General features: G+C 46.8%; 6 protein-coding genes and 1 long non-coding RNA gene across 31 annotated transcripts; 3 read left to right on the top strand and 4 right to left on the bottom strand.

Moving 5' to 3' along the window:
* Positions 1-16651: 16651 nt before the first annotated feature.
* Positions 16652-19355, top strand: LOC128351223 (tropomyosin-like). 2 transcript variants are annotated; one of them, XM_053310559.1, is made up of 2 exons: positions 16652-16791; positions 18285-19355. In XM_053310559.1, exon 2 carries the CDS (start codon positions 18339-18341, stop codon positions 19233-19235), a length of 897 nt encoding a protein of 298 aa, XP_053166534.1. In that variant the 5' UTR covers positions 16652-16791; positions 18285-18338; the 3' UTR covers positions 19236-19355. The 2 variants fall into 2 exon arrangements, with proteins under 2 accessions (XP_053166534.1, XP_053166533.1); XM_053310558.1 differs by having other exon boundaries at positions 16722-16995.
* A 17882-nt stretch (positions 19356-37237) lies between these two features.
* GDPD4 (glycerophosphodiester phosphodiesterase domain containing 4) lies at positions 37238-97328 on the top strand. Of its 11 annotated transcripts, XM_053313238.1 has the most exons (17): positions 37253-37373; positions 44025-44342; positions 57904-58107; positions 60613-60716; positions 63093-63186; positions 68784-68843; positions 70903-71001; positions 75594-75705; positions 78223-78368; positions 79991-80073; positions 82889-83039; positions 85292-85516; positions 87882-88039; positions 88199-88346; positions 90519-90601; positions 93123-93190; positions 96441-97328. In XM_053313238.1, the coding sequence occupies exons 3-17, from the start codon at positions 57931-57933 to the stop codon at positions 96467-96469; spliced, it is 1737 nt and encodes a 578-aa protein (XP_053169213.1). In that variant the 5' UTR covers positions 37253-37373; positions 44025-44342; positions 57904-57930; the 3' UTR covers positions 96470-97328. The 11 variants fall into 11 exon arrangements, 10 of the variants coding, with proteins under 10 accessions (XP_053169212.1, XP_053169213.1, XP_053169211.1 ...); XM_053313237.1 differs by lacking the exon at positions 44025-44342 and having other exon boundaries at positions 37238-37373; XM_053313236.1 differs by lacking the exons at positions 37253-37373; positions 44025-44342 and adding an exon at positions 37660-37716.
* Positions 97329-102615: 5287 nt separating this feature from the next.
* MYO7A (myosin VIIA) lies at positions 102616-291481 on the bottom strand. 10 transcript variants are annotated; one of them, XM_053309990.1, is made up of 51 exons: positions 291321-291481; positions 262882-262939; positions 235698-235811; positions 231900-232052; positions 221544-221561; positions 219410-219594; positions 218494-218615; positions 215984-216126; positions 215333-215446; positions 212529-212682; positions 209996-210072; positions 207795-207914; positions 206068-206210; positions 202015-202225; positions 199903-200038; positions 197146-197252; positions 186030-186086; positions 177636-177773; positions 173319-173477; positions 172180-172272; positions 166444-166538; positions 164324-164408; positions 163177-163395; positions 161383-161490; positions 156611-156820; positions 155431-155634; positions 152577-152753; positions 151247-151336; positions 147315-147442; positions 143576-143702; positions 141520-141639; positions 135849-136022; positions 134396-134623; positions 133890-134060; positions 130256-130373; positions 128779-128905; positions 128149-128318; positions 125223-125413; positions 124395-124519; positions 122887-123044; positions 122152-122305; positions 119648-119803; positions 118007-118112; positions 114934-115047; positions 113906-113993; positions 112822-112928; positions 110587-110772; positions 109078-109194; positions 108111-108194; positions 104845-104964; positions 102616-103825 (listed from the first exon to the last, which is right to left on the bottom strand). In XM_053309990.1, the coding sequence occupies exons 2-51, from the start codon at positions 262897-262899 to the stop codon at positions 103736-103738; spliced, it is 6609 nt and encodes a 2202-aa protein (XP_053165965.1). In that variant the 5' UTR covers positions 262900-262939; positions 291321-291481; the 3' UTR covers positions 102616-103735. The 10 variants fall into 10 exon arrangements, with proteins under 10 accessions (XP_053165965.1, XP_053165964.1, XP_053165966.1 ...); XM_053309989.1 differs by lacking the exon at positions 291321-291481 and adding an exon at positions 279785-279880; XM_053309991.1 differs by lacking the exons at positions 262882-262939; positions 291321-291481 and adding an exon at positions 256639-256694.
* LOC128350983 (uncharacterized) lies at positions 154336-160407 on the top strand. 2 transcript variants are annotated; one of them, XR_008319534.1, is made up of 4 exons: positions 154336-154571; positions 155391-155587; positions 156790-156895; positions 160078-160407. It is a non-coding gene; the product is annotated as an uncharacterized LOC128350983 (long non-coding RNA). The 2 variants fall into 2 exon arrangements; XR_008319535.1 differs by lacking the exon at positions 160078-160407 and having other exon boundaries at positions 155391-155579; positions 156790-157511.
* Positions 291482-297274: 5793 nt separating the features above from the next.
* On the bottom strand, positions 297275-404506 carry CAPN5 (calpain 5). 3 transcript variants are annotated; one of them, XR_008320160.1, is made up of 13 exons: positions 379937-380479; positions 350771-350902; positions 321706-321914; positions 320754-320946; positions 318661-318854; positions 314109-314186; positions 312031-312226; positions 310254-310376; positions 307727-307923; positions 306524-306645; positions 303684-303820; positions 297700-301651; positions 297275-297630 (listed from the first exon to the last, which is right to left on the bottom strand). XR_008320160.1 is itself a non-coding variant. In XM_053312091.1 (13 exons), the coding sequence occupies exons 2-13, from the start codon at positions 380096-380098 to the stop codon at positions 301469-301471; spliced, it is 1926 nt and encodes a 641-aa protein (XP_053168066.1). In that variant the 5' UTR covers positions 380099-380114; positions 404428-404506; the 3' UTR covers positions 297275-301468. The 3 variants fall into 3 exon arrangements, 2 of the variants coding, with proteins under 2 accessions (XP_053168066.1, XP_053168067.1); XM_053312091.1 differs by adding an exon at positions 404428-404506 and having other exon boundaries at positions 297275-301651; positions 379937-380114; XM_053312092.1 differs by lacking the exon at positions 350771-350902 and having other exon boundaries at positions 297275-301651; positions 379937-380480.
* Positions 333991-337544, bottom strand: OMP (olfactory marker protein). The gene has a single exon (XM_053312093.1). The coding sequence runs from the start codon at positions 337509-337511 to the stop codon at positions 337044-337046; it is 468 nt and encodes a 155-aa protein (XP_053168068.1). The 5' UTR covers positions 337512-337544; the 3' UTR covers positions 333991-337043.
* Positions 404507-430670: 26164 nt separating the features above from the next.
* ACER3 (alkaline ceramidase 3) lies at positions 430671-508665 on the bottom strand. Of its 2 annotated transcripts, none has more exons than XM_053307538.1 (11): positions 508109-508665; positions 475771-475881; positions 467331-467383; positions 464856-464908; positions 462670-462751; positions 458996-459031; positions 456646-456704; positions 452842-452943; positions 451742-451846; positions 449245-449290; positions 430671-442276 (listed from the first exon to the last, which is right to left on the bottom strand). In XM_053307538.1, the coding sequence occupies exons 1-11, from the start codon at positions 508209-508211 to the stop codon at positions 442187-442189; spliced, it is 840 nt and encodes a 279-aa protein (XP_053163513.1). In that variant the 5' UTR covers positions 508212-508665; the 3' UTR covers positions 430671-442186. The 2 variants fall into 2 exon arrangements, with proteins under 2 accessions (XP_053163513.1, XP_053163514.1); XM_053307539.1 differs by having other exon boundaries at positions 430671-442310; positions 508109-508663.
* Positions 508666-548416: the final 39751 nt, after the last annotated feature.

Below are 548416 nucleotides of genomic sequence, written 5' to 3'. Positions count from 1 at the left end.
TGTCAAATCTCCCTTTGAAACCCATCTAGAGTCATATTCACATATTATGTTCAGCACTCCTACAATCTCTGTACAATGTAGAGAGGTAGAGATCTGTATGCAGATATAGTTCTTCGACGTGGTCTCTGTGCTTTACACGAATGGGCTTTGTGTCTGCGCAGAGACCTCGTCGAAGTTTTTCCAAGCTAAATTTTCTCTCCAGAATTCTGGCGGTAGCCCTGCCCCCTCTGGTGATATGCGGCTGCACACAATTCCCTCTTCAGTCTTTCTTCATCCGTGGACAGATTGACTTCTTCTGAGTGGCTCCGAGCTAAATTCACTGAGAATCATAAATAATCTCTCCCTTCTCATTTCTCTCTCTTTCTCTCTCTCTCTTGTTTTGTTTTGATAATGATAAACGTCCATTACCGACACCACCTGCACCTTCTGTAAAGAAAAAGAAACGCAAGCTGACTCCTTTTTCTCCTCAGACCTCTGGCCAACAACCATCTGTCGAATTCAAGGACCGATCTCTCAATCCCATACTGGACGAAGATCTGGAAGATCTTGATCCTGAGGAGTGCATCAATACCGAAGACCCACTCCTTATTGAATCCAAGCCATAAGACCTCGCTTATGAACCTGAGGCCACCTTAGATCCAGACCTTGAATATGACGGGCGGTCCTACGAACCCAACTTCAATGCTGAATTTGAAACTCTTTACCCGCGCCACTCCTATGCGGACCAGGGCCAAACACGTCATTCCTATCAGTCAGAATGCTACTACACCGCTCCTGATAGGCAACATCACTACCACATCAAGCTGTCTTATTACCCCAGACAATGGGAGCAATATGACCCTGCTGGGCGTCCTCAGCCTCGAGACCAGTTTTTACATCCCCACTCTTCCCAGCTGGACCAGTGGGATTATAAAAGAGTTCCCAGAAACTGTTCCCGTTCTCCAATCTGCCCCACCACCAGACTCCGCCAACCAGCAAGGGAGGTCCTTCCCTCTCCTAGAGACACTAGACTGATCCGCCGTCTGCAATCAAACAACCCACAGAAGGCACTGCCTCTGCAGTCCACATCACTCTTGCCACCTAAAGTCCCGCCAAGGAACCACTCAACTCAGGCCCCACACAACCTTCCACACAACCTTCTCCTATTAATCAGGAGGTCTCTGATGCCGGAGAAGACTTGGATCTCCGAGGCCCCGAGGAGGAGGACTCCTCTGACCAAGAATTGGTCTATGAAGATCCAGAGGCCAAGTCCTCACATTCTGCCTTAAGCTCCCTTGGATCGTCTCCTCAGGACCTAATACCTGACCAAAAGCCAGGCTCCCCCTCAGAGGACTATAAACTTCATGTAGATTACATCTCCTGTATGGCCGTTTCCTTAGGAGTGCAGTTATCTCAACAATCGAAACCAGATCTTGATCCTCTTTTTAGCCTTATTGAAGCAGACACACATACCCCAGTGTCTCTTCCCATGAACTCTTATGGACATCACTAGATTATGTTGGCAAAAATCATCTTCCTTGCTGCTCCCTACCAAAAAACTTGAGAACTTCTACAGAGTCCACACTCGGGAAGAACAAGCTGGAAAATTTCTCCTCCTACTCCCAACTCAGTAGTGGCTGAATCTTCCTTCTTCAAAAATAGGGCCCGCCCCACGTCAAACCCCCCAGATAGTCTCCTCACTCCTTTATGCAACACTATGCCTTGGACGTCCATGCCCACAAGTATGCTGCTTTCGGCACAGCCGTGTTAAACTTGCTCTTTGCCTGATTCCCACCTCCAAGTAAGATTACCACAGGGCTCAGCTTGCTATGCGCCCATTCGTGTAAAGACCAGGGACCACGTTGAAGAATGACAGGTTGCTTACCTGTAATTTGGGTTCTTCTAGTGGTCATCTGTGCTCTTACAGACCCACCCATCCTCTCCTCTTTAGTCTTTTTCAGATAGCGGACTCAGAGACTGAAGAGGGGATCCCCCGCAGCTGCATATAACCAGAGGGGGTGTGGCTAAAGAATAGGGATTAATCCTTGGCCATTGCCAAATTTTGAGGAAGCATAAGAACTGGATTTTTTTACAGCATGGCATGACTATTGCTTAGTAGTTAGTTTAACTTTCATTTTTGATCTGTCCAGAGCCCACAGACACTTGGTTTTTTCTCAAGAATCGGAGACCACAGGCTTTGATGCCATGGATAAATCTGCAGTGTCTTGCCTGACAGAAGCCAGTGAAAACCTACAAAATGAGATATGGGACTGCAGGGAAATGGCTGCCAACCTTGAAATTGAAAAGCAAGAAACTATTATCAAGAACAAAAGTGTTAAGAGCAGAACAAGAACCTGGAAGTGGAGATCAAATGTTTCATGCCAGAACACCTCCGCAATGAAGAGTAAGATGTCCAGGTGTCCCTTCTGCAGCTGGAAGAAACCACTGGACAACTGGAATCACAAAACAATATCTTGAAAGGAACTGTGTATAGTCTGTACTCTAATAAAATAAATATTCTGTACTAAGATAATGTCAACTCTGCAACAAATTCAGTGGCCTATACTGGCCATGTAAACTAAATAGATTTAGTTCATCGGTAGAGAAGGAAAAGGCTGAACTGGTGTGCCTGATACTCAAGAATGCTCTTCTAGGGGTGGAGGAAGATGGTCTCTTAAGCCTCGTTCTCACACACAGCAGACTTCACTATTATTTATTTTATGTCGTATATTTGTATACCACTCCAATGGTAATAAGCTATGACCCCATCCCATGGAATTAGGCACGGGCGTCTTCTGCTTCTACTATTCTGCTTTTCAACAAGGCTCTCTTGCTAATTAAAATTTTTATGTTCTCTTAAATATCACCCATAACATATATCCATAATATCATCCATAACATTTAAAAGGTATCGTTACAGTCATCCTGATATAGGACTAATAGCATATTTTCGGCAAGGTTCCTGGCTGACATACTGAGCAACAGTTCAGCAGCCTAGTAACATTGCATTTGTGTAAATTGTGCAGTTTTCACAAATGCAAAATTTGTGCCGGTTGCACTATGTAAGAGTAACCCCATTGGAAATAATCAGCTGAGCTTACTGATGTGCACGCATTCATCCATGTTATTAATACAGGCATTAACAAGGCAATCTATCTCCAAAGTAGCCAAGAGTGTATCTTGAAGAATGAGGAAACATTGATCCTGGAGCAACATTCTCTTTTTGTAGTCACTTCATGGCACGGTGAGTGAGTTGAAACAATCTTAGTTTAGGTCCAACCGTGATGTGCTTTAATGAGCTTGAATTTTGCATTCACAGGGAGGGAGGCAAGCCAGGTCAGGACCATGGAGAGCGGCAGGCTTCCCTCCCCTCACGACATTCCCAGTTTGGATTGCCCCAGCTTGTGATATTCAAAGTGGGGGAACCACAATCATGCAGGGCCAATAACATCATCCTGGATCCAGAAGCCCCCATCTGGGGGCAGGAGGTAGATAATTCACGGAAGGAGACAGAGTGGGAAGGACTTGTGACTCCAGACCCTGGGGGACCCCATGTTGCTGGAGATCCCCCGCCACACACACACTTTGAGAACCTGAGCCAGCCCTTCCATCAAGTCCCAAGGATACAGTGTGTTCTTCAGCTGCCCATGAAACCACAGCAGACACACAATCCTGACTGTATCTGATGATGGCTTTCATTGCAAGGGTTACAAGTTGGTTTGGAAGAATGGCAAGTGAGCCATTGCCTTGGCCTATTTGATGCCTCTCATTCTCACACAGGTCTTTCCTGGACAGGTGGCTTTACTGCGGCAGGACTTAACTCAAACAACACTGAACCAAAGCGCTACTTTTTTAGGACGCATATAATGTGCAGTAACTGCGAATCATCAGGAGCAAAGCTAAATTGTTATGTTTTAAACAATTGTTTAAAACATATTGTTATGTTTTTAAAACAATTACGTTTTAAAATTATGTTTTTAAAACAATTGTTATGTTTTTAAACAATTGTTTTAAATTGTTGCCCTGATTTTCAGGGCTTTTAGCTGTTTTATTGGTTTTATTGTTTTTTAATAGTTTGATTTTAATAGTTAATTTGTTTTAATTGTTTTTATCATGCTGTGAATCGCCCTGAGCCATCCTGGAAGGGCGGTATACAAATCTAATAAATTAATTAATTAATTAAATAAAGCCAGTGGCTGTAGGGTTGGCACCTTCTGGATTACATGCAAGCTTGATGGACCAAGGGTCAGATTTGGTATGAGGCAGTTTCCTGTGTTCCTATGCTGTGCACAGCAGTTTAAGGCATTGAACAGATACATGCTTGCTTTAGCATGTTATGTTCCTTCATATCAGATCTTGGGGCCATGCAGATTTATGATGCAGAGTTCCTGGGACTGTACCATTTCAGACTGCACTCACATTTAAATGTTTCCTCCAAACTCTGCCAGTCCATAGAGAACAAGTATGTTAGAGAAAGGGCTCTCGTTCTTTACATGCAGGAAGTTTTTACTTTTTTGTTTAATATGGAATAGCATTTAAGTATGCAACCTCTTACCTGAACTCTGAAATGGCACAGTCCTTGCACTGTCTAAATATGCATTAGCTCAAGGATGCTCAAACTTCCAAAAAGCTTTTGACAAAATTCCTCACTAAGGCTCTTGAGTAAACGTAGCAGTCATGGGATGAGAAGACAGGTTCAATTGTGGATTGGTAACTGGTTGAAGGACAGGAGACAGAGGGTAGGAATAAATGGAGAGTTTTCACAATGGAGGGAAGTAAGAAGTGGGGTCCCTCAGGGATCTCTATTGGGACCGGTGCTCTTTAACTTGTTCATAAATTATTTAAAACAGTCCTGTTCAACTTTGCCCTCCCAGCTGTTTTTGGACTGCAGCTCCCATAATCCCCAGCCACAGTGGTCAATAGCCAGGGATTATGGGAGATGTAGGCCAACATCTGCAGGAGGGCCAAAGTTTAGCAGGCCTGATCTAGAAGCTAGGGTAAGCAGCGGCATGGCCAAATTTGCAGAGATGGCACTAAACAATTTAGGGTAGCGAAATGCACAACAGATTGTGAGGAGCTCCAAAAGGATCTTTCCAAACTGGGTGAGTGGGTGACAAAATAGCTAATGCAGTTCAATGTAACAAATGTAAAATGATGTACATTGGGGCAAAAACCCCAACTTCACATATACACTGATGGGATCTGAGCTGTCAGTGACTGACAAGGAGAGAGAACTTGGGGTTGTGGTGGATATCTTGTTGAAAGTGTTGACTCAGTGTGTGGCAACTGTGAAAAAGGCAAATTCCATGCTAAGGATAATTAGGAAACTGAAAATAAAAATGCTAGTATTATAATGCCCTTATACAAATCTATGGTGTGGCCATATTTGGAGCATTGTGTGCAGTTCTGGTCACCGTATCTTAAGAAGAACATTTCAGAACTGGAAAAGGTGCAGAAGAGGGTGTGGGACCCTTTATTTACTCTAAGTCCTCTAGCACTGTACGGCCCAACAACAAGGTAGCCCCAGGAAAACGGACACAGACACCAGCTAGTTTTAGTCAATCAATGATTCATGTTTATTATAGCCAGTTAAACAGCAAGCTAGCTCCTAATTCTCACACACACACACACACACACACACACACACACACACACACACACTCCAGCCCCACTCCAAAGATGATCAGTCTTTGAAAGGGGTGTTGGAAGAAGCGTGGAGGCCTCACTCTGGGTGGTGATGCTTCTCAGGGTTCTTCTGGTTTCCTGCCTTATAAAGGGATGTTTCCACTCTGGCTGGTACGTCTGCAGTCCACTTCCATTTCCGTGATCACAAGACGTACTCATCTTATCTTTCTGTTCTATTCCCAGTTCTTTCTCCTTTACAATGTCTTTGGCAGCTCTCCCCGGTTTTCACCGATTCTTCAGGCCTTTGGCATCTTTCCCAACATTGTTTGTGTTCGAGAGAGAGTGGGGCTGGGGCACACTTGATGTTGCTCACTCATGCATTCCTCCATACATACTGTTTGTAAGCACTACCTAAGTTTCTTAATTTGTCAAGATCACATGGCTCATAGGGTTACAGAAATGAGCTATTACAAATTAGTATATTGTTTCTTATCTCTAGATCATTATAAGCTTGCGATTCAGCCAAGTATTTCACTGTTACAAATTAATATATTGTTTCTTATTTCTGGATCTTTATAAACTTGCGAGTTTGGAGAAGCAGTCATCAAATTCAGGTGACAACTTTCAAGGGGAATTCCGTAGGTTGAGCAGGCTCTAACACACAGGACTTACAAAGCAGAGGTAGGAATTGTATACAGCAACAAGTAAGTAGCAGCATAAAACAGAAAGCTAGGAAGCCTAGTAGAAGCGAGCGAAACCAAGAGGGACTAGAGAGCCAAGAGGTCAGCCATGACCACCAGTCACCAGGTGGTGACTGGTGGTCATGGCTGACCTCTTGGCTCCCTAGTCCCACTTGGTTTCGCTTGCTCCTACTAGGCTTCCTAGCTTTCTGTTTCTACAAGGGCAATGAAGATAATCAGGGGTACCTTCTGGATGACCCTGGAGCACCTTCCTTCTGAGGCTAGGCTACAGCATCTAAGACAGTTAGTTGGAAAATAGGTGACTACAGGGAGACATAATAAAGGTGTATAGAATTATGCTTAATATAATTTATGAGTAGAGTACATGTTATGTGTACAGTAGAGTACAAGTTATGAGTAGAGTACAAGTTATGTGTACAGAGAGTGGACAGAGAGAAATTTTTCTCCCTCTCACAACACTAGAACTAGGGGTCATTCCATGAAACTGAACGTCAGGAATTTTAGGACCAACAAAAGGAAGTACTTTTTCACACAGCACATAATTAATCTATGGAATTCTCTTCCACGGGATGTTGTGATGGCCACCAGCTTGGATGGCTATAAAGGGGGCTTAGACAATTTTACAGAGGACAGGGAAATCAATGGCTACTAGTCTGGTGGCTCTAGGCCAGCCTGAGAGGCAAGATGCCTCTATATACCAGTTGCAGGGGAGCAACAGCAAGAGAGAGGGATGCCCTCACTTCTTCCCTGTGGGCTTCCCAGACACATCTGGTGGGGCACTGTGGGCCTGATGCAGCAGGGTTGTTCTTATGTTCTTATCCAGATGTTGTTAGACTATGACTCCCATCATCTGCGCCCACAATAGCCGTTGGCCATTGGGATGTGGAATGATGGGAACTGTAGTCCAGCAACCTCTGGTGAATCAAGTTTGATAACCCCTGCTTTAGATGTATGAATATACTAGCCCTCAAGTGAAAATAACTGAGTAACTTTATCAAATAAAATATAAATTGGAATGGGCAGCAAAATAAGGTATTCGAATGCTGAGGTGATAGAATGGATGATGCCACTTCAGGCTACAGGTGAGAGACTTCCCTTCTGAATCTAGTTATGAACAGGTCAGCTTCAGGTTGGAGGGCACCCTGGGCAAAGTGACCATCACTGACTTCCCCACCCTGGCTTATTGGCGGGCAGCCTCCCCATGTGGGCCATGGAGGGGTTATTGGATCCTGAGGGGCTGCAATCTGTCGCCATGTTGCGGTCAGCAGTGCCAGCACTGGATTGGCCCACCCTGGCAGGCTTCCTGGATGGTGAGCTGCCATTGATCTCCTCACGATGCCTCTGGAGCCATGCTATCTCAGAACAAGGGCATTGTGGGGAATTAAAACGACAGTGCATAGGCATTGAAGAGAGGGGTATGGAAACCGAGTCCTAAGGTGAAGGGGCTGGGTCTGTATAATCTGGAGAAGAAAAGATGAAGGGGAGAGATGATGGCTATCTTCAAATAACTGAAGGGTTGTCCTGTGAGAAGAGATTTGTTCTCTCTTGCTCATGAGCAGGGGCGGAGATAGGGGAGAGGGGGCACGTGTTTGCCCCTCTCTCCAGTGTCCCCTCAGAGTGAGGGAGAGAATGAAGAGGGGTGAGCCAGGTGGCTCTCAGGAGCTGGGGGTTCTTGGAACCCTAAAGTTCAATTACAGCAATACTCCTGGGTGGATGGGTCCAAAGAACCCCCCACTGTCCAGGAGCTGTGTTGCCACCCCTTCCCCCTCTGGCAGGTTAGGACCCCTCCTTCTGCTGCTGCCACCAGCTGCTTCAGCCACTCGCCCAGCTCTGAGGCCCATGTTTCTTCGGCTAGAGGATGTGCATATGCTCTCCTTCCCAGAGGGCTCTTCCTAGCAATGGAAGGGGTATGGTCCTGAGAGCCAGTTGGAAGAATGTGACTGCTGGAGGTGCTGGCCAGGTGGGGAGGAACTGGATCCATTCTGCCTGGAGAAGAAAAGACCAACGGGAGATATTATGGCTGTCTTGAGAGATCGGAAGGGTTGTCCCATAGGGACAGATTGGTTCTCTGTTGCTCTTGTGCAGAGGTGGAGCTATAACTGGGCAGACGGGTCCAAAGAAACTGAGCTCTCCAGCGTGTCTTGCTTCCCTCCCCTCCCCACTCTGGCTGGTCAGGTGGCTGCCGTGGCCACCTGCTGCTTAGCCAGTGGCATTCAGTCCTGAAATCTCCTGCCGGGCGGGGGGCGGGGGGGGGCGGGGGTGTGGCGTCTTTCTCGGCAATTTATTTCATGGCTAAACACACTTTATAATCCTAATATCTGAATCTTGTATGAATTCATTTATACTGAATATGTTCCAACCCTGCGATGATGATCTTATTGCCATTTTGTACATTATGACATCAGCACAAGAACAATGTCTGCTTTCTCCTGCTAATGTGTGAAAAGGAAGAGTAGGGTGGGTGAACAGCTTTGTTCAGAAAAATATGAAGCTGCTTCATACTGAGTCAGACCATTGGTTGATCTAGCTGGGTATTGGCTACTCTGACAGGCAGCAGCTCTACAAGGTTACAGGCAGGCAACGTACTGTATGCTTTGGTAGTTTGTTGGTTCAATAAAAAAATCTTGTCCTATTCAAAAAAAAAAGAAAAGAAATCTTGTCCTACATGGAAATGCTGCTGGCTCGGGGATCTCTCTTCTGCATGCAAAGCAGGTGCTCTACCACTCAGCACCGCAACATAATTCCTATTTTCCTACATGGAGGTTGTGGGCTAGCTGCTTTTGTCCATACTGGGTTATTTCCTATAGAATTTGGCAAATCTCTAATCATGGGCAGATTGCACACTTCATGCTAAACTTGTAGGGTTACCTTGATGGAGAGAAATAATTGGCGTTGGTCATGCTAAAGGTATGGTTGAGAATTTGCAGGCTTAATTTTGTTTCAGAACATCCATTAATGGATTAATTAATCCATTAATTCTCTTGCGAGAGTTCTGTGTGGACATTGAAAGCACACATTCTTAGGTTATGGCACCCTCTGGAGGTGGCAGAGAGGCGGTTTCAGGTGCTACACTCAGCTCTGACTGGGTATAGTCTGCGCTCTAATAAATTAAAATAAAATAAAGAATCGGTACCAGGTTAATGTCAACTCTGCACTAAATTCAGCGGCCTATATTGGTCATGCAAATTAAACAGATTTAATTCATCTGTAGGGAAGGAAAAGGAACTATGCTGAACTGGTGTGCCTGATACTCAAAAACGCTCCTTTGGGGATGGGGGAAGATGGTCTCTTAAGCCTAGTTCCCACAAACAACAGGTTTTACTATTATTTAAATACATGACCATTTTTGTATACTGCCCTAACGCTACCAAGCTATGCACCCACTCCCCTGGAATTAGACACAGACTTCCTCTTCCTCTTCCTCTATACCACTTTTCAACGGGGCTCCCTTGCTCATTAAAATTGTGATGATCTCTTAAAATATCATCCATAACATTTAAAAAGTAGCATCACAGTAATCCAGCTATAGGATTAATGACATATTTTCAGGAAGGTTACTGGCTGACATACTGTGAGCAACACTTTGTCAGCTGAGTAACATGGCATGTGTGTAAGTTGTTCAAGCTGTACAAATGCAAAATTTGTGCAAATTGCACTACAATTTGCAAACTGCACTACAAGAAATAACAGCTGAGTTTCCTGTTGTGTCACACACCACAGCTGGTCTTGTGGTAGCAAGCATGACTTGTACCCTTAGCTAAGCAGGGTCCAACCTGGCTGCATATGAATGGGGATGTGTGAGCACTGGAAGATATCCCTCTAGGGACTCGCTCTGGGAAGAACGTCTAGGTTCCAAGTTCCCTCCCTGGCTGCTCCAAGATAGGGCTGAGAGAGATTACTGCCTGCAACCTTGGAGAAGCCACTGCCAGTTTGTGTAGACAATACTGAACTAGACGGACCAATGTTCTGACTCAGTATATGGCAGCTTCCTATGTTCCTATCCTGCACTCTCCATTTTATTAATACAGGTATTAAAAAAGACCTATGAGCAATCTTCAAATTGGGATTCACCCACAATGTAAGCTTTTCAGGCTGAAAAGTATTTAAAAAACCATGTCTTGAACCCAGCATTCTCCATATAGGCCATGTGGCTTTAACTACTGGTAATTACCCAGATCTATGAATAAATAATGAACTGAGCGAAAATTTCAATGGGGTCAAATAATGACTCTCAAACTGGGCCCAGGTATAGCCGAGACCTGGGACTCATTATTCCAGCCTAAGACTGAAGATAAAATATATTGCCCAATGATGAGCTTGAAAATGTGGGAAACGAAATCTGCCTTCTTCAACAGATAATTAAGGTTTATGAAGTGAAAATCTGGGCAGTTGTCCTTGCCCATAAGAAGTCATCACCTAATTTATAAACTGGCTTAAAATATGATGAAGGCATAAGAATAGGCAGACCTCTTAAAATATATATAAGCTTGGTGTTAGTTTCATCTTAACCACATTTATTTTGCCCCAGATACTCCAGAATCATAGCCCACCGATCTAAGTCATAAGAACAGCCCTGCTGGATCAGGCCCAAGAAGCCCCATCTAGTCCAGCATCCTGTTTCACACTGTGGTCCACCAAATGTGACTGGAAGCCACAGGCAGTTGTTGTGGGCATGCCCTCTCTCCTGCTGTTACTTCCCTGCAACTGGTACTCAGAGGCATCCTGACTTTGAGGCTGGAGGTGGCCCACAGCCCTCCGACTAGTAGCCGATGATAGACCTCTCCTCCATGAAATGATCCAAACCCCTCTTCAAGCCATCCAGGTTGTTGACTGTCACCACATCTCGTGGCAGAGAATTCCACAAGTTGATTATGCATTGTGTGAAAAAGTACTTCTGTTTGTTGGTCCTAGATTTCCTGGCAATCAGTTTCATGGGATGACCCCCCATTTTTCATTTGAACCAAAAATTTGGAAAAATTTACTAATTGAGTATGTTTGCCATAGATTACTATGCCTAAATAGACCAAAAAACCCCCTCTGGACACCACCTAAAACCCCATAGCCTACACTCATCAGGAAAATCTATAGAGCTCAAAGGCATCAAATCCGATTTACCCCAATTTATGGAATTACGGGATAAATTACCAATCTTTTTGACCTTGGAAATAAGATTGGCAATTGAAACCTCTGGCTTATCAATAAAACATAGAATATCATCCGCATGAAAGATCAACTTGCACTCAATCCCACCAAGCGTAATATACTTTATATTATCTGAGTCCCTAATAGCACAAGCCAGGGGTTCTAACACCATATAGAAAAAAAGGTGATAGAGGACATCCCTGACGTGTGTCCTGTTCTAGTCTAGTTAAAGGGGATAACATACCATTGGTGATAACATGTGAATAGGGAGACCTGTTTAGTATAGTAGCCCAAGCCAAAAAACTTAAGGGAAATCCATATTTGATAAAAACATGTCTCAAGAACCCCAGCTGGACCATATCAAATGCCTTTTCCGCATCTAAAGAAATTATAGCGGCTGGGTCTTGCTTATCCAAAGATAGAGCTATTTTTATTGGGCTAACTGGGCCTCCCGCAACATCATTACATTAGATCAACTGATATCTTCTGAATCTGTTTTTAATTCTTTTTGACACTTTGAGAGCTGAGTTTGATGTGCCTACAAATGCTAGCTGGCAGTTTATCCAGCTAAAGCATTTATTGTCATGGCTCTTTTGTCCTGATGCAATTGCAGCTTCTGAAATGCCATCCTTATTATTAGATTTAGAAAATTTATTAGATACATCTTGGCCTGTAGCCAAGAAAGAATTGGTAAAGAATTGGCTTTACCCATTGTACTATATATTCAACATCAGAGTTGAGCATTTATGCTTGCTTTTTTCTGAAGAAGGTAAAGGATACAGACTCACAATTTAAAAGTACTTTTTACTTGGAGAATGCCATATAAGTAATGATGTTTAACGTTTATAAGTATGTATGTTTAATTCAAGATGCTTAGTAGGAATGAATATACTGTGTAGTAGCTTCATGATATGATATTTCTATAGTGCTGTGGTGGAGGAAGAAGGTATACAAGGGTTGCCCCAAAAGCCACTGCGGAAGATCAGGAGGATCGAAACACATTTGGCTGGCATAAAGGAACTACTTTGACTACACACTCTTCAGAGGAATTCCAACAATAAGAGCACAGACTTTTGGCAAGCTCCAACACGCACAATTGCAGTGCTTTTTTTGCTTACATTTTGTAGGAATGGCAGTATAATTATTCTATGGAATTTTATTTGATTAGTGTTTTTTATCATTGTGATTTCACATATTTGTAATTTACATAGTGAAAATAAAATTGTGGTTTTCATGTTCATAACAGATCAGGATCTATAGAATATTATATGTGTTGGGTGGGTTATTTTTCTTATTTCTGTTGGTTCTTTTACCCACTACAAATTCCTTCTTGTTTTGTTCAGTTTATCCAGCTAAAGCATTTATTGTCATGGCTCTTTTGTCCTGATGCAACTGCAGCTTCTGAAATGCCATCCTTATTATTAGATTTGGAACATTTATTAGATGCACCTTGGCCTGTAGCCAAGAAAGAAACTTAAAGATATTGATAAAGTATGGTGGTCTTAGACAGTAAAAAGATGATTGATTGATTGATATTGATAAAGATATTGATATCAGAAACTTAAAGATATTGATAACTGATATTTATTATATCCAAGATCTTTAGAAAAATGACCTTGAATACCCTATTTTATTGAATCAATACTGGGTCACATTGAAGGCAGCAAAATGTGCATTTTTAGATCTTAAAGTGTGGCTAATGCAGCAGAAACATTTTTTCCGTGTCTATTGGACACCTCAGAGAATGTTTAAAAAGGGATGGTTGCAGACTGCTAGGTGTTGGAGGTGTAACTTGTATGAGGGTACACTTACACTTATGGTTTGGTCACATTTTGGTTTGAAATTCATAAGGTAGTTAATATGACATTGCAGTTGGCATCCTCATGCCATCTTCACTGAGGCTACCACTAGAGAGAGCTCTTACAAAAGTGGGAATCAGAGACAGACCACCTGAATGTGGAAACTCGAGTAATCCCCTTAAACACTACTGGTGTGATGTGTGACTCTGGTGTGATGGTGGTGTGACTCTGTTGTGACTCTGGTGTGCTGGTGTGATGTGTGACTCTGTTGCCATGTTGATTTGCAATTTAGATCAGTATTAACAAAGGCAGTACAGACATTGTTCTGGAAAATGGAGGCCAGGATCCTATCAACAAAGTGGCCAGTTGTCCACCTGGAGATCATGTAACCAGAAGATCTGGTCATGTGGTAGCAAGCACGATTCCACCCTGGTTTGCATTTGAATGAGACATGTGAGCATTGTAAGATATTCCCTTCAGGGGAGAGGGTTACTCTGGGAAGAGCAGAACTTCCCTCCCTGACATCTCCAGATAGAGTTGGGAGAGACTCCTGCCTGCAAACTTGGAGAAGCCACTGCCTGCCAATCTGTGTAGACCAGGGGTGCACAAGTCAAATACCCTGGTGGGCCGGAACCAACCATGACTTGATAGGCAGGGACCGAGGTAAATTTTCAGCACATTAATGATTACATTAATAATTAATCAACTGCCCTGAGCCATTTTGGAAGGGCGGCATATAAATAAATAAATAAATAAATAAATAAATAAATAAATAAATAAATAAATATTAATTATTAAAAATATTAATGAAAGCAATTATTAGTTACTAATTAAAAATAGTAATGAAAGCAAGTATTAGTTACCCACAGCATGGGAAGAGGAGGCTCCTAGCAACCTTTCCTCTTCCATGTCCCCCATGCGCTTTCAGGCTAGACAGCCGCCTTGAGATTTTCTTAATGAAAGGCGGGGTATAAATTTAACAACAAACAAACAAACAAACATGCATGAGATTATGTTGCATGTCATCTGGAGCTCTCTGCCCCATAAGTGTCTGCTCACCACTTGCAACAGAACATAGGAAGCTGCCATACACTGAGCCAGACCCTTGGTCCATCTCATTCAGTATTGTCTACACCAGGCCTGCACAACATAAAGCCCGGGGGCTGGATCTGGCCCGCGGGGACTTTTTTGCTGGCCCCAGGGTTGGCCCAAAGTATTGTGGTGCTTGAGGTAAGGTGCAAAATGCTGCCTTGCCCCATGGACCTGGTGAGGGTCAGCCCCCTTTCAAAACTGACCTTTGAAGGCGTTGAAAGTTGGTGGGTTGGACCTTATTTGAGTAGGACCAGAGAGGTACCTAGGTAATTATGGAGCCTGGACCTAAAGGCCTTTGGAGGCCCCCGTGCTGCAAGTTAAGCATCATTTTTTAACACGTAGTTTCTTGAGGGCACAAACCACACCACCCAGGACAGACTTAAGACCATTTGGGCCCCACAGGGCATGTGCAGACCCTGAACCTTGGCCCTGAAGTCCAGGGGCAAGAGCACCTCTGAGTAGGACACTTTTCATCTTAGAAGCATAGTTCCTCCTAAGCGGAAAAACGGGACAGATATATCAAGCATAAAGTGCAGAAGCAGGAAAAGCTGGGTGCCAGGGCATGGCCCGAAAGCAGAGGACAGAACTACTTGACTGAAGCTAAGCAGTTTTTGGATGAGCAGCTTCTTTGGGAATCCCGTACACACCACCTTGGTAGGATGCCCCTGTGTCTTAAGGAGGCGATTATTAGACCACTTCTGAAGAAGCCGACCTTGGATCCCTCAGAGCTGAGTAACTACAAGCCTGTCTCCAACCTTCCGTGGCTGGGCAAGGTAATTGAGAGGGTGGTGGCCTCACAGCTCCAGATAGTCTGGGAGGAAACTGATTATCTTGACCCATTTCAAACTGGCTTCCAGGCTGGCTATGGGGTGGAGACTGCCTTGGTCGGCCTGATGGATGATCTCCAATTGGGAATTGACAGAGGAAATGTGTTGGTCCTTTTGGACCTCTCGGCAGCTTTCAATACTATCGACCATAGTATCCTTCTGGAGCGTCTGAGGGGGTTGGGAGTGGGAAGCACTGCTTTGCAGTGGTTCTGCTCCTACCTCTCGGGCAGGTTCCAGATGGTGTCCCTTGGAGATTGTTGTTCTTCAAAATCTGAACTTCGGTATGGTGTCCCTCAGGGCTCCATATTGTCTCCGATGTTGTTTAACATCTACATGAAACTGCTGGGAGAGATCATCAGGAGATTTGGTGCAGGGTGCTATCAGTATGCCGATGACACCCAAATCTATTTCTCCTTGTCAGCATCATCAGGAGAGAGCATAATCTCCCTAAATGCCTGCCTGGAGTTGGTGATGGGCTGGATGAGGGATAACAAACTGAGACTGAATCCAGATAAGATGGAGGTACTCATTGTGTGGGGTCGGAACTCGAGAGACAATTTTGATCTGCCTGTTCTGAATGGCCGTCACACTTCACCAGAAGGAACAGGTACGCAGTCTAGGGGTGCTTCTGGATCCAAGCCTCTCCCTGGTCTCCCAGGTTGAGGCAGTGGCCAGAGGTGCATTCTATCAGCTTTGGCTGATATGCCAGCTGCATCCGTTTCTTGAGATGAACAACCTCAAAACAGTGGTACATCTGCTGGTAACCTCCAGACTGGATTACTGCAATGCGCTCTATGTTGGGCTGCCCTTGTATGTAGTCTGGTAATTACAGTTGGTCCAGAATGTGGCAGCCAGGTTGGTCTCTGGGTCATCTAGGAGAGACCATATTACTCCCTTATTGAAGGAGCTACTCTGGCTGTCAATATGTTTCCAGACAAAATACAAGGTGTTGGTTATAACCTATAAAGTCCTAAACAGCTTGGGCCCTGGGTATTTAAGAGAACATCTTCTTCGTCATGAACCCCACCACCCACTGAGATCATCAGGAGAGGTACGTCTGCATTTGCCACCAGCTTGTCTGGCAGCTACTCAGGGACGAGCCTTCTCCGTTGCTGCCCTGAGGCTTTGGAATGTGCTCCCTAGTGAAATAGCCTCCCCATCTCTGACAGTTTAAAAAAAGTCTTTAAAGACGCATCTGTTCACTCTGGCTTTTAATTAATATTGTTTTAATGGTTTAAATTTTTTCTAGAATATTGTTTTAAAATTTTTAAATTGTTGTGTTTTAAATTTCTTGTTTGTGTTTTTAACGAATAATAAATAAATAAATAAATAAATAAATAAATAAATAAATAAATAAATAAAATAAAAGTTGCCATAGACATGGAAAGAAGGCTAGCTGGCAGGAACATCTCCACCTTTGTGACTCAACTGCGTAACACTTGTTGAAACCTTAGGATTTCCCCGTCAAGCTAGTCTCCTCATCTAAGAATGTTCAAAGGTCTTACAATGGGATTGTGACCTCACCTGTAGGCCAGGTTCTAGCACCTTCTTTTGGTCTTCTTGGCATGTTTGGTCTTGGGCTCCTCAAGAGCATGTTGTGAACCTGAGGAAAACTGTGGTCCTTGGGTGAGTAAGTCACAACTCTTCTCACCACACAGTGACTGTGGTGCAGTCTGTTGGTTCTTCAGTGACACCCAGCTCACCGAGGTCTCAGCTATTTCTTTGACCACAGCTGGGGTTGAATCAGCAGTGTCTGTTGGGCTGGGAGTTGGCGAACATAGCTGGAGGTTGGGAACCCCAACCAGCATGCACTTCCGAGGCCCGGAGAAGGTACATGTAATCAAGATTTAACCATCGTTCCACATTATGTCTGAACCAGTCTGCAACAATTATCCTGCAACAACTTCTTTATTTACTGTTGATGAGAGATGATCATGATGAGAGATGCTATGAGAGACACTCATGCTGTCTCTCTCTTCAGCTGGAGAGTTATCTTCGCTATGTGATAGTGAGAAATTCTTCTCCCTCTCACATAACACTAGAACCAGGGGTCACCCCATGAAATCGATTGCCCGGAAATCTAGGACCAACAAACAGAAGTACTTTTTCACACAACGCATAATCAACTTGTGGAATTCTCTGCCACGAGATGTGGTGACAGCCAACAACCTGGATGGTTTGAAGAGAGGTTTGCATAACTTTATGGAGGAGAGGTCTGCCATCGTCTACTAGTTGGAGGACTATAGGCCACCTCCAGCCTCAAAGGCAGGATGCCTCTGAGTACCAGTTGCAGGGGAGTAACAGCAGGAGGGAGGGCATGCCCTCAACTCCTGCTGTAGGCTTCCAGCGGCATCTGGTGGGCCACTGTGAGAAACAGCATGCTGGACCAGATGGGCCATGGGTCTGATCGAGCAGGGCTGTTCTTATGTTATGTTCTTACCACCTTCTCCCAAGCCAGCATTCAGGTTTTCTCCACATGAGCCTCAGGTTTGTAGTTGTCTTGGTCTTTTAGTCAGATAGATGATTCCATTTTGTTTTCTTCCTCCTCCCTTCCACTTCCTTCCTTGCTTTCTCTCTTCCTCCATCCTCCAACAGGCATCTTTCCTGCACCCCGTTTCTGAGAGCTAACTTGGGATCTAACCCGTCTGTTCCTCTGGGGCAGGTCTGTTAAGGAACTGGGACTGCACCCTTCCTAATCAATCTCTCTCTGTGTGTCTCTCTCTCATGTGATATTTTCAGCATGGAACATAAGAACGGAAGAGCAGCCCTGTGCATGCCACTTCTGGTATTACACTGACCGGGGCGGCAAGAAGGAATACAGCTGTTCCGCGCCAGCGATTTTTAACCATAAGGGAAAGTGTGGCATGGGAGGTGAGAACACCCTCCCTGTGCCTTAAAAAAAACCCCACCCCCACGTTCAAACTTGTTCGAACGTGGGGGTCCCGAACATGTACAGAAACATATATGAGTGTACAGACACCTAAATGGAGCTGTGAAGTCTGGACAGGGCTTAATCCATGGCCATTGCCTAATTTTGGGGAAGCAGAAGAACTAATTGGAATTTTGGACAGCATGGCATGACTATTGCTTAGTTTCACTTTTGTTTTTGATCCATCCAGAGCCCACGGATACTTGGTTTGTCTCAAGAATCAAAGACCACGGGCTTTGATGCCATGGATAAATCTGCAGTGTCTCGCCTGACAGAAACCAACGAAAACTTAAAAAATGAGATATGGGACCTCAGGGAAATGGCTGCCAACCTCGACCTTGAAAAACAAGAAATTATTATTAAGAACAAGAGTATAAAAGAGCAGAACAAGAGCCTGGAAGCCAAGATCGAGTGTTTCAAGGCCATGGCGGAAGACTTGCACAATGAAGAGGAGGACCTCCAGGTGTCACTTCTGCAGCTGGAAGAAACCCTTGGACAACTGGAATCACAAAACAATATCTTGAAAGGAACCAATCAGATGCTCAACACAGAAATCCAGAGGGTGTCCAGCCACGTCATTTGCTTCGAAGATTACAAGGCCACGCAAGAGCAGGATATCTCCCACATGAAGCAGGTTATGGAACACATTGTGAGTTATTTCAAGGAACTGGAGGGCAAAATCGAAACAGCTCAGCAGCGGTATATTGAGGAGAAAAACCAAGTTGCTGAGCTGGAGCGCACTTTGGAGGAACTGGAGCAAATCCGGGAGGTCCAGGAAAATGAGATTGCTTGCCTGAGAGACCAGCTGGAAGAGGCTTCCTTGTTGAGGTCGGAAATGGACGAGAATGTGAAGACTCCCTCTTTGCTGCACGAAATGGTGCAGGCCAAGCTGGTGCAGGATTCATTGGCCGTGCAGAGCAGTGTTCTCCTCTTCCTGTCCAAGTTCATGTGGCTCTTGCTGGCAGCGGCCCTCTGCCTGGTATTCCTGAGTGGGTCTGTCAAACTGTACATCTTCATGTTCGACGAGGACTTGGAAACCGGAAGCAGATTACTACTGTTTCCAGACCACCAGTTCAAGCTGTTGTTGGATGTCTTCTCTCCACTTAACTCGAGGAAACCAAATGGACTGCTGCCATTTTGAGATGGGGGCCATGACGGGACAAACAAATGGGTGGGGCTAGCCTAAATTTGAGTATTCTCGCATTGTGCAAGTTGAAAATTAAAAGGAATCTTGCACTTTTTAAAAAATGCACCTAAATGATCACCTGCTTCCATCTGCTTTTGCCAGGGTGCTTGGGAATTAGTGGAAAAATAATCCTACAATTATGCACTTCTTTCCTTCAAAGCATTTGCTCGAACTTGGCGTTGATCTTCATATTCAGATATGGAGAGCTGGTCTTGTGGTAGTAAGCATGAATTGTGCCCTTTGCTAAGCAGGTTCTACATTGGTTTCATTTGAATGGGAGAGTATACGTGTGAGCACTCTAAGATGTTCCCCTTAGGGAATGGAGTCACTCTGGGAGGAGAAGTTTCCAAGTTCCCTCCCTGGCAGCATCTCCTGATAGGGCTGAGAGAGATTCCTGCCTGCAACCTTGGAGAAGCCGCTGCCAGTCTGTGTAGACAATACTGAACTAGATGGACCAAGCGTCAGGTTCGGTTTAAGGCAGCTTCCTGTGTTCCTATGTTGTCCATTTTATTTATTTTATTATTTATTTATGTATTCGATTTCTATATTGCCTTTCCAAAAATGGCTCAGGGCAGTTTCCACAGATAAATAATAAATAAATAAGATGGATCTCTGTACCCAAAGGGCTCACAATCTAAAAAGAAACATCAGATAGACACCAGCAACTGTCACTGGAGGTACTGTGCTGGGGGTGGATCGGGCCAGTTACTCTCCCCTTGCTAAATAAAGAGAATCACCACGTTAAAAGGTGCCTCTTTGCCAAGTTAGCAGGGGTTAAGAGCAGTTAACCGGGGTCCATAGCAGTTTCTCATCCAGGCATTGAGCAGATATAGACCTGCTTCACTCTAGCAAGTTTGTTACATGCCTTCAGACTAGACCTTGGAGCCATGCAGATTTATGATGCAGAGTTCCTGGGACTGTACCATTTCAGACTGCACTCACATTTAAATCTTTTCTCCAATCTTTTCTCCAATCTCCAAAATCTGCCAATCCATGGAAAACTAGTAAGGGAGAGGGTTCTAATTTTCTACATGTGGGAAGTTTTTCCTTTTTTGTTTATTTATTATTTATTTAACATATTTTTATACCACCCAAAACCTATGTCTCTGGGTGGTTTACAACAAAACAAAATTAATGACAACAAAAAATTAAAACATTAGTTAAAATAAATGATGGCAAAAAAACTTAAAACATTACAACAATTTAAAATTTTAAAACAATATTTTAAAACAACATTAAAACTATTAAGACTGTATTTAATTAAAAGCCTGGGTGAAGAGATGCGTCTTTAAAGATTTTTTTTAAAATTGTCAAAGATGGGGAGGCTCTTATTTCAGCAGGGAGCGCATTCCAAAGCTTTGGGGCAGCAGCGGAGAAGGCCCGTCCCTGAATAATCACCAGACAAGCCGTTGGCAACTGCAGACAAACCTCTCTTGATGATCTCAATGGGTGGCATGGTTCATAGCGACAAAGAAGATGTTCTCTTAAAATGCCCAGGGCCTAAGCTGTTTAGGGCTTTATAGGTTATAACCAGGACCTTGTATTTTGCCTGGAAACTTATCAGCGGCCAGTGTAGCTCTTTCAATATGGGAGTAATATGGTCTCTCCTAGATGACCCAGAGACCAACCTGGCTGCTACATTCTGAAACAGCTATAGTTTTATATGGAAGAGCATTTATATGGAAGATCATGCAACCCCCTACCTGAACTCTAAATGGTACAGTCCTAGCATTGTCTAAATATGCGTTAGCTCAGGGATGCTCAGACTTGGGTATCCAGATGTTGTTAGACTAGGCCTCCCATCATCCACAGTCACAATGGCTGTTGACCATTGGGATGTGGAATGATGGGAAATGTGGTCCAGCAACCTCTGGAAACCCGTTTGATAACCCCTGCTTTAGATGTATCGATATACTGGCCCTCGAGTGAAAATAGCTAAGAATAACTTTATCAAAGAAAATAAAAATAAGATTGGGCAGCAAAATAAGGCATTAGAATGCTAAGGTGATAGAATGGATGATGCCAATTCAGACTGCAGGTGAGAAACATCCCTTCTGAACTGCCTGTCAGTTAGTTATGGACAGGTTAACTTCGGGTTTGAGGGCACCCTGGGCAAAGTGACTTCACCACCCTGGATCATTGGCGGAAAGCCTCCCCATGTGGGCCCTGGGGGGGTTATTGGATCCTTAGCAGCAGCAACCTGTCGTCATGTTGCTGTCAGCAGTGCCAGGACTGGATTGGCCCACCCTGGAAGGCTTCCTGGATGGTGTGCTGGTTGTGCTATTCTGGGAAGGGGGTACATATAGCCTGGAGAAGAAAAGACAAAGGGGAGAGATGATGTCTATCTTCAGATATCTGAAGGGTTGTCCTGTGGGAAGAGATCTGTGTTCTCTCTTGCTCTTGAGCTGGGCTGGATGTTTGGATGGCCCATGTTTGCCCCTCTCTCCGGTCCCTTTCAGCTCTAAAATCCTGTGATTCTATTACTCCTTTCCTCATATTTCTTGCAAAGCTTGCAAGGACCACAAAGGAAAGTACCTGGCAACCTTCCCTTCTCCTCACCCTCGGCACCACTTTCAAAGCTTGCAAGGATCAGCAATGGGAGGAGAGCTGGTCTTCTGCTAAGCAGGGTCCACCCTGGTCTGCATTTGAATGGAGATGACATGCATGATTGAGCACTGTAAGATATTTCCCTTTGGGGAGGAGCCATTTTGGGAAAGGCATCTGCAAGAAGGTTCCAAAGTTCCCTCCCTGGCAGCATCTCCAAGATCAGGCTGCGAGAGACTCCTGCCTGCAACCTTGGAGAAGCCGCTGCCAGTCTGTGTAGACAATACTGAGCTAGATGGATCATTGATCTGACTTGGTAGAAAGCAGCTTCCTATGTTCCTATCTTCTTCAATATGAACCTCTACATGCTTTAAATTAATCTTCTGAGGCATTGTCCTGCATCTCTGTGGGCGGGTGGGGTGGGGTGGGGTGGATCGTTCTTGGTAATTTATTTCATGGATGACCTTGAGTTCAAGGAAATGCACATACACATGCGTGCACACACTTTTTAAACCTATACCTAAATCATGTATGAATTCATTTATACTAAATATGTTCCAGCCCTGTGATGATCTTATTGCCATTTTGTATATCTATATAGGAGCACAAGAAAAAGTTCTGCTTTTTCCTTCTAACTCTTCTAAAGGAAGAACAGCTTTGTTTAGGAAAATAGAAAGCTGCCTTATACTGAGTCAGACCATTGGTTGATCTAGCTGAGTATTGGCTACTCTGACTGGCAGCAGCTCTCCAAGGTTACAGGCAGGAGACTATCCCAGCCCTACCTGGAGATGCTGCTGGGATCTCTCTTCTGCTTGCAAAGCTGGTGCTTTACCACTGAACGACAGCCCCCCCAGTATAGTTTTTAGTACAGCACCACAACATAACTCCTATTCCCCCCCATGGAAGTTGTGAGCTAGCTGCTTTTGTCCAGACGGGGTTATTTCCTGCAGAATTTGGCAAATCTCTAATCGTGGGCAGTTTGCACACTTGTAGGGTTACCTGACGGAAAGAAATGAATCGGTGTAGTTCAAATGCTAAAGGTATGGTTGAGAACTGGCAGGTTTAATTTTGTTTCTGAACTTCCATTAAGGGGAATTCTGTGGCGGGAGTTCTGTGTGGACATTGAAAACACACAGTCTTAGGTTATGGCACCCTCTGGAGGTGGCAGGGAGGCGGTTTCAGGTGCTACACTCAGCTCTGACTGGGTATAGTTTGTGCTCTAATAAAAGAAAATAAAGTTTCTGTACCCAGTGGTGCACCTAGATACTTTAGGAGCCTGAACCTGAAGGGCTTTGGAGCCCCTCCCACCACTGAGAGGCCCCCCCCTTCCACAAGGCCCCCTTAAATTTTTTAAAGAAAAGAAAAGAAACCTGCATATGGGGGGCCTCCCCAGAAGCCACCCCCCCACCACACTGCCATTTTCATTGCCATGTGCATGGACTGAGCAGGCCTCCCCCGTGGTGGCGGTGGCGGCAGGCACAGCCTGCCTGCACAGTGCTAGTATCGAGCGCTGCCAGCCTGTGATGTCATGGGCTTGTGATGCCCGATACTTGTACTGCGCAGGAGGCTCTCGCTCAAGACCTGGATGGACAGACCCACCAGCCGCTGCACCTGCCACCACCACCACTACGACCGGCTCAGCTCACCCCTCACCACCACCCCCGGCAGCCATGCACATGGCGGTGAAATTGGCAAAGATAGGTGTGGCGTGGCGTGGCGTGGCGTGGCAGGGCATCAGCAGGGTGGGAGTGGCGTGGCAGCAGGCTGCTTAGGGAGCCCCCCGGGGACATTTGGAGGTCCCCCTCCTCTGTGAGGCCACAGACCAGAGCCCCAAGGTCCGGGAGTAAGAGCGCCTCTGGTCTGTACTAAGATGATGCCAACTCTGTACCAAATTCAGTGGCCTATATTGGTCATACCAATTAAACAGATTTAATTCATCTGTAAGGAAGGAAAAGGAACCATGTTGAACTGGCGTGCCTGATACTCAAAAGTCCTCCTTTGGGGTCAGGGAAGATAGTCTCTTAAGCCTAGTTTTCACAAACAGCAGACTTGGCTATTATTTCTTTCATTTAGTATATTTGTCTCACACCCCATATGTACCAAAATGGCCCCATCCCATGGAATTAGGCCCAGGCTGCTTCTGCTTCTACTATTCTGCTTTTCAACAAACCTCCCTTGCTAATTAAAATTTTGATGATCTCTCAAAATATCATCCATAACATTTAAAAAGTAACATTACGGCCATCCTTATATAGGACTAATAGCATATTTTCAGTAAGGTTCCTGGCCGACACACTGAACAACAGGTCGCCAGCCTAGTAACATTGCATTTGTGTAAATTGAGGAAGTTTCACAAATGCAAAATTTGTGCAAGTTGCACTATACAAGAATAAGCCCAATGGAAATAACCAGTTGAGTTTACTGTTGTGTCATACAACACACACACACACACACACACACACCCTCTCGACATGCATCTTGCATCCCCCATGTTATTAATACAGGCATTAACAAGGCAATCTATCTCCAAAGTAGCCGAGAATGTATCCTGAAGAATGAGGAAACATTGATCCTGGAGCAACATTCTCTTTTTGTAGTCACTTCATGGCACGGTGAGTGAGTTGAAACAATCTTAGTTTAGGTCCAACCGTGATGTGCTTTAATGAGCTTGAATTTTGCATTCACAGGGAGGGAGGCAAGCCAGGTCAGGACCATGGAGAGCAGCAGGCTTTCCTCCCCTCACGACATTCCCAGTTTGGATTGCCCCAGCTTGTGATATTCAAAGTGGGGGAACCACAACCATGCAGGGCCAATAACATCATCCTGGATCCAGAAGCCCCCATCTGGGGTCAGGAGGCAGATAATTCACGGAAGGAGACAGAGTGGGAAGGACTTGTGACTCCAGACCCTGAGGGACCCCATGTCGCTGGACACCCCCGCCACACACACTTTGAGAGCCTGAGCCAGCTCTTCCATCAATAGTGATGTGCACGGACCGGTTCGAGTGCCATTCTAAAGACCTGCGAACCGGTTAGCTGGGGGCGTGGGCGTTTCATGGTTCACAGACGGGGGGGTGTGGCTCTTTAAGGGTGGGTGATGGTGCACTTACCCCTCCCACCGCTTCTCCCCCGCCAGTGCTCCATTTTCAAAAAGCATTTGGGGTGGCAGCATACCTTCCTGCTGTCCCTTCCCCCGTTTCTCAGCAAAATGCTTCAGAACGTGTGACTGCGCATGTGCATGGCATGCACGCGTGCGTCACACGCGTGCGTTACATGCGTGCATAGTCAGACGTGTGCGCGCTGTACGCATGCAATGTGTGTGCGTGCCTTACGCATGTGATGCACGCACGCGCCATGCGCGCACACATTCTGAAACCTTTTGCCAAGAAATGGGGGAAGGGGCGGCAGGGAGGTATGCTGCCACCCCAAATGCTTTTCAAAAACGGAGTGCCGGTGGGGGAAAAGTGGCGGGAAAGCTAAGTACACCCTCCCCCACCCTTAAAGAGACCTCCCCCGCCTGGCTGTGAACCGGAATGCTGCGCTTCCGTGCACACCACTATCCATCAAGACCCAAGGATACTGCCAGTACAGTGACTGTATCTGATGATGGTTCTCATTGCAAGGGTTACAAGATGGTTTGGAAGAATGGCCAGTGAGCCATCACCTTGGGTCACGACCCAGGCCATGCAGAGGCCCACGGGGCATGCTCAGCAGCCTCCAAAATGGCCACTGTGATGGAGGGAAGGCCTGGAAAGGGCTGAAGAATGCCCCCAAGCGGTGGTTTGCTGCATAACGGGGGCCAGTGGGGGGGGGGAAGACCTCAACAGGACCACCCCGGCCCTTGGGGAAGCCCCCTGGAGGGGGTTAGTGGTTGTGGGTTTTTTAAGTTCGTGAATCACCCAGAATGGCTGGGGGAGGGTGGGTGTCAGTCCAGGGTTGAGTTGAACTGTGGGTGGTTCAGTTTGACCTCAGTCAAACCGAGCCGGTTTGCACATTCCTAAATACTGAGCTAGGTGGACCAATGTCTGACTCAGTAAGGGGGCTTTCTATGTCCCTACATTCTGTTGCAAGTGGCAAGCAGACACTTTTGGGGCAGAGAGCTCCAAATGTCATGCAGCATAATCTTGTGCATGTTTATTCAGAAATAAATCTCACTTAATTCAGTGGGACTCACTCCCAAGAAAATCTATACATAAGACTGCAGCCTTAAACATGTGAGCCAAAACACACATGGCCTTACAGGTGATGTAAAGCAACCCTCTACCAAGGTTCAGTAATCAAACTGACTTTTGGAGAGGATGGGGGAATCCTTCCCATGCGGTGATCATTCCAGCATTGACCTATAGTTTTAGGTGATGGGGCTGCAGCTCATAGGGTAGAGCACATAATTTGCATGTAGAAAGTTTCAGTTTCAGAGCTTGACATTGCTAGGAAGAGCTGGGAAAGACCAGAGAGTTGCTGCCAGTCAGTGTCCTGAGCAAGACGGACCAAGGACCTGACTCAGACTGGCAGCAGCCTCCTGCGTTCAATTTCCTTTGGCCTGCAATTTACTCTCCAGCTCATATTTGACTCCTGGACTTGTCTTCTTACCAGTTGCAAGGTAGTACCATCCTAGGTACAGTAGGTATCCTTTGACAAACTCTGCTGAGTTCAAGGTGCAATTGTTCAAATAAGTACAGAGTGTAGCAAAAAATCCTTCCACTCTTTTGGATTTACAGCATGCATCGGGTGTCTTAGAAATCAGATTTATGACTTCATGATGGCCTTGCCTTCTGTGGCTCTCATCAGCGCAGAGTGACTCAGAGCTATTTCATCTCAAGGGGTGGTTTTATTGCAGGTGATATTTAGAGAGGATGATCCTAGTTTATTGCAGAGCAATAAATTAAGATGCCCAGCCTCCGTATCAGTAGGGGATCTGTCTCGTATGCACAATTTAATTTAGTTTCTTGCTGGGTCAAGGCTCATGCGTATATGCCTTTGGGAACCTCACAAACAGCCATCCCCTGGGGCTACTCCTCAGGATCTGGCAAGTAGAGGTTAAACTAACTGCTGCAGACCATTATGGGCTGTCACCATTAATGGCCACCGTGTTGGGTGTTGTGATGGGCATCCAACATTGATGTGGATTGTGCTCCCGGTGGTGCCCCTCAAATGCCCCACCATTCTCCCAGTCTCTTAAAGTGACCCCTGCTAACTGGGCAAAGAGCCACCTTTTAATGTGGCGATTCTCTTTATTTAGCAGTGGGAGAGTAACTGGCCCTATCCACCCCCAGCACAGCATCCCTCCAGTGACTGTTGCTGGTCTCTCTCTTGTGTTTCTTTTTAGATTGTGAGCCCTTTGGGAACAGGGATCCATCTTCTTTATTAGTTATTTCTCTGTGTAAACTGCCCTGAGCCATTTTTGGAAGTGTGTGCCGTCAAGTCAATTTCGACTCCTGAGGTTGTTTGTGATAGAATACAGGAGGAGTTCACCATTACCTCCTCCCGTGCAGTCTGAGATGATGCCTTTCAGCATCTTCTGATATCGCTGCTGCCCGATATAGTACCAGCGGGGATTCGAACTGGCAACCTTCTGCTTGTTAGTCAAGCATTTCCCCACTGCACCACTTAAGGTGACCTTAACTGAATAATAATAATAATAATAATAATAATAATAATAATAATAATAATAATAACAACAACAACAACAACAATATGGCCAATATTTGCAGAATATAACTGGAAAATCAAACATCACCAAGGCCTGGCAGTGGCTTAAGAATGGCAACTTGAAGAAAGAAACAGAGGGTTTAATACTGGCTGCACAAGAACAGGCACTAAGAACAAATGCAATAAGAGCAAAAGTCAAAAAATCAACAACAAACAGCAAATGCCGCCTTTGTAAAGAAGCAGATGAAACAGTGGACCACCTGATCAGCTGCTGTAAAAAGATCGCACAGACTGACTACAAACAAAGGCATGACAAGGTAGCAGGGATGATACACTGGAACATCTGCAAAAAATACAAGCTACCTGTAGCCAAAAATTGGTGGGACCATAAAATTGAAAAAGTTGAAGAAAATGAAGATGCAAAAATATTATGGGACTTCTGACTAGAAACAGACAAACATCTGCCACACAATACACCAGATATAACTGTAGTCGAGAAGAAAGAAAAACAAGTGAAAATAATCCACATAGCAATACCAGGGGATAGAAGAATAGAAGAAAAAGAAATAGAAAAAAAATCACCAAATACAAATATCTACAAACTGGAATTGAAAGCCTGTGGCAGAAGAAGACCAAAATAATCCCAGTGGTAATTGGCACCCTGGGTGCAATTCCAAAAGACCTTGAAGAGCACCTCAGCACCATAGGGGCCACAGAAATCACCATCAGCCAATTACAAAAAGCAACATTACTGGGAACAGCCTATGTTCTGTGACGATATCTATAATAATAACAGCAACAACATTGATAATAAAATTCAGCCATCCCAGGCCCTTGGGAAGGAATCAATGTCTGGATAAACCAAACCAGTCAATAACACCTGTCTGACTGGGGAAACAACAACAATAATAATATAATTAATAACCACCCAATAACAATTGTCCCTTTGCTAAGCAGGGTCTACCCTGCATTGCATTTGGATGAGTGACTACTTGTGACCAGTGTACTGTAAGATAATTTCCTTAGGAGTTGGGGTCGTTGCTCAAGGGAAGAGCTCCTGCTTGCATGCAGAAAGTCCCAGGCTCACTGCCTGACATCTGCAGGTAGGGTTGTGAGAGACTCCTGCCTGCAACCTTGGACAGCTGCTGCCAGTCAGTGTAGATAATACTGAGCTAGACAGGTCAATGGTTTGACTCAGTATTAGGCAGCTTCCTATGCTCCTAACATACCAGGCAATCTCTCATCAGAGTGACTCACCGCTGAATGTGTCAGCGGCTTCCATTGAAGCAGTATGGCATTTGAGGCCACGTGAAGTGATAGGGAAGCTCTGGCTATAGTGTCTGACCATTGTCTGATGTTGCAGTTGCCAACTGAGGAATGTCGCATGTGTGAATTCGTGCAAGCACAGAGTGCATAATTCCAGGCACAGAAGGCTGGATTGAGCAACCTAATAAGCTGACGTTCCAACTGCTTATGCTGCAAGTGATTACTCGTTGGAACAGATGGACAGTGGAGGTGGTGGGTTTTCCATCAACACTAGATGCTTACTGGGAATGAAAACAACACAAGTTAGACACAAGCGAAGGCTGGTTTGCAAGTTTCCTGCGATGTGATAAAACTCTTGGCTGTTCTATTACCCAGACGCTCCAAAAAAACCTGATAATTTGAGAATCAATACAGCTCACCACTGTGAAACTGATGACCAGGTGAGCTGTAGGTCTGCTCAGTCTGCTGTCTCGGTGCAGAGTTCTCAAGGCCCCTGCTCCTTAACCATAAATTCACCTCCAGGTTAAGTTTACCACCCACACACAGCCCTCTGCCCTCCTCCCCACATGGGTCACCCAGCCTGCTCTCCCCAGCCAGGCCAGCAACTTCACTTCTTGGCTCGAGGCCGGGCAGCCAGCCAGCTACTGAGCCAGCCTTTTGGCATGCTGAAACAGCAGTGCCTGCACGGCCTCCCATTCGCTGGCTGTTCTCGACGCTGACAAACATTGGTAGACTGCTTGACCAAAAGGTTCCATAGTGGTTTTCAAGAAAAATAAACAATAAGATGCTCCCCTGCCCCGAATGGGCTCACAGTCTAAAAGGAAACGCAAGTAACACCAGCACCAGCCACTGAAGGGATGCTGTGCTGGGGTTGGATAGTGCCAGTTGCTCTCCCCATGATAAATAGAAGAGATTCACTACCTTAAAAGTGCCTTTTAACTCAGTTAGTGGGGGTAGCTGCTGAGTAACGTTCGTTAGCTAACTGCTAATTTCTCACTGCTACCGCCACCACTGCCGCCACGTGAAGGAAGCAGGCTGCACCAGCCAGGTCCACCTATCTGTGCTCCTGCAACACGTGACTCTGCAACCTGCCACTGAAGCAGAACTTTCCACTCAGGCTTCCAAATTGGAGGGATGGTCAGTAGGAAGGGAAGGAGACGGAGGAAGAGAAGCTGCTCACAAGAGGAGAGGAGAGCTGGTCTTGGGGTAGCAAGCCTGACTTGTCCCCCTTAGCTAAGCAAGGTCTGTCCTGGTTGCACATGAATGGGAGACATGATGTGTGAGCACTGGAAGAGATTCCTCTTAGGAGATGGAGCCACTCTAGGAAAAGCATCTAGGTTCCAAGTTCCCTCCCTAGCAGCATCTCCAAGATAGGGCTGAGAGAGATTCCTGCTTGCAACCTTGGAGAAGCTGCTGCCAGTCTGTGTAGACAATACTGAGCAAGGTGGACCTATGGTCTGACTCTGTATATGGTAGCTTCCTATGTTCCTATGGTCCAAAGTATTCTGAGAGAATAAAATGTTTATTTATTTTATTTATTTATTTTCTGAATTTGTAGACTGCCCCAAACTTCTGTCTCTGGGTGGTTTGCAACACAAAACAGATTAAAAATGAAATCCTTAAGGCAATTTAAAACCACAGTCCAGTTAAAAAGTTTGGGTGGAAAAAACCAAGTCTTTAGAGACTTTTAAAAAGTTGTCAGAGATGGGTCAGGGTTATTTCAGTAGGAGCTCACTGTTCCAACAGCTCCCCTGAACACTGGACACCACATGCAAAAAAAGTTGTTTGGCCCCCCACAAGAGTCACCTGTCCTCTATAAATGTCCCTAGTTGGCAGCTCTAGCCCTGGGGCAATAGGTGAACATGGCCCCCTGCCCCCCCCGCCTTCTGAGGGAGAGAGCAGAGAGAGCAGAGAGAAGCTGTTATCCAGCTGGGCCCCCCCTCCCTTCCCTCAGGGGCTGAGGAACATTTGTTCCCCACTGGTTCAATAGTAGCTATGCCTCTACAAATGGTGGCTGACACACTGACTAAGCCGGCAGTAGCATATCTGTCCCTGAGGGTTGTGCAACCCACAGGGATGCATTTTCAAGTGGTGCAGGGCTGAGGGAAGCAGAGATGGAAGAAAATCACTCTTCCTCCATGCAGATTCCATGAGGTGTACTCTGGAAGCCTTCATTAATATGGGTGCATCTTACGTAAGAACATAAGAACAGCCCTGCTGGATCAGGCCCAAGGCCTATCTACTCCAGCATCCTGTTTCACTCAGTGGCCCACCAGATGCCTCTGAGAAGCCCACAGGCAAGAGCTGAGGGCATGCCCTCTCTCTTCTTGTTGCCTCCCTGCAACTGATATTTAGAGGCATGTTGCCTCTGAGGTTGGAGGTGGCCTATAGCTACTGGACTAATAGCCATAGATAGACATCTTCTCCATGAATTTATCTAAACCCCTCTTAAAGCCACCCAGGCTGTTGGCTGCCACCGCATCTTGTGGCAGATAATTCCATATGTTGATTATGCGCTGTGTGAAAAAGTACTTCCTTTTGTCGGTCCTAAATTTCTTGGCATGGGATGACCCCCGATTCTAGTGTTATGCAAGAGGGAGAAAAATGCATGATTTTATAGACCTCTATCATGTGTCCCTTCAGTCTCCTTTTTTCTATACTAAAAACCCCCAGGTGTTGTAGCTTGGCCTTGTAAGGAAGGTGCTCTAGGCCCCTGATCATCTTGGTTGTCCTCCAGTTCTGTAATGTCCTTTTTGAGGTATGATGACCAGAACTGTAAACAGTACGCCAAATGTGGCTGCACCATAGATTTGTATAAGGGTATTATAATATTAGCATTTTTATTTTCAATCTCCTTCCTAATGATCCCTAGGCATGGAATTTGCCTTCTTCACAGCTGCTTCACATTAAGTCAACGCTTTCAATGAGCTGTCCACCACGACCCCAAGATCTCTCTCCTGGACAGTCACCGACATCAGCATATATTTATTTATTTATTTAATAGATTTTTATACTGCCTTTCATTAAAAAAATTACAAGGCTGGTTACAAAACATTTAAAACAATATAAAACTATAAAACAGTTATTCAATAAAAATATTAAATTGGAATATAAAAAGACAATACACAACTTAACATATATGCAAAGTTGTGGGGTTTTTTTTGCCCCAATATGCATCACTTACTTTACATTTGCTAACATTGAACCACATTTGCCATTTTGTTGCCCATTCCCCCAATTTGAAGAGATCCTTTTGGAGCTCTTTGCAATCTGTTGTGGATTTCACTACCCTAAGTAGTTTGGTGTCATCTGCAAATTTGGCCCCCTCGCTGCTTCCCCCAACTTCTAGATTGTTATGAATAAATTAAAAAGCACTGGTCACAGTACAGAGCCCTGGGGGACCTCACTTCTTACTTCCCTCCATTTAGAGAACTGTCCATTTATATCTACCCTCTGTTTCCTCTGTCGACCCTCTATAAAAAGCTTTTTGAAAGTACAAGTATACATTGTTGACTGGTTCACCCTGTTAACACTGTCAAAGAATTCCAAAGGGTTGGTGAGACAAGATTTACCTTTGCAGAAGCCATGCTGGTTATTCTTCAGCAGGGCCTTGAGAATGCTTTCCATCAATTTGTCCAGTGAAGTCATTAAGCTAACCGGCCTGTAATTTCTGGGATCCCCCTGGATCCCTTTTTGAAAATCGATGTTACACTGGCTACTTTGCAGTCTTCTGGTTCAGAGCCGGATTGTAGGGATAAGTTACATATTTTTGCAAGAATTCAGCAATTTCACATTTGAGCTCCTTAACGACTCTTAGGTGGATGCCATTTGGACCTGGTGAGTTGTTAATTTTTAATTTTTCCAGATAGTTTAGAATATCATCTCTTAACATTTCTATCTGACTCAGTTCTTTAGTCTCTATCCCTGAGAAGCTCGGTTCAGGCACAGGTATATGCTCAATATCCTATGCCGTGAAGACAGATGCAAAGAACTCTTTAAGCTTCTCTGCAATCTCTATTAAAGGTAAAGTGTGCCGTCAAGTTGATTTTGACTCCTGGTGCCCATAGAGACCTGTGGTTTTCTTTGGTAGAATACAGGAGGAGTTTGCCATTGCCTCCTCCCGTGCAGTATGAGATGTCTCCATTATCCTCCTTAATAATCCCTTTCACTTTCACATCATCTAATGGTCCAACTGCCTTCCTGGCAGGCTTTCTGCTTCTGATTTATTTAAAGAGGTCTTAGCCAGAATTTGTGTTCCTTTCTGTTCTCTTCATTTGGGCAGACCTTCCAATTTCTGAAGGAATTCTTATTCCCTTTTATAGCTTCCTTGACTTTACTTGTTAGCCATGTTGGCATCCTCCTGGACTTGGTGGTACCTTTTCTCCTGTTTGGTATATACATTCTAACTGGGCTCCTATTATTCTGGTTTTAAATAAACTCCATGAATTCTGGAGCAAAGTGACTCTCCTGATCTCCTCTTTCAGTTTTCTTTTCATCAAACTCCTCATTTTAGAGAAGTTTCCCCTTCTGAAGTCCAAAGTGTTAGACTCCCTTGGCAATTATCTCCCTGCATATATACTGAATTTGATCACACTATGGCCACTGTTTCCTAAAGGTTCCACAACACTGACATCTCTCACCAGGTCCTGGGCAACACTCAGGAGGATTAAGTCCAAGGTTGCCTTCTCTCTGGTTGGTTCCATGACCAACTGTTCTAGGGCACAGTCATTTAGCGTATCTAGAAATTTGACCTCTTTGTCATTACCTGACTGTGAATTTACCCAGTCTATGTGTGGGTAATTGAAGACATCCATTATTACAGCTCTGTCTCTCTTTGATGCCTCCTTGATTTCCTTTGGCAATTCCCAGTCACTGTCAGTGCTTTGATCAAGAAGGCGATAGCATGTCCCCAGTAGCACATTTCCTTTCAGGTCTTGTATTGTCACCCACAGGGTTTTTGTGGAGGACTCCAGTCCACCTAGGTTTTCTAGCTTGTGAGATTCTATCCCTCCTTTAGTATACAGTGCTACTCCACCTCCATGGCACCCCTCCCTGTCCTTTCTGTAGAGTTTATGTCCAGGGATAATAGTGTCCCACTGGTTCTCACTGTTCCACCATGTTTCTGTTATGCCCACTATATCTATTTCTGCGTTAGCAAACAAGCACTCCAGCTCACCCATCTTGGCTCGGAGGCTTCTGGCATTGGCATATACGCACCCATATGCTGAATCTCTTCCCTGGTGTCTGCTATCTTTCTTTGGACTCTTTGACCAGCTGGCACAGCCTTCTGTCTGCTCTTTATCTGGTTCTGTTTTGTCCAGTGGTGGCTGGTGGTTCCTGGGACGGGATGGTGGTGCTCGGCAGGGCAGGTGATGGGTGGAGCCACAGGTAGTGAGAGGTGGAACCAATTGTGGGCAGTTGTGGAGATGGAGCCAGGACTAGGTGGGTACTTTAGCAATTACTGGTATAGATTTGTAGCTAATGAGTGAGATCAAAATTGACACAGAAGCACACAAATCTCAATTGCTCATCAGCAGAGATACAGATCAATATGGAAAACATCAGTTGCTTTATAGTGCTTAACAGGACTACAGTAGTGTGTAGATTTGTATATAGCACATCAGGCTCAAAACATAAGCACACACAATCAGGAAAAGAACAGTATAAGCCACAAGTAAAGCACAGACTAGCTACAAAAGGCTGCTTCTGTGGAGAGTAAATGAATTCTGAAGTCACCAGGGCAGCTCTGTCTTCCTGATTATTATTATTTTTTTAAAGAATACTACTAATAAAGAACAACAAGAAAGAACTCTGAGCCAGAGTGGTGTAGTAGTTAGTGCACTGGACGAAACTGGGGAAATCCAAGTTCAACTCCCCATTCAGCCATGAAACTCATTAGGTGACCCTGGGACAGTCACTTCTCTCTCAGCCAAACCTTCCTTGTAGGGCTGTTGGGAGGATAAATGTAACTATGAGCACCACTCTGGCCTTCTTGGAGGAAGCACAGCTATACATGTAAAAGTAAATACATCTGTATAAGCCATAGGTAAAGAAGAGACCAGCTTAAAAAGTGGAGAAAAAATGCATTCTGAAGTTATAAGGTCAGCTTTACCTGCCCATTTTAAAAATCAGTTTTTTCAGTGATGCTTGCTCCTGCTGTGAACTATCTTCTGTAACTTAGAGGACACCTTGGAAACCAAAAATGCATGGGGATTGTTTGGGAAATGCATGCATGCTCTCCCTACTCCATGTTTGCTGAACAGCTGGGTGCCACTCTCTGCCCACCTTGGGTGCCCACCATTTAGTCTGGGTGTCCATCCTAGCAAGCAACAATTTTTTAAAAATAGAGATTACTTCCTTAATCCTTTCCCAATGAACCATAACCCCCAGTGGACATATTAATGTTACAGATACTGGCCGCAATCCAAAGAAAAACCTGGTTAGCTCTCTGCATAGCAAATGGATTTTAAAAGTTATTTTCATTCCAACAGAATCCATTCTTTCTCTATTTACACCACACCCATGTGGAAAGACACTTCTGCAATTATTTGAAAAGCTGTTTGGACTCAGAAATCCATGCATATGCCCTAAAAGAACTTTATGGCTTCTTATGCCAGTCTCTAATCTAATTATTTCGGCCTTCCAGTTTGCTGTTCCTTCTGATGTTTTATGGCATGTCATTTTGGGAATGGGCCATAATGCTTTGCATACAGATGAGTCCAGACCAGACACTGCATACAGATCAGATCAGAAAGCAAGGGAGAGAAAGCAGAGGTTCCATCCCTCCCCTCCAAATAAACACAAAGAAGCCAGCAAAAGATCAACAGCCAGCCAGCCTACCTGCTCTCTAACCAAAATGGTGATGTTTTCTTCTGAGTAGCTTAAAAAAAAAAAAGACTTCCCCACCCTCTGGACATGATGGCTGCCTGAGGAGTCAATCAGCCTAGTTCCTTTCTGGTTGGTTTATAGGGTGGTCCTAAGACCGCCAAGTTTGCCAAAACAAAAGTGAGCATGCTTATTGGCTTCTGCCTTATTAATATTAATATTTTAAATGATCTGGGGCTTTTCATTTGTTCTGTGCTACCATCGCCCACCCTCACAACTATTAAAGCAGCAGGAAAGAGCAGCAGGGAACAGCACAGGAAGGCAGAGGGAGTCACAAAATGGAGGCAGAGACAACATGGCTGACTGAGAAATTTAAGGTGAGTGGCGCCACGTTGCCCATAGATAAGATCTGCCCCTCTGTCCCCTTCTGGTTTCTCTGAAGTATTTACACCTTTACACCTTAAGGGATGGCATTTGCTGAACCGGATACTGCCCAACTCCTATCGGCTATCCCCCAGGCATCATTTTAAAAACTGCTCTTGACCTTTTAGATCTTAAGCGCCAGCAGTCTGGTTCCATCTTGGTTCAAGTAGAGCCTCTCCCTTTTGTACAGGCTCATCTTGTCTCAAAATTTATCCCGGTGCCTAAAAAATCGAACCCCCTCCTCCGAGTCTCACAGTGTCATCCACGGATTGAGACCCGTGAGCGCCGCCTGTCCCACTGGCCCTGCAAATGGAACAGGTACCAGTTCTGAGGATGTTGTCTTGGGCATCCTGGACTTCAGTCTGCTACCTAACAGCCTAAATTTTGCTTCCAGGACCTCCCAACTACATTGCCCCACATGGTTGGTGCCGACATGCACCACAACAGCTGACTCCTCCCCAGCACTATCTATCAGCCTATCTATATGCCTCATGAAGTCTGCAACATAAGAACAGCCCTGCTGGATCAGGCCCAAGAAGGCCCACCTAGTCCCACATCCTGTTTTGCACAGTGGCCCACCAGATGCCGCTGGAAGCCACAGGCAGGAGTTGAGGGCATGCCCTCTCTCCCACTGTGACTCCCCTGCAACTGGTACTCAGAGGCATCCTGCCTTTGAGGCTGGAGGTGGCCCACAGCCCTCCGACTAGTAGCCATTGATAGACCTCTCCTTCATGAAGTTATCCAAACCCTTCTTTTAGCCAGGCAAGCAAGTCACGGTGTGGTCTACACGTGGGTCACAAACCCATCTCTCTATGCCCCTAATGACGGAATCACCCACTACTAGGAGGACAACACACTGCTCAATGAGTTGCCTCTGGTTTAGTCAGGATGTCAGCGGCAGAAATTTTAGAATAAAAAATTGGGAGCCAATTGTGGAAGAAACCTTGAACAAAAGAAGTGCTCTTGGCTATCTCCTAGTTCTCCTTCATCTCAAGAAGAGATGTTTGAGGAATAGTTGAGGAATCTGATGACAGAATGTTAATATCAAATGCTTCATCGTTTGTGTGGGTGTATGCATGGCAAGAGCGTAATCACATTCTCTCTCTCTCTCTCTCTCTCTCTCTCTCTCTCTCTCTCCTCCACAGCCATATGGCAAGCAGCTTCCCACATTTCCATTTTTAAAAAAAAAATCACAGATGGCTCTCATTTGTGGGTGGAGCTTTAACTACCCAGCCCCTCTTTTATACTTTCGGGATTCCAGCAGTGTTTCTGTTCCGTTATGGGAGTGTAACTAGCAAAGGTCATCACAACAGAAGGGAAGGAGCAAACAGAAAAACTCTTGAAGAACAACGGTGTAGATACCTTGGAGAAACTAAAACATCCAGAGGTGAGTGCTGTTGTTCCACAGAGCTGCCTTGATGTGCTTGTGTTTTTTCAGAGTGATTATAAAACATTCCTCACAAGATCTCAGTTTTGAGATTGAAGTGTGAGGGTTTTCTTTGGGCCGCTCTCCCCCCATCACCCCTTTGAGAACAGGAGATGTGAATTGAGTGCTAATGAGGCCACTTTTTGCCTTTCCAAACTGCAAGAAGAATCAAAAGCCTTGGGTACAGAAATACAGTCACAGAGGGACATTTCTCGGGGCTCTGGGAAAGACATGGGTCGCTCTTGACACAGATGGAGGACTTTTATGAATAAGACTCAAACTAATACCGCTGTCACTGTGAATGGTATGGGAAAAACATCTCTTGATGAGCAAGGTTTCGTGGAGCTTTCCCAGACAGCAGGCTTTACCGCGGGTTTACTGAGAGGCTTTACTGCGACATCGAAGTTGCCCCCTCAAAATTGGAATTTTTTTTAACCCAGATATAAATTGCAATGAAAAACCTGAATTGTGTGTGAACTGCTCCCTGATCACTCGCAGGGACTTCAGGGTAAATTTCATTGATATGTGAATTCACACCCTCCATTCCAGAGGAGATGCAAACTAAAAGCCGGGTATGGAAAACTTCATGGGGTTGGTGGACTAATTTTTAAATGTAACAAAGTATGAGCATAAATGATGGATGAGTTGGATGGCATACCTCTTGCCTGTGCAAACAGGAGGAAATGGGCAGGGATCTTTCTGCTGGTTTGTTAACAGAGCAACTGATGCAGGGGAAAAGATTCTGCAAAATGTTAACATCTGGCAAAAACTGCGTTATGTTGCCATTTGATTCTCAAGGTTTTTGTCGAAGTGGGTAATTGAGCGATAATTCCCAGTGGGTAAGCCGGCTTGCTGCTGGGAATTTAAGGACAAGCTCTGGTCTGCTTTAACAGTGCACACACGTTTTAAGGACACCAAACAGGGGGGCAACTCTGGGTGAGCAAAGGGGTGGTAAAGAAGGCTATTGGGAAGTGAGGGCTTTTCTATACATTCAATATTTCTAAAGGTGGGATAATTAATGTTGTTTGTTTATGTACCTTATTAATGAAGCTTGCTTGACATTTTCAAATGTATTCAAATTCCTCTTAGAAAAGACTGTCTTTTTGGATAAGGCCAATCCTTTTGGTTTGCTTTCCAGGGTAAGAACATAAGAACAGCCCTGCTGGATCAGGCTCAAGGAAGCCCATCTAGTCCAGCATCCTGTTTCACACAGTGGCCCACCAGATGCCGCTGGAAGCCTACAGCAGGAGTTGAGGGCATACCCTCTCTCCTGCTGTTACTCCCCTGCAACTGGTACTCAGAGGCATCCTGCCTCTGAGGCTGGAGGTGGCCTATAACCCTCCGACTAGTAGCCGATGATAGACCTCTCCTCCATGAAGTTATCCAAACCCCTCTTCAAACCATTCAGGTTGCTGGCTGTCACCACATCTTGTGGCAGAGAATTCCACAAGTGGATTATGCGTTGTGTGAAAAAGTACTTCCGTTTTTGTTGGTCCTAGATTTCCTGGCAATCAATTTCATGGGATGACCCCTGGTTCTAGTGTTATGGGAGAGGGAGAAGAATTTCTCTCTGTCCACTTTCTCCACACCATGCATGATGTGTTTTCTTTTTTCCTTTTCCTGTCCAGTTTTCTTTTCCTGTCCCAGACTGTGTGGTATGGGAAAAATTGGATGGGGAGAGAGGTCAGTAAAATGTGCCATCAAATTGATTTTGAATCTTGGTGCCCACAGAGCCCTGTGGGTTTCTTTGGTAGAATACAGGAGGGGTTTACCATTGCCTCCTCCCACACAGTATGAGATGATGCCTTTCAGCATCTTCCTATATCGCTGCTGCCCGATATAGGTGTTTCCCATAGTCTGGGGAACATACCAGCGGGGATTTGAACTGGCAACCTGTCTTTGTACCAAAGCTGAAATCTGTAGGGGAGATGACCCTGCACACACCCCGCCCCGCACACAAGGTCTCACCCAGGGGTTGGCTTGGCTTCTGGGAGGCTGGAGACGTCTCTTACCTACCTGGTTATGAAGGAGGCTTTTTTTTTATTTTTTAAAGGTGGGCCTTTAACAATAATTAATTCAAGCTATAGGAGCATAAGATAGTATGGGTGGATTTTCTGACATTTTGCTATTAAATTTCTAGTCTGGTGGATGGGGGATTGAAAGGGGGAGTGGGGGAATATTTTCAGGGGAGGACCCAACCCTTCCCACCCCTTGGAGTCATCCCAGATACCAAGGCAATTTCTGCTGCAAATCTGTTGTAAATCCAGAAGAACCAAATTCAGAGAGTAGTTCCAGATATGTACTTATTGTGGCTAAGAGCTCTTAAACTTCTGAGTTTTGTTTGTTTTTAAAGCCCTAATGTTGGACTTATTCTTAGGCAATCTAGGTGGTATTTCTCAGACTTGGCTCCCCAGATGTTGATGGACTACAGCTCCCATCATTCTCAGCCACAGGGTGATGATGGGAATTGTAGTCCAACAGCATCCAGAAAGCCAGGTTTGAGAACCTCTGTGGTTATGATAAGGCATTTTTGCAAACATATGCTAGGTCATCATTACAAAATGCATCTGCTCCTGGAGCTGCTCTGGGAAGAGCAGGAGGTCCCAAGTTCCCTCCCTGGCAGCATCTCCAAGATAGGGCTGAGAGAGATCCCTGCTGGCAACCTTGGAGAAGCTGCTGCCAGTCTGTGAAGACAATACTGAGCTAGATAGACCAATGGTCTGACTCAGTATATGGCAGCTCCCTATGTTCCTAAAGTTACTGATCGCCATATTTGTGCTGAAGTTTCAGGATTGTAATCTCACAGGAACACAGGAAGCTACTGAGTCAGACCTTTGGTCTATCTAGCTCAGTATTGTCTATGCTGGCTGGCAGCAGCTCTGCAAAATTTTGGGCAGGATTTTTTCTCAGCCATATCTGGAGATGCCAAAGATTGAAGCTGGATCTTCTGCATTCAAAGCAGATACTCTACTACTGAGCTACGGCCCCATTTCCAGAGGCTTGTCCAGCAAGCTATGGACCTCTTTCTCCGAGTCTTCAGACAGAGGAATAAAACTCCTCTGTGAGGGCCCTGCCCCCTTACCCCTGGCTATGCCAGTGCTTTCCCATAAACCTGATGTTCCAGCTTGTCTGCTATAGGGTGTCTCCCTTGTGAAGGAGAGAGAGACCCCTGCCTTTTCTCCTTTCACGGGAATGCAAGAAAATGAGCATCAGCTTTTGAGGGACAAATATATCCTCAGGTGTTTTCGGCATGATCAGGTTTTTGTACCAATCTGTTTCTGATTTGTTGCATCTGCAGTCACCACCCAACCAGATAAAAAACCTGTCTGGCTGGTTTGTTTCCCACCCACCTCCCCATTCGGGCCAGTTGCCAGCAAAGCAAGGGGCAAGGTTCTCCTCTCGCAACTCAATTTATTTTCTAGCTGCCCCTGGACCAGGCCCAGCCTACAGAACTCTGCTCTGCCCCCGTGGGCTCCACCTCCATGCCTGCTCAGCTACTGGCATGTGCGGTTTCAAGAGTTGGCCAGCCTGGTAATCCGTTGTTCATGTCCTCCCTCTGGGCACGCCCTCCCATAGTTATCCTCTATCAGGAGAGCTGATCTGGGAGGAGAGCTGGTCTTGTGGCAGCAAGCATGAATTCTCACCTTTGCTAAGCAGGGTCTGCTGTGGTTTTCATTTGAATGGGAGACTACATGTGTGAGCACTTTAAGATGTCCCCCTTCGGGCAGGGTTGCGCAACTTTGGCCCTCCTGCAGATGCTGGCCTACAACTCCCATAATCCCTGGCTATTGGCCACCGTGGCTGGGGATTATGTGAGCTATAGTCCAAAAACAGCTGGAGAGGGGCTAGGTTGAGCAGGCCTGCCTTAGGGGATGGGGCCACTCTGGGAAGAGCATCAGCCTGCTTGCATGCAGAAGGGTCCAAGTTCCCTCCGTGGCAGCATCTCCAAGATACGACTGAGAGAGACTACTGCCTGCAACCTTGGAGAAGCCTCTGCTGGTGTGTGTAAAAAATATTGAGCTAGGATCTAATTTGGTAGAAGGCAGCTTCTCCCTGCCTATGTAAAACTATGTTGTTGCTATTTAGTATGACAATGCGTTCCTTTCTTCATGCATCTGTACTGGTCAAAGACTGTAATAAAGTGAATCTGTCTACATGTGTGAGTACTGTAAGATATTCCCCTTAGATAATGGGGCCACTGCATACTTGCATGTAGAAGGCCCCAAGTTCCCTCCCTGGCAGCATCTCCAAGATAGGGCTGAGAGAGACTCCTGCCTGCAACCTTGGAGAAGCCGATGCCAGTCAGTGTAGACAATGCTGAGCTAGATGGACCAATGTTCTGACTCCGTAGAAGACAGCTTCCTATGTCTTACCACTAAGCGATGGCCCCATCCCCATATCAAACTGTTAAGCTCTCCGGGCTTGCTTTCAATCATTTCAGCAGGAGGTTGGTGCTGATTCCTGGAGTCTCCAGGTCAGTCCAGGAGGGCTGGCTACCCTGGGGTGCTGTGGGGCTGGCATTAAAGAAACCAAATGATTTCAGGTAACAGAGGCGTATCTAGGGAAAATAGCGCCTAGGGCAAGCACTGAAATTGCGCCCCCTGGCTAAACATCTGACACCCATCTTTCAGATAACTTTACCATAATATTAGCTGAAAAATACAAGTCAAGCTCGTTAATCTTTTAATCTTTCAAAAACTATTTAGCAGTGGATGTAGCCAGACCAAAACATGCTGGAAAACTACAAATTTCAGTATGCTGGGGCTCATGAAATATCCAAACACTATGTGGAGGTGTACTTGGAAAATTAAACAGAAGTTCCTGTCTAATTCTCTACTATGCATTGTAGCATCACTATTACATAAGTTTTAAAAATCAATGGAGAATTTGACTTTTCCCAGATATTCTGAAAATAATTAAAGGATATGCAGAGTAAACTGTGTCACTGCTTGGGATATATTCTAGACTTTCAGAAAGACAGTTAAAATGAGAGAAAGAGAGCAAGAAACTCCCAGTTGGGCTTAATACTAAGGATTTCACACTGATTCAAAGACAAACTCACCATTAATAGCCATATTATTAAGACATCACATTTAACTCATTTATCACAAGAAGCAAAATAAGAGCAAATGAATACAATCCTAGCTCATAAGCGTCAGCTCAGTATTCACAAGCCCTGATTCTCTGTACATAGTGCCAATCTGAATATGTGTACAGTGACTTATATTATATTAAAAATATTTTTTTTAACCTGTAGCCCCTTTGGGAGGCTTCCTAAAGGCCGTGAGGGGGTCTGCAAAGGTTTCCCCTCCCCCACTGGCCTCTAGGGCCTCACAGGGACCATTTGAGCATGTGCGGTGGCCATTTTTTAAAATAACTTTTTAAAAAAAATGGCCGCTGAAAACAAGATGGCCACCACATGTGCTCAAATGGCCTCTGCGAGTCCTGGCATGGCCTAGGGCCTCACAGAGGCCATTTGAGCATGCACGGTGGCCATTTTGTTTTTGGTGGCCATTTTTTATTTTTATTTTTATTTTAAAATATGGCGCCCCCTTCAAGTGGCGCCCAGGGCACGTGCCCTGCCTGCTCTACCCTAGATACGCCCCTGCAGGTAAACCAGTATTTCAAGATAGGGAAAGCTGAGGAGACACAGTTTCTGATAGCGACATGGAACATAGTTACATCAGAGTTGTGAGTCCCTCAGGAAAACCTTTCAGCAGCTGCTCAGCTGCATGCCTTGCTTGTGTGGGTGCTTCAGGGTTTGCACAAGTACAGTAGGAACATAGGAACATAGGAAACTGCCATATACTGAGTCAGACCATTGATCTATCTAGCTCAGTATTGTCTTCACAGACTGGCAGTGGCTTCTCCAAGGTTGCAGGCAGGAATCTCTCTCAGCCCTATCTTGGAGAAGCCAGGGAGGGAACTTGAAACCTTCTGCTCTTCCCAGAGCGGCTTCATCCCCTGAGGGGAATATCTTACAGTGCTCACACTTCTAGTCTCCCATTCAGATGCAACCAGGGCAGACCCTGCTTAGCTATAGGGACAAGTCATGCTTGCTACGACAAGACCAGCTCTCCTCTCTGTCTGGATGCTGGCCAATAAAAGTAAGAATGGCCAGTGAGTTTGAGGAGAGTCCTACTGCACACTGCTTTAATTTGTTTAATCGAATGATTAATTAATTAGTTAATTTCATTTATTCATTTGATTTATATATCACTCTTCCTAAAGTGGCTCACCTCGGTTTACACTAAAATAAAAAATACATACCAATTAATTAAAAAATAATAATTCAAAAAAATAACATTAAAGTCGATATGTTGGCAATGCAATGAGTATATTAACTCCAGCTCTCAACAAAAAGACCTTTATTATGCAAAAGAAAAGAAAAGAAAAACAAAAAAATGCAAAAACTTTACCAGCTTTAATTTTTCTTTTTGCACAATAAAAGGTCTTTTTGTTGAGAGTTAACATTAAAACTAGATATCATTAATAGACAGGCTAAAAAGATGGGTCTTTAAGGCTCTCCCGGGTGTTTTTCAGACAGCAGGCTTTACTGTGAATTTAATTGTCCCCCAAAACTAATGCAAAAAGTGGATATTTTTATTCCAGATATAAATTGGGCTACACTCTAACATCCAATGAACAACCCGGATCATGTGTGAAGTGCTCTCCATTAGCATGCAGGCACCTTGGGGTAAATCTGGCCGATATGTGAACGCACCCCCTCCATTTCGGAGGAGATGAGAACCAAAAGCCCTGGGTCCCACAACCTGGAGGCAACAACAGAGAAGGCCTGATCCCAGGTCACCACCGGAGGAACTGGTGCCACCCAAATATGGACCACTCTTGATGTTCTCAGTGAGCAGTGGGGTGGGGATTTTGTAGAGAAAGGCACTCTCTCAAGTCTCCCGGACCTAAGCCATTCAGGTAATAACCAGGATTTTGTACTTTGTCTGGAAACACATCACATTTATACTATATGTCCACATGCATTTATGTCCCAGGGTATGTTCACTTCCCCTGCAATCTTCCAAGGAAGCAAACCTGTAAGGGGTGAAGTGGTCCTAAGAGCAGGAGGTCAGAGATGTTGCTGGGCAGTGTTGCGGGTGGCCAAGGGGTGCTGTGCCTTTAAGACAGGCTGCTTCTCCAGTGATCTGTTTTCTGGCTCCTGTAGGGAGACTGTGAATGCCTCAGGACTCTCTAGCACCTGTCACCTGACTTTCCAAGCCAGCGAAATGCTTCTCACGCCTCAGGCTCCAATAGTAGTCTCTTTTGCGTGCTGCAGCCCCTCTGTGCTGTGCATAGCGGTGAGTGATGCCAAACTTCCTAACTCCGGTTGATTGAAGGAGGGAGAGAGCGATTGTGTCTGCAGGAAGAGAAAGACCCCTTAGCGTGGCTGTGCATTGCTCTTTGGCAATGAGCTGGAAGAGGAATTAAAACTGAGGGTTCTGAACAGCACTATATTATCTAGAAATTGCCCTTCCCCATGGCCAAGAGCCTTCCAGAGTGTTTATTCACCAATATGTTCCATTCAGTAAAGGCCCTTTCTAACGTGAATTAAAAGTTTCCTGTTGGCAGGTCATGTCTGCTGCATGGCTTCCAGTTGATTTGGGCTGGGAAACCCCTGCTAACTTGGCAAAGAGGCACTTTTAATGTGGCGATTCTCTTTATTTAGCAGGGGGAGAGTAACTGGCCCTATCCACCGTCAGCACAAGTACCTCCAGTGACTGTTGCTGGTGTCTATCTTGTGTTTCTTTTTAGATTGTGAGCCGTTTGGGGACAAGGAGCCATCTTACTTATTTATTATTTCTCTGGGTAAACCACCCTGAGTCATTTTTGGAAGGGCGGTATAGAAATCAAATAAAAAATAAAATAAAATATATAAATTAGGGACTATTAATTGCTCCTTGAATGGCCTCTCTTGATCTGTAGCCCCGTATTGGTTTCTACATGCAGTGTGATGCCCATTGACAATGATTATTGGAAGTAATGTCCACTGGAAATAATGGGTATCAAGTAATGCACCTGCATTGCACAACTTTATGACAGAGTGGAGCTGTCCTCTTGTGCAGCCCAGTCAACTGTGTTCATAGCCATCATTCCAAGAAAGGTCTGAACACTGTGGAAAGGAGGAACTCTTGAAGGCAGGGCACTGGGGAGCTATTTGGCCTTCTATCAATGGCTGATGGCTATAGGCCACCTCCAGTCTTGGAAGCAAGATACCACTTGCAGGGGAGTAGCAGCAGGAGAGGGGGCATACCTCCATCTCTTGCCTGGGGGCTTCCCAGAGGCATCTGATGGACCACTGGGTGAAACAGGAGGCTGGACCAGATGGGCTTTCTTGGGCCTGATCCAGCAGGGCTGTTCTTACGTAGTTGCATGCCGCCAGGGAGGATGCATTTTGAGACCTTTAAGAAGGGCTTAGATAAATTCATGGAGGACAAGTCTATCAATGGCGACTAGTCCAAGGGCTTTAGGCCACCTCCAGCCTCAGAGGCACAATGCCTCTCAATGCCAGTTACAAGGGAGCAACAGCAGGAGAGGCGGCATGCCCTCATCTGTTCCTTGTAGGCTTTCCAGAGGCATCTGGTGCACCACTGTGGGAAACAGGATGATGGACTAGATGGGCTTTCTTGGGCCTGATCCAGCAGGGCTGTTCTTATGTTATCTTTCCATGCCTAGCAAAACCAGAATCGATTATACAAACTAGCTCAAAATAGTTTTAAAAACCTGGTGGAATAAATTACACAAAGAGTAAATATGCAAATTGTAATAATGTAGAGATGCTTTGAGTTCGGGACTGTGATTTAGTGGTAGAGAACAGACTTCACCTGTAGAAGGTCCCATATTCCATCCCTGGCATCTCCATTCAGAGCAGGGAAAGACCCCATTCTGAAACCTTGGAGAGCTAGAGAATACATTGCTGGATGGGCCAATGAGTTGACTCTGTATAAGGCAGTTTCATATGTTCATATATGAACTTGGAAATCTCAAGGTGCAGAATTTCACCTTAAAAAAAAAAAGATACAGTTCTGCATGGCTGTATGATAGTCTTTTGTGTTTTAATTTTCCCCAAAACATTTTAATGGTTATTTTGTAAACTTGTATTTTGAACTGTTTTGGGACTTTGTGTGTGTTTTTGTGTGGCAAAAGCAAAAAAGCAAATACAATAAATAATCATTTTAAAAATGGAAGTCCTCTTAATTATAAAGGAAATTTGTTGTTCCTGGACCTTTGCTGGGTTGCAACGCCACCTAGAATTCACACTGGCCTCTAACATTTTCTTCCTTGTGTTTTTCTGGAAGAAAATAGTTTCTCTCTCTCTTAGATATTCCTCTTCCACTTAGCTTCTTGACACTGCATGGACCTCTTGGTATGGCTGAGAATGGGAACATTTCAAGTAAGTTGCCCTGAGGATGCAGCTGACTTGCAAATCACACTTAGCAAAAGGTCTGTGCAACTCCCAAATACGTCCAGTGCCTTGGGGACTTTGCCACTCCATTCATGCAGGGGTTAGGTTGCATGCTTGCATCTAGTGTTCTGCTTCTCCTCCCACTCTGAAGTCTCCAGTTACTGCCTCTGCTTCTGACAGATGCAGGAGGATCACTTCCAGTAATGCAACCAGGGTAAATTTGCTCAAGCTCCCACAAGCTCAAATACCCTCTTTGCTCCTCCAGCTATAGGAGATCTGTTCTGGTTTTTGGAAGTTGCAGTTCTGCCCTGTAGAAATTGAGATCTGTTATAAATATAAAAATAAATAGACATAGACTGAGGCCACCTTCTGCAAGCCTCAGCTATCTGTGAAAAATTACCAACTAGAGGCCCATTCACACGTTATGTGCAACACTCATACAATGAGTGTACAGTGTACACAGATATAGGTCTGTACACAGGTACAATCCTTCACATGTTACAGTGAACACAGGTACAGAAGTATACTTCCTTTCTGTACCATGCATTTGAAGGGCCTGTATCTAGGCTTACTTTAAAAATGAACACAGGTACAGTCATTCACACAAACACATGTACAGATATCTGTACACTCAAACAGCATAATGTCTGAATTGGGCTTTGATCAGAGCCAAAACTCGGAGCTTGTTTGTAGAAAAATTTAAAAACGTGGCTGCAATTTGTCAGCATTAATTAATTAAAGTTTATTTTTACATGTATATCCCACTCATCCTCCAAGGAGCCTGGAGTGGTGTACATGTTTATGTTTATCTTCACAACAACGCTGTGGAGTAGGTTAGGCTGAGAGATAAGCAACAGGCCCAGAGTCACCCAGCTAGTTTCATGGCTGAATGGGGATTTTAACTCTGGTCTCCCCGTTCCTAGTCCAACACTCTAACCACTACCCTATCCTGGCTCTCAGTGCACTGTAAGTCTACACAAGTACTTATAGACCTGCAAATGGCAAGCACCATCTTAAAAAGGCATTCCCTCCGCTGTGGGAGAGAACAGCTTTTAAAAGATGATACCTCTTGTGACGTAAGCGTGCAAAACAACAACAAAACAAAACAAAACAAAACAGAGGAAGCTGTTTGGTGAGAATTCCGGGTCATAGCTGTTGAAGGAGGAGGAACACAAATGTCTGCAGAGCTGGTTGTGTAGTCGCAAGCATGAATTGTCCCCTCTGCTAAGCAGGGCTTGCCCTGGTTTGCATTGGACTGGGGGGGGGCTACATGTTGGAGCACTGCTGCAAGATGTTCCCATCAGGGGATGGGGCTGATCTGGGAAGAGCACTTGCATGCTTGAATGAAGGTCCCAGCTTCCATCCCTGGCAGCCTCTCCAGGTAGGGCTGAGAGAGTTCTCAACCCGCAACCTTGGAGAAGCCGCTGCCAGTCTGTGTAGACAAGACCAATGGACCAGGGTTCTGACTGGTAGAAGGCACCTTCTTATGCTCCTCCTTCCAAAGGGCCCATAGGAAGGCATGGAATTTCCAAATGACTGTTGGCCATTTGAAAATCCAATGCATTCCATGGCCCTTTGGAAGGAACCAGGGCTTTTCAGAAGGCATTCCCTGCTATTCATTTCAGCACATTCCCTAGGGCATCTGCTTTGCATGCAGAAGGTGCCATGTTCCCTCCCTGGCAGCATCTCCAAGATAGGGTTGAGAGAGACCTGGGAGAAGCTGCTGCCAGTCTTTGTAGACAATACCAAGCTAGATGGACCAAGGGTCTGACTCAGTAGAGGGCAGCTTCCGATGTTCCTATCTTTCATGTTGTAACAGTCAAGGTCAGTTGTGTGTTGTGGCTGGTTGCTCCTTGCATTCCTTCCTGCTATTCTACAGAGGAGATCCTTTGTGCTGGCTAAGATGAGTCCTCACAAGACTGCATCAGGCAATGAGTGTGAGATGTGGGACTCCAACCATGCCACTAGAGAAAAGGGGGCTTGCTCTGTCCATATACTTCACTGCTAAACCAAGGGGCCCACTATCACCCTCGCTACCTCTCAATATTCATTCATTCATTCATTCAGTTTTTATACCGCCCTTCCAAAATGGCTCAGGGCAGTTTACAATTAAAACAAAACCATTAAAATCAGTTAACAATTAAAACAAAAATTATAAAACAACAATTAACAATTAAAACATTATAAAACAGCAATTAAACAATCACAACCATTAAAAAACCCTGAAAACCAGGTTACCATATTAAAACCAATTACAACTATTTAAAAACCCTGGAAGGTCAGGACAAACAGATAGGTTTTAAGGGCTCTCCTAAAGGCCAGTAAAGAATTCAAATTGGCCGGGAGTGCATTCCACAGCCCAGGGGCAGCTACAGAGAAGGCCTACCTCTGAGTTGCCACCAGACGAACCGGTGGTAACTGGAGACGGACCTCCTCAGATGATCTTAATGTGTGGTGGGGATCATGCAGAAGAAGGCGCTCTCCAGAAAGGAGGGGAGGGGGTTTACTGAGCAATGTATAGAGAGCCAACCTATCTAGTCGGCAGCATTGTTGCCAGACAAAAGGTAAGAATATGGGGCTTTTAAACATGGACACCATCTACCTACAGTGCCAGGGCATTTTCCAGACGAGCTCCTCATCAGCAGCAAAATGCCTCCGTTCGGGCAAGTCACATTTGGGCCATAAACAGCTGGGGGAGCAGTCTTGAAGCAACTAACAACCCTAAAAAAACAGCAACTTCTTTACACTGGATATGTGATGTCCTTGCTCTATATCGCAGCGATTAAATTCGCAACAAGGCATTGGAAATGTGAACGGCACCCTGCTGTCCCCATAGGGATGGCGGTGTCACGCCACAGGAAGTGTGGAAGCACACTTCCGAGATATGTCCTGACCCCGTTGTAAGGTCTAGTCTGGAAAGCCCCTGGAGAGAAGCACCAGAAAAATGGGTTACATTCATCAAAGCAATCTTCCCACTCATATCCAGGATGACACTTTCCCTACATCCTGGATAGGACATCTGATTTGTGGACATGTGGCATCCTTAGGGCCAGGAGAAATAGGTTATGGAAGTAGGCTTGCCAACTGACAAGAAAAACCCAGCCAGGCCAGATCTTGGCTTTTAACAGCAGAGAATGCCAGGGTGCTCCGAGACTTTTTGCTGCCTGCGGGAAAGGACCATGTGATACCTACCCATCAGGAAGTAGTGGTGACAAACAACCAACCAACAAACAATGAATATTTATATACTGCTTTTCAACAAAAGTTCCCAAAGCGGTTTACACAGAGAAAACAATAATAAAGTAATAAGATGGATCCCTGTCCCCAAAGAACTCACAGTCTAAAAATAAATATAAGGTAGACACCAGCAGCAGCCACTGGAGGGATGCTGTGCTGAGGATGGATAGGGCCAGGTGCTCTCCCCCTGCTAAATATAAGAGAACCTCCACTTTAAAAGGTGCCTCTTTGCTCAGTTAGCAGGGGCAAGTGAACATAGGAAGCTGCCATATTCTGAGTGAGTCCATTGGTCTATCTAGTTCAGTATTGTCTACCCAGACTGGCAGCGGCTTCTCCAAGGCTGCAGGCAGGAGTCTCTCTCAGCCCTATCTGGAGATGCCAGGGAGGGAACTTGGAACCTTCTTGCTCTTCTTAGAGCGGCCCCATCCCTTAAGGAGAATATCTTACAGTGCTCACATATGTAGTCTCCTATTCAAATGCAAACCAGGGTGGACTCTGCTTAGCAAAGGGGGCAATTAATCCTTGTTACTACAAGACCAGCTCAGCCAGGCAGTGGCAGCAGGGGCATTCCTAGGTGAAGTTGTGGTGGTGGTGGGGAGAGACGGGCTGCACCCAAACAGGGCAAGAAGGTGGTGGTGGGAAGAACAGCATGCCCCAGGAGGTGCTGGGGGTACTGGCTGTGGACCCATGGCAATAGGGTCCCCTGCTAATTAAACCAATTCAGTCAATCATTTTGTTGTGGTCACAAACCAGACACATAAAACTACGTAAGTATAGATTATACCATTTACACCAAAGTGAACACAAAGAACCAAGAACACTTTCACATACTATACTATTCTGTGAGCACTTATACACTCTTATAATCTGTGATTACTTCTCGGACTCTGTTCAATCTTCTTATCCCATAAAAGGAAGGCGACATTCATTCATTCATTCGATTTCTATACCGCCCTTCCAAAAATGGCTCAGGGCAGTTTACACAGAGAAATAACAAATAAATAAGATGGATCCCTGTCCCCAAAGGGCTCACAGTCTAAGAAGAAACACAAGATAGACGCCAGCAACAGTCACTGGAGGTACTGTGCTGGGGGTGGAGAGGGCCAGTTACTCCCCCCCTGCAAAATAAAGAGAATCACCACGTTAAAAGGTGCCTCTTTGCCAAGTTAGCAGGGGTATAGCAGGGGCATAACATTCATCTGTACATCCCAATAAATGCATCAGAAGTGGAGTAATAAGCCTGCTACGAAAATTCCTATCAAAAGTACAGTAAAGGAATATGTGTCCGTGGTTTCGACTGCTCCTGCCCCGCATGGACAAATTCACTCTTTATAAGGGATACTGTTGCAGTGATGCAGATGGCCCTGGAGAACGCTCTGCTATATTTGGGAATTTCAAGGGTGGTGAAATAGCTAGCTGGCTCACATCCAAGGTTCTTCATCTGAGACTTAATATCATTGGGGACCAAATTTGATGCGAATTGAGCAAAGAGGCACCTTTTTGAAGTGGTGAATTTCTTGTATTGAATGGGGAAAGCCATAGGACCTATCCAACCCCAGCATAGCATCCCTCTCAGTGGCTGTTGCAGGTGTCAACCTTATGTTTCTTTTTAGCTGCTGAGCCAACAGGATAGGACATGGAACCATCTCATTTCTTTTTTATGTTCCTGTGTAAGTTACTGTGAGAACTATATATAAATGTTCCTAATAGCGGTTGTTGTTGTGGTAAGTAGACGTAGCACTTGTAACAGACCAGGCCTGATTTATTTACTAAATATGCTCATTAGCCAGTATACAAAAGAGGTCTGGACCAAGTTCTTTTATATTAGTGACCATGTGTGATCTGGACGCCTGGAAGAAGGAGATCAAACCAATCCTCAGAGAGTTCAATGGGCTTTATTGAGTAGAGAAGACTAACAACATAATCTAGCAAAGCAGAAAGCAGAGCACTCTATCAATATTGCTAACAGTATTTAAACAGAACATCCTAACTAGTACCAATATTCACCCGTGTGCCTAACTAACATATGTGTGTGCATTTAAATCTTCCTAGAGGCCAATACCTTTCAGATACAGGCAGAAAAGACAGGAGCGGTGCAGTTGCTCAGATCACCATAGCTGGGAGCCAGGGCAGCAAAACTCAGGCATTGCTGTAGTTTCTGTTCATGAACAGAGTTCCTGCTTTGCCCCGCGGCGTAGCAGCAAATTTCTGGGATCGTCGTGAGCAGCTTTTGCAGGCAAAAGATTGCTAACTCTCTGTCTACTGGCCTTCTCCTTTATAGTGTATTTCTCTTTGATCTATACAAATCTCATCTTTTCCTGGGTTCCCCAGAAGGGGTGACAACTTGCTGCTATCTTCTGAATATTGTCTTTTGATTACCTCAGGATATTTGGTCAGTACAGAGAGATCTTAATCCCATCTTCTGTTAGCTGCTATCTTGAGGAGGGGACATAGCCCAAAGCAAATCAGTCCAGAGAGACCTTAATCCCATCTTCTGCAAACTGTGCACTCAGGAAGGGGGGCGGGGGGAGCAAGTGTTAGTAGAAAAACTAAATCTACAGGTGTTCTCCCAGGATGGATTTTCTATAGACAGCAACTGAGTAATTCCCCCTTGGGCATAGCAGGGCCATCATTGGCAATGATCAGCATAGATTTCTTGCCAAGACGGGGGAGTTCAGCCCCTGGCCTCTTCCACAGACATTATCTGATAGTGAGTTACATTTTAGCATATTAATTAGCTCGGGCCCGGCCCTTTGTGTTTTGTTAAGTATCCAGTTCACAATGCAATGCTGGAAGGTCTCACCCAGAGGCAGAGCCCGCAGTTCACCCAGAGTTCAGGTGTGATTTCATTTCTTGATATAAAAATGAAATCAGACACAGGCCTGTATTCCAGGCCTATATTTCACATATTTCTGAGTTGGTACCTCTGGTTCTGATATGTCAATGTGGACCGTCCACAACACACTGGACACCCTCTGGTCATCTTCCTGCACTGACGCCTGAAGCGACTGCCTCACACTGCCTCATGGAAGGGTTGCCCACGAGCGAATCAATTATTCTAGTTAGCACTTGAAGAAACTAGGTCTGGAATTGCTTGTGTCACTGCTTGTCGCACTGAAGGAAGTGTGACAATAGAATGTTCTATGGCAGTTGAGTGCTTCCAAGAGTCTGTGGATGCAGGCAGACACCGTGTGTTCTTGGCAGGAAGACAGAGAGACTTCGGCCTGAGAAGCAGCAGAGGTATTCTGAGCTTGAACAGGAAATGCAGCTAGCTTCTCTAAGGACTGCATTCGTCAGATCACACATTTTTATTCAGGATTAAGTAATGAATCCCGTTAGATGATTCTGTCGATAGGGCATCATATTATGAAAAGTATTATTTTATTTTATTTTATTTTATTTTATTTTATTTTATTTTATTTTATAAAAAATATATTCTGCTCAGAGACGAAGCTCTTGGTGCAACTTAAATAGGCAGAATAAAGTCACAATAAAATGATTGGCACTCTGGGATCTGGAGGAGAAAGTCCTCTGGTATCCCAGAATGCACCACATGAGTGGGGAATTCCCAATGCCTTGAGGGAGTTCTACACTGCCAGGCGCTCCCTTCTGCCTGGCTCTATGGAAGCTTGGACTGCTGGCAAATCAAGCTTCCACATGACCAGGTAGTAAGGTAGGAGGGCGTGTGTGTGCCGTTCTACCTCACTTTTAGCCTGGGTAGAAAATGCAGGCTACTTGGTAGAGGAGCACCAGGATCGGTCCCAATCCTGGTGGTTCTCACAACCAGCCCTACCTGGGTAAGCGCTGCCCTACCTGGGTAGGGCTGGTCATGAGAACTACCTCAGTATTTTCTAAGAGGAATCTGGCCCATTTTCTGAATAAGTTTGAAAATAGCCAGCAAGCTTCATTAATAAGGTAAACAAACTAACAACATTAATGACCTTAACCCTATAAGTTTGGAAGGTATAGCAAATCTTCGTTCCCCTAATAACATTCTTTTCCACCCCTTTGCTTCACCAAAGTCGTTCTAGAGCAGGGCTGCTCAACTTCGGCCCTCCTGCAGATGTTGGCCTACAACTGCCATAATCCCTGGCTATTGGCCACTGTGGCTGGGAATCATGGGAGTTATAGTCCCCAAATAGCTTGGGGGCCTAAGTTGAGCAGTTCTAGAGCTAGGTTAAAAACCCAAACATTCGTGGCAGTGCCTTTGTTTTGCTCTGATGCAAATGATACCTTGCATCAGAGCAAGAGAAATTTATTTGCATTCTCTTGCTCTGATGCAAACTATATCACACACACTCCAGTCAGGAGGCAGCCAGCAGCTTGCAAGTGAGTTAGGGAGGTGGGAGTGGAGAGCAATGAGCAGCTCCCCATAGGCCCAGATATGTGTCCCTCTCTTATTTAATATTAGCTATGCCCTTGAGCACATCATACCACGAACCATGCCCAAGTACCCTCTGAAAAAGCCTGATCTTCATCTGTGGTCGACTGATGGAGCAAAGCATAAGGGCCAAGTGGACTTCCTTGGGCAGGGCACTGCACCAATTAGTCTCAGACTATGATTTTTTTTTTTAATGCACCATAAAGACATACGGTAGATTGGATATTTATGTACACAGACAAATAGGAGGAACCCCCTAGCTGACAGATAATCCACAACTTTCTTTATCAACGAAGGCACTGAGAAAGTGTTCTTTATCAGCAAGCATGCTTGATAAGGGAATGCCTGCACAGCAAAAGAAAACATTCTTTGTGGGATGCCACTGTGATGTAACAGAACATTTCCATAAACCTATTTCTGTTTGAGAAGTCAGCATTTTTCAGTAGAAAACGAAGGAGATTGGTTTTTCATGTACCTTATTATGTCTTGGATGGTGTTGCCAACTTTATTTACTTGCCCTGCTCCTGTGCTTTCAACAGAAGTGTAGACATGCCAAAATTGAGCGGGTGAAGTGTTTGTTTATTTATTTATTTATTTATTAATTATATTTGTACATGCTCCCTGCACACACCCCAACTTACGTCTCTGGCTGTTTCTGCTAAAGACATAACATGATGGGAAAATCTTTACCTGCTGAATTTCTCTGTGTTGAACTGTCGTTAGACACATTAGCAGAGTCAGAAAAGAGGTGCTGACCCTAGTTTTGCACTCTTTGGAGACACCCAGAATGTACTCCTCAATTCAGAGTGTTTGGGGGCTAAGCTCTTTCCCCAGATCCTCACGCAGAAGCCAGAAGGATAAACTATAGTCATGGTAAACTATAGCCAGGGGTTCCCAACGTTGCCCCCCCAGATGTTGTTGGACTACTGCTCCCATAATCCCCAGCCTCCATGGCTCAGGGGGTAATGGGCACTGTTGTTCAACAATAGAAATCGAATGAATGAATGAATGAATGAATGAATAAAATCTGGGAACCTAAAGTTGGGAACACTTGGATCAATTGATTAATCAGTTAAAGCTCAGCGAAGATTTCTTTAATTGGGTGCTGACCCTAATGAAAACGAGGGTTCATGTTTGCATCATTTACTCTTGTACCCATAAATGTGTCTGAGTGTTTGGATGTGGTGGTCAACAAACTAGAGTATAGTCTGAATGTGTCAGGTGCCAAGGGCTGAGTTTTGGTTTTGTGAATCAGCCCTATTGAGGCGTCTCTGCATATGGCAACAAAGTGTGGGATTATTATTATTATTTATTTATTATTATTCATTCGGTTTTTATACCGCCCTTCCAAAAATGGCTCAGGGCGGTTTACACAGAGAAATAATACATAAATAAGATGGATCCCTGTCCCCAAAGGGCTCACAGTCTAAAAAGAAACATACTGTGCTGGGGGTGAATAGGGCCAGTTACTCTCCCCCTGCTAAATAAAGAGAATCACCACGTTAAAAGGCGCCTCTTTGCCAAGTTACTTCACAGGGTTGTTGTGAGGAGAAACCTAAGTATGTAGTACATCACTCTGGGCTCCTTGGAGGAGGAGCGGTATTATTATTATTTTTTAAAGTTAGCAGGGGTGTTGTCCCAAGCATGATCTCACTTCCTGTAGATGTGCTGCTGCAGGCTTCCGTGTGATTTCCTAGCACAGTTTTACTCTCTGTACACACACAGAGCAGGGACTGTGTGCATTTTGGCAGCGCCACCTGCTGGTCAGTTCTTTTATTCTAAGAGGAACACATTCCTTTTCACTGGAACACATTCCTTTTCACTATCATGCTTGTGGCAACTGGAGGAAAGGGTGGGTTCTTCTCTGAATGCAAGAACTGGTCAGCAGATGGCACTGTGAAAACTGGATGATGAGGTCCAGTCTTGTGGCAGCAAGCATGACTTGTCCCCTTAGCTAAGCAGGGTCCACCCTGGTTGCATATGAATGGGAGACTTCTTGATGTGGGAGCACTGGAAGATATTCCCCTCAGGGGATGGAGCTGCCTCTCTGGGAAGAGCAGATGGTTTCAAGTTCCCTCCCTGGCAGCATCTCCAAGAGAGGGCTGAGAGAGATTCCTGCCTGAAACCTTGGAGAAGCCGCTGCCAGTCTGAGAAGACAATACTGAGCTAGATAGACCAATGGACTGACTCAGTATGTGGCAGCTTCCTATGTTCCTTGCTCAGTCTGTGCGCAGTGGTAAGACTGCAGTAGGAAGTAACATGGAAGCTTGCAGCAGTGTGTACGAGGACTATGATTGTTCTTGGAATACTATCTTACTGTGTGAATGCTTTGAATGTCTGCACTTTATTGCCATATGGAAAGACCTATATGGAGAAAAATCTGTCCCCCTGCCTTGAAGAATGTTGCTTTCAGGAAACTGGGACACTGAACCTTGTATGCCAAACACAAAGCTGTGTCTACCATGCTCTTAAACACACACACACACACACACACACTCTTTTCTGTATCCAGAAATCCAAACTCTACTGAATTCTGTGGCCTGCATCTATTACACACAGTAAACACATCTGCACAATCCTTTCCAAAAACTCATTTACATCATCTGTTCTGGTTTTGCTAATCATAGGGACAGGCCCAGTATTATTCAGAGGCACTGGAAATCTGTGTAATCCATCTCTCCTGCTTCTGGGATTTCGGAAGGCATAGACTATATATTTCATAGCTGCAAGGGCCAGAAATGCGGTTAAAAAAAAAAAAAAGAATGCTGAGATTCTCAAGGCCGAACCACATGCTGCAAGAAAGATTAGTGATTGCATCTTCCAATTTTTAATTCTTTTACTTGAAAGCAGCCATGTGGGGGGGTGTGGGACTCCAAGCTTGTTTGGATCAGGGGTGCTTGGGAAGTGGTAGGGTTGCCATATTCAAGCTTGCCAAAGCCAGGTGGCCTAATTTGCATATTATGCAAATTATGTGGTGGCTAATTTGCATTTATTTATTTATTTATTTATTTATTTGACAGATTTGTATACTTTCCTACTTTCCCTCCTTTTCTGCCCTCCCATGTGATCAGATCCAGAGTACAATCCGGGCAATGCATTTGAAATCCACATAAATCCGGGTGGAATTTAGCAGCCGGCGGGGGGGGGGGGGGGAGCCAAAATCCAGGGGCTATGCTAAATTCCGGGGGACATGACAACCCTAGGAAGTGGCGACTTGTATTTTTATTTCACAAAGAGAGCAAAAAGAAGAGATGGTTCTTAACTTTGTTATTGTAAGCCATTGGAAGGAAGGGAGAAAAGTTCCGAAATTTGATTATTAAAATTTTAAAGGAAAGCGGAGATTCTTAGGAAGCTGAAATCCATGCTCCCCGCCCCTACCCCCTGTGCTGCTGCATAATTGTAGCATATACCCAACGTCTTGTGCAAACATCTCTGATGTTTTGGCGTTCTCATTTCAGGAGGCAGATGTGAAAGAAGTCCCACAAATGGACAGTGGTCCCATCACCGTTAAGAAGCCCAGGATAGGAGGACTGAAGAAAATTTGCTTTCCCCAGAAATATGAATCTCTGCCTGGTTTTTCCTGTGTGGCCGGGTTGTACAGCTGTCAATGGGACCCGCACCAGCAGAAAGAGATTGAACCAGGGCAATGCTGCTGCGAAATGGTAAGTGCAGAGTTCTTCACTGAACAAAAAACCCCATAGTGTGCTGATTTAGTAACCAGCCCTGCCAAATTTTGCAGCTTTTTGTTTTTATTTCATTTTTAAAAAATAGAGTGTCAAGGTCTGATTTCACAGAAAGTTGCAGTGATCATAAGCAGATACTCCTCAGGATGGAGGCGTGTGTCACTGGGTCAACCAATGGAGCTGGTCTTGTGTAGCAAGCATGAATGTCCCCTTTGCTAAGCAGGATCTGCCCTGGCTTACATTTGAATGGGATGGCACAGGTGTGTGAGCAGTGCAAGATATCCCGCTTAGGGGATGGGGCCGCTCTGGGAAGAGCACTTGCCTGCGTGCATGCAGAAGGTTCCAAGCTCCCTCCCTGGCAGCATCTCCAAGATAGGGCTGGGAGAGACTCCTGCTATAACCTTGGAGGGATAACAAATTGAAACTGAATCCAAGCAAGATGGAGGTGCTCATTGTAGGGGTTCAGAATTTGAGGGATGCGTTAGAACTTCCTGCGCTGGATGGGGTTGCACTTTCTCAGAAGGATCAGGTACGCAGCTTGGGAGTACTCCTGGATCCAGGCCTCACCCTGGTATCTCAGGTGGAGGCTATGACCAGGAGTACTTTCTATCAGCTTTGGCTGATTTGACAGCTGTGTCCATTCCTTGAAGAGGATGACCTCAAAACAGTGGTGCATCAGCTGGTAACCTCCCGGCTTGACTACTGCAATGTGCTCTATGTGGGGTTGCCTTTGTACATAGTTCTGAAACTTCAGTTAGTTCAAAATGCTGCAGCCAGATTGGTCTCCTGCGGGTACACGGAGAGACCATATTATGTCTCTTTTGAAGGAGTTGTACTAGCTGCTGATATGTTTCCGGGCCAAATACAAAGTGCTGGTTATTACCTTTAAAGCCCTGAACGGCTTAGGTCCGAGTTATCTTATCTTAGCCTTCTTCTGCACAATCCCCACCTCACGTTAAGATCATCTGAGGAGGTCTGTCTTCAGTTACCACCAACACTTCTGTTGGCGACTCAGAGGCGGGCCTTTTCTGTAGCTGCTCCTGGGCTGTGGACTGCACTCTTCGCAGAAATCCATAGTCTGAGTTCATTGTTGGCCTGCAGGAGATCCCTTAAGACCTATCTGTTTGGCCTGGCCTTCCAGGGCTTTTAAACTGTTTTTAAACTGTAAAGGTTTGGCCTTGTTTTTCAAGATTTTTTAAAAAATGTTTTAAATGTTTTAATAATTTGTTTAATGTTTTTATAGTTTTTGATTTTAACAGTTAATTGATTTTAGTTTTATTTTAATGTAAACTGCCCTGAGCCAAATCAAATCAATAAATAATAAATGCTGCCAGTCTGTGTAGACAATATTGAGCAAGATGAGCCAATGGTCTGACTTGGTATAAGGCAGCTTTCTATATTCCTAACATGCTGATGGGCTGGGTCAGACCCCCTGATGTGGCCATTTCTCTCGCTGGACAAGGCACCACCATGGCTAGCTTCTCTACAGGTATCAAAAGAGAAGGAAATTTGGATCATCAGTGATCCACCAGAGACAGGACCACAGGAGGGCGGGCAGTTATGCTGATTAAGCCCATATGCCCATTATGCTGCAGTTTCCCAGTCCTAGACTGGCTTAATTGGCAGAGGTATTGAAAAATCAGGTTGACTGGTAGGCATGTGTGACATTGTGCAGTGAAGGGTTGGCCAGCTTGAGGCTCTCCAGCTGTTGTTGGACTACAACTCCCATCATCCCCAGCTGCATCTAAATTGCAGCAGTGGGAGGGGTGCTGGTGCAGCTTGGTTGATACTGGGCACCCAGTGTTTGGGCGCCCCAAGAGCCAGATGAGTGCTTGTAGCCCAGATATATCATCATCATCATCATCATCATCATCAATAAAATAATAAACTTTATTTGTTAGCTGCCCTATAACAAATTATTCTCTGGGCGGCTCACAATACAACATTAAAACATCCAATAAAAACACATTAAAACACATCAGATCACAACACACAAACACAATCTCAGAAAAGCTTACCCATATTATTCAGTCCCATTCAAACCAGACTACAAATAATACTTTTTGTGTAATTGGGTCAGATTTTATTCTTTACACTAATCAGGACAATTATGGTTGTTTTCCTGCCTTAGATAATATTAGCGTTTGGATGGATTGATGAATCGGTTTTGTTGTATTAGGTTTTGCTGTTTGTGTTTGGATCAGTGCTGTTTAGCGTTGTAAATATGTTTTAATAAAGAGCTTTAAAATTAAAAAGGAAAAACAGCATACACATACAATACAAAACAATTTAAAAACTTGATTTAAAAAAAATCAATTTTAAAAATCAATTTTAAAAAGCCTGAGTGAACAATTGTTCCTGGCTTGCTCCATTATAGCTACGTGTCTGAAGCCCCAGCAAGACCTCACTCATTAACCTGAGGATGTGGAGAGGTCCATATGGAAGAATCAACTTAATTGTCTTTCTCCTCAATTTTTTCTACAGCGAGACAGAATATTTACTCCGGTGTTCGTTGCAGCCTTCTGCCTCACGTGCATTTTCCTGTACATGTGGGTGAAAGCAAAGAATGACTACCATAATTTTGACTGGTAAGTGCACCGCATCTTTTCCCTGTCAAGGGAACTCTTGTTAAAAAAAGGGTGGATGCTTTGAGCAGGGATAACTGTGCCTGACATCCTAACTAACTCTGTGTACATGCAACTAAAACAACCACATGCACAGAGATAACATCTCTGCTTCCCCCAAAAGCGCTCAGTGTGACCTCGAAGTAGGTCTCTAAGAACTGGGCAGCCTTTGGGGACCTACTTATGGGTGGAGCAAAATGCTTCCCGGGGACCCACTAACGACAAATATTTATATACCGCTTTCCAGCCAAATGTTCTCAAAGCAGGTTACATAGAAAAAGGAAAATAAGATGCTTCCCTGTCGCAAAAGGGCTCACAATCTCAAAAGAAACCCAAGGGACACACCAGCAACAGCTTCTGGAGGGACGTTGTGTTGCAATTCATTAGGGTCAGTTGCTTCCCCGTGCTAAATATAAGAGAGCCACCACTTTGAAAGGTGCCTCTTTGCTCAGTTAGTAGGGGAAGGAAGGAGAACTGGTCTTGTGGTCATGAGCATGACTTGTCCCCTTTGCTAAGCAGGGTCTGTCATGGTTGCATTTGGATGTGTGACTACAGATGAGTACTGTAAGATATTCCCCTTAGGGGGTGGGAACTGGGAAAGCATCTGAGGTCCAAGGTTCAATCCCTGGCAGCATCTCCAGGGTGCTTTCCAGATTACCTGCTCAACAGCAGCAAAATGTTTCAGTTAGGGCAAATCACATTCAAAACGTAAATAAAGGCTGTTGCACAAAACTACCAGCAGGGGGAGCAGTCTTGCGAAAACTCACAACCGGAAAATACAGCAACCTTTTTATGCCAGACATATAACGTTATAGCAATAAATTGCAGCGATTAAATCTGAAACAAGGCATGCGAAATGTGAACTGCACCCTGCTGACAGTATAGGGACGGCGATGTCACAACACAGGAAGTGTGGAAGCACACTTCGTAGATATGTCGTGACCCCGTTGCAGGGTCTAATCTGGAAAGCACCCAGGTAGAGCTGGGAAAGACTCCTGCCCTGAAATCTTGGAGAGCAGCTGCCAGTCAGCGTAGACAATACCGACCTCGATGGACCAATGGTCTGACTAATTAATAAGGCAGCTTCCTATGTTCCTATGTCGAAGGGGGCTGGCGAAAACCAGCTCATGAGCTCCCATGCGTCAAATGAGGGCTTTTAAAGCTGCAAACACTCAGCGTTAGTTAAAATGTCAGACAATAAGAACTAGGACTGGAGAGAAACGCCTCCACAGACTGGGTGGAATTTCAGGGAAGGGAGATGTTCGCTGCTTGCACTGAAGATGCTCTCCTTGCAGTTTTATTTCCCTGAATCCCCTGGGAATGGTGCTATCTAATGATTTTATTTATTTTTATTTATTTGATTTATATACCGCCCCTCCAAAAATGGTTCTGGATGGCTTAGAACAAATAAAAACAAATAAAATCAATTAATTGCGTGGTGTAGTGTTTAGAGTGCTGGACTAGGACCAGGGAGACCCGAGTTCAAATCTTCATTCAGCCATGATACTAGCTGGGTGACTCTGGGCCAGTCATTTCTCTCTCAGCCTAACTTACTTCACAGGGATGTTGTGAGGAGAAACCTAAGTATGTATTACACCGCTCTGGGCTCCTTGGAGGAAGAGCGGGATATAAAATGTAAAATAAATTAAAAAATTAAAAAATAATATAATTCTAAGATACACACACACACACACACACACACACACACACACACACACCCTGTAGTTCCCTGTAACACATGGTCATCATTTCCTCTCTTAGAGTTATTTCATTTGTAGCCAAGATTAGTAAATCAATTATTCACTACTCTATCTCATGAGATGAAATTTTAAGTATGCGCACTCCCTGACTTACAAACACCCAACTTGCAAACGACCCATACTTACAACTGAAGCTCCATAGCATTTTACATTAAGGAAGTCCCCAACTTACAAACGCCAACCCGCACATACAGACTGTCCCTCATAGGAACTATATGCATTCCGAGTTATGATCATCCAACTTACAAATGAACTTTTGGAACACAACCCATTTGTGAGTTGGTGGCTCCCTGTATTTGATACTTTGATCCCTTCCTGATGTACTAGTTTACTACATGCACAAGAAACAATTTGGGGGGGGGGGACGTAACTGCTCATGTGCAGTCTGTAGTGGTAAAAGCCAGAATTCAATGAGCCCCATTTCCCACTTCATTCTGCATACTGTGTGGAACAGCTCTAAGCTGGTGATGTCTGTTTGTACTCCTTTGGGTAAAGAAGGCAGAAATGAAAAAGTACATGTAACCCACTACACACCCATTCTTCTCTTCCTATGAGTGACTAGTTCCTATCTATTTTTTAGGTACAACTATAACACATTCGGCTCCTGGTTCCTCTGGTCCAAACTCTTCTTGGTTGTAGCGGCCCTCTTGTTTTCTTACCTCTTACTCTTATTGGTAAGTGAAACTCTTTGGGATGAAAGGCCTCCCAAGGTGAGAGTCAACTTAAGATTGAACCTGGATCTCAATTGGAATGGAGCCGGTGTGTTCTAACTCAGTAGCCATTGTGGCTAGGGAGTTGTAGTCCAGCAACATCTGGGGACCCAAGGTTGGAACCCTTGGTCTATCTCTAGGCACAAATAGCATTCAAGAAGTGATATACCATAGCTCAGGGGCAGAGCACTTCCATTTCCTCCTCCTCCTCCTCTTATACACTGCTTTTCAATAGAAGTTCTCAAAGCAGTTTACATAGGGGGGGGGGGAAGATGGCCCGCTGTCCCCAAAGGGCTCACAATCTAAAAAGAAATATAAGGTAGACATCAGCTGCAGCCACTGAACAGATGCTGTGCTTGGGTTGGATAAATATAAGAGAGTCGCCACTTTGAAAGGTGCTTCTTTGCCCAGTTAGCAGGGGAACGGCTAACAGAAGCAAAGCATCTGCTTTGCATGCTGAATTTCTTAGGTTCAGTCCCTGGGATCTCCATTTAAATGCATCTCAAATAGCAGTGCTGGGGAAAACCTGCCTATTAGAGTCACTTCTGATCAGAAGACTCAGACTAACATAGGAAGCTGCCTTCTGCTGAGTCAAAACATTGCTCCACCTAACTCAAATTTTGTTGACAGTGGCTCTCTTGGGTTTTAGACAAGGCTGTTTCCCAGGGATTGGATCTTGGCCCTTCTACATACACAGCATGGGCGATATCACCCCGTTATGGCTCTGTCTGCAAACAAGACTGGGTTAGAAGGACCAGGGTCTGACTCACTAGAAGGCACCCTGTGGCTCAGTGGTAAGATGTCTGCTCTGCATGAAGATGGTCCCAGGTTCAAACCCCAGCATCTCCAGTTGATAATTATTATTTGGAATATTTATATCCCACTTTTCTGTGTCGAATCCCAACTTGCGTCATTCACCAGGTTGAGATTCCCAGCCTGCATGGCTCAATCTGGTGAATGAACAGCCCATGTGGCTCGAGTTAAAGCCAGGGCAGGATAGTAAGCATGAATTGTCCACTTTGCTAAGCAAGATGCACCTTGATTTGCATTTGGATGGGAGGCTATGTGTGAGCACTGGAAGATATTCCCCTTAGGGGATAGGGCTGCTCTGGGAAGAGCATCTGCATGCCGAAGGTTCCCAGTTCCCTCCCTGAGATAGGGCTGAGAAAGACTCCTGCTTGTAACCTTGGAGAGGCCACTTCCAGTCTGTGTAGACAATACTGAGCTAGATGGACCAAGGGTCTGACTCAGTGGAAGGCAGCTTCCTCTGTCCCCATTGACCCCACGGTCAATGCATACGTTATGAAGGGGTGTTGTTTGTATTTTGACTGGCCGCCATCTAGAAACAAAATGATGGATTAGCAAAAACATACCCTCATTGGTGTCCCCTAGGACACCCTCCCATCTGCTGTGAACTTGGTTGATATCTGACTGCCAGCATATAGGGTACAAGGGGGTGGAACCTGCACTTTGAGTGGCCGCCATTTTGAACCATCATGGTAGATCAGCAAAAACAAAAAACAAAAACCATCAGGGTCCTCTAAGCCCGGCTCTTATGGGCTATGACTTTGAACTGTAAATGCAACAGTTAAGAACATAAGAAAAGCTCTGCTGCATCAGGTCAAGACCCATCCAGTCCAGCATCATGCTTCACTCAGTGGTCAACCAGGTGCATCTGGGAAACTCGCAAGCAGGAAAAAGAGGGCAACTGCTCCCCTCCCATTGGTGTTCCCTATCACCTGGGGTTTAAGGGCATGCCTCCTCTGATCCTAGGAACACAGGAATCTGCCTTATACCATTGGTCCTTCTAGCTCAGTATTGAGCTAGATATTGACAGTGGCTCTCTAGGGTTTCTCACACAGACCGGCAGAGGCTTCTCCAGGGTTGCAGGCAGGAGTCTCTCTCAGCCCTACATGGAGATGCTGCCAGGGAGGGATCCTGGAACCTTCGGCATGCAAGCAGGCAGGTGCTCTTCTTCCCAGAGCAGCCCCATCCCCTAAGGGGAGTATCCTACAGTGCTCATACATAGCCTCCCATTGAAAGGCAAACCAGGTTGGACCCTGCTTAGCAAAGAGGGCAATCATGCTTGCTCCCATAAGACCAGCTCATGGAAATATACAGCTATCCATGTCATTGTCTATTCCCCTTTTGAAACTTTCTAGATTAGCGGCCATCACCACATCTGGTTATCAAAGGGGGAGACATACACAGAGAGATGTGGTAATTTCATAAGGCTTGCTTTTGGAAAATAGGTTTTAAAATCTTGTAAACCGCCCAGAAACGTAAGTTTTGGGCGGTATAGAGATGTTTTAATAAATAAATAAAATAAAATAAAATAAAATAAAATAAAATAAAATCAATCAATCAATCAATCAATCAATCAATCTTTATTACGGTCACAGACTAACATAAAGTATAAGGGGTGATTAAATATTAGAAATAAGAGTAGATTAAAATTGCACAGGGTGGTTACATATAGTATGATACTTAATAATATCATGTAAGGTACATAATGAAAAAATAATAGAAAGTACACAAGAAGCATGAAGGCATAAAAGCCTGAAAAGGCATAAAAGTCACAAAGGTGCATAAAAGGCATAAAAGATATGGGGAAGGCATAGAAATTTATTTATTTATTTATTATTCATTCATTTGATTTCTATACCGCCCTTCCAAAAATGGCTCAGGGTGGTTTACACAGAGCAATAATAAATAAATAAGATGGATCCTTGTCCCCAAAGGGCTCACAGTCCAAAAAGAAACACAAGGCAGATACCAGCAACAGTCACTGGAGGTACAGTGCTAGAGGTGGATCGGGCCAGTTACTCTCCCCCTGCTAAATAAAGAGAATCACCACGTTAAAAGGTGCCTCTTTGCCAAGTTAGCAGGGGTCAATGAAATGGATGTAAAAAGATAAAAAGACATGAAGACAAAAATGCATAAAAGCAAAAATGCATAAAAATGCATAAAATGCAATAAAACTGGATAACGGCCAGACTATAAGACTATAAGGTTATAAGGGGCAGTCAGAAAAAGGGAGGAGCTTAAGTCTTTCTATTGAGTCAGTATCAAGTGAGCAAGTGTGGAGCCCACCCTGAGTCACCAGGGGTCAGATTAAGGCTGATAAGACTCACTGCCTACCATCCGCCGACGAATGCTGGTTGCTGCTGCACAGAACCTGGCAATGCTATATGTGACGGCAGGCTTAGAGTCAAAGAGCGGCAAGGAGCTGTAGAATTGGCCCCAATGTCCCAGATACTTGCATAACAATGGAAGGATGAAGGAGTCATGAATGTCTCTATGGAAGAAACAGTGGAGGAGGACATGCTCGGTACTTTCGATCTGTCCTGAGCCACAGGGGCTAGGTTTTAAAATGGTTCTCAGGCACAGGTGCTGGAAAATACCTCTGCCTGGATCCGAGATAACTGCTGCCAGTACACAGTACTGGGCTAAACTAGACCAAATGGTTTGGCTCAATATCTAGCCTAAGACCTCTCTCTCTCTAAGACCTCAAACAGAGGTCTTGCCCACCCTTGCTAATCTGAGATCCTCCCAGCTGGAGATTGGACCTTGGACCTCTTGCATATAAAGTGAAATTTTCTGGAGGACCTGCTGAGTCAGTCGGTTGAGGGTCCTAGATAAGCTTGCGGCTGAACTGGCCAACAGGATTTCATACATTTATTTATTTATTTATTTATTTAGCACATTTTTATACCGCCCTAACCCAAGGTCTCAGGTCTCATTTCTCTCTCTCCTGCCCTTTCCCAGGAAAAAGCAGCATCTATGAGTTTTTCCCAGGGGCGTAACGATAGGGGGGGGGCAGGCAGGGCACGTGTCCTGGGCGCCACTCTGGGAGGGGCGCAGCGCAATGCCCCAGAAAAGCTCCACCACCAAAAAATTTTTTCCCCCAAAAAAAATTTCCCCCAAATTCCGGGCAGCGGAGGGTGGCGGGGGTGGCTGGTGGGCCAGGCGCTCCCACTGGCTGGCAGGAAAGGCGGCTGGCTGGCCGGCCGCCCCCCTCACTCGCACTCCTGCAAAAGAGCGCATGCCTACGTGACCATGTGGAAGTTCGAGTGCTGCTGTGCTGTGCTGCGTGGCTGGCTGTGGCCCCTGGAGGTCACGCCATTCTGCTAGTTTGCCCGCCTGCGCCTCCTGCAGCGGTCCAGAGGCGTGTGCTGCGGATGCAAATGGCGTTTCCACTCCGCTCCCGCCCGCCTGCCGACTCATTCATGCAGCTCTTGCCAGCCCGCCGCCCACAGGAAAGGAAAGTGCCAGGGCGGGAACCAAAACGCTGGCGCAGGGCCTCGGCTGGGTCCGACACTGGCTCGCCCTTCCTCCCGCCCATGCCAAGCTCCTGGCGGCTGCGAACACTGACGTGCCCGGTCTGCGCTGACTGGCTGCCCTGGGCGAACCCTGGTAGACTACCGAGTAAGCAGAGGGAAGGAGGGAGGCCTCAGCGCACTGCGCTCACCTCCTGAGGCCTTGAGAAAGGCCACCTGGCAGGCTTGTTCCGAGACGAAACGGCCTCGCCTCGCCGCCGCCACTTAGTCTTTGGAGCGACGGTGGCTGCCGCCATGTGCATTTTCAGCCAGCATTGCTAGGAGGAGACCCCCACGGCGGTGGCGGCCGGGTCAGGAGCTGAGGAAAGCGCCTTTGTGCAGAGCCACAGCCTCGAGCCTAAAGCGGAGATGCGCCCCAAGACACTGCCCCGTTGCAGATGGATTATTTGAAGGCAAGGTATTTTTCACACCCACTACTAGCCATAACATCTGTGGTGTGGGTTTGCTTTTGTTTTGCAGGGTTTAAAATATATCTTTCCTTTTTCTAAATGAGAAATGGTTGTGTTTTTTTGCAATTTCAGGACTTGCCCTAGGCGCTATTTTCCCTAGATACGCCTCTGGTTTTTCCCCACTGCACACTTGCATCAACTCTAGGAAGTAGCTTTGACTGAAAAAAAAAAGAAGGTTCCCGTCACTCACGGGCAAGGGCGGCCCTTTCACGAGGCAAAGGAAGCCTGTCACCTCAGGCGGTGGATTATTGGGTTGCCAGCAGGGGAGGCAAGTTGTCAGTTGCTACTGCCATTGGAGATGGTCTTCAGGACCAACCTGATCCTTGCAAAATTTGCAAGGGAGACTTCTCCTTGAAAAGCTTGCAGGAAGCACAAGAGGAGGCTGCTGGCAACCTGCCCTCCTCCCTGCCCTTTATGCCATTTCAAAGCTTGCAAGGGTCTGTTTTGAAAGGGGTCTGCCCCCCCACTGCTGTTGTGGGGCAAGGCAGGATTTGGCACCTCCCCTCAGGTGCTGCAATACCTTTTCTTGCTTTTTCTGGAGGTATGTCCTGTTTAATGTGAGTGATTGGCAGGAAATGGAAACTGAACACTTATCAAAGAATCTACACATTCTCCCCACTCCCTTTGACCTCACTGGTCGAGCTGCTCTGATGTCACGTAAGGAAGAGGTGCTGGGGAGAATCGACTGGCTTGCTTTAAGCCCACCCAGCCAGATCTTTGGCTCCAAATCTCTGAATGTGATATAACTAATCATCTGCCAATGTTTTCACAGATCCTAGCAATGTGTCTGGTGTCGGCAAGCCAGCAGGTGCACATGCACTGGAGTCATAAGGTATGAATACGACAAATATTTATATACCGCTTTTTAGCAAAAGTCCCCAGAGCAGTTTACATAGATAGAAATTAATTAATTAATTGAAATGGCTCCCTGTCCCCAAAGGGCTCACAATCCAAAAAAGAAATATAAGATAGACCCCAGCAACAACAGCCACTGGAGGGATGCTGTGCTGGGGACGGATAGGGCCAGTTGCTCTCCTCCTGCTCAACCAAGAGAATCACCAGTTTAAAAAAGTGCCTCCTTGCTCAGTTAGCAGGTAAAGCATTTCACCCTTTCCTTTAAAAAAGATGAAGATACTGGCTGGCATCCTAACAAAGTGCTTGCAGAGGGACACTGTGTTGTCGCAAAGCCGTTGCGCGAGCTACTTGCACTGAGTCTGGAGTTTGTATGCCACATAAGTGTTGCACTACCACGAGCATGCTTGCACATGCACAACAGTCTCACAACCTGTGGCAGCGCCGTCTCTTTTTAAGGGAGCCTTTGTGCAAGAATGCAATGGCACAATCCTGCCTATTCCTGGCTGACATGCGCCCCCGTGAAACCCAGGCGGTTCAGAACCACCTCGGCTGCTACAGGACTCTGATACGCACACCCACAGTGCTGTGCAAAAGAGACCCTTCCGTGATGATCACAGGTCATGCACCACTTGCATTTTGAAAGGGCAGTATAGAAATCGAATGAATTCATGAAGTAGCGGTAACTTGCGATCTCACAAAGGTGAATTGTACTGGAACAGCTGTCTTGCACAGCCCTGTAGGTGTGTGTTTATTTAAGAGATTTATAAATAGATCTGTCGTATCAGAGCATTGGCACAGGTGGTTCTTAACGGTCCATGTTATGCTGTGGGGCATGTCAGCGCTTGTTTTTTTTTTAATATACAGCTATGCAGTCTTCTTGGACTAGTACAACTTTCTTTGTTTACAAGCACCTTTTGTATCAGGCTGTCAACCTTTATTCCTGTAAAGGGAGATTTTGTTTCATTTCCCAGAATAAAGCAGCCATCATGAAACATCCTCTGCCAGGAGCAAAAAGCTGTTTTAGGAGCCGACAAGCCCCAGAAACTACCCCTTTCCTGATGTCCCTTGGTAATCACAGTCTCTGGCTTCAAGGGTAGTAGCTATGGGTCTTTGAATCTCCAGACCTGACTACTGCAGTACGCGCTATGTGGGGCTGCCTTTGTACGTAATCCGGAAACTGCAGCTGGTTCAGAATGTGGCAGCCAGGTTAGTCTCTGGGTCATCTCAGAGAGACCATATCCGGCCCCTGCTCCCTTCACCCCCTGCCGGCTCCGTCTCGGAGCTGGCCATCGTGTGGGTGGCTGATCCGGCCGCCCAGGGCTCTCTGCCCGCTCGTGAGCGGGGAGAGCGGGTTTAGCTCACTCTTCCCGCTCACCAGACAAAATCGGGTCTCATTGATCGTGAGACCCGGTCCACTGTTTTAATTGTGTTTTAATAGTTTAAAATTTTAAAATTTTAATTGTTGAAATGTTTTAATCTTTTTATTGGTTGTTTTTATTCCCTTGTAAACCGCCCAGAGAACTTGTGTTTTGGGTGGTATAAACATATGTTAAATAAATAAAAATAAAATAAATCTTGTTTTCAATCAGGAGGTTCCATTCAACATTCAGAACTAGGTATGAATCTCAGCTGAAGCTGTGCACGTTGGATTTCCCCCCCAGTTTTATTTTATTTTATTGACTTCTCATCCGCTTTTGATCTGGTGGACAGTTGTGGCATAAATTAGCGGCGGCTACCATTCTTATTCATTGATAAGAGGCTGCAGTGGCTCCTCTGGATTCTGCACCAAGCTGTGCACATATAATTGGGAGCAGAGCCAGAGCTCAGTATAAGTGCATGTATGCACAGTGTCCTGAGGCCAATATCTGGCAGCTCCACGTTAGGCTAGGAAAGACCCCTGATAGAAATCCCTGGCAGAAACACTGCTGCCAGTCAGTGTAGATAGTACTATCCTAGTTGGGTCAACGGTCTGTCTCAGTAGAAGACAGCGATATATTTCAGATTTACTAAATAACATGCAATGTTTGATCCCCTAGTTTGCCACGGTGTTTGCCCTGGTTATCTCCATTGCTGTCTTCGTAATGATAACTTTACTGTGGACAGAAGAATGGAAGATACTCCGCCTGTCGTTTCAGGTAAGAAGACCTAGAGGCAACAGGGTAAGAACTCCAGCAGAATTCTAGTACCTAAAGAATGGATTTGATTGATTGATTAAGTGGTGTCAAGGCAGTGTTGACTCTTAGTGACCACATAGATAGATGATCTCCAGGATGATCTGACTTCCACTTGGCCTTTAAGGTCTCTCAGTGGTTCATTCATTGCTGTCGTCATCGAGTCCATCCACTTTGCTGCTGATCATCCGCTTCTTCTCTTTCCTTCAACTTTCCCAGCATTATGGACTTCTCAAGGGATCTGGATCTTCACATGATATGTCCGAAATATGATAGTTTGAGCCTGGTCATCATTTGTGCCTCGAATAGAAATTCTGGATTGATTTATTCTATGATCCCTTTGTTTGTTTTCCTGGCTGTCCATGGTATCCTCAAAAGTCTTCTCCAGCACCAAAGTTCAAAAGTGTCAATGCTTTTTCTATCTTGCTTCTTCCAAGTCCAGCTTTCACATCCATAGAGTGTCGGGGGGAAACCATTGTCTGAACGATTCTAATCTTTGTAGGTGTAGACACATCACGGCATCTAAATACCCTTTCCAAGGCCTTCATTGCAGCCCTACCAAGTGCTAATCTGTGGCATATTTCTTGACTGCTGGATCCTTATTTATTTATTTATTTATTTATTCATTCATTCATTCATCCATTCATTCAATTTTTATACTGCCCTTCCAAAATGGCTCAGGGTGGTTTACAATTAAAACAGAAATCATTAAAAACAATTAAAACAGAGATACAAATATAAATACCAGTTTAAAACATCTTAAAAAACAATTAAACTATCAAAACAATTAAAACCCTGAAAACCAGGTTAACATTAAAACAATTAAAACTGATTAAAAACCCTGAAAGGCCAGGCCAAACAGATGGGTTTTAAGGGCTCTCTTGAAGGTCAGTAAGGAATCAAGATTACGAATTTCTGCTGGGAGTGCATTCCACAGTCCAGGAGCAGCTACAGAGAAGGCCCGCCTCTGAGTCGCCACCAAACGAACCGGTGACAACTGGAGACGGACCTCCCCAGATGACCTTAATGTGCGGTGGGGATCATGTAAAAGAAGGCGCTCTCTAAGGTATCTTGGACCCAAGCCGTTCAGGGCTTTAAAGGTAATAACCAGCACTTTGTATTTTGCCCGGAAAAATATTGGCAGCCAGTGTAACTGTTTCAAAACAGGCATCATATGGTCTCTCCAGGTTGCCCCAGAGACCAATCTGGCTGCCGCATTCTGAACTAACTGAAGTTTCCGGACTACGTACAAAAGCAGCCCCACGTAGAGCGCGTTGCAATAGTCAAGCCGGGAGGTTACCAGCTGATGCACCATTGTTTTGAGGTCATCCTCTTCGAGGAATGGGTGCAGCTGTCAGATCAGCCGGAGCGGATAGAAAGCACTCCTGGCCATGGCCTTCACCTGAGATACCAGGGTGAGGCCTGGGTCCAGGAGTACTCCCAAGCTGCGCACCTGCTCCTTTTGGGGGAGTGTAACCCCATCCAGCACAGGGAGATCTAACTCACCCCTCAGATTCTGAGCCCCCACAATGAGCACCTCCGTCTTGCTTGGATTCAGCTTCAATTTGTTCTCCCTCATCCAGCCCATTACTGCTTGTAGGCAGGCATTTAGAGAATGAGTGCCATTTCCTGAGGATGAAAAGGAGAAGTAGATTTGGGTGTCATCAGCATACTGATAACACCCAGCACCAAATCTCCTGATGACCTCACCCAGCGGTTTTATGTAGATGTTAAAAAGCATTGGTGACAGAATGGAGCCCTGAGGGACTCCATATAACAGCTCCCGTTTTGAGGAGCAACTGTCACCAAGCTCCACCATCTGGAATCTACCCGAGAGATAGGAACGGAACCACTGCAAAGCAGTGCCCCCTATCCCCAACTCCCCCAGGCAATCCAGAAGGATAGCATGGTCGATGGTATCGAACGCCACCGAGAGATCCAGAAGAACCAGCAGAGTCACACTCCCTCTGTTGATTCCCCGGTAAAGGTCATTCATCAGGCCGACCAAGGCTGTCTCAACCCCATAGCCCGTTCTAAAGCCAGTTTGAAATGGGTCTAGATAATCAGTTTCCTCCAAGACTGCCTGGAGCTGGTCAGCCACCACCCTCTCAATCACCTTGCCCAACCAAGGGAGATTGGAGATTGGCCTGTAGCTATCCATCACTAAGGGGTCCAGGGAAGGCTTCTTTAAGAGTGGTCTAACCGTTGCCTCCTTCAGACAAGGAGGCACCCTACCCTCCCTCAGCGATGCATTTACGATATTAATTAGGTCATCTCCAACAATCTCCCTACTAGACAGAAGCAGCCAAGTCGGGCAAGGATCCAGAGAACAGGTGGTAGGCCGCACCGCCCCAAGCAGCTTGTCCACATCCTCAGGAGTCACAGATTGAAACTGATCCAATCTAATACTGCAAGAAGGATTGCTGGACACCTCCTCCATAGACCTTGCAGAAATAGTGGAGTCCAAGTCAGCCTGAATACAGGAGATCTTATTCGCAAAGAACCCATTAAAGGCATCACAGCAGAGCAACCCCGGGGACTGATTGGAAGTAGAAGGAGCAGAAACCAAACTCCTCACAACCCGGGATAGCTCTGCCAAGCGTGAACCTGCAGCTGCAATGCACACAGACCAGAATCTCTTTTTCGCTGCGCGCACTGCCACTGCATAAGCCTTCAAATGGGTCACATGCTGAATCCTGTCAGATTCGAACCGAGTTATCCTCCACTTGCGCTCTAGTTGCCAACCCAACCGCTTCAGCCCCCGCAGCTCCTCAGTATACCAAGGGGCCATTTTTGCAGCAGGTCGGAAGGGACGCTTAGGAGCAATCGTGTCTACTGCCCTGTTGAGTTCCCTGTTCCAGGTTCCCACCAGGGCATCAACAGAATCACCGGCCGCACCAACGTCAAAATCCTCCAAGGCCTTTTGAAATCCCACTGGGTCCAGCAGCCTTTTTGGATGGACCATCCTAATAGGTCCACCACCCCTGCTTAACTGTTAATGGTGGATCCTAAAAGGCAGAAGCTATCCACAACTTCAATGTCATTAAAAAAGTCCCCATCCAAATCCTGTGGTTTTAGAAACTGAACCCAATAATGTCCAGAGAATGGTTTAGAGCAGGGCTGCAACACTTTGGCCCTCTGGCTGTTGTTGAATAACAACTCCCATCACCCCGGCCCACAATGGCCAATGGCCAGGGATGATGGGAGCTGTAGTCCAACAACAGCCAGAGGTCTGAAGTTGTGCAGCCTTGGTTTAGAGGGAGATGAGTGAGCTGTGTTTCTTTTTAAAGTGAACCTTGGTTCAGGTTCCTGAGATGCATGGTACAAATCGGAAACACACTGCATAATGTGTATAACATTTGAAGAGCTGGATGTGTGTACAGATCTGTATGTGTATGCACTGTACACAGATTGCACAGGTGTTGAATGTAGCATGTGAATTGGGCAAGTGTTTCTGCATTAAAGCTAGAGTATAAGATAAGTTATAAGACAAGGTGTTGGTGACAGCCACCAGCCAACAGGCTTTAAGAGGGGTTTAGATGAATTCATGGAGGACAGGTCTATCAATGGCTACTAGTCTGTTGGCTGTGGGCCACCTCCAGCCTCAGAGGCACAATGCCTCTGAGTACCAGTTGCAGGGGAGCAACAGCAGGAGAGAGAGCATGCACATACCTCTTGCCTGTGGGCTCCCCAGAGGCATCTGGTGGGCCACTGTGTGAATAGGAAGCTGGACTAGATAGGATTTGGGCCTGATCCAGTAGGGCTGTTCTTATGTTCTTATGTTACGATACGATAAGATGTTTTTGCTTCAGTACATTATGAAGAATCTTTCACATATTCTGTGGGACAAACACATGTTTATTACCAAAAGTCCACTGAACAGGGAGTTACTATCAGTCCCTTCCTGATGCTTATATCCATATAATAGCTGGAGAAGTCCGCCTGCAGTTGGCACTAGTTTGTCTGGTGGCAACTCAAGGATGGACCTTTTCTATAGCTGCCCCAAGACTCTGGAATAAACTTCTTGCTGTGGCCAGAATTCACCATCTCTAGCAGCCTTTGAAAGAATTCTCAAGACACACTGGTTTAACCATGCCTTTGATCAGCTGTAGGTGGGTGGTTTTTCTTTGTTTTTATATTATTTTGGCTGGTCTTAATTGTTTTTAATCTGTGGTTTTATTGTTTTATGTTTTTCTGTAAACTGCCAGGAGATTTTTGTTTTTGATGGTATAGAAATGCAATCTATCTATCTGTCCCTCTATGGGAATGGGACAACTCACCACGGCCAACAAATTAATAAAATCAAACAAGTTAAAAGCTAATTTACATTTAACATTACAAAATTTTAAAAGTTTGAAATTGAAAGTTATTAATAAAAAGCTAAACACTTTGATTGATAAAACATCTATCAATCAATATACGTCCTCACAAATACAAGTTTGTTCATACTTTATGTTTTCATGTGTATACTGAAAGCCTCTTGGGTGTATTCCTAAGAAACATCATGTGTGAATTAGCTGTCAGCATTTCATGGGGCCATTTGGTCTTCCCAACAGATCACCTCTCCCTATCTCCATGTGGCTGCCATAGTCATTATGGTCTTATTCGCTTGGCCAGTGTCTTTACATGTCATCCAGATGAAGAATAAAGGTACCGTAACTCCAGGATGTAAGTAAGGAGGGCCATCATTTGCAAGGAGTAATTAGTGTGTGGAGCAGCTATTCCATAGAAAGGAACACACGGGTACTTCTGAAAAGCAGGGCGTTTAGAAAGGAGCGTTCAGAACTGCAGAATAAGGGTGTGCACAGAACTGCGGTGGGGCGGTTCGAAGGCGGCAGGGGTCTCCCTTTAAGAGTAGGCATGTCAGCAACTTCCGGTCATATCTGGAAGAGGAGGGCAACGGGGTGGCAGGGAGGTACGCTGCCGCCCCAATGGGCTGCTAAAAATAGCGACGCCAGCAGGGGAAAAGCGGTGGGAGGGGTAAGTGCACCCTCCCCCCGCTCTTAAAGGGAGACCCCCACCACCTTCAAACCGGCAGAACCGCTGGTGTTTGGAACCAGTTCGGAGGCCCATAAAGGGCTTCCGAACCGGTTCTGTGCACATCCCTACTGCAGAATGGTATATGAGTGTAATGCACATGAGCTGCTAAGACACACCCTTGCATTTTCCTTGCCTGTGCACACATACTTTGTTGCCTAGAGACCAGTGGCGGAGCGCGCGGACCCTTCAGGAGTTAAACTTCTGCTGGTGCTGCATTTGCAGTGAAGCCAGGAGAGGCTCTTCCCTGTGGGGAAGAGCCGCTCCGCGCAGTGGCCCTTCAACTTCTGAACGGGGGCCACAATGCCCCCTCTTGGGAGCTAAACCAGCACCCCCGCGTCTGATATCAGGCGCAGGGTGTGTTTCGGGGCCGCAAAGCACAGCCCCTGATTGGGTGCGGCCTGGGTTCTTTGAACCTGTTGGCCCAGTGGTGGCTCCGCCCCTGCTAGAGACACATTCCTTCTATGGCATTTAGAAGCCTTCATATACAATGCCAGAATATAAGAAGCTGCCATATACGGAGTCAGACCCTTGGTCCATCTAGCTCAGTATTATCTGCACTGACTGGCAGCAGCTCTCCACGGTTTCAGGCAGGAGTCCCTCCCAGCCCTGCCTGGAGATGCTGCCAGGGACTGAACCTGGGACTTTCTGCATGCCAAGCAGATGCTCTGCCACTGAGCTACGGCCCCATCCAACCTGTGGTACTCCAGGTGTTGCTGAACTGCAACCCCCAGTGCACCCAGTCACAATTTATTGTGCTGAGGATGATGAGTTGGAGTTCAGCAACATCTGGAGCACCGCAAGTTGCGAACCCCTGCCCTAAGGCGAATATCTTAGAGTGCTCACATGTGGTCTCCCATCCAAATGCAAACTGAGGTGGACCTTGCTTAGCAAAGAGGACAATTCAGGCACCCTATCACAAGACCAACTCTCCTCCCCAGAACTATCCTTTTCCCTTGGAACAATCCAGGCACTGTGCCTTTTCTGGATCCTTGCCTTGGCTGAGGCCTCAGCTTGGTCTGGAACAGGATACTTGTGAGATTTGCTGTCTGTATTCAGGATGTGGGGTCAGTCAGTACAATCTAGAGCAGGGATCCTCAACGTTGGGTCCCTCGATGTTATTGGACCTCAACTCCCATAATCCTCAGCCCCAGAGTCCTTTGGTTGGGGATTATGGGAGTTGAAGTCCAATAATATCTGGGGACCCAACGTTGAGAATCCCTGATCTAGAGAACACCTTTGACCCACAGAGCCTGGCTTGCTGAGGGGCTAGAAGCTGGTGGGGCAGAATGTCCAGTACCAGAGACAGTTGGAGACCCCGCTGGGACTTAGAAGGTAAAGTAAAGTGTGCCGTCAAGTCGATTTCGACTCCTGGCGCCCACAGAGCCCTGTGGTTTTCTTTGGTAGGATACAGGAGGGGTTTACCATTGCTTCCTCCCGCGCAGTATGCATCTTCCTGTATTGCTGCTGCCCGATGTAGTAGCAGTGGGGATTCAAACCAGCAACTTTCTGCTTGTTAGTCAAGCATTTCCCTGCTGCGCCACTTAAGGTGGCTGCTGGGACTGAGAAGAAATCCTGTCCCCCACCCCACCAGTAGGCGGCCACACTGCTGGAGCAAGAGGTCTGTCCCCAACAGGAGGGGGAGACCTCATTTCATAAACCCTTTTAACTGGGCAAAGAGGCACCTTTTTAACATGCTGGTTCTCTTTTATTTAGCAGGGGGAGAGTAACTGGCCCTATCCATCCCCAGCACAGTATCCCTCCAGTGACTGTTGCTGGTGTCTATCATGTATCAGTTTCAATTGTGAGCCCTTTGGGGACAGGGATCCATCTTATTTTTTTATTATTTCTCTATGTAAACCACTTTGGAACCTTTTGTTGAAATGTGGTATATATTTGTTGTTGTATTAGTTAAACAGCAAGTTCAGCACAGCAGTCCCCTGAAGGGCTGGATAAACTTCTGGGAGTGGTGGAAGCGTCCAGAGATCAGGTGGAAGGCATCTGTAATACAAAGGCACACCAGGCCCTCAGTTCAGTTCTTTCTCTTGGTCATGCTAAGATGCGACAGAACGTGTGTCTGGCTTTTTAAATGCATCAGCTTAGCAATCTGCAGAGTGCAAAGCTCTTGACTGCTCTCACCTTGTTCAGTTCTGCAGGTGGTGATCCTGGGCCCTTATCTGGCCATCCTCTGCTTTCTTTTCTTCATACCCCTGGGACTGTCCTCCCCCTGCATCCGGGAGAAGGGAACTTTGGGTCCAAAGCCAGCCCTCATTGGCCACAGAGGAGCACCAATGGTATGTTGAGCTCAAAGATGGCAGGGGGACTCTAGAAGGATAGTGTGACAAACTTGGCTCCCCAGGTGTGGTTGAACTACACGTCTCATCATCTCCAGCCCCAGATGATGGGAACTGTAGTCCAGGAATGTCTGGGGGCCAACGTTTGAGTTTGGGGGGTTCGGTTCAAATTTGAGCCGAATTTGAACCAAACCACTGGTCCATGACCCTAGGTTCCTTGGAGGAAGAGCAGGATATAGACGTAAGTTTGGGTGGGGTATAAATTTAATAAATAAAAAATAAAATGTAAGTAAGTAAAATGAATAAAATAAATCTGTCTTGTGTGATCCAGTTACCTCTAATGCATTTTGAATTGAATTGGTTAATCATGAAGTATTCGTGCTGTTGCCTTCTACTGAGTCAGAACTTTAGGTCTGGCTAGCTCAGTATTGTGTGCGCACACTAACTGGCAGCAGGTCTCTAGGGCTTCAGATAAAGGTTTCCCCAGCCTTGCCGGGAGATGCCAGGGAACATTCTACATACTGGGAACATTCTACATACATACTAAGTAGCGGTGTGCACGAATGGTTGGTCCCAGTTTGGATGCTCATTTGGTCCCATTTAGATGCTAAATGGCCTTGAACCGAGGCCAATTCGGAGGTTGAACTGTGGACTGAACCAGGAGCAGTTCGGTCTGTGATCAAACCAGGCCCGGTTTGGGTAAACTGGTTTGAGAAGATCATGGGCGGCAAGTGGGGGCAACGAGCGGGGGGGTGGGGAGCTGTTCTTACCCTGGCCAGCTTGGCTGCCAGTACCACTGCTCACCACCCCCACTCCCGGTGTCCCAAACATGCTCCCCGCCCTCCTTTACCGAGCCACTGGACAAGTGTGGAGGTCAGAACCAGGCTTCAGCCAGCCCGGGCTGGTGGGCAGGGGATTCACCAATTCAATTCAATTCAAAATGCATCAGAGGTAACTGAATTACACAAGGCAGATGGACTCATTTTACTTACATACATTTTTATCCTGCTCTTCCTCCAAGGAGCCTAGGGTCATGGACTGGCGGTTTGGTTTGAATCCAGCTCGCCTAGGGAATGCTCCTTTACTTGTAAATGGGAATCCTCACTGGATTTCCTTTTACAAGTATATCCCCTGAACTGGTTCAGCCCAGTTTGGTGGTCGAACCAGACCAGACCCGATTTGGCTGGACACAGAATTGGACTGGGCCAGGTCGGTTTGAATCTGGTTCGGAATTCCGAACCGGTTCCATGCACACCCCTAATACAAAGCAGGTGCTCTACTACTGAGCTATAGCCCCTCTCTGGAGAGCATCCAAACAGATGATACAGAAATGTTTTCCTGACTCTTGCAGGGACAACATGCAGAGAAGCAAGAAGTATTCTATTTAAATGATCCCTAGCTTAAGGCCTTCTCTGTTTGATCCTGTCAGCTGTCTCTTTTCTTACTGGGATCTGTTCTGACTCTCCAAGATTTGCTGATAGTCAATATTAAATATATTCTACAAAGCAAGAGTCATATCTTTGGGGAGTACTGGAGGTTCTTTTAAGCAACAGGAAATTATTCAAGGAGATATTACAATTTATCCCAGTCAGAATCATCTCCCTTTGCCATTTTTATAACAGGTGGCTCCTGAAAATACAGAGATGTCATTTCAGAAAGCGATTGACCATGGTGCTGCTGGGCTTGAGACGGACGTCACAATTAGGTAAGAGCATTTTACTGCCTACCCTGTGAAAAGATGTTTTCATTATATTTCTCAGCCATGAACTTGTGCTGGGGTTGAGCCGAATATTCAGTCATTTCTATTTAGGGGGTGACAGTCCCAGTTGTGCTTTCAGGGCCACTGAAATATCTCCAACTTCCCTGCTGTGAAGAATGTTCACGTTTACCACACCTATTCACTTCTGTTGTTCACCTGATCTGCTGCTTTGGTGCCTTTTCCTTCACTACGTTTCCATCTCCTTCGTGGAGTGGCCATGGTCCATCAGGGATCACATAGTGAGAGGGATGATGTCATGATGCAATGTGACGAATCAGATTTGGCTTTGTGCTGTCACTGAAGGCATCTGAAGCAGATTAAGAGCCAGGGCGGTGCTTCCTGGGCTGATAAGTGGCTGATCCTAGCCAATCAGAAATGTAAAAGTGAATGAAATCCATTCAGGGCAATGCTTCCCAAATAGGTGAAGACCTTCACCCTTTATGCAGTGATGTCTAAAAAATTGCTGAAAGATGGAATAACTTTTAATGCTGATGAAAAATTCCATTAAAATCCTTTACAATCCAACCCTAGTTGCTTCCTTTGTTGCTTCCTCAGCCCTTTCCTCTCTTCCTGCTTATATGTTTGCTCACTATGATGGCAAGTTTGAAATTCATGGGAGCATCTTCATAAAAATGTTATTTTATTCATAGAAACGAAGGAAGCTGCCTTCTCAGACCATTGGTCCATCTACACAAACTGGCAGTGGCTTCTCCAAGGTTGCAGGCAGGAGTCTCTCTCAGCCCGTTTTTGGAGATGCTGCCAAGGAGGGAACTTGGAGCCTTCTGCATGCAAACATGCAGGTGCTCACACATGTAGCTTCCCATTCAAATGCAAACTAGGGCAGACCCTGCTTAGCAAAGGGGACAAGTCTTGCATGTGACCACAAGACCCTAAGTGGTCTATTTTACAGCAGACACTGTTCAGATGTAGTCACCCATCCACATGCAAACCAAGGCGAACCCTGCTTATCAACAGGGGCAATTCATGCTTGCTACTGACAGTCCGGATCTCCACCCCAAGAGCCAGCCAGTGCTGCCAGATTATTCAATTTAACATATCACAAAAGGGCCACACGTGTAAAGAACAAACCAAAACCAGCAAACAAACCGTGTGCAAACAGCAAATATATATAAATATACAAATTCAAAAATTAAATAATTATATTTTTAAATATGTGTGTCTTGGATTCCTTAAATAATTCTTTAAATAAACACTAGATAATGTCCAAAATTGCCCAGAGCACAGAATGATGAAGATGGTAAAAATTCCAGTCTTGCAAAATCAGTATGAAGGACTATGATGTAACAACAGAACACCAAAACAATTTAACTATTTCCCAAAGTAGTAGCCAAAGAGAAATGCGCTGTAATGATAGTCCGTTCTGCTATCTGAGACTTGTGAAGATAATAATTCTTTCGTTTGTAAGTCCTTGACATAAAGAGATGTGTTGTAATAATAGTCCGTTCTGTTATCTGGAGCTTGTAATAATAATTCTTTCACTGGTAAGTCCTTAAAAAAACCTGTCTGGATATTCAGTGTTTTTCGCCGAGGCTTCCTCACGAAGGACTGATCAGCTCTGTGTTCTTTCTAATTTTGGACCCTGGACCTCAAGGCCTTCGGAGGCCCCCTCGCTCCCTGAAAAATAAAGCATCATCATGCTCTGCCAGGCGACCATACCAACTGGGACAGACTAAAGAGGATTTAGGGGCCCCAGGGACTGTGGAGGACCTGGACTTCGGCCCCGAAGTCCAGGGGTAAGAGTGCCACTGGTTGGGGTGGGGGCTCCAGCCTGATCTTCCATCTGCACCCCCTCCTCTTCCTCTCCCGGTGGCATCATAAAATAATTCAACTCAAGTCAGTGCCTTGGAGAAGCAAAGTTGCCCCATTCCTCTGCATCTTTCTCCTTAGGCAGCAGTGGTACAAAGAATAACCACAGCATCACACTTCACCTAGTTTATATTAGGGATGTGCCAGAATGCGATTCAGGCATCCAAATCATGGGCAAATCCCTTTTAAAAAGAGGCCCTACACAGCCCCTTCACAGCGGAGAAGTGCAGGTCCTGCTTCTCCTCCGATTGCCACCATAATCCCGGTGCTCCCCTCTGCTATGCCCACGCACTGGCGGGGCTTTTCCCAGCTGCCCTTGCCGGACGCTGGCATGCACATGCCTCCATGCATACGTGGTGGCCATTTGCGTGGTCAGCAAACATTTCGGCTCATCTCTGGTTTATATAGGCACAGTCCCCTCCTCTTCTCCCCTGAGAAAATTCCTCAGCCTTTCCCAGTGTCGCCAAAATAAAAGCAGCCAGCTGAGACAATGGCTCTGAAGAGGATTGGGGGAAAGATGGACATTCACACTATTTTTCAGAATTTCTTTTGCTACATTGCAATTTCTAGTGACCTCCCCAAACTAGAGATGATGTGGTACAACTTGACAATTAAGCAATCTTGCAAAGAACCTGCATATCATTCTGACCTGAGTCCAATTCAGACATTTTGCTGTACGAGTGTACAGATGTTTCTACACTCGTGCACATGTTTGTGTGAAAGGCTGTACCTGTGTTCATGTTAAAAGTGAACCTGGATGCAGGCCCTTCAAATGCATCAGATAGATAGGAAGTGTACTTCTGTACCTGCGTTCAGCATAACATGTGAATGAATGGAGCTGTGAACCTGGGTACACTCTACACTTGTTGTACGAGTGTTGAACATAATGTGAATGGGCCTTGAGGCATTCAGAGTTGCCTTTCTCTTTGAGCAGCTACGATGGTGTCCCTTTCCTGATGCATGACAAGACTTTAAAGAGGACAACGAACGTTCAGCTACTAACATCCCACAACATTAATGAAAACGCTGCCATGTTTACCTGGAATGAGCTGGAACAACTAAACTCTGGAGAATGGTTCTTAGAGGTACGTCGTGTGGAACCGGGAGACAAGCCTTTTGGGGTCCCCTATATTTGAGTAGTGGATCACTGGAAGAGAGTCCGGACTGCAGCCTTGCAGATATTCCAGAAAGGCGGCTAGTCCACAAACATTAGTATTAGCCTACCAAACCCACTCGGCTGTCTGTGGACCAACCCCTGAAAGGCAATTACTATTCCTGCTTATGCCTTTGTTTGCTGTTCCACCAAAAACATTCAGCCTCCTAAATATAGGAATATAGGAAGCTGCTTTCTACTGAGTCCGACCCTTGGTCCATCTAGCTCAGTGTTGTCTGCACTGACTGGCAGCGGCTCTCCAGGGCTGCAGGCAGCTTTCTTTCCCAGCCTTGGAGATGGAACCAGGGATTGAACCTGGGACCTTCTGAACACGATGCAGATGTTCTGCTCTGAGCTATAGACCCACCCCCATGTCCCTATGCCACCCTCTTTTATGCCGTTGTTTTCTTAAGGCTGGGCTGAAAGTTCTCCATGGAAAACTCTGGCTTACAATTTTTTAATGGGGGCGGGGGAAGGTTGGGGTGAAACTGCTCCCAGCACACTTTATTTCACTGTTGCTCCCTACATATGATCATTGGCTGGCTGCCATGATGCACAGTGGTTCAGAGATATAACGCTGTGCCCAGCTGCTGCAGGTTTGGATGGCAGCCCCAATGCTGTGGAGAACAGGTTTTTCTACCATTTCCCCTCATTCATAGAGCAACTCCCCATTCCTAACAGCATTAGGGCTGGCTTCCAAGTTTGCAGCATCCCCGGGGCATAGCATTAAGTCTCTATTATGCTGCACATCATGTCATTCATTCTAAAAGGAGGGTTTTTTGCGGGGGGGGAATGCCAGGAGAGATTCTGCTAGGAATTATGGTGTGAAGATGGCAGTTACCAGGAGTTTTCCCAGACTTGACTGCGGGTTTGAAGTTGCCCCTCCCCCCCCCACAATAACGCAAAATGTGGATTTTTTTTTAAAACCCCGGATATAAATCGAGCTACACTCTAATGTGCAATGCAAAATCCAGATTGCATGTGAAGTGTTCCCTGATAGTTCGCAGGGGCTTCGGGGTAAATTTGGCTAATATGTGAACACACATCTCCATTCTGGAGGAGATGCGAATGAAAAGCTGGGTGTGAAAAACTTCTAGCCGGTGGTTGCTTGAGAAAGCACTGTTTGTAATTGTCTTCATTTGGCAGCTATTTTGAGGTTGGCAAAATGGAGGGGAGCTTCATTTCAGCTGGGCATTATGGTTTTACTCTTCTCCTGAACAGTTGGAGTGTTCTTGAACATTCTGTAACACTTAGCAGCTGAGCTAGGAAGGCCTTTAGTCAGTCTGTTGAACTACCACTCTGGCAGCCAGAAGCAAGGAAGGTCTGAAAATGTGCAGCGTGCATTTATTTATTGGGAGGAAGGGGAATAAGTGAAACCATTTCCCCTCTTACATTCTAGTAAGCACCCTAGAAGATTATTCAAAGTGGGTTTTGACTTAGAAAATAGATGATTCCCAGGGCGGTCCTTTCATGAGGCAAGGTGAGGCAGTTGCCTCAAGCAACAGATTATTGGGGCACCAGGGAGGTGGCAAGATCCCCTTTTCATGGGTCAATCTAACCCTGAGCGTTTTCACACAGGGCTGTTACCGTGAATCTCCTCCAGGAGAGGAGATTCACACACCGGCCAGACTTATCCCGAAGTCAATTTGAGATCTTTGGGAGCACCCCCACGGAAATTGGGGTTTATCTTCCGATTTTTAGCTTGTCCCAATGTGTTTCCGGGTTTTTAAAATGCTGGTTTTAAGCGATTTTTTCTGTAAACCCCATGATAAAAGGTCAACACTCTTTAGGAATGGAGATATAGCTCTTTAGAAATGTAAATCGAGCTGGCTTGCCTAGAGTGGAAAATCCAGTTTTCAGGGAGTAAACTCTTTAAGTTCTAGTTACAAAACCTCTGCGGTTGCTCTTTTTTTGAACAATGTTAGCCTGCTTGCTTGAGGTTTTCTCTGGTTAAAACACCACACTTGTGTTGGAAAAAACGGAAGAAATCTGTTAGTGTGTGTTAGAAAATTCCCAGTTTAGGACACGAGGTTTTGAAAGCAATGTTGTGTTCCTCCCCACGGAGCTCACTCTCTTGCAAGAAGCACAAGGCGTGGGGCAAGGCAGATTTGATCTTTGCCTCAGGCACTGCAATACCCTTGGGCAATGCCTGCAGATCCCTTTAGCTGTATATTTTCGAAACAGGATAAGCAGTTCATGGACGCACCTGCACTCTCACCTGAGGACAAGCGTTTGGCTGAGAATCAGTCGGTCTACAAGTTCAGCGATTTCTTGAAGCTTGCCAACCAGGCGAACAAACTCATCCTCTTTGACCTCTATCGCCCACCAGTGGACCATCCTTACCGAGACAACTGGATCAACCGAACCATAGAAGTGCTGCAGACCGAATCGGGGATTAAACCCCACTTGGTAGGAGAAAATTCTTCCCTCCACTCTGAACCCATTCCCCTTCATCCAGTTTGAGTTTGCTTTGAGGTGGTGGGTGTGAACCAGATCTTGACCCCTTGTATATGGGGACTTGCTTTATGCACACTTCAGTGGGGATCCAATTACAGACCAAATGGGTCCAGATCTATGGATTGATTCACACTCGTGTACATCGCAACACTGCTGATGGCCATCAGCTGCTGCCCACAGCACACATAACAGACAGCCCTGGCAGCATGTGGGCAGTTGTGCGACTGCGTAAAACTCTGCCTGCAGTTGTGCGGTGCTACTTCCATTGTGTGTACTGAAAATAGCCCTGTGCAACTAGGGATGTGCAGTTTTAAGTAACACAAACGCCCACTTTTGCAATACCTATTCTGTGTGCAGCAGCACGGCCTGATGGGTAACTGGGGCATTGCATTGTGCATCATGTTGGCCAGTCTCTCCTTGGAAATGTATTGTGTTAGGGATGGTCTTCAAGCTCTGTCTGTTGTGTCTGGCTCATTCCCTCTGGGATCGGAACTGAAATTCTGCCAAAGTGAAATCTGAAAGAGAATTTCAGGGTTCTTCTGAGGAGAAACATTGGAGGATTTTCTGAGACATCTCCTCACATCCCTAGCCAGTGACGGCTGGATGCTGAATAGTTAGAGATGAACATCTATGTGAGAACCAGTGTAGTTTGACTCTTTTGGGGATGTGGCCCATGCTGAGGGTTATTGCAGAGTGTTCAGAAATGGCAGCTAGTGGAGAATGTATCTGCTGGACTTTGGAGACTCATTATCAAAATCACATCATCCTGGTTTTCTGGTTATTGGCTAACATGATGCACAGCATTATATAGAGCCATAACGCTTCGCCACAGGGCTGCTGCAGATGCTTATAAAAAACTATTTTTCATTTAAAACACACAAAATTGTAAAACAATGGATCACATAAAACGAGCAAACAAATGGTAAACAAAATACAAACACAAATCAGCACTATTAATAGTCTGTAGCTCCTGGATTCCAGCACACCTTGGGCACCATAGCCCCTGTGGGGGAACTCCAGAGCAGGAAGATTGGGAACCTCGATCTGGATTACAGAGATATGTCCAGCGAAGAGATTTGGTAGGTGGCCGTGGCAAAGCTGGCATTCTCACCCACCCATCCCCGCAAAACACAAATCAGCACTATTAATATCAAAAAGGGGGACTCAAAATATACATACTATTTTAAACTTAAATATTCCACATTAAAAATATCATCTTCCTCTGTTCTGGCCTAGTAGAAGTGGATTTAGAATTGTCAATAAAATTAAGAAAAGGCATCTGCCTTTCTAAAAAAACCCACCACAACTTTTGTAACTCATATTCAAAGATGCTTCAATGGATGCAGATAGTTTGTCCTGCATTAGAATCTCCCACATTGTTTGAAACCATTCTCTTATTTCTGGTGGCCTCCCCCCCAGTTTGATCCAAGGCTTTTAAGGCAGCCCTGTAACTGTTCAAAAACGGCAGATGATACAGCATTACAGAGCTGCAGCACTGCACAAGTCACTTATTATTATTGGCTGGCATACTGTGCAAGAGCATGTTGGCCTAGTAACTTTGCATTTGTGCAAATGGCGTTACAGAAGAGTAAGCCCACTGGAAATAATGGACTTACTCTTGTGATACATAATTTGCACAAATTATTAATTGGTTTGTTTTTTCACAGTATGTCAGCCATTATTATTATTATTATTATTATTATTATTATTATTATTATTAACAACAACAACAACAACAACAACAACAATAATAATATTTTTGGGTGATGTTCCCCACAATATTCTGACAATGGCAGAGGCCCTGCGGGGACTCATAGGAACACAGGAAGCTGCCATATACTGAGTCAGACCATTGGTCCATCTCACTCAGTATTGTCTACACAGACTGGCAGCGGCTTCTCCAAGGTTGCAGGCAGGAATCTCTCTCAGCCCTATCTTGGAGATGCTGCCAGGGAGGAAACTTGGAACTTTCTGCTCTTCCCAGAGCGGCTCCATCCCCTGAGGGGAATATCTTCCAGTGCTCACACATCAAGTCTCCCATTCATATGCAACCAGGGCAGACCCTGCTTAGCTAAGAGGACAAGTCATGCTTGCTACCACAAGACCAGCTCTCTTCTCGAGAGGAGGACTCAAAGAGGTTGGAAACTAGCAACGTGTCTTCCTTCTTCTGCATCCCAGTGCAGGTGGAGAGGGAGAGGATGTGGTTTTTCACTGCTCTCTTCTCTCTCCTAAAGGACTATCCACTTGCAGGAATGTTCCTCTGAGGCCTGTGCAGGGACACCAAACAAAGTGGCTGTTGTGCTTCTCCCCATCACAGGTCTTGTGGCTGGAGGACAGACAGAGATCCTACGTCCAGTCTGTAGCTCCTGGATTCCAGCACACCTTGGGCACCACGGCCCCTGTGGAGGAACTCCAGAGCAGGAAGATCGGGAAACTCAATCTGGATTACAGAGATATGTCCAGTGAAGAGATCTGGTAGGTGGCCGTGGCAAAGCTGACATTCTCGCCCACCCATCTTCGCAAAACAGACCAGACCAGAAAAATCTAGCCTTGGTTTTTCAGGTGACTTTTTGGTGGCAGATTTCAGCATGACGTTTTCAATTGTCTAAAAGAAACCATGTGCTTGCTTGAAAGGAAATATGCGGAAGCCAACATCACCACCAACTTCTATGTGGTCAGCGAGCCGTGGCTATTTTCCCTGGCGTGGTGCTCCGGAGCGCATTCTGTTACCACCAATGCTGTGCATGCCCTGGGAAGTGTCACTGAGCCTTCCTTCCTCATAGTAAGTCGGGGAAATAGGAGGGCCGTGCAGTCGTGTCGGTCCAACAGGCTTGGTGGACCCGATACGCCCTCTGTCGGGTGTTATCAGAGGGATTTCCATCATGCTAGAAGGGAGTCCTGACCAACAGAACGCCAACTGAGTTTCCTGAGGTTGTGATGGAATTGCGTCGGAGTACCGACATGCCCATCAGTTAGACTTGAACTGCCCTGCCCTACCCTGCCCTCTCCCCGCCCTCCTTTACCTGGGGCTGTGGGGGCCAGGAGACAGGCAGCATGATGACCCCTTCACTCCATACAGAGCACTCGTCCATGGCTGCATCCCTAAAAAACCACCCCAACAAATCCCACAAACCCTTGCATTACTTGGAGACCTAAAGGTGGGACATGCTTACCTTTTAGATATAAGCCATGGAAGGTGAGGTGGCTGGCTGCATGCAGTAAAGGAGATGTTGCCTGCCCCACCCCTTGTTCCAGGTAAAAGTGGGGAGAGGAGGAGGGGAGAGGGAAGGCAAGAGGGCAAGGGTAGAAATGTTGGGTTTCTGACTGGTTCTCACCTGACACCAACAAGATGAGAATTGGGAAGGGCCATGTGGATCAGTTGGATGGATCAGTCTCTCCATTGGGTTGGTCCAATCAGGATCCAAGATTTTGGCCCATTCGCAGGCCTAGAAAATATCTCCCACTGCATGGAGGTGCCATTGGTGCCTGTCATGGCCAGTAGCTACCAGTACAACGGTAGTCCATGGGTTTAGCCCACCCTTTCCAAAAAGACATTCATGCTTAAGAGTGGCAGGCATAAGAACATAAGAATGCAAGAACAGCCCTGCTGGATCAGACCCCAGGCCCATCTAGTCCAGCATCCTGTTTCGCATAGTGGACCACCAGATGCCACTGAGAAGTCCACAGGTGAACTGTGAGGACATGCCCTCTCTCCTGCTGTTGCTCCCCTGCAACTGGCAATCAGAGGCATCCTGCTTCAGAGGGAAGTTTTCTAGAGAGTTGAAAGTGGTTGGAGAAAAGGGGCCTGTGCTGTACACACAGATTCCTTTTGTCCTGCTGTCATTCCTGCTCAAACAAGAGTTGCAAGTTTTTGCAACCATTCAAAAACCTGCCAAATGTGTTTGTTAGAGCTAAAAGTGGAATGAGCGTATGTATACATCACAAGCAGCCATCCTGATACGAAATTGTTTACTGAGTCAGACCACTTGTTCATCTAGCCCAGTATTATCTACTCTGAGTGGCAGCAACCCTCCAGGATTATAGGCATGGTCTATTCCAGGTATACCTGGAGATGGCAGTAATTGACTTGCTTGCAAAGCATGTTTGCTGCTCCTGAACTATATAGCATTCTTGAACTCTTTCATGCTACTTTCAACTCTCTGAGAAAAATATTGTCTGTGTCCATTGTGTTAGTCAAAACCAGCTTCATGTTGCAATGAATTCCACCTGTCAGTTATCTGCATGAAGAAGTTGTGTTGGGGTACGAATGTGGGGCGGGGAGCTGTGCCTTTTCCAACTCATTTTGCATATCATGATGTGTGGCCCTACAGGGTTGGAAACCCCCTTTCAGTAATTGTTTGTAATACGGCAGGGCTGCTCAACTCCGGCCCTCCTGCAGATGTTGGCCTACAACTCCCATAATCCCTGACTATTGGCCACTGTGGCTGGGGATTATGGGAGTTGTAGTCCAAAAACAGCTGGGACGGCTGAAGTTGAGCAGCCCTGTAATATGGCATCAACATACAACTGCAGTTTAATTTTGAGCGTAGTCACTGAGTGCACCACTCAAGTGCACTAGAGTGCATTGTGTGGTTATTGCTGGAGCCATTTCTTTACCTGACCTTGATAACTCCTGCCTGGCATGTGTGCAAGTAGCATGGGAAGGAGGCACAGGCAGGCTGCCCCACACAGACATGGTGTGACTTCAAGGCTTTGGGCAGACAGGCCTATTCAGCAATGTGTTCTGTGGGATCTGGCTGCCTGTAGCAGTTGGGGTATAAAGAGGCCGTGAGGATGCCTGTGAAGGGGCCTCCAGCAGCCTGAGCTTGTGTGAACCAAAGACATAATCCACCTGTACACTTGTCTCTCCTCCTTCTAGTTTTATGCCTCTACTGTTGTTGCTTGCAGTTCCATCTTGGGGAATGACCCCATCTCATCTGTTGTTCTGTTACAGACACCTGCAGAGTACAAGAGCATGTGGATCACAGCAGATGTATTAGGGGTCATCCTTATCGGTCTCATCTTTGGCATTCAGTGGTAAGTTCCACCATGGTTAAAATGTCATTTTGGTGCGACATAATGTCGGGGCGGTCCTTCTATGAGGCATGGTGATGTGGTTGCCTCAAGCAGTAGATTGCCTCACTGCTGGAGTGGCCCGGTGCTTCCCACTGCCTCAACTTCCTCCATCTGTCACCATCTGAGCTACTCTTTGCCAGGCCCTAGAGGCCACCAGTGGCAGAGAGTTCCTCCGAAATTGTCCTCCTTCTCTTCTTCTTTCTTTGTGGAGATGGCACCTGCTGCTCTTCTTCTTTCTTTGTGGAGATGGCACCTGCTGCTGCCTAACTTGGCATGCACTCTCCCTTGCTATTGGTCTAGTTAGGAAAAGGGGACTGGCGTAAAAGAGGAAGTGTCCAAAGAGCAGTAGAGTATGGGAGAGACTCTATAGAGTGTCTCCCCTACTCTACCACCCCTTTCAGCATTTCCTGCAGAAAAGGCGCACCTCAGGTATTTGACTGCTCTTTGGACACTTTCTCCAAATATTTTCTTAATTAGAGCAGGAGCGTGCACATCAAGACAGGCACAGGTAGGCATCACCACCACAAAGGAGAAAGTGGTAGAGGAGCGGGAGACACGTGTGTGGGGTGATGATATTTGGCAGGCCTATGCAACGCACAAAATGTCAGGTCAATTATGACCCGATCTGACCCCACAGGAAAATTGTCGAGAGGAGCAACAATGGCCCCCCCCTAAACTGTCAGAGTCAGGTTGGAATTGACCTGCCATTTTACTGACATTATGTTGGATATCATGCCTTTCCCCTGAAATAGGCTGGTATTATCTTATCAGACATAAAAGTGTCTGGTTATCTCATCAGACACAATTCATGTAGGGATGTGCAAATTAATATGAATTCAAATAAATTCAAATCGAATCTGGGTGATTTGAGTGATTCAAATTTGAATCGAATCACCCCTTAACAGGGCAATTTGATTTGAATTCAAATCAAATTTTCAGAATTTGATTCGAATTTGATTCAAGGGCTGTTTGGCACCTTTCAGGCCCCCTGATTGGTTAAAAAAGGCACCAAAACAGGCTGGAATCAATTTGAAATTGAAATGGATTTTGAAATAAATTCAAATTCAAAATGATTTTTCAAAATTTGATTTGAATTCGATTTAGATTCAAATCAAGAAGAATTCAATTCATGCACATCCCTAGTTATGAGGAATGCTGAGATAATCTCTGAGTGTAGTGCTCTAAATCCTCTTAAGGTGCTATATAAAAGTTTATCATCAGCATCATCTTGATAAGTGGATCCTTGCAGCAAGGTTAAGAAAGGCTGTTCAGTAAGGAGCTGACAGCTCTGATTGCTGCCCCAGCCCTCTTTGACTCCTAACAACAGTGGCTGTTGTTTTCCACTGCGCAAGGTTACGTGCAGCTTGCAATGCAACGTTGGTGCAGTTGCGCAAGAGTGCTCTTGCACAACAGGCAAGCATGGCACAAACACAGTTGTGCAATAGCTGGCCATTGGAAATAAGGGCCGTCAATGCACGGCTGCATTGCTGCAGTTCTTGTAGTGCAAGAATGGTTTTCTGGGCTGCATATAACCTGGCACAGCATGTCAGCCACTGGTGATTCTTCTCCTTGATGCAGGGAGCCCCATGGAAATGGCGTCTGGCATCATTGCTGGTGCTCATCCTACTGCACCGGAGGGGGCACACGGGGGCTGGCTTAGCACCCCCACCTCCCTTGCCCTGTGGGGAAGTTGCAGCAGGATATCATCCTGCCATCATGCCAAGCAGCACATCAGTGGCTGCACTCTGCAAAGGCCTGTATTGTCAGGACCCCACGAGAGAGACGAGAGTAGTGGGAGCAAAGGAGAGGAATAGGCCATCCAGTCCTCGCCCAACCTGTTCCCTCCCTTTTACTCATTCTTCTTTGCTACGGATATCTGCATGCAGCTTGCTTGCTTTATTAGACACAATTTAGAGCAATTGCATTTTTGTCAGTAATAGAGCAACCCCATCAGGTGCATTATTCCTTCTCTTCCCCTATTGCAGATGGGTCCCTGGGCTTGGTTTGAGGGCACCTGATGCAACCTCCTTAGTGAGGCTAAGCAGGTCTACATATGGTCAGTGCCTGGATGGGAGACTGCTCGGGAACCCTGTAGATGCTACCTTAAGCTCCATGATGGGGCGGGGTGGTGGTGGTGGTGGTAAGGCTGTAAATCTCATAATAAATAACTAAAATGCAAGAGGTGGAGGAGAGATGAGATATCATGAAGGCGATCCGTATCATGTTTGAATGAGCCAGTGTGGTGTAGTGGTTAGAGTGTCGAACTAGGACTGTGGAGACCCGAGTTCAAATCTCCATTTGGCCATGAAACTCACTGAGTGACTCTGAACCCGTCACTTATCTCTCTGCCTAACCTACCTCGCAGGATTGTTGTGAAGATAAACATAACTACGTACGCTGCTCTGGGTGCCTTGGAGGAATAGTGGGATACACTCTACATGTAAAAACAAAACAACTGTTCAGAATATTCATTTCTTTCCAGGTGGAGACTGAACGGTGGCACCAGCACCGTATCCCTTGAGAATGGAACATACAACCAGTTTAGAACAGGTGAGTCCTTCCCTTCCTAGGTTTCTGGATATCAGAGATATCCAGGAGCTAAAAGGGTGCCCTAGCACAAGCCTCCATCCTGGAAGGCTTATACCTGTGCTTATACCTCTGCCAGTGATAAATTGCCACCTGGTGAAGATGTGGGTTCCTCTAATCCTGCTCCACATTGCTCACATTCCTCCACCTTTCTTTTACGGCATGAGATGGGGCTGCAGCTCAGTGGAAGAGCATCTGCTCTCGGCATGCGGAAGGTCCCAGGCTCAATCCCTGGCAGCATCTTCAGGCAGGCCTGGGGAAGACTCCTGCTGGAAATCTCAGAGATTGCCAGTCAGTGCAGACATTACTGAGTTAGAGGGTGGTGGAGAAATTCTGGAAATTCTGGGTTCGTTTAATGAGCAGAGCCCCTCACCGTCCATCAGGTTCAAGCTTTTATGGATCACTAGTGGGCTCGGGGGCAGAGCATCTGTGCCTCTAGTTGGGCCCAGCCATACTCCCCACCCCCCATGCCGGCATGCCCGGCTTTCTGGCTGGCTGACCGGCCGCTCCCCCCTGCCACTTCCGCCCCCCCGGGCCAGGCTGTCCTGCCACCGCCGGCCAGGCTAAGCTGGCCCGCCGCTGCTTCCTCCATGCGGCTGGGCCAGGGCCTGCTGCTGCCACCCCTGCCTCCTCCCGGCAGGCGGGCCAGGGCCAGGCTGTTCCGTCCCCGCCTCCTTCTCCTGGCCGGCGCGGCTTCACCCGCCGTCTGCCCACCCGGCTGGCGGGGCTTTGCCCGCCGGCCCTCTGCCTCCTGGCCACCGCCATTATTTCTCTCCGCTTCAATGCTGGAACTCTCGTGCGCTCTAGAGCATCTGTGCGCTAGTGCTTGCTTTCCCCCCTCCCCCACTGCCACAGCCCCCCTCACCTCAGAGATCGCTCCACCCTCCTGCTCCTCCTCTTCCATCCCGTTGCTTCCATCCTCCTCACCCCTCTTGGTCGTGGATGCAGCATTGCTGCTGCCTATTGGCCAAGCTGCAGCCCCAGAGACCTCCCCACCCTCACCCGAGCCCCACTCCTCCTCCCCCCAGGAGCAGCAGCAGTGGTTGACAGGGCCGTTCCTCACTGCTGCCACTGCCATGGCCACCTGCTCATTCCCCTGAGGCCGCTGACAGGCCTGGGCCCATCCCTTGCCTGCCTCCCTCCCTCTGGAAATGGCCTCGGTAGGCCCAAACAGCAGCAATAGTTGACTGGGCCCTTTCTTGCTGCCAGTGCTGCATGGCTGCTCATTCCCCTCAGGCTGCTGACAGAACATCTTTCGACCGGTAACAGTTGCATTCCAACCGACCTTAATCATCACAGGCTCCTCCTCCCTATCTGCATATGGAATCCCCACTGCCCAATCACCATAGTGCCACAGGCTCCACCTCCCTATAGAATCCCCACTGCCCAATCACCATGGTGCTTCTGCTCTCACAGGCTCCTACTCCCTATCTGCATATGGAATCCCCACTGCCCAGTCAGGTGCTTCAGTGGGGGCATGGCTTGCCACATCCCCACACATCCCCCTGGTCCGTCTACAGGAATTAATAATATAGATGGCATGCCGGGCATCTCTCTTCCAAGAGCACACACTCAGGCTTTTGGCAAGAGTCTTTTACACTGTTTACATACAGGCTATATAGGATTGAGTACAGAGCCTATCAGAGGCCAAAGTTTCATGGTATACACCAATCAGACTAGTAAAAGCAGAATAAAGCTTAGCCATTGGTAGAGAAGGTGAACCAATTACAAGGTAGAAACCAGCCATAATGCACCAATCAGCTTTAGCTATGCTTATACCTAGTAAGGCAGGGCAAGCTGTGGTCAACAGGTATTTATCTCTACTCAGGCAGGGCAGAGTATTGTTTCCAAGAAAAGGGGCCCTTGTAACAGCAGGGTGCAGAAACCTGTGACCTTTAGGACTCATGTAGGTTACACAACTAGGTAAAGGGGGATAGTGGAATTTTCCTTCATCAATGGACCAATGTCTGATTCTGTATAAAGCAACTTCCTATGTTAATCTAAATGTTTCAGAGAGGGAACTCTAGCTCAATGGTAGAAGAACACAGGAAGCTGCCATATACTGAGTCAGACCATTGGTCCATCCAGCTCAGTATTGTCTTCACAGACTGGCAGCGGCTTCTCCAAAGTTACCGTCAGGAGTCAAGATTACAATCTCAGCCCTATCTTGGAGATGCCAGGGAGGGGACTTGGAACCTGCTCTTCCCAGAGCGGCTCCATCCCCTAAGGGGAATATCTTACAGTGCTCATACATGTAGTATCCCATGTAAATAAATAATATGTAACCAGGACAGACCCTGCTTAGCAAAGGGGACAAATCATGTTTGCTACCACAAGACCAGCTCTCCTCTTCTTAGGCCAGCTCTCCTCTCCTTAGATAGTGGCATCTACTTAGACAGAGCATCTGCTTAGGTCCTGGGTTCAAGCCCTGGCAGCATCTCAAGGTACAGCTGGGAAAGATTCCTGCCTTAAATCTTGAAAAAGCCACTGCCAGTCATTGTAAGCAATAATGAGCTAGATGGACCAATGATCTGACTTGATATAAGGCAGCTTCCTATGGCTTGCAGGATACTTTGCCTGCCATCATGGGCATGCAGCAGAGTAGAAATAAATATCAGTCAAAACAAATAATCCAGCCACTCAAATAATGAATAGAATTTTTAAAAGTACAATAGAAATGAATAGATATGTCATTCTCTATAGCTCTAGTCTGTTCAGGCATCTGTATGCATGCACAGCATGTACATGTGTTTGTGTGAATGTCTTACATGATTCATTCATTCTAGACGTGAACCAAGGAACAGGCCCCTCAAATGCAGCGTACAGATAGGGAGTGTTCTGCTGAGCAGGCAGTGCAGCTGGGAGGGCTGTTCCCACTAAACGGGGCGGGTATCGACCGATCGAGGCTGCAGCTCATGGAATTGCCATTGAACATGCTTAGAGAGCCTTCCCCTTCAGACAAACAGGACCGTAAGGGTGTTTGTCAGGTGGGAGGGGGTGAGTGACAGCGGGGCCTTCCTTCTTGCATTCCCCGCTGTACGTGTGAGCGCTGCTCATGCTGATAAAGTCTGGAGAAGGCTTGTATGTGCATACGGATCTGTAGACACGTGTACTTCATGTTCAACACGTGCGTTGAAAATAATGTGTGAAAATAATGTGCATATACCTTGGTAGCATTCACCAAGGCAACTCATGAATTCTTATGTCTTTTCAGAACTGAACAAGATGCCATCTGTGGCCTAAATGATTGTTTGGTGCAGAGAACGGTGAGATAATCTTGATGGAAGATTCTTTCCCATCCAAGAGTTTGGTCCTCCATGAAGCTGCAGATTAGGATACATCCTTTGTTGGCAGGATCTAACTGGAGGAGCACAGGCACTGCTTGAATTTTGGCGGCTACTTTTGAGCAGCAGATCAGCTAACCCCCGAACTGCCTTCCCCTTTCTTCCCTGATTGAAAGGCATGGCCCCCCTTTTAAATGTTTTTAGCAAAAGAGAGATCCGACGCAGATGAATTTTGCCCGGATATGTCCGTTCCCTGAGTACCAGGGATGCTGGCCTGGTCTTTGGAACCCATTTGGAAGAAGATGCTCAGTTTCCACCCTTTGAAGAACGTAGCAATTTCATTTATTATACTCTTAACTAGCAAGTTATGTTAGAGAAAGGTGCTGTGTTCTACCAGGAACTCATGTGTGATGCTCAAGCTCTGATAGCCTGTGGAGGATGCCGTGCGGTGTTTGTGTGTGTGGGGAGGCTTGGTGGGGGCTTGGTGGAAAGAGGCCAGCAGATAATCCTTTTCCATGTACAGCAGGGTTTCTAATCTTGTGTCCCCAGATGTTGTTGGGGTTAGGGTTAGGGTGGACTATGTATGTTGGACTATGTTGTTGGACTGTTGTTGGACCCATCACCTCCAGCAACTATGGTGAACTCCAGTATTCATGCAACAACTTCTTGGGACTCAAGGTTGGGAAGCCCTGATGTGTAGAATGTCTCTTGCAAACTCAGTCACTGATTTTTTTTAAAAAAAATGTATATAAAGAAGAGCTTTAAGACATGTTGTTTAAAAAATGTATTTGGAAATAAAACCCATCCGTGAAAGAAAATGTTTGCTAGCTTTGCGGTGAAGTGACACAGAGTGCTCCGGGGCTCTGAGTATGGGTTGTGAGGGTTAATTATAGTGAGGGCGAAGCATTAAGCCGCTGTTGAGTGGGAGCTAGGAGTGAGGACGTAAGAGCAACCTTGCTGGGTGATGTCCAAGGCCCATCTAGTCCAGCAGCCTGTTTCCCACTGTGACCCACCAGATGCCTCTGAAATGAAGAGGCAAGAGATGAAGGCATGCCCTCTCCTCCTGCGGTTGCTCCCGCAACTGGTACTTAGAGGCATCTTGCCTCCAAGGCTGGAGGTGGCCTATAGCCATCCGGACTACTAGCCATTGATAGACCCGTCCTCCATGAATTTGTCTAAGCCCCTTTTAAAGCCATCCATGCTGGTGGCCAACACCACATCCCGTGGCAGAGAATTCCATAGATTAATTATGCATGGTGTGAAAAGTACTCCCTTTTGTTGGTCCTAAATTTCCTGGCCTTCAGTTTCATGGGATGACTCCTGGTTCTAGTGTCGTAAAAGAGGGAGAAGATATTTCTCTCTCTCTCCACTCTCTCCACACCATGCACAACCCCTTATTGCTCTTCCTGTTGTGGACAGCCAAATTGTTTTTCATGTATGTGTGGAATGAGTGTTGTTCGGGGCAGCAAAATCAAGGCAGTGTGTGCACACACGCATTTGGAGTGGGGCCTTCCTGATTCAGCCTGAGCGGGATCTAAAATTAATTGAGCAGAGACATCAAAAAGCTTGTGGGCATGCTCACATGTACGGGGAAAACACATGTTGGGATCCCTTAGGGGGGACACTGGTGAGCAGGCAGAATCCCTCCAGTACCTGGGAATGCTTTACTGCAGCGCTATGCAAGCAAAGCCTTCCACCTGTTAGCCTACAACTCCCAGAAATATCCAGCCACAGTGGCCAGTAGGCAGGGATGATGGGAGTTGTAGGCCACTATCTGCGGGAGGAATAAAGTTGACCCTGCTTTATTGTTTTGAGAGATGGTCCACCCAGGGGAGCCTCCACCATAGTCCTAACAGCTCCTGACAACCAGGACTTACTTTCCCTGGAATCAATGTCAGAAGCTTGACAAGGCTATGGAGGAGCTCCACCACTGAGGTGGTTGCCCAGAGTGGTGGGTTGGCTGCCTCTGCAGACCAGCTGCTCCTTTTGGCTGCCCATTTCCACCACAACTTACCTCTCACGCTTTCACCTTCAGCCTCCTCCTGCTGCCTCTGCCGGCTTTCACAGGCAGCAGCCCCTAAGCCTACAGTCCCGGCATGGACGGATTTCTGTGGTGGGGCTCCCCCCAGCAAGCACCTCAATGGTGGGGCTCCCCCCAGCACAGCTACATCCCATAGCAATGCCAAGCTAAGCTTTGCCAGCCGAGGCATAATGACATCATCATGCCCTTGTGCCAGGCTGTGACATCATTAGGCCGCATGGAAGCTGACAAAGGGAAGGGAATGATGGAAGCAGGGTTGCTGCTCCTCGGATGGAATCCTCCTCAGGAGCCACAGAGGCTCTCCACTAGAACCGGCTGGTCTGGTTCCAGGGGCATAGCTATAATTGAGTGAAAGGGTTCAAAGAACATGGTCCCCCAGCTCTTGAGGGCCCTCCAGATCCACCCCTCCCTATTTTCCTCATTATCTCCCACACTCTGGGGGGCTGCCAGAAAGAGCGATGAACACGAGCCCCCTCTCCCCTACCTACGCCCCGTCTGGTTCGGTTTGTGTCCGAACCGGGCTAGTTCGAGACCGGGCTAGACCGGGCTAGTTCGAGGTAGCGGGGGTGGGGTGGGGGGGTCTGCGGAGGTTCCCCCTCCCCCCGTCGGCCTTCCCGCCTTAAAAAAAGTCCTGTTAGGTCTTTTGGGGCTTCCCCCCCCATGTGGTAGCCAGGCGGTCTCCAAAATGGCGGTCGCACCGGTGGGGGGAAGACCCAAACAGGCCGAAGAATGGTCGGATGGGGCCATTTTTTAAGGCGGAATGGCTGGCGGGGGGAGGGGGGACCTCCATGGACCCACCGCCACCTCAGAGAACCGCCCCCCAGAAGGGGTAATTTTAAAAGAAATCATTCATGAACCCCCCCAAACAGGCTGGGGTGTTTGGTCCGGGGTCGAATCGAACCGGGGGTAGTTTGGCTCTACCCCAAGCCTTCAAACTGAACAGTTTGACTGGGAAACAGTTCAGTTTCGAACTGTTTGTACATCCCTACTCTAGCTGTGGCAATGTGGTTTGGACTCACACAGAACCAGCCTGGTCGCCCTGCTTGTCTATTGGCGGGGTGCTGTGCTGCATATAACTCACTGAATCTAAAGTGCTGTGTGAATACTTAAAACACTGTATAAGGACATATGAACATAAGGAACTATTAGTGCTCTCTAAGGTTTCAGACGGGTTTATCCCAGTTTCGTTCCCTGTTTTTTTTAACTCAAGAGGCAGAGGAGTAAATCTGGGCTTTCTGCATACAAGCCATGTGCTCTGCCACTGGGCTATGGCCCCCTCCTTGGACGTGCCGAGCTGCCTTATACCGAGTCAGAGATTGGCCCATCTCGCTCAGTATTGCCTCCACTGACTGGCACCGGCTCTCCAAGATTCATATCTCAGCCCTACCTGGAGATGTGGCCAGGGATTGAACCTGGGACCTTCTAGATGTTTGACCAACAAGCTACAGCCCCATCTCCTAAGGGGAATATTTGACTGTTCACATATAGTCACCCATCCAAATGCAAACCAGGGCAGACCCTGCTTAGCAAAAGGGGACAATTCATGCTCACTGCCACAAGACCAGCTCTCTTCCCACAAAGAATAATTTTATGAAATGTATTATTATTATTATTATGGGAAGCACTAGAATGGTCCAGCAAGACAGTCCTTACATTTTGGAATTGGAATATTTGAGAGACGGTTGGAAAACAGTCAGCTTATGTCCAAGCCCAGCTGGGACGGAGAACCTTTCATTTTCAAACCCTGCCATATAACCCATAATGAAGCATGGCCATGAAACAAACAACATTTCCTTTCTTTTCCTTCCTCTCTCTCTCTTTTTTTGCAAAGTGTTTTGCTTTAATTGGAATGTTCCGCGACATCAACACCTTTCCATATCACATCTTGTGTGTAAACACAACAGACAAACAGATGCGGACACATGAAACACAAGAGGTACGCACATGTTGTAGCCCAAAAAAGGCTGGGTGAAACAGGACACACACAGAGACAGAATTTATGCTGTGATGCACAAGGGGATGTACGCCAAACCCCTTCATACTGTACAGCATGATCCCAAATGCAGAGGTGGCACAAAGGTGGTGATGTCCAGATCCGCAATGGGAATGACTGTCTTTCTCATGGCCAATGTGGTGGGAAGGAATCCTGCAAGAAGCACATGAGCCAGCAGGGCTGATTGGTACCTTCTGGGGGTGGGGGACGAATGCTCACTGTGATCTTTGAAAAGGTCCACACCCTGAGAGATGGAAAAGAGGTGATAAAATTGCAAAACCTTCAGTGTGTTCTCAAGCTTTTATTGTCCTGATCGCTGGACCTGCAGAGGCTGAATTTGAAATGGTGTTTTAAAGTTGTTAAGTTTCAAAAATGCAAGAACTATTATAAAATTATATCACTATTGTCAGAAATTTCATGGGATAACCCCTGTTTCTAGTGTTATGTGAGAGGGAGAAGAATCCCTCTCTATCTACTTTGTAGATACTTTGCCCCTGTACAAAAAAAAGATGACTGCGGGGAGACATGATAGAGGTCTATAAAATCATGCATGGTGTGGAGAAAGTAGATAGAGAGGGATTCTTCTCCCTCTCACATAACACTAGAAACAGGGGTTATCCCATGAAATTGATTGCCAGGAAATTTAGGACTGACAAACAGAAGTACTTTTTCCACACAACGCATAATCAACTTGTGGAATTCTCTGCCACAAGATGTGGTGACAGCCAACAACCTAGATGGCTTTAAGAGGGGTTTGGATAACTTCATGAAGGAGAGGTCTATCAACAGCTACTAGTCGGAGGGCTGTAGGCCATCTCCAGCCTCCAAGGCAGGATGCCTCTGAGTACCAGTTGGGGGGAGTAACAGCAGGAGAGAGGGCATGCCCTCAATTCCAGCCTGTGGCTTCCAGTGGTATCTGGTGGGCCACTGTGTGAAACAGGATGCTGGACTAGATGGGCCTTGGGCCTGATCCAGTAGGGCTGATCTCATAAAAACATAAGAACAGAAACATAAGTACAGGTGCCGGAAATGACCGTGGAGGTAATTTCCAGCTGCCATTTTGAGTTAGGAAGTTAGAGACATTTTACGTCTCATTACTTTAAAAAAATGGATTTTCAGCCAATTTTCAGCAGGTTTTTTTTCTTGTGAGGGGCATCCCTGGACTACTTAAGGGCAGTGAAGCATGGTAGAGCACATTATTTGGCCTAATTTGTCATTGATTTGTGGGTGATTTGGGTGCAATTTTGGGCAGTGTGGCAACCTAATCCCCCAATTTATATTCAATTTAATGACCTGTTATTTGTGGATTCACTATCTGCCCCCCTCGAATGGAACCCCCATGAATTTCAAATAATGGGGTTCTCCTGTACGGCACTTTGTCCATTGTGACCCTAACCCTGACCCTAACACTTTACCCTAAATATTTCCTCTGTGCAAAAATGGCTGTAATTTTACGCTAATCGTTTGGGGGTAGGGATAAAGAAGAGGCAAGAACACACAGAAAGTGTCAAGTGCAACAAGGCTGCCACCTCTTTCTACCTCTAGTGGGGTAGACGTTGCCAAAAATCATTATGTGCATTCATCCCGAGGTGGTACTGATGGCCAGAATTTGTGAGCCTGGCTCGTGGACCAAAGTGGCCAGAGGTTATTGCAGAGGTCAGGCACTGGGGGTGGTGGTGGAATGAAAGACTGATGGAGAGAGAGCAGGCGTGTCACAATACTGCAGCATCCCAAGTGACCAGTAGGCCTTCCTAGGGAAGCATGAAGAGTTGCTTGGGGTAGAAGATGGGCTGGAAATGACATTTTGCAGGTGAATTCCTTTGGCCAAATTACAGTATTCGAATCTAAGTATTTGAATGGCAATGCCCTAAAAGAAAATCCACTTTGGAAATGGATTTCCATCAGATATTTTTCAAACACAAAAACCCTCAACCATTTCTTTGCTTGTGGTTGAATTTTAAGGCAAAAATGTTAAGTGTCAACAATATTTTTACACACACACACACACACACACACACACACACACACACACACACACACACTTTAAAACTACAACATCTATGACTGGAAATTCAATTCAGAAGGATTTATATTTAAAATTTTGAAAATGCAAATTAGAAAAATTTAGTTGAAAATGCCTCCATTGCCATGTTCATTTCTGCACTAGTTTGAAACAGTCGACCTTCAAGCAATGGAGTGAATCGCACGTTTTGTTCTGTTCCATTCCCTTCTATTTAATTCTATTGTTTATTCCCACAAGGTAGGCGCGGGGAGAGGCCTATACAGATCATACCTGGAACCACCAAAATGCATAAGCATCCTCTTTTGAGTGCTTCCTCTTCTGCTCCAGCCCCAGACAGGAAAACTCTGGCCACATGGGTAAACATGCCGACCTGAAAATGTGTCCCCTGACAAGGCCTTTCTACTGGGTTTCATCAGGAAGGAGGAAGAGTCATCCAAAACCTTCCCAGACTCCTCTCTGCAATCTGAGCAACCGAGAAAAAGCCATCTTTCTCCTATCTCATGTTAAATAAATAAAAGAAGCACAAAGCAAACCATCAAAACACCAAACCTCCATAAATAATTCCAGCTATTGCACACTTAAACTCTTTCCTCATCTATTTCGCATCTTATTCCATTAGTGCTTTGCCATTTTTTTTTAAAAAGAGCTTCTTTTCCTCAGCTTTTATTTTAATTTTTAAACCACCAATCAAAAGGCTTTAATTTTCCTCAGCCCTTGAACCTGGTAGATTGTACGAGATTTCCATTTCTATCAGATGGCTGGGTCCATAAATCCCTCAGTCAAACCCCTGTTTTGAAACAAGTTAAAAACAAGCAGCCTTTTCTCACAATCCTTGGCCATGCCCGCCATTTTGGTTCCACGCAAAATATCAACACTGAAGGTTTTGCTGCTCCTCAGTCTGAGAAAAAAAAGAAGTGTCCAGGTTTAAAATCCAGGATTAGAGAGCAAAAAGGGGGTGAAGGGAAGGCTATTCTCACAAATAGTCATCCTCACTTGAAGGGGATGTTAGTCCAGAGTCCTCGGGCTCAGAGTCCGACAAGCTTTCCGAAGGAGTTCGGCTCATTTTCCACACGTTGGTGGAGAAGGTTTTCCCCCAGCTGCAGGGATAACCCACAGCCCTCAGCTGGCTGAGGAGTTCCAGGGCCACTGGCCAGTCTGTTCTCTCAGTTCACTTGCTGCCTTTTGCACTCCTCTGTTTACTCATTGCTGTCAGCATCTGGCTGATGTAAGAGGTCAGCAGGTCATCCATCTTGTAGCCCTGGCAGAAAAGTCGAGTGCAAGATGACACACCTCATCCCCTGCAACCATTCCCCTCCCTCCCCCAACCAGACATGGCACCCAGATCACAGCACAGAGGTCCCTCACCGTCACTGGCTGACATGCTGTGCAGCATCCCATCTGCCTTTGAAATGAACACGTGTGTGGAATTGTGCCCTCACGCCATGTGCAATAATTGCAAAGACACCGTTGCATGACAGACAATCATTGCAAATAATGTTTGTCCACTGTGCAACGGTGTGTTGTGCAATTCTTGCATTTTGTGCACAAGTGCGCTTGCAAAACTGTGCATGTTCTGTTCTAAGGAAGACAGAATGTTGCGCAGATTGTCAGCCAGTGTTCCAGCCCAAATCCCAACTGTGCCTGAGGCAGCACAATGAAGTTCCACCCCACTGCCCTGTTGGAGCATGGAGCTCTTTCCTCCTCCCCCTCCCTGCTGTTGCTTCTGCCTCCTCTTCCACCACCCTCTGTCTTCACAAAAGACAGGAAGCACAACACTGCTGCGGCTTCATCAAGTGCTCCTCTGGACCAGAGGAGAAGACTCCTAGCCAAGTTCCAGAACTGCGCTTGCTCCCGTTTTCTGATTGTGCATGAGTTAAAAGCAATGTAGAAGGCAGGGAGTTGGATCATCTGCTAAGCTGCAGCTGAGTAGGACTGCTTCTCCACCTACCTTATTCCAAATCTGGGGAACAAATCTAGGTAGGGCGTGCTCATCCTACCCATCTGGGGCTTAGAAAATGGCCACTTCCTACTCGGTTTTTAACTTGCAGACGGTCAGAACATGGGAGCACATGCAGCTGCTGGACTTAGGTAGGAGACTTCTTCTACCCATGTTCTGATCATGAGAACCAGCTGACTCTCTATCCCAGCTGCATGAAGCACTTGAGCATGCAGAGAAACAGAAGAAGACTTTTCAAGCCAGGTGGGAATGGGCCTTTGCATTTTGAGCTCCCTCTTCAAAGCTGCACACCCTTCCTGGTCTGGGAGCCTTTTCCTTACCAGCGACGTTTCGCACAACAGCTTGCTTCCCCGTACCAGGTTGCCGATGGTGATGTGGAAGTAGGTGTTGCCACTGCTCCAGTTGGAGATCTTTGTGAAGGGGTGTGTGATGAGGATATCCTAGGGACACGGAGAAGGCAGTCAAGTTAGATTGTGAGCCCTTTGGGGACAGGGTTCCATCTTATTTATTTGTTATTTGATATTTCTCTGTGTAAACTGCCCTGAGCCATTTTTTGGAAGGGTGGTATAGAAATCGAATATAATTAATAAAATACTACTACTACTACTACTACTACTAATAAAATGTTTAGAAACAACTGGTGTCAGCAAAAACATTCAGATATTTATAAAAAAAGCAATGAGCATGTGGAGTACACACTTAATAATCAATGGCGAGACACTTGGACAGGTTAGCATTAGAAGAGGCATTTTCCAAGGGGACTCACTATCCCCTCTGTTGTTTGTAATCGCCATGACCCCACTTTCACAAATACTAAACAAAACAAGCCTCGGATACCAAACATCGAAAACATCAAGTCAAATCAACCATCTGCTGTACATGGGTGATCTGAAGTTGTATGGAAAGTCCCAGTCAGAAATCGAATCACTGCTAAACACTGTCCGTATATTCAGTAGCGATATAGCAATGGAGTTTGGACTAGACAGGTGTGCTGCATTAATAATGAACAGAGGGAAAATAAGAAAAACAGAAGGAATAGAACTGCCCAATGGAAGCAAGATCAAGAACCTGGAAGAGAAAGAACCTTACAAATACTTGGGCATTCTCCAGGCTGATAACATCACACACACTGAAGTTAAAAGAAAAATAGGAAGTGAATACATCAGGAGAGTTAGAAAAATCCTCAAGTCCAAACTCAATGGCGGGAACACCATACAAGCCATAAACACCTGGGCTATGCCTGTTATCAGATACACTGAAGGAATAATAGACTGGACCCAGGCAGAGCTAGAGACGCTGGATCGTAAGACCAGGAAAATAATGACCATCAATCATGCTCTGTACCCCCGCAGTGATGTCGATAGGCTATACCTCCCTCACAGCTCAGGTGGAAGAGGAATGCTGCAAGTCCATCAAACAGTAGAGGAGGAGAAAAGAGGCCTTGAAGAATATATCAAGGACAGTGAAGAAGATGCACTTCAAATGGTCAATAATGCGAAACTATTCAACACCAATGAAACAAAGCAGGCCTACAAGAAAGAACAAGTCAAGAACCAAGCAGAAAAATGGAAAAATAAGCCACTGCATGGTCAATATTTGCACAATATAACTAGAAAATCAGACATCAGCAAGACCTGGCAATGGCTTAAGAATGGCAACTTGAAGAAAGAAACAGAGGGTTTAATACTGGCTGCACAAGAACAGGCACTACGAACAAATGCAATAAGAGCCAAAGTCGAAAAATCCACAACAAACAGCAAGTGCCGCCTTTGTAAAGAAGCAGATGAAACCGTGGACCACCTAATCAGCTATTGTAAAAAGATCGCACAGACTGACTACAAACAAAGGCATGACAAAGTAGCAGGGATAATACACTGGAACATCTGCAAAAAATACAAGCTACCTGTAGCCAAAAATGGGTGGGACCATAAAATTGAAAAAGTTGAAGAAAATGAAGCTGTAAAAATATTATGGGACTTCCGACTACAAACAGACAAACATCTGCCACACAATACACCAGATATAACTGTAGTTGAGAAGAAAGAAAAACAAGTTAAAATGATTGACATAGCAATACCAGGGGATAGCAGAATAGAAGAAAAAGAAATAGAAAAAAATCACCAAATACAAAGATCTACAAATTGAAATTGAAAGGCTGTGGCAGAAAAAGACCAAAATAATCCCAGTGGTCATTGGCGCCCTGGGTGCAGTTCCAAAAGACCTTGAAGAGCACCTCAACACCATAGGGGCCACAGAAATCACCATCAGCCAATTACAAATAGCAGCTTTACTGGAAACAGCCTATATTCTGTGACGATATCTATAACAATTGACAATAAAATTCAGCCATCCCAGGTCCTTGGGAAGGACTTGATGTCTGGATAAAACAAACCAGTCGATAACACCTGTCTGACTGTGTAAACAAGAAAATAATAATAATAATAATAATAATAATAATAATAATAATAATAATAATAATAATAATAAGTGCCTCTTTGAAAAGTGCCTCTGGACCAGTGTTCCCTCTATCAGGGATTCCCAGATGTTGACTACAACTCCCATAATCCTCAAGCAAAAGCCGTTGCAGCTGGGGATTCTGGGAGTTGTAGTCAACAACAGCTGGGAATCCCTGTTAGAGGGAACACTGCTCTGGACCCACCACTTTGCAGACTTAGATGTGCAGGCAAGTCTCCTAACAGTTGCTTTTTGGGATTCTAATGCAGGGTCAGTAGATTTACTGCCTGTATTCATAAGTATGCTTGTTTCTAATATGCTCCGGTTGCATATATTTCCAGTGCTCTTGCATCCAAACAATGCCACTGAATAATCCCATCACTTAGGTAAATGAGGAGCATTTAATATTCAAATTGTTACTACACTGTCCTGAGTTGCTTGAAGGGAAAGTAGGGTATACAATATGGAAAAAAAAAATAAGATGGAGAGATACGACCAGCACCATAGATTAATCTTTCTTGTCTGTTTTCTTGATCTAATTTATCTCTTTTCTAATTTACCTAGATTGGGGTTCTTAAACCTGGGACTCTGGATGTTGCTAGACTACAACTCCCATCATCCTCAGTCTGGCTGGGAATGACAGGAGTTGTAGTCCAATTACATCTGAGGACCTCGGTTTGAGACCCCTTGACTTAGATCAGAAGGGAGCAAACAGAGTTTCCTTCTTCAAGCTGATAAATGATGGGGAGTTCAGTCATTCACTGCGTCTCTGGAGCCAAGTAGGACACCGCAGGGTGTGGGGAGAGGCAGCAGCCTGCCGATTCCTAAGATTAAGAGTGCGACGACACAATCTTTGTGATTAAATGTGTTTGTGATTAACATTAAGGGCATGGCATAGTCTTATCCACCACCACCCCTCCAGTAATCCTGGGATTTAGGTCACCAAAATTCTAATCTTTCGTTTCCCAAAAGGCAATTACCATGATATCAAAAGAAGTGGTGGATTTTACCATTTGGATCTTGGAATTCTACAAGAGCGCAGCTGAAAGTTCTGAGGGGAGAATGCCCAGCTTGAACTGAATGCTTGCTCTCCTCCTTTCTTTTGAGAAACTGCTTGGAGGGCCTGGCTTACCTTGGATTTGCGATCGATGAGGCTGACACCGTGTTTGTTGATGGCAATCAAGAGGAGTTCTGGGTAATTTGGATCAGTTGTTTGCTATACGGAATGAAAGGTGGAGGATATGTTAAGGCAGGAGTTCTCAAACAAGCCCCATCATCCACAGCCACAAAGGCCTTCAGTGAGGGCGAAAAAGACTCTGTATAGCTGGCAACAGCATTGCTCCTTGTTCTGATGTCTTTAGTTTCATTCTGGGGCTCCTTGGGATAAAATGGTGTGGCCACCAGATGCCAGCAGAAGCAACGTTGCCAACGCCTAACAGAGGCAAAAGCAGGCTAGAAAGGAGGCCAGTTTTGTACACCCTTTTCGTCACCCCAGTCCCACAAAATGGGAGCTGCAAGTTCTCATATGAGAACTTAGCCCCAAATACTGGCTGAAGTACAGTGCAAGGGTACCTCAGCCCAGTAACGTGTTATGCACTCACGTTGTGCAAATTGCGCAAACACAAAAAATGTGCAAGTGATGTTACACAGGATTAAGCCAACCCCCCGCCCCCAGACTTACTCTAGTGTAATGTCATTTGCACAATTTATGCACTTTCACAATTTGCACAACTTGCGTGCGTGTAACATTACTGGGCTGACGTACCTTTGCAGGCTATGTCAGTCACTATTTTGAATGATGGTTTATCTATTTATCATATTTATATACCGACCAAAACTAACGCCTCTGGGCTGTTTACAATAAAACCACACAGATTAAAAGAAAATTAAAACAACTGAAAACTTAAACACAATGTTAAATGCAATGATTCTGATTAAAATCTAATTTACTCTAGAGTCTAATTTAGGGGGAACCTGGCTAAAAGAGTTTAATTTAAGGGAACCGTGGCTAAAAGTCAAGTTACAAAGAGGGTGTTCCCATACTAATTCTCTGGAATGGAAGATGACATGAAATAAAGAAGAATAAAGCCTGTCTCCACCTTGACTTCGAAGAAAGCTGATCCAAATGTAGGCCACTTGAAAACAATCTTTAGGAAGGCGAGTTTTGCTTCTTCTCTCGTTTTGCCCGCATGCTTGTTGAAATAGGCCACGATGGACTGCAAGAAAGGGCAGAACACAGCTCAGTAGTGCATGTGTCTAGAAACATAGGGACATAGTAAGCTGCTTTATACTGAGTCAGACCTTTGGCCCATCTAGCTCAGCATTGTCTACAATGACTGGCAGCAGCTCTCCAAGGTTTCAGGCAGGATTCTTTCTCAGCCCCACCTGGAGATGCTGCCAGGGAGTGAACTTTGGACCTTCTGCATGCAAAGCAGATGCTACAGCCCCAGCCCCAATGTTTGTGTTTGGGTGTGGGAGAGATGAGTTTATTGCCAGGACTTTTAATCTGTTTAAAGAAAATGTTATTAATCAAGCCAAAGAGTGTTAACCAATAAAATCTGCATAAGTCTGCATGCAACTAAAACAATTGTTTTGAAGGAAGAAAAGTATCATTTTTTTATGCTGAGATGGTAGCCAAGCAGAAGGGGCCTTCGCTCGGTTATTTTATTTTATTTCATCACATTTTTATACTGCCCAAAACTTACGTCTCTGGGCGGTTTCTGGGCGGGAGTGGAGAGTGAATTGTTCTCCTATGACAGCACCTGCCATATTCTGTTTTCAGGAGTATTCATATTAAAATGAACTCACATTTTTTTTTTAAAAATGTGTTATCTGATTCATTCATTCATTATCTGAAGCTAAGCAGATCTCTGACTGGTCAGGGCCTAGATGGGTGACCAGCCATCTTCATGGAGTTATTATTTATTATTATTATTTTACATTTATATCCCGCTCTTTCTCCAAGGAGCCCAGAGCGGTGTACTACATACTTGAGTTTCTCTTTCACAACAACCCTGTGAAGTAGGTTAGGCTGAGAGAGAAGTGACTGGCCCAGAGTCACCCAGCTAGTTTTTTTTTTTTTTAAATGGCTGAATGGGGATTTGAACTCGGGTCTCCCCGGTCCTAGTCCAGCACTCTAACCACTATACCACGCTGGCTCTCAGTTCCATGAAAGTTATAAATGAGCTAAACAAACAACAACAACAACAACGTTTTGAATAAATATTCTATGTCAGGGATTCTCAAACTTGGGTCTCCAGCTGTAGTTGGACTACAACTCCCATCATCCCCAGCCACAATGGCTAAAGGCCATAGCAGGAGAATGAGTCCCTGACTGCCCATCCCGGAACCTGGCTTGTGCCCTGCCTGAGACAACATTGCCTGCTTCTGGCCCTCTGGAGCATTATCTGGTTGCTCTGAAGCATGGCTGCCCAGTGCCCACCTGCTCTGACCACTCCACACACAGCAAGCCCCACCAAACCCTGAGAGAGGGCTCTACTCCCAGGCTCCACCCTGGGCACTGGCAACTCTGCAGGAGGCATGCATGCAGGAACGGGAGGAGGGAGGCGAGCAGTGCAACTGGCAGGAGAGTGCTGGAGCAGACCCACCCTCTTCCAGTCATCCGGAGACAACTGCCGAATGAGGGACTCAGGCACCAGCTCCTTGAGGAGTTTGGGGATGCTCGGGAAATAGGACTTGTCGTCTTCAAACTTCACCCTATAGATCAGGGCTCCCAGCTGCAGGACTTCCTCTCGGGTGCATTTATGGTAGCCACGAAGGTACTTTGGTAATTCCTGGGCCAAAAAGAAAAGAGAGAGAGAGAGAGAGGGTAAATTTTGAAAGGGAACCAGAACAAAAAGGAGAAGGGCAGGCTTCATACTGGTTGCTGTGTCCCATGTTAAAAAAAAAAAAAATCCAGGGCAGAGGTTTCTCTTACTGCTTTCGGAAGGGTGCATGTCTTAGCCTGTTGCATGAAAACTTTGGTGGCAAAAAAGATAAAAGTTCGGTGTAACACACCATCCTCAGTTAAATGAATGAGCCCAGATGAAGATCTCCTCCATTCCCCAGCTGTTAAATTCCTTAGACGTGATAACACTCTGTTCCATGACTAGTGAAGAGATTATTATTATTATTATTATTCATTCAATTTCTATACCACCCTTCCAAAAATGGCTCAGGGTGGTTAATGAGCGGGGTGGGGGAGGGGGCGGAGAGAAAAGGGGAATCACCTGATTATTTCCAGAGGCTAATAAACTTTATGGCATTGGCCAACACCTCCCAAGCATTAATGTCAGGTCTCAGTTTCTCTATAAATAATGCTTCCTTGATTTTCCTTCTATGGAGGTTCCTCTCAATCCTCAAAATAGTTATTTTAGTACGCACCATTTGGCCTCCATGCTTAATCCTCATGTGCAATGAGCAGGGTTTCGTTCTCTGTGCACAATGCCTTATATCTGCTAGATGTTCTTTATATCTATCTTTCAATGATACACTGGATCCCCCAATATAGAATGAAGAGCAACATATACATTGACTTTTATATATTGCACCTTTCTTTCCATAGTTTCCTCCCTGCTGTTCACAGATTTCAAAATCTTGTATATCACATTTCCTATCATTGATCTGGTATATCACATCTCCTATCACAAATATCACATCTCCTCCTATAGGTATATCACATCTCCTATCATTGATCTCCTAGATTGATCTGTTAGTCAGTTTAGAGTTGACTAACAGTTGTTTAAGTGTCATTGGTGCTGTGCAAGCCACATTCACCTTAATTCCTTGTCTTTCCAAGATTGTCTGGGTTTGCTGTGTATTTTAAGTACAGGCAAACCCTGAATGAATCTAGCTCTTTTCCAACTCTTTGAGACAGGCAATTCATAGCCACTCTTCCTAATTAGATTTTCAGCTTTCTCTCTAGATTCTCTCTAGATTGTGTTAGAAGAGCAGTCTGGATTGTCAACCACAAAGGGTGGAGGATACTCCTTGGAACAGAAGACAGGAAGAAGGGCCATAAAATGAATTGCAGTCCGATATTCAGTTATGTAACAAACTGTTGTACTAAGGTGTTGAGCAGCACTTTATTTCCATTTCGAAAGCCAAGGGCTTTGTGTCCCTGCTGAGACCCTGGAGGGAAAAAAGTACCAGGACTGCGTCCCTGCCCATCCCTACCGCACTATACCATTCTTTCATTTTCATAGCATTACAGAACGTTGGAGCTGGGAGGGACCTTGGAGGTCTTCCAGTCCAACCCCCTGCTCAGTGCAGGAAACTGCTACGGCGTCCCTGACGGATCCCTGTCCAGCCTCTGTTTGGAAATCTCCAGTGGAGGGATCCCACCCCAGATGAGGCGGACTGCTCCAAACAGCTCTTGCAGTCGGGAAATTCCTCTCGATGTCTAGCCTAAATCTGCTTCCTTGCCATTTCAACCCACTGCCTTCCAGAGCCACAGAGAACAAATTGGCTCCTTCTTCTATGGGGCAGCCCTTCAGATGCTGGATATCGTGGCTATCGTCTCTCCCCTTAGCCTTCTCTTTCCCAGGCTACACATACCCATTTCCTGTAACCATTCCTCGTAGGACTTGATTTCCAGACCTTTCCCCATCTTTGCTGCCCTCAACCCATTCCAGTTTTTCCACTGGGGAAACCGCACAGAGGTAAAGGTTTAAATATGCTCCCTATATGTGTGCTGTAGTCCTGGTCTGAATCCCAGCCCCACGCAACTGCTGCTCATGAGTATACCGAAGCCTGGGATGGCCTGCTGATGCACTGAACATCACTCCAGTCTGGCCCTGATCTCCCCTCCACCACCCCATTCACTTTGCCCATTCAGGGCGTACCTGATAGTAATGGAAGATGGAGTCGGCCATCGAATCCTTTCCAGGCACGGTGTTTGTCCACAGCTTTTTCATGAAGAACACTTGGTAGGTGAGAGAAGGCACTATCCCTGCCCAAGTGAAAGACCACAACATTGGGTTAGAGCTGGACATAAGTTCTACACGACAGCTACAGCCCGGTTGAAACTATGTGGAAGTTGACAGGTGAAAGTCGCTAGGTGATGTTGACTAGCCGAAACTGGCGGATATGACCAGAAGGGGACTGGGGTTGCAAACTTGTGTCTGGGCTGCAACGCTTCTGACCAGAGATGCATGCTGATCTGTTTGAATGTGCTTCCATAAAAACTCCTGCACTCAGAAAGCTAGAGTGGCAGGAAGGAGGAACTGAGTCCTATCCAGTATGGTGCAGTGGCTAAAGCATCAGACTAGGACACTCATAGCCACTGGGTGAGACTTTGGCCCAGTCACTCTTTCTTGGCCTAGCCTACCTCATAGGGCTGTTGTAAGAATTCAGTGGGGGCTGGGAGGACCGTGTATGCTTCTCTAAGCTCCTTGGAGGAAGGGCAGGATAAAAATGAGGATCATTCAGTTATGTGCACACTTGAACTCAGAGGCGTAACTATAGGGGGGGCGGGGGGGCACGTGCCCCGGGTGCCATCTTTTCTGGTCATGTGGGGGGCGCCGCCATGACAAAAAATTAAAAAAAAATTTTTTTTTAATTTTTTTGTTAATACAAATGTTTCCTGCTCAGTGCAGCAGCGCTGCAGCAGTCAAGGGAGTGCGTCGGCGCCCCCTCCCCCACGAGTGGTCCCTTCCGCGCCGCCTGCGCCCCCCCCCATTGCTTTGCTGGCGCCTGGCGGCCAGTCAGTGGCTTGGCTTGGAGGCAGGAGCAGGCGCTTGTGAGGAAAAACCTAAGTATAATGTAGTATGTTGGGCGGGCGGGGGGGGCGCCATTTCAATGCTTGCCCCGGGCGCCGTTTTCCCTAGTTACGCCTCTGCTTGAACTTCTGACACAACAGCCATGAAGGCCCCACATCATTCTGAAACAGAAAGGACCGGGATGAGCTGGAAAGCACCAGGGCCTTACCGTCTTTTGAAGGCCTGGCTTTCTTTATCCAGTCTGTGAGATGCCTGACAAAGTCAAAGAAGAAGTCTCCTTCAGGGACACTGATGACCTGGAAGAATGGACGCCATGAAAAACGAAAACAACGTCTAAAGGCAGCCCTCAGTCCTACTTGTCAAGTGATTTTGCCACTGCAAGGAGCATTTTGCAGGTGCCTGTGGCACTGCTCCGCTTCTTGAAGATGCTCAGGCTCTGACTTTGGTGAGTCTGCATGGAACTATTTCTGAAAGAGCTGAAATGTGAGATCTTTAGGGACGGATAACTGGAGCACATGAGGGGAAGTGGGAGGTATTGACAGACTTGGGGTGACCTGCTGATATGCCGTTGTTTAAAAAATCTGAAGGGGGAAAAAACCCTAAGGGGACAACCTCCCCAAACTGCCCCTCAAGTTATTTATTTATTTGATTTGATTTATACACTGCCCTTCCAAAAATGGCTCAGGGCGGTTGAGCTAGTCAATGGGACAGAATGTTCAATGGGACACTGAGCACTGAGCTTAGTCAATGGGACAGAATGTTTACGAGCTCAGACAGCTAACAGTTAACAGACAAGCTGAGGTGAGTAGAGGTAATGGAACTCTGTAGTGAAGGAGGAGGGCTTGAGCAGAATGAGCAGAAATTTATCAGCTTGAAGAACACTGCCTCAAGATAGTCACAGGCCCTTGTGCTTCTGAGGGGGAAAGGTGTCTAAAACTCTTCTGTTTTCCACAGGGAAAGGGTTTGAAAAAGAACTGGGACTGAGCACCAGTGCCTTCCTCCCACAAAACAGGGGCGGGGGGGGGGGGAAGTTGCCTATAAAGCAAGACCACAGTTAGAGCAGGGACTCCTCTCTGTTGCTAACTTGTGTTTTTCCACCATGCTCAGCCACAGACTCAAGTAACACACGTCGCACACCAGGGATATACTGCAACACTTCGTTGCAGGCCCATTCTTATTTTGAAGACGTAGACCTTGCCAGAATGCCCCCGGGGCTGCTCTGAGTCCCTCGCTCACCTTGTCAGAGATTTTGACAAAGAGACTGAAACCCTCCGATGATTTCAGAAGCAGCCGGGTGGAGATGTTCTGGCAGAAATCCTTGGCTTTTGTGCTGGATTCCACTTCAAATGCCTGTCAAGGGGGAGAAAAAAAAGACAATGAGGTGCTTCACATGAGCAGTGTGAAGCACCATAAGGGGCTTTGTGGGGAGAGCGGGTCCAGCTTGACCTGCTCTCCCTCCTCACGAGCAAGCAGCCATCACGGAGCCGGTTGGGGAGATGGGCTTTGGGGGCCTCCTGGCCCTCGGAAGCCCCAGAATGCCCCGTGCAAGTGCACAGGACATTCTGGGGAACCCCCCAATGCCGGGAGGTTTGTTGTAGCCTCCTTCTTGGGAGGCTACTTGTGAGTTGCCGCGGTGCAGAGCCGTGCCGCAGCGACACCTGATCAGAGAAACGGGGTTAGTGGAGCGTGTACTCTGCTAACCTCGTGTAAGGGGGGTGCATTTAAGCAGGCTTGCCACCGGTAGCCGTATGGCTCCCGTGGTAACACTCGACCAGCTGAAACCGGGCTGGGCAACCTTAGCCCGGTTTTGGCTGGCCGTGAGAATAGCCTTATTCATTTTTCAGTCTGCTGTTCTTCAGGACCCACACACTGATTCAAGAAGTTCTTCTGTGGGGGAGGAGAAAAAGCTCGAGGAGGCTACAGGGCCTGGGATTCATGAGGCCCTCACCACAAACCATCCCAGGGAGCAGTGGAAAACTTCTTCTATGGATTCCTCCACCAAAAAGGCAGTGGGAGCATATTCTGCGTTTCTGAGGGAGCGGAGACAAAATGGCTTCCCCCAGCTTTACCGCCCTATTCAAGGCTGTAAAGTCCAGGGGCCATTTCAGAGAGTTGTGGTGAAGGGAACAGAAACAGGGGCAAAATGTCTGCCCTACTTACCAGCAGCAGCAGCCATCGCTCTTCTTGCTGGAGCAGGAAGGAGGAAGGTTTCTCCTCCCCAAGCAAGAGTGGTCCTTTCATGAGGTGAGCTGAGGCAGTTGCCTCAGAGGGTAGACTACTGGGGCACCAGCAGGGTAGCCAGATGTTCCCCACTGCTGCTGTCAATACAGCTCTTTGGGACCGATCTGATCCCTGCAAGTTTTGCAAGGGCAGAAGAGAGAAGCTGCCCTTTACTCCCTGCAAAGCTTGCAAGAAGCACAAGAAGAGAAGAGGAGGCGATGAGGCAGGCAGCGTTCCCCTCTCCCTGCCCCCTGCCCCACGTTCAGCAATGACAAGGGTCAGCTTTGAAAGCAGGCTGGTCCGCACCAGGGGCGTGGGGGAAATGGCAGCATTTGGCACTTCACAGGTTACACGGGTAGCCACGCCTTACACCAAGGAAGACCATGCATGCGTCCATCTAGCTCAGTATGTCTGTACTGGCTAGCAGCAGCTTTCCAGGATTCCAGTCTAGAGGCTTTCCCAGCCCTACCTGGAGATAACAGGGGTTAAACCCAGGACCTTCTGCACGCAAAGCAGATGCTCTGCCATTGAGCTATGGTCCGTCCTGGTCTGAGGTGCCACTGGGTGGCTTTAAGAAGGGTTTGGATAACTTCATGGAGGAGAGCTCTATCAACTGCTCCTAGTTGGAGAGCTATAGGCCACCTCCAGCCTCCAAGGCAGGATGCCTCTGAGTACCAGCTGCAGGGGAGTAACAGCAGGAGCGAGGGCATGCCCTGAACTCCTGCCTGTGGCTTCTAGTGGCATCTGGTGGGCCACTGTGCAAAACAGAATGCTGGACTAGATGGGCCTTGGTTCTGATCCAGCAGGGCTGTTCTTATGTTCTAATACTTTGAGCCACCCCTGCATCATCAAGAACTTTCCATTTCTCCTCCCACCCAGATTGGAAGCCCATCTTTTGCCCTCACTTGGATGATGTCATCCTGAAGCCAAGTCAGAGTGAGAGCAGGAGCAGGAAACAAGGTTTCCTGACCTTACTCCTTACTCTGGGGTCTTCTAGGGCATGAATGTGCCGGTTCTCATTCTGATTTGACTTCATTATGATGCCATCAGAGTGAGAGCAGATGAAAGAACAAACAAGCAAACAAACAAAATAAGAAGCAATGCTTCCTGTCTGGGCAAGAAAAGGCATGGGAAGACTTTTGAAGATTTTTAAAAAAGTGTCCAGCAGCACTAGCAGAGAGAGAGAGTGATTACTGCTGCCACCAGGTCATATGTAAAAAGGGTGAGTGGAGGCAGTGTGGTTTTGAGAAATCGTTTACCTTGCCCCACTCAGCCCGATTTCAAGCCAACAAAGTTGTATTACAGCATTGGGCTCAGCATCAGTCCTGAGAGGTTGCTTGAAATTCTGATCTTGACTCTTGAATTCTTGAGTCAATCCTGCTTCTTACCTAAAGATACCTGAACCACCTTGACTGGTTAGTCTTTAAAGTCAGCAACTGCTATTCAGGGGTGTTATGAACATGGAACGTAGGAAGCTGCCATATACTGGGTCAGACCCTTAGTCTATCTTGCTCAGTATTGTCTACACAGACTGGCAGTGGCTTCTCCAAGGTTGCAGGCAGGAATCTCTCTCAGCCCTATCTTGGAGATGCTGCCAGGGAGGGAACTTGGAACCTTCTGCATGCAAGCAGGCAGGTGCTCTCCCCAGAGCAGCCCCATCCCCGAAGGGGAATATCTTACAGGGCTCACACATGTAGTCTCCCATTCAAATGCAAATCAGGGCAGACCTTGCTTAGCAAAGGGGACAATTCATGCTTGCTACCACAAAACCAGCTCTCCTCCCTTGGAAGTCTTAAAGTAAAGTTGTGCCATTGTGTCGGTGTCGATTCCTGGCACCCACAGAGCCCAGTGGTTGTCTTTGGTAGAATACAGGAGGGGTTTACCATTGCCATCTCCTGCGCAGTACGAGATGATGCCTTTCAGCATCTTCCTATATCGCTGCTGCCCGATATAGGTGTTTCCATAGTCTGGGAAACATACTAGCGGGGATTCGAGCTGGCAACCTCTTGCTCGCTAGGCAAGTTATTTCCCCATCGTGCCATTAGGTGGCTTACCAACATTCTATTTTGACTAGAATATTGTTCTTTACCTCATCGGTATCATCCGGGAAGTACACTTTATGGAAAATCTGAGTTGTTTTGTGCTGGATCGCCTCAACTTCTACCAAATGGGGAGGGTATTTCCGGGAACCGTTTCTACAAAACAAAAACTCGCTATGAGTCTGGCATCAGTGCACCGATGGGCAATGCATCTTCTCTTCAGTGGAGGCCATTACAAGAGGAAGGCCGGTGGGAAAGGAGGCATCTGTGTGGAATCGGGGCATAGCAAGATTGGAATGGGTTTGGGGACAAGCGGTGAAGATGGGCTCCTGTCCCCCAAGACTCCCGCCGCCTTCTCTCCCCCACCACATCTTTGCTCCAGAAGAGTAATGACGTGGTGGGAAACAAAACATTATCTGCACGCTCTTTCTCTTGCGCCTGTACAAGTAATATCACACATTCTACATACTGTGGCCCCTCCTGATTCAATTCAATTCAGAGCCAGCGTGGTGTAGTGGTTAGAGTGCCGGACTAGGACCGGGGAGACCCGAGTTCAAATCCCCATTCAGCCATGAGACTGGCTGGGTGACTCTGGGCCAGTCACTTCTCTCTCTCAGCCTAACCTAATTCACAGGGTTGTTGTGAGGAGGAACTTAAATATGTAGTACACCGCTCTGGGCTCCTTGGAGGAGGAGCGGGATATAAAATGTAAAAAATAAAAATAAAATAAAAATAAATTATAGCTACACCCCTGAGTGGAATAATAATCCTCCCCCATTAGAGCCTATCCTGCATTTCTAGTTCTCCCCCCCCCGTGATTAAACATCTGTTTACTTTACATTTCACAGAAAACTACAGAGATATGTTGCACTGCATGATGGAATTAACCTAATTTATAACATGTAGAGGCTGTTCATACAATCGAAACCTGGGTAGGACAAGCATCGTAACAAAGTTTGGGAGCTGTGCATGTTCCCAAGTTTCAGTTGTGTGGGAGCAAAACCACTAGGTAGGAGGACGAAGTGATTGTGTGGGAGACAGGACTGTGTGGGACAGCTTTTCCTCCTACCTTGGTCAAATGCTGGGTATGATAGCTGGGTAGGAAAGCGCTGTCCTACCCAGCTTCTGTCTCCCACACAATCACCAAGGAGCAAAGTGGGGGCATTGTCAGCATGGAAGTGTTGTGGGAGATTCCTTCTCCACTGCAGGCAGAGGAATCACGAGGGTGAGGATTCATCTCAAAAGGTGCATTCAACACAAGAAATGGGCCTTGAGGTATGTGGCTTTTCACAAATCCTAGCCCTCCTCACCTCATCAGCTACTGGCTGCTGGACTGGAACCTTGCAGCCATAACATTACACAGGAAACCTATTCACATGTTATGTTTAATGCATGTACAAGCTGTGTACCATGTACACATGCACGGATCTGCATGCAAGTACAGTTATTCACACACTGGGTTCAGCACATGCACAGTAGTAGACTTCTCCCTGCATTTGAGGGAGCTGATACCCGGGTTCACTTCTGCAATGGATGCCCTGACAGTCACCCGCACAAAAACATGTACAGGTGCACAGACAACTGTACGCACACACAACAGAATTCTGAATAGGGTCAGTTGTCACCTGCATCCCTCCATGTGGCACAAAAGGCACGCTTCAGCCAGAGAGGAGACTGATTCAGCAAATTACCTCAGTGCTTTCTGCAACCTCTGCATGCAGTCGGTAGCTAGCGGATGATGTTTCCGGGACTGAATGAACCGCTGGACATGAGGCAAGAGGATGTTACTGGGCGGGAAAAGGCCCGTACACAGCCAAAGCAGCTCCCAACCTTTCTCTTCACTGTACCTTGAAACAAAATGTGAAAATATCAGGCTTGTTCACAGGGCTGCTGGCAGGGTGGGAGAGGTGCCCAGCCCTGGTAGACAAGCCAGGTGTGCACCCGATTTTCAGTTGTGTGCTTGCAAACATTATGGTAGGAGGTGGGGAGAATAATCATGTGCGAGGCAGCAGCTGGGTAGGACAGCTTTTCCTCCTACCTCTGTAAAAAGCTGGGGACAGAACCTGGGGAGGGCACCCTCATCCTACCCAGCTGCTGCTAGGTAAGGTAGGAACATAAGAACATAAGAACAGCCCTGCTGGATCAGGCCCAAGGCCCATCTAGTCCAGCATCCTGTTTCGCACAGTGGCCCACCAGATAAGTAACACTACCTTACTGTTTGCAAGCACACGGCTGAAAAAAAGAGGCCACAATCTGCTCTCCTACCCAGGCTGGGTGCTTGTCCTACTTTGCTGGTGGCCATGCAGACAAGCTAGTCTGAATCAAATGTCATGTTGTAACAAACTCACTGGCCAACCTTCTGCGCAGTGGAACGTCAGCATTAGGGACCCAGTGGGGCTGGCGAGCAATGTGAAAGTCAGCCCCAATGGTGTCACATGACGGAACAGATAAAGAATGACTTAGAACAGCTTTAAGTTGTAGAACAGTTTTAAGTTGTTCCACAGCTCATATGTCACACTGCACCATCAGGGCTGTCTTTCATGTTGTACTGTTATGTGGGTCCCTAACACGGACGTTCTGCTGCGCAGAATGTTGGCCAATATTCTGGAAATCAATAGAAGGCAATTCGAAAAACAAACCACTGCATATGTTGATTAGGGCTGTTCTCACAATCAGCATTATTCATTTATTTCCTTATTTATTTAATACGCCGCCTGATTCCAAAGGCTCTAGGCTGTTCACAAAAATAAAACACCACAAACATAAAATAAGACAAACTGTTAAAACAATTTAAGACATTCAAAGATTACTAAAAGCATGGCTAAAAAAATGTGTCTTAAGGGCTCTTGATAAAGATGTTAAACCACGAAGTCTATAGAGAGCTCATTCCACAGCCCAGAAGCGATGACAGAGAAGGCCTGCTCCTTAGCCACCACCAGACAAGCTGGATGAACCGGAGATGGGCCTCTCTTGATGACCTTCATGTGCAGTGGGGATCATGCAGAAGAAGGTGCTCTACTAGGTAACCCGGTCCTAAGCTGTTTAGGGCTTTAGTAACCCGGTCCTAAGCCATAAGGGTAGGAGAAGCCTCTGACCCTAATTTGGGAGCCCTGCATGCTCCCGATTGGCCAAAATGAAAATTCTACAAGCAGGGGAAGTTGAAGGGCAAGTAGTGTTCGCCTGTGAGCTGGGTTGGAGGAGGGAGGCAGTGGTGAGCCCAAAACTTGTACCCCGAATTCCAGAGTGAGGATGGAGGAAAAGCACGCCACTCCCCATGCCTCCCACCTCCATACCCAGCTCACAGATGAGAATTTTCACGATGGTCAATCGGGAACACACACCACAGCTCCCAAATTAGGGTCAGAGGCTTCTCCTGCCCTATTCCCAGTCACGTGAACAAGCCTAATATTTAGTTGATTCATCAGATTAATGAACTGAAATCTCCTGCAAGTGTCAGTTTTCTAGCTAGTCATAGAACCACTTCATGTCTCCCTTGAATCATTGTCTGGTTTGCTGAATCAGTGGGTCTGGTATTCCCAAGGAAATTGCCCTTTTGACTGCTAACCCCTGCTAACTAAGCAAAGAGGAACCTTTTGAAGTAGTGATTCTCATATATTTAGCAGGGGGAGAGCAACTGGCCCTATGCAACCCCAGCATCCCTCCAGCGTCTGTTGCTTGTGACTCCATTGTGGGTGGGGTTTTTTAAGATTGTGAGTTCTTTGGGGACAGGGAACCATCTTATTTATTATTTTTCTATATAGGCCTCTTTGAGGACTTCTGTTGAGAAGCGGTATATGAATATTCGTCGTCGTAGTTGTTCTAGGTCAAACAGACCAGCAGGACATGTACAAGTGGTACAATCCACAATTATCAATTATAGTATAAACACTCTCCATATTAGTGGGTATCTCTTCCTCATGGTAACTTTCCTCTGCTTCAAGTTTACAGCTGCAGGCAGGAGCTGTTGTGTGCTCAGAACTGCATGAGCAGAGCGACTTCCGTACACACAAGAGAACTCCGATTGGAGAAAATTCAAGTTTGACTGCTACAAAATAAGATCCTCTCAGTAAAATGGCAGAGAAGGAGAGGGAAACTACTCAGATGTTCTGGGGTCCATCTGGCTCCATCAGTAATAAACGGAAGATTTCACAACAAATATTCCCGTAAGGCAGCTGGGAGAAGTGAGATCACTTACTTAATGTGGTTGTCGGTGAGCTGCTTCAGGACTTGTGAATAAACCTCGTCCTTGAGTGGTTCAGCTTTCAAGGCGCCTTCGAATATTTGGTCTGTGAGCTCATTCACGGAACGGGTTCTTTTGGAGGGATAGTCACCCATATACTTGAGGACGGGTGCACAGGCCTAGTTAAGGATTCAATAGGAGAAGCAGGAAAGAATTTCGTAGAGACTTTCTGGGTTAATCGGTTTAATTGGTTAATGCAGGGTTTCTCAAATGGGGGTTCCCTTTGATCTATAACTCCCTTTGATCACTGTGGCTGGGGATGGTGGGACTTGAAGCTCAACAACATCTGGGGAACCAAGGTTGAAAACCCTTGGAGTGGACCTTACGGAGCTAGTTGGATATGTTCAATTCTCCAAAGACATGGCAGACACATAACTCTAGGGAATTGGTGGGATAAGCTGCCCATCCGCTAATCATTAGCTCGGTTTCGGTACACATTCAAGTTCCATTCACATATTATGTCCAACACTCATACGAGTGCACTGTGTACACAGGTACAGATCTGTACATGGATACAGTCATTCGCATGTTATGCTGAACACAAGTACAGTAATACGTTTCCTATCTGCACCATGCATTTGAAGGGCCTGTATCCAAGTTCACTTTTAAAATGAACCCAGGTACAGTCATTCATACAAACATCTGTACACTCATACAGCATAATGTCTGAATCGGGCTTCAGAAGGATATCAATGAAGGCCATGCAGGCTTCTTGTGACAGCTCCTCACTGCCCAGGATCTTCTTGAGCAAAGGTTGCTTGATCGGTTCCCGTGTATAGGACCACATCTTGTCTTTCCCTCGGTTTTTGGTGATCATGACCCTGCTTAGGGTATGTTTGGGTGGAGGCCTGGCAGGAAAGATAAAGCAGGAGGGAGGGAAAGCATGGTGGTGATATCTCAAAGTTCACGATGCATCGTACAGTTATATTCGTTTTATTATTCCCTTCTTCCAAGGAACTGAGGATAGTGTACATGATCCCATCCCTATTTTCTCATCACAACAACCCTGTGAGGCAGGCTAGGCTAAGAGAGGGCAGCCCTTCCAGATGCCAATATAGTCCAACATCAGTGGAATATAAGAGCGGAATAGACCATGTGGAACTTCAGTGGAATATTACCATCATGGAGAAACAGACAGGGAATCCACAACAAGAATAAAAAAGCTGTGTTATATTCTTAATGCCATCTGCTGGCAATCTGCAGCAATCTGTGTGAAAGAGCCATCCTTTCTCATAGTCCTTTTATTGCAAATTGAAAAAAGTATTATATTATGGATTGCTGCAGCCTGCCAGGCCAGCCATTGGTGTTAAGAATATAACATGATGCTGATTCCCTGGTTTTTGTCCATGGAAATGTGTGCTAATGTCAGACTTGGTAGGACCTAGAGAGTGTCCTAAGGCTGAGGATTTGAACTTGGGTCTCCCAGGTACTAGCCCAACCGCGATGTGATACTGGCTTGCAAGCATCACGGTGACGTTCCTGGAATCACTTTTGAGGTGCCAAGGCTGAAATTGAGCTGGGGCAAGTCAGTTTTCTAGTCTTAGCATCTGGCTGCCATCTTTAACATGAAGGCCATGAGTTACAAAATTAATACATGTCAATATCTTGGTACCCATGGGGAAGATTTCAAATTTCTAAAAGACTTTAGATAGATAGATAGATAGATAGATTTTTATTTACGACCCATGGTCAGCTTACAAAACAACTAAAAAATGGTAGAATACAGAAATCCTACAAAGGTTAACTAACAGTTGCTGGAAAATAATAAAAGACTTTAAGTATGTGTCACAGTAGCCCATAATCTTCCCTTGTTTTTTGAAGGGTAACGGCCCGTTGTTTGGCAGCAATACACACAAAAACATTATTACTGACTAGTTTTCATGGGAATTTCAGGAATTGTGTTCCTGTGCAAACGTTCCCTTTAAAACCTAAGGGGCGTGGCACAGGTTGATCTCATTTAAACTAGGAGAGAGCTCCACCGGATATGATGAGATGGCAGCTATTTTGGTCATTCATACCATGCTTGGTGGTTCATTTCCATGCTTGGTGGTTTGCCTCCTTGTCCTTCCAAGCCGAGCTCAGCTGGAAGGAAGGGTCAGCGGAAGAAAAGCATGGGTGCCCCAGCAGATGTAGGGGGACAGGGGTAAATGTGACTTCAAGAGACTTATGACCCCCAAACTCATTTTTAAAATCTTTACCTAAAGTAATCATAGGAAAATTCTTCCAGGGTATATGGCTTCATCCTCTCTTCAGTGTCAGACATCACCAACTGGGCTGTCCTGATGACATCTTGCTTCTGGTCTGGGGTCATTGTAACCAATGCCTGTGAAGCAGAGTTGTTGTTTATGGAACAGAGAGCAAGGGATGAAAGGAATACAGTAGAGACGCAGCAAACTCTGAACTGAGGAACTTGGATACTAAATTTTAGGTATCAGCCCCAGGTTCCATTTTTGTAGAGGATCTCAGACTATCCAGGTTCTTGCCCAATAAAAAATATTCCATACTGGGCCTTGTTATGGCACTCGTGTAGCAAACGGGGGGCTCTTCTCCCCCCATTTCATGCAACTTTCCTAAGGTGGCAAGGGATTAGGGGAGGGTTCCCTTGCCTGCTGGAATGCCCAGTGAGGTGCTGGACACTGCTGTGAACTTGTGCAGCTGCAGCTAAAGATACTGAGAACCATGGGAATTTCCCATTTCCCATGGCTCCCAGCATTCAAATTGAACTACCTTTTGGCCTAATCTAGAGCCCAGATCCATTTTATTGAGCTGGCTATTCCAGATTAACACTGGAGTGGATATGGACAAGTTTATCTACCACTAGAATACAGAGAGGGAAATCAGTTGCAGAAGGCAGAGAGAGAAAGAGAAGGAGAATGTTGAATATGTTAGGGAAACCATATAAAGCACTGGAGAAAGAAAGCCTGAAGTTACTATATTCACTGCTTTGTCCCTGGTGGTCCTTAGAAGACAAGCATCCCCCGGAGATGCCCGTCCAGTGGACAGCATGGTCTCTTTAGGCAGCTTACCACAACCTCCAGAGGAGGCATAGTGACTGTGGGCAGGACATAAACAGAATCCGTTGGGAAGTCTCCTTTCAGTTTAGTCCTCTCGTTGAGCCCGTTGGCCCAGCCAGAGTTCATCACGTTCTCTCCAGTGTCCAGGTCCAGAACAATCAAGTCTCCTTTGAGGAAGCTGAGGAAGCCAGATTCTTCCCCTGCTGCAAGAGACAGAAGTGCCTATAGATGGTTATTTTGCCATTAGGATGACGAGACTGTGCCATCAAGACCTCATCACAGAATGAAACAAACAAGCCAGCAACTTGATATAATGCAGGGGGTCCCAAATTCGGCTCCCCAGATATTGTTGGACTACAAATCCCATCATCTGCAGCCACAATGGCCACTATGGGGTGTGCTGTTTGTGTTGAATGGTGCCTTCTAAGTTTACGCTGGGTGAAACAGAGGCTTGATAGGGCTGGCAAGCACCTTGCTTGAACTGCTTGTCCCCCCCGCAAACACTTCCCAGAATCCTCTGCAACTGCAGATGCTCAGGGAGTCCCTCAGCAGACAGCTCCTTCTGGAAAGGCCTTCCTGAAGCTATTGACTCTGAGCACCATTGCGCCAGGGTGGCCTTCTCATGAGGCAAAGCAAGGTGGTTGCCTCAGGCAGCAGATTATTGGGCTGCCTGCTGGGGTTCTTAAACTTGGGGTCTACTCCAGGGTTTCTGGCCATGGTAGCTGGGCGTGATGGTTGTCCAACAGCATCTGGGGACCCAACCTTGAGAAACCCTCGTCTACTCTTACTGGTAGCAGTTTTCCAGCTAGAGCCTTCCCCTCTGGAAGGGAAGGTGTGTGTGTTCTCACTACAGCTAGATTCCCGCCGAGGTCAGTTTGATGTCTTTGTAAGCACTCCACACACAAATTGGGCTTTTCCTTATGAATTCCACCTCATCCTGGTTTATGTCCAAGTTTTTAAAATCCTGTATTTTACTGGTTTCCTTGGACTGACTGCTCCCAAGGGTTGCTGCCCGCTTGACAAGGTCATCTGAGGGGGCTCTGCTGTGGGTGCCGACAATGAGGGAGGCTCGGCTGTCGTGCACGTGGGACAGGGCCTTCTCAGTTGCTGCCCCCAGACTCTGGAATGCTCTCCCAGTGGCCATTCGCTCCTCAGTCTCCATCACAGTTTTATAGAAAGTGTTTGTAATCTTGGCTTTTTACCCTGGTTTTTATATGATTGTCTCTACTGCTGCTGCTGCTTCTTCTTAGCATTTTGTATTGTTATTTTATGCTTGTATTTTAAATCTTTTTAGTCAGATCTATGTTTTTATATTTTAGCTTATATTTTAATTGTGTATTTTTATAGTCTTGTTTTAATCTTTGTGTGAACTGCCTTGGGATTGTTTTGCTGAAAGGCGGTATATAAATTTAACAATAAAATAAAAATTATATATATAAAAATCTGCAGCAAGGCACAGAAGTCAGTCTTTACATTTACATGATAAGAGCAAGTCACGCCTATGGAATGAAAAGCAAAGCTGCCTAGCTGTCTTACCTTCAACCCTGAGGCAGAGTGGAAAAAACAGTTTTCAGGCTTTTTGCTCTCCAAGTTTTTGGAGGGGGTGGGATCTGAGAGGAGGGTTTGCAGTCTTTTGCAGACAATGAGCATTTTCTTGCATGCAATCCAAGCTGTGATGGGGCCTTCAAAAGCAGAGGTGATGCTGATGGAGCACTGACACTTGCTGGGGATGTGTGTGTGTGTGTGTGTGTGTGTGTGTGTGTGTGTGTGTGTTGGGGTCAAGCCGGGGGTGGGTGGGAATCGAAAGCCAAGGCTGATGGCGAACAGGCAGTCTGATCCACAAACCAGTTAATCAGAAATGTGTGTGTGGACTTCAACAGAGCCAAATCACAGAGGATGCTTTAATTACTAAACCCTTGGGGGAAAGGGAGGCATGGCGTCCCACCTCCTCTAGGAAGCCATTGGCCACAAGGAAAACACGGATGCAAGCTGTGTGTGAACCTACCCAAAAGAAAACTCACAGCCGAGAGGGGAGGAGTTGCTTCCCTACTGCTGCAACTTTCATTCGAAGTGGCTTCGCTCATTGGATACTCAGAGCTGGAAGCCCTGTGTGGGAAAGCTCCAGGGTCCCAGGCAGAGGAGGTCTTCCTCAGCCCTAATTCCAAAGATCCTTTTATTGGAGAGGGAAAAGACTGGATCAAAGGCCTTCTGTATACAAGGCACATGCTGTTCAGCTGAACTATGGACCCTCTCCATAGGGCTGAGATTCCTAACAGAGCCACCCTGTTCCTCCTTCCTCCGAAACCTTTTCTTAATTAAAACGTCTACTTCCAAAAGGAAAGCATGATTGCAAACACCACTTCTGAGGAAGAAGTCCCCCTCTTAAGAGGAAAGAAAAAGGAATCTGAAGACAAGGTTTAACCCCTCATGCTGCCTAATCTTCTCTTGAACCTTCACAAGAAGGAGTTGACTTTGGCCTTCTGCCTCACAGTTCTGGTTGTTAGGTCATAAACACACCCATGAACACAAAAGAAAGAAAGGGGTGCCTCCCTCCACCACTTTGAGGCATGAGGGGAAGAAAGCAGGGCTGAAGATAGAGAGAAAAATTGAGGAGTAGCTCCTCACCAAAAATTTTTGTGGGGGAAGGGGAAATATACTTTTATTAGGGGAAGGCTTTTAGGGGTTGAAGAGATGGGTTATTAGGTTTGGTGGGGGAAAGTTCAGTAACATGAGTGGGGGGACTCAACAAGTGTTTAGAGTGGGGGTTCTGCACTCCTGGAAGATGTCTGAATAGATCCAGTCCCTGCTATAGGGCCAAAATTCTATAATTAACCCAGAGGCCTGTTGGTAGAAATATGATGGTCTGGGGGGAAGATGGGGGAAAATGCCCCCCTCCCTAGGACCCCCCCCCCCCGGTCGGTCAGGTCAGTTTCCTTACCAGGATTTGGGTTGTCCTGGAGAGCGACTACGAACTTTGATCTTTTCCTCAGCCCTTCCAGGAAGGTTACCACAAGGTCCCGGATGTCCTCTGCATTGTTAGAGGTGAAGGTATATTCGTCTGCTTTGATGGTGGCCAAGGTGAAGCTCTGACCCTGGAGTTTCCCCCCTCTAGAACAAACATCATGAGGGCAAACAGAAGACGCCCGGGGTTAGGACATCAGCTTAAGAACATGATAGAAAGTACACCCTGAACCTGCAAAAATCTGCTACTCTGGCCTCTTCTCTCAGCCCTGGGAGAATCCTAAGGTGCTGAATTCTTCATGCAAAACAGGCAAATGGGAATGCTTAGCTGAGTGCACAATAAGGGGAGGCCTTTGCTGCACTTCATAAGAGGTGGTGAAGGAGATTAAAGAGCCCTTTGCTGGCATCTTAACTTACATGGAAGAAAGTGGCTGGGATGGGTCCTTGGGATTTATTTGCGGGGAGGGTAAGCTGATGGGAAGCTCCAGGCGGCTAGACTGAGACCCTAAGTTGCCAACTGCACTGAAAGTTCAAATTGCACATTTGAGCACAGTGCAGGTCTCTGTCTAAATTGATTTACCAGTTAACTGATACCGTATTGCCTTACCTGCTGCTGGAGACAGCTGTGATCTCTGGAAAGGAAAGTTCCAGAAGGACTTGTTCTTGTTCATCCACAAAGTACACTCCTGTCCAGTTAACAGCTACAATTACATCATTTTTTGGAAGGCTGGGACCTGACGTTAAAAGGAGATGTGATAAAATTGCAGGTGTAAAAGATAACTCCATGTGCTACCTGAGCTCTGTTTATTGTTTTTGATACAGTTCTTCCTGCTGCTGAAGAAACAAGCCTCTCTCTCTCTCTCCCCCCCGCTCTCTCGCAGAGGCTTGTCTCTTTGGCAATGGGAAGCATTATATAAAAAACAACAGAGCAATTTCTAGCAGCATGTGCAGTTCTCCCATGTATCACTTCATTGGATCCTGGCCATAGTTTCCTTTTAATAATCTGTTTTGTTTGCAAATGACCAGTTAAGGTGGTATGCACACAGTTACTCAAATACTCTCTTAAGGTAAAGATATAGAAATATTTAAAATACTGTAAGAAATCTGCTCTGAGGAGTGGGGGAAGTGTTGTTGATGGCACGGGTGCTACCCAATTGGCACTACCCAATGGGCACGGGGCTACCCAATGGGCACTGTCCACAGGTGAATTTTCCACATTCACACTAACTGTACTAGAAATGTACAGAAATACTTTTCTAGAGCTTACGCCAGAAAAGAAAAAAATAAGTTTGTTGTTGAGCGCAGTGAGGGTGCATTCCATCCTATTCTACTGCTCTAGGAATGTAACAACTCTCTTCTTTAGCAACCAGGTCAGGTCTGGCCAGGCCACTGTCCTTGGCCCTCACCTCTGACAGATGGGTGTGACAAGCCCCTACCCCCCGCCCAGGTGCATGTCAAGTGACATGGGACAATGTGGCAGCTAAACTAATTGCACATTAATAATCTCCAGTGTCAGCTAGCTGAATCCATCATGCTCATGAGAAATAAATTTTTCCTCTTTGTAAAGCCCATGGCTATAACCATCAAATTAATGGGTCAACATTCTGGTTAAAGCTCTATGCATGCAAAACGTGTATGTAGCGGCTGTGTTCTTGCTTCAGCAGCGCAGGCATTCATAGATGGGGCAGGGCAATTTTTGCCAATCTGCCTTTCCCTCGCACGTAATCTGTGCCACCATTCCCTTTACATAGGAACACAGGAAGATGCCTTCTACTGAGTCAGACTATTGGTCCATCTAGCTCAGTATTGTCTGCACAGACTGGCAGCGGCTTCTCCAAGGTTGCAGGCAGGAGTCTTTTGCAGCTCTACTGGAGATGCTGCCAGGGAGGGAACTTGGAAGCTTTTGTACAGGTGATCTTCCCAGAGCGGCCCCATCCCCTAAGGGGAGAATCTTACAGTGCTCACACATGTAGTCTCCCATTTAAATGGAAACCAGGGTGGGCTCTGCTTAGCAAAGGGGACAATTCATGCTTGCTACTACAAGACCAACTCTCCTCTCTTAAGGTAACCCCTTATTGGTTTACCTGAGAATTTGAAAGCTTCATAGAATCTGGAGAACAGCAAAGGCCACTTGAAACGTGCAAAATCCACCACTTCTTCCTTGACTTTTTTAGGGTCTGCTCTCTTCTGGGTATAGATTCCCTGCAGGAAAGAAAAAAAATCCTCAAACTGCTAAACCTCAATTAACACCTTGGAGAACATAAGAAGAGCCCAGCTGGATCAGGCCCCAGGCCTATCTAGTCCAGCATTCTGTTTCCCCAGTGGTCCACCAGATCCCTCTGAGAAGCCCACAGGCTGGAGTTGAGGGCATGCCTTCCCTCCTGCTGTTACTCCCCTGCAACTGGTACTCAGAGGCATCCTGCTTTGAGGCTGGAGGTGGCCTATAGCTGGAAGGCCTGGAGTGGATCTGACGGCACTGTTTACATTCTCTGGCATTGTAATAAGAACAACATTATAGTTGTTCTTATTACAAAGAACAACTATAAACAATTGTTCTCTGGACAGCTCACAACACAACAGTAAAAAGTCAGCCAATAAAAACATAAAACAAGACAAATTATCACACACACACACACACACACACACACTCTTACAAAGTTCAATACAAAACATTTTAAAAACTTTTTTAAAAAGCAATTTTTAAAAGCCCAAGCAAACAGAAAGGTCTTCACCTGGCATCTAAAAGAACAAAGTGACAAAGTGACAACGCCAGATGAGCCTCACTGGGGATGGCTCGTTCCATAGACGGGATGCCACCCCTGAAAAGACCCTCTCCCTAGCAGCCACCTGCTCCACCTCATTTGGCAGGGGGACTCAGAGCAGGGCCTCCAAGGAAGACCTCAGTGTCCGGATGGGGACATATGGGCAAGGTGCTCTTTCAGGTAACCTGGTCCCAAGCTGTTTAGGGCTTCAAAGGTCACAAATGCTTAAAATAATCCAGCATTTGTGACCTTTCCTTTCCCAAGGAGTGTAACATCTGGACTAATACTGCACTGGTACACGCATGTTGTGCTAGTGCAAAGATGTTGCGTTCACTAGTTCTGCCGAGTTGGGAGCTTAATTTCCAGACGAGTAGTGCACTGTTGCAATGGTACACGCTTGCACAAGCTGTGGTCCCCCCTTCCTGCTGTGAAACTTGATTTCTAGTCCATATACGTTGCAGGGAACAATGCAAAGCTACTGTAGACATAATCCTTGTTGTGGAAGTGCAAGACTTGCACAAGAGGGCAGAGAGTGCAAGAGACTGTGCGAGTATCTGCTCAGCTGCGCAACCAGAAGCTTAACTAGGGAAAATGGCGCCCAGGGCAAACACTGAAATTGCGCCCCCCCGCGCGCCCAGAGCCTTTGGATGGATAAAAATAAATAATAGATACCAAAATTTTCTTTTAATCTCTCTCCTAGCAAGAGAGAGCCTGGCACTGCAGGAGGCAGCCGCTTGCTGCCGTGTGTCCTCCGAGGCGAGGGGGTGGCTTTGGGCAGCGGGGGAGCAAGCAGAGTCCGGACTCGAGTCGTCCCCATAGCGGCGGCCGCCACCAGAGCAACGCCAAGGCCTGCCGTGTGGCCCGGCGTTGCTAACCAACTGCAATGGGGCAGGAGCGGGGGTGAGCAAGCGGCAAGCAAGGTCCTTGACTTGCTACACCGTGGCAGCTGAGCTCGACGGTGCTGAGCTCCTCGGAGAGCCTGGAGCTGAGCCAGTCGTCGCTCTTCAACGGCGGCGGCGGCGGCGCAGGGGACAAGCTGAGCCGCTCCAACGAGAAGGAGCAGCTGCAGGGCCTGAACGACCGCTTCGCCGGCTACATTGAGAAGGTGCACTCGCTGGAGCAGCAGAACAAGGAGCTGGAGGGCCAGATCGCAGCGCTGCCGTTTGACCCGGCGTCGCTTCTGAACTGCAAGGCGCGCCTGCGCGCCAAAGCTTGAAACTGCGCGGGCGTGCCTTGCAGTTCAGAAGCGATGCTGGGCTGAACGGCTGACTGGGTATGTGCTAAGCTTCTTAAGTATAGGAGCTATAGCTCTGTGCTACTTAATACCTGGTATTAACTCCTTCACGTTCCTCTTAGCTTAATCATGAGCACCCCAAATCTGCTCAAAGAGAAAAGTCTTTTGCCATTTTTTTCAGTAAGGGTTCAAGGCCTTGGTGAACTGCCAGAGGGAAGGAGTTCTGCACTTGTGTGGAAGACACCAGGATTCCTCTTCACATATCCTTTTTCCTTTTTCAATATTTCCCCCTTTTTTTGCTTTATTGCAATACAGTCACAATATATAGACATAAATGAGGATGATAATGACACATGTAAATATAACCCCTGCTGACTTGGCAAAGAGGCACCTTTTAACATAGTGATTCTCTTTATTTAGCAGGAGGAGAGTAACTGGCCCTATCCATCCCCAGCACAGTACCTCCAGTGACTGTTGCTGGTGTCTATCTAATGTTTCTTTTTAGACTGTGAGCCCTTTGGGGACAGGGAGCCATCTTATTTGTTTGTTGTTTCTCTGTGTAAACCACCCAGAGCCATTTTTGGAAGGGCGGTATAGAAATCGAATTAAAGAAAGAAAGAAAGAAAGAAAGAAAGAAAAAGAAAGAAAGAAAGAAAGAAAGAAAGAAAAGGTGTGTGTGTGTGTGGCGGGGGGGGGTATCCTTGAGAAGATAGCCCTATTCACACATCAAAGCTCTCCTCATGATCAGTGAGAAGAGCTTCTGGCAGACAATCGAACATGTCACCTGGGGGGCCAGATTAGCCGCCCACACGACTGCCAGCTACATCATGGAGCCGGCGGGGGCTGCAGGGATGGGGGGCCGCGCAGCCTCTGAAAGCCCCAGGATGCCCCACGCAAGCATGTGGGGCACTCTGGGTGGACCCCCGATACCAGAAGGCTGCTTGCAGCCTCCCAGTCGGGGTTTACTCGTGTGTCGCCGTGCGCCTTGGTGGCACACAAGCAGGCTAGCCACCTTGGGAGCACCGAGCTCACTCACAAGCCTGATGGTTCCCACGACCACTGCAAAGTGGGCTAAGCTCCCTTAGCCCGCTTTCAAGTGATCGTGGGAACAGCCTCATTATCTACCAGAATGTACCCAGTACCCAGAATGTTGGGGGCAATATGCTAAAAAATCATTGTAAACCGCTTAGAGAGCTCCAGCTATAGAGCGGTATATAAATGTAAGTGCTATTGCTATTATCTTCAGTGCTTGTACCATCCGTATGCACCTACAGTTATTCACATGAACACACATACGACAGTACACTTCCTATCAATACCATGCATATGAGGGTGTATGCTATTTCAAATTTCATTTCATTTTTTATTTATTTATTGTTAAATTTGTATACCACCTTTTGTTAAAAATAATCCCCAGGCATTTATTTTTCCTTAAATATAATCCCAAACATAACGTAATTAAATACAGTACAAATTTATTTAACAATTAAAAACAATACACATAATAAATCTGAATACTAAACACAGTACAAAACTATTAAAAATTTTAAAAAAACCCCATAAATTCACAAAAATATGTACATGTGTACAAACAGATATATGCCTGTACAACGCAACATCTGAATGGGGTTAATTATGCCACAATATGTCACCCTGTGAAACGAATGTTCTGCCTGGTTCTTTTTGAGCTCATTCGAAGAGAAAGCCAAATGCATCCCTTACCTTTTTATGGGCAGCTATGATAAACTGAGCCCACTTCTCTATGGTTTTCGAAGGTGTGATCTCTCTATCTGGGATGTAAGAGGGGATCAGATTCAGGAGCCGTTCCAAGATCATCTCTGACCCATAATCCACATAGTATTGCTGGGAAGCCAGCTCTGCCAAATCTTCTTCCTATGGGGAAGGAGTTTAAACAAAGAAGCACAGGAAGGACAATTATTAAAAAAGAACCTGTTACCTGCCTTTACTCTGAATTGACAATCACCATGATGTCATCTAGCCAGTCTGATTTGAACATGATGACTTGACAAAGCCAATTCCAAGTGAGGGTACTATCTTTACTCTAAATGGTCCCCACCTTTCACCCCTGTTACCCATCAAAAATAACAAAAAGGGGTTGTTTTTCACGGTGTGTGGGGGGTGGGGTGGGGGGAGGGAGGGAGAGGGAGAGAGCACGTTTACAAGAAGTGCCTGATTTTTTTAAAAATGGGGATGAGACGACAGCTCACCTTATCGCACCGGTATTCCCCAAACTTCACCCCCCTCACTATTTGTTGATAAATGAGGTTTGTTGCTACGTTGTCTTCGTTGGGGTTGTGCCAAGGTGTGAAGATCTCCTTCCTGAAGAAAAGCCTCCAGGGAGCATTGCGTTCCTGGGCTCCCTGCTCTTTGGCATACTGCTCACACTGAGATACGGCATCCATCACGTGGTCACTGCCACTTCCAAGGGAAGAAACCTGGAAACAGGCGAAGAAATGGGTCGGACTTTGATATCTCATACCAAGCTGTCTGGCCTTTTTGGCTGGGCTCCCTTTATGAGAACTGAGAGAGAATTCTTGGGCTTCAGGATATCCTGATTGTTTTGTGGGGGGTTTGTTGTGTGGGGAGGGAACTGACGGGAACTGACCAAGATTTGAGATATCTAAAGGTCTACCTCTTCCCATATGAACCCTCTCAGTAACTCAAATCTTCTTCAGAGGCCTACTCCAGGTAGGGTTGCCTACTTTGAAGCAATTCCAGAGGATTCCCCCGACCCTCAAAATTTTCACAATATCAATCCATCGGAATTCCCAGGATTGCTTTCAATGGTTGCCTGTTAATTTCAATGGGACTTCCACTGAGTAATTTAGTCAGGATGCCAGCCAGGGTCTTTTCTGTAGTGGCCCTGCAGGTGTGGGATACTCTCCCATGAGCATCCACCTGACACCAGTCTGGGTGGACTTTAAGCACCTGAGGAGGACATTTTATATTTGCCCAGGCTTTTCCCAATTGATGATAATCTTACTGCTGCTACTGAGTTATGCTTTTTTAAAAATGCAGTTCTACTTATTTTTGTTTTTTAATGAGTGTATGATGCTTTATGCTGGCTAGTTGAATTGAAAGCTACTTTGGGAATGTTTGGTTTATACTGAATGGTGGGATATACATCTCTTAAATAAATACATAAACAAACCAACAGTAGCCAATTGCCACCATGGTTGGGTTATTATTGCGGCTCGGAACTGGCTAACTGATGCAGCCGAACATTGGAAGCTGCCTACTACTGAGTCAGTCCCTCGGCCCATCTAGCTCAGTATTGTCTTCACAGATAGGCAGCGGCTTCTCCAAGGTTGCAGGCAGGACTCTCTCTCAGCTGTATCTTGGAGATGCCAGGGAGGGACCTTGGAACCTTCTGCCTGCAAGCAGGTAGGCACTCTTCCCAGAGCAGCACCATCCCCTAAGGGGAATTTTTTTCACAGTGCTCACACATATAGTCTCCCATTCAAATGCAAACCAGGGCAGACCCTGCTTAGCAAAGGAGACGATTCATGCTTGCAACCACAAAACCAGCTTTTTAGTGTCACGTGTAGTCTGGCTCTAAGCTATTGGCAAGCCAGTGCATGAGGCGTTAAAGGTGTCAGCCTGAAACTCACCGGCTTCCCCACCCACAACAATCCCACCCCCCTGCTCCCCGTGGCCTACCTTGTCAAACAGAGCAATGTAAAGGGAGAACCCAAAGTGGTCCTTGAGGCTGATCTTGTCTGCCAAGGAGCTGCAGAGCTCCTTGGCTGTCGTGGCCGAGTCCGTCAAGAGGGTCTTCGTCGTCCCGTCCATGAACGTAACAGGCAACATGATGGGTTTCTTAGATTTGGTTGCCTAGCAGGGGAAAACGAACTTGTTAACTAAAAAAAGGGAAGAAGATTATGGATTATGATCTGGAGTTCCTTCTGCAGTTGCTGTTGTAGTTAGATTGCTGAGTACCGGAAGTGGCCTTGTGCCATTGGCTCGTCTCCCCTAGGACTGCTTTCTCTGACTGGCAGCTGCTTTCTAGGGTCTCAGGCAGAGAAGGCTTTTCCATCACCTCTACCTAATCCTTTTAGGTTCAGTCACTGGCATTTCCAATGAAAGACAATGCATCAGATAACAGGTGGTGGTGGAGAAGGCCTCTCCTGGAGGTTTTACAGACAGGGCTTTCCACACAAATCCACTCCTAATTGGAGTGTGCCAGTCCACATATTCGCTGGATTTAACCTGACCGCCCTGTGGGCTATCAGGGACCAGGACAGACAGGGCTTTGTTTTCCCATGAAGGGAGGCTGTGAATTCTGGCTTAGCCCGAGGTATGTCCGACTTAACATTTATTCATTCATTTTTTCATTCAATTCTGGCTTAGCCCAAGGTATGTCTGACTTAACATTTATTCATGAATTCATTCATTCAATTCTGGCTTAGCCCGAGGTATGTCCGACTTAGCATTCATTCATTCATTCAATTCTGGCTTAGCCCGAGGTATGTCCGACTTAGCATTCATTCATTCATTCATTCATTCATTCATTCAATTCTGGCTTAGCCCGAGGTATGTCTGACTTAACATTTATTCATTCATTCATTCATTCATTCATTCATTCAATTCTGGCTTAGCCCGAGGTATGTCTGACTTAACATTTATTCATTCATTCATTCATTCATTCATTCATTCAATTCTGGCTTAGCCCGAGGTATGTCCGACTTAACATTTATTCATTCATTCATTCAATTCTGGCTTAGCCCGAGGTATGTCCGACTTAACATTTATTTATTCATTCATTCATTCAATTCTGGCTTAGCCCGAGGTATGTCTGACTTAACATTTATTCATTCATTCAATTTTTATACCGCCCTTCCAAAATTGGCTCAGGGCGGTTTACAAATAAAACAAAGACAGTTAAAATCAATCAACAATAAAAAATATAAATACCATAAAACAATAAAACAATAAAACAGTTTAAAATCCTGAAAAACCTCAGAAGCCTGCTGGAGAAGAGGATACCATCTTCCCCAGGGTGTGAGACTGGGGTGCCTGCCTGGCTACCTCTTCTTTTCTGCCCTCCCTGGTTGCCATCTGCCTCCCCCCAGGACTGCTTGCGGAGAGGCTTTGCAGGACTGGGGCTGTAAGGGTGAGTGGGCAGTTTTTCCTGGTTCCACCTGCTGAGCTTGCTGCTCAGCCTATATAGGAAGACTGCCAGTGGCAGTGGGGTTGCCCCTCTGGGGGAGAAATGAGGGCAAGGGCTGGACACTTTGTCCAACCATTTGTACAGAGGGAGGCATTCAATAGTGGGGCTTCTGTTTAATCAGTTTTAAGTTGTGCTGAGGTTAGGTTGAAGTTGCAATGTGTGTGGGTTTGTCTGGAGATGAGGAGGCAGGGAGTGCCTTCGTTGAAGGTGGGGCAGCTATTCCGGTGGTGGTGGGGAATAGAAGAAGAAACATTGGCAGGTCAGCAGGCTGTTCCAGGGGAAGGGTGGTCAGAAATCTAATAGCTGTCCCCCTTTCCAGCTCTCCTGCCAGCTCTTTGACCTCGGGGAGCACTGCCAACATCCCACATAACCTTGCCTTGCTCCTCTGCAATGCCAGGTCGGTCCAAAATAAATCTGAACTCATCCATGATTTGATCATGGATGAAGGGGCCGACCTGATGTGTATTACTGAGTCTTGGTTAGGGGAGGCTAGTGGTCCAGTTTGGTCCCAGCTTCTCCCACCAGGATATTCTGTAGAGGAGCAGGTGAGGGGACGTGGGCGGGGAGGTGGAGTGGCTGTGGTCTATAAGGATAACATCTCCCTTACCAGGGTCCCTATTAGGGTATCGGACCATATTGAATGTGTGTACTTGAGTTTGGGGACCAGGGATAGATTGGGACTTCTGTTGGCGTACCGATTGCCCCGCTGCTCAACGGAATCCCTTACTGAGCTCACAGACTTGGTCGCGGAACTTGTGTTGGAGTCTCCCAGACTTTTGGTGCTGGGGGACTTCAATGTTCATTTTGGGACCAATTTGTCTGGGGCAGTTCAGAAGTTCATAGTGGCCATGACAACTATGGGCCTATCCCAAGCGGTTTCTGGATTGACGCATATTGCAGGTCACACGCTTGATTTGGTCTTTTATTCTGATCAGGGTAGTGTTCCGTGGGTGGGGACTCCTACGATCTCCCCGTTGTCATGGACGGACCACCATCTGGTTAAGGTTGGACTTACAACCACTTTCCACTTTCGCAGGGGCGAGGGGCCTATTAGAATGGTCCACCCGAAGAGGTTACTGGACCCGGTAGGATTCCAAGAAGCTTTGGAGGGATTCAATGTTGGCTCTGCTGGTGATCCTGCTGATGCCCTGGTTGAGAACTGGAACAACTTGCTCACCAGGGCAGTAGACACGATTGCTCCTAAGCGTCCCCTCTGACCTGCTTCAAAATTGGCCCCTTGGTATACGGTAGATCTACGGGGGCTGAAGCGGCAAGGTAGGCAACTGGAGCGCAAGTGGAGAAAAACTCCACTTGAATCCGACAGATTACGACATGGAGCACATTTAAAGATCTATGCTCAGGCGATACGTGCGGCAAAGAAGCAGTTCTTTTCTGCCCGTATTGCCTCTGTGAGTTCACGTCCGGTGGAGTTGTTCAGGGTTGTAAGGGGACTAGTATCTGCTCCCTCTCCCTTGAACCAGAATTTGGAAGCATCAGTTACCTGCTGTGGTGTGTTTAATGAATTTTTCGCAGACAAAATCTCTCGGATTCGGGCCGACTTAGATGGATACTCCACAATTAATTTGATGTCTGAACTGGAGGTGTCCGACAACTCCTCTTATACGATTCGACTGGATCAATTTCAGTTTGTGACTCCTGATGATGTGGACAAGCTGCTTGGAGCGGTGAGGCCTACCACTTGTCCTCTTGACCCTTGTCCAACATGGCTTGTTCTATCTAGCAGGGAGGCTGTTGTAGGCGGCCTGGTAGAAATCATAAATGCTTCTCTGAGGGAGGGCAGGATGCCTCCTTGTCTTAAGGAGGCAATCATTAGACCTCTTCTAAAGAAGCCTGTGTTAGATCCCTCAGAGTTGAGCAATTATAGGCCAGTTTCCAATCTCCCAAGGCTGGGCAAGGTAATTGAGAGGGTGGTGGCCTCTCAGCTCCAGGCAGTCTTGGAGGAAACTGATTATCTAGACCGATTTCAAACTGGTTTTCGGGTGGGCTATGGGGTGGAGACTGCCTTGGTCGGCCTGATGGATGATCTCCAATTGGGAATTGACAGAGGAAGTGTGATTCTGTTGGTCCTCTTGGATCTCTCAGTGGCTTTCGATACTATCGGCCATAGTATCCTTCTGGAACGTCTGAGGCTGTTTGGGGTGAGAGGCACTGTTTGGTTCTGCTCCTACCTCTCGGACAGATTCCCGATGGTGTCGATTGGAGATTGTTGCTCTTCAAAATCTGAGCTTAAGTATGGTGTCCCTCAAGGCTCCGTACTTTCTCCATTGTTTTTTAACATCTACATGAAACTGGTGGGAGAGATCATCAGGGGATTTGGAGCTGGGTGTTACCAGTATGCTGATGACACCAAGATCTAATTCTCCATGTCAACTTCTTCAGGAGATGGCATAACTTACCTAAATGCCTGCCTGGAAGCAGTAATGGGCTGGATGAGGGAGAATAAACTGAAGCTGAATCCAGATAAGACGGAGGTACTTATTGTGCGGGGTCGGAACTCTAGAGACAATTTTGATCTGCCTGTTCTAGACGGGGTCACACTTCCCCAAAAGGAAGAGGTTCGCAGTCTGGGAGTACTTCTGGATCAACGTCTCTCCTTGGTTTCTCAGGTTGAGGCGGTGGCCAGGGGTGCTTTCTATCAGCTCCGGCTGATACGCCAGCTGCGCCTGTTTCTCGAGATCAATGACCTCAAAACAGTGGTACATTTGTTGGTAACCTCCATACTGGACTTCTGTAATGTGCTCTATGTGGGGCTGCCTTTGTACGTAGTCCGGAAACTTCAGTTGGTTCAGAATGCGGCAGCCAGGTTGGTCTCTGGGTCATCTCAGAGAGACCACATTACTGCTTTGTTGATGGAATTACACTGGCTCCCAATAGGTTTCCGGGCAAAATACAAAGTGCTAGTTATAAAGCCCTAAACAGCTTAGGCCCTGGGTATTTAAGAGAGCGACTTCTTCGCTATGAGCCCCACCGCCCATTGAGGTCACTTGAGTAGGTCCGTCTCCAGATGCCACCAACTCATTTGGTGGCTACACAGAGACGGGTCTTCTCGGTCGCTGCCCCGAGATTGTGGAATGCGCTCCCTGCTGAGATACAATCCTCCCCATCTCTGGCAATTTTCAAAAAACACCTGAAAACACATCTCTTCAGCCAGGCTTTCTCAGCTTTTAAAAACTTGTTTTTAAATTGTTCTGATTATTTAATTGTTGTTTTATGATGTTTTTAATTGTTAATCATTGTTTTTATGCTTTATAATTTTTTTTTTAATTATTAACTGATTTTAATGGTGTTTTAATGTAAACCGCCCTGAGCCTTTTGGAAGGGCAGTATAAAAGTTTTAATAATGTGAATGCTCCACCTAATCCCCCGGATTAAACTGTCTCGAATCTGCTGCGAAGTACATTCGCTCCTCAGATACCCCACAGCATAAAGCCCTGTCTGTGAAACCTCCTGGTGGTTTTTCACACATGGCTCTGTGCCTCGGGGTATCTGAAGAGCGAATCTGCTTCACAGCAGATTTGAGACATTCTAATTAGAGGGATGAGATGGATCATTCGCATCGCCATCAGCACCTCCATCAACACCTTTGGAGAAATCAGCAGCCCGGGAGCTTTCCCCCACAAAAGCTGATGAAAATAGAGGATTGTTTTACCCCAGACATAACTCGGGCTAAGCCAGAATTCAAGCCTCCCTTCGGAGGAAAACAAAGCCCTGTCTGTCCTGGTCCCTGATAGCCCTCAGGGAGGTCGGGTTAAATACAGCAAATATGTGGACTGGCACACATATCAGGAGTGGATTTGGGGGAAAGCCCTGTCGGTAAAACCTCTTGGGGAGCCATGGATTTGTGGGGCAAATTTCATTCAAAGTGAACTTGGTGCCAACCTATCTATTGTATACAGTGAGGTCATTCACACCATCACAAACTGTGTTCTACCTGTGTTCTGCCTTTGGCCACTGTGGCTGAGGATTATGGGAGTTGAAGTCCAACAACATCTGGAGACCCACGTTTGAGAATCCCTGATTTATCCCCTGATGGATTACAGCTCACCAAGGGAAGCTGGCAGCTGCTGGAACATTCTAGCAGGCCATCATCAAGCTCCCAAATACTGGGCCAGAATGGCGGACATTCACGTCTCTTTTTACCTGGAGTTCCAGCCAGCTGGGTGGTTGCGTTCTGGTGCCATTTGCAAACGTCCTCCTCAGCCTCTCTTCACAATAAGGAGCGTAACCTGGGGGGCCTCCATTGATGAAGTTCCTTAAATACTGTAGACAGAAGGCTGCAATGAGAATTTCTGCGACAACTGTTTATTTTTGATAGCACACCTGGCAGCACAGACTAGAGACTGATTCCACAGGGATGGGCAACTGAGTAAGACAGTAGTGAAGTTAGGGGAGTTCAACCCCTTCCGGGGCAGCCCTTCTGGTGCGTGTGTGTGTGCAGCATGAATGCACTTTGCTGCTAGGTGCCTGCTTTTCCCTTTTTCTCCCCTGATGGAGAGAATGGGAAAAACAGGCACCCAGCACCAGCTGGGAATGAGTTCCAGAGAGCTCGCATGGGCCCTCCGGGGCTCTAACTAAGCCCCCTTGCAAGTGATGTCACACGCAGGGGTGTGGCCAGAACTCCGGAAGGGCCACGCAAGCCCTCCGGGGCTCATTTCTGAACTGGTGCTTTGTTCTGGGTGCCTGTTCTGTTTGTTCTCTCCCTTGCTCCAAGCGAGGGAGGGAACAAACAAAACATGCACAGCTGGCAACCAACATGGCTGAGGGCCATGAGCTTGGGGCAAGCGGCAAGTCAGGCAGCCCTCAGGAGCTGGAAGGTTCAGATTCTTTTGAACCTGTCTGCCTTATTATAGCCTCACCCCTGAATCAAGAATAAATGTGGGACAGGGCCTTCTTGGTCATTGCCCCCCAGCTTTGGAACTCCTCAGTCTTCATCACTTTTAGAAGGCAGGTAAAAACATGGCTTTTTAAAAACATGGTGTCAGCAATCTGGCCAGCTGGTAGCGAAGTCTAGGATGATAGTTCACAGAAGCAGTCTGAGTTGCAGAAGCGAAACACGGCTTGGAACTCTCTCTCTCTCTCTCTCTCTCTCTCTCTCTGGCTCAGGCTGAAGGCTGTTGACATTAGGGATGACATACATTGTCTTCCAGCAGCTAACTGCAAGCTGTAGACGTGCTTTATAGTCCAAGCTGATAATTCTCAGGTGGCAGGGATTCAAGGCTTAGCAGCCCTCTGCATGAGGCGCTAACTTCTCCTGATGGATTCTAGATGTGCCTGCCGCCTTGTGACCCGTCTCTGCTGTGGAGTCAGTGGGGGTTGCCTGCACAGCTCATCCTCTGGTTCGTCAGTCCCTGTCTCTGCTGCCTCAGACTGCCGTGCCTGCTCTGAGACATCAGCCGGACCTGACTCAGCCGTCTCTTGGGAACCGACAGCCAGGCTCTGCCCCTCAGGCACCCCTGCATCAGCTGGAGCTATCAGCATCCCCTTCCTCCTCGCTATCTGAAGGCGAGGGTGTGACACATGGGCTATTATGTAAAGGTGCTAGTCCCCCCTTTTGTTGAGACTGCCTTTGCTTATTTATTTAAAATATTTATACCCCACCCCTCCAGTACACTACAGCTCAGGGCAGCTCACAACAATACAATAGATACAATGTAAAATAAAAGTAATAAAATTAACCAAAGTAAACAAGTTACAAGTCAGGCTAAAACCACTTTTTACAGTTCAACTGGGTTAATGTTTTTTAAAAATCTTTAACAGATTTGTACTGTTTTCAGTATTCAGATTTAATATTTGTATTGTTTTTAATTGTTCAAAAGATTGGTACTGTTTTTAATATATATTGTGAACCATCTTGGGATTATTATTAATGAAAGGCGGCATAAAAATGTAAAAGGTAAAGTGTTCCATCGAGTTGGTGTCAACTCCTGGAGCCCACAGAGCCCTTTGGTTGTCTTTAGTAGAATACAGGAAGGATTTACCATTGCCTCCTTCCATGCAGTATGAGATGATGCCTTTCAGCATCTTCCTATATCGCTGCTGCCCGATAGAGGTGTTTCCCATAGTCTGAGAAACATATTGATGGAGATTCGAACCGGCAACCTCTGACTTGCTAATCAAGTCATTTCTCCGCTGCACCATTACGTGGCTTATATAAATGTAACAATTAAAAAAAAACAAAACCCTACTCTTCTTTTACCTTGACAAACTTTTCTGAAGGGGCAAAGCATCCGACACACAGAGACATGAGGATCCACCCTCTGGCATAGCTGCTTTTGGAAGGATTTTGTGTCAACTCCTTGCAGATCTGACAGTAAATTTCATCCCTGCCAGAAGACAAATGATCTGTTTAAGTTAAAGCCCACTCCTGGTTCATTGTGGGCAGAATCCAATTGCAAGACCCAGGAAGAATCACTCATGCATGGCTATCTATACCCTACAGAGGGTTTCCAACCTGCCCTACTCTAGATGTTGATGAACTACAACTCCCAGCATCCTCAGCTACAATTTATTGTGGCTGAGGATGATGGGAGTAATAGTTCAGCAACATCTAGAGCTACAGAGAATAAAATCACCCCTTCTTTCCTTTAGCCATTTGATTCAGCTGTGGCCTAGGAAAGGATGACCTTCTTACCTGTAACCTTTTTGCTTGAAACTTCATGCTTTTGTTTTTCAGGTTATTTTTTTGTGATAGCATTCGCTATCTAGTGTTCTCTGCTCCTCAAACTTACATATTAGTGAAGGAATTTATATCTACATGAAAGAGGTTAATTATATATCTGAGTCAGAGTAACAATAGATCAACGGAAAGGTCTATGTGAGCGTGAGGTTTTTGTTTTTGTTTTTAATTAAGAGAAGGACTGGAATGCTAATGTATTCCTCTAAGCAATGATTTCTGCATAGTCATCATAAATTTTGGAATAAAAAAGGCAGAGACCCAAATACAGAATTAGGTTGGCTTTAGCACCTCACCTCTTTTGCAGCTTGTAAATAGTACTAATCCTCCTTGGAATTGCTTTTCATTTTTTAAAAAAACCAACCCTTTGTAATCAATTACATTTGGATGTCATAAGTTTTGTCTGTGTTTTATGTTCCATAAATGCTCTACTAGAATCTATACAAGTTATGTTCCATATATGCTGCACTAGAATGCATATTAATAAACTCGAACCCTTGATAGAGACTGGGGCGCTTCTCACGATCAGCAAAAATCGGGCTAGCAGAGGCTAGCCCGATTTTTGGTGACCGTAAGAACCACCGGGCTCGCAGCCAAGCCCGGTGGTTCTTGAGTGGCAAACCTGCTCGAGAACCCCTGGTAAAAAGCAGGTTTGCGGAGCGAGTGCTCCAGCAAACCTGCTTTTTACCATGGTGAGTAGCCGCGGCACGGCTTCGCACCGCATCTACTCATGAGTAGACCCCCAGCGGGGAGGCAAAAAGCCGCCTCCCGGCTCGGGGGTCTCCCCAGTATGCCCTGAGCATTCGCGCAGGGCATACTGGGGCTTCCAGGGGCCATGTGGCCCCCGAGCTCCCAAGCCCCTGCTGGCTCCATCTCGGGGCCGGCCATCGTGTGGGCGGCCGATCCAGCCACCCAGGGCTCCCTGCCCGCTCATGAGCGGGGAGAGTGGGCTTAGCCTGCTCTTCCCGCTCACAGGTTAAAACTGTCTCTCAAAGTTCTCATCTTTAATATTATCAGTACAACACCTTAATGAACATGTACTCATGAAGTGGCATATTCTCTTAAACTGGAGCTTTGCACACCCTGCAGATTCCTGATATAGCTTAAGGCTAATCTGAGGTGTGAGAAGTCATCCAATCACAGACAATCTGTGACTCAGCATTTCCCTGTGTATATGGAGAATGTGTGGTGGAAAGAGCATATCTTAGCCAAACCCACTTTGCAAGGTTGTTGTAAGGGTATTAATATATTGAAAAGCCCCATATATACTGCATTGTGCTCAGCTTCTGGGCTATTAGCCAGCACAAAGGAGGAAGATTCTATATATGGGGGGCCTGTTTAACCGGCAGCCCACACCTCCCTGCTCATTCTTATCATTGTGTGTCCCCATAATTTACTCTTTCCTAGCTCCAGTTAGTGCTTTTTTGCCAAGCACAAGGGAACCAGTACATTTCAGTGGGAATTAGATTATAAATTAGATGAATAAGTAAGCAAACCTGTGAACTGGGATGAGCAGCCTCTTGTTTTCACTAGCTGTTATGGGAATGCATGAGATAAAAACTCTCCATGCTAACACACTTGGAGGAGAGCTGGTCTTGTGGTAGCATGCATGGATTGTCCCTTCTGTTAAGCAGGGTCTTCCCCTGGTTTGCATTTGAATGGGAGACTACATGTATGAGTCCTGTAAAGTATTCCCTTTAGGGGATGGGGCCCGCAAACTCCTGCCTGCAACCTTGGAGAAGCTGCTGCCAGTCTGGGTAGACAATACTGAGCCAGATGGACCAATGCTCTGACTCGGTATAAGGCTGCTTCCTAACATGTTAATCCAAACCATACAACTTCAAAGTATGTCCCATTGATTTCAGACTGGAGTCTTAAAGTGGAGAGAAGAATATTTATTCTTGTGCACAGTTTATCAAAATGAGCACTCTCACAAATTCACAGCCCTGTGAACTGGAGCAAGACAGGACTGGAACTGGGAGGATCCTACTCCTATTGCATCATGGGAGGGGAAAAAAGCTCATTTACATAAAACCTGTCTACATGGAGCACATAGGAGCCACAGCCCCTAGAGAGCATACCACTCTACACTGTCTGAGAATGAATGAGAATGTGAATACGTATGAGCACTGTAAGATATTCCCCTCAGTAGATGTGGCCACTCTGGGAAAAGCACCTGCCTGCTTGCATGCAGAACGTTCCAAGTTCCCTCCCTGGCATCTGCAAGATAAGGCTGAAGAAGACTTAGCCTGCAAGTCTAAGGAGAAAAAAAGCGGGATGCACGCTGAATCAACAGGAAAAACAAAAAAGGAACCGTGCAAAATGTAGAGACAGAGGGGCCATGAAAAAGTTGCCAATAGTTGCAGAAACACAAACTGTGCTACATCTAAAGATCTAAGGATCTATGTGGAGGAGATAAACAAAACACATATATCCGTTTTGTCTATAACTGAAGATGCTATATTAATAGTTTAGAATGAATAGATAACAATAACAATTATTTTGCAGATAGTATCTGCACATACATGTGACAAAGATATTACATTCCAATAAATTGGACAAAAGTCATTGTTAAAGGTAAATACCAATTCAAACCCAAACATATATGTATTTAGAAAAAACAGCATGAAAATATGAAAAAATGTTGTTCTTATCCTTATTGAGAATGAGTCTATATCAAAAATGAATAAATAAAAGTCTTGCAATGGTAAAAAATCCTTAAATGAATAACAATGACAATGATCTTACAGGTAGTATCTGCACATGCATATGCAAAGAGTATAGCATCTCAGTGAATTGGACAGAAACTTGTTATTGTTATCTATTCTAATTGTTATTGTTATCTATTCATTCTAAACTATTAATATAGCATCTTCAGTTATAGACAAAACAGATATATGTGTTTTGTTTATCTCTTCCACATAGATCCTCAGATCTTTAGATGTAGCACAGTTTGTGTTTCTGCAATTATTGGAAACTTTTTCATGGCCCCTCTGTCTCTACATTTTGCACAGTTCCTTTTCTGTTTTTCCTGCAACCTTGGAGACGCTGCTGCCAGTCTGGGTAGACAAAACTGAGCGAGATGGACCAAGAGTCTGACTCGGTAGAAGGCAGCTTCCTATGTTCCCAAGAAAATGTATTCTTCTGCACCATCTACCAAAATGAGCATTTTCATGGGAGCAATGTCATTGGTTGAATTTTTGCTTGTTATTGTGATATGGCCATTAAAAAAATTTTTTTTTGTTTCACACTAATTTCTAACCTTAATGCTGGCCTGAGGATGCCATTACCAATAATGAAATGGAGCTTTTCCAAATTGGAGGTCGGCCGGTCCTCCAGCATGCTGTTGCCTTGGACGGTGGACTCGCCATCATGAAGCCGCTTGGTCACCTAGGAAAGCGAGGGAGGGGCCGAGAAGGGTTCACTCGGTGGCATGATGGTGTGTGGAGATATAATATCTCAGCCCCCACAACCCACCCTCCTTTCTGCCACTCAGATGAAGAGGAATGATCACCCACCCCACCCCACATGTTCTCTATGGATATGGAAGAATTCTAAATAGCAAGAAGGTTCTCCTGGGCATTCTTTGTTTCTACTGCCTTTAATGAAGTCTGCGCCCGTGTTTTGGTTTACACATTGGGTGTGAGGATGGAAGCAGAGGCCTGCTACGAACATGGTGGCTCAGCCACTGAGCAGGAAGAGCTGGTCTAGTGGTAGCAAGCATGACTTGTCCCCTTTGTGAATGAGGGTCTGCCCTGATTTGCATTTGGATGGGAGACTACCCTGTAAGACATTCCCCTCAGGGGATGGGGCTGTTCTGGGAAGAGCATCTCTGTGCTTGCTTGCAGAAGGCTCCAAGTTCCCTCCCTGGCATCTCCAAATAGGGTTGAGAGAGCAGATGCGTTCTATGCATAACCTTTAGGAGGACCCTGAAGTCGTACCTGTTTTCCGAGGCTGTTAATTGAAATCGAAATTTTAGTATGTTTTAACTCATTGTGACTTCTATCTGTTTTATGAACGTTAACTGTTTTATATGGTTTTATATTATGTTTTAACTTTTACACCACCTGGAGATTTCTATAACAGGCAGTATAAAAGTATGATAGACAGACAGACAGACAGACAATGTCCCAAGCTCAGTCCCTGGCAGCTCTGTTTAAGAGGTAGAAGAGTTGATACAACTCTTTGAATGGGGAGAGCGGCTGCCCGTCAGAGCAGACCATAACGGGCTTAGACAGACCTGTGGTCTAGCTCAATATCTAGCTCAGCTTCATTTGCTCAGCTCCACCTCCACTCCCACCCATACTTGGAATGCCAACACTGCAGCATCTGCTTTGCATGCAGAAGGTCCCAGGTCAATCCCTGACAGCGTCTCCAGGTAGGGCTGGGAAAGGCACCTGCCTGAAGCCTTGGAGAGCTGCTGCCAGTCAGTGTAGGCTAGGGGTGCCCAACCGGTGGTCCTCCAGATGTTTCTGAATAGAAACTCCCATCATCCCCGGCCACAATAAATTGTGGCTGAGGGTGATGGGAGTTGTAATTCAGCAACATCTGGAGGACCACCGGTTGGGCACCTCCCCCGCCAGTGTATTAACAGCTGTGGAGCCAGCCGAACGGCAGCCTGGGTCCAGCCCCGCTTGGCGGCCCCCTCTAGATACGCCCGTGCATGTGACATCACGTGCATGGGGGCGCAGCTCGGGCTCCAGAGGGCAAAACGTCCTATTAGGCAGCCGGCGCTGCCTGAAATAACAAACTGAGATATCGCTCGGGCTCTCGGCAGCCTGGGCCACACCCCCTTTATGCATGATGTCATGCACAAAGGGGTGTGTGGCCCAGGCTGCCGAGAGCCCAAGTGAGCTCTCAGCTTGTCATTTCCGGCAGCGCTGGCTGCCTGATAGGATGTTTTCCCCTTTCTGGTCTAGGACCAACAAACGGAAGTACTTTTTCACACAACGCATGATCCACTTGTGGAACTCTCTGCCACAGGATGTGGTGACGGCCAACAACCTGGATGGCTTTAAGAGGGGTTTGGATGACTTCATGGAGGAGAGGTCTATCAATGGCTACTAGTCGGAGGGCTGTGGGCCACCTCCAGCCTCAAGGGCAGGGTGCCTCTGAGTACCAGTTGCAGGGGAGTAATGGCAGGAGAGAGGGCACGCCCTCAACTCCTGTCTGTGGCTTCCAGCGGCATCTGGTGGGCCACTGTGTGAAACAGGATGCTGGACTAGATGGGCCATGGGCCTGATCCAGCAGGTCTGTTCTTATGTTCTTATGTTCTCTCCTTCTCTGGAGGAAGAGAAAGGGGAAAATGTCCTATTGGGCAGCGGGTGCTGCCTGAAATAACCAACAGAGAGTTCACCTGGGCTCTCGGCAGCCCGGGCGTGGGAGGGGCGAGTTCACTCTGGGCTCTTCTGGAGCCTGAGCTATGGAGCTTTGGTGGCCCTTTTCATTGGTGGCCCGGGTTCTTTGAACCCATTGGCACAATAGTGGCTATGCCCAATTATTGAGCTAGACGAAGCAAAGGTCTGACATGGTATATAAGGCAGCTTCCTATGTTCCTATTTGCAGGCAGGCATGTTTGGCTATTATTCTGTGTTGCTTCAATGCTGATATTGATGGGCTCTGGTCTCCCAAAGCAGCATCTGGCTACTGCACTTGGCAATACAATCGCTGGGCAATTTGTTATCATTTGCTACTAGTTTAAAGCATTCACTGGAGAACTAGTTTAACTGCACACTTTGGCAACGTGTCGCTACTTTTTTGCTTGTTTTGCAGAGCTTAAAAGGTGCTGCAGCAGACCCATTGCTTGTTTGGTATCACGTGATATTCACCATGGCAGCAGCAAGTGGCCGATATTTGATGCATCCTGGGGGAGCATTAGTAGAAGGGGGTAAAGAGGGCCGGCACACTAATGAGGTCTGGCGAGGCAGACACTTCAGGTGATAGGTTGGCCAAAGTGGCAGATTAGCTGCTTCTGGTGGCCGGCCAGCTCCAGAGACTCCCTCGCCAGCTGCGCCATTAGCAGGATCAAACCAACAGCATCTCTGCTGCTACTGCCATGTTCCATCTGAGCTGCTGTCCCTTCAGGGTGGAGTACGAGGAGACAGAGAGCAGAAGGGAGCATCGGGTTCCTTTTCAAGCAGCAGGAAGAGCATAACTCAGAGGGAGCGGGGGGGGGGCTTCAGCCACCGCCACCGCCACCACCACGTAAGGATGAAGTTGGGTGAGGCAGGGAAGAAAGGACTGCAGGTGTGTGGTGGGGTGCAGTTCAGATGTGTGTGTGTGTGGGGGGTTATAAAGATCACTTGGGAGCAGAAAAAATCACGCAGAGTGCCATTTGGGCAAGGCACAGAGGGCAAGATGGGAAATATTGGGTGGGGCATGGCTAGAGATGTGGAGGTCTGCGGGGTGGGGGACAGAAAAATTTGGGGAAATTGGGGTTTCACCCCATTTTTTCCTCCCTCCTCCCCCCAAACATGGAACTTTTGAGAAAGCACAAGAAAGAACTTTTGAGAAAGCCTTGATTTTTTCTGGTTTTTCTCCAGGCCTTCACACCTCTGGGCATTGTTCGGGCAAAGTTGTCCAGCCTTGTTCTTCCACTGCCAGCTAGCAGCCTATGCAGATGGCAGGGCAGCGTGGTATAGTGGTTAGAGTGCTGGACTAGGACCGGGGAGACCCGAGTTCAAATCCCCATTCAGCCATGAGACTAGCTGGGTGACTCTGGGCCAGTCATTTCGTTCTCAGCCTAACCTACTTTGCAAGGTTGTTGTGAGGAGAAACTCAAGTATGTAGTACACCGCTCTGGGCTCCTTGGAGGAAGAGCAGGATATAAATGTAAAAATAAATAAATAAATAAATAAATAAATAAATAAATAAATAAATAAATAAATAAAATGACATGAAATAGCTTGAGGTGGTGCTTGCAAGCACTAGCAAATGGGATGGAAAGCACTCTAAGCACAAGGAATAGCAAGTGAGAAAGCACAGCCCCAAGAGAGACCATGGAAGACACTGGGGAGCCAACCTTCCTCTGTGCATACTTTTCAGACACCCCAGAGATACAGGCAGTCCCAACCCCAGAGAAGGTCTGGTTGTACTTAGCATCTAAGGAGGGAAAAAGCAGAAGAGAGTCAGAAGCCCTGCAGAGCAACAAGCCCGGGACGTCATGCCTTCAAGCTGCAGAGAACTACCGCTCACCTCTTCAGTCAACTTGGATTTCTTCTTCAGCGTCAAGGAGACCAATTTGTGGCGCACGCTGTTCTTCTTGTGGCTGTCGATGTGAGTGCTCTACAGAAGAAAAACGGATGGTCTCATTTCAAGAAGAGTGATACAGTAGAATGCCTTGGATTTGGCAGAACCAGGTTTGAATCAAGCTAACACGCAGAAACCTTTAAAAATCAACAAGTGAACTGATTTCCTAGAACATCCATACATTGCTATCGCCATGTACAGACCCCATGTGAAACTTCAGGACTTTCTGCACAGCCATTCAGGACAAATTAATATTTTTGACTTTCCCATTGATCCCTATGGGTAAATTACGATTTAAGTTGGAAATCTGGGGCCATTTCTTCTTCTTCTTCTTCTTCTTCTTCTTCTTCTTCTTCTTCTTCTTCTTCTTCTTCTACTACTACTACTACTACTACTATTTATATATCACTTTGGAACAAAAGTTCCCAAAGTGCTTCACATAGAGAAATAAAAATATATCCTTGTCCCCCAAAGGGCTCACAATCTAAAAAGAAACATAAGATAGACACCAGCAACAGCCACTGGAGGGATGCTGTGCTGGGGGTAGATAGGGCCAGTTGCTCTCCCTCTACTGAATATAAGAGAATCACCACTTTTAAAAGGTGCCTCTTTGCTCAGTTAGCAGAGGTCCCTCTAGCGGCGGCTAGTGCTCATTGTACATGTGTGCTTAATTGTAGATCCCTCCCTGGTTGAACAGCTCTTACAATCGGGAATTTCTTCCTGATGTCTAGCCTAAATTTGCTTCCTTACAATTTCAACCCACCAAAGGTTGGGAAGTTTAGGACCAACAAGAGGAAGTACTTTTTCACACAGCTCATGATTAACCTACTGAATTCTTTGCCATGGGATGTGGTGATGGTCACTCTCTTGGATGTCTTTAAAAGGGGCTTAGACAAATTCAGGGAGGAGAGATCTATCAATGGCTACTAGTCTGGTGGCTATAGGCCACCTCCAGCCTCAGAGGCACAATGCCTCTCAATCCCAGTTGCAGGGGAGCAGCAGCAGGAGAGAGGGCATGCCCTCAACTCTTGCCTGTGGGTTTCTCAGAGGCAACAGGTGGGCCGCTGTGGGAAACAGGATGCTGGACTGGATGGGCCTTGGGCCTGATCCAACAGGGCTGTTCTTATATTCTTATGCCCTCAGGAGCAACAGAGAACACATCTGTTCCTCCTTCTGTGTGACAGCTCTTCCGATATTTGAAGACAGCTATCACCTTTCCCCTAACACTTCTCTTCTCCTAGCTATTCCCCCCACCCGTCTCCCCGGTGCATCTTACCTCTCCTTCACCTTGCAAGGCTTGCAGTTCTTTCTTGTACGTTTTCTTTCCCAGCGTCTCATATATTTTGGTCATCACTGGGATCTTCTCGCTCCCATCACTCATTGCTGTGTGGTATTTAGGTTCAGGAAGGTCCCCCATGAAGCGAAGGATCGTGATCCACACAGCAAGGGCTGCCTGTTTTTGTTTAAAAGAAAAACCCCATTAGCCTGTTTGCAAAGCAACTGCTGCTACTACTGGGTTTTGCTGCTCCGATATTATTTTAAAAACTGAATTTTGACTGATGAGTCTCATTTTCCTGTGATGTTTTTAATCTTATGCAGGATGTTGCTTTGGGGGCTTCCTAGTACAGGAGTTCCCAACCTCCAACATCTGTAGTTCAGATGGTGCCAAACTGCAACTCCCATCATTCCCAGCTACAATTTACTGTGGCTGAGGATGCTGGGAGAAGTAGTTCAGCAAACTATGGAGTATCATAGCTTGGAAACCCCTGCCCTAGTGGGAAAGAGGCGTACAGAATAAAGAGAGAGAGAGTGTTATATAATTAAATATATAATTATATATAATTACAGAAGGCCACACTACTTTAGGGATGTGCAAAAAATTTCGGGCACAGAACGATCTATGCCCAAAATGAGCAATTTCAGGTGATTCGGGGCCGAACCGAATCACCCCCGATGTCCCTCGATATTTTTCAGGCCCGAGCCGAATCACCCGAATTTCATTCTATCATAGCAAATGAGATTTTTTTCAATTAGACAACTCTCATGACCCTACTTTCACTTTTTCACACTCTCAATTACTATGAATATGAGGAAGTAATCAATTTAGCACACTTCACCTTATGAAGACAAACCTCAGAATTCACCAAAATTCACCCCTCTGCCCAATCACTCTGACATTGGGGACGGGTGGTAGCCTCCACCCATTAGGCACTATCTACCACCCCACCCCACTCTTTTGGGGCAGATCCACTTTCTGCCCCCAAACTGCCCCAAAGTCACTAAAACTTCAAAAATTCTCAAAAAATCAGCCCTTTGTCCAATCCCCCTGAAATTGGGGTGGTAGCCTGCACCCATTAGGCACTACCACCCCACCCCACTCCTTTTGCCCAGATCCCATGCTATGCCCCCGAACTGCCCCAAAGTCACTAAAATTTCAAAAATTCCCCAAAAATCAGCCCTTTGCCCAATTCCCCTGAAATTGGGGTGGTACACTCCACCCATTGGGTACTACCACCCCACCCCAAAATTTTGCCCCTGGGCCCCTTTTTTACCCCCCGAATTGATTCGGATTCGGATTCAGATTAAATCCGAACCCGAACCGAATCAAGGGTGATTCGGGTGGCCCATATTCGGGCACAAAACAGAACAGGGGTGATTCGGTTCGGGTCCTGAACCGAATCACCGAATTTCCGAATTGCACACCCCTGCACTACTTGGGACCGGATGAATACTACGACACTATCTTTAATTTTTCTTTAGTTATTCTAAACCCTTAGAAAGGGCCCGATAATTAAAGTACCAAATCCAGTCAACAACATCTGGTAGACATCTGTGTAAATAGCATCTATATTATTAATTCTCCAAGACGGGCCACGCGTGGGGACATGGTAGAAAGGAGGCGATTGGCTGACAGAGTTTGCAAGCAGAAGCACCTGACTGGGCAGTTGGGATTCCATAGGCAGATAGGGAGAAGGAGCCTGTGAGAGCAGAAGCACCATAGTGATTGGGCAGTGGGGATTCCATAGGGAGGAGCAGCCTGTGGCATTGTGGTGATTGGGCAGTGCGGATTCCCTATGCAGATAAGGAGGAGGAGCCTGTGATTAAGGTTAAGGTCAGTTGGAATGCAACTGTTACTGGTTGGAAGATGTTCTTGATTGTAGAGGAGAGGAATCTCTCTCTATAAAAGGATAGCAGGCAGGGGTCTGCAAAAAGATGGGTTGAGAGGGAGGAAAGAGCCCCTTCAGGAGGAGGCTGCCCTTGTGTGAATTAAGTGAGGAAACAAGATGAACAAGATCTGTTAACTAAGGAAGGGAGGGTGGAGGGAGAAAGACAGAAGGGAAGAGCGAGTGGAGGAGAGAAAGAAAAAAAGAAGACAAGGGAAGAGAGAGAAAAGGAAGGGCGAGGGACGGGCCTGAGCCTGTCAGCAGCCTGAGGGGAACGAACGGCCATGGCAGCACTAGCAGCAAGGAAGGGCTCAGTCAACCACTGCTGCTGTTTGGGTTTATTGTTTGGGGCTACCGAGACCATTGTCAGAGGGAGGCAGGCAGGCAGGCAAGGGACAGGCCTGGGCCTGTCAGCGGCCTGAGGGGGGTGAGAGCGAGCGTGCGAGTGGCGGGGGGAGAGAGCGAGCGTGCGAGCGGCGGGGGGAGAGAGCGAGCGTGCGAGCGGCGGGGGGGAGCGAGCGAGCGAGCGAGCCGCGGGGGGAGAGAGCGAGCGAGCGAGCGGCGGGGGGAGAGAGTGAGCGGCAGGGGGAGAGCGCGAGCGGCGGGGGGAGAGCGAGCTAGCGGCGGGGGGAGAGCGAGCTAGCGGCGGGGGAGAGCGATCGAGCTAGCGGCGGGGGGAGAGCGAGCGAGCGGCGGGGGGATAGCGAGCGAGTGAGCCACGGGGGGGGGAAGCGAGCAATAGCACTGCAGGGGGATGCCACAGGCTCAGTGCACAACTGCACAGATGCTCTGTGCAGGGTCAGCTAGGAATAATATTATTATATACTACAATAATAAAATAAAATAATATAATATAATCATCTGCTACTACTACTACTACTACTACTAGGGCCAGTCCACACAAACGTTACTACTCTTCTCCCAAGTGTCCTCATGCAGACTGAACAAAATTTCCCAACTCCTCACCAGCTGGTCTCCCTCGTCCTCATGGTACAGGAGCGGTTGCTTAAGGGGCCGGCGGACATACGTGTGGGTGGTTGTGCCCTGGAAGTACGTTGCAGCAAACTTTGCAAATTTATACTCCGAAAGATCCTCCTCTTCTTCCTCAGGCAAAGGTAAGGCTGTATCCAAGTCATCTTCCTCCAGTTCCTTCCGGGTCCTCTCAAGATCCTGTAGAGGAACCACCAGACATAACTTACATTCTGCTTTTCCAGTTTCCAAAACTGGAGGCACAGATAAACAAATTTACACACATACTCAGCTGGTGTAGACATTCATGAGTATAGACATAAAACTGTAAACTGTAAGGCCCAATGAATAATATTACTTACACTAAAAAAAAAGTTTGTTAAAGCTAAAGCATTGTTGGTATTTAGTCCATGGAAGGTAGTCATATTATTTCTAAGTCTTGTAAAGACAACTGTAGGTTTTTTCATGTTTCAGACTTTCCCCTTTGATTCTGCAGTTCTGGTTGAAAGTTTTGGATATTATAAAGCAGGCATTCTACTTTGGTTTGCATGGTTGTGTGAACTCATAAAAATCCCTCAAACCCAGGTTGCTCAAAGCAGGGTAGCCCAGCATTTGTTCCCTGCTCTTAACTAAGGTAGGAGGAGAGGAGAGCTCTCCTACCTTGTTTTTCTGGTTGTGTAGATCCACTTACCTTTTCTGCCCAGCCACTGGGACCCAGTAGATCGGGAAATAATAGATTGCTGTGGCTACAGGGGCTGCTGATCATGCATGTGCCACTCTGCAAAGCACACTCTATGATTCTGTAACTGGAGCTATTTCAGCAGGGCTGGGGCTGCCTCCTGCTCTTTCATGGCCAATCAGAGGGCAGCTGCTGATGTAATGAGGCATTCCAGTCTACTGGCAGCACAAAGCATGCTGGGAAGGCCTGCAAAGCCTTCGCAGGCCTCTCCATCCTTCCAGCTCCCGATTTCAGCAATGGAAACCTCACCTGGCTTAATTGTACGTTTCCCTGAGTTTGCTGACTCACACAGAGATTCTGATTTTCTGCTGCAACTGGTGTAGGAGCTAGTAGCTAACCCTCCAAACTGCCCTCAAATGCTTGCATGAACAGGCCTAGTGCTTAACATGTGTGCAGAACCATTACATTAAATGTGATGTTACATCTCCTTCCAATTACCTCAAAGCCATTCGGGGCCTGCCCTTCTTGGCCAGGCAAAGAAGAGGTTGTCCCCAGGAATCCAAACATTTTGTCCACCATGTCGGAATCATTCACTGGTTCATTCCGGGCCTTCTCCATTTTCTCCAAGAGCTCCTTTTTCCGCCGAGCTTCTTCCTTTTCCTTGACTTCCCTTTCAGCATCTTCCCTAGCCAGCTGGGCCAAACGCAACTAGGAGAGAATTATGACCATGAAGAAGCAGAAGCCAAGACAGACCCAAGGACTGAGAAGAGGCTCTGGAGAGAAGTAAGGCTGTTGCCGAATCCTCACAAGTCAAGATCCTGGAGCTGCAATGCCTTGCCAAGCAACTGACAACTGTCAATACCAATTGTTAATTGTCAATTGGCCATTGTCTTGGCAGCATGAGATGACCATCTTGCAATCCCTCCCCCGCCCAAAAAATACATCACATACAAAACCATCTAGATGCATTCTAATTCATTACAGGGTCATTCCAAGAAGCCCAAACATAGAAAGCGACATAAACCATCATCAAGACAATCTCCAGGTTGAGTTGCTGCTGCCTCAGCCAGTCTCCCTGTCTCACGAAACCCAGAAGTGTTCCAATCAGGCACTACTGGTGTAAAAAGAGCCCAGATTAAAAGTGAGCTCTCCAGATGCACAGACATCTTCATGAGCCAGAGCAGAAATATAAGTTACAATCCTGCTAACTTGGCAAAGAGGCACCTTTTAACATGGTGATTCTCTTTATTTAGCAGGGGGAGAGTAACTGGCCCTATCCATCCCCAGCACAGGACCTCCAGTGACTGTTGCTGGTATCTGATTTATGTTTCTTTTTAGATTGTGAGCCCTTCGGGGACAGGGAACCATCTCATTTATTTATTTATTTATTTATTTATTATTTCTCTATGTAACCCTCCCTGAGTCATTTTTGGAAGGGCGGTATAGAAATTGAAACAACAACAACAACAACAACAATAATAATAATGTGTGTGGGCTGCAAAACATTGGCATGGCAAAGCTGGAGAGGAGACCTGGTCTTGTGGTAGCAAGCATGACTTGTCCCCTTAGCTAAGCAGGGTCCACCCTGGTTGCATATTAATGGGAGACTAGAAGAGTGAGCAATGCAAGATATTCCCCTCAGAGGATGGAGCCGCTCTGGGAAGAGTATCTAGGTTTCAAGTTCCCTCCCTGGCTTTTCCAAGATAGGGCTCAGAGAGACTCCTGCCTGCAACCTTGGAGAAGCCGCTGCCAGTCTGTGAAGACAATACTGAGCTAGATAGACCAATGGCCTGACTCAGTATATGGCAGCTTCCTATGTTCCTAAGCGAGCAACACAAATCGGATTCCAGGTTATGGCCTGCAAGTGTTAACCAAACACTTGTTGAAGAGCTGAAGCTATGGGCCCTTGGGCCAGGGGTTTGCAACCTTGGGTTTCCAGATGTTAGAAGAGCTTTGCTGGATTAGGCAGAGGCGTATCTAGGGAAAATAGCACCTAGGGCAAGCACCGAAATTGCGTCCCCTGTCCAAACATCTGACACCCATCTTTCAGATAACTTTACCATAATATCAGCTCAAAAATACAAGTCAAGCTCGTTAATCTTTTAATATTTCAAAAACTATTTAGCAGTGGACATAGCCAGACCAAAAAATGCTGGAAAACTACACATTTCAGTATGCGGGGGCTCATGAAATACCCAAATACTATTTGGAGGTGTACTTGGAAAACTCAACAGAAGTGCCTCTCTAATTCTCTACTATGCATTGTAGCATCACTATTACACAAGTTTTAAAAATAAATGGAGAATTTGGCTTTCCCCAGATACTCTGAAAATAATTAAAGGATATGCAGAGTAAACTGTGTCACTGCTTGGAATATATTCTAGTATTTCAGAAAGACAGTTAAAATGAGAGAAAGAGAGCAAGAAACTCCCAGTGGGCCTTAATACTAAGCATATCACACTGATTCAAAGACAAACTCACCATTAATAGCCATATTATTAAGACATCGCATTTAACTCACTTATCACAAGAAGCAAAATAAGAGCAAATGAATACAATCCTAGCTCATAAGTTTCAGCTCAGTATTCACAAGCCCTGATTCTCTGTACATAGTGCCAAACTGAATATGTGTACAGTGACTTATATTATATATTTTTTAATTTTTTTTTACCTGTAGCCCCTTTGGGGGGCTTCCTAAAGGCTGTGGGGGTGGTCTGCAAAGGTTCCTCCTCCCCCCGCTGGCCTATAGGGCCTTGCAGGGACCATTTGAGCATGTGCAGTGGCCATTTTAAAAAAATGGCCTCTAAAGACAAAATGGCCACCGCGCATGCGCAAATGGCCTCTGTGAGGCCTGGCCTGGCCTAGAACCTCACAAGGGCCATTTGAGCATGTGTGGTGGCCATTGTGTTTACGGCGGCCTTTTTTTTTTTTTAAATTAATTTTAGGAAATGGTGCCCCCTTCAAGTGGCGCCCAGGGCACATGCCCTGCCTGCCCTACCCTAGATACGCCCCTGGGATCAGGCCCTAGAGCTATCTAGTCCAGCATCCTGTTTCCCACAGAGGCCCACCTGATGCCTCTGAGAAGCCCCACAGTCAAGAGAAGAAGGCATGCCCTCTCTCCTGCCGTTGCTGCCCTGCAACTGGCATTCGGAAGCACCCTGTCTCTGAATCTGGAGCTAGCTTAGAGTCACCAAGTCTAGCAGCCACTCATCTGTCCTCTGTGTTGTTGGACTGCAAGCCCCATCATCCCCTGCCACACTTGCCAATGGCTGGGGGTGATGTAGTCCAACAACATCTGAGGACCCAAGGTTGGGAACCGCTGCTCTAGGCAAACGTTAGGATATCCCATATATAAAACGAATCATGCCGATGTCTTCCTTAAACCTTCCCTTGCAAGTTTTAAAGAAGGGGATTCCATGATACCTTAAGGCAGTTTACTCCCCCACGGAAATTAGGGGTGTGCATGAAACCGCAGCTGCTGTCTGGAAATGATTCCCCTTTACAAGCAAAGGGGGGGCTGTTCCCTAACTAAAAAGGGGTTGAAGCCTGGGGGGGGGCAGGTGAGAGGGCACCTTACTTGCTGTGGTGGTGGCCCCTCTCAGCCCCACCAGTGCAGAGGCCTGAACTGGGCTGCCCGCCAGCCCACCGTGCGGGGGGAAAACGCCAGCAGGGCCAAGAAGGGCTACTGCAGCAGAGCAGCGACCGCCAAAGCCGCCGCAGCAGATAAGGTGCCCTCTCCCTCACCCCTCTCAGGTCCCAGCCCCTTTTTAGTTAGGGAATCCCCCCCATTGCTTGTAAAGAGGAATCCTTACCAGGTTCCCCATTACAAGTAACACACTCAAGCTGGCCGTACCGAATCAATCTGGCCGCCCGCTTTTGCCGGGTCGGTCCGGTTCCAATCGAACCAGTTCTGCCCCCCGCTAACTGAAATGTTGTTCTTGAGCACAGTTCTGTCCTTGTTACAGGGCGCACGGGCAAAAGTGCAGAAAAACCGTGCAGAGAGTCCTCTGCTCTGATCCCATGCTGAAAGGCTTTGGAACGCACTCCGTACTGAAATGAGAGCATCTCCTTCTCTGTTTTAGGAGGACCCTGAAGACACGCCTATTTCCCCAGGCCTTCAACTGAGACCAAATTTTAAATTTTAATATGTTTTTTATCTATTATGATTTTTATCTTTTTATGAATTTTAAATGTGTTATATTTTATATTATGTTTTAATTTTGTACACCGCCTAGAGATTTCTATATTAGGTGGTATAGAAATTCAATGAATGAATGAATAAAGGCATGGCTCCTTCTTGCCTCAGTGTTGATCTTTTATAGTTGCCTGGCCTTGTCATTGGCCTTGGAGAGAGCTGAGGGAAAGACCATAGCTCAGGGGAAGAGCATCTGCTTTGCATGCAGCAGGTCCCAGGTTCAACCCTTGGCAGCATCTCTAGGTAGAGCTGGGAGAGACTCCTGGGAGCTTTCCAGATTGGACACTTCAACAGTCTCACTATGAGCCCATTAAGTGTCCTTCCGTACTGCCTGTATTTCTACATTGCAGTCCCTCCACTGTCAGCAAGTTGCCATTCATATTTCTGATGCCTTCTTTCGGGGTTTATCTGAGATAAAGCGCTACAACGTTCTAAAATAATCACAGCAGCTGTATTTTCCTGTTGCAGGGAGGTTCACGCAAGCTAGAAAAGACTGCTCCCCCTGCTGGTGGCTTTGCGCAACAACCTCTATTAACAGTTTCAAAACGATTCTGCCGAGCCAAACCACTACTGAACAGCGGGAAATCTGGAAAGCGCCCTGCCTCCAACCTTGGAGAGTCACTGCCAGTCAGGGTAGACAATACTCAGCTAGATGGACCAAGGGTCTGACTTGGTTTAAGTCAGCTTCCTGAGTAACCCATGATCCCCTGGTGGCGCAGTGGTAAAACTGCCGCCCTGTAACCAGAAGGTTACAAGTTTGATCCTGACCAGGGGCTCAAGGTTGACTCAGCCTTCCATCCTTCCGAGGTCGGTAAAATGAGTACCCAGAATGTTGGGGGCAATATGCTAAAATCATTGTAAACCGCTTAGAGAGCTTCGGCTATAGAGCGGTATATAAATGTAAGTGCTATTGCTACTGCTATTGTGTAACCTGGGTAGTTCTTTCTTTATTGGAGCAGTATGGGGTCAGATGATCATAGGGAAACAGAGACCTCTTTGGGAACATACGCATCAGGTGTAAAAGGATGATGTCTACAGAAAGCAAAGCAGACATGAAGACAAAGTATTGACCCACCTGGTGTTTCTTTTCTGCTTCCTCTTTGGCTTTCTTTGCACTCATATCCTTCCGGAGCCTCTCCTCTTCCAGCAGCCGTAGTTTTTCGGCTTCCAGACGGCGGTGGTACTGGGGAAATGAATTCAAAAACCAATTGAATGGGCCAATATTCTGGATGCCAGGTGACTCCAGTCACTTAAACCACCAAGATTTCCATTCGTTCATAAAGGTTTTGTTTTACTTCCAAGAATACAAATGACTGCCATTCCCAGAGGCTCAGCTTGCAAGTTTAGCAGTTCAAACAGAGATCAAAGCCCAGGAGATGAGTTCTTGAAGGCTGTGAATGTGGAAAAGTGATTGCCAAGTGAAGAGACTTGTGGCTCTTTTCTAACTACAAAAACCCATGTTACTTTTTATCTAACAACAAAGACCCAGAGAGTTTCCAACTCATGGAGACCTGCCAGACGGCGATTTTACTTTGGAAGGGCAGGTATGTATTTACATACTGTCCAGATTTATGTCAAAGACCCATGTGAGCTATAGGGGAGCACTCCGTACACGATTCGGGTTTTTCATTGCATATTGGAGCTTTGCCCGATTTATGTCTGGGGTAAAAAAATTCTACTTTTTGCATCGGGTTTTCAGGCAAATTTGAAACATCCAATATGCCCTGTAACTCACAGTATTTCACTCCTCTTAATCCCGCTGTAGCCACCTAATGGTGCAGCATGGAAATGACTTGACTAAGAAGCCACAGGTTGCCGGTTCGAATCCTCACTGGTATGTTTCTCAGACTATGGGAAACACCTATATCAGGCAGCAGCGATATAGGGAGATGCTGAAAGGCATCCTCTCATTCTGCGCGGGAGATGGCAATGGTAAACCTTGCCTGTATTCTACCAAAGAAAACCACAGGGCTCTGTGGTCGCCAGGAGTCGACACCGACTCGATGGCACACTTTACCTTTACCTTTAATCCAGCCGTAAAGCCTGCTGTCTGGGGAAGGCCCTAGCCGCAGCTCTGAGAATCTGAAATAATTGAGAGCAAAGCCTCTTTCCGAGGATTGCTTGGCTGAGGAGAAAAGCCCTCCTGTCAGGTGCTTCTGGGTAATCCCATGGCCCATAGACTGCCAACTCTAGACCACTACTGTGGTAAGAGGCTCCTAGAGATGTAAGCCTGTTGTTGAATCCTCACAAGTTAAGAAGACCTTGGACCTGGAATTCCTTGCCAAGATACAATCGTCTTGGCAACACGAGATCACCATTTTGAAATCTATAACACAATAACAACATATTGCTTCTACCCTGCATTCTACAGCTGTGATGCTGCCTTGGCAACACAACCAAATAGTAGTCCTTTTAATTCATTAACCAGACCACAATTCTGGCCTGGTGGATGGAATTCAGGAAGAACTTAGGACCAGACATGATGTAATGAGGGAGACATGATGTGTCTCCCAGTTTCCTGTTTTACTTTAATGTGGCTGTAAAGCTTCTGAATTTGATCAGAGCAACCGTAAGGCAGAGGTTAGGTGCCTAACCCTTTCCTCGTGGACCACTGTGTGCATAAAACCCCCTCCTCCTCCCCAGCAGCTTTTTCCCCCTGCAGGGGAAAAGATGCAGGGACTTTGTGGGAAAGGAAATTTTGATTGGAAAACTAGCCTGTGTGGATTGCATCACTCACATTCAGAATCCACTGGATTAAAATCAATTTTTATTTTAAAAATAATAAAGAAATTTTTTTAAGAGAGACATGTCACTTGTCTCCTGCATCACATCTACTTTGACCCATAGGGGCAATTCAGACGACACTTACCTCTCCCTTCAAGCGCTTAAAGAGGCGGCGAGCAATCATCCCTCTGGCATAGGCCTGGATGGTGAAGACGGCCCAGAGGCGATGCCGGAAGGCTTGGCGCACCAGGAATCCCCGACACTTGGCCTGGAACTCGATGATGCGCTTGCGGGCCAGGTGGTACTGCCTGTGGAGCTTGCGCGAACGATAGAGGGCCTGCAGCCTCAGGAAACCAATCCTCATCTGCATCCAGGGAAAAAGGGTGATCAGAGTGAGTTGTCCACTTTGCCAGAAATGAAGCCAGAAGCAAATCTAGAGCCCCTTGTCCAGCAAAACCACTCTAAGAATGTTGAGGGAACGTCATGAAGATTCATGTCTATGACCACACCTATTCCCGAGGGTAAGACTAGAACCAAGAGGTTGGAATTACAAGGGAGCAGATTTAAGCTAGCCATTAGGAGGAATTCCCTAACTGTAAGACCTGTTCGGCAGTGTGGAACATTCTGCCTCTCATCGTGGTGGGTTCTCCTGGTTTCCAAACAAAGGTTGGACAAGCATCTGTCAGAGATGCTGTAGCAGTTTCTAGCACTGAGCAGAGGGGTGGACTAGAACAGGGCTTCTCAACCTTGGGCCCCAGATGTTATTGGACTTCAATTCCCATAATCCCCAGCCCCAATGGCCTTTGGTTGGGGATTATGGGAGTTGAAGTCTATCAACTTCTGGGGACCCAACCCCTGGAATAGAAGACCTCTCCAAGACCCCTCCCAACTCTAAAAGGAGGCTCTCCAGCTGTTGTTGGACTACAACTCCCATCATCCCCAGCCTCAATAAAGTGATGTGAGTTGCAGTCCAAAAACATCTGGGAACCCAAGGCTGGGAACTCCAGGGTGCATGATAACAGGCTAGATGGACAAGTTGTCTGACTCCATGGGCCAGTTCAGACATAACACAGAGCCAGGATCAAATCCAAACCTAGGATGTCTTCCCTTGATTTGAGGGCACACACTCTCTACTGCTCTTCGTGCATGGAGTGGGGGAAGGATTCTGCTTCTGATCCTGGCTCAGAAGAAGCTTGTTCTAGCCAGGGCTTAAAAGTAAATCATGATCTGAAGCATCTTGAATCTTGCATTGCATCTGAACTGGTCCAGTTGTGTATTCCAGACATACTTACAGCTCCATAGTTTCTCCGGCAATTATGGCCCCTCCAGTTTCGCTGAATCATCAGAGCTGCATTCCTTACTTTCAGGAAATTGGACCTGGAAAGAAATTGGAATTATACAAGGTCTCTCTGTTCTTTCTTTCTTTTCAAACTCTGGCCTAGGGGAACTAAAAGCCTCATTCCTTACAGATTTCAGCAGAGAGGTGGATAACTATGATGTGACCTTCATTCCAGCTATAGTTCTCCAGGCTTATTTTCCCCTGACTGAAAGAGTTTGTGGGTGGTGGGATAGCAATATGAATAGCATGACCTGGATATGAATGTTGTAAGCAGACTGCAAGCTAACCTGTGTAGCGTCAGTGCTTGTGCATGTACCATTCCTTGATTTAAATATTATCTGAATGATAAGAGAGAGCTAGTCTTGTGGTAGCAAGCATGAATTGTCCCCTTTGCTAAACAGAGTCTGCCCTGGTTTAGGGGTGTGCACAAAACTGGAAAAACCGGTGCGGCTTGAATAGAACTGGACTCAAGCCAAACTGGGCCTGGTTTGGTTTTGTGCACACTGGAGCCAGGCACAGTTCGGTTCAAGTCTGAACCAGTTTGGGCCTGGCTCGAGGGGGTTGGTAAAATTGTTGTTGTTTTTAATGGTGACTTACCACCACTAAAGGCTTTGGTGGCCTTGGGGGGGTGTTGCCGTGGCTGCAGGGTTTGTGTCTCCCCCTGGGCCATTTTGACCCTGTGTGCATGTGCGGCGGCCATTTTTTTGGGTGCTGCATGTGTGCACTTGCCATCTGCGTGACCTAGCTCCCTTTTGTACAATGTATTAGTGTTCACCAATTGGCTGTACACACTGATTACTTCCTCCATGCATTATTAAGTGGTGCCACCTCCTGGCCATTTGTGAGAAATCTGTGATGAAAGTCACATATCTGAGACTACTTTAAAAAGCCCAGTTTGGGCCTGGGATATCTGAGGGACCACCTGCTCCCAAGGGTTGCTGCCCGCTTGACGAGGTCATCTGAGTGGGCTCTGTTCCGGGTGCTGACAATGAGGGAGGCTCAGCTGTCGTGCGCTCGGGACAGGGCCTTCTCTGTTGCTGCCCCCAGACTCTGGAATGCTCTCCCGGTGGCTATTCGCACCTTGGTCTCCATCACAGTTTTTAGAAAGCATGTGAAATCTTGGCTTTTTACCCAGGCTTTATATGATTGGCTCTATTGCTGCTTCTTTGTATTTTGTATGCTTATCTTATGCTTGTATTCTAAATCTTTTTAGTAAGATCTATGATCTTTTATTTTAGCTTAATATTTTAATTGTGTAAATTTTATAGTCTTGTTTTAATTTTTGTGTGAACTACCTTGGGATTGTTTTAATGAAAGGCAGTATATAAATTTAACAATAAATAAAATAAAATAAAATAAAATAAAATAATAATAATAATAATTCGATTTCTATACTGCCCTTCCAAAAATGGCTCAGGGCAGTTTACAAAGAGAAATAACAAATAAGATGGCTCCATGTCCCCAAAGGGCTCACATTCTAAATAAGTAAAGATATTGTCAACAGAAAGTGTTCTTCAGGCTTCTGGCTCAAAACTATGCTTCTTATCCACCCACCCACCTCTAAGTGCACAAGAGAAGACCTGCTGAAGGATGTTGGGTTTAGATTAAAGTTTTCTTGAACCTAACCTAGAATCTCAGGAATTAGGATAGCCTAACCTAGGATCTTGGGATTGTAGTTGATCACAAGCTGAACATCAGCCAGCAGGGTGACACAGCTGCAAAAAAGGCTAATGTATGCAATGTTAGGCAGCATGAACAGAACCATAGTTTCTAAGTCATGAAAAGGAACAGGGCCCTAATAGACCTGAACCCTGACAATGGGCCCAAAAGAACATTGTTTTTCACTTTACATGGAACAAGGGAATTCTCCATGGGCACACCCTGCCCCTTCCAGCTTAATGGGGGTCTACTCAGGTACTTTGCTTGTGGGGCTTCAAAATCATAGAGCCAGCAGAGACCCTGTCTGCCTCAGCCTTAACTTACAGTCCACACAATACATGAGAGTTTCATCATGAAGGATGTCAGTGAGCGTCAACCTTGATCCACCTCTCATTATCCAATCGTGCTTCATACCTGTCTTTAAATCCACGGACCACTTTCTGGATGAGGATGACCTTGTCTGTGATGGCCTTGTCCCTCTCAATCTCCAGTAGCATGTCATGGTGATCCTGAAGAAAAGAAAAGTGATAGGCTTTATTTTTGGAAACCAACTGAACGGCAAGAAAGAGGCCATGCGGCCACAATGCATGACTGAACCATAGAGAGCACTTTGCATTACAAAATTAAAAACTTGAAATGTAAAAATTTCAGAAATTTTACAAAATCAAAATTTAAAATGTCAAGTGTCGGTTTTCCATTTCAAAATTAAATGGGAGGGAAACTAAAGGATGGTTGGAGGTTTCAGGATGATCCATTGACCCATTCATTGCAAGGGGATGTGGAAAGAGGAAACACGCCTGTTGGGGTGGGTAGTTCTAGGGTTGTGGGGTTTGGGGATTCATTCTCAGGGCTGCAGGGCAACAAGGTTACTCCCATGGCCATCAGCTTGACTGGACTCGTGTGCAGTAGACAGCTTTTTCTAAGCACATGCGGGTACTGGACTAGTTGAGGCAGGCCTGCCAGTGGCAATGTGTAAGTTGCACATGCAGCATGAACAGTAATCTAAGCAATGCAAATGTTCAGTTGATTGCTTGGGCAACATTTGTTGCGAACTTACTGGACAGAGAAGCTGCGGATTATGAAAGAGAACAGGTCACTTAAGAGGTTTTCTGCTTTTCTTACAAAATTCCTTTGGAAATATAAACTGACATCCTAACGAACGAAGCACCAGTGCGGCGTGAGATGTGCCAGTGCTGCAGGCAAGTTTCAGACTAATGCTGCAGCAGTGTTTGGGACAGGCAGGGGGCGGGCAGGCAAAATTCCAATGACCTCCCCTTCTCTTGGAAGACCGTCACCTGAAAATATGTCCCTGACTACTGCAAGACTTTCAGGGACATATTTTCAGGTGACTCAGAGGGCTCCTGGGGAAAGGGGAGGTTGTCAACCCCCCCCCCCCCAGTGTCAGCGCTGTGTTACTTGAGCCCATCTGCAGCACTGATGCATCTCAGACAGCACTGGTGCTTTGTCAGTTGGGTCACTGGGCATAGGAAATGCCCCCCCCCTTTTCTCCTGATTCCTCCCTGTCCCCCTTTTTAATAGGCCTTCACATCTGTAGCTCTGCTCCTTTCCTGCTGAGCCACATTCCCAGTCCCAGTTCACACGATGGATCTTTAACTTGCAAGAGTTGGCAACCCTGCAATGTCACCACACTCCTCTTCTTGAGCCTCAGGCTTCAGGATGCTGACAACTTGGTAACTGGATGATGGAGGAGAGCTGGTCTTGTGGTAGCAAGCAGGAATTGCCCCCTCTGCTAAGCAGGATCCACCCTGCTTTGCATTTGAAAGGGAGACTACATGTGAGCATGGTAAGATATTCCCCTTAGGGGATGGGGCCACTCTGGGAAGAGCATCTGCATGCTTTCATTCCTCCCTGGCATCTCCAAATAGGGCTGGGAGAGACTCCTGCCTGTAACCTTGGAGAAGCCGTTGCCAGTCTATGTAGGCAATACTGAGCTAGATGGACCCGTGGTCTGATAAGGCAGTTTCCTACGTTCCTCCTTTCACAGGGCTATAGGAATGCACAGAATTTCCGAATGGCCATTGGCGGAAGTCCAATGCATTCCATGGCCATTTGGAAGGAGCCAGGCGGCCCTCAGTGGGCAGTCCAGGCCATTCATTTTAGTACATTCTCTAGAGCACCTGCAATTCTGAGCTAGGTGGACCAAGGGTCTGATTCAGTAGAAGGCAGCTTCCTATGTTCCTAACCCAAGACTCGTTCTGACACTTTCACAGTATAGAGGTAAATACTGTGGAGTGTAGAGGAAAAAGCAGACAGCAGTGATCACAGCTGGAAACCCTGCAGTCAGGGATATCCCCCGACAAATGCCATTTGCTCTTTGGTTTCTTTCCTGGCCCAGTGATGTCATGTACAGGCCGACAGGCTTCCAGACTGAGCCAGCCCCAAATTGCCCTCTTGAACGGCTCCATTTCCCAATTTCCTGCTCGAACAGCTGCAGGGCCCTGATAACGCTCTCTGGAGTGGAAAGCGTCACTCTTATCTAAGCAGAAAATGAGGAATCGGTTCAAAAATAAGTGCACTGATTACAACCGGAGTAGCAATAAATAAAAAGCGGACGTCCTGAAGAGGTTTGTTTCTCTGCTTGGTTTCTCCAAGAACTATAATTCTGCAGGCAAGAAGTGCCAGTTTACTAAGGAATCAGCAACTATTTTTACAGGAGGCACCGAAAAAAACTAAGAGGAACAAAGAGGCAAGGGACTGGAAGGAAAGAGGATATAGGCTGGCCAGCTACACATGGTCCCATCATCTGTAGTATTCACTCAAATAAAGCAGATTACATTGGTAAACAAATCACACCATGAAACTGAAGGCTGGGAGTTTTAGGACCAACAGAAGGAAGTACTTTCCCCCACAGTGCATAATTAATATATGGAATTCACTGCCATGGAATGTGGTGATAGTGGCCAATATGTTGGACAGCTTTAAAAGGGGCTGAGACACATTCATGGAGGACAGGTCTATCAATGGCTACTAGTCTGAGGACTATTGGCCATCTCCAACCTCAGAGGCAAGATGCCAGTAAATACCAGTTGCAGGAGAGCAACAGCAAGAAAGAGGGGATGCCCTCGCCTCTTGCCTGTGCAGGGGCAGATTAACCTTTTTGCTGCCCATAGGCAAAGAGGATTTTTGCTGCCACGGGGCGGGGGGCGTGAGGGGAAATCCCCCCTTTTGTCTATAAAAATCGCCACTGCCTCGGCAGAATGGGGCGTGGTGTCGGTGGCTGACTGTAGGGAGGGTGGAGGGGGGAAAGGAGGGAAGAGTACCCCCCCCTTTTACCTTTTAAAGTGCCACCCATCCATAATTTCCCCTACCAGCAGCACCTCCCCTCCGGTAACATCCATCCCTTGCAAAGGGGGTGTCACCTGGCCCACTCACCACTCGGCTCTGGGAAGCCCGAGCGAGCTCTTCCCCCTCATGTCAGGCAGCCGTTTGCGGCCTGATCACCATTTATTTCGTTTTCTCTCCCTTGTTGGAACCGAGCAGTGAGCGAGCCAGGTGACGACCCCTTTGCAAGCTACCGCACGCAGCCCCCAGAGAGGCACGGCAAAATTTGAGAAGTGGCAAAAGTTGCCACTCCTCAAATTTTGCCGCCAAAGGGAGATGTCTCCTCTGCCTATGCTTTAATCCGCCATTGTACCCGTGGGATTCTCAGAGGCATCTGGTGGGCCCCTGTATGAAACAGGGTGCTGGACTAGATAGGCCTTGGGTCTGACCCAGCAGGGCTGTTTTTATGTTCTTATTGCAGAAGTGCACTGTTAGGATGTCAGCTGACATCCTGACTAATAGGGCAATTGTGCAATGAGTAAAGTTATGCTAGTGCACGAAAAATCAGGGAGCTGCACAACTGGCACTGTGATGTTTGAAACTGTGCTCTTGCACTGCTGCACAAGAATCCCCGCAAAATATATGAGGTGTGCCACAGGTTGTGCACCTGTTGGGCAAGCACAAGGAGTGGAATGCAAAGTCCAGGCTTAGTGCAAGTAGTTAATGCAGTAGCTGTGCATTGGTGCAGCAGCCTTGCACAATCATGCCATTAGGATGCTGGCCATAAGAACATACGAACATAAGAACAACCCTGCTGGATCAGGCCTAAGAAGGCTCATCTAATCCAGCATCCTGTTTCGCACAGTGGCCCACCAGATGCTGCTGGAAGCCGCAGGCAGGAGTTGAAGGCATGCCCTCCCTCCTGCTCTTACTCCCCCACAACTGGTACTCAGAGGCATCCTGCCTTTGAGGCTGGAGGTGGCCCACAGCCCTCCAACAAGTAGCCATTGATAGACCTCTCCTCCATGAAGTGATCCAAACCCCTCTTCAAGCCATCCAGCTTGTTGGCTGTCACCACATCTTGTGGCAGAGAATTCCACGTGGATTATGCGTTGTGTGAAAAAGTACTTCCGTTTTTTGGTCCTAGATTTCCTGGCAATCAGTTTCATGGGATGACCCCTGGTTCTAGTGTTATGGGAGAGGGAGAAGCATTTCTTTCTATCCACTTCCTCCACACCATGCATGATTTTATAGACGTCTATCATATCTCCCCACAGCCGTCTTTTTTCTAAACTAAATGGCCCCAGGTGTTGTAGCCTTGCCAAATAAGAAAGGTGCTCAAGGCCCCTGATCATCTTGGTTGCCCTCTTCTGCACCTTTTCCAGTTCTACAATGTCCTTTAAGTGTATCATTGTCGTCATCATGGTGAGCTGCCCTGTGAATGTCTGTATTGAAAGGCAGCGTAGGCACTGAATAATGAATGAGAAAATAATGATACAGCTACAAGCTCTAATTAGTTTAATAGGTACATTAATCAACTAATGCTTTCATTGGCCAATTGGTGTGGGGAGAGCAATTTCATTCTGTGAGGCTGAGATCAAAGTGTACCCTTTTAATGCTAGTTTCATCTTCTGAAGGTAACTAAAGTCTGAGGCCGTTCACACAATCAAAAACTGTGTTCTACCCGGGTTTGGGAGCTGTGTGTGCTCCCAATTTTCGGTTGTTTGGAAGCGAGGTTGGAGGAAAACCAGGGTAGAAGTGATTGTGTGGAAGCAAGGTAGGAGGAAAAACTAGCTTCCACACAATCACTTCTACCCAGGTTTTCATCCAACCTCGCTTCCACACAACTGAAAATTGGGAACACATACAGCTCCCAAACCACAGAGCACCGTTTTTGACTGTGTGAGTGACCTCTCTGTTTTATTCAGGTGTACCTTTGGAGGACAGATCTGCTTCACCACATCTTTGTGTGTTTTTATGGTGTTTTATGGAGTTTTGAACAGTATTTTTACAATGATTTACATTTCAAATCAGTATTATATTGGTTTGTTTACTACATTGATATTTTAATATGTTGGAAATCACCTTCAGATTATTATCAATGAAAGGTGAAAATCATGCATGGTGTGGAGAAAGTGAATAGAGAGAAATGTTTCTCCCTCTCACATAACTCTAGAGCCCGGGGTCATTCAATGAAATTGATTGCCAAGAAATTTAGGACTAACAAAAGGAAGTACTTTTCACACAACTACGCATAATCAACATGTGGAATTCTCTTCCACAAGATGTGGTGAAAGCCAGCAACCTGGATGGCTTTAAGCAGAGAGGTCACTTCATGGAGGAGAGGTCTATCAACGGCTACTAGTCGGAGGGCTATAGGCCACCTCCAGCCTCAGAGGCAGGAGGCCTCTGAGTACCAGTGGCAGGGGAGTAACAGCAGGAGAGAGGGCATGCCCTCAACTCTTGCCTGTCGGTTTCCAGTGGCATCTGGTGGGCCACTGTGCGAAACGGGATGCTGGACTAGAGATGGGCCTTGGGCCTGATCCAGGAGGGCTGTCCTTACGTTATGTTCTTATGTAAGATAGCATTGACTGATTGATTACTGATTAAGTGCCGTCAAGTCGGTGTCAACTCTTAGTGACCTCATAGATAGATTCTCTCCAGGATGATCTGTCTTCAACTTGGCCTTTAAGGTCTCTCAGTGGTTCATACAAGTGTAAAAATAAATAAAACAAATAAATCGATGTGAAAGTGATTCCCGCTACCCCAGTCGAGCTTCCAACCTGTGAATGGATACTCACCGTCTTTCTGGGCACTCCCACCCCTGGGGCTGGCTGTTTTCTCAAAATAACTGGTTTGCCATCTTACCTTCAAGAAAATCTTTGTCTTGCCAATCTGCCAGTCGTCATCTTTGCCCAGCACAGCTTCGGCAATGCGCTGGCATGTTCCACGCAGATCCCCCTAGAAGAAATGGGATTGCAGGATTTGACCATTCACGATCACCACACAGCTGCCAAGTTCCTGAATTTGCCTGATGCCTCCAGATGCAAATTCTGGCAACAGTGCCTAGCACACAGCTGCTAATTACGAGTTTGTTCAGTCCTGAAAAACCACCATTTGCTTAAAGTCTTGAAAAACCACCATTTTTAAAAAATGGCTCATGTCCAGACTAATACCACACTTGTGCAAGGATGTTGTGCTAGGTAGCTCAAGCACATCAGGAGCTTGCGTTCCAAATGATTATTGCACTAGTGCAAATGTCCTTGCATTACTGCAACAAGGTTTTCTCCTGCTGGGAAACCTCTTCCTCAGCTCATTGCAGGGAACTTTCCGTAACTGTAAAATTGTAAGCATCCCTAGGACTTTGTACAGAAGGTGCAACCTTCTTGAACTAGCACACCATTAGTCTGGATGTCAGCCATTGTCTGGATGTCAGCCATTGTGTCTGGTGACTGAAATGTCACATTTTGCTTAAAAAAAAAAATACATTCGATTAAATTCCAAAGCTTAGACAGTGAAGAATTCAACTGCTTTCAATGCTGTGTGTGTATGTCAAATTTCACACGTAGGGAAGAAAAAAGAATCTGCCTTGGCATTAATGCGAATACTCATGGGGGGAGAGCTGGTCTGGTGGTAGCAAGCACGAATTCTCCCCTTTGCTAGCAGTCTGATCTACGATCGTAATAAAGTTTATCTATCTATCTATCTATCTGCTAAGCAAGGTCCGTCTGGTTTGCATTTGAAGGGGAAACTCCATGTATGAACACTGTAAGATATTCCCCTTAGGGGGTGGGGCCGCTCTGAGAAGAGCATACAGAAGGATCCAGGTTCCCTCCTTGGCATCTCCAGATGGGGCTGAGAGAGACTCCTGCCTACAACCTTGGAGAAGCTGCTGCCAGTCTAGGTAGACAATCCTGAGCTAGATAGACCAAGGGTCCAACTTGGTATAAGACAGCTTCCTATGTTCCAGAGAGACGAGTAGTTATTTTAAGGGGTGCTCCTCATACCTGTTTGTAGGCTGGCTTCACCCCTGGCATGAGTACTCGGTACCTGTCCACAAACTCCACAAAGGTGTAGCGGATGGGGTAGCCAGCCCTGCGGATCCGGATGGTCTCCATCATCCCAGAGTACCTCAGCTGGCGGACGCAGAGCTCCCGGTCAAACAGCTGCAGGGAGGAAAGAAGGCCTTTGATAGCAATGCTTTGACAGCTTGAATAGTGAACTGGTGAAGTTGTATTCTATTTAGCAGGGGGAGAGCAACTGGCCCTCTCCAACCCCAGCACAGCATCACTCCAGTGGCTGTTGCTGCTATCTGCCTTATGTTATGGTTTTTGTTTTGTTTTTTAAAGATTGTGAGCCCTTTGGGGAGCCATCTTATTTATGTATTATTAATTTTTCTATGTAAACCGCTTTGAGAACTTCAGTTGAAACGTGTGCCGTCGAGTTGGTGTTGACTCCTGATACCCACAGAGCCTGGAAGTTGTCTTTGGTAGAATACAGGAGGTATTTTCCATTGCCTCCTCCCGTGCAGTATGAGATGATGCCTTTCAGCATCTTCCAGTATCACTGCTGCCTGATATAGTACCAGTGGGGAATCGAACCAGCAACCTTCTGCTTGTTAGTCAAGCATTCTCCCCCTGCGCCACTTAAGGTGACTGTTGAAGGTTGAAGAGCGATATATAAATACTCATAGTAGTAAAACCAGCCCAAAACGTGACAGTGAACACACAAAATCATAGAATTTTAGAGTTGAAAGGGTCCTTGGAGGTCTTCTATCTAGACCAACCCCCTGCTCTGTCCAGGAAACTGTTACCACATCCTGGACAGATGGTAGACATGCCAGTGCTGGATATGGGGTTTATTTCATGTCGGGCAACAGATGCCCACATGCCTGATCTGGATTAGGGCAAAAGCAGGGAGGTAGAGGGCCACACATCCCTCCCCACCTTGACCTTATTATCTCTAGTATGAATGTCATCAGGGGCGTATCTAGGGTAAGGCAGGCAGGGCACATGCCCCGGGCGCCACTTGAAGGGGGGCACCATTTTTCAAAATTAATTTTTTTTAAATGGCTGCCCAAAACAAAATGGCCACCGTGCATGCTCAAATGGCCTCTGTGAGGCCCTAGGCCATGCCATGCCTCACAGAGGCCATTTGAGCATGCACAATGGCCATTTTGTTTTCAGCAGCCATTAATTTTTTTTTTTAAATGGCCACTGCACATGCTCAAACGGGCCCTCTGAGGCCCTAGCAGCCAGCGGGAGGGAGGGGGGACCTTTACAGACCCCACATGGCTTTTAGGAAGCCCCCCAAAGGGGCTACAGGTAATTTTTTAATATATATATATATAAGTCACTGTACATATATTCAGATACATGACTTGTATATGACCTTCAGACTTGTAGTTTTCAGCTGATATTATGGTAAAGTTATCTGAAAGATGGGTGTCAGAAGTTTGGACAGGGGGCGCAATTTCAGTGCTTGCCCTAGGCGCTATTTTCCCTACATACGCCTCTGATACTGTGTTAAGAAAAAGCGAGATCACATTCTTACAGTGCATTCTGTCCGGCCAGTCACAATGCACTGAGGTCCTCCCCATCTCCTACAAGGAGTTATTGTGGTCCTGAGAATGCATTTGGACCTGAGTTCAAATGTTAGCTCTGATATAGACTCACTGGGTGGTCTGACCCTTAACCTCCATGCTCTTTTTCTACTGAAAATCCCCCACCGAGCCGTTATGTGCCCCAAAAGGGCCACTGTAGCTTGAAATGCCTGAGCCCAATACCAAATAACCTTAGGGCATGCCACCAGAGAGGGAAATACCTTCCTTTGTTACTAGCATTCTTCAACACATATCTGAAAACACCATGTACAATATGTAAAAAGGAATAAAGGATCAGCGCTCATTGGGGGTGCTTGACTGGTCCAGACAAACTCTATACAAGAGAATGAATGCACATGGAAGAAGTTGAACACTGTGGGGAGGGGAGCATTTCCTCTCATTCTGAACGCACTGGCTGACATCCAGACTAACACTGTGCCAGTGCAAGGATGTTGCACCAGTGCACAGGTGTTTCACTAGCTAGTTCCACTAAGCGGTGCTCCAGGCGGGTGCTTGTACTACTAGAGGAGAGCTGGTCTTGTGGTAGCAAGCATGATTTGTCCCCTTAGCTAAGCAGGGTCCACCCTGGTTGCATATGAATGGGAGACTAGAAGTGTGAGATTGTAAGATATTCCCCTCAGGGGATGGAGCCGCTCTGGAAAGAGCATCAGAAGGTTCCAAGTTCCCTCCCTGGCAGCATCTCCAAGATCGGGCTGAGAGAGACTCCTGCCTGCAACCTTGGAGAAGCTGCTGCCAGTCTGAGAAGACAATACTGAGCTAGATAGACCAGTGGTTTGATTCAGTCTATGGCAGCTTCCTATGTGCCTATGTTCCTAGCTACAGCATTTCCTACTGTGAAACCTCATCCTCAGTCTACAAAGAAGGGAATGGCTCAAGTTTATGCACTATCCACGGGCGTAGTGAGGGCAGAGTGGGCCCGTATTCACAGGATGAACTTGGGTGAACTCTCACGGGAGTCCAGCCATGGAAGGAGGATGGGCCTGGAAACTGGGCAAGCGGCCAGAGGCTGCAGGCAGCAATGGCAGTGGGTGGCCGCTGGCAACAGCCCCGTCCAGGGGGAGTGGGGAGCTCGACACCTCAAGTACTTTGAACCCTGCTATTACAGCTCCACCCCTGACACTATCCTTGCTGTGCAAGCACGATGCTTGCACAAGCAGACCAAGGATGTAAGTACCTGAGGCAACTCTGAGCATCGGTTCAGCTAGATGACGACCTTGCCCGGCTTCATCTTTATTGGTTGCACTTGTGCAGCGTTAGCCTGGATATCAGCCACTCTCTGCAGTCTTAGGGTCTCTGTACCTGGACCTGGACTATAGCCTCACACAATGATGGCAGAGAGAGGAACTGAATCGAACCGTAGACCCTGGAGTCCATCAAGACCTGTGTTCTAGCCACTGCGTCTCACTGCCGCCAACTGAAAAACCTGGCTGTCACAGGGCAGCTGCTCCAAAAACAATTTGTACCAGGGAGGTTTACTCAGTAACAAAAGAGGTCACCTGTAAAAGACAAAATCTGCTTCCTTTTTGGCTACAAAGCAGGATGTTCCCTCATTTCACTTAAAGAAAATTGTCTCCAGTAAATGTAATATAATGACAGACAAAGCTGTTTCCACTGCTTTTTCATTTTGGTTTCCTGCAGTCCTGCTTCCTGTCACTATCAACACGCGTTCTTTTCTGGCCTTGGGCAGCAAATCCTCTCCCCAAAAAACAAACGTTGCTCTTCTACTATCTATTTACAAGACATTTTTTAATTATTATTTTTAGTACCATTTGCGCTCTTTCTTTGCCCTACATGCTTAACATGCAGGTGCACTGGTCATGATTTGAAATGCTGGAGAACGAACAATACCCCCTCAGCACGGTCTGAATTGGGGCCCGGCACAGCTTCTGTTTACATTTGAAAAGCCAGGGGCACAGGCCCCAAACTTGCTATTGACCAACCATCCCAATTGGCCCTCAGAGCCTCCAGCGAGTCTATAGAGGAGACGACATTTGAACTCAGGTCCAGATCCATTCACAGGACCACAATAGCTCCTTGTAGGAGACAGAGAGAGACGACTCAGTACATTGCGGTTGGCTGAGCAGATTGGCCTGTAAGAATGTGATCTTGCATATTCGAGTCACATTGCAAAAACCAACAGAAAAGCCTAGTGATGGCTCAAGAGCTTTGTGAGGGTGCACCCTCCTCCTCCTCCTCCTCTTTTCCTTTGTTTAAAATTGGGGGTAGAAAGGCATCTTGCTGTCTCCCAGGCATCCCAGTGATCTGCTGCCTGAGGTGACCATGCCACCATGCCTCATGGAAGGGGCAAGCCTTTGGCCTTCTACTACTGCTGCATATATCTATATGCTGCTTTTCAGCAGAAGTTCTCAAAGCAGTTTACATCGAAAAACAAACAGGATGGCTCCCTGTTCCCAAAACGACTCACAATCTAAAAAGAAAAGCACGGGAGACACCAGCAACAGCCACTGGGGGGGATGCTGTGCGGGGGTTAGATAGGGCCAGTTGCTCCCCTCTGCTAAATATAACAGAACCACCACTTTAAAAAGGTGCCTCTTTGCTTAGTTAGCAGAGGGGAAATGCTACTAGGAGCCTCCAGCAAGGCAAAAGAGACTTCCATGAAGAGGGCAGAATTCTAGGCGCTGCTGCGAGATCTCTTTGGAAGCAGTTTAGCGGGAGTCAGACAGGGCAAACAGCGGCTTACCATGGGCTTCTTGTACTCGTTGGGCTTGATGCAGCGGACGAAGAAGGGCTGGCAGACGCTGAGGGTTCTCATCAGCAGCTCCAGGGAGCGCTTGAACTGGCTGCTGAGAGTCGGGGAACGCTTCCTGGTCTCTGCCCCCTGGAAAGAGACCGGCACCGTGACGGATCAGTGTCAGGAAATGAAAAGATAACACCAACAGCAGCAGTGCGTTTCCCCGTCCAGCTGGGCCGTAAGGAACACCCCCTGCAAATGGGGCTCGCTGGGAGGCATTGCTGGGAGGGGGGGGGTCAAGGGTGGGTTCTGGGTGGCACATTTAGACATTCTCCTTGGGCAAAGAAATGAACCATATGTAGCGACATTTTATAAAGTCTGCCAAGGAAAGACTTAAACTCTATAGGGCAGTTCATACTATATATAGGGGAGGTGAAGCCTCCCGCTCTAATTTGGGAGCTGGGCACACTCCCAATTTTTAGTTGTGTGTTAAATAAAAACAAGGTCGGAGGTGGGGAGATTGATCCTAGGGACATAGGAAGCTGGCTTTGACCGAGTCAGACCCTTGGTATTGTCTACACTCAGTATTGTCTACCCAGACTGGCAGCGGCTTCTCCAAGGTTGCAGGCAGGAGTCTCTCTCAGCTCCATCTTGGAGAGGCCAGGGAGAGAACCTGGAACCTTCTGCATGCAGATGCACTTTCCAGAGCGGCCCCATTCCCCAAGGGGAATATCTTACAGTGCTCGCATGTAGTCTCTCATTCAAATGCAAACCAGGGAACATCCTGCTTAGCAAAGGGGACCATTCATGCTTGCTGCCACAAGACCAGCTCTCTCCAGTCCTCTCCAGACAAGCCACTTCTGGGTAAGATGAGCCTGCCCTACCCAGGTCCCATCCACAGCTCTGGAACGAGGCAGGTGGGGAAATGGCCCTCCCCAGCTGGGGTTTCACCGATGATCAAACTCCCCACCTCCGACCTTGTTTTTATCGAATACGCGGCCTAAAATCGGGAGAGTGCCCAGATTGGCTCAGCTCCTGAATCAGGTTAGGAGGCTTCTCCTCCCTTAACGTTGATGGTGTGAATTGCCCTGATCTCCCTTAGACTGAGACTGCCTTTTATTTTTCGGCATGAGAGTTAATAGCAGTGTCAGAACTTTCTTTGCTATGTAATCCATGCCCTAAATCCACCTGAGGGGAGGATGCAGCTGCACATAGGTGGTCAGGCATCCTTGGAATCCAAGAATTATCATGCTGGATCAGAACCACAGTCCATCTAGTCCCAAATGTGACTCCAAACAGCCAAATGCCTCCAGGCACTCCAAAGCAAGGCCCACTTAGAGCTCCCTACCCTGTGTTGCTTCTCCTCAGCACCTGGTCTTCGCAAGCAAGTAGCCTTGGACAATGCTATCCATTTGGCTTACACGGAGATTTGCCAAAGTCTGAGCGCAAGCATTTCCAATTTCTGTAGGGCATTTCTGTGCACAGAGGCCTCCCAGCCCTACCACTCACAAGTTAGTGTCGGGCTAGGATTGGGAGATCCAGATTCAAATCTCCCCTCAGCTGTGAAGGTCACTGGGGGACGGTGTTCCCTCTAACAGAGAATCCCAGATGTTGTTGCCTACAACTCCCAGAATCCCCAGCTGCAATGGCTTTTGCTTGGGGATTATGGGAGTTGTAGTCAACAACATCTGGGACTCTCTGTTAGAGGGAACACTGCTGGGGGACCTTGGACCAGTTACTCTCTCGTAGCCTCACCTACTTTACAGCAGAGGTTCTCACACTTGGGTCCCCATATGTTGTTTGTACTATGGCTCCCATCATCCCCATTGTGGCTGGGGATGATGGGAGCTGTAGTCCAGCAGCGTCTGGGGGCCCGAGCACCCCTGCCTTACAGGCCGGTTGTGAGGATGAAGTGAGGGTTGGGACCAGGTATGCAGCCCCGAGCTCCTTGGAAGAAGGGATAAAAAAGGCAGTAAGCAAATAAAACATGTTTCAAACTGGTTTTAAATCTGTTAGTGCTGAAGTGTAGCTGCAGTCTGATCCAGTGATCTACTCTGAGTATGAAGACGCCTCCCGCTTTGCAAGCATTTTGTTAATGGAGAAAGCAGATCTGCAAGCACGCTTCAGGACTTCCCCCGCTGAAATGAATGGAGCAGTCTACATAACCATGCCTATACTGCTCAGAGGAAGAGAATGGAGAACATGGAAAATCAGGGCTTTTAACCCAGGCTTGCCTGCTTGCTTTATTTATTTATAACATATTTTTATACTGCCCCAAACTTGCATCGCTGGGTGGTTTACAACAAAAAAACAACAACAGAAAAGTTGTTGTTTAGTTAAAACAAATATATGACAACAGAGAAATTCATAATTCAACATTGGTTAAAATAAATGACAGCAAAAAGTCAAAACATTACAATTTAAAACCTTAAAACAATATTTTAAAACCATGTTAAAACTATTAAAATGGTATTTAATTAAAAGCCTGGGTGAACAGATGTGTCTTTAATATTTTTAAAAAATTGTCAGAGATGGGGAGACTCTTATTTCACCAGGGAGCGCTTTCCAAAGCTTTGGGGCAGCAGCGGAGAAGGCCCATCCCCGAGTAGCCACCAGATGAGCCAGTGGCAACTGCAGACGCACCATTCCTGAGGTCCGCATATGCATGTGGTTTTCTTGCTGCTGCTTCCGTGTTGTTTTTTGTGGTTTTATTGTGTATTAGTTTTTAACTTTTAAAATAGATTTATATTTTTTCTTACATTCCCGTTTGATATTTGTATTTTTTTAACGGTTGAATATGTAAATGAATGGCAGTATATAAATCTAACCAACCAACCAACATGGCGGGGTAGATTCACAAGATTGTTGGCCAGTAAGTAGGAGGGATTCGCCAGTTCTGTCCCCTTCTGTGTCATCCAAACCTGAAAATGTCAGGTGCAAAATGCTGGGTCCCCTCCAACACCCAAACCTCCTCCCCGCAAAAAAACTTCAAATGTTGTTTACAGATGTCGGGTGATAGCAGGAACTTGACTGACACTGAGGTCATTCACACAATCAAAAACTGTGTTCTACCCAGGTTTGGGAGCTGTGTGTACTCCCAGTTTTTGATTGTGTGGAATCAAGTTTAGTAGGGATGTGCCCGAACCGGTTTGGAGGCCATGCTGGAGGCCTCCGAACCGGTTCGGATCCGAGCTGGTCCGGCGGCTCGGCACAGAGGGGGGTTGTACCTTTAAGGGTACCTTTAAGAGCCTAAGTAAGTAACATGCATGCGCCCGTTCCGGCGTGCGTGCGCAACCGCCGCCACTGCGCGTGCTCTGCACATCGTCACACGACTTACTTAGGCTCTGGCAGGCTAACGACGGGGGCAGGGGCGGCAGGGAGGAATGCTGCCGCCCCAGAAACTTTACCAAAAACCACAGCGCCGGAGGGGGAAGAGCGGCGTGGGGGGGTAAGTACTACCCCCCCGCCCTTAAAGGTACAACCCGCCCCCCCCCCGTGCCAAACCGGACCGGTTCGGAGCCATGCACATCCCTAAAGGTTAGAGGAAAACCTGGGTAGCTTTTTCTCCTACCTTGCTTCCACACTATCACTTCTACCCAGGTTTTCCTCTAACCTTGCTTCCATACAATCAAAAATTGGGAGTACACACAGTTCCCAAACCTGGGTAGAACACAGTTTTCAATTGTGTGAATGACCTCATTGTCTATCTGACATTTGGGGGCAGGGGGGTCCAATGATACAGAACTACCAGTATGTGCCAGAAGCACACTGGCCAGGAACTGGTGCTTCTCTCCTACTACTCTGCCAGCAGTTGTGTGAACCTGCCCATAGAGAACGAGAAGGAAGTCAGCGGAGGTGGAAGTCGGTTGGTGGCCAAAGAATGGAAAAAGAATCCTACAGGATCATGCTAAAGGTCTTCTGAGTCCAGCCTCCCAGAGTGGTCAGTCAATGGACCGGGTCTCACGATCAGTGAAACCCGGTTCCTAGCGGTGAGCGGGTAGAGTGGGCTAAGCCTGCTCTCCCCACTCACGAGCAGGCAGGGAGCCCTGGGCGGCTGGATCGGCCGCCCACACGATGGCCGGCTCTGAGACGGAGCCAGTGGGGGCTGGGGAGCTCGGGGGCAGCGCGGCCACCGGAAGCCCCAGTATGCCCTGTGTGAGCACGCAGGGCATACTGGGGAGACCCCCGAGCCGGGAGGCTGCTTTTAAGCCCCCCGGCCGGGGGTCTACTCACAAGTAGCCGTGCTGCAGAGCCGCACCTTAGCTACTCACGAGGAGATAGCCCAGGTTTGTGGAACGCTCGCTCCGCAAACCCGGGCTAAGGGGCGGGCTACAGGAGCGGGTTAGCCGCTCCAGAACCACCGGGCTCGGCTGCGAGCCCAGTGGTTCTGATGACCCACAAAAATCAGGCTAGGATTTTCCTAGCCCGATTTTTGTGATCGTAAGAATAGCCCCAATGCCTCTGGAAAGCCCAGAAGAAGGGTACAAGGCTCTTTGTCAAGCATGACGTCCCCTTTGCTAAGCAGGGTTCACCCTGGTTGCATATGAATGGGAGACTACAGAGCCTTTGGATGGGTAGGGCGGTACACAAACGCAACAAACAAACAAACAAACAAACAAACAAATAAATGTGTGCACGCTGTAAGATGGACCAATGGTCTGACTCAGTGTATGGCAGCTTCCTGTGTCCCTATTATGATCTTCTGGAGGGGTCCTGTTAGGGTTGCCACTGCCTCATTTGGTGCCTTCTCTGTGGCTGCCCTGGGGCTTTGGAATGTGCTCCCTGTTGAAACAAGAGTGTCTCTTTCTCTGCTTGCTTTTAGGAAGACCCTCAAGATGCACCTGTTTTCTCAGGCTTTTTAAACTGAAATTAATTTAAAACTGTTTAGTTTTATCTTATGAGGTTGTTTTTGCTGTGTTTTGTGAAATTTTAACTGTTTTTACTCTGTTTTATCTTGTCTTTTTAATTTTGTACACCCCCTAGAGATGCACAAATCAGGCAGTATAAAAACACGACAGACAGACACATATATACATACATAGGCAGTCATAGGAACCTGCCTGACGCTGAGTCAAAGCACTGATCCATCTAACTCAGTATTGTCTGCACTGACTGGCAGCAGCCCTTCAGGGCTCCCGGCAGGAGTCTCTCTCAGCCCTACCTGGAGATGCTGCCAGGGGAGTGAACCTGGGGCTTTCTGCTTGCAAAGTAGATGCTGTCTCACTAAGATGCAATTTCATCTCCAGACAAGGCTGTAGTTCTGGTCTTCAGTACATAGGAAGTTGCTTTATACTGAGTCAGACCACCGGTTACGTAGCTCAGCATTGTCTACACTGACCGGCAGCGGCTTCTCCAAGGTTTCAGGCAGGCGTCTCTCCCAGCCCTACCTGGAGATGCTGCCAGGGATTGAACCGGGGACCTTCTGCATGCAAAGCAGATGCTCTGGACTACAGTGCCTTCCCAAGCTGTCACTGTCTCGAGCAACTGATATTCAGTGGCATACTATTTGGGGACATGGAATAGCATATTCATGTAGGTTATGTTCATGTAGAACAGCTCTGCTGGACCGGGCCCAAGGACTATCTAGTCCAGAATCCTGTTTCACAGAGTGGCCCACCAGATGCCTCTGGGAAGCCCCCAGGAAAGAGATGAGGGCGTGCCCTCTCTCCTGCTGTTGCTCCCCTGCAATTGGTATTGAGAGGCATCGTGCCTCTGAGGCTGGAGGTGGCCTATAGCCATCTGACTAGTAGCCATTGAAAGACCTGTCCCCCATGAATTTATCTAAGCCCCTTTTAAAGCCATCCAAGCTGGTGGCCATCACCACATCCCATGGCAAAGCGTGGTGTAGTGGCTAGAGTGCTGGACTAGGACCGGGGAGACCTGAGTTCAAATCCCCATTCAGCCATGAGACTAGCTGGGTGACTCTGGGCCAGTCACTTCTCTCTCAGCCTAACCTACTTCACAGGGTTGTTGTGAAAGAGAAACCTAAGTATGTAGTATGCTGCTCTGGGCTCCTTGGAGGAAGAGCAGGATATAAAATGTAATAAATAAAAATAAATAAAGCAACATTGCATGGCAGAGAAGGTCTATCATTAGCTATTAGTTATGATGATTAAGAAACAATGACAAATATGGACCTACAATAAATGTTGTCACATATCACAAACTTTGCCACAAAATTACATATTCTCACAGACTAATATGCTTATTCATATAGAGCCTGGGGGGGAGGACGTGGCCGAACTGAAGTGCCCAGGGGCTTTTGGATTACTACTACGGATATTTTTATACTGCTCTTCAACCAAAGTTCTCAAAGCAGTTTACATGGGGGGGAAGGGGGGACAAATATATACATAAGATGGCTCCCTGTCCCCGAAAGGGCTCACAATCTAAAAAGAAACATAAGGACACCAGCAACAGCCACTGGAGGGATGCTGTGCTGGGGACAGATAGGGCCAGTTGCTCTCCCCTTGCTCAATCAAGAGAATCACCACTTTTAAAAGGTGCCTCTTTGCTCAGTTAGCCACTCCCATCATGCCCAGCCACACTGATTTGTAGCTGGGGGTGAATAGGAACTGTAGCCCCCAAACAGATGGAATATCTCAGTTTTGGCCATCCCTGCTTTTTTGCAGATTATTTTGCAAATTAATATTAATTTGTTTAATTTAATACAATTTTAATGTGTCTAAGACATAGGTCAACATACGTTTTGGGTGGGATGTAAATATGTCAAATAAAATAAATAAATAAATAAATAAATAAATAGCTGCCACCGGACAGAAATTCCCCATATAACTGTTTTCACAATTTCTCCACCAGAAATATCGATCTGGGGCGTGGGCAAGAAATGCACCAATGATATCATCAGTCACAACGAAATAATGAGGTTAGGGGAATTACCTGTCCAGTTTGCACGTATAAAAAGCAACACGGCAGAAACACATGCAAAGCAAACAGCGAATAGAGTTTCACTTTGGATTTCAAACTCACACATGCTTCAAAAATAATCCCAGGATTTCAGGAGGAGAATATGTATTTCGCAGCCAGGAAGCCACAAGATGCATTGTCAAATGACAACTCAATCAAATCTCTCACTGAAAGAGAGGATCTTCCCTCCTTTCAGGAGAAATCCACAAGAGAGAAACCCACATCATCCAGTCCACAGTGTTCCACCAGTAAAAGCCACCATGCTGAGGTTCCTGCAGAGGGCACATATCTCCAGATCACTCAAGCAAGCGAGCCAAGCTATGTTTTTAGGAATGGTAGAGAAAACTACCAGGATAACTAACCAATGTTACCTAGGAGTTAAATTTCCCTCCTAGCCCCCCAAATAAACCACCAGATTACCCGAGCAAAAGCCATCTCACATGCTTTCCCAAGGGAAATGTCCTCCTCTTTCAACATCCTGACTCTTGCTCTGGCAATCCCCTATGCCCACAGGAAGAAAAAAAGCAACTCATTACTGGCAGCTGAGCATGCGGAACTACAGAATGAAAAGCAGTCAAACTGAACCACTGTTGACATATACAAATGAAAAAAACCAGATCATCCATTGAGCATTTTTCCTTGGAAATACCACCAGCTGTATTTTTCAATTATCCTATTATTTTGGTTGCTGCTTCTGGGTTGACAGCACCCCAACATTAAATGCTATGTGAAAGTTCTGTACATTGAAGTAATTATGCTTAATTCTTTAAAAAGAATTTAAATGATGGACTTTTGTTTGGACTGTATGAAGTATAATGGGGAATAAATGAAAACTAAAAAAGAGTGCTGAACTTTATTCACATTGGCTGATAGCCAGCTTGGTGTTGTGGTTAGAGTGTAGTCATTAGATGGTTGGAATAGGACTGGGGAGACCCAAGTTGAAATCCCCATTCAGCCATAAAATCCTCTGGGTAACTCCGGGCCAGTCACTTCCCTCTCAGCCTAACCTACCTCACAAGGTGGTTGTGAGGATAAACATAACCATGGACACCACTCTGGATTCCCCAGAGGAAGAGCGGGATTAAAATGTATTAACAAATAACATCCTGACTATCAAAGTTCACATCTAGAGGAATTGTGGGGAGGCAACTAGAGCTCGTGTCCAATTCCTCCAGTCCCTCTAAATGTGCATTATCAAGCAAGCGGTAGAAACATCCCCCACATCTCTGCAAGTGCTCTGGAAGCAATCTGGAAGAGAAGAAATGCATTGCTGAGCTGAGTTGTTGGACTACAACTCCAATCATCCCCTGCCACTGTGGACTCATGGCGGGGGATGATGGGAGTTGTTGTCCACCATCATCGGGGGGGGGGCAAGTTTGAAAACCCCCATTCATGTAATATTAGTGCCAAAGTGTGCATGACGTACAGGGACAGAAATCAACATACCACAGAAGGAAACTTTTTGATTTATTTTACCTTCAGAGTGGTTGCTGGCGACTGGCCAAAGGCACTGGACGCATAGCCACAGAGAAACTACAGGGGAGCAAAGACAAAAAAAACAACAAAGGAGAGACAGAGAACAGGAAAAAAGTGAAAAGGAAGAATGCGCACCACGGGAGCTCCCCGGTAGCACTAAGGCAGGGGCTCTCAAACTTGGGGGCCCAGATGTGTTTGGACTACAAATCCCATCACCCCCCCAGGCACCAAAGAAGGGAATGGTGGGAGTTGTAGTCCAACATCATTTGGGGCCCAAGTTCGGCACTAAGGCCTGATCCACATAAAAGAAGCAGCTACTATGGAAGCCATGTTGAATCTAAATTGCACAAAGGTTGATTTCTCCAGAACCCGTTTAGCCAGTTAGCACATGATTTTCATGACCAAGCTTGACTTGCCTTTAGTTACATCCGTCACTGGCCTTGGCATGCTTCATGGGCACTACTATCATCATAGGAAGCTGCCCTATACTGAGTCAGACCCTTGCTCCATCTAGCTCAGTATTGTCTGAACTGACTGTCAGTGGCTCTCCAAGGTTTCAGGCAGAGGTCTTCCCCAGCCCACCCTGGAGATGTCCGAGAATGAACCTGGGACCTTCTTCTGCCTGCCAAGGAGATGATCGACCATTGAGCCAGGGCCCCAACCCCACATGTGACATCCATGGCTCTCCTGTACAGGTACTGGCCTGGATAGCAGCTTCAGCAAGGGGGCTGCTTTGTGTGCCCTTAGACCCCACTCGGTTTGTGGTCGTAAGCCACCTTTGAAAATCCTGGAGAAAAGTACAATATCGCTGTTGGAAATAAACAAACACACACTGCAGGCTGTCATTTCGCAGTGACATGGTGAAATCCATGTACTGAAGCATCAGACTGGTTCGCAATTGTGTGCAGCTTCTGTGAGATCTGGATTTCAAGCAGCCTTCCATAGCCCCCTTTTGGCGTGCCCACACGACTTGCCTTGGCCCCTAAATTGCATGGAGAAGAAGCCGACAGATCAAGCCCATCTGTGATCCTCTTGGCTCAGGGCTGGCTCATTTCCAGCAACTGCCTGGCCCACCTCTCGACAACTAGTACCCAGTACATTTCCTTCCCTGCCTATTCTTGTGCAACGGGAAGAATCTGGATGCCCCTTTTACTTACAGAATCTCTGGTCCATCAGACAGATACTCAAGATTCCATCATACTTGGAACTTACCCACCAACATTTCACCAATGACAGAAAATAGGGACATCTCTTCATACACTAAAGACATCCGTAGAAATCTTGGTGGAGACCCAGGGCTAGATTATTTTGGTGGCTCCTTCCTTCCTTCCTTCCTTCCTTCCCAGTACTGGTAAAGAGCCAGCATGCATGGGGCCAGAGAGCTGGGGGCAGGGCTTGGTGCTTCCCTGCCCACCCAGCCCTCACTCATCTATTTGGCTCTCAACCTCCATCCTTGCTCGTGGGCTAATGATGTCAATGCCTGATGCCCACACGCCAAATGATGACATCATTAGTCCACATGAGGGGGCAGAGGCGAGATGCAAGCAGGCGGGTGATGGGTGGGCAGTTCTCCCAGCCCTGGCCCCATATGAGCTGGCTATTTGCCACTGTGGATGAGGGAGGGAGGGAGGGAGGGAGGGAAGGTCGGCCGGCCATGGTTCAAGCCCCATTGGACGGCCCATGTTCACTGAACACAGTCGGCCAATGGTAGTCCCGCCCCTGCACTCAAACTCACCGCCTGGGCACCCTTGAACTCTTTAACATTATCGAAGGCTCTTCTCTGCTTCAGTATGCTGTTAGTGAACTGGCCATAATAGTTTCCCATTTTGGAAAAAAGAAAACCAACACCCCACACTTAAGAATGAGAAAGCACACAAACTGTCTTTACCTACAGTGGAACAAATGCAACTCAATCACATTCATATTCAACCATGTTCAGAAGCACCAGGCTAAAAAGCGCCTTTGCCACCCACCCCCATGTGACCAAGTTACGTGGCATGTGCGGCATGGTGAACCTTAGTTGTGTTAACAGGCCCGACTACTGCTCCCACGCTTTCCCAGCCATGCCCATGAAAAGGGCCTAGATCAAGGTTGTACAACTTCAGCCCTCCAGCTGTTTTTGAACTACAACTCCCATCACCCCCCCCGGTTTCAGTGGCCAATAGTTCATCAGGGATGAATGGGAGTTGTAGTTCAATATCTGCAGGAGGGTGGAGTTGGGCAGCCCTGGCTGAAGCGACTTCTCAATATTTCGCTGCCTTGCTGCCAGCGCTCTCCTGCCAGGACTCCTGCAGCTCGTTCTCCCCTCTCCCCAGGTCTTTCCCTCCATCCTTTTTGCAGTCTAGCCCTCTCTCTTCCCATAAGGGGAAAACAACGACAATGCTCTCCCCTGGTTCGGCTTCCCCGCCTCCCCAGCTCACTCCAGACTGCTGTTTGCAAACTCAGCTCAGGGCCTCCTTGGGCAACTGCCAGGCTCACCCACTCCTAAAGCCAGGGAAGAGGGATTCGAATGGTGGTCCCACTTGGGGGGTCTGAGGCCAGGAGGTCTAGGACCAACAAACGGAAGTACTTTTTCACACAACATGTGGTCCACTTGTGGAACTCTCTGCCACAGGATGTGGTGACAGCCAACAACCTGGATGGCTTTAAGAGGGGTTTGGATGACTTCATGGAGGAGAGGTCTATCAATGGCTACTGGTCGGAGGGCTGTGGGCCACCTCCAGCCTCAAGGGCAGGGTGCCTCTGAGTACCAGTTGCAGGGGAGCAACGGCAGGAGGGAGGGCACGCCCTCAACTCCTGTCTGTGGCTTCCAGCGGCATCTGGTGGGCCACTGTGCGAAACAGGATGCTGGACTAGATGGGCTTCCTTGGGCCTGATCCAGCAGGGCTGTTCTTATGTTCTTATGAGGCATTGCCAGTTCTGTATAGGGCTCCAGTCCCCCTACACAGGCTGAAGATGCTCCTGGACCCTGTTTGATGCTGAGATCCTCAGGTGGCAGCAGTAGCAGGGATGCCTTTTGCCATCTCAGCTGGTAGGACCCTCTCTCTGGGGCAAAGATATGTCCTCTGCTTTGGTAGCGACAACTGCAGTGAGTTCTGACTTCAGCTGTTCCTCTGACTTCAGCGGACTTCAGGCTGGGATGCTGCAGCTAGTGCAAAATGCTACGGCTTGAGGAGATTCTCATGATCGGGCAGAAGCAGGCTAGAGGAGCCCAGCCCTCTTTTGCCCGATCGTCTGCTGCCACGGGAGCTGTGCAGTTCCCAGCAGCAAACCCTCCTTATTCCCCCTCCCCTTAGACGAGTTTAGCGGAGAGAGCACTCCGCTAACCCCGTCTATTTGATTGCATATTGTTGCTCAACGCCGCGGCAACACACAAGGAGACCCCGGCCAGGAGGCTGAAACAAGCCTCCCCACCCTGGGGGTCACTCCAGGATGCCCCGCACACTCACACGGGGCATCCAGGAACTTCCGGGGGCCACATGGCCCTCGATCCCTGCAGCCCCCACCGGATCTGTGACGGAGCCAGCAGTCGTGTGGGCGGCCAATCTGGCCGCTCCGGGCTGTCTGAGGATTGTCTGAGGATCTGTCTGAGGATCGTCTGCCCGCTCTCCCCGCAAAACCTTTTAAGGCAGGTCTCACTGATCGTGAGACTCGCCTCCTTGTCTTTTGGTAAGAGACTGGGCTTGTGCACATGATCAAATGTGGGGTAGGCTGGAGGGGAGGCCTGTTCCTATCCCGTGCCTCTCAGACGACCCAAGCCCCTGGGTGGACTTACCTGCCCAACCTCCACGCAATTGGGCTGCCGCTGCCTGCTGCACGCTCTGGGAATGTAAACAAACCCAGGCTGGGTCCTCCAGTATCCCACAATGCACCGTGCGAGCAGCGGAGAGGCAGCCCTCTGAACTGCAGCAGCTCCACTCTGCCTGGCCCCACAAGCCACAGGACTCTTTGATAAAGATGGCCACTGATTGCATATGCAGATGACTAAACTCAAAGCTTGGAGAGCAGCTGTTTTTCTCCTACTGTTCGGCAGTTTGGCCCTGGCTAACAAAGCCAGGTTGCTGAGGTCCAAACGGGGCAGGTGTGAGGGAGTTCTGTGGGTCCAGGCGACCCAAAAAAAAAAAAAAAAAAGCTAGGTGTGCTCTCTTTTTTATGGTCATGAGAACAGAACAGAACAGAACAATAGTTCTGCATCAACTGCACTGGTTGTCCATTGCTTTCAGGGATTACATTCAAAGGGGTCTAGAACATAAGAACAACCCTGCTGGATCAGGCCCATCTAGTCCAGCATCCTGTTTCACACAGTGGCCCACCAGATATCACTGGAAGCCTACAGGCAGGAGTTGAGGGCATGCCCTCGCTCCTGCTGTTACAACTGGCACTCAGAGGCATCCTGCCTTTGAGGCTGGAGATATATTAGCATTTTTATTTTCAATCCTCTTTTTAATAATCCCTAGCATAGAACTGGCCTTTTTCACCGCTGCCGCACATTGAGTCGACACTTTCAACAAGCTGTCCACCACAACCCCAAGATCCCTCTCCTGGTCAGTCACCGACAGCTCAGATCCCATCAGCATATACTTGAAGTTGGAGTTTTTTGTCCCAATGTGCATCATTTTACACTTGCCAACATTGAACCGCATTTGCCATTTTGTCACCCACTCACCCAGTTTGGAGAGATCTTTTTGGAGTGCCTCACAATCTGTTTTGGATTTCACCACCCGAAAGAGTTTGGTATCATCTGCAAATCTGGCCACCTCGCTGCTTACCCCTACTTCTAGATCATTTATGCATAAATTAAAAAGCACCAGTCCCAGTACAGATCCCTGGGGGACCCCACTTCTTACTTCCCTCCATTGTGAAAACTCTCCATTTACACCTCTCTCCAGCAGGGCCTGTTCTTCTATGTGCTTTACAATTTTATCCTTGAGGATCCTTTCCATCAGTTTGCCTGGAACAGACGTTAAGGGGTTCCTGGGTCGCCCTTGGATCCCTTTTTGAAAATCAGTGCTACATTGGCTACTTTCCAGTTCTCTGGTACAGAACAGGCCCTGCTGGGAAAGAAGCAGCATGGCTTCTGCAAAGGGAAATCTTGCCTCACAAACCTTTTGGAGTTCTTTGAGAGTGTCAACAAGTGTGTGGATGAAGGTGGTCCAGTTGACATAGTATACTTGGACTTTCAAAAAGCTTTTACAAGGTTCCTCATCAAAGACTCTTGAGAAAACGTAACACTTATGGGATAAGGGGACAGGCTTATGTGTGGATTGGTAACTAGTTGAAGGTTAGGAAACAGAGGGTAGGTATAAATGGACAGTTCTCTAAATGGAGGAGGGAAGTATTGGGACCAGTCCTTTTTAATTTATTCATAAATTAACTAGAAGTTGGGTTTGCCGCGCATGCACAGAGGCCAGAAAAGTGCCATTCTGGAATCCAAAATCACAATCAGAATGTTTTGAGTGTTCCGATCTCATTCTATGGGAACATCTAGCTCAACTGGTTGTTCCAACGGAATGTTCTGGGCATTTGTGTTCTGTTCTGAGCACATCCCTGCTTATCTGCTATTGGTGTGGCATAGCTCTACTTTAATGTTAATGATGGAGAAATCTGAGCCTAACTGGGGTGTGAAAGTTCGGATTCAGACGCTCTCCGAACTGCTCCGATTTGGGTAAAATCAGACCACACTTGATTTTACTAAGCTGATTTTGCACAGGCCTGGCTAAGATCGGTTTTTATTACTACAAACATGTGATTTGCAGTTTGGGAACATCCCTCATTCTCCACTGTCCTTTCCATCCATCTTTTAAAATGGATTGGCTCAAAATCCTTCTTCTCTTCTCTCTTCTCTCTTCTTTAATTCCTGCTCCTGTTGCTATCTGCACGGTAGCCCTTCTTGACCTGTACATTTAAGCTGTTCAGAGCAGGGATTTGAAGTGCTGCTAAAGAGGTGACATCTGACCTCTTCCACAGGTCTAGCTGTCTGTCTCCTTATTTATATCACTTTTTGTCATCTCCAGCAGGTAAGAAGGCTGTGACCTTTCCCGTTCAGATTCAACTGCTTAAGCTGTGCCTTCTGACTCACCCAGTTGTACTTGGCAGCGGCCTGTAAGAGCCCACCCACTCTCAGGTAAGCCTAAATACATGGATGCTCTTTAACCCTATTCTTCCCAGCGTGAATATCAATGGAGGCTTTGGAAAAGGCCTCACTTTGACCTCCCATGCATCAGCCAAAGCACAGGCCATTTGGTATGGGACCATAGCTCAGTGGTGGAGCATCTAAGGGAGGAGAGCTGGTCTTATGGGAGCAAGCATGAATTGACCCCATGGCTAAGCAGGGTTCACCATGGTTTGCATTTGAATGGAAGACTACATGTGTGCGCATTACAAGATACTCCCTGCTACCTGGGCAAAAAGACACCTTTTTAAAGTGGTTATTCTCTTTATTGAGCAGGGGGAGAGCAACTGGCCCTATCCATCCCCAGCACACCATTGCTCCAGTGGCTGTCGCTGGTGTCTATCTTATGTATCTTAATTTTTTAGAGTGTGATCCATTTAGGGACAGTGATCTATCTATCTATCTATCAACCGCTTTGGGAACTTTGGTAGAAAAGTTGTATCATCGTATTCCTATATTCCTCGTAGGGGATGGGGCCGCTCTGGGAAGAGCATCTGCATGCAGAAGGTTACAAGTTCCCTCCCTGGCAGCATCTCCAAGATAGGGTCGAGAGAGACTCCTGCCTGCCACCTTGGAGAAGCCGCTGCTAACCTGTGTAGACAATACTGAGTTAGATGGACCAATGGTCTGACTTGGTAGAAGGCCGCTTCCTATGTTCCTATCTGCTTTGCATGCCAAAGGCCCCAGGATCAATCCCTGGCAGCATCTTCAAGGAGGGCTGGGAAAGACTCCTGCCTGAAAACTTCGAGACCCGCTGCCAGTCAGGGTAGACAACACTGAGCTGGATGGTGCTGGATGTGTTTGAATTGATTAGTGAATCTACAGTTAGGTTCCGCTCTCCTGGAATCCGCCAAGCTGTTGTCTCTGCTCTCTTTGCTTAGTGTGTTTGTTGCTAGCTCTGTGTCTGTCTGAAGTTATTTTGTGCAAATACTACACAAGATCTTACAGATGGACCCAGTGGTCTGACTCGGAGCAAAGCAGCTTCCTATGGGGTGAGCAGTTGAGGTGCATTGTGGAATAGAAAACACCGCCCAGAGAAACAGGTTTTGGGCGGTATATACATAAATAAATAAATTGTGGGTAAACTCTGCCAAAGCCCCATTGCTGTTGACCCTAGGGGAGGAGCGGCCTGAAAACTTGGAGCCCTTTGCCTGGGTCTTGGCTCAGGGGAATGCAGAAGAGGTGTATCAGAGCAGGGGGAAGCCGTGGGGTCCAGAGGCTGGGGGGCAGACGGGAAGCCATTATCGGGTTGTGTATGTGTGTGTTTCTGGTTACTCAGGGCTGCTCAACTTCAGCCCTCCATCTGGTTTTGGACCACAAGTCCCATAATCCCCAGCCACAGCAGTCAATAACCAGGAATTATGTGGATTGTAGGCCAGTATCTGTAGAAGGGCCAAAACTGAGCAGCCCTGGCTTGCACCCTTGGGCCACCTGTTGCCCAACCTGGACTACCATTTGCACCTTTCCTCCCCTACCCCTCACTGAAGACCGGAAGGAATGTCTCCTCCTATGGAAGGGGTGGGCAAACTTGGCCCTCCAGCTATTGTTGAGCTACGATGCCCGCCTTCCCAGCCACAATAACATTGTGGCTGGGGATGATGGGAGTTGTAGTTCAACAACAGTTTGCTCACCCCTGTCCTACATGTTAAGTCCCACCCGGAAGCTGACTGGGAGGAAGCCCTCTTGGAGAAGCCTGTCCTGATGACCCCCAAACAACCTGTGGACCCTGAGCAGCTAAAGCTTGTCACCCCACCTGCAGTCACCCCTCACAGGTGCCCTGGAGCTCTGGGGACCCCATGGCTGCTTCCTGCCCCCCACCAAAGCGCCTGCCCCCAGAACCCCCTCTGTCACTCCCGGAGCCTAGGAGAAGAGGTGATGCCACACCATGGCCACATTCCAGGACCAGAGGTGAAGTGGAGGGGCCTCCCTTCCAATGGGCCTACTCGGGAGAAGGGGGAGGCCAGTTTAGGTGCCTGCTTTGGATGAGGGCTGGTTTGCACTGGAGGAAGAGGTGGGGGCTCCTGGCTCAAAACTAACCCTCTATTTGCAGTCAGGCATTGTTTGCTTTGAACTCTGCCCTGCTAGACTCAGGTACAAAGAAACCGGCTACATCTAATTTTGTTGTTTTAATGTTACAAGCATTGCTATTTTTATAGCATGCTGCTTTGTGTATTCTGCAAAGAGAAAAGCAGCTTAGAAAAAAGCTTGGGTAACTAACCCTTTTGGAGTAGGGGTGTGCATAGAACCGGCTGGCCCGATTCGGTTCGAGTCTGGACTGGACTCGAACCAGACCGGCCAAGTTCAGTCCGGCCACCATCGAACACCCCCACCCCGGTCCGGTCTGAGGGTCCACAATTTTTTTTTAATTTTTTAAAATTTTTGTTTTAAATATTTAAAATACCTGTAGCCATGGTCTCCACACATGCACAAATGACCTTTGTGAGGCCAGAGGCCATGCCAGGCCTCACAGAGGCCATGTACGCATGCATGGCGGTGGCCAAAATGGTTACTACCTGCATTTTCGGAGGCCTGAAAGGGCCAAAAATACTGCATTTACCTGGCCGTGGCCGTGATTTGAGAGGCCGGTGGAGGGAGGGAAAACCTTCGTTGGACACCCCCCCCCCCGTGGCCTACAGGAAGCCCCCCAAAGGGACTAAAGGTATTTATTATTGTTTTTTTTAAAAAAAAAAAAAATTGCGGACCTGTCCAGAGGTTCGGTTCCGGTCTGGACAGAACCAGGGGGCGGGGTCAGTTCGATCCTGAACCCCCGAACCTCTGGAAGAAACCTCCGGACTGCTGGACCTCTCTGCATATCCCTATTTTGGAGATCATTCCTTGGTAGGAAAGTCATCCTAGGTGCTGCAGCCCTGAGGTCCAATTAAACCCTGGGTTCTACAACTACTACTAATATGTATATACAGCTTCTCAACAGAAGTTCTCAAAGTGGTTTACCCAGAAAAGTAAATAAGTAATAAATAAGATGGTCTCCTGTCCCCAAAGGGCTCACAGTCTAAAAAGAAAAAAAGTAAGGTGGACACCAACAGAAGCCACTGGAGGGATGTTGTGTTGGATAGGGCTAGTTGCTCTCACCCAATTAAATATAAGAGAATCACCACTTTAAAAAGGTGCCTTTTTGCCCAGTTAGCAGGGGAGGAGGTGAGGAATTAGCAGCAGAGGTTCTGCTGGCCTCTTGAGCGTGACCCTAGAAATGTCAGGGCAACCATTATCAAAACTGGGTCAGCTGATGTTTTGGACTACAATGCCCATCATCCCCAACCATGATGGCCAAGGGATGATGGGAGCTGTAGTTCAACAACATCTGGGGACCCAAGGTTGGGAATCCCTAGCCTACACCATATTGGGTGGATTCAAATAAACCATGGTTTATTCAGTCATGAATGGGACCCAAGCCCATACACTCCTAACTCCTCGGATCCATCACTGAGCTGTGATGTCAACATCATGGTTTGATTAAATCACATTTCCCCTGCTCGTCTAAATCCAAAGCCATTCTCTAGCTGTGGCTTACAAACCAAGATTAAACCATTATAACACAACTCCTGGTCTGGATGTGGTTCCGGCTGAATTTGGACATAATAGGAAACCATAGGTCCCTTCACCTCCAGTTTCCCAAGTTGCACATCTGAACTGAGGAAACCGGAGTTAAGGGGGGAAAGGGACTCAAGGTTTCCCTTACCAAACTCCACTCTGAACCTTCAGTCAGAGTGGAGTTTTGCCACCCTTAACTGTGGTTCTCCGGTGCCAGCGTTACATCTGAACACTGGCACCGAAGTTTCAACCCTATGGAATCGGAACTGAGGGAGGAAGCTCCTCCCTCACTCCACCCCGATTGGCTGTGTGGGCTGTCCTTCAGCAAAGAAGGAAGCCCGCACAGCCAGCTCCCCCGCCTCTCTGCAGTCTCGACTGCTCTCCAGTATGTCCAAATTTGGATGGGGGGGGGATGCAGAACATCTGAAGGTGGCCAATATTTTTATTACCCAGCCTTCAGCTACACTTATAATGCAAATTGGAGTTAATTTTGATATTGGTTTACAAGTGACAGTACCAAGGAAGAGGAAAGGGGAAGCAGGGAAGAAGTTTCAGATAGCTTTTTTTATCGGCTTCACTTACCTAGAAAAGGGTAATTTTGCCTAGGGGAAGACATTGGAAAGAAACAGAGCGCATGCTTCAAAACTTCAAGGGAAACTGAATTTGCAAGGGGAAAGGACTTCTTGGAGCTTTGTCAACTACATCCAATTGCATATTATGCTGACTAGGGGAAAGGACTCATTAAGGCAATTCTCACGATCAGTGAGAAGCGCCGTAAGGGGGGTTGCAGACGATTGGAAGGCAGCCCTGGGCAGCTGGATCGGCTGCCCACACGACTGCCGGATCCGTCATGGAGCCAGCGGGGGCTGCAGGGATCGGGGGCCGCGTGGTCCCCGGAAGTTCTAGGATGGCCCATGCAAGCACGCGGGGCATCCTAGAGAGACTCCTGAGCCCAGGAGGCTGCAAGCAACACACAAGCAAAAAGACAAGGTTAACAGAGCACTCGCTCCATTAACCTTGGCTAAGGGGAGGGGTATTTAGGGCGGCTAGGTGCCGGGAGCCGTGCGGTTGCATACCCACTGTAGCACACGATTGCCCCAAAGCGGGATAGGTTCCCTCAGCCTGCTTTTGGCCGATCGTGAGAATCACCTCTTTGTGTTTTCGGGTCCAAAATGAAGGGAGGCATGCTATACAAATTAAACCCTTCTTTCCCTCTTAAACCTCATGGGTATGGTGTTTTTTTTTTTAATGGATGCTATGCACACTTCTCTGAGTTTTGACTGGATGCTTTAAGTAGGCTCTTCTCTAATACTTATTCACAGTCCCATGTATAGTGCCTGTCTCCCGTTACACAACCCACTACCGCTACCCTCGTTTACTAGAGAGATCTATTACCATGGCTACGTCAGCCTGGAAAATCTGCTTGATGAATTTGTTTCTCGAGGAATGGACCAGTTGGATGATGTCTCCGTGGAGTGTGTCCCTGTTTTTCTCCAGAAACCCTGCAGGGGAGAAAAGAGCAGCATAAGCCCGATGTTATCAGTACATTGGATTTGTAGCCCATCTCATCTCCAGAGTCCAGAGCTTAAGGGACTATGATAAAACAAACATAAAATAATAAGTTAAAGCTACATCAAGAAAAGCCAGCAAATATGAATCACCCCTGCATTTAGACTTGCTTAACCAAACTAGGGAGCTAAAATGGCGCAACAATTAACTTGCCTAGGGAGCAAGAAGTTGCTGGTTCAAATCCCTGCTGGTATGTTTCCCAGACTATGGGAAACACTTATATTGGGCAGCAGCGATACAGGAAGGTGCTCAAAGGCATCATCTCATACTGCGTGGGAAATGGCAATGGTAAACCCCTCCTGTATTCTACCAAAGAAAAACCACAGGGTCACCAGGAGTCGACACCGACTCGACGGCACAACTTTACCTTTAACCATACTAGGACATGCCATTGAAATCTGTACAGGTTCAGGCTTTGGAGAGTCTCCAGGGGAATAAAAGCTCCAGAGTTGAAGGGCAGTCACCACAAATGCCCTTGCTGACAATGCCATGTGCAGATATGGCAAGCTCAAGAGGACAAATAAGAGGAGCACACTGGGAAACTCTACAAATCCCGAAAAGCTAAATAGCTGAAACTAAAAGCATACATATCTGAGCTCTTCAGCAGTTCAGATTCACTGAAGTGATATTATGGTGCTTAACATGCAACCCAGTTAAACATGCAGTTTGCAGGAGAGGTGAAGTGTGTGTGTGTGTGTGTGTGTGTGTGTGTGTTTTGTTTGGGTTTTGCTCTGCTTTCACCACTTTTCTTTCTTTGTAAGTTTTTCAGCTCAACAACAGCATTCATTTGCCTTTGAGTTTGCTTTAATGAACAGTGACTTTGCTTAGGGAATTACAGGAAAACTGGACCTGTTCTAAACAAGCACAAATGCAGTAGCTGGTAGTTTCCAAAAGGGAGACAGGGTATTACTACTGTTACTAATATTTACATGCTGCTTTTCAGCAACAGATTCTCAATGCAATTTATGTAGAAAAAGAATAAGGAGGGAAAAATGGTCCTCTGTCCCCAGAGGGCTCACAATATAAAAAGAAACACAAGGGAGATGCCAGCAAAAGCCAGCTGGAGGTTTTTCACACATGGTGTTTAGCCCACATCCCCTCCTGAATGGAGGCTGCAAGTCCACATATCAGCTAGATTAACCCCGAAGTCCCTGTGAGCTATCAGGGACCAGTACACAACTGACTCTGCTTTTCTACGAAGTACTGTTAAAAATTACTGCGCATTCTAGCTTGGCCCGCATTATATCCAGGGTACAAAAATTCTCTTATTTGCGGCAGCTTTTCTTTGAAAACCCGAACTTTCTTGAACGCCATGGGACTTCTCCTTTGATGTGTAGATGGGCCATTGGCAGTAATTCAGTTATGGTCTGCTCTGAGTGATTTGCAATCGTAAGCACTGGAGGAGGGGGAGGAGGGGTTGTGGCAGATGGGTGAAACTCTGTTCTTCTGTAACCAGCTGTCAAGCAATCCCACCTCCTCCTCTGTCTCCGATGTCATTGCAGTATCTGCTGATGCTCCTCACAGCCTCCCCCTGCCTTGGAGGATCGGCAAGTTGCCTGCCCGCATCTCTGGTCTGCTGTGGGGAGCAGAGCCAGCCCCGCCACCCCTGTGTGACCCCCTTCCCTGGTTGCCCTTGTGAATGGGGGGGGGATGATACCTTTGGAGCAAAGTGCCTCTGGGCTGTGAAGACCTCCCTGTGTCCCGCCAGCCTGCCGGCCTTCCCTTCCTCGCTCTCGCCCGTAGTGTGTGCCTGTTTTGTTTTTATGGCCGCCTGCTGTGTTGGATCACGGGCTGGGGAACGGCAGCAGCGGCAGCAGCGACGACAATCACCGCTGGGGCACAGCAACCAGGAGGATGCTGGAGAGCGACTCCCCACGCCGAGCAAGAAGTTCAGGGATGCGGCTGCAGTAGCAGCAGGGGGGTGCCAAGTTGAAGCAGAGAAGTTTCGGCTGCCATCCTCCCTTGCTGCTGGGGGTCCAGGGCATGCCCTCCCTGACAGGCAACCCCCTTACCATCCACGCCATCACCCCCCACCAACACCCCTCCTCGCCTGCCTGGCCAGAGAGACTCCGGGAGGGCCACCGGCTTACCCAAACATCACCCACCCCCAGCCCGGTCATGCGAGAAACGGAGAAAAAACCCAGAGAAATCAGTGAGGACGAACAAAGGAGCAAGATCGCAGGGAGTGAAGCAGGGAGCCGATGGCTATGTGAACTGTCCTTCTAATTCCCCAAATATAACTGCCTTGAAGCAGCTGAGAAGTAGATTCGCTCCTCAGATACCCCTGAGGCATAAAGCCATGTGTGAAAAGCCTCCAGGGGGGATGCTGTGCTGGGGTTGGCTAGGGACAGTTGCTCTCCCTCTGCTCAATATATAAGAATCACCACTTGGAAAGGTGCCTCTTTGCCCAGTTAACCAGGAGTAGGGGAAATCAGACCAAAAAAAATAAAAATAAAGGATCATCTCCTGCTCAAAGTGAGTCTTTGGCTGGTCTGAGTGACATTGTCCTTCCATCATGCAAGCAGGCCCAAAGACTAGAACCATCTCCTTACTGTTGCCTCTCACATACCTACCTCAACTTACCTTTAGTTTCATAGTACACAATGCCAGCAAAGTGGTTGATGCCAAACTGGGTGTCGTGGTTATTTTTGGGTGGGATGTAGTTGGTGTTGAGTTTATGTTGGGAGTTCAGCTTGTGCAGCATGGTAGCATCTGTTCCCTACATCAATTGAAACAAGACACCTCGTGGTTAGGGATGCCACTGGAATACAACAAAAGGTTCCATTTCCAGCACGGACGGACATGGTAGTCTCGCTGTTGTGGACAATTTATCCATAACTTTCCTTATGTACAGTTCTGTCTGAATAACTTTCCACTGGGAAAAGAAATTATCAGCTGCCACATGTGCCAATTCTTGAGCTAGTTAGAGGAGAAAAACAGTGGCTGACATACTGCACAACAGTGGCTGACATACCACACATCTTTGTAACGGAATGTGTGAGGAGGAGAGCTGGTCCTATGGTAGCGAATATGAATGGTCTCCTTTGCTAAGAAGAGTCTGCCTTGGTTTGCATTTGGATGGGTGACTGCATGTGAGCGCTGTAAGATGACGATGGGGCCATAACTCAGTGGAGGAGAAGGTCCCTGGTTAACTCCCTGGCAGTATCTCCTGATAGGGCTGGGAGACACTGCTGCCTGTCACTTTGGAGAGCCTCTGCCAGTCAGTGTAGACAACATGTATCTAGATAAACCAATGGTCTGACTCAGTAGACAGCAGCATTCTATATTCCATGGTCTTGGACTGAATTTTGCGACAAGGGCCATAACTCGCTGGTAGAGCATCTACTTGCATGCAGAAGGTCCCAGGTTCACTCCCTGGTATCTCCAGGTAGAGCTGGGAGAAATTCCTGGCTGAAACCTGGAGAGTCACTGCCAGTTAGTGCAGACAATACTGAGCTAGATGGACCAAGGGTCTGACTTGAGATAAGGCAGCTCCCTATATTGTGCAACAACCATCCGTATCACAAAGCAAAGATAAAACCATCGTACCATCAGCCTTGAGCAGAATGCAACGTCATTATTCCTGGCCCCACGGACTGGCTTCCACATCCAGCCACTGGCTGGCATCCCACACAATATTCCATGTGCATCATGCACTAGAGTGCTCTCGCCCAAACGTTGGAAACTGCAGGAATGCAGTTGTGTGATTGACGGCCACTGGAAATAATGGTCACCGATCAAGTAGCTGCGTTGGCACCATTTCCTGCATCTGCACAAGAGCACACTTGTGCCCTTGTACCCACAGTCCATTCTAAGACAGGCTACATGCCAGCCACTGGCTGGATGTGGAAGCCCTTGTGCAAACTAGCTGATGGGGCTAGGAATAATGGCATTTCATCCTTCTCAAGGCTGCTTTTATGGTGGTTTTATCATTGCTTTGTGATACCAAGGGTTGCTGAACTTTTAACTTACTGCATGTGTTATACTATTTTTATAAGTCATATGTCGGTGACTTCATTCTGTATTGAGGTATCTGGTAGATCATTGAAAGATAGATATAAAGAACATCTAGCAGATATGAGGCATTGTGCACAGAGAATGGAACCTTGGTCATTGCACAGGAAGATTAAGCATGAAGGTCAAATGGTGCCTACTAAAAGATCTATGTTGGGGATTGAGAGGAACCTACATAGAAGGAAAATCGAGGGAGCACTATTTATAGAGAAACTAAGACCTGATATTAATGCTCAGGAGGCATTGGCCGATGCCATAAAGTTTATTAGCTTTGGTTTATTAGACTGGCAGCAGCTTCTCCAAGCTTGCAGGTAGGAGTCTCTCTCAGCCCTATCTTGGAGATGGTGCCAGGGAGGGAACTTGGAACCTTCTGTACACAAATATGCAGATGTTCTTCCCAGAGTGGCCTGTCCCACACCTTACAGTGCTCATGCATGTAGTCTCCCCTTCAAATGCAAACCAGGCTGGACCCTGCTTAGCAAAGGGGACAATTCATGCTTGCTACCACAAGACCTGCTTGGGACCCCTCAGCAGTTGTTGGACTACAACTTTGGCCATTGTTGGTGGGGCTGATGAGAGCTGTAGTCAAACAACATCTGGGGACTCAGGTTGCCAGGTTGGAGAAGCTCTCCTCTAGAACACAGCCAGGGGCTGATTACTCCTTTTAAGCAAAACGCTGACCTTGGGGAACTTGCTTTCCTCATCAATGAGCGAGATGATGTTCATTGGCTTGATGGCAATCATGTCCAGCGCGTCCTGGTTGTCGGTGAACTCGATGTGCTGCCAGTTGATGTTCTCCAGGTTGTATTCCTCCTGCTCCAGCTTGAAGACGTGGCGGACGAAGAACTGCTGCAGATTCTCGTTTGCAAAGTTAATGCAGAGCTGTTCAAAACTGGGGAGGGGGGAGTCAATTTTGGCCTCTCCATTCTCTTTCTTTTTTAATCACAAAACAATTGTACGCATATATGAATATGACAAAGTAGACAAGGAATAATTTTACAACGGCAGCAAAGAAGTTTTTAAAGAATTAAATGTCCAGATTATGATGGGGTTCTCAAACCTCAGATGTTGTTGGACTACAATTCTTATCACCCCCAGCCACCATGGCCAAAAGCCACTGTGGCTTTTGGCCATGGGATGGGAGTGGGATGGCCATGGGATGGGACTTTTGGCCATGATGGGAGTCGTCAGTGGCCACTCACACCCTCCTCCTACCTCTCTTTGTGCTAGTACGCACCCGCCTCTCACACCAGTGATCTGCTGCCTGAGGCAACCACTTCAGCTCGCCTCATGGAAGGGCCGCTCCATAAGTTGTAGACCAACAACATCTGGGGTCCCAAGTCAGAGAACGCTGATATAAGAACAAAAGGAAGAGGAAACCTCAAAAGGCACCCAAGAAATATTGGCTGCTCACACAAGCAGCCTTCCCCAGGCTTGGAAAGCCCTACCTGGGTAGGTCCACTTGTGTGAAGCATCAGGATCGAGGTCGATACTAGTGCTGCCTCTCCAGGTAGCCTGGGAATATTACTTACCCTTTTACCCAGGTATTCCGTGCAGCCCAAGCAAACCCAGAGCCAGGCGCCTGGACCATGTGACTCATGGCGGGGGGTGTCCCTTGATGCACTGTACTCATTGTGGGGTGCATCGTGGGATATCTGGAGGCCAGGACACATTTTCTCGGCCTCCAGAATGCTGTGCGGCTTGCAGTAGGGCCGGTTGTGGGGCTGCACGAGCCACACCACTGGAAGTGCCGCTGAATAATCTGGGGGGAAGGTACATCTATCTCCCCCACCCCCACCATCCTGCCCGGCCCAGAAGAAGGTCGTGTGAACCTCCTTATCGTCTTTTATTAGGCCCGATGTTTTTCCAGTGAATACTCCTCTGTGGAAGCGCTGAAAAAGCAAATGAAGTCTTGTGCATGAAGTGACGATATTTCTTGGGCCCTTTGAAGTTTCCTCCCCTGTTGTTTCTGTACTGAGGCCCTGCCTCTTTTCCTTCAAGCCTAAGCAATAAACAGAGACCAAAGCCCCATCCAGAGACTACATGGTGTTCAGGTGTTGTACGCATGCACATATTGTGTGCGAACAAATGCACCTGCATTCATTTTAATAGTGAACCTAGGTGCAAGACCCTCCAATGCAGGGTTCAGACAGGAAGAGCACTGCCGTACACTCATTCAGCATAATGTGTCAATAATTGTACACATGCACAGATCTGTACTGGGCATGCACTGTACACAGATTGCAGGTGCATTGAACGTGACATGTGAACAGGGCTCAAGTTTTGTTAAATGTTTCACACTGCAATTTGCCATCATACTGTGGATGTATTCAATCAGTCGTGCCATTAAGGCTCAATTTCCCTTCTCTCCCCCAGCTTGGGCCCAGGGTATTTAAGAGAGCGCCTTGTGCTTCAGGATCCCCACTGCTTATTAAGATCTTCAGAAGAGGTTTGCCTTTGGCTGCCCCCAGCTCATCTGGTAGCGACTCAGGGCCGGGCCTTTTCTATAGCTGCCCTGAGGCTCTGGAATGGACTCCCTGGGATTGCAAGAGCTTCCCCATCTCAAGTGTGCCATCAAGTCGGTGTCGACTCCTGGCAACCACGGAGCCCTGTGGTTGGTCTTTGGCAGAATACAGGAGGGGGTTACCATTGCCTCCTCCCGCACAGTATGAGATGACACCTTTCAGCATCTTCCTATATCGCTGCTGCCCAAGATAGGTATTTCCCATAGCCAAGATTCGAACTGGCAACCTCTGGCTGGCTAGTCAAGTCATTTCCCCACTGCGCCATTAGGTAGCTAGCAGGTTTTAAAAGAGCACTCAGGTCCCTTTTATTTCATCAAGACTTTGATCAGCTGTAAGATGGTTGTCATTGTTATTCTGCTGTTTTAAATTGTTTTAAAACTTTAACTGTTTTAATGTTTGGTTTTAATTCTGGTTTTATCGTTTATTTCATAAAGCGCCATGAGACACTGGTTTGAGGCAGCACAGTAATGTAATAAATAAATAAAATTCCATGTCTTTAAAAGCCACTCTCTGAGGATTGGAGAATGTGAAGTGCTGGGTTGGAGAATGTGGACGCTTTTGCTCTGAAACATTCCTCCTTCAAGAGCGCCTGGCCTTGCTCACCATTTCAAAGGGAAGCACTTTGCTATGCTTCTTTGGCCCGGGACCTCTTGTCTGCAGAGTGAGGGTGAGCAGCTGCCCCTCCCTTGCCTTCCTCATTCTGTCAGATGTAGCACTGCACGCTGCACAACTCTAAGAGAGGCTCTTATCTTCTTACGATCATCTCGGTCTCCCAGAAGGTGGAACCGCGTCCCCCTCACTATGGAGACCAATGCCTGCGTGGCACAGTTGTTTTCAAACTTGTCCAGCAGTGGTGCTCTCAGCACCACCTATCCCGGGCTGCCTCCTGTAGGTGTGCAGCCGCTGGGGTAGATGAGTGGGCCACATGAGTTGGCCAGATTACTCCTCCTGCTGTGGGGAAGGAGGTGATTCCATGTAGAGGCTCAGGCTCAAGCCATTGGGTAGCAATTCATGTGTGTGCCTCAGTTAATTGATCTGGAAATTTTTGGTCAGTGGCATTTGTGGAATTTGATGTAGAACGTTAGGGATGTGCACGAATTGTGATTCAAAGCCCGTTTCGTGATACATCCCCTGTACCTTTAAAATGAGCAGGTGCATACCTGCTCCTCTGCCACTCACCACCACTTCCATAATCGTGGTGCTCCCCCCCAGCTATCATCGCACACTGGCAATGTTCTCCCCCAGATGTGCCTGTGCAACACCAACACACACATGGTCTCTGCACATGTAGTATCCCCTGAATGCATTTCTCCCCTGCTAACTGAGCAAAGAGGCACCTTTTAAAACTGATTTTCCTTTTTTAGCGGGGGGGGGGGAGTAACTGACCCTATCCATCCCCAGCACAGCATCCCTCCAGTGGCTGTTGCTGGTGTCTATCTTATGTTTCTTTTTTAGATTGGGAGCCCTTTGGGGACAGGGAGCCATCTTATTTATTTATTTATACCTATGTAAACTGCTTTGGGAACTTGTGTTGAAAAGCGGTATATAAATATTCGTTGCATTTGTATTAATGCCAGCATCGTGCGGGTGCAGCTGGGGGAAGAGCATCACTGGCACACAAAGATAGCTGGGAAGAGTGCCACCAATTCATGAAGTGGCGGCGAGTGGCAGAGGAGCAAGTATGCACCGGCTCTCCTCCATTTTAAAGATGCAAGGGAAGTCTTATGAATCGAGCTTCGAATCGCGATTCATGCACATCCCTAGTTAGCATGCATTGCCAGAAAACAAGGGAGAATGTTGAAAAGCATGGTTAAAGGTGGAGAAACCAGGCTGGTCCTGCAGGTTCTGGGAGCTTTTTCCTCATAGGAGGTCCAGTCTACATATGTGGTAAACCGAAAATCTACCAGTTTCCGAAATGCCCCCAACATTTCCCCGGGTAGTAGACCTCACTGTGATCAGGCAAAGCTGCCCTATGTCAGAACAGCCTCTGGAACTGGGCCAGGGAGTTCATAAGATTCTGATCAGCTTCTCTTCTGGTGATGCACTTCCACCCACCTTCCTGCGAAGTGCCTTTGGTGGAATTTGGCAATATTTCCATGGACAGTGACTTACTCATTTCCCCTGCTTTATTGCACTCAGGTTGGGTGAAGGAAGTGGTGGGTTAAGCCCCTGCCCCCTCTGCCTTCGTTTTCTAGGACTTCTGCTGTACCTGTTAATGGTGAAGTTCTCAAAGCCAAAGATATCCAACAGCCCGATGGATCTCCTGACACTCTTGTGCTCATGGGACGGAGGCCTGTATATGGCGGCGTTGATCTTTTCCACAATCCACACAAAAAGCCGCCCATAGATTCCCTGAAAGTGTGGGAGATGCAGAAGCGTAGTAAGACTATGGAATGTGGTCCCTGCTGAGATACAACCCTCCCCATCTCTTTGCTTTTTAAATTTTTTATTGGTTTTTACAATATCTTAACAATCCCATTACATCTAATTAAGTAAATATTGACTTCCCACTCACCAATCAGCACGATTCATTAACTATACAAGTCAACCATTGCTATAGTAATTCAAAACATATATCCTACACATTGCAAACTCGATTTTACTCTACCCAACCTGCTATTATTACTAAATTTCAAACCCTGCTGAAAAGTCAATATTAGAAAAATAGTTCTTTAGGTATAGTAAGACAGGTTTCCAATCTTCTTTAAAACATTCCAAGTTTTCATCCCTTATCAATACTGTAAGTTTTGCTATCTCAGCATATTCCAAAATGTTTATCAACCAATCTTCTTTTGAGGGCAATTCATTGTCCTTCCATTTCTGCGCATATACTATTCTGGCCGCCGTGGCTACATACATAAAAAATGTTAAGTTTCTTCTGGAAAACTCTCCTTGCGTTATTCTCAGCAGGAAGGATTCTGGCCTCTTAGGAAATGTCATTTTAAAAATTTTCTTCAACTCATTATATATAATATCCCAAAAGGCCTTTGCCTTCCCACAAGACCAACACATATGAAAAAAAGTTCCTTCACAATGTCCACGTTTCCAACATTTGTTTGGAACATTTTTATACATTAATGCTAATTTTTTGGGTGTCAAATACCACCTGTACATCATCTTGTAATAATTTTCTTTTAAAGTATAACATGCAGCGAACTTTAATCCATTTTCCATAATTTTTCCCAAGCTGCCATATCTATATTATGACCCACATCTTGAGCCCATTTTATCATAGTCGTTTTAACCACTTCATCTCTTGTCTCCTCCAAAAGCAACAGCTTATACATCTTAGAAACTTTGAAACCATGAACTTAGAAACCATGAACTTTAATCCATTTTATTATGACCCACATCTTGAGCCCATTTTATCATAGTCGTTTTAACCACTTCATCTCTTGTCTCCTCCAAAAGCAACAGCTTATACATCTTAGAAACTAATTCTGATCCTCCCCATCTCTGGCAATTTTTAGAAAGCATTTGAAAACCCACCTCTTCACCCAAGCTTTTTCTGTTCTTTAAATTTTAAGGTTTTAATTCATGGTTTTTAAATTGTTAAGTTGTTTTAAGTTTTTGTATATATTTTAACTTGTTTTATACTATTGTTAACTGCCCAGAGACGAAAGTTTGGGGCGGTGTACAAATGCAATTAATTAATTAATTAATTAATTAATTAATTAATTAATTATTTATTGCCGGCTACAGACCACCTCCAGCCTCCAAGGCAGGATGCTTCTGAGTACCAGTTGCAGGGGAGTAACAGCAGGAGAGAGGGCATTTCCTCAACTCCTGCCTGGGGCTTCCACCGGCATCTGGTGGGCCACTGTGTGAAACAGGATGCTGGACTAGCTGGGCTTCCTTGGGGCTGATCCAGCAGGGCTGTTCTTATGTTCTAAGGAGGCAGTGAAGAAGAAGTCAAGGGTGTGATGCAGCCATTACCTTTACAAAAGCATCCCTGACGTCCAGTGCCTGCTCCATACTAAGAGGGGTGGAGACGGTCTCCCCTCTTGTGATAATAGTCCGGCTGGTGAGACAGTTCATCACATCTTGAGGATCCACCTAGATCCATGGCCAAGAAAGACAACTGGTGTGACATATTTTATTTATTTTTATTTATTATTCCATTTTTATACTGCCTTTCATAATGGATCTCAAGGAGGTTTACAACAGTTAAAGCACAATAAAACTCCATAAAGGTTGCATTTAAAACTTTAAAATCAACATTAAAAACCACACACACCAAAAAATAAAAATAAATACAAAGATAAACAGAAGCAAGAAAGCTGAGAAATCTGGCAGCCTCTATCTAAGAGGTAAAATCCTGAGTAAATAAAGAGGTCTTGAGTTGTTTTTTAAAAGCATCCACAGATGTCAGAGAGCGGACATTCACTGGGAGAGCATTCCAGAGCTTGGGGGCAACAACAGAGAAGGCCCTGTCCTGTGGGCACGGCAATTTAGCCCCTCTGATGATCTTGTTAGGTGGGCAGAAACCCTGGAAGTAGGTAGTCCCTCAAATATATATGTAATCACATGGCATGCTTCCCAATAGCCCAGTGGTTCCCAAACTGGGAGCCTCCACATTATGTGGCTGGGGATGATGGAAGCTGTAGTTCAGCCACATCTGGAAGCTCCCAGTTTGGGAACCACTGCAGTAGCCCATAAGCCAGGCCCACAAATTTTGGCCATCGATACCATCTCAGAGGACATAATGGATTTTTGGCAATATCTACCCCACTAGAGTTGGAAAATAAGGGACATCATTGTTGCACTTACAGCTTCCTCTGTGTCACCACCCCTTCTTTATCCCTGCCCCCAAACTATCTGGGTAAAATTGCAGTCATTTTTGCACAGAAGAATGGGTTAGGGCAGGAGCAGGGCAACAAGGAACAAATGGTTGTACCCAGCTCCACCCCTCCCTATTTTCTTCACTATCTCCCTCACTCTAAGGGGCTGCCTGGGAGAGTGTTGAACAAGGGCCCCCTCTCCCCTAGCTACGCCCCTGGATGACACTCCCACCAATTTTCATTTCCATTCAACTTCAATAAAACTATATGGAAGTTTTTGTCTTTTTAAAAGCTTTTAAAACACCATTGCAAATTTGTCTGTTGGCCCGATGATCAGGACAATAAAAGTATGGGAACACACTGGAGGCTGAAAGTCTTGCAATGCTAACACCTCTTTCCCCTCTCTAGGGGTGCAGAGACCATGTCCAAAACCACAATGAACATCCGTTCCCCCAGATGGTTCTGTACTGACTACCCCAGCTGGATCATGTAGAGAGGAGAGCTGGCCTTGTGGTAGCAAGCATGATTTGTCCCCTTAGCTAAGCAGGGTCTGCCCTGGTTGCATATGAATGGGAGACTAGAAGTGTGAGCACTGGAAGATATTCCCTTTAGGGGATGGAGCCACTCTGGGAAGAGCAGAAGGTTCCAGGTTCCCTCCCTGGCTTCTCCAAGATAGGGCTGAGAGAGATTCCTGCCTGCAACCTTGGTCCATGGACCATTGGTCCATCTAGCTCATTATTGTCTACACACAGACTGGCAGCGGCTTTTCCAAGGCTGCAGGCAGGAATCTCTCTCAGCCCTATCTTGGAGAAGCCAGGGAGGGAACTTGGAACCTTCTGCTCTTCCCAGAGCAGCTTCATCCCGAGGGGAATATCTTACAGTGCTCACACATCAAGTCTCCCATTCATATGCAACCAGGGCAGACCTTGCTTAGCTAAAGGGACGAGTCATGCTTGCTACCACAAGACCAGCTCTGTACTTTCAGTGGTTAGAGTGTTGGAGTAGGACCAGGAAGACCTGAGTTCGAATTCCGATTCAACCATGAAACTCACGGGGTGACTCTGGGCCAGTCATGTATCTCTCAGCCTAACCTACCTCCGCTCAGAGCTCCTCGGACGAAAAGCGGGATATAAGTGTAAAAATAAAATTAAAAAATGAAGGTAACCCTAGTATAAGCAACAATGAGATATGGCCGATCCTGGGTTCCCAATCCTGGGTTCCCACATATTGTTGGACTACAGCTCCCATAATCCCAATCCAAAGGTTGTGGATGATGGGAGTTGTATTCCAAAGACATCTGGAGACCCAAGGTTGAGAACCCCTGTATCAGACAATGCAAAGAGAAATGCAGCTCACCTCTAGTAATGAAGCAGCAGTGATCAGCGATGCCGAATGGACGACCTCGCAGGCATCCAGGTTGTCATAAGTTCGAGCTGTAGGGAGCAAAGCCAGGGCAAGGAAGTTGTAGGAGGGACGTAACCTCCAGCTCCACCACATCAAAGAGCAGTGCAGCTGGTCCTGAGGGCCTGACCCACTCCTCAGTTGGAAATGATTGTGAAAGAGCACCTGGGCTGCAAGTAGAAGAGCTTCCCAGGATCGATCTGTGGCCTCTCTGGGAAGGGCTGGAAATGACCCTGGTTTGTCTGAAACCCTAGCAGAAAGTTGCTACCAGTCAGTGTAGACCAGGGATTCTCAACATTGGGTCCCCAGATGTTATTGGACTTCAACTCCCATAATCTCCAGCCCCTGTGACCTTTGGTTGGGGATTATGGGAACTGAAGTCCAATAACATCTGGGGACCCAACGCTGAGAATCCCTGGTGTAGACAATATTGAGCTAGATCAGGCCTGCTCAACTTAGGCCCCCCCAGCTGTTTTTGGGCTACAACTCCCATAAGCCCCAGCCACAGGGGCCAATAGCCAGGGATTATGGGAGTTGTAGGCCAACATCTGCAGAACGGCCGAAGTTGAGCAGGCCTGAGCTAGATGGACCAAGGGTCTGACTTGGCATAAGGCATCTTTCTCTGTAATCCAAAGACTTACACAAGGAACATTACTACTACGACGACGACGACGACGACGACAACAACAACAACAACAACAACAAAAATATTTATATATTGCTCTTCAACCAAAGTTCTCAAAGCGGTTTACATAGGAAAATAAATAACACGTAAATAAGAGGGTCCCCTGTCCCTCTCACAATCTAAAAATAAACACAAGGCAGACACCAGCAACAGCCACTGGAGGGATGCTATGCTGGGGTTGGAGAGGGCCAGTTGCTCTCTCCCTGCTAAATATAAGAGAATCACCCCTTTAAAAGGTGTCCCTTTGATCAGTTAGCAGGGGTCACATCAGTTAAGCTTACATAAGCCATGATCAGCAAGAACCCCCAATGTGTCCAGGGTTTTCAGTTGGCACTGGGAATTAGTTTCTAAGCTTTTTTTTTTTTTTTTTTTTTGCAGATTTCAAGCTTAGGAGTCTGCAAAGCATTTTAAACTAGTATTTTAACTAACAAAATCCTATTCCCTGGATGTTGAATTGTGATGATATAGAAAACAAGCATGCCAGGAAGAAGGCTGAGCTAGAACCCATCCCCCTGAAATTTTACTTTTCAATACCCAGTTTTTGTTTTAAAGAAAGAGCATTCCATCATGTGAGTCTCTACAGTCCAGAGTGGTAGAGCCCAGGCTGAGGCTGACCCACTCTGTCAGGTAGTCAGCCTCTAAGTGAGCAAAGAGGCACCTTTGAAAATAGTGATTCTCTTATATTTAGCAGGTGGGGAGCAACTGGCCCTAACCAACCCCAGCAGAACATCCCTCCAGTGGCTGGTGGTGGTGCTGAACTTACATTTCTTTATATTTTATTATTTATTTAGCATGTTTTTGTACCATCACATTTAAAAAAAAGTCCCTGGGTGGTTACACCTGGGATACCCAGATGTTGTTGACTACAACTCCCAGCATCCCTAGCTGCAATGGCCTTTGCCTGGGGATTATGGGAGTTGTAGTCAACAACATCTGGGAATCCCTGTTAGAGGGAACACTGATCTGGAGTACCACAAGCTGGGAATGCCTACTTTAGTCCCTTTTGGGTCAGGGAACCATCTTACTTTTTCATGTTGAGCCCTCTGTTGAAAAGCGGTCCATAAATATTCATCGTGGTTGAGGCAGTAAGAGAAGTGTGAGATAATAGTTTGCGGATTAGCACACCTGATTCCTAAAGTTAGGCCAGCTGGTCATTCCTTATGGCAGGAGTTCTCAACCCTGGGTCCTAAGATGTTGCTGGACTACAACTCCCATCATCCCCAGCCATGATGCCCAACGGCCATTGTAGCTGGGATTGATGAAAGTTGTAGTTAACATCTGCAGACCCAAGGTTGAGAACCTCTGCTTTAAGGCTCTTTTTGCTCTGAAGACATTTCCCACTCAAATTTTACATACAGAGATCACAGCGAGAACTTTTAGGACAGCATCCTCTCAGACCCGCTCCTTCCCCCAGGATGGAAAAACCTTTCACAATACATGGTATATAGAAGGTACACATTATGTTCAACACTTGTACAACGACTGCACAGTATACACAGGGACAAACCTGCACACAGGCACAGTCATTGCACACATTGCAAACCTGCACACAGGCACAGAACACAGATACAGAAGTACACTTCCTAGCTGTACACTGAGTTTGAAGGGCCTGTATCCAGGTTGATTTTTAAAATGAACACAGGTACAGTCATTCATACAAACACATGTACGAGTGTACAAACATCTGTAAACGCATACAGCAGAATGTCTGAATCGGACTATAGTAACTGTCTCTCTGATGAAATCCAGTTTTACCACTATCATCCATCTGAGAAGCAGGCCTCTATTTGCCGTGTATACTACCTTCATACCGCAAGTTCCCCATATGCAGGATGGACGCCAAGAGCTTGGAGATCTCCCAGTTCTCCGTGTCGGTGAACATGAGGACTTTCATCGCTGCCCGGATGTTTGAGTACTCTTTGCTATCGTCTCTCCCGTCGCAGGTAATACAGTTACCCTAGAGAAAGGGCACAGAAGACGTAACATCTGCAGAGGCTGCAGGGGGCAGAGTGCCCAGGTGAAGACCTACAATTTTGCAATGCTCCACTCCAGGTTAGGGATGTGCAAAATGTATTGAACATGGATCGATTTGGGTCGAATCAGAAGTGAGCCAATGATTCTATCCCGAACTGAATCACCTGAATCAATTCAGGCAATTCAAGCACCATTTTGAGGCCTGTTTTGCTTGAAAAATGGATCTCAAAATGGTGGGGAGAGCTGGTCTACCAATTGGGATCAGCAGGTAGACCATCTCTCTGAGGCAGGGTGACCTGTCCTCCGGGGCGGGCTTAACTGCTAAATCCAGAGTGGAGGGATGGTTTTCTGGGGAGAGCTGGTCTACCAATTGAGATCAGCGGGTCAACCAACCCTCTACTCTGGACTTGGCGTGTCAACCCACTTCAGAGAGCTGGTCTATCTGCTTATCCCAAATGGTAGATCAGGTCCCCCTGCCATTTTGAGGCCAGTTTTTCAAACAAAATGGGCCTCAAAATGGTGCCCAATTTGATTTGGGTTGAATCAGGGTGATTCGTCGAGGTAGTTGGCCAAGCCAGCTGCTTCCAACAAATCAGTGAAGAGGTCATGTGATTCAATTCAACCTTGAATCGAATCGCAGATATTCATTTGTGCACATCCCTACTCCAAGACTTAATTTGGGTCAAGGCTCACTAGAACTCTGTTCTGGAGACTGGAGACTTTCTTTTCTTGAAGTCTGGGGTCAGCTTTGGAACTGGATAAGGAATACTAAGTAGTTGGCTGCTGTTGGGATTTTTCCATAGATATTGTCTCAGTTATTTGTATGGGGCAAGCTTCTTTGATTGGTTTCAGATATAATAATAAGAGATAATTCAGAGATAATAAGAGATAATTCAGTACATAAGTGTTAGTTTCTGTCAGAGTGTTGGTTTCTCTGCTCTTCACTTGCTGACTTAAATTCAAACTGAGAGGTTCTCCGTCTTCATAAGAGACTGTTAGCCTGTTTATTGTTTTCTTAACCTGTGTTTAGTAAGTAGTAAATATCAAACTCTTGTTTCTTAGTTAAAGTTGGCTTCCTGATCAATTACTTATAAAGGATAAGACATTTCTCTGCTACTGTTCCAGACCCAAGGTTAAGAACTCTAAAGAAGCAGGCTCTAAGACCTGCTGGTGAATTTCATGGCAAGTTCCACCCACCCTGTGGCTAACAGCAGCCTCAGGGGAGCAATTTAGATCAGAGATATGCTGGGGGGTGGGGAGAACCAAATTATGCCCCATGGGGGTGGGGCTGTAGCTCAGTGGTGGAGCATCTGCCAGGTTTGCAGAACATCTCAGGTTCATTCCCTGGTAGCTTCTCCAGGAAGGATTAGGAGAAACTCTTGCCTGAAACCTTGGAGAGCCGCTGCCAGTCAATGAACACAATCCTGAGCAAGATGGACCAAAGGTCTGACTCCATATAAGGCAGCTTGCTCTCAGAGGTGCTCTTACCCCCTGGACCTTAGGGCCCCGATCCATGGCTTCCAAGGTCCAGGGGGGTCTCCCGCCGCCACCCCATCCTGCACCCATCCTGCTGCTGCCCCCACAGTGCCGAATCACGGTGCTGAAAACTTCAATAATTCTAGCCACCATGTGTGCGGCTGCGGTGTGTGTGTGTGTGTGTGAGAGAGGGTTGTGACACACTATTCCAACTGCACATGTGTGCTGGAGTGCTTTGCAGTTCTCAAGGGCCGCTGGGCCAAATGGCTCCTGCTCCGCCCACTGCTGCCACCATGGGGATGGGGGAGGCCTGCTCAGCTCACCCTCCACACACCATACAACCACGCCACACACATGGTGGCTAGAATTACTGAAGTTTTCAGCGCTGCGGTTCGGCGCTACAGGACAATGGCGGCATGCTTCTGGGGAGCCTTCAAAAGTGCAGGTCCTCTTTTAAAAGAAAAACTTTCTTTAAAAAAAGCTTTAACTTTTTTAAAAAAAAACTTATGGCGGGGGGCCCTCCCAAGTCCTTCAGATCTGGGCACCAAAATTACCTAGATGGGCCCTTGCTTGCTATGTTCCTATGAAGGTGCCCTTTGAAATGAAATAGACATCACAAGCATCAAGTCACGGATCTTTCACATCTCATCGAGTCTGGCCCTGATACTGTATCACACCAGCAATTATTCAATGAAACTTGAAAACTCTAAAATCCAAGCAAACTGAGGGCTAATTCTGAGGTGCCAAACCTGTGTCTAGGCTGTTCTGCTTCAGAATTCAGGCAGGGCTTACATAACTGAATGCTTGTGTGTGGGTGGGTGGGTGCATGTCTGCATGTATACACACCCTGTACATAGAAAACTAGCAAGTCAGGGTGAAAGGGTTTGGGCCTAGACTTCTCTTTGACATCCAGTTTTCTATATCTATAAGAGAGAGAGAGAGAGTGTGTGTGTGTGTGTGTGTGTGTGTGTGTGTGAGAGAGAGAGAGAGAGAGAGAGAGAGAGAGAGAGAGAGAGAGATGGAAGAGCATTCAGTCCCAGACACAGGTTTATCATCCTGATGAAAATTAGGCCTTAAATACCATTTAAAATCCACACTCTTCGATTTTAACACAGGTCTCTCCTCCCTTCCTTAAGCAGGTGCGGTTTTGCCCTCACCATTGAGAGGTAGTTGTAATCAGCTGCTTTCCCCAGACCCAACATCCTCTTCTGCTCCGGCGTCATTCCTTTCAGCATGCAGTAAAAAACGTGGTAATTCCTCTCATCATGAGCCTGAAAGGGGAAGAGAAACAGGGAGATGCTCTTTTAGGATTCTCTTGAATCTTGGCAAGAGCCAGGCTGAATGTTCTACCCTCTGCCTTGCTCCTTAGACGGTTTTATAAGGATTCCTCTGTTTCAGGGCTATGTTCTTGTGGAGTGGGCTGCTTAGTTGCTCATGTGCTTTTGTTCTGCCCTCTGTTCTGAGACTCAAGGAAAGAATTATTGACCCCTTTATTTGATCAGTTTCCAGGCAGGCCTGACTCATTTTATCTTAATGTATGCCTTGCTGATGTTAATGTGGGTATTACTAAACTGGTTGCTAAATTTTTATATGGGGCTATGAAACTGACCTCTCATTATGGGGTTCTATGAAGCCGATTGTGTATCTTTTAGTTATTTTGTGTTGTATATTTACGCCTGGTAACAGTCTAAGGTTTTAATTTTGTTTGGCTTATGGCCGTAAATAAAATGATTCTGATTCTGAAGTTATGCACGTGCAGAACGGACCCCGCGTCTATCCGCGTCCATCCGCTGCCTTAAGCCCCTCACCTGCCGACAGACACGAGACTTCTCCAACAGGTACTGCTCGATCTTTGCTCCCTCAATTGCTCCCCGCTTGTTGAAATGGATGTCGATGTATTTCCCAAACCGGCTGGAGTTGTCATTGCGAATGGTCTTTGCATTCCCAAAGGCTGGGGGAAACCAACAGAACAGAGCGTGATCAAGAGTTCGGTCAGAACCTTTCTCAGATTCTTGCTAATGGCAAAACAACTGTGCTCCAGAACAGGGTTTCCTTAACCTTGGGCCCCCAGATGTTTTTGGACTACAACTCCCATCATCATGTCTGGGGATGATGGGAGTTGTAGTCCAACAACATCTGGGGGCCCAAGGTCAAGAAACCCTGCTCCAGAAGACACCAGTCCCTCCAGAGGGGTACAACAGCATGTTTCCAGAACACACAGAGACTCTTTTGCTCTACAGCCAATGCAGTGAGTGTTGGAGATGGCGTTCCAGGGCACCGACCTTTTGCACCAACTATCCTAATGACCACTAGGGGCATTGGGAGTAGAGGTAGTTTGGAGGGTCTCCTTACCTGCCCCTGCTTGCCTCTACTCTATGACCCGTGCCTTGACTCCTCAGGTACTTCCTGTAAAGTCAGTCCTCTTCCTTTCCTCCTAGAAAGAAGATGGAAACATCTCCCTCCCTCCCTCCCTATTCATTATGTAGCTGATAGATAGGATAAGGTCTTTCCTATCCCAAATGTATTTCACCAATAGCTAGTTAAGTATCTTAGACGCTACCATGATCTCCATGTGTGTTCCTTCAACAGCTGCAACAACTAAACTCTGCCCTCTGTGACTGGAGTTGTCGCTTCCTTGGCGCTTTGCTAAATAATTACAAACCCCAACAGTGAGCTCAGTGGTAGCTTGACCCTCTGGCCCTTGGAAGGTGCTCTGTGCGCTTGCTTCATGCTTCTTCCCAAACCTCCATGTTCCTGTTCAGAGACATTTGTAGTTGCAGCACATGGCCAGCAGGAGGAGCTAGGCTATGTGGCTCAAGCCTCAACCAGGAGGAAGGGAGGTGGGTAGAAAGATCTGCAGGGCAAGGCAGGACTGCCTCCTTGTACATGAGGGGTGTGTGCATGTATGGACCCAGATCCTGCAGGGCTGGAGGGTAAAGAGACTTTCATTCTCCAGTAACATCTTCAGATAGGGCTGGGAAAGACCCCTGTCTGAAACCCAGGAGAGCGCTGCTGCCAGTCAGTGTAGACAATACTGAGCTAGATGGGCAAGTGGGCAGACTCAGTATGAGGCAGCTTCCTCTGACCCCCTGATGCAATGAAAAACAGGAGTCTGCCACTTGCACACGGAAATTCCTGATGCCATCAAACATTTGACAGGTTTTGAACATGGTTAAACAACAAGTGGCCAGTAGACCAGAAACTGCCGGGGCAATCTGATTAGATCCCAACGACTCAGTGTTAATAGATTTAACACTAACACACACCAGTTGTGAGTCAGTGTTCCCTTTAAAGCATGCTCATGTGTGTGGGCTCACAAGTTTGTTTTTTTAAAATGTCTGCTCAGTTAATAGTAGACCCTGCTCAGGTTGAATCGGGCAGGCTCCTCTCTGAATGCACACACTGCCTTGATATTGCTTCCCAGAACAAAACTCATTCTGCACACAGATGGCGGGGGGGGAGGGACTAGAGGGGACACCTGTGAGTATCACCGATTACCAGTTTGCTTTTGGGCACAGTTTGAGGTGCTGGTCTTGACCTTTAAATCCCTAAATGGTCTGGGGAAATGGTCCCCAGCCTGGGGGCCTCCAGATGTTGCTGAACTACAACTCCCATCATCCCCAGTCACAATAAATTGTAGCTGGGGATGATGGGAGTTGTAGTCCAGCACCATCTGGAGGCCCCCAGGTTGGGAACCACTGGTCTGGGGCATCCAGCAATCTGCTGCTTGAGCCAACCACCTTGCCTTGCCTCATGGAAGGGCCGCCTCTGACTCTGATTTATTTATTTATTTGATTTTTATACCGCCCTTCCAAAATGGCTCAGGGCGGTTTACAATTAAAACAAACCATTAAAACAGTAAAGAGCTAAAACAAAAAGGAAAACAAATATATATATAAAACAACAATTAACAATTTAAAAACATTTTAAAACAACAATTAAAACAATCACAGTAATTAAAAATCCTGAAACCAGGTTAAAATATTAAAACCAATTTAAAAACCCTGGAAAGTCAGGCCAAACAGATACGTTTTAAGGGCTCTCCTGAAGGCTAATAGAGAATTCACATTACGGATTTCCGCAGGGAGCGCATTCCACAGCCCCGGAGCACAGGTAGGGACATCAGGAGCATCCATACCTCAGTGTGGGACCAAAGGGCCCCAGATTCACTCGCTACCCTCCCCAGTGAAACAGATCTCGAGTCTCAGGGCTGGGGAAAGCTCCGAGCCAACTCAGAAGGCCTACATCTACTCAGACAACGCCGCGCCAGTTGGACGAGGGCCTGACTCGGCGAAGGGGACGTCACGTGCCCACTGACCTTCGAGGATTGGGTTGGCTTCCAGCACTTGCTGCTCAATCCAAGAGTGCTGCCCACTGATTGCCGCCAAGAACTGCAGGATCAGTTTGGTGCTCTCCGTCTTCCCGGCGCCTGACTCGCCACTGCAACGGCCCAAAGAAAGGGGGGTAAGCAGACAGTCCGGTCACGCCCAGACCAAGGCCACGACGTTTCCATGCTTCCTGGCTCCCTTCCTCAACAGGGAAAGGAGGAAAGCTCAGTGACGGAGAAAATGCATGGCATGCAGATGGCAGAAGATCGCAGTGTCAGTCCCCAGCATCTTTTTAAAAAGAAGGTCACGGAAAGCAGGCTGGGTGTCAGGTTCGCCTGGACACCCACCCAGAAGAGACTCCAGCGGGGGGGGGGGGAGGGGGGAGGAGCCCACTCCGGCCTAGACTCCTGGGCTCAGCAACTCCCCAAAATCTTTCAGGGCAGGAGCAGCTGAAGCGTGGAGCACTGTGGACTCGGAGTCCCTTCCATCGCCCTCAAGTCCCCGGGGCCAAGCTCCAGCTTCAAAGTTGGAGTGCTTGCCTGGCTGCCTCTCTCCTGATGGGCTTACTCAGGAGGAGGAGGAGGAGGAGGCCATTTCAGGTGCTGCTCTGGACTAGGGATCTAAGACGGGTTGGGGCTTCCAGCTAGCATCCACGGGTTCAACCCCTCCCTTTTAGCGCTGCTGCCTCCAGCCCGCCTTGCTTGACCCGGGTTCAGACACTTGGGAAAGGCCCCTGCTTGGGACTTGAAGAGTTGCTGCCAGTCAGAGTTGGCAGCCCCGGGCTAGATGCTGCCAGTCAGAGTTGGCAGCCCTGGGCTAGATGGACCCCTGGCAGGTTCTTATCTCCTTTCTCAGTCTCCTGATGCAGCCTGAGCACCACCCTGGTGGTGCCATCCACCTAGTCACCTTATAATGCAACACTGGTCTTTGTTGTTCCGCTGCATGTTGAAATAGCAGTTGTCCGCAATGGCAAAGATGTGGGGTGGCATCTCCCCGATCTTTTTGTTGGTGTAGAGGCGGATCTGTTCTGGAGAGTAGATGGGGAGCAGCTGGTAAGGATTCACAGCCACCAGTATTGAGCCTGTGTACGTCTGGAGGAAAGCCACAGAGAGAGAACATAAGAATCAGCTCCCTGAATGGGTTCTCAGACGGGGATCCCCAGATGGACTACATCTCCTATCATCCCCAGCCACAATGGCCTTCAGCTGGGGATGATGGAAGTTGTAGTCCAGCAACACCTGGGGTCCAGTGTTCCCGGTAAGAGGGATCCCCAGATGTTGGTGACTGCAGCTCCCATAATCCCTAGCTGCAATGGCCTTTGGCTAGGGATTATGAGAACTGTAGTCAACAACATCTGGGAATCCCTCTTACTGGGAACATTGCTGGGGACCCAAGGTTGAGAACCCCTGCCTCACTGGATCAGATAAGAGCCTGGCTACATATTACACCCATCAGGTACAAAAAATTAGCCACATGCAAACCAGACTCTGACTCTTGAGAATTCTAACGCTCCCCTGGAGAGGACGGGGGAAAGTGCTGGTGGGGCGCACGAAGCACTGATTTCCCCTCTTCATTCTTTTATCAATGCATATCTCTCCTTAGAGGTCAATTTCCCCCGCTCTTCCCACTCCAAACCCGTAAAGAAAACTGGACTCTAAAGGAAAAAACAAGATGACCACTGAGAAAGAACAGAGACAAGTCCTGTTTGGGTGCTATGAAAACAGGTACTGGGGAATGTACCCTTTCTTCTCATGAGAAAGCTATGGTTTGTACCAGGGATTCTCAACGTTGGGTCCCCAGATGTTATTGGACTTCAACTCTCATAATCCCCAACCAAAGGCCACTGGGCCTGGGGATTATGGGAGTTGAAGTCTAATAACATCTGGGGACCCAATGTTGAGAATCCCTGGTTTGTACCATCTGGGTGGACAAATCCTCATTGTGACTTTTGACACAGTCTACACCCCTTGAGATGGAAAACAGGGGATAGCATTGCAAGACTTTTAGCTTTCAGTATGTTATCATGCTGAAGTCCTGGAGTGGCCACATTTATTGTCCTGGAGTGTCCACATTTGCAATGGTAAAAGTTTTTCAAACACAAAAACTCCTATAAAATTTTATCGATGTTGTCAGAGGAATGGAAATGCCAATTGGCAGGAATGTCCTACAAAGATTACTCTATGCAGAGAAGGCAACCATTTGTTCATTGTTACCCTGACCATGACCCTAACCCTTTCCTCTGTGCAAAAATGACTGCAATTCTACCCTAATCATTTGAGAGTAGGGATAAAGAAGGGGCAATAACACAGAGAAATCTGTAAGCCTAACAATGCTATCACCCATCTTCCATCTCTGGGGGTGGGGGTGGGTTGGCAGGGTAGACATTGCCAAAAGTCTCTATGAGCATTTGACCCCTGAGATGGTACTGGTGATGCCCAAGAAGTGTGGGTTTAGCTCACGGACTATTCAAAGCCTAACCCTGTATAATCTTTTATTTTACATTGTATCTATTGTATTAATGCTGTGAACTACCCTGAGGTGGTAGTGTACTGGAGGGGAGGAGTATACATATTTTAAACAAAACAAAACAAAAACAACATAAAATAAATTTAAATAAAATAAAGTATCCCCAGTATAAAGTATAAAGTATCATCAGTAAAACGGGAAGTTACAAAGCAATACCATCATTGCTACTCATGGTTGTTATATGCATGCACCACAGCTCAGGCCAAAGCGGATTTAATCAGCAGATGATGCTTATTTCATCAAAACGTGAGCATTAAAACGAAAACGGCTGAGGTACCCAATACCAACTTTACATTACAGCTGCCCCCAGGTCCTTGTTTTTGCAAAGCTGTGCAGCCATAGAAGCAGCAAAAGGAAGACGGAATTTCAGCCAATGAGTTCGCGAAGCCAAGGCAGCTAAATGGATGAGCCCCACAATGCTTAGCATAAATGAATGAGTGAACTGATGAGGATATGACGATAGGGCATTTTTGGAGAAGGCAAACGACTCAGCGGTTTGGCGAGTTATACTTACCCTCCCGCCGCAGTTAGTCTAATGTTTTAGAATAAAGGGAGAAGGAAGAACATGATTTCTATTATCAGCAGATCACAAAACTTTGTTTTAAGGTAAAGACACCCCCACCGAGGGAAGTCAGGACGCGGAGGGGAGAGAGACCATGGTGCCACCAAGGTCAGCACTTTACTTTCCCCCATAAAAGTAGACAGCAAAAATTCAGTTCTAAGAGAGCCAGTATGGTGTAGTGTTTAAAGGGTTGGGCTAGGACTGTGGAGACCCGAGTTCAAGTCCCCGTTCAGCCATAAAACTCACTGGGTGGCTCTGGGCCAGTCACGTACCTCTCTCAGCCTAACCTACCTCACAGAGTTGTTGTGAGGATAAACATAACTATGTATATCACTCTGGGCTCCTCGAAGGAAATGCCAGAGATAAATGTAAAAACAAATAAATTAAATAAAAGGGGTATCTGGAGGAACACTTTTGAGATGGGGGCATAGTTTTTTGGGTGGGTCTTCCAACAGTTCCCCCACCCTAAATTGCAGTTCACTTTCTTTATTTCATAGGCAATTTAGCAGAGAATGCAGCTGCATAGGACCCATCCCATCATCTACACAGCTCTGCCCAATTTCCATCTTTGGTCACACCAGAGTGTGAGGAAACCCATGTTAGCAATAGCAATAGCAATAGCACTTACATTTATATACCGCTCTATAGCCGAAGCTCTCTAAGCGGTTTACAATGATTAGCATATTGCCCCCAACATTCTGGGTACTCAGCCTTGTAGAGATGCATCAGGCAGAAATTCATCAGGGACATCCCTAGCAAGTGATTGGAGAAGCTGCACCTGTTGAGTTTCAACCTAGGTTCCTTCTTCCCCAGCCATGTCTCAAGCTGAAAGACCAAGGCAAAGTGTTGGTATATAGAGCCTCATTTCTAAAGCTAGCAGAATATACGAGAGTGTTCCAAGTTTTTACAGCTTATAGGGCACAGAAGTTAAGGTAGACACCTTAACTTGCAATGTCCTTGCTTTTTAGAACATGAGTGAAAATTTAAAGCACCTAAACTCTTATCTTAAATTGAAGGGTTTTTTGATTATTTATTTATTGTATTGAAATTTTCTTATATACCACCTCCTCCAAAGAGACTAGGCGGTGAACCACAATACCAATAACAATTAATTTAAATAAATAAATAAATAAATGGCAAACGCCTGGCGAAACAGGCGGGTCTTAAGAAGGGCTTTGAAAGCTATTCAGGAGGAGGCTGAACTAATCTGGGAGGGAAGGGTGTTCCAAAGAAGAGGAGTGGCCACAGAGAAGACCCTCCTACAGGCCCAGGCACCACGCACTACCCCAGGGCCCGGGGCACTAAGGAGGGCCAGCTGAGAAGATCTCACAGACCAGGATACAACTGGCCGAGAGAGGCAATCCCGGAGATATACAGGTGCTAAGCCCATAAAGGTTTTGTAGGTAAGAGCCAGCAGTTTGAATTGGACCCGGAAGCGAACAGGCAACCAGTGCAGCGACCATTAAAGAGGTATGACACTATCAAATCTACAGCCACTCATGAGGAGGTGGGCCTCTGCATTCTGGACTAGTTGAAGCTTCTGGGTCGTTTTCAAAGGCAACCCTAGGTAGAGCGCATTGTTGGTTGTTGTGCTGTCGAGTCAGTGTCGACTCCTGGCGACCACAGAGCCATGTGGTTTTCTTGGTAGAATACAGGAGTGGCTTACCATTGCCTTCTCCCGCGCAGTATGAGATGATGCCTTTCAGCATCTTCCTATATTGCTGCTGCCCAATACAGGCGTTTCCCATATTCTGGGAAACATACCAGCAGGGATTCGAACTAGCAACCTCTTGCTTGCTAGGCATGTCATTTCCCCATACAGTAATCCAAATGAGAGGTAAAAAAGGATTACCGAATTCCATAGTAAGAACAACCAGTTATCACAGGGTATCTCAAACATGGGTCCCCAGATATTGTTTGACATGAGTTATTGGATTAGACTAGGGTTGCCAACCCCACAGAGTATCCAGGACTGGACTGAAATTTCCAAGAACTGGCATGAGTCTCTCCTAGTTCCATTGGAGGAGAGGTGCTTCAGATATCGCCAGTCTGTGTTAACGAACACAACAGCATACAGGCATGGAGGCAATTCAGCACGAGCTGTTGGGAGAGCCTAGGGTTGCTAACCTGATTAAAAATTCATCGCTCCTTCAGGTTAAACTCCTGCTAAGAGACAGATATCCAGGACAGCGTTTCACACACTTAATTAAAAGTTAATGTGCTGCGCACGGCCAGGGATGCTCAGCGTCTCTCTACAGCACCAAATAACAAACAGAGGCTCAGTTGCAGGGCTCAGCTTCAAACAGAATATGGGATGGCTGTCCAGCTTTCAAAGCAAAAGCATTGACATTTTCAGCAAAAACAGGGGAATGGAAGGAGCGGGGGGGCGGTTGGGGACTGAAAGGATGCAGTGAAAGGGGTAATAGGGTAATAGTTATTATCAGGATAGAAGAACAGGTTGTGAGAGACTAAAGCTCCACTTGAGAAACATTGGTCCCAGAAACTCTTTTTCCGAAAGGTGGAAAGTCAGCATTATGTGTCTTCTGTGATTCTAGGTATGCACAGTGCAATTCCGCAATTCCATTTGGGCACGGTTTAACATCCTGAGAAAATCAGCTTTCATTAAAACAAAACAAAACACACCCACACCAATTTCTAGCCCTCAAGGCTGCAAAAGTAACGACAGGAATGTCTAGAGAAATCTCAGAAGGGACCGGGAGGATTAAGCAAGCTTTCCAGCAGTCAAATCCTGGAAAAAAGAAGATTGTGGGAAGGGGAATAGGCAGTTCTTAGATAGAGAGAGGAAAGATTGTGCCATCCAATCGAGTGGGTGTCGACTCCTGGTGAGCACAGAGCCATGTGGCTTTCTTGGTAGAATGAAGGAGGGGTTTGCCATTGCCTTTCCCCCGCACAGTAGGAGATTATGCCTTTTGCCGTTGTCACGGAAGTAAGCATCTGCCTCCAGCACCTTCCTATATAGCTGCTGCCCAATATAGGTGGCTGCAAATACAGATTTACTGGGCACAGACTAAGGATCATACCGGCAGGGATTCAAACTAACAGCCTCTTGCTCCCTAGGCAAGTTGCTTCCCCGCGGCGCAAACCTCAGCTGATAGTTCTTAGATACTGAAGGGGATTTCAGAAAGAAGAGAGACTGAAGTGGTTTTCCTTTTCGGGACACGAAGCAGTTTAATTCCAGCTCCCAGGATTTTTAAGATTAAACATCAGGAAGGTCCTAAACAAATAGTTGCCAGATTTTCCCATGAAATATGCTGTATGATGCTAAAAATATCCAACAAATGAAGCTTTTCCAAGGATGGAGATGCAGTGATGGAGAACATTCACCTGGAAGTTTTCCACACTGGGCTTTTAGCCCACATCTCCTCCAGAATGGAGCGGACACATTCACATATTCGGCAGATTTACCCCCAAGCCCCTGCAATCTATTGTGGAGCACTTCACACACAATTCGGGTTTTTCACTGCTCGTTAGAGTGCAATCTGATTTCTATCTGGGGTTAAAAAAGCCACTTTTTGCATCAGGTTTTTGGGATTGTGTTGAGTTCGCAGTAAAGCCTCACAGCAAACCCGTGGTAAAGCCTCCTGTGTGGAAAACTTTCCTGTTGAGTTTCTGCCTGTTATCCTAAAGGCATAGGGTGCTTGTCAGAAAGACACCAGCAACCTTCTGTTATAGTTCGGGTCCCAAGTAGAGTCATGCTTTCTTTGGGACCAAGAGTCACAAAACATTAAGTAGCAAACTTTCAAGTTCCTCAGCACTCTTCATCAGGCCAGATCCCACTTCAGTTGTTAAATAACCATATGCCCTATACACCCCTACGACACTCCCTAGAGTATCCTGACAAGGCAAGCTCCACCCCAACTTGCTTCATAGCCCCACCTCCAGCTATCCACAAGCAAATGCTGTATCCAAGGAGAGATCCTCCCCATGATTGAAAATGTGTTTTAATCTGTATTATCCTGTTTTGGATTCTGGTTTGCCTGTATTCACACATTATGTTCAACACTTGTACAAGTGTGCAATGTCCACAGGTACAGATCTGCACACAGGTACAGTTATTCACACGTCATGTTGAACCCAGGTACGACAGTTTACTCCCTTGCTCTCTGATCTGATCTGTATGCAAAGCATTATGACCCATTCCCAAGATGGCATGCCATCAAATATTGGAAGGAACAGCAAACTTTAAGACTGGATTAGATTAGATTAGGAACTGGCATAAGAAGCCAGAAAGTTTTTTCAGGCCAAATGCATGGATTTCTGAGACCAAACTGCTTTCCAAGTAATTGCAGAAGTGGCTTTCCATGTGGATGTGGTGTGTGTAGAGAAGGAATGGATTCTGTTGGAAGGAAAATAATTTTAAAAATCCATTTGCTATGCAGAGAGCTAACCAGGTTTCTCTCTGGATTGTGGCCAGTATCTGTAACATTAATATGTCCACTGGGGTTATGGTTCATTGGGAAAGGATTAAGGAAGTGATCTCTATGAAAAACACTTGTTGCTTGCTAGGATGGACACCTAGGCTAAGTGGTGGGCCCCCAAGGTGGGCAGAGGGTGGCACCCAGCTGTTCAGCAGGCATGGAGGAGGTAGAGGGTGTTCCCATGCATCTTTGCTTCCCCATGGTTCTTACAAGACATGGTTCATAGCTGCAGCAAGCTTCAGTGAAAAATGATTTTTCTATTATTTAAGTTTGCATTTTAGAAATAGGAAGGCAGAGTTGCCCTTGTAACTTCAGGATGCATTTGTTCTCTACTTTTAATCTGGTCTCTGCTTTACCTGTGGTTTATATAGATGTATTTACTTTTACATGCATAGTTGTGCTTCCTCCAAGAAGGCCAGAGTGGTGCACATGGTTGCATTTATCCTCCCAAGAACTCTATGAGGAAGGTTATCCAGAGGGATAAGTGACTGTCCCAGAATCACCCAATGGGTTTCATGGCTGAATGGGGATTTGAACTTGGATTTACCTAGTCTAGTCCAGAACACTAACCACTGCATCACTCTGCCTCAGAGTTCTTTCTTGTTGTTCTTGTTGTTTATAAGTAGTATTTGGTTTTGAAATAATCAGACAGACAGAGCTACTCTGGTGATTTTGGAATGCATTTACTTTCCACAGAAGTAGCCTTTTGTGGCTGATCTGTGCTTTACTTGTGGCTTGTACGGTTCTTTTTGTTTGTGGGGGGGCACGCACGTGCGCGCACACACACACACATACTTGTCTTTTAATCCTGCCATGTTAGATACAAATCTACACACTACTGTAGTTCTGTTAAGCACTATAAAGCAACTGAGAGCCAGCGTGGTGTAGTGGTTAGAGTGCTGGACTAGGGCCGGGGAGACCCAAGTTCAAATCCCCATTCAGCCATGAGACTTGCTGGGTGACTCTGGGCCAGTCACTTCTCTCTCAGCCTAACCTACTTCATAGGGTTGTTGTGAAAGAGAAATTCAAGTATGTAGTACACCGCTCTGGGCTCCTTGGAAGAAGAGCGGGATATAAATGTAATAATAATAATAATAAACAACTGATGTTTTCCATATTTCTCTGTATCTCTGCTGATGAGCAATTGAGATTTGTGTGCTTCTGTGTCAATTTTGATCTCACTCATTAGCTACAAATCTACACTTCACCAGTGATTGCTAAGATACCCGCCTAGTCCTGGCTCCACCTCCACAGCTGCCTACAATTGGCTCCACCTCTCACTACCTGTGTCTCCAGCCATCACCTGCCCTGCCTAGGTCACCCCAGATCCAGTCCCAGGAACCTGCAGCCGCCACTGAATGTAGGAACATCGGACGCTGCCATACAGAGTCAGAGCACTGGTCAGTCCAATGCAGTATTATATTACACTGACTGGCAGCAGTTCTCCAACAATTCAGGCAGGAGTCTTTCCCAGCAGGACCTGGACATATTGTTGCTTTCCACCCAGGTTTTTCCTCAGCCTGGGACTGCCTACTTACAAAGCAGATGCTCTTCCACTGAGCTATGGCTCAGCCACAGCTGAGCACTTCTAAGTTCCACATATTTCAGCTGTCAAACACATGCTTAATTCTCCCACTGACGTAAATGGGAAAGTGCTTAATTTTGGCTAGAGCATGCCCTTGGTTATGTCTGCCACAAAAGCAAAGCCACACCGTTGTCAGCTAGCTATAAAAATGGCTCTCACTTCTGCTGTCTTTGGGAAGATTTGTGTGGTGGCAGCAGCCCTGGCCTCCTGACCCAGAGACATGCCATCCCCTAAGGAAAGGAAACACCTTTCTACCTTAAATGAGTTCATGTCTTCAAAGCCAGATAAACTGCATCCTAGGGTACCAGTGGAACCTGCAGAAGAGCTCTCAGAACCTCTGCCTATCGCCTTTGAGAAATCTTGGCGAATGGGAGAGGTGCCACAGGACTGGAGACTGGTGAATATTGTACCAATCTCCAACAAGGAAAAAAGCAAAAATCCAGGAAACTACAGGCTGGTCAGTTGGATTTTGATACGAGGGAAGAGATACGAGACTCAACGATAAAGCAGTCAGTCTGTAAGCATCTTCTTGATAAAAGTGCAGTGACGGGCAGAAGCCAGCATGCTCAAGAATAAATCCTGCCAGACCAATCTTCTCTCTCTCTCTCTCTCTCTCTCTCTCTCTCTCTCTCTCTCTCTCTCTCTCTCGATTGGATTACCAGCTTAGTAGAATGCTGGGGATGCAATGGACGTAATTGCTGACTTCAGCAAAGCATTTTGATTTCAGCAAAGCATTTGACAAAGTCTCCCATGATATTTGGGTTAGCAAACTAGTCACTTCTGTGCTAGATGTTAATACCATCTGGTATCCACATGACACAAAGGCCTTTTGTGGCTGGGGAGGATGGGAGCTGTAGTCCCAACAACATCTGGAGATTCAAAGTTGTATCTATTTTATTGTTGTAAGCCGCCCCAAGCAGTAGTGCACTGGCGGGGCAGGGTATAGATATTTTAAATAAACAAATCATAAATAAAAGAAGGTTGGAAACCCCACACCATCGCAACCAAGTGAAGGTTGACAGTCTGTGGGTTTCATCTAGGGTAGAACAGCTACACATGGAGGAGTGCGAGGCAAGAGAGGGGAGAGAGAAATGACACAGCACCAACAAATGGAAGGCAAAAAAAGGGGGAAGAACTCCCAATGTGCTGGTAGATTTACTCAATGCTTTTATTGGTATAAAGTAAAGGTAAAATGTGCCGCCGAGTTGGTGTCGACTCCTGGCGACCACAGAGTCCTGTGGTTGTCTTCGGTAGAATACAGGAGAGGTTTACCATTGCCTCCTCCTGCACAGTATGAGATGATGTCTTTTAGCCTCTTCCTATATCGCTGCTGCCCATTGCCTGGGAAACATACCAGCAGGGATTCAAACTGGAACCTCTCGCTCTCTAGGTAAGTTACTTCCCTGTTGCACCATTAGGTGGCTTTAAAATTAGTTTAATGTTGCCTTACGTGGCAATTCTTGGATAGATAAAATTATTATTTATTATTATTATTTACATGTTTATATCCTGCTCTTCCTTCAAGGAGCCCCGAGTGGTGTACTACATACTTAAGTTTCTCCTCACAACAACCCTGTGAAGTAGCTTAGGCTGAGAGAGAAGTGACTGGCCCAGAGACACCCAGCAAGTCTCATGGCTGAATGGGGATTTGAACCTGGGCCTCCTGGGTCCTAGTCCAGCACTCTAACCACTACACAATGTTTGCTTTTCTGGGTTAGGGTTAGTCGCAAATTAGTCACAAACATTGTGGCTAATTTTACCTACCCAAGAATTGCCTCTGAAGAAGAGCACTGCCTCAAAACATGTAAGGCAACACTAAACTAATTTTATGGAAGCATACCGATAAAAATATTGACTACATCTCCCAGCACTTGGGGGTTCTTCCCTCCCCCCCCCCATGGAAGAGTGGCTCTGCTGGAACAAACTTCCTTGAAAGCCTACGTGGTGGGAAAGTGAGATCCAGACCCGTTGCATAAACAAAGACCACAACAATATAAATACTGTTCAAAGTCTGTATAATTTGAATGCAACAAGAGTTTCATTCAAACGTTGTCATTGGAGGCTGCACTCACATCTAGCCTCCAAAAACAAGGTGGAAGTTCTGCCCGGTGAGTCAATCCTTCTCCCCTGCAGGCGGGTCAGTCACACTTACAGCCTTCGTCTGAATAGGCAAAAGCTGCAAGCTTGATTGCGTGCCTTCCCGTGGTTGGGATGGTGAGGTGTCCTGCTCTCCTGATCACAGGAAGGTCTGCCATCACGCCTCCCCAATGTCACTCCCCACACCCTTATTACTAACACGGCAAGAAGACTCCCGGCAGACTTGGCAGACACACCCAGCCTACGCCAGTGTGCAGGAGCACCCCTTAAAGCATCCCCACCCACACCCCTCCACTACCTGGGGCACTTGCCCCACCATTGCCAGACTGCTTGTGGTGGAGGGTGGGATCCTAAACTCCCCAACACCACCTTCCAGTCTTATTGACGTGCACAGACCTACCCTCCATCCCTACAGCAGAAGTCTCAAAGCAAGTAAGATGGGGGGAGCAGTCTAGACAAGCCTGCACACACATGCAGAAGAGGGCAACCCAGATGATCAGGGGCCTAGAGCACCTTTCTTATGAGGCAAGACTACAACAGCTGGGGCTTTTTTGTTTAGAAAAAAGACGTCTGCGGGGAGACATGATAGAGGTCTATAAAATCATGCATGGTGTGGAGAAAGTGGAGAGAGAGAAATTCTTCTCCCTCTCCCATAACCCTAGAACCAGGGGTCATCCCATGAAATTGATTGCCAGGAAATCTAGGACCAACAAACGGAAGTACTTTTTCACACAACGCATAATCCACTTGTGGAGATGTGGTGACAGACAACAACCTGGATGGCTTTAAGAGGGGTTTGGATAACTTCATGGAGGAGAGGTCTATCATTGGCTACTAGTTGGGAGGGCTATAGGCTACCTCCAGCCTCCAAGGCAGGATGCCGCTGAGTACCAGTTGCAGGGAAGTAACAGCAGGAGGGAGGGCATGCCCTCAACTCCTGCCTGTGGGCTCCCCGGGGGCATCTGGTGGGCCACTGTGTGAAACAGGATGCTGGACTAGATGGGCCTCCTTGGGCCTGATCCAGCAGGGCTGTTCTTATGTTCTGAGGATGACCCTAACTAGTACTAAGCAGGCCCCCTCCTTTGCATGGCCTGAGGACCTGGGCACAGGAAGAGGAACTGAGAGCCTTCCCTGTACCTAAGGTGTGTATTTGAAAACTACATTCTCAACAAGGCCTCGCTGGTCTTGTTCTGGAAACGCTTACACTCCAGGAGACACTCAGAGTCATGGCCTGGGTAGAATTTGGCAGCATCCCCAAGACCATGTTTTAATGTCACCGCTCTCTTTGAATTTGGCATTTGATAGAGCTGAGCCAAAGGTTCTCTGAAGAGAATTCTCACTCAAAATTGTTTGTGTATTGTGGTGGGGGCATTGGAACCAATGGAGGAATGAAATCTGCTCCTGGCTTGCTTGCTTCTTTTGTTGTTGCTGCTACTGCAATTAGGAACATAGGAAGCTGCCTTATATTGAGGCAGACCATGGGTCCGTCTAGTTCAGTATGGTCTACACAGACCAGCGGCGGCTTCTCCAAGGTTGCAGGCAGGAGTCTCTCTCAGCCCTATCTTGGAGTTGCCAGGGTGAGAACTTGGAACCTTCTGCTTGCAAGCGGGGAGGTGTTCTTTCCAGAGTAGCCCCCTCCCCTGAGGGGAACATCTTACAGTATTCACACCTGTGGTATCCCATTCAAATGCAAACCAGGGTGCACCCTGCTTAGCAAAGGGGACAATTCATGCTTGCTATCACAAGACCTGAATACCAGTTGCAGGAGAGTAACAGCAGGAGAAAGGGTATGCCCTCAATTCCTGCCTGCAGGCTTCCAGCAGCATCTGGTGGGCCACTGTGTGAAACAGGATGCTGGACTCGATGGGCTTCCTTGGGCCTGATCCAGCAGGGCTGTTCTTATGCTCTTACGACCAGCTCTCCTGACGGGGCCCCAGATCCTTACAGGACTATTGTAAGAATTATTAGGATATTATCGAGCACGATACACAACACTCCGTATCAGTTGTTTGAAATTACAGTCCCTTTGTCACGTTGAGCATACAAACAGCTTTCCTTAAAAGGTGCAAGGGCAAACACTCCTCCTTTCTTGTAGGCCCAACACAACAAATAAAGTCGGATTAAAAGATGGCAAGCCTGGAACAGATGGAGAAGAAAGAAGACAGACACCAGAGAAATAGCACTCACGTAGATCAGGTGCTCCCGGTAGCGAATGAGCAGGTTTCGCAGGATGCCTGCCTCGTTCAGGTCCCCAAGGCGGATCATGTCCTCCACTCCATGGATAGAGGTCGGGTGCATAGGCTTGATGTGAGTGGCATTCTGAGGGGATATCCAGTGCTCCTGGAAAAGGAGAACATGACATCATGGTGTCAGTAGGTGTTATGTTTGCAAAAAAGGATCAAGAAACAACAAGATGGATGTGCCATCCCCATGGCTGAAGTTGAGAGATGAAGGGAGGGTGGGGATAGATAAGAGTCTAGAACTAAAGGAGGGATTGCTGACTGCAGCCAGAGTACATAGAGGTTGTTCACACAACCAAAAATTGGGTAGGACAAGTGCCCTAACCAGGTTTGGGAGCTGCGCGTGGGCCAAATTTTCATTTATGTGGGAGCAAGCAACTAGGTAGGAGGAGGGAGAAGTGATTGTGTGGGAGAGAGGAGCTGGGTAGGACAGTGTTGTCCTACCCAACTTTCATACCCAGCATTTGACCAAGGTAGGAGGAAAAGTTGTCTTACCCAACTCCTGTCTCCCACATAGTCACTTCTCCCCCCCCACCTTGTTGTTTGCTCCCACACAACTGAAATTTGGGAGCACACACAGCTCCCAAATTTGGTTAGGGCGCTTATCCTACCCAGTTTTCGGATGTATGAACAGCCCCTTTGAACGTCATATTCCACATTGTTAATGGAATTTTTGCTAAGTAAAAAGGGAGGGAAGGAAGCAAAACCCGAAAGGTGCTGAATAAGTTGTTGATAACTTTATTCTGTAAGGCCTGACACAGTTCGAGCATGTGCTCTTCTTCAGAGGCAAACATATTCTTATTCTTTTTACTGGGAAATATATACTGCACCAGGGTTTCTTAGCCTTGGGCCCCGAGATGTTATTGGACTACAACTCCCAGAATGCCCAGCCACAAAGGCCATGTCTGGGGGTTCTGGGAGTTGTAGTCCAACAACATCTGGGGCCCCAAGGTTAAGAAAACCTGTACTACGCCCACATTTTCCCTTTCCCACTTTTGCTAGGTGCCTGCCTGAGTCTCAGCAGCAATGTGCCCCAGTGCTGCATGAGTTACAGATGCCTCAAAAGCTCTCCTTGTCTGAATTCCTTCTCAGGTTTTGGACTACTGAGTCACCTGGTCTGGTTTCTAAAGTGGAACCAATGTATCGGGAAGCTGCCATTTTCCCACAGTGTTTTCCAGAGTGTTGTAAAGAAGAGAGGGATAGCTCGTTGGCTGAGCACTCGCTTTGCATACAGAAGATCCAGGTTTAATGTTGGGCATCTCCAAGGAAGGCTGGGGAAAGGCCCCTACCTAAAACCCTGCAGCCAGTCTGCACAGCTGACACCGAGCTCGTCAGACCAATGGTCTACACAGTATAAGGGCAAAGAGGGACTTTCCCAAGTGTTAGCTCTCTGGAGGAGTAGAAGTACTCACTTTTTCAAGAAAGGAGAGAACAACTGTCTCTATACAGCCCGGCATAGGATCTCCCCAGTGGCTGCTGCTGGGGTCTACCTTGTGATTTTCCTTTTCCTTTTAGACTGTGAGCCCCTTTGAGAGAAGAAACTTCCCACCCCCACCCACGTGAGCTGCTTTCTGAACTGTTTATAATAACCGACAATGAGGGAGGCTCGGCTGTCATGCAGGCGGGACAGGGCCTTCTTGGTCATTGCCCCCAGGCTTTGGAATGCTTTCCTGGCTTGCACCCGCTTCTCAGCTTCCATGGCAGCTTTTAGAAAGCAAGTAAAAACATGTTTTTTTACCCCGGCTTTTAGATGAGCATTGTGTTCTGTGCTGCTGCTCCTCCTCTAGATATTCTTATGTTCTGTTGTTTTACTGTGCGTATGTTTTTAAATAGAATTCTGCTATTTTAAATATCGAAATTTGCACCCTCCCTTGCCCTTAAAAGTCTGTGCACCCTCCGCTGCCCTTAAAGTCTGATCCCCTGTCTTCAAAGCACCCCCACCCAGTTCTGTGCACATCCCTAGTTCCAACCCCACAGCAGCCCTGGGGGGCACCACGTTATGGAGCTGTAATGCTGTGCATTATTGTCAGATAACAACAGTAATAAAGCTCTGCGTGTGCATTTTTAGTAAGTTTTCCATTTCTGCAGCTCATTTGCATCGCCTCTCTACACTAAATGATATACATGTGCACACTGATAAAAGGCTGCAGAAAATAAATCTTGCTGTGGTACATAGCAGCATAGGATGTTGTCTTATATCGAGTCAGACCATTGGTCCATCCAGCACAGTATTGTCTACCCTGACTGGCAGCAGATCTCCAAGGTTCCCGGAAGGAGTCTTTCCCAGCCCTACCTGGAGATCCTTCTAGGGAGTGAACCTGGGACCTTCTGCCATTAAAGGCTTTGCATGTGTGAAAGCATCGAGATTCTGACATGCAAAACAGGCCCAGGAACATCTGCAGGGGAGAAATGCCATGCTGAGGTGTATGTGTGTGTTGGGAGTGTGTGTGTGTGTTTCGCATAGTGAGCCGCCCATCCAAAACTCTTCCTCTGCAACTCTTCCTCTTCGCCTCTACTAGGAAACATGGTCTTGGAGCCCTCCCCAGAGAAGCCTGCCTGGCAGCATCTTTGAGGTCTTTTTGTTGCCTGGTGTGAAATTAATTTTATTTGCCCATGATTTCCGGCATGTTTTGTAGTTAGTTTTTATGTTGTCTTATGACCTTGCTGCAGGAGTGATCAAACTTGGTCGCCTGTTGTTGGATTACAACTCCCATCACCCACAGCCACCAGGGATGATGGGAGTTGTAGTCTAACAACATCTGGGGACCAAGTCTGAGAACCCTTGCCGTGCTGGATTTCAGTGTTTTTGCTGCTGCTGCTGCTGCTGCAATTTGATTTTCTAAAAATGGTGGCTGATGCGCAGAGCAAGGATGCAGTGATGTACTGCAGGGATAACCTCCCTGCTAACTGCACCAGTGCAGTGGGAAAGTGGCAAATTTTGACACCTTCCTCTTTCCCTAGGAAGCATGCTATGCCTCCCAAAAAATGTCCTTGGCTTGCACAGCTGGCTTCCTGCGGAAGGGGAGGGCCGAGGGCGTCAAAAACTGCCACTTGCCTACTGCACCAGTGCAGTTATTTGGGAAGTTCTGTCAGGCTGCTCTCTCGCTACACCGATGCATCCTTGCTCGGTATATCAGCCTGTTTTGCTTTATATTGTATTGTATCTCAGCTGCCTTCAGAGTCCTGTTGCCAAAGGGTCACTTATAACTCTACTAGAGGAATAGATTAAATTTAAAAAAAAAACAGCTTAGGGGAGGAGTTGCCCTGCTAACTGGGAAGACACACCTTTTAAAAGTGGTGATTCTCTTTTGTTTAGCAGGGGGAAAGCAACTGGCCCTATCCAACCCCAGCATAGCATCCCTCCAGTGGTTGTTGCTGGTATCTGCCTTATGTTTCTTTTTAGACTGTGAGCCCCTTGGGGACAGGGGACCATCTTCTTTATGCATTATTTATTTTTCTTTGAGAACTTTGGTTGAAGAGTGGAATATAATTATCCGTAGTAGTAGCAGTAAGAGCAAAGAGTTAAGCACTCCTACCGATGATCTCTTCTCAGCTGCCTATGTTGGACCTTGGAGAAGGGCCTAGGCATGCCATGTTTACTGCATATCTGGTTCTGCCCATTGTTTAACACAAAGTTCTATGTAAAACTTCTATGTTCCTTAATCCCGAACAGGGATCTCATAGGACAGAGTAAGACTAGCAAGTTAAAAACAAAATGGTACATTTCTGATTCTATTTTACATACGTTTCCTTCATCATCCAACACCTGGATCTGTCCCGAATCACATAATTTGACTACCGCTCCAATGGGAACATCAAATTCCCGGCCAGTCTTGAGGTCCATCCATACATAGTCCCCCTGAAAAAGAAAAAGAAACATAGCAGTGGTATTTGATTTTTGAACAGAGACAAAGCAAAAGATGCAAAAGAGATCATGGCTGCTGGTGTGTTGTTGTAGTTTACTTCAGAATAGGTTTAGGACTTGACTCACTCTCAGTGTCGTTCCAAGAAAAATTCTGGGAGAAAAATAATGGGCTGACAATATCTATGTATTAGGTTACCAACTCGGACGGAAGTTACTCCTGGACCACTCAAGATAGAATCTGTGTATGTGCGGATGCCATTTAGTCTGCCCATGGGCTGCTGGGAAAAGGAAACTTCCCAGGAAGAGAGCTGGTCTTGTGGTAACAAGCATGACTTGTCCCCTTAGCTAAGCAGGGTCTGCCCTGGTTGCATATGAAAGGAGACTAGAAGTGTGAGCACTGGACGATATTCCCCTTAGGGGATTAAGCCACTCTGGAAAAAAGCATCTAGGTTCCAAGCTCCCTCCCTAGCAGCATCTCCAAGATAGATCTGAGAGAGATGCCTGACTGCAACCTTGGAGAAGCTGCTGCCAGTCTGTGTAGACAATACTGAGCTAGATAGACCAAGGGTCTGACTCAGGATATGGCAGCTTCCTATGTTCCTAAGAAGAAACCAGGCGGTGTGGCTTTTCAAAACAGACAGTGTGGCTGCTTAATAGGAGCAGCGCCACACTGGGGCGGCAGAGCAGTGGAGGGGCATGTAAGACCTGCCTTTCTCCTGTTAAAGTGACCCGCTCGCACCTGCTGAAACAATTTGGCTGGGGCGATTCAGGATTTCTTAGCGGCCATGACTATGGGCCTATCCCAAGCGAACTTGTTGCTGGTACATGTTGCTGGTCACATGCTTGATCTGGTCTTTTACTCTAATCAGGGTGGTGTTCCATAGGTGGGGACTCCTGTGATTTCCCCATTGTCATTGGTGGACCACCATCTAGTTAAGGTTGGACTCACAAACCACGTCCCACCTCCGTAGGGGTGAGGGGCCTATTAGGATGGTCCACCCGAGACAGTTATTGGATTCAACAGGATTCCAAGAAGCCTTGGAAGGATTTAGTGTTGCCTTTGCTGGTAATCCTGTTGATGCTCTGGTGGAGAATTGGAGCAGCGAACTCACCAGGGCAATAGACATGATAGCTCCTAAGCGTCCTTGCCGATCCACTTCAAAACTGGCCCCTTGGTAAGGTTGCTAGCTGAGCTTATTCTGCCCAGCTCCCAGAAGCCTCCCTGTTTACAGCTGCATCTCCAGGCTTGGAGATTGCACTTTTGCTATGCTCAGGAGCTGCACCACAATGTGAGCCCCCAGTTTATGTTATACATGGGGACAAGTCACTTAGTTGGCAATGGACTGGTCACCCCTAGATTTGGCTGCAAGCAACACAAATTGCATCAGGGATTAGCTTCACACAAACCCAATCCCTATGTGGGGGCCCAGCTAAGCAGACTCCAGAACCAGCTATTGCGAGCTATCTGGCATCCGAGGTCATTTTGGACTTGGGATGAACTGAAAAAACTCCCCTCATTCTCTCACAAAGAGAGATAAAACCTGTTGCTAACAAAGCAATTAGGCTAGGAAGGGGAAGCAGATAAGGCAAGTGCTGCAGCAGCCTCCATCACAAAAGGGATGAGTCAGTGACATAACTCTGAAAGTGTGCCTATCAAAACTTTTGACAGAATTATTGGCAGAGTCTGCCCCAACACAGGATATTCTTTGACACACCTGCATATTCTAGTTTTCATTACAATCAGTCTTACACACAATAGGCGATCCACACCCTGTCCTACCCAGGAAGGATGATCAGAAACAATGCATTCTGAACAGTTCTGTCGGGGCCTTCTATTCAGCAGAGTATGACAACAGAAATGTGCCCCCAGGACACGTTCTAGGATATAAATATCCCTAACCCCATGACCCAGTGAGCTCCCCTTTTCCATCCTTAAAGTAACTCTCTCATGCCTGGGAATTTACACATAACCTGGGAACTTTAAGCTAGAAGTGCCTTACATTAGTTTATTTTTAAACATATTTGTATTGCTTTTATTGCTAGGGCTGCCTAATAACTTAGTTTTATTGCTTTCATTATTTTTTCTTCCAATAAACTCCTTTTGTTAATTAAAACCTATCTCTCAAGCCAGTTTTCTTGAGTTCAGGCGCTTGCACAAATTAAAACATTTACCCGAAAAGAGGGGTGCCAAACAATCACCCTTGAGGCAGTTTCATCAACAGTATATGGAAGAAATACGGGGACTAAAGCAGCAAGGCAGATGACTGGAGCGCAAACGGAGAAAACCTTGACTCAGACCCGACAGTTCCTTTTGTGTTGTGGTGTGTGTGTGTGTGTGTGTGTGTGTGTGTGTGTGTGAGAGAGAGAGAGAGAGAGAGAGAGAGAGAGAGAGAGAGAGTGTAAATATTAAACACTGTGCAGGGCATGAAGGAGGTAATTCAGGGAAATCCTCCAGCATTACCTCCTGCATGCCCTGCACAGGCACGGTGTTTAATATTTACACACACACACACCTCCACAACTGTCACTAACCAGCAATAAGCCACCTCCCATAAGTGATGCAGTGGGGAAATGCTTGACTAACAAGCAGAAGGTTACCAGTTCGAATCCCCGCTGGTACTATATCGGGCAGCAGCGATATAGGAAGATGCTGAAAGGCATCATCTCCTGTGCAGGAGGAGGCAATAGGTAAACCCTTCCTGTATTCTACCAAAGAAAACCACAGGGCTCTGTGGGCACCAGGAGTCGAAATCGACTCGATGGCACACTTTTACCTTTACATAAATTCCAAACGAACAAGAATTCATGACCCACCACTGAAAACACTGAATGAGGCTACCATTTTGGTTGCTTGCAAAGACAGCAGTGAACATGGGAAGTTGTTCTTCCCATCTTTTCTTTTTAAAATTATTTTTTCCTATGTTAGCCACTTTGAGAACTTTTTTGTTGAAAATTTTGTATAAATAAATAGTATATAAATAACAGTAATTGTCATAGTAACAGTATAAAATAGTAATAGTTCAGATTCAGCACTAGAAGTGATACATGATGTACCATCTAAGGATGGATATCTCAATGCCACCATATATTACCCAAGAATTGCAAACAGGAGCCATTTTTAGTGTATTCAGAAGCTAATAAACAAATACTGGTATGGCCCCAAAGGTTTGTCTCAATTTGTACTGATCAGACTCTTGATGTATAATCTAAATTAAATATGATTTTCCAAGCATGATGGATCCAACATAATTGAAATGAGAAACACAGTGCTGGAAGGCTGGAGATTAAAGCATAATTTAAATTAAATTTAACATATTATAGGAGGATACTCTAAGCATTGTTCCACTACTTTATGCTATCAGCCGAGATTGCTTTCTAACACTGGATTATAATTGCATCTTGATGAATATAGCATTATATGGAAATAAATCACAAAAAGAGGATGCATGAGTCACGCAGGGATCCTCTGCTGGCACTCTGCAGAATGTCGGAAATTATCCTTACAATGTAAACCCCTTATCAGTTCTATATTGTTTTGCCTCTGCTGCTATCTGCAGACTTATTCTCAAACAATCCTTTCTTATCTGCTGGTAAAGGTGAAATAGTTGGCCCCCCACCTCCTCCGTATCATAAGGAGTTGTGGGGGGTGGGGTTGGTATTAGATGAATCATGATTATCTGTTAAGGCCCTGCTAACTGAGCAAAAGAGGCACCTCTTCATTTCTCTTATATTTAGCAGGGGGAGAGCAACTGGTCTTATCCAGCCCCATCATAGCATCCCTCCTGTGGCTGTAGCTGGTGTCTACTATGGCTTGGTTCAGACGTAACAGGTTAATGGGAGGTCTCCTCACTCCAGTTTCCTAACCCAAACGTCCAAATTTGGGGAAATAGAGTTTGCAGATGGAAGTGACCCGCCGTTTCCTTCGCCAAACTCCACTCTAAACCTTTGGTCAGAGTGGGGTTTTGCCGCCACACACTCAATTTCTGCAGTGCCAGTATTACATCTGAACACTGGCACCACAGTTTGGGCCCCACAGAACCATAGTTGAGGGAGGAAGCTCCTCCCTCATTCTGGCTTGATTGGCTGTGTGGGCTGTCCTTCAGGAAGGAAGGAAGCCCACGCAGCCAGCTCTCCCGCCTCTCTGCAGTCTCGCTGAGTGCAGAGAGGCAGCTTTCCTGCAAGTCCGAACGCGGACAGGAGAGTGAGGAGAGGTGAGGGTAGAGAACCACAGGTCCATTGGGCCTGTGGTTCCATGTTACATCTGAACCGGGCCTGTGTGGGTTTTTTAAGATTGTGAGCCCTGTAGGGACAGAGAAGCACCTTTACTATTTATTTTTCTATGCAAACTGCTTTGAAAACTGCTGTTGAAAAATGGTATAAAAATATCCATAATAGGAGTAGAAGCAGAAGCCATGGATTCACATTCTTTTTGCTTCTAGGCTACGAGCTGGTTCAATGGGCCCAAAGATGATCAAATCACACTTGGTCTTTCATTTTTTCACATGTGCTTTGGCCCACAGTGAAGCTGATCTGGGCAAGAGGATTGGTACAGCAGAAAGAGCATGCACGGTGTGGAGGAAGTGGGAAAAGAGAAGTTTGTTTCCCCATAGTTCTAGAACATAGTTCTAGAACATAGTTCTAGAGGTGCAAGTTTGGGGCGGTATAGAAATATTTTAAATCAATAAATAAAGCTTGTCCAATGAAATGTATGGGAAGGATCTCCAGCATAGACCACCCGCACCCACCGCATTTAGGACAGAGATTCCCAACCTTGAGTGCCCAGATTTTGTTGTACTACCATTCCCATTATGCCCAGATATGATGGTCTCCAGCCATTCTGGCAGGGCATGACGGCATTTGTATTCCAACGACATCTGGAGACCCAAGGTTGGGAACCCCTAGTTCAGGGGCATGGCTGAAGCTCAGGGACAAAACAGGTGGTCTTTCTAAATACAGTTTTCAGGATGTCTTATAAATCAGTAGCTAAACACAAAGCAACAGAAGAAAAAACGAAGCACAATCCAATTAAAACTAACAAGTACCTGAATCCAGCCCCTACTAAAATCCTTAGAGCAATTTTGATGGCGTATGTGCCAGGGCAGATCATAGCGACTGACATACTGTGCATGCGCAACCTTGCATTCACACTGCAACGTATCGTAATATGGCTGTATCAAAGCAAATGGTGTGCCTAACAATATTTCACAGATGAGCACAGAGACACCCATATGATAGATCAGTGCGACTCAAACCTCCTTCTGTTACACATTGTGGAAAGCCTTACACTCTGCATGCTATATCCATTTACTCTGCAATAGCCTGTCCTCCCTCAACTTAAAAGCCAAGACTGCAGCTGACATGTGGACAAAATTATTGCTGAATAGTCCCGTTGAAATTATTAAATAGTCCTTTAGAGTAGCTCCTGACTGCTGCTATTCAGTAATTTATCCTGCCTGCCAGCTAGCATTTGTTGTTTTTGATACAGGTATATTAAGGGGAAATGTAATTGTCTGCCAATATGCTATCCCAATTCACTTCAACAGCTGCAATGTGTGAACTAGTAGGCCACGCAGTGTTATATACATACACCTTAGTGTGCATGTGCAGGAATTTATACACATGTGCACTAGACACAACATTCTTCCCTCCATTCGTACACATTTACAGTTAATTGTGCATTATGTTCAGCACACATACAAGTAGTACACGTGAATTGTATGCTACATTTCTGAGTGCTCCACTGCCTGGATTGGCTTTTATGAATAGTCATTCACACAACATGTATACATGTACAGACCCTGCATGTGCATCAATGTAACATGTGCATAGACCTGCAGAGATACTTCGGAGAAAGCTAACTCATAAAGAATGACAAGAACTCTAGCCGCTCAGACTTAGGTGGCTGACATACCACACAAGGGAATTGCTTAAGTACACTTTTTGTACTCCAATACAACTTTATACTAATTTAACCAATTAATAGACTCATATGATTGACTCCAATTTCTTTAGCTGAGCAGTAAGCCCTACTGTTCAATCACCAACCCTCTTTCTTTCTGACACTGTCAGAACACCAGTACACAAGAGCGGCCTGCTGACGTAAGATGCAGTCGCAGGATCCTCCAAACAATGGATGATACCCAAGCACACCTAGCCTGCTATGTATGGTAAGGTTTCAGGAGTGGGTCTCCAGTATGGCTATAAGGCCTTATATGTAGAAGCAACACAGATCTCTCTCACCGGTAAGAGCGTGGGGGGTTTCAACACTTGGTTGATGTTACGGAGCAGAGTCCACTTCCCCTGGTCTTTCTCAGGGCTGTCCATCTCACGATACTGGAACATGGTGGTGGCTTCTGCCTTGTTAGCATTCCACAAAGGCTGTTAGAATAACACCCATCTTAGACGTATTCTGGTAGCTGAGAAAGCCTCACGGCAGTCCCACCAAATTTGCACCAAATTACTATACTCTATAGTTCCTTGTAGAGTAGCAACCATGCTCTTCCATTCCTGCGTCAAGGCGTTTCCTGGATCCACTCACAAGATGGCTCTTGGTTGAGATCTTCTCTTCATTCAAGAGATCCTGTACATCCATTACAAAAGGTGGCCTGTCCTTTGGTCCTCAACTGAAGAAGGCAGCTTTGCCATTGCTTTTGTGCAATCCACGCCGATTTCCAGATTTCTGTTGGAGCGGGCAAAAAATTCCGGCCCGAGAAAGGCGGTTGTGAGTCACTGTGAGCTCTCTTGGGTACTTATTAATCCACAAATGTAGCCCGTTCTCCCATGTAACACATGGCTTTTAATTAACCTAATACCTTGAAGCACCAAGTTAACCAAAGTGCAACTGGGAACCCAAAACCAAAGACCATCTGCATTTGCTTTAAACCGATCACCAAGCCGTGGAGCCATAGCAACGGAATTTTAAATAATTGAGCACGAGGCATCCTGAACCGTTAATATGTATTAAATTAAGGGACTCAGAGGGGATACCCAAGGAAAGCTGCAGCAAGGAATTGCTAGTCTGGGTTTCATAGACGCAATAATATTTGTGAATAAAGATGATGAACAATGCATAACAATGGACAATTGTGGAAAAAATACTGAGGATGAAGGAAACAGGTTTATCCAGGGGGGTAGGTGTGCAGGATCTACTTAATTTTATTTCCTTTATTCTTAGTCACCCTTTATTTCTTAGGAGAAACCAAGGTGCATTCTTTGGAGCCAGGTACAAAATAGTGGCTCTGGGGGATGGGGTCAGTTGCAAATCACTGGGTTAGGGGATGGAGCACTGCCTCCTGTACCGCATGAGCCATGCCCCGTGATGACCTCTTTATACAAGTAGAAATCTACATCTGAGTTACTCAGGGGTTTGAACGCAGAACTCCAAAACTGCCCAGCAGAGCTCTACAAAGGCACGGGGAAGCTTCACACAACCACCAGTAAGTGGGAGAAATGCTTGGGATGCGTTGGGAAAGGAGAACGTGAACTCCCAGCGGGGGTGACGGCCAAATCTGCCCAAATCTCCCAACTCCCATGCATTCCACCCAATATTCTCCTGACATTCTCTTCCCGACTTCAAATCTTGTTACGCCAGTTGGGTGGAGGGCGGGAGATTGTTGGGCAGAGAATCTTGGAAACTGGACTCGAGTGGGTTTGGATGTCACACCTGGCAGGAGAATATATGCTCAGTTCCCAATATATACCTGACATTTCCCCCACTGACAGACTTGCCGACAGTCATGCAAAGTCACCTATTATAAAAGGCAGCATGATGAACACACCTATTTCACAGGTGAGGAACACTGAGGCAGAAATATAACACGATTCGCACAATGCTAACCATGGCAGGTCATTTTTATTTTTTACTTGCAGTTCTGCAGGAACCACAAATTAGGAACATAGGAAGCTGCCATATACTGAGTCAGACCATTGGTCTATCAAGCTCAGTATTGTCTTCACAGACTGGCAGCGGCTTCTCCAAGGTTGCAGGCAGGAATCTCTCTCAGCCCTATCTTGGAGAAGCCAGGGAGGGAAATTGGGACCTAGATGTTCTTCCCAGAGCAGCTCCATCACCTGAGAGGAATATCTTACAGTGTGCTCACATTTCTAGTCTCCCATTCATATGCAAACAGGGTGGACCCTGCTTAGCTAAGGGGACAAGTCATGGTTGCTACCACAAGACCAGCTCTCCTGTGATTTCCCCGGCTGCCCAGTTGTGTTCTATATTTTGTTACCTTAAACCATATTCCTATACAGGGTTACTTAAAAAATAATAATCCAAATTATCTGCCAGGAAAACTCAGATTCTGCATCGAAAGTAGCCAATAAAGGCTGAAATGTTGCCCATCAGTAAAGTGCCACATGTCATTTGCAAGGACTAGGATGCCACTGATACTGTCCCATTCAACAACCCATTCATCCTCATCCAGTACCCACTGGTGCTTTTGAAGAAGTGGCAGGAAAACCAAACCCATTTCTTAATCAGGGCAACCTCACCCCACTCCACCCCAGCTGACTTCGCATGCAGTGGCACACATTTGCACAACTGAATTACTGCACATGTGTTAAGAGTGTGCATTCATTTCAGAACGAAAGCAAACCTGAACCAAAGTGGCCCCATTCAGCACGTTTTTCATTCCTTATGAAACAAAGGCAGAGAGGTCCCGAATGAAATGAATGGCACAGGAAAGGACGCTCTAAGAAATGGCAATATTTGGTCTAATGCAAGCAATCGCCCCTTTTTTTCTCACTTTGGTGGGGGGAATAAGGCTCTGATCTCTTGCACTGCAGCACACTCTTCTGGTAATGTTTAAAATTTCAGGCAGGCGGTGGATATTTCTTGGGAGAATAGCCAGAAATAAAAATATTACCACACTTCTATAGCTCTATTCAGACATTACATTGATGAGTGTACAGATACCTGGGTTTTTTGTGTGTGAATGGGTTCATTTTTAAAGTCAACCCGGTACAGGTCCTTCAGATGCATGATATAGATAGGAAGTTGACTTATTACTCCACCTGTGTAACCCATGATGTTACTACCAGCATGGTAGTAACCTTATCAACAATACCTTAACAATAGTTAATATTACCTTATATTACCTTAATTAATAGTAACTCTATTACTACCTTATTAACAGCAATGGTAGGGAATAAAGGCAGAAACCATCCTTAATCTGGTAAATAAAGGGTGTGATGAGTTCTTCTCCTGCTTTCCTTCACTAACAAGTGGAGCATCCTCTGGAGCAGTGTTTCTCAACCACCGGTCCCTGGACCGCTGCCGGTCCCCGAAGGCTTGAGTGCCGGTCCCTGACTGGGAGTCAACCCCCCCCCCCCCAACTGAAATCAAGGCACTCACTTCCTCAATTTTGCACATGGCACGGAAGAGGAAGAGTATCACGGAGGCATGGGACCCTTCTTGTGCCTTGCCTCCATGTGCTGCTGAGATCTTCCTACAGCTATCTTATTCCCTATCTTTACAGCTTCAAACTGTATGCAGTGCGGGGGCATGGAGGAAAAAGTATGGCAGTGGGCGCCACTTGAAGGGCTGCTGGTTCTTGCATGCTCATTGTTTGCAGCCAAAGATTGGTTGATTGAAACCCAGCTGCCTGTTGTGGTCGAGGCGCCTTGAGAGGGAACGCTGTTTCCCTCTTGCATCAGTGGGGCTTGCTTGTATGTTGTTTTCATTGGCCCCATGTAGCTTTTGAATTTTTCTAATGGCCCAACATCCCCTCTCCATTGAGTAATCACAAGCACCTCCACTCCAGACATACTGGAGACAAATTTGTTCACCCAGGCTTTTAGATTCAGGGGTTCTCAACCTTGGGTACCCAGACGTTGGTGGACTTCTACTCCCATAATCCCCAGCCATAATGGCCAAATGCCATTGTTGTTGGGGGTTATGGGAGTTTAACTGAGGGACCCAAGGTTAAGAACCCCTAATATTCCATGTTTGCAAAAGATTCCAAATTAAATTATTTCAATGCTTATATTATTTTCATTCTAAACTGCCCAGAGATGCAAGTTTTGGGCAGTATAGAAGTCTGATAGATAGATAGACAGACAGACTTGAAACCCCTTTACTAACTGCTGGTCCGGGAAACTGCGCATGAAGAATGTAGCGGTCCTTGAAACTCTGCACGAAGAATTTAGCGGTCCTTGACTCCAAAAAGTTTGAGAAACACTGCTCTGGAGGGTCTTCAGAAACTTCTGGGAGTTTGCTACAGAAACAAGCAAAGAAGGGAACTACCCCAGATCAGATGCCGAAGGAGGCCTGCAAATATTTCATTTTATGGGCCTGTCTCCATTTGTTACAGATGCCGTAATCGAGTGGTATCTTCATTGCCCTTCGAGCAGGGGCGCACCTAGGCAATTTTGGTGCCCAGACCTGAAGGGCTTCAGAACCCCCGCCAGCCGCAAATTAAAATTAAAAAGTTAAGGGGGGGCCTCCTGCCGCCTCCCTACCCCGCTGCTGAACCCTTCAAGAATTCAAGCTGCCATGTGCACAGACGGGGTGGGGGGTGAGTCAAGCAGGCCTGCCCCACCCCCCGTGGTGGTGGCATCGGCAGGCGGAGCGGAAGCGGCCACTGGGCCTGACTGTTCGGCTCAGCGTCCCTTGAGAACGGCGAGGAAGCTCCGGCATGCCTGCCTAGTTATAATACAGTGCTGCAAGCCCGTGACATGGCCGCTTGAATTCTGGAAGTGTTCGGCGCCATGGGGCAGCAGCGGGGTGGGGTGGCAGAGGCCCCCTGCACCTTGGAGGCCACGGACCGGGTCCCCAAGGTCCAGGGGTAAGAGCGCCTCTAAGTTGCGTTAACCACATGATCTTGGCAAAGAGCTCTCTCTCTCTCTCTCTCTCTCTCTCTCTCTCCCCAAAGGCCTCTCCAGCACACAATGACCAAATTCTCAGCATAGAAGGTATGTTTGCAATAACAATCTCTTCCAGCGGATGCGAGGGTTGCACCAGAGTCAGTGCCGTCTCTGAAAAACCAGAGGGACCCATGTTCGCCCGGCAATGAATCTCCTGAGAACCCCCCCCCCTCCAGAAGGTGATTTGTGGCTTGTGACACAGCAGCCTGTGACCTGCAGAGCAGTATTGACAGGAGGCGGTGCAGGCAATCAAGGGCGCAGTTCGCTTGCTGGGCAGAGCCCATAAATCGTTCGCATTCCATTCAGGCTGGCTGCACAAGGCGGCTGCCAGGAGGAAAATGCTGGCTCGCTTCTGTTCTGGTGGAACCAGCAGGAAGGGGAAAACAGAAAGAGCCCTGCACAGGAACACAGGAAGCTGCCCTCTATGGAGTCAGACTTTGGTCCGTCTAGCTCAGTATGGCCTACACTGACTGGCAGCGGCTGGCCTTGTGGTGGGCAAGCATGAATTGTCCCCTTTGCTAAGCAGGGTCCACCCTGGTTACATATGATTGGGAGACGACATGTGTGAGCACTGTAAGATCTTCCTGCTAGGGGATGGGGCCCGTCTGGGAAGAGCACCTCTATGCCTGAAAGCAGACGTTTCCAAGTTCCCTCCCTGGCATCTCCAAGACAGGCTGAGAGAGATTTCTGATGGACTAGGACCGGGGAGACCCGGGTTCAAATCTCCATTCAGCCATGAAACTAGCTGGGTGATTCTGGGCCGGTCACTACTCTCTCACCCTAACCTACTTCACAGGGTTGTTGTGAAAGAGAAACTCAAGTATGAAGTACACCGCTCTGGGCTCCTTGGAGGAAGAGCGGCATATAAATGTAATAATAATAATAATAATAATAATAATAATAATAATAATAATACTGAGCTAGATGGACCCCTGCAACTGCAACTGGTATTCAAAGACAGCCCGCCTCTGAATCTGATGCCATTACACACGTAATAAGACTTCACAATGTTCAGGATGCATGCAGAGCCCTGTTGCCCAATGCTGCCCAGTGGTAGAGGCCGACATGCTGCGTAGCATACTGCAGGCAGTTCAGCGCTGCCTGTGCTGCTGCAGGCATCTAAAACCACACTGGCCCTTCTGCACAAGCGTGCCAAACCACAGAATCACACTTGGGCAACGCTCTGACCCTGACTTCCATTGTGCGAGCACAATGGCGCAATCTTATATTTTCGCACAAGAAGGCTCTTGCACAAGAGCACATGCTTTGCAGGCAGACAAGCTCGCTTCAGTCTCTGGCGTTTCGAGGCACAGCTAGCCTGGGAAAGACCCTGAGCCTGAAACCCTGGATAACTTCTGCCGACAGTGTAGACTGAGGCTTTCCAACCTTGGATCCTGTCGTCCAACAACTCCCATTATCCTCAGCCATTGTGGCTGTAGATGATGGGCACTGTAGTCTGGCAATAACTGGGGCCCATGTTTGTGAACTCCTGGGGTAGACCCTGCTGAGTTAGATGGGCCAATGGTCCGATTCAGTGTCAAGGCCACTGTGCAAAACAGGATGCTGGACTAGATGGGCCATGGGCCTGATCCAGCAGGGCTGTTCTTACGTTCTTATGTCCTTAAGCAGCCTGGCAGACGTTCACCAAGCCAAATGAATGGTCTTCCACTTTGAGTTTGGTAAACTTCACATCTTTACTGTCTGTTCTGGGCTGTGAAATGAGGCTGGCTGGGAGGGTATCCATCACCCATCAGGCCACTATACCCAGCTGCTGGGTTATGTTTATCATGTTGTATTTTTAGATCCATAAATACATACAACCGGAATTAGGAACAAAGAAAGCTGCCATATACCAAGTCAGACCATTGATCCATCTAGCTCAGTATTGTCTGCACACACAGACTGGCAACGGCTTCTCCAGGGTTGCAGGCAGGAATCTCATCCTTGGAGATGCTGCCAGGGAGGGAACTGGGGACCTTCTGCTTTTCCCAGAGCGGCCCCATCCCCTAAGGCGGGCCTGCACAACATAAGGCCCGGGGGCCGGATCTGGCCTGCAGGGACTTTTTTGCTGGCCCCAGGGCTGGCCCAAAGGATTGTGTTGTTTGAGGTGAGGCGCAAAATGCCGCCTTGCCCCATGGACCTGGTGGGGGTCAACCCCCCTTCAAAACTGACTTTTGAAGGCATTGAAAGTCCATGGGGGCCCAGGAAGAGGAAAATTCTGCCTGCTAACTGGGCAAAGAGGCACCTTTTAACGTGGTGATTCTTTTTATTTAGCAGGAGGAGAGTAACTGGCCCTATCCACCCCCAGCACAGCATCCCTCCAGTGACTGTTGCTGGTGTCTATCTTGTGTTTCTTTTGAGATACTGGTGTCTATCTTGTGTTTCTTTTGAGATTGTGAGCCCTTTGGGGACAGGGATCCATCTTATTTATTTATTTATTTATTTATTATTTCTCGGTGTAAACTCTGTGTAAACTGCCCTGAGCCATTTTTGGAAGGGCGGTATAGAAATCGAATAAATAATAATAAAAGAAATAAGATAATAAAGGTTGCTAGGAGCCTCCTCTTCCCTCCTCAAGCTCCAGCTAACTAGTACTTGCTTTCATTAATATTTTTTAATAATTAATCTTAATTTAATCATTAATGTGCTGAAAATTTACCTCGGCCCCTGCCTATCAAGTCATGGTTGGTTCCAGCCCACCAGGGTATTTGACTTGTGCAGCCCTGCTCCTAAGGGGAATATCTGATAGCGCCCACATGTAGTCTCCCATTCAAATGCAAACCAGGGTGGGCCCTGCTAAGCAAAGGGGACAAGTCATGCTTGCTACCACAAGACCAGCTGTCCTCGCATATCTGGCTGGTATAAAACACAGCTATACTGGACTGGTAAAATACAGCTTTAATCTGCCGAGGGACTCAAGAGTTGCCTTAAGCCGCCTTCTGCAACAAAATAAAAACCCTCCTTCTGGTCTGACCTTAGGGCACGTCCACAAATGACCATTTCCCTAATAACTGTTGACGGGTGTCTCATCTAAGGGAATGGTGCGAAAGTATGGTATTATGGAAAACAAATCCCAGCACATTTCGAGGAGGACAGATACCTCTTCTTCCAGAGGACTACAAAATGCAAAACGAGAAGAATGATAATATGTAAAAATACACTCAGAGTCCAAAGACGATAATAAAATTACATAAACATGATGGGCAGAACAACAACTAGATAAAAACTAGCCAGCAGCATAAGCACTGCAAGGCAAGAAAAAAGTTATGGAAAGAATAGCCTCTATTATGTATATAGGGGGATAAGAAATAACTATGATGAATAACTAAAGACATGGCGAATAAAGGCATAAACTACAACTCCCATCAGCCCCAGCAACAAATGCTGATCAGAGACAGCCTTGTACAGAATTAAGCCATTTGTCCATCTGCTTCCAACAGGGGCATAGCTAGGGGAAAGGGGGACCCATGTTCACCCCTCTCCCCAGCAGTTCCTCAGAGTGAGGGAGATAATGAAGAAAACAGAGAGGGGTGGAGCTGGGGGCCCTCAGGAGCTGGGAGGCCCGAGTTCTTTGAACCCATCCGCTCAATTCTAGGTACACCCCTGGCTTCCAACCTGACAGAAACCGAGTCTGGTGAGAGGAGTTTTGGAACAGCCGCTTCGAAAAACCTTATTGCATTCATCCTGCATATTGTGTGATTTGTGGATTTCAAGACATCTCTCAAATTGCACTAAGGAGCTTCTCCCCCTCCACTCCCACAACACACACATCTCGTTCCACCACTAGGACTCGCCTTGTCCAACCACCCCGATTGCAGCACCATTAATTACCTCATAAATCCACTCGATGGCAAGGATCTTGACGCTGGGCCTCGTTAAAATGCCAAATGTCTCGGCTGCAGCAGCTAACGAACAGGGCCCAGTGATTCAATCTATATGCAAATGGGCCATCCGGCGGGTGCTCATTGCTCCTTTATTGCTATCCGGAGGAGCTCCGAGCTCGTTCATCACTCCCGTACGAGACAGGAATGGGCAACAGCTTGGGCGAGCCGTGATTTATGAGGAGGACATGATAACAGACGTGATTATGTTCAGAAGGTCTACAGTAATGGTGGCTATGATCCGTCCACATCAAAACGCACTCGGCAGTCAAATACTTCAAGATGGAAAATTGACCTAGATGGTGGACCAATGATCTGACTTGGTATGAGGTAGCCACAGTGGAAAGGGAGCCTTTTATCATTCATTCATTCATTCATTCAATTTCTATACCGCCCTTCCAAAAATGGCTCAGGACGGTTTACACAGAGACATAATAAATAAATAAGATGGATCCCTGTACCCAAAGGGCTCACAATCTGAAAAAAGCAACATCAGATAGACACCAGCAACAGTCACTGGAGGTACTGTGCTGGGTAGATAGGGCCAGTTACTCTCCCCCTGCTAAGTAAAGAGAATCACCACGTTAAAAGGTGCCTCTCTGCCCAGTTAGCATGGGTTCATAACAGGAACATGGGAAGATGCCTTCCACAGAGTCAGGCCCTTAGTCCTTCTAGCTCAGTATTGCCTACCCAGTGTGGTGTAGTGGTTGGAGTGCTGGACTAGGACCAGGGAGACCTGAGTTCAAATCCCCATTCAGCCATGAAACTAGCTGGGTGACTCTGGGCCAGTCACATCTCTCTCACCCTAACCTACTTCACAGGGTTGTTGTGAGGAGAAACTTAAGTATGTAGTACACCGCTCTGGCTCCTTGGAGGAAGAGCGGGATATAAATGTAAAAATATAAATAAATACATACATATATACATACAGACCCAGACTGGCAGCAGCTTCCCCAAGGTTGCAGGCAGGAGTCTCACTCAGCCCCATTTTGCAGTTGCTGCTAAGGAGGGAGCTGGGAACCTTCTGTATGCAAGCAGGCAGGTGCTATTCCCAGAGCGGCCCCATCCCGTACGGGGATTATCTTGCAGCGTGCACATACATGTAGTCTCCCATTCAAATGCAAACCAGGGTGAACTCTGCTTAGCAAAGGGGATAATTCATGCCTGCTGCCACAAGACCAGCTCTCACTGTGAGAAGTTCCAGATGCAGCACTATTTAGATGTGTTTCCTCTGGATGAGAGAATACTGGAGACTTATTGCATTGTTGTAATACTGGTCCATCTAGTCCAGCACTTTGAGTGGTAGCAACAGCAGCTGCCCAGAGTTCCAAGTAGAGTCTTTCCCAGACCAACCTGGAGATGCCAGAGACGGAAAACACCTAGGACTTGCTGCATGCAAAGCAGGTGCTCTGTCAGTCAGCTGTGGATGCTCATGATGAATGGATGGGATGGCCTTCCATTGAGTTAGACCAGGGATTCTCAACATTGGGTCCCCAGATGTTTTTGGACCATTGCCTCCTCCCGTGCTGTATGAGATGATGCCTTTCAGCATCTTCCTATATCGCTGCTGCCCGATATAGTACCAGTGGGGATTCGAACCACCAACCTTCTGCTTGTTAGTCAAGCATTTGTTATGGGGAGTGTATGTATGTGTGTGTAGCAGTAGTAGCAGCAGTAGTAGTATGTTTATTGGTGTCACAGACCAGATTAACAAACAATAACAATTAATAACAATAATAAGAAAATTCAAAAATTTCAAAAGTTTACAAAATCACAAACTGTTCAAATTACTAATACAGAGTGTGTTGTGATTTGATGTTTTTTATTGGATGTTTTAATGTTGTGTTGTGAGCCACGCAGAGAACAATTTGTTATGGGGCAGCTAGAGATGTATATACCAGGCGGTATATAAATAAAGAAATAGTTTCTTATTATTATTAAGTTAGTGTGTTCAGCCCAGCAACAAAGAAGCACGTTTGTTTGACTGCAGTAAAAATGAGTAGCAGTATATTTCATCTGCAACACAGGTGCTGCAAAACTTAGCTTTGAATGAAAGGACACAGCCCACCTTCTCCCTCTCCAGGCAAACCTCAATGGCTACAGCATACAACAGAAAGAGTGAAAGAAGTCAGCCCCCAAAACAGAGAGGAGAGCTGGTCTTGTGGTAGTAAGCATGACTTGTCCCCTTAGCTAAGCAGGGTCTACCCTGGTTGCATATTAATGGGAGACTAGAAGAGTGAGCACTGCAAGATATTCCCCTCAGGGGATGAAGCTGCTCTGGGAAGAGCAGAAGGTTTCAAGTTCCCTCCCTGGCTTCTCCAAGATAGGACAAGATTATTTTTTTTCAATAGGACAAGATTTTTTTATTGAACCAACAAACTACCAAAGCATAGGGCTGAGAGAGATTCCTGCCTGCAACCTTGGAAAAGCCGCTGCCAGTCTGTGAAGGCAATACTGAGCTAGATGGACCAATGGCCTGACTCAGTATATGGCAGTTTCCTATGTTCCTATGTTTGCAGCCAAAACTGGAACAAACATTAAGAAGATAGTATTACCTAATGGTGCAGCGGGGAAATGACTTGACTACCACGCCAGAGGTTGCCGCTTCGAATCCCCGCTGGTATGTTTCCCAGACTATGGGGAAAACCTATATCAGGCAGCAGCGATATAGGAAGATGCTGAAAGGCATCATCTCATACTGTGCGGGAGGAGGCAATGGTAAACCCCTCCTGTATTCTACTGAAGACAACCACAGGACTCTGCGTTCGCCAGGAGTCAACACTGACGTGACGGCACATTTTACCTTGACTTTATTACCAGCCTAATGGTCTGCTGAATGCCAGGGAGCACCCACCTAATCTTAAAGCAATGATGAAGCTAAGAAACTGTGGACTTGAATCTCAATCAGGCTGAGAAAAACTCCTACCTGAAAAACCCTGGAGATCTGCTGCCTGTCAGTGTCAGCAATACCGAGCTGGATGGACCAGTGGTCTGACTCAGGAGAAGCCCAGGCCCAAGTTTGTGGGAGGTGAAACAGGAAAGCGCACATCAACCCTCCAGTAACAGACCCAAATGCAAGTACAGCATCTCCCAGCAACATTATACTATGCATGAAAAAGCAGATATATTTACTACACAAATATTTATATATTGCTTTGCAAATGAAGCTCTCCGAGTGGTTTACATAGAAACATGATAATAAATAAGATTGTCCCGTGTCCCAAAAGGGCCCACAGTCTAAAAAGAAATGTAAAACTGACACCACCAACAGCCACTGGAGGGATGCTGTGCTGGAGATGTATAGGGCCAGTTGCTCTGCCCCTGCTAAATATAAGAGAATCATCACTTTAAGAAGTGTCTGCTCAGTTAGCATTTCAAAGACATATGGCCCCCTAATGATTAGCGCAAGGGTTCCCAACCTGTGCGCCTCCAGATGTTGCTGAACAACATCTCAAGTCAAGCAACGTCTGGAGGACCACAAGTTGAGAACCCCGGGCTTAGAGAACAATTGTTTGTTGTTTTGGTGCCTGAAACACTTTCTTTTATCTTTTGAGGTCCTGCCCTCTTTCCCCCCAGTTACCGTATGTTTTGAACTTGAGCTGATATCATTATGGAGAGGAACAAAAAGAAGTTTGCTTGTTCTTCACTTTGTATGAACAGGTGCAGTTCTAAATGGCTTTGTGCAGGGCTGCGTCTGGTTGTAGTAGGCGGTGTCCCTGCTACTTTTCCAAATCAGTACTTTTGCTATTGTTATTGATGAAAGCCCAGAGGACTGTGGCAGATCCATTTGTTCAAACCTGGGTCCTCCGCAATCATGTATAAAAGAGGGCAATTTTGAGGGGTGGGTTCATCTTTAGTGTAAAAGGTTTACACAGGCTGCATCCTATCTCCCTGTCCACTGTTTATTTCCCTATAGCCTCTTTCCCAAACATTTCTCTGCCAGGTAAGCTCATTCCTGGTTCAGCTAAGGAGGAAAACATCTGTGAGAGGGGGCAGGATGGGGAGGGAAGCCAGGGTGGGGCTTGCTGTGTTTAGTGTCTTCGATCCTTTTCTTTTCTTTCTCTCCTTTGCAATTATTTTATTGTGATTGCATTTACAACATTTTGTATTAGTTTAATTAATAAAGACAAAGAACAACCATTTCTGGTGAAATGGGTTGCATTCAACCAGTTTTACCCAGTGAGGGAAACTCCAGAGATGGTGAATAACAAAGTTTCTAGACCTCAGTGAATGGGAGTTTCCTATTTCCCCCTATCCTCTCCCCTTGATAAACCACCAAGATCAGAGTCATTGCCACCACTAGGGTCATGTACGTATTGTTGGTTAAATGCCCTGGAGATTTGATTATCTCAGACGAGACGATGGTATCTCTCTGGCCCCTTTAGGATTTCTCCCCTGAGAAAGCGTCCTCACTGCCTGTGAGCAAAAGTTCCACTCCTGGGGATCCATTGGGTCAAAGCATTTATTTCTTAAAATGCATGCATTACTAATAATTACAATGTATTAAGTCATAATGGCTGCTGCTAATGAAGTGCCATATATGTGAAATTACAGCACAGAGGGGCTTTTCTTAGGAAGGAACATTGGAAGCTGCCTTCTACCGAGTCAGACCTTTGATCCATCTTGCTCAGTACAGTACACAGATTGGCAGTGGCTTCTCCAAGGTTGCAGGCAGGGTTCTCTCTCAGCCCTATCATGGAGATGCCAGGGAGGGAACTTGGAACCACCTTCATGCAAGCCTGCAAGTTCCCTTTCCAGAGAGGCCCCATCCCCTGAGGTGAATATCTTGCAGTGCTCACATGGAGTCTCCCATTCAAATGCAAACCAGGGTGGGTCCTGCTTAGCAAAGGGGGCAATTCATGCTTGCCCACCACAAGACCAGCTCTCCTCCTCCCTCTCTTTCCTCTTATTTCTATCTATAGCAGATAAAAATATTTTTATCTGCTTTTTATCTTATTTTTATCTATAGCATCCTTGGGTCCCCAGATGTTGTTGGACTACAGCTGCCATCATCCCCAGCCCAAATGGCCAAAGTCTGGGGGATTATGGGAGTTGTAGTCCAACATCTGGGAACCTGCCGACTGGGAGCCCCTGACTTGAACCGGATTCAGGATTCAAAACTGGGCCAACTCTGATGCAAGTGGGTTGTCTTCCTGCATTCCTGAGGAAACACAGTAATGTTGGGCCTGAAATGGAATGCAAACCAAAGAGCTACAGGGAAGCAAAGAGTGGTGTGTGTGTGTGCAGAATGAAATATATATTTTTCCAGATCTTTAATAGAAAAATGTGCAACTCTCAGGGCATCTGGGCAGAAATACCTGGATTAGGATGGTCAATGCAACCTGGGATACCTGAGGGACCGCCTGCTGCCATAGGAGGAGAGTTGGTCTTGTGATAGCAAGCATGACTTGTTCCCATAGCTAAGCAGGGTCTGCCCTGGTTGCATTTGAATGGGAGAATTGATGTGTGAACACTGCAAGATATTCTGCTCAGGGGATGTAGCCACTCTGGGAAGAGCAGAAGGTCTCAGGTTCCCTCCCTGACTTCTCCAAGACAGGGCTGCGAGAGATTCCTGCCTGCAACCTTGGAGAAGCCGCTGCCGGTCTGTGAAGACAATACTGAGCTAGATAGACCAATGGTCTGACTCAGTATATGGCAGCTTCCTATGTTCCTATGGGTTGCTGCCTGCTTGGCGAGGTCATCTGAGGGGGCTCTGCTCCGGGTGCTGACAATGAGGGAGGCTCGGTTGTCGTGCACGCGGGACAGGGCCTTCATTTTTAATCAGATTTGTTTAATATTTTTTCACTTAATATTTTCATTCATTCATTCATTCGATTTCTATACCGCCCTTCCAAAAATGGCTCAGGGCGGTTTACACAGAGAAATAATAAATAAATAAGTTGGATCCCTGTCCCCAAAGGGCTCACAATCTGAAAAGAAACACAAGATAATTGTGTCCTTTTTACCATCTTGTGTTTAAATTTTTGCTGTAAACCGCCTTGGGATTGCTTTAACGAAAGGCGGTATATAAATTTACCAACAAATAAATAAACAAACCTCTCACATACACTTACCGAACTTGTGCTGCTCTTTGTGGGGACAGGAGCAAGAATGCCCGTGTTTTCCAAGACAGAAGAGTCTGCATCGTCCCTCCCTCCCTCCTCTTTCTGAATCAGCCCCCTCCCCTCTGTTTATCCAGAAAGTGGGTTGCCATGACCAATTTGCCAGCCACTAAAGCTGAGAAGCCGGTCTCCTAGCAGTCCTTGGAGGCCCAACAATCTCTGCTTTTCTCTGAACTTACAGAGTGGAAGGCAAGAGGAACTGGCTGGGATTCCCCCAAAGAGCCGTCTCCTCCCAGCAATTTAGAGTGTTCTCATTTCCAAACAGAGCTCAGCTCTCCCTTTGACAAATACCAGGGAGGCTTTATCACAACCATCTTCTACAGAGCCTATGTAGGAGTGAGCCCACCTTATCAGCACACCCACCCTGTGAGGTAGGCTAGGCTGGTCAAGAATTAGTCACCTGTTCCAAGTTACGAAGGAAGTGCACCAGAAAAAAGGAAAGCTGTGTGAAAACACAGCCAATGGTTTTTCTTTTAATGCATTAAATGTCGGACCTACTTTTCCTCCATGGAAAAAGTCCAAAGGAGTTAGCAACAAGGAATTTAAAACAAGCATCCATTCACAAAATGTAGTGTCAAAATAAATTCAGGCAGGAGCAGTATAATCAGTGCCGGATTCAGGCACAAGAGAAAGCCTCACATTATGAGGGGCCTCGGAATACAAAGTAAGGAGTAAATGTCACATTTTACATAAAGTACATTCTTAAAGGTATTTCCAATGCAAACAGGCTTATTGCAAGAAATAATAGGGTTTGTTAGCTTATTAGTTTTTCATTGCATCTTTCCAAGTAAAAATGAAGTGTTATTGTTTCTATTTGTATTGTTCCTTTTGTTAGAATATAGACAGATAGATAGATAGACAGAGACAGAGGAAAAATGGGACTACAACTAAATGTCAAAAAGACTAAACTAATGACAATGAATACAGCAACCAGCCTCAGAATTGACAATGAAGACATTGAAGTGGTGGATAGCTTCTGCCTTTTAGGATCGACCATCAACAGTAAAGGACGTTGCAGTAAAGAAATACGCCGCAGATTAGCACTTGGTAGGGTTGCAATGAAGGCCTTAGGAAGGATATTTAGATGCCGTGATGTGTCTACACCTACAAAGATTAGAATCGTTCGGACAATGGTTTCCCCCATGACACACTATGGATGTGAAAACTGGACTTTGAAGAAGCAAGATAGAAAAAGCATTGACGCTTTTGAACTTTGGTGCTGGAAAAGACTTTTGAAGATAACCATGGACAGCCAGGAAAACAAATGGATCACAGAACAAATCAATCTAGAATTTTCACTCATGGCACAAATGACCAGGCTCAAACTATCATACTTTGGACACATTATGCAAAGACCCAGCTCCCTTGAGAAGTCCATAATGCTGGGAGAAACTGAAGGAACGAGAAGAAGAGGACGACCAGCAGCAAGGTGGATGGACTTGATTCCGACAGCAATGAATGCACCACTGAGAGACCTCAAAGGCCAAGTTGAAAACAGATCATCCTGGAGAGAATCTATCTATGTGGTTGCTAAGAGTCAACACCTACTTGACAGCACTTACAGGTGAAACTCGGAAAATTAGAATATCGTGCAAAAGTCCATTAATTTCAGTAATGCAAATTAAAAGGTGAAACTGATATATGAGACAGACGCATTACATGCAAAGCGAGATAAGTCAAGCCTTAATTTGTTCTAATTGTGATGGTCATGGCGTACAGCTCATGAAAACCCCAAATCCACAATCTCAGAAAATTAGAATATTACATGGAACCAAGAAGACAAGGCTTGAAGAATAGAACAATATCGGACCTCTGAAAAGTATACAATATACTGTGCTTGATTGGCCAGCAAACCCACCTGACCTGACCCCATAGAGAATCTATGGGGCATTGCCAAGAGAAGGATGAGAGACATGAGACCAAACAATGCAGAATTGCTGAAGGCCACTAATGAAGCATCCTGGTCTTCCATAATACCTCATCAGTGCCACAGGCTGATAGCATCCATGCCACGTTGAGGCAGTAATTGCTGCAAAAGGGGCCCAAACCAAGTACTGAATACATATGCATGCTTATACTTTTCAGAGGTCCGATATTGTTCTATTCTACAATCCTTGTCTTCTTGGTTCCATGTAATATTCTAATTTTCTGAGATTGTGGATTTGGGGTTTTCATGAGCTGTACGCCATGATCATCACAATTAGAACAAATTAAGGCTTGACTTATCTCGCTTTGCATGTAATGCGTCTATCTCATATATCAGTTTCACCTTTTAATTTGCATTACTGAAATTAATGGACTTTTGCACGATATTCTAATTTTCCGAGTTTCACCTGTAATCAATCATACACGCACACGCACACACATATTGGTACAGGGCCTTTTAAGCTTGACATAGCTTGGGGCCTTAACATGTATAATCAATATCATCACATCAACGTATAATCCATATCATCACAGCAGCAGAAAGGTCTTGGTCAAGCACCAGCTGCATAGAATTTTAGAGCTGCAAGGGACCTCGGTGGTCTTCTAGCCCAACCCCCTTCTCAGTATGGGAAACTGCTACAGCATCCCTGACAGATGGCCATCCAGCCTCCATTTGAAAACCCCCAGCAAAGGAGAGCCCACCACTGCATGAGGCAGACTGTTCCACAGATCTTACACTTAGGAATTTCTTCCTAATGTCCTGCCTAATTCTACATCCTCCTCTTTTCAACCCTTTGGTTCTAGCCCTCCCCTCAGGAGCAGCAAATAACACTCCTGCTCCTCCTTCTATGTAACAGCCCTTCAGATACCTGAAGAAGGCTAGAATATCTCCCCTCAGCCTTCTCTTCTCCAGGTGAAACACACCCAGCTCCTTCCTCACAAAACCGGGTTTCCAGACCGCTCGCCATCTCTGTGGTCCTCCCCAGAACCCCACAGAGGCCTCCAGAAACAGCGAGTTGGTAGACAGTATGGTGATGGGATCGCCTGGGCGTCCTTTTCCAGTTGAATTTATTTCATTCATTGTTCAATTTTTATACCACTTTTTATAAAACATCCCAAGGCAGTTTACAAAAGTTAAAATGCAACAAAACTCCATAAAAATCACACTTAAAACCTCAAAATTAGATAAACAGTAAAAATCATAAAACACACCAAAAAAAACCCATTAAAAAGACCAACAGAAGCAGGAAAGCTGAGAGACACCGGCAGCCCCTAAGGGGTAAAATCCTCAGTAAATAAAGAGGTCTTGAGTTGTTTTTTAAAAGCAGCCACAGATGTCACAGAGCAGACATTCACTGGGAGACCATTCCAGAGCCTGGGGTAACAACAGAGAAGGCCCTGTCCCGTGTGCACGACAATTTAGCTTCTCTCAATGTTGGCACAGGCCCCTTTGACAACCCTGTTGGGTGGGCAGAAACCCTTGGGAGCTTGAATGATAAAAACAATTAAATATGTGGTGGAACCATTTACAGGTTAACTTGTGCAATGGATTTGTCTTCAGCCCAGGTCCCAATTAGTGCTGTGCTGAATTCCCACGAGGATAGAATTTTGCTGCAAAAGTCACTGTTCAGAAGAGGGGTTATTACATTGACAGGACTAATGGAGGCAGGGGAACCCCTATCTTCTACTGTTTCAGCAATTAAATCCCTCCCCATGCAGGGAACAGAAGCGGATAATTTACGGGAGATTCATCACAAATGCTCCAGCCACACTGAACAGGAACCAATATAGGGAGATCTTGCAAAGAGGAACCTTTTAAATCAGAGATCCTCAACGTTGGGCCCCCAGATGTTATTGGACTTCAACTCCCATAATCCCCAACCAAAGGCCACTGGGGCTTGGGATTATGGGAGTTGAAGTCCACTAACATCTGGGGGCCCAACATTGAGGATCCCTGTTTTAAATAATGCTGCAGGGAAACTTTGCTAACGTTTCGTTAGTAAACATTATTGAAGGATCCTGGCCACAGGAAAAGACATTGTGGAATATTACAGCACCATATGAAGTGCTGTGGTGTGTTTTAATTCTTCTTCTGGTTAACTGAAGGTGAAGTTGTGTTGTCAAGTCGGTGTCTACTCCTGCCAACCACAGGGCCCTGTGGCTTTCTTTGGTAGAATACAGGAGGGGTTTACCATTGCCATCTCCCGTGCAGTGTGAGATTTATTATTTGTTTGTTTGATTTCCGCTCTTCCAAAAATGGCTCAGAGCAGTTTACACAGAGAAATTATAAATAAATAAGATGGCTCCCTGTCCCCAAAGGGCTCACAATCTAAAAAGAAACATAAGATAGACACCAGCAACAGTCACTGGAGATACTGTGCTGGGTGTGGATCGGGCCAGTTACTCTCCCCCTGCTAAATAAAGAGAATCACCACGTTAAAAGGTGCTTCTTTACCGAGTTAGCAGGGGTTAGAGATGATGCCTTTCAGCACCTTCCTATATTGCAGCTGCCCGATATAGGTATTTCCCATAGTCTGGGAAACATACCAGTGGGGATTTGAACCAACCACCTCTTGTTCCCTAGGCAGGTTACTTCTCCGCTGCTCCATTAGGCAGCTTCTTCAATTAACGACAGAAAGCTAAAATAGTAATGCTAAAATGCTCTCATCTGGAACAGGAGCGATCTTTCCATGAGGCCAGGTGAGGCTATTGCCTCAAGCAGCAGATTCCTGGGACATCTGCCAGTAAGAGGCCCCCTGCCACTGCCATCAGAGAAGCTTTTCAGGACCATTATGACCTTTGCAAGCTTTGCAAGGAGCATGGGGAGGAGAGAGAAGGTTGCCCTCTTCCCCTTGTGCTCCTTGCAAAGCCTGCAGGGAGGACAAGGAGAGAAGAGGCCAGGAAGCAGCCAAAGATGTCTTAAAAACAGTCCAGAAACTGCCGCTGAGATCAGCAGAACACATGACCTGTGCCATAATACTGCAGTTACTCTAGCTAAATATTGCCTTGGGCCTTCCGACTACTTGGGAAGGGAGGGAAATCACAGAAAAATATTAAAAGCTCATGAATAGGCTGGGGTGTTAGGTACCCTGTGTGTGTATTTGGGCACCCCTAGAGATGGAAAAGAGGTAATAGCGCTGCAGTCCTTTCAGCTTTCAGTTTGTTCTCATGCTCTTCTCATCCCAGTCATAGGGCCTGCAGCAGCCAAATGTGCAATGATGTTTTAAAAACCTTTTATTTTAAAACACAAAAACGACGATAGATTTTGTCAACGTTGCCAGAAGAATGGAGATGACAGATGGCAGGAATATTCTCCAAAGATTACTCTGTGGAGAGAGGACCACAATTTGTTCATTGTTGCCCTGACCCTTTCCTCTGTGCAGAGATGACTGCAAGTTTACCCCAATTGTTTGGGGATAGGGATAAAGAACAGGCGGTAACACAGAGAAAGCTGTAAGTGCAACAGTGATATCACCTGTTTTCCGTCTCTAGTGGGATAAAGGTAAAAGGTAAAGTGTGCCGTCAAGTCGATTCCGACTCCTGGCGCCCACAGAGCCCTGTTTTGTTTTGTTTTGTAGAATACAGGAGGGGTTTACCATTGCCTACTCCTGCACAGTCTGAGATGATGCCTTTCAGCATCTTCCTATATCGCTACTGCCCGATATAGTACCAGCAGTGATTCGAACCGGCAACCTTCTGCTTGTTAGTCAAGCATTTCCCCGCTGTGCGATTAGGTGGCTGTTCTAGTGGGGTAGACGTTGCCAAAAATCACTATGAGCATTTGTCTCAAGATGGTGCTGATGGTCAAAATTTGTGGGCCTGTCTCATGGACTATAATTCAAAAAACTATGGATTTACACTTATATATCATGACAACTGGAAACTCTCTCTCTCTCTCTCTCTCTCTCTCTCTCACACACACACACACACACACACAAACACACACACACACACACACACACACACTAGCAAGCACTACAGCTTGACTGCAGCTGAGAACAATACAATCAGCATATTGGAGGATCTCAAACGCTACCCAGTTAGTTAATCTGCTACGACACACTCCAGTGATTCCCTTTAAGCCAATCAAGGGTAAAGGCCAGTGGGTACAAGCTCTCGATCTGCTCACCATGCCTTATCGAGGAACAAGAATAGAATTTTTAAAAGCCCAGCATGACTACATCCCCCGCTCATCTGTGCACAGACGTCTTCCTAAACTAGTGGGGCAGACGTTTAAAATTTGTACTGAGGCGCGGACAGGTGACCTACCTGCCGTAGAATGACCATGACGCCTGCGTAAACACATCGGCAGTCACCACCGGCAGACCTGAATAAGGAAAAGGAGCAGAGAATCAGGTCAACTGGCTAGTTTTTTCTCAATTTGAAGGTGTCAAGGAGAGAGTGATTGCTGAAGAAACAGCATTTTTTAAAAAGACGCACACACACTCAGCCCTGGGACATTTAAAAATGGTTGATGCGTGACTATAAAGAGCATGGCTAGTGTACCATTCGTTCTAGACAGCACAGGATAATCCTCTAACATATCCAGGTTAATACCCACACGGGGAGGCATTAGACACACCAACTCCCTGTGGCGATAAGCACAAGTTCTCTCGGTGGCGCTTCTTGCACAGAGGGCGAGCTGCAAGGGAAACAGCAGAGACTGGTCACAAGGAGGGCATTTGGGAAAGAAAGGGCTGTGGACCGGCTGCAGCCTTGTGGGGGAATAGAAAAAAAACATAGAACGTGATATTGGGGATTCACAGTCTGCATCCTATGAATGTCAGTGTTCTGGTTTAAAATTGAGCAGGTTTCTAGACCTCATGGTTGCAAAGAGGCCCTTGTTTAAACAGGATCATGTAATGTGTGTAGAGGGGTGATTCCTGGGGTGTAGCTATATAATTGAGTGGACGGGTTCAAAGAACCCGGGCCCCACAGCTCCAGAAGGGCCCCCAGCTCCTCTTAATTATCCCCCTCACTCCGAAGGGCCACCGGGGAGAGGGGCAAACATGGGCCTCCTCTCCCCTAGCTACACCCCAGGGTGATTCCAAAACACCCCCACCCCATTAAATGAAATTAAAGGATGTGCTAAGATTGTGTCAGCATGTACTTTAGTGAAGTCGGGGCAGCCCCGACGTAATCCCGTGTAGGGGTTGTTGTTCATCGGAACCGGCCTTAAATCAAGAGTTCTCAAATTTGGGTCCCTAGAAGTTGTCAAACTACAACTCCCATCAACCTCTCTTTGGCCATTGTGGCAGGGGATGATGGAAGCTGTAGTCCAATGACATCTGGGGGCCAAAGTTAGAGAACCCCTACTCTAAATCAAACTTCTATGAAAGACACCACAGGAGGGGTGATTTTTTTTCCTAGTCAATGTGGGTAGTAGGGGAGAATTTGAATCAACCCCTTTCTTAGCAGAGAAAGCCAGTTTGGTGAGAACAGAGCTCACAGAGGAGATCCAGAGACCACTGCTTAAGGTCTAAAAAGTAGAGATTTATTTGAGGAGGTTACAGACTTAGATAGAAAGCCTGCACCCGGTACTAGCTAGCTCATGGTCAAAGGCGCCTTTACCCCTGGACTTCCAGGCAGACGTCCACGGCCTACACACCCCCTGGGGGCCCTCAAATCCTCTTTAGTCCGTCCCGGGTGGTGTGGTCACTGCACTGCTATGCCGGGTGGCCAAGCATGACCTCTGCTTTAGAGAGAGAGCGGGGAGTGGGCAAGAAATCTGTGGGATGAGAATATGTTAAGTTGCGTGTTGAAATGTTTCTGCTCATGCATATTTGCATACATATACCTGTTTTATATTACATTCTTGTGAGTTAGAGTTGCCATGCCCCCCGAAATTCTGGGTTTCACCCGGATTTTAAACATCTCACCCAGATTGCTTAGCCCACCCAGATTCACCCAGATTTCAGCTTTCATTAAAACACACACACACTTAGCTCTAGCCCTAAGGAGAGGAGAGCTGGTCTTGTGGTAGCAAGTATGACTTGTCCCCTTAGCTAAGCAGGGTCTGCCCTGGTTGCATCTGAATGGGAGACTTGATGTGTGAGCACTGCAAGATATTCCCCTCAGGGGATGGAGCCACTCTGGGAAGAGCAGAAGGTTCTAAGCTCCCTCCTTGACTTCTCCAAGATAGGGCTGAGAGAGGTTCCTGCCTGCAACCTTGGAGAAGCCACTGCTAGTCTGTGTACTGAGCTAGGTGGACCTATGGCCTGACTCAGTATATGGCAGCTTCCTATGTTCCTATGTTGTTCCTTGTAGAAGCAGAGTTATGAGCACAATGTGCAGTCACTGTTCTGCTCAAAAATTATTTTCAAGCCAATTTACATTATATGCAAATTTGGCACCCAGATTTAGAAAACCAGAATATGGCAACCCTATTGTGAGTTCAGTTGTTGTTTGTGCCTGGGACGGGGTGGTGGTGGTGCTCCAAAGGACTTTTGGTCCAGGCTCCAAAATTACCTAGGTGGACTTCTGCTCATGGTGGAAGGAAGAAGGAGGAACAGAGAGAAAAAAGAAGAAAGGAGTCTCCTAAGAGTACCAACCTACCACTCAGTAGAGACTGAGAGCAGAGACACAGAAATAAGAGAGATCAAGGGGGCAGTTCTACACTATCTGCCTGAATGCCTAATGGGACATTGGGCCTACAGAGTCACATCTCCAACAACTGGGAGACAATTTGGCAACAAGTTAAAAAAACAAGATGGAGGCTGCTTAGAGCCTCTGCCATATCACCAATATTGTGAGCAGGGCCTGGCATTTTCCGTGGTAATCTTTCTCAGCTTGGCTCTCTAGAGTGTCCGTCTGCTGATTCCAAATCCCATGACCGGCCAGGCTGCCAGCTAATCCGATGAAGCAGCAGCAGCACAATGGGTACTAATTTCCCCATTCCTGCGTTAACCACTGGCTACAAGGAATTCAAAGCATCACGTCTCCAGTCTGTTCAGATTCAGTCCTAGAAGGCTCCTCTTGCATCCTCTCCAAAAAGGGGCTGGCATATAGAGCAGCCATCAGTGCAACATAATCAATGCAACAGAAGAGCAACCTAACGGAACTTCCCAACTAACTGCACCTGCGCAGTAGGGAAGTGACAATTTGGGGCACCTTCCCGTTCCCCAGGAAGCACTCTGTGCCAAGCAAAAATATGACTCTGAGGGCTGCGCAGCTCTCAGGGACAACGTTTTGGATGGCGCAGAGTGACGGGAAGTGGAGGGTGCCAAGTACTTTCATTTCCCCACCACTGTGATTAGTTGAGAAATTCTGTTACTCTTGCTGCACCAGAGCATCCTTGAGCTGTATGTCGGCTACTGTTTTTCAAATCAGCAGACCCAAAGAAAAACACATGAATCTTCCATGTAATATTCTAATTTTCTGGGATTGTGGATTTGGGGTTTTCATGAGCTGTACGCCATGATCATCACAATTATAACAAATTAAGGCTTGACTTATCTCGCTTTGCATGTAATGCGTCTGTCTCATATATCAGTTTCACCTTTTAATTTGCATTACTGAAATTAATGGACTTTTGCACGATATTCTAATTTTCCGAGTTTCACCTGTAAGCCTATTTGTGTCATAATAATTATACAATTTAGTCAAGGAACATCACCACCTATCTGTTTGGCCTGGCCTTCCAGGGTTTTTGAACCGTAAAGGTTCGGCCTGGTTTTCCAGGGTTTTACAAACTGTTTTAATAGTTTTAATAGTGGTTTTATGTTGTTTTTACAGTTTTTGATTTTAATAGTTAATTGATTTTAGTTTTGTTTTAATGTAAACCACCCTGAGCCATTTTTGGATGGGCAGTGTAGAAATCAATCAATCAATCAATCAATCAATCCAAACAAACAAATAAATTCACAGCTGCCCACACAGATGATATACAATAAAACCTATCTACTTAAAGAGCTATTCCAAGGAGATGTTATTGAGCATATCCACATTGTCACATTTGTCTATATCCAAGCAAGCTATCCAGGAGCAAATCCCCAAAGTTGTCAAGACAAGTCTCAAAGGTTTAAAACACCACCTGTGGTATGGCTATTTATTTATTTATTACATTTATTACATTTATAAACTGCCCCATCCAGAGGCTCTCGGCGGTGTACAACAATTTTTTTAAAAGACATAAAACCCACAATTCAAACACAATGCTAAAAACAATACAAAAACAATTCAAAAATGATTAAAACTATGTAAAACCAATTAAAATACTTTTTAAAACAACAACACTTTACAAGCCTTGGAAGGCCAGGCCAAACAAATAGGTTTTTAGGGCTCTCTTAAAGGCTGACAGCGAGCCTAAACTGCGGATATCTGCCGGGAGTGCATTCCATAGACCAGGAGCAGCTACAGAAAAGGCCCGGTTCTGAGTTGCCACCACACATATCGGTGGTAACTGGAGACAGACCTCTCCAGATGACCTCAACGTGCGATGCAGATCATACAGAATAAGGCGCTCTCTAAGGTAGCCCAAGCCGTTCAGGGCTTTAAAGGTAATAACCAGCACTTTGTATTTCGCCCAGAAACATACCGGCAACCAGTGCAGCTGTTTTAAGACAGGCATAATATGGTCTCTCCGGGTTTCCCCAGAGACCAATCTGGCTGCCGCATCTTGAACTAACTGAAGTTTCCGAACTACGTACAAAGGCAGCCCCACGTGGAGCGCATTGCAGTAATTATTACTCCAAACAGCCCTCCTGGGCACTTTCCAAACTAGACCTTGCAGCGGGGTCATGTTGCATCTCGGAAGAGATACACACAGCAGGGGGCCGTTCACATTTCCAATCCTTTGTTCTAAATTTAATCACCGCGATATAGAGCCAGGACGTCGTATATCCGGCATGAAAAAATTACTGTTTTTTAGTGTGGTTAGTTTCTGCAGGACTGCTCCCCCTACTGTTTGCACTTCAAAGGCGACCTGCCCGAATGGAGGCATTTTGCCTCTGATGGGCAGCTAGGCTGGAAAGCGCTCTGGTAGTGTCTTTCCGCTGAGCCATAGGGCACTTCACCAGCATAGGCCTTCCTCAGCAACAAGTCCCTCACCATCAGCCCGTCCGGCTTTAAATAACCCACAACCGTTCTGGCAAATCTCACAAGATCTCAGCCAGAAATGAGACCTCGTTCCAAGACCTCACAAGACTTCCAGCAGACTATTTAAACTCTCAGCCCCATCACCACAGTTGGGGGCCACAGTCTTCCTTGCTGGGGCCATTTTAGCCTATAATTGTCCCTATTAAGCCCATCATCGGTAGCAAGGAGGGGTGGCCAGGGGAGGGGCCCACGACACGCAGGCTGAGCTCTCCCAGTATTTGGGGCGAGTCTCCCTGCTTTCCCCTGCCCCGCAACTGTCATTTCCCAACATGCAAGTTGTCTAACGTCCTCAGATCTAATGTCCTAGAGTTTTGGTCTTGAGCTGGTGGAAGAGGGTGCACCTCAGTCGGACCAACTACAAAGGAGTGAACCCCCTCAGATCAGTTCCACCACCTCTTTAGTTCTGGGGCGCTGGTCTGGTTTGATTTTGTTTGCAGACATGGATTTCAGAATGCTGGTAGGGCTGATTCCGTGTATGCGCCATTCCTGGTTCAGAAGCATTACAAATAAAAATAAAGAGTAACTGCACGATTCCATGAGGGTCAAATAAAAGCAGAAAGGGACTAGAATCAGTTGACTCTTCCTTTCCTGCTCATCACTGATCTAAGGTTTTATATACTGGGCTTTTCAGGTGAGTTCTAAGCAATAAGTGGTTGAATTATTAGGAGACATCTGGTATATGTGATCTGGTTTAGGGGATGGGGCTGTCGTTTGGTGGCAGAGCATCTTCTTAGCCCGGGTCCCAGGTTCGACCCCTGGCACCATCTCCAGGTAGGGCTGGGAAAGGCTCCTGCCTGAAACCTTGAAGAAACTGCTGCCCGTCAGTGCAGACACAATCCTGAGATAGGTGGACCAAGGGTCTGATGGTACAAGGCAGCTTCCTATGTAATCTGTGCAAAATTGGTCTAGTTTAAACAGACTATTTAAATGATACATCCTAGGCGCAGCGGGGAAATGACCTGATTAGCAAGCCAGAGGTTGCCAGTTCGAATCCTCAGTTGCATGTTTCCCAGACTATGGGAAACACCTATATTGGGCAACAGTGATATAGGAAGATGCTGAAATGAGCCCCTGGTGGCGCAGTGGTAAAACTGCCGCCCTGTAACCAGAAGGTTACAAGTTCGATCCTAACCAGGGGCTCAAGGTTGACTCAGCCTTCCATCCTTCCGAGGTCGGTAAAATGAGTACCCAGAATGTTGGGGGCAATATGCTAAAATCATTGTAAACCACTTAGAGAGCTTCGGCTATAAAGCGGTATATAAATGTAAGTGCTATTGCTATTGCTATCTCATACTGCATGGGAGGAGGCAATGGTAAACCCCTCCTGTATACTACCAAAGACAACCACAGGGCTCTGTGGGCGCCAGGAGTTGACACCGACTCAACAGCACACTTTACCTTTAATGTAAGAATTAGACAACTTCAGCCACAGGGCTGGTGTGCCTGGAAGGAGGAGCAGGAAAACAGTATCTGCCCCCGCCCCCCTACATGCAAGGGCAGCAGATAAGGGCGGGGGGGGAGTAGATTCCCCTCCTCCCCATTTCTGGTTTAGAAATCTAACAAGCAGGACACAACTTGCTCACCCACAAATGCACTTTGCCCCCTCTGTGCCCCTTCCATTTTTTCCTGGTGCCACCCCTGTCTGCAAGCTAACATTAGATGATTTCAGACACATGCAAATGGACATAGTTTACAGCTGAATTGGCCTAGAAAAGGGGAAAGGTGTGGTCTTGTGGTATGTGGGCTCTGATATCCCATTCCATCCCAATGCTCCCTCGCCGAGAAAGTTATACTGTGGATACCTTATTAATCAGTGCCTTCGCACTGATGGATCAGCCTGAGGTCACTAATATAGATTACACCCTGAGCAAGAAAAAGAACCTCACCTGACCAAAGGCGGTTCTGGCACCCTGAAACGCGCCCCCAGGTGGTTAATGAACAACACCTCTGCACACAAGGAGGGGAGCTGGATCCAAACTAGCGCCCCCCTCCCCCCGCCCAACAAGTTAGAGATCATGTTAAAGATCAGGGGTGTTGTTTTAAATTCAGAGTGCTCTTCCTTTGGGTTAAATACAGTATAAGCTATATTTAACATATTTTTAAAGGGGGTCATCTTAATTGGGGGGTTCATCTTAATTCATTTTAAAGGGGGTCATCTCCTTCAATTAGGGTGAATATGGTACTATGCTTTCCCCAAGTGTGCACTTCTTTATCCCACAGAGTCAGGCCCGTGGATGAAGCATCAGCTGAACTGGTCCATGGATTATTTTGAAATGTTAGCCTGTTCTGCAAAATGTTGGCGGTCTACCACCGGTTTGTGACATCTGCATGGGTGCTTATTGAAGATGACACCACACAGGGATGGACTGCAAACATTTTGGAGAAGAGGCTAAGATTTCAGAATGGCCTTAATGAACTACAGAGCAGAGTAGAGGGCAACAGAATGGAATTCAAGAAGAACGAATGAAAAGAATTATAGGGGAGGAAAGCAAAAATCTATGCATAGATTGAAGGGAGGGTCTCTAGGCAGATCCAGTATTTCTAGGGTGAGGTGCACAACCTCAGCCCCCCCCCCGCACCTGTTGTTGGACTACAACTCCCATGATCCCTGACTATGATTAATTTATTTCCTTTATATACCTCCCATCCCAGAACAGCTCAGGGCACTTCACATGACATAAAATAAAAGCAGTTAAAACATTCATATAAAGCTCATTTTAAAAACCATTTAAAACCAATATTATTAAAGGCAAAGTGTGCCGTCAAGTCAATTTCGACTCCTGGAGCCCGCAAGCCCTGTGGTTTTCTTTTGGTAGAATACAGGAGGGGTTTACCATTGCCTCCTCCCACGCAGTATGCGATGATGCCTTTCAGGATCTCCCTATATCATAAGAACATAAGAACAGCCCTGCAGGATCAGGCTCAAGGCTTATCTAGTCCAGCATCCTGTTTCACACAGTGGAGCATCAGATGCCGCGGGAAGACCACAGGCAGGAGTTTGTTTGTTTGTTTGTTTGTTTGTTTGTTTGTTTGTTTATTGTTAATTTTATATACCGCCTTTCATTAGAAACAATCACAAGGTGGTTCACATAGAAAAAATTAAAACAGGACTTAAAAAATTACACACAAAAATTTTCTTAAAATTTTCTTAAAATTTTTCTTAAAAAATTACACAATTCAAATATTATGCTAAAATATAAGAACAGATCTATTTTTTTTTTAAAAAAAAATACAGAGATAAAAATAACCATACGATATACAAAGAAGCAGCAATGGAGCCCTCTCTCCTGCTGCTATATCGCTGCTGCCCGATATAGTACCAGCGGGGATTCGAACCGGCAACCTTCTGCTTTTTAGTCAAGCAAGCATTTCCCCACTGCTCACTTAAGGTGACTGCACAAGCCAGGCTGAAAAGGTGGGACTTGAGGGCTCTCTGGAAGGCCTCCACAGACAATAAGCCTCTTAGGGCCTCTGTGGCTGGGGATGATGGGAGTTGTAGTCCAACAACGGCCAGAGGGCCAAACCTGTGCATCCCTGTTCTAGGGCATAGGTACAGGGCTCAGACATGCACATATGCGCACGCGCATGCACGCACACAATCAATGTTTAATGGGTGTTCTGATGAGACTCATCAGGAAATGCACATCAATTTTTCAGCCCTCTGGCAGAAAGCACCATATAACCTTCCCTGTCTTCTGTGCCTCTGAACAATGCGCAGCAGACAAAGGGGCCCGCACAAAGAGCCTCGCCTTCTCCTCCTGCTCTTGGCTTCTGTCTGTCGAGCTATTTGTAAAGTCGCTCCAGGGAATTCAATACAGGCCGGCTGCAAAGAGACGGGGAGGGCCGCCCCAGAGGCAGGTGATTTCCTTTGCTTCTCCTTTGTTCTCAGGCCCCCCAGGGCTTCTGTGGCTACAACCAGAGGAACGAAAGAGGAGATCATTTTGCAACTTGGGCAGGTTTAATTTCAGCCTGAGGAAAGCCAGGCTGGGGCTGCTGGGCTGTGAGCAGTGAACATCCCTTGTCACCAGGGTCTGGTGCTTCCTTTAATGGGGGCTTATCCAGAAGACCTGAGCAGACGGAGCCCTCGCTTTTGAAAGGGAGTCCTGGGAGGGGGAAACAGCACAACCAGGGCTCGATTTGGGGGCAGGGGACCCAGCAGGGCACCAACTGGGGCACCAAGCAAACACATCTTATATCTATGTCCAAAACTGCTGGAGACATTAGGACCCGAATGGATGCATCACCAGAGCATCTGTGGGCAAGAGAGAAGCGCCAGCAGGCTTGCGATAACTTTCAGGTGTCGGTTTCACAAATATCTGAAGGGAAAGGGTGCGACCCGACCCGCCTCCCGCAACTGCCCTAAACTAACTCAATGGGGCGGAATGTTCACTGACTCAGAGGACACTGAACAGACAACCAGGTGGGTGGAACTCAATGGTGAGGATCAGGGGTGGGAAGTGCCTGAACAGAAAGAGTGGGAAATGTCTCCGCTTGAAGTGAAGCCAGCGTGGTGTAGGGGCTAGAGTGCTGGACTAGGACCGGGGAGACCCGAGTTCAAATCCCCGTTCAGCCACGATACTAGCCGGGTGACTCTGGGCCGGTCACTTCTCTCTCAGCCTAACCTACTTCACAGGGTTGTTGTGAGGAGAAACCTAAGTATGTAGTACACCGCTCTGGGCTCCTTGGAGAAAGAGCGGGATATAAAATGTAAATTTAAAAAAAAAAACTCCTCAAGACAGTCACAACCTCTTCCACTTCTGAGAGGGAAGGAAGTTGCAAAACTCTTTAGTTTTCTCACCAGCCTGTCTCACAACTTTGTATTTCTGATGGGAAAAGGGACTGACACATATTAACTCGGAGGGGGCAGGTTGGGGATTAACAACTCTTTGAGTGTGAACTCTCCTGAGGAACTAAGTGCAAGTTGGTACTGAATCTGTTAATTGTTATATGTGCATATGCCGTATGCGCATACGCAATCACACAATAAACTCACAACATTCACATCCCCCCACCCCCCACACCAGGAGACACTGCAAGACCAAGAGGTGCAGGAAAGCTGATGGCGACCTGGGGACAGGGTGGGAGGATGGGCACTATCGCCAATGATTTAGAGAGGAGAGCTGGTCTTGTGGTAGCAAGCATGACTTGTCCCCTTAGCTAAGCAGGGTCCACCCGGATTTGCATTTGAATGGGAGACTAGAAGTGTGAGCAGTGTCAGATATTCCCCTCAGGGGATGGAGCTGCTCTGGGAAGAGCTTCTACTTCCTTTTGTTGGTCCTAAATTTCCTGGTCTTCAGTTTCATGGGATGACCCCCGGGTTCTAGTGTTGTGAGAGAGGGAGAAAAATTTCTCTCTGTCTACCCTCTCTACTCCATGCATAATTTTATACACCTCTATCATGCCTCTCTGTAATTGCCTCTTTTCCAAAGACCTCTGCTAACTGGGCAAAGAGGCACCTTTTACCATGGTGATTCTCTTTATTTAGCAGGCGGAGAGTAACTGGCCCTCTCCACCCCAGCACAGTGCTTTCAGTGACTGTTGCTGGTGTGTGTCTTATGTTTCTTTTAAGAATGTGAGCCCTTTGGGGACAGGGAGCCATCTTATTTGTTTGTTGTTTCTCTTTGTAAACCGCCCTGAGCCATTTTTGGAAGGGCGGTATAGAAATCAAATTAATAATAATAATAATAATAATAATAATAATAATAATAATAATAATAATAATAATAAAGAGCCCCAGATGCTGTAGCCTTGCCTCGTAAGGAAGGTGCTCCAGGCCCCTGATCATCTTGGTTGCCTCTTCTGCACCTTTCCTAGTTCTGTGTCCTCCTTAAGAGATGGTGACCAAAACTTGCTACAGAGTCTTGTACTGCAACCTTCTATATGTCCCAGACAAGGTCTTCCATTTGTACAACATCACAAAGTGCCATAACTTCTTGAGCTAGTGCAACTTTGTTTGTTGCACCCATTGACTGTTAGGACATGTCCCCAAATCTGAGAGCTGGGGATAGGAACATAGGAAGCTGCCATATACTGAGTCAGACCATTGGTCTATCTAGCTCAGTATTGTCTTCACAGACTGGCAGCGGCTTCTCCAAGGTTGCAGGCAGGAATCCCTCTCAGCCTTATCTTGGAGATGCTGCCCGGGAGGGAACTTGGAACCTTCTGCTCTTCCCAGAGCGGCTCCATCCCCTGAGGCAAATATCTTGCTGTGCTCACACATCAAGTCTCCCATTCAAATGCAACCAGGGCAGACCCTGCTTAGCTAAGGGGACAAGTCATGCTTGCTACCACAAGGCCAGCTCTCCTCTCCAGAAGATGAAGCCGGCTCCAGCTCCAGAGAAATAAAAAATGACTGCACATGGCAATGGAACATTTGTGCAAGAGCACAAGAATGGCGTAAACACAATTATGCTGTTTGTAATCATTCTTTCCAATGGCTGCCAATTGCACAATGGCACCTGCACCATTCTTGCACTGAATGCAAGGGCCCTCTTGCGCAACGGTGCAAGATTAATGTGTGTTACAAAGCACACATAATGGCTTTGGAATGTGCCCTGCTGAGATAAGAGCCTCCCCATCTCTTACCGTTTTTTAAAAGGGCTGTTTGTGCATTTATTCATCCAGACTTTTAATTAGACTTCTGGAATCCATCATTGTTTTAAGGTTCTAATGTTTTGATTTTGTTTTCATCTGTGTTGTTTTCTTGCAAACCACCCAGAGACATGAGTTTTGGGCTGCTATATAAATACATAAAATAGTATGCCAGCCAATAAGTCAGAGAGAGAGGATGGATACAGGGAGACTCTTATAAGGCGGTTAGACACATTCATGGATGAGGAGAGGTCTATCAATGGCTATTAGCAATTATTTCTGTATGGAGCATCTTATTTATTATTATTTCTCTATGTAAACCGCTTTGGCAACTTTTTAAATTGAAAAGCAGAATATAAATATTTGTTGTTGTTGTTGTCGTATGAAGCAGCCCTGATTTTCAGCAGCAATGAACCTCTGAATTCCAGAGCAGGCTGCAAGGGAAATCTGTTGCCATCATGGTGTGCTTCCTAAAGGCTTCTGGTTGGTCACTGTTGGAAGCAGGGTGCTAGACAAGCACCTTGTTCACACATTCGCTCAAATCTGTGTTTAATGTGGGCTGATGACATTCGCCTGATTGTGTGAACTCGGGCCAAGGTGGTTGATGGCCAGAGATGAATCTGAGATTCCTGCCTTGGTGTGGGTTCACGCAATCAGGCTACTGCAGGGTAATTCATATTAAACCTAAGTTCGATTGACTGTGTGAACCAGGCCAGGATTGACCTTAGTCTGATTCAGCCCAGCTCTTCTATATTCTGCTGCAGTTGAACTACAATCTGTCCAGAGCTATCCTAAGCTTTCCTGCTGACAAGGTTCCCGACGAGGGAGGTGAGCTGGTCTTGTGGTAATAAGCATGAACTGTCCCCTTTGCTAAGCAGTGTCCACCCTGGTTTGCATTTGAATGGGAAACTAAACATGTGAGCACTGTAAGATCTCCCCCTTAGAGGATGGAGCTGCTCTGGGAAGAGCATCTGCCTGCTTGCCTGCAGAAGGTTCCACGTTCCCTCCCTGGCAGCATGTCCAAGATAGGACTGAGAGAGACTCCTGCCTGCAACCTCGGAGAAGCCGCTGCCAATCTGAGTAGACAAGACTGAGCTAGATGGACCAAGGGTTGGACTCAGGATAAGGCAGCTTCCTATGTTCCGTTAAGGATGAAGCCATCATGCCTCTGACTTAAATTGTGCATGCCGAGATTGTTTGCCAAGCAGCTGTATTTGTTTGCAGAGCAAAGTGCAAACCGACAAAAGCGGGGAGTGGAATGCCCAGACCTTCCGGGACACCTTCGATTCCTGGAACCTGACGCTAAAGAAATCCCAGCTGAAAATTTCAGCAACCTTTCATTTGTCTCACCATGAGATGCTGCTACAGGGGGAGCCAACATTTTGGGCAGACGTGCCAAAAGTCCAGGCCTTTGGAGGGCACGAGGGGGACATATAAAACCCCTGCACCACCCATGGGCTAGTTTACTGAGTTTTGAAACAGGCAGTGTACAACACAGGAAAGGTCAGCAGGCCTGATCCTGTGCCCTTGACAGGCTCTGCTTCTGCTGTGGTACAGAGGGAACTGCCTTATACCGAACCAACCTGTTGGTCTCTCCAGTTCTGCATCGTCAACTTGACAACTGTATTGCCAAGAGCCAGCATGGTGTAGTAGTTACAGTTTTGCCCTAGGACCAAAGGGGTCTGAGTTCGAATCCCCCTCAACCATGAAACTCACTGGGTGACTCTGGGCCAGACACAGCTCTCGCAGCCTAACACCACAGGGTTGTTGTGTGGATAAACATAGCCATTGACACAGGTCTGGGTTGCTTGAAGGAAGGGTGAATATAAATGTAAAACAAAACAAAAATAAAACCCCTCTATGTGCTGAGTTAGTGCTCTACCACTGAATTACAGCACCTCCACCATCCTCCAGTGACCATGTCACAAGTTGGCCAATCCTCCTTCAGGGACAAATTGTTACTTCAAGGGGGGGGCAATTTGGGGCAGGAACGTGCCCCTCCTTCTCACCTGCACTGCTCAGTTCGCCACTCTCGGACTGCTTTACAACCGATATATTTATTGACTGGCATGACAAAAATTACTCAAAGAAGTCCCATTGAAATTAAAAAGGCATTGCCCAACTTGTCCTTTAAATTTCAACGCAACTCAAGGTTAAAAAGTGTGCCGTCGAGTTGGTGTCAACTCCTGGCGACCACAGAGCCCCATAATTGTCTTTGGTAGAATACAGGAAGGGTTTACCATTGCCTCCTCCTCCCACGCAGTAGATGATTCCTTTCAGCACCTTCCTATATCGCTGCTGCCCAATATAGGTGTTTCCCATAGTCTGGGAAACATACCAGCGGGGATTCGAACCAGCAACCTCTGGCTTGATAATCAAGTCATTTCCCCACTGTGCCATCAGGTGGCTTCAATGCAACAACTTTGAGTAACTTTCCTCATTGTGTCAGCCATTCATTTCATTATTCTCAGCCCAATTTTTCCTGTATGTGGGAAGCTGCCTTCTACTGAGTCAGACCCTTGGTCCATCTAGCTCAGGATTGTCTACACTGGCTGGCAGCAGTTTTTCCAGGGTTACAGGCAGGAGTCTCTCCCGGGAGATGCTGCCACTTGAACCTGGAACCTTCTACATGCAATGTAGCTGCTCATGCAAAACATGAAAGAATGCACTCAGTCCCAATATCCATGTTTTGTGTGGGAATAACCTCCATTTGCCATACCTTGCAAGGTTGTTGTGATCATAAAATGGGGTCAGCCAACGTCTGCCGAGCAACTTGGACGAAGGCCAAGATACCAATGTGATCAATCAGTTTGTCCCGTGTTTGTTTAATTCAGGTGAATTCTAATTCCTGTACAGCTTGAGCCAACAATTCAACATGGGGACATAGGAAGCGGCTTTCTGCTGAGTCAGAACCTTGGTCCATCTAGCTCAGTATTGCTTACACTGACTGGCAGTGGCTCTCCAAGGCTTCAGGCTCAGGGGTACTCCAGCTCAGGGGTACCCCAGGGTACCCCCACCCCTACCCCAGTCTTACCAGATGCTGTTAGGGATTGAACCTGCTGCTGAGCTACGGCCCGACATGCCCAGTGGGAGTCTAACTAGCTATTATTCCGGTTCCTTGCTGAAACCTGCCATTATTAAAGGAATATCTCCTGTTCTCTCTGCGGGGAGTGAAGCACCATCTGGCCTTCCCACCGATCTGTGTCTCCTCTACCTGCCTTTTCGCAGGCCGGATTACCATTACTCAAATGGCAATTTTGGCTGCACTTTCTGGCAGGGATTGAGTCCAGAAGGAAATGATGTCCTTGCCTTACATGTCTGCCTCGACAGACCACCCCTGAGCTTCTGCTGGCAAAACGGCAGCAGCGATCAAACTTTCACCAACAGTTTCACAGAGCTGATGTCCTCTCCTGTTGAAGGGAATCAGCCCTTTCTGCCGGACCCCTCTGTAAATCTAATCTGTGGGTTCTTTCATTGGGGGGTGCGGATTAGAGGGCACTTTTTGTCTTTTGCACAGTTTGAGAATATCATGAATGGGTTGTGGTTGTGGTTGTTGTTGTTGTTAATAATAATTCGATTTCTATACCACCCTTCCAAAAATGGCTCAGGGCGGTTTACACAGAGAAAGAATAAATAAATAAGATGGATCCCTGTCTCCAAGTCATCATATAGTGTGGGAAGCAGCCGTTTTTAGTTCAAATGATTGTTCCTATCAATGCAGCCATTTGGGGCAGTGCAGCATAGTGGCGGTTTATTTTATTGATTTAAAAGATTTCTGGGCCACCCCGGCCCAGCACACTGCTGCTGAGGGTGGCTTTCAATAAAACCATGATAAAATAAACAAAATAGCAAGCCTGCATGGCAGACAGGCCTAAAACTGAATTAAGACTGGCAAGCCAATTAAGATCAAATTTTAATGCTTCATTTAAAACAGGGGGCTGCAGATCGTTTTGAAAAGTTATCAGTCAAGGAGGGAGGCTGAAGAAACACACCAGGATGGTTTTCCCAAGATGGGAGGCCACTGCTGAGAAGGCCCTGTCCCTGGTGCCCGCTAACTGAATCTCTCTGAGTTGACAATCTGAGGATCCTCACAGACCTGGTTAAATCACTGCATCCCTCAGGAATGGCATGTGATACAGTGGGGGTGCTATGGGGGGTCCCTATAAACTAGGGGACTTCTGCAAGCAGTTTCTGGGGATACCCCCATGCTGAAATTCTGTGTAACACATCTCACGCCATACCCAGCTCTCAGGCATGGCTAACATACAGCACGGTACATCAGTATTGCTCAAATGCAGGAAATGTACATATTGCATTGCACAAGAGTAAGTCCATTATTTCCAACGGGGTTTGCTCTTGCAAAACACAATGTGCATGATTCTTGGAGTTGCACAATTAGTGTGTACCCCACATTACTGGGCTGCCATATCATTGTGCAGTATGCCAGCCGGTGATTTGGGGAAGGGGGAGGGAATCAGAGGGCTGCATGGGGAGAAGGAGGATCCTTTGCTAGTAGTGGTCTTATTTGTATTTTATTTCTATCCCTCTTGTTATCTAACATCTCTCAATATAGCTCACAAAAAGTGTACACAAATGCAATAAATACTGGTCGATAAGAACACTTCTACAACTCAAAATAAAAACTTCAGAGATAAAAATCATTTTAAGTGGCAGAATGAAACATTTTCCACAAGAGGACAGTTTTTCATCACATGCCTAAAGATGAGAAAGGAGGGAGCCTACTTAACCTCTCTGGAAAGAGAGTTTCACTATTGTGGTGCTGCCACCCAAAAGGCCCTGTCTCTTTCAGCTGAGCAAAGACTGTCTGTATTGGCTCCAGTCACAGACACCTACAGGAGCGGAAACAGAGGCAAAGGGGCTCCTTAACCCTTTTCTCCCCAGTGAAAAAAGCAAAATAAGCATTGGCAGAATTCTCCCCTTTCAGTCCCATTTAGGGATTGCCAACCCTAATGGCCACCTAACAGCAGCCTTACACACAGATCTGAAGCAAAAGCGTTTCCCCCACTATTTGACCACAGTGCCTGCCAGCAAAAGCTTGATTGCTCTGAGTCAGGCTGCCCACCCCAAAAGGTCACAGGAGTAGGGTCAGTAAAGAAGTTGGTGAGCCAGCTGGGTTGGCAATCGGTCAGTTGCTAAGGCTGAAGTCAGTAGAAAGATTCGACAACATTGCACAATCTAACCCAGGACTGTCTACCCTGACAAGCTATGGCTCTTCAAGGGCTCTGGCAGAGACTCTGCCATCACCTGCTATCTAGGGAGGTGCAAACAGGCTCAAAAATGAACCATTTCGAAGTCGAACCGGTTCGGTTAGAAGGTTTAGGGTCGAGTTGAACCCCCACCCCCCATGTTCGGGGGTTTGATGAGCCTTTAATTTTTTTTTAACTTACACCCTCCAGGGGGCTTCTCTAAGGTGGCAGGGGCGGCGGTGGTCCATGGAGGTCCCCCCTTCCCCTCACTGGCCTACCTTTAAAATTCACCTGGTTTGGGCATCTTTGGCCCTTTCTGGGCCTGTTCCCTGGCGCAGCAGCCATTTTGGAGGTTGCCATGGCTACGCAGTGGGACCCTGCATGGCCGTGTCAAAAATTGTTTTTTTTTTCTTAAAGGCCCCCCGGACCGAACCAGGGTTAGGGGGCCCAAACCAAACTGGCCCGGTGCAGTTCGAGTTTGGTTCAAATTTGAACCGAACCAGGCCAGGTGGTTTTGTGCACATCCCTATGCTTCAACTGGCGATGCCAGGGACTGAACTTGGGATCTTCTGAGTGCAACACACATGCTCTATCATGTCACTACTGCCCCACCAGTCTGAAGCCACTGTGGCTGGGGATGATGGGAGTTGTAGTCCAACAGCTAGGGGAGCCAGGGTTAAGAACCCCGATATAGACTATAAACTCCTTGAAACCGTTGCTATTTCTTCAGGGATTGTCTAGCACAGGGCTGCAGAACTTTGCCCTCTTCCTGCTGTTGCTGGACTCCAGCACCCTTCATTCCTGACTATTGGCCACTGTGCTGGGGATGATGGGAGTTGTAGTCCAACAACAGCAGGAGGGCCAAAGTTCTGCAGCCCTAACCTAGCAGAACATTGACTACAACTGAATTCTATCTAGGAGCCACTCACATTTTCTCTTCTGAGAGCCAGACTGACCAAGTATTTTGCTAACAACGTTTCAAAAACTTTGCCAAAGCTTTCAAGTGTTTTGAACTTGAAATTTTGACTTCAACTTCTGATATCAATATCTGGCATTCATTTTTGGAGCTGACTGTTGGCATCCAAACTCAGCTTTGGCTGTTTAAGGAGATATTTGCCAGGCAGTTAAATGAATGAATATGGTGAGAAAAACAACACTGAACGGTTAGAAACGTAATAAGCTGCAGTATACTGAATCCAGCCATTGGTCCATCTAGCTCGCTGCCATCTACACTGACTGGCAGCAGCTCTCCAAGGTTTCAAGCAGGAGTCCTTCCCGGCCCTAACTAGAAATGCTGCCAGGGATCTAGCATGCAGACTGCTCTACTGCTGAGCTACAGGGCCATCTCCTTAGGCGAATATCTTACATCAGACAGTGCTCACACATGCAGTCACCCATCCAAAAACAATCCAGGACAGACCCTGCTTAGCAAAGGGGACAGTTCATGCTCACTACCGCAAGACCAGCTAGGGAGACTGTGGTTGCTCAGGTTACCCTACACGCTCAGGTTATCCACCCTGCCTCTTAGAACAAAGAATCTTCTCATTCCAGCAAGGCTGCAACCATACCGAGTCATCACGAGGGACCCTTCAAACAATTTCCAGCCTGGGTCCCACTCCAGCTAGACACAGTCCTTTTGTGGGTTACGGTTTATAAATGACTTAGCATCTATATAGCCCCATCCATGTACATAAAAGAAGATAAAAACGTCAGAGATAAAGAATGAGAGGACAGGTCCCTGCCCCAGGGAGCTTACAATCCAGTTGCTGAAATCAGGGAAACAACAAAGGCAGGAGAAAAGGATGGGAGCAGCAGGGAAAGAATGTGTGAGCGCTTCCGTTATACTTGAGCTTAATTACAGTTGGGCAGGGCTCCCCAGATGTTGGACAACAACACCCATGGTTGGCATGATGGGAGTTGTAGTCCAATGACATCTGTGGGGACCCAAGTCTGAGAACCCCTGCGGCAGGGAATGGAGACTGAAACAGTTGTCAGGTACTCTAGAAATCAATTGGTATCAAAACATTATTAGATGTCAAATGTTGAGGCTGAAAATCAAATACTCTCTCAATATTTGCGCATGCAGAGAAATAGCAGAGGAGAATTCCGGCAATAATTTTCCAAGCTAATTTTTCAAATCCATTTCAGCTCCAGATTCTTCTCCACAGCACAGAGAATTCCCATCCGTTGCTGCCTGGCAGTCTTGCTTTCTCCAAAGCAAAGACGACAGGCCAAGCTAACTTCTTCTGGAAGCTACTCCCAAGCCATTTTCCTCCACCCAGTCCTTTGAAGCTAGGCTCTGCAGCTCCAGAAAAAGCCTGGAAAGCCCTTTTGCCAAAAAGGCCTTCATTCACGCTAGAATAATCCCTTCCATGGTAACCCAGGGATTGCGAAGTCACAAGTTAGCAAGCACAAAACAGAGACAACCATGCAGGCAGTAGACGGGCAGGAGATTTAGGACAGGCAAAATCAAGTACTCTTTCACATAACTTCTAGCTAACCTATGGAATTCACTGCCACAAGATACAGTGATGGCCGCTATACAGTACAGCCCAAAACTATACATCCAGCAACAAACTGCATGTATCAAACAACTGGCACATCGCCCATATACAGGATTCCTTATCAGCCATGATCTCAAAATACCATATACTCCAGTACAAAGGATTCACACATTCATCTATGTGAGTTATCAAGTGACATACATTCATGTGTGAATCGGACTTGACTCAGTGGCAAGGAATATTAGCAGTAAAATTTACAGTAGCAACATCAACAGCATCTGCAGTCGTCATCCATTTAGCATCATCAGCATACAGGTCCCTTTGCAGAGTAAATGGAAAACAGGTCTCTGCCCCAAGGATTCTACAGTTTCAGTTCTGAGAGAGGAGAGCTAATAGTGGGAGTGTGGCAAGGAAGGAAAGGAAAGGCTACCGTGGGGTGAATATCTTAACTGTGAATGCAGTTAAACAACTTTTTTAAAAAGCAAAAAACTGAGTGCTTATCTATGGGTCAAACTGTACTCTAAACTGGAGCACCCTAACTGAAATTCCCACTGTAATTTCCCTTTGTGTCAAAAACATAAAATAAAAGTGCCCTCCAGATTTGGATCAGGGCTACCTGTGCATGAAAAGGGGGTTGAACTGAGATGTCCCCCCCTTCCCCGCAGAGGCTGTTAAGAGTGCAAAATTACTTTGGGAGTTTGAATCCCATCACTCCACTGTCACAGGAACACAGGAAGCAGCCATACACTGAATCAGACCATTGGTCCATCTAGCTCAGTATTGTCTTCACAGACTGGCAGCAGCTTCTCCAAGGCTGCAGGCAGGAATCTCTCTCAGCCCTATCTAGGAGATGCTGTCAGGGAGGGAACTTGGAACCCTCTGCTCTTCCCAGAGCAGCTCCATCCCCTGAGGGGAATCTCTTCCAGTGCTCACACATCAAGTCTCCCATTCATATGCAACCACGGCAGACCCTGCTTAGTTAAGGGGACAAGTCATGCTTGCTACCACAAGACCAGAGGAAGAAATTCAACACACTGTGAGTCATATGATAGCCTGGTTCACAGAATTGTGCAAATCTAGGTTTAAAGTTGGAAACCAACATTAGGCGGGTTCTCATGCCCACAGGAATCGTAGGTGAATATGGGTTACCCCCATTCACATGATTGTGTAAATCCATGCCAGCACAGGGATCTCAGATTGATTTCAGGACACAAACTGACATCATAATCTTGTCATGGCTTCCCACGATTATACTAATGGACTGGAGGTCCGTCTCCAGTTACCACCAGTTCGTCTGATGGAGACTCAGAGGCAGACCTTCTCTGTAGCTGCTTTGAGGCTGTGGAATGCACTCCTGGAAGAATCCATAACCTGAGTTCATTACTGGCCTTCAGGAGAGCCCTTAAAACCTATCTGCTTGGCCTGGTTCTCCAGGGTTTTTAACTGTTCAAATGTTTTAACTGTTAATAAGTTTTATGCTGTTTTTATAGTTTTGGTTTTAATTGTTAATTGATTTTCATTGTTTTTACTTTGACGTAAACTGCCCTGAGCCATTTTTGGAAGGGCGGTATATAAATTGAATAAATACAGTACAATACAATACAATACATACATAAAGTTGGTTACCAACTTTAAACCTAGATTTGACCGGCTGTGTGAAGCAGGCCTCAATATCCCAAAGCAACTTCAAGAAAGATTAGCCTGATGAACACCTCACCACTGAGAAAGTGTCCTTGGGTGGTGACAGTTTGCAGTGAAGAACTGGGAAGGGAGCAATGCTTAACCTTTGCCCCACCATTTCTCCTCCTGCACTTTCTGCTTCCTTTTTCTACCCCATCAAGCTTTGATATCCTGGTTGTTTACCTGCAAATGTAGGTCTGGAATCCATGGAGTGGAGGAAAGCAGTTTATGGGAATTTCAGGCTGGGCTGATTCCAAGGGGTTGTTGCAAGTGATAGTGGGTGCTGCTGTCCCCAAAATGTTTCCTGCTCTCCTGTACACCAGACTGGATCTTTACAGCAAAGTATCAGATATTACAGTCTAGGACTAGGGAGACCTGAGTTCAAATCCCCATTCAGCCATGATACTAGCAGGGTAATTCTGGGCCAGTCACTTCTCTCTCAGCCTAACCTATTTCACAGGGTTGTTGTGAGGAGAAACTTAAGTATGTAGTACAGCGCTCTGAGCTCCTTGGAGGAAGAGCGGGATATAAAATGTAAATCATCATCATCATCATCATCATCATCATCATCATCATCGACATAGCAATACCAGGGGATAGCAGAAGAGAAGAAAAAGAAATGAAAAAATCACCAAATACAAAGATCTACAAATTGAAATTGAAAGGCTGTGGCAGAAAAAGACCAAAATAATCCTAGTGGTAATTGGCGCCCTGGGTGCAGTTCCAAAAGACCTTGAAGAGCACCTCAACACCATAGGGGCCACAGAAATCACCATCAGCCAATTACAAAAAGCAGCTTTACTGGGAAGAGCCTATATTCTGCGACGATATCTATAACCATTGACAATAAAATTCTGGCATCCCAGGTCCTTGGGAAGGACTCGATGTCTGGATGAAACAAACCAGTCAATAACACCTGTCTGACTGTGTAAACAAGAAATAATACTGTCTTTGATATATTCTTCAAGGCCTCTTTTCTTCTCCTCTACTGTTTGATGGACTGCCAGCATTCCTCTTCCACCTAAGCTGCGATAGGCTACACCTCCCTCGCAGCTCAGGTGGAAGAGGAATGCTGCCATTCCATCAAACAGTAGAGGAGGAGAAAAGAGGACTTGAAGAATATATCAAGGACAGTGAAGAAGATGCACATCAAATGGTCAATAACGAGAAACTATTCAATGAAACAAACAAGAAACACCAATGAAACAAAGCAGGCTTACAAGAAAGAACAAGTCAAGAACTGAGCAGAAAAATGGAAAAAGTAGCCCCTGCATGGTCAATATTTGCACAATATAAGTGGAAAATCAGACATCACCAAGACCTGGCAATGGCTTAAGAATGGCAACTTGAAGAAAGAAACAGAGGGCTTAATACTGGCTGCACAAGAACAAGAACTAAGAACAAATGCAATAAGAGCAAAAGTAGAAAAATCCACCACAAACAGCAAATGCCGCCTTTGTAAAGAAGCAGATGAAACAGTGGACCACCTCATCAGCTGTTGTAAAAAGATCGCACAGACTGACTACAAACAAAGGCATGACAAGGTAACAGGGATGATACACTGGAACATCTGCAAAAAATACAAGCTACCTGTAGCCAAACATTGGTGGGACCATAAAATTGAAAAAGTGGTAGAAAATGAAGATGTAAAAATATTATGGGACTTCCGACTACAAACAGACAAACATCTGCCACACAATACACCAGATATCACTGTAGTTGAGAAGAAAGAAAAACAAGTTAAAATAATCGACATAGCAATACCAAGGGATAGCAGAATAGAAGAAAAAGAAATAGAAAAAATCACAAAATACAAAGATCCACAAATTGAAATTGAAAGGCTGTGGCAGAAAAAGACCCAAATAATCCCAGTGGTAATTGGTGCCCTGGGTGCAGTTCCAAAAGACCTTGAAGAGCACCTCAACACCATCGGGGCCACAGAAATCACCATCAGCCAATTACAAAAAGCAGCTTTACTGGGAACAGCCTATATTCTGCGACGATATCTATAACCATTGACAATAAAATTCTGGCATCCCAGGTCCTTGGGATGGACTCGATGTCTGGATAAAACAAACCAGTCAATAACACCTGTCTGACTGTGTAAACAAGAAATAATAATAATATATATCATAGCTTAATACAGCCATAGTATATCACCAGGCTTAGTTATTTTAAAAGGCCTCTTGTTTAAAGAAAACTCATCCCCCTAAGCCGGAACAAGCAGCGGGAACCAGTTCAGCGAGGTAGGGAGGAGACTCCTCCAGCCTCCCAGGAGCCAGGCCAACCCCTTCACTTCCTTCCTGGCCAGGAACTGTGCTGGGAGAAACCATGTGTGCAGGGGGGTGCAAGGTCATTTCCCCTGCAGATTTCAGCTGGCCTGGCACTGCTGGCTTCTCTCCCCACCCCAGGCTTTCCTGGCACACGATCTTGGACAGGAAGAGAAAACTAGCCTGGAAAGCAGACTGGAAAGTCCGGCCTAATCCGAAAAGACACGGAGGTGATTCACACAAGCAGCAGAAACGGGGCTAAGGGAGCCCAGCCCAGTTGCTTCTGCTCATGTGCAGCATTGGGAGCTGTGCGGCTCCCGGCGACAAGCCCGCCTCAATGCCCTCCCCCTTAAATGAGGAGCGAGCGCAGAGGCATATCTAGGGAAAATAGCGCCTAGGGCAAGCACTGAAATTGCGCCCCCTGTCCAAGCATCTGACACCCATCTTTCAGATAACTTTACCATAATATCAGCTCAAAAATACAAGTCAGGCTCGTTAATCTTTTAATATTTCAAAAACTATTTAGCAGTGGACTTAGCCAGACCAAAAAATGCTGGAAAACTACAAATTGCAGTATGCTGGGGCTCATGAAATACCCAAATACTATGTGGAGGTGGACTTGGAAAACTAAACAGAAGTGCCTGTCTAATTCTCTACTATGCATTGCAGCATCACTATTACATATGTTTTAAAAATAAATGGAGAATTTGGCTTTTCCCAGATACTCTGAAAACAATTAAATAATATGCAGAGTAAACTGTGTCACTGCTTGGAATATATTCTAGTATTTCAGAAAGACAATTAAAATGAGAGAAAGAGAGCAAGAAACTCCCAGTGGGCCTTAATACTAAGGATTTCACACTGATTCAAAGACAACTCACCATTAATAGCCATATTATTAAGACATCACATTTAATTCACTTATCACAAGAAGCAAAGTTAGAGCAAATGAATACAATCCTAGCTCATAAGCTTCAGCTCAGTATTCACAAGTCCTGATTCTCTGTACATAGTGCCAGGCTGACTATGTGTACAGTGACTTATATTAAATTTTTAAAAACATTACCTGTAGCCCCTTCGGGGGGCTTCCTAAAGGCCATGGGGGGGGTCTGCAAAGGTTCCCCCTCCCCCTTAATTCACCACTACAGCCCATCCCAGCCTGAGGGCCTTGCAGGGTCCATTTGAGCATGTGTGTTGGCCATTTTTAAAAATATCTTTTTTTAAAAAATGGCCGCCAGAAACAAAATGGCCACTGCTCATGCTCAATTGGCCTCTGTGAGGCCTGGCATGACCTAGGGCCTCACAGAGGACATCTGAGCATGCACAGTGGCCATTTTGTTTTTGGTGGCCATTTTTTTCATTTTAAAAAATGGCGCCCCCTTCAAGTGGCACCCGGGGCACATGCCCTGCCTGCCCTACCCTAGATACGCCCCTGAGCGAGCGCTCTGTTAACCCTGTTTTGGATCATGTGTCTGCTGTAGCTGCTTGCAGCCATAGTGGACACACTCGGGGAGGGGGGAGGTGAGGGGGACCCCAGGAATGCACCGTGGACACTCCCCGCAAACCCCCTTACAGCTCCTCACACTAATTGTGTGAAGAGCCTCACTATTTCCTAAGAGAAATCGGGTCCATTTTCTAAATACATCTTTTAAAATGTCAAACAAGCTTCATTAATAAGGTAACTTTAATGACCTTCGCTCTAGAAGTATTTAATGTATAGCAAAACCCTCACTCCCCTAATCATTTATCATTTATTTTATTATTTTTCACATTTTGTATCCCGCTCCTCCTCCAAGGAGCCCAGAGCGCTGTACTACATACTTAAGTTTCTCCTCACAACAACCCTGTGAAGTAGGTTAGGGTGAGAGAGAAGTGACTGGCCCAGAGACACCCAGCAAGTCTCATGGCTGAATGGGGATTTGAACTCAGGTCTCCCTGGTCCTGGTCCAGCACTCTAACCACTACACAATGCTGGCTCTTTGCCACCCCTTTTCTCCCCCCAAACAAGATGTTCTGGAATCACACACACACACACCCCGTTTCAGGAGAAATGGGAAAAGATAACTTCTCTCTCCTCTACTGCCAATCCTCTTTCCCAGGAGTCTTTGTTGTACACCAAAGGCCATCAGATTAACATTTTATTCCACTGCACTGTCGTCTGGCCCTAACATCACTTGCCATCCTGGATGCTGGTCTGCAGGGTTCAGCAGATTCTGCTAATCATCTTGTAGCAATATGCTGGTGTTAATAAACAGCCTGGTCTGCATTACCTAGAGCAGTGTTTCTCAAACTTTTTGGAGTCAAGGACCGCTAAATTCTTCGTGCAGAGTTTCAAGGACCGCTACATTCTTCATGCGCAGTTTCCCGGACCAGCAGTTAGTAAAGGGGTTTCAAGTCTGTCTGTCTGTCTGTCTATCAGACTTCTATACTGCCCAAAACTTGCATCTCTGGGCAGTTTAGAATGAAAATAATATAAGCATTAAAATAATTAAATTTGGAATCTTTTGCAAACATGGAATATTAGGGGTTCTTAACCTTGGGTCCCTCAGTTAAACTCCCATAACCCCCAACAACAATGGCATTTGGCCATTATGGCTGGGGATTATGGGAGTAGAAGTCCACCAATGTCTGGGTACCCAAGGTTGAGAACCCCTGAATCTAAAAGCCTGGGTGAACAAATTTGTCTCCAGTATGTCTGGAGTGGAGGTGCTTGTGATTACTCAATGGAGAGGGGATGTTGGGCCATTAGAAAAATTCAAAAGCTACATGGGGCCAATGAAAACAACATACAAGCAAGCCCCACTGATGCAAGAGGGAAACAGCGTTCCCTCTCAAGGCGCCTTGACCACAACAGGCAGCTGGGTTTCAATCAACCAACCTTTGGCTGCAAACAATGAGCATGCAAGAACCAGCAGCCCTTCAAGTGGCGCCCACTGCCATACTTTTTCCTCCATGCCCCCGCATCGCATACAGTTTGAAGCTGTAAAGATAGGGAATAAGATAGCTGTAGGAAGATCTCAGCAGCACGTGGAGGCAAGGCACAAGAAGGGTCCCATGCCTCCGTGATACTCTTCCTCTTCCGTGCCATGTGCAAAATTGAGTAAGTGAGTGCCTTGATTTCAGTTGTGCGGGGGGGGGATTGACTCCCAGTCAGGGACCGGCACTCAACCCTTCGGGGACCGGCAGCGGTCCAGGGACCGGTGGTTGAGAAACACTGACCTAGAGGGCTGCTGGGTCTCCCTGCTGCCATTGGGGCAAAGGAAAGGGCCACATTTTTCTCAGCAAATTAGTGCAGCCTTGCTTCTGGAAGCTGATTAAAATAGATGCAGAGAAGATGCCGGCATTCTATGTGGTCTTTGCAAAGTTTCCACACTAAACACTTCGATAAACATGATCCATTTCTCCCAACACTCTTGCAACACACTGAGTGAACCAGGGCACTGGAACCAGCTTCCTTTCCAGCAGCTCTGGAAAACTGTGCCACACACCAGCACCTGACCACTTTTGCCCCCGTTCAAATTCTAAAGAGCTTATGGGAACGGCGAGAGGGGAGGCGAGGATTCCAAGGCTTCAGTGAGTCAGACGTAATCTACTCGCTAGCAAATTCTCACTAGCTGAGGTCTAATGCTGTGGAATGCCAAGCTACAGGATGCATTTTCCGTAGTCATATGCTGCTTTTTATTTAGAAATGGCAACATGCGTACAAAAACAAGTTAAAATGGCAAGTTGACCATTTAAAAAATGCAATAAACACATGAAAAGTGAGTCTGCAGGAACAGAGAAATTAAAACCAACACAATCAAGCCCGCATTGCTAAAAGCTCTCTGAAACAGGAAAGTCCCCATCCACCACTTAAAAACTGAGAAAGAGGAAGCCATCTAACCTCCTTACCTCAACAGGTCTGGTGCCACCTCTAAAAAGGCCCCAGCTCTGGTAGCCACCAGCTGTTTGTGGTAGCCCAGAAAGCAAGGCTGATCTCAACCACAGCTGATCTTAAGGGCTGGGCATTGTGCGAAAATGGGCGCTATTAGAACTGAACTCCTGTGGCTAACTGAAAGCCACAATGAACTCAAGCAGTTGCGCGAGGTGTCAATCATTTTAGAAGTGCTGGATGAAGCATCATTGCTTGGAGAAGGGCAGCCTGATGTTTGTTGCAGAAGTCTCGCAATCCAGAAGTCACACCCCAGTTTTCTTTGCAACACAACTGAAATGGGCAGCTGACATGGTTGCACATGAAGAATGTTTCATGTACATGCAGTGTGTGTGTGTGTCTCGGGGGGGTGGGGGTGGTCAATGTAAAGTTGTGTGGGGAAGGGCAATTTTCACCATTCCCATCCTTCCTTGGACAGCCCTCTGTGCCTCCTGAAATATACATCCCTGAGGGTCCTGCAGCTCTCAGGGATCTATTTTTGGAAGGCACACTGGGTTGCAGGCAGAAGGGGAAATGATTGAAAACCAACCATCCCTCCCTGTTGTGTGCATGAAACATTTTTAACATGCAATGTTAGTCAATGTCAGCCTCTGATTAATTAATTAGATTAATAGATTTAAGAAATCAGTCAATAAAAAAGGAATAGCACCCCTGATTCATTGGACAGGAGACTTTTAAAAGGAAAAAAGTATTTTGAAAACAAGAATATATAACAATGGCAGAAGGCAAGCACTGCCTTAAAAGATTCACTACACCCTTCTCTCAGGCAGAAGAGGCAATGACTCTTCTCTGAGGATTCCTAGATGACAGATATGTATATCAACCCAAAACAAAGCATGTTTCATGCTTCAGAATTCTTTTTACTCATATGCAAGTTTAATCAGCAGTTGAAATCGACTAATTGACTAAAACAGGTGGTAAATCGACCAAGCCTGCAATCTTATGCATACTTACTAGAGAGGAAACGCTATCAAGCAGTGAAACTTACTTCCAAGTAAAGATGCATAGAATTATTGCGTTATGTCTGAGTGACAGCCGTAATCGTGGGGTGCATCATGTTGGGACCCATTTCCGAGACTGATCAACGCAACCGCTTGGGATAGCAAAGTGCCACCGAGTGGGTTAGCTCAGTGCTTCTCCTGCATATATATTCCACCAAAGGGTTTTTCTTCTCTTTTTTGAAACAACTCCATCCCCTTTTTAGATCAAAGCCGCACCAGAGAGATAAGTCTCCCCAAGCAAAGAACAGCAGCTGAGACACGCAGCCGGGCTGTCGGAATCAAGAGAAAGCAACGTGTGTGCAAGTATTCCTGACAAAGAAAATCAGCAGTGGCTCTAAGAGGCTTTGGAGCAAAGCCGCATGAATTAAAACGAAAATCCAGACAACCTGTACCGAATGGCTCCAGTCTTAGGTCTGCTACCGGCTTACCTTAGTGGTACATGGAAATCTGTTTCTGTGACTCCAAAGCTGATGGGTGGGTGGAGGGAAACACCCAGAAGTCCAATTTTCAAAAAGATGGGAGTCCAGGCAGAGAGAATATTAGCTGGCCCAAGGGGGTAATGAATGCATAGTTCAGATGCCTGGTTTTTTCCGCCACCGGCTCTCTCTCCTTCCTTCCTCGGGAGCTGCTTTGCATATAGGACCTGATTCACTGCCACTGGCTCCCATTCATACACTCTGATCCTTCTTACTGAGGGGAGGAGCCCAAAGCTGAGATTACAGAACAGACAGGCAGGGAAAGGAGCAGGAGCTGGGCTCCCCCTCAAGGATTTTGATGTGGGTGTTGTTTTGTTTTTACTTTTCGACAAAGGAAGGTCAAAAGTTAAGCACCTCTCCCCACTTCGACAAGCCTGCTACCACAAAAGTGACAATTTGGGAGACAGGTGGTGCATCTTGCAGGCTGCTACTGGGCCCGAAAGAATTCCTATCAGTGCCTTTCAGAACTGGGTGGCAGGGAGTTTCGAAGCAGGCGCTGCACCTTCTGGCAATGTGGCACAGTGATGAGGAAAGCATCACCAGTTGGATTTCTGCCTGCCACGCACCTGCCAAAAGCAGAGGGACTCTGCCAGGTACACAGCGGTGACGCTATGAAAATAATTACAAGATGATAGGTAGCAAAACAAATAAACTGCTCTTGTCTAGAATTGCCAGCTCTAAACCTGGAGACTGCTCTAAGCTGGCCCTTTGAAATGCTCCAGAGTGGGGTTTGCCAACCTTGGGCCCTCCCCAGATGTCTCTCTCTCTCACACAACACTAGAACCAGGGGTCATCCCATGAAACGGATTGCCAGGAAAGTTAGGACTGACAAAAGGAAGTACTTTTTTACACAGAGCATAATTAACCTATGGAACTCTCTGCCACAGGATGTGGTGATGGCCACTAGGCTGCTAGTAGAGCCACAGGGGCCAGGATAATAAGAAGTTAGCAGCCCTAGCTGTGGGAAGACATGTCCCACCCTGAGGCATAGGAACATAGGAAGCTGCCATATACTGAGTCAGTCCATAGGTCCATCTCGCTCAATATTGTCTACACCAGTGTTTCTCAACCACCGGTCCCTGGACCGCTGCCGGTCCCCGAAGGGTTGAGCGCCGGTCCCTGACTGGGAGTCAACCCCCCCCCAACTGAAATCAAGGCACTCACTTACTCAATTTTGCACATGGCACGGAAGAGGAAGAGTATCACGGAGGCATGGGACCCTTCTTGTGCCTTGCCTCCACGTGCTGCTGAGATCTTCCTACAGCTATCTTATTCCCTATCTTTACAGCTTCAAACTGTATGCGATGCGGGGGCATGGAGGAAAAAGTATGGCAGTGGGCGCCACTTGAAGGGCTGCTGGTTCTTGCATGCTCATTGTTTGCAGCCAAAGGTTGGTTGATTGAAACCCAGCTGCCTGTTGTGGTCGAGGCGCCTTGAGAGGGAACGCTGTTTCCCTCTTGCATCAGTGGGGCTTGCTTGTATGTTGTTTTCATTGGCCCCATGTAGCTTTTGAATTTTTCCAATGGCCCAGCATCCCCTCTCCATTGAGTAATCACAAGCACCTCCACTCCAGACATACTGGAGACAAATTTGTTCACCCAGGCTTTTAGATTCAGGGGTTCTCAACCTTGGGTACCCAGACGTTGGTGGACTTCTACTCCCATAATCCCGAGCCATAATGGCCAAATGCCATTGTTGTTGGGGGTTATGGGAGTTTAACTGAGGGACCCAAGGTTAAGAACCCCTAATATTCCATGTTTGCCAAAGATTCCAAATTTAATTATTTCAATGCTTATATTATTTTCATTCTAAACTGCCCAGAGATGCAAGTTTTGGGCAGTATAGAAGTCTGATAGATAGATAGATAGACAGACTTGAAACCCCTTTACTAACTGCTGGTCCGGGAAACTGCGCATGAAGAATGTAGCGGTCCTTGAAACTCTGCACGAAGAATTTAGCGGTCCTTGACTCCAAAAAGTTTGAGAAACACTGGTCTACACAGACTGGCAGCGGCTTCTCCAAGGTTGCAGGCAGGAATCTCTCTCAGCTCTATCTTGGAGATGCTGCCAGGGAGGGAACTTGGAGCCTAGATGCTCTTCCCAGAGTGGCTCCATCCCCTGAGGGGAATCTCTTACAGTGCTCACACTTCTAGCCTCCTTTTCAAATGCAACCAGGGCAGACCCTGCTTAGCTAAGGGGACAAGTTATGCTTGCTACCACAAGACCAGCTCTCCTCTCCAAACTTCATTTGCTTGGAGGCTGTTTGCAACAGAGCTGAATGCCCTTCAGCTGGGCTAAGCAGTGTGAGCCAGGAGTTCCCAATCCCAGACTTGGATCCCTAGATGCTACTGGACTACAATTCCCATACCTCCAGCCATAGTGGCAGGGGATGATGGGAGCTGTAATCCAGAAAGAAGACCCTCATTAAGAAGACCCACCTGCTTTCTCGGTTAAAATGAATTTTGAACTGTTTGCTTTTATTCTGTAAAATGGTTTTAATTGTTTTTAATTACTTTTTAATATTTGTTGTCTTTTAAATTATGTTCACCACCTAGGGATACATGTAGGGATATGCCATCTTATTTATTTATTATTTCTCTGTGTAAACTGCCCTGAGCCATTTTTGGAAGGGCGGTATAGAAATCAAAATTAATAATAATAATAATAATAATAATAATAATAATAATAATAATAATATCAGGCTGCATATAAATATAATAAACATACAAACAACATCTGGGGATTGAAGACTGAGAATCCCTGAGTCAGAGTTGCAATGAGAGTTGTATCTGAAATTTCATCTAGAATGACGTTTCCAAGAGGCGGCTTACGGCAGCAATATATCTGCCTGCCCAGTCTAAACGTGTGGGAGATGAGGGTGGCTATGCCCGTCTCCAGCCCCACAGAAGCACATCAGGGGCAGCTTGTCCAGACTGCCGTATTCAATTCATGCCCCCCAATGCATGAATCGAATACTATTTAGTAGCAGAGTCATGATTTAAAGTTAAATGGCCAACTGAGCAAAGGAGGTGCCTTTTCCAAGTGGGGAATATCTTTAGATGTAGTTCCCAATGAAAATGCCTTGCTGCTTTATTCAGTTAATTCGGGGATTTTCGATCGGGGGTTGCAAATACCCTGTTAACTGAGCAAAGAGGCACCTTTTTAAAGTGGTGATTCTCTTTATTCAGCAGAGGGAGAGCAACTGGCCCTATCCATCCCTAGCTCAGCGTTCCTCCAGTGGCTGTTGCCGGGGTCTACCTTGTGTTTTTGTTTTTATTAAGATTGTGAGCCCTTTGGGGGCAGGGAGCCATTTTATTTATGTTTATTTTTCTGTGCAAACCACTTTGAAAACTTTGGGTTGAAAAGCAGATATAAGTCTGTGTAGTAGTCGCATAGTAGTAAATTAGGTAGTATTAACCGAAATAATCTACCTTCTTTGAATTTCCAAGGGGTGTGACCTCTGTGTCAGGGGGACAAAGAGGACGGCAGAAGGAAGGGTTAGTTGTCAAAGTCATCAACAACCCCCCCCACCCACTAAACAGGCTCCACCTTCAAAGAGCCCATTCTAAGGAAAGCAGCACAACCACACCATCTTGTGGAAGAAAGTAGGACATTTTCAGTTTCATGCCTTTTGTTAGTTTGTTTTGGTCGTGTTTATTAATTATGGCTTGCTTCGTTTTCTGGAATTTTATTGTATTTCCCCCCTGAAGACTTGGAAGCACTCATTAGGACCAAAAGTCAGACTATCTATCTATCTATCTATCTATCTATCTATCTATCTATCTATCTATCTATCTTTCTATTTAAAATATTTCTATACTGCCCAAAACTTGTGTCTCTGGGTGGTATACAATTAAAATCATTTAAAACATTAAATCAATTAATAATTAAAATCATTTAAAAGATTAAAAACTTTTAAAACCCAGTATTAAATTTTTTTTTTTTAAAAAAAATAGAAATCTAATTAAACGCCTGGGTGAATAAATGTGCTCGCACATGTGCATGTTGGGTGGGTGCGTGAATGTGTGCCAGTTACTTCTGGCCACTTCTGGTACAAGTATGTAGTACACCGTTCTGGGCTCCTTGAAGGAGGAGTGGGATATAAATGTAAAATAAATAAACAAATAAATAACCGAGTGCTGGTGAACAGCAGAGGGAGGGGTGAGTGCACCCTCTCCCACCCTTAAAGTTTGACACCCCCCCCGCCTTCGAACCTTCCAGTGTTCGAACCTGTTTGGAAGCCCGTAAAAGGTCCTACGGACAGGTTCGTGCACATCCCTAGAATGAAGGAGAGGCTTCACCCACTTTACATCCTCATCAAGAAAATTTACATCTAACTGCAGCAAGTCCGAAGGAGGTCCAAATATTATCTTGACTGTATTATAGGTTTTTTGGGTGGAAGGTGGGTTTTGCATGGATTCTTTTCTTTTTTCATTTTGTTATTCTGTACTATTGCAGATGCCAAGGGTTCTCAGACTTGGGTCCTCAGATGTTGTTGGACTACAGATCCTATCATCCCCACCCACCATGGCTACTGCAAACTCCAACATCTGGGGACCCCTTAGCATATGGGGCTGGACTAGGGCTGCACAACTTTGGCCCTCCAGCTGACTACAACTCCCATCCAGCGTTCGCTGTAACAGGGATTCCCAGATGTTGTTGCCTACAACTCCCAGAATCCCCAAGCAAAAGTCATTGAAGCTGGGGATTCTGGGAGTTGTAGTCAACAACATCTGGGAATCCCTATTAGAAGGAACACTGCTCCCATAATCCCCAGCCACAGTGGCCAATAGTCAGGGATGATGGGAACTGTAGGCCAACATCTGCAGGAGGACCAAAGTTGGGCACCTCTGGATTAGACACATTCATGGAGGATGGGTATCTATGTCCATGGCTATTAGGCAGTGTTGATAGGCCTATCCATGGCTACTGAGATATCATTATGGCTATATGGAGCCTCCATGTTCAGAAGCAATATACCAGATACTGGGGACATCAGGAGAAGGTTATTGCCTTCATGGCTTACTCAGGAGCCTCCTGGAGGCATCGGGTTGGCCATCACAGGACGCAGGATGCTTGGCTAGATAGACCTTAAGTCCGATCCTGCAGGGCTGTTACCATATTTACCTGAATATTTACCTGAATAGAAGATGACTCTGAAGTTAAGACGACCCCTTAAAAAGTAGAGGTTAAATACTGGTTATACCTGCATTTACTCAAAAGGAACAGGACTCTGAATTTAAGACAACCTCCTGATTTCCAATATCAAAACACTTGGGGGGTGGGGAAACTTGGATTCAGTTAAATACAGTATGTTATCAGGAGAATGTTGATGGACGGATACTTTTAGCATTAAAAGGAGGCTCAGAAGCTTCCAAAAGAGCTTACTTTTGGCAAGTAACTTACTAAACTCACTTTTCGGACTTTTTCACTGCTCCTTTGGGAAGCTGTTTTTCAGCACAATGTTTATGTTCTCCACCAGGACATGCTCCCAGCTGATCAGGGATCACATTGTGAACAGGATAAGTTCACAGAGCCAAACAGCTAATCCTATTTGGCATCGTGGCAATGTTACTGGCGGAAAGCATAGCCAATTCCGAATGAGGGCAATCATGTACCACGTTGCCCTCCACTCTGGATGAACAGGGAATATGTATCAGGCAGGAGAAGAAGGGGATTGGAGCTGCTGTGGAGTGAAATGTCCCCCTTGTTAACAGCCCCCCTCATCACTGAAAGTGGAACGTGCTTTTTGTTGCTTGAGAACATGACTGCAAACCTGATAGATCCATTTTGAATCAGCCCTTGTATTATGCCCATCCAAAGACCACCTGTTTGTCTTGCAACAACATAATGCTTTGGAGTGGGAAGACAAAACCAGAGTCACATAGTTATTGAGAGATGGAACAATTGTTTCATTTTGGCTTTTAATTGCAAATCTTATACACAGCCAGATATTTCAATGCTTTTAAAATTTTGTATCCCAAGACACCCCCCGATCTGCATTCATACATGTCATGAAGCATTTATTGGATAAAGTGCAAGTGATTAGACTTCATACGATACAAAATGACAGATGTAAACCAAAAGTGTCACCTACGGAATATTCCAGATACTGATTGTCACTCTCCCTTGCCCTGCCCACCAGAATCTCAGTTTGGCTAAGAAATAACAACCATGAGAATGATGGTTTGGTAGCCTTCTACTCATATATACCCAAATCAGGGGTTCTCAACCTTGGGTCCCCAGAAGTTGATGGACTACAACTCCCATCATCCCCAGCCACAGTGGCCTTTGGGCAGTGTGGTCAGGGATGAGGGGAGTTGTAGTTCAACATCATCTGGGGACCAAGTCGGAGAACCCTTGGCCCAAACAGTTATAGAGGCATTGCCACACAAACCCCCGGACTTAATCCTCCCTATTAGTTCCTGGAGGAAAGCAGTGAAGGAACTTATGGCTATAATATTAAGCGTTCATGGCTGTTTTTAAAAGAGAAGTAAACAAAACGACTGCAGGTATTTTGGTCCCAATAAACCATGATGAATTTGAAAACCATCTCTTGGTGCTATGGCTTGGTGCTCCTGGGTTTGATTCGCTGCCCGTCTCCCACGAAATGCAGAACTTGTATTAACATAGTCGGGCGTACTGCGCTAGAGGCGTTTAACTCCCTCCCACTGTGTTTCCCCTGCTAACTAAAAGTACCTTTGCACCTTTTTTTTTGCTAAAAAAAAAAGGTGCAAAGAGGCACCTTTTAAGGTGCTGATTCTCTTCTATTTAGCAGGGGGAGAGCAACTGGCCCTATCCATCCCCAACACAGCCTCTCTCCAGTGGCTGTTGCTGGTGTATGCCTTATATTTCTCTTTTGATTGAGCCCTTCATGGATTGGAAAACATCATATTGATTGATTGATTGATTGATTGATTTGATTTGATTTTTATACCGCCCTTCCAAAATGGCTTCCAAATAAAAAACACCTTATTCATTTAATTATTTATTTTGATTTTCTGTTTAATTTGTTTAATTATTTATTTTGATTTTCTGTTTAAACCACTTTGGAAACTTTTGTTGAAAAGCAATATATAAGTAGTAGTTTCCATGCACTTCATCCACCCCCTGCAAGGGGAAGAGCTACCTATTGGGCAATATCATATGGCTGAGTCCTTCTTGGACTGTACCACTTCAGTTGGCAGGTGCAGAAACAGCATGTTTCGTACTCCTCAAAACAGAAAATAAATACACCACCCTTCCTTGCATGTAGAAAAGAAACACATCGCCAGGAGGAAAGCTAGACTAGAATCTCTCTTTCCGATAGTTTTCCCCATGCAGGCAATTTTTTAATCTGGGGAAAGAATGAAAAAATGTAATTCCCAAAGGCCATTTTATTACCATGAACAGTGAATGTGGGTCAATAGTCCCACAGTCAATCTTGAGTTCTAAATGGTAACCAAATGGCCGAAGTGGCTCAAGATAGCGATGCGCCCAGAATGCGGTTCGAAGCACGGTTCGAGCACTTAATTAAATTTAAATTTAAAAGGGAACTTTAAGAAAACGGAGAGCAGGTACTTGTCTGCTCTCCGCTGCCCCTTCCAGCTTCCTGCTGGGGTGGCGGCGCGTGTCTCAAAAAGCCCTGCGCATCATCAGCACACACATGGCGCCCGCGCAGATGCAGGAAGCTGGAAGGGGCGGTGCTTCAAGTTGGCTTCAAGTTCCCTTTTGAATCCGAACCACACCTCCCTAGCTCAAGGTGTGAAACGATTCTGTTGTTGCAGTGGCCAACTCAAGAGATGTGCCCTAGAATCCTCTCTTGCATCTGTCCGGCTCATGGGGGTGGCGGTGGTAATAGTAGAGCACCCATCTTGGAGTGGATGCAGAGGCTGACTTCTGAAAGCACCAGCACCGCAGGAGCCCAGTGGCTTTAACTCTCTCATGCCATGCCAGACCAGAGATCCATCCAGCCCAGTGCTATCTATTCTGACACAGGTTACCTAAGAACCTGCCTTCTAGTGGACTGGACTGTTCGTCCGGCTAGCTCAGAATTAGCTGCACCAGGGGCAGGCAACCTTGGCTCCCCAGCTGTTGCTGAACTACAACTCCCATCAACCCCAGCCACAGTCCAACAACAGCCAAAGAACCAAGGTTGCCTGCCCTGGGTCTACACTGATTGGCAGCATCTCTCCAGAGCTTGAAGCATAGGTCTTTCCCGGCCCTCCCTGGCGATGCTGCCAGGCATTGAACCTGGGACCGTCTCCATGCCAAGCGAGTGGATGCTCTTCCATTTAGCTATGGCCCTTCCCCTTACAGCTCTTTCTGACTGGCAGCAGCTCTCTGAGTTCTCAGGTAGCAACTCTTTCTCAGCCCATTTACCTGAGATAACATTTTTGGTGGAGACAGAATCTGAAAAGGTCTATGTGCCAAAGGCATGCTTTGCTACTGGATGATGATGGGGCCATGAGCCCTCTCTTGCAGATAACAAGGGGAGGAGAGCTGGCCTTGAGGTAGCAAGCATGAATTGTCCCGTTTGCTAAGCCGGGTCTGCCCTGGTTTGCATTTGGATGGACGGCTACATGTGAGCACTGCCTGCTGTCAGATGTTCTCCTCAGGGGATGGGGCCATAGACCACTCATATAGCATCTGCTCTGCATGCAGAAGGTCTTGGGTTCACTCCCTGGCAGCATCGCCAGGTCGGGCTAGGAAAGACTCCTGCCTGAAACCTTAGAGAGATGCTGCCAGTCAGTGTAGACAATACGGAGCTAAATGGAACAACGGTCTGACTCAGTATAAGGCAGCTTCCTATGTTCCTATGTAGGTGATCAATTCCTGGAGGGTGTCCCAAATGCCCACTTGAAGCCTTTTCTATCTAGATTCTATGTGTGGAAGACCTCTGTGGAAGACGGCTGCAGGATGCACCTTCAAGACTAGCCATCAGAGCATACAGAAGATTGTGTGGAATGTCTCCGTAGATCAGCAGAGCTGTCACAAAACACTCCCAATCTCACCTAACTGGATTTCCCTTCTAGGAGATGGGTTCTCCCACTCAGATCCCCAGATGGCGTTGAGTTACAACTCCTTCAGCCGTTGTGGCTGGGCATGATGGGTGCTGTAGTCCAACATCTAAGCACCCACAAGGCTGAGAACCCCAGCTCTAGGGCAAAACAGTGGACACCAAAGAGGCGAGGTCCGTATAAGCCCCACACGTCTTTTTCAGAACGATGACCTCTCTGTTCACATGGAGCTTGTGATCACATTAGGATTCTTTCCCATTCTGTTGCAAGGCCTCAGGTCTGTGCGTATGCTGCAGTTCTGTGAGATACCTCGGCATGGTATTCTGTTTCCTAAGAAATCTCAGTTTTTAACCCCCCCCCCCCCCACACACAAAAGGAGCAAATTTCTCCATGCCTGTGCACTCCTATTGCTGTTGAAACTGGACGCTTGCCTCCTTTTTCCTATGCAATTGGGACAGATCTGGGTTTACACAGAAGGAGCGACTATTGCACTAAAAGAGTAAACTAAGCAAGTAAAGATGTCGGTCGAGGGATGGCTGGAGGCACCCTAGGCAGCTCAGACAGCAGAATGTGCTTCCTGCCCAAATCCTGGCAACAAAGATTAATATATCCAAGTTAATAAAAGAGCCCTTCGGTAAACTTGGCAATGTTTTTTCCCTGGGATGGGACGGCACATCCCAGCCACGCATGTGCGCATGAGAGACACCGCTCTCTGTGTAAACGTACAGCCCTGTGGCGCTGAAAGTGCGACAGCCACCAAAGAGCGGGATTGGTTTGAGGCCTATCCAAAACACCCCGCTGTCCGTCAAAGGCGACAGATCATGCCTCGGACATATTAAACGAACAACAGCAACAAAAAGGATTTTGGCTTCTGGAAAAGGCACCTTTTTAGAAAACTTAAAAAAAATAAACTGAAAACTGAAAACATGAGAGGGGTCCCCCGCCCCCACCCCTAGAAAGTGGATGCATGCACAGTACATATACATTGGCAGGCATATATATATAATTATACATATATATGTGTATACATATATATATACTGCATATCGCAACATTCTACACATGTCTCCCGATGGCACAAAAGAAAGAGTCCTCGTGTCGTTTAGACATTTGTGAGGATGCTGCTGGTGAGAAGCTGCACCTTCAGAGTTCCTGGGAGTTCGCTGGCCCGCTTGTTGCCTTTGTCCTGGAGATGGAGCATGTGTAGGGACTGAAGGTCATTGGGGTCAGCCGTAAGGCCCACCTGGCCCAGGAATTCGTCACTTATAATGTTGTGGTTCCAGACCTGCAGGGAGAGACACAGAAGAGGGGTGGTCAACTTGGCGAGAAAAAAATGCTCTCCGAGGCAATCCTGTGCCTCCAGATACCATGCCTGTGAGTGCTGCAAGATCTTCCCCTTATTATTTATTTATTTGGTACATTTATATACCGCCCCATACAAAAAGATCCCTGGGCAGTTCACAATATAAAACCATTAAAACATTAACAGAATTAAAACAATTTAAAATACAATAAAACCTCTAAAACCAAAGTTTAAAACAATACACTAAAAAGCCTGACTAAAGGTAAAGGTAAAGTGTGCTGTCAAGTCGATTTCAACTCCTGGTGCCCACAGAGCCCTGTGCTTTTCTTTAGTAGAATGCAGGATGGGTTTACCATTGCCTTCTCCTGCACAGTATGAGATGATGCCTTTCAGCATCTTCCTATAGATAGAGTAACAGCGAGGATCCGAACCGGCAACCTTCTGCTTGTGAGTCACGCATTTCCCCACTGCACCACTTAAGGTGAAAAGCTTGACTAAACAGGTATGTTTTTAGTGCCTTCTTTAAAACATTCAGAGAAGGAGAAACTCTAATTTGGTTAAGAAGTGCTTTCCAGAGTCCCGGGGCAACTCTAGAAAAGGCCCGGACTCGAGTCGCCACCAACCGAGCCGGTGGCAACCGCAACCAGACCTCCCCAGGTGATATTAACAGCTGGTGAGGTTGATGAAGAAGAAGGTGCACCCAGCCATTGAAGAAATTGCTCACCTTAGAGGATGAGCTCATGGCTCAGTGGAAGAGCATCTACATGCGTGGATGCAGAAGGTCCTCCTCCCAGGCTAAATCCTTGGCAGCATCTCCAGTATGGCTGGGAAAGACTCCTGCCTGAAATCTTGGAAAGCTGCTGCCAATCAGTGCAGACAATACTGAGCTGGATGGACCAAGGGTCAGACTCGGTAAAAGGCAGCTTCCTTGGTTCCTGCGTGTCCTATATTCCATGATGCACAACCACAAGGATCCATAGCGGGACACACAGCAGGGAAAACCATTTCCCCGTCCTTTTGCAGCTGCCTGTGCCATCTGAAAACATGACCCTGAGCTGCAAGGGCATATGTATTTTTGGGTGCCACAGGGAGCTTGGGAAGGACAGGGAGTTCACTTTCCCCAGGAGCGTAGGGAGGTTGGCTGCAGCCCTGAGACAGGAGGCACGGGTGGGTGTTGTGCATGTCACTGCCACGTGCCCCCCCCCGCCATGAACTACCCATTGCCACCGAGACCTCTTCCATCTGCGTCAGCACATCAGCACAGGGGGGACTGCTGGCACCAGACACAGACACACGTCCCATCGCGCTCTCCCAGAGGGAGAGGAAGGAAGCACCCAGCCAGCGAAGAAATTGCTCACCTTTGCCAGCTGGGAGGGTGTGACGGGCCACATGTCTGTGTCCAGCGTTGGCAAGGCTCCCTCTGTTGAGGCGGTGGTGCATGCGGTAGGGTTGTGGCCAGCACAGGGTTGTGCATCTGACTGCAGCCTCGGTGGCAGGGGGCAGTGAGGGGGGTGCATTGGGCAAGGAGGCACCCAACCCTCCCCTTCACGGCCCAGGGACATTTATCTCCACCGCCAGTCCAATGGTGGCTACTCCAAGACTTTTCTTCTCTGTTGGCACCTCCACAACTTTAGTCTGGAGCACAACACTGGTGCTTGCTTAGTTAGGATTCCAGCCTAAGTGTCTAGCCCCTATGGTTGGAGGTAAGAGTTAAGACCATTTGTGCGGCCAGTCAGTGGTTGAACGGGTCGCTGGCTCAGTGTGTAGCAACACCCTATGTGAAGCAACTTTTGGAAGAGAGAAAAAGCGGAGAGTTCAGCAAATGCGGCCAAGACAACTTTCTGTAGCTTTTCTCTGCTGTTGTCGAAGGATGCCTTCACATATACACCTGGCAGTAGGCCCAGCCTTGAATATTAGAAAAATTAGATCAGAGAGTGGGTAACAATTGCGTTTTACTTCCTGCTTTTGGGCACTTTGCAGTTGTGAAGCGCTCTCCATCCAAGGAAAGTCTCACCTGAATGATGATGGGGTTCCCTGGCTTCTTGCGGTAGAACAGGCCTTTCACGTCAAATTCTGGCGTCAGGGTGTTTTTCAACACTGGCGAACGGACTTTCTCTCCTTCACATTTTATGATCACATAGGGATCCACTCCTGAGGAAAACAAAAGGACGGTCGATACTTTGAGGAAGGTCTCTAGCAATGAATTTGTCTGGTTTACATCTGCAGCCATCTTAGCTGGTGGACATCACCACTTCTTTACCACAACTCCATATCCCACTGTAACTAAGCTTCAGTCGAGATCACTTGGATAAGTTACTTGCGTTACTTGAGGGCTTGTTCAGCACCCAACCACACACCCTTGCAGACGTGAGTTGGCTTTTCCAGCCAGATCTCACACACAGGTCACATGGCCAGCATGGACCTTGCACAATTTTCGTGCCACCTACTGGCTAGCTCTTACTTGCTGTGATTAGCCCATCACTTTTCTACGTACTACGTAGAAAACGTAGTACTACTAGTAGTACGTAGTAGTACTACGTACTACTTTTCTACATTCTACGTACCATCACTGTACTACGTATCTGACAGTTAGAGAAAAGGGAAGGTTAATCATAGAAAGCAAGAGCTGGCTGGCTCTGGGGAACACACACAAGAGGTCTCTGCTGGCTGTGTGACCTGAACATGAGAACAACCCTGCTGGATCAAGCCTGAGGCCCAGCTAGTCCAGCATCTTGTTTACCACAGTGGCCCACCAGATGCCTCTGGGAAGCCCCCGGGCAAGAGCTGAGGGCATGCCCTCTCTCCTGCTGTTACTCCCCTGCAACTGGTATATAGAGGGATCTTGCCTCTGAGGCTGGAGGTGGCCTATAGCCTCCAGACTAGTAGCCACTGACAGACCTGTCCTCTGTGAATTTGTCTAAGCCCTTTTTAAAGCCATCCAGGCTGTTGGCTGCCACCACATCTTGTGGCAGAGAATTCCACAGTTTAAGTGTTGTGTGAAAAAGTACTTCCTTTTGTCAGTCCTAAATTTCTTTGACCTGCATGTACCTTCCAGTGGGACCTCACTAGGCACTTTCCAAGTTAGCTGCTCAACAGCAGCAAAATGCTTCCTTTCAGGAAAATCACATTTTGAAACATAAACAGCAGAGGGAGCAGTCTCGTAGAAACCAACAACCCGAAAAAACAGCAACAGTTTTATGCCAGATACACGGCGTCACAGCACCACATCGCAGCGATTAAATTCGAAACAAGGCATCGGAAATGTGAACGGCACCCTGCTCTCAGCGTAGGGACTGCGGTGTCACGACACAGGGAGTGTGGAAGCACACTTCCGAGATCCTCCGTGACCCTGTTGCAGGGTCTAATCTGGAAAGCGCCCTGGGAAAAGTCATGGAAGTCTGTGAGAGTGTGTGGATGCCGAGTGAGCTCTCAAGTAACCCAATTAACTTTAAAGTTACATGTATTTAAGCTTATTTGCAGTAGGATATAGGGTTGGTTTGGAGAGCTAGTCATGCGGTAGTGAGCGTGAATTGCCCCATTTGCTTAGCAGGGTTTGCTTTTGGATCGGTGACAATACATGAGCACTGTCTGCTGCACGATAGTCCCCTTAGGGCAGGGCTGCTCAGCTCCGGCCCTCCTGCAGATGTTGGCCTACAACCCCCACAATCCCTGACTATTGGGCACTGTGGCTGGGGATTATGGGAGTTGTAGTTGTAGCTGGAGGGACAAAGTTGAGCAGCCCTGCCTTAGGAGGTGAGGCAGAAGATCGCAGGCTCACTCCCTGGAATCGCCAGGTAGGGCTGGAAAAAACTTTTGCCGGAAGTATGGGAGAGTTGCTGCCAGTCGGTGCAGGCAATACTAAGCTAGATGGACCAAGGACCTGACTTGGTATAAAGCAGCTCCCCATGTTCCTGTCTAGTGTAGACTCCGAAAGCTCCCACTTTCAACTTACTTGCAAGCTTTTCTCAAAGTGCTGCTTCTTGACACCTGGAAGACCTCCTGGGCGCTTTCCAGTTTAGCTGCTCAACAGCGGCAAAATGCTTCTGTTCAGGCAAACCGCATTCAAAACGTAAATAGCAAAGCGACCAGCAGGGGGAGCAGTCTCGCAAAAACTAACAACCCGAAAAAACAGCAACTTTTTAACGCTGGATATACAGCGTTATAGCACTATATTGCAGCGATTAAATTCGAAACAAGGCATTGGAAATGTGAAAGGACACTGCAGAGATACGGCATGACCCCATTGCAGGGTCTAATCTGGAAAGCGCCCTGGTGCAATTTCTTCACTTGGCTCACTAGATCAGTGGCTCCTTTTAGAGCTAGTCTACTAATCTGCAGTATACCTCCCCTGACGACCAGCCCATGGCAAAACATGCTGGGCTTCAAACTGTTTGGAACCTCTGTGTTCAGAAGTAGTATACCTTTGAATACTAGCTGCTGGGGGAAGCAACAGCAGTATCCCGTACCTCTTGGATTTCTGCTTTGTGGTGCTACTTTTGCGGTGTGTTTTGTTGGAAGTAAGCTCTGAGAGCTGGTCTTGTGGTAGCAATTGTCCCATTTGCTAAGCAGGGTCCATCCTGGTTTACATTTGAATGGGAGACTACATGTGAACACTGTAAGGTATTCTCCTTAGGGGGTAGGGGTCACTCTGGGAAGAAGAGCACCTGCCTGCTTGCCTGCAGAAGGTTCCAAGTTCCCTCCTTGGCAGCATCTCCAAGACAGGGCTGAGAGAGACTCCTGCCTGCAAACTCAGAGAAGTCGCCGCCAGTCTGGGTAGACAATACTGAGCTAGATGGACCTTGGGTCTGACCCGGCAGAAGGCAGCTTCCTATGTTCCTTTGAGAGACTGAATACCTTCTTGGGAGCCTTGGTTCTTCAACCCCGAAGCGGAAATAACATGGACCTGTGACACCAGCTGTGGGTAGCCACACATTCCACTCCAGCAGGTGTGAGGGGGCTCGTCCAGAGTCAGCTCCCTGATAGATGGGGAAAACACGGAGGGGGGAATGAGGTGGCAGGGAGAGAGAAAAAGAGAGAGAGAGAGAGAGATCAGTAACTCCAACTACAGAACTCCAAACATCTCTGTACTAGGATATTCCCATCATGCCTTTCAAGCCCAGGGACTAGGGTTGCCAATTGTCCCGCACTGTGCGGGATGTCCCGACTTTCAGGGGCAGCTTTCTCTCGCTTAATTTTTTTTAAAAAAAACACCAAACTTTTAAAGCTGCCGTTCTGCGGTGGTGGAGCAGGGAGGACGGCGAGACTCAGCAAGAGCTCGTCCCATCTCCCAACTAGGTGGCGTTTGCAGACACACGCCTCCCAAATGAGGAGATCCGGGCCAGAATACACAGAAGCCTGAAACCACTTCTATCATGTCTCCCCTCAGTCGCCTCTTTTCCAAAGTAAAGAGCCGCAGATGCTGTCGCTTGGCCTCATAAGGAAGGTGCTCCAGGCCCCTGATCATCCTGGTTGCCCTCTTCTGCACCTTCCCCAGCTCTACAATGTCCTCCTTAAGATACAGTGACCAGAACTAGTCATCATGCAGGAGTGGACAGCCATCTGTTGGCGATACTCTAGCTCTGGATTTCCTGAATTAAGCAGGGGGTGGACTAGATGGCTTCTGAAATCCCCTCCAACACTATGGTTGTATGAAAGGAAAAATGGAAAAAAACAGCAAAAATAAGCATGTTTTTGCATGCTCCTTTCCCCCTTTGCTTGTCTCCACTTTTTTTTGCACAAGAAAAGCATGAAAAGGCACCAGGATTGAAGGCAGAGAGCACGATCAACAGGAAGGGAAAGAGGAAGGGAAGTGAGGAGGGAAGGGAGGGAGGGAAAGGAGGGAAGGAAAGGGAGGGAGGGAGGGAAAGGAGGGAAGGGAGGGAGGGAAGGGAGAAGGGAGTGAAGGAAAGGGAGCGCAGGAAGGGAAGTGGGGAGGGAGGGAGGGAAAGGAGGGAAGGGAGGGAGGGAAAGAAAGGGAGGGAGGGAAGGGAGAAGGGAGTGAAGGAAAGGGAGGGCAGGAAGGGAAGTGGGGAGGGAGAGAGGAAAGTAGGTCCTTACTGGCAATCTGAAGGCACATCTGTGAACTCCCTGAGAAGGAAATCACCCACATGGCCAGGGTCAAAGGTGGTCGGAATGATGACGTAACGGCCTTCCTTCAGGTCTGTCCTTAAGAAGATGCTGCGAGAGTTGATGTAGATGGAACTGGCAACTTTTGACTGCAAGGCGTGCATCCGGTAAGTTCGATTCAGCTCCACCTGGGTGGGACAAAGCAGAAAACCCACCAGGGAGCTTGTGCCCAACATTCTTCACTGGCGCCGTCTATAGATATGATTTCCAAAAGAGCGTGAGCTGTTACAATCCGTGCAGATGGAGAACCATCTTGGAGCGCCTCCAAGCAAGTGGGAGGCACCGGCAGATTCGGAGAGACCCACAGTTATGTTGGTTTCAGAAAAATCTGAAGAAATCTTTTTCTAAGGAAGGCCAACTCCTTCCACCATGTTAGTCAATGGGACAGAATGTTTGTGAGCTCAGACAGCTAAGACAAGCAGGTGGGTGGAGCTAATGGAACTCAGTGGCAAGGAGTGGGGGGGACGTCCCTTCACTCAGTGGTTCTCACTGGTGGGTGTAGTCTAGATTGAAAGCAGGGTTAAAGCCTCCTTCAGATGTTATAAAATGGAATGTCTGAGGGAGACTTAAGAATTTACTCTCCCTCAATTCCCATGTCCATCTACCATTATAGTCTGCCTTATAATACCATATTTACTCAAATCAAAGATGACTCTGAATTTAAGATCACACCCTTAAAGCGGAGAGGTTATATGCAGGTTATGCAGGCTCTAGAAGGGACTGAGTAGGAACAGTTGTGTAACCTTTTAAAGACATTAAAAACTGCAGTATTATTGTTGGGTGTAAATGTTACTGTTATGGCTTTAAAACACAAACAAAAATAATCTCATTAGTAGTTCCTGGAGCGGTGAAACCAAATCACTTTACTCCTTGCTGATTCATTCTTACTGTATTCACCTAAATCCAAGACTAGGGTTCCCCTGAATTTTTTTGATATTTGAAATTGGGAGGTCATCTTAAATCCAGAGTCCTGTTCCTTTTGAGTAAATGCAGGTATAACCCTGGTCATCTTGGTTGCCCTCTTCTGCACCTGTGCGAGCACTGTACATGTGCGAGTCCTGCGAAGTCCTGCATGGTGTGTGGAAAGGTTTTCCCTCTCTCTCTCATATAGGAGCTGGTCTTGTGGTAGCAAGCATGACTTGTCCCCTTAGCTAAGCAGGGACAGCCCTGGTTGCATATGAATGGGAGACTAGAAGTGTGAGCATTGTAAGAGATTCCCCTCAGGGGATGAAGCCACTCTGGGAGGAGCAGAAGGTCCCAAGTTCCCTCCCTGGCTTCTCCAAGATAGGGCTGAGAGACACTCCTGCCTGCAAACTTGGAAAAGCCGCTGCCAGTCTGTGTAGACAATACTGAGCTAGATGGACCAAGGGTCTGACTCGGTAGAAGGCAGTTTCCTATGTTCCATGAGATCACCTAACATTCTGTGTGTGTGTCCGTCCATGTCTGTGTGTCCCCCATCAACTTTGCAACGCCTGGACCAATATGAACCAAATCAGGTACAGTTGTAGGGACATATAGGACAAACTATACCTCAATGGCATTGTTTGTGATGATTTCATCCACCCCAATTCAAGATGGCAGACACGTAAACTTATGAGGCGCACGTGAGCTAACTTGTGAACTGCCTAACCAATTTGAACCAAATTTGCTACAGCTGTAGGGACACATAGGGATGCCCAAATGGCGTGGTGTGTGATGATGTCACCCCAATCAAAGATGGTGGATGTGTGAACATCTGAGACACAAGTGGGCTAACTTGTGGACTGTCTAACCGATTTGAACCAAATTAGATACAGTTGTAGTGAGTGACACACAGGGACCCCTCAAAAATATGGCACAGGGAAGAGGGAGGGTTGCCAGCAGTCTCCTCTCCTCTCCTCTGGTGCTGCTTGCAAGCTTTGCAAAGCGTATGAGGAGAGGCCCTCTTTGCAAATCTCGCAAGGGTCAGATTGGTCGCGAAGAGCTGCTCTGATGGCAGTGATGGGGGGAGTCTTACTGTCCTGCTTCAGTACCAATAATCCGCCGCCTGAGGCATCTGCCTCATGAAAGCACCGCCTGTGCTTGAAAATGAATGCATTTGACACTAACATGAGGAAGTGAATTGCTGCAGCAGGTAGGGGTGTTGAAGCTGGTCAGAGACTGAAAGGAAGACTATGGTGATGATAAATCTCAGCTCAGCCATGAAGCTAACTGGGTGGCCTTGGGCCAGGCAGTCACCACCTCTCAGCCGAACCATCACACACGATTTTTGTGGGCAGGTGGGAAAATCCCCACGAGAGCCGTCCTAATCTCTACGGAGGAAGGGTGGAATACATACATCAACGTAAAACCAGGAAAGCCTTTTCAGTATACCTCTGACTAGGGTTGGAAGACCATTCTGTGCATCTGCAGGATTTCTGCAGGAAGACAGAATCCAAAATGCACTGCAGGAAGCAGATTCTGACAGCACACCTCTTACCTTGAAGATGTCAAATCCGATAGCTAAATTCTCTCCTTTGCCCTCCTTGCGACTGGTGCGTTTGGGCTTCTGTTGGATGCAGATGAGCACTTCGTCCTCAGCTTTCTTCACATCAAACACATACTGGTGAGAGGTGACGGGGTGGTGGTGGGGGGGAAGAAGTCATTAGGAGGGGAGCATCTGGTTAGTCGCTTCCAAGTTGGGAGTTATAACTGCTATCTTCTGCTCCAGGTAATTCCCATGTCCATTGCATGAAACCAGCCAAGGCGGGGTAATGTTTAGAGTGCTGGACCAAGAGCAGCTAAACCCAGGTTCAAATCTTGGTGCAGCCATGAAACTCATTGGTTGACTTTGATCCCACCGGTGGCTGTTGCTAGTGTCTATCATATCTTTCTTTTTAGATTCTGAGCCCTTTGGGGACAGGGAGCCAACCTTATTTATTTTTATTGCGGGAACTTTTGTTGAAAAGCGGAATATAAACTTTCGTTGGCAGTGACGCCATTTCTACGAGAAAGTAGTCCTATTCAGACATTGTGTTGTACAAGTGTACAGATGTCTTTACACTCGAACATGTTCTTGTGTGAATGACTGTACCTGCGTTCATTTTTAAAGAAGACCTGGGTACAAGCCCCTCAAACTCAGGATGCAAGTAAAAAGTAGACTGCTGTACCTGTGTTCAAAAGAACATGTGAGTAACTGTACCTGCATACCAAATTGTGCCTGTGTATGCAGTACACTCATTGTACATGTTGAACACAACATGAGAACAGGGCTATTGCTGCAGTCCGACAACATCATCATCATCATCATTATTTACATTTTATATCTTGCTCTTCCTCCAAGGAGCCCAGAGCGGTGTACTACATACTTAAGTTTCTCCTCACAACAACCCTGTGAAGCAGGTTAGTCTGAGAGAGAAGTGACTGGCCCAGAGTCACCCAGCAAGTCTCATGGCTGAATGGGGATTTGAACTCGGGTCTCCCCGGTCCTAGTCCAGCACTCTAACCACTACACCATGCTGGCTCTGGGAAAATCCCTGTGTTAGACCACTTGGACTGGCCCGAGGATCAGCACAGACCCTGTGTGAATTCCAGAGACCAGCATATTGATCCCAGCTAATGCCAAACTCACATCGCTCACAAGAGCCTCTGTTCGGAAGTGCCCCACTAGCCGCCAGCTGCTGGGAAGCAACAGCAAGAGAGGTCTGTGTGTCCCACTTGGGATGCAAGAGAAATCTGGCAGGCATCTCGCACTTTCTGAGGTGTAATGAACCACCTGAATGGAAAAGAGCTGGTCCTGTGGCAGCAAGCATGAATTGTCCCCTTTGCTAAGCAGTATCCTCCCTGGTTTGCATTTGGAGGGGAAACTACATGTGTGAGAACTGTAAAATATTCCCCTTAGGGCAGGGATTCTCAACGTGTGGGTCCCCAGATGTAATTGAACTTCAACTCCCATAATTCCCAACCAAAGGCCACTGGGGCTGGGGATTATGGGAGTTGAAGTCCAATAACATCTGGGGACCCACACGTTGAGAAACCCTGTCTTAGGGGATGGGGCCAGGCTGGGGAGAGCATCTGAATGTTTGCCTGCAGAAGGTTCCAAGTTCCCTCCCTGGCAGCATCTCCAAGACAGGGCTGAGAGAGACTCCTGCCTGCAACCTTAGAGGAGCCGCTGCCAGTCTGTGAAGACAATACTGAGCTAGATCGACCAAAGGCCTGACTCAGTATAAGGCAGCTTCCTACGTGTCTATGTACCTGCTGTTCCCCATCCCTCTCACCTGGGGGTTCTGTAGGAAGGTCTCTCTGTGATTGATGCAGCCTCCACAGCGGTTTTTCAAGGGGTCCTCATGCCTCGTCCATGCTCCCCGCAAGACTGCCTCCTCCCAGGTCTTATGGATGCTCAGGTAAGATGTGTTAATAAGCCGGCACTTAATGATGTCTGTGAAGTATGCGCAGAAATCTTCAAAGGTCATCCTAGGGCAGGGAAGACAGAATTGTGACTCAAGACCAGGCTAGGTTTCATTACTCCCAGTCCCACCTGGTTGGGCAACACAGGTACCATCTTGAATAATACTAAGAATGCTTCGCATCTGCATAGAGCTTTCTGGAGTTCAAAGCACTGGATGTGAATGATCATATAATGTTTACAACAGGGGGTCTCAAGCTTGGGGCCCCAGATGTTGCTGGACTACATCCCCAGTCACCGCGGCCTTCAGCCCCATATATTTCGGCGGTGAGTGAGAGCATCCAATCTTGACAAAAGCTGCCGTACCTCCCCTGGGACTATGTGGAAGTGGCCATTCGCCCTGCAGCTGTCTCTGCACAGCCCCACACATTTCCGGCACTGCAGGGAGCGGGAGCTCGTGGGGCCAGCTGGGAAGGCACATGTCAGAGTCGACAAATTTAGGATTCGCTCAGAGGAAGCTGCCTTCTACTGAGTCAGACCACTGGTCCATCTAGCTCAGTATGTCCCACACAGACTGGCAGCAGCTTCTCCAAGGAGGCAGGCTGGATTTTCTCCCAGCCCTATCTTGGAGATACCAGGGAAGGATCTTGGAACCTTCTGCATGCAAGCAGGCAGGTGCTCTTCCCAGAGCGGCCCCATCCCGAGGGGAATACCTTCCAGTGCTCACACATCAAGTCTCCCATTCAAATGCAAACCAGAGTGAAGCCTGCTTAGCAAAGGGGGCAAATAATGCTTGCTACCACAAGACCAGCTCTCCTCCTCAGCTCACTAGCAAGTTATTATTTGTGCTTGCCCTCTCTTTCTCTCTCTCTCTTCCTCCTTTCTGGCATACGGGCAAAGGGTTTAAGAGAGAAGCAGGTCTTCTCTCATTTGGACTGGGACAAGAAGAGGGCGAGAAACCGGGGGAGCCCTTTCTGACTGCCCAGAAAGGGTTCCTGCTGTTTCTTGCCTTCTCAAATATGGCAGTAGAAATGAGACTCCTGGGGAGGAGATCTGTGTGATGCTGAGTGTCCTGCTCTCCAGAGAGCCAGGGCACTGCCAGTGGTGAGCTGGCAAGCAAGTTTTGGCACCGGGGCATGTGGGAGGCATGCAGGCCCATTTGGAAGGTGTCTGCCAGCATCTGTGAACTGTAGTTCCCCATAGCGCTATCCCCATATCCACCTCTGCCAGATTTTCACATTCTCTTATCCTCCCACCTTTTTCTTGCAGGCAGAAAGATCATGCATATCAAGGGGGTCACACATACGAACCGTTATGCTTCTATCATGCATTATTTCAGGTGTGGGGTGGACGAAGGGGCATCCATCCACACCTCTTCCACACAAAGCTCAGTTGCACTAATGCACAAGCTGCTGGGGCGCTGAGTCTCCTTACCTATCTGTTTAATTCAATTTAATTTATTCTTACATTTATATCCCACTCTTCCTCCAAGGAGCCCAGAGCGGTGTACTACATACTTAAGTTTCTCCTCACAACAACCCTGTGAAGTAGGTTAAGCTGAGAGAGAAGTGGCTGGTCCAGAGTCACCCAGCAAGTTTCATGGCTGAATGGGGATTTGAACTCGGTCTCCCCGGTCCTAGTCCAGCACTCTAACCACTACACCATGCTGGCTCTCTCTCTGTTGCCCCCCGCCCAAAAAAGATGGACTCCTTGGCATTGACCTACAGTCCCATTCAATCTCATTCCCCACGTGACATCACCTGTTTCAGTGTCTTCCCCATTCAAATCCTCCTTCCCTGCCCAAATAAAAATCCATAACCAGGTGGAATCTTCTGGTTGTGGGACTGGCCACTTTTGCATAAAGCACAGAGCCACAAGATTCTTCACAGAGGCTTGTCGCTCTATGGAGGGAGCCATTTTGAGTTCTGTGGAGAGCCAAAAAACACTCACCAAAACTCTCCATCATCCTGCACCGTCATTCCTAGCTTCTCTCTCTCACCGTTGCTGACCTTTTGCCATTCCTCAGATCTGTAGGGAATGAATATTCAAAGAGGTGATGAATTTAAGAGCTTTGTTTGTGTGTTCTACATTGATACCTCACTCTTATTTATTGAGATATATTCATATATTGCCCTTCTTCCTCAGACCCCAGGGTGGTTAACAACACGATCAAACAATAAAACTCAATAAAAAACATAAAAAACAGAACAAAACGTAGCTAAACATTTAAAAAGGAGCAGGGTCAGTTCATTGACCAAAAGCCTGAATAAAAAGGGCAGTGTTCACCAGTATTCCCTCTAATTTTTTTCATCGGTGTGTGGAATGAGTTTCGTTCTGAGCAGCAGTATTGAGGCACTGATACCATATCCCCACTCTAGAAATGAGCTTCTCAATCTTGGAGGCTGGAGAACTGGGCCAATTTGAAGGGATGAGAGAGGATGTTCTAAACTGTTCTAAAGAGAATGTTCTAAACTTTAGTTTTAATTGTTTAAAACTAAAAAATAACAAATTGTGAGGACTAGATGGCATCCAACCAAGAGTTCTGAAGGAACTCAAATGTGAAATTGCTGATGTCCTAGCAAAAAAGAAAGAAAAGAAAAAGTAATTTCTCCCTACAGTCAGTCTCTGTACCAAAGGATTGGAAAGAAGTTAATGTAACTCCCATTTTCAAGAAGGGATCCAGGAGGGATCCGGGTAATTACAGGTTGGTTAGCTTAACTTCTGTGCTGGGTAAATCGATGGAAAGCAGACTTAAGAACAAAATTGTTAAACATATAGAAGAACAGGCCTTCTGCAAGAGCAATTCTTGCCTCACTAACCTTTTGGAGTTCTTTGAGAGTGTCAACAGGCATGTGGATAAAGGTGATCCGGTTGACATAGTATACTTGGACTTCGAAAAAGCTTGTGACAAAGTTCCTCACCAAAGGCTGTTGAGAAAACTTAGCAGTCATGGGATAAGGGGACAGGTTGGACTGTGGATTGGTAATTGGTTGAAGGACAGGAAACAGAGGGTAGGAATCAATTGACAGTTTTTACAATGAAGGGAAGTAAGAAATGAGGTCCCCCAAGGATTTATACAGGAACCAGGGTTCATAAATGATCTAGAAGTTGGGAAAAGCAGCAAAGTGGCCAAAGTTGAAGATGACACTAAACTATTTAGGGTGGTGACATCCAAAAGGCTCTCTCCAAACTGGGTGAGTGGGTGACAAAATGGCAAATGCGGTTCAATGTAAGCAAGTGTCAAGTGATGCATACTGGGGCAAAAAAACCCAACTTCACATATACACTGATGGGGTCTGAACTTTAGGCGACTGACCAGGAGAGAGATCTTGGGGTCATGATAGAAAGATCGCTGAAAATGTCAACTCAGGGTGCGGTGAAAAAAAGCTGTGAAAAAGGCAAATTCCATGCTAGGGATCATTAGGAAGGGGACTGAAAATAAAAATGCTAATATTATGCCTTTATACAAATCTATGGTGTGGCCACATTTGGAGTACTGCATACAGTTCTGGTCATCATATCTTAAGAAGGACATTATAGAACTGGAAAGGGTGCAGAAGAAGGCAACCAAAATGATCAGGAGCCTGGAGCACCTTCTTTGTGAGGCAAGGCTATAACACTTGCGGCTTTTTAGTTTGGAAAAAGGTGACTACAGGGAGACATGATAGAGGTGTATAAAATTATGTATGGAGTAGAGAGAGTGGATAGAGAGAAATGTTTCTCCTTCTAGAAACTAGAACCACTAGAACCAGGAGTCATCCCATGAAACTGAAGGCCAGGAAATTTGGGACCAACAAAAGAAAGTACTTTTTCACATAGCGCATAAATTTTCTGCCAAGGGATGTGGTGATGGCCACTAACTTGGATGGTTCTAAAAGTGGCTTGGACAAATTCATAGAGGACAAGTCTATCAATGGCTACTGGTTTGGTGGCTATGGGCCACCTCCAGCCTCAGAGGCAAGATGCCTCTAAACACCAGTTGCAGGGGAGCAACAACAAGAGAGAGGGAACGTCCTCACCTCTTGGACCTGGTGGGCCACTGTGTGAAGCAGGATGCTGGACTAGATAGGCCTTGGGCCTGATCCAGCAGGGCTGTTCTTTTGTTCAGTGTGCACGCACGTGCATTCAGAATGGGGCCTTCTTGATTCAACCTGAGCAGGATCTAAAATTAACTGAGCAGATATCAAAAAAACTTGTGAGTGCACATCTTAGAGGGAACACTGGTCTTCACTCTCCTCCTGAAGGCTGGGAGAGAGGGAGCCATGGGGGTCTCACCCGTGAGCCAGTTACACAGCCTGGGGCAATCACTGAGAAGGCCCTGTCCTGCATACTCGACCAACGGGCAGAGCCCTCCCAGCTGATCTAGTCAGGTGGGTAGATTCAGCTGGGAGCAGACGATCCCTAAGCTACCAAGGGCCCAGGCCATCTTGCTCCAAGCAGCCCAGAACTATGTACATGGATATGTTTATCCTCACAACAGCCCTGTGAGGTAGGTTAGGCTGAGAGATAAGTGACTGGCCCAGAGTCACCCATGATGAGTTTCCTGCCCGGATGGGGATTTGAACTCCAGTCTCCATGGCCCCCATCCAATACTCCCACCGTTACACCACACTCGCTCTCAGACCATAAGCCGAGGGCTGGGGTATGATGACACTGTTGCAGTCACTTGCTGAGGTTTAGCAGAGACTCCCAGAAACTTGTCTTGAGCTCCATTAAGTGGGGGAAAGATTGGGCTATATATAAGTAAGTATATGGATTTTGGTCCTTTGGCCTACACTGAAAGGCTGTTCTCATGAGCAGCCTAACCCAGACTATGGCAGCCCAGCCTGGGTTAGGCTGCCAAGTGCAGTGCTGGGATCCACGCAGATCCTGGCACTGCCCACACGCTGAACTTCACTTTTAAGCCCGGCCTTTAGCTGAGGATAAAGGCACAAGTGTGCTCTTAACCCCCGTGCCGGGATCGTGTGTGCACAAAGACAAGCACCTAGGTCAGGGATTCTCAGCGTTGGGTCCCCAGATGTTATTGGACTTCAACTCCCATAATCCCCAGCCAAAGGCCACTGGGCCTGGAAATTATGGGAGTTGAAGTCCAATAACATCTGGCGACCCAACGTTGATAATCCCTGACCTAGAGCATGCGTCTCATGGGAGTATCCACCAACACACTGAGCTTCCTGCACGGCGCATTGTGGGATATCTGAAGGCCGAGACGTGTTGTCCTGGCTTCTGGAGATCCGTGCTGCTTGGAGCAGTGCAGATAGTCTGGGAACACGACACACTCCCAGCAGCAGCCTGCTAGTAGTCTGGGGGCAAGTTGGCAAAACCTTCCCACCCGCCTGCCTGTGTGAATAGCCTTTGACTGTCAGTGGCTCTCCAAGGTTTCAGGCAGGCGTCTTTCCCAGCCCTAGCAGGAGATGCTGCCAGGGATTGAACCGGGGACCTTCTGCATGCAAAGCAGATGCTCTTCCACTGAGATATGGCCCCACCCGCTAAGAGGACCAATATCTTACAGGGCTCACATGCAGTCTCCATCCGAAGGCAGAACCTGCTTAGCAAAAGGGACAATTCATGCTTGCAACCACAAGACCAGCTCTCCTCCTCCCACAAAGGGGTGGTAGTGATACTTAAACTGAGGTCCGGGAACCACCAGCCGCTGATGGTGGGCTTTCAGGAGGCCAGTGAGACCATCGTAAAAATAATCGGGCTGATGGTTTGTGGTCCAACTGGTGCCTTGGTCTAAGAAGTTGATAAGCCGGCAGCGAGGTCCATTTTATTTCCCTTGACTTTTTACTGTACAGGAGTTCTCTTCTCACTCTTGGTGACTTGCTGCTTTTTCTGGATGATATCCTGACTAATGAATCACAGCAGCTGTAGGGGAAATGGTGCTGCTGATGGCTTGTATTAATGCAGCTTTGGCCAGTGTGTGTGCATGTGTGTGTGTGTCTACAGGGGATGGGTGTGATTTTGACAACCTCCACTGCCCCTGGAAGTGCTCTGTCCAATGCCAAAATATGTCCCTAAGGGCTGGGCATCCCTCAGGGACACATTTTTTTTTTGCCTCAGTGAAGTTTGCCCCCCCAACCCCATCCTGCGAGCACCCATGCTGCATTGGTCTGAAACCCATCAGCCGCACCAACACTTCATTAGTCAGGATGGAAACATAAGAACATAGGAAGCTGCCTTGTACTGAGTCAGACTATTGGCCCACGAAGCTCAGTACTGCCCACACTGACTGGCAGCAGCCCTTCAAAGTTCCAGGCAGGAGTCTCTCCCAGCCCTGGATGGAGATGCCAGAGATTGAACCTGGAAGCATGCAAAACAGATGCTCTGCCACTGACCTTCGGTCCCATCCCCAGAGGATGTTCTGTTTTTTAGGGCTGTCTCCAAATATCCTCCCACCAATTTGTGACCCATCCGTAGGGGTCGAAACCTGGCAGGCGAGGCAATTTCCAGGGCCAGGAGAGACAAAAGAGGGGCACACATGACTCCAGCCTTTACTCACGTGTCACTCCAGGGGCCGTTCCACTCCCTCTCCCCCCAGGGATTCCGCAGCCGGATCATATCGAGCTTTTCCGACTTGAAGAAGGCCAGCAGGCCGTGGCCGAGGCGGACTTTCCTCACATCGGTGACCGCGTAGGCATGCCCTTTGACCAGGCCACAGTCCAGGCGGGCTTCCATGTCAGCAGCGGAGGTGGCCTTGCCGAGGAAAGACATGCACTTGTGAGCGGGAGAAAGGCCGAGGGTTGGAAAGCGGGGGCAAGGGAAGTCAGGAAGGTTGCCAAGGGTCTCCGAGGTGCCAGGGTCCAGATGACTAAGCGGCCCAGCTGAAGGAAGAAAGGGCTGTGGGCTTCCATTAGGGACTCAGCGCTGGTTCTTGGTCAATTGGCCCAGCATGGAGGACGGAGCCAATGCTCAAGGGCACTCCCAGTGGGCTTCTGGCTCCATTCAAATATCTGACCCACCTTATATCATCAATGTTGCAGGACAGGCACGTCACTAATCATGTGCCAGGGTCCAAGAGACCCCAATCAGAAAAACCAGGTGCCTTGTTATGCTGTTGGAAGTTGTGTTCTGCTGTGCCTTACTGTTTGTTTGGGCTTTTTAAAAATTAATTTTGTTGTAGGCTGCCATGAATTCATTTATGAAGAATGACAGCATATAAATCTTGGAAAGAGAAGGAGAGAGAGAAAGAGGAAGGAAGGAAGGAAGGAAGGAAGGAAGGAAGGAAGGAAGGAAGGGACCAACCAATGAGGGTGTATTTGGCAACGGCTCGCTAATACATATTGTATGAACCTGATTATATGGAACTGCCTTCTACTGAGTCAGACCATTAGTCCATCTAGCTCAGTACTGCCTACACTGACTGGCAGCAGCTCTCCAGGGTTTCAGACAAGTATTCCCCAGCCCTATTTGGAGATGCTGGGGAATGAACCCCATTCAATTATGGATTATGCTCCACGTATGGTATCTTGAGTCTCAAATGACTCACATCATCAGGGTCACACAGAATTATTCAATTTCTTACTCAAGCTTTTTTAAAAATAATAATAATTAAAAGAAAGCTCCTGGAGATAACAATGATAATGATAAACATCTAATATTTAAAACCTCTTAAACCTCATCAACTTGGACATGCAGTGTTTAGATGTCTGCATTTTCTCCCCCACCTCCCTCTCTCTCACATATACACGGAATTGAGTATGAAGGGTTCTATATTCATGCCCTTTGGGGGCCAGTTACAATGACCCACAACATGTATTTTATTTATTTTATTTTATTTATTTATTACATCTCTATACTGCCCCAAACTTGCCTGTAGGAGAGTTAAGATACCTGCAGTTTCATAACTGTACACAACATACTTTCCTAAGGAGGGGCTTTCGAATTTGGATGCCCAGATGTTTCTCTGTTTATATTTTAACAACGCCCTTCACCCCAGGGTGGTCTTGGTTAACAACAAGATAAAAACAGTGATAAAACTTCAATTAAAAACAAACTGCTAAAACAAAAACACAGCCACATTAAAAAGAGAGCTGAGGGCTACTCACTGGCCAGTTTAAAATGGGCGATCTTTAGATTCCTCTGAAAGGCTGGGAGAGCAGGAGCCATGAGGATCTCAACTGTGAGTGAGTTCCACAGCCTGGGGTAATCACTGAGAAGGCCCTGTCCTGTGTATACTCGACAAATGAGTTTCAGTAGGTTTCAGCACACGGAGCAGAGCCCTCTCAGCTGATCTAGTGTCAGGTGGGCAGATTCAGCTGGGAGCAGGCAGTCCCTAAGGTACCCAGGGCCCAAGCCATTTAGGGCTTTAAAGGTAATAACCAGCACCTTGAATTATACCCAGAGACAGGCTGGCAGCCGGTGCAGTGCCTTTAGAATTGGTGTAATATGCCCCACTGCATGCAGTCCCAGAAATCAATCTGGCAACTTCATTCTGCACCCCACAAGGCTGGGGGTGGTGGAAGTTGTAGTCCAACATCTGGGCACCCAGGTTTGAGAAACGGTGACCTGGATTAACATGCTGTGTTTCCATTGACCTTCAGGACTATTGAAATGTCCTCCCCATTAAATCAAAGAGACCTGCCATTTGCTTACTTTGATGGAGGAGCTGATGAGGCCTCCTCGGTTATAGACTTTGAGCACCCGCTCAAAGAGGAGGTTGCGTTTGGTTTCATCGTTGGCGTAGCCCCCTTCTAAGAGGTCAATGGGTTCCGAGACGCCGCCCGTGAAATCCACCAAGGCGTCAGCGGTGTTACCTCCGTCAAGGGCTTCATAACATCCCGAAAGTCTACAAATGGAGAACAAGAAGCTGTGTTGAGCTTGTTTAGTACTCCAGAGGACACCATGTGGATCTTATCGCTGCCTGAGGAGCAGCTGCAGGAGAAAGAGTTTGTCATAAGGCCATTGTCATAAGACCCCTAGCCCTCAGGTCACTGATTTAAAATATTTATATCCCATCCCTCAAGTGCAGTACGGCTCTGGGCAGCTCACATAAACAAACTAACAGAAAACACAAGCAACATGATGAAACATACACAATAAAACACACACCCTTCAGGGATCCAGGGACATTTGTTTCCTCCCCCTTGTTCAGTTATAGATGCACACCCCGATGGCACCTCTCCTCCCTCATACCAGAGCGGATGCCTCTCCTACAGAGAATGCCTACTTCAATACTACGACGAATATTACTAGGCATATTTATAAACTACTGTTCAACAAAGGTTCCCAAAGCGGTTTACAGATATATACGAGCATAGGAAGCTGCCTAATACTGAGTCAGGCCTTTGGTCGATCTAGCTCAGTATTGTCTACACAGACTGGCAGTGGCTGCTCCAAGGTAGCAGGGAGGAGTCTCTCTCAGCCCTATCTTGGAGATGCCAAGGAGGGAATCTGGGACCTTTTGAATGCAAGTGCTCTTCCCAGAGTGGCCCCATTGCCTAAGGGGGGATACCTTTGGTCTCCCATTGAAATGCAAACCAGGGCAGACCCTGCTTAGCAAAGGGAAACATTCGTGCTCGCTACCACCAGACCAGCTTGTGCTCACTTGGCATAAGCTTTTTCCACAAGAGCACACCACAGCTCATTCTTGGAGTTGGAGTGGCAATAGATGAGCTGGTTGTGGAGCGTCGGCAGGCGGTCGTCAATCACCACGTCCACCCAGTCGCCAAATCGCCAGAACTGGAAATGGAAAATGCCAGCGTAGTTCTCCGGCTTCTCGGCCGACCATTCTTGTTCCTTCCAGTCTGGGATGACCTGCGTTAAAGACAAAAGGAGAAGTTGTATTTACTGTTTATATCAACCTCTTTGAAAACATGTTAAAAAGCAACATACTCCTTTAAGAAAGGGACAACTGCAACCACTAAGCAAGAAGCACCTTTTCAAAGTGGTGATTCCCTTACATTTAGCAGGGGGAGAGCAACTGGCCCCATCTACCCCCAGCACAACATCCTTCCAGTGGCTGTTGCCGATAAATAGCTTATGTTTTTGTTTTAGATAGTGAGCCCTTTGGGGACAGGCAGCCATTTTGTTAATTTATTTATATCTATGTAAACCGCTTGGGGAACCTTTGTTGAAAGCAGTATATACATATTTGTCGCATTCGTATAACCATTTATTGACTTGAGAACTGAGATGGGGAATAAGCTAAAAGGGCAGGAAGAGTGTATTTGCTGGTATGCCGTGGCTTCAAACATTTCCATCAAGAGCATGCTGAATTTTAGGACAATGTCATATTCATATTTAAGGCCACTGTGAGTTTCATCCCTGCTGTTTGCATTGTCAGACGCAGGTGTCAGGCCCAAGGCAACAGCTTTATAGAGTCAAAGGAGACCTCACTGGCTGCTCAGGTCCCTCGATCCATGCCGAGATGAAAGCTGCAATACTCCCTTTGGCCATCTGCAGTGGCCGCGCTGCAGCGCATGAGCGATCATGAGGAGGAGAGCCTAGTAGGACAGCAATTCTCTCTGTCTGCCAGGAGCCCTAGGCGCTTTCCAGATTACACGCTCTTCAGCAGCAAAATGCTTCCGCTTGGCAGGGTCGTTTTGAAAACATAAATCGCTTGCGCAGTGGGAAAATGCAGGTATTTTTCTGCAATGGACCTGCAATGTTTTAGGGCTAAAAGGCAAGGATGAAATCCGAAAGAAGGCATCGGAAATGCGAACGGCCCCTTGCTGACAGCGCAGGGACCTAGGAACATAGGAAACTGCCATATACTGAGTCAGACCATTGGTCTATAGCTCAGTATTGTCTTCACAGACTGGCAGTGGGACTGCGATGCCAAAACACAGGCAGGACGGAAGCACACTTAAGGACACCTCGTGACACTGTTGTAGCGGGTAATCTGGAAAGCATCCTGGTGGCACGGAGAGCAACCTGCCTAGCCCTCAATTTGAGATCCTCACTGCCTTACAATCTCTCTTCTTAACCCCCACATCTTTTTTAAAAAATTGCAGTGGTACTGTTGGTGCAATTGTTCTTAAATCAGCACGTTCCCCTTGCAAGAGCAATATTTTGATCCACGCAGGTTACAACACTGGAGGAGTGCAGATCTTGTGGTAGCAAGCATGAATTGCCCCCTTTGCTAAGCAGGGTCTGCCCTGGTTTGCATTTGAATGGGAACCTACACATGTGAGCACTGGAAGATATTCCCCTTAGGGGATAGAACCACTCTGGGAAGAGCAGAAGGTTCCAAGTTCCCTCCCTGGCAGCATCTCCAAGATAGGGCTGAGAGAGACTCCTGCCTGCAACCTCGGAGAAGCCGCTGCCAGTCTGTGTAGACAATACTGAGCTAGATGGATCAATGGTTTGACTCAGTACAAGGCAGCTTCCCATGTTTGCATTAGCTTTCCATATGTGGGGGCATTCTGATATGGGATGTTTTCAACCAAATATGCATTCCATATGGTATAGTTCTCCATGTGATTCTAATGCACAACATTTAGTGATATCTAGCAGTTATCTGGATCACTAATGACATATTAAAAGCCCCACACATCTCACAGTGATTTCTCTCTTCCCTTCTCTCGGAAGTGCTCCAGAAGTCAATACTGCAGTTTCCTTTGGGAGTGAAAACTATTATACAATCTTGACCACAATTTTAATCACCTAAATCAGTGGCCATATACAGTTCTTGTCTTAATCGAACCACTGTTAACACCAAGCACTATAAATTCACATTGCTGTCAGAGAGCTCCTTTAGTTTCTGAATGCTAGCTGTAACAAAGATTGAGTCTTTGTCTTTTATCCTCCGAGCTGCCATATTTACCCTCTGGAAAATGTCAGATCTATACCAGAACATTTCCTGCAACAGCATATGGCGAGCAAAATACAATGTCAAGCAACATTAAGTAGATTTCTCTAAATTAGAGTTGCCACTTCTTAAAATAATTGCCTCTGCTCATGTGCCAGCTGCTGACAGCCAGAAAGTCAGCAATCATTTTTTTCTTGGCATGGGCAGTAAGGTTTGGGAAACCAACCCTGCTAAATTCTGCACATCTGGCTGGTGAATTGATGGCACAGAAACAAAGCCAGATCTTTTTTAAAAGTGGAAACTCTAAATATAAGAACACAAAATCGGTTTGTTCTTTTGCAATATGTCTGTGTGTCGGGGCGGGGAGGAGTCTTGCAACTGAACTCTTGCCCGGCTTTGCAAGTTGGATCTTGCAGCAGTCAGCTTTTTTAAAAAAACAAAACAAAACTGGTGTTAGATCGTAGCTCTCTCTTCTGAGATCATGTTTTTTTTATTTATACCCCGCCTTTCATTAAGAAAATCCCAAGGCAGCTCACAATAAAAATTTAAAAACAAGGTTAGAAAAAAGACACATTAAAATATTGAGCTAAAAAAATATAAAAATATATCTTTATATTTAAAAATATAAAATATTTTTAAACTATAAAATATATATTTTTATATAAAAATATAAAAACAAATCTGATTTTAAAAAATAAATTAAAACACAAGCATAAAAACAGTACAAAATACAAAGAAGCAGCAGTGGCACCTGCTACTTTGGACTGCTGAGCTGCTGCACGTCAATCAACTCCAATGTCAACTTCTTCTCTTTTTTTGGAAATTAAATTTTTATTGATTTTGACAATATTCTTATTAACATGCACAACAAATAAACAAATATGGACTTCCCGCTCACACCTCTTCGTGAATCATCAACGATAAAATTTACCTTTGCTATAATAATAATTCAAAACATAGATTTAAACCTTACAAACACAATTTTAATCTACCCAACCTGCTAACTCCCACGTCAATTTCCCTGTTTAAAACAAGTGCTCTCTTTCACTGGTTTCTCTCCTAACTGCCATAAGAATTGCCTGGAGGTGGCGCCAAAAAGCACCAATTGGGGGCTGTTAGGAGAACAGATGCAATTTCTATACAAAGTGCAAAATAAATTACTTTCAAGCAGCGGCTCTCTCCAGCCTCCCGCAGCTCATAAGCGGAACGTGTATTCCTGTGTTCCTGGCACTCAGGAGCATAATGCCTTTGAACATGGAGGTTCCAATTAATTAGAATGGCTGATCACTGTTGCAGGGTTGCCAACTCTGACTCTGAAGCTATTCCTCCCTATTTTTTCCACCCCCATCCTCCCCACAAATATCAAGTCATCAGATCTCCAGGATGGCTTTCAACAGTTACCTGGAGACTGGTGCTGATACCTGGAAACTCCCGGTCAATTCCGGAGGGTTGCCAACTATGCAACCCTCTATGCAGTTGATAGATTTATCGTCTAGTCCAGCGAAATCTGGCGCGGGTGCCTCGGGGGTGGGGGTGATGGTCACCTTTAACTGTAAATTACTAGGTGCTTACTTTTCCTCCAGCCACACCTGAAAGCTGTTTTGAGCAGCGGTGCACCAACTAGCACCCGCTGCGGCGGAGAATCGGCTCTGCCAAACTTATGCGGTGAGGCTACAACACCTGGGGCTATTTAGTTTAGAAAAAAGACGACTGCAGGGAGACATGATGGAGGTCTATAAAATCATGCATGGTGGGGAGAAAGTGGAGAGAGAGAAATTCTTTTCCCTCTCCATAACACTAGAACCAGGGGTCATCCCATGAAATTGATTGCCGGGAAATCTAGGACCAACAAACGGAAGTACTTCTTCACACAACGCGTGATCCGCTTGTGGAACTCTCTGCCACAGGATGTGGTGAGAGCCAACAACCTGGATGGCTTTAAGAGGGCTTGGATCACTTCATGGAGGAGAGGTCTATCAATGGCTACTAGCTGGAGGGCTACAGGCCACCTCCAGCCTCCCAGGCAGGATGCCTCTGAGTACCAGTTGCAGGGGAGTGACGGCAGGAGAGAAGGCATGCCCTCAACTCCTGCCTGTGGCTTCCAGCGGCATCTGTTGGGCCACTGTGTGAAACAGGATGCTGGACTAGATGGGCTTCCTTGGGCCTGATCCAGCAGGGCTGTTCTTATGCCATTCAGCTGGCGGAGGTAATTTGCCTGGCCAGCAAATGGCCACCAACATGCAGAGGTCAGCTGATTGGCGGAGCCAATCCTCTGCACCGGCAGGAGCTGGGCACCATGCCACTGCTCAAAACAGCTTCCAGGTGTGGTGGGAGGAGAGGTGAGCACCTAATTTGCAGTTCAAGGTGGCTCCTGCCACTGCACCAGCTGCCGCTGGTCTGGATGGGCCAGGTGGAGGGAAAGCAAGCCTTTGGCGGGTCATCAGGTGGGCAGTCTGAGCAGGATGGAGCCATAGCTCAGTCGTGGAGCATCTGCTTTGCATGCCGGAGGCCCCAGGTTCAGTCCCTGGCAGCATCTCCAGGTAGAACTGGGAGAGACTCCTGCCTGAAACCTTGGAGAGCTGCTGCCAGTCAGGGTAGACCGTCCTGAACTAGACGGACCAACGGTCTGGCGGGCATCTCGACACAGTGGCGGCAGCGCCCCTGCAATCTGCCACCTGAGGCGACTGCCTCATCTCGTCTCATGGAAGGGACTGCCCCTGTCCTGAGCAACCCCAAGGTGGGCCAAGGCAGAGCAGCTCTTCTCATGGGCTACCACTTGCCTCGATTCAGATGGCAGGTGGACCCGCAAAAGGGGGTCTCCTGCAGATCTTAGGACTTGGCAGGTCCACATGTCAGGAGTTGACTCTTGAGGTCCCCTTGTCCCAAACTGTTTGGGGATTTAAAGATCGGAAGAGGCACCTTTTCAATGGGTGGTTATCTTGTATTTAACAGGGGGAGAGCCATGGTCCCTATAGCATCCCTCCCAGTGGCTAATGCTGGCATCTTCCTTTTTTTTCCTTTTTAGACTGCGAGCCTCCCTCAGATAGGGAACTATCTTCAGGCCCTTTTGGGTCACATGGTTTGGGAATCACTCTTGCCAACTGGGCAGGAAGGCACCCTTCAAAAGGATGACTTAGCAGGAGGACTACAACCCAGCTGGATCAGGCCCAAGGCCTATCTAGTCCAGCATCCTGTTTTGCACAGTGGCCAACTAGATGCCTCTGGGAAGCTCACAGGCAAGGGCTGTCTGGACTGTGGCTTCATGTCCTGTGTACAAGTTTCTCATGAGAACAGTGAGATGTTCTGAGACGCCCATTTTCCTAAGGATATTCTACAGCTTGACATGGTAGATGCAATCGAAGGCTTTTCTGTAGCCAATGAAGAACATATTGACTTCTTTGTGGTATTCTTAGGCTTTCTCAATTATCCAGTGTGTATCCGCAATAATGCCTCTTGTTCCTTAGCCTTTTCTGAAACCAGCTTGAACATCCGGCATCTCCCTTTCCATATAGGGCTCTAATCTGCATTGGATGATCCTGAACATTATTCTGCTAGTACCGTATTTTACGGACTATAAGACGCTACAGACTATAAGACGCACCTTAATTTTAATCCAGTTTTTCAGAGTTTTAACATATTAAACTGTTAAAACATATAAGACGCTCCTGAATTTTGACAGATATTTTTTGAGGAAAAAAGTGAGTCTTATAGTCCATAAAATACGGTATGTGAAATATTAAGGATATTGATAATTAAGAGACAGTATACACACAGCGATAAAGCCAAAGAATACCAGAAAGAAGTCAATATGTGCTTTATTAACTACAGAAAAGCCTTCGATTGCGTCAACCATGTCCAGTTGTGGAATATCCTTAGGAAAATGGGCGTCCCAGAACAACTCACTGTTCTCATGAGAAACCTATACACAGGACAGGAAGCCACAGTCCAGACAGAACATGGTGAAACAGACTGGCTCCAGATCGGCAAAGGAGTAAGACAAGGCTGTATACTTTCTCCTTATTTATTCAACTTAGATGCTGACCATATATACTGAGAGAAGCTGGATTGGAAGAAGATGAGTGTGGATTTAAAGCTGGAGGAAGAAACATCAATAACCTGCACTATGAAACTGGCTCAACGTCAAACTTGTTTGCACACCCCTACTTGATGGCACTTAATCAATCAATCAGTCAATACACAGCCCAGTATATACAACAATATATACAGCCCAACATATCCCACCAGTGTCTATTGCCTTCCTTGGGTTTCTTTTCAGATCGTGGGCCACTTTGGGGGCAGGGAACTGTCTTTGCATTTTATTTTTCCATGCAAATCTCTCTGAGAACTGCTGCTGAAAAGCAGTATATACATGTTCTTAATAATCAGAATGGGCCCAGACATGGCCTGGGATATGCAATGCAGCTCTTTGAAGTGTGGCAAGATGAGTTCACACCCCCAGTTAGCTACCTAGCTGCTACAGGGTGCACTAACTGAAGTTTCTGAACTGTCTCCCAGGGGAGCCCCAGATACAATGTACTGCAGTAGTCTAAAGAGGACCTTAATAGACCATGAAGAAATGCAGCTCTTGCGCATTTGTCCAGGTGGAGGGAGGCAGGCAGGTGGGGAACTGGATCTGATAGCATCACAGCAACTCTGTGCTAGGCACTGGAAGACTTAATAGAGAAGTCTGGCGGTGGAAACCCTGGCATCCTAGCGAGCTCCAGAGGAAAGCAAGCACCGACTGGGCAAATGGCTTTTTGTGGTCAAAGGCAAAGTCATCACAATATCACCCTCCAGGTCCATTAGCAACTGACACCTTATAAACACAGATAAAATATACCACTCAAGGCTCCAGCTTTGGCTCTAAAGCAAAACATTTAATATTGATGCTACTGCTCTCTGCCTTGCTGTCCGTAAATTAAATAACAGAGACAGAGAGAGGCAGTGCATTTAAACGCTCTCCAAAAACAAATACAGCAGAATGGTAAGATTTGCCCTTCCCACCCGGGTCGCAAACTCAAAGTCACTGGTGAATATGGTGGGGACACCAACTTTTAGTCTCAGAGCATGGTTGAAAGGCACGCACAATATAGCAACCCTGCTGAAGCTAAGCAGGTCTTGGTGTGGTCAGTGCCTGGATGGGAGGCTCATGGATGTTACCTTTGGGGGTGGCGCCACAGTTGCTTGGCCCCTTTTCAGTCCTTGGTATCTCCAGGTAAGGCTAGGAAAGGCTCCTGCCTGAAACCTTGGAGATGGACCAAACCTCTGATTCACTACAAGTCAGTGTCTTATGCTCACTTCCATGATTTTTAAGCTTCTCTCGTAAGATGTAGCAATACTAGAATTGCCAGTAGAGTGTAGTGGTTAGAGCAGGCCACTGTGACCTGGAAACAATGGGAGTTGTAGTCCAACAACATCTGGGGACTCAAGTTTGAGAACACCAGGGTTAGTGTGTGGACTAGGATCAAGGAGGCCTGGGTTCAAATCCTCCCACAGCTAGGAAGGTGCAACTGGGTTACCCTTAGCTAATCACTCTCTCTGAGCCCACAGGGTGGCAACAAGGAAAGAGAAAACTTTGTATGTACTGCTCTGAGTTCTTTGAAGAATGGGAGGAGCATATTATTACAAACAAAACAGCCTTAGGCACGCTAAACAGAGTCAATGAAAGTCCATAAAAAATTTAAAAAATGGACGTAAATTGGGTTTTTATTCTCTAAAAAAAATTCTGAACCTGGAGGTTCCATATAGCCATCATCACTAATAGCCAGAGACAGACCTCGCTTCCTCTACGAACACGTCTAACTCCCTTTTAAAGCCACCCCCATATCTTCCATCCATCTATCTATAATAGTCATAGCTAGTAAATTAAATATGAGCTGTATGAAGGCGCTTTTTTTCCTGTACAGAATTTACTGCTCATCCATTTCAGTGGATGGCAGGGCATCCAGTGAAGAATATATGGGCAGAACTCGGTGTCTACAGGGCTCCTGCTCCCGTCAGTTTCCATGGATAACAAGTCAGAGTTAGATTCCTGGAGGACAGAAAAAGTCAAAAAATAGGCCAAAAATGGCAGAAATAATTAAAATGAAGTGTTATACTATGCTGCACAGGTCTCCGTCTGTCCAGCAATGCCCCCCAAAACTGCCAATATGTCCAATTTTATGTGGAAAAAGCACAGGATTTTTTTTATTTTTTTAAAAAAACACACCATTAGAGCCACAAAAAGGCTCCTTTAAGCAAAACGGTGACTGGAAATGACCTCAGTGGTTGTTTCTGGCCACCCAAGAACTGCAGGTTTTAACCCTTTCTTATCCGTGAATATTGAAGTCGGGTGTGCATTCTCCGACTGTGGAGAGAGAGAGAGAGAGAGAGAGAGAGAGAGAGAGAGAGAGAGAGAGAAACATAGGAAGCTGCCATATACTGAGTCAGACCATTGGTCCATCTAGCTCAGTATTGTCTCCACAGATTGGCAGCGGCTTCTCCAAGGTTGCAGGCAGGCATCTCTCTCAGCCCTCTCTTGGAGATGCTGTCAAGGAGGGAACTTGGAACCTTCTGCTCTTCCCAGAGTGGCTCCATCCACCCCCTGAGGGGAACATCTTACAGTGCTCACACTTCTTGGCTCCCATTCATATGCAACCGGGGCTGACCCTGCTTAGCTAAGGGGACAAGTCATGCTTGGGACCACAAGACCAGTTCCTATATGAGAGAGAGAGGGAAAACATTTCCCCACACCATGCAGGACTTCTATCATGTCTCCCCTTAATCTTCCCCCCCACCCAATGTGCCCCAAATGCTGTGGCCTTTCCTGGCCAAGAAGGGGCTCCAACCCCCTGATCTGGCTATTGGTCAGACTCCTCCTTACAGCACACTCCCAGGCTGGGGCGTCATCAGAGGGTGGCCCTCAGGGCTGAGGCCTCCAGTGAACAGCTCAGAGCCCTCAATCTCATCAGCCACTTCCTCCCTGAATGGATGGTCTTGAATGGATGGTGGATGGTCTACTCCGCAGCCGCACCGATCTCTTGTCTCCGTCTCTTTATTAAAGGTTGCTGAGTTCTCTTTGGGGAAGAGTCGGATGTAATTACCATATTTACCTGAATCCAAGACTAGTTTCCCCCCAAGTTCTTTCTCGTTATAAAATCAAAGGGTCGTCTTAAATTCAGCGTGCTCTTCCTTTTGGGTAAATACAGGTATAACCTCTATCCAGCCTCTGTTTTTAAGGGGGCAGTCTTAAATCCATAAGTCACCTTAAGTGGCACAGCGGGGAAATGCTTGACCAACAAACAGAAGGTTGCCGGTTCACATCCCAGCTTGTACTATATTGGGCAGCAGCGATATCAGAAGATGCTGAAAGCAGGGGCGTAACTACTATTAGGCAAGGGGAGGCGGCTGCCTGGGGCCCCCCACGCCTCGAGGGGCCCCCCAGAGGCAAGTCACATGACTATATATTGTGAAAAGTGTGTGTGTGTGTGTGTATCAGCGAGGGGCCCATTTTAAAATTTTGTCTCTGGGCCCACTCCAGCCTTGTTATGCCCCTGGCTGAAAGGCATCATCTCATACCGTGCAGGAGGAAGCAATGGTAAACCCCTCTTGTATTCTACCAAAGGAAACCACACGGCTCTGTGGGCGCCAGGAGCCGAAATCGACTTGACGGCACACTTAACCTTAAATTCATCCTCTGTTCAGGTAAATATGGTATTTCTCTGGGGAGGCATGATTGAATCTAATTATGAAAAGGAAGGCTATGGGTCCAGGGCCCGTAGCTTTTGAGTACCTAGCAGGCCTGGATCTTTTGACTCCTGGTCCTAGGGGTTTTTACTCAGAAGTAATTCCCACTGTGTTCTATTACTCCCAGCTACAGAGGATTGTAGCCATAGGTTCTTCATAGATGGTGATATTAACTGAAGTGCCCACCATCGAAATAAAGACAATTTTGGAAGACATATTCCAGATACTTCCTTCATTCTTTATTGTAAGATAGTTCACACAGAAAGATTACATGGAAGGAAACTGAGAGTAGAAGTTTCCACATTAAAACAAAAAATCCATTACAGACGAGTGCACAAACCTAACGCCAGGTTCAGATAATGGGTTGCAGAAAAGAGATACCAGTACACTAAAAAGCAGTGACTACAAATTGTACAGCAAGACCAGATCAAGATCATGCTGTTTGTGATTTTATTTATATCTATGTAAACTGCTTTGGGAACTTCTGCTGAAAAGTAGTATATAAACATTGGTCATCGTCATATTCATGATGGGAACACGTGTTTGGACTGGCCGCGGGTGATTTCCTGATGGATTCTCAGTTCAGATGCCGATATGGCCAGATCTCCGATGCTGCAGGAGATACGTCCTCCTCCTCTTCTGCGTACATCATTTCTCTAATTTCATTTCTCTAATAAAGGAGGGTCAGTTCACCTTGCTGAACTCCTCCGAACCACTGTGCACACAGCTTTGCAGAGCTCTATTTAGACCTTGCGTTATACCTGCATTCAGAAGCCTGTATGCTCCTACAGGCTTACGTGACTTAACTGTAGCTGTGTTTGGTTTAAATGTGAACCTGGGTACAGGCCCTCTCCAAGGCAGGATACAGAGAGGAGGTGTCCTGCTATGCCTGCACCCAGCATAATATGTAACTGCGCCAGCATAGAGGTCTGTGCCTGTCTACACGATACACAGATTGCACAAGTGTTCAATATCATGTGTGAATAGGACTAAAGTAGCATATGGACCAGGCTGTGGATGTGGTGAGCTGGCAGACATTTCTGTGATCAGGATGGCTGGAAAGGGGGTTGCTGCCATCACAGAGACAGCCACTGGCTCATCCCACACATACTAAGAGTGATCTATCCCCAGGGGCCAATCTTGAGGCTCTGAACCGGTTCGAGCTGGTTTGTCAAACCGACTGGCCCAGCTGCTCAGTTCAACCGAACTGGTTCACATGCCTGTGGTTCAGTCTGAATCCAGACCGAACTGTGCACACCTGTAACTCCTATAATCCCCCAACACAATGGCCATCATGCCAAGCAACTGCAGCGGGGGAAGATGGGAACTGTAGTAACAGCTGGAGAACCTAAGGTTGGCTACCCCCTTGGCTTAGCCCAGGTGCAGGCATCCCTGGCACACCAGCTGCTGCTGCTGAAGAACTACAACTCCCATCAGCCCCAGCCACAATTTAACAGAGGTTGTCTGCCTCTGGCTTAGCCCCTTAATCATCATCCGAAATGATCACCAAAGCTTAATAATGCGTGATTGCAGCTGCTTCTGTGAGCCCCTTGAAAATCTCCCCTCCCCTCCTGTTCTCCTACCCTCCAATTCTAGAGCAGGGCTGTACAACTTTGGCCCTCCAGATAACTCCCATCACTCCTGACTATTGGCCACTGTGGCTGAGGATGATGGGAGTTGTAGTCCAACAATAGCCAAAGTTGTGCAGCCCTCTTCTGGGGTGTAAGCTCACAGTGGGATCCGGGAACAGTCCTTTTACTTGGGTTACTCCCTTTAGCACCTTGCAAACCGATTTCACACCCGCAGCTCAATGCATTTGGTGCATGTATATTTGGGGAGGGCTGGAAAAAAGGCTCCCTGCCACATACATAAGCAGAAGCCAAACATGATCCTGTCCAGTGCTCAGGCTCTGAAGAGGAGTTCAGTTAGCAATCTCACACACTACCTGCGTGCGTCTTATGAGCCTCTAGCTAGCCAGTACCTAGGGACAAAATGTTGGATCAAATAGATTTCAGTCTGACCCAACAAGCTGATCCCTACATTTTTGTGACTGGAAGTGTGGTGATGGGAAGCACTGAAAAACCCCTTGAAGCAAGGGGCCTCCATTTTTAAAAAGATCTCTATGGACATTCACAGGGCTGCAGAAATCCACTAGTCTACTAGTCTGTGGCGAGTGAAAAATGATGCCTGATGAGCAAGGGCATAGCTATAATTGAACCTACCCCCCCTTGAACCCCCGCTTGAACCCATCCCTTGAAACCACCCCCTTAAACCTATAACTGAACCCCCCTTGAACCCAGCCCCACCCCCAGCTCCTGAGGGCCCTCCAGGTCCACCCCTCTCTATTTTCTTCATTGACTCTGAGGGGCCATCGGGGAGAGGGGTAAACACTGGCCCCCTTTCCCCTAGCTACGCCCCTGCTGATGAGTGGAAAAAAAAGTCCCTATGAGCAATGTTCCAACATAGCTTGACAAGTGAAATATTTTGTCTGGCTGATCAACTGAGCCAACCTTTCTTCACCCCTGGACATTCAGCTATGACATTTCCCTGTGGGAAATTCCAGAATCCGGATTCTGCTTACTGCTCACCCATCCCTATACGAACACTTCGCTTTTCTCCCCACCTCCACTGCTCCTTTCCCTTGTTGCGTCTGGGGATGGAGGAAGACGACTGATGTTTGAGGACCAGTGATGGGCTCAAGGAAGAAAAGCCGAAGCGAACCATGTTCTGCAATCCGGGGGAGAATATCCGAGACCGCCAGCCCCACAAAAACTCATACCCTTGTACAGAAGACTCAGATCCCCTCCAGTTTCTGTGGGCAACATCCCGTCCAGCTTGCTCATGACTAACTGGTCTCACTGATTCCAGTGGTGCTTAGTCATGACTTATTGGGATGCCACCCTGTGTCTAAAAACAGATTTGCCTAGCGGGAGATGGACACCTTTTCCCTTCAGGACTAGGATACGGAATCCACCCCCTTCATGAAGGTTCAGATTTGTAACCCCTAGCAGCAGCTCCAGACTAATGTTGCATTCTCCTCAGGCTGCTGTGCGCACGCGTCTCCTCCTCTCCTTTCCACATTACCCTCTGACCCCAATTTCCCCCCTTTCTCTTCCCCCCATTTCCTTGTTTGAGAGGAGGGCTGGTGGAAACAGCAGCCAAGCTCCCGCTCTTCCCCCACTTTGGAAAAGGTAAAGGGTGGGGGGTGGAACAGGAGGTGTGCAGCCCACACTTCTGGGTCCTCCGTTCTCCACTCCAGGCTTTTGGAAAGGGCGGGGGAGAGATCAACAGCAGTCAGAGGGGCACAGAAAGCAGCAGGAGACCCAGAGAGGCAGCTGTGTGCTTCTCCCTCTTGGGTGCTTTCCAGATTGGACCCTGCAATGGGGTTGCATCGTATCTCGGAGTCGGAAGGGTGCCTCCACACTCCCTGTGTCGTGACGCCGCAGTGCTTATGCGGACAGCAGGGTGCCATTCACATTTCCAATGCCTTGTTTCGAATGTAATCGCTGCAATATAGAGCTAGCACATCGTATAAGAAAGTTGCTGTTTTTCCGGGATGTTAGTTTCTACCACTGAGCATCCGCCTTCCACACACTATCCCTGCCGTGAGGGGTTTCACAGTCTAAAATTCAACACAGGGGAGATGGAAAAGAACATATGAAGCTGCCTTGTACCGAGTTAGAGCCAGGACCCGGCAGGGCTTGGGGCAGAGAACGGTGTCTCTCATCCCCTGCTGCTTTAACTAGAGATGCCCGGGGTTGAGTTGGGGGGTCCATCTGGTGGCTCTAGGCCACCTCCAGCCTCAGAGGCAAGCTGCCTCTCAATACCAGTGGCAGGGGAGCAGGAGCAGGAGGGAGGGCCTGCCCTCAGCTCCTGCCTGTGGGCTTCTCAGAGGCATCCGGTGGGCCACTGGGGGAAACCAGAGGCGGGACTAGATGGGCCTTGGAACTGATCCAGCAGGGCACTTCTTATGAATGGACCTTGGAACTGATCCAGCAGGGCTGTTCTTATGAATGGGAGACTACGTGCGTGAACCCTGTAAGATATCCCCCCCCCTTAGGGGATGGGGCCCCTCTGGGAAGAAGAGCACCTGCATGCTTGGATGCAGAAGGTTCCAGGTTCCCTCCTTGGCATCTCCAAGATAGAGGCGAGAGAGACGCCTGCCTGCGATTTGGGAGAAGCCACTGCCAGTCTGGGTAGACAATACTGAGCTAGATGGACCAAAGGTCTGACTCGGTATATGGCAGCTTCCTATGTTCCTATCCCTTCCCTCACCAGCACATAGAATAAAATTACCCCAACAGCGGAGAAGTAGAAAAATACCTTTACATATACATGAATTATACAGCTTGTACAATTTGGGAGGGCTCTTTTCATTCTCCTGCAAACCGCTCAAGGAAAAAATTACTTTTCACAAAAACATGCTGGTGTTGTTCCGGGGATGAACCTAGCCCTGGAATCACGGGTTCCAATCCAACCCTAACCAGAGATCCTTCAGGAGAGCATGTCACTTGCGCTCCATCTCAGTTCTCAATATCGAAAACCTTAACTACTTCACAGGGCTGTTAAGGGAAACACAACTGACATCTCTGGAATGCTCTGTGCAATTTAAAGTGACATAATTAACAGAGGGGAGGGGTGGAGGGAGACGATAAGATCAGAGACAACACAGATATGAGGAGGATAGGGAACTACATAAATCGACCTTGAGTCCTCCCCATTGGAATCTCCCCTTGGCATCTTTAATCAACTATAAAAATATAGTCTCTCTCTCTCTCTCTCTCTCATGAGGGCTAGAAGCTTACTTTGAGGGCAAAGTTAAAGCAGCCAGGGATCCATGCAAGATCCTGGATTCCATATTAGAGGATGTACTCCATGGTCTACAGGACACTTGGAGCGATGCAGATTCCCAGACTTTTCCTTTCTTTGCATGAAGTTCTGCTTCTGATCCAGTGGTGGTGGTGGTGGGGAGCGGGGCGCCTTTTAGATTCAGCATCCAATGAATTTCTTGAGCAGGGGCAGCACTACAGAGTTGTTGATCGTGGGAACGGCAGCCTCCGCCCCCCCCCCAGCAGGAGGCTGCTCCTTCCAGCTGCATCGCTTCCCAATGCGACAGATCCAGCTTTGTGCGTCTCCAGAGAGGCCCTGCCTGCAGACGCACCCGCTTTCTAAGCTAACAGCAGCAAACACAGCCTTCGCCATGCTGGGAGAGCAGGGGGACTTCTGCAGCCATCGGGGCTACTCCGAATTAGAGCAGGCAGCTGCTCAAAGAGGAGGGGGCGGAAATTCCAAGTGCAGAGGGGCAACGGTGCCTGAGATATAGGGATGCTCAAGCCACAGAGCCCAAGGTGGAAGATGGAGGCAGGGGAAAAGAGTGGGGCGGGCCAGGCGACGAGGACGGGTCCGACTCAGACCTTGAACGTCACCGAGCACTTGACGTGGGCCGGTTCGAGGCCATCGGAGTACGCCAGGAGGAAGTACATCACCTTCCGGATCTTGGCCAGCTCCACCAGCCGCTCCCCAAACTCCAGCGCGTCGGCCTCGTTCCAATCCAGCTCCTGGGAGTCCGCCGTCTTCCAGAAGACGGCCACCGGTTCGAGCAGCTGCCTCCGCATGAGGTGGGTCAGGTCGGGCGTCCAGTGCTGCGAGGTGCCGATGAGGGTCACCTTCCCCGGCTTCTGCAGGGCGACGTTCCAGCGCACAAAGCCGAGGCCCAGCTGGCGGGAGAAGTCCAGCCGGTAGACAAACTCGTGGGCCTGCAGGAGCTTCTCGCCGTCCTGGGGCTTCTCGCCCTTCTGCTGGAGGCTCTGCGCCCGCAGCCGCATGCACTTGGTCAGCGGGGCGTCCTGCACCAGCGGAAGCTCCAGCTCAGCCATCGCCGCTCTTTCTCTGTCTCCTCTTCGGTGAAGTCCTGCTGCACTGTCTGACTCCCCGACCGGCCAACATGGGGGGGAAAAATGTTCGCACTCTCTCTCTCTCCTCCCCTCCCTTGTCCCAGCGGTGCTAGGCAACCCAGGTCAGTGACGCGGTGGGCCCTCGGGGGCTTCCTCTGGGTGCCCTCGTCTCATTTGCAAATGAGGAACAGATCCTCCCGCATCGTGCAATAATCTATAGGGACGAGCTCTCTGATGTCAGCCTCCCTGACAACCGCTCCCGAGCGAGCCAGCGACAACGGCACTGTGGAGAGCTCAGGGGCTCCTGAGCGTGAGGATGCTGCTTCTGGGGGGGCCACCAGGCCCAAGACGGGGAAGCAGCTGGGGGTCGTCCCTGCGGCCACCACGAGGCGAGAGACCCTCCCCCTCTCGCTTCGCCTTCCCAGCCTCAAAGGGCAAAGGAGGGCATGGGAGATGGTCTCAGGGGAAAGGCAGGCTGGTATCTCAGATGGAGAAGGCTGCAATGCCCTCCCAGCTGCTGGAGAGCTTAGAACAGAGATCGTCGCTCTTTTTCAAGTGGCTTTGGCAAAACACCTTCGGGGTGAAAGCTGTTTCCCACTGTGCTGACCACCACACGGCACAGCACGTTCCTCAGCGCTGGGAGGGCCCTTTTAGAGAGACGGAGGAGCCCTCTCTTAAGAGCACTGTGGGGAGCTGGTCTGGTGGTATCAAGCATGACTCGCCCCCTTAGCTTAAGCAGGGTCCACCCTGGTTGCATATAAATGGGAGACTAGAAGCGTGAGCACTGGAAGAGATTCCCCTCAGGGGATGGAGCCGCTCTGGGAAGAGCAGAAGGTTCCAAGTTCCCTCCCTGGCAGCATCTCCAAGATCGGGCTGAGAGAGACTCCTGCCTGCAACCTTGGAGAAGCCGCGGCCAGTCTGTGAAGCCAATACTGAGCCAGAAGGACCGATGGTCTGACTCAGCATATGGCAGCTTCCTATGTCCCTATGGAAGTGCTGGGAAAGGCCACACTCCCCCAGTACTCCGTGCACGCCTTCCAAGATGGCGGACTCAAGAGGGCTCCGTCTCCCTTGGAGGAGCCCCAGAAGCATGGGGCAAAGCCCAACACTGTGTGGTGAGAAGGGTCACCTCTGGGTGTGCCAGGGGACTGTGCAGAGTATTCAGCTTTGGCTAGAGCTTCACACAGGCCCAAACAACAACGTCAAGGAGCCACACTCAGCAGGTTGATGGGGGCGGCCACTGGCCAGGCCATGCAGTGGACACCATAGGCTTCAAGTATCACAACACAGAGATCTCCCTACGCCCCAGTTCTGCACCAAGAAAAACCACACTCTAAACCCCAAATAAAGCACACAGAGTTAGTTGGACTCCTATTCTGCGTGCAGCGAAAGAATCAAAAAGTCATATCAAGAAACAGTAAGCAAGACAGGTTACATTCAATAATACAGGGATTCTCTGAGGGGGCTGAGAGAGACTCCTGCCTGCAACCTTGGAGAAGCCGCTGCCAGTCTGTGAAGACAATGCTGAGCTAGATGGACCAAGGGTCTGACTCGGTAGATGGCAGCTCCCTATGTTCGTACAATGGCCTTTGGCTGTAATTGAGCGGCAGGGCATCTGCCCTACATGCAGGAGGTTGCACGTTCACCCCCTGGCAGCATCTCCAGGTAGGGCTGGGAAAGACTCCTGCCTGAAGCCTTGGACAGCTGCTGCCAGCCAGTGTAGATAATACTGAGCTAGATGGACCAGTGGCCTCACTATAAAGGCAGCTTCCTATGTTGGCCATTGTGGCTGGGGATGATGGGACTGGTAATCCAGCAACATCTGGGGACTCAAGGTTGAGATCCCCTGCCACATGTTAGCATCAAAAGCAAGGGTCGGGGAGAGAAGATGAAAAGGAAACTAGACCTCGATATTTATTTTAAGAGATTTCTATCTCAAGCTTTCACAAAAAGTCCCAGAACGTTTTAGCAATTAAGACAAATAATCTGTTACTCCTAGGGCCTGCTGCCTACACCCCTGACTCGAAAATCCTGTCTCAGGGCCCAAGTTAGATATATCCTGTCTGGCACTCCTGACCTCTTTTTGTTTCTCAGAAAACAGCTCTAGGTTGCTGGATTTGGAGAAGGAAGGATGCACACAGGGAAAGGTCATCTAAGCCTCTCTCTCTCCCGCACCACAGCTCCCATCCAGCTTATACCTCCCACCCCCTGCAAAGCTGCTGTTAGTGCCCTGTTAGCAAAGCTAATCAGAAAAATTCCCCTCATTTCCTTGGGAAATTATCCATTTTAGTCAAGTCCATTCTAGATGGTAGGGAAAGACCCTTGCCTTACGTTGTTTGTGTGCGTGTGCGCGCGCACACACACACACACACGGGGGGGGGGCTTACTCCTGTACATGAAACACACACTGGCATTAAGCACATCCTCCTAAAATACCCCAAATCACAACTTCCAAGGCACCCAATGCTGTTGCTCCTGCCGTTCCTATGAACGTGCAGTAAAGTAAGAGGCATTGCTGATGCCCTGGGTGTGTTTACTTCACCCGTTAGCTTGCAAAAAGCCTTTGGAAACAGCCTTGCATCCAACCCTGGGGTTTAAAAAAGTTAAAAACGTACTCGATTACCCTGGAGGGAAACACATGCACACCACACACAGAGGAGCTAAGCTTCTCTAAGTGAAGGAAACTCATACGGAGGGGAGAGAGAGAGAGAGAGAACGAGAACAAAACACATCTTAAAAATCATTTTCTGGTGATGGTTGAAAGACAGAAGCTACAGTTGCAAGGGAGGCTGTAGGTTCCGGACACAATCTGCAGGCAAAGGCGGGAGGGGGGGAGCAGCAAAAGGAGCAGGACAGGAGAAGCTACAGCTTCCCCTCTCGTTATCCTAGAACTCAGTCTCATCCAATTAAACTAATTGGCAGGAGATTCAGTAGGAAGAAAAGGAACACTTCCTCATACAGCACACCATTTGTCTGTGGAACTCATCGACACCAGGTGTGGCGATGGCCACTAGCTGAGATTACTTGAGAAGGGAGAGGAGATAGTTTTTTTCCAAGTTCTTTGGTGTTAGAAATCAGAGGGCCATTTTAAATTCAGAGTCTTCTTCCTTTTGTGGTGCACATATTAAGTATAACTTATATACTATTTTATAAGGGGCTCATCTTAAATTCAGAGCAGTGTTGTATAGTGGTGTGCAGGGAACTGGTGCCTGTCGGTTTGAAGGGGGAGTAAATTTTGACAAAGTTGGTGGGAAATAAAATACAAACCACATGAATCTGCCCTGGAATCAGGCATCAAGGGGGGAAAAAAGCCACCAAAACACGTCACCCCAAACCCCTAACTTTATGCTGTGGCTTCCTCCCTCCTCCTGTCCTCTGGAGCTTCAAGGCCAGGGGTACAGCATACCCCTGACCTGGCCCCACCTCTCTATGTGACTGGCTGGCTAGGTGCCCAGCCCAACCCTTCCTCCTCCTGATTGACAGCCTCAGCAGCGAAAGGCATGCTGGCTGATGCTCAGTGTCAACATTGTCCTTGCTGCTGAACCTGTCAGTCACGAGGAGGGAGGGAGGGAGGGGTGGGCTGAGCCTGAGCACCTGGCCAACCATCACATAGAGGAGGAGGAGGAGGGAGGGATGCTGTCTGACACTCTTCCCCCTTCCCTCCTGGAGAGGGCCAGAGGATTCTTCTCTCAAGTCAAGTCCTCTCCAGGAGGGAAGGGGGAAGAGTGTCAGGCAGCATCCCTCCCTCCTCCTCCTCCTCCATGTGATGGTTGGCAGGTGCTCAGGCTCAGCCCACCCCTCCCTCTTCCTGACTGACAGGTTCAGCAGCAAGGATGCTGCTGGCACCGAGCATCAGCCAGCATGCCCTTCACTGCTGAGCCTGTCAATCAGGAGGAGGGAGGGGTAGGCTGAGCACCTAGCCAGACATCACATAGAGGAGGTGGTGGGAGGGAGGGGTGCTGCCTGACACTCTTCCCCCTTCCCTCCTGGAGAGGACTTGACTTGAGAGAAGCATCTTCTGGCCAACAGCATAGGGTACAAGTGAGTCAAGGAGGCAGGAGGGCTCCGCCTAACCACTACAAAGCTCCAAAGTAACCCGATGATGAATTTGTATATACTGCTTTTCATCAAAAGTTCCCAAAGCAGTTTACATAGAGAAATAAAAATAAATATAGGTGGATTCCTGTCTCCAAAGGGCTCACAACTGAAAAAGAAACATAAGGAAGATGCTGTGCTGGGGATGGATAGGGCCAGTTGTTCTTTCCCTGCTCAATAAAGAGAATCACCACTTTAAAAGGGTGCCTTTTTGCTCAGTTAACAGGGTATTTTCAACCACCTGATCGAAAATCCCCGAATTAACTGAATAAAACAGCAAGGCGTTTTCACTGGGAACTTTTATGGTTGCAAGTGTGTGTGTGTCTGTGTATCTTTTCACCCAAGCTTTCCCAGCTTTTTAAAACTGTCTGTTTTTAATTGTATGGCTGTTTTTAAATTGTTTCATTGTTTTAACTTTTTATATGTGTTTTAATTGTTTTTATGTTAACCGCCCAGAGACGAAAGCTTGGGCGGTATAGAAGTTTAATAAATAAATAATCAATCAATCTGTGTGGAGAGGATGGAGCAAGTCCCCCCCCCCCTCACCCCCCCTCAAAGTCCCAGAGTGGGCATTCAAACCTGCAAGCAGGATTCTCATTTTTTTCATCTGTGTGCAGAATGAGTTTTGTTCTGGGCGGCAGTATCAAGAGGGGCTTGGATAACTTCATGGAGGAGAGGTCTATCAAAGGCTACTAGTCTGGTGTCTGTGGGCCACCTCCAGCCTCCAAGGCAGGGTGCCTCTGAGTACCAGTTGCGGGGGAGTAACAGCAGGAGGGAGGGCACGCCCTCAACTCCTGCCTATGGCTTCCAGTGGCATCTGGTGGGCCACTGTGCGAAACAGGATGCTGGACTAGATGGGCCTCCCTGGGCCTGAGCCAGCAGGGCTGTTCTTATGTTATGTTCTTATGTTATGTACCAGTTGCAAGGGAGTAACAGCAGGAGAGAGGGCATGCCCTCAACTCCTGCCTGTGGCTTCCAGTGGCATCTGGTGGGCCACTGTGCGAAACAGGATGCTGGACTAGATGGGCCTCCTTGGGCCTGATCCAGCAGGGCTGTTCTTATGTAAGGCAGTGCGTGCACACATGAATTCAGAGTGGGACTTCCCTGATTCAACCTGAGCGGGATCTAAAATCAACTAAGCGGGCATCAAAAAACTTGTCGGCACACACACGTCTTAGAGGGAACACTGCCTGCAAGCCCCACGTGAAGCTCAAAATGCTACAGTCCAAGACGGGTTTTGCTACCAGAGTCTGCCAACCCCATTCACCGATTCAAAGGGAGAGACCAGCAAATCCTACAGCAGTGCTCGGGGAATGCAGTCCGAGATGCAGGCAGGCAGATCAACATGACTGAACGGCCTCCTCTGCACCTGAGCAATTGCTGCGTCCTGCTAGTGGGCACGGTTGGAAAGCAAAAGGCAAGCCATCAGGTCCAAACTTGCCAAAGCGGCTTTCCACCTGGACCAGATCTGCTAGGGAGCCTTTCCGAACTTTGGGCACCGCTCAGCTGCACGGGTGATCCAGCAAGGCTGATCAGCCTCTGGTCGGAAACTGCCTCCCGGTTACATCCACAGCGCGTTTCTCGGGAGGCCAAGACTACAGCGGCTGCAGCAAGCAGGAAACATGGGAGGCCCTCGGGGGCCATGAGACGAGCCTGGAAGCTTCGGAAAGATTGCTCTCAGTCCAGGCTGTGCCACCTCACCCTTGGGGACTCTCGACACAGGGCCCTGGGAGAATCCTGGGGGAAATGCTCATAGGAACATAGGAAACTGCCATATACTGAGTCAGACCATTGGTCTATCTAGCTCAGTCTTGTCTTCACAGACTGGCAGAGGCTTCTCCAAGGTGGCAGGCAGGAGTCTCTCTCAGCCCTATCTTGGAGATGCTGCCAGGGAAGGAACTTGGAACCTTCTGCTCTTCCCAAAGCGGCTCCATGCCCTGAGGGGAAGATCTTGCAGTGCTCACACATCAAGTCTCCCATTCAGATGCAACCAGGGCAGACCCTGCTTAGCTATGGGGACAAGCCATGCTTGCTACCACAAGACCAGCTCTCCTCTCAGCAGCCAAGCTTGGGAGAGCAAGAGAAATAAGCCGAGGAGCGAAAAACAAGGATTGCTGTATAAGAAGTCACACCACTTAGGACATCTAACACACCTATGCCCTGGACTGGCTTCTCAATGGTTTGATCCAGTGCCATGGGCTGGCTAGTCCGCATTCATGTTAAGAGATAAGCAGCTTTATCCAGAGTCAGACCATTTGGTCCATCTACCTTGGATGGCTCTAAATGGGGCATAGACCCATTCATGAAGAATAGGTCTATCAGTGGCTACAGCCCCCACCCCTCCATCCTCGGAGGCAAGATGTCTCTAAATACCTATTGCAGGGTCTAGTGGTAGCAGGCATGAATGATCCTCTTTGCTAAGCAGGGTCTGTCCTGGTTGCAGTTGAATGGGAGACCACATGTGAGCACTGTAAGATACTCCCCTTAGGGGATGGGGCTGCTCTGGGAAGAAAAGCACCTGCCTGCTTGCATGCAGAAGGTTCCAAGTTCCCTCCCTGGCATCTCCAGGTAGGGCTGAGAGAGACTCCTGCCTGCAACCTTGGAGAAGCTGCTGCCAGCCTGTGTAGGTAATACTGAGCTAGATGGACCAAGGGTCTGACTCAGTATGTGGCAGCTTCCTATGTAAGAGCAGGAGAGAGGGCTGCCCTCGCCTCTTGCCAGTAGGCTTCTCGGGAGCATCTGGTGGGCCACTGTGGGAAACAGGATGCTGGACCAGATAGGCCTTGGGCCTGATCCAGCAGGACTGTTCTTATGTTCTCAGTATGGTCTACAACAGAAATGTCCAACTTTGGGTCCCTGGATAGAGTTAGAGTTCAACTCCCTCTCACATAACACTAAAACCAGGAGTCATCCCATGAAATTGATTGCCAGGAAATCTAGGACCAGCAAATGGAAGTACTTTTTCACACAATGCATAATCTACTTGTGGAATTCTCTGCCACAAGATGTGGTGAGAGCCAACAACCTGGATGGCTTTAAGAGGGGTTTGGATAAATTCATGGAGGAGAGGTCTATCAATGGCTACTAGTCGGAGGGCTGTGGGCCACCTCCAGCCTCAAAGGCAGGATGACTCTGAGTACCAGCTGCAGGGGAGTAATGGCAGGAGAGAGGGCATGCCCCTTTCAACTCCTGCCTGTGGCTTCCAGCGGCATCTGGTGGGCCACTGTGCGAAACAGGATGCTGGACTAGATGGGCCTCTTTGGGCCTGATCCAGTGTAGTGTAGTGGTTAGAGTGCTGGACTAGGACTGGGGAGACCTGAGTTCAAATTCCCATTCAGCCATGAAACTAGCTGGGTGACTCTGGGCCAGTCACCACTTTCTCAGCCTAACCTACTTCACAGGGTTGTTGGGAGGAGAAACTCAAGTATGTAGTACACCGCTTTGGGCTCCTTGGAGGAAGAGCGGGATATAAAATGTAATAAAATAAATAAATAAATAAATAAATAAATAAATAATGTTCCCATCCTCCTCCTGGGACCACTATGGCTGGGGATGAGAGGAGCAGTAATCCAGCCGTGGGACCCTGGGTCTACACCACTTCCTGGCAGCGTCTCGCCACGCTTTCAGAGAGGGGCCAATCCCCAGCCCTTCCTGGGGATCCAAGGCCTGAACGTGGGACCCTCTGCATCCACAGCCGAGGCTTCCCCACTGAGCTACAGCCCCTTCCTAGGCCAGAGAGAGGAGCTGGTTTCCTCCCCGACCATCTTTACACCCACACAGGGAGGCCCGGTTGCAATGCCTGCCCAGCAAGTCCTGGACACTGAGCAGGCAACGGGTCTTAGAAGACCGACCTGTTATTCTACGACAAACACACACACACATCCGCCTCCACGGCATTCTTTAAAATAAGAAGGTTGCAAGCAGCATTCACGGCTCTCTCGGAGCCCGAAGGGTTTGGAAAATGCGGAGCAAACAACAAACCAAAAAAGCCAGGCTACCAAGGGAGGGATGCTGCCGTCTGAAATAATGAGGCTCCCCTGGGTCTCCTCCTCTCCTGCTTGAATGGAGGCCTCCTAGGACCGAGAGCCAGAAGCGGAGAGGGGCCCAATTTGTGCAGCCCTGCTAAACACTTCCCAGGAAGCAAGTCAAGCTAGGAGGGGGAGAAATGACTGCGGGGGGGGGGGCGCTCTCTCTCTTTTTATGTTTCTTGCACAGTATGTTTTTATTAGTTTCCTGTTTACCATTGTGACATCCAGTTCATCTTTCGACACAGTTATACTAAAACATCCATATTTGCTCTCATGTAAATATTTTCTTCATACTTATATATCTAGTTGTTATGTCCCAGTCCTTCTTTTCATCACCATAGTAATCCTTTAGTTTCATTACTATAACAAATTCTCCAACTGTTATTTTTACATTTCAAGCCCCGTTAATAAATCCACATTCACATTGTTTTTCATATGCCACAGAAAGGGTTTCCAATCTTCTACAAAACTTTCTATATGACTATCTCTTACTAATACAGTGAGTTTTGCCATTTCTGCATATTCATAGGCCTTCATCAACCATTTTTCTCTTGCTGGAATTTCCGCAGATCTCCATTTCTGAGCAAGAACCATTCTAGCCACCGTCATAAGATATAGGAATACATTTCTATTTTCTTTCGGGATGTCTTCATTAATTATGTCCAACAGGAAGGATTCAGGTCTCTTGTGAAATACACATTTAAAAATCTTTTTGAATTCATCATAAATCATATCCCAAAACCTCTTTACCTAACTGCAGGACCACCACATGTGGTAAAAGGACCCCTCGCTTTCTTTACATCTCTAACACTTATTAGATACATTTTTATACATTAAAGCTAGTTTCTTAGGCGTTAAGTACCACCTGTACATTAATAAAATTTTCTTTTAAATTATAGCACGCTGTAAATTTGAGGTCTTTCTTCCATAGCTTCTCCCAGGCCTCTAGATTAATATTATGACCTCCTGAGAACTCTGAGGTTCTCAAACCAGATGCAAGATGTAAGGGTGCAGCCAGACTCCAAACCATGGTTTAGGAGCGAAGCCGGTGCTACCATTAGGCCAACTAGGCAGCCGCCTAGGGCGCAGACCTCAGAGGGGCGCAGCGTGTATCAAATCAATCAAAATGATTTGTGTGCCAAAACATTTTCTTTTGTATTTGAGAAAGATAAGCAAAAAATGATGCATTACCTATTCTTGCAACTTAGAATAAATTTAGCAGTTTCAAGTTTTGTGCTTTTCATTTTTTTTCTACAAAACATCCGTTTTTGAAAATCAACGTTGATAATTGGGGGGGTGGGGTGCACAATTACTTAGCCTTGACTAGGGCGCAAAATAGTCTGGTAGCGGTCCTGCCTACTGCACTCTACCAGCCACAGATTCAGACCACCTGCCTAACAAGGCACAAATCTACATTTGAGTTCCTATAGAGCTGGGATGGGGAACCTTGGCACTCCAGCTGTTTTTGGACTACAACTCCCATAATCCCCAGCCACAGAGGCCAATAGCTAGGGATTATGGGAATTGTAGGCCAACATCTGCAGGAGGGCCAAGGTTCCCCATCCCTGCTATAGAGCATGGATTCCTGTGCAAAACTCTCGAACTGGCCGACTGAACTGCACAAAGCCCTGTCGAAAGCACCCTATGCATTCCTCTGGTTTACAGGTGAAGAACACTGCCGGTGGGCGAGAAGAGGGATTAGCACAAGCTCAGGTGTACAGGGGTGCACAAACTGAGGTCCATGCACTGGTGTGGTGCCAAAGCCGTCTGGACAAGGGCCAAACTGGTCCGGCGCCACGGGGAGAGGAAGCCTGGGGAGGAGTGACTTGCTCACCGCTGCACGCAGCCGCCTGCTGAGGCACTGCTTGCCCCGAGTCACCCTGGGCGGCACCAGCACAGACACGGCATCTGGACATGCACCATTGCGTGGTCAGCATGGTGTGCATGCACGGACAACATGTGTGTGCTGGCGTTGCACGGGGGTGCTTGGGACAAGCAATGCCGCAGCTGGAAGCGGCATGTGGCGGGGACGAGCAGGTCAGGACCGCTGGGTCTGAAACTGGCTTTAAAACTTTGTGATGTAGCTACACCTGGATTACGCATGTCAAAACAGAAATCGGTGTCGCCAGAGTCCTTGGTAGAGTGAAGAAGTTCTCTGGAACAGAACACAACTTCGTCTGCGGCATCAGTTCCTCACCCGAATCAAGCTGGATTTAGCAACGGGAACCCTAAGTGAGCAGAGCCAGTATTTTGGCAGTATATTAACTTCTCATAGGGACACAGGAAGCTGTCTTTTACTGAGTCAGACTACTGGGCCATCCAGCTCAGAAATGTCTACACAGACTGGCAGCGGCTTCTCCAAGGTTGTAGGCAGGAATCTCTCTCAGCCCTCTCTTGGAGATGCTGCCAGAGAGGGAACTTGGAACCTTCTGCAGGCAAGCAGGCAGGTGCTCTTCCCAGAGCGGCCCCATCTCATAAGGCAAAGATCTTACAATGCCCGTTCATATAGTCTCCCTTTCAAATGCAAACCAGGGTAGACCCTGCTTAGCAAGGGGGAAAATTCATGCTTGCTACCACAAGACCAGCTCTCTTACCTCTTCCAGGTTGGAATCCTGAGCCAAGGAGCCAGGACTGCAGCTCAATAGGAAAGATGGCAAGACCAGGCCTGTAGATTTTTTTTAAATACAGACCTGATATTTCCAATTCTGCTGCACTTAAAGGGTTCACATTACTGCTAGATATGAAAATTAGGATGATAATTGCAGAGTGTGGGCAGGCCAATACAATGGGTGTCCACTAGAGGGCAGCACCAGCCAGCATCTTTTCCCATTGAGAGATTGCCAAAGTCAAGGACTATTAAGACAGACAGTCCTGGGATGCACATTTACCCTTTAACCTTTCTCCCCTCAGAGAGAGGATGATCAGAGGCAAGCGAGAGCAGAACTCCTGAATCTTAACTGGTATACAGAATGGGGCCATAGCTCAGTGGAAGAAGATCGGCATGCTTGCATCCAGAAGGTCCCAGTTCAATCCCTGGCTTCCCTAGGCAGGGCTGGGAGAGACTCTTGCCTGAAACCTTGGGAGAGCCACTGCCAGTCACTGTAGACCAGGGCTGCAGAACCTCAGCACTCCTGCAAGTGTTGGCCTTCAACTCCCATAATCCCTGACTATGGGTCATTGTGCCTGGGGATGATTATGGGAGGGGTCGTTCAAAAACAGCCAGAGGGCCAAAGTTGTGCGTTCCTGGAATGGGTTAAGAGGAAGGCAACACAGATGGTGGAAAGTCTGCACACTCAGACTTACGAGGAGCGGTTGCAGGAGCTGGGTGCAATTAGCCAGGGAGAGAGGAAACTAAGGGGAGACAGGATTTCAATATCTGCTGTCGCCTAGAAGGAGGACATGTCCTCTGTTGCTTCTGAGGGCAGGGCTAGAACCAGCGGGTAATTCCAGCCCACTGGTTCTAGCCCTGCCCTCCGAAGCAATAGAAGACATGTCCTCCTTCTAGGAAACAGCCCTTCAGATTCAGGCTAGACACTAGGTGGTGGTGGAAGGGGAAATATCCCAACTGTACAAGCTGTTGGACAGTGGAACCGTCTGCCTCATGGAGTGACAGGCTCTCCTTTGCCGAAGGTTTCCAAGCAGAGACTGGGCAGCCACCTGTCAAGAGATGCAATGAGTAGGGGGTTGGATTTGCAACAGGCCTCCGGTCCCGGCAAACATTCTTCGATTCTATGGATACTCTCCCCAGGATGTTCCCTTCGCATTGACCTCCATGTCCTTCTGGAGTCAGGCAAAGACCCTCTTATTTTCCCCAGTCCCTCTTCCTCCTCTTCTTTTTCTTCATGTTAACTGAAATCAATTCTACCTGCTTCTTCATTTTTAGATCGCTTACTGATAATCATTTCTGCTTCACTGTTACGGTTTTTATGGTTGGACACGCCGATGGACGGGCTATAAGTCTTTTAAGTGACTCTCTCTTCCACACAACTTTCAAAAGCAAAAGGCGCCCCTTGGCTTCTACACACCATCTCCATCCCTGCCATTATCAAGTCCTTCTCCTCTTAAAAGAAACAAAACATGATGGTGGTATGACACACAGAAATTAAAAGACAGTACTCGACACAACAGTGAAACAAAAGCTTTTGGCAGGCGGTTTTGCCCTGACCCTCCTCCTGCAAATTAACATATGCAAATGCTTTGCAGGTTTTTCGCCTTGAATATTCATTAGCTGCTGCTTATCTAAAGGAATGGAGAGTGCAGTTTGATCAGTACACCACGAGGAAGAGATTGTTTGCATGCTCATTCACCTCAGACTGCTCTGGAAATGGGCAGGTAACAGAGAGAACCACAAGTAATTGATGGATTCAGGCAGGTACTGGTCCAGTTGAGACAGAACAAACCGTGGTTAGTTAGGAGCACAATCAGGTTTGTATAGACGGTGAGGACAATGAAAGCTTCCATCTGTGGTTTGGAACAAGCTGCAGGTCTCCATTCTGTCTGCACAGAGAACACAAGTTCGTTCAAACCATATTTTGGTAACCATGTAGGATATCAAACCAGGATCAGTGCCTGCTTTGATAACCCAGCTTGTTAAAGCTTCAGTTTGAACAAACCTGAGTTTCTCACATGCAGACAGAAACACAAGCAGAAGCTCCAGATCACACACTTTGGGGGGGGGCGGGGGGGGAGAGATTGTGTGAGCTCAAAGTGCCAGCTTGTGCAAACAGCAACAAAACAGTTGCTTTCTGTGTCTGAACTGAGCCAAAATAGGGGAATAGCAAAGCCAAAAAAAAAGTGTGTGTGTGTGTGTGTGTGTGTGTGTGTGCGCGCACGCACTTTTGTATGCACTTTTTCAGTTTTGAAACCGTCACATATTTTCAAAAGCTTCCCTCCACAATCATGAGATCTAGGGCCTTGGTTTTAAGAGCAAAACACAAGACCAACGTACATCAAGACTGGCTTCTTGCAAACTCCTGACAGGGGGAGGCTTCTTCCTCCCATGCAGGTCCCAATACAACTTTGCGAGTGGCTAAATATTTTGCAGCACTTTGTGAGCAGCACACCCCCCCTTGGTGGGAGCAAAGGGGGCTGAATTTCTCAGGACATCGGCGACTTTACCTTCTGCCACAAGGACTCCCGGGAGGCCAGCGAGGAGCAGGCGGCTACGAACCAGCAGTTCCCCACCTGGCCCTGGTGCAAGTCGTGAGAGCTGATGCCATCCACAAAGAGGTGGGGATCGTCACAGATGTCCTGCATGGGGGGAGAGAGAGGAAAAGTCAGTCGGTTAGAAAGGAATGCAAGCAGAGGAAACTGTTCTTTTATCCTTTTAGGTCAGCCACCCATAATGTTTCCACAAAGCCACTCCCAACTCCCCACACTACAGCAGTGGCACTAATTCTTCTCCATCTAGGGATTGCTGGCGAGAAGCCGACTCATCCTCAGCAATGTGTCCACTGCAGAAGGGGAGGGAGGAGGGTGAAGTTGGTTCCTGATTGGCTGGCTACTTGCTGAAGCTCAGCATACCCCTCCCCTCAGTCTGACTGACAGGCGTCAGTAAGACTCATGAATAACTTAGTGTGGATGCGAGTCAGTGACTGTAGTAGCTTTTTTCCTTCACTGTAACACTCAAATTTGTGTGCATGTGCATGTGCACACACCACACACACACACACACACACACACACACACACACACACACACACACACACACAGACAGTCATCCCTTACCAACCGCGGGTTTCCCAATCGCGGTTTTAAGTATCGGTGACTGGGAAATTGTGGCAGCTCTTGCCAACTGCGACCTGGGTATCCTCAGTTTGGCGAGATTTTGTGGCAGGGGTTTTTTGGTGTGATTTCCAGGGATTCGGGGATGGTTTTGCGGGGTTCAGGGGTGATTTCTGGGGGTCCCCCCTCTTACTAACTACGGCTGATTCTGGGTGGGTTTTTTGTGGGGTTTTTAAAAGTCTTTCTTTCTTTCTTTCTTTCTTTGGTCTTTCCCCATCAGCGATTCCCCTAACCCCTTGTTTGCAATGCATTTCTATTGCTTTCCAACCGCAAATTCGTCAACCACGAGGTTTTCCCAGAACAGAAGCCTCACAGTTGGCAAGGGATGACTGCATTTTCTATGGGGTACCTGAGCTGAAGGTCTGTGACAGAAAGTGTACACTTGTTCAAAAAAGCTGGGAGTTCCTATTGCCCCAGCTACCTGGATAGAAGATATTTGGAAAAATACGAATTTAATTGTGGATTATTATTATTATTATTTTTAGTGACTGAAGAAAAGAAAAAATCCAGGGAGTTGTTTTTTTTAAGCAGAAGAGAGCAGAAACAAAGGGTTCTATCCATTCCTAGTTCTCGACGACCCCCTGCAAGTGGGCCACTGTGGGAAACAGGATGCTGGACTAAATGGGTCTTGCGCCTGATCCAGCAGAGCTGTTCTTATGTCCAGAGCAGCAACTTGCAGAGACCCTTAACAGGCAGCCTCTCCTGACCAGAGCGGTGGATCATGCAGAGATGCGGCAGAGGGTGCTTTGGGCTCACAGTGGCACATGATTTGGCCCAGTGGTCAGATTGTGGAAGACAGGCCAGTGGGACAAAGACAAGCCAGTGGTCAGATTGTGGAACCAGTTGGCACGGCAAGGCCTGGTTCCTCAAGCTGCAAGTTGCTTAGCCTGAGAAACCAAGCCGGGAGCGACAGTTTATATAGACCTTCAGGTCTGACTGAAGAGTTCTGGCCTGAAGAGTTGCAGTACCATCTCTGGCCATTATATGGGGGTGGTGCTGTAGAGCAACAGATTAGGCTGATAACTCTCTCTGACCAGGAGCTGCCTTCATAGTGCAGGGAGTAAAGTGCCTAAACTCTGGGGCCAGAGTCCCTGGTTTGAGACCCCACCACCGTACCCTTCTTCCTGGCACTGTGCCAAGTCTGAGGGCTTGAAATCAGCCACACATATTTCTGCTTCCCAAGCTTCTCCAAGGGTCAGTGCAAGATCCAGAGAAGGGCAGGGATACCAGCCAGAAGTGGCAAACTAGCACATGCATTTGTACAGTCCTAATGGTTCTCCTGGGCACACTGCCTGATAATTTGGGGAACCATAGCCAGGATAGCAGGGCAGGAAAAAAAAAGCTTTCCCTTCCCGCTCCCCTTTCTGTTTACGTCCAATTGACAGAAGCAGCAACACACAGTCCGCAACTGATTGATGGCACTGCCAGAAGAGAAGGGCCACCAGTCACTGGCCTCCTGTAGGAGCAGATCTCTCACAAAGAATCGCTCATCTTCACAACACAAAATCCCTGGACAGCAACAGAAATATTTCAAGGGCCCCAAAGTGTGCTGTGTTGACTACCAAATTTCTCCTATTAAACTCAGTAACACAACCTCTGCACAGAGAAGGGAACATCTACTTAGGAAGATCGCCGATGCGGGAACGATGCGAGAACTTAGGAAGCATGCCGATGCGGGAGTCAAACATGTGACCTCTCCACCTCCACTTTTCAAGAGGCCGAGGAGTTCCCTAGCCCATCTGTCAAACTTAGCAAGGAAAGAAGCATCCTTCACCCGTCATCATGGGACCAGATCCCTGCTCAGAGGTAGCATTTGAGAGAGGCTCCCTCCAAACACTAATCAGAGACCCACACAGGAAAAGCAGCAGCATTTCCAAAGCCTGCAGCCTTTCCTTGCTCATGCAAGCAATGCAGGGCTTCGTTTGCAACCTGGTAACGAGGTTCCTCATCTCACACGGCAACCAAAGGCTCAGCGCCTTCTGAGAAGGAAACTGGTTCTCCATTCCACGCAGGAGGAGTTGAGAGAGTTCTGAAGCACCATTTCTCTGCAGCCAAGGGCTAAATGGCACATGATAACAGGGCATCTGGGGATATGGTGGAAGCTCAGTGGCAGAGCATCTTTCGGCTCTGCATGCAGAAGGACCCAGGTTCAAGTCCTGGCAGCATCTCCAGAGAGGGCTAGGGAAGACTCCTGCCCGCAACCTTGAAGGGTTGCTGCCAGTCAGTGTAGACAAGACTGAGCTAGATGGATCAAGGGTCTGACTCAGTATATGGCAGCTTCTTACGTACCTATCCATGACGGGATCTTCCACAGTTTTTCTTTTAAAGGGAAAAAGCAGCCATGGAGGTGCCAATTAAGGTTTCTTTCTTTCTCTCTTCCCTTTTCCTCCCTACACCAGGAGTCCTTTTTAAAATGTCACCTAAGCTGGCAACTTTCACAAAAGCAGCCCTGATGGGGGTGCTTCCATACAGCCATAAAATGCAGGATCTGTAGAGCTTTTGTTTAAGTTACATAGAAACATAGGAACCTGCCATATACTGAGTGGGACCATTGGTCTATCTAGCTCAGTATTGTCTACACAGACTGGCAGCGACTTCTCCAAGGTTGGAGGCAGGAATCTCTCTCAGCCCTATCTTGGAGATGCTGCCAGGGAGGGAACATGGAACCTTCTGATGCTCTTCCCAGAGCAGCTCCATCCCCTGAGAGGAATATCTTACAGTGTTCATACTTCTAGTCTCCCATTCATATGCAACCAGGGCAGACGCTGCTTAGCTAAGGGGACAAGTCATGCTTGCTACCACAAGACCAGCTCCCCTCTCCATCAGTTCTAAGCGCTAATTTACTCACCAGCTTCCTTCCCAGCACAATCTTACCCTCTATATACACACACTGAGCAGGGACCTTGTGAGATTTCTGTAGCGCCAGCTGCTGGCCAGCTCTTGCATTCAGAGAACTACTTTTGTGGTGACCGGGAAAAGAATGCAAGAGCTAGCCAGCAGGGGGTGCTATGAAAGTAGTGCAAGGTTTGGTGTGTGTACAGAAGGTAAGACTGCACTGTGATCAAGTTTGGAAACCTATAGTAAGATCACCCTCAGAATTTGTGCAAAAGCTCTCCAGATCCCACATTTTGTCATCTGGAAGAACCTTGGATCCATCTAGTCAAGCATCCTGTTTCCAACAGTGACCAGACAGATACATCTAAGATACACACAAGTAGGGCAAGAGAACAAGAGTTGTCCCCTGCTGTTTATCACCAACAACTTGCATTCAGCAGCATACTGCCTTGATACATGGAGGTTCCATTTGGGCATCATAGTTAATAGTCTTTGATAGACCTAGCCTCTATGGAGTTTAGCCCCCTAGAAATTGGGCACTGTCAAAAACAAGGCAGAAGACAGGCAGGCAAAATACAGAGTTAAGAGAGCAGTCAACGAGTTAGAGATGTTCAGCTGGACAGATCAGCTGCTTTCAACACAATTTTTTTTTAATTTTTTTTTTAGGCATCTTGCCTAACACTGCAGTCTGGAAGGCAACTATTGAAGGAAGACTGGCTAATAAAAACTACCAAGATTTATTCATTTAGTATTTCTTTCTTCATTCAATATTACAGAAGCATATGAAAATAGCCTCTAAACAAGCAAAAATGTTAAACATTGATTAAAATGTTGTCACCCGACTAAAGTCAACTACAACTTTACACAATGAACCAAATGTGGTTGGACTTCAGCTCCCATAATCCCCAACCACAACAGCCTTTGGAATGATGAGAGTTGTAGTCCAACAACATCTGGGGACTCAAGGGAGAACTCCTGCGTTAAACGCAGCCAATACACTTGCTTACACTCTCCATCCTCTTATGGCAGGGCTGCACAACTTCAGCCCTCCTGCAAGTGGTGGACTACAACTCCCATCATCCCCAGTCACAATGATCAACAGTCAGAGATTATGGGTATTAGGAACATAGGAACCTGCCATATACCGAGTCAGACCCTTGGTCAATCTAGCTCAGGATTGTCTACACAGACCGGCAGCAGCTTCTCCAAGGTTGCAGGAAGGAGTCACTCACAGCCCTATCTTGGAGACGGGAAGGGAACTTGGAACCCTCTGCATGCAAGCATAAAGATGCTCTTCCCAGAGCAGCCCCATCCCTTGAGGGGAATATCTTACAGTGCTCATGCATGTAGTCTCCCATTCAAATGCACGCCAGGGCAGACCTTGCTTAGCAAAGGGGACAATTCATGCTTGCTACCACAAGAAGACCAACTCTCCTCCCTATTGTAGTCCACCACCACCTGGAGGGCCAAAGTAATGCATCCCTGTCTTGTGGCAACAATCTTGCAAGGGGAGATTGCTGTTATTCCTGATTTACATAGGGGAAACTGAGGCTGGCAGACTAGGATTTATCCAAGGAGACACAAGTGGTCCACGTCAGAAGGCGGGAGTAATTATGTCCCAGGCTACCGACTCTGGCTTGGAAACCATCTTTTCTATCACTCCAATTCCTACATACAACAATCCCCACTATCTGAGCCCCAGGTCGCAGATCGTCAGGGGCCAAAACTACACACCCCTCATGAATATTTCCCCTGAACAGACACACACACCTCAATTCCATTCAATTACATGCCTGCCGATTCATGACCAGCCACCCGCCCACAGGTCACAGAGCAAGCCAGGCACAGCAAGCGTGAGCCATAGATTAAGTCTGGGATGCTCAGCAAACGGGGACTGTTTTTCATTAAGGGAGCTTTACAAAAAGCAGACTCTCTCACCTCCACCACTGAGCTGGATCTCCCCAGAACGACATAAATCAGGCCACCCCAAGGAGAGAGAAAGAGAATGAGAAACATTATAATCACTCAGCAAGCTGAACGTTCCAGCCAAGGAAGCTTCATCGTGTTGGAAATGCAAATTCACTGCACTGAAAATATCGCTTTTAAATATTTTTATGAACCGCCTTGCGGGTCTCTTAAATGGGGCTGGAAAAGATTTCCGTTGGCATTGTTGGGAACAGGTGCAGAAGAGCTGCAAGAAGATGCAGAAGAGGGTGACCAAAGTGACGGGTGGCATGGAGCACTTTCCCTACAAAGAAAAGGCAATGAATATTTGTCTCTTTGAAAAGTCAGCTCAAGCGGGAGATGGCTGAGATTTATTAAAATTATGCACAGTGTGGAGAGATAGAAAAAAAAGTTAGGAACATAGGAAGCTGCCATATACTGAGTCAGACCATTGGTCCAGCTAGCTCAGGATTGTCTACACAGGCTGGCAGCGGCTTCTCCAAACCAAATGCTAGATCCGATGGACCTTGGGTCCAATCCAGCAGGGTTCTTATTTTGGTTTCTCAAGCGGCATATAGCAGGAGTTCTAAAAATTGGTTCCCCCGATATTGTTGGACTAAAACTCCCATCATTCCCAACCACTGGCCACTGTGGTTGGGGATGATGGAAGTTGCAGTCCAGGACTGCTCAGCTTCGGCCCTCCTGCAGATGTTGGCCTACAATTCCCATAACCCCTGGGCTATTGGCCACTATGGCTGGGAATTATGGGAGTTCCAAAGCAGTTGCAGGGCATCAGCTGAGCAGGCCTGTTGCAGTCTAAGGACATCTGAGAGGACCCAAGGCTGAGAAAACCTGCTATACAGAATTAGCACACCAGGTGGTAGCCAGGAAAATGCCTTGGCGAATCAAAGGTAGGGATGGGCACAAACCTGTTTGGAGGCCCTTTTAGTTCAACAACCAAACCTTCAAATGGTTTTAAGGTGGGGGCGACACCTTTAAGAGCAGGGGAGGGGGCTCTTACCCCTCCCTCTGCATTTCCCCTGCCAGCGCTACACTTAAAAAGGGCCTGGCGGGCGGCAGCATACCTCCCTGCCGCCCCGTTTCTTGCCGGACCAGAAGTGGCAGAAAGTACATTGCACACGTCAGGCATGCGCGAGACATGCGCATGCTTGCACCAACGTGTGCATGTGCGCAGAGTATTTCCTGTCACTTCCAGTCCAATGAGGGAACAGGGCGGCAGGGAGGTGCACGGCCGCACCGCCGGACTATTTTCAAGTGCAGCGCCAGCGGGGGAAATGCGGCAGGAGGGGTAAGAGCACTTCCCCCCGCCGTTAAAGGTGTCCTCCACAGACACACCTTTGAACTGGCGAGCTGGTCTTGTGGTAACAAGCGTGACTTGTCCCCTTAGCTAAGCAGGGTCTGCCCTGGTTGCATATGAATGGGAGACTTGATGTGTGAGCACTGGAAGAGATTCCCCTCAGGGGATGGAGCCGCTCTGGGAAGAGCAGAAGGTTCCAAGTCCCCTCCCTGGCAGCATCTCCAAGATAGGGCTGAGAGAGATTCCTGCCTGCAACCTTGGAGAAGCCGCTGCTAGTCTGTAGACAATACTGAGTTCGATGGACCAATGGTCTGACTCAGTATATGGCAGCTTCCTATGTTCCTAAGGAGGAACTCCTTGGCAAGGAGTTTGCCAAGGAACTCCTTGGCAAAGAGGCACCTTTTAACGTGGTGATTCTCTTTATTTAGCAGGGGGAGAGTAACTGGCCCGCTCCACCCCCAGCACAGCATCCCTCCAGTGACTGTTGCTGGTGTCTACTTTATGTTTCTTTTTTAGATTGTGAACCCTTTGGGGACAGGGAGCCATCTTATTTATTTATTATTTCTCTATGAAAAGTGCCCTGAGCCATTTTTGGTAGGGCGGTATAGAAACCAAATAAATAAATAAAGCACCTGGGGTCCTGAAGGGCCTTTGAACATCTGGCTCCTGGAAAGATAAGCGTACTACATGGGAAGGTCACATGGTAAAGGGGCTCAGAGCCCCTCCTTGCGACTAGCAGAAGTTATGCTGACTAAGGAAAAATCCGCAGATTTGCTCAGCCTGCAGAATCCAACATCCTGGGGCAAAGAAAAGGTGAAGTTAAGCACAGAACGGACCAAGCCCTGAAAACAAAGATGCAGAATATCCCCCTCGTGAACCTCAAACGCATTTGGCAAAGGGGATTTTCCACAGCTGATGAAGGCTGGCGTTCATGGGCCACAGCTCAGCACAGTGGTGGAAAAGTTATGCTTGCATCTTCCAAAGCATCCCTTAAAATAATCAATATAGGAAGACATCAGAGGGGGGTATAAGTGTATCCACGTAAACACAGAAGACAGCAAGCAGAGGGATGGGCAGAGGTGGGGGTGGGCGAGAAAGGAGCCAATCTGATTGAAGAGCCCATGTTCCAGGTCCTCCCACACAGTGTCAGGGGATGTGCACTGAGAAGGCCATTAATCATCTGAGCCTGCAGAGTGGAAGTCTCTTCCAGAGCCGGAGCGAGGCCAAATGAGAACCGCTTCCAAGGTCAGCAAAAAGTATATTAAGAGCCTTGCTGGACCAGCCCAGCATCCTGCCTCCAACAGTGCCTGGCCCAATAGCTCTGGAAGATCACAGACAGAGCAATAGCCCTCCCTGATTTGAAAGGTGGAGTTGTGTAGAGGTTAAGACAGGGGCTGCCAACAGGGGATACTTGAGAATACTCAAAGTACTTAAAGGGGTCCTATGAGCTCTCCGGTGACCCCACACTGCAGCCCAGCAATTTGTTCCCCACCTAAGAACTGTTGGCGTGAAGCTGATGCACATCCTCAGTGATGTGCAGAATGGGCGGGAGGGATGAAGACCCTCCTGCTCTACTGCTGATTGGCTGGCTACAAAATTAGCATGATTGTGTGAACCCATGCCAAGGCAGGAATCTCCGATTCCTCTCGGGCCCTAAACCACCTTGGCATAGATTCACACAATCACACTAATGTTGGTAACCCACATTAAACCTGGGTTTAAACAACCACGTGAACCAGGCCAATGTGTGATAACAGTTTGCAACACTACTATGTTCCTTTAACACAGAAGGACAACCCATATAGGAAAATCAGCCTTGGAAGTCAACAGTGGCATACCAACAGACCTGCTGGGCAGCCCTCTGGACATTCCAGCTTGCTTTGACCTGTCCCCTTAGCTAAGCAAGGTCTGCCCTGGTTGCATATGAATGGGAGACTTGATGTGTGAGCACTGTAAGATATTCCCTCAGGGGATGGAGCCACTCTGGAAAGAGCAGAAGGTTCCAAGTTCCCTCCCTGGCAGCATCTCCAAGACAGGGCTGAGAGAGATTCCTGCCTGCAGTCTTGGAGAAGCTGCTGCCAGTCTGGGTAGACAATACTGAGCTAGATAGACCAAGGGTCCAACTCAGTATATGGCAGCTTCCTATGTGGCGGGGGTGGTGGTGGTGGTGGTGAATGGGCAAGTTGTGATATAAAGCCTTGCAATAAAATTATCAACAAAAAATCAACAGATGCTACTAGCCACTGCTTTTGTGTGTTTTGCCAGTGTGGAAGCAGCCACCTATTGGCACAGTGGGGAAATGACTTGACTAGCAAGCCAGAGGTTGCCAGTTCGAATCCCCGCTGGTATGTTCCCCAGACTATGGGAAACACCTATATCGGGCAGCAGCGATATAGGAAAGATGGTGAAAGGTATCATCTCACACTGAGAGGGAGGAGGCGGCAATGGTCAACCCCTCCTGTATTCTACCAAAGACAACCACAGGGCTCTGTGGGCGCCAGGAGTCGACACCGACTCGACAGCACACTTTACCTTTAGTCTGGTTATACACACATTCCTGCCTTCATTCCGTGTAGCACAGCCAGCCTTATGAAAAAAGGCCCACCACTTCCTTGAGCTTGCCAAAATCCTGTTTTGTGGAGATGTTTTTCAGTCACCCACAGCCAGCCAGGTGAGCAGTGGCTTACACACCAAGTTTGAAGAGGCTCAGAGTAAGCCCACATACCTGGAGAAGCTGCTGCCCGTCTGTGTGAAGACAATACTGAGCTAGACGGACCAAGGGTCTGCCTCTGTAGAAGGCAGCTAGCTTCCTTATGTTCCATCCAAGGAAGGGTGTTTGTAAGGAGGAAATCTACAGGCTTTGTATACAAGGGCCACCCCCACAATCTGCTGGGATCACTGCAAGCTATTTGCAGTCTCTTCTTGCCAATCTTCTATCTCTGCTAGTTCAGCCTTCCTCCACACAAAAGATACGCGGGGTGTTCCCTTGGACATCCTGCTCAGCAGCATGTCCATGGAATACATATGGGGGGAAAAGAAAACCACAGGGCTCTGTGAGCACCAGGAGTCGAAATCGACTTGATGGCACACTTTACCTTTAGCACTAAGCTCACTGGCCACATTTCTGATATTCGTAGCATCACCGAGGTGGAGGGGACACCTAGTTCAGCTCTCTGCTTGCGGCAGGAGTGTTCTAGGATGAGGCCATTGCACATAGAAGTCCCTAGATCCAAAGGGGGTGTATGGCTATCAAAGATCTCTGGGTGAGAGTGTGAAGACAGGGTGGCGGGGCGGGGGGACATTTACAGGTGAAACTCGGAAAATTAGAATATCGTGCAAAAGTCCATTAATTTCAGTAATGCAAATTAAAAGGTGAAACTGATATATGAGACAGACGCATTACATGCAAAGCGAGATAAGTCAAGCCTTAATTTGTTATAATTGTGGTGATCATGGCGTACAGCTCATGAAAACCCCAAATCCACAATCTCAGAAAATTAGAATATTACATGGAACCAAGAAGACAAGGACTGAAGAATAGAACAATATCAGACCTCTGAAAAGTATACAGTGTACTGTGCTTGATTGGCCAGCACACTCGCCTGATCTGACCCCATCGAGAATCTATGGGGCATTGCCAAGAGAAGGATGAGAGACATGAGACCAAACAATGCAGAATTGCTGAAGGCCGCTAATGAAGCATCCTGGTCTTCCATAATACCTCATCAGTGCCACAGGCTGATAGCATCCATGCCACGCCGCATTGAGGCAGTAATTGCTGCAAAAGGGGCCCAAACCAAGTACTGAATACATATGCATGCTTATACTTTTCAGAGGTCTGATATTGTTCTATTCTTCGATCTTTGCCAGCCCCTTCACTCCCGATCTCCTCACAATCTGCTGTAGCAAGCAGGACTCATTTTGCTCCCATTCCTAGGGCGAGTGGACAGGGTAGAGACGGTGGGTGATTGGGCAGGTGGAGGCAAAGATTAAAATACGGAAGCAACATCCCCTCCACAACTTTGGGATTTTAACATCCTGGCCTTCAGATGTAAAGTCTGGCAACACAGACTGGACAGGACAGCCCTCCAGGATACACCATGAAACCGGCCCTCCTCTGCACTGGCCCAAATTGCAGATGTACACCTAAGGCACATCCAGCACCTTGAAACACGAGGTAGCAGCTCCTTCACCCCTGAGGCCTAGACCTTCCTTTCGTGTTTTGGGTTGTCTTCACAGCCTTCCCGCTTGCCTGCCTTGCTTCCTCCTGCCCCTGGGCCTAGATGGAGTTTCTCCCAGACTTGACCTTTCACATCCCTCTCAGAAGCTGCAATGTTTGTGAAAATGCCGAGTGCCAACCCCTCCACCCTGAGCAGCTTTGAAATGCTGGTGAAGACTTCACGGCATCAACCAACAGCACACGGACACTGGCCCACATGCTGTGAGAAGCTTCTCGATCTGGAGACAGGGCAAGCTACTGGACCTCCTCAAACACAGATGTGCTCATGAGCATGGCTGGAGCCCCAGCTACAGGTGGAGAACACAAGGGAGGTTTTTTGTGTGCCCCCTTTCCAAGTAAGGAATTCCCACACGTTGCCAATTCCCAGGTCACCTACAGGGTGCCCAGACAGAAAAAGAGGGCAGGGCTCTTGTGCCTTTAACAGATGCACAGAAGAGGGAATTGCTGAAGGTTCAGCTTGACAGGGGAACATTTAGTGATAGAGACAAAAGGAAGGACCTTTCCACACAGCACATCACTAATCTGTGGAACTCTCTGCCCCGTGATGTGGTGATAGCCACTAGCTTGGATGGCTTTAAAGGGGGCTTAGAAAAATTCACAGAGGACAGGTCTATCAACGGCTACTAGTTCTGCTATGAGCCAGAGCAGAGCCATTTTGTGAAATCTCCTATTTGTAATTCCTTGCAGAGTGGAAAACTACTAACTCAGTCTTGAGAAAAGTCAGGAGGGTACTTGCAAAATGTGTTAATTTGTAACTGGGAGGTAAGGGAAGACAAAGACAAGATCGCATATGCAAAGTGTGAAGTAAGACTGTGTACGCGCGGTTTTGCAGGCAGAAGGAGGGAAGGGGCATCATGACAATGCAAGATTTAGGGTATAAAACTTGTGTGTAAAAAGGGGGCATCACTCTCGGTTGAGGTGCGATCCCAAAAGCCTTATTTCTGCAGAAATAAAACTTTGAAGGCTTTCCTCAGGTTGCGTGTTATTGGCATCTGCACCACCCAGACAAGAACCAGCCTTGTTCAAGACATATCATGGTGGCTATAGGCTCCCTCCAGCCTCAGAGGCATGATGCCCCTCAATACCAGTTGCAGGGGAGCAACAGCAGGAGAGAGGGCATGCCCTCAACTCTGCTTGTGGGTTTCTCAGAGGCAACAGGTGGGCTGCTGTGGGAAACAGGATGCTGGACTAGACAGGCCTTGGGACTGATTCATTAGGGCTGTTCTTATATAAAAGCTGCACCTACCAAATTTCTCTTCTGTTTTTCTGTTAAAAAGTACAGGAGCCCAATCCTTTTTCCATCCAGCCACTCTACCGTCCAAGCAGATTATGTAAGTACTGCAAAATCTACCCGCCCACGCCAGACTTCATTGTACCATGGAGGTTCTCAGCCTTGGGTCACCAGATGTGGTTGGACTACATCTGGGAAGAGAGCTGGTCTTGTGGTAGCAAGCATGACTTGTCCCCTTAAGCTAAGCAGGGTCCACCCTGGTTGCATACGAAAGGGAGACTAGAAGTGTGAGCGCTGTAAGATATTCCCCTCAGGGGATGGATCCGCTCTGGGAAGAGAATCTAGGCTCCAAGTTCCCTCCCTGGTAGCATCTCCAAGATAGGACTGAGAGAGACTCCTGCCTGCAACCTTGGAGAAGCCGCCGCCAGCCTGTGTAGACAATGCTGAGCTAGATGGACCAATGGCCTGACTCAATATATGGCAGCTTCCTATGTTCCTATGTAACTCCCATCATTCCCAGCCACAATGGTGGAAGGCAGTGTGCAGGGGCGTAGCAAGGTTGGAGTGGGCCCGGAGACAAGATTTTAAAGTGCCCCTCCTCACTGAAGCTCAGCTCATGAAGTAAAGAAATCTTAAATGAGGCTGAATTGTGGTAACAAAAAGCATAGAACATCATCCTAAATTATTTGTAAAACGGTTTTGTAAAGTGTGGACGATGCAAGTCATTTAATGCTACTAGAGAAAGACCTGCTGTTCTGGTAGCTCCAGGTCTTAACACTCACATCAATTTTGGAGGACGAATACAACTGAAGGGAGCCCAGGTGGGTGAGTCAGTCATGTGATTTGCCTCTCCCCCCCCCAAGACCGTGGGCCCCCAGACAACTGTCTCCCCTTGCCCTATTATAGTTACGCCCCTGGCAGTGTGGATTATAGTCCAGTTACAACTGCAGATTCACAGCTATACAGGGTTAAATCAACAGAGGAAGGGAAAATGTAATGATATTTTATTCTGTCGTATTAGGTTCATTCTTTTCTGCTTTAATATATTGCCCAAGTCTTCAAGACGGGATAGACTAGACAGTAAAAAAAAGTGTGTGTGTGCGCACGCGTGTGTGTGTGTGTGCACAGTATGTTTTTTTAATTCTACCCCACCATCCAATAAATATTTCCCTTTCCAGTTTTTAATTCTGTTCCTCTACCCACTACCAAGTCACATACTTTGTGGGGGCAAATACAGGTGCCAGTTTTGCATCTAGCGTCTGATCCTCTTATTAGTTTCCATCCATGCATGAAACCACTCAAATTAACAGCCTGCACAGCACTCCGCTCGCTGAGCCGTGCAGCTTGCTGATAACACCGTTTTGCTTTGATGCCCGTAGAGCTAACCTTGGCTTCCCTCTTGCAGGCAGAGCAGGGCAAACCACACAGCAAGAGGAGGTTCAGTAGTACACACACTGATTAGCTGCAGCATCTCTGCAGCCGTCTGGTCCCACCGGTGACCTTAATGCTCAGGACACAGAGCTGGGGGATGGAGACACTGTTGGCCTGGATGCTTTTTACACAGCTGGCTTTACTGAGGGTTCAAAATTGCCCACTCACCCCCCCCCCAAAACCCAACCCAAAAAGTGGATTTTTTTAATCCCAATACAAATCAGGCTACACTCTAATGCACAATTTAAACCCCCCGAATTGTGTGTGAAGTGCTTCTCGATAAGCTTTCAGGGACCTCGGGGTAAATCTGGCCAATATGTGAATGCACCCCCTCCATTCCAGAGGAGATTCGAACTAAAAGCCCTGTGTGAAAAATGCCCTGGAGACTTTACAGACAGGGCTGTTACCCCAAATCTCCTTCGGGAAAGAGTGTGTGAGTTCACACACCAAACGTACCCCAAAGTCCCTTCGAGATCCTTGGACCTACTCCACACACAAACTGGGCTTTGTCTTCTGAAATCTAGCTTATCTCAGTTTATTTCCGGGTTTTTAAAATGCTGGTTTTAAACTACTTTTTCTGAAAATGCAGGAATAGAGAGAAGCACTGACGTAGAATCATTAGCATGATAAGAGGGATACTCTCTTTAGAAATGCAGATGTAGCTCTTTAGAAACCACCCCCCCAAAAAAAATTGGCTAGAAGGAAAACATGGAGGCATGCCATGTGAACTTGTATCAGAACAAAACCCAAGAGCAGAGGGGAGGAGCTGCTTCCCTCAATGCCTCGAGTGTATTTAGAAGTGGCTTCGCTCAACATTTACCCCACAGCATGAAGCCATGTGCAAACAACTCCCTGGTGGTAGATTAGATCAAGAGCAGCTTTTGGATCTCAGAAGAGCTACAACTTGATCTTAGAGAGAGCAGACTTGGCCCAGAGACACACCAGTTCAAGTTTAGGCTCAGCTTTAAAGTTCACCGGGGGCTTAAGCCCAAACAGAAAGACGAGGGAAGAAAATCCAAAAGGTGCTGAGCAAATTGATATTGTCTTTATTTTTAAATGGCCTGACACATTTCGAGCATTGCTGCTCTTCAGAGGCAACTGTAGACACACATCAGATAAAGGATCACGACTAAAACTTACATAATTAGAAAAGCTACCAACTATGAATACACAATATATAAAAAACTCTCCATATGCAAAGCATTAATTGTCATTTTATAATCCTGTTAGAAGTCTAAAAAATTATTGACAAAAGTTTTTTTACTTATAAAACATTAATAAGTACTAAACCATACATTACTAACTCTAAAAGGGTGTGTGGTTTTTTCACCATAATCAATAATATACAACACTAAAACAAACTATCTTGGAAATATCCAATGGCACACCAACCGTTCTAAAATCAGGGAAAAAGAGGGAGATTGAAAGTAAAAAATATTTGCCATTAGCCAGAATTTTTTACTCACATGTACGGCATATTTGTTCACTTGTTAGAAAGTTTGTCACACAATAGCAAAATCTCTATGTTCATCCTCCAAAGGCACCTTTCTAAATAAAAACTCTCTTGAAAAGCAAACACCTGATATTAATGTGCTACTTTGGGGAGAAAAAGACTAATGAGCTCATTATCTCATTAAAGGAGTGTCACTTTAAAAAAAAAAACCCTCTAAAGACTTATTTTTCCCACCCAAGCTTTTAAACTGTTCTATTGTTTTACATTGTTTTCATTTTAATCTGTTTTATGTTGTTGCAAACGGAGAAATTTGGGGCAGTCTACAAATTTGAAAAATAAAAGTATCTCATTGTTTTAAAAGAGAAACATAACCCAATCCTTCATTTAACCCTTTGGGTGTTACAGTCTGCCATCTTAGATTCCACAGCATTTTTTTTTGCTATAGCAGCAACTGATCATTTTGATTCCTCACCTGTTCTGTTGCCCAGAAAATAAAATCTGTAGATTTAAGGTTATGTTCAACAAAATGTTCCACTAATGGTTCTCCGCTGCATTTATTCTGAATATTACATTTATGTTCACCAATATGTTCCTTCAAATTCCTGGAGGTTTTCCCCACATACAGGGCACTCTATCACATAAGATGTATTACATGTGGTTAAATGCCTTAAGATGTATTTTTTGTCATCAATAGAATTGCAGAAAAAGGACTTTTTACATGTTTGTTTAAAGTATAGACAATTCCCACGTGGGAGGAGAGCCGGTCTTGTGGCAGCAAACATGACTTGTCCCCTTAGCGAAGCAAGGTCTGTCCTGGTTGCATATGACTGGGAGACTAGAAGTGTGAGCACTGGAAGATTCCTTAGGGAATCAGACCAATGGTCTGACTCAGTATATGGCATCTTCCTATGTTCCTATGGGAGTGTCCCTTTGAAGGAGCTGCTAATGGTAGGGACTGGATATTGGGTTTCAAATGTCTTATTACTATAAACCAAGAACTCCTTATATTTTTTTTGTTCTTCTGTAAGTAACAAGTGGCTTCTCTTTGCAGGCACATATATTTTGTAAAAGAAGCCAGTGTCGATAAATATGTTTTCTTAAGTGTTTTGGCCATTGGCCGTAAATAAAGTATCTATCTATGTTTTCTTAAAGCTACACTCACAGAATTAAAGTTCGGACTACCACAGATTTTAGTGTAGAACTGGAGATTTTTGATTCTTATTCTTAAATAGTTTTTTCCTGACAATAGTATAGGCCAGGGGTGGGGAACCTTGGCACTCCAGCTGTTGTTGAACTACAACTCCCATCACCCCCAGCCACAATTGTGGCTGGGGATGATGGGAGTTGTAGTTCAACAACAGCTGGAGTGCCAAGGTTCCCCACCCCTGGTATAGGCTCTGTTTTGGAAGTTTTTACCGTCTCAACAGGATAACCTCTAGACACTAACTCTATAATTTATTGGCCTCTAACAAAAAGGAGGACAAAGGAACTGCTCATAGTTGTCTCATATCTGGGATGAGAACTATCATATCTTAAATAGGTGTTTCTAGGAACATAGGAAGCTGCCATATACTGAGTCAGACCATTGGTCTATCTAGCTCAGTATTGTCTTCACAGACTGGCAGCAGCTTCTCCAAGGTTGCAGGCAGGAATCTCTCTCAGCCTTCTCTTGGAGAAGCCGAGAGAGAACTTGAAACCTTTTGCTCTTCCCAGAGCGGCTTCATCCCCTGAGGGGAATCTCTTCCAGTGCTCGCACATCAAGTCTCCCATTCATATGCAACCAGGGCAGACCCTGCTTAGCTATGGGGACAAGTCATGCTTGCTACCACAAGACCATCTCTCCTCTCCTCTCTGTGTGTAGGTTTCTTATAGACCGTAGAATTTAGACTTCCTCTCTCTTTATATACAAGAAAATCTAAATAAAACATACATTTTTGCTCATATTGCATCTCAAATGTTAAATTGGTATCTATGTTTAACCAACTCCTAAAATCTATTAGTAGTTCTATATATCCTTGCCATCATTCCTGGTGCCATGATGCAGCCCATGGCTATTCCCTTGGTTTGCCAATAATGTTCTTCATTAAAAGAAAAATAAACCAGAGTGCTCTAGAGACCTGCTCATCTTGTTTGCTCACTCAATTTTGGGCTAATCTACCTCAAAGGGGTGTTGTGAGGATTAGGACCATAGGAAGCTGCCATATATGGAGTCAGACCATTTAGTCTATCTAGCTCAGTATTGTCTACAGACTGGCAGTGGCTTCTCCGAGGTTGCAGGCAGGAGTCTCTCCCAGTCCTACCTTGGAGATGCTGCCAGGCAGGGAACATGGAACCTTCTGATGCTCTTCCCAGAGCGGCTCAATCCCCTGAGGGGAAATTCTTATTACTTTATTATTGTTTTCTCTATGTAAACCGCTTTGGGAACTTTTGTTGAAAAGCGGTATATAAATATTCATCGTAGTAGTACCACCACCAAGCGTCATTTGTAGGGCTCCAAAATCCCAATACAGTTGATTAAAGCCTGTTCCAGAGACCAGTGAGAGAGGGGACTGAAACCTGAAGGACCTCCACAACCCTCTGCATGCACAAAATTTTCTTTGTAAAGAGGCATTCACAGGATCTTCCTCAAAAGGTAAACTTGCTTCCAGGAAGCTCCCCCTAGCGATGGACTGGCAGTTGCTTCCTGCCTTTCCAGCACGCTAAAGCAGACACGGACCTGACCTCTGCTGGCCTAAATGGGCTTTCCACTTCACGCTGGTCTTGTCTAGGAGTTGCTGACTCTTGGGAAAGGCTCCCAAGCCCTCTGAAAACCATCCCTTGCTGCTGCTAAACCATTCTGTGCCTTAGGAACAGGCTGGGTAATAAATCCTATGTGATGTTTGCTAGGATTCACAAAGGCAAACTTTATAGCCTTTATAGTAACAAAACAAACAGTAGGGGTGTGTGTGTGTGTGTGTGTGTGTTTTAAGGGCCGCCTAATTACTTGATAAAGTCTAAAACATTTTAGAGGCTGTTGCCACATGGCACCTGCCTTCGATGGAGTCAGACCCTTGGTCCATCCAGATCAGTATACTGACTGGCGGCGGCAGCAGCTTCTCCAAGTTTTCAAGCAGGACTCTCCCAGCCCTACCTGGAGATGCTGCTAGGGATCAACCCGGGGGACCTTGTGCATGCAAAGCAGGTGTAAATGACCATACAAAAGGTCCATGCCCCACTCTGCAAGGAGTTTGGCAACATTCTTGTCTGCACGCAAGCAGCTCCTTGACAGTCTTGCATTCCTCCACAGTGGCTAGAAGCCTGATCAGATGGTTATTCTGCTGTTCTCGGCCTCAGGGCACAGTTAACAGGTCAGTGGCAACCCCCTACTAAGACCCACAGGTTCCAACCCAAGCCTTTCCAGTCTGTTGCAGCTTGGTGGAGAGAAATCAAGAATTTGAGTAGCTGCCAATTGTCTTTTGGAGAGGGCAGTGACAAAAAAAATATTTTGCTTTCCAATCCGGAGAAGAAAGGAGCCATTGTATTTCCACTAAATACATTTCCTCTTAAGCATGCCACGTGTTATTGTTAACCTAAAATACAGAGCAGAGATACTTATCTGAATTCCTGCCTATCAGTTCTCCCTCCATAAATCTAAAGTGTAACAGTTTTGCCCTTTGTAAAATGGATCTTTTCCCAGAAGAGGATGGGGAAGGCAAGAGAATCATACAAGGGATTTAATCAAGAAAATGCAGTTTGATGAGATCATGATGCCAGGCTTTCCCAGAATGATGATAGCACAGAAAGATCTCTCCGCCTGCATTAAGGAAGGAGAGCAGAGCTGCTCTTCTTATATCCAAAAAGATTTGGTGCATGCGTTAAAAATAAGCCCCCTCCAAGGTACCCATGCTGTCTGTGTTATTGTATGAGCAAATAGAAGAGTGAATTCCCCTAGTCAGGCCAAATGGGCAGTAGAGCTGCTCTTGGGGTAATGAGCATGAGTTGTTCCCTTTGCTCAGCAGGATCTGCCCTGTTTGTATTTGGATGGGCCATAGCTCAGTGATCGAGTGTCTGCTTGCATGCAGAAGGTCCCAGGTTCAATCCCTGGCAGCATCTCCACACAGGGCTGGGAGAGACTCATGCCCGAAACCTTCAAGGAGCTGCTGCCAGTCAGTGTAGACAATATTGAGCTAGATGAACCAATGGCCTGACTCTGTATAAAACAAAAACGTGAAAGATCTGAAATGTAGTACATAAAAACAAAACAATAGATCCTGATAAAATAACCAAGGCCAAAAACCCCCACTAAATATATGAATATAAATCATATTGAAAGTAGATCAATAAGTTGTATATACATTATACAATAAGTTGTATATACATATATATTTGTATATTTAAAATTTCACCTTCCATATTTATTGACCAGGGATAAAGGGCATTGTTGAATGTTATATAAAATAATGTTTTAAAGAGCCATGTGGCCATTTACTTATTAGGTTAGAAACAGATCATTATCAATATATTGTTGGTGAAACAATATGCTAAGTTGCACACACAAGAGCAGACTGCAGAGTTGGAGGACTTTGGGGGATTTTAAGAGCTTCTTGGAAGAGAAAGGGTACTTTTTTCTCAGAGAACCAGAGAGTAGTAGGGATCCCAGAGGGCATTCAGTCCAATCCCAACAAGTGTTCCCTCTAATGTTTCTCATCCATGCGCAGAATGAGTTTTGTTCTGGGTGGCGCTATCAGGGCAGTGTGTGCACATGTGCATTCAGAGAGGGGCTTTCCTGATTCAACCTGAGTAGGATTTAAAATTAACTGAGCAGACAGTAAACACATGTGTTCCCTTAGAGAGAACACAGAGCCCCCAACTCCAAGAATCCAGACCATTCTGTGCCACCATCTAGGAGTAAGGGTTAAGCAAGTGAGTCATGTTTGCAGAATACAATCTGCACCCTCATCCGAGGCACTAGCCAATCTGACCTGGAGAAAGCTACTGTGCAACACAAGATGTGGTGGCTCATTCAATCCAAGGGCATCACAAATCTGCTCGAGGCACAAATCCTTCGCCCTGAAACCTGTCTCAAAGCTTAGGGCGGCTAACCAGAGAAAGTCCTAGCTGCATGGCTCTTCAGCTCTTTCCAGCCACCTGATGTGCAAATAATGGTAGGCAACAAAGTCCACGTAGAACACTGCTTGCCAATTTCTACAGCTGCAGCTACTGTAAAGAGGAACAGCAGGAGGAACAGGTTGGCAACCTTCTCCAAGCCTAAAATAGATTTCATAGCAAGCTGAGCTAAACAAAGTTATATGCCAGCTTCAATTAAGGTTCAAAACAAACCAATTGAAATTGCATTTCTGGTTTCCATGCAACTGTTTCTACATCTTTCGACAATCCATCCAAGGCAATGGCTAAGCTATGTGAAGGCACACTTGTATGTGGCTTCCTGGACAGACTTGTCTTCTTGGATGCCACTTCAAACTCCTCCTCTGATCTCTCCCAATCAGACCCGGTTTGCTTCCAATTCAAAGCCCATCTTAACTGGGGCCTTAAGCAACCATCTGCCCAACCACAGCTCCCACTAAAGGCAAGGATAATTATACAAATCTACTGTGCAGAGTAGTTGTGGGAATAGCAAGGGAACATATGCACTATACAAAATAACAAGAATAGCCATAGGAAGAACATCTTAACATGCATGGGACAGTCTCCAGCCTGCCACAACACGGTCACAGGGATTCACCAGCCCCGTGGCTTAGGCCTGTACCAAGTCCACAAAATGGAACTATCACCAATATGATTACATACACCCCTCCACAGTTAAGGCAGTTAAGTCAAGAATATTAAGAAGTTCTGGCAAGAACTAACGCACCTACTTTTCTTTCACCATAGTCTTGATAATTACCATCTTCACAAGTTGGCCCACTTCCGCCACAAATGTTCACCCATCCGCCATCTTGAATTGGGGTGGATGATGTCATCATGAACTATGCCATGGAGGTGTCACTCACTACAACTGGACCCAGTTTGGTTCAGATAGATCCAGGCACGGCAAAGTTGACAGTCACAAAGCTGGGTGATCTCATAAGCTTACTTTTCCTTAAGGAAAGTAGGCTAAAAATGTATACAAGAGGGGTTCTCAAACTTGGGTCCCCAGATGTTACTGGACTACAACTCCCATCATGTCCCAGCCCCAATGGATTTTTGTTGAAAAGCAGTATAACGGTGCTTTTCAACAAGAGACCATACCAGAGCAGTTTATGGAATAAATCAAAGATTGTTCCCTGTACCAACAGGGCTCACAAATTTAAGAGACACAGCCTTTTAAGTATAAGACTTCAGACTAGTCAAAAAGGTATTTTTTAACATTAAGACGTCTGGGCTAACTTTTTAGAGTGTCCAGTCAAAACAGGCCTGCCAGGAAGCTGCCTTTGGGAGGGAGGAAGTTCCCAAGCACCATTCTGCAATCAGTATGCAGATGACAACCAAATCTATTTCTCCATGTCAACATCATCAGATGAAGGCATAACCTCCCTAAATACCTGCTTGGAGGCAGACATGGGCTGGATGAGGGATAAGCAGAGAATGAATCCAAGTAAGACAGAGATACTTATTGTGCAGGGTTGGAACTTAGGAGACTATTTTGATCTGCCAGTTCTGGGTGGGGTCACACTTCCCCAGAAGGAACAAGTACACAGTCTGGGAGTGCCTGTGGAGCCAAACCTATCTTTGTTGTCTCAGGTTGAGGTGGTGGCAAGAGGTGCTTTCTAACCGATTATGCTGTTGATACGCCAGCTGCGTCCATTTGTTGAGATTAACGACAGTGGTGGTAACATCCAGACTTGACTACTGCAATGCACTCTATGTGGGGCAGCCTTTGTACATAGTCTGGAAACTGCAGTTGGTACAGAGGTAGCAGCCAGGTTGGTCTCTGGGTCATCTTGAAGAGACCATATTACTTCTATACTAAAAGAGCTAAACTGGCTACCAATAGGTTTCCAGGCAAAATACAAGGTGCTGGTTATAACCTATGAAGTCCTAAACAGCTTAGGCCCTGGGTTTTTAAGAGAATGTCATCTTTGCCATGAGAGCATCATCTTCGTCAATGATCTGCCAATTGAGATCATCCAGAGAAGCTTATCTGGTGGCTACGCAGGGACAGGACTTTTCTGTTGCCTTTTCCTCGAGATTCTGGAATGAGCTCCCTGCTGAAATAAGAGCCTCCCTGCCTCTGACAACTTTTAAAAAGTCTCTAGATACCTTTTTCCCCCACCCAAGCTTTTAAACTTGACCGTGGTTTTAAATTGTTTTAAGATTATCATTTCTTTCTTGATTTGTTTTATGCTGTAAATTACCCAGAAACAGAAGTTTGGGATGGTCTGAAAATTTGATAAATAAAATAAAGCCTGGGTACCCACTCCTGGGTAGGGTTGGACTAGACTGCTCCTGCATACACCTTCATCTCCCATTCCCCAAGTGGTGAAGATGGGAGGGAGCTATACTAGCAATTCTTTTGGGGAGGGGCAGAGGATACAAAGATGAGTGGCATTCGCTTTCCACCCAGCAACTGCCATGTTTGTTTTTCACAGCCTCCTCTGAGTGTCATAACATAACATCACTCAGAGGGAATTGTGGGAAATAAAGATGGAAGCCACCAAGGAGAGCACTGCTGTCTTCACCACAAAATAGTGTCAAAAATGCAAGCCAACTTGATCCCTGCAAACCATTCAGTTGCACCACTGAGTGTAGAAGACTGCTTCACATATACCACGTCAGTCATCCTTTCCAACAATCCTGTTAAGGTAGGCCAGTATTATCCCCATACTGCCCATCTGGCAGGAGTATTGAGGCTTAACGGCTTGCCTCAAAGCACCTGGGTCAACAGTGGGCAACCTCAGGCTCTCCAGCTGTTGAACTTTCATAGAGAAAGAAACATACAGGAGGGAAGAGCACTACGTCAACAGGTAGGAAGGACAGAATCAGTGCAATGCAACTTGTTAAAGAGTAGATCCTGAAGCATTTCGAGCAACACTCTTCTTCAGGCTGTTTAGAAGTCAAGTACTGTGCTCTGTAAACCACTTCCCCTGAAGAAGAGTTTTACTCAAAACGCGTCTGGATCTACTCTTTAACTGCATTGCATCGTTGCAGTTTCTTTCCTTCCAACTTTCATCATTTCCAGCCACAATGGATTGCAGCCAGGGATGATGGGCAGTGTAGTCCAACTACTGGAGAATCTCAGGACTAGCCACCCCAGAACTAGCAAGTTCATGATAAGGGAGAGTTTCAGTTTGGGGCCTTCAGTGATGCTTCCCAAGGTTACCAAGCAATGTCCAGCTTGTTGAAATGGAAGAATGCAGCCCATTTGTCATGGGCTGGGATCCCCTGCAGCTATCATGCAAGTGAGACCTTCACATAGCCCCCAATTGGAAAGGCTGGGCAACTGACCTCTCAAACATTTCCCAAATGTGCTGGCACAATGCTATCTGTGCAAGGCGGCCAAGAAGATATCATTGGGGGGGGAGATACAGTCCCGAGTTCTCCATGGTCAGTCTTATCTGCCCATGTTTTGCCTGTGACCTTAGAACTGGTCTAACAGGACTTTCAGCATATCTGAGTGCACAGGACCTACACAATTCCAGGAAAGCAAGTTTAAAAAACAAACAAATCTGCTTTCAGCCAGTGGCAAGGAACAGAAGCACCCATCCTAGCTGAGGTTTCCAATCTGTCTGGGGAAGAGATGTGTCTGTAGACTAGAACAGTTCAGTCCCTTGGGTGGCAGGCCCAGCAGGGCTGCCAAGTTCTGGAACAGAGCTTCTTGAAGGGTGTACTTGCCTTAAACCAGGGCCTGGCCGTTCCCAGCCTGAGCCAGGAGCAAGCAAGCGAGGACAAGGTTTCTCCCTTCTCCTGTCCATCACCTGCCTGAGCCGGATGGAATCAACCAGGAGGAGGAGGGAGAGGAAGCAATCAACCCCCACTGCTCCTTCTGGCTGCGTTGGGCCATTGCCTGCCTGAGCCAGACAGATGCAACCAGGAGGAGGAGAGAGCAAGTGTATTTATATACTGCTTTTCAACAAAAAATCCCAAAGCGGTTTACATAGAGAAACAACAAAGTAGATGGCTTCTTGTCCCCCCAAAGGGCTCACAATCTAAAAAAGGAAACATAAAAGACCAGCAACAGCCACTTGAGGAATGCTGTGCTCAGAATGGATGGGACCACTGTTCCCTCTAAGGTGGGCACATGTGTGCACGCTCACACATTTTCTGATGTCCGCTCAGTTAGTTTTAGACTCCGCTCAGGTTGAATCAAGAAGGCCCCATTCTGAATGCATGGGCGCACAGACTGCCTTGATACTGCCACCCAGAACAAAACTCATTCCACACACAGATGAAAACAAGCTGTTCTAGTAAGAACTAATCAGCCTACTTTCCTTTCACTGTCTCCACAACTGGACTAAATTTGGTTCAAATCGAGGTCCACAAGTTAGATCTCTTGTGCCTCAAATGTTCATGCATCCATCATCTTGGATTGGGGTGGATGACATCATCACAAACTAGGCCATCGAGGTGTCCCTACAGCTGCAGCAAATTTGGTTCAAATCGGTTAAGCAGTTCACGTTAGCCCACTTGTGCCTCAAATGTTTACACATCCGCCATCTTGAATCGGCATGGATGACATCACCACAAGCTATGCCACTGAGGTGTCCACGTGTGTCACTCACTGCAACTGTAACCAATTTGGTTCAAATTGGTTAGACAGTCCACAAAGTAGCCCGCTTGTGCCTCAGATGTTCATGCAGCCGCCATCTTGAATTGGAGTGGATGACTCCACACACCACGTCATTAGGGCATACCTACGTGTCCCTACAGCTGTAGCAAATTTGGTTCAAATCGGTTAAGCGGTTCATAAGTTAGCCAACTTGTGCCTCCAAAGTTTACACGTCCACCATCTTGGATCAGGGTGGATGACATCATCACAAACTACACCGTTGAGGTGTCCCTACAACTGTACCCGATTTGGTTCATATTGGTCCAGGCGTTGCAAAATTGATGGGGGGGCGGGGAGACACACGGACAGACGGACACACACACAGCTGGGTGATCTCATAAGCCTACTGGAAAGTAGGCTAAAAATTAGAGAGAAAACTGGATGGGACCAGCTGCTCTCCCCCTGCTAAACAGAAAGAGAATCACCATTTCAAGACGGTACCTCTTTGCTCAATTAGCTGCTGACGATTCCCTGCCTGTCCATGTTAGCCATCCTCCCCAGTAGGAGTATGCAAGGAGCCGCTCCGGGCGGTTCAGTTCAAATTCAAACCGAACCAGCGGCCCATGAACCGGTTTGTTAGAACCAGCTGGCGGTGTGGTTCATGCGCTTGAACAGGGTTGGGCCCAGTTTGGGAGTCTTGTAAAGGGCAATCCAGTAAGGATTGCCCTTTACATGCACCGGGGATCCCTAGAAAATGAAAGGGAGTTGAAGAGGGCAGATGGGGTGGGCAGGCGGTCACCTTACCCCTGGCGGTGGCTCCTTGGTGTCCTCCCTAAGCCCAGCCAACACTCCCCCACTCCATCAGCGCAGGCCGGCTAGGGCCTGGTTCAGGCCTTCGTAAGTGAATGGAGGCTCAAACTGGACCTCAGCTGACCTGCACTGTTGGGGGAAGCACCAGCTGGGCCTAGGGGAGCCACCGCCGCCCCCCCAGGAGCTGCCACTGCAGGTAAGTTCACCTCTCACCTCTCACCTCCCCACCCCTGCCCTTTTCAACCCCCTTTCACTTCTTGGAATCTCTTGAGCTTTTAAAGGGGAATCCTTTCCGGATACCCCTTTACAAGCATCTGAACCAGGCCCGGTTCGGCTCAAACCCAGACCAGCCTCCCTTTGGGGGGTGGACCGGTCCAGTTCAAGCACAAACTGTTCAAACTAGGCTAGTTCGAATTGAACCGGTTTCGAACTCGAATTGTACTGGTTCAATTCGAACCGGTTCCGCACACCCCTACTCCCCAGCTCTCATGTGTCCAAGGACCCTATCTATCTGAAGCCAGACCAGGATATACTCCTAGTCAAATCCGGCAGCTTCAAAGCACTATCCTTAGGAAACATGTCTATTCTAAATAAATAAACGGCTTGGGCCCTGGATATTGAAGAGAACGTCTTCGTCATCATGAACCCCACCGCCTACTGAGATCATCAGGAGAGGTCTGTCTGCAGTTGCCACTGGCTCATCTGGTGGCTACTTGGGGACGGGCCCTCTCAGCTGCTGCTCTGACACTTTGGAATGCGCTCCCTGCTGAAATAAGAGCCTCCCTATCTCTGACATTAAAAAAAAAAAAAAATCTTTGAAGACACATTTGTTCACCCAGGCTTTTAATTAAAAACTGTTTTAATAGTTTTAACACTGTTGTAATGTTTTAGCTTTTTGTTGTCATTTATTTTAACCAATGTTTCAATTTCTCTGTTTGCTTATTATTTATTTATTTATTCGATTTATATACTGCCCTTCCAAAATGGCTCAGGGCGGTTGTCATTTATCTGTTTTAATTAATGTTTTAACTTTTCTGGTTTTTTTGTTGTAAACCGCCCAGACACATATGTTTTGGGTGGTTTTAAAAAAATGTTAAATAAATATATATATAAAATATCCAGTCAATATTGATGCATGATTCTTTAGGCATGCTAAAATTAGCATGCTGACAGTTTTATTTATTTAGCATGTTTTTAATACTGCCCAAAACTTACATCTCAGGGCGGTTTACAGAAAATAAAATCACATTTGACTGATTGAGTGCTTGCTGCATCTTAACACATTTGCAAGTATTGGATTAAACAAGTTTCAAGTAGAACTCTGAACATTTAGAATCAAGTGAAAGTTGCAGTCCTATATATAACTGTACAGACTTACACTGAGGTGAATCCCCAGTGTACTCAGTAGGACTTACTTCTGAATCAACATTGGACTGAACTGTAAGTGTGCTTTACCGGATCTCTTCCGACAGCTCAAACCTAGGCATGCTTACTCAGCAATAAGCTCCGCTTTCTTCCGTGGCACTTACTCCCAAGTAAGTTTGCACAGCATTGCAGTTTTAATCAAATATTTCAGTTCAAAAACTTTTAGCTTTTGGGAAACCAGCTGACACCTTTACACTACACGTGAAACAGCAGAATCCGTTTTACTTCATAAATAGAAATACATGACAAATCAGATCCAAACTGATTTATGGCACTGGAAAGTTTCCATGTACTTTTCCCCCCCTAGAGAACCCACACCACTGTTTTTTCCTTCTCCACAAAATCTGTCTCTTTTCTTTGGGCTCACACACAAAATAATCTCTTCCTCATTGGATTGGTCTTCATGCTCCTGGTTTTCCTCTGAGCCTTTCCCAAACTGTTCCACCCCCTTTCTGGCCTGGGAGTCATTTCTCTAGAAGCAAAAGCAACCCATGAACAAGAGCCCTCCATCCCAGGCACATGGAATGCTGACATTCACCAGACCCTCCAGCCACACTTGATACAAGAACAAATTGATTCAGTCGGTGCCTTTGTCTCTTCCCTCTGCACTCAGGCTTTCCCCATCTCCCTTCCTTGACGAAAAAAGTCACAATTACTTCATTGTTCTTGAAATTCAAGTGCTTTTTGTTGGGAGGAGCTGCAGCTGAGGCAGGGCTTTGGAGAATTATCTCAAAGTGCGTTTCTGAAGAACATGCACTCACTCAGAAATTAAATTAATGCATTAAAAAAAACTTGGACACAAAGGATGTCAAGTGTGCCCTCCTAGGAAGATAAGGTGTGGGCTCAAGGCCATAGGAAGCTGCCTTATACAAGAGTCAGACATTGGTCTATCTAACTCAATGTTGTCTACACTGACTGGCAGCAGCTCCTGCAAGGTTTCAGGAAGGAGTCTCTCCCGGGCCTACCTAGAGATGCTGCCAGGGACTGAACCTGGGACCTTCTGCATGCAAAGCAGGTGCTAACAGCTTCATCCCCAAAGGCGACATACATGGGTCTCCCATCCAGGCACTGACCACTCCAAGCCCTGCTTAGCTTCAGCAAGGTGGCTGCATCATGTGCTCTTAAACCATGCTCTGGGTGTCACACCCCATCCTTTGGCCCTGAACCAAATCCCCTCCCCCTCTAGGCTCCAGCCCTATTTGGAAGCTCCAAACCCAGATTCTCCCATCCCAGTTTGGCCCTCAGATACTGCCTGCAGACTTGGAGAGAATTCGCCTTCTGTAGCAGAGATGGCCAAACCGTGACTCTCCAGAAGTTACTGGTGGACTACAATTCCCATCACGCCCAACTTCAGTGGCTGTTGCAGATGATGGGAGTTGTAGTCCAACAGAAGTGCCTCAGGTTGGCCACCCCCGTTCTATGGCAATGCTCCGTTCTAATATCCATTTTGTAACAGGAATGGCAAGAGAGCGTCTTCTTCGCTACGAACCCCACCGCCCATTGAGGAGGTCCGTCTCCAGTTACCGCCAACTCCTTTGGTGGCTACACAGAGACGGGGCCTTCTCGGCTGCTGCCCCGAGATTGTGGAATGCGCTCCCTGCTTACGATCCTCCCCAGCACTGAACAATTTTTAAAAAACATTTGAAGACCCATTTTTTTATCCTAGCCATCTCAGGTTTTTTAAAAATACTGTTTGTTTAATTGTATGGTTTTTAAATTATTGTATTGTTTTAACTTTTATGTGTGTTGTTATATGTTGAACTGTTTTAACTTTTATATGTGCTTTAATTGTTGTTATCTGCCCAGAGACATACGTTTGGGCGGGGTATAAATTAGATAGATAGATAGATAGATAGATAGATAAATAAATAAATAAATAAATAAATAAATAAAAGACCCAAGATACAGCGAATCCATTCCCACCCCGCCCATCTTCACAGTTCACAAAAATAATCAGCACAAGTGGGGGGTGAATTGTGACCCAGCCCTAGATATACCCAATAATCTCAGGAAGTCCAGAAAGATCACAGCACGGCATTACAGGTTGATTCCCCAGTCAGCCAGGAAACATCTCCAGGTGACCAAACGACAGCCTTGCAATTTGCCCCCACCCAAGGTTCTCTTTTACCTTTGGCCGTTTCCACTGGATACCCTGAATCTTTGACTTGTAGAAGAGCGAGTCGTCATTGGCCGGGAAGAGGGGATCTTCGAAGAGGACCTTCCTTCGCTGGCAGTCCTTCTTCAAGGCAGAGTAGCGCTGGTTTTCATAGGGCTTTGCCGAAGAGAACATCCTTCCTCAGCTGCCCCTAAGAGAGAAGCAAGAAAGGCAGCGTCTTTCAATCAAGGGATACACGTCCAGCAGGAGACCTTTCCGGGAAACGGGAGGGCTCACAGCCCAGCGAGAGCAGCACACACGAAAGGCATGCCCAAGGCCTCCGGCTCCATTCCCAGCACCTGCAATTAAGAAGACACAGCCTCCGTCTGCAGAGCCGCGGAGGAGGCTGCCGGCGGCATCAGCGGAGGACCGCCGCTCGTCAAAGCAGATTCCTGCTCAGCCACTCACTGGCAACAAGGCTCATATTCTGAAGCCGGCAAGGGCGACAGCACTGCTTTTTCCCCCCACTGGGAAGGACTGCGGTAAAGGGTCCCCTGTGCTAAGCTGGGTTTGTCTTGGTTTGCATTCAGACGGGCAAGGACACACGAGCACTGCCTGCTGCAAGGTATTCCTCTCAGGAGAGGAGCAGCGGCATGTTTGCATACAGAAGGTCTCCAATTTGCTCTCTGGCATCTAGGGCTGGGAAAGACGCCTGCCTCAAGCAGTTCAAAGCATCAGAGCCACCCTGCTGGTCAAGACCTGATGTCCACCCAGCCCACAGTGTCCAAGCACAGCCTGAAACCCACAGCCCTCCCCTACCATCATCACACCCCCGCAACAAGTATTTAGAGGGAGACTGCCCCTAAACATGGAAGCTTCCAAGAACCACAACTACCACCCCAAATGCGGCAATCCAGAGCCTACAATAAAAGACAGACTGGTGGAGGAAAAGCTAATACGGAGAGGGCAATCTTGGTCCTCCAGCTGCTGTGGAACTCCCATTATCCCCAGCCACAGTGTGGCTGGTAGGGGTGTGCAAATAGGTCCGACTTCGAATCGTTTCAGTTTCATATCGAACCAAACCCACCCACCCCAAGGTGTTTGGGGGGCGGGGTTGCTAGCCCTTACTGCTTCCCGGTTTGGAGGCTTAGATTTGGCTGTGGGGGTGGGTGGGTTCTCCAGAAGCTCCCCTCCCCCTTGCCAGCCTCCATTTATGTCCAAATTGCCCGGTTTGGGTGGTCTTTGGCTCGTTCCTGGCTTGTCCTCCACTGTAGTGGCCATTTTGGAGGCCACCGCACATGACCAATGGGCCTCCGCGTGGCTGGGTCCAGATCACATTAAAGAAAAAAGTTTTTTAATCGTGAACAACCCGACCTGAACCAGGTGTGTGTCTGTGTTTGGGGGTACCAAAACCAAATATGCCCGGTCCGATTCGAGTCCAGTCCAGACTAACTAAACCGGGCAACCCAGTTTTGTGCACACCACTAGTGGCTGGGGATTATGGGAGTTGTAGTTCAACAGCTGAAGGGCCAAGATTGCACACCCCTGGGCTAATAGACTGTATGTTCCACCTAGAAGCAACAGTGCTCAGGAGATCTGCTCCTCTCTCAGCACCATATGCAGACATTTCTCTGCACAAGTCACAGGGATTCAAGAGTCTTGAACACAGCGGTCTTTTTTTTTTTTTAATTAAAAAGGTTCCTTGGATCCCAGCCAAGGACTTGCCGATTAATTACTTTCTCTCAATAGCAGCTGGCTTTGCCGGCACAGACATGACTTTACGCCGCTGAGAGGAAATCAGCCTACCCTCCCACCGAGGGGGAAGCCAAATCAGAAGGCCTGCCATTTCTTCGTCAGGACCAAGCAATCTGGCCTCTCCTTGCTCTTTTGCAAAACCATCTCCAATTCAAATGAGGCGGCGGGGTGGGGTGGTGGGGAGAGAAAGGAGAACGTATTCTAACCACACAGATCTACACTACAAGCTGGTGTGTCCTTTTTATAGCAGGTTAGCTTTGCTTCTCACGGTTTCCCCAAAGAATCCCGGGGAGTGTAACTTGGCAAGGGTGCCCGGAATTCTTTGTTCGGGATCCCTAGACTGGAGATTCCCAACCTTTCCCTTTATGTGCACTACATCATCAAAACCTTTTGCAGACGACCACAAAAGCAAGCCATTTTTAGCATTCTTAACACAGCCCATGGCTAATAGGAGCCAAACTTATCTTAAGGGGTATTTAAAAACACAGCTATTTCTAATAATTTATTATCCCCCCCCCACAAACATATTGGCCCCATCACAGTAACTGCAGTGACCCTACCTAATCAGAAGGCTGATGCCAGGTTCTACATGATACCCCGCACCATCTGCAGTACCCTCGCAGACCACCAGGGGGTGGAAGGTCACAGATTGGGACTAGAGTTGCCACGCCCCCCGGAATTCCAGGTTTCACCCGGATTTTATGCATCTCACCCAGATTGCTTAGCCCACGCACATTCAGCTTTCATAAAAACATTTTTTTAAAAAATAAAAGAGCTAAGCTCTAGCCCTTGTAGACACAGAGTTATGGAGCAAAACATGCAGTCACTACTCCGCTCAAAAATTATTTTCTAGCCAATTTACATAAAAGCATGCAAATCAGGCATCCAGATTTGGAAAGCCAGAATACGGCAACCCTAGTTGGGACCCACTGCCATGGGCCATATTTCTTAATCTTTTAAGTAGCAACTACCCCCTAACCTTTGAAGTTAATTACCACCCCTGTTTGTGCAGTGATGGGCATTGCATGCTGGGAGAAGCATGCTCCCATACAGGCGTCTGATCTTGGGTGAGTAGGGTAGCCACCAAATATAACTAGGATGCTCTGCTACTACTACTACTACTACTACTACTGATGTGTTTAGAAAACCAAAGCAACTCCATTTTGCCTAGAAATCCTTATTTTAACTTGGGGTAACCTGGCCAAGCTCAGGGACATCACTGCCTCTCACGGCATCATTATCTCTCTCCAGCTAAAATGTATCTATGAAATTTGCTAAGACAGCTAAGCTTCCCAGACCAGAAAACAGGATATAACTAAATAAGGAGTAATCACCAGATGAACAATGAATCATTCACATGTGTACTAGATACTTGGACCATCATTTTATTGCCACGTATACTGTGTCTAGGGTGTCAGCATCATTTAGATTGCATAAATGTAAGATGCACCTGTAACCAAACTGTAATCGGTTTGACAGCGTGAGCCTATTGATTACCTATTGCTGACTGCAGTAGCAATAAACCTCAATCAATAATTCCCAATCCTTGTGTCTGACTGATTGGCTAAGCGGATCCAGGAATGAACCCCATCCACATCACTACTACTACTACTACTACGGATATTTATATACTGCTCTTTAACCAAAGTTCTCAAATCTGTTTACAAAGAATACATAAGATGGCTCAACTCAAGGCTACACCTGGGCTAGAGGCGATACTGGCCAAAGCTAGAAAGGTCTGATTTGTTTATTACTGTTTTCCTGTCTCTCCAAGGAGCCCAAAGTGGTGGACATAGTTACATTTATATTCACAGCCACCCTGTAAGGTAGGTCAGATTGAGATAAGCGACTGGCCCAGAGTCACCCAGTGAGTTTCGCTGCCGAATGGAGATTTGAACTCAGGTCTCCCCAATCCAAGTCCAACACTCGAACCACTATGCTATGCTGGCTCGCCAGGAGAAGCCAGTATTGTTGAAAGCACAGCAGAAATTCTGCTGGGGAAGCATTGTGTTATGCAGCGTGCCAAGTTTTTGAGAGAAGAAAGAGGCGAGAGACAGACAGGAGAAGAGGGAGCAATTCAAAACCAGCTGTAAGAACAGAACAACGATCTGGCCATGCAAATGACCTGCGTGCATGTGTCACGGCCTCAAAAATGGCCACCGCACACTCACAGAGGACTGAGACAGCCCTGCAACAAGCCAAAATGGGCCCATTAAAGACTGGAGGAAGGGAGGTCGAACCCCCCCCTCAATGGCCACAGCAGCACCCCGAAGCCCCCAAAGCCATCGGCAGTGGTAAGCCCACCTTTTAAAAAAAACCCACCTAATTTTAACGTTTCTGACACTCCTGAACTGGGCCCCAAGTTCAGGGGGTGCCAAAACCGAAGATGCCCAGTCCGGTTCAAGACCAGTTCGGTCTCAAACTGACCAGTTTGGGGCACATCCCTACTCCCCACATCCCATACTCCCTTGCCTGTGCTTTATTCTCCCCAGGAGTATATTTCACCATGCACTGAGAAGCTATGCCCTACCCACTCACAGAACTACAGATCTCAGGATTCCCTGGAGGAAATGACTCTGAGGTAGGGCTGCCAGACCTACTGAGGCTCAGACCCAGAGTCAGAAGGGGGCCAAAGAGATCAGAGGATGGAGAAACCTGGTTGGGGGCAGACAACAGCAGCGGGCAGGCCAGGAGAAAGTGTGGCTGAGCCTGGGGCATAACGGGGGTTGCATTTTATTTATTTTTAACATTTATATCCCACTCTTCCTCCAAGGAGCCCAGAGCAGTGTACTACATACTTGTGACTGGCCCAGAGTCACCCAGCTAGTCTCATGGCTGAATGTGGATTTGAACTCGGGTCTCCCCGGTCCTAGTCCAGCACTCTAACCACTACACTACGCTGGCTTTTGATGGCGCTCTCAAGCAGAGTGAGTGAACACACACACAAGACGTCCGACGAGGGCTGTGTGTGACCTGCACCGAGGAATTATGTTGTGCAATATTTACATGGTTTAATATTTTTATTTATTTATTTATTTAGCAAATTTGTATACCGCCCCAAACTTTTGTCTCTGGGCGGTTTACAACAACATAAAACGAGTTAAAAACATATACAAAAACTTTAAAACACTTTAACAATTTAAAAATAACCAGAGATTAAAACCCCAAAATATTAGGAAGCTGAGAAAGTTTGGGCGAAAAGATGGGTTTGCAGGTGTTTTTTGAAAATTGCCAGAGATGGGGAGGATTGTATCTCAGCAGGGAGTGCATTCCACAATCTCGGGGCAGCGACCAAGAAGGCCCGTCTCTGTGTAGCCACCAAACGGGTTGGCGGTAACTGGAGACGGACCTCCTTGGATGACCTCAATGACCTCTCCCTCAGAGAAGCATTTATGATTTCTGCCAGGCTCCCTACTAGATCGAACAAGCCATGTTGGACAAGGGTCAAGAGAACAAGTGGCAGGCCTCACCGCTCCAAGCAGCTTGTCCACATCCTCAGGAGTCACAGACTGAAACCGATCCAGTCGAATCACATAAGAGGATATTGTAAGCTCTTTGAGGCATGGACCATTTTCTTATACACAAACGCACATCCAGCACTGTAGCATTGAAATGAAATAAATGATTGGCTTATTCTGCATCCGCAAGTCCTGGGGAGAGACAATGTTCTGTTCAAGGCACTAGAGTGCTCCCCTGCCCACCCACTGGAAATCTTGCTCAACTCCATCCATGGGGGCTGAGATTTTCAGAATGCCAAATTCTGCACCTGTGCATCTAAAAAACAATTTCCTCCAGCTGATGGGTGGATAACACTTAACAGCTGCCTGCTAAGTGGCGCAGCGGGGAAATGCTTGACTAACAAGCAGAAGGTTGCCGGTTTGAATCCCCACTGGTACTATATCGGGCAGCAGTGATCTAGGAAGATGCTGAAAGGCTATCATCTCGTACTGCGCTGGAGGAAGCAATGGGAAACCCCTCCTGTACTCTACTAAAGAAAACCACAGGGCTCTGTGGGGGCCAGGAGTCGAAATAGACTTGACGGCACACTTTACCTTTACTAGAAATCTCAAAGGCTGGCCCTGGGAGAGGATTGTACGTGTGTGATTTTGTCATGCTTCTATGTAATAGAAGCCTAAAGGGTAGGGGAAATTGTGCTAGCCGAGTGGGAAGCATGGGCAGGTCTTCCCCGACTCCAGTTCCAGCCACCCCTGCATCTGCTTCCAAACAAATGTGGGGCTGAGCATCCTGCTGCTCCCAAAGCAACCACAGGGAAGGTAAAACTGTCTGCAGACCCAGCACAGCACTTGCAGCGATACGGGTTACCTGGAAAATTTAAATTGGGAAAAAAAGTCCTGATGCCCTAAATCAATGGGGATCTGTTTGAAAAACCAGGACATGCTACTGCTGCACCACACACACACACACACACACACACACACACACACACACACACAGTTAGTTTTACATGCTGTATAAGTCTTAAATTGTTTTTCCAGTAGCTGAAAATATTTGGATTAGGAAAAGAGTTCAATGAAGTACATGCGATTTAAAATGTTCTATTCAAACCAAAGGAAATCTAAATACCTATAAACACAATTAATGTGACAAAGCAATAGCATATGCTTCCTTATTAAGGCATTCAGAAAGTTAACAAATTACAACACTAAAGACTGTTTGCTAACGCTGACACACCCAAAGACGGCAGGGCTGGATATCAATATACACCCATGTTTCCTAGCAATAGATGCCTGAAAAATTAGAGACATGGAAACTGACCACTTGAATTGGTATTAGTATCATGGGCGTAGCACCTATTGGGCAAACAGGGACAAATGTCCGTGGGCCCAGAGGGCCCCCCCAAGGGGCCCACAAGCAGGCTGCCCCTGCCCCACTTGTTGGCCTCTGGGGGTGGGAGGTGAGCTGAGCGGCGGCGTAGTATAACTGAGCTGCAAGGACAGCGGGCGCTGTGGCTGGCCCTCTCCAACCGAACTTCGCATGTGTGCCACAGCGCCCGCCACGCCTGCAGCTCAGTTATATGCCACTGCTCACTCCCGCCCAGAGGCCAACAGAAATAGCAGCAGCAGGCCAGGGAGATATTCGTTGCCCCGCCCCTTGCACCTGATGTCAGATGCAGGGGGTGTGGCTTAGGGTGCTGGGGGCGCACGGGTGCTTTGCACGCGTGATGGAGAGGCCCCCAAAGAAGACTTTGTCCCCTGGCCCCCAGGGGATTTGCTACACCCCGGATTAGTATCCATTCTTTCCATCTTCTATATGTTTAATTCTCTGAAATGTATCCGTCACTAATCCCATGCATGGCGGCTCTTACAAGCTGCCGATCAGCAACGGGGACGGGAGGAGAAGTGGTGCGCCAGGCCAGCCGCGCAGGAGAAGCAGCGGCCACCAGACTGGCTGTGTAGGGGAAGCGGCCGCCGCCAGCCCGGCAGGTGGCCACAGGGAAGTGGCCGCTGTCAGTAGGCGGCTGACCAAGGAGAAGTGGTTGCTGCCAGGCGGCTGCCGAGGAGAAGTGACCTGGCCGTCGAGGGAGAAGGGAACAGCCTCTCTTCCCCTCATACAAAGTTATTGCTTTGGGGTGGCTATGTTCTCCAAACTGGCCACCCCAAAGTTCAGAGGACATGGTTACCAAATGGCGACTTGGCCATCGCCTTTTGTTAAGGAGCTTATGCTTTTATGTAGGACACAATGTTCCCCACGGCGAGGGCCAGAGGCAACCCTCATCATCTCCAAGCGTGGATCCCCGAGGTTCATCTGCGGTTGCCACCAACTCATCTGGCGGCTACTCGGGAACGGGCAGCCTTCTCCATTGCAGCCCCTGGACTTTGGAAAACGCTCCCTGTCGAAATAAGAGCCTCCCCATCTCTGGCAACTTTTCAAAAGGCACTGAAGACACGTTTATTCACCCAGGCTTTTAATTCGATTTATAGTTTTAGCATTTTTAATATTGGGGTTTTTTTAAAATGATTTTAATTGTAAACCGCTTCAGAGACACAAGTTTTGTGTGGCACAGCAATATCTTGAATAAATTAAATAAATAATCAATAAATGATTGGTTATTGGGCCTGTGTGAAGCTTCGGCCCAAGCGGAACGCCCTGCATCCTCAGTGCTCCTGGCACCGTACAGAGGTAACCCTTCCCACCACGCCGTGTTGTGCTCTGCCCTGTGCTGCTGGGGCTCCTTCAGAGGAAAACAAGCCCTCTCGACAGCCTGCACCATCTTGGTGAGGCATGCATGGAGGGCTGGAAAGTGTAGCCTTTCCCAGCCCTTTCCCTCTACTTCAACCAGGAACTGACGGCAGTTTCCTTCACTCCCACGTGCCTTCAGGGGAGTGTGGGCGCGGGAAAGGAATTGGGCAATCCTACACCTTCTCTTGAACTTCTGATGCGAGGTGGACTAGTGTGATACTGTACTTACAAGCTAGCCACCTAACGGCACAGCGGGGAGATGACTTGACTAGCAAGCCAGAGGTTGCCAGTTCAAATCTCTGCTGGTACTATATTGGGCAGCAGCGATATCGGAAGATGCTGAAAGGCATCATCTCATACTGTGCGGGAGGAGGCAATGGTCAACCCCACCTGTATTCTACCAAAGACAACCACAGGGCTCTGTGGGCGCCAGGAGTCGACACCGACCCGACAGCAAATGTTTCCTTTACTTACAAGCTAATTGTAAAGGTAAGGTGTGGGGTTGAGTTGATTTCGACTCCTGGCACCCACAGAGCCCTGGGGTTTTCTTTGGTAGAATACAGGTGGGGTTTACCATTGCCTCCTCCCGCGCAGTAGGAGATGATGCCTTTCAGCATCTTCCTATATCGCTGCTGCAGGAGATAGTACCAGCGGGGATTCGAACCGGCAACCTTCTGCTTGTTAGTCAAGCATTTCCCCACTGCGCCACTTAAGGTGACTAAGCTAATGGTAGCTGCTTCCAAAAGTTGATAATTCAAGAACCACCGTCGTGGGCCAAAATGGCCAACTTGAATCTCCTTAACAAAAGGAATGGACAAGTCACCGTTTTGTAACAATATTTTCTGAAGTGTCTGACCCTCCAGTTTGGCGACCTTCAGAGTGGGAGCCCTTCCTCACTGTGCTGACTTCCACACCGAATTTTTCTCAGTGCCGGGGCGGAGCGCGGGGGGGCCTGTAAGAGAGACAGCACCTGGAAGATGCATGAGCCAAGCAGACAGCCGAGGCATCTTAGGATGTGGAGTTTGGGTTCCCTAACCTAACTTGTTGCTGGCCTTTAGGAAGGATCTGCTACCTTTCAATTCCATTCACTGCTCAACCTACAGGAAGCTGCCATTTACTGAGTCCAACCATTGGTCCGTTTGGGTCAGTATTGTTTGCTCTGACTGGCAGCAGCTCTGCAGGGCTTCAGGCAGGAGTTGTTCCTCAGTGCTACCTGGGACCTTCTCCATGCTAAGCAGATGCTCTACCCCTGAGCTGCAGCCCCATCCCCTATTTGTGTCACTAAAATCAAAACGCTGTTTTACCTCTCCACACAGACACTCCTGTACCTGTGTAATATTTCAGACACAGTGACTCTCCTTCCAAGGAAAAGAGAGAGGGAGAGAAGAGGAGAGCTGGTCTTGTGGTAGCAAGCATGACTTGTCCCCTTTGCTATGCAGGGTCCGCCCCGGCTGCATATGAATGGAGACTTGACGTGTGAGCACTGTTTTAAGATATTTCCCTTAAGGGATGGAGCCGCCACTCTGGGAAGAACATCGAGGTTCCAAGTTCCCTCTCTGGCAGCATCTCCAAGATAGGGCTGAGAGAGACTCCTGCTTGCAACCTTGGAGAAGCTGCTGCCAGTCTGTGAAGACAATACTGAGCTAGATAGACCAATATGGCAGCTTCCTATGTTCCAAGGGCAACCAGAATCCAAGGTGTGGTGCAAACCCCTGAATTTCCCTCTCAGGAAAACAGAGCAACTAAGGCATCATAATAATCCCCTGAGCCCAATCTCTGCTCCAGTTTTCTTTGTTGCAAGAGAAATGAAATGGGGTGGGGGCGGTTGAAGTCTAGACCAGAGTTTCTTAACCTTGGGCCCTCAGATGTTGTTGGACTACAACTCCCATCATCCCCAGAGATGGCCTTTGTGGCTGAGGATGATGGGAGTTGTAGTCCAACAAATCTGGGGCCCCAAGGTTAAGAAACCCTGGCCTAGACCCTTTCCACCCCCCTCCCCTCTACACCATTCCTTGAAGCTTCCCTTGCTTTGGACTGAGCAGGATACCAAAGAAGGGGCACCTCCAAAATGAACGAGGCATGCGATGGCATTAAGTTTTGTGTAAACAACCTTCTGTTGGGAATGCACTATCCTGCTAATCTCTCATTTGGATCCTGCTAATCTCCCGTCTGCCATGTGTCCTGGCAAGAGACCAATCCAGCCTGTGTCATCTGCCAGTCTTTGATGCATAAAATAAAATCCTCCCTCTGAAGTACTCACAGTGCAAAGTAGGGCTCAGAATTCAGGACAGAAGCACGGACTTCAAGGGAAGGACAGAGTCTGGGGGAAGTTGCCAAGGAGAAACAGGGCTGGAAAGAACCTCATGAAAACCCTTCACTGCAGCAGGAGTTGATGGGAATTGTAGTCCGATAACTGCAGGAGTGCCAGCAATTGCCCCCACCCCCCTGCCTGGGGAGAGAAGAGCAGAACGGCAAGCGGTCCATCAACCAGAGCCAACTGGGATGGAAGAGAGTCTGAAAGCCACATATCGCTCTGAACCAGCCAACCAAGGGTTGGCTACACAAATGTGGCTTGAGAAATTAGATCGGCTTCATACAAAGCACGAATGGCATTTGCTTTCTAGCCATTCTCATCGAAACAAGCTGCCTGTTCCATTACCCTTTCATTGCCAAAGCTGAAGTTGTTTATTGTACACCCAGAATGGCCATTGCTGAGTTTTACAAAGAGAACCTAAGAACTGCACGTGTACTGATTTGAGAACATGCAGGCACTGTACGGCTAATTTGAATGTTTGCAAGACAGGAGAAGCGGTGGGGGTGGAGAACGTGCCCATATTCTCACAGCAAACATGGTTATGCAAGGGCCATGGAAAACGCTTGGGAAGCTCTTTATGGTCCCGAAACAAAGCTTAAGCCAAGACAGATTCCACAACTGGAAAGTTAAAGCCACTGGCCAGACTTGCTTCTGATCGGATGGCACCCAGTAGAAAGTGCAACGATAGTTCAGGGATTCTAAGTCCAGGGGCAGCACCGAGTGTGCCAGCTAGCCATGCCTGCCTCCATGTGGTCTCCAGTGGTCCCTCTAATTTTTTCCTCTCTGTGCAGAATGAGTTTTGTTCCGGGCGGCAGTATCAAGGCAGTGTGTGTGCACCTGCATTCAGAATGGGGCCCTCCTGATTCAACCGGAGTGGGATCTAAAATGAACTGAGCGGACATCCAAAAACTTGTGAGCGTGCGCACATGCGTCATGACTCAGAGGGAACAGTAGTGGTCAACACGTGTGCACGAAGGCAGGAGTTGAATACTGGGAGTTTCGCCCTGCAGTTTAGACACTGAACGTGAGGGGACAAGAGGGTGCTGGTGGGGAGAATATGTTGGCACGGGGCTGGCAGGCACACTCCTGCTGCCTCCCACGAATGCATTTCTACATCCAGATTAACACAGCCCTGAACAAGGCTTTGATGAAGAACACATGAAGAGCCCTGCTGGATCGGGCCCAAGGAGGCCCATCTAGCTCAGCATCCTGTTTCCCACAGTGGCCCACCAGATGCCTCTGGGGAGCTCACAGACAAGAGCTATGTGGGCCTGACCTCTTGCTCCTCTGAAACTGGTCCATTGCAGGTTTCACATGAAACTAGCAGGGGGTTGGGGGTGGTGTATGTCTCCAGGCCTTATGATAGGCCATGCAGCCAGAAGTCCTGATGATCAGAGAGGCTGGCCAGGATGCACCCTCAGTGGCTGACATAGCTCTTTAGCCTGCCACATGACTTGCAGAGGCAGATAGGTTATCACACACCAATTTACTCGAGTTGCAGAAGTCTCACCAAGCTGCTCATCTCCATAACCCCCTGAATACACAGGGCGGTTCAACTTAGCCCCCACCAGCTGCTTTTGAACTACAACTCCCATAATCCCCAGCCACAGTGGCCAATAGTCAGGGATTATGGGAATTGTAGGCCAACATCTGCAGGAGGGCTGAAGTTGAGCAGCCCTGGTAGTTGGAGCCAGCGTGGTGTAGTGGTTAGAGTGCTGGGCTAAGACCAGGGAGATCAGAGTTCAAACTCTGGGCCAGTCAAGTGCCAGTAACTGGATGACCCAAGGTTACAGTATTGTTGGAGAAGGAGCAAAACTTTGATTCACTCTCTACGCCATGCATCCTTCTAAGTCTCTATCCCATCTCCCCTTCACTTTTTCCGAAACTAAAAAGCCCCAAACACTGCAACCCTTACTTGTAGGAAAGGTGCTGTAGACCCTGCCTAGATCATCTTGGTTGCCCTCTTCTACACCTCTTCCAACTCTATAACATCCTTTTTTTTTAAGATACAGAAACCAGAATGGGTCATAGTATCCTGGATGTGGCTGCACTGTGGATTTGTATAAGAGGATTATACTGTTAGCAGTTTTATTTTCTATCCCTTTCCTAATGACTCCTGGCATGGAATTTGCCTTTTTCAAGCTACTGGACAGTGGTTGACATCTTCAGTGAGCTATACAGCACAGCCCTGAGATCTTTCCTGGGTCACTAAACACAGTTTCCATGTTCAGAGGCCCAATACTAGAAGCTGGGGAGCAAACCACTGGGGTGTGATGTTGCCTTCCCTTGTGGTTTTTGCAGCCAGCTGGCCACTGTTAGACCGAATGTTGGGTTAGACCAACCTTGGGCCCTATCCAGGAAAACAACCCTTCTGTGCCCCTTGGCAGAAATCCATCAGAGAGAGAGAGAGAGAGAGAGAGAGAGAGATCTCCTAGAAACAGATTTCCACACCTCAAGGTATGGGCAGATTTGAAGGCAGACACCAGTACCAAGACTATTTTGTTTGCAGAACTTAGTATCCAGCAAAAGGGAATCAGGAGGATCATCCAGAGAGATTTAAGCCCCATTCAAATTTATTAAAAAAGGAAAAGAAAGACACTGTTATGTACAGCATCTAAGGTGGTGCTTGAAGTTCTGCTCTGGCCTCATCAGTCAGTCACCCCCCAGCAGTGCATTGCTCATGATTAGGAAGGAACACAGGAGGCTGCCTTTTACTGAGTCAGATCCTTGGTCCATCTAGCTCACTATTGTCTACACAGACTGGCAGCAGCTTCTCCAAGGTTGCAGGCAGGAGTCTCTCTCAGCCCTGTCTCGGTAATAACTTGGAACCTTCTGCATGCCAGCAGGCAGCTGCTCTTCCCAGCGCCATCCCATCTCCTAAGGGGAATATCTTACATTGCTCACACATGTCTCCCATTCAAATGCAAACCAGGACAGACACTGCTGAGCAGAAGGGACAATTCATGCTTGCTACCACAAGACCAGCACTCCTGACATTCGTCTGAAGAGGAGAGCACCATATCCATGATGGTGGGGTTTCCATGATCAGGAGGCTGGGGCGATCACAGAAATACTCCTTACCACAGATAAGGTGTTCCCCTCTCCAGATGAATGCCGCTCTAAACATGAGCCATCCCACTGCCGGGGATGACTGACCAGGGCAAGGTGGAACTTCTTGCCTCATTTTAGATGCTGTATAGGAGTACAACAAATATTTATATACTGTTTTACAACCAAAGTTTCCAAAGCGGTTTACATAGAGAAATAATAAACAAATAAGACTGATCCCTATCCCCAAAGGGCTCACAATCTAAAAGAAACCTAAGACAGACACCAGCAACAGTCACTGGAGGGATGCTGTGCTGGGGGTGGATAGGGCCAGTTACTCTCCCCCTGCTCAATAAAGAGAATCACCACGTTAAAAGGTGCCTCTTTGTCCTTAAAACCTCTGAATAGGGCTTTATGGGCATAAAATCACATTCAAACTCTTTCTGTTAATTTTGTTCTCTTTATAGAGGCAGAGAAATTAAGAGGCACCCAGCCCAAGGCACCAGAGCTTTTAAAAATGGAAGTGGGAAACTAGGATTCTCCAAGCAAGTATAACAGCAGCCACTTTCTGGGGATGAGTTGGGCTAGACAGAGGTTTATAAAATCATGCATGGTAAAGAGGTCCTTTTTTCCAGACTGCCAGAACTCAGAGGTCATCCTGTGAAAGTGATTGGCAGGAGATTCAGAACCGACAGAAGAATGTACCTAAAATTACACCACACCACACAATTAGTTTACAGAACTCACTGTCACAAGATGTGGGGGTGATGACTAGCTTCAATGCTAGTTATTAGTCATGCTTGGCATGTGGAGCCTCCCTGTTGAGAGGCAGTATACCTCTGAATATCAGTGGTTGGGAGGAACAGTGGCCAAGAGCTGTTACCCTTATACCCCACTTGTGGGCTTGCTGGAAACATCTAGCTGGTCACTGTTAGAAATTAGGCAGGGCTAGATGGACCCTTGTCTGGGGATGGGGCTTTAGGTCAATGGTAGAGCATTTGCTTTGCATGCAGAAGGTCCCGGGTTCAATCCCTTGCAGCATCTCCAGGCATAGCTGGGAAAGGTTCATCTGAAACCCTGGAGAGCTGCTGCCCAAAAGTGCAGAAAATAGGGATGTGCAAATCATTCAAATTCTTCAACTCGAATCTGGCCGATTCAAATTTGAATCAAATCACCCCTCGAAAGAGCAATTAGAATAGAATTTTCAAAATTCAGTTTGAAATTAGATTCGTGTACATCCCTACAATACATTAGCTGGACCAAAAGTCCATCAGACAAAAATCAATCCAGACTCAGTAGAAGAAATCTTGGTCCAATTCAGCTAGGCTTTTTAAAGAGAGAGAGAGAGAGAGAGAGAGACTGTCTTTACAGTGGAATGCATCCATATTCTCTTCCGCACCTTAGAACTGCACCAGTATTTGCCTCACCTTGAGCAACACTATTCGAAAACAAAGAAAGCCGCCCTTTTGCTCAGCACTGGCTGCCAATCTCCGATTCAATCTGAAGCGAAGCTGATGCTGCCCAGGACTGCTGAAACGATACGGCCCGGTTCCCTCCTTCTAGGCAAACACATGGTCCCCCCCGCACTCCCATTAGGCACACAGGACAATGAGAAACCGTGAGTCACCACATTCCTCCACCTGTTCATGGGAAACTTATTAAAAGAAACACACACAAAGTCCGGGGTGGTTACAGATCAATAAAAACCACCACTGAACCAACTTGCATCGCCCTGCTTCTAAACAGAACAAAAACACACACATTTATTTGTGTGTATACAGACCTAAAGGAAGCCCTTGGATTCTGAGAGCCAACAGCTAAATTCTCTGTGTTGCTAAGAATGAGTTGTCAGCAGTGATGGGAGTTCAGGCGCAGTCATTACAAGATCCCTTGGAGAGGTCTCAGAGAAAGCTCATCCTGGAATAAGTTCAAGCGTGTTCTCTCAGTTCATGATGTGGGTTAAAGGACTGTCCTGCCAATCATTAGTACAAGGATATCACTTAAAATCAGCACTTAAAACACTGAAAGAGTCAAGACGTTCCAGGCTCAAGGCCAGAGATGTGGGTTTTCTGAGAAGTTCTGAACTGGAAAACATTCTGGAAAGTTCAGCCATGTGGCTGGAGATCGTGCAAGTTGGAGTCCAACGTCATCTGGGGACCCAAGGTTTTATTTAAATTATTTATAGCCCGCCCCTCCTGTGCACTACTGCTCAGGGCAGCTCAAAAGATCCACAAAACAGACAATATAAAGTAAAAGATCAATAAAATGGAACAGGTTAAGAGATCAAGCCAAAACCACATTTAAAATCACATTTAAAAAAAAATGTTCAAATTAAAAGTTAATAAAGTGCTAAAAACTAAGAACTAAAAAACCTATCAGATAAGCAGCAGATAAAGTATTTTAAAAAGACATGTCTAGTTGTTTTTTAAAAAACCACAGAGGGAGCATGACAAAGCTCACCCAGGAGGACGTTCACAAACCGAGGGGCCACAACCAAGAAGACCCTATCTCTAGTGCCCAACAACTGGATCTCTGTTAGTGGCCATGAGCAGGACCTGAGAAGCTGAATGGATGGCCCTGGCATGTTTGTATGGGCGAATGGAGTCTGACAGGTACCCCAGTCCCAAGCCATGTAGGGCTTTCAAGGTCAAGACCAGCACCTTGAAGCTTGCCTGGAAGCGGACTAGTAGTGAAGCTGCTGCAGGATGGGTGCAATGTTGACAAAGCAACTTGCACCCATGAGCATCCTTGATGCAGTGCTCTGGATCAGCGGAAGCTTCTGAACAGTCTTCAAGGGCAGCCCCACATAGAGTGTGTTGCAGTAGTCCAATCTGGACATCACCAAAGGATGAGTGACTGAGGTCACCTCTGCACATTGCCGCTACCTGTGCCTCCAAGGACAGCATCAGTCCAGAAGCACCCCCAAGGTGAGTGACGCTAGCTGCCCTGACAGCATCCTTTTGCTGAAAAGGTGGGATATAAAATGTTTTAAGATAAGAAAACTCCCTAAAAGGGACTCTTGCTTTAAGGAGCGCAACCACCATCACTGATTCTCTCACTTGGAGAGGAGAGCTGGTCTGGTGGTAGCAAGCATGACTTGTCCCCTTAGCTAAGCAGGGTCCACCCTGGTTGCATATGAATGGGAGACTAGAAGTATGAGAACTGTAAGATATTCCCCCTTAGGGGATGGAGCCACTCTGGGAAGAGCATCTAGGTTCCAAGTTCCCTCCCTGGCAGCATCTCCAAGATCGAGCTGAGAGAGATCCTTGCCTGCTACTTGGAGAAGCCACTGCCAGTCTGGGTAGACAATACTGAGCTAGATGGACCTATGGTCTGACTCAGTATATGTCAGCTTATTAAGGAGTCTAGAGTGGCCGACGGCTGTCTTGAAAGCTATCCCTTCAAAACAGGACATGCCATCTTTGGCCAGACATTCAAAATAACCAGCCAAGACAGACACATTATTGAGCTATTCAGATGAGCATTCAACGCTTCTCCAAAGGCAGACGCTTTTGCTAAGCAATTCTCTCGTCTGCAACACCAGCACTTATCTTAGGCTCCAAGTCGGTTAGCAGGTCTTCTTTTGCCAAAATAAGGCGACAGGTTGCCACCTGTGTGCCTACAACAGGAGCCCTCTGAATATGTTAAACACACATACAATCTAGTCCTATTCAGACTTTGCTCTGTGCAGGTAAAGGTATCTGTATGCATGAATGTGCATGAGTAAAAGATTGTATGTACATGTTTAAAATGAACCTGGCTACTGGCCCTTCAAATGCAAGGTTCAGATAGGAAGTGTGCTGCTGTATTTTTATATCTATATCCTGCTTTTCTTCCGAGGAGCCCATGGTCATGTTTATCCTCACAACAACCCTGTGAGGTAGGTTAGGTGTGAGATGAGCCACTGGCTGCAGGTGCTCCTCCTAGAGGGGCCCCATCCCCTCAGGGCTCCCCTTCAGTGGCCCAGCCACCAGGGATCCTTTGAGCCGAAGGTATCAGCCACTGGACCGGGGGCATCTTAGGCAGAAGCACATGTTCGACTGCTCAGCTGCAGCCCCGCCATTCCGCCCCACTCCCTTCTTTGCACGCAGGCCAGGAGGCGATTCTGACTCGGAACTCTGCCATCCCCTCGGGCGGACGGGCCAAGCCCAGGCAAAAAGGAAACCCAGGCACCCAACGGCAACACTGCAAACACACAGGGCCAAAGTCCAGCCAGCAGGGTGAAAGGGCGTTCGCCTTGCAGGCCTATTAACACCCAAGAGCTTCTGTGCACATCCAGGGCAGGGTGGAAGTTCTGCTGGGAGAAACACAAGGGGGGCAGCGTTTCCTCTAAGTAAGGTGTGCCCACGCTCACATGTTTTTGGATGTCCGCTCAGCTAATTTTAGATCCCGCTCAGGTTGACTCAGGAAGGCCCCATTCTGAATGCAGGTGCACACACAATGCCTTGGTACTGCCACCCAGAACAACACGCATTCCGTACATACATGAGAAACAGTGAGAGGGAACACTGAAGGGGGGGAGTTAGCTTGGCAGCAGAGCCCCTGCTTTGCACGCAGAAGGTCTCAGGCCCCTCCCCAACAGCATAGGAAGCTGCCTTCTACTGAGTCAGGCCGTTGGTCCATCGAGCTTAGTATTGTCTCCACAGACTGGCAGCGGCTTCTCCAGGGTTACAGGCAGGAGTCTCTCTCCCAGCCCTTTCTTGGAGATGCTGCCAGGGAGGGAACTTGGAACCTTCTGATGCTCCTCCCAGAGCGGCTCCATCCCGAGGGCAATATCTTACAGTGCTCACACATCAAGTCTCCCATTCAGATGCAACCAGGGCAGACCCTGCTTAGCTAAGAGGGCATGCTTCCTGCCAAGACAAGTCATCCTGGAGAGAATCTATGTGGTTACAAAGAGCCGACACCAACTTGACGGCACTCAATCAATCAACCAACCACAAGACCATTCACTTTAAGTGACACAGCAGGGAATTGCTTGATTCACAAGCAGAAGATTGCCAGTTCGAATCCCCACTGGTATGTTTTACAGACTACGGGAAACACCTATAATGGGCAGTAGCGATATAGGAAGATGTTGAAAGGGATCATCTCACACTGCGTGGGAGGAGGCAATGGTCAACTCCTCCTGTATTCTACCAAAGACAACCACAGGGCTCTGTGGGCGCCAGGACCTCCATCTGAATCCCAGCTGCAGGTGGCTAGATGGCAACAGACCTTGAGGAACCAGTGCTGTGTCTCAGTAGAAGGGAGTTTGCAGTCAGCCAAGTGTGCAGGCCTTTCATGAAGAAGGTCTAGGTTCCAACCCCTACAACTCTTTCAAGCTGGGCTGGGAGAAACTCCTGGCTGGAGCCCCAAACTGCTGCTGCCAGTCAGGGTTGACAGCACTGACCCAGACAGACCCATGGTCTGAATTAGTACAAAGCAACTTTGTTTTACTGAATTGTGTGTCTAGTTTTATTATTGTCATCAGCCATCTTGTTTTGCCATTTTGGAAGAGGCAGCAGGATGGAAGTGCTTCGCAACAAATAAAAATATTCCTATTTGGGGGTTTTAGAAGTACCCCAGCTAACTGAGCAAAGATACACCTTTTAAAGTGGTGATTCTCTTATATTTAGTAGGGGGAGAGCAAGTGGCCCTATCCAGCCCCAGCACAATATCCCTCCCGTGACTTCTGCTGGTATCCACCTTACATTTTTGTTGTTGTTTAGACTGAGAGCCCTTTGGGGACAGGAGACCCTCTTATTTATGCTTTTATTTTTCTATACAAACCACTTTGATAACTTTGATTGAAGAGTGGTATATCAATATTTGTCATCGTAGTCGTTTTTATTTCTATTTTTAAATTGTTTTAATCATGTTAATGTTTTGATGGTTTTTAGACTGTGAACCACCTAGGGACTTTTTTTATTAGGGTGGTATAGAAGTGTCATATAAAAATTTAACTGCTACACCAAGAATACCAGGTTCTGCACCTTGAGTAGAACTTCCCGAATTCCATTTTCCCAAAAACTCATTTTCCTCCTACTTGTTGAGATGGGAAAGTGGCAATGCAGGCTGTGGAAGCCACTAGCCCGGCCAAGACTACGTTGTCCTCAGGTCTGCAGTTCCTCTCTGCCACCATAAAAAGGTGGCAGATTTTTTTTTGGGGGGGGGGGGAAGGAAGCCTCCGATCCCTCACAAAGACACGCTTTGTAGCATATTCCAGATTCCTTGCACAAGCAGCAGGTGCAGGGCTGTGTGTCGAAAAAGCAGCTGTGCCCAAATGCCAGAAGACCAGCTGCCGCACATCTTCACTCAAGTAAAAGCGTGCCGCCGAATCGGTGTCAACTCCTGGTGACCACCACAGAGCCCCGTGGTTGTCTTCGGTAGAATACAGGAGGGGGTTACCATTGCCATCTCCCACACAGTATGAGATGATGCCTTTCAGCATCTTCCTATATCGCTGCTGCCCAATATAGGTGTTTCCCATAGTCACTGTCCAGTTCCATCCTATCTGCCAAGAGTCCAGTGCTCTAAGGAGACAGAATGCAACTTCATCAAAAATAGCCTGGGAAGAATTCAGATACTTGGGGAAATATTGTGGTTTCGTGAAGAAATGTCAGGGCACTTAGCAGGAGGAGAGCGAGATCTGCTCCATTTCCCCCCAGAGATTGCAACATTTCAAGTCAGCAGTGTTTGACAATTTTCCTAGCTAATTACATATGCTAGTTTTATTAACATGGGGGGCGGGGGAGGGCTGGTCTTGTGGCAGTAAGCTTCATTTGTCCCCTTTGCATTTTCGTTTTCCCCTCCGCCCTCCAATTTTTTGGTCTGTTACAATTTAATTTGTTGTGTGTTTTTAGCTCTTATTTTAATGTTGTGTTGTAAGCTACCCAGAGAACAATTTGTTGTGGGGCAGCTAAAGAAAGTTTATTATTCTTACTAGCTAAGCAGAGTCCACCCTGGTTTGCATTTGAATGAGGAGACAACATGTGAGCACTGTACAATATTCCCCTTTGGGGATGGAGCCGCTCTGGGAAGAGCATCTAGGTTCCCTCCCTGGCAGCATCTCCAAGACAGGACAAGATTTTTTTATAGGACAAGATTTTTTTTATTGAACCAACAAACTACCAAAGCATACAGTACGTTGCCAAAGCACAATTATATACAAAGTGGTTGTTTGTACACGATATATCTACAAAGATTTACACACCATGATTTGGAAACCCACAAGGTTATTAGGTAGTACTGTAACTCGGGGGTGGGGGATTTCAAGGCACATCAGGTAATCGAGGGGGGGGTTCCGTCCGACGTCCATTTCCACAATTTGTCCCATTGCTGTTTAGAAGAGATACTCTTGTCTTTTTGAACATAACCATACCAACTTTTCCAGAAGAGATTTACTGTCTCATCTGGGTGAACCTTTTGGTCGCGTCTTCCCTCCCTATTCCTATGCAGGAGCATTGCATAAATGACATACAGGTTTACTAACCTGATTACGAGAAGGGGAACGTTCCAGTTCCCTAGCATGAGGGCACCCGTTCCGTCCCGTTCCCTTGGGCTGAGAGAGACTCCTGCCTGCAACCTCAGAGAAGCTGCTGCCAGTCAGTGTAGACAACACTGAGCTAGACGGACCAATGGTCTGACTCAGTATAAGGCAGCTTCCTATGTTCCTAACAAATTATACTTGGCAATAAGGTTAGACAATGCCAAACTTCCGAACAGGGTAAGCCAACAGATAAGTGTCTTGCTTTATTTCAATTTGCAATACAAATTACAAACAATTAAGTTCTAACTTTGACAGTGCAGATAGGGCATCAAAAGGCAGAGATGGTCAATCAGCATTTCACCGTATACCAAAAGCCAATACACAACGCTGCAGCAAACTGAAGGCACACTCCCACTCAAAGAAATTGGAAGGAGGAACAGTGATTCATTCAGAGATGCAGCAGGCAACTGCCTTTGAGAGCAAATATTTTTTTGTCATGTCTGCCAAAGGTGCAACCAGAAATGTTGTAAACCACCCTGAGCCATTTTTGGAAGGGCAGTATATCAATCAATCAATCAATCAAAGCAAGCACTCAAAAGGAGGCCAATGGGAAGGAGGTATGTACAGACCCTAAGACTCCAAAGGTGGCTTTATGTATCACACCGAAACAGGAGTTTGGCAGAGTGGTCAGAGCCCCAGGGGCATGCACAGGACCTACATCTGGTGTCAGGGTAGACATGTCAAGACTGGAAGGAGGGGTTTGTATGTTACACCCAATCTTGGCATTTCCTTCCTGTGGCCGGATGTATGGGCCACGTGTGCTTCTCCAGGGCTCGAGGGGCTCCAACAAACCTGTGATTCAGCAGGATGTGTGAAGCCACCCTTTGTCAGGGGTTCTCAGACTTGGGTCCCAAGACGTTGTTGGACTACAGCTCCCATCATCACCAGCCACAATGGATTCTGGGGTTGTAGTCTATCAACATCTGAGCATCCATGGTTGGGAACCCCTGGTCTACCTTTTAAATAGTAGTGGAGGTGGGGATCAGTCCTGGCTGTTTGTTTATGGCAGTCGTTGGACCAGGATTCCTCCCAGGAGCTGGGTCTTTGCCCATAGTAAACTTTGAGGGGCATGGAAAACTGGGGGGGGGGTTGGGAGTGCCATGGGGCACACACAGCCTCCATAAGGATGTTAAATTACCAGAGGCATTTAACTGGAAGACCCAGTGGCAGCAGTGAAGGTATAAGGCTTGAGTCAATTCTCCATCCAAAACTGGGGAAGAGGGAGATGCTCTCCTCACTGAGATCTAGTAACTTGAAAACTGCAACCTGGGTGGAATCCCACCCACCATGTAAAACTGGTGCACTGTATACATTTTAGCACACAATACACGCATGTAGGCTTCAGTTTACTCTACATGAGGCTGCCATCAAGAAGACTTTGCACACTCAGCACTTGTAGGACTTCAAGTGCTTTATCTTGACGTAATCCTTACAACAAAGTAGGACGCTTCCTAACTCCAGCTAAGACTAGGCGGTACGATCCACCTAGCTCAGTATTGTCGACACTGACTGGCAGTAGCCCTTCAGGGTTCCAGCCCTACCTGGAGATTATGTTAGGCACTCAACCGGAGAGCTCAGAGGCAGCAAGAGAATGAAATTAAACAAGGATCGATGAAAAACATTTCCAGAAAGAGCAATCAAATGCACCAGAGTCTGAAGAAGGGAAAATGACTTGACAGCAGCACTTCTGAAAGATTTGTAATGGAAAACAAATTAAATAAAAGGCAGCAATGTAATGCTGCAGCATATAAGGCCAATGCAATGCTGAACTGCATCAGCAGGCCTTATTATTTAATCTAGCCCGATACTGTCTAATCTGAACGGCAGCCTTTGAACACGCAAAGTTGCCTCCTCCCTGAGAGGGACTTTCCCAGCTGCATGGGAAGATGCCTAGGACCTTTTACATGCAAAGCAGGAACTCTTCAACTGAGCTATGACTCCTTCTCAAACCTCCTGAGGCAATGGCAGCACTTATATCTCCTGCAACAGAATTAAGGCAAGCGGGTCCATTTCCCAATACAATGGGGCACCGCTTTGAGGAAGAGGAGAGAGACAGTGCTTCTGAAGCAGCTTTGCAGACATCGCTTGATTTCCCTTTCTAGGTATGGAGAAGACCAAGATGGAAGTTTTTTGGTGGTGCAGGCGGAGTGGGGAGGGGGGAGGAAACAGAAGACTGACAGCAGACCAAGATCTGGAATGAAGTTACAGGTGGAGAGCTGGTCTTGAAGGTGCAAGCATCAATTGTCCCCTTTGTTAAGCAGGGTTTGCCTTGGTTTATTTTTACATTTATACCTAATGCACCTCCCCCCACTTTCTCCAGGGAACTCAGAGCAGTGTACATTGTTATGTTTATGCTCACAACAGCCCTGTGAGGTAGGTTAAGCTGAGAGATGTTTGGATGGGTGACTACATGTGAGCACTATCTGCTATAAGATATATAAGAGATATGGTCTTGTGATAGCAAGCATGACTGGTCCCCTTAGCTAAGCAGGGTCTGCCCTGGTTTGCATTTGAATGGGAGACTTAATGTGTGAGCCCTGTAAGATATTCCCCTTTGGGGATGGAGCTGCTCTGAAAAAAACATCTAAGTTCCAAGTTCCCTCCCTGGCAGCATCTCCAAGACAGGGCTGAGAGAAATTCCTGCCCGCTACCTTGGAGACGCTGCTGCCAGTCTGTGTAGACAATACTGAGCTAGATGGACCAATGGTCTGACTCAGTATATGGCCGCTTCCTATGTTCCCCTTAGGGCACAGCTGCAGCCCTCTTGCAGATGCTGTCCTACAACTCCCATCATCCCCAGCTACTGACCACTGAGGCTGGGGATGATGGGAGTTGTAGTCCAACAACAGCTGGAGGACCAAAATTGAGCAGCCCTGCCCTAGAGTCAGCGTTCCCTCTACGGCGTGCGCACATGTGCACGCTCCCAAGTTTTGGTTTTTTTTAATGTCTGCGGGTGCATTTGCCCACCGGCTCAACCAGTCCCAGCCACTTGTTACATAATGCACCGTGAGAGAAAAGGCAGAGTACTTTCTACCCCAAAGGAAGTTACTGCAATTAATTGGCCCTGGGAAACTGCGGCCAGTTCAAGGAAGCGAGGAGCATGCAGCAGCCAGAGTGGGAGCCGTGCGTGCCGGCGACAGCAAGCCGCTGCCCCAAGTAAGCCCCGCCACCTCTCTGCTGCTTGCTTGCTTCCTCCTCCTCCTCCCCCCTGGCAATCACCCACAGCCCCCCAAAAGAGAAACAAGCGCTCTTCTGCACCCCGATGCCGGTCACAAGACCAAGAAGGAAGCGGGTTTGGCGGCTCCTCCCTCCCTCCCGCCCTGGAAGCCTCCGAAAGCCAGAGCCCGCTGCCCGCACGCCCCCGGGGTCAATGAATGAGCGGCCACAGTAGCAGAAGCGCCAGCCGCTTTCCCAGGAGGACGCAGCCTTGCCCTCCGCTGCCTCTGCGCGCACACAGCCCCAGCCCGCCGCCGACTCTGCTGATCTGCTGGGCTCTGCGGGCAGGAGGAGGAGGAGGACCGGCTGGATGCAGCGGCCAGAGCTGCCTTGGCAGCGCCCCCCGATCTCTTGCAGCGGGACGAGGGCTCTGCGGAGGAGCTCAGCGGGGAGGAGGAGGAGATGAAGGGGGCAGCCCAGCCAGCCGGCTCTCTGCCCTGCGCGGCGCGCATCTCCTACCTGCCTTCCCAGGTGGACGCCCGGCTCTCCCCTGGACTCTGCGCGCCGCGAGTGCCTCAGCGCTCTCGCGGGACCCTCCTCTTTCAGCACTTTGCCAGAGCGGGGCGGGGCTTCGGGAGGCAAATGGGCGAGGCTTGTGGGCGGGCGGGGCTGCGGCATGCACATGCGCCTGGTGTCCGGAGTGAGTGCGGGGTAGGGAGGGTGGTGTTTCTCATTCACGCTTTTCATTCATTCTGTCTCCGGGGAGGGGAAGCCTCATTTCTGCTGAACTGCTCCTTCTAGGCTTCTTGTCTTAAACTTGGGTCTCCAGGTGTTGATGGACTACAACTCCCATCATCTCCAGCCCCAAAGGCCATTGGGGATGAGGACGATGGGAGTTGTAGTCCAGCAACATCTGGAGACCCAAGCTTGAGAAGCCTACTTACATACTTACTGTTCAGTTCGTTGGAGCCTGATTACTGAGTCTGCTTGGGATTCCCATGCCATCCAAAGGCTGCAGTCTTCGGCATCTGTATCTCAAAGCTCCACTGAACTGAACACAGTGGGACTTACTTCCAGGTAAAACGCATTATAGCTCTATGTCAGAAATGCAGCCTGAGCAACCTCAGTTGATGTGCAGGATCACAACCTCAAGAGAAAGTCCGAGCAATGGAAAGAGACTGTCGCTTAACAGTACAATTGGATCCAGTCCAAATTCTCATAGCAGAGGGAGAGAAGCTGCTGCACTGAATATACAGCAATTTAATTTCCCCAGCATCTTAATGGGGGCGGGGGGAGTTCACTTTCCAGCAGGGAGGAAGGAATGGATGGAAATGCACATGGTGAGTCATGTGTGAGACATTGTTTTGATTTTGCTAATAAAATATGGTATGATATGCTATCAGGAGCACCACCGCCCGCGCCTTTCCTTTCCAGCAGGTCTCCAATTCCTTTAACAGCTGCAGACAGGAATCCAACAAATAAAACTTTTTATACACACAACAAAATAGATAAAACACCCCAAATAAAATAAAAACATAATAAATGGACTGAGGCTCCATTCAGTATTCTGTTTCCAAGAGCGATCAGCCAGATTTTGGAAAACCCACAAGGAAAAGAACAAGTGCCTCCCCAAGGCCTATCTAGTCCCAGCATCCTGTTCCACACACTGGCCCACCTGATGCTTCTGGGAAGCCCACAGGCAAGAGCTGAGGGCATGCCCTCTCTCCTACTGCTGCTAACCTGCAACTGGTATTTAGAGGCACTTCGCCTCTGAGGCTGGAGATAGCCTATAGCCAACAGACCAGTAGCCACTAATAGCCCTGTATTCCATGAATTAGTCCCCTCTTAAAGCCATGCAAGCTCGTGGCCATCACCACTATAAAATCCCAGGTGTTTTATCCTTGCCTCGTATGGAAGGTGCTCTAGGCCCCTGATCATCTTGGTTGTCCTCTTCTGCACCTTTTCCAGCTCTACAATGTCCTTCTTTAGATCTGGTGACCAGAATTGTATGCAGTACTCCAGGTGTGGCTGCACCATCGTTTTGTAGAAGAGCATTATAATATTAGCCGTTTTATTTTCAGTCTCCTTCCTAATGATCCCTAGAATGGAACTGGCCTTTTTCACAGCTGACGCACATTGAGTCGACACTTTCCACGAGCTGTCCACCACGACCCCAAGATCCCTCTCCTGGTCACTCACTGACAGCTCAGATCCCATCAGCATATACTTGAAGTTGGAGTTTTTTGTCCCAATGTGCATCACTTTACACTTGCCAACACTGAACCGCATTTGCCATTTTGTTGCCAGCTCCCCCAGCTTGGAGAGATCCTTTTGGAGCTGTTCACAATCCGTTTTGGATTTCACTACCCGGAAGAGTTTGGTATCATCTGCAAATCTGGCCACCTCGCTGCTTACCCCTTCTTCTAGATCATTTATGAATAAATTAAAAAGCACCGGTCCCAGTGCAGATCCCTGGGGGACCCCACTTCTTTCTTCCCTCCATTGTGAAAACTCTCCATTTATACCTACCCTGTTTCCTGTCTTTCAACCAGTTAGCAATCCACACATGTACTTGTCCCCTTATCCCATGACCGCTAAGTTTCCTCAGGAGTCTTTGATGAGGAACTTTGTCAAAAGCTTTTTGGAAGTCCAGGTAGACTATGTCAACTGGATCACCTTGATCCACACACTCGTTGACACTCTCAAAGAAGCCCAAAAGGTTGGTGAGGCAAGATTTACCTTTGCAGAAGCCATGCTGGTTCACTCCCAGCAGGGCCTGTTGTTCTATGTGCTTTATAATTTTATCCTTAAGGATGCTTTCCATCAATTTGCTTTCCATCAATTTGGAAAAGGCCATTTCCGTGATAAAGCTTATTAGGAAGGGGATTGAAAATAAAACTGCTAATATTAAAATGCCCTTATACAAAATGATGGTGCGGCCACACCTGGAGTACTGCGTACAATTCTGGTTACCATACCTAAAGAAGGACATTGTAGAACTGGAAAAGGAGAGGACCACCAAATCTTCTCTGTCCATCCCATACATCGTGTTTTAATCCTCTAGCGCATTCTTCCTTAGTCATCTTTTCCCTAGGCTTAAAAGTAGGGATATGCATGAAGCATTTTGTGCACACCTGGGAGGTGGAGAGTGGCTGTCTTAAGAAGAGGAAAGCAGGTCTTACCTGCTCCTCATGGCCCCTCTGCCTGCCCAGCACAGTGCTGTCAAGATGAAATGCCTCACTGCACAGCTGAACAGTGAGCACAGTGTTGCTAACCACTCAAGATGCATGCGCAGATGCCATTTCTGTGCCGACCCCACCCACGGGCTGCTGGGAACAGCCCTGCAGCCGTGCAGAGGGGCATTTAATCCTGACAGCGCCACAGTGGGGCAGTGCATGGCGGATCAGCCATGGAGGAGCAGGTAAGACTTGCTTACATCCTCTTTAAGCAGTTGCCCCCCCCCACACCAAAACGATTCAGCAGGGGCAGCTCAAAGCCTATTGGTTCCTCAAAACAGAGGTGTGGTTTGGAAAGGATTTCCACACATGGTTCCATGCTCTGGAGTATCTGAAGAGCGAATCTGCTTCGCAGCAGATTCGAGGCATTTTAATTGGAGAAAGCAGAAGCCCAGGAGTCCCCCCCCCAAAGCTGCTGGAAATAGAGGGTTTAAAAAACAACAACACAATCTCCGACATAACTCAGGCTAACCCAGAATCCGCAGCCTCCATTCGGGGAAAATCAAAGTCCTGTCTGTCCTAGTCCCCAACAGCCTGCAGGGAGGGAGGTCAGATTAAATCCAGCGAATATGTGGACTGGCACACTCCAATCAGGATTCGATTCAGGGGGAAAGCCTTGTCTGTAAAACCTACAGGAAGTGCATTCCACAGGCCTGGGGCAACTACAGAGAAGGCTCGCCTTTGAGTTGCCACCAGATGAGCTGGCGGCACCCTCAGACGAACCTCCCTTCCGTCTCTGCATTATCCTTTTTTGAGATGGGACACCCAGGACAGTACACAATGTTCCAGATATGTCAACCCCACCACAGATTTGTCAGCTTTTCTCATCTGCTCCATATCAGATCAGCATATCATGGGTTATCCAGCTTCCTTTGTTCATCTCAGAACTTGGGTCATGCCCACTGGCTGTTGAAATATTAAGTGTTTGAGGCTCTAGGGGTGCAATTTTGGCTGGGGCTCATACGCCACTTAAGCCAGAACATTTATGCTTCATCAACGTTGGCAGTACTGAACAGCTTATGGTGAGCTATAGCTTCTCAAGTGGCTTATGGATAGTTTTGTTTGTGCAGTGAAATGAATTATAGTGATATTTGTGAAAGTTGCAGAATCCTCCAGGTTTTGACAGGTTGGTATATTTATTTATGGTGGCTGACATCCAGACGAACACTGCACTTGCACACAGTAGCAGTTAGTCCTAAGGAGCCGGGGAGCGGATGTGCGTGCCAAGGGTTGCTCCTCTCTCCCCCCCAAGAGTCATGATGCCTGCAGTGATCCTTTGTGTGGGAATAAGGGCCTGGAAGTATGTCCTTATTAAGATTAGCAACTAAAAACAGAATTGACCAGAATTCTAAACGCTAGCAGCTTACATTCTGGTGAATTCTCCCTCACCTGTTCAGTGTGATACTTGTGCAAATAAAATACTTAGGAAGGGTGTGTGTGTGTGCTCTGGTCAGTTTACTCAGAAGTGTTTATTTCTGAATCAATTTCCTAAATATTGCTGTTGTCAATTAGGCTAGGCAAGATAAGCATTACAAGATGCCACCTGCAAGCCAACTAGGGTAGGTGAGATAGGAAGTGCAAGAGGTCAGCTGCCAGTCAATTAAGGGTGCAAATCTAAGCCAACTCACTAGAGAACAAGATGCACTGAATTCAATGGGACTTACTTCTGAGTAAAGAGTATTAGGGTTGCACTGCAGGAGTTAATTTTATTTCATTCATTCAACACATTACTATACTGCCCCATACGCAAGCCTGTAGGTGGTTCACAATCTAAAAACACAACCATTAGAACATTAACACAATTATAACAGTGTAAAATACAGATCAAAACTCTAAAACTCAAAATTTAAAACTATAAACTAAAAGCCTAACTAAACAGGTATGTCTTCAGGTCCTTCTTAAAAACATCCAGAGATCAACAGAGCATAGCGGACAGGGATAGCAAACAGGACAAAGGAGTTTTGCAGGAGTTTAGCGGGAAGTGTGCGGGGGAGCCTGGATCAAGCCCCTGCGATCACAAGGAGCCCGGTGGAGAAGAGAACGTAAGTACAGATCCCTCCCTCGTATCCCTCATATTCTTGGGAAAGGCTGTTTGGACAGTTAAATAGCTGACCATTACAGCTGAGACCTATCCTAGTAAACTATCTAATAAATGGACAATAAGCTCCCTAAATACTGTAAAGAGCCAATTAAAACAGTATGAAGATAGAAGGTCAGCAGGGGAAGGCGCACATGTATGACTATTTGCCCCACAGAGTGCCACATGTACGACTATTGGCCCCATGGGCAGAAGTCATGGGTGTGTGCTCGGTGCAAGGAGCTCCTGGCTCTCAGAGAACAAATCCGTTCCCTCGAGACCAAGGTGGTGGATCTGGAGAAGCTCAGAGAGACAGAGAGGCATGTGGACGAGACCTTCAGGGATGTGATAGAGGCATCCCACTCCAGGGCCGATAGCCCCCCTGCTGTCAGGGAGAATGAAGGTCTTGGGCAAGGAGGACATCGGTCTGAGGAAGAGGGACCTGTTCCTGAACCAGGCTTTTTAGGGATGGAGGCTAGAGTGCTGAGTCAGATAGAAGTGACAAGGGATGATGTTCTAAACTGTCTGGAAAAACTGAAAGCTAACAAATCACCAGGGCTGGATGGCATCCATCCAAGAGTCCTCAAAGAACTCAAATGTGAAATTGCCGACCTCCTTGCTAAAATATTTAACTTACCCCTGAAATCGGGCTCTGTACCAGAGGACTGGAGAGTAGCAAATGTAACACCGATTTTCAAAAAGGGATCCAGGGGCGATCCAGGAAATTACAGGCTGGTTAGCCTAACGTCCGTTCCGGGCAAACTGATGGAAAGCATCGTCAAGGATAAAATTGTAAAGCACCTAGAAGAACAGGCCCTGCTGGGAGTGAGCCAGCATGGCTTCCGCAAAGGTAAATCTTGCCTCACCAACCTTTTGGACTTCTTTGAGAGTGTCAACGAGTGTGTGGATCAAGGTGATCCAGTTGACATAGTCTACCTGGACTTCCAAAAAGCTTTTGACAAAGTTCCTCATCAAAGACTCCTGAGGAAACTTAGTGGTCATGGGATAAGGGGACAAGTACATGTATGGACTGCTAACTGGTTGAAAGACAGGAAACAGAGCGTAGGTATAAATGGAGAGTTTTCACAGTGGAGGGAAGTAAGAAGTGGGGTCCCCCAGGGATCTGTACTGGGACCGGTGCTTTTTAATTTATTCATCAATGATCTAGAAGCAGGGGTAAGCAGCGATGTGGCCAAATTTGCAGATGATACCAAACTCTTCCGGGCAGTGAAATCCAAAACGGATTGTGAGCAGCTCCAAAGAGATCTCTCCAAACTGGGGGAGTGGGCGACAAAATGGCAAATGAGGTTCAATGTTAGCAAGTGTAAAGTGATGCACACTGGGATGAAAAACCCCAACTTCAAGTATATGCTGATGGGCTCTGAGCTGTCGGTGACTGACCAGGAGAGGGATCTTGGGGTCGTGGTGGACAGCTCGTGGAAAGTGTCGACTCAATGTGCGTCAGCTGTGAAAAAGGCCAATTCCATGCTAGGGATCATTAGGAAAGGGATTGAAAATAAAACGGCTAACACTATAATGCCCTTATACAAAACTATGGTGTGACCACGTTTTGAGTGCTACGTACAATTCTGGTCACCACATCTTAAAAAGGATATTGTTGAACTGGAGAAGGTACAGAAGAGGGCAACCAAGATGATCAGGGGCCTAGAGCACCTTTCTTATGAGGCAAGACTACAACACCTGGGGCTTTTTAGTTTAGAAAAAAGACAACTGCGGGGAGACATGATAGAGGTCTATAAAATCATGCATGTTGTGGAGAAAGTGGAGAGAGAGAAATTCTTTCCCCTCTCACACAACACTAGAACCAGGGGTCACTCCATGAAATTGATTGCCAGGAGGTCTAGGACCAACAAACGGAAGTACTTTTTCACACAACGCGTGATCCACTTGTGGAACTCTCTGCCACAGGATGTGGTGAGAGCCAACAACCTGGATGGCTTTAAGAGGGGTTTGGATGACTTCATGGAGGAGAGGTCTATCAATGGCTACTAGTCGGAGGCTGTGAGCCCCCTCCAGCCTCAAAGGCAGGATGCCCCTGAGTACCAGTTGCAGGGGAGTAATGGCAGGAGAGAGGGCACACCCTGAACTCCTGTCTGTGGCTTCCAGTGGCATCTGGTGGGCCACTGTGTGAAACAGGATGCCGGACTAGATGGGCCTTGGGCCTGATCCAGCAGGGCTGTCCTTATGTTCTTAAGGGGAGGCTCTAATTTCATTAGGAAGCATGTTCCAAAGGGCAATCCTAGAAAAGGCCAGGTTTCAAGTCACCACCAACCAAGCCACTGGCAACACAGCCAGACCTCCTCAGATAATCTTAATAGCTAGCGGGATTTATGAAGAAGAAGGCATTCTCTTAATTATCTTGGACCCAAGCCATCCAGAGCTTTCTAGGTAATAACCAGCACTTTGTATTTCTCCCAGAAACTTATTGGCAGCCAGTGTAGTTCTTTTTAAATGGCTGTAATATGATCTCTTTGGGTAATCCCGGAGACCAACCTGGCTTCTGAATTTTGTACCAGCTGCAGTTTCCGGATGACGTACAAAGGCAGCCCAATGCAGAGCGCATTGCAGTAGTCATGTCTGGATGTCTCCAGAAATGGATGTAGCTGGCATATCAGCTGAAGCTGATAGAAAGCACTCCTGGCCACTGCTTCAACCTGAGAAATCAGGGAGAGGTTTGGGTCCAGAAGTACTCTCAGACTACATACCTGCTCTTTTGGGGGGAGTGTAACCACATCCAGAACAGGCAAATCTAAGCCACTTCCTAGGTTTCAGCCTCTCACAATGAATATCTCCGTCTTGCTTGGATTCAGCTTAGGTTTGTTCTCCCTCATCCATCCCTTTACCGCCTCCAGGCAAGCATTTAGGGAAGTTAGGCCATTTCCTGATGAAGTTGACATGGAGAAATAGATTTGGGTGTCATCAGCACCCTGCACCAAATCCCCTGATGACCTTTCCCAGTGGTTTAATGTAGAGCATTGGAGATAGAATGGAGCCCTGCAGGATTCCTAACTGAAGATCATCCAAAAGGCCAACCAAGGCTGTCTCAGCCTGACAGTTGACAAGGAGAGAACATTAAACATTAGTGAATTATAAAGAGCAAGTATGTGAACAAATGCTTTAGGACAGGTGTTGAGCGAGGCTGGTGGTGGCCCGTATTCGGCTGCTGCTGCGGCCCCCCGCCCCTGCCCCCTGTGTCTGACATCTGACGTCTGATGTGGGGCATGATCTCCCTTCCAAACGGGGCCGTGCAGCCCCATTTTGAAGGGAGATCAGCCCACACCGCGTTGGGCAGCATGAGCCGGAGCGACTCTCCCTTCCTTTAAAGGCAGGGAGAGTCGCTCCAGCCCACGTTGCCAATGCAGTGCGGGCCGATTTCATTTCCAAACAGGGCCACATGGCCCTGTTTGGGAGCAAAATAACGCCCCCCGCATCTGACGTCAGATGTGGGGTGTGTGTCAGGGCCGCCAGGTGCAGCCCCTGATTGGTGGTGGCTTGGGTTCTTTGAACCCATTCGCCCAATGGTGGCTCTGCCCCTGCTTTAGGAACTTCCTAATAATAAGTTTTTCCACTTTGAATCTCAAAGCTACAACCTCACAAGGTGGGTGAGCTACTTAGGTAAGCCACTATACCCCCAAGCCCGCCCTCCTTCTAATATGCACTATAGAGATGATATACACTCCCTACTTTCTAGGGCTGTTAATAATTTCATCCATCCATCCATCCATCCATTCATTCATTCAGCACGTTTCTATATTGCCCCATATGCAAATCTCTGGGTGGTTCACAATCTAAAACTCAACAATCAAAACATTAACACAATTAATTCAATTTAGAAAATAGATACAAACTCTCAAACGTAAAACTTCAAAACTGACTAAGGACGGACTAAGAATGACTGAGCTAATTGTGCAAGACACTTGGAATAAGTGATGTATCAGTCCTAGGTATTGCTATGAAAATCTGCTGGACTTTTTAGGAATTAGGAGGTCTGCGAACTGCATACTGTAAAGAAACATTAAAAAAATAAAAATCTCCAGGCAGTCTCTGGTTAATATGAAGTCTTTCATTTGCGGTATACCAGGAAGTGGTTTTTCTACTACATTAGTTAAAGGTGTTATTCTCAGTGCTTCCTGAAGCAAACAGCCATACCAGGAAATAGGGTTTGCCACCTTTTGGGCGGTTGTTGCTCCTGTGCTTTTCATAGCAGCCTGCTGACAAAGACTCACAATTCAGGCAGTGAAGGTTTTGGTGTTTTTTTTTTTTGGCATGGCAACAAATGTGACGTTTCTGTCTGGCTCATTAGTTGTGTGTAGCAAAAGACAGAGAAGCAGGACCAGTCAAAAGGGGGGCAATCCCATCAGCGGGGTTGCCACTTTTTTTTTTTTTACCAGCCCTTGCTCTTCTGTACTTTAACAGTGCCACCTGCAGACATTAGTGGTGTTTATCGGCCACCTAATGGCGCAGCGGGGAAATGCTTGACTAACAAGCAGAAGGTTGCTGGTTCAAATCCCCTCAGGTACTATATCAGGGAGCAGTGATATAGGAAGATGCTGAAAGGCATCATCTCATACTGCACGGGAGGAGGCAATGGTCAACCCTTCCTGTATTCTACCAAAGACAACCACAGGGCTCTGTGGGCACCAGGAGACTTGACAACACTTTACCTTTACCCATCGCCGTGTGCTTTTAACAACTCTCATCGCCTTATTTCTGGAGATCAGCTTATTCTTAAAAGGCACACAGCAGTAAACCAAGCCAGTAGTTGACTCTGCCTACCAGGAAGGTATTTTGGCCAAATAGAGAAGATATATTTCTTTTGTCTGTCTATCACAGGCTAAGAATTATTCTTTGGGTTCTCCCCCCCCCACCCCGACCTCTTTTCAGAAAATTGTTGGTTTCAGCTGAACTTTGTTGTTCATGCATGGTTTCTATTATTCTAATCCATCTGAAGCAGCGGGCACAAGCCACGTGGTTAGGGGTGGAATGTTATAATCCAGTGGGGAGCGAGAGATCCCTTTACAAGAACAGAGCATAGAGAGGAACGGAAGAGGAAAATTTAAGCAGAAGTGCAAGTATAATTCTTGTCTTGCAGTGAAGCGATTCTTCCAACAAATTGAAACGGGCATAGCAAGGTTGGAGTGGGCCCAGAGACATGATTTTAAAATGCTCCCCCCACTTCACTGAAGCTCAGCTCATGAAGTAAAGAAATCTTAAATGAGGCTGAATAGTGGTAACAAAAAGCATAGTTAAATATATATATATATATATATATATATATATATATATATATATATATATATATGAATGACCTATGTGCCACAATAGAACATCATCCTAAATGATTTTTAAAATGATTTTGTAAATTGTGGACGATGCAAGTCATTTAATGGGACTAGAGCAAGACCTGCTGTTCTGGTAGCTCCAGGTCTTAACACTCACATCAGTTTCGGAGGATGAATACAACTGAAGGAAGCCCGGGCGGGTGTGCAGCTGGGGGAGTCAGTCATGTGACTTGCCTCTGGGGCGCCCCCTAAGGCAGTGGGACCCCAGACAACTGTCTCCCCTTGCCCTATTATAGTTACGCCCCTGAATTGAAAACAGTTTTACTGTCACTCTGAGTGGTTATGTGGTAGGTAACCTGGCTGATTTTTTGGTTTGTGTTTGTTTACTTTTCTTTGCAGAGCTAAAGATGCCAGATAAGCAGGAAAAATCAGTCTGGCCGGCTTCTGTACCATTAAGAACAACTTGGTCTACAACAGGAGTTCCGAACCTGTGGTCCTCCAGATGTTGCTGAACTACAACTCCCCTCATCCCCAGCTGGGGATGATGGGAGTTGTAGTTCAACAACATCTGGAAGACCACAGGTTGGGACCCCCTGCTCTAGGGAAATTAGCAAATGACATTTTTCAAGGGGTGGAGAGAAGCAGGGCCACTTCCTAAAGCAGGGCTAGGCAGACATGGCCCTCCAGATGTGGTTGAATCAGAACTCCCATCATCCTCAGCCACACAAAATTATGGCTGGAGGTGATGGGAGTTGTAGTCCCCTGGCATCTGTGCTTGACGTTTGAGAACGCTGTCCACAGTTACCCCTACTAACTAAGCAAAGAAGCATCTTTCAAAGTGGTGATTCTCTTCTATTTAGCAGGAGGGGATCAGCTGGCCCTATCCAACCCCAGCACAACATCCCTCCAGTGGCTGTTGCTGGTATCTGTTGAAGGTATCTGTTTCTTTTTAGATTGTGAGCCCTTTGGGGACAGGGGACCATCTTCTTGATGTATTATATTTATTGTTCTCTGAAAACCACTTTGAGAACTTTGATGAGGGGTATATAAATATTGTAGTAGTAGCAGTAGTATACTGGAAAGGCTGCTGCTGGACACACAGTAGCAGAGGCCAGTAAAAGACTTGGCAACCCTATGAATAACCCTTCCGCACAAGGCAATCACATCTAGTGAAAATTCCCCTTCTCTGCAGTCTTTAAATGTACAGGAACCCTCTTGGGGGAATCTGGCTTTGACTGCAGTCGTGCCTCTTCAACACTTACAGTAGCTCTCCAGAGGAGAAAGGAAAAGTAGTTGGCTTTTCCCGCGATCGGAGAACGTAATTCTCAGCAAGAGTCCATTAGGCTCCACGAGACAGCTCAGAAACCTGGCACTGCCAGTGCTCGGACATTCCACCGTTCTAGCTGAGATGGATCTTTGGTGACTGTTTGTAAGAGGAAACACCCCCAAGCTGTAAAGAAGAGCAGCAGCGGATTCCTGGAAACAAGCACCAGAGGGTGGACTCGACCGCTAACACCAGCCAGCCAAATATTCCTGCATCCTTATGGGCAGAGGCGCCGGGCCTTTCACTCACCGAGGTGGTCAACCTGTGTCCAGTGTTCCCTCTAACAGGGATTCCCATAGGGACCAACCTTTCATCCCTGAAATGAGGGACATGCTGCATACTGAGGGACAGCTGGCAACCCTACCAGCCAGCCACAATGGTCACAGGCTCGGAATCTCTGCTCTACACTGACTGGCAGCAGCTTCTTCAGTTCTTCAAGCAGAGTCATTCCCAGCCCTACCGGGAGGGGACCTGCTGCATGCAAAGCAGAGGAACACAGGAAGCTGCCTTATACCGAGTCAGACCCTTGGTCCATCTAGCTCAGCATTGTCTGCACTGACTGGCAGCAGCTTCTCTGAGGTTGCAGGCGGGAGTCACTCTCGCAGCCCTATCTGGAGATGCTGCCAGGGAGGGAACTCGGAACCTTCTGCAGCACTCTTCCCGGAGCGGCCCCATCCCCATCTTCCAGGGCTCACATATGTAGTCTCCCATTCAAATGCAAACCAGGGCAGACCCTGCTTCGCAAAGGGGACAAGTCATGCTTGCTGCCACAAGACCAGCGCTTCTCCCATAAGACCAGCTCTCCTGGTCTTATGGGAAGCGGCTACCCTTCCCCTGAGCTATATACCTTCCCTGTCTAGCTCAGTTTGGCGATCACTGACCGGCAGCAGCTCTCCTGGGTCTCCAGTGGAAATCTGGCCCCGCCCCATCTGGAGATGCTGCCAGGGGTCCACGCTGGGTCGTTCTGCCCACAAAGCATGTGCTCTGCTACTGAGCGGTGGTCTGGATGGGTAACCGTTCTGCTGATAAGGGCAGCAGGAGGCACGGAGTTCTTATCACCATTTAACTGCATGCCTGAGTGGCCACAAGCCGCCTCAAATGCAATGCTGTGAAAGTCAGATTAGAAGTCAGGGACTGTGCCCGTTTATTCGGCGGGGGTGGGGTGGGGTGGGAGATAAGCAAGGAGAGCCGTGAAAAGCCCTCTGAACATGTAGGCAAAAGGATGGGTGCTGTAGCAGAAATCAAATCCCTGACGAGAAAGTGAACCAAAGCTACTATTTAGGATGAAGGGATGATTTTTGGAATGTGTGATAAGGAGGGGCTTGGGGGAACAAGGGACAATGGGATGACTGTACTCTGAAGAGCCTACATGCCTAGTTGGGACCATAATGTATCTTGTCTAGAAGAACCACGACTGGTCCTTCTAGGCGGGGAGGATGCTCAGTTTACAAAAGCCTATGTCTAACTAGATATTAACATAAAGATAAGAATGAGTATATAATATATCACTGCCATTTGGGTAGTGTGCGTGTGTTGGGTGAAGGCCCGGCATTGATTCTCATTGTGTAATAAAGTGTGTTGAATCTGACGGAAAGGGTGTTGGCCTCTACCTAGAAAGAACCTAGAGTGTAGTATTTCTGCTACAGTGCACAATACTGTTGAGCCACCTAATGGCGCAGCGGGGAAGGGACTTGGCTAGGGAGCGAGAGGTTGCCGGTTCGAATCCCTGCGGGCATGTTTCCCAGACTATGTGAAACATCTATATGGGGCAGCAGTGATAGAGGAAGCTGCTGAAAGACATCATCTTGCGTGGGAGATGGCAATGGTCAACCCCTCCTGTATTCTACCAATGAAAACCACATGGTTCTGTGGTCGCCAGGAGTCAACACTGACTTGATGGCACAACTTTACAATACTGTTAGCTAATGTTTATTTATTTAAAATATTTCTGTCCCACCCCTCCAGGACAATACTGCTCAGGGCAGCTCACAACAGTAAAACGATGTAAAATGTAACACAACAAAACAAATGAAACACAACACAATGAGGCTGTTCTCATGGGTAGCCAAGTCTGGATGCAGATTCCCTGTTGCCACGCTGCCAAACCCGGCTCTGGAGCCTGGCTGTTAGCCATGGCTAATGACGCAAGTGTGCCTTTAGCCCAGGCTCCATGACTGTGTGTTCACTGGGCTGTTTGCAGCCCAGGTGAACACAAAGATAGATGCCTAGAGTGCCCGTCTCATGAGGGTATCCCCCAATGCACCGTGCTCATTGTGTGGTGCATTGTGGGATTTCTGGAGGTCAGACCAGCTCCCAGAATGCCATGTGGTGCACTACCCAGAGAAAACCTGGGTAGTGATTGTGTGGAAGCAAGGTAGGAGGAAAATCTAGGTAGGAGGAAAATCTAGGTAGCTTTTCCTCCTACCTTGCTTCCACACAATCCCTTTTGCCCAGGTTTCCCTCCTACCTTGCTTCCACACAACCAAAAACTGGGAGCACACACAGCTCCCAAACCCAGGTAGAACACAGTTTTGGGTTGTGTGGATGACCTCATAGTCTCCCATTCAATGCAAACCAGGGTGGACCTGCTAAGCAAAGGGATCAGTTCATGCTTGCTACCACAAGATCCACTCTTTTTGTTACAAGCAGTCTTGAGACCTGTTAAAAGCAAAAAGGAAGAGGTTTTTTTAAAATTGCTTGAAGCTCCACAGAGCCTTCGGAGTCAGGCACTATACTAAATAAGTAAGTAAGTAGATAGATAGATAGATAGATAGATAGATAGATAGATAGATAGATAGATAGATCCCAGTGATGTCACATGTTGATACTGTTATTATTGTTTTTATACCATTAACTATTTTATCAGATCTACTGAAAAGTTTAATAAACATTATTTAAATTTAAAAAATCTATTAAAAATGTATGTACATGGAAGAATGTGAATGGTGTTAAAGACCACACAATTCTATAAATGCCACAAATGCAAAATCCACAGCTGGCACCCACAAATATAAATTCCACAGCTGGCATTCTCTTATATATATTATTTATTTTATTATTTATTTAAAATATTTACACACACACAGACACACACACACAAGGAAAGGATACATCTCCCTTTGCCTCTTTCAATCAATCATATTTAAAATAAAATATAAATACAATATAAATAGATAGATATTCTAATGTATAGTCTTAAAGTTTTAGAGTTTTTATCTATATTTTAAATTGTTTTAATTGTGTTAGCCTTTTAATTATTGTTGTGTTTAAAATGGTAAAGTGCCCGGAGATTTGTATATTGGGCAGTATATAAATGTACTAAATAATTAAATATTTACAGAGAACAGATACAATCCAAAGCTAGTGTCTCGACAGCCTTATTTTCATATATTGAGACTTGGTGTCCACCTTTATTGCCGCAGTTGCTGGACCCACAATGACCTTTCAGGGTAGGTAACAGGGATAAGACACAGCACTTCTTCTCTGTTGAGATAGCTGTGAATGAAGATCGGGCGCCATCTACTGGTCCTTGGAAACCACAACTTGTGGTTGGCCAGACTGAGGCTCTCTCTCCATCAGCTGGGGGTGATGGAAGTCCTTGACCAAGAACAGCTGCAGAGTCCCAGGTGGCTATATTGCAACCTCTCCAAGTCCACACATCCAAAAACATCATAACGAAAAAGCAAATGAAGTTGCTCCTATCACAAGCTTAACTGAAAGTGAGCTGCAGATTTAAAATAACCCCTGATCTAGGACTGATTTTACCTCTAGAAATGTCTGGAGCATGCTATCCTGGTTTCCGGAATACTAGAATCCGTGGTGCTCTTTGGACTGGATTTTCAGGCAGTCCCTCGCAGGCCCAGGGGCCTCCAAATGCTGAGCTGCCTACTAATTTAAGTGGCAGGATTGTCCATGCAAAATGTGGTATTTCCGTGCATGTGAGTGGGAAGTATCTTATTGAGAATCTCTTGCCTCCCCTGCTCAAGTGGGTTCCTCCAACCGGCTTTCCCTGAGCATGTTCTGGAGTAAAAAATAGTGCATTGCAGCTTATCCGGTGGGCGTCAAAAGGCCTATAGGCCCAGGATCCAAAATTACCTAGGAGCACCTCTGACTAGGATTAATGTAGATGAGTCAATTGTCCATACTTGGGGTGATCAGATACACAAGAGGACCTTTTATTTATTTGCAATAATTACACATCCCACCCCACAGCACAATACTGCCCGTGGTGGCTCACAACAGTAAAACAATAAAAGTAATATAATATTTAACACAATAATATACAATGTAGAATTAAAAACAATTAAAACAAACTCAGTTAAAATGAAACACCAATCAGGCTGTAGAAGAACACATTAAAAAGCCTCTCTAAACAAGCAAGTTTTAAGATATTCTTAAAAACCCTCAGGGAGGAAGCATGGAGAAGCTCATGCATTTCCATTGTTAGGTAGAAGAGCTGATTTCAGAAAAAGGGCAACTTTTGGGTATTTTCTGGATCTTAGATTGTATTGTTTTAAGCTCTCTCTCTGTGTGTTTAAATCTTGTTTAAAAAGAACCATAAGCCCATCTTGAAAACCAAGTTAGGTGGAAAGGATTAAAACAAGTTGTTCTAGTAAGAACTAATCTGCCTACTTTCTTTTCAGTATCCTTACAACTGGATTAAATTTGGTCCAGTTTGGTTAGGCAGTTCACAAGTTAGCCCACTTGCCACTCAAACGTTCATGCGTCCGCCATCTTGAACTGGGGTGGATGACATTATCACAAACTATGCATTTGAAGAGTTTCCCTACAACTGTACCAAATTTGGTCCAAATCAGTTCCCACGTACCTCAAATGTTCATATGTCTGCCATCTTGAATCAGGGTGGATGGCATCATTACAAACTAGGCCCTTGAGGTGTCCCTATATGTCCTTTCATGTGTAGTAAGTTTGGTCCAAATTGGTAAGGCAGTTCACAAGTTAGCCCTCTTGCGCCTCAAACGTTTACACGTCCACCATCTTGAATCGGGGTGGATGGCATCATCACAGACTACGCTGTTGAGGTATCCCTGTGTGTCACTCACTACAACTGTACCAAATTTGGTTCAAATCAGTTAGACAGTCCACAGGTTAGCCCACTTACACCTCAAATGTTCATGCATCCTCCATCTTGAATTGGGTTGCATGACATCATTACAAACTACACCATTGAGGCAGCCCTAGGTGTCCCTACAGCTTTGTTTCAAATCGGCTAGGCGGTTCACAAGTTAGCCCACTTGCGCCTCAAAAGTTTATGTGTCTACCATCTTGAATGGGGTGGATGACAACATCACAAACTACGCCACTGAGGTATCCCTACAACTGCACCTGATTTGGTTCATATTGGTCCAGGCATTGTAAAGTTGATGGGGGCGGGGGATGGACACATGGATGGAACCCTGGGTGATCTCATAAGCCTACTGGAAAGTAGGCTTTAAAAAGAAAGGTTTTCTCACCCCTGCAGAACCAGATATGTTGGAGGCAGAGGGGAAGCCACTTAGCCCAGTTTTGTCTAGAAATCCCAAGTAGCAGCTGTCCTCTATGATCTTGGGCCTTTCCTAACCCTACTACTGAAATCCGTTTTAGGTGAAGATACCTGGCATTGAACGGGGCACCTTCTGCATCATGCAAAGCATGTGCTCCAACATCACTGACCTACAGCCTCCTCTTCCCAACAGCAAAATCCTCCTGCCTCCAAATGTCCTTCAAGCCTCCCAATGTTGGAAGGCATGGCCTAGGTGAGGCACAACCAGGCTCTGCTCCGGATCTCTGCCTGGAGTCTGGACACAGATCTTTTGGAAGACCAGGATGAGTTGATTCTGGGGGTTTTTTAAAGTGAATCCCTAACCTCAGCCACTCTGCACTCCTTGGTCTTAGGCAAGGAAGTTGCTCTCAGCCTCCTCTCTCTGTTAAGATAAAGTAAAGTGTGCCATCTAGTCAGTGTTGACTCCTGGAGCCCACAGAGCCCTGTGGTTGTCTTTGGTAGAATACAGGAGGGGTTGACCATTGCCTCCTCCCGCACAGTATGAGATGATGCCTTTCGGCACCTTTCTGTATCGCTGTGCTGCCCGATATAGGTGTTTCTCGGAAACGTACCAGCGGGGATTCAAACCGGCAACCTTCTGCTTGTTAGTCAAGCATTTCCCTGCTGCACCACTCCTGCCTTATGAGGTGGTTGTAAGAATGGAGGAGAACTGGTATGATGTGCTTACGTTAGGCTTTTGAAAAAGCACAACATACATCCTGAAATTTTTTTGAATACAAATCTTCCCAAGAGAAAGGAAGAGATGTGGCTTTTGCTTAGACGGATTTTGATTTCACTGTAATTTTTATCTCATTCTACTGTATGCATATCCCATTTTTCAGCCTGGACAGGCTCCCAAAGAAGCTTACTATTTAAATCACAATTAAAAGTTGAATTTAGAAGGTGCAATTGAGAATGGTTAAGTGGATTTCATAGAGCCATAGAATTTTAAAGCTGGAAAGGGCCTAAGATGGTGGTGGTGGTGTCTTCATGTCCATCCCACTCCACAGTGTGGGAACCTTATCCATTCCCTGCCCCCACCCCCACCCCCTCCAAAAAACACACAGGAAAACATTGATTTCCCCAAGGAATTCCAAGACTTGGATAATTCCCCTCCCTTCCCATGAAACACCCTCTCCATCAGCTGCCCCACTTCCTTTTCTTATAGAACACAGTCCCTCACTTCTCCACAGTGAGCAGAAGTGGCATGGTTTTCCCTGTCCCTAAACGTGTTCAAAGCAGACCATGCAACTGTTTCTTACCAACAGGTGGCAGTATTGACATATAGCTGATAAAGTGACCAAAAAGTACAACTCTAAAAGGGTGGGCATATTGTAAAAGAATCATGCTGACTCCAGCGCTGCAAAGAGTGAGAAGACTATATATACATTCTGTGCAAAAGACGTTTTTCAAAAATCTACCTCAAGATAGGCCATAAGCAGCATTGTGCAATTGGTGTGTTACGGAATTTGGCATTTTGGACTATCTGGACACCCCACCCTGCACCCCTTCGCAAGGTGCCTGGCATGGAGGGTCTGTATTTTGATAGATGTGTGTATGCGCTGGTGGGAGAGAGAGATCAGAAAAGTCATGTGTGCAAGGAACCTGGCGACAGGCTGAGCGCTTTTCAGACACCCCCAAAGTGACTTTCTGTATAATCCTTCTGAGCCTGCTAAAGCAGAATCTCCACTGCCTCTCTTCTGTCTGCTTCAAAAGCAGGCCTGATGGCATTCCTTCCTGCATTCCTTCCGAGGCATTAAGAGCCATCCAGCCTGACCTCTCAGGATCACTCAGTCCTTAAGCAAACAGAAGGGCCATCTCCCAAGCCAGCTGGGCGATTGTTTCCAGCAAGATAAGCCCACCCCCTGTCTGGTGCCAAGGATGGCACGTTTACAGGTTTCCTGCCTTCAGCCCTCACCTTTCGTCTTGCCGTCAGGTGGGCAGGGAGGGATTCCCTGGAATTTCCCAAGCACTTGCCTTTTGTGCTATAAAAGGGGGCTTCACTTCTTGCCTCTTGCTCTCTGGACCTGCTTTGGGGTTTGTGATTCCATGCTGTTTCAGACAGGTATGCATCATCCTTCCCTTCTCATTTCTCTGGGAGTTTTCTAGTTTTTCCCCCCAAGACCCCTGTCCCATCCTGGGTATGACTGGGCATGTGTGAGTGAGAGTGTTTTAAGGTACAATCAGCTGGGTACAGATCAGGAATTTCATCAAGTAGGCAAATTTCCCCTGCCACCAGCCTCTCAGCAATATTTCTTCAAATCTCTGTGGGCCCCTGATTTTTCTGCCAAACACCTTCCCTGAATGTTAAACTTCAGTTTAAAGGGAGTTCTCCGTTCTTCTCCTGTCACTCACCTGGCAAGTCAGGGAGCTCCTCTTTCGGGCTCCCTCAGCCCAGAAGCCAACACTTCCATTTACATACAAAAAAAGCCAAACCATAGCCTTTTTAGGGAAAGGAGAGCTGGTCTTGTGGTAGCAGGCATGACTTGTCCCCTTAGCTAAGCAGGGTCCACCTTGGTTGCATATGAATGGGAGACTTGATGTGTGAGCACTGCAAGATATTCCCCTCAGGGGATGAAGCCGCTCTTGGAAGAGCAGAAGGGTCCAAGTTCCCTCCCTGGCAGCATCTCCAAGACAGGGCTGAGAGAGATTCCTGCCTGAAACCTTGGATAAGCTGCTACCAGTCTGTGAAGACAATACTGAGCTAGATGGACCAATGGTCTGACTCAGTATATGGCAGCTTCCTATGTTCCTACAACTGGAAAGCTAAGCCCTAGAATCAGGGAACTGCTTCTCCCCAACCTTTCATGTCTAGCTTCTCCCACTCTCAATTTGGCCCTGCTCCCTGTTCATTTGATTAGCCAGCGGTCAAAAGTGAAGGCTAACCAACAGCACTCAGACACCCATTTTATCTTAAGTGTTATGTGTCTCGGGTCTTCAATCTCCTTTAATAATATTTTTATGATGGGATCTCTGCTGTGTCTCTGATTGTCTCGAACAAAACTACTGGCCTCTTTCAATCTCAAGAGGGAAGTGGAACCTCCTAACAGGAAACCCCTCTTAACAAGCGCCCTGGGCAGATGGCTTCTTGTGCAGAATCCAACAATTCCTCTTCTGTTTTTGTTCATCATGGTAAGGGGGCAAAATACTCCAGGATACATTGGAGGTCGCCCCCCCCCGTCCAGCCCAAGACCTGGGTCCATCACTATTATTTAAATACAGTTTTTAAAAAACACAGTTCTCAAAGAGCTTTATGTAGAGAATGAATAATGAACAGATGGTACCTGTCCCCAAAGAGCTCACAATCCAAAAAGAAACAAAGCAGATACCAGCAACAGCCACTGGAGGGATGCTGTGCTGGGGTTGGAGAGGGCCAGTAGCTCTCCTCCTGCTTAATATAAAGAGAGTCGTCACTTTGCCCAGTTAGCAGGGGTACCGAAGGTTCACCAGACATCAATCCCATTTTCAAACAAAGGCTAGGCCCCCAGCCACCGCCTTCGGCCTCCAGCTGTTGCTGGGCTACAACTCCCATCGCCCCTGACCTTCGGCTATTGTGGTGGAGGATGGGAGTTATAGTCCAAGAACAGCCGGAAGGCCCAAGTTGTGTTGCCTTGGGCTGGAAGATCTTCAGAGAGACCCTTCCAACTCTAAAATTCTACCATTGCTTTGTGGGGCAAACACAAAACCAAACCCAGGATCCTTCCAGATGCTGAATATGCCACGGTGTGAAACAGGATGCTGGATCAGAGAGGCCTTGGGCCTGATCCAGCAGGGCTAGTCTTACGTTCTTGTCCTGCCCTGTGCCAAATTCTGTGCTTGCACTGTGCAATTATTGGCCTACTGTAGTTTGGGGTATATTTTTATTATGGTTACCTGCACGGCTGCAGATGTTTGAGTCAGTGAGGCACATTGGCTGGGCACTGACGTACAAGCAGCTTCTGCAATTCTTAAAAATAAAGAGAAACTACATTCTAAAAAACCTTTTGCAATCCTTGCGCAATCCTAACAGGGATGCTGAGTGACGACCAGGAAGCATTTCTCCTCTGAGAAACCCACGCCCAGCTCATTTCTAAATAAGACATCTAGGGTGGGGTCAGGTCTCCTTCCTCTTTCCACAGCTCTGAGGTTCAAGTTTCCCTTTCTCTCTACCATGTAGTTCTGCAGCTCTACTGTGAAGGCAGCAAGAGCAAGAATGGATGCTCTGGAAGTCTTACCCAGAAGAATCCGGAGGACTTCTATAGTGTAAACAACAACGAATATTCATATACCACTTTTTGATAGTTTCCAAAGTGGTTTACATAGAAAAAATATAAAACAAAATAAAAATTAAAAAATAAATAAAGATAGCTCCCTGTCCCTAAAGGGCTCACAATCTAAAAAAGAAACATAAGACAGACACCAGCAAAGAGCCACTGGAGGGATGCTGTGTTGGGGCTGGATAGGGCCAGGTGCTCTCCCCCTGCTCAGTCAAGAGCACCATCACTTGGAAAATGTGCCTCTGCTCTGTTAGCAGGGGTATACAGCAAGGGCCGTCCACCTTGGGTCTCCAGATGTTGGAGTACAGATTTGTAGTCCAAAAACATCTGGGGAGCCAAGGTGGCCTGCTATATAGGATTATACTTCCTAAATTCTATTGGTAGCAGGTAACTCTGTTATTTGATATTTCCCAACTAAGCTAAAACATTAAAGGGCAAGGTGGCTGGTGCTGCACAGTAGCGAAGCGTCAAGAATACTAGTTCAAATCCCAGCATTTACACAACATGGGGCAAGGGCTGGGTCTTCTCTGTAGCCACCCCTCAACTATGGAATGCACTCCCCATAGATAAGGGTGGTTTAGCACCACTAATGGTTAGAGTACTGAACGAGGACTGGGGAGATCCGAGTTCAAATCCCCATTCAGCCATGAGACTTGCTAGGTGACTCTGGGCCAGTCACTTCTCTCTCAGCCTAACCTACTTCATTGTGTTGTTGTGAGGAGAAACTTAAGTATGGAGTACACCACTCTGGGCTCCTTGGAGGAAGAGCGGGATATAACACGTAAATAATAAACAAACAAACAAACAAACAAACAAACAAACAAATAAATAATAAAGAGAGCCCTCAAAACTCTCTTGTGATGGGGGGTCTATGCCATTAAATGGTTTCAACTTTGTTTTAATTGTATGGATTGTTAAATGCTGTTTTAATTGCTTATAAACCATGCAGAGCTACTAGATGGAGCAGTAAAGTTGTGCTTTTGAGTCGGTGTCAACTCCTGGTGACCACAGAGCCCTGTGGTTGTCTTTGGTAGAATACAGGAGGGGTTGACCATTGCTTCCTCCTGTGCAGTATGAGATGGTGCCTTTCAGCGTCTTCCGATATCACTGCTGCTCGATATAGGTGTTCCCCATAGTCTGGAAAACATACCAGTGGGGATTCGAACCGGCAACCTCTCACTCCCTAGGCAAGTTACTTCCCTGCTGTGCCATTAGGTGGCTACAGATGCGGCAGTACAGAACTGTAATTCATAAGAACCAACCATCCACCACCTGTAATGTAATGGTACAGCCCACACTCCGGTTTGCCACCCCTGGTGAAATCTGGGCCTTGAGGAAGTCACTGATTGCCTCAGCCTGCTACCTGCAATATGGGGATATTCAACATCTTTTCAAAAGGTGTGCTAAGAAGAATTACTGACTGACATCCAGAGGATGCAGCCGGAAGGGGAGTCTTCCCAAGCAGCAAAGCGTTGGTATTGGGCAGGGGGCATTGCTCTCCCCAGCCCTTGCAAGTTCCCATTTGCCTTCCAGAACCATGTCCCCGAGAGTCATGCAGTCCCCAGGGATATACTTCTGGAAGGCAAAAAGCACTTGCAGAGGCCAGGGAGAGCAGCAGAAATGGCGTTCCCTTTCCCCACGTGTGCTCTGGTGCTCAGAAAGGATCTGGCCCAGTTCAGAGCGGTCTCTTGTTGCAAAGATGTAGCTCTGGCTGAATCCTCTGAATGCTGCTCTGGATGTCAGCCACTGAGAATAGTGGCCAATATACCAAGCAAGGCTGCAGCGGTGAGAGAACAGCCTAATTGAACTTCCCAACTAACTGCACTAATGCAGCAGTTTTGGATGCCTGCCCCTTCCCCAGAGGCGTAACTAGGGAAAACGGCGCCTAGGGCAAGCACTGAAATTGCGCCCGAGGCTGGCTTGCATTTCGACTCGTGCCACAATACAAATAATAAAATACATTATATTTAACAAATATCGACAGGAAGGGTTTTTTAAAATTATTATTCTTTAAGTCCTTTGCATTCCCTTCAACCCCACTGTTTTCAGTTTAGTTCCACTATTTCGTTTATTTCCACTGCATCTCTCTACTAAAAGTTTAGAGAACCAAGCCAATCTCGCAGACGGATCCTTGAGTAAGCAGGGGAGAGAAATCATTAGTGAAATTATGTGCAAAACTAAAACAAAACGAGGAGGCAGAAGACAAGGAAAGGAGGCGTAGAGAAGGTGCAGGTTCAACCGCCTGCCTGGAGAGAGAGCGGAACTGGTTGTCCGCACAGCACGGCGCCCTCGCTTGCCACCGAGAGCCACCTTAGGTAGCCTGCAAGGACCATTCTCCCCATGGCGGCAACAAACGCGAAGGGGCACTAAATAGAACTGAATGATTTCAAGAAGTCAACTGGAGTCTAGCTCATGCCTCCGGTCTAGAGTGGAAGAATGCGGAAAAGAGGTTAATGTTCATCCTCAAACCATTCCATTCTCCCACCACCGAACGAAACGCTAAGCATGGTGCCAAAAGGGGTTGGCGGGGATAATGAGGAGAGACAAGTGAGAAATCCCCACCCCTTATTCTCTCCGCAATAAGCAGAACAGTCCTGCCACCGCCCCCCCCCCCCCCCCGTCCGGGCTCTCTCTTTAGCTTTCATCCAGTCCACCACTTGGCTCGGGGTCCACTTACTCACAGCTTCCATTATGAGCGCCATGGGGAGAAACTTTACTAAGTGCTCTCTCAGTAACCGCGAAAGGTGAGGCAAGCAGAGTCCGGGTAGCCTCGGAGCTGCGCTGTGAGATTTGAGGTCAGCTTCTGCCCGGCAGCCCGGGAAAGCACGAGGCAGCGCAGTAAGAAGCAGCAAGTGGAGGGAGATGCTCCCTTTTTTTAAAAAAAGGAAAAAAATAAAATAAAATCCTCGCCTTCCTCTCCCAGCTCTTCTCCCGTGTGCATGCCTGCGCGCCTGTCTGTAGCTCTGGGTGTTCAGTTCATGTTGCTGCCTCAGCGGGGAGCAGGAGAAGAGGGCTGCACGCTCCGAGGCCTTCTGCCTGCCGCCCCCTCTGACCTGCGGGCGAGAGGCGCCAGCTGCTGCTCCAGAACCTTCGGAACGTTCCCCGGCGCTGCTTGGAGCGCGGAGGGCGCCAAGCAAGGTTCGAGAGCGGGCTTCTCCAAGCAGCCTCGCGCTGCACTCCTCCACTCGGCGTCTCTTCTTTCACTGTGTTCCAGTCGCTGTCGCCAGCTTTGCCTCCCCGAGCTCCACGCTTGCTGCTCGCTCGCGCTCTCTCTGTCTTCCCCACCTCCCCCCACTTCGCCCTTCTCGCGCTCGCTCGAGAGAGAGCCTGGCGGAAATGATGAGAGTTATCAAGCCGAAAATATCTGAAGTCAAGCAGCCGGGCGCCCAGTGCCGGAGCTGAGCAAGGTGGGGGGGCGGGACCGGGGGACTGCTCTTTGCAGACTGCTGTGCACACACACACACAAAAATCACAAAAAAAAAAAAAAAAAAAATTAGGGAAAGGCACAGGCAGGGGATCGGTGGGGGCACTTTTTGGCGCCCCCTACCGAGTGGCGCCCAGGGCATGTGCCCTGCCTGCCACCCTATCGTTACGCCCCTGCCCTTCCCCAGGAAGTGGCTGCACACCCCTCAGGGGCATATTTTTAGGTAGCACAGAGGGGTTCCTGGGGAAGGGGAGGGTGTCAGAACTTGCCACTTCCCCACCGCAGTTAGTCGGGGAGTTCTGTTAGGCCCCTTTCTTGCTGCACCAGGGCATCCTCGTTCTGTATGTCAGCCAGGGTGTCTTATTACCTCACGCAGGAGTTCCCAACCTGTGGTACTCCAGATGTTGCCGAACTACAACTCCCAGCACCCCGAGCTACAATTTGTGCCTGGGGATGATGGGAGTTGTAGTTCAGTGACATCTGGAGTACCACAGGTTGGGAACCCCGGACCTAACGGATGTGATGTGCTGCATATAAGTATTATCTATTGTGATTATGTAGATAAGACTGCAATTTAGCTGGCGCGGGCACAGAGCATCTACACCTCTAGTTCTCCCTCATCCTTGGCCCCTTGCTCTCAGCCCTCTCCCTTCAGCTTCCCCCCTCCAATGTTTCTCTCTCTGGTCGGCCACCCACTGCTTTCTTCCCCCCACGTCCCCCCACCCCACTTACTAGGGCTGAATGAAGCCTCTCTGTGCCTGCCATGTGGCCAGCAGGCGGCCCCAGAGAGGGAGGCTGAGCCACCCTCTCCGCCACCTCCTCAGCCGTTCTCCACATTCGGTCTCAGTGTGGGCCATCCAGTGCGACAATGAGGGAAGCTCATTGCTGTCATGCACTCGGAACAGGGCCTTCTCTGTTGCTGCCCCCGACTCTAGAATGCTCTCTCGGTGGCTATTCGCTCCTCAGTCTCCATCACAGTTTTTAGAAAGTGTGTTAAATCTTGGCTTTTTACCCAGGCTTTTATATGATTGTCTCTGCTGCTTCTTCTTTGTATATAGTATTTTGTATGGTTATTTTATGCTTATATATTTTAAATCTTTTAGTCAGATTCATGTTTTTATATTTTAGCTTAATATTTTAATTGTGCATTTTTATAATCTTGTCTTCATTTTTCTGTAAACCGCCTTGGGATTGTTTTAATGAATGGCAGTATATAAATTTAACTAACCAACCAACCAACCAACCAATCTATATATTTAAAATCCTTACATTGGGCCAAGCAGCTGGGCCGGAGAGGGAGGCTGCACCACCCTTTCGGCTGCCTGCTCGGCTGTTCACCTGGGCAGCAGTTCCTTCCCCCACCCACCCGTCACGGTTGAGGTCCACCCATCCCTGCCGCTATCCGGCAGCTGCTTGCAAACTCTTGCGAGAGCTGCCACACATGGGACTAGTGACAGATACGTCTTAGAGAATTGACAGATAGATAGATAGATAGATAGATAGATAGATAGATAGATAGATAGATAGATAGATTTGTGAAATACAAGATCTCCAGATTCAGCCCTATGCCGCAATACAGTCAGAAAAACTGACAATGGAGTATTATTTGAAACAAAAATATTTTAATAATTATTAGCTATAAAGTCATAATTATTGGTGTATGGACAAACTGATTAAATACATTATTTATATCTCAAAAAGCCACTTTATTGCAAAACGTGTGTGTGTGTGTGTGTGTGTGTGATATAAAGCTTATTAGTCAACAATGGGTCCCCATAGAAATATTTTGATATATATTGTATCAAAACACTTAAACATTCCTTAATACAATGGCTTTTATATACAGTTACTTGGTATTTCATGATACAGCCAACAATAAATTCAACTGTAAAGGAGAACATTTTAGAAAACGATCTAGAACAAAAAGTGTTAACACAAGATTTGGTCACCTGACAAGGTATTCCTTGTCCCTCACTGCAGGCTAGATCAATTTCCATGTTAAGCAGTAAACACCACCTTAAAATCAGTGCATTAAAACAATGCCCAAGAATCAACATTCATTTGGCTTAACAAAAAAGCAGGATCAGCTTAGAGAGCTTCGTAACATGGGTGCTTAAATATACCGAAGGGTTGCTAAGTCTTCTGGGTAGAATCTGCTCCCATGACAGTGGTAATAATGCAGCAAAATGGCATCCATGAAGAAGTGACTTCTGGGTACATGTGAGAATCCAAGAAATGCCCCCTCTAGTGGGAAGTTTAGGTATTAGTTCCTTATTATGGCAGGAGGGGGGGATATATTATAAAGGATAAATTAGCAGCAAGCACAGAGCCCAAGTATATTTGGAGAGAGAAAAGCAAATGGCAGAAGGTCAGGAACCAGGGCCTAGTTCCCATAAACAACTTGCTTCTGGACTCTGCTACTTAAGACTGTAGATGAGGAATCACATCACATGACTTGATATTTTCTGCATGGGAAATGTTGGGTGGGAATCTCTACAGTCAACTATGTGCAATCTGAAATGGTACAGTCCAGGAATCGGTTTGGCATACCATCTGCTCTTGTCTGAACCAGGCCCAAGTGGAGTTTGGGCAAACACTCCATGGGTGAATGTTTCTGCTCACATTTCCAAGTGGCTCCTCTGCCTGCTCACAGCACCCTTTGCAAAAAGCGTCCCTGTTCCCTCGTTTCTTCCCTTTCACCTTTGCTAAAATTATTTACATGGACGTGTCTAGTTACGTCAGTACTTGAATATCCAACAGCAGGGGTTCTCAAACTTGGTCCCCTGATGTTGCTGGACCTCAACTCCCATAATCCCCAGCCACAATAGCTATTATGGCTGGGGATTATGAGAATCGAAGTCCAAGATCTGGAGACCCAAGTTTGAGCACCCCAATCTTAGAGCACACCCACTTATTTTTTTTGAAGACATTCTGATTGTAGAATTAGAAAACCTTTATAGGAGCACCACTGGACAATTCTCTTGTCTGCCAAGACTTATTCTTATCAACTAAAGAGGAGGCCTCTATTGAATACTTTCACTTTGAAAGACACAAAGATGTCTGCGCTTGCTTTAAACTGCTTGCCATCTAACGCATCCTGTTTGCCAAGAATTCCATAGACGTCTAAATCTGTCACACAAGTCTGTGAGTGATGCAGGTTGCTTTTTGAGAGCAAGGCAAGAGTTTTCAAAGGACAAGGGCAGCATTTGTGTGCTTTGCTGGGATGATGAAAGACACCAATACATCACAAAATATATGGAAACAGGTCACACTTGCAAGGGGGCGGGGGAGAATACAACAGTCACCAACGGAACAAGGCATGTACAAGGAGTCTTCCGAGTCCTTAATTAAAAACGAACTAGATTGCACCGCTGATCCAGTTTTGCGAGGAGCTCACAGCTTATCTACCCATATAGCTACTTCAGAGATTTGTGGCTTAACACATGCAAAGCAAACACCATCTTGTAAAAGCATCTCTGCCTAGTCACCTGGAGGAGGTCTTTCTACACCACAGGCGACCATTTCGCAGTTAGAGCATTAAGTTGGATTATGTACAATAGCAGCAGTGGAGGAAAAGGGGGGTGTTTAAGGCAAGTTTGGGAGAGAAGAGACAGACTGCAGTCTGGAACGTGGTGGGTCCTATCAAGGGTCTTTTCGCCACCACATAATGATACACGGTAAAGGTCAAACTGGTCTTAGAAGCCTTCCAACTGGGGTCACCACATCATCAGTCACCACATCCTGAGATGATGACAAACTGTTCTTAGACACGTGGCTTCTAACCTGATGAAATCAAGATGTGATCACTGGAAAGGCCATGTTAGCCATTTCAGCATTTATTTCATCTGCATATATTTCCACTCTGTCCCAAAGTGCCTCACACCAATATTTAGAACTTCACATTAAAAAAAGAAAAGGGGGAAAAAAGCATCAACCTCTCTTTGCTGGGTTTGGGGAGGAAAGAGAGAAACAGAGAGAGGGGGACACATTCTTTCCGTAGCCCTTCTTCCGCTAGCCACTGGACACAGACACAGCATTCTGCCCCTCACCTCTGCAGCCAAAGGGCCGTTGCAATGCAAGGCTGTGGGCAAGAAGCAGCTACCATAGGTTTGCAGGGACCGAGTCCAAAAGGCACCCACCCAGGGCAGTGGCACAAGCATTGCATTGGTGTTGGGATGCAACATTTAGCATCTCTTAAAGCTGGATCCAGCTTTTTAAAAAGGAAGGCAAGTTTCTAGTCCCTAGGGCAGGTTTGGAGGAGTGCGAACAGTCCCTGGCAAAAAGCCAGGGAGGACAACAAATGATGCCAGTGGTCGGGGGTGGTGGTGGTGCGAGCTTTCAGGGCTCTGCCAAACAAGGACACACCTTTTGCAAGACAAGGATGGAATTCAGCTTCTCGACACAGCATTTTGATTTCATTTCCAAGCACAGAACACACTGCATCTAAGGTTGTCTGCTCTGAGGTAGGACATGGACCCATTAACACGCCCTCACCCCCCACCCCCCCAGCCACCAAAAAAACAAAAAGATGCTTGCCTGACCTCTCAGAAAGGAAGGAGATTCTATTCCTTGTTCCACTAAAGGCACGGAGACTGTGCAGCACACACAGACACTGTTCTCCAAGCAGCAACTCCATGGCACGTTTAAGATTCCTGATCAGTGGTTCTCTGAATCCAAAGAGTGTTCTCTTTTCCCCTTAAAGAGGAATCCTATTTTGATTCTGAAGAGGACTCTCCTATTTGGATTAATACCTCCAGAATGAGAACGCGCCTCGAAACCAGTAGCTTACTATTGAGTCTGAAACTGCCGTATCCTAAATGCATTTGGGGTTTAACGAAAGAGAAATATTGAGCCCCAAGCAGTAACTCACGCAGACACACTATCTAGTTGCCTTGAAAAGAGAGTGCAAGAGGCAATGGGATGTTTAATCCTCGGGAAAGACCTTCATGCCTTTTCTGAAGGCCTGCACGATCCGGCTGGTGGCGGCAGCAGGACACAAATCACAAGTCTGCAGGACCCTGGCCACTTTGCCTAGGGCAGTGCTCTTTACTGTAAGGCCTGGGGGGTAGACCCGCTCATCCACCCCAAGTGTGGCTTCCCGATCAATTGTTTATTGGGCCTGTGCGAAGCTTTGGCCAAAGCTGAATAATTCTCTGCAAGGCCCCTCTGCACAATGGGAAATGACTCTCGCACTGAAGGGTGTTGCTTGTTTGCCAAAAGTGGCTCCTGCTGGAAAACGAGTCAATATCACTGGCATATGGGGATTCCTTCCCTCTGCGACATTTTAGTCCAGAATGGACCAGGGTAGAGATTTGAAATGAAGATTTCCAACACAAATTGAGTTTGGATAAGGTTCCTTGAATATAAAATGTTGACTTGAGTATGATGAAGCAGATTCTTGCCACCCTCCAAGGCTCACGCCACAATAAAATAGTCTTTAAGGTGCTGCAAGATTCTCCTCTCATTTTGGCTACAAGAGAGTAACAGCCCTTTTCTTCTGAAATTAACTGTCTGAAGTTTCTCTTTCACAGATGCGGCTGCATGAACTGATAACAGGAATATGCAAACAACTGGCAGAGCCATGGAAATGCCAATTCTGGTTTCTCAAAAAGCTTATCCTTCAGAGAGGCACCCCACACTGGTAACAAGCAACCTCGGATGCAAAGCTCCTCATGGTATCAGCTAGTACAAAAATACACATTTTAAGCTCCAGTGAAGGCAGCTGACATTTCATGAACAGACCCAAGTTTCCAAATAGGCAGTCTCGCACAACTGGCAGCATTAAGTAATTCAAAACAGCGAGAAGGCAGGACAGGCATACAGTCTAAAAAGTACATTCTTCTTCTATAACGGCAGTTTTCAAAGTGATCTGGAACAAACTTGACAAGTTGGGGGCATAGCCACACTGGAAAGACATTCACGGCAAAGAGGGAGTTGATCCAAAGTTAAGTACTCCACTTCTGAACTGGATGAAGGGGGGGAAATAGGTCGCTCCATAAGAAAAGCAAACTTTCTTCACAATGGTCCATGCAATGTCTGGATAGACATCACATCGATCAGTAGATCTGCGGGTCGAGAGAACTCTTTTCCAATGGAGCCCTCTCTAGTTGGCAGATCTATTGCTCCCATCGAAAGTCTGGCGATTTTGTTTATCATCCCCCAAAAGATTTACGTTTAGAGAAAGGGTGGCCTGCCCTCGGAGAAGCCCACCATCTGTGGAGACAGGTTACATTTATTCATGCCTTTGCAGTTATCCTGTGGCAACTGTTTGGAAAGCATTGAGCCATTTTCTCAGGGTTAAGAACATAAGAACAGCCCTGCTAGATCAGGCCCATCTAGCCCAGCATCCTGTTTTGCACAGTGGCCCACCAGATGCCGCCAGAAGAAACAGGCAGGAGTTTATTTCTCAAGATAAACCCAGACTTTTCTTGCTCCTGTAGAGAGGTGTTAACAGCCACTCATTCCCTTTGTGTGCAATCCACATCCTATTTCTCTCTCTCTCTCTGGCAGGATTGTTCAAACATGGGTCCCTAGATAATAGACTACAACTCCCATCATCCTCCAGGGCATATTCCTACCCTTGTGCAGGCACACACTCAGTTTGGAGGATGCTGCAAGTTACAGTCCATTATCATCTAGTCTGCAATGGTTGTCGGCAGGAGGTCTTGGGTTGCCCCTTTTGCCTCCTCCTGCACACCACAAAGCTGCACCATATGCTCCAAGGGGAGTGGTCCAGGATACCCACAGAGGCATGCTTCTTGGATTGCATGCTGTTTCACTGCCCCCGCCTCCCTCAAATACTGGCACTCCCACAGTGATTGGCACATGGTTTGGCCAGTCCTGCCTCTCCATACCAAAGTTTTCTCATTATTAAATCACTCGCACAGTATAAAAGAGATGCAAGTCAAGAACTCTTAATTTTGCCAGAAACTGATGGCTTCACCTCCTCAACATATGTACACATTTAAAGAAGCAAGATTGGAAAATGAAGAACTCCGGATGAGTAGGGAGGGAAGGGGAAAAATATCTCAGCCTTTTGGTCCCTTCCATGATAATAAGAAAAGTGAAAGTGTTTTCGGGTGCAGAGATGGCAGCCTTTCTAAAAAGCTACTTAGACAAAAATATATGGAGGGCTATTCGCCTTTTGGCTTTCCTCACATGCACATAATCTAGTGCAGAATCTGTATTCCCGAAAAGGCCTTTTCAAAGAAAGCAACATTCTAGTCCTCATGACTTTGGATATAACGGTCATTTATTATTTCCACAAATGCTGCAAATGTATCAGAATTGAGAAAAATTGTAGGTAGTTTGTGCAACAGGTGGTGCGGGGGGGGGGGGGGGCGGTGGAGGCAAGTGCAGTGTGGGTTATATTGGGGTCAATGTTTTTTACTTGCTGCAGTCAGGTTCAGCTGTACATAAGCCAATTGTATTGAGTTTATCTTTACAACTCCTTGTGCCACAGTGTCAAAAATAATGTCAAGACCTGCTCACTTTAAATGCTCCCTTTGGAAGAAAAATCTACAGAATTGAAAACGTTTATGCAGTTCAACCAAGTCTGCATCAGAAGGCTTTTCATGAACAGCTGTAAGCAAAAGTTCTAGTTCTCTTTGATGAAGATGCCTGTATGGAGGGTGTGGACAAGGGCGTATAAGGCATCAAGAGTCCTGGGTGAGTTACAGAAAGAAGCCTCTTCTCTTGCTGTTCTAACCACCATAAGCTGCATACAATAAAGATGCGTATTGGCACTCTCCACGTTCTGTGTTGGGAGTCTGCAGAATCAGATTCCAAGGGAACTAGGAACACATTTCGGCCTGGTTATGATATAACTCTAAAGTTGCTGCGAATTACACTTACACATTTCCCCCTCCTTTGTGAACAGCATTCCTGAAGTTCGTAAAAAACCACAGTTTCCCACTCTGGTGGCATACGGCAGGGGTTCTCAAAGCGGGGGTTGGGACCCACCAGGGGGTTGCCAGCAACTTGAAAGGGGGTCAGGGAGGCAGGGACTTCACCGGAAGCAGCAAAAAGCTCCTAGCAGAGAATTCTCTCCTGGCCCGCCAGCAGAAGAAAGAGTGTGGCTTTGCAGGCACAAGGGAGGCTGTTGACTCCTGCTGTCTCCCCAACGAGGATGTGCTTTCTTAGAGATGTCGCAGAAGAGCAACAGCACTTCTTGATCGAGGGGCCAGGAGAGTATAGCTTTTCAGGAGATGAGCTTTCATGACAGCTCATCTCCTGAGAGGGACCCTTCTTCCAGCCCGTCAGCAGAAGAAACAGTGGTGCTTGGGCTTTGACAGCAGCAAAGGAGCCTACCTCTCCAACCATCTGTACACCTTGCAGACATTGGCTGGCGACACCTCAGTGTGATGGGTTGCATTTTTTAGTGTTGGCTGTTGAATTTATTTATTGTGTTGTTTAATGTGCGTCTTAATACTGTAGAGGTATAAACTGTTAGTGTAGGTATGTGCAGGAGGTTGACTGACAGCAGCAGTAATGAGATCCCTGCAAGGACAAAGAATCCCTGCTCAGAACGCAGGAGAGAGTAGTGAGAGGGAGAAAAACACAAAGTTGACAGAGGAGAAAAGGTGAGCTGGAGGCTTGGTGAGAAAAAGGGTTCTCTGGGAGGAGAGCTGGTCTCGTGGTAGCAAGAGCGAATTGATCCCTTTGATAAGCATTTGAAGAGGAGACTACAGGTGTGAGCACTGTATTCCCCTTAGGGGATGGGGCCGTTCTGGGAAGAGCACCTGCATGCTTCCACGCTGAAGGTCCCAGATTTCCTGCCATCTCCAAGATAAGGCTGAGAGAAAATCCTGCCTGTAATCTTGGAGAAGTCACTTCCAGTACTGGGTTAGATGGACCAATGGTCTGACTTGGCATATGGCAGCTTCCTGTTTTGCCAACAGGGGAGAAGAGAGAAGTGGGGCTTAGGTGGATGCAGGGGTGAATCTGCTCTCCATAGGACAGGCAGTACCTGTTCAGGAGGAAGATGCACAAGAAGGGACTTAACCAAGTGAGGCACCTGAACCCCAGAGTGGAAAAGGAAACTAAAGAACCGTAACTGCTTACCATCTCAAGAAGATTAGCATCTCTGTAAGTTAAAATAATTATGACACCATCTTGAAACCACTACGCTGATGTACATCTAGTACTTGTAACCATCACACTTAAGGAACTTTTGTTAAAGCAAATAAAGCCTGTTATTTTGTGGAAACTGTGGTTCAAGAATACTTTTATTTCCTCTCCCACAACACCAGAGGTGATGCTCCACACTACTGCACAAACAAGAGGGGAAATAAGGCAAATTCTGGCCTCTGATCCTGTCAAATCAGATTTGAGTGGTGGCAGCAAAGAGCTTCACACACCTCAGGTGCTTGGGCCTCTAGCCCCAATTTTGATAATTAAACTCAATCATGCCCAAGATTAATGTTCTGGGTTGCTTCTGCCTTTTAGGATTGACCATCAACAGTAAAGGATCCAGAAGTCAGATTAGTACTTGGCAGGCTTGCAATGAAGGCCTTGGAAAGGATATTTAGATGCCATGACGTGTCTGTACTACAAAGATTAGAATTGTTCGGACAATGGTTTTTCCTGTGACAGAAGCTGGACTTTGAAGAAGCAAGATAGAAAAAGCATTGACACTTTTGCACTTTGGTGCTGGAGAAGACTTTTGAGGATACCATGGACCGCCAGGAAAACAAACCAACAGATCATACAAATCAATCCAGAATTTCACTTGAGGCACAAATGACCAGGCTCAAACTATCATCCTTTCGACACATTTTGTGAAGACCCAGCTCCCTTGAGAAGTCTATAATGCTGGGAAAAGTTGAAGGAAAGAGAAGAACGGAATGACCAGCAGCAAGATGGATGGACTCAATTACGACAGCAATGCATGCACCACTGAGAGACCTTAGAGGCCAAGTTGAAGACAGATCATCCTGGAGAGAATCTATCTATGTGGTCGCTAAGAATTGACACCGACTTGATGGCACTCAATCAATATTATAATACAGTGGAATCCTATACATGTCTACTTGGAAGTCAATGAGCAATGTTGTGTTTTGCTAAAATACAGACTTCCCTGCTTATGCGTGCATGCGCGCGCTCTCTCTCTCTTCTATACACACACACACACACACACACCCCTTCCTCTCTTCTGATGCGTCAGCCAAAGAAGCACTGCTGTACCTGCTCTCAGTGTGGATTTTGGTGGCAGAAAAGTTTAATACATGTTTTGCATCACTGATAACATGATTGAATCACATTGCATTTGAGATTTGTATCTCACAGGGGGAGTCATGTAACTTTATACATTATTTTAGGAGGTTTACAGTATCAAAATGTTTCGAGAACCCCTGACCTATGGGAAACGGTGGTTTGTACCAGTCATAGCTTAACCAATAGCAGTTGTGCCATGTTCTCTTAACATTAAGCTATGGTTGAGCATGGCATCTGAAGCAGGCCTTCATTAAACACTGCCAAGCTGATGCCATTAAATCAATCTTGCAAATAAAGACAGTGAAGTGGGGGGTGGCGGTTCTCTTTCTCTACTGGATGGAGTTCATTGAGGGGACAAACTCCATTCTTTGATGGCAACCTGGCAGGTAAGAACTGCAAGGCCCCGTTCTGATCTGTTGACCTGTAATGGAGTGCAGGCATGGCACACCACCAGATGTCGTAGGTAGGAACACAAGGGAAAGGGGCTAATTTGCATGGGTTTTTTAAAAAGATGGAGAACCACCACAAGGTGAGTTTTCCTCACACGATTCATGTGGGGAAACGGTCTTGTGAATACAACTCTGCATGCTAGAAGGATCGGAAACAATACATGTCAGGGTGCAGCCACTTTGAATCCATAGCACATGGGTGTTTGCTTACGAGGCTCTTCCAATCTCATGAATACAGAGGGGGAAAGAATCTCATCCTGTGCGATTCTCTGGTTCCAAAAGTGGTGGTCTAAACTGAGACAGTGAGGCAGCAAGTATTCCAAATGAAGACATCAAAACCATGTATTAAATGTTTCATTGCTACGAGTCACAAGTTGGCAATCCAAACAGAGGCAGGCTGGGCTAAGCAGGGGTTCCCAACCTTGGGCCCCCAAATGTTGCTGGACTACAGCGCCCATCTTCCCCCAGCCACTTGGGAATCAGAATCCGACTGATTCTCAAGACCTCGGCTTAAAGGGTACGCTTGGCAGGCTGGACCGGACATTCTGGGCATCTGTGCATTTCATTCAGCTTAGCATGGGCCTAAAGACTGGACACGCTGCTTCGCTCAGTCAAGGCCTGCGACTTAGATGAAGTCCATATAAGTGCAAACAGCGCTTGGAAGAAAAAAGCAATTTATACAATCATAATCACATTCTTGTCATCACCCGTGAGGAGACCCACAGCCTAATTCTAAGCCTCTTGCATGGAAAGAAATAACCCAGGGCAAATTCCTGCTTTTCTTAGGGATGTAAAGCACACAGACCCTCCATCAAGTGCTGCAGGCTGCACATTGGTAGGATTAAGCTTGGGCTGAGCTTTCTAAAAAGTAAGCCACCTCAGAACTGATCTCTCCTTGGCTGCCACTTTTGGCTTTGTGCTCCCTGCCCTTTCTTAGACACTCAGGAGTAGCAGCCAAGGGGGCGGGGGGGGATATTTATTTGTAAAGAGCGCTGGATTTCCTCTATTTTTATCCTCCAAGGAGCTCAGAGTGCCACACGTGCCCCGCCAAGTTTTACCCTCACAACAGCCCTGTGAGGTGGGGTAGGCTGAGAGACAGTGGCACAGGTGCGTGACCTGCATGTTCAACGGCATGCAGTTGGTACTCTGATTACTGTTTGCAGCTTTAAAAAATGCTCTCTGAATACATATACATGGAGAGTGAGAATCTGTAAAGCTGCACACACCAGTCCATACAAGGATTATCTGGATCTCAGAAGGATCCTGTTAAAAAGAACAGTATGCATTTACAGTTGTTTAACAAAACAGAAATATAATGGGCAAACACACAATGGGCTTCCACCTTATTTGGCGGCTTTGCTTTGTTAAATCAACAGCGTGTGTGCATGTAAGAAGTGGCCCCTGGATACTCTGAAGTTGCTGTTTAGGACAAGGGAGCAAGCCCCCTTCCGGGGTCCACACCACAAGTCTGTGCGGCTAAGGCAGGTTTGTCCCTTTGATGTGCGGCCGTACTGGGGCATATGTGCAGAGAGCATTGCACTTTGGGTCTTTCCTGCCAATGTAGCCTCCAGGTTGGCCCCAGACAGTCAGCAGCCCCCAGCAACTACACAGCAAGGCAAGAGAAGCATCTCCCAGATCCTCCCCCCACCCCACACACACACACAATAAGGGATCCTAGGTCCCATCGCTCCTACTAATACTGTTTCACAGGCACACCACATAACTGCTTGGGTGGCTTGTGGAGATGGGCTGGAGAAACAGACAACCTTCCCTTCAAGGGGAGAGTTTTTCAGACACAATAGAATGTTTTAACATTCATGGGATGCTACTCTTCTGCACACAGAATATACGTGAGCAGCCCGGATTAACAAGCTCAGTTCTGGACAGAAAATGGATGCACTGCCCTGTTCACACAACAGCACCCCTCCTCCATCACCTCTTAATTATTATTATTATTTTTTGCATGTCTCTAAAGAAACCAGTTCGATGAAGATAACAGACTAAAGCTCCAAGACCACCAAGATATACCAACGGACATGCAGAATGCACTTTTAAAAGACTGAGTCCCCCGGACACCAAATGGCTCACCCAACCTCATTTGGCTCTGATGTTTCCCACAATTCAGTTACAAACATTAGTTTCCGCCAGAGATGAAAAAAGCCTGACCAGCCAACCCAAAACTTGGCAACCTGCTTTCAGAAGGAGAGCGAGCAGTTTTTCTGCAGCCAGCACAAGACACCAGCCCAGTCTCTCCAGCAACGTAACAGATACACAAAAATATTGCCCTCATTTTGTCTTGACACTGGGGGGCGGGGGCAGGGGGGAAAGAGACCTCTAATTATGGTTTCCACAGATGTATCGGCTCTTGGTTCTACATGATTTTCTGCAGCTCCAGGAGTAGAGGGAAATTTAAGAAGTCCCTTGGCGGCTCCAAGAACTTCCAACGCGTCAATCAAAATGGTTGCAGAATCGCCTTATGCATCCAGGGTCGGTGTCTTCTTGGTTTGGGATAGATATCCTCATCATGGCTTCTTGATCGATTCTATTAAGAGAATTGGCCAAATTCCAAAGAGAAACTGTTAAAAGAAAAGCCAAGGGGAAAACAAGTTAGAACATAGAACATAGGAGCTAAGGGGACAAGTCATGCTTACTACTATAAGACCAGCTCTCCTCTTCAAGTTGGATGGGTGGCTTAGATAAACATACTTCCCTTGAGATTCTTCTCTTATTATTGATCTAATTATTTATTCCTATTTTCCCCTTAGGTGATGTCAGGGGTTCTCAAACTTGGGTGCCCAGATGCTGTGGGACTACAGTTCCCAAGGACCCTCAGCCTTTATGGCTGGGGATGATGGGAGCTGTAGTCCAACAACACCTGGAGACCCAAATTTGAGTACCCCTGGGCTATAATTTGCACAATAGGCAAGAATAATAATAGGCAAGCATACCAGCCAACCAGTGAAGGGGGAATGACTGCTCCTGTGCCTTCAGAAGCAATTAGATCTGAAGCAGTCAGGGCTGAAGCTATTTGTAGTGTGGAGAAAAGCACCAGCACCTTCTAAAGTTCACAGACCAAGCTCCTGATGTGCAGGCACATGAGCTGGTAAAAAAAACAAATAAAGCTGACAACCCTAGTGTGGAGCGATAGAGAGTAGTTAAGGACTGAGTGTTTTTAATACAGAACAGTTCTAATATATAAAGTATGACTCTTACATGTCTCTCTATATTCGTTAAATCTGTATGGATAAACATTTGATAGCCAAAGAGAGACATGCATACTCCTTTTCACATTGTATTAGACACATCTCCTGGAACTCATTCATTCTTTATTTGAAATATTATTATTTATTTACATTTACATTTATATCCCGCTCTTCCATCAAGGAGCCCAGAGCAGTGTACTACATACTTGAATTTCTCTTTCATAATAACCCTGTGAAGTAGGTTAGGCTGAGAGAGAAGTGACTGGCCCAGAGTCACCCAGCAAATATTATGGCTGAATGGGGATTTGAACCCGGGTCTCCCCTGTCCTAGTCCAGCACTCTAACCACTACACTACGCTGGCTCTCAATGTCCATACATTGCATTTGCAACATTCAAAGCACTAATCAGTTATAAACAAAACCTATAGCTGAAACCGTAAAATGAACAGGAATGATGAAATAAAGCCCTGTAGTCTTTTTGGAAAGGTAAAGGCAGTTCTGGGAGGAGGTTTCTAACCTGAGGGTCAAGTGACTCGGCCCCAGGCACCACTCTTGGCACTGGCTGCTCTGATGGCACAGTCCGCACAGGTGACCGACTAGACTTTCATCGAGGAGTAAGGTCCATATGGCGGGGAGGGTGCTACATTCAGAGCCACCCTTCTTATTTAACAAAGGCCAAACAAGGGCCATCAGCTACAGCTAGCAGGCACAGGAAAATAAAGACTAAAGGTAAAGTGTGCCCTCAAATCAGTGTTGGGTTGACCACGGCCTCTTCCTGCGCAGTGTGATATGATGCCTTTCATAGCACCTTCCTAAATTGCTGCTGCCTGACATAGGCGTTTCCCATAGTCTGGGAAACATACCAGCGGGGATTCGAACCGGTAACCTCTGGTTTGCTAATCAAGTCATTTCCCCGCTGCGCCATTAGGTGGCTTTTAAAATAAAGACGATCTTTCTTTATTCCCTGCTCAGCACAGCAGGCCAGAGGGCACCTTCTAAAGTGGGGTTCTCTTCCGTTCAGCAGCGGGAAGAGCGGCTAGCCCTGTTCAGCCAAGCACAGCATCTCTCCCAGTGGCTGGGGGGGGTCCCTACTGTTTCTTTTGATACTGTGAGTCCTTTGGGGACAGAGAGTCGTCGTTTTCTCATTCCTTATGCGATGTAAGCTGCTTTGAGAACATTTTCTCAAAGTTACAGTTGAGTTACAGTTTTCAGGACCTAGACTTTAGGGTATGAGAATTCATTAAAATATTTATGCCTTTGCAGCGATAGGCTTGAGGGAGGACTAGGCCTCACAGGAATATAGGAAGCTGCCTTATACTGAGTCAGACCATTGGCCCATCTAGCTCAGTATTCTCTACGCAGACTGGCAGCGCCTTCTCCAGGAGTCTCTCTCAGCCCTATCTTGGAGATGCCAGGGAGGGATCTTGGAACCTTCTGTAATTGAAGCAGGCAGGTGCTCTTTCCAGAGTTGCCCCATTCTCTAAGGCAGGGGTGGGCATACTTGGCCCGAACAACAGCTGGAGGGCTGTTTGCTCACCCCGCTGCCCTAAGGGGAATATCTTAAGGTGCTCACATGGAGTCTCCCATTCACATGCTAACAGAGCAGACCCAGGGGCGTAGCTATAATTGGGCGAACGGGTTCAAAGAACCCAAGCCGTGCCCAATCAGGAGCCGCCATTAGCCCCTTCAGGAGCTAAGACTGGTGCTGCGTTCGCAACGCAGCACCAGCCTTTGTCTAACTGCCGAAGGGGCCACATGGCCTCTTCAGCAGTTAAGCTGCTTCTCCCGAATGGAGCCTCAAGGTTCCGTTCGGGAGCCAGACCACACTCCCCGCATCTGATGTCAGACACGGGGGCGTGGCTATCCCCTGCATCTGATGTCAGATGCAGGGGGCGGGGCTATCGGGGTGCCCACTGCGGCCGCACACGGGCCGCCAGCGGGCTAGCTACGCCCCTGAGCAGACCATGCTTAGTAAAGAGGACATTTTATGCTTGCTATCATAAGACCAGCTGTCTTCCCATAAACTGCTTGGAGGGTGGGCTTCTCCAAAGAAGGAAGAAAGCCCGGGACAATCAAATCCCTGTGACTCAATCCAGATTGAGGGGGAGGATATACTGGATAATAGCCTATAGAGGAGCAGGGGGAAGGTGTGCGTTAAGAGTTCAATTCTTCCCTGAAGGCCTCTTAAGTGAGGTCTGATCAGCATCTACTGTAAGAAAAGGAGAGACTAACAACCTTGAGCTGGGAATCAACTGTAAGTTCCTTGCCTGGAAGTAAGTAAGAAGGATAGCGGCCAGTTTAGCTAGACGTGTCAGGGAATTTATTTTTCTTCAAGTGCTTGGATCTGACTGCATAGTTCTTGTCGTACCTGGGGAAGGGTTTTACTTGAAGAATGGAAGCAGCAATTGTTGACGCCTCTATACTTTTCCTTATCTTATTATTAATAAATTGTTGTTGTTGTTGTTGTTAGAGAGTGTCATTCCTTATTGGGTCCTGCCCTAGTCAAATGCTCTTGAAGGCCAAAGACTGCTCAAGCTTTTCTTGCAAGGAGGGGTTTTCCACTTTACTCTCCCAGAATATTCCCTTGGAAGGGTGGATGGTGGCAGCCTACCTGGGACTCCTCACAGCTAGAGGAAGGATTTTGTATCCGCCCCCCAACTTTTGATCGTCACAGCCTTGCACTTTCCATTTCAAAGAATCCTTAAGGCAAATTCCAAGGCAGAATTAAACTAGAAGAACATTCATAGTGTACATCGTGTTGTCTCATTACCCTCAGCACAACCGGGCTCTTCCCCTATTATATCTAACCCATCCAAGCAGAATGCATGCCTGAGACACTGCCTGCCTCCCATCCACCCTGCTGTGACTATTTTGTAGTTCCCTTGGTTACTCATCTGCCCATGAAAGTGACTTGGCAACTAATGCACAAATGGAGGACTCCCTTCACAGCCTGAGCATTTTGTGAATATGCAAAGACAGAGGCAGCCGGGCTGTCTTTTGGCAGTTGGGGTTATAATGGCACCAGGCAAGTTTTCGTTAGGTATTTTAATCCTATGGTCAGTCAGGAAGATTCTTGACTGGATGTATGTTTGTGCACTTTGTTTCAGAATTCCTTTTTTTTTTTAATGACAATTTTTTTAAAGTGGGGGGCAAGGATTTTTTTTTTTTAAACAAGCAGGACATGATAGTGTCCAAGCACTTTTACAACCCATTGATTTCAGTAGGAAAAAGCTAAGCAACTTCCCACTGAGAGCAGAGGCTGAGATTCAGAGTGGCAATCTGGGAATGATGCACAGAGGGACGGCTTCCAACTTAGCCAGAGTCTTCCCAAACAGCAGAGCACATGTCCGGCTGAGCGTCTGCTGCTCTCCCTCGCCCCCATAAGTCCTTTTTGCCTTACAAATTATGTGTCTGACATTTCCGGAAGGCAAAAAGCACTTACAGAGGCAGGGGGGCACAGCAAAGATATCTCTCCCCGCATGCACACTCTGTTGCTTGAGAAGGCTGGCTGAGTTAGGCGTAGCCTCTCTGCTGCATCCCCGGACGGCCACTCTGGATATCAGCCCGCAAGCTTAACAGCACTTCACACTGGCTGTATGGAGCTCTTAGTGTTCCAAGCATATGGTTGGACTGTTACTGGAAGCCTGAAATTCAATCGCAATCCCAAGGTCCATGACTCTATACAAGGAAGAAGAAGAAAAACCCACACTTGAGATTTTTCTTCCAGGTAAAGAAAGGGGCAGGGGGAGGAAAATGATGCAGTATCAAAAAGCCAAGATACGGGCGGGGGATTCCCAAAGACACTGAATAAATATTAATCAGTTCTGCAGATCTTCCTGTTGATGTTGGATACAATCCCCAGAAAAAAGATATTGTAGTATGCAAATGCCTCTGATGAAGAGGTCATCTTATGAAACTGACTGTCAGGAAATTTAGGACCAGTCAAAAGTACTTTTTCACACTGAGCATAATTAATCTGTGGAATTCTCTGCCACAAGGCATGGTGATGGCTACCAGGCTTGGATGGCTTACAAAGTGGCTTAGACAAATTTATGGAGGACAGGTTTATCAATGGCTAGTAGCCTTGATAGCTATCGACTATCTCCAGGCTCGGAGGCAAGATGCCTCCAAATACCAGCTGCAGGGGAGCAATGGCAGGAGAGAGGGCATACCTTCATCTCTTGCCTGTGGGCTCCCCAGAGGCATCTGGTGGGCCATTGTGGGGAAACAGGGTGCTTGACTAGATGGGCTTTCTTGGGCCGGATCCAGCAGGGCTGTTCTTATGAACTGCACACCATCCAGTCTGTTCTTATTCTAAATCCATGATGAAACAAGTGGCATTGCTAATTATAGCAGTGGCTTTTTTCTTTCTCCCACTATGGAGAGATCCAAGGGGTGGGGAGAATTAAGGAGCCGGCTGTTCTTAAGAGTATATTTAAGCTCGAAACATGTCGGAAAATAATTGAATAAAGAACTGATTAATATTTATTCAGTATCTTTGGGAATATCCTGCCGCCCCCTTTTCTCTCGACTTTGGCTCTAGGCCCCAGGAAAGCCCTGCCAACCAGCTGGCCAGCTTTCAACAGCTTAAGACTTTTAGGCCAGTTTTTTAAAGATAGTGCAGGAGGTCTGGACTTAGCAGCAGCAAACAAATGAAAAGCACCCGTACATTGTAGCTGTTTTGCATGGGTTTTTTTAAAAAACTGTTTGTTTTTTAATGCTCTTCCTAAAAGACAGAGTAATTACAGATTTTAAAATTGTCATCTCAAAGTCCTCCCTGACAGCAGCTCCCAATTACGGCTTATTCCTGGGAGTCAGAGTAAAATAAGTTGACAGGAACAAGAATTCAGGGGCGTGCATGGATTTTACCATGGAAACCTCAGGATTATGGCCCATGAGGCTTTCAGAGCTTATTTTTACATGTTTGTTGAAAAACACTTGCAAGCCACCCCAAGTCGTTACAGGTTGGGATAAAAGGGTAAGAAAAATAGGGCTGACAATCATTTAAAGAGAAACCAAGGGTCTTGCGGCACCTTAAAAGACTAAAGGCAGGTTCAGATGACCTGCCTGAAGTCTGGTGTGTACTCCCAGTGGGCGTATCAAGCGAAACTGCCAACCTCCGGCTGGCAGCTGGATTTCCTAACTTCAGCCTGAATTCAGCCATTTGGTTACAAATCTTGGGCTCAAGCTTGGGAGTCCAGATGCCAACTGGAGGTTGACAGGTTCACATGACAGGTTCGCTAGGTGTGCACACTAGCCGGGAAGCAGGGAATTCTCCTATGGGGAGAGAGCTGGTCTTGTAGCAGCAAACACATGTGTGAGCCCTTCAAGATACTCCCCTTAGGGGATGGGGCTGTTCTGGGAAGAGCACCTGCCTGCTTGCATGCAGAAGGTTCCAAGTTCCCTCCCTAGCATCTCCAAATAGGGCTGAGAGAGACTCCTGCCTGCAAAGCGGCTGCCAGTCTGTGTAGACAACACTGAGCGAGAGGAACCAATGGCTTGACCTGGTATATGGCAGCTTCCTATGTTCTAAACCACTGGTTTCCAACTTCTTGATTCGGTGGCAACCATGTGAAGTTGCCCTAACAAACCATTGTAATAAAAGCTTTTGCAGACTTCGGTCCACTTTAGCAGATTCAATTAAAGCACTCGTAGTTGATCAATTTCATTTGCATATAAATAAAATAGCAGTGCAGAAGAAAACTCTTTTGGTTTTTAGGGTGATGGATTCATCGTCTCAGAAAGGACATTCTCTCCCATGTGAGCCTGTCACAGAAGAATGCCTCTTCTGAGGCTGGCCCCATGGCGTTCTAAGTATTTAACTTAAAAATGAATTTTTAAAAATGAATTATTTTAAAGATAATCTGCTGCCCAATTAACAGGGGACACTTTTAAAAAAACAAATCAAAAGATTAAAGCCTGCAATTAAAATTAATGAGCTGTAGCACCTCTAAAAACAAGCAAGAAAGACAGAAATATCCACACCCGGCAGGAAGAAAATGAGCCTCATCAAACCACGGGTGTGTGTGTGGGGGGGGGGGGGGGCGTTAAGAAAAAGTGTGCACGGGGGAGGAGAGATAACTGGAAGAATTTGACAGACTTACGATATCAATGCTACAGCATCATTAGAAACACAATTTTCATGCATCATTTCTCAATGGGTGTGTGTGTCTGTCTCTGGGCAAAGCACTGCATGCAAAATTTAGCATTATCACTACTACATCCTTTGTACTAACAAGCTCATGTTGTGAGGCAGCCTTGCCTGCCAGGATCGACTCAAGTTACTCTAAACATTCCGACTGCTTACCTTCACTTTTGGCCTGTACTTCAGGTAAAGCGTCCTTGAGTACAAACTAGATGGGGGGGGGGGAGAAGAAAGAAGCCTTCAAGATCAGATGAGCATTTGAGTAGATTAGCGTAAATAAGACAACTTGCGAGTCACAGACAAGCCTCTCCTTTCTGCTCTTTCACAAGAGCTAGGACTTGTCAAGAACTTGCCCGACTACCATACAAAGCTGGGGGTCCTAAGCCAGCACGGAGGTCTGGCAGCATCCTCTGAATTCTGCCCTATATGCTGCAGTTATTTTCAACGGTATTATTTTTTGGTAGCATTCTCTTTGCTGGCTTGCCCTCACTTATCTTCACTTCAGGCTTCTGGTATTTACTTCCAAATATCTCCATCGTATTGCTCCTCTCTCTTTCTCCTCTGTTCTTCCTCCAATCCTTCACTCTACAGGTACCATTCCCACCTCCCCTGTCCAGCTTTCAAATAGTACAGTACCTGCTTTCCTCATGCAACTTCCTTTCACTGGGATGGCCTTCCACCTCACATCCAACAATCATCTTATATTTTTATCCACCCAATGTGCCCTTAGAGTCCATCTGTTTTCCCTGGTTTCTTGACTGACCCTCTTTATCTCTTCCTTTCCACTCTAATACATCTCATCTCTGGCTTAGATCCAGACCTCCACAAACCAAATGACACTCATGCAAGGGGGCTTGCGGTGAGAACCGTTCCTCACTCAAGTCTGGATCCAAGCCTTTATCTCTAGACTGTAAGGCTGCAAAGTAAAGTTTTGCACATTTCCTAGAGGATAATGTTAGGTAGGGGGGCACAACTGATCAGAGACCCAGAAAGTGACTTCTGGACCTGCTGAGCAGCAGAGGAGGAACAGCAGCAGTGGTGGTGGTGGTGCCCACAGCAACCCAGTCAATGGACTGAGCCCAGAGGGAGTCAATGGAGTATCAAGTTGTAGCTCTTTCTTGCTGCCACCACCCTGCTGTTCTTTAAGGAAAACACAGGAGCCCAAGAAACCTGGGAGAGGGTGCAGTTCCAGCTCAAAAGAGGTATAGAATTTTCATTAGGCAAACAGAAACTGTTTTACAGCTGACAGTGTGGGGCAGGGATTCCTCTATGTCAGGGGTTCATACTACCCTTGAAGTACCCTAGGGATACTTGAAGGGCTCCCATGGGGTACTCTGAGCTCTCTCGCCTCCCCACGTTGCAGCTGCGTGGTTTGCTTCCCAGCCAAGGATAACTGGCTTTAAGCTGATGCATCCTCAACTATGTGTCCACAGCAGAAGGGGAGGAGGAAGATCCTCCTCCTCTGCTCCTGATTGGCTGGCTACATGCTGAAGCTCAGCGTACCCCTCCCCTCAGCCAGACTGGCTTCAGAAAATTAGCACTGAGTACTATCATTGAAAGTAAGTAAGCTTGTCATAAGAGCATTTAAGAGAACATCTTCTTCGCCATGAGCCCCATCACCCATTCAGATCATCAGGAGAAGTTGGTCTGAAGTTGACGAACCAGCTCATCTGGTGGCTACACAGGGACAGGCCTTCTCTGTCGCCACTTTAAGAATCTGGAATGTGCTCCCTGCTGAAAAAAGAGCCTCCCCTTCTCCAAAAACTTCTTAGGTGACTTTAAAGGCACATTTCCCCCCCAACTCAAGCTTTTTAACTAGCTTTGTGCACTTAAATCATTTAAAGGTTTTTATGTCTGTTTTAACTTGTTTTATGTTGTTGCAAAGTGCCCAGAAACGGAAGTTTGGGGCAGTGTACAAATAAAAACAAAACAAAAACAAATAAGTATTTTCTTGACACAGATAATTAAGCTACTTATGAGTAGCTGAGTGAGGATGTGAGCCAGTGAATGTAATAACCTGTCTCCCCAACGGTAACATTTAATTTGTGCTTTTATGCACAAGTGTGTGCACACGCACACTTATTTATTTATTTATTCATCACATTTATATACCGCCCAAACTTTCGTCTCTGGGCGGTTAACATAAAACAATTAAAAACATACAAAAAGTTAAAACAATTCAACAACTTAAAATCAATCACAAAATTGAAACCAACACATTTTAAAAGGCTGAGAAAACTTGGTTAAAAAGATGGGGGTTTAGATGTTTTTTTAAAAATTGCCACTTTTAAGTGTTACAGTTACAAGTCAGGCTACTCCAGTCACTGCCTAGCTTACATCCAGATTAAGTTACTCATAAGCAGTCTTACTGACATTAACAGAACATGTTTACTTGTCATAGTAATTTCAGTGGGAGTGCTCATGAGTACCATAGTCTGGATGTCAGCCAGTGACTGCAGTAGCCTCTCTTAACTGTAACATTTAAATTTGTGCATGCATATATAGATCTAGACAGACATTCACACATACTCAAAAATCTCTATGGGGCCTCTGAGTTGAAGATTTGTGACAGAAGGAGCACACTTGTTAAAAAAAACCAAAAACTGTTGGGAACCTCTGCTCTATGGAAAGCCCAAAAGGAAGAGAAATGGAGTCACACCTGAACAAGATGTGAAGATAGGAGCCGAGGCCTGTCAGGATGTGCCACCAAGCGTGTAACTGTGTCAAGACGCCCACAACTGGAGGCAACCTCTCCCGTAACCCCCTGTGGAAAAGAAAACAATGTCATCACAGTCTCTACTGCTAATGCAGCCAGTTATAAACCAGGAAACTCTTCCCGGGCTTCTGCACTGGCTTTCTAGGAAGTACTGGCAATACTATTAACACAACTTTTCTTCCATTCTTGCTGAAACAACTTTGAAATAGCTTGCTGAAATAGCATTTTCAGTTATCTTACTTAAGCCCAGTTCAGCCTTATCTGTACACCCATACATGTGTTCGTGTGAATGACTGTACCTGTGTACTTTGGAAAGTGAACATGGATACAGGCCCTTCAAATGCCTAGTACAGATCTGTAGCTGTTCACACTGTACACTTGTTGTACAAGTGTTGAATATAACATGCGAATGGGCCTAAAGTATTCACTGAAGCAGCACATTCAGGAAAAAGTGAATGTTCCTTAGAGACGTCTGAGCAGCAAACCTGTTCTTTGATGGCTCTATGGACTGCCCAGATCACTTTTCAGCATGCAAGGCTTTCCTGAGAGCCTTCACTGGTCAAAGTATGCATTGCATCTCACAACTAGTGTTCCCTCTAAGGTGTGTATGTGCTCACACATTTTTTGATATCCGCTCAGCTGATGGATCCCACTCAGGTTCAATCAGGAAGGTCCCACTCTGAATATATATGTGCACACACTGCCTTGATACTGCTGCCCAGAAGAAAACTCATTTCGCACACAGTTGAAAAAAAATGAGAGCGAACACTGCTCACAACTGCAGGTTAATCTAATCAACAAGCAATTTGTCCTAGAAAGGGGCAGCAGCTTGTCCTGATAGGAACACAGGAAGCTGCCTTCCTCCGAGTCAGGCCACTGGTCCATCCCACTCAGTATTGTCTACACAGACTGGCAGTGGCTTCTCCAAGGTTACAAGCAGGAGCCTCTTTCAGACCTATCTTGGAGATGCCTGGGGGTGGGGGAGAGAGAAAGATGAAGGGGGTCAGAAAACGTTACACATAGCATCTTACAAAAGGACTTACTTCAGTTTGTCACAGAAAATGTTGTCTACATTCCAGAGAAAAAATCCCAGTAAAAATAGTGTCAGGGATGTATAGCCCAGACCCCTGAGCCATGGGTATACCCTATGGAAAGAGGCAAAGTGACATTTTAGTTATCTGAAAACGGAGGTGAGCAGAAGGTAGATTGAGATTTGCAGTAGATCATCAAGGAGTTCAGGCTTTGGCTTTTAATGGGGGGGGGATCCTTCTCCCTGCCCCCACTGGGCTGCTGAAAGCAGGAATGGATGTGTTTGTATGTGACCCCTTGATAACTTGTCAAAGAGGCACCTTTGAAAGTGGCAATTCTCTTATATTTAGCAGGGGGAGAGCAACTGGCCCTATCCAGCCCCAGTACAGCATCCCTCCAGTGACTGTTGTTGGTGCCTGCCTTGTGTTTCTTTTTGGAATGTATCCTTTTGGAAGCCATCTTTAGTCATTGTTGTTTTTCCTATGTGAACTGCTTTGAGAACGTCTGTTGAAAAGTGAACATAAAAACATAAGAACAGCCCTGCTGGATCAGGCCCAAGGAGGCCCATCTAGTCCAGCATCCTGTTTCGCACACTGGCCCACCAGATGCTGCTGGAAGCCACAGGCAGGAGTTGAGGGCGTGCCCTCTCTCCTGCTATGACTAAGTGGTATATAAATATATAGTGGTCGTAGTAGTAGTGTGGAAGGTCTGTGAGCTCTGTTCCTGTTCCTCAGAGGCATCCTGTCACTTAATTCTATGTCTATCTTCCTGAACCATTATTTTGGATCTGGCTCCAGTTGGTAGACCTCAAACTTCAAGTAAAAAACAAGAGAGAGCTCCTGCAAGCCTGAAGTCTGCCTATCCTGCCTCAAAGCAGCTTTAGGCTTATTCCACAGTGAATACACTTACCACATTCCTTGGTACCTACAGAAGAACAGCCCTGCTGGATCAGGCCCAAGCCCTATCTAGTCCAGCATCCTATTTCACACCAGATACCTCTGGGAAGCCCGCAGGAAAGGGCTAAGGGCATGCCCTCTCTCTTGCTGTCACTCCCCTGTAACTGCTATTTAGTGGCATCTTGCCTCTGAGGCTGGAGGTAGCCTATTGCCACCAGACTAGTAGCCTCTGATTGACCTATCTTCCATGGATTTATCTAAGCCCTTCTTAAAGCCAGGCTAGATTAATTGCGCATTGTGTGGAAAAAGTACTTCCTTTTGTCATTCCTAAATTCCTTGGCAATCAGTTTCATGGGATGAACCCTGGTTTTAGTGTTGTGAAGAGAGGGAGAAAAATTTCTCTCTATCCACTTTCTCCACACCATGCGTAATTTTATAGACCTCTATCATGTCTACCAGCAGTCATTCCCCCCCCCCTCAAACTAAAAAGCCCCAAGTATTTTAGCCTTACCTCATAAGGAAGATGTTCTAGGCCCCTGAACATTTTGGTTGCCCTCTTCTGAACCTTCGCTAGTTCTATAAGGTCCTTTCTGTGGTATGGTGACTAGAACTGTACACAGTACTCCAAATGTACCATAGATTTGTATAAGGGCATTACAATATTGGGAGTTTTATTTTCAATCCCCTTCCTAATGATCCCTAGCATGGAATTGGCCTTTTTCACAGCTGCCGCACATTGAGTTGACACTTTCAACGAGCTGTCCACCACGACCCCAAGATCCCAATCCTGGTCAGTCACTGACAGCTCAGACCCCATCAGTGCATAAGCAAAGTTGGGGTTTTTTGCCCCAATATGCATCACTTTACACTAGCTAACATCAACCCGCATCTGCCATGTTGCTGCCCACTCCCTCCGTTTGGGGAGATCCTTTTGGAGCACCTCACAATCTGTTTTGGATTTCACTGCCCTAATTAATATGCAAATGTGGCCACTATGTCAAGTGGATCACCTTTATCCACATGCCAATTGCAGGAGGGGCGTGGCGGGGGTGGGCAAGTCAGCCCCTTTGACCTACTGAAGGCACCTGTGGATGGCTCCAGAAGTCACACGGCATGTGGGATGCTGGGCATGGGCCATACTGGGAAGCTAAAAGGGCCGGAGGTGGCCTGTGCCACACCATAACATTACTATGCAGAGGAAATATCAAGGTTTTGGCAATCCCAGGGTGAGGGTTGCATTTGTAGGCAGAAGAGTTATTTTTAAACAGCTCATAAGACATGTATGTAATGGTGTTAACAAAATTAACTACTACTATTTAAGGGAGTGAAATCCAAAACAGACTGCAAGGAGATCCAAAAGTATCACGGAACTGGTTGAGTGGGCAACAAAATGGCAAATGTGGTTCAATGCAAGTAAGTATAACGCATTCTGGGACAAAAAAAACCCAACTTCATATATACACTGATGGGCTGGAGGGGGATCTCGGGGCTGTGGTGGACAGCTCCTTGAAAATGTTGACACAGTGTGCAGCAGCTGCGAAAAAGGCCAATTCTATGCCAGGGAGCATTAGGAAAGGAACAGAAAATAACCTGCTAATATCATAATGCCTTTATACAGATCTATGGTGCAGCCACATTCGGAATACTGTGTACAGTTCTGGTCACCATATCTCAAAAAGGATACTGTAGAACTGGAAAAGGCGCAGACAAGGGCAACAGGTGGTCAGGGGCCTCGAGCACCTCCCTTATGAGGCAAGGCTACAGCATCTGGGCCTTTTTAGTTTGGAAAAGAGGAGAACAAGGAGAGATATGACAGAGGTTTATAAAATTATGCACGAGAGAGAGAGAGAGAGAACGAACGAACACTAGAACCAGGGGTCATCTGTGGAATTGAGTTGGGAAATTCAGGACCAACAAGAAGTACTTTGAAAAATTATAATTATAATTTATACTATATAATTTAAACTATAATTATAGCGCATAATTAATCTATGGAATTTTCTGTCATGGAACATAGTGATGGCCACTAGCTTGGATGACTTTAAAAGGGGCTTAGACAAATTCATGGAGGTCTATCAATGACTACTAGTCTGGTGGCTATAGACCACCTCCAGCCTTAGTAGGGCAAGAAGTCTCTAAATACCAATTGCAGGGGAGCAACAGCAGGAGAGAGGAGATGCTTACATCTCTTTGCCTATGGGCGTCTCAGAGGCATCTGATGGGCCACTGTGGGAAACAGGATGCTGAACGAGAGAGGCCTTGGGCCTGAGCCAGCAGGGCTGTTCTCATGTTCTTAACTAGCTAGCACATTTTCACTAGTGCAGCATTAGTCTGGATGTCAGCCACTGTACCCAATGCTGCAATCCTAGCAGTTACTTGAGAGTAAGATCAATTCAACTCACTTGGGTTTGTCTCCAAATAAAGAAATCCAAGAGATGGAAAGGCATAATGGTTAGACTATGGGACTCTTCCTGGGACTATGACCAGGAAGACATGATAGCTACAGGTACCTCCATGTATAGAGGCCAGAGGCCTCAGAATACCAGTTGCAAGGGAGCAGCAGCAGGAGAGGGGGCATGCCTTCATCTCCTGGTTGGGTGGCTTCCCAAGGCCACTGTTTGAAACAGGGCGCTGGACTAGAGAGGCCTTAGGTATGATTCAGCAGGGCTCTTCTTATGTAGACCTGGATTCATATCTGCACGAAGCTCATCATGGTGACTAGTTACTCTCCGAACCTACTTCACAAGGTTGTTGTGAGAGAAGAGGAGAGAACCCTGAAGTCCTTGGAGAAAGGGCAGGATGATCACATAACAAAGAAACATAAACACAAGCGTGGGGGTGGGGGTGCATGTGTAGATGCATGCATCCCCTCTGATATTGCAAAGCGCAGTTTGGCATTTCAGATGTGAACACATTACTTACCATAACACTATATATACAGATCGCAGAACTAAAACAGCGACTAGAGCTCCATACATCACCTGTGGGGCAGAAAGGGGAAACTGGGTGAATTCTCTCTCTGTACTAAAGGTAAAGTGTGCCATCGAGTCGATTTCAACTCCTGGGGCTCACAGAGCCCTGTGGTTGTCTTTTGGTAGAATACAGGAGGGGTTGACCATTGCCTCCTCCCGCGCAGTGTGAGATGATGTCTTTCAGCACCTTCCTATATCTCTGCTGCCCGATATAGACGTTTCCCATTGACTGGGAAACATACCAGCAGGGATTCGAACCTAGATCCTGCAAAATGTTTCAGTAAGACTAACGCAGTGCTACATTTCCTTGCATGAAAGACATTCTAATAGGCTATTAAAAAATTAAATCAAGATGTTGCTAAAAGCCCAGCAGAATTGTGGCACAGGCTGCAGAGAAGCTAGGTTTACAAGGGAAGGCAGACGGATAAGCCGAGTATGTTAACGTGGCACACTCCTCCTCCTGAGCCCATGCACAAAAATATCCACACTCCACCTCCTCAGTCTAGTTCGTGCTTCTGATGAATTAGCCAGGAAGGCTCCAAGGCACAGAACTATGCTACTTTAACCCTTGCCATGCCCCATTCCAATTTCTTACGTGCCAGTGTAATGAGTCCGAGGAACAAGATTGGCAGGGCAGATACCGAATTCTCCGTCAACTGTCATACAGACAGATCAAATATTTTCTACAAATAGGTTTCCCTCCTTAACTTTTCCAGTTCCGGTTTCCTTTCTTTTGCTGCTACAGTTTGGATAGTTATAATTAAGTGGAATCTTCCTACTGTTAAATCCACTTAAATGCTACTCTTCCACTCGCCCCCACACTGCTTTTCTGTCCCTAGCTCCTACGCTCCCCTCCCTGCGGCACTTCACCTGCAGCCAGCAGCAACTGGGCTTGTAAAAGTCAGGGGGCTTGTCACAAATCCCTCCATTCCAGGGATCCCAGCAGGGTTGTGATCCACATTTTGGGATGGATGTCTGAGCAGCAGTGATTCTGAGGCATATTGCCAATATAAAGGAATGCATAATTATTTGCATTTCCCCTATATATATAACACAGACTGCAACAGGAGTGTTTACTCCCCCAACTTGCTTCCCAAAGCTATATAAGACAATTCTAGCATCTTCCATAAGTACTAAAGCAGTCCTCTCTCAGCTTTTACAAAAACCTACCACGTTCTGTGAAACTGAGTTACAGGTAGACCTATTCGTGGTACTGCTATTTGTGCTTCTGCTTATCCACAGGTGTCTAATTGTCACCTGACATCATTTTCTGTGGATACAAAGGGGTTAAGACTCACATATCCACGGTTCCTAGATGGCCGGAAATGACCTCAGAGGTAATTTCTCATTGCCATTTTGTCAATAGGAGCCATTTTGTGGCTCAATTTTTTTTTTAAGCCCTCATGACTTTTAGAAATCTGATGCCAGCACCACTGTAAATATTCTTTCATACTTTTGAAGGCTTATTAATTTTTTTAAGTCCCCTATCTCAAGGCCTAAGAATATTAAGTCGGGGAGCAGAGAGAAGAGGTTATAATCACTGTACATTTTCCTTCTAATGTCAAGGCAGTCAACAATTAAAACTGTGGGTTCACTTCAAGTTCATCAGTAACTTTTAACTGCCTGGCTCAGACACTTGTGATGCAGAATACCATACTCTTTTGCTTCCAAAACAACTTATATTTGAATTCAAAAGGTTTCTGCAAAAAAATAAAATACATACTACAGGATAACAAAGAAGAAAACAAAACATCAACCACACCACTGCAAACCGAGTGCTCGATTACTGATCACTTCTTTTGAACCAGTTACTACTTTTTGCACCTAGGGGTTTGGTCCCAGTGCAATGGGACTCTTCATGGGAGCCATGATCGGGCTGATCCCAATCCTGGCCATTCTCACATTGTGCTAGCAATGCAGAGGGTGATCAGGACGATTTGTCTGTGTCAACTGCTTTGAGAACATTGGTTGAAAAGAGGTATACAGACATTCATAGTAGCAGTAACAACATGTTCATTCACTCTAGTCCTGCTGCCTCACGTAGAAGAGAACATTTGCTCTCCTCCATGTGACAGCCCTCAGGCATCTGAAGCGTTCTGGGCATGCATGCTCCAGAACCACAGAAATTACTTTATCATGGAGCCTGACCACTCATGAGGGGGCCAGGCTGTATGGCAAAATATACTTATGGGCCCTGAGAACACACAAGGTCCACTGGAGATACCCAAGACACATCCCAAAAGATATCATGACGAACGACGACATGCCCTATTTTAAATCGAGAAAAACAAGTTCATTACCTGATGGAACACTGGCTGTTTCCAATTTAGGTAAACCTGAAGAAAGAAAAACAGAGTATTATGTATAAGGGAGCTCTGGTTGGTTCAAATCGTTGGTGGCCAGCCTGTGGCAAGAAATGTCACAAGCGATCCTCTCTGTAGACAAGAGTCAGGCCTAGATGCTTCCCTACTTCTCTGGCAACTGCACTATCAGCAGCAGCACTCCACCCCCCCACCCGGTTAGTAGACTAGAAGCAAAATCACCCCAAGGTGCCTGGAGTGGGGAGGGCTGTGAATGCTCTATAGGAGAGCTCTAGAAGCACCCTCTGAATGTTTGCTGCGTCAATGTCCAATGGAGAGGAGTGGGATGTATTTTTTAAAATAAATAATATTGGACTTTGCTTGTGGCAAACTTGCCAAAAAGGCTGGCCATCACTGGTTTAAATGTCCCATCACTAGTGATGGAATGGAGACAAAATTATTTATTCTTATTTTATTTAATTTATTTACCATATTTCTATACCGCCTGATATAGAAATCTCCAGGCAGTGTACAAGTTAAACCATAAATATAAAAACAATATAAAACATTTAAAAATTCATAACACAGATAGAGTTTAAGCTCGCCAATGCATCTAAAAAGGCAGCAGAAGGCCAGTGGAAGTTATCCGTTTGGTTACACATGAAAACTGGGACTCAAATATTTTGCAGAGTGGGCATGGACAAAAAGCCATCTAGTTCAGCCTCCTCCCCGCAGACAGGACCAATCAAGTATAATGAATTAAAAAACCCTGCCACAACCCAGAAGACACCAGGTGGTTTTAGACAAAGCCCTAGGTATGTTGATCCTATATGACCCTCTCATCCCACCCACCAGGGTACCATTTCTGCCCCTGAACCTGCTAGCCTCAACATTTGTGTAGGGTATATTTCAGCCTCCCCACCCACCGCAAACCATGAGGCCATCAACCCACATCAAATCTGGAGAACAAGCCTACATGTATGGCCCCCACACAGAGATAACTTCTAATATGGGAAAATCTAGAAAGCCTGAATTTGGGGAGGGTGGGTGCAATCACACTCCCTCACTGCAGGGTCACCTTAATCTTCTCTGCATTGTTCCAATTTCAGTATACGTGCTGACGAAGTGAGTGCTGGAATGATTTGCCCCTCAGATGGCTCAGGCAAGAACCGACCCCAGCAAAATCTCTGGTTCAAAGTTTTATGTTGATATGACGACTCTGAGAACCAGGTCGTAAGAACATAGGAACATATGAAGCTGCCTTATAGGCAGCCCATTGGTCCATCTAGCTCAGGATTGTCTACACAGGCTGGCAGCGGCTTCTCCAAGGTTACAGGCAGGAGTCTCTCTCAGCCATAACTGAAGATGTCAGGGAGGGAACTCGGAGCCTTCTGCATGCAAGTGCTCTTCCCAGAGTGGCCCCAGCCCTTACGGGGAAAATCTTGCAGTGCTCACAGATGTAGTCTCCCATTCAAATGCAAACCAGGGTAGACCCTGCTTAGCAACGGGGACAATTCATGCATGCTGCCCCAAAACCAGCCCTCCTTCCACCAGGTCACCACTGTTTAAGGGCCAAGCGTACCCAACAGCCACCACTTGGTGCAATAATCCTGCCAGGCAAGTATGAATGCCACATCACTAGAGCAGAGCAAGCAAGTCATGTCTTGCAAGGAAGCAGCCAGCCGACAAAGACAAGCTCAAAGGGTCGCCTCAGTGCAGGGCTGCATAGCTTCAGCCCTCTGGCTGTTATTGGACTACAACTCCCCTCATCCCCAGCCATAGTGGCCAATAGTAAGAGATGACAGGAACTGTAGTCCAACATTTGTTATGCAGCCCTGCCTTAGTGTTTATGGGACCAACACAAGTAGAAGGAAGGTGTTCAATAGGGAGCTCAGCACCCCAGAGGTCTGGTGCCCACTCAACTCACAGGAGGCAGCAGGGGAAAAACTAGCTGCAGACAGTGATGGTCAAAGCCTCCAAGTATTTCATTTAAGTATTTATAGCTGCACCCTTCTTCATCACCACGTGGATTAATGAGGCAGACAGACCTTTGCTCCTCCAGCTCCACCATCCTCAGGTCTCCTACCCCTCAATGAGCTCCGTTCTTTCTTCTCCTCTGCCACTTAATCCTGCAGTTGTCAAGATGGCTTGTATGATGCTACCTCTTTCGCTTCCCTTCCAAACCCACCTTTTCTGTGAAGCCTTGATATAGTGCCCTTAGTTCCCACCCCCCAACTACACCCTACTGTAACTAAACCTAAATACATGTAATTAGGAACACAGGAAGCTGCCATATACTGAGTCAGTCCATAGGTCCATCTCGCTCAATATTGTCCACACAGACTGGCAGCGGCTTCTCCAAGGCTGCAGGCAGGAATCTCTCTCAGCTCTGTCTTGGAGATGCTGCCAGGGAAGGAACTTGGAACCTCAGATGCTCATCCCAGAGCAGCTCCATCCAGAGGGGAATCTCTTACAGTGCTCACACTTCTAGTCTCCCTTTCATATGCAATAGGGCAGACCCTGCTTAGCTACGGGGATAAGTCATGCTTGCTACCACAAGACCAGCTCTCTTCCTTAAAGAGTGTGACCTCTCCGTCGCTTTGCATAGAATTCCTCCTCTTTGAACCAGGTGCTGTGATGCTGTTAGGGTTAAAGCGATTACTAGCTTCACATCCCTAGCTGAGGCGGCCCTTCAAGATCTGCCTCGCCACAAGAGACTGGAGCTTCTTAGAAATAGATATTTATTGATCTCCTTTTCCCAACCTCCATTTCCCTTCCCTGTTTTCACAGGCCTGTTCACACTATGTTACTGTGTAGAACAAGTGTCATCTAAATCAGGGATTCTCAACGTTGGGTCCCCAGATGTTCTTGGACTTCAACCCCCATAATCCCCAGCCCCAGTGGCCTTTGGTTGGGAATTATGGGAGTTGAAGTCCAATAACATCTGGGGACCCAATGCTGAGAATCCCTGATCTAAATGTTCAAGGGGGAAGGACCAGGAGGTCTGGGGTCCTGAATGCAAGAAGCAATAGACAAGACAGAATGAGGCATGCACAGGATGCCGATATGCAGGAGAGAGAACAGCAAGTGCTTTGCATGCAGAGGATTCCCAGGTTCAAACTCTGGGGCCTCTATGTAGACATCGGGAGCCATTTCCAGTTAATCAACAATCCTGCTCTAGATAGGTCAATGGCCTTAGTGCAAAATAGCTTTTCAGAGTTGCCAGAACCTAAGGGGTATACTCGTGGGTCAAATGGGCCGCAAGCCAGAATCTGGCTTTTTAAAAGCCAAATCTGGCCACCTAGCTTTGTATACTCATATGGAGATGTTCATTGTAGCCTACAGCTTTAAAGGATTTCTCTGTTCTCCACTTCTGATGCAACTTCTTCCAGTTCACGCTGAACTGTAGAAGTACAATGAGCCACTCACAGATTAGCACGCAGCACAACTTTATCCCTTTTCCTGCCGTCCCCAGTGCTATTTTCCAAGTGACAGGAGGATTGTCTTGTGCTATTTATACCTCGAACACTGGAAGAGTCCTCTGCAATTGAGAGAAGGCATGCATACGCAATGGGAGAGGGAGACAGTGGGTGGTTGAAAATATATTCTTGGCAAATGGCGGGGTGGTGGGAATCTATGCCACGTGTTGAATTCTACAAAGTGGTGCTACTTACTATGCTGACGACAATGCTGTAGGCTATTAGTAGAAACAGGAGTGGGTAATTGATTGTTTTCTTGTACTTGAAACTCTCGTACCTGAAAGGCAACAAGGCGCAAGAGGGACAAACATATAAATCACACATTTAAACCGCCTTGGGACTGTTTTGAATGAAAGGCGGTATATAAATTTAACAATAAATAAAAATAAATAACAATAAATTTACAGTCAGCCTCCCGGGGGCTTGTAAACAGGGTTTTGTGGGGTGGGCAAGGAACGGGAAGAAGAAGCCCCCGGCACTTGCAGCTGCTCCCTATGGACTTCCCTACATGCCCCCATCATCTGACCCTAATGCAGAGCAGGGAGACAAGCATTAGTGCGGGCATAGGCAAGCATGGCTCTCCAGCTGTTGTTGAGTGACAACACCACACAATTGTGGCTGGGGATGATGGGAGGAGGGGTTCAGTCACAGTAGCCTGCCCCTGGCCTAATGCATTCTCAGAGTTGGAGATGGACTGACAGAGTGATGGCTGCTTGTACAGTGCAGGCACATCCCATTTTCACCTCTGGAAAACACCTGCCACAGGTTTTTTTTTGTCTTCTTTCAGAAGAACTTGCCAAACATGCCTGGCCCAGAGGGGACAAAGGGACATGCACAAGCCGTGGGAAGCAAAGCCCCCTTGGAGCCACTTTCAACTCTCATAACAAGGTTCACATGGGAGAAAGACAGTGGGAAGGATGCAAAGCTCCTGGACTTCTCTTGGGCGGGGGTGGGTGGGCACCATCACAATGAAGTGAGCTTTAAGAGAGCATGGCTGCTGGGGGAGGGAAAGATAAGAAGTTCCGTTCATGCTGCGATGTAAAATATGTCATGTAACATAGAAGAACACAAGTTACATTAGTTTTTTGTACAGTTTGTGTACACCCAGGCAGAAACTCCGCATGAAACGTGAGGCAATAGGTTTTTCTCCAAGAAACTGGAGGCTGGCTGATGGGGATGAGATATGTGCTTTATTTATTTTTTTCTCGATCAAGCCTCTATGGTAACATTTAATGTAGCTAAGTTCTGTATGCTGCTATGAAAATTTGCCAACAGATCGTAGCTACTAATAGGGTATACGTAATCTAATTATTTGGGCTAAGACCTTAAAATGATATTGTGTATGTATACATATATCTATATCTATCTATAGACAACAAATATGTATGCATGTATGTACATACGTAATGCTGCTTTGTGCTGGGGTCAGACCATAATACTACTACTACAAGAAGCCAATGTAGTTAATTTTTAAGAGGTGTATAGACTCTGCACAGCCACAGGTCACCAAAAAGTACAGTCTACAGTATCTTCTGGAATTCAACATCTGAAAATCACAAGTTCCATTTAAGAGAGGTGAGGAGCCAAGTTTCTAGGCCTCAAGGTTGTAGGGAAAACACTATGCATAGCATTCAATGAATTACAATAACTGAAGGCCCAAATTCTGGGCACAAAGGTTACATAAGGACATAAGAGAAGCCCTGCTGGATCAGGCCAAAGGCCCATCTAGTCCAGCATTCTGCTTCACGCAGTGGCCAACCAGGTGCATCCGGGAAGCCAAAACGTGGGGGAAAGAGGGCAAGCACCCTCTCCCGTTGGTGTTCCCTAGCACCTTGTGTTCAGGGGCATGCCCCCTCTGATCCTGATGGAAATATAAAACTGCTGAGGGTCGTCATGGATAGCCCTATCCTCCATAAATCTGTCTAATCCCATTTAAAGCTGTCTAGATTGGGGGGGACGGGACTTCTCTCTACCCACTTGATCCATACTGTGCATAATGCTAATTATGCAAACCTAAGTAAATGAAAGTTTGCCTTGTTTACAGAGTCTGGGTCACCTGGTCCAAAATCTGGCTCCTCTTTGGCACAGAACACACACTGCCATGTCCTGAGTCTAGGAGTTCCCCTACTTACTTGGAAAGCAGAGCTTCCAATCTTTGGATTTCACTTCCCTCAATAAAAGCTAACAAAATAATGTAAGTTTTCTCCATTGGGAGGGTCTGTAGAATGTGGCATTGCCCTCTTCCTCCAACATGCAAATTCCACCCATCTTTAGCACCTTTTATTAGGCTATAGCACCATTTATTTCATGTCAGCAATAGCCTTCAGAGACATATTCTTTAAGCAGTTTCAGATATTAAAAAGATACTATGAAATACTTACAGGCAGTAGACAAACATGCAACAACTGTAGATCATTGGCAATTCATCCAACAGCTACAAAGAAGTAGAGGAATTGATATTTACAATTAGAGTAAGGTTCTACATTGGGTGACTTGTGAGGCATTTGTTTCCTAGCATGGCTTGCAATGTAAGGATACCACCTGCTCCAATAAGAGGCAAGATTCCATGGTGGATTACGATGGAGTTAGTGGTCCAGTAGTTAGCAAGAATCAACAGTAGGAAGCTACTCTCATAGACAGAATATAGCAGGGTTGACATGATTTAAATCACTTCTCCAGAAGACTCCATTTTAATGATTTAAATCACTACAAAATGATTATTAAACAGAATCTTCCTGACTAGTAAAAGTGCATTTTTGTTGTCTAATATAACCTTAAAATATATTCATCACTACTCAGAGATAGACGCAGGTTTCATTTTTAGGAAGAAGGTACACACTATACATTATAAACAGCTAATAAGCGAGGCCCACAGTTGACCGGACACAATCATTCTGCGTAGATTACACCAATAGGAAAGTTCAGGAAATTAAAAATACATCAGAATTTTTCATTGAGGTGCTTGCAAAAGGAAGGTAAGAGGGCAGTTTGGAATGTGTAGCTTTTCAACTTCAAGCATTATTCATTTTATGGAACAATGACCACATATGGTAAACATAAATTTGAATCTGAGAAAGACCTACTTATGTTGTCATTTTGGAATTAGTGAGCGTTAAAAATCACTGTAGGCCATCAGGAAGTATGACTTTATTATGCACAAATTATTCAAAATATAATAGAATATATTTAATCTGAAATTCAGATTAATTTTAATCAAAAATGGGATGATGATTTGGTCATTTTATTTAGAACCCAAGCCGATACATACTTGTGGATCAGGAGGTGGACCAGCTCCAGTTCAATTATTCATGGATATTTGGAGGCCATTTTTATCATGATATGTTAGGAGAGCCACCATCACCAACAAACAGGCTTTTAAATTGTACCAATAAATTTGTTTATTATAGCTAGTTTTCTTCAACAACCAACCAACAAAAATATTTTAACAAAATACACACATGTATTTTTGAATTGTTCACTATTTTAGTTATAAATGTAAAGTTTTCAAAACGCCCTGCAGGTGTGGAAGACCTATTAAGATGGCCCGCCCGAGATGGCTGCTACACCCAGGATTCCAAAAAGCTTTGCAGGGTTTTGATGTTGGTCCTGCCAGCGATTCTGTCGATGCCCTGGTGGGAAGCTGGAATAGGGAACTCACCAGGGCAGTAGACACAATCGCTCCTAAGCGTCCCTTTTGCCCTGCTTTAAAAGTGGCCCCTTGGTATACAGAGGACCTGCAGGGTCTGAGGCAGCAAGAAAGGCGAATGGAGCGCAAGTGGAGGGGAACTTGCCTCGAAATTGACAGGACACAGCATAAAGCCCATTTGAAGGTTTATGCGGAGATGATGCATGTGGTAAACAAACAATTCTGGTCTGCACGCATTCCTTCTGCAGGTTCACGTTCAGTACAGCTGTCCTGGGTTGTGAGGAGTTTGATTCAGGCTCCTTCCATTTCAAACCAGTCCCTGGAGACTTTGTTCTGCTGTGATATTTTTAATGGGTTCTTTGTGGACAAAATCTCCTGTATTCGGGCTGACTTGGATACCACTATTTCTGCAAAGCCTATGAAGGGGTGTCCAACTATCCCTCCTGCAGTATTAGACAGGATCAGTTTCAATCCGTGATGCCTGAGGGAGTGGACAAGCTGCTTGGGGCAGTGCGGCCTACCACTTGCTCTCTGAATCCTTGCACGACCTGGCTGCTTCTATCTAGCAAGGAAATTGTTGGAGATGGCCTAGTTAATATCATTAACTATAACTATTGGATTAAATATCAAAGGCTGATAGAGACAGCTGCTCTCCCGCAACTAAATATGAGAGAGTCACCACTTTGACGAGTGTCTTTCCCCCGCCCAGTCAGCAGGGCAGAGTTAGTTATAGCAATGATATCCATAAAAGCTAGTTATGTGCTGTGTGGGATTATCTGCCCTGAATCCACCCATAACTCTCATTTTTCCTGCCTCATAATACTGCTCTCCACAATTTTGTAAGCAACATCAGATCCTAAACCTTCAGGTCAGTCCCCCTTTCAAGAGAACCCCCAGCTTCAATTTCATACAAAGGTTGTTCAATTGCTGTTCATACAAAGAATGTTCAATTGCATACAGCCCCAATTTTCATGGGTTTTTAATTTGAGGTTAGTGCAGCCTAGTTTTCAAAAGCCTCCTGAATTATTTCCAAGCTTCCTGAACATATTTTATACACCAAACACCTTTTACCATCTGCTGCAAATATTTTGCATATTGTAATGGAGATATTTGCTTATTTAGATTAATTCATCATAAAAACCCAAAAGCATTCCAGGAACAGAAGCAAGAAACACCCATAAAAAGCTGTGTATATTTAAACAGCACTGACCTGCATTTCATACTTCAGCGTCATGTGAAAGCACCAGGAGCCCAAACCCACAGCTGAAATTCAAGGGGAAAAAGCATTAGGGGGCATGGTTGGCCATGATTGGGGGCAACAAAAAGCAGACATCTTCCACCCCCACAGACTTTGCTGCCTGTTACTTTAAATGCAAGAGTCTCAAACTGTAGCCTTCCTGCAGATGTTGGCCTACAACTCGCATCATCCCTGGCTACTGGCCATTGTGACTGGGGATGATAGGAGCTGTCAGTCAAGAGCAGGAAGGTTGCAAGTTTGAGACCCCAGCTTTAACTCATTAAGCTTGTGTGAGAACGGGTTATATGCAGGACATGCTAGTAGGGGATCCACCATATTTCCCTTCCAGTGCCCTGCATACCACACACTGCCCTGCCCTTAAAAAGGCAGCCTAATGAGAAATGGGATGACCAGCCCTCCCTTATTTCCCCCTTGCACCCTTCTCTTTCCTCTACAGCACCAGGTAGCCAATGCCATAGGAGCAAGTTGCCTGGTTCAGTCCCTGGTATCTCCAGTTAAAAGGAGCCTGGCAGACCCAGGAGACCCCCTGCTAGTCAGAGCAGGCAGTGCTGAGCTGCCTGTGGTTTGGCTGAAGAAAACAGGAAGCAGGTTGATCTTCCCACCAGGGATGGACACATATATAAGAACACCCATGATGAGAACTCCTGGGAAAGGTTAAGTGTAAAAAGTGATTTGACTGAATACTGGCAGTCATTTATCAAACCATGTAATTGACAAAACTCATACAGAAATACAGAAGTGGAAAGTCGGTAGTTTAGAGTTAATACAATACCTATTATTCTTTGAAACAAGTACTGGATGATGACAACATCCTCTGATAATATCTATCTATCTATCTATCTAATTTAACTGTTGAATTTTTATACTGCCTTTCATTAAAATAATCTCAAGGTGGTTTAGAAGACATTTAAAACAATATAAAACCCGCACAATAAAAATTACATTTGAATATTAAAAAAAAATACAAATCTAATTTAAAAAGTTTTTTAAAACATGGACAATATAACCAAAAGTACAAAGCAGCAGCAGCAACAAAACACTAATATAAACTCATATATCAGTAATTGTTTTAAATACATTTTCTTAGTTCAAAAATAGTCAGAAATGAGTTTAGGAACACAGGAAGCTGCCTTATACTGAGTCAGACCCTTGGTCCATCTAGCTCAGCATTGACTACACAGACTGGCAGAGGCTTCTTCACGGTTTCAGGCAGGGGTATTTCCCAGCCCTATCGGGAGATGTCAAAAACTGAAACTGGGACCTTCTGCATGCAAAGCAGATGTTCTGCCACTGAGCTATAGCTGCATCTCCCGTTTGTATGTGATTAATATGTCAAATAAATAAATATTTTAATTAATTTATTAAACAGCAGATAGCACTGAGTTAAAAAGACCAATGGTCAGATTCAGCAGAAGACAGCTTCATAAGTTCATATCCACATAACTATCAGGACAGGCTACAGCTATACAATGGCTGGTCTACCTGTGTCACACGGGCATTACTGGTGGTGCTGGGGTTGAGTATTCATTTTATTTATTCGATTTCTATATTTGTTTAAGTTTAGATATGTGTAATCTACATACATGGGTTCACTTGATAATCTGTTGAACAAGTCAAGGAAATCCAACAGGATTTTTGAGAGGTCAGAGAGGGCGAGGAGAGGAGAGGGGGTTAGATTCGGTCAGCTCCCTGACCTCCCCTGACGAGCAACAGCCGTCTCGCCCCGCCCGTGCAGTCCTGACTTGGCCAAGGAGGTTTGTTTTTGCAGACGAGACCTTCTGAAGATTCAGCTTGTTTGCAGCCTGACTGCTTTCCTATTCCACATGTGCCTGCTCCCCGAGTGCTTGGCTTGTTCCACCTGCCCTGAGGACCAGAGATCTCTTGTGAGAGGAGAGATTTCTGGAGCCCTTGGGAGCATCATTAGGAAGAAGCCACGCTAGAGGCGGAGCCAGCGCCCAAGGGGGGCGGCCTTTGGTGCCGGGCCTTCAGTGTGGAACTGGGGTCTGGGTCTGGGGGTAGGTTATATTAAAGGTGGGGTTGGGGTTTTTGGCAAATGTTTGCGAGTCCTTTTATTGGACTGTGCCAGTCCTTTTGTTTTCATGTGTTTGGGTTCTCTTAGGCAGGGTGATGCAGGGGGTGCGTCCGGCAGCTCTGGGGCAGCTATTACTGCTGTGGTAGGGAATAGAAGAATTAGCGTTGGCAGAGCAGCTGGCCATTCCAGGGGAAGGGAAACCAGCAATTCAGTCACTGTCTCCACTTCCGGCTGCCCTGTCGGCTCTCTGGTCTCAGGGAGCAGTTCCAACAGAACCTAGCTTTGCTCCTCTGCAATGCCAGGTTGGCTCAGAAGAAGACCAAAATTATCCATGACTTGATCATGGATGAGGGAGCTGACCTGGCTTGTATAACTGAGTCCTGGATGGGGGAGGCTAGTGGCCCAGTTTGGGCCCAGCTTCTCCCACCAGCTTACTCAGTGATGGAGCAGACATGGGGAAGTGGGTGGGGGGTGGAGTGGCTGTGGTCCATAGGAATACCATCCCCTTTGCCAGGGCCCCTGAGAGACAGCTGACTTATATACTAACTGAGTGTGTATTTCTGAGGCTGGGACCTAGGAATAAACTGGGGATTCTGTTAGTGTACCGTCCACCCCGCTGCCCAACTGACTCCCTAACTGGGCTGACAGAGCTGGTCTCAGAGCTGGTGTTGGAGTCACCCAGACTCTTAGTGCTGGGGGACTTCAATATCCATTGTGATGCTGACTTTTCTGGTGTGGCTCAGGAGTTCATAGCGTCTATGACAACTATGGGCCTATCCCAACTAGTTTCAGGACCAACTCATGTTGCCGGACACACACTCAATTTGGTCTTTTGTTCAGATCAGTGAGGTGTTCCATGGGTGGGGGATCCTGTGGTTTCCCCATTGTCATGGACAGACCACTACCTGGTTAAGGTTGGTTTCACAGCCACAACCCAGCCCTGCAGGGGTGGAGGACCTATTAAGATGGTCCGCCCGAACCTGGGACAGGGAACTCACCAGGGCAGTAGACACGATTGCTCCTAAGCGTCCCTTCTGACCTGCTTTAGAAGTGGCCCCTTGGTATACAGATGAGTTGTGGGGTAGGAAGTAGCAAGGTAGGCAACTGGAATGCAAGTGGAGGAGAACGTGGCTCATTTGAAGGTTTATGCAGAAGCGGTGCGTGCGGCAAAGAAACAATTCTGGTCTGCAGGCACTGCTTCTGCAGGTTCACGCTCAGTAGAATTGGCCCGGGTTGTGAGGAGTTTGATTCAGGCTCCTTCCATTTTGAACCAGCCCTGGAGACTATGTTCTGCTGTGATGCTTTTAATTGGTTCTTTGTGGACATAAGAGACATAGGAAGCTGTCATATACTGAGTCAGACCATTGGTCTATCTAGCTCAGTATTGTCTTCACAGACTGGCAGCAGCTTCTCCAAGGTTACAGGCAGGAATCTCTCTCAGCCCTATCTTAGAGATGCCAGGAAGGGAACTTGGAACCTAGATGCTCTTCCCAGAGTGGCAGCTCCATCCCTTACAGTGCTCCATATCTCCATATCTTACAGTGCTCACACTTCTAGTCTCCCATTCATATGCAACCAGGGTGGACCCTGCTTAGCTAAGGGTACAAGTCATGCTTGCTACCACAAGACTAGCTCTCCTCTCCAGAGAGAAGAAAATCTCTTATATTCAGACCAACTTGGACTCCACTGTTTTTGCAGAGTCTATTAAGGTGGTGTCCATCAATTCCTCATGTAGTATTAGATTGTATTAGTTTCAATTTGTGATGCTGGAGTACACGGATAAGCTGCTTGGGGCAGTGTGGCCTACCACTTGTTCCCTGGATCCTTGCCCGACTTGGCTGGTTCTATCTAGCAGGGGGATTGTTGGGGATGGCCTAATTAATATCATTAACTAATTGCTGAGGGAAGGTAGGGTGCCTCCTTGTTTGAAGGAGACAATGATTAGACCACTTCTTAAGAAGTCTTCCCTAGATCCCTCAGTGATGAATAATTATAGGCCAGTCTCCAATCTCCCATGGTTGAGCAAGGTGATTGAGAGAGTGGTGGCTAACCAGCTCCAGGTAGTTTTGGAGGAAACCAATTATCTAGACCCATTTCAAACTGGTTTTAGAGCAGGCTATGGGGTTGTGACAGCCTTGGTCAGCCTGACTGATGACCTTTACCAAGGAATTGACAGAGGGAATGTGACTCTGCCGGTTCTTTTGGATCTTTCGGCAGCGTTCGATACCATTGACCATTGTATCTTTCTGGATCGCTTGGGGGAATTGGGGATAGGAGATTTGCAGTGGTTCCACTCCTATCTCCTAGGCAAATTCCAGATGGTGGAGCTTGGTGATGGTTGCTTTTCGAAACGGGAGCTATTATATGGAGTCTCTCAGGGCTCCATTTTGTCACCAATGCTTTTTAACATCTACATGAAACTGCTGGGTGAGGTCATCAGGAGATTTGGTACAGGGTATTATCATTATGCTGATGACACCCAAATCTTTTTCTCCTCCTCATCAGGAAATGGCATTCACTCCCTAAATGCCTGCCTATGGGCAGTAATGGGCTTGATGAGGGATAACAAATTGAAGCTGAATCCAAGCAAGACAGAGATGCTCATTGTGGGGCATTGGAATTTGAAGGATGAGTTAGATCTTCCTGTGCTGGGTGGAGTTACACAGGTACACAGCTTGGGAGTGCTCTTGGATCCAAGCCTCGCCTTGGTATCTCAGGTGGAGGCTATGGCCAGCAGCGCTTTCCATCAACTTTGGCGGATTCGACAGCTGCATCCATTCCTTGAAGAGAATGATCTCAAAACAGTGGTGCATCAGCTGGTAACCTCCAGGCTCGACTATTGCAATGCGCTCTATGTGGGGCTGCCTTTGTACGTAGTTTGGAAACTTCAGTTAGTTCAAAATGCAGCAGTCAGACTGGTCTCTGGGGTAACCCGGAGAGACCATATTATGCCGGTCTTAAAACAGTTGCACTGGCTGCTGATATGTTCCCAGCCAAAATGCAAAGTGCTGGTTATTACCTTTAAAGCCCTGAACGGCTTGGGTCTGGGCTACCTTAGAGAGCGCCATCTTCTGTACGATCCCCATCACATGCTGAGGTCATCTGGAGAGGTCCATCTCCAGTTACCACCAGTACATCTGGTAGTGACTCAGAGCCGGGCCTTCTTTGTAGCTGTTCCTGGCCTACAAAATGCATTTCCGGCAGATATCCGTAATTTAGGATCACTGTTGGCCTTTAAGAGAGCACTAAAGACTTACTTGTTTGGCCTGGCCTCCCAAAGTTTAATTGTTTTAAAGTATTTTAATTGGTTTTAAATTGCTCTGAATTGTTTTAAAACTGTTTTTATATTGTTTTAAGCAATGTGTTTTTAAATGGTGGTGTTTTGGGGTTTTTTTGGATGGGGTGGTCTAGAAATGAAATAAATAAATAAATAAAATAATCAGTTTAAACTTGTTTTGATTTGGACTGACCTGGTTAATCTGTTTAAGTGTGTCTTTTTCATTTCCTTTTTCAATTTGTTTAACCTGCTTTGTTCATTTACATTTCTTTTTAGTTTTAAATTCATAATCAAAAGGCAGTTTTTAAAAGAGAGAGAGAGACCTTGTAGCAATCAGCCCCTCCCTTACCCTAAAGAGTGAACCGGAAGTGAACCCTGTCCTGTCAGGCAGTGACCTCTGGGAATCAGCCACTCAGCACACAGTGACCGGGACCAAGAGGGCCTGGCGGCAGGAAGTGAAGTGGGTCTTTGTTCTCTCAGAAAGAGCCAGGAGGGTGATGAGAGAAGATGGAGAGCAGGCTTCGTGAGCACAAGCAATGAAGTCTGGCTGCCTCATGGCCAACAGCCACCATGGAGACTTCTCTCATAGAAGGACATCTGCAGATCCTTGACAGACAGGATTGCAGGAAGCTTGAATTCTCTCCTGGAGTTTGTGGTGAGTTCATGGGAAAAGGAAGCCAAGGGCTTTTGGCTTCAGAAAGACTTAGACAGGGAATAGTGTGATAGCTAGCCTGCGTTAACTATTTTCTTTCATTTTGTGTTACACAAAATCCTTACACGTGGTCCATTCTGTTTTATTTTGTAACGTAACCTTCTAAGCAACTCTAGCCTGTGCCCTTTTTATCCAACCAGGGGGCTCTCTGTACCCTGTAAAGGTGATTTTAAAGGTTCCTTGCAACTGGGGGTGCTTTTTGAATTATCCTTACAACTGGGTAACCACGATTTTTAAAGCTTGCCACTCCAAATACCAGCTGAGGTTTTCTTTGGAAGTAATCTTGTAAACTACTGAGTATTTCTTTTTACTGCTAACTCAAGGCTGAAAGAACCTCAGACTGAAGCAGACTGTAGTATTTTGAATAAAGCTTTTCTCTTTTTGTTCTTTATATTTCACCTGCCTCTAAGTGGATTTTTAACAAAGGAAAAAGGGGTTTTACTCTGGTGCAATCATGCCTCAATGTTAATAGTTCAACAACCTACCAAGTTTGCTTTTCACGTGTAGACTGCACGTGGAAGATTTTCTGTATTTTTCCATTGGTAAATGAAGGAGAGTTTCCCTGGAATTTCGCCCACACCAGAGAGGGATTAACTCTGTGAAAAGTGGGCGTGGTGGCAGCAATTACCAAGAAACTGTTAAGTTTTAAAGGAATAGCCTTTTTTTGAGCAAACATGAAGGGAGTGAATCTGCATTTTTCTTTCCCCCACATAGAGTTGCCTTGAGACAAAGGCTGGGCTTAAATTTGCTATTTGCTACAGACCTATAGTGGCTTTGACTGTTACTATGGTTTGTTTGCTTCCAAGAATACCTATACAATTATTCACATGGTTTTCACTCCAGAAATTTAGTGGCTAATGCCCTATGATGTTCATACTATGTGAGAAAAGCCTGAAGAAATCTAGCAGGGATGGACAGCACAGGCTGCACATAGTTGTTCTGTGAAGCATGTAGGCTCTTGTCTAGCTAGAGAGACTTTATTACAGTCTTGGACCAGTACAGAAACATGAAGGAAGGAACATAATGTCACACCTGTTATAATAGCAACAATATAGTTTTACAAATATACAGGGACATAGTAAATTATTCAACTACATTAGTCATTATGTGTGAAATGAGATCTACACTTTATCTTCTCTTCCTGGTATACCATTAATCAAACGTAAAATTAACGTCTCTTGTGAGTCCCTGTAAAAATTACAATATAATAAAACATGACCCACATCCTCTATGGCCTGTGCATCACATGGGCAGTAGTGTTCAGAATAAGGAACCTTGCCACATAGATCAGTGTGCCAAGAGCAATACATCAAAGTGGGCCAGCGCAAATGCTCTACGGTACTTAGGAACGGTTAGAGCTTGACAATAATCAGTTGGCTTGGTACTAGAGGCAAATCTCCATATTTTGAATGGTCTCGGGGCCCTGCTCATCTCCTTTTGTCATTCCATATATAATATTCTTTGCTTTACAGCCTTTTTAGCTTGTTCATAACCCATCGTATACACTGATTCAGAAGGAAAGCCATAGAAAACAAGCTTTTCTTTAACAGCTGACTTTCAATTCCGTGATTGGAATTGTCTTCAAGAATCAGTGGGGACAGCCCCATTGGAGAGAATACCATATTGCCTTTGTCTAGGGCAATATACACAAAAGAGAGAATGGTCTGAAGACACAGATCACGGTTCTACTAACAATGGTGTGACTTTGTTTGATTTTCTACACAGGTCTGACTTTAGATAGGAAACCACCTGGGAACCCAAACTCTTCAGTCTGGGACCAAGTGACCTTAAGGACCACCTCCTCCCATACAGTTCTGCCTGCCCTTTGTGGTCAGCCAAGAAGTCCCTTTCAGATATCCCACCACCAACTGAGGCACAGATGGTGGGAGGTGAGGAAATGGGCCCTCTCTGTGGCAGCACCCAGGATGTGGAAGAGATTAGCTTGCTCCATCCTTGATGGGTTTCCATAGACATGGAAAGACTTTCCTGGTTAGGGAAGCATTTAGATTTGATTTAAAAATAAATAAATACTCCCCACTCTGTTGTTGCATTTTTAATTTTTTATTTTATTTTAGTGGTTTATGATTTAACGGTAACTTTATATTGTTTGCATGTATTGTAAGTTGCCTTGTGTGTCCTTTTGGAATGGAAAAGGGGATAAACATCCTGATAAATATACAATGTACAGGGTATAACTGTACAGCTGGGTTGCAAGAACAACTGAGAAGGCAGATGTAATGGAATAATCTAGCCAATCTAGGGAGCAGAGCAGATTTAACAGTCCGCTTTTCTCATTGAACAAAAGTTGCACACTTATTACTTTTAAGCTAAGCAGCATAACTGAAAACTGAACAAAAGGCTTCTCACTTACCTGTGAGGCACAAATAAGCTGCTATATACCGCTTTTCAAGGCCATCTTTATAACTTTGAATTGCACCATAGATTGGAGGTAGAATGAAAATCAGGTTACTGAGGGTATTCCCTGCCGGAAAGAAACCAAAGCAGAAATGGATCAGTAAAAAAACAGAAACGTCAGATTAATTTCAAGGTAGCTCAGACAATAACTTCAATGTTTTTCAAGAGAGGAAGAAACCAACATGGTTATTCCAAAGTTCTCTGTTTTTATATACTACCTTTAAAAAAGGGGAAATGTATTTTTCATACAATCAGGTAAGAATATTCAAAGCAGTTATTGCATATTCTGAGTTTATATGGCCTTTGACACAGCAGGAAATATGTATGGTAGCTCTACGTTGTCCTTCACAACAAAATATTTTTCCCAAAGACTGGACATATCACTGATCAACAGAGACTTGCTTTTTGGGCGGTATACAAATGTGTCAAATGAATGAATGAATGTACGATACAGGTCAAGCATTTTTAAAGCAACAACTGTATTAGAGCAAAGAGATACAAAACCAAAATCAGCTGAATTGTTATAACCTCTAACAAAGTTAGGTATGGTTTTTTAGGGCGGATTCACACGGCATGCTGAACCTGAAGATCTCAACATATCCTGCCCTACTTGCATTCCAGAACCCAACTTTTATAAGTAAGATCTGAGGTAAGGGACAGATATCAGGTTTCAAATTACAAGTAGAGCAGGAAATGCTGAGATTGGAGAGTTTGTACAGCCTCTGAATGTTCATCTGGACCCTGGAAGGATGGTGCATACGTGTTCCTGGGGCTCCAGCAGCTCAGTCTAACTTCAGGTTTGGCGTATTGTGTGAAGCCACCCTATAACTGTGAATGATCCACTGAATAGCACTTTTTTTATTTTTATCCTGGACACCAGGGTTACAATTGCCCAAACACAATTTAAAAGAAAATTTGCAATTAAAACAATGCCCTTTGTCAAAGAAGACTGCTTACATTCCTGTTCAGAGATGCCTTCAGTATACCAGGTGGCCTGTAGGAGAAACATGGCTATGCAGCTGGGACTGGCTTCAGCTTTAGGGGCAAGCAGCCCTAACAACAGATACTAAAGAAAAGTAAGCAGCCACCGACACAATCTTGACTGTGTGGAATATTTGACTATATCTATGTAGCAAACATTCCTCCCTGTTTGTTTACTTGGGGTGGGGGGGGCACATGTACCCTGGAACCCTTTGGAGGTAGTAAAACCAAACTGAAATCCTTAAATGGCATTCCATAAATCAGCTTTAAGAGGTGGTAAAAGGTCTATTTCTTCATGGGTTACTAGAAAAACCGTCAACCAAGACAACACATCAATGGAAGATTCCAGTGGAACTAGCACTTACTTGGTTAAGGAATGAGATACATTTTTTCAGGGACTTTTATAACATGTAATAATTACAAATGATTATCCAATGAATTCTAGAAAGACTTGAGCTGATCTAGGCACTTAAGTCCATTTAAACTTTACAATTTTCTAAGCAGAGCAGAGCACAACCTCCACACAAGAAGAAAGGACCACATACTAAAGTAGCAGACTTCAAGCTCTTCAGACCCACTTGTAAGCCAATCGTGCAATGTGGGACACTTTAAAAAAAATCAAATCTATTTGTATTTTAAGAAATATTTGTCATCCCTCTTTTCCCCATCACCTCCCCCTCCATCCATTTTTTTCCTTCTCTCAAAAACCCCCTTAAAAATGGTGATTCTGTGCATCTTAGGTTCAGGTGTGACTCATGTGTGGAGAGGGGCAATAAGAAGAGCAGTAGAGCATATATTTTGCATGCAGAAGGTCCCAGGTTCAATCCCCAACACCTCCAGTTAAAAAAGACAACATTGGGCTAGATGGACCAGTGGTCTGACTCAGTATAAGGCAGCCTGTATGTACAGAATCACAGAGGCCCCACTTGCCACTAGGATATCCAGTGATGTACAGTATGCATGAAAAGGAACACATTCATTGGGATATAAGTGTTTGTTTCAGCTACTCAATCAGTACACAAGGAGTCACATCTTCAAACAATGCAAACTGCATCCTTTTTAAAATGGAGATTGATCTCTGATCTCCGCATTGCATAGGAATTCCTAACAGCTGAAGTTCTCTTAGGCCACTTTAGCAAGACACAATTTGCATTCTGTCTCCGAGATGCCGCTGCACTGACATGCATTGTACATGTTCAAATGTTAATGTTTCTGTCCTCTCTGAAAAACCACACCCACCATTTTCTATCATTGAAATGGCAACTGGCCAGGAAGATGGCTTTTGAGATTGCCATACATTCATGCCATCCATTAGGGTGGACACACTGGTCAATTGACCAGTGAAATACTAACAACAATCAATCTATTATCTGATAAACAGTCAAATATTCCATGAAGCCATGATGCTTGAAGAATTGGCTTGCTGCCTATTTAACACAATGGCCTTTAAATGCCAGACTCATTTTTATAAAAAGTTGTAGTTTGCTTTATTTTCATTTTTTTTTAATCCATCAACTGTAGGCTGACCCTGGTATTCCAGGATACCAAAGGGAAGAATTGTTCACATTTATAGAAGTCTTATTTAATATGGTAATTAATTCTAACTTACTTAAATGTTAATCTTCTTGATTTGGAACTGTTAAGCTAAACAAATCAGTTACGTATTAAACTTGTTGATGAATAAAACATCAATATACCACTTTTCAAAGTATATTTTTTGTTCTAAAACAGCTTTCAAATACTTTATAAATATTTGACTGACCAATTGCCCAACCCTGGTTACTGTAAACACCTTGAACATTCATCAGTAGTTTCTTGGACCCAAGAAAACAACTGGACAATAACGGCAGGTGATTTCTCACCATAAACATGCCACCCCACCCCACCCCACCCCCAGAAGTGGAAGAAGTAAGGCCCTTGTAATGCTAGATGGCCACATTGTTCCTGGAAGAAAGCTTATGCAAGGAAACAATGTTATCAGTGAATATGGCAGAGAAGTATGGTAAACAAATTCTGTGTGCTTAGCCTTAGATGAAGCTGAAAAATTAACACACAAACAGAATTCCAGCAAAATAACCAGTGAACAAAGCATGGCCACATCTACCCCCATTTTTGTCCTTGCTTTTCATGCTTCTGTTTAAAGGCAGCATATTTCTCTTGGGCTACTAATGATGCCAGGTGTACTGCTTTTTTTAATGCGGTGAACAAGAATATTAACTCCAAGTCAAGACACCATGAGCCACAGGAAAGAGCAACATTTTTCATGAAAAGGGATGTTAAAAATGCATCGCAGTGGTGAAGACTGGACTGCTTTTGGCCCAGCTTTCAAGTTTGGAGCATATCTCTGGTGCACTGGACACAGAGGAATCTACAAATCCACTTGGCAGCTCATCAATGGCAAGTGTCCCCAGCCATCTGAGGAGCAGGACACCCAGCAGCACACAGATCTCCTCCCCAGAGGTTGCAATTCCCCTGACATTTTTGAGAAGGTAAGAAACAGCTGGGATCCCTTCCGAGCAGGAGGAGAGGGCTCCCCCTCTTTCTTCCCATCTCCATGTCCCAGTGCAAATGACAGAAGACCCGCCTCTCTCCTAAGCCCTCTGCCTGTGTGCCAGGAAAGGATCTGAGGGGAGAGAGGAGATTGGTGGCAAGCACAAATAATGGCTGGCTAGTGAACGAAACCTAAATCTGTGGATCCGTGACTATATGCATGTGTGTGAGTGCACACATACTAGGCTTCATCATGAGAGAAACCTTGGCTAGGCCTCCTGGAACTCCTCCTAGAACTTGGCTAGGCCTCAAGCCCTATACTAATTTAATTTATTACATGTTGTATACCTTGCCTTTGGGTCTACAAAAGGTAGGTTTGATCCCCAACTCACCTCAATAATTGAGCAGCAGGTTCTACTCACTACCAGCCTTCTGTCCTGCTTCCTCTTACACCACCTGCACTCCAGAGTATTCCCAGTAATGGTTCCTTTCAGTTCCAAATTGAGTGGCAGACCAGAATTCCAGCACATCTGCTGAAAGGATTTCATTCCAAATCCCTTCTTGTCTCACATCTACACACTATCCTAGAGAGAGACTGGAGTCCTATGACAGGTTTAATCCTGTCCCCCCGCAGCTCTAAGTAACTTTAGGAATTGCTGGAGAAAATGAAAGCAAAAAGGCAGCCCTCTACATTGATTTTATATACATTGATTATATAATCTATCAATCAGCCACATTTTGCAGGGCTACTGGGGAGTAGGGATGTGCACGGAACTGGTTCGGAGGTCCTTTATGGACCTCTGAACCGGTTCGAAAGGCAGCCGGTTCCGCCGGTTCGATGGCGGGGGGAGGGGTGCTGCTTTAAGAGCAGGGGTGGCTGCACCTACCCCTCCCTCTGCTCTTCCCTCGCCGGCACTCCTTTGTTCCAAAGTTAAAGGGGGCAGCGTGCACTGGATACTTCTGGGCAACGGGGACAACAGGCCGGCAGGGAGGTACACTGCCACCTCGATTAACTTTGGAACAAAGGAGCTCTGGCGGGGGAAGAGTGGAGGGCGGGGTAAGTGCACCCACCCCAGATCTTAAAGCAGCACACACACCCCGCCATCGAACTACCCCCCACCTGGTTCCATGCACATCCCTACTGGGGAGATCTAAAATCCCAACGTATCTAAATACTGGGATTCAAGTACATATCTACCTACATTTGCAAGCTCTTAAATAAAACGGTGTTCTACATATTAGTACTGCTAACTCTCGAGAAGTGCACAGCCTAGCACCAAGCTTACGCATTTGGGTACAAAACAAAACACTACAGGCACTCATCAAGTTAAAAACATTCGTACATATAAACAGAGCTCTAACACATATTAAGTTCAGGAAGTTGCCAACTTACAAATGTCCATCTGTACATACAAACAAGTTGTCACTCTTGGGAACTATATGCATTTCGAGTTATGAACGTCCAACTTAGAAATGAACTTTTGGAAGACAGCCTGTTTGAAAGCCGGAGACTACCTATAGTGGAAACCAAAGGTTGCCAGTTCAGGCATACTGGCAAGCAATGGTTTGCTTGAACAAGGAAGAAGTCAGAGCGAGGGAGGGGATTTGGCCATTACATCCAGACTAGCACAGAACCTGCCAAGAGCATCACATGCAGCATTGACTCAGTTCAGACTTCCAAGCCAAGCACATGGTAACTAATGTTATAACCCAAACCAGATTTTTGAGTTCTATGGGGACAAGGAACTCTCTTCTCATTCCTTTTGCTGCATAAACCATTTTGAGGACTTTAAAAAGTGCTCTATGTGGGGCTGCCTTTGTATGTAATCTGGAAGCTGAAGCTGGTACAGAATGTGGCAGCCAGGTTGGTCTCTGGGTGATCTCGGAGAGATCATATTACTCGAGTACTGAAAGAGCTACACTGGCAGCCGATAAGTTTCTGGACAAAAAAATACAAGGGGCTGGTTTTAACCTATAAAGCTCTAATTGCCTTGGGCCCTGGGTATTTAAGAGAACGCTATCTTCACCATGAACCCCACCGCCACTGCTCCCTTTAAGGCGTGCACATGTGTGCACACTCACAAGTTTTTGGATGTCCACTCAGTTCATTTTAGATCCCACTCAGGTTGAATCAGGAAGGCCCCATTCTGAATGCAGGTGTGCACAAACTGCCTTGATACTGCCACCCAGAACAAAACTCATTCCGCACAGAGATGAAAAAAAAATTAGAGGGACCACTGCCCACTACCCATTGAGACCATCAGGAGAGGTTTGCCTGCAGTTGACACCAGCTCGTCTGGTGACTATTCAGGGACGGGCCTTCTCTATTGCTGCCCCAAAGCTTTGGAATGCACTCCCTGTTGAAATAAGAGCCTTCCCATCTCTGAGAACTTTTAAAAAGGTAGTTAAGACACACCTGTTCACTCAGGCTCTTAATTAGATACTGTTTTAATAGTTAGTTTTAAATGTTAAATTATTGTAATGTTTTTAACCTTTTAATTTTGTTGTTTGTATTGTTTGATTGTAAACCAGACATGCAAGTTTTGGGTGGTATACAAATATGTCAAACAACCTACAGTGATATATTAATATTATGAACCACCACCATTAAGGTTTAGTATTCCTGACATCCAACTGGCAAGTCATGGTTAGAATCATTGGCCTACTTTTGTTTTCTGTCCACTTAGCATCAAGTGTCATAATCGGGGTTCTCAAAGTTGGGTCCCCAGATGTTGGACTACAACTCCCATCATCCTCAGCAACAGTGACCAAGGGCCCCATGATGGGAGTTGAAGTCCAACAACATCTGGGGACCCAACTTTGAGAACCCCTGTCATAATCCAAAAGTCCACTCCCATCTTCATGGTGCAGCAGGAAATAGAGCACTAACCATCACTATGACATGTCAAATCAGACATTATTCCAAGTTACAATTGTGCTTCCTTAATCATGGTTTGGTACAACATTAGACTCAAGCTACAAAGTGCAATGCAACATCATTCATTATTCAATACATATTTGAATAAGATGCATGAAACGGTGTCATTGTAAAGTGTCATAATGCAATTGCATAAATAATAATAATAATAATAATAATAATAATAATAATAATGCATTGCATAATAAAGTGTCATTGTGCAAACATGTTTTACATAAAAATCAGAATTTCCATAGTATTTGAATAACCAAGCTTTAAAACATACTTGCTGCACTGTATAGCAGTAAAGAATTAACACACTCAAAAATAATTCAATTTTAGCTTACAAATAAAGTTGCAGTAAAAGTGTGCTAAGCACTTAGATACCAAATGTGTCTGCTGCACAAAGAATCTGATAGAACTCAACATTTTAACAGAAGTTACCAAAAAGGGGGGGGGGCACACACAAGCTCATTTTGGAAATGAACATTATTGCAACATAGAGAAGAAGCCGATAGAATAAGCGTGCCTGCCAAAAGTGAAAGTTCATGAAGTAATAGGAAAGAGGCCACATGATATGTTGCAGAAACCCAGCATGGACACATAAGAGAAAAACTGCAAGGCAGAGTAGCATACTCATTTTTTGACCAAGCAACCAAAAAGATTCAAGGAAAGCTTGTGCTGTGGTCAAACTGCAATGCACTCTATGTGGGACTGCCTTTGTACGTAGTCCGGAAACTGCAGCTGGTTCAGAACGCGGCAGCCGGGTTGGTCTCTGGGTCATCTAGGAGAGACCATATTACTCCTGTCTTGAAGGAGCTACACTGGCTGCCAATACGTTTCCGGGCAAAATACAAGGTGCCTGTCATTACCTATAAAGCCCTACACAGCTTAGGCCCTGGGTATTTAAGAGAACGTCTTCTTCGCCATGAGCCCCACCGCCAGCTAAGATCATCTGGAGAGGTGAGCCTGCGGCTGCTGCCAACTCATTTGGCGGCTACTCGGGAATGGGCAGCCTTCTCCGTTGCAGCCCCTGGACTTTGGAATGTGCTCCCTGTCGAAATAAGAGCCTCCCCATCCCTGGCAACTTGTAAAAAGGCACTGAAGACACATTTATATTCACCCAGGCTTTTAATTAGATTTATAGTTTTAAATAATTTTAATACTGGGCTTTAAATGTTTTTAATCTTTTAAATGATTTTAATTGTTAATTGATTTAATGTTTTAATGATTTTAATTGTAAACTGCCCAGAGACGCAAGTTTGGGGAGGTATAGAAATATTTTTAAAAAACACAACACATTATTTATTATTATTATTATTATTTATTTATTATCATCATCATCATTGTTTACACAGTCAGACAGGTGTTATTGACTGGTTTGTTTTATCCAGACATCGAGTCCTTCCCAAGGACCTGGGATGGCTGAATTTTATTATCAGTATTGTTGCTTATTATTATAGATACAAGTGAATTTTAGCCCGTTGAAAAACGGGCGCTAGTAATGCTTTCGGCCCCCGCCGCCGAACCTCCCAGCTGCCCGATCCCACCATTTGTACAGGAAAGAGGAGCTCGCCAGCAGAGCTCCTCTTTCTGCAAAGGCTCTTCTCAAACTGGCGCTTTGAGCGGAAAGGACGCCCTTTCCGCTCAAAGCGCCAGTTTGAGAAGAGCCTTTGCAGAAAGAGGAGCTCTGCTAGCGAGCTCCTCTTTCCTGTACAAATGGTGGGATCGGGCAGCTGGGAGGGCGGTTCGGCGGCGGCATTTTTCAGGGCCAATTTGGCCCTTAGTAATTTGGCGGGGGGACGGGCATGGTGGGATCGGGCCCCAAGGTTTCCCCCCCCCGCCCGGCTTTACTCGCGGCGCCAGGCCTCGGCGGCGGCTCCGCCACCACCTCGGCCAGCTTCCCCGGCGCCTCTTCCCCCGGCGCCTCTCTCCTTTATTTGCAGCGGCCGCTTCTGGCCCCGCCGCCACCTCACCCGCACTCCCGCCGCCAGTTGCCCCGTCGCGGCCACCGCCACCTCTGGCCGTGGCCACGGCTGCGCCGCCGCCTCTCCCGCACTCTCCTCCTGGCGTAGGCGGCGGCCACTTCTCCTTCTCCCGGCCCCAACATGGCCGCCGGGTCCTGCCGTTCGTGCCTCCCTTGCCCTGTTCTGGGCATGCCCAGAACATGCCAGGCACGAACGCACGCTTGGTGTCCGTCCACGGACGGACACCAAGCGTTTTATTAGAGAGGATTGTCGCAGAATATAGGCTGTTCCCAGGAAAGTAGTTGTAGTAGTAGTTATTAAAATATACATTAATGCTTTTCAACAACAACAAAAATTATCAAGAGAGTTTACACAGGAAAAGGAATGAGAAAACCATTCCCTGTCCCAAAAGAGCTCACAGCCTAAGAAGAAACCCAAGGGAGATGTCAGTAACGGTCACTGGAGGGCTACTGTGCAGACGAACAGGGACAGTTGCTCTTCTTCTGCCAAATATAAGAGCCACTATTTTTAAAAGGGCCTGTTTTCCCAGAGAACATGGCTTATGTGCAATAAAGCATTCAAGATATAAGGATTATGGAGGGTCATTTCAGTTATAAGTGTTCTAAAGAGGTCAAGAGAGTCGGTTTCTAACATGCTTGAGCCCTGTTCAGACTTGGGCGGATGGATGCTGTACTCGTGTACAGAATCCCAGAGCACACCCAGAAGTCCTGCCCCTGATAATGATCTGCACAAAGCATCCCCCCCCCTCTCTCTCTCTCTCTCACACACACACACACACACACACACACACACACCCCAGTGCTATGGGATGTTGTACATGAGTATAGCTCCTCCCCCCGCCACACATACCGCAAGTCTGAACAGGGGTTTGGAAAACTGTGTTCCCTCCAACAGTAAACTGGGTAGTGCCGTGTTGACCAGCAGGGGAGCAAAACTGGACTGACCACAGATGGGAACAGACTCCTGCATATTCAGGAGAGTTTTTCCAGCTATGCAGGAAAATATCTGCAAAATTTAAAAAGCGGGTAGGGGTGGCGGGGGGGGGGGATACAGACATCCATTCCAATGAAGCTTGATCCCCCCTCTTCAGGAGATAGCAGATGAGTGCAAACAACGGTGGAGGCTGGCGGGGCGGATAGAAGAGAGAAAAGGTATACCATAGGTAAGCGAGAGAGAGAGCTGGTGCAACGGAACTTCCTCCAAACAAGATTAGTCACCTACAAAAGGCCTTTTGGGCACAGCAATGAATAGCTGAAGGTGTCCAGGAATTGAGGAGAGGCAGGGGAAGAGAGGAATAAGCCCAACCCTAATTCTCCCCCTTCAAAGCTAAGAGCCCTTGATGGAGTGGAGATCAAGTCTTAATTGTACTACAGTGCTACACGGCTCAGCTTCTCTGCCAGGAGAACAGCAAGTTCCTGAGCCCCACTTCTGAAGTGCAGGGAGTGCAGTTCCCATAATTTGAAACAAGGACATGACAACATTTTGCTGCTGCAGGTCCCCACTTGTCAGCTGGGACATCAAAACATTGTATATGGGGAGGGTTAAGGTATGAGGTGAAGTCCCGAGAGCATAGCGGACAGGGATAGCAAACAGGATGTTGGCGTTTTGCAGGAGTTTAGCGGGAAGTGTGCGGGGGAGCCTGGATCAAGCCCCTGCGATCACAAGGAGCCCGGTGGAGAAGAGAACGTAAGTACAGATCCCTCCCTCGTATCCCTCATATTCTTGGGAAAGGCTGTTTGGACAGTTAAATAGCTGACCATTACAGCTGAGACCTATCCTAGTAAACTATCTAATAAACGGACAATAAGCTCCCTAAATACTGTAAAGAGCCAATTAAAACAGTATGAAGATAGAAGGTCAGCAGGGGAAGGCGCACATGTATGACTATTTGCCCCACAGAGTGCCACATGTACGACTATTGGCCCCATGGGCAGAAGTCATGGGTGTGTGCTCGGTGCAAGGAGCTCCTGGCTCTCAGGGAACAAATCCGTTCCCTCGAGACCAAGGTGGCGGATCTGGAGAAGCTCAGAGAAACAGAGAGGCATGTGGACGAGACCTTCAGGGATGTGATAGAGGCATCCCACTCCAGGGCCTGTAGCCCCTCTGCTGTCAGGGAGAATGAAGGTCTTGGGCAAGGAGGACATCAGTATGAGGAAGAGGGACCTGTTCCTGAACCAGGCTTTTTAGGGATGGAGGCTAGAGTGCTGAGTCAGATAGAAGTGACAAGGGATGATGTTCTAAACTGTCTGGAAAAACTGAAAGCTAACAAATCACCAGGGCTGGATGGCATCCATCCAAGAGTCCTCAAAGAACTCAAATGTGAAATTGCCGACATCCTTGCCAAAATATTTAACTTATCCCTGAAATTGGGCTCTGTACCAGAGGACTGGAGAGTAGCAAATGTAACACCAATTTTCAAAAAGGGATCCAGGGGCGATCCAGGAAATTACAGGCTGGTTAGCCTAACATCCGTTCCGGGGAAATTGATGGAAAGCATCCTCAAGGATAAAATTGTAAAGCACCTAGAAGAACAGGCCCTGCTGGGAGTGAGCCAGCATGGCTTCTGCAAAGGTAAATCTTGCCTCACCAACCTTTTGGACTTCTTTGAGAGTGTCAACGAGTGTGTGGATCAAGGTGATCCAGTTGACATAGTCTACCTGGACTTCCAAAAAGCTTTTGACAAAGTTCCTCATCAAAGACTCTTGAGGAAACCTAGTTTCGTTGGGATAAAGGGACAAGTACATGTGTGGATTGCTAACTGGTTGAAAGACAGGAAACAGAGAGTAGGTATAAATGGAGAGTTTTCACAATGGAGGGAAGTAAGAAGTGGGGTCCCTCAGGGATCTGTACTGGGACCGGTGCTTTTTAATTTATTCATAAATGATCTAGAAGCAGGGTTAAGCAGCGATGTGGCCAAATTTGCAGATGATACCAAACTCTTCAGGGTAGTGAAATCCGAAACGGATTGTGAGCAGTTCCAAAAAGATCTCTCCAAACTGGGGGAGTGGGCGACAAAATGGCAAATGCGGTTCAATGTTAGCAAGTGTAAAGTGATGCACATTGGGACAAAAAACCCCAACTTCAAGTATACACTGATGGGATCTGAGCTGTCGGTGACAGACCAGGAGAGGGATCTTGGGGTTGTGGTTGACAGCTCGTTGAAAGTGTCGACTCAATGTGCGGCAGCTGTGAAAAAGGCAAATTCCATGCTAGTGATCATTAGAAAGGGGATTGAAAATAAAACGGCTAACATTATAATGCCCTTATACAAAACTATGGTGCGACCACACTTGGAGTACTGTGTACAATTCTGGTCAACACATCTTAAAAAGGACATTGTTGAACTGGAGAAGGTACAGAAGAGGGCAACCAAGATGATCAGGGGCCTAGAGCACCTTTCTTATGAGGCAAGACTACAACACCTGGGGCTTTTTAGTTTAGAAAAAAGATGTCTGCGGGGGACATGATAGAGGTCTATAAAATCATGCATGGCATGGAGAAAGTGGAGAGAGAGAGAGATTCTTTTCCCTCTCACACAACACTAGAACCAGGGGTCACTCCATGAAATTGATTGCCAGGAGGTCTAGGACCAACAAACGGAAGTACTTTTTCACACAACATGTGATCCACTTGTGGAACTCTCTGCCACAGGATGTGGTGACAGCCAACAACCTGGATGGCTTTAAGAGGGGTTTGGATGACTTCATGGAGGAGAGGTCTATCAGTGGCTACTAGTCAGAGGGCTGTGGGCCACCTCCAGCCTCAAGGGCAGGGTGCCTCTGAGTACCAGTTGCAGGGGAGTAATGGCAGGAGAGAGGGCATGCCCTCAACTCCTGTCTGTGGCTTCCAGCGGCATCTGGTGGGCCACTGTGTGAAACAGGATGCTGGACTAGATGGGCCGTGGGCCTGATCCAGCATGGCTGTTCTTATGTTCTTATGAGGTAAAGCTAAGGAAACAAAGTAATCTAAAATGCAATCTAGCTTGAGATAACTTCGCAACAGTCACATCAGAACTACTGTACTAGATCAGTCTAAAAATGGTTCATCTTCTGTAACATTTTGTCTAACAGCAGTTAGCCAGATGCCACTGGGGAACACCTTTGGCTGACCCCAGAAATGGAAACTCAGAGGTATAGAACTTCCATATTCAGGGGCAGTATGCCCAGGCTATGGGAAACACCTATATCGGGCAGCAGCGATATAGGAAGATGCTGAAAGGCATCATCTCCTACTGCACAGGAGGAGGCAATGGTAAACCCCTCTTGTATTCTATCAAAGACAACCACAGGGCTCTGGGGCCCCAGGAGTTGACACTGACCCAACGGCACAACTTTACTTTTTACGTACAGCTATCCCTGCTAATAGTCACTGCCAAAATCCACGAATTTGTTCAATGCTTTAAAAACAACAACCCAAAACTCAATCAATTTATCGTTATACTAATGATCACAACATCCTGTGGTAATGATTTTTGTCAAGCAAGCTTTATACACAGTGGAGCAGGTGGCCCTTGTTATCTGCAGACTCCCCTCCACAGTTTTGCGTATCTGCAAATGGATCTTAGGGACCCAGTTTCATTATCCATGGGCAGAAATATAGGTGAAATTTGGGGGGTCAGAAATGACCTGGAAAGGACTTCCAATGTCATTTCAGGCTGCAATTTTCCAACAGAGAGCTATTTTGTGGCTCTTTATATTTATATAGATCAGGCCTGCTTAACTTAACCCCCCCCCAGCTGTTTTTGGACTTCAACTCCCATAATCCCCAGCCACAAAGGCCAATAGCCAGAGATTATGGGAGTTGTAGGCCAACATCTGCAGGAGGGCCAAAGTTGGGCAGCCATATAGATAGATATAGATATTGGACCAACATTGAACCATTGTTGGGGTTCATTGCTAGAGACCTCAAGAATAAGGAACAATCCTTTTCTTCTCTTATGTCTGCCTCCCCTTTTTGGGGTTAGGAACCCAACCCAATTCCCATTAACTCAATATTTCATTATTTGCGGTTTCCATATTCGCGTCTATAGGCGAGAACGGAACTCCCGCGAATAACGAGGGCCACCTGTACCTCCTTTTGATCAGTTTCACTGGATGAGCCAAACTATGTTCAGATAACATTTTATCTGATCACTCTCATCTGCAAACCCAGTTGTCTTCGCCTCAGTCTCTTTTCTCATAAAACCCCAATTGCTTGTCTTTTGCCCTTTTGTGAAGAATTTTGTGAAGAAGATGCTTCACTATATGATCTACCATACTTAAAATTTCACACACTTAACCCTTTTGTGTACTTTTATGATATATGATGGCTAAAACGGTTATGCCAAACTGAAAGGTTTCCTAGATATATAAAATAGCATTATACTTGCTACTTTATTTTCTACCAGTTTCCTAACAGCTCCTAACTGAGATCTCCTCCTTCAGCAGTGCAATGAACTGGATGAAGAAGAAGAAACAAACCACTGACTGCTGCTAGTGTCTACTTATGTTTCTTTTAGATTGTGAGCCCTTTGGGGACAGGGATCCATCTTATTTATGTATTATTTCTCTGTGTAAACCACCCTGAGCCATTTTTGGAAGGGCGGTATAGAAATTGAATAAATAATAATATATTATTATTTCTCTGTGTAAACTGCCCTGAGCCATTTTTGGAAGGGCGGTATAGAAATTGAATAAATAATAATATATTATTATTTCTCTGTGTAAACTGCCTTAAGCCATTTTTGGAAGGGCGGCACAGAAAATGAATAAATAAATAATAACAATAATCAGATACACAAAAACCAAAACCCAGAACAGCCTCTGGTAGCACTGTACAATACAATACAATGAATGCAAGAAGTCAGGTTAAAAAATAATAATACCTCTTGTATGCAGGATTGAATTAAATCTTATCAGAGGACCTTTGTTGCCTAGTTTTAATGGCTGCCAAACAACAATTAGCTACTTGTCAGATGGCTCAATTATCAGAGAGGAGAAATCAAGTGTAGTAAGATTCATCCCTACCTGTCCTGTTCAACAAGCACAATGGTGTAATCAGCTTGGCACGCAAGTCTTTATAAAAAGAACAGATTGAAGGAACCCACTGTATTGTCTTGGGCATTTCTTCATCACACAGACAGGTCCTATTTGCTTGAGGCATTTTATTATAATGCCAAAAGGTGCTGCTGAGGGGAGCACGTCAACATGCCTGGCTCTGAAGAATACTTAGAAAAAGTACCATATTTTTCTATAGAAACACCGCAGCACATATGTGTTTGAAAGTTTGTTTGTTTTTTAAACTTGCTTCACTTATGCTGATGCAGCACTTGTGTGTGGTTTTCCTCTTCTCCCGCAGAATCCTTTCAAAACTATACATAAGCCTAGTGGCAAGTGATGGCAGCACTATTATTATTTTTTATTATTTTCACATTTATATCCCGCTCTTCCTCCAAGGAGCCCAGAGCAGTGTACTACATACTTAAGTTTTTCCTCACAACAACCCTGTGAAGTAAGTTAGGCTGAGAGAGAAGCGACTGGCCCAGAGTCACCCAGCAAGTCTCATGGCTGAATGGGGATTTGAACTCGGGTCTCCCCGGTCCTAGTCCAGCACTCTAACCACTACACCACGCTGGCTAGCACTAGGAGGCGGCGAGAGGCACCTTTAAGAATGAATCAGCAGGTGCTAACCAGTGTTTAGGCAGCACTTGCAAGCTATCAGTGTCACCTGCGATAAATCAGTGTCTGTTTAGCTGCAGCGTTTACAGCGATGCGGTGTTTCTGCTGCTTTTCAAAATAAAAATAAAAATTAAGCAGTGAGGCGTTTACACCAATGCGACGTTTCTCCAGAAAAATACTGTAAGTGCTGATATATATTTCACTGGGGAATGGCTGATACTTGCATAATACTCTTGGTTGAAATCAGAGATCCTACTGAGATCATTTTGGCATTCCACATCCTCTATTCTCTGCGCAAAGACCCTCTTAGCTTGGGCTAGGCCTAAGGACAACAGGTACTCTGGGGACAGTCCATAGGACAAAGGTTTCTCCCCAAGTGCCATCTCCCATCCCAGTCTGTAGTTATCAGCCAGGACTAGAGGGGCCAAACCCACAGGACACAGATTAAGCTTCAGCCAAAAGTTACCCATCAGCTTTCATGACATTATGTATGTATGAGTGAGTGAGGAGATAGCTTGCTGGAAGGCTGCAGTCTGCTCTTTTACCAGCAGAAGTTCCCATTGCTTGCTTGAGCTGGGAGGTTCGCAGAGCTGACCCTCCCTCCCTCTGGCCTTGAGTAGCAGAATTATCACTGTCTGCTGCTCCTGTGCTAGCTGATTGCCCTGACGAGCTGAAGCTCTTCTAGCTGCTAGGCTCCAGAAGCCCAGTGAGAGGTGGGGTCTGGGTTTTGGTTTTAAAAAGGGACCAGGGCTAGCTGGAGGCGCAGCCACTGGCTCAGGTCACCTGCAGGCAGCCGCCAAAGGGGCCGGGGACTGAGGGCTGGGGCCAACTTAGTGTTTTGGATCTTTGGAAAGAAGAGTCCTGCTCACGTCATTGTTGTTTAGTTTTTTGTTTAGGCTTAATACAGGTATGTGTCTTGGGTTGAACAGAGATGGGTTCAACAGAGAAACCAAGAAGGAATACTCCACATACCAACAGCCACTCAAGCAACAAGTGGAGGCTGGCTATCCTTGTTAGCCCCAAGCACACCTTCTCAAGGAGTACTGAACAAATATGTATATTCAGCACAAGTAAAGAACAAAAGAATCTGGGGCCCTAACTTTAGGAGGGCAGGGAAGAAAACCAAGCAGTGGTGAGAAGAACTCAATAAAGGTCTATAAAACTCTGCAGTGTGTTGATAATGAATTATTCTCCCTCACATATACACCACTAGAACTCAGCTTTAATCAAAGAAATTGATCGGAGGTAAGTTGGAAGCAGCCAGCAAAAAGTATACAATGGAATACTTCACATGTTACACTGAACTTGAAGCCCTGAGAAAATGCATGCCTGACTTTTGGTGTCGGGAAGAATATGCCGAGATTAGCCAGTTTGGATGACACGTCCACTGTCGGCATATTCTAGCCTACTTATGGTTCACAACCTGACATCTGCAACTAAGATCTGAAGTGAGGGGCAGATGTTGGGTTCCAGACCATAAGTAGAGACCATAAGAGCCAGCGTGGTGTAGTGGTTAGAGTGCTGGACTAGGACCGGGGAGACCCGGTTTCAAATCCCCATTCAGCCATGATATTCTGGGCCAGCCACTTCTCTCTCAGCCTAACTTACTTCACAGGGTTGTTGTGAGGAGAAACTTACATATGTAGTACACCGCTCTGGGCTCCTTGAAGGAAGAGTGGGATATAAAAAATGTGGGCAAGAATATCCCACGACTGGTGGGTTGGACAACATGTCCAATGCTGGCATATCCATCTGGACACCAGAAGTCAGGCATGCACAGGGGAAGTCACAGCAGCTCTGCTGAACATCTGGCTCAGTATGACATGTAAAGCCATCTAATATATTAACTAACTGGACATTCAACTACCTCCTGATGACCACTAACTTAGATGACTTTAAAGGGAGAACTCATGGAGGTCTATTAAAAGCTATTAGCCACGATAGGTAAATTAGCTCATTTAGAAAATATATATTTGAGACTTCCGAGTCTCAGGTCACTGGATGGAGAGCTTTTACAGCCCATTTTCCAGTGGGAGATGCAGCAGATTACAATTCAAGCAGCCATCTCCAAGCTCTTTTTCAGATCACACATCAATGGTTCTGTCAGCAGGCAGGCCCCACTAGATTGGAGTATTTGTAACATGTTTAAATAAGCACAGAAGCAGAAGGTGGATGTGTTTAATTTTAATGCTGAAGGTTTATTGATTTTGATAACCACATTGTGCCATCTTTGCTGCAAGCCATTTTAGAGACTTCATCAAGAAGATGAGATATGCTTGAAAATAAATATGGAGCCATGTTCAAAGGCAGCATACCTCTTAACCAGTGTTCCCCACCTTGGGTGCCCAGATGTTGCTGGGACATAACTCCCATATCCCCAGCTGCCAAGGCCAAAGGGAACCCCTGCTCTAACCTATCAGAGGGGTGTGTGTGTGTGTACACACAATAGGATAAGGCCATTACTTTCAAGCCCAGTTTGTAACCCTTCCAAAAACATTTGGCTGCTGTTGGAAACGGGATGTCCAGCTAGATGGACCTCATCCAGCAAGGCTCTTCTGGTGCTCTCTATCCCCAAAGGCATAAGGGAAAATGAATCGATTATCTCCTTGTTTGAATCTAAAAACTTATACTAGGAACTACAAATGAACTTAGGAAGCTGCCTTATATCAAGTTATAAGCAATAGCTGTTGTATTCAACCCTTCTTTTCCTTTCTTTCTGTACCCTGGAGTAAAAACAAGACGGTCTGCAATATCTAATGTTCTTACTTTGTTTTTTCAGGGTCAAAATTATTCCAATTGATTCTCCTTTTGGGGAGATAGTTGTTCAAACACATCAAAGTTTCCCCTTCTTACACACACACACACACACACACACACACACACACACACACACACACACACACACTTTTACTGCCTGCCTCAATCCTCCAGAGATGCTAGCTTCTCCCATCCCTGCTACTAGAGAATGGTGTTGCTCTCATTGCCCTCAGAAGGCAGCTACTTATTTCCCTCATCCCACAGACATCTCCATAGTGGGGAGAAAGAAAAAAAGCCACTGATATAATTAGCAATGTCACTTGGGTCATCATGGATTTAGAATAAGAGCAGACTGGATGGTGTGTGCAGTTCATAAGAACAGCCCTGCTGGATCAGGCCCAAGGCTTATCTAGTCCAGCACCCTGTTTCACTCAGTGGCCCACCAGATGCCTCTGGGAAGCCTACAGGCAAGAGGTGAGGGCATGCCTTCTCTCCTGCTGTTGCTCCCCTGGTATTTAGAGGCATCTTGCCTCCGAGGCTGGAGCTGGCCTATAGCCAACAGACTAGTAGCCACGGATGGACCTGTCCTCCATGAATCTGTCCAAGCTTCTTTTAAAGCCAACCAAGCTAGTGGGCATCACCTCATCCTGTGGCGATGAACTGCACTGTGTGAATAGGTACTTCTTTTTGTGGATCCTAAATTTTCTGGCCAAGTTCACACTGGGCAGAACATGAGATGAATTTGTGAGATGGGTTTGTGAGATGGGTTTCTGCCCCAAGAGTTGGGCAGAAAGAAAGATGAATTTGCATAGTATTGAACATACAAGGCAAATCAGGCTTCCCAAAGGAAGGTGGGGAAATGATAGACCAAACCAACACAGGAAATGCCCTGATCCTGCATTTAGATCCAGCCCATAAAAATGCATCCCTAAGCTAGTTTGTAGAAACACTTCCCAGCAAGCTTGATTTGCTGCTGCAGCTCCTTCCCACCACTGTGCATTCAAGCAAGTGTTAAAAATAAGCAGAGTCTGAAGTGCTTGGCAAGCCAACTTCCCACAGCCTTCTCCCACATGATCTCTCCATGGGATGATCGTTGGAAAATTATCCCTCAGTAGAGAAACAACTGTTGTGCTGCAGACCTAATATTATACATTAACAACACCCTGATGCAATATAATAATGGTAGCAATGGCAGTAGCCAAAAGCCATTGCATTAGCAAAAGTACACACATACACAGGTTAATGGGGATGTGAGGAGAGAAATATACCATATTTTTAGGCAGAAACACACTAGAGAAAAAAGGCTGATTTGTTTTTTAAAGCAGCAGAAACAGCGGGTCGCCGTGAATGCTGCAGCTAAATGGAACATCAAGTAAACATGGCCATTTGCAACCACCTCGTCTGAGGTGCAGCTTCTAAAAGCACGCCATAAAGGCATGCCCCAAGAGTGCACGTATGGCCCGGCCTTGCCATGCTGTGGGCCCAACCTGGCCACCCTCACCCAAGCAAACCCCTTCAGGGAAGAGAGCAAGGAGCTGAAACGCCTGCATGCGGAGCGCAAATGGCCAACGCAGCCATGGGAGATGGAAAAGCGGGGGGGGGGGGGAGCAAACCCGGGGCCAGGAAGGCCCAGCTGCTCTGTTGATGCTGCTCCTCCTCTGTGCTCCCTCTCGGCCGCGTGGAGCCTCTCAGTGGTCGGAGGGCCCTGCTGTGCTGCCGCCACGCCTCCTTCCATTGCCCCTCCATTCCGCAGGCAGCAAAAATTAACTTTCAAACATGTATGCACCTCGGCTTTTCTGCCGAAAAATACAGTACTATCCATATTGTAGGAATGCATCATGAGTTTATTTGAGGAGAGCTGGTCTTGTGGTAGCAAGCATGACTTGTCCCCACAGCTAAGCAGCATCTGCCCTGGTTGCATATGAATGGGAGACTTGATGTGTGAGCACTGCAAGATATTCCCCTCAGGGGATGAAGCCGCTCTGGGAAGAGCAGAAGGTTTCAAGTTCCCTCCCTGGCTTCTCCAAGATAGTGCTGAGAGAGATTCCTGCCTGCAACCTTGGAGAAGCCGCTGCCAATCTGTGAAGACAATACTGAGCTAGATAGACCAATGGTCTGACCCAGTATATGGCAGTTTCCTATGTTTCCTATGTTCCTAACCACAAATTCTGAAGGCCCAGGACTAAGCAAGACCAACACAGAGACAATCCAAGAGTGACCACTTTGGGTGACACTGGTGACCAGTGTTCCCTCTAACAGGGATTCCCAAATGTTGTTGACTACAACTCTCATAATCCCCAAGCAAAAGCCACTGCAGCTGGGGATTCTAGGAGTTGTAGTCAACAACATCTGGGAATCCCTGTTAGAGGGAACACCGCTGGTGACCAGACACCGTGGCTGCAAAATGCTGACCTGTTTTATTTCTTGTAGTAAGTACCCACATTGAGACAGTGATACTTTAAAAAACAACCTACAATTGCTTCTACTTCACATTGGTCACCCAAACAGGATGCCTGGAGTGGCCTGTGACATTAAAACAAAATAAATTCCAGAGAGATGGCCATAGTAGTCCATCACAGTAAAAACAGGAGTCTTGTGACACCTTGGAGGCTGATTAAATTTATCGTGGCACAAGCTTCCATAAACTAGAGCTCTCTTCAGATGACTGGCAGGTATCCAATCCAATTCAATCTTTACTGATACAGACAGAGACCAGAAAACACCACCTTACAGGTTGAACGAGAAAAGAAAAAAATTACATTAATCAGTGCAAAACCTAACAGAATCTAGCATTACTATACAAAATAAATGTAAGCCCCTACGTGTGACCTGTACAGGTTATAAAGGAAACTACTATCTGATGACAAGTTTTACTAACAATCAGATAAAACTTGGCAACTTCTAAGGAAATCTCACCCTTCTGGTGAGGGAGTAAAAACTTTACATAAAATAAATCCGTGTGGCCCGGGAAACTGATTAAAAGAGGAAGTATGTCATGCTGATGATAATCCCCATACAACTTGCAATATAATACAACTTGAGATATGGTTTTGATGGCACCTGTTGCACAAGGGCAAAATTGATGAGCATATGGGATTATTCTAAACTTCCCTTTCAAAACTGCTTAGGGCAACGCATTAAAACCAGCTAAAATAAGCATCCTGTGATATTTAGGAACTGTAATTTGTGTTAAGTATCTAGCAGGGATAGAACTAATATGTTGGCTTCAAAGGAAAACTCCCTTGGGAATCAAAGATTGTTCAATTTGCCCCTCTATATCTAAGACACATCGTCTAAGGACTATTTTGGCTTGGGCACACCCCAGACTTAGTAAAACTTCCAGGTTAAATTCGTATAAGTTTAGCTTCTGGCAAACTGCTCTTTTCCAGGAGGAGTTAAAATTGTCTAATAATACTAGGGGAGCTAAGCCCAAGGGACAGAAATTTAACTTTAACCAACAGTCAAAAATACTTAACCATACCTTAAATTCAATTTTAGAAACACCCACTTCCAAACAGAGAACTATGCTGGATACACTATGAGGAAACTGAAAAGTATTCCTCAAAATTTTTTGTTTGAACTGACACTAATGCTGCTGAATTACTATATGGACCAAGCTGGGCCCCATAATGTTGCTGAGCTTGGGATTTAGCTAAAAATAATTTAATCGTGGTGGGAACAAAGTGTGCACCTGCAGAACAGAAAAAGGACCGGATGGCTAATGCAGGCTTTTGGCCATTGTGAGTTATATACTGAAGAAGATGTGGATTATGCTACCCATTCAGAAACCAATTATGAAGTTTTAGGTGCTTCGTAAAAGTGAGTATCTTAGTTTTAGCATAATTAATCACTAACTAGCCAACCCCGCACAGAGCGTCTGTGCTGTGCTTTGAGGCCGGCTGTTTTCCCCTTCCTCTTCCTCCTGCCCCGGTCTCTCCTCTCTTCCCCTTCCGTCCAACCTGCGTTCTCCAGCCCTCCTCCCCTCCCATTCCTCCCCCCACACAGAGCCGTGGCGGGTGGCCAAGAAGGGCCCCACCACCGCCGCCGCCTTTCTCTGCCCCTGCCCTCTGCCCGCCGCCACCTTTCTCTCCCCCCACCCGCCGCTACCTTTCTCTCCCCCCGCCCTCTGCCCCCCGCCGCCTTTCTCCCCCCCGCCCGCTGCCACCTTTCTCTCCCCTTCCTCCACCCGCCGGTCGGCTGGTGGCCACAGACGCATTACATGCAAAGCGAGATAAGTCAAGCCTTAATTTGTTATAATTGTGATGATCATGGCATACAGCTCATGAAAACCCCAAATCCACAATCTCAGAAAATTAGAATATTACATAGAACCAAGAAGACAAGGATTGAAGAATAGAACAATATCGGACCTCTGAAAAGTATACAGTGTACTGTGCTTGATTGGCCAGCAAACTCGCCTGACCTGACCCCATAGAGAATCTATGGGGCATTGCCAAGAGAAGGATGAGAGACATGAGACCAAACAATGCAGAATTGCTGAAGGCCGCTAATGAAGCATCCTGGTCTTCCATAATACCTCATCAGTGCCACAGGCTGATAGCATCCATGCCACACCGCACTGAGGCAGTAATTGCTGCAAAAGGGGCCCAAACCAAGTACTGAATATGCTTATACTTTTCAGAGGTCCGATATTGTTCTATTCTTCAATCCTTGTCTTCTTGGTTCCATGTAATATTCTAATTTTCTGGGATTGTGGATTTGGGGTTTTCATGAGCTGTACGCCATGATCACCACAATTATAACAAATTAAGGCCTCACTTATCTCACTTTGCATGTGATGCGTCTGTCTCATATATCAGTTTCACCTTTTAATTTGCATTATTGAAATTAATGGACTTTTGCACGATATTCTAATTTTCCGAGTTTCACCTGTATTATTATTTATTTATTTTTATGTATTTATTTAAAATATTTCTATACCACCCATAACATGTATCTCTGGGCGGTTTACAATTAAGATCATTTAAAATATTAAATCAATTAACAATTAAAATCATTTAAAAGATTAAAAACATTTAAACCCCAGTATTAAAATTATTTAAAACTATAAATCGAATTAAAATCCTCGGTGAATATATGTGTTCTCAGTGCCTTTTTACAAGTTGCCAGAGATGGGGAGGCTCTTATTTCAACAGGGAGTGCATTCCAAAGTCCAGGGGCTGCAACGGAGAAGGTCCGTTCCCGAGCAGCCACCAGATGAGTTGATGGCAGCCGCAGGTGAACCCTTCCGGATTATCTTAGCAGGCGGTAGGGCTCATGGTGAAGACGACGTTCTCAGAAATACCCAGGGCCTAAGATGTTTAGGGCTTTATAGGTAATGACAGGCACCTTGTATTTTGCCCGGAAATGTATTGGCAGCCAGTGCAATTCGTTCAAGACAGAAGGAATGTGGTCTCTCCTAGATGACCCAGAGACCAACCTGGCTGCCACGTTCTGAACCAACTGCAGTTTCTGGACTACGCACAAAGGCAGCCCCACATAGAGAGCACTGCAATAATCCAGCCTAGAGGTTACCAACAGATGTACCACTGTTTTGAGGTCATTCATCTCAAGAAACAGATGCAGCTGGCGTATCAGCCAAAGCTGATAAAAAGCACCTCTGGCCACTGCCTCAGCCTGGGACACCAGAGAGAGGTTTGGATCCAGAAGCACCCCCAGACTGTGTACTTGTTGCTTCCGGGGGAGCGTGACCCTATCCAGAACCGACAGATCAAAATAGTCTCCCAAGTTCCGACCCCGCACAATAAGTACCTCCATCTTATCTGGATTCAGCCTCAGCTTATTATCACTCATCCAGCCCATCACCGACTCCAGGCAGGCATTTAGGGAGTTTATGCCTTCTCCTGATGATGTTGACACGGAGAAATAGATTTGGAGGTCATCAGCATACTGATAACATCCTGCACCAAATCCCGTGATGATCTCTCCCAGCGGTTTCATGTAGATGTTAAACAACATCAGAGACAATACGGAGCCCTGAGGGACACTATACAAAAGTTCAGATTTTGAAGAACAGTCTCCAAGAGACACCATCTGGAATCTGCCCGTGAGGTAGGAGCAGAACCACTTCAAAGCAGTGCCTTCCACCCCCAACACCCTCAGACGTTCCAGAAGGATACTATGATCAACAGTATCGAAAGCCGCCAAGAGATCCAAAAGGACCAACAGAGTCACACTCCCTCTGTCAATTCCCAATTGGAGATCATCCATCAGGCCGACCAAGGCAGTTTCCATCCCATAGCCTGCCCGAAAGCCAGTTTGAAATGGGTCTAGATAATCAGTTTCCTCCAAGACCGCCTGGAGCTGGGAGGCCACCACCTTCTCAATCACCTTGCCCAACCATGGAAGGTTAGAGACAGACCTTTAATTATTTAACTCTGAGGGATCCAAGGCAGGCTTCTTCAGAAGCGGCAGGATTGCCTCCTTAAGACGAGGCATCCTGCCCTCCCTCAGAGAAGCATTTATAATCTCTACCAGGCCCTCTACAGCAGCCTCTCTGCCAGATAGTATAAGCCATGTCAGACAAGGATCAAGAGGGCAGGTGGTAGGCCACACCATTCCAAGCAACTTGTCCACATCCTCAGGAGTCACAAACTGAAACTGATTCAGGGTCATCACATAAGAGGAGCTGCTGGACACCTTGGCATCAGACTGTTACAATTGTGGAGTTTGAATCCAAGTTGGACTGAATATGAGAGATTTTGTCAACAAAAACTCATTAAAAACGTCAAAGCAAGTAATTGTTGGTTCTAAGTACTGATTCAAGGGGGGAGGGGCACACATTAGCCCCTTCACAACCCTGAACAACTCCGCCAGATGTGAACTTGCCGAGGTGATACAGGAGGAAAAGAATCGTTTCTTTGCTGCACATATCACCTGAGCATAGATCTTCAAATGCTCTCTATGTAATGATCTGTCGGATTTGAGTCGAGTCTTCCTCCACTTGTGCTCTAGTCTTCTACCTCTCCACTTCAGCCCCCATAGTTCTTCCATATACCAAGGGTCCAGTTTCGAAGCAGGTCAGAGAGGATGCTTAGAAGCAATCTTGTCCACTGCCCTGGTGAGTTGAGTATTCCAATTCTCCACCAGAGTGTCGACAGGATCAACAGCAGCGCCTACACTAAATCCCTCCGAGGCTTCTTGGAATCCTATCAGATCCAGTAACCTTCTCGGGCAGACCATCCAAATGGGCTCTCCGCACCTGCAGAGGTGGGACAAGGTCGTGAATCCAACCTTAACCAGATGGTGGTCCGTCCATGACAATGGGGAAATCACAGGAGTCCCCACCCATGGAACACCACCCTGTTAAGAGTGAAAGACCAGATCAAGCGTGTGACCAGCAATATGTGTCAGTCCTGATACCACCTGGGATAGGCCCATAGTCGTCATGGCCATTATGAACTCCTGAGCCGCCCCAGACAAATTGGTCCCAAAATGAAGATTGAAGTCCCCCAGCACCACAAGCCTGTTGCTCATCCATTTAGCATAAGGATATAGGAAGCTGCCTTAAGGGTCTACTGGAGGTCAGAGAACATAACAGAAATCTTAAAATGCACAAGGGAGTAGCAAACAGTACATCCCACCCCAAAGTGCAGTGCTCTCCTTTTCCTCCACAGGAGTAAGTGGCAGCTGCTCACTTACAGGGGAGAAAGTAAGGGGGTGCCCTGGGCCACACACCATCACACCTGTTGCTCATCCATTTAGCATAAGGATATAGGAAGCTGCCTTAAGGGTCTACTGGAGGTCAGAGAACATAACAGAAAGGGTCTACAGGCAGGGGACTCAATTTGAAAGTTGGGCACTCCCTGCCTCTGGTGGCATCAGTATCAGGGTGTAGGGCCATTTCAACTGTGTTTTTTGGTCACATTAGACTGCAATCGAATGTTGAAACCAACTTCTATATACAGTAGTTCATTAATATAATCCTGCCATGATGTACTGTAAACAGAACCTGATGAAGAAAGGGAGCAGGCCAGTCCACTTCTGGGCATTAACGTCTTACATACTGCCAACTCGAATACATCTCTGAACACAGGTCACCTTCAGGGCAACTTTATTTGTAAATGAGCAGGATAGGAGACCTTCTCGCCTTCCTTTCCCCTCCCCTCTATACCTCACACAGAACTGGAAGGGTCTCTTCCTTCCTCCTTCCATAGGGGGTAGGATTTGGAACAAGACAGACCCGCCCTCTCCCAATCCTTGGCATGCACAGAGGACTCAAGGGAGAGGTCAGCCTCCCACTTCACACCGGGCTGGAGGAGGCTCAGAAGCAGCAAGAACCAATCCCAAGTACAACTGACAGGTTCTTCCCATGGACTGGCACTCTTCCACCCCAATCCTTTCCATCTGATAAATGGGAAGTGCCCAACTTTCCATTGTGGTGTTCGTAAGCTCATTCGTAAGTCAGATGCTCATAATTCAGAAGACACATAGTTCCCAAGAAGGATGGCTTGTTTGTATGTGCAAGGTGGTGTTTGCAAGTTGGGGACTTCCTTAATGTAGTCTGTTATGGAGCTCTGTTTGTCAGTTGGAGAGTACCCACATTTTGTCCCCTATAGAAACATCCTGTAGAAGTGTCCAAACACAGCATTTCACATTCTAGATTATCAACAAGCACACCACAGTAATTAAGAGTAAGCATCTACAGCTATTATGCAATTAACATTTCATTATACATGAACTTAATTGTAAAATCAGCACATGACACATTTCTAGAGCAACCCACAATGCTGAATGGTACGCTTTCTACCTCAAAGCAGGGCATTTAGGAGGGGCAGGGGGGAAATGCCAACTGCCCACTCTGCTGCACTCATAATGCCAGAACCTGCCTCCAACTGCACATCTCCTTTCCCCTATCCAATCCCAGAACACCAGAGGCTTAAAGAGCAAATTGATAAACTTGTCCTGCTCTGCCCATATAGTTGATCTTCCTGATCTCGGTTTCTCTAAAACAGCTTAAGTCTTGTTTCTTTTCATAAACTCAGTGAACTCAATGTCGATGTCAGGGCAGCCAGTCCACAAACCAGGTGTGCCCTGTGAGCTTGTGATGTTTCTTGTCATGGTCTAGATGCAATTCCTGCCCAATTGAGACAAACTAGGACTTGCAGAAAACCAGGAATGGAATATGGGAATCCACATACAAGAGGTGAAGAGCAAGCATACAAGTCTGTGGGATGTTTCTAATTGCCAAACTACAGTTTCACAACTGGTTACCATGGCATCTGAACTAAGTCAGCATCAGGAAAATCTGGGCTGGACGTGAAGCTGGCAAAAATTAGGTCATTATATGGAGTTTTTTTTCCTTTCAAATACAGCACTTGGTTTACAACAGAGGCTGGCCAGATGTACCTGGAAATTTTCTCTCTCTCTCCCTCCCCACCATACACATAGACACAAATCCTTAGGGATGGCTAATGGAGACTTCCCTGACACATGCTCCCTAATACAAGCAATGAGAATGTACCACTGCTTGTTGTGACCAACAAGCAGTTGACTCATCTATTACACAATATTTCAAGCAAGTGCACTCGAGGTCTTGTGGTAGCAAGCATGAATTGTCCCCACTGCAAAGCAGGGTCCACATGGGTTTGCATTTGAATGGGAGACTACATGTGAGCACTGTAAGATCTTCCCCTTCGGGGATGGGGCTGCTCTGAGAAAAGCATCTGCATGCAGAAGATTCCAGGGCATCTCCAAGACAGGGCTGAGAGAAACTCTTGCCTGCAATCTTGGAGAAGCTGCTGCCAGTCTGTGTAGACAGTACTGAGTTAGATGGATCAATGGTCTGACTCAGTATATATGAATATGACAAATCTTTATATATAAATCTTTATTTTTTCAAAAAAAGATCCCAAAGCAGTTTACATAGATATAAATAAATAAAATGGCTCCCTGACCCCAAAGGGCTCAAAATCTAAAAAATAAACATAGACACCAGCAACAGCCACTGGAGGGATGCTGTTCTGGGGATGGATAGGGCCAGTTGCTCTCCCCCTGCTTAATATAAAGAGAATCGCCACTTTTAAAAGGTGCCTCTTTGCTCAGTTAGCAGGTAATTGCCTCTATTATATGGCAGCTTCCTAAGTTCCACCTGAGGCAAGCATGGCACATCCCTATATATACACATGTGGATTCTACTAGATCATTTGTCTCATGCTTTTTCTGGGTTTGACCACTAGGCATGACTCCGTATCTGAGCATTTCCTCTTATTTCCATCATGAATGGGGTGGTATCCTTCAAGAATAACTCTGACCAACTGAACTCAGTCTGTCCGTGTGTGTGTGTGTGTGTGTGTGTGTGGTTTTTGTTCCACCCCCACCTCCCGCCGCCCTGGAGTCTCATAGTTCATCGGTGCCACCATTGGAACATAGGGTGCTGCCTTACAGAGTCAAAACACTGGTCCATCTAGTTCACTACTGCCTGCACTGACTGGCAGCAGCTCTCCAAGGTTTCAAGCAGAAGTGATTCCCAGCCTAACCTGGAGATGCCAGAGATTGAACTTGGGACCTTCTGCATGCAAAGCAGGTATTTCATCCCAAGGCAGTTTACAAAAGTTAATATACAATAGAACTCCATAAAAGTCACATAAAAAACAAAAACCTTAATATCAAAAAGCTGCAGCCATTAAAACAAACAAACAAACAAACAAACAAACAAACATACATACAAACAAACAAGAGCAGCAGGAGGGGAACAGAAAGACGGGCAACCCCTAAGGGGTAAAAGCTTGAATAAATAGCAAAGTCTTTAGTTACATTTAAAAGCTGCCACATAAGTCAGAGAATGGGCATCCACCAGGACAGCAGTTCAGAGCCTGGGGGCAGCAACAAAGAAGGCCCTGTCCCGCATGCAAGATAAACAAGCCCCCCTCAATGTCTGCACGCAGAACAAAGCCCCCTCCAGTGACCCTGTCGGATGGACAGAAACCTGTGGGAGCAGGACATCCTTCAGATATCTAGGGCCTAAACTGTTCAGGGCTTTAAAGGTAATAACCAGCACCCTGAATTGGATGCAGAAACAAACTGGCAGCCAGTGCAGCTCTTTTAAAATGGCTGTAATATGCTCCAAGTGAGTGGTTCCAGAAAGAACGTTAGTGGCTGCATTGGAAACTGACATTTCCAAATATTCTTCAAGGGCAGCTCCACGTAGAGTGCATTGCAGTAACCCAGCTGTGGCATGACTAAGGCATAGGCAGCAGTGGCCAGCCCAGATCTGCCTTCTCAAGAAAAGGGAAGCAGCTGGTGCACTAGTCAAAGCTGCTCTACCACTTCTAAATTTACAAAGCAAGAAGGCACGCTAACGATCTGTTTAACAGCTAAGGCACAACTAAGATGCATTAACTGAACGTAAGCACATACTCTTGTCCAAGAGCTAACCACGCAATTGTAATTATGTCAGCAAACCCTACTATTTGTGAAGGGATACCTCCAGTCTGTTCTGTACCCGTCAGAATTCACTTGGAACATTGTGTCAAATTTAGGCCAGAACATCTTAAGGACATCGATAAACTGGGATGGAATCAGAAGAGAGCAACAAAGTAGTCTGAAATTCAAGTACTATGGGCAAAGATTACAGAAAGTGGGTATGATAAGGCTGCAGAAGAGAAGACTAAAAGGAGATATAACTGCTCTCTTAACATAACTGCAGGGCTGCCATGCAGGAAGAGAGCAGACTTATTCTCTATTGCTCCTGAGGGCAGGACTAAAATAATTGAATTGTAATTTCAAGGAAGCAGGTTCAGGCTAGACAATAGGAGGAATTTCCTAAGCGCTGTTTGCTGGGGGGTTTTGGATCAAGGCTGGATGGGCATCTGTCAGGTATACTATAGCAGTTTCCTGCACAGAGCAGGGGGGTGGACTAGAAAACCTCCAAAGTGGATTCTCCAACTTGTTAAAATTCTATATCTACTCAGAAGCAGAACCCTGAGTTCAGTGGTTTTCACTCCTTAACATGAATGCTGAGGACTGCAGCCTAAGAAATGCTTGGCAAGATCAGACCAAAGTCCAGCTAATCCAAGATTCTTTGAAAGAGTTTCAGCAACCAGCAGACACGAAGTGGGCCACAGGAAATTGGGCAGGGGTCCACCATAGATGATACTCTACTTTCTATCCTCCCTTGAGCTACGTGGCATCTTGCTGCCTATGTACTGCTATGGATCTCCCTTTTAAAACATTCCCCTCTCCAGATATGAACTATGAAGTGGCCCCCACCAACACTGGGGGGGGGGGGCAGAGAAGATCGCAGACAACATCCCTTCCAAAATATTTCTCTCCTGCTTCCTGTCTCATCTCTGCAGGGGTGGGGTGTGTGTGTGTCAATATTCTATAGGGTGGCATGCAGAAGATCCCAAGTTCAAACATCTCTGGGCAAGCCTGGAAGAGACTCCCGCCTGAAACTTTGGAAAGCCACTGCCAGGCAGTGTAGACAATGCTGAGTTAGATAAGAACATAAGAACAGCCCTGCTGGATCAGGCCCAAGGCCCATCTAGTCCAGCATCCTGTTTCGCACAGTGGCCCACTAGATGCCGCTGGAAGCCACAGACAGGAGTTGAGGGTGTGTCTCCTGCCATTACTCCCCTGCAACTGGTACTCAGAGGCATCCTGCCTTTGAGGCTGGAGGTGGCCCACAGCCCTCCGACTAGATGGACGGTCCACCATGGACCAGTCCTTTATGGATCCATCTATCAAGGACCAATGGTCTGACTTGATATAAAGCATATTACAGTGGCCCCTCGACTTACGAACTACTCGACATAAGTATTTTTCGAGTTACAAACGGCAGTTTTAGATCCGGTTTTAGATGCGGTTTTTTCGACTTACAAATTTTTAGATGGGGTTTCCTCGACTTACGAATTTTACATGCGGTTTCCTTGACTTGCCTGCCTGTTTACTGCCTTTTTATTCTTGAAAAGAAATGTTCCTGTGCAGTTTGCAAGCCTTACTGGGGGTCTGGGTCTTTTTTCTAGGCTCCGGAACGCATTAATCCGTTCCCAATGCATTCCTATGGGAAACCGCTTTTCGACTTACGAACTTTTCGACTTACAAATGTGCATTTGGAACGGATTAATTTCGTAAGTAGAGGGACCACTGTACTATGTTCCTATGAAACATCCCTCCAGAACCATGTCCAAGCAGCACTCCAGTATTTCCCAGGAGGGCATCACATTCTACCCCTCAAATACCTCTGCAAGTCCCATATATTGCCCACTAAGGCATCCATCACACTCCTCACACCCTCTGTGGTGAGTGGACTTAGTAGGGGGCTTACGAAGAGATAAGTCCCCTCTATATTGAGTTAGATGGGGAATAGGATGGGTGCTTTAGTGGAAGGCAGCACGACACATTATTATTGGCCTAGGATTGAGGAGACCCAGGTTCAAATCCCAATTTAGCCACCAAGCTCAGTGGGTGGGTGACCTTGAGCCAGTTGTTACCTCCCATCCAGACCTCACAGGGCTGTTGTGAAGATAAAACAGGAGAGCAGCAGGACTACGCAGGCCACCCTGAACTCCTTGAAAGAAGAGCAGGGCAAAGATGCACATACACTTGGCGTGTCCCACTTAGCAAATGGCTTGGGATGAGAGCGGTGTTCCCTCTAACAGGGATTCCCAGATGTTGTTGACTACAACTTCCAGAATCCCCTGCTGCAATGGCTTCTGCTTGGGCATTATGGGAGTTGTAGTCAATAACATCTGGGAAACCCTGTTAGAGAGAATACTGGATGAGAGGATCACCCTTAATGAGAGGTCATCACCCTGGGGACGAGAAGTCACCCTTCAAATGCCCCCCTGCAAGACTGGAGCAGCACCCTTGGGGTCCCTCCCTCCCCTGCAAAAAGGGTGACACTGGGAGGGGCAATATCTTGTGGTCGCAAGCATGATTTGTCCCCTTAGCTAAGCAGGGTCCACCCTGGTTGCATATGAAAGGGAGACGAGAAGTGTGAGCACAGTTGTAAGATATTTTCCTTAAGGGATGGAGCCGCCACTCTGGGAAGTGCATCGAGGTTCCAGGTTCCCTCCCTGGCATCTCCAAGATAGGGCTGAGAGAGATTCCTGCTGCCCGTCTGTGAAGACAATACTGAGCTAGATGGACCAATGGTCTGACTCAGTATATGGCAGCTTCCTATGCTCCTATGAGTTCTTTCCTAACACTCCTTTCCCACCTTCCTCTGGGAACACCCAAGCATACCCCACAAAAACACCCCCATTCTGCTGCACCCCAAGGAGCGGGGGAGGGGAGGGCTACCCTTCACGGGCCCTACTCGCCACGGGTCAAGACAATCCCTGCCTGGAGCGTCGGATGAAGCCGAGAGGAGGGGAGAGGAGGAGGAACAGCAGCCGCCACTCAGGACCCCCCCCGCCGCCACAATTGCAGCAAGGAAGGACACGCGCACGTCTGAACGCGCTGCTCCCCCACCCCCAGCAGCCCCACTCCCCCCAGCCGGAGCAGCGCTCCCCCCGCCCCATGCCAAGACGCGTCACTTACAGAACTCGGCGATGTAATAAGAGACGACATAATTGTCCTCGCACCAATCGAGGGTGGATGTCGGTGGACCCCAGTAACCTGGCCTGTCGCCGGCGGGAGCCATGGTGAGCGGCGCTACTGCAAGCCTTCGGCTGCCTAGGTCCGATCGCGGGACCGGAGGGCGCTTGACTCGGAAGAAACGGAGCTGCCACCAGCCAGTACTGCCCGCCGCCGCCACCTTGGGCCGAGCTAGTCCCGCCCTCCTACCGGCTGGAGGCGGGGCCGCGGAGTGAGGCCCGGCCCCGCCAAGGCCTCACAGGCCCTGCCTCGGGGTTGCCATGGCGACCGCCTGCGGCCTACTACACGAACCTCTCCGCCCCGCCTCGCCCGCCGACGCTGAGGCGGGAATCCGAGTGGCCGCCGGGGAAGCTGGGCTGCGTGAGGACGAGGAGGCCGCGATTATGCGGGGAGAGTCAAGGGACACGCACGGTGCTCTCTTCTCTTCACAAATGTTTTATCCCGCTTCTTCTCCTTCCCCAGGAAAGCCCCAGGGGGCTGACTGACAACTCACACGCCAAAGAAGGCCCTATGAAAACGAAACTCAGAGCGGGGCTGTGGGGCTCCAGATGTGGATGGACTACAACTCCCATCTCCCCCGCCCCCAGCCCCAATTTATTGGGATGATGGGAGCTGTAGTTCAGCGACATCGGGAGGCCCACAGGTTACCAACCCTTTTGGGCCCACTTTTTTAAAAAAAACACCACCACATACAAAATACATTTACAACACCCCCCCCACCCCCCAAGATTTACCTTTGCAGAAGCCATGCTGGTTCTCTCCCAGCAGGGCCTGTGCTTCTGTGTGCTTTACAATTTTATCCTCGAGGATGCTTTCCATCAATTAACCTGGAATGGACGTTAAACTAACAGGCCTGTAATTTCCCAGATCGCTCCTGGATCCCTTTTTGAAAATCGGTATTACAAATTTGGCTACTTTCCAGTCCTCCGGTACAGAGCCCGATTTCAGGGATAAGTTATATATTTTAGCAAGGAGGTCGGCAATTTCACATTTGAGTTCTTTGAGGACTCTTGGATGGATGCCATCCGGCCCTGACAATCTGCTTGTTTTCAGTTTTTCCAGACAGTTGGGACAACATCTCTTGTCCGATCTGATGTATCTGCCTCTGTTCTTTAGCCTCCATCCTTGAAAAGCCTGGTTCAGGAACAGGTATATGCTCAGTATCCTCTGCCGTGAAGACGGACGCAAAGAACTCATTGAGCTTCTCTGCAAACTCCATATCCTCCTTAATAATCCCTTTCACTCCCTCATTGTCTAATGGTCCAACCAGCTCCCTGGCAGGTTTCCTGCATCTGATGTATTTAAAGTTTTTGTAATTCCCCTTGATGCTTTTAGCTATTTGATAGAGGTGTATACAATTATGCATGGAGTAGAAAGGGTGGACAGAGAAAAAATTTCACCCTCTATCACAACACTTTAGTGTTAGTGTCCTGGCGTGTTGGCAAAGCCTCTGCACAGCCAGGAGAACTCACCCACAGTTTCCTTGGGATGGTGTGCGTGCATGCTGATGAGGTCACAATATTGAGGCTGCCAGGGTAGGTCTCAGGGCAGAGTGGAGGTTCAAGCAGGACTACTGGTGAAGGCAGATATAACTGGGTGGAAGCAGGGTCTGGAGCCTGGGAGTGGGTGGAGACAGGAGCAAGGCTGCAGGAGGCGGCAATGAGTATGAGCTGAGGTTTGAAGGTCTCTCTCTGTGACTGGGTTCGGAAGCAAGCGGGGCTGGAGACAAGAACAGCTAGAACTGCTCCAGCAGTGAGAGCCTCTGGGCTAGAGCCACTTAGCCCAGTGCCGGCTTCCCAGCCTTGCCTGGAACACATTTCCCTGCCTTTTAAAGCAAGGAGAGCCAATCCCGGCTGCGCTGCAAACATGCTCGGAAAAGGGGGCCATGCCGTTTCCAGGCAAAACCCCACCCCCTGTATCAGCCCTTGAGGGGCGCGGCCCAGGTTCTTTGAACCCATTTGCAGAATGGTGGGTCCGCCCCTGCTCCAAGGCCTCAAGAAGGGCTTCAGATGGGTCCCTGCTCCCTGGTTCGGTGGTCTCCGCACTAGCTGGGGCTTCAGTGGCGTGTGTGAGACCTCTAGTTCATTGGTCCTAGCCCCGCTCCTGATCCTGTACAGGCATACTGCTGAGGCCCCCATCACCATCTGGTTCCCTGATTACCTCCTGATTGGACACCTCTGAGTCTGACTCCGGTGGTCCGGGGCAATCCCTGACACACACACAGAGAGAATAGTTTGATATTGTGAACAGGTTGAACTGTACAATCAATCATGTTGCATTATGTTCCCGAAACAAAACCTCCCAGAATAGCTTCAGTCATTCTGCACAATTTAGAACCATTTAGAACAATTGGAGGAGAGCTGGTCTTTTGGCCACAAGCATGAATTGGCCCCTTTGCTAAGCAGGGTCCACCCTGGTTTGCATTTGAAAGGGAGACTACATTTGAGCAAGTTTCATGTTCCATCTCTGGCATCTCCAAGGTAGGATTGATAGAGACCCTTGCCTGTAACTTTGGAGAAGCTGCTGCCAGTCTCTGTATACTAAGCTAGATGGCCCAATGGTATGACTCAGTATATGGCAGCTTCCTATGTTCCTATGTTGCCTGGTGGTCTGGGCACAGGGATATCTTTGTGACCACAGCTAGTAGTACCACTTAGTTTCAGTAACAATCCCAAGTCATTCCATAGCTAATCTCACTATTTCTAAGCCACCAAATGTGGACTATTCAAGCACAACTCATATGAAACAACTACATTAATAAGCAAGGAAACCCAACAACAGTGAATAAATAAATGGCAATGGAATGGTTTCAGCATAACTGTATAAATAAGTGATAGGCAAAGCAAAAACAACAGAGATGCAAATCAAAGGCTCAAGAAAATAACAGGTGTTTTGAACAGGCCTCATCCACAGTTGCAAATGAGAACTTTCCAAGAAAAAGATCAACACTGGCTGATGATTCTGCTCACACCCAGAACTACACCCAGAGCTAATGCAGCGTCCCTAGTCCCCACCCCCCGCCCACACACAAACACTATTCCAGACAATACATGATTATTCCTCAGCAGTATTATTATTATTATTTACATTTTATATCCTGCTCTTCCTCCAAGGAGCCGAGAGTGGTGTACTACATACTTAGTTTCTCCTCACAACAACCCTGTGAAGTAGGTTAGGCTGAGAGAGAAGTGACTGGCCCAGAGTCATCCAGCTAGTATTATGGCTGAATGGGGATTTGAACTTGGGTCTCCCCGGTCCTAGTCCAGCACTCTAACCACTACACCACGCTGGCACAGTATCTGTGGTTTAGCTCTTAAAAAGGTGGTCTGTCCATGTTAGACTGCCAAGAAGAGTTGACATAGGGAGAGGAGAACTGGTCTTGTGGTGGCATGCTTGACTTGTCCCCTTAGCTAAGCAGGGTCTGCCCTGGTTGCATATGAAAGGGAGACTAGAAGTGTGAGCACTGTCAGATATTCCCCTCGGGATGGAGCAGCTCTGGGAAGAGCAGAAGGTTTAAAGTTCCCTCCCTGGCTTTTCCAAGATAGGGCTCAGAGAGATTCCTGCCTGCAACCCTAGAGAAGCTGCTGCCAGTCTGTGAAGACCATACTGAGCTAGATTGACCAATTGTCTGACTCAGTATATAGCAGCTTCCTATGTTCTTTGTTCCTATGTAATGCTCTTCCCTACAAAATAAGTCCCTGAACATAGAAAACGAGCATGCAGGAAGAAGGCCCTAACCTAGCCTTCTCACTAGCTTTCTCACATATATGAAAAACCCCCACTAGATTTCTATATGCAAGGGTTTTTATAAGGGGGCAATAATGTGTGCCCCCACTTGCAGTGTGAAGAGGTACAGTCCAGACATAGGTTAACCACCTCCATGAGCAATGTGCCAAAAACTCTAGTTCTTATGAGATACCATTAAAACCCCCACCCAAAACCACTTTCATTGCTTCCCCCTCCGCGTCCCCCACAATATGCAACTTGAGTGAGTCTTTGTATATGTACATGGAAGAAAGCCTAACTCGGTTCAGTGGGGCTAATTCCTAATTAAGCATGAAAGAACTGCAACTTTAGGATACAATTCTGTGCCTGCTAACTTTGAAGTAGTCCCACTGATTAAAGTGGGATTGACTTCCAAGTGAATGTGCCTAAAATGGGTTGCAGAAGTCCTCCATGGAGGTTTCAGAAAGAAGCCCCACTGAGTCTGACAGGCCTTACTCCCTGGTTATTTATTTATTATTTATTATTTATTTATTAGATTTATATACTGCCCCATCCAAACAGCTCTGGGAGGTGCACAACGGCTCTGTCTGGTAAGTCATTGGATTGCAATCTTTAAAATGCTCAAGTTCAAGAATAAGCCTTTGAACCTTGTCATGAATTATGCTTGTGCAGGCACAAGATTCAAGGCCCTGTTCTCTCCTGCAACCTACCTGAAAGTGCATGAGAGAGAGAGAGAGAGAGAGCGAGAGAGCAGATAGCAGCCTATCTTTGCTGGGAGAGGGTGGCAGGCAGGGGGTTCCATCAGCATGTTTTGACTCATTGCACTCTGTATTTCTTGTGTTAGTCACCTTGAGGTTTTCTGGTGATAAATAAGGATGGGATTTAAATAGAATGGGTGACTGGTGATTATGCGGTTTGCCTTCATTTCAGTCAGATCCCCCAAGGCTCAGGCTCTGGAACCTGCTCTCCGTGCCAGGGTTATGTGCAAGTACTCATGAAGGAAAACAATGCCTTTGGGCATGGGCGGGGTGTTTTTCCTTACTAAGTAATCAGTCAAAAGCAGCTAGTGGCTGTGATGCTTTGGATGCAAAAACAGTGGCACCGACCTTCTTGTCTCTAAAGATAAAAGATGCTTTTCGCATTAAAAAAAGGTGGGAGGCAGGGGGGGTGCATACTTATTTTGAAATATCAGACTTAAATCCTTGTATTAGTTGGTTTTGCTGTTATTTATACCTTGTAACTATTGGGGATAGTTAGCAGAGACATTGGGCCAGGAGAAGGAGAGGAAAGCAGTGTGGGGGGTGGCATTTAAAAATCTCATATCTGGACCCACTCCAACCTTGCTACGCCCCTGCTGAGCAGGCGCATGCTGTGCGATCAGATGAAGACTATGGCTGCCCTCAACTTGGCTGCCTGCACAGGGGACCACACCCCACAGGCACTGTGCATCCTGAGCAATGGCTTGGCATGTGATGGCACAGTTTCCTAGAATCATAGAATGTCAGAAATGTTAGAGATGGAGGACCTTGGAAGCATTCTAGTGTCCAGCCTCTTGCCCAGTGCAGGAAACTACCGTTATACAGCATAGGAACATAGGAAGCTGCCTTATACCGAGTCATACCATTGGTTCATCTAACTCAGTATTGTCTACACAGACTGGCACCAACTTCTCCAAGGTTGCAGGAAGGAGTCTCTCTCAGCCCGATCTTGGAAATGCCAGGGAGGGAACTTGGAACCTTCTGCACGCAAATAGGCAGGTTCTCTTCCCAGAGTGGCCCCATACCATAAGGGAAATACCTTATAGAGGTCTCACATGTAGTCTCCCTTTCAAATGCAATCCAGGGTGGACCCTGCTTAGCAAAGGGGACAATTCATGCTTGTTTGCTACCACAAGACCAAGCCACCTAATGGCGCAGCGGGAAATAACTTGACTAGCAAGCCAGAGGTTGCCGGTTCAAATCCCCGCTGGTATGTTTCTCAGACTATGGGAAGCACCTATATTGGGCAGCAGCAATATAGGAAGAGGCTGAAAGGCATCATCTCATATTGCACGGTGGGAGATGTCAATGGTGAAACCCTCCTGTATTCTATCAAAGACAACCACAGGGCTCTGTGGTCTCCAGTAGTCGACACCGACTCGACAGCACACTTTACTTTACCACAAGACAAGTTCTCCTCCCATCCCCGACAGATGGCTCTCTAGCCTCTGTCTGAAAACCTCCAGAGAAGGAGGCCCTGGCACAGTAGTTTCGGGGTGGGCAGATAGGAGCCGGTTTAATACTCGGAAGGGAGGTGATGATGCCACAGGGAGTAGGCAACATGTTTAGGCCTCAACACAAGTTCAGGCCCAAAGCCTGTCTAGTCCAGCGTCCTGTTTCCCACAGCGGCCCACCAGATGCCTTTGGGAAGCCCACATGCAAGAGTTGAAGGCATGTCCTCTCTCTCTCCTGCTGTTGTTCCTTTGGGGTTCCATGCTATAGCTATAGAAGTGAATAAGAACCCCTCTGGATCAGACCAAAGGTCTGCTGTACTGCAGCCTCCTGCCTCCCACAGTGGCCAGCTAAATGCCTCTGAGAAGCTCATAGAGCATGAAGACAACAGCCCCATCCTACTATTGCTCCCCATCAACTGGTTTGTGGAAGTACACTGCCTCTGAACATGGAACCTCCATATAGCTACCATGACTAGTAATAACTATGGATGGATCTCCTCTATGAATTTGTCTATTCTCCTTTAAAAACCATTTAAGGGCCAAGGTAGATATTGAGGTCATTCACACAATCAAAATGTTGGAGGGTGTAATTTACCCGTGATGGGTTTTGTGATTAATTAGCAGAACACTAAAGAAGCTACCCAGATTAGAATGCAGAGTTTAGTTGTTGCAGCTATTTAGAGAAGACACATGCAGATTCTTGTAGAATCAAAATACTAAGTAGATGTATTGGTGAAGAACACTTTGGATAGGAAAGACCCAATCCTATTTATAGGCTACATAATGAACAGGTAGGGAGAAACACACCTTAAGTGGCGCAGCAGGGAAATGCTTGACCAACAAGCAGAAGGTTGCTGATTCGAATCCCCACTATGGGAAACACTTATATTGGGCAGCAGGGATATAGGAAGATGCTGAAAGGCATCATCTCATACTGTGCAGGAAGAGGCAATGGTAAACCCCTCCTGTATTCTACCAAAGAAAACCACAGGGCTCTGTGGGCCTGGACTTGACGGCACACTTAACCTTTAGGGAGAGAAAGAGAAGTTTCCATCTGCTCTCCAAGAGGAAAGGAAGGGATTCTCACTCATCACAGGAAATGCCTGAGGAGTCAAGGCAGGGGTCATAGAGAAGAGGTAAAGCATGGGCAGGTAAGGAGACCCTCATTAGCTGCCTCTGCTCCCAGTGCCCCTAGTGTTCATTAGGATAGGCGGTGCAAAAGGTCGATGCACTGGAACTCTATCTCCTCCAACACAAAAACTATTTTCTAACCGGGTTTGAGAACTGTGTGTGCTCCCAATTTTCGGTTGTGTGGAAGTAAGGTAGGAGGAAAACCTGGGCAAAAGTGATTGTGTGGAAGCAAGGTAGTAAGAAAAGCAGTGTAGTTTCTCCTCCTACCTTATTTCCACACAACCGAAAACTGGGAGCACACACAGCTCCCAAACCCGGGTAGAACACAGTTTTTGATTGTGCAAATGACCTCATAATCCTAAATGCATCAATAATAGTTGCCCTTGAACTTGGAATTATCTTTTATATGATAAAAATCAATGAGAGGGGGGCCCATTCCTGATCAGGACTGTATGGGGAGGCAGAATTACTGACTTCCCCATGTGCTTTTTTCATGAAAACAATTGCTCTGCCAGAGTCCCTGAAGCAATCACGCGGGAATTCTACTGTTATGTGACAGTAAAAGTTCTCTCACTACACTATACACAATTTCAGAAACCTCTATTGTGTTCCTCCTCTCCCTGTCTTTTTTTCTAAACTAAGAATCCTCATATGCTTTAGCTTTTCTCTGCACAGGCCCCGCTAGTCCTCATACCCTTGTCTAATTCAGCTTAAGTACATATAACTGAAAATTGCATATTTCCTCCTATTTGCCCCATCTTCACTTCCCTCCCCTTTCCCTTTTGTTGATACCTAAATTGTAAGTCCTTTGGGGCAGGGACTTGTCTTCTTGTTCCTTATAAAGTGTCATGTACATGGATGGCATTATATCAATAAATCATCATCATTTTGGTTGCCTTTTTCTGCATATGTTTCCAGTCACTGTGGTGCAATGGTGAGGAAAGAGCCAGGTTCATATCCTCCCTCAGCCATGAAGTTTACTAGGTGATTTTGGCCAGTCACTATCTCTTAGCCTAACCTGCCTCACAGCGCCGCTGGGAGGATAAAATGGCGGTTGGGAGTGGGAGAGAGAAAACCACGTATGCTACCTTAGAACAGGGCTGCACAGCTTCAGCCTTCCAGCTGTTTTTGGACTACAATTCCCATAATTCCCAGCCACAGGGGCCAATAGGGATTATGGAAGTTATAGGCCAACATCTGTAGGAGGGCCAAAGTTGTGTAGCCTTGCCAGAGGAAGGGTAGGATGAAAATACAATATATGGAAACAGGAGAGAGAATTTCTGCATAGTTGTAGGTCCTCTCTGCCTCATAGGTTGTAGACCTTTACTCCCTCCAGCTCTGTTCCTTGGTGTTACAGAAAACAAGCAGGAGAACTAAATCTTGGGAAATAGAACAGAAGTTGAGGCCATGGTGCCACCTGAATTCTTTCAAGGGCCAAATGTTGCACTGTCAACCTGAAAGCACCTGAAGGCAGAATTTGCATGGCAAAACAGTATGTGAACTCTAGGATCCACCATCACATGTGCTAATGGCCCCTGGTTACCATTAGATAGCAAACTAGACCTTAGTGTCTAATCTAGAACACACTAGACCTTAGTGATCAGGTACATAGATTCTAGAGTCCTCATAAGCTGAGGTATAAGTAACTTGTTACTTCAATAGCTGTTAAGTTTTCCTAGCCTGGTGGAAGAATACAGACAAAACTGGTTTCCCTCACTCTTTATTTCTTCCCGTTTTTGCAAGGAATGTATTAAAAAACACATACGTATCATAAGCTTAATTCAGAATATAAACATCTTAATTCAGAATACAAACTAATAATATGTTACCCAACACAATAAAACAATAGCAATTATCAAAAAGAAAGGACAACTAAATCCTAAATTATTTACCAAAGAGATTAATCTGATAGTGACAGTAAATTTTAATACAGAGGAAAATAGAATGAGATGCAATCAGACTAATAATGACACACACGGTCATAAAACTGCCAATCAAACACAAAACAAAGGATAGTGTCTATTTCACAATGTTTGAATCTGGCTTATCTGCCTAAGTAACAACCTGAAACCAAACTCCCCAAACAGCCTACACATGTGCCTAAACTAATGAGCCTTTGAGTTTCTCCATCGTCTTGTGTGCTGGAGGATGAATGCAACAAATGAACTCGTCTCCTAATCCTGTTTCATCAGTCAGCAAAACTGAACTGCATTAAACCAATGATAATGCATAACTGGTTTCATTAAACCCATTAAAATATTTGAGATTTTCTGTTGGTATTGCTTCTCTGTGAACATTTACATAACGATTTTAGTTGTTTTGCTTTTTGTCGTTCAAATATTTATTTAATAAAAATAATAACTAACTGGGCAAAGAGGCACCCTTTAAAGTGATGTCTCTCTTATTTTTTCGCAGGGGGAGAGCAGCTGTTCCTATCTAGCAGCAGAGCAGTCTTTCCAGGCTGTTGCTCGTATCTAACTGGTCTTAACTGTTTAGATTGGAAACTCTTTCGGGACAGGTAATCATCTTACTCTTTCAGCTGCTTTCAGAATTTCCGTGTTGTTAGTGTACAGAATTTCTGTGTTGTTAGTGTACAAATATTTAATAATAATAATAATAATAATAATAATAATAATAATAATAATTTAAAAAAAGTGGAAAATCACAATATAAGTGGAAAATCAGACATCACCAAGACCTGGCAATGGCTTAAGAATGGTTACTTGAAGAAAGAAACAGAGGGTTTAATACTGGCTGCGCAAGAACAGGCACTAAGAACAAATGCAATAAGAGCAAAGGTCGAAAAATCCACAACACACAGCAAGTGCCGCCTTTGTAAAGAAGCAGATGAAACAGTGGACCACCTAATCAGCTGTTGTAAAAAGATCGCACAGACTGACTACAAACAAAGGCATGACAAGGTAGCAGGGATGATACACTGGAACATCTGCAAAAAATACAAGCTACCTGTAGCCAAACATTGGTGGGACCATAAAATTGAAAAAGTTGAAGAAAATGAAGATGTAAAAATATTATGGGACTTCCGACTACAAACAGACAAACATCTGCCACACAATACACCAGATATAACTTTAGTCGAAAAGAAAGAAAAACAAGTGAAAATAATCGACATAGCAATACCAGGGGATAGGAAAATAGAAGAAAAAGAAATAGAAAAAATCACCAAATACAAAGATCTACAAATTGAAATTGAAAGGCTGTGGCAGAAAAAGACCAAAATAATCCCAGTGGTAATTGGCGCCCTGGGTGAAGTTCCAAAAGACCTTGAAGAGCACCTCAACACCATAGGGGCCACAGAAATCACCATCAGCCAATTACAAAAAGTAGCTTTACTGGGAACAGCCTATATTCTGCGACGATATCTATAACAACTGACAATAAAATTCAGCCATCCCAGGTCCTTGGGAAGGACTCGATGTATGGATCAAACAAACCAGTCAATAACACCTGTCTGACTGTATAAACAAGAAATAAATAATAATAATAATAAAAAATAAAAATAATAAAAAGAGAAGCATCCAGATACAGAAATAACAGAACAAAGGCTAGCAGACCAGAGAAGATTCATTATGAGAAATAAAGTATTCACAGAAGTTGAGCTGGAAGAACTGCAAAGAGCAACACAAGCTCAAGATATGGAAGAAGAATTACCACCAACTGAAGAAGTTGCTCGTGTTGGCAATAGAGGATGCCACTGTTGCTGAACTGTTTCAAAATCAAAACCAGGTAACCTCCCCTTTGCCTTCACCTCAAAAATCCGAATGCTGTTTAACAGAAAAGCAACAAGAACTAAAGCAAAAAATAACTGAGCACATGAACCAAACAACCACCAGGGTTCGACTTCCAACTCTAAAAACAGTTGCCAAAAAACAACTTGCTCAGGCATTAAAGGATGTCAATGCTGCACTTGCAGAAATAACAACCAAGAATTTGCAAAAAACAAACCAACTAATGTACAGTGCAGCAACAATAACAACACAAGAGTTCGGATGTAAGATCAGTGGACTTCTTTAAAAAGGAAAGTAGTACATCACCTAAATGGAAGTTTAGATTAGAAAATAAAATCTCCAGGCTTAGATCAGATGCTAGTTAACTGAAAGATATGAAAAACAGGAAGGTGACAAATAAAAACACCAAACAGTATTTGATCCAAAAATACCATCTAGATTCAAGGAAAATTAGAGAAGTACTAGAAATAATAAAGCAGCAAATAACAGCAGTGTCAAAGAAGATTAGCAGATACGAAGCCAGAATTACACAACACAGGCAGAATCTCCAATTCCAGTCGAATCAGAAACGTTTCTACCAAAGCATAGAAGGAGAATCTGCAAGAAGCCTAGAAACACCAAGTAAAGAAGAAACAGTGCAATTCTGGGAAGAATTATGGGACAATCCAATAGATTATAATAAAAAAGCAGGCTGGGAAAAAGAGGTTGAAAAATGTAACCAACACATGCAAGACCTAATAATAACACCAGAATTAATAAGTGAAAGAGCAAAGAAAATTAAAAATTGGACTGCACCAGGTGACGATGAACTGCATTGCTTTTGGCTTAAACACCTAACAAGCATTCATAAACAACTATCAAAACAGTTCAATCACATTTTGCAAGGAGGTTATATTGGATAACAACTGGAAAAAAATCATCTCATAATTAAATACCCAGCAAAAGGTGCAGTTCCAAGTAATTATAGGTTGATAACCTGCCTGCTAACCATGTTCAAATTATTTACTGGAATAATAGCAGATGAAGTAATGCAACACTTATTAACTAACAAACAGCTTCCAGTTGAACAGAAAGGAAATTGCCGGAACACCAGAGGCACAAAAGACCAGCTGCTGATTGACAAAATGATTTTAGAAAACTGCAAGAGAAGAAAAACAAATCTAAGTGTTGCATGGATTGACTACAAGAAGGCCTTCGACTCATTGTCTCATACACGGATACTAAAATGCTTAGAAACAACTGGTGCCAGATATTTCTAAAAAAAGCAATGAGCATGTGGAGTCAGGGGCCACAGAAATCACCATCAGTCAATTACAAAAAGCAACTTTACTGGGAACAGCCTATATTTTACGACGATATTTATAATAACAACAATATTGATAATAAAATTCAGCCATCCCAGGAAGGACTCGATGTCTGGATAAAACAAACCAGTTAATAACATCTGTCTGACTGTGTAAACAAGAAATAATACTATTTATTTATTTATTTATTTATTTATTTATAATATTTATATCCCGCCCCTCCAGTGCAATACTGCTTGGGGCAGCTTACAACAATAAGATAGACACAGATACAAGTAATAATTTTTTTTTTTTAAGTCAGATTAAAAACAATTATTAGGTTCAAATTAAAACTGAAAATTATAAAAAGCTAAAGAAGCTAAAGAACCTACCAGATATAACAAAATAATAATGATATTAAAAAGCCTCCTTAAAAAGGTGTGTTTTAAGATGTTTTTTAAAAACACTGAGAGAGGGAGCATGGCAATGCTCTTCAGGGCGGGCATTCCAAAGCCGAGGGGCCACAACCGAAAAGGCCTTTTCTCTAGTCCTCGCCAACTGGGTCTCTGTTAGTGGTGGGGTCATGAGCAGGGCCTGAGATGATGATCGGAGGGCCCTGGCAGATTCATATGGGCGAATGTGGTCCAACAGGTACCCTGACCCCAAGCTGCGTAGGGCTTTAAAGGTCAATACCAGCACCTTGAATCTAGCCCGGAAGCAGACTGGTAGCCAATGAAGCTGACGCAGGATGGGCATAATACTTGTGAATCAACTCGCACCCATAAGAATCCTTGTGGCAGCATTCTGAACCAGCTGAAGCTTCTGAACAGTCAAGGGCAGCCCCACGTAGAGCGCATTGCAGTAGTCCAATCTGGAAGTTACCAGCGCATGAGTGACTGAGGTCAGGTCTGACTTCTCCAAGTAGGGTTGCAGCTGGCGTACCAACCGTAGTTGATAAAAGGCACTTCTGCACACCACCGCCACCTGCGCCTCCAAGGACAGCGTTGGGAATAATAATAATCATAACGATGATGATGATGAAGAAGAAGAAGAAGAAATGAAATTGCTCTGACTGGAGGTGTGCATAGAACCACTCTGGGCAGTTTGGGTTGAGTCCAAATTGAACTCGAACTGAGCTGCCCTGCCAGGTGCCAGTTCTTGTCATGGCTCAGACTTCGGAATCAGAAGGTTCAGAGCAGGAAGACTCGCCTGCTAGTGAGCCACAGCAGCAAGATTTGGCAGAGAAAACAAACTCGGGACCTGAGGATTCTCAACAGCTGCCAGACTTGAATTCTGATGTGGAAGAGCCTGGGATGCCACCTATAGTGAGACGAAGTATCAAGAGGCAGGCTCAGAGGGACTCACGCAGGTGCAGGAGATAATAGGGAAGAAAGCCAAACTTCTGACTCAGGGAAGCCTGATTGGTTCCTGGTTCTGTTGAGCCTTATATATTCAACAGTCTCTCATGGCTGAGTTGCTGTTTGCAACTTCGCTGGCAGCAGATACTGTGCTCATGGAATTATATCCTTTCCATGTTCCAGTTTGTCTTGTCTGTATTTCCCTGTATTGTTCCCTCAGTCCCTTGTTCTGTGTCCTTCGCTTGTTTCATTCCTTGTTTTGTCTTTTCTTCTACTTATTACTCAGTTATTGTTAGAGGGGGGTACCTAGTTTCAGTTCAGGGGACTTAATTCGTTTACTGTTTTCTTTGCGAGCCTTTTATTTTCCTTCATCCAGTTTCATTTCTGCTTTCTGTTTACTCTCTCTCCGGGGGTTGTAAATCCTGTAGGGATAGCCGGGCTATCAGTTCACGACAGTTCTGTTGAACTAGCTGGCAGTTTGGTTCTTGTCTAGAATGAGGGTTCCAGTTGTTCTCTCTTCTACTTCCTACTACCCTTGATTGTGGGGGACTGCTTTAGGCATGGGTTGTTGTGACTCCAGTAGAGAAAGTCCAAGTGCTTTAAAGATAAAGAGGATTTATTGCTTCCTGAAGAAGAACAGACAAAAACCAAAGATGGTCCTTTCCCAGAAATACACGGTTCAAAGCACAACCAGTTATAGTTTACAGTCTCTTTCTGCCAGCTTCTTCCTTGGCAGTTGACTTCCAACTGACTCTACAGCACACCACGACAGAGCTCCTTCTGTCAATCTAAGTTCCCTGCAACAGTTTTCATGCTTGAACTCATTAACCACTAGACGAAGCAACAGATAATAAATGCATGATCAAGTCTTAACCTGTCAGTTCTTCACAGCCCTCCCCGTAATCTTATCAACCAGATCGGCCTGCAGCTTATCAAGCAAATGTTCCATCAAGAGGATCCTCCTGTGGCTCCTCCGTTCAACTGAAAGCAGAATCCATCCATGCATCAAGTTCAGACAGCAGAGCATCCCCGTGCATGTCCTTCGGTGACATCTAGGAGCTCTGCTCTCTCCAGAAGCTACGCTGAACCTAGACCTAAGCATTCTGTTAGGGCTGAGCCACGGACACTGGCAGCAGCCTCATGGTGGCACAAGGCTAAAAGCCATGGGCATCCGGTGGGGAGGGGGGAGTCAAGAGGAGGCAGTTGCCACCCTCCTGGACTGAGCCAGTTCCCATTGAATTCAATGGGGCATACTCACAGGGTGGGGGTACTGGATTACTAGCTTTGCCCCACCTCCCCAGAAAAAGTCCTCCACAGGGGTGGAGCCACCATTGAGCAGATGGGTTCAAAGAACCCAGCCATGAGCCACAGAAGGGTCGCATGAGTCCTCTGGAGTGGATTCCAAGCTAGCATTTGCTGGCTGGGTGCATTTATTTCCCTTTCTCTCTTTCTAGGGAGGGTGAGAAAGGGAAATAAATGCACCCAGCCAGCAAATGCTATCTGGGAATGCACTCCAAAGGGCTCAAATGAGCCCTCCCGCGATTGGGCCATGTGGCCCTCAGGCGATGAGCCTACATGTGCACAGAGGTGCTCTTACCCCTTTGGGGTAAGACTTTGGGGCCGAAGTCCAGGGCCTCTGCACACCCTGGGTGCCCCCAAATCATAGTCTCTCCTGGGTGGTGTGGTTTGTGCCCTCAAGAACCTGTGTGAGAATCAAGAATCATTAAAAAATTATGCTTAACTTGCGGCGGAGGGCAGCGGTGTTTCTCCAAAGGCCTCCTAAATTACCTAGGTGCACCACTGCATGTGCGTGACATCAAGCACAAGGAGTGTCACTGGGGTGCATGGTGCGTACATGGTGGGCCACCGGGGGCGGGGCTTCTGGGGGTGGGCCGTGCCTCCCTTCCTTGGCTCCACCACTGGTCCAGCTGACACCCCTGCTAGAAGGCAGGACTAGGAGAGCCAGGCAACAAGCATGGCTCAAAACCTGTAGCCAAAGGTCAGGAATGTGCCAGAGGTCAAGCCAAGCAGACAGGAGTCAGGGGACAAACCAGAGGAGAAGCCCAGCAGAAAGATCATGGAGGGAGGCAAGAACAGACACGCCAGCAGCAAGAAGACCTTGAAATGGAGGCAAGGTCAGCTGCTGTTTCTTTTGAAAAGATAACGGTGTAGGCTGCATAGCAGGACCACGCTACAGAGAGCGAGAAGCCCTATATCTGCAATGTAAAGGTAAAGTGTGCCATCGAGTCAGTGTCGGCTCCTGGCGACCACAGAGCCCTGTGGCTTTTCTTTGGTAGAATACAGGAGGGGTTTACCATGGCCATCTCCCACACAGTTGAGATGATTCAGCATCTTCCTATATCTCTGCTGCCCGTTATAGGTGTTTCTCATAGTCCGGGAAACATACCAGCGGGGATCTGAACCAACAACCTCTTGCTCCCTAGGCAAGTCATTTCCCGCTGTGCCATTAGGTGGCTATATCTGCAATGTAATGGCCACCTAATGGCACAGCGGGAAATGACTACCAAGCCAGAGTTTGCCAGTTCAAATCCCTGCTGGTATGTTTCCCAGACTACGGAAGACACTTATATCAGGCAGCAGAGATACAGGAAGATGCTGAAAGGCATCATCTCATACTGTGCGGGAGGAGGCAATGGTAAACCCCTCCTGTATTCTACCAAAGACAACCATGGGGCTCTGTGGTCGCCATGAGTCAACACCAACTTGACGGCACACATTACCTTCACTGGCCATAAAAGAAACTTCCTCAGTTACAATGGGTTATAAAGTCCAGTGGGATGTAGAAACACATAAAGACACCAAGAATCCAATTTGTGTTTGGACTTGCTGTGTATGAGTTCTCTCAATGAATCCCTATGAAGATCTCCCATACACACACATATATATACAGATCAGAGAAGCTACTCTGATAGAGATAGTCTTGTTGAGAGGACAGTAACTGAAAAAAATCCTGGGGGAAAAACTATGAACCCCACCGGCTTGGGGCTGTCTGTGGGGAGTTGTGGTACAACCAACTGTGCCCCCAGACCCACTTTGGGGTGCCCTGGCAGCCACAAGGGGGGGGATGAGGCTGCCTCAAATCCTTCACCTCTTGAAAGAAATGAAAAGAATTGAAAAAAAATCTTCAAAAATTCATTAAAAATCGGAGGAGTGTCTGATTGCTTTGGGGTTCGGTGGGTGGTTGGCATTTCTGGGTGCCTACCACTCACTCTGGTTTTGTGCCCCTAGGTGCTCTATGCAGGGAGTAATGGGCTGGTTTGAGTCCCTGTTATAACCTATGCAGAATCTTTTAGAACTGGTTTGAACTGGGTTCGAATTCAAACTGAACTGGGGGGGCGGGTTTCCAAGCAAAACCAAAACTGAACCTACCCACCCTGGTTCAAGGCTGGTTCGAATTCAAACCAAACAGGCCAGGCCAATTTTGTGCAGATCCCTAGTGCAATGAAGTGGGTGGTAGTGGCTGCTCATGGCTAGATTGTTGGTGGGTTTCCATCCCCATCATCGACTTCTGCAGCTGCTCGCACACCTCCCTACCTCTTTTCCTCACTGCACTGCCAAAGAACCAGCAATCCAGGGTCAGTGTTGCTGCTGCCAGTCTGTGTAGACCAGGCCTGCTCAACTTTTCCCCGCCCAGCTGTTTTTGGACTACAACTCCCATAATCCCCAGCCATAGTGGCTAAAAACCAGGGATTATGGGAGTTGTAGGCCAACATCTGCAGGAGGGCCGAAGTTGAGCAGCCCTGACACAGAGTGAGAGCTAATGACATCACTGCCCAGTGACATGTTCAGGGAGGTGACATCATTAGCCCTCATTGGCTTTGCCAGCAGCGATCAGGGTAGAGGGAGAAAGGAGGGCAGGTGGGTGGGAAGGAGGACAGCTCCCCCAATCCCATGCCAACTAGCTTTTTGCCAGTGACACGAGGGAGGGAGGGAGGGAATTGGCAGCTGTGGAGGCAGGCGGTGCATGATCCTGGCCCCCTGGGCACCACCCCCAGTCGGCTCATGTTCACTGCACACAGTTGCCCAATGGTAATCCTGTCCCAAAATGCCGCTGCGGCTACTTTTCCGTTCTGCATACTTCTAGACTCATCAGTATAAATCGTACAAAAACTATCCCAACTGGGAAAATAAATATTCAAAACCTCTACCCAAATAAGCAAAGTTTGCTTCAGGCAGGAAGCATCTTATATGCTTCCTGTCTGCTGGGAAGTCAATCATAGGCTTCACAGGGCAGAGCTAGCATAAGACCTGGAGCAGGGCTGGGCAAGCTTGTCCCTCTAGCTGTTGTTGAACTACAGTTCCCATCATTCCCAGCCACACTTTGCCACAGATCCCAGCCACAGTGCAGCAGATCACCACAAGGGGCAGTGGTGAGCAGAGTATCAGTCTCAGGGAACTCCTGACAACTTTCCAGAACTGTTGCAAAACATTTTTAGCTTGGTTGTCTGGGATAAAATATTTTAAACTAGTATTTTTAAGCCCGTTATTATAACGGGCGCTAGCTTTCTCTGCCGTCTTTTAGTGTTCTTAATTCTTTTTTTCTTTTTTCTTTACCTTTCTCTCTCTCTCTCTTTCTGCTGGCTTGTGCTCCTCTTGCGGGTGGTGTGGTTCTGCTGGCGGCAATCCAGCCCGCGGCAATCGGGCGAAAAAAGAGCATAATTTGCAAAGTGGAAGTGTGGAGCACGCGAAAAGAGCTCCTCTCTGTGCTATGCTGCTGCCCATACTGTTGTAATGGACGTAAAGGACGCAATAGGCGTCCTTCGCGTCCATAGCGGCAGTTTGGGCAGAGGCTTAGCACAGGGAGGACCTCTGTTTGTGAGCTCCTCACTTCTTCTTTGCGGAATATAGGGTTTTTTTTGTTTGTTTTTTTTTGCCCCATTGCCGCAGGCTGGAGTGGGTAAGGTGGGTTTGGGCAGCTGGTTGGGCGGGTGGGCGATAGGCGGGGGCGGCGCCCTTCTCATGGGCGATTTTGGCCCTTAATCTTTTGGGGGGGAGCGGGGAAGGTGATTTTGGGCAGCTGGGAGGGCGGGTGAGCGGGCGGGGGCGGCGGCTGTCGCAGTGGGATACATTTGTGCCTTGGCAAGGGCCGTTTTGGGGCCAGCCTAGGGCTCTTTTGTCTTCTTGATTTCCGTCCTGGACGGCGCGGCCAGGCCTCATTGGCGGCTTTGCCGCCACCTTGCCCGGCTTTCCCGTCCCCCGTCTCGGTCTTCCCCCACCGCCATTGCCCCCAGCTTATTCGGGGCAGTCGCTTCTGGGCGTCTCAGCCTCGTCTCGGCCGCGCCGCAGCTCATGGCCAAGGCACCGGCTTCGCCGCCGCCTCGGCCAGTTTCACCCGCCGCCGCATACCCGGATTTTTCGGGACGGCTGCTTCTGGCCGCCCAAGATGGCTGCCGGGTGCTGGCGGTCGTGTCTCCCTTGCTCTGTTCTGGGCATGCGCTTCACGCATGCCCAGAACAGGCCAGGGAGGCACGGACACCAAGCCTTTTATTAGAGAGGATAAGAGACCAACATTTCACCTAAAGCAAAAGCTGAAGTAAATATGAAAGTTCTTGCTCAGGGCAAACATCTGAGAAACATCAAAAAGAAGCCAAACATTTGATAAGAGCAGCAGCAATTTCTGAGAGAGTGCCAAAGGTTGCCTACCCCTGCTGTGGGGTGGTGGGTAGTTAGTGTACATCATTTTGCACTGATTGTAATTGAAAGGATCATAGACTAGTTCACAAGATCAGAAAAGGTTGGGGAGCTGTGCGTGTACATGTTTTCTAATTGAGTGCAAATGAAAAACAAGGTAGGAGGTGGTGCTCATGGTGGTGACATCTTGACGATTTCTAGCCAACAGTCTCATAGCTGGGACTTGAGAGAAAGGAGGTTAGTTCACACGATCAGAAATAGGGTAGGACAAGCCTCCTACCCTTGTTTGGGAGCTGTACATGCTCCTGTTTTCTGACCATAGGTGAGTGAAAAAGAAGATAGCAGGCATGGGTAGTTTGAAGCCTACTGTGGGAAGAGCATAAGCAGTTTCAGGAGGTGAGCAAGCTTTTCTAAACAGAGCAACATCTAGCCTTTCACCCCTTCAAACTAACTAACAGGAGGGGGGGAATTTTGAGGGGCTGCTTTCTCTTTAAGGGATAAGTCCTAGTCTGTGTGTGTGTTATTTGCCAGGGCTAGCAAACGCCAGTGTTTTTGTTTGTCCCTGCCTGGAGAGGGTGGCATCAGCTAGGGCTGTGGGAGGCCCCACATTCCTTTGAGCCACACCCTGTGTCTCAGTTTGAAGCCTACTCTCTACATAAGAGGTGAAGGCCCAAGAGCATAGCAAACAGAGAGCATAGCCAGCAGAAATAGCAAACAGGATGTTAGAGTTTTGTGGGAGTTTAGTGGGAAGTGTGTGTGGGAGCCTGGAACAAGCCCCTGTGATCACAAGGAGCCCGGCAGCGAAGAGAAGGTAAGTACAAATCCCTTCCTCATATAATTACAGATCTCTCCCTCATATTCTTGAGAAAGGCTGTTTGGACAGTTAAATAGCTGACCATTACAGCTGAGACCTTTCCTTCTAATAAACTATCTCTAAATACTGTAAACAGCCAACAACACCAGCATGAAGATAGAAAATCAGCAGGGGAGGGGGCACTTCCCAATGTATTGCACAGAGTGCCACATGTATGACTGTTTGCTCTATGGGCAGAAGTCATGGGTATGTACTTGGTGCAAGGAGCTCCTGGCCCTCCGGGAACAAATTCGTTCCCTTGAGACCAAGGTGGCGGATTTGGAGAAGCCCAGAGAGACAGAGAGGCATGTGGACGAGACCTTCAGGGATATGATAGAGGCATCCCACTCCAGGACTGGTAGCCCCTCTGCTGTCAGGGAGAATGAAGGTCTTGGGCAAGGAGGAAATCGGTCTGAGGAAGTGGGAAATGCTCCCTTAGAAGGGACTCCTTCCATGGATGATGAGCCCATATCCTCTCGCATGGGGGATACTCCTCTGGGGGGTGGGGGCCTCCTTGTAGTGGGGGATTCGATCATTAGAGGTATAGAGAGATGGGTTTGTGACCCGCGTGTTGACTGCACGGTGACTTGCCTGCCTGGTGTGAAGGTTGAGGACATCACACAGTGTCTAGATAGGCTGTTAGCCAGTGCTAGGGAGGAGACTGCTGTCGTGGGGCACGTCAGCACCAACAATATGGGGAAATGTAGTCGGGAGGTCATAGAAGCCAAATTTAGGCTGACAGGTAGCATTTTGAAGTCCAGGACCCCCAAGGTAGAATTCTCAGAAATCCTACCTGTTCCACACACAGGTACAGTGAGACAGGCAGAGCTGAGGGGTTTCAATGCGTGGATGAGACGGTGCCAGTAGGAGGGGTTTAGATTTGTTAGGCACTGGGATACATTTTGGTCAAGCAAAGCCTGTACAAAAGGGACGGGCTGCACTTGAACCAAGATGCAATCAGACACTTAAAATTAAAAACGTTGCAGAGCAGCTTTTTAAAAAAACGCCTGGGGAGTAGCCGACAGGAGCTGGGCAGGATCCGGTTCAGCAAGTGCCATCCTTTAAAGTGCGAGAGTGCAAAGGATTCAGGAAAAAAAGAAGGGGACAGAGCAGAACCACATAAAGAGCAGACAGAAGGCCATGCCAGCTGGTCAAAGAGTCCAAAGAAAGGTAGCAGACACTAGGGAAGAGATTCAGCATATAGGTGCTTATATGCCAATGCCAGAAGCCTCCGAGCCAAGATGGGTGAGCTGGAGTGCTTGGTTGCTAACGCAGAAATAGATATAGTGGGCATAATAGAAACATGATGGAACAGTGAGAACCAGTGGGACACTGTTATCCCTGGGTATAAACTCTATAGAAAGGACAGGGAGGGGCACCTTGGAGGAGGGGTAGCACTGTAAGTTAAAGAAGGGATAGAATCTAACAAGCTAGAAAACCTAAGTGGACCGGAGTCCTCCACAGAAACCCTGTGGGTGACAATACAAGGTCTGAAAGGAAATGTGCTACTGGGGACGTGCTATTGCCATCTGGATCAAAACACTGACAGTGACTAGGAGTTGCAGGACGAAATTATGGAGGCATCGAGAGGCAGGGCAGTAATAATGGGTGACTTCAATGACCCACACATAGACTAAATAAATTCACAGTCAGGTAATAACAAAGAGGTCAGATTTCTAGATACTCTGAATGACTGTGCCCTAGAACAGTTGGTCTTGGAACCAACCAGAGAGAAGGTGACCGAGGACCTAATTCTGAGTGGCACCCAGGACCTGGTGATTGATGTCAGTGTCATTGACCCTTTAGGGAACAGTGACCATAGTGTGATCAAATTCAGCATACATGTGGGGAGATAATCACCAAGGAAGTCTAACACAGACACTTTGAATTTCAGAAAAGGAAAGTTCTCCAAAATGAGGTGTAAATAAAATTGAAAAGGAAAATCAGGAGAGTCACTTCGCTCCAGAATGCTTGGAGTTTACTCAAAACCACAATACTAGAAGCCCAGTTAGACTGTATACCCAAAAGGAGGAAAGGTACCACTAAGTCCAGGAGGATGCCAACATGGCTAATAGGTACCGTCAAGGAAGGCATAAAAGAGAAGAATACTTCCTACCGAAATTGGAAGGCCTGTCTAAATGATGAGAACAGAAAGGAACACAAACTCTGGCAAAAGAAATGCAAGATGACAATAAGGGAGGTGAAAAGAGAGTTTGAGGAACATTTAGCTAAAAGCATCAAGGGGAATAACAAAAACTTCTTTAAATACATGAGAAGCAGGAAACTTGCCAGGGAGGCAGTTTGACCCTTAGTCAATGAGGGAGTGAAAGAGATTATTAAGGAGGATATGGAGGTTGCAGAGAAGCTAAATGAGTTCTTTAGGTCTGTCTTCATGGCAGAGGATAGTGAGCATATACCTGTTCCTGAACTAGGCTTTTCAGGGATAGAGGCTAAAGAACTGAGTCAGATAGAAGTGACAAGAGATGTTCTAAACTGTCTGGAAAAACTGAGAACTAGCTAATTGCCAGGGCCGGATGGCATCCATCCAAGAGTCCTCAAAGAACTCAAATATGAAATTGCTGACCTCCTTGCTAAAATATATAACTTATCCCTGCAATCGGGCTCTGTACCAGAGGACTGGAGAGTAGCCAATGTAACACCAATTTTCAAAAAGAGATCCAGGGGCGATCCGGGAAATTACAAGCTGGTTAGCTTAATGTCCATTCCAGGCAAATTGATGGAAAGCATCCTCAAGGATAGAATTTTTAAACACATAGAAGAACAGGCCCTGCTGGAAGTGAACCAGCATGGCTTCCGCAAAGGTAAATCTTGCCTCACAAACCCTCCAGCTTCAGAGGTAGGCCACCTCCAGCCACAGAGGCAGGATGCCTCTGAGTACCCGTTGCAGGGGAGTAACAGCAGGAGAGAGGGCATGCCCTAGACTCCTGCCTGTGGGTTTCCAGCAGCATCTGGTGGGCCACTGTGTGAAACAGGATGCTGGACTAGATGGGCCTTGGGCCTGATCCAGCAGGGCTGTTCTTATGTTCTTATGTCTGTTAAGCGGCAGTTGGGTTGGAAGGCTTTTCCTCCTACCTTGTTAAAGAGCTGAGCACAGCTGCATGGAAGGGAGCCTCATCCAGCTGCCGCTGAGCAGACAATCACTGCCCATACCTCCTGCCTTGTTTTCCACTCACCCATGATCAGAAAACTGGAGTGTGTACAGCTCCCAAACCTGAGTGGGAGATACGGGTGTGCAAACAGGTTAAATTTGAACTGTGGTTCGAATCGAACCAGCCCAGTTTGGCCCATCTGAGTTCAAACTGGACCAGCCCCAGTTCTAAAAGAACCAGTCCGAACCAGTTGGGGGGTTATATTTGTAAAGGGGAATCGGGTGAGGTCAACAATCCATGACAAAGCTGTATCTTTTCAATAGTATTTTTCTGACTTGAAAAAACAAGACTTTTTCATGGATGGTCAGCAGATAGTGCTGAGAAATTAAACACCATGTTCAAACACCATGTAGATGCTCCATAAGATCTCTCCTCAGAGTTTCTTTTGAAATTGGAATAAATTACCTGATAAATTAGGGCTGTACAACTTCAGCTCTCCAGCGGTTATTGGACTACTACTCCCATCATCCATGACTATTGGCCACTGTGGCTGGGGATGATGGGGAGTTGTAATCCAGCAACTGCTGGAGTGCTGAAGCTGTGCAGCCCTGTTCTAAATGGACCCAGAGAAGCAGAAAAAAGATATATAATAAAATATGGCCACATTCGCACGCAACATGAAACTGGAGGTCCCTTTGGTTTCGGAAACTGCATGTCCGAATGCAGGCAATCACAGTTTCAGCAAAATATGGACCTGCCATTTCCCTTCCTGAACAGATAATTGTACCTTCAGTTTGAATTAAATGTCTCTGAATTTAAGTTTTGCTGTCACTGCGGTTTCGTGTTCTGAAGGTGGCCACTGAGTGACCCCAAATGGGTAACACTGCTGAAAAGGCTCAAGACTACCGTATACAGCAACTTCCTCTGCTGCAAAATCTTCAATGTATAGAAAGCAACTCCCCTCCTTTTTTTCTAAAGGTGCACTGCCACGCTGTCAGTGGCATTATCCATCGTCATAAGAATCTTATTGGAGAGACAACCAAGAGGAAATGGAGTGATCCAAGGACAGGCCAGTAGAGGGCAGTGGGTCAACACAGATCAGTGCATCAGGAAGAAACAGCACTTGTCTAAAGATGGATAAACAGGCTGCCCAGCTCCCCAGAGGGAGACTTGGCTGAAAAAACTGACCTAAGATCTACCTAAGATGAATATTGTGTGAATAAACGGTAAATTGAGTCCATAAGCAGTTAACCAGTATGAGTTCAGAACGTTTCTTGAGTGAAATTTCCCATACGACATAAGACACAAGTTTTTCTTATTTCACAGAAATGGAAGGGACTGTCTGGATCAAGGAATAGACAGGGTTTTGATTTTTGTGGTTCAAAAAGGCACTAATTCAGAGGGGAAATTGCCATCTTTCCAGATACAAAGTAGGCAATAGTATAACTTTGGAAAATATTTTTATATATAAAAGTCTTAGGTCATGTGAGGAAAGCCCCGCCGCCACCACAGCCACAACCAATGAAAACACGGGCCCGTGCTTGGAGGAGGAGGAGGAAACTAGGGGTGTGCCCAGAACTGGCTGGCCTGGTTCGGTTCGAGTCCGGACTGGACTTGAACCAGACCAGCCAAGTTTGGTCAGGCCCCCATAGAACCCCTCCGGTCCGGTCTGGTTGAGGGGGGGTGCGAAAGTTTTTTTAAAAAATTAAAAATAAATTTAAAAAATACCAGCCCCTTCGGGGGACTTCCTGCAGGCCACGGGCTGTGTGTGTGTCCGCGAAGGCCCCCCTCCCCCTGCCAGCCTCTTAAATCACTGCTGCAGCTGGGTAAAATGATTATTTTCGGGCCTCCATAAGTGCGCACAGTGGCCATTTTGGCCGCCACCATGCATGCGTAAACAGCCTCTGCGAGGCCTGGCATGGCCCACGGCCTCGCAGAGGTCATTTTTGCATGCCCGGCGGATGGAACCGGGGTAGGGTTCGGTTTGACCCTGAACCTCCAGACCGAACCTCCGGACCGGTCTGCACATCCCTAGAGGAAACACAGATATGAAGCGGGTGGGGGAGTTCTGATGCGTGCGTGCGCGAGAAACCAGGCAAGGTGGGGAGGCTGAGTGAACAGAGGTGGGGAAAGGCTGGCTGACCAGAGGGGGAGAAAGTCTGGGTAAGTGGAGGTGGGGAAAGGCCAGGCGAGCAGAGGGGGAAGCCAAGCTGGGGAGGGGAGCCCAGGTGAGTGGGGGAAGGCCAAGGACTTTCCATCGCCCTGCCAAGTCTCAGACATTTGGGAGGCGAGAGAGAGAGAGGGAGAACTAGGGAGCAGATATTCTGCGCCAGGTTCAGCTAGTATATTTTATTAAATTTATTTCATTTAAAAAATTCATGCCCACAGAGAATTTTATATAAATTCTTAACAACACTTCTCAAAAAACAAAATGAAAACAGAAAATTGTTAATATTATCACTATATATGAAATATCTAAGATCTTGTGAAGAATATGCCTTATTCCATCAATATTTGATAAACATAATCCAATTGTCCACAAAACGCATTAAGCTTCTGTTGATCTTCTTTCACCCTTATATAATTTGTATGTTTTGCCATAACTTCATAATTATGTAATTTTGAAACTTTTGTTCAAGTGACTCAGAATAGATGAGGAAAAATCAAAGCTTGATCTTCAGAGAAATCTCAGTTTGGTCATGAGAGTTGGAAGATTGCATACTACTACATCAATGGTAGCATTCTACTTACTTTGTAATATTTTGTCCTTTCGGGGAGGGATGTGCTGACTATTAAAATACAATTGAAGGGGGTTTGCAGATCCTGCAGACTTTGGTAGCATTGTACAGGCTGCAGAACTGCCTGCCCCAGGAGATACGGATGGCATCCGTCCTTGTAGAATTTTGGCAAAAAGGGAAGCCCCTTTTATTGAAGCCCATGGTTACAAGGGGTCATAGGAACATTGGAGCATAGGAGGCTGCCTTCTACTGAGTCAGACCATTGGTCCATCTAGCTCAGGATTGTCTTCACAGACTGGCAGAGGCTTTTCCAAATTATAGGCAGGAGTCCCTCTCTCTCAGCCCTACCCTGGAAATGCTGCCAGGGAGGGAAACTTGGAACCTTCTGCATGCAGATACTCTTCTCAGAGTGGACCCATCCCCTAAGTGGTACATCTTATAATGCTCACACATGTCTCCTATTCATATGCAACCAGGGCAGACCCTGCTTATCAAAGGGGACGATTCATACTTGCTACCACGAGACCAACTCTCCTCCCATAAGTCTCGTATCGGATGCGACATGCCTGTTGGAACTGACACAATGCCCAGCCCTAATATACACTCTTCTTGGTTTTGTTTACAATTTTTGGGAAGTACACTTCTGAAAGCTAAGTCTCTCTCTCTCTTTCTCCACCCCATCTTCCTGATGCCCACAACTCCCTTCCCTCCCACTATAAGAGAGAAGCATCTGTTTGTGGGAGTCCACAGCTGCCAAAGCCTTTGCAGACTCTATGTTCTAATGCACAAAAGAGGCCCAGTTACTTTTGTGCATGTGAGATCTGACTCTTTTCCAAGGACAACCATGAAAACAAACAAACAGATATTGGGATCTCATCCAAGTGCAACTCCTCTTACCCGCCTGCTTAAAGAAAGGAAGGAAGAAATCCCCTTTAGTTCTCTGCTTAGATTCTTATGCACGCAGCCATCTTTCCCATGATGCACTGCAGGGGGGTGTTAGTGTGTCAGGGCTGGAAGCCAAGAGAAAGGCCAGCTGTTCAGGAGGCTCAGGGAGCGCTCCAAGGTGACCCGTGACAGTGCAGCCAGCTCTAGGTTTAGACCAGGCCTGCTCAACTTAGGCCCCCCAGCTGTTTTTGAACTAGAACTCCCATAATTCCCAGCCACAGTGGTCAATAGCTAGGGATTATGGGAATTGTAGGCTAACATCTGCAGGAGGGCCAAAGTTGAGCAGGCCTGGTTTAGACTGAGGAGCCAGGACAGAATCGTGTAGGACCAGAAAGGGTCTTATTGATTTTTCAGCTCACCTTATCCTCCTGGGCTGAAATACAGTAACATGGCCTTAGACCAGGAGTAACATGGCCTTAGACCAGGGGTTCCTAGCCTGTGGTATTCCAGATGTTGTTGAACTACAACTCTCAACACCCCAGCTAAAATTTGTTTGGGCTGGGGATGATGGGCAGGGTCGGAGCCACCATTGGGCGAAAGGGTTCAAAGAACTTGGGCCACCCACCAATCAGGGGCCACGATTGCGGCCCGAGATACGCCCCCTGCATCTGACGTCAGATGCAGGGGGTGGGGCCAGGGGCCATGGCAGCCGCACATGGGCCTCTGCCAGCCTCGCTACCCCTCTACATTCCTGTGGGTGGAAGAAGGTTTCTTGGAAAGGAAACCTCTTCCAGGAACTGTCCCCTCCTCACAGAGTTCGGAATATAAAACGGGCGGATCTGGTTCCCTTTCCTCAGTCGCGGGGATTGGTCGCGGTGGTGGGATGGGGAGGGTAGCCAGGGTTTCGCTCACCAGTGAAGACCGAGAACTCGAAGTCCAGTTTGTCTTCATGGGGCTCTTGGAGAAGCCTTGTGAGAGTCGCTAGTATTACCCGTTGCCCGGCAGCCCCCGTCTGTGAGGACCCACACAAGCCATGCTGCTGTCGGGCGCCCCGAGATCGCGCCCACCAAATCTTCTGTGGGGCAACCCAGCCGCCACCCTTTCATTGCCTGCTCAGCACTGAGGGGTGGTGAGTCCAGCCTCTGCCTCGTGTTTTGCGCTGCGTAGCCCCCTTGAGTCTGTTGGGGCAGCAGGAGAATCCCGAGAGCACAAAAAGGATTGATCAGGGGTGCGCGCGGATCATGGGAAGAGCAGGGAGGAGTGCGGAAGACACGGCTGGGGGAGGGGTCTCGGAAGCCTGCAGCGTTGTTTTGCGCGAATGTCGAGGGGATCTTTTTACCCCAGGTGCTGCGGATCTTGCTGCGGATCAGTGGTCAGCACATTTAATTAAATGGCTACAGGGCCGATCGATCTGGGAGACCACGCCCCCACATCTGGCATCAGACACGGGGGCGTGGCTAGCTAGGCTGCGTCTGATGTCAGATGTGGGGGGGCGGGGCCTGGGGCCACGGCGGCCGCACACAGGCCACCGCCAGCCTTGCTACACCCTGATGATGGGAGTTGTGGTTCAGCAACATCTCTAGAGTAGCACAGGTTGGGAACCCCTGCCTTAGGCTATCTGCAGAACAACAGAGATCAGATGAGGAGCAGCCTAAGGTCTCAAAAGAAACATACTGTATTTACCGGAATCATAGGGTTTTCGCCAGGCTATTTATGTTAGAAATCAGGGGTGGAGGTGGTCTTAAATTTAGACTCCTCTTCCCTTTGGACAAATACAGGTATAACCTGTATTTAACCTGTATTTTTTCAGAATCATCTTAAATGTAGAGTCATCTTCTACATTTGGGTAAATACAGGTAAGGCAGACACCAGCAACAGCCACAGGAGGGAAATAAAGAAATACTCTGCAATGGTGGGGAGGTGGTTGAAGAAGAGGAGGAGGAGAGTGAGTGATAACCCCCCTCCACATCTGAGAGCTGGGGTAGGCGGCTTGGCAAACTCTAGTCATTGCTCCAGTTGGGGTACAGGGGCAACCGATACGGTGGGCAGAGAGACACCCCAACCCCAGCACGATTCACACCCCCATTGCCAGGAAGGCATCGACTTCTGTGCTGAAGCACACCCGGTGACATCATTTCAAACAAACAAATGACCAGGCACCTATGGAGAAGGCCTGTTATCATTAGGCTATAATGGCTGCAGGGATTATTGAGATTGGCACAGGACTCGGAATGTAATCAGTGCCCTGGTTTGATTGGCTGGAGCTGTCATTTCCAATCTCTCCGCTCCCATCTCTGCATTCTCCGTAAATAGGTGTTGTGACAGTTCCTCCGATTTCCCCCGCAGCATGATGCATGTTGCCTTCTGACAAGCAATTGGTGTCTGCTAATCTGCAAATGGGTCTGCTTATTATTAAATAAATATGTCCTCATGGAGGGGAGGAGGGGAAGCGCATTTGCTAGAGGCTCAGCTTCATCAGGCTCTTGCTCTGGAGAGATGGCTCTTCCTGCCTCTTGCACACAAATATTCACTCAAACCATACAACACATTCGACCATCATCTCTAGGCATGATGGGAGTTGTAGTCCAGCAACATCTAGGGGTCCACGGTGGAGAACCCCTGGCTTAAATTAGTATGAGAGGTTCCCTCCACTTCTTTGGCTTCACCACCTTCCTTTCCTTGCTAGGTTCCTACCTAGCCATTCCCTTCCTTCAAGCAGGCAACAGGCCCTTCTGTGCATCCTTTGATCAGGGCTAGGCAGGGGCTGAGGATATCCTAGCCAGTCCTAGAGTGGGTGTCTTCCAACCAATGGGCTTCGGCCATTGTGGCTGAGGATGATGGGAGTTGTAATCCAACCACTTTTGGGGACCTGAGGTTGGGAACCCCTGCCACTGAGTGATCAGGCAAATGGCCCTATCTTAAGAATCTCATAAAACAACACCTAATGGACAGGGATTCTCAACGTGTGGGTCCCCAGGTGTAATTGGACTTCAACTCCCATAATTCCCAACCGAAGGCCACTGGGACTGCTGGGGATTATGGGAGTTGAAGTCCAATAACATCTGGGGACCCACACGTTGAGATACCCTGGACTAGACCATCCAGCATCCTGTTTCTTAGGGTGGCCAACCAGGTGCCTATAAAGTCTTCCGCAATGGTTGTTTCTCTGCTTAGATCAAGCCTGACAAGTGCTCTGTCTAGCTGAGTGCTGCCCACACCAGGGGTCCACAACTTCTACCCTCCTGCAGATGTTGGACTAAACCTGGGACCTTCTGCGTGGAAAGCAGATACTCTTCCACTGAGCTACAGTCCTTCCCCCCAAAGTTACACCTATCCTGCATGAATGTTTCTACTCCCCGGCTAAAGCCATTGCCTTATAGCTGCTTCCTTCATACACACAAAGGAAACTCATGTAGATTTAACTAAAGGTTTATTCAGCAGCAACTCTATCCCCCACCCTTTCCCTTTCTGACTCCTCCTCCACACTCTCCACAGGATCCCCTCTCGGACAAACGTCCAAACAACTAAATACAAAAGATTACTGGATAGAACACAACAGCCATCTAAACCAGTGGCCATGGGTGAATTCAGTAACTTAATTATACACAGAACAAGTGCTCTTACCCCCGGACCTTGGGGCCCCGGCTTGAGGCCTCCAAGGCCCAGGGGACCTCCTGCTGACGCAAGACCTCCTCGTCCCTGCCACCGCCACCGCGAGGCTGAACCACCTATACTCCAGCCACCATGTGTGTAGCCGGTGGGCGGGGGGGAGCAGGCCTCCCCCACCCCCCGTAGCGGTGTCTGGTGGTGCGGGAGTGGCCACTGAGCCTTATTGTCCAGCTCAGCAGCCTCTGAGAACTGTGAGGCGCTCCAGTGCACCTGTGCAGTTAAAAAAGAGTGTTGCAAGCAGGGGTGTAGCTATAATTGAGCGAAAGGGTTCAAAGAACACGGGCCTCCCAGCTCCTGAGGGCCCTCCAGCTCAAACCCTCCCTATTTTCTTCATTATCTCCCTCACTCGGGGGGGGGGGCGCCAGAGAGAGGGAGGAACACGGCCCCCTCTCCCCTAGCTACGCCCCTGCAAGCCCGGCTGTGACACACTTTTCTAACTGCGGCCGTGCACATGGCGGTTGGAGTAGAGGCGGTTCGGCCTCGCAGCGGAGGCAGAGAGGAGGAGGGCTCGTGGCGGTGGCGGCGGTCTCGGGATGATGGGGGGCTCACAGTAGGGCGGTTTGGGCACCCAGATTACCTAGGTGCCGATTATACTGATTATTTATTTATTTTAAATATATATTCCTATACCGCCCAAATCTCGCATCTCTGGGTGAGATTTAAAACATTAAAACAATTAACAATTTAAATCATTTAAAAGATTTAAAACATTTAAAACCCAGTATTAAAATTATTTAAAATGATAAATCTAATTGAAAGCCTGGGTGGATACGTTGCATGAAGAGATACTGAACTGAATACTAATCCGTTTCATTTGGAGACCCCAAATTGTCTGAGAGGGAGAGAAATGTCTCGTCAGGGTAGGGGACCCTGGAAACGGTAAGGGGCTGCCGGGCGGCTGCGGGGGTGATGCGGCGCGGGAGGTTGTACGATCCTTACGTGGCCGGGGCATGCGCTCTGCTGTCTTTAGGAAACCGCCCACGCGGTAGTGGATGCCCAGACACCATTTGCGTGGCTATGAAAAATTGTGTGCTCATGCAAACAGTGTCCCTGCATGCATGGATGCTGGAACCGCTCTGCCACCATGCAGGCGGTTTCTTAAAGAAGGCAGAGCACACTCCTGGGGCTGCGTCAAGGAGCAGTGGCACCGGCCGGGTAAGGACTTGGCTCCCTCATCGCCCCTGCCCGGCTGCCCATTCCTTGCTGAACCAGTTTCTCCAAACTAGGCCTGGTTCAGTTTGATTGCGGACCGAACTGCCCCTGGTTTGGACTACGATTGAAACTCTGAACTGGCCCAGTTTGAAGCGAACACGTTCAGCAACCGGTTCATCCAAGTTGAGGGGGTCCCTCAGCAAAGACTCATATCTCTGGAAAGCCACAACTTAAGGCATAAATATCTGGAAAAGGCAGGGCAAACCAAAACAATCAGCAAATTCCAGACATTCCTCTTATGAATTCCTTCCAAGATGGAGGCCCAAACTGGGTGAACCTATCATCATACCCCTGAAAGTCCATAGTTCCATCATTGTCTGCTAATGATAACAATAATAGTTAGCCTGATAGATGACCTTCACCAGGGAATTGATAGAGTGTGACTGCTGGTCCTTTTGGATCTCTCGGTGGCTTTTGATACCATCAACCATGATATCCTTCTGGATCACCTGAGGGATTTGATGATAGGAGGCACTGTTTTACAGTGGTTCTGCTCCTATATCTTGCGTAGATTTCAGATGGTGGCACTTGGTGACAGTTGCTCTTCAAAATGGAAGCTTCTATATGGAGTCATCAGGGGATGTTATCAATATGCTGATGATACCCAAATCTATTTCTCATCAATATCAGGATATGGCGTTAGCCCCTTAAATGCTTGCCTACAGGCAGTGATGGGTTGGATGAGGGATAAACTGAAGCTGAAGCCAAGCAAGATTGGGGTGCACATTGTTGGGGTTCGTAATCTGCAAGACAGGATAGAACTTCCTGTTCTGGATGAGATTACACTCCCCCAGAAAGAACAGTTTCATAGCTTGGGAGTGCTCTTGGACCCGGGTCTCACTGTGGTGCCTCAGGTTGTGGCTATGGCCAGGAGCACTTTTTACCAGATGTGATTGATTAGACAACTCCACCCATTTCTTGAGGAGAATGACCTGAAAACAGTGGTACACCAGCTGGTAACCTCCAGGTTGGACTACCGCAATGTGCTCTATGAAGGGCTGCCTTTGTTCGTAGTTCAGAAACTTCAGTTAGTTCAAAATGCAGCAGCCAGATTGGTCTCTGGGGTACCTTGGAGATACCACATTATGCCTGTTCTTAAACAGTTGCACTGCCTGTCGATATTTTATTTTATTTTATTTTATTTATTTATTTTTACATTTATATCCTGCTCTTCCTCCAAGGAGCCCAGAGCGGTGTGCTACATACTTGAGTTTCTCCTCACAACAACCCTGTGGAGTAGGTTAGGCTGAGAGAGATATGTTTCTGGGCAAAGTACAAAGTGCTGGTTAATATCTTTAAAGCCCTGAATGACTTAGGTCCGAGTTACCTGAGAGAGTGCCTTTCTCTACAAGATCCCCACCACTCATTAAGATCATCAGGAGGGGTTCCATCTTCAGGTACCACCAGTTCATCTGGTGGCGACCTGGGATCGGGCCTTCTCTGTTATTGCCCCTGAGTTGTGGAATGTGCTACCCATGGATATGAGAGGATTATCTTCCTTGGAGGCCTTCAGGAGAGCCTTAAGGACCCAACTTTTAAGCTTGGCTTTTAATGACATCTAGTTTTAGTTTTAATTTTAATCTGCTTTTAAATGGTTTTTTATTTTTATTTTTATTATTTATATTTATTATTATTTATTTTATTTTGTTATTATTTATTATCTCTTGTTTACACAGTCAGACAGGTATTATTGACTGGTTTGTTTTATCCAGACATCGAGTCCTTCCCAAGGACCTGGGATGGCTGGATTTTATTGTCAATTGTTATAGATATTGTCACAGAATATAGGCTGTTCCCAGTAAAGCTGCTTTTTGTAATTGGCTGATGGTGATTTCTGTGGCCCCTATGGTGTTGAGGTGCTCTTCAAGGTCTTTTGGAACTGCACCCAGGGCGCCAATTGCCACTGGGATTATTTTGGTCTTTTTCTGCCCCAGCCTTTCAATTTCAATTTGTAATTCTTTGTATTTGGTGATTTTTTCTATTTCTTTTTCTTCTATTTTCCTATCCCCTGGTATTGCTATGTCGATTATTTTGACTTGTTTTTCTTTCTTCTCAACTACAGTTATATCTGGTGTATTGTGTGGCAGATGTTTGTCTGTTTGTAGTCGGAAGTCCCATAATATTTTTGCATCTTCATTTTCTTCAACTTTTTCAATTTTATGGTCCCACCAATTTTTGGCTACAGGTAGCTTGTATTTTTTGCAGATGTTCCAGTGTATCATCCCTGCTACTTTGTCATGCCTTTGTTTGTAGTCAGTCTGTGTGATCTTTTTACAACAGCTGATGAGGTGGTCCACGGTTTCATCTGCTTCTTTACAAAGGCGACACTTGCTGTTTGTTGCGGATTTTTCGACTTTGGCTCTTATTGCATTTGTTCTTATTGCCTGTTCTTGTGCAGCCAGTATTAAACCCTCTGTTTCTTTCTTCAAGTTGCCATTCTTAAGCCATTGCCAGGTCTTGGTGATGTCTGATTTTCCACTTATATTGTGCAAATATTGACCATGCAGGGGCTTCTTTTTCCATTTTTCTGCTTGGATCTTGACTTGTTCTTTCTTGTAGGCCTGCTTTGTTTCATTGGTGTTGAATAGTTTCTCATTATTGACCATTTGAAGTGCATCTTCTTCACTGTCCTTGATATATTCTTCAAGGCCTCTTTTCTTCTCCTCTACTGTTTGATGGACTTGCAGCATTCCTCTTCCACCTGAGCTGCGAGGGAAGTATAGCCTATCTACATCACTGCGGGGGTTCAGAGCATGATTTAGGGTCATGATTTTCCTGGTCTTACAATCTAGCGTCTCTAGCTCTGCCTGGGTCCAGTCTATTATTCCTGCAGTGTATCTGATAACAGGTATAGCCCAGGTGTTTATGGCTTGTATGGTGTTCCCGCCATTGAGTTTGGACTTGAGGATTTTTCTAACTCTCCTGATGTATTCACTTCCAATTTTTCTTTTAACTTCAGCATGTGCAATGTTATCAGCCTGGAGAATGCCCAAGTATTTGTAAGGTTCTTTCTCTTCCAGGTTCTTGATGTTGCTTCCATTGGGCAGTTCTATTCCTTCTGTTTTTGTTATTTTTCCTCTGTTCATTATTAATGCAGCACACTTGTCTAGTCCAAACTCCATTGCTATATCGCTACTGAATATACGGACAGTGTTTAGCAATGATTCAATTTCTGACTTGGACTTTCCATACAACTTCAGATCGTCCATGTACAGCAGATGGTTTATTTTACATGATGTTTTAGATGTTTGGTATCCGAGGCCTGTTTTGTTTAGTATTTGTGAAAGTGGGGTCATGGCGATTACAAACAACAGAGGGGACAGTGAGTCTGCTTGGAAAATGTCTGGGGTAATTCTAACCTGTCCAAGTGTCTCGCCATTGATTGTTAACTGTGTACTCCACATGCTCATTGCCTTTTTTAAAAATATCTGAATGTTTTTGCTGACACCAGTTGTTTCTAAACATTTTAGTATCCATGTGTGAGGCAATGAATCAAAGGCTTTCTTGTAGTCAATCCATGCAACACTTAGATTGGTTTTTCTTCTCTTGCAGTTTTCTAAAATCATTTTGTCAATCAGCAGCTGGTCTTTTGTGCCTCTGGTGTTCGGGCAATTTCCTTTCTGTTCAACTAGAAGTTGTTTGTTAGTTAATAAGTGTTGCATCACTTCATCAGCTATTATTCCAGTTAATAATTTGAACATGGTTGGCAGGCAGGTGATCGGTCTATAATTACTTGGAAGTGCACCTTTTGCTGGGTCTTTCATGATGAGATGAGTTTTCCCAGTTGTTAGCCATTGTTCAATATCACCGCCTTGCAAAATGTGATTGAACTGCTTTGATAGTTGTTTATGAAGGCTTGTCAGGTGTTTAAGCCAAAAGCCATGCAGTTCATCGTCACCCGGCGCAATCCAATTTTTAATTTTCTTTGCTCTTTCACTTATTAATTCTGGTGTTATTATTAGGTCTTGCATGTGTTGGTTACATTTTTCAACCTCTTTCACCCAGCCTGCTTTTTTATTATAATCTATTGGATTATCCCATAATTTCCTCCAGAATTGCACTGTTTCTTCTTTATTTGGTGTTTCTAGGCTTCTTGCAGTTTCTCCTTCTATGCTTTGGTAGAAAACTCTCTGATCCGACTGGAATTGGAGATTCTGCCTGTGTTGTGTAATTCTGGCTTCGTATCTGCTAATCTTCTTTGACACTGCTGTTATTTGCTGCTTTATTATTTCTAGTACTTCTCTAATTTTCCTTGAATCTAGATGGTATTTTTGGATCAAATACTGTTTGGTGTTTTTATTTGTCAGCTTCTTGTCTTTCATATCGTTCAGTTTACTAGCATCTGATCTAAGCCTGGCGATTTTATTTTCTAATCTAATCTTCCATTTAGGTGATGTACTACTTTACTTTTTAAAGAAGTCCACTGATCTTACATCCGAACTCTTGTGTTGTTATTGTTGCTGCACTGTACATTAGTTGGTTTGTTTTTTGCAAATTCTTGGTTGTTATTTCTGCAAGTGCAGCATTGACATCCTTTAATGCCTGAGCAAGCTGTTTTTTGGCAACTGTTTTTAGAGCTGGAAGTCGAACCCTGGTGGTTGTTTGGTTCATGTGCTCAGTTATTTTTTGCTTTAGTTCTTGTTGCTTTTCTGTTAAACAGCATTTGGATTTTTGAGGTGAAGGCAAAGGGGAGGTTACCTGGTTTTGATTTTGAAACAGTTCCGCAACAGTGGCATCCTTTATTTCCAACACCTCCTCCACCTGCGCCTGAGCAACTTTTTCAATTGGTGGTAGTTCTTCTTCCATATCTTGAGCTTGTGTTGCTCTTTGCAGTTCTTCCACCTCAACTCCTGTGAATACTTTATTTCTTATTATGAGTCTTCTCTGGTCTGCTAGCCTTTGTTCTGTGATTTCTGTATCTGGATGCTTCTCTTTCCAAATTTGGTACATTCTTTTAAAATAACCTCTTCTAGTTGGACTAGACTTGTAATAGCAGATCATTATTTCCTTGTTGGCATTTTTTGTATATTTTTTTCGGTTAAGCGACGTTTCTTCCAGTAACTTTGCTGTCTTCAGCCCTGGTTGCTCAACTGAAGATCCTGAGTCCTGTTGCCCACTTGCCACCAGATGTCCAGGGACTCCAGCATCTGGCACGGTCCTTGTTGACCCGGGCGACGACCGATCCAGTATAGATTTATTAAAGTTACATTTCACCATATTGTTGATGGGAGAGGCACTCTTTGTTGGCTCCTCTGGTGAGACCTGTCCCGTATGGTTGGACCTCTGGCATAGCTCTCACCTTCCTCCGAGCACACAAGCCCCACAACCATGCCAAGGTAGCGCCTCACTGGGGGATTTATTATTATTACTAGTGTTTTTAAGCCCGTTAAAATAACGGGTGCTAGTACGGAGCCTGTTTTAGAGCTCTTCCCTGGGGCTCGACCCCAGCAGCAGCACTTGAGACCCAGAGGTTAGCCAGCCTGCCTGCCCATCTCCCCCACCCACCCCAGAAACATCACCCCAGCCCCCCAGTCAGAAGCCTCAGCCCCCATCCTTTCCCCTCCTCCCCTCCTTCAGGTCTGTTCCAGCCCCACCTTCCCCGTTCGAGGATGGTCTCTCTCTCTCTCTCTCTCTCTCTCTCTTTCTCTCTCTCTCTCTGAGCCTGCTGCTGCCACTCCTTCTACGCAACATACCTTCCGCCGCCGCCCCCTCAGCCCGCTCGCTCTTCTTCCCACCGCTTTGTGTGGCCCTCCTCAGCCGAAGCGACCCCCTGCATCGGAGGGGGGGGGAATTGCAGTTCGTCGGCCCTGCTCTTCCTTTCCATCCCAGCCTCCCCCTCATAACCTCTCTTGCCGCCTTTCTTCTATTTATCTGGAGTTACCGTGGCGCTCCGGGCCCCCAGCCGCCATTCCCCCTCCCTCCGCCGCCAGCCTGCATGCCGTGGCCGGTCTCCCCGTCCGGGCAAGGGCCCCAAACTCTCCCCCCTGCTCAGCTTCGGCGGCGCTGCCAGGCCTCGGCCAGTTTCCCCCGCCGCTTCTTTCCCCCGCCTGGCTTCGGCGGTGCGGCCAGGCTTCGGCCATGGCTCTGCCGCCGCCTCGGCTATGCCGCGTCCTCTGGCCGCCGCCTCGGCTAGTTTCCCCCGCCACCTCTTTCCCCGCCACCTCTTTCCGAGTTTCCCCCGCCGGCTCTTCCCAAGTTTCTCCCCATGGCCACCGCCTCTTCCCCCTCCGCCTCTTTCCAAGTTTCCCCCGCCAGCTCTTCCCACGTTTCTCCCCGTGGCCGCCGCCTCTTCCCCCTCCGCCTCTTTCCAAGTTTTCCCCGCCAGCTCTTCCCAAGTTTCTACCTGTGGCCGCCTTTGTCCACTCCGCGGCCGGGCAAAGCAACAAACATGGCCGCCTGGTCCCTTTGTCCGTTTCTGCCTCGGCCGTCCTGCGCATGCACTCCGCGCATGCCCAGAACGGCCGAGGGAGGCACGGACACATGCCTGGGTGTCCACGGACGGACACCAAGGCTTTTATTAGAGAGGATTAATAATAATAATCATAATCATAATCATAATCATAATAATATGCCCTGAGACACTTTAAGAAGGTCAACCAATCAATCAAATCAAATCAAAACATAAATAAATAAATGGCCTGCTCATTATATTTCAGCCATCCTATGTCAAGGCAGAATTATTCTGATTACCCTCCGAAAACATTCTCTAATTAATTTGATAAATTCCTGCAAGTTCCACACGGCAAAGCCTCCTGCTGCTTTCAAACAACAGCTTGGCCCTGAGAAATCTGTTCCTGCCATGCTTTGCCGGCACATGCTTTGCTAACGCTTCCTCTTCGGAGAATTTTAATGGGCTGAGTAACTATAGAACCCTTTGGAGAAATCAAAGGGACAGAAATAATCAACACGGCTATTTTCTCACAGAAGAGAGGAAGGAGCGGAGGAAAAAAGGAGCCGAACAGACTCATTTAACAACTGTGGGGAAACACAACATCAAAAAGAGTGTAAGTAAATGCAGTTAATTAAAATAAATTAATTATCTCAACATTGTATTCCCCTCCTCAAAAGGCACAGCAGAGAACATTTTCTGCATTTCCTTAGAGACACAACAGATTTCTACTCCTCTTGAGTAAAGGGAAGAGGATTTATTTATCACTACTGATAGTGCCGATGTTTGTAATAACCTGGTTCAGGACACGAATTTGTCCAGTTCATAACAGTGCTGCATATCGGGCCAATAATCAGAACCAATGCAATGAAAGCCTTATTAGACCTTTTTTCATCAGAGACAATCTGATGCAAAATTACTCTGATAAAAAGACACAAATTGGTACAATGCAGTATTGTGTTTTATATCATACCAAACTGTATCAATGGGGGTTGAGGGGGCTTAGAAGAAGCCAAGAAGCAGTGGGGTCACTTCACTTCTGTCTTCTGCATGGAAGCCACATCAGCACCTCTTAAAACGCTACTCACCGCCTCCTTTAGAATTGTCCCACAATGCCTTGGGTAAGGAATCCTTACAGAGGATTTCTATTTTTTCTTGGCCGTGACAGAGAAATGGGGAAGACAGCTGGTGTGGTGGTAGTGAGCATGAATTGTCCCCTTTGCTAAGTGGGATCCACCCTGGTTTGCATTTGGATGGGAGACTACATTTGGATGGCACATGGGGACTCAGTGGGAGAGCATCAGATTTGCACGCATGAGGTCCCAGATTCACTCCTTGGCAGCATCTCCAGGTACGGCTGGGAGATATTCCTACCTGAAACCTCGGGGAGCTGCTGCCAGTCAGGGTAGACAATAGTGAGTTGAATGGACCAAGGGTCAGACTCAGAATGCAGCTTCCCAGGTTCCTTCCTCAGACATGCTTTGCATGCATAAGGTCTCTGGTATGGTTCTGGGTCTGTCAGTATAAGGCAGCTTCCTATGTTCCTAAGGAAGAAAAGTTATGTTCTTGCGTCCTTCCCTTGGTGCATTACTGGAAACAAATGGACACTCCCTGACTATAGGAAGAGTCCAACCCGCCCCCGCCCCCCTGCAGTGTTCCCTCTAAGGCGTGCGTGCATGTGCCTGTGCTCACACACTTTTTGATGTCCACTCAGTTCATTTTAGATCCCGCTCAGGTTGAAACAGGAAGGCCTCATTCTGCATGCACATGCACACACACTGCCTTGATACTCCCGCCCAGAACAAAACTCATTCCACACACAGATGAAAAAAATTAGAGACAACACTGCCCCCCCCCACCCACACACCACTGCCAGTAATGGACTAGGGCAGGGTTTCTTAACCTTGGGCCCCCAGATGTTGTTGGACTACAACTCCCAGAATCCCCAGACATGGCCTTTGTGGCTGGGGATTCTGGGAGTTGTAGTCCAATGACATCTGGGGGCCCAAGGTTAAGAAACCCTGGACAAGGGAAAAGATGCAATGTTGTGAAATTGTTTCCTTACCCAGGACACTGTGCGTGATTCCAAATTCCAAGGGGGAAAGGCAGCATTTTAAAGCACCACCTAGTCTTGTGGAGAGCTAGTCTTGTGGTAGCAAGCATGACTTCTCCCCTGAGCTAAGCATTGGTCTGCCCTGATTGCATATGAATGGGAGACTTGATGTGTGAGCATTTAAGATATTCCCCTCAGGGGATGGAGCTGCTCTGAGAAGAGCAGAAGGTTT

The sequence above is a fragment of the Hemicordylus capensis genome, chromosome 3 (genome assembly GCF_027244095.1).
Source record: "Hemicordylus capensis ecotype Gifberg chromosome 3, rHemCap1.1.pri, whole genome shotgun sequence".
Classification (NCBI taxonomy): Eukaryota; Metazoa; Chordata; class Lepidosauria; order Squamata; family Cordylidae; genus Hemicordylus; species Hemicordylus capensis.
The sequence above is the reverse complement of the archived record's forward strand: the minus strand, read 5'-3'. Positions and strand labels throughout refer to the sequence as shown.

Excerpts from the sequence above, each read along its gene's own strand:
- MYO7A (XM_053309985.1), bottom strand. The coding sequence starts at position 242,159 with ATGTTCCAGTATCGTGAGATGGACAGCCCTGAGAAAGACCAGGGGAAG. Across the intron at positions 235,812-242,057 it reads AACCCCCCACGCTCTTACCG|GGGGACTATGTATGGATGGA; the intron begins GTGAGAGAGATC and ends TTTCTTTTTCAG. Across the intron at positions 218,616-219,409 it reads GACCAGTGTTGCATTATAAG|TGGCGAGTCAGGCGCCGGGA; the intron begins GTGACTAGGTGG and ends GGGCCGTTGCAG.
- OMP (XM_053312093.1), bottom strand. The coding sequence starts at position 337,511 with ATGGCTGAGCTGGAGCTTCCGCTGGTGCAGGACGCCCCGCTGACCAAG.
- GDPD4 (XM_053313232.1), top strand. The coding sequence starts at position 44,651 with ATGCTTCTCACGCCTCAGGCTCCAATAGTAGTCTCTTTTGCGTGCTGC. Across the intron at positions 60,717-63,092 it reads GACTACCATAATTTTGACTG|GTACAACTATAACACATTCG; the intron begins GTAAGTGCACCG and ends TCTATTTTTTAG. Across the intron at positions 85,517-87,881 it reads CGGGGATTAAACCCCACTTG|GTCTTGTGGCTGGAGGACAG; the intron begins GTAGGAGAAAAT and ends TCCCCATCACAG.
- ACER3 (XM_053307538.1), bottom strand. The coding sequence starts at position 508,211 with ATGGCTCCCGCCGGCGACAGGCCAGGTTACTGGGGTCCACCGACATCC. Across the intron at positions 475,882-508,108 it reads TTATTACATCGCCGAGTTCT|GGAATACCCTCAGTAACCTG; the intron begins GTAAGTGACGCG and ends TCTTTCCGGCAG. Across the intron at positions 451,847-452,841 it reads ATTTTCTGTGACAAACTGAA|GGGGTTACGGGAGAGGTTGC; the intron begins GTAAGTCCTTTT and ends TCTTTTCCACAG.
- CAPN5 (XM_053312091.1), bottom strand. The coding sequence starts at position 380,098 with ATGTTCTCTTCGGCAAAGCCCTATGAAAACCAGCGCTACTCTGCCTTG. Across the intron at positions 318,855-320,753 it reads TCATCAGCTCCTCCATCAAA|GCCACCTCCGCTGCTGACAT; the intron begins GTAAGCAAATGG and ends TTCCTCGGCAAG. Across the intron at positions 303,821-306,523 it reads GAACCAAGGCTCCCAAGAAG|GAGTGGATCCCTATGTGATC; the intron begins GTATTCAGTCTC and ends TGTTTTCCTCAG.
- LOC128351223 (XM_053310558.1), top strand. The coding sequence starts at position 16,972 with ATGCACTTCCGAGGCCCGGAGAAG. Across the intron at positions 16,996-18,284 it reads ACTTCCGAGGCCCGGAGAAG|AGCCCACGGATACTTGGTTT; the intron begins GTACATGTAATC and ends TGATCCATCCAG.